The sequence below is a fragment of the Spermophilus citellus genome (assembly GCF_964194105.1).
Source record: "Spermophilus citellus genome assembly, chromosome: 6".
In the NCBI taxonomy this organism is placed as follows: domain Eukaryota; kingdom Metazoa; phylum Chordata; class Mammalia; order Rodentia; family Sciuridae; genus Spermophilus; species Spermophilus citellus.
The window spans coordinates 155,938,415-156,432,412 of NC_138187.1; the positions used below are offsets into that span (position 1 = coordinate 155,938,415).

General features: G+C 46.5%; 2 protein-coding genes across 3 annotated transcripts; one reads left to right on the plus strand and one right to left on the minus strand.

Annotated features, from left to right (window-relative positions):
• Window positions 1-96,345: 96,345 nt before the first annotated feature.
• On the minus strand, window positions 96,346-191,102 carry BRINP2 (BMP/retinoic acid inducible neural specific 2; the record flags this gene model as incomplete). The annotated part of the gene is made up of 8 exons (XM_081300322.1): window positions 190,871-191,102; window positions 139,473-139,813; window positions 115,761-115,951; window positions 114,475-114,683; window positions 103,578-103,683; window positions 100,541-100,777; window positions 98,975-99,197; window positions 96,346-97,462 (listed from the first exon to the last, which is right to left on the minus strand). The coding sequence occupies exons 2-8, from the start codon at window positions 139,736-139,738 to the stop codon at window positions 96,346-96,348; spliced, it is 2,349 nt and encodes a 782-aa protein (XP_081156448.1). The 5' UTR covers window positions 139,739-139,813; window positions 190,871-191,102.
• Window positions 191,103-197,709: 6,607 nt separating this feature from the next.
• Window positions 197,710-478,088, plus strand: ASTN1 (astrotactin 1; the record flags this gene model as incomplete). Of its 2 annotated transcripts, none has more annotated exons than XM_081298255.1 (23): window positions 197,710-197,992; window positions 298,951-299,138; window positions 325,869-326,262; window positions 327,794-327,940; window positions 328,639-328,746; window positions 333,500-333,649; window positions 334,617-334,808; window positions 342,607-342,691; window positions 389,477-389,551; window positions 395,782-395,919; window positions 396,426-396,576; window positions 404,567-404,733; window positions 407,777-407,971; window positions 409,257-409,384; window positions 415,938-416,042; window positions 417,823-418,011; window positions 451,179-451,447; window positions 456,774-456,907; window positions 460,849-461,000; window positions 462,081-462,216; window positions 468,111-468,211; window positions 474,567-474,750; window positions 477,597-478,088. In XM_081298255.1, the coding sequence occupies 23 exons, from the start codon at window positions 197,710-197,712 to the stop codon at window positions 477,832-477,834; spliced, it is 3,909 nt and encodes a 1,302-aa protein (XP_081154381.1). In that variant the 3' UTR covers window positions 477,835-478,088. The 2 variants fall into 2 exon arrangements, with proteins under 2 accessions (XP_081154381.1, XP_081154382.1); XM_081298256.1 differs by having other exon boundaries at window positions 334,617-334,784.
• Window positions 478,089-493,998: the final 15,910 nt, after the last annotated feature.

Here is a 493,998-nt window from a genome sequence, read left to right on the forward strand (position 1 = left end):
TCGGGGACATTGCCTACTGGTAAAAAAACACCAGGTACCATTCTCCCGAGGCCTGCAGGCCGGCCTGTCAGGGGCAGTACTGACAGCTCACTCCCTACAGCATCCTGTTTCCAGCCATTAGGCCAAGATTTCCGGATGTCTCACCTGCCTTGGAAGGTCCTCTTCTGAGAGTGGGGACCTCATTCAGTGTCCGTCGGGCGCACCTGGGTGGATGGCCAGGTGGGAGGACAGCAGGCGTGGAGAGCAGGTGTGTCCGCTGCCCTGTGCCTGCTTGTTGATGACTTTACTGCTGCATGTTTTGTAAAATCTGACCTGAGACCTGCTTTATTATAACCTGGTAATAAGTTCGTGCAGCAGAAACTGACTCACACCTTCCAGCCTCCTCCACGCCTGTCCCTGTCGATGTGGCCGCAGTGCACCCAGGGCTGTGCACCACCCCACAGGCTTGTCAGTTCTCAACACCCTTCAAACCTAACATGGCCAAAACAGAGCTCCGGTCCCCTCTGTCCTGACACACCGGGCCCCGGGCTGACTCTTTGGGGTAAGTGACACCCTATTTGCTCAGGCCTAAAGGTACCCCCCTGCCTGACACTGGCCCGGCCCCCACAGCCTACATCCGTGGGTTGCTGGAGCCTGCCTGCAGGGTCTGTTTGTGCAGGGTCTTCACGTCCACTGTCCTGTCGTCTTTCATCCTGTAGCTACAATAGCCTCCCAGCTGGACTCCTGTTCCATGGGCCTCTAGTCGGTTCCCACCGAGTTGCTGAGTCTGTCTAAACTGTCAATGAGGCCATCTATTCTCCGGCTGTGGTCCCACAGAAAATCCAATCTTTACTTCCCAGGTCCTCTGAGAGCCCCTGCACTCCGCCGACCTCCTCCCCAGCTCCTCTCCGCCCCTCTTCTTGTGCCACCTTCCTGTAGGCTTCGGTCTTTCCTCTGTCCCTCCTGCCTCGGGGCCTGTCCGCTGGCCCCTCCCTCAGCCCAAAGGCCCCTTGCCTGCACCCCTGCTCCCACACATCCCCCAGGAGGGACTCCTTCCAGCCCCCAGGCGAGGGACTCCTCAGTCACCCTCTGTCCTCTTGCTGCGTTACTTCTCTTCCTAACGTATTTCCTGTGGAGTGACATTGTATCACGTCTTTACTGATTAAGGAGAGGTGATCCGCTCCCTCTTGGAAACACAGGCTTTCTGGAGACTGAGCCTTTCTTCCTTAACCGTGGGTCCCCAATGAAGACAACAGTATTTGGCACATGGTAAATAAATATCCCTTAAATATTTGTAGAGTAAGTGAATGGTTTCAGTGTGACATTACATTTCTCTGTTTCTTTCCTGCGATAATGTCCTTATACACTGTAATCAGGACAACTGGTGAGTGAGATATGTTCACATACACCCATTCATTCACATACGAATCTTTCTCACGTGCCTTCTGTTGGTCAGACTCTGCAGGTAGTGCTGAGATGCTACTGTGAGTGAGCAGACGCCTCATCCGCCTCCTGGAATTTACAGTCCAGTGGGAGCCATGGACATTAAATGGCAAACAAATAATTGTAAACTATAAAAGGAAATCAATAGAATACCAAGATACAGAATGACAGGGGACATTAACTTATAGAGTGTGGTTAGAGGCAGCATCTGAAGAGATGACCTCATGCTGAAGCCTGAAGGACATAGAGTGGGTGGAAAGTGCAAAGGCCCTGAGGTAGGAAATAAGTTTGATGGTTCAGAGCTGAAAGACTTATACAGCTACCGAGTTGTGAGTGAGGAGTGGGAGTCATGTTTGACATTGAGAAGAAAGGTCATGCTGGGCACCGGGTCTTACCAGGGTATTTTAGTTTTTCATGAATACAAAATAATTTTTGGAATATTTTAGCCCACTGTAGAATTATCATGCTTTTGAAATCACTCTGGAGACTGGGTGGGAAATGTGTGGAGTGTGAGTTTAGGGTCGCAGTGGGACAAGAGGTCAGTTAGAAGGCAGTGGAGATGCCAGAGCGAGGGTGGTGGAGGTTAGGACTAAGGTGGTGGCCAGTGGAAGGAAAGATGAGATGAGATGAGAGCTGTCCTGTGGAGGTGGAGTCAGCAGGACCAGGACACCTGGCAGGCCTCAGTGAGTGTGTGATCCTGTTGCATCACTGGGGAAAGGAGAGGAGTAAGCACTGGTCTGCAATTCCTGGCTTTTGTAGCACAAAAGAAGGGTGTTGTTTTCTGAGATGAAGAAGACTGAGAGCGAAGCGTCTTCGAGAGGAAAACTCTCTTCTCACTTGAACACCTTAATCATAGCCTGGCGACAGTGCACCACGTCAGGTGGCCAGGTGCATATGCAAATCCAGAGCCGAGGAGAGGTCGGGGCTCCCCACGGCAGGTTGGGCCACATGGAATAGAGGGTGTGGGGGGCTGGGAACTGGCTTATTACCTGGGGAGGACCACTGAGAAGACTCCAGGCCTGGGTAGGCTGGAGTTTGTGCAGCCAGGAGAGGAGGGAGTTAGAAGGGAATAGAGGGAGGCGAGGAAATCCCAGAGAGGGTGGTGCCCCGGGACCCAGGAGCAGCGCATTTCTAGGAGAGAGTTTGTCAGGTAGGTGAGCGCTGGGGACACACTGCGCCTTGAGGCCTGTCGGCGCCATTTGACCACCTGGAGGCCATTAGCTCTGACACTCGCAGTTTGAGTTGGGTAATGGCGAGGGAGTCGGGCAGTGCTGGAGAAGGTAAATGGAGATGCGCCGAGGGGAGATGGCCATGTGTGGAAAGGGTTTAGGAAGTCTGAGTGTGAAGAGGAGCAGAAAAATATTGCCACAGCGGAGAATCTTTGGGGGTCAGGGGAGAACTTGCCCATCTTCTGTTCTTTAAGACGGCACAATACAGAACTTGTTGGGTCCTGATGGGACTGTCCCTGACGGGGAGAAACTGTAAGGAAAGGAGTGGGGGCAGCTGCCTTTAAAAGCCAACAGGGAGGGGCTCCAAAGCAGAAGCAAAGGCATCGGTCGGCTGTTGGTAGGAGGAGAGGTTTTATTTGGGGCAGCTCGGGATGTCAAGGGAATTGACTTTTCCAATTCCATGGCTGACGCCCAGGAGCTGAGCAGGACCCCTGCATTCTGAAGGGAGGTGCACATCACTAGTGGGGACCTGGAAAGAGAAGGACCAAACCTGTTTTGCCCCATTAGCCCACCAGACGACTCCAGGCCACACGAGGGAAGGCTGTGTGAGTGCGAGAGGCTGGTGCTGAGTGAGCCTCTCAGGACGGTCAGTTTGCTGCTCCTCTTGACCTGAGAGCACTTCAGCCAACCAGGAAGAGCCTGATGGGCATCCCCTGGAGGCTGGGGAGGCTCAGGGCGGGTGTCTACCCGCCCATCCAGGAGAGGGTCTGCATGAAGGACTGCAGAGTGGCCGTGGGCAGCGGGGCAGACAGCCTCACGGAGAATTTCTTACACTTCCAAAGTCACCACGGTCAAAATGGTCTTTTCCTGCAAGCTATGTGTAAACCTCACAAAACTGAGGTAGTCTTGGGACTTCTTGAAAGGAGTGTCCCCAGCAGGACCATCTGGAGAGATGATGAAAGTCTGTGCGGAGGGGCAGAGTCCCCCTGGAGGGACATTTCCCACATCAGGGTCAGGGAGCTGGAAAGCCTTCAGGGGGGAGAGCCGTCTGTGGCCTCTGACCCACACAGGGCCCAGGGCTGGGGACAGACCACCAGTGAAACACCACTGTGGCCTTTGTCTCTTCTGAGCTCAGCCCTAGAAGGGGCCGAGGACCATCTTTAGATGGTGGGAAGGAGAAGTGGACAGAGTGAGGAAACCCATCTCCTCCTCCCTCGCCACAGAGCTGGAGCCCAGTGTCCGGCTGCAGTGTGGGGAGGGCAGGGGGCATTCCACTAGGGCGCAGGGGACACCTCGTTATGTATGGATCTGACTTTCTAAATACTCGAAAGCCGGACTTTTCACAAATACCTGAGAGAGAAGGGGAAAATAACGACATGAGCCCAAGTCCTCCTGTGTGGGGAGAAGGGATGCTGTGCGGGGACGGTGAGGAAGGGACCGTGGGGAGGAAGAATCCGGGTGCTTTTTGCCTGGTCTTTTCTGATTCCAGCTTGTTCAAGAAGCTGGTGATAGTTACATTTGTTTCCATCTTAAAACTTTGTGATGTTTATACTGTTGGAGTCCAAATAAAACTTGAGTCTGACAATTTCCGGGCACTGCCATATTTCCTCTTCTATCATATTCTAGACCAGGTTTGCACATCTAAAAGCATCCAGAAGCCTAGCAGGGAGCCAGAACTAAATGAAGAAGGTCAGGAGCCATGGAGCAGAGAGGAATGGAGACAGGAGAAGGTGTGCCTTCCGAAGGCTCAGAAATCCTCTGTGGGTCAGACCCTGCAAACACGCAGACTGTCCGTTAGGGCTCTTGTGTTAGATGCCAATCTCCCTAGATGGATCACTGCAAGCCTGCATTGCAATAGTGGCCACAGATGGGACAGGAGGACAAGGGAATGTGGCATGCCCCTGCCCCTTATTCCTGTACTTACCAGGAAAACACAGGAAGATTTTGAGAAATCCCAAATCCATAATTTACATTTTTTTGACCACATACTTGTCACAAGTAGGAAAGCGTAAACCTACCATCCTCCGATCAGCAGGAGGACAGATGAGGACAGACGCAGAAAGTGGGGCTCACAAAACCCCCTTCCCCATCCTGACGATAAACACCAACACAGACCATTGGCTTCTCAAGGAAGCCTCTTTTGAAAGAGCCTCAGTTGGATTCACTAACTATATGCCAAGTGCCTACTATGTGCAAGGAAATATGGGGAGGTCAACTGTGACCAGAATAAACTGTACACTCTGGTGTCTAATCTTGTCATTTGGAGTTATGCCTGAGCAGCAATATGTTAGCCTCAAGCAAAATATCTTGTCAGCAAAACAAGAGCTCCCTCAACCCAAAACAAAACATATGAGAGAAATAAAAAAAAACAACAGAATTTCTCTATGGGAATAGTCATATGCTAGAGAAAAAGAAATGTAATTCTATTTCATTAAATGTTCGCTTTCTCAATGATTCCCTAAGAGGAAAGCTGGAGTTCATGTCTTCACGTGGTATTTGAAGGTGCCACCGAAGCCTGGTGTTGGAAAGGCTCAAGGCCGTCCATGGCCCACTGCCAGCATGGGCCAGTGTCCTCTTTGTAATAGAGCCACTTCAGGCCGTTCATCCCACATAAGCTCGGGCCTTCATGGTCATTGTAATTTGGTTCTGGGTCCCTGCGTTGTCCCAGGTCAGCTGTGACTAGGTGATGGAATCTGGGGAGGTCGTTGGTGCTGGGCAAAGGTCAAGGCTGCATGGGTGTGACCAGAGGTGGTCTGTGGCTATGAGGAAGGCTGAAAGGACAAGGGAGGCAGGGATATAACAGGACAAGGACCCAGCCAGCACTGGGAGTGGACAGTCTGCCCCGGGAGGGGTGAAGCCTTCAGTAGAAGACAGGGTGGGCCTGGGTTAGTGCCAGATGAGGCAGCGAGCATCGGAATCAGAGCAGAGGAGAGAAAAGAAAAATGTCCATGGAGACCTGAGAGCAAGGCCCGGACCCAGCCCCCAGGAGATGAGTCTCCAGGAACCTGGGGAGGCAGAGGCCAAGCCTCAAGCAGCTGACAAACGTCCCCCTGTCCCTTCTTCAGAGTCAGCCCATGCTCAGTGACCTGTGCTCTCTGGTGAGGTTAATTGTTTTATCATCCAGGAGAGGAAAGATGCCAAGCGGTATGTCCCTGTCCCCTTGACAGGAGACTGTGACATTCCATCAACAACAGGAAACATCCAACTTTTTCAGAATTGTCCTTAGACGGAATGACTTCCTCTTCTTTAAGTGTGTTTTCTTTCGGTCCTCATCATGCCGCCGTCTCCTGGCTGGGGTCCTGTGTTAGTGGCCTTCCCTCTGCCGGCCCTGCCTCCTCTAAGTGGTCTCTCAGTACGAGAAACTCCCAAGGCTCAGCTTTGAGGTCTCCTTTCTGTCTCTTCCCATCCTAGGACAACAGCTCTTGTCACATGAATGGTGACGGCTCCCGTCTATAGGCAGTAAGTCCTCCCTGAGGAGGGCTTCCTAACTTTGCAAATGACCCCGCGATTGTGAGTCAGATGGGGATTCCAGCATCATATTTCCAAAATGTGATCCTTGACCCCATCTTTACCTGCTGCTGGCTCCTGCTCCTTCCAGTCTCTATCGTAAGGGGCAGAAGGAGTCTTCCTGGGCACCCCTGTTTCCTCATACCCTCCGTCTGCACCCCATCAAGTTTCTGTTTTTTCCTCTCTCTACAACATTGCCACCCTGCCCCACGCCTCCATCCCTTGCCCCTGGGATTCTGCCTAGAGCTCACTCCCCCCACCCTGGACAAGTCCTGCCTGTCCACCATTTGCATATCACCTCCCTCCCCTAGGCACTGGGAACAAACCCTCACAAGGCCCCACCTGAGCTCCCTCCGCCTCCTCCTCCACTCCACGCCTCTTTCCCTCCTTGACTCTCCTTCTGCCACCCTGGCCTGCTTCTTCTCCCCATTGCCTGGGCTCAGTCCTGTTTGGACCTTTTCACTTTCTTTCACCCTGCTCAGAAAGCTCTTCCCGAGACTGTCCTTTGGTCATTCTGCTCTCCCCGTGTCTCCTCCTTGGAAGGTCCTCCCTGGACCCTGTTCTGGAGAGCTCCCCGCCACCTGGCGCCCTGCCGCCTGGCGCCCTGCCGCCACCCTTTGCTCCACCTCTTCATGCTCCAGTCCTTCCCCACAGTACCTACCGGTACATAAAGCCATTTATCTTGTTGATCATCTGTCTTCCCATCACTAGAATATGAACTCCAAGAGAACAGAGGCTCTCTCTGTCTTGTTCCTCGTTAGATTCCTCTCCCTAGGACAAAAGCAACTAGATGTGGCTATTTAATAATTGTTTATTGAGTGACGGTGAACTCTATCTGCATATGATGGCCACTCATTGATCTGCTGGAGTTATGTTCGATGAGTGCATTATTCCTTCCATGTGACAGACCTCTAAATATACGGAGGAAGCCTTTGTTTCACATGCCCCGTGGGTGCACGGGTGGCGTCCTTGTCCTGGCTAGCTGTCTGCAAGTATTTAAATTAATCCTCATATGAAAGGATTTCCACATCCTTCACTATCCAGGTCACCTACCCCTGGATAACTTCCAAGAGAAGATTCTCCAAAGTTAATTTCAGTGGTGTCTAAAAATAAACTGAATGACACCATAAACAGATAGTGGGAAAGAAATGCTTGCAAGCTGGGATTAACAGCCAACTCCTATCCTGGTCTGAAGTGTTTTCCTGTAATGCAGAATTTAAAGCATAGAGAATCTTAAAAGACTTTCTTTACTCTTCTCTCCTAGAGCAAATAGTCCTCCCCCTGGCCCCCAAGCAATCAGCCTTGAACATGTATTATTTAGTGTCTTGCTAGCTTCTTTCCAGGCACTGATCTAAGAGAGGTGAACTAGAAGACGGGGGCCGCTGCTCATGTTCCCAGCTGTAGCGTCCCCTCGGGACTTTAGATGTGCACGTCACATCTGTCACATTTCCTCTCTGACACTTCCTTGGTTGTCCCATGGGCACCTCCACTTCAACACACGTCCCCAACTGGAATTTGCTCCCCATCCCTATAATTCTTTTCTCTCTTATTTCCAATGTCTGTGAATGTCACCAACCTGATCATCCAAGCCCCAAACCTCAGAGTCATCTTAGACCTCCTCTTCTTTCTAATAGCTATGCCCACTTTCTGACTCGGCCATCTCACCCTTATTTTCTCACCTAGCTCAGGCCTTCACAGCCGTTAGTTGGAGCCCTCTAAACTGGGCTTCCGGCTTCCCCAGCCCCTGCCTTGCTCTCCTTAAATCCATTCTGCGTGGCAGCCATGGTGATGATGTGGAGTTCAGCTCCAGTGCTGTTGTGTGGGAGCCAAGACCACCTTGCCTGGTCCATGAAGCGTCCTTCAGCCTGACCTGTCCACCTCTCTGGCAACATCCACCTTTTCCTGATTGACAATTAATTCTAAAGGAAGCAACTGAGAACCCACACCCAACACACAGACACACACACACACACACACACACACACACACACACACACACGTTGGTGCACTATGCCTTTACTTTTCCTGTCCCTCTGTCTAGACTTTCCTTTATGCCTTTCTTCACCAGATCAACAAAAACTTTCAAGGCCTAGAGAGCAGCAGTTTCTGCAGGGAGCCTTTCGCAGCCCTCTGCCTGGGCTATAAACTCCTCTTTTCTGTGACTAGTGCTGCAATTATGTGATCTCAGGTTTTTATCTGTGGCCAAACCCATATTAAGTAAGGTAGACGATAAGATAGGTGACCAAGTCCAAGGTAATAAAACCTCCGTGAAGCCACAGCAGGGGGTAGTTATTGTACCATCCACAGTATGCCGTTGTTACCTGTGTATACCTCAAAGTCCCTACTTTTACTGTGCTTCTACCTGGAAACCAAGCTCAGGTCTTATTTATCCTTGCGACTGCTCGAGTCTCTATTGCGGTGCCCCACGCGGAGCATGACCCTGTAAATGTGTGCTGGACAGAATTGAGATTGCTAAGTGGAGAGAAACTAATTTGAGACACCATTTTTGTTTGTGATAGTCATGGAAAAGTGACCGTTTCTTTCTCTTTGCAGTCAAGGACTTTTTTTGTCAAATGCCTTTTTAAAAAGCAAGTGGAGATAATTGTAAGTCAGCTGGAAGTGCTGCCAAGATAGGGCCTCCAAGAGGGGCCAGGAGACGAATGATATTGTCCAGGCTGCTACCATGCGGTGTCTAACGGATTTGAAATAAAGAAACGATTTGAAATTAAGATGAGTAAAGCCATCAAGCGCTCACAGGCACAGCAAAAGATATTGTCACCAGGCCCTGGAAGAAAGAAGGACGCCTCCCTTCCCTTGTCCTGTCAGACTCCAGCTCTTAGAGTCTGTCAGGCTCCAAGCATATTCCTAAAGCGTTGCATCTCTAGAGCCCCCGGGTCCAACAGTACTCATCTTTGCCACCATTCATTCATTCACTGGGTAGAAAGTTATCTATCAAATGAAGGCTCAGGTGTGAATGTACGGAATTTAGAGCCAATATTCTTCATGGAATTGTCCAGGGATTGCCTGCAGGTACATAAAACACACAACGAGGACACTAATCTAAGAGGCATATGGCGTGCAATTAAATTAGGGAAAAAAGTGATTCTGAGTTCAGAAGGTCTCATATTTTCCATGGTCGGCAGGGTATCCTATAGAGCCCTTGTAGAGTAAATGTATAGAGATTGTGAGTGTTAATTTACCCTTGCCTTCAAGGGAGGGATTTTTTTTTCACCTTTATGTAAGAGAAACAGTGATTGTGGTGGATAACAGGGCATGGCAAGGATTCTCAAACTAGCACAGCCACATCTCCACATACGACAGCAGCAGCGGGTAGGCATGCACCTCCGGAGGACCCAAGAATCACGCCTTTCTTTTCCTTCTTGCCTCTAAAGGCAAAAAAAAACCATTGTTTTCTGGATGTAGTGTAATCAGAACAGAGCCCAGTGTAAACCAGAAGCCCTAAATTTCCATCTTTCCTCTGTTACTTAAAAGCTGACATTAGAAAAGTGATTGAGCTTCTCCTAACTTGAGTTTCTTATCTGTGAGGTGAAATAATAAAACGTATTTCACAGGGTGGTTATAAGGATCAAACAAGATGCTGCTATTGTTTCGCTATGATTTGTCCCCACCAAAATTTATGTGTTGGAGACCTGGTCTCCTGTGTAATGGTGCCTGAGAAGTGGTGGAACTTGAAGAGGTGATTAGATTAGGTCATAGGGTTCCAATGTCATGGGTGGGTAAATACTGTCCCTCAGGAGTCCTCCCTTTCATGGGACAGCGGTAGTTGCCATGAGCGTGGACTGTGTAGAACACCTGGCCCCTTCCTCCTTTCATCTGCACACACCTGCTCAGCACTGGTGCCCACGCTCCCATGGGCCATGTCCCACCATGGAAGCAGGAGGGTGCCACCTTCCATGTTGTGACACTGCACAAGACGCTAGCCAGATGCAGCTGCCTGACCTTGAACTTCCCGGCCCCAGGCCATGAGCTGAATAAACATCCCTTCTTTAGAAATTACCCAGTTTCTCAATAAAGATTAAGTTGAGGTATAGGTTTTAAAAATTACCAATATCAAGTATTCTGTGAGAGCAGCATAATATGGATCAAAACATTTGGAATTGAATCTTGGTTTGGTCTGATTATCAATAAAACCCAAAACGTTCAGGTGTCCTCAGCATTTTTGCTGTTGTATTGCCAAATGCTAATGATGGAACCAGAATGTGGAGTGGAATATCTGTGGGATTTCAGCAAGACTGTTAGTCCACCAAAGCCAAGACGTGGGCTGTCAGTGTCCACCACTGATGCAAACCAACAGCGGCCGTCGCCTCACATCTGCAAGCAGGTGTTCTGTGCTGGGTACCCGCCTCCATCCTCTCCTTGGACCCTCAACTCGACCCCATGAAACTGGAACTCCTCTGCACAGCACCACGGACCCAGTGGAGGACACGTGTGTGGCCAAGGCAGAACCCAGGCCACCAGCTCTCCAGAAGCCATGCTTGTTATCCCAGGCCTGAACCTGAAGGATGCTAATTAATGAGCAGCCTGTGACGCTCGCTGCCTGGCTTCCTTTTTATTTCATACTCTCTCTTGATGTACCGCAACCTCCCAAGGGCCTCTTATTGCCTTTTCCATGGCTACCAGGGTGATCTTCTGCACCAGGTCACCCATGGCCCTGGGTCCCCAGGCCTTTGGTCCCTCCACCCTCTGAGTGTGTGTGGCACTTGCTCACCAGCTCCGATGCCCTCGGAGTGAGAGATGCTGGGAGGGAGGATGCTATGGTGGTATCCCGCTGGGCTGTGTGGGATGGTGGGGTTCCTTCACTTTCATTTTCTCTAGAAAGATGACTCTCAACTCCGGATTCACTTTTAGGATTGCCTGGAGATTAAAAAAAAAAATCCATGGCCACACCCAAGTCCAGCGTATTGGAATCAGAATCTCTGGGCTCAGTGATCGAGTCTAGGTTTTGCTGAAACTCCCACAGGAGGAAGCCTGCCCATAAGCAGCCCTTCCCTTCCTCCTTCCTGGGCTCTTGCCTGCAGAGGGTCTGCTGTTGTGCTCCTAGCCAGGCCTGGAGGGAGGCGGTCTGTGCTCTACCCACTTGGTCCTCAAGTGCTATCTGTTCTGGGAAGGAGGACCTGTTTAAGGCCGGACTCCTCAAAAATCCATTATTACTGCAACCAACGCCTCCTTCTCCAGTAGTTGTTTTCAATAATAAATTTGACCACCACATCAATTGATTTAGAATTTGGGAGGGGAGAAATTTATTATCTCCCTCACACTCAACAGCAATCTCATGGGGTTCCCAGGCCACGAGAGGTACTCAATAAATATGTGTTGAAGAAATCCATTCCTTAGCCACTTCTCTCCATATCCATTCCCCACATTTCAGCCTCACTCTCTCCCGTCTCCTCTTCCACGGCTACAGATGGTATAAATGCTGCAGTCCTTGTGAAGACTGGAAAAGCAGGCAGACAGATGTGTTGTTCATAGCTCCCTAGCCAGGCATAACTAAACATTTACATTTATTACCAATTAGAGGGGAAACAGACTGTAGTTTTATGCACTGTATGTGGTTGGATATATTTCTTTTTGGGATCTCACTAAAAATTTCAAAATGTATCATTGGATCTCACTCTCTCACCAGCTCGAACCTCATTGAAAACACCATTTCAATAGAGGTCTACAAACGATGGCACAAATCTGCCTGTCATTCTCCCACCCAAGCACAGAATCCCGAGGAGGTGGAAAAACCATGACCCAGCCTCATCAAAAGATCAAAGGAAATTGCTGGCTGAGGTTAAGACAACCTGAGTTCCAGTCTCAGCATCTTCACCTGTGGAATCAGACTACTGCTCTCAGGAAATTTTGCTAAGGAAAAAATGAGATTTGAAGATTTATGTGTTGTACAAGGATTTCATCCCTTGGTTATTGACAATAGGAGCAATTTCAAAACAAGCTGACTGTCAACAACAGGGTAGAGACCCGGCTAATGTAGTATAGGAAAACCACAGGAGACCCACACATAAGCACTAAAGAAAATCATGGTCTTCCTACAAGGAGGTACCACTCCACACCCACTGTGGCAGGTGCAGTGGACAGCTAGTATGAAAATGAAGAAAGAAATTAGCAAGTACTGGAGAAGGCTTGGAGAAATCAACACCCCTGGTGCATCACTGTTGGGAATATCAAGGGTTAGAGTGTCTGTGGGAGGCAGTTGGGTGGTTCCTTAAAAAAATAAATGTAGAATTACCTTGTGGTCCTACAGCTCCATGCTGGGTGTCTAATGCAGTTGAAAATAGGCACCCAAACAAGAACCTGTTCATACATGTTCATGACAATAGTGTTCGCCATAGCCAAAAGCCCCAGAGGACACTCATGGGTAAAGGACAAACCATGGGGCACACACATCTGATGGACTTGTTTTCAGCCATAAGAAGAATAAAGCAGTGATAGATGCTATAATGAAGGTGAGTCTGAAAGGCAAGGAAGTCAGGTGCGAGAGGCCACATATTGTATGATTCCATTCTATCTGGGAAGACAAAAATCCAGGACAAAATACACATCAGTGATTTCTAGCTGCTGGTAGAAAGGGAAAATGAGGAGGAACAGCTCCATGGGTCTGGCATTACCCTGGAGTTACAGGAATGTATCGATGCTAGATAGAGGTCACAGTTTTAGTGCCACTGAATTGTTCTCCTTAAATTGGTTGATTTTATATTCCATGAATTTCTTCTTACATTATTTTTTCAAATTGTGACTTTTAAAGGATATCTATTTTTGTGGGAATATTCACACCATGGTAAAAAAAAAACTGAACATACAGTATAATGCCAATCTGTAAGATTAAGACGTATGTGACACACATATGCACAAACAGACCTATAGGCATATATGTGTGCATACATATTCACCTTCCTCTCCTGAAACTAAACTGAACAGAAGTTTAGAACTCTAATGTTTGTATTAGAGCTCCTTTCATTTTTTTGGACTCCTTAAAGTGAGCACATTAATTTTATAATTTGAGTGGAAAACAATGTTATTGAATAAGAACTGGGTTATGTTAGCGCTGCGATTCTAGGACTCTAAATATGCTATGTTTTCTGAAATACCAATGAGATGTTGGACAAGGACAGATAAGTCTCTAGGGTGGACACCCAGGAATTAATGACATAAGGCTGGCCGGCAGTATCAGCCCAGAGACATCTAGAATACCAAGAGCTACATAGGCAATCTGTACGTATAACCTTAACTCTCATCACTTCATCCACAGCAGAACCACACCCACTGCCAAGCTCCATGGCCCCCTCTCTCTGGAACCTCAATTAAGAATGGCGCTTTTGGGCAGTACTCATGGCTCTAGGGCTGACTTTTCCATACTATGTGCATCTCAAAAAAAATAATAATAATAATGAATACTTCTGTTCTACTCAGCCACCCTAGCTGAATTCCTGCTGGTTAAAACAAATTGATTTGGCTGGTTTTCCCCTGTTCTTCCGTTTTTCAAAAATAACATTCTTCATTGGTGTATTCCTAAAATGATCAGATCTTGTTTGGCTTGTAGGACCTGAAGCTTTTGCTCTCCTTGATTCTCCCTGTTTCTTCTCTTCCTACCACTCTGCATCAGTGTGACTCACTAGAACACCGAGAGTGAAAAAGGAGAGTTTGATTTCATGTTCCCAGAGACTGAGCATTGTACTCCATAGCCACAAATGTTTTTAAAATTTGACTTTTTGTTTTCATGTTTGCCATTCAATCATCTGAATAGATCCTAAAAGGGACTATTAAAGTATTGAGAGCAGGTTTATTTCTGCTGGTAGAAAATTCTTGTACATGGAAGGAGTTTGTTCCTAGACCAAGGAGAAGTTAAAGCCTCATTGTTTTCAACTGGGAAAAGATTCATGAAGGAAACACATTCAGATGTTGTTTCAGAAAAACTGAGTCAAGTTGCAGAGGCACGAGGTCATTCAGAGAGGAAGAAGATGTGGAAGGTTGAGAGCCGGAGGACATGGCTGTAGCCAAGACCTTGGCTCTTCCCATACCCAGGAAAGAGAGGTTCCAGGAAACTCTGTGGACAGGGTGCAGGCTAACTGCTGAGAGCATGATCTGAACTGAGCACCGGTTCTACAGAGCTGAGACAGAGGAGCTGACGTCCTCCACCATGGCCCAAGGCACATAGCTCTGGTGTCTACCTAGAGGAAAATGGAGATGATATCAAAGGAACTGACTTGTGTGTTAACTTCCCAGATACCAAACTCAAATGAATAAACTTACAGACGTGGCCACGGTCCCACCTCTAATAAGCTTTGCATGGGGCAACAGTGTGTGCCCTCTAAAAGTCTGAGTGTGCATGTTTGTCCTGAAAGCTGGGAGTCATTGCTGCCGGAGATTTTAGCAGAGGCTGCATCCCTGTCTAAGCCCTCCCTTGGGCGACTTCTTTTTGTTGAATTGTAAAGCTCTGAGCCCTCAATTGATAACCTGACACAGTGATTACTGTTTTTCTGCCTCTTTCTTGGAACGGACACCAATCCAGCTCCAGGGAAAATAAACAGCACTGGGATTAAAGAACAAAAGACACCCTTCCCCCACCTTGACCTAGATGTCCCAGGAGGTCAGCAGATATCAAGGGGATGCTATCCTGCCCTAGCTAGCAGAGCAACGCCCTGTGTGGCTTGCCTGGCCCCTCTTGGCTCTCACCCCTCTGGGCTCTCTCCATAGATTCCATGAACTAGGACAGTGCTTCATGTTGTCTATATTAAACCACACTTTCCTGACTCCAGCTTCAGGTCATCAAAACAAAACAAAACCCCTCTGGATCCAACACATGGGGCTCAATTAGTGGCTCCATCTGCAAGTTGAGGTTATCAAGAGGAAGATCTAATACATCCTAGCTTGATATCCCCTCCCAGCCTCATTTCCATTCCCAGGGTTTTGAATGTCACACTCAGCCTGCGTTGTCACTTACAGCAGCACAGATGTGCTTCCTCTCCTGCTGTGGTACTCAGCCTCCATGTGACATCTAGAAACTCACGATTCGGGTGGGGAGATGGGAAGCAGTGTCAGGTGCCACAGGTCCGAGTAGCCGTCACCTTGGCGTTAACACACCCCAAGCTTCCCAGGGTTTCTCTAGATGATCTTAACAGTGACAGGATATATTCCTCCCATGGTGCTGTCTCTACATCTTAAAGAATTAATTGAACATAAAGAACAAGAGAGAGATGAGAGGCTGTCCTCAAAAGTGTCTTGATCCTGGAAAGTGGAGGGGCCGCCCGTTCTGTGGTGCCCTGCCCCCACTCACCAGACACTTGTTCCTCCATGTCCCTTGTGATTAGTGTTGTGAGAGGACTGGTGGAAATCAGAACATCATCACTGGAAGAAACAGCAGCTGTCACACCCAGCGTTGTTGGAGAAAAATGATTAACACCATGAGGTCACCAAGGCGGTGACAGAGAATCAGTTCAGTCAATGGTCCAAAAGGCAACTGTTGGTGACAGGGTTGCTCTGAGAGGGGACACAGGGAGCCAGATCAGTTCCAGAGGTCAACACTGGGGAGAATAAGGGAGAGAAACAGCTCCGGATACTTCTGCCCAGCATCATCTTCTTGGCTTGGCCCATTTTCTGATGTACTGGGTCCAACATGGCTACTGATAATTTTTTATATCCGAGGTGATGGTGAGAGCCAGAGTGTCTAGGCAATGGCAGCAGGCAGTCAGCTCTCTGCTGGCCCAGTGCAGTCAGCCAGTGTTGACACAGCACCACAGGGGGTCCTAGAGCTGAGACTGGGAAGAAGTGACATTGTGGGAGCTCCTCCTCTTACATCTTTTGACTTCCATGTTTTAATCTCTTCCCTCAAGAGCTATGAGCTTCTCTGGGTTTTCTAACCAGTTATTTCCTTCTGTCTTCTCTTTCTCGTCTACTTTATTTTTGGACCCTTAGCCATTTGAAATTTTAAGCCCAAATTTTAATTCTTTCTAATTGTTCTTAGCCATCTGTGGCTCATTTTAAAGCTTTCTGGCCTTTTACTTGACTTTCTTGTCTGTATCTTAGATCTGTTTATGAAATTCCCTTTGATCTCGTTTTTCCTTTGCTGTGGTAAGTTTCACCTCATTATTTACCTTGTCCTATGGTGACTAGCAGCCTGGGTTTGCCAACCACATGGAGGTAACCATCACCCAGAGGGACAGGAGGGGCTTCTTACTCCCAGTGGCCCCTCTGTATGTCATTTGCATTTCCCTCAACAGATTTCCTAGCTTGGTGGAAGAGGATTTTGCAAAGAATGTTGCCCTGGGAGACTGGAGAGACTTATGGGCAGAACCTCCCAAAAACCCAGATCCCACCCTTGAGAGAGCAGCTCTGCCTGGCTGAGCCTTTGCTGTTCACCACAGTCTGCCCTGGGTAGGGCAGGAATAGAACAGATTCCTCCCCGGCAGTGCTTTTGGCCTTGACCTTGGAAAGGAGCCAGGTAGGCTGAGTGGAGGGAACAGAGACCAGACTCTGTGATCACGCCTATTTGCTCCTCACTGAGCAGCTTCTCTGCTCTTTCTGGGGAGGACCACAGGAGAGCCCAGGTGGATGTGGATGCCACATGTCACCTTTTCCCTTTCTCCTGAAAACAAGGAGAAGCTGTCTATGGTGGAGGCCTTTGTGGACAGGGCTTCCAGTTGGGGCAGAGAGACCACAGAGGCCTGTGAGAGGCACCATCTGTGGTTCCCTTCACTTCCTGACCTGGCTGCTGCCTGACCCTCACTGCCTCCTGCTCTCAGCAAGTCCATGGTAGAGAGGCGTGTGGCTCAGGGTGGACAGGTCTAACTCTTGAGCACAGTCTAACTCTTGAGGACAGTCAGGGTGATGCTAACTCAAGGTCTAACTCTTGAGGACAGTCAGGGTGATGCTATTCCCTGTTACATGCACAGTAGCACATCTTACCAGTGGCAGCTGGGCTGAAGTGACCCTTCCCACTGGAGGGCCACCATGGTCTTCAGAGGTTGACAACTGCAGCGTCCACGTGGAATTCTCTTTAGCCGCAGCCAGCAAGGTTTGAGCATCCTTTATACGCAGATCTTGGCGTTGGGGGCCAAGGAAGCCACAGGTGTGTGTTTTAGTCTTTGCCTCTGGGACTTTACAATGTGGTTGTGACACACACAAAAAAATATGCAAATGGTAGTGATCTTGAGGCTCCTCTTCTCCACAGAGCCCTCTCTGCCTTCCTCCTTGGTCTCCCTAAAGAACAGCTCATCCTCAGGTCATTTCAAGGTCATTTCCTAGTGGGAATCTGCCTTTCCTGGGTTAGCTTAACCTCTACTGGATCTCACTGAAGCCCTTTCTGAACTTGGTCTTTGGATTTTGCATTTCCCTGTTATTCTGTTTCCTTCATTACACAGTAAGCTATTGGAGAAAAGAGCCTAGTGCCCAGTTCTATTACCAGCACGCAGGAGAGAGAAATGCTCAACGAATATTTTAATGAATGCATCACTTAATTAACAACAGAGAGATCATATGTTACGTGCTAAAAGCATAGAAGAAATGGCAAATTCCGGAGCTGTTTAGAAGGGAGTGGGGGAGCGGCTCGTGAAGAAGGCCCTGGGGAAAGAACGTGTGATCTGGCCATTTTTGTGACTCTTGGGCACCTGCTTCACACACATTCACTTCTCACCTAGTGGCGTGTTAAGGTGTGGGGTCCTCGACGACGGGGGAAGTTGATGAGGATTTATAAACACTCCTCGGAAAGATTCTCAACGAGCTCACCAAGGCCACTTCTCTGCGTGTGCATGTGTGCGTGTGACAGTGGCAGCCAGGCCAGATGACCTTGTTCAGCCAGTCTCCATCACTGCCACTTCCTAAAAGCCGCTGCTGTGAGTGATAGAAAGGACCTGATTGCCACACCCTCCAGCGCGTGTTCTGGGGGGGAGCCGGGGCGTTCATGAAGAATCATGAAGAGAAGTATCTCTGAGCCTAAGTGACGCACTTGGAGAAACCTTCACAGACATCACAGTCCCAAAGGGGCACAAGAACAAAAACCAACCGTGGAGGGCCCACTCAGACTGCGCAGGCAGATCTCGGGGAAGGGAGAGAGAGAGCCAAGGCAGGAGGGCCCTGTAAGCCACGTTGCTGTTTTATGTGTATTTCTCTGATCGTCAGCCACATTGCCAGGTCCCAGAAGGCATGGCCTAAAGCTCCCACACCATGCAGCTGCCGTGGCCCTAGGTATTGGTCTGTAGCAGGTGCTGCTGTGGTTTGGAGGTTGAATATCCCCTAGAGGCCCAGGTGATCAAGGCTTGGTCCTCAGGGTGGCTCTATTGGGAGGTGACAGAATATTCATGAAGAGGGATACTGTGGAAGGTACTTAGGTCATTGGTGGCATGACCTTGAAGTGGACTGTGGGACACCAGACCCCTTCCTCTGTCTCTCTGGCTTTTGGCCATACAGGGAATAGTTTTCTCTACCACTTGCTCCCTGCTATTGCCATCTGGCACCCCTACCAGAGGCCTAAAAGCAATGAGTCTGCTTGTGATCATGGACTAGAATCTCTAAAGTTATGGGTCAAAATAAACCACTTTTTTTATAAGTTTATTTTCTCAGCTGTTTTGTTATAGTGATGGAAAACTGACTAACAGATGCACAATACCCATTGCTTACTGCTAAAGAGAAGCCCATTTGTAAATATACCACATTAAAGAGGACACAGTGAGCTGGGCACAGTGGCACATGCCTGTAATCCCAGCAGCTCAGAAGGCTGATACAGGAGGATCTCAAGTTCAAAGACAGCCTCAGTAATGGGTACGGTGCTAAACAACTCAGTAAGACTCTGTCTCTAAATAAAATACAAAATAGGACTAGGGATGTGGCTCAGTGGTTGAGTGCCCCTGAGTTCAATCCCCAGTACCAAAAAAAAAAAAAGAGAGAACCCAGAGAGGGCATCAGGTAAGGCTCATGCTGAATAGGACCCTGGGCACCGTCCTAAGCAAGAGGACTTCTTTGTTGTTTGGTTTTGTAGAGCAGAGGAAGGAATTCAGGGCTTTCTCTATGCCAGGCTGTCGGTCTATCACTGAGCTGCACCCTCAGCTTTCAGACATGGTTTTTGAAGAAGATTGAAGAGGGTGGTTCTGTGGTAGCAAGTTGTTGTACTAGGTGTAGAGGAGTGAGGGTGTGTGGGTGCTTGGGTAGGGGCTTGTGGTCAGAAATGGTAGGTAAGGGGATTCAGCAGAAGGGGTGGCGAGTGAGAAGATCGCTTCCAGTGGACAAGAAGGAAGAAGAGCGATGAACATCGTGAGTGACTGCCCACCGTTGGAGGTGCTGCCTGTATCAGGGGTCACGGAACATATTCCACGCAGTTTGTGGACTAAGGCTCAGGCTGAGGTTTATGAGCTTGTGTGTAGCAGCAGAGAGGTGGAGAGGTCTCGCTTGGTGGAGTTCACCACCAGCCCACTAATTTAACTCTGAGACCTCGCCGGGGCTTTCTGCTCTGCAAGGAGCTGGCAGGGAGAGCGGTGACTCCCACACAGCCCACCCACCAGCCAGGGCTCTGCAGCGGCAGAGGCATCGACAGGCCCCATCTCCATGAAGGGGCTCTTAGGAAAAGAAGCTTCTTCAGGAAAGGCCCGTGCCCTGCTTGCACGGCGCTTGGAGAAGACGATGTGCCTGTGGAATCCAGACTGGACAGCTGAGCAGCTGACAGGGAGGCTGGCCAAGTGCTGCCACAGCCACCAGGGAAGGAGGGAAACAAATGACTAGAGGAATGTTTTCAATTCCACTTTGATGTGGTGACACTGAGGAAAGAGGACAGAGCTTGGGGGCAAAGGCAGTCCCATCAGACCAGCCCCCTGACAGGACCTTTCAGAAGCTCTTCAGCAGAAGGACCCTAGGCCAGCCTGATGCGAGGTTCCACCTCCAACCACTGGACCTTGGGAGAAAGCGTCCTCTGCTACCTTAGGCAACCTTAGGCTGCTGTCTTAGTGGCCACGCTTGGCCTGTGATTTACACCAGCTCTTGATGAGAAGGCACGTGGTGGAGGGTGTGGATAACGATAGGCTGAATTACACCATCCATGGCAACCAGGCCTGACTCGTCCCCTGCGCCACACTCTGCAGAGTGTTTTCCATGCATTATTTAACTTGATCCTTAACAAAACCACTGAGGTAAATAAGATTATTTCTTTCATATTTTATAAATGAAGAAAAGGAGATTTGGAGCCTTGTCCTCAGGCCACAAGGGGAGTAAGTGGCAGAGCCAGGACTCAGTTCTCAGCTACATGGGAACGTAGAGGGTCCACCCACTTATCACTGACTCTTTGTTCTTGGTGTATGGAACGTAGCATTGGACTTTACCATTATACTGTTATTGTCCAGTCATGATTATACTGTCATGATCACTTGTTCTGCGCCAGATTTAGGGTGAGGTGCTGGGGGTGCAGCCTTGAGAGCAGCGTGGTTCTACCAGGAGGAACTGGGTCTTGGGAGGGAACAGCAACCCAAAGGCAAACACACATTTACAACTCAGCATGCCCTGTCCTGTCTCTGAAGCTCACTCTAGGAGGGCCGAAGCACCCAGGGTGTCCAGGGTCGACTCTGTCTGGTGCTGGCACCATCTCATTCCAATCATAGATCCCTGACCCTCAAAGGACTCCCCCCTTGGTCATGGTTGCCTGACCTCAGGCCACAACAGCCTCCTTTCCTCAGAACCCTAATGTGCCCTCTTTTGCCACCAGCAAGGTGATTTCCTGTTCATTTTCTCTTCATTCCTTCCTGGGCACCTCGTGCTCATCACGCGGCCTCTGTAAAAGGCGCTGTGCTAAGTGCATAGTAGTTTGATCAGGTGAGGACCACGGGCAACGATGGCTGTTCATTTGTGGCACTAGATCTGAGCATGGTAGGAAATCAATAAACATTTGTTTGATTGATTAAGGTTCCCAGATGAACCTTACTCATGTTGGTACCTCCCATGGTTGGGAGGTACCAAAATGAATCTCCTGAAAGTACTTCCAGAGGGTGAATTGCAGAGCATCTGCGGGGCTCGTCTGGTGCTCTTCAGGTTGATAAATGGAGTCCGAGGCCCACCCTTGATGCCTTTGGGCCACACGGCCGGGGGCTTCAACAACCGCCTTCCAAGTGTGAAAGTTCCTTTTGCTGGGGAGAATCAAAGACTCTGACTCTTTCAAGTAGTTTTGTGAAACAGATCTCAATCCAGCAGGGAAGATGCTAAGAAGCAATTAAAAAAAGAAAAATGTATTGTTGTTATTTTTACCTGCATCCTGTTCCTGGCTGTGCTGCTGCCTTCTGAAGGGGCCTTGGCACACACACTGCCTCCAAGTGCCAGTTCTCCCATCTGTAAAATAATCCCCGTCCTTGATCCTCCGCTCACAGGGGCGCTGGGATGCCTGGGGAGGTAGTGTCTGTGCTGTGCGTGCAGCTTCCTGGACAGAGGCGCTGGATAAATAAAGGCAATCACTGCTATTTAGAGGGTGCACAGTGGTTCAGAAGTGCTTGGTGCCCTGTCCCCTTTCCTCCTGTCTCCTCGCTCGAACGTCTCACCTCTGCTTCTACCCAGAAGCACAGTGGTTCTGATCTGCCTGTAGAGGGACTAATTGAACAGAACCCTGTTAGATCCCACCGAGTTGGCCCAGGCTGCCCGTCTTCTGGGGCTTTTGAGAGCTCCTCTCTTTGTTGAGAAGGGGAGAGAGACATCGCCAGGAATGGCAACTCGCTGGCTCCTTCATTAAGGCAGCTTTTCCCCAAAGGGTCTCCTTACCCCTTAAGCCATCTCCTCCTCTGAAACTCACTTCACACTGTGGCGGCTGGATGCAGGGACACTCTTGCTCGGTTGCCTTGGCAACAACTTGTGTTTGTTGTCAGCAAAGTTTACTGTTCCGTTGTCATTGTCCCCCCCCCCCCCCCGTCTTGTGGTACAGAGTGGTGGATAAACTCTAGGAGGAGGGGAAACAGAGGAAACTCCCCCAAGGAGTGACAGGAGGAGAGGTAAGAGCCAGCACAGAAGCCTCCAGAAAGGCACCATTGGGTCTTTGGAGCCTGTGGAGCAGTTACACATTGAAAAAAAAAAGCTGCTAAAACCAGGAAGCAATTTTTCTATAAAGATGCAAAGTCAGGTCAGTAGAGACCTTGGCACGACAGGCCACGCCCCGTGAGAATCACAAGAACAAGGACTTCGCCAGCCATGCTGAACACCTCCCCAGGGTAGATTACGGCCACCTTGGGTGTATTCTCCTCACCCGCAGTGGACTTAGGTGTTATGGGTCCACTGACCCTTCCTGCAGGCTTTGCAGAGAGCCAGGCCTGGCCTTCACAGTGCAATCTGGCAGAACCATCCCTCACGTTCCATAGGCGCACAGGCTATTCAAATGGTTTTGGTTAGCATTCGCTTGGGATTTGTTCTTATTTTGTTTGTAATTTTTCTTCCCTTGGAGGACTTGGCATAGCTGAGCCAGGGAAGACGATTCCAAGACTTGTGAGTCTGAGAAACACAGCATTCTGGCCTCTTTCAGCTTCTGAGCTTTGACGCCTACATAGGTAAGTGGCTTAAGTCGCCAAGTACGACTCTTCCATTACAACGGGAGCAAGTGGCTTTATTGGGGACAAATTAGTTTGAATATCAACTGTAGGTTTAAAAGGCTACAGTTTTAGTGTTTCTTATTCATTTGTTCACCAAACCCTTATTGGGTTCTGATTATTTGCTAGCTACTATACTGGGCACCAGGGGTACAGGGATGAAGAAAAGACTAGAACATCTCTGCCTTCCTAGACGCTGTGCTCTCTCTCAGACCCATAATCACTATTGGCGTTCACATAAGTGCTTCTGATAGTAGCAGAAACTAGATGGAAGACACAGAGTCATTGCACCCAAATTTTCCATACATATCACAACCTTAGGGTAAAAGGAGCCTTTAGAAGCCATCATTGGTTAAGAATGCCTACTTCAATTTCTCGCTTCTTATCTAGCAGCAATTCTACTTCCAGAACATTCTCCAGATCTATTCACCCCCACAGCTCACCTGCCTTACACTAGTGTCTCCGAGCTGGTCTCTCTACTTCCATTCTTTTCCTCCTCCATAATCCATTCTCCACCCAGCTGACAGAGTGATCTTTTAAAAATGCAAATCAGGTGATGTTTTCGCTGCTTAATACCCTCCAAGACTCCTCTGCACTTAGATTAAAACTTTAATTCTCACCCTCCCCACTAAATCCCCAACACACTTAGCCACCCACTCCTTGACCTCACCTCCTCCGCTGTGCGGAATGGAATTGTTTGGTTGCTTACTTCTATTATAGCCCCAACTACCATGCACCAAAATGCCATAGTCTGGCTGGGCACAAATCACGAGCCACTGAAGCAAGAACAAACTTTATTTCTGAACTCCACCAGCACACTCCACACACGCTCCCCGGAACTCTCCCGAACGCCACGCAGCTCCTCCAGGAACCACCAACCATAAAATCCCTCCTCTGGCACTTCCCCAACCAATGAGAACTCTTCAGGAATCCCCGCGAGAGCTCAACCAGAACTCAACAGGAACTCCGCAAGAACTCAAAAGTCATCATCTTAATGGCTTGCTGGCGTCACCTCTCAACCACTACTTCTGGCAAAAATGCCACGTGTCATCCCAACTCAGCTGTGGCCCTCAACACCAGAACACATAGAGAAAACTAACCTCTAGGAGCTGGGTGTAGCTCCTAGAGGTAGAGCACTTACCCAGCATGTGCAACACCCTGAGTTCAATTCCTAGCACTAACAAAAGAGGAGAAAAATAAGAGAAAAAAAAAATTTCTTTTAAAATTAAATTCCTTCCCAGCCATTACTTTGTCTGATTTGTTAATTTTTACTTATGAAAGTGACTTACAAAGTAGATAATCATAATTGTTGTTGAATTTCTAAAACTCTACATTTCATACTATTACCAGTGTCCTAGGCCAAAAGCCTGTCTCTCAGGGTTCCAACAAACCAGGCCTAGCCACTTTCCCCCAAAACCAAACAGAGAGGTAATGGTGAAGAGCAGGAAAGCAACTTTAATTGCTTGTGGCCATATCAGAAGCCAACGTGAGATCAAGACTCTCAGCCCTGTCTGCAGGGTGCCAACACGTGCTGAAGGTTTCACTAAAGAAAACTCAGGTCAGCCGTGAGAGGTACGCGCTGTCAGGCTGTGGTCTGGAGGATCATTATCCAGTTCTGGATCTGTGAGGTGGCTCTGGGGAAGTGCCTGTCTCCTGAGAGCGCAATCTTCGTTTGTTTCACAGGATGCAGGATCTATCGGTCCTGTGATCACGGGAAGGGACAATTGGTTCCTATGAGATGAGTGTTCCTGTTGGATGGGGGGTGAGGGTGGGGCCCTCATCATGGGGTGATGGGCCTGCAGGTAGCCTCTGTTCCAGAAAGGTGTTGGGCAATGACTGGAGACTTCCAGCTGCCCCTCCAGGGGTCTGAGACAAGGTGCCCTAAATATTCCTGCAAATCTTAACTTAGCCATGAAGGGGGACAAGATAAATTAGGTAAATTTGGGGCCATAAACCTTCATTTACTAATTCTTACATGACCACTCCTTAAGGATTAACATGTCTGTGTACAGAACTGAGCAGGTCACGAAGTTCAAGGAGACAGTGACAAAACGAAGGCAGAGATGCCAAACTTTGTCCTGCTTTCAGTTACCCATCGGGCATCTCAGTAGAGTCATGTTCTAGCAAAGGCAACCTCTCTAACTCCCGGTGAAGCCTCCTCAAATGGCAGGAGAATATCTGCATTACTAAGGTCCCCAATGTGTATGTTATTTTAAGAATTTGTTTAGGTTTTCTCATACTGTGCACATTTTTCTCTCCCTTTACTATCCACCCCTCGGACTTTGTTACACGAGACAAACCCACTTCCTACTTATGGACACTATTTCAGTGTTGCATGGAGCTCTTAGGTCCCACTACATCTTCTGTTTTCCAGGCTAAATGTTCTTTGTTCCTTTAACCTTTGACATGGGCTGACCTTCTCTCTCTTGCTTTCTTTTCTCTTGAAACCTACAAGTTTGCCTGGTTTTCTCTTAAAATGTCTGGCTGGTTTAGTTAAATATCATAGCTATCTAGGGAAGAGGGGATGAGTCAATTAACAGGAAACGTTTGGCTGGTGAAAAAGAAACTTCATCCAATGCTGTAAAATGTTTATTGATCGCTTACATGAAACTAGTTTAATGTCTGACCAATTAAACCTAATTGAAGGCCCTGCTCTTCCAAGCCAAGTCCATTGGATTTTGAGCAGTGACCTGACGGGGAGATTAGTGAGAGCAGTTCCAACTAATTCTCTGTTCTTAACTGCTCCTAATACAGGCTGGTGCTCAATAAATATGGTATCAAAATAATTATAATAAAATTATGCAAAATCTAAGACCTGATAATTAATGAAGAAGTATTTGAACTGTCAGTGGTGTCTTGAGCCCTAAAGGGAAAAATAATAACCTGACAATAAAAGTGAAATATGAGATCAACCAATTAATTAGCAGAATAATTTAATCTGATGCTCTGAAAGTAGGCCAATTAAAATGCACTGTTACTATTTAACATTGATTAAACGAGGTGCTAGATCCTGCTCGCAGTTTGAAAATAGACCCTTTTCCTACCCTCAGGGAACTTAAAGCTAATTTAAGCAGTTGCATCTAAAAGGACAAAGGAGCAGGAGGTGTGGTGTGGATTGATTTCCTGGAGCTGCTTCTCCTAGTGTTGGAGGAGCAGAAAGGGCCGTTCCCACTGCCATCAAATGTCCCCTCCGCTCACACCCAGCCTCAGCCTCCTGCCTTCTGTAGAGGTGGCAAAGGTCAAGTCAGGCTAGAAGAAATGATTAAAACCTCCAGAGGCTTACCTGAAATCGTGAAGTCTTCTACACTTGAGCTACTGAGGAGAAAAGAGGAGCCCAGACATCATTAGTGCCTTTGATAATTCGTTAGGAATAATTCATCAGCTGCTAATGAAACAACAATAACAACAATACATAGAAAAGCAACCGAAACCATCTTGCCTCCCGGCGTACTTAGGGGAACGCGCATACCCACTCTCACGTTTAATGATGGTACAAGGATAAACCACAAAGTAGCCCATTAACTGCTCATTTAACTTTAAGGAATTCTGATCTCTGACACAAATAATAATAATAATCTAAATGTACTTATAATTTGCAAGCTGCTCTTAAGCCTCTTGAAAGCCGCCTTCTTGTGAAATGAGTTTTGCAGTCTCCCCTCCCACTCTGCTCTCGGTGCTGGCTGATCAATATGTGGGTGTCATAACACTGTCCCTGAAAGGAGCCCCCGCTGCTGCCATCTCACCAGGAGGCAGCACAGGCGAGAGACACCCTGCTTCTCTTTCCTGGATTACATGTGGGCTGTTGGGGTGCCCTTTGAATTGCACTTCTGGGAGACCAAGAGGACTGTGTTGAGGCGCCCATCCTACTCTCCTTGGGGACTGCTGGAGTGCATGTAGGAGGTGCTGGAGAACAGCTTCTGCCTGGGCACCATCCTACCTAGGAAGAGTCTCACCCAGCTAGAGACGTAGCTAGCTCAGCAGCAGAGCCTCTACCTATGTACATGAAACCTGAGTTTGATCCTCAGCACCTCACACACCAAAAAAGATGCCATCAAAGTAGAAGAAAGACTATTAGGGAAAAGAAAGGGGGTCGGGGGAAAGGGGAGGGTAAAGGAGGGTAAATAAGGGTGGGGGTATGACTGAAGTAGAGATTATGTGCATGCATGAACCTGCTACAACAAAGCCCATTATTCCATATGATCCTTATGCACTATAAGAAGAAAAGAGGGACTCACCCAGGGCCCAGGACTGACAAACACCAAGCTTTCATGAGAGCATTCGGCAATGTAAGAAGCCAAAATGGGTGGTCCTTTGCCAAAATGTATTGCAGACTATACAAGTACACTAAATGACTGTGCTTAAGTACAACAGAGCTCAGAACTCATCTACTAAGGCTAGTACCAACTGCCAAGTGACATGTACCGATGTCTGGTTTCCACTCGTGTGTCCATGACTCCAGGTTAGAGTATAGGTATTTGCCTAAATCAATTGCACTGCCTATAGCTTGACTTGATTCCTTGATGTGTGTTTACATGAAAACAGAATGGCAGCACTAACCAAAACAACGTGTACAGCAGTCCCTCTCTGTGGGGGACACACTCCAAGACCCTGTTGGAGGTATGAAACTATAGTAGTACCAAACCTTATGTGTACAGTACTGGTTTTTTCCTACATGCTCAGCACTGCCATGTAGTAGCAGAGTTGATCTATACTTCCATGATTTTATGTCCTTGTCCCTTTCTATCAGTATTCTTGGGGCCATTATTAAGTAAAATAAGGATTACTTGAACATAAGCACTGTGATAGTCATAACAGCCAATCTAATAAACATGATGGCTACAAATGAGTATTGGGCAGGTAGCCTATACTGTGTGGACATGTTGGACAAAGGGATGATTCATGTCCTGGCTGGGGATGGAGTGGGATGTTGTGAGATTTCATCATGCTACTCAGAACAGTGTGTAATTTAAAATATACTTTTTTATTTCTGGAACTTTCCACTTAGTGTTTTCAGACCTCAGTTGATCGTGGGTCACTAGGGCCATGGAAAGAGAAACCTTAGATAAGAGGTGACCACGTAACTGAGCTCTAACTGAAGTTATCTGCAGCTAAGTGCTTCCCATGCATTGTAATCCTTATAATCCAAGGGGTGGACCCTAACATGAATTCCCACTTTAAAGAGATAAAGAAATTGAAGCTTAAGAATTGAGTAACATGGTAATTGGCTCAATCTTTCTGAGTTTCCCTTCTCAAAACCTCTGTGCTTTACTATCTCCTGGTCATAATGTGTCAGGTATGAAGGCTGCAGTCTTGCTTGGATATACACAATTGTGACCAATCACCATAATCTCTAAGGTGCACATCCATTTGTTTACTTAGCCCTCTGTCCACTGACTTAACCTCTCTAAAATCTCTATGTATATTGTACATACATGTGATATTACAACAACTTCACAGCAGCCTGCAGACACTGGGGGTGTCAGCATCTCTATGGTGGTCCTCTTCCTTCATGATGAGTTTACTTATCTAAAATTTCACATTATTTTCCTCATCAGCCCAGTTTGAAATGAGTAATCTGTTCCCTAACCTCTGCTCTGCTAAGAAAGAAGAAAATGGAGGTTAGTTTTTTGTTTTGTTTTGTTTTTGTTTTTGTTTTTGTTTTTTTGACAGTTGCAATGGATCACTTTCTCTGTCCTGAGGGCTGAAACAATGTTTGAAATTGCAGCAAATTGGGATCCCAGGGCCACATCCATCTTCTCCTGCAGAGACTCCTACTCTTCCTTGGAATTCCTTGGGGGGTCTTCCATTTGTTGAACGTTACAAACGTAAGGTACATAAAAGCCCTTCTCTGCCTGAGGTCCCCAGCCCAGCATCCTTGGGGAGCTTCTGTTGTTTGTTTGCACTTGATACTCCCAATTTTAAAATTTATTGCCACTCAAAGGGGAAGGTCCAGGCACAAATAACATGGGATGTAGAGGTAATTATGTGAATGTCCCTTGGGCTAGTGAGGTGATGTTATGGAGTGGATAGTGAGGATGTGGTTTAGCCTAAATTGACCAAGACCCCTTCCCCAGGTCCTCACCTTGGTTCTAACAGGGGATGTTCTGGACTGGAGAGAGGACATGATTCATTAGTAGTATATGATTAATTAGTAGTATATGGCTGGTTAGCCACAGGTTTAGAAACCTCTTCTCTGAACTCCTGCCCCATCCACACTTTGGCCTCCCACCACATCCCTTCTGTCAGCTGAATGAGTGCATCAAAAGTCTGGAAAGTGATGCTCTAACTACCTTTCCCCCAACTAAACACCAAAGGAAAACACTCGACCTGATAGAGCACAGGTCACCAGATAGCCTGGCAGTGCCCCTGGCCTGAGGGAGCAGGGTGTATGTTGTGCTTATTGACATGACCCTCCTCCAAGGTCTGGAGAGTTTTATGGTCAGGTGGGAGCAGAGCACCATGGGAATCCCTTCAATCACACAAATCAATGCCCCAATTGAGAACTTTCTTTTGTACCTAGAGTCCCAGCATTCTCAAGCCTGGTCAGCTGTTTAAATGACCAGATTTTACCTGTAATTCTGAAAATGCATATTCACCCAACTAATGTAATAACTTGGATTCTGCAAATGGAATTTCCCCCAGATGTGTAAGTGGCTCTAAGTAGTTTAAAAAGTTTTAAAAGCTCAGTCAGTACTTTATACAGAGCCTGTTGATCATTAATAGAAGTTCTACAAAATGGAAGTCAGCGGAGAGGGCCATTAAATGCAGATGGGCCAATTACTGGCCGGCAGTCTGCTGCTGTCCCTGTCATTCTGCACGATTGCTGTCCCTCTGCCAGCTCCAAGGTGCTTTGAGAAGGCTGACATGCAATCCTGATTTTTGGTGCTGTTTCAGGGAAGGGAGAGACTCCAAGCCACATCTTTATATCAAAAATGGCACATGAGGTTGAGATACTGCTTGATTATTCAGAAAATTAATCCTGGCCTGTATTTGTTCCTTGAAATGAACTCTGGGTTCTGAGTTAATCTTTGTCTCTTCACTGGGTTTCTGGAAATAGTAACCCACCCACCCCTGTGGCTTTCCTGGTTTCATAAATGCAATTTCATGATGAAAATTTGAAAATAATGTGAAGGTGGTTGATTGCCAGGGAAGGCGGTTGCCTCTGCCTCTCGGAGACACACTGATAAAACATCAGTGAGCTTTTTCATTTACACAAGCAGAGAGAAAGATGCACATGTAAAGAAAATGATAGAATGTCAGATACGTAATGTAAAATCATCATACCATAATTATATTAAAATATATGGTTTAAATTTACATACATTTAATACAGATGATGCCTATTTTATTTACACACTATTAGGAAAACCTAGCTCTATATTTTAGGAAATTGAACGTTAACTTCAAAAAGGCCTGTAATGTTTTCACCTATGTGATACTTCAGAAAGTTAATTTTCTCCACAGACTGTGTGATTTTAACAAGAATAGCCTAACGTGATTCAAGTGCTCATAAACAACTTCCAGGTACTGAAAATTGGGTCTGAAATAGGATTCTGGGTTGTCATTTTCATATATGGGATTATATTTTGTGCATATAGTTCTATTTTTAATAATTTTTAAGTCTGAAATTAATTTAAAAACTCCATTGAAATTTTTTTTTTTTTTAAGGATAAAGACATTACTTGTCTTGATCAGATTGCCTCTTGCTCTCTGTAAAATCCCCTCAGGGCCTCATCCAGGGGTCACATCTTTTCGGCAGCCACATCCCCATTACTCTGTTAATGCATTTTGTAAAGAAAACAAGAAGAACCATATAGATCTGCTATAGGCTGGAAGTTGTCATCTACAAGCCCTTAATGGTCTGGAAAGTCATATCTTGTTTCTGAAAATATCATAATTATTTCTCCCCAAATGTCAAGAGCTTGTTTGTTTATACCCTCAAGCTTTTATAAGAATTAAATACTTCCTTCTGAGGGTGTGGCTGAGAGCACTGGAGTGCTAGGATTGGAGATGACTGAGGATGCCATTCCTCATGGTTAAGGGCAGGATTGATAGACCCACCTGTCAGTCATTACTACCAATGAAACAAGGATTAATTAAGTAAAAATAAGTTTGAGGAAGACAACATTTCTATGGGATTAATTTCTCAGTCTTTACCTTAATCATATGCCTCTATTTAAGTGACTATATGAAACAGAGTGGCCAGCTCAGAGGGCCAGTAAAGTATACATTGGTTTTTTTTCCCCTTTTCTCTCCTTCAAAGTTTCTTGGATGGTCTTGTCTCAGGATGATTATATTTCTTTGCAGGATCTGGGCATGCGTACTGTTGGATGCATCGCCTCAAACTATATCAAACACACTTTTTATATATTATGTACATATTTTATGTACCCACTTCCCACATTAAATCAAATTTATACTTGATTATAGAAGACTTGACTTGAATTATAGTTGACTATTCGGTATAACTTTTGTAGATATTTAAACATTTATTTTTTTTTTCAGTAATTTTCCCCTTTTCACATTTTAGAGATTGATTGATTGATTTCAGGTCTCGAATGTTTCCTTTGGAGAGCCTGTGCAGGCTAGGAGCTGAGCCTAGAGGACTTTCCTTCTTGCCTCTCTGAGAAAGGCCATCAACACTCACCAGAGCCAGTCCCCTCGATGTGCCTTCAGTACTAGCCCTGGTGCCCATTATCAAGTGCCTGGAGAAGCCCCCCACCTGACCACATGACTAGGGGGTGACAGAAATGGAGAGTGAGGATCCCTGTAATAAAACATGGGTCCAAGTATCTCAGGCAGGGAACAGTAATGGCAAGGACACAGCTTTCTCTAGGCTCCTGACCTTTAAAGTAACTCTACCTTCTCATTTTCAAAGGCTTTAGAGATGCTGATGATTAATTGTGGGTGTCATCTTGACTGGGCTAAGGAAGACCCCCGTAGCTGTAAATACCCATGTTATTTTTTGGTATGTCTATGAGGGTGTTTCTGGAAGAGACTGGCATTTGAATCAGGAGAGTGAGTAAGGAAAGTCCACTCTTGCCCAGTGTCAGGGTCCACAATCCACTTGGTTAAGAGACTGAATAGAATAATAAAGAGGAGTAAAGGGGTGTCTTCCTTACTCCTCTGGTTCTGGGTCCTTTTCTCCTGCATCTGGACATCAGAACTGTGGATCTCCAGCCTTTGGATTCCAGGACTTGCACTTTGGATTCCAGGCCCTTCAGGTTCTCAGGCCTTAGGTCTTGGACTGAGCCGTTACCAGATTCCCTGTTTCTCCAGATTGCAAATGACATATTGTGTGACTTCTCAGCCTCCACACTCACAAGAGCCGATGAGCCGAATCCCCTGAGAAGCCCCTTTCCATACGTCTGTATCCAGATGGTCTGTATCCGCTCTCTCCTCATCTGTCTTCTATTGGTTCCGTTTTTTTGGAGAACCCTGATGAATACAGAGGAAAAGACTTGGACCAATTTTATTTTCTTCTTACCTTTCCAATTGTTCTTTCTCTGCGTGTTATTTTACTCCTAACTCCATGAAATTAGATGTTGTCCTTCAGAGTCTGTCCACAGCTCCTTCTTTTGTCTTTCTGTTCTTGTTTAGCAATCTCAAGCTTTCTCAAGGCTCTTCCCTGTTACTGTATGTAGAAATCCATGCTTCTCAGTTTCCAAGACCAAGCTTTCTTCTTTCTGTTTCCATTTGGCATAATGAACATTTCCAGGCATCCTAAAATAAATCTAACTCTTCTTGCAGAAAACTCTGCCCTTTGTTCCATGTTCCTTATTTAGGCTACCACAGAAGAGTTACCGGGTATGGGGATTTACAGCTTCAGCGTCATCCTTGCCTTCCCTCTGCCCTGGCCAGTTAGACCTTGCTCCCAGCCTTGATCCTCTCTTGGCTTTGCTCCATCCTCAGCCCCTCCCCTCCCCATCTCCCACTCCATCCTCAGCCCCTCCCCTTCCCACCCCCCACTCCATCCTCAGCCCCTCCCTTTCCCACTCCCACTCAGTCCTCAGCCCCTCCCCTTCCTACCCTTCTCATCCCCCACTCCATTCTCAGCCCCTCCCCTTCCCACTCCCACTCCGTCCTCAGCCCCTCCCCTTCCTACCCTTCCTACCCTTCCCATCCCCCACTCCATCCTCAGACCCTCCCCTCCCCATCTCCCATTCCATCCTCAGTCCCTCCCCTCCCCATCTCCCACTCCATCCTCAGCCCCCCCTTCCCACCCCCCACTCCATCCTCAGCCCCCCCTTCCCACCCCCACTCCATCCTCAGCCCCCCTTCCCACCCCCCACTCCATCCTCAGCCCCTCCCCTTCCCACTCCCACTCCATCCTCAGCCCCTCCCCTTCCCACTCCCACTCCATCCTCAGCCCCTCCCCTTCCCACTCCCACTCCATCCTCAGCCCCTCCCCTTCCCACTCCCACTCCATCCTCAGCCCCTCCCCTCCCCATCTCCCACTCCATCCTCAGCCCCCCTTCCCACCCCCCACTCCATCCTCAGCCCCTCCCCTTCCCACTCCCACTCCATCCTCAGCCCCCCCTTCCCACCCCCCACTCCATCCTCAGCCCCCCCTTCCCACCCCCCACTCCATCCTCAGCCCCCCCTTCCCACCCCCCACTCCATCCTCAGCCCCCCCTTCCCACCCCCCACTCCATCCTCAGCCCCCCCTTCCCACTCCCACTCCATCCTCAGCCCCCCCTTCCCACCCCCCACTCCATCCTCAGCCCCCCCTTCCCACCCCCCACTCCATCCTCAGCCCCCCCTTCCCACCCCCCACTCCATCCTCAGCCCCCCCTTCCCACCCCCCACTCCATCCTCAGCCCCCCCTTCCCACCCCCCACTCCATCCTCAGCCCCCCCTTCCCACCCCCCACTCCATCCTCAGCCCCCCCTTCCCACCCCCCACTCCATCCTCAGCCCTCCCTTCCCACCCCCCACTCCATCCTCAGCCCCTCCCCTTCCCATGCCCCAGTTCAGCATTCATTCTCTTCTCACCTGGATCATTGAAACAGCCTCCTCACTGGTCTCTCTGCCTCTGTTCGTACCAGCAAAGGCCACACACTTTAAATTCAAAATGCCCACTTGAGTGGGTAGCATTTCTCCACCAAGGATGGCCAGGGACTCCTTCATCTAACCGATAGGGTTCTCACGTTTATTTGCGACCTCTAACTACCCACTTTTCCAAAGTTAAAGCAAATGCTCACTTTTATATATGCTTTGCCCATCACAAGGGATTCATTTGCGGCTTCCCACGGGTCCCTACACCTTTTGTCTCCATCATTTTTCACTACAAGCCCTTGCTCCCCACATCCAAATGTGGCCTCGCCCTAAGCTTCATCCCGAAGGCTCTCTCCTCTCAGAGGCTCCCCTCAGGCAGAGCTTTCCTCTGCTCCATTCATCCATGCCCCCTCCACTCCACATCTTATGGAAAGGGAATTCTCCCTCTTCTGAATCCACTCTTAATTTTTTAATTAACTAACTTTTCTGTTTATAATCCCATGGCATTTCCTCCGTAGCTCCTAGGGCAATTATTGCACTTTGCATTGATTCTGGAGATGTCCCTCCATAAATATTTGGTGGATGGATGAGTGCAGAACTTTATAGATTTTCTTCCTCTAACAAGTCTGCCTTCATATCTCCAAGTCAATTGAAAGAATATTATACGTGGAGTGAATTGATGTTTGCTTGCAACAAGTTATTTTAAAGGATAAGTTGAAAGGGTGCTTATTTCTGCTGTGGAATTGCAATTCTTTATATAACTATGAAAAAAGAGAAATTAAGCTGGTGATGGGATGGTTTTTATGATATCCTCTTTACAGAATATTTGAATCAAAAATGTGTATGATAAGGCAAGGAGCAAGCCAAGGACAATTACCAGCTGTAACAACAATAATAATTTAACAATCATTATTTATTGAGAACCATATATGTGCCAGACACTGTTCCACATATGTACACAGCATGTCTACCCTTAAGGTCTTATAGATTTGCAAACTGAGACTCAAGAGAGATTAACTTAATTATCTAAGAAAAGCTTAATATTTAAAATCCATGCTTAGGTTTCATTTTTCTGGATCAGAATCTACTCCCTAAAGTATTTCTAGTTAAAACTCAAGTGTCTCCAGGAAACTCCCTTCACCCTCATTAAACCTGTTCTGCTTTGGGCTAGTCTGTGGTTTGCCTCTGCTGTGCTGGGGGGAAGTCGTGACTTTGTGGCAGCCGTGACCAGGGGTCTGAAGGGATGAAGTTATCAGTGCAGGATCCTTCAGGGCTTGTCCTCGAGGTGGTTCACCTCAGGGTATGGTCCAGCAATTCCGGCATCTGGGTGTGCATTTACCCAGCTCTGCCTGAGCTGTGTGCCCAGGGCACAGCACTGTGCACCTGGCTCAACTTTTTCCTCTTAATACTTATTGATATAATTTGACTTAAAACAATAAATCTTAGAAACTTGACCATTGTTCGCCAAAATGACTGTTAGGATAGGGAAACCCCAACCACAAGTGCCACTCGTTGGAGCTGCGGGAGGTTACCACGTATTACATAAGCTTCCTCCAGGGGCTTCTGCATAGGCAACGTCGTGAGAATGGAGTGTGGGTTGGAATCTTGGCTCCAGTGCTTAGGAGCTGTGTGGCTTTTCAATGGGTCAGTTCCCCAGTTTGTGTAACGTAACGGGTGGTGGAAAGGGCTGGGAGAGAAGAAAACTCCTGTTCTAAAAGGTGCCAAGAGTGTTGGAGCCAACATATGTCCCTGGTATGGATGAAGTGCCCAACAAGTGGTAGTTGTTGTTATCATCCATGTCACAGGACACTCCCAGCCTTTAGCAGAAGGAAGTGTCCTGTTAGAGTTTCCTGTGGCTCCTGTAACAAAGTACCACAAACTAGGTGGCTTCAAAGAGCACAGCTGGTCCTTTCACAGCTCTAGGGGCCAGAGTCTGGAATCAAAGTGTTGGCTGGCAGGGCTGCGTGTCCTCTGGAGGCCTGCCGGGGAATCCCGTTCTTTGCCTCTTCGGGCTCCCACAGCTACTGCCATTCCTTGACTTATGGCCACATCACTTCGGCCTGTGCCCAGGATCTCACTGTCTCCTCTTCTATGTCTTCCTCTGCCTCTCTCTCACTGAATCCTCTGCCTCTCTCTCACTGAATCCAGGACCAACTGGGATAACCCAGAATGATCTCATTCAACATTAACTTAATTATATCTGCAAAGACCCTTTTCCAAAACCAGATAGCATCCTCAGGTTCTGAGGATTAGGATGTGAATATATTGGACTTACCCTGAAGGAATGGGTAAGTTTTTGTGTGTGTTTGTGTGCAGGTGAACCCTGTGTGGTTTAGAGGGCTCCTGATGGGGAATTGCAGTGTTGCCATTGACAGCCAGGGGGAGCACAAGAGGCCAAAACAGATGCTGAGAGTGAGGAGAGAGGCTGAGGCACCCAGAGGAAGCCTGGAATGACCAGAGAGGCGGGGAGCCGAGCCGTGGTGGTTTGGGGACAGCTGGGCTCCACGTGTGGTCTTGCCCCAATTCACAGTATAACAGAGGACAGGTCATTTCTTTATAGGCCTGTTGCCTCACTATAAAGAAGGTTAGACCAAGTTAGAGGTTTTTAAATTAATTTCTTGCAAGGTGAATGCAACCTACCCAAGTGTTTTATTTGTATAATTTAAAAATTTAAAACAAAAATTGGTAAACATCATGTAAAAATTAGATAGTGAACCCTGATAATCAGCGGTGGCAGCCTCTGGACACCCAGGCTCTTGCATGGACATGGTGTAGGGGGTGGCCCCATGTAGGCCAGGCATGAACCCTCTGAGTCACCACCCCTCCCACCTGGCCTTCTTGCCTCATCCTCATCCTCTCCCACTGCAGGCTCCCTGATGACAGGGAATTCTTTGCCTGCGTCCAGGTCCCTATCCACAGTGAGATTCAGGTGAGGGGTTTTTTTCTTCCCCCTGTTGGGTTCACTCACTCCATGGTCTGCCTGGGCTCTCTGGAGTTTGGCTTTGTGACCCTGAGTCGGGGGATGGAGATGGCTGCTCATCTCTGAGGCCAATGACCTAGGTGCCAGAGGGGAGCCCCGGGGGTGCTGGAGGCAGAGCTGCTCGTCTGCGAAAGCTCTTCTGATGCCATCCAGGCACAGGAGCTCCTCTGTCTGGAGACCTGTCCTTCTCAGTTCATAGAGTGAGGTTCTGGTCCCTCCTTTCCCCCGCTTCCTGAGTCCTTAGGTCCCTGTCCAGTCTCTGCTCACATTTCCGCCCTCCTGCCACGGAGGCCCTCCCAGCAGGGTTTTGGTAGCATCCTCCCACACACTGTGACAGCAGCCTCCTTCCCCCAGGGCCTGTCCTGCTCTCCACTGCAGGATCCAGGGTGAGTTCTGGAGAGCATTTTCAGAGCCTTGATGGCAATGAGAAAGGACTGGGGAACCTAGGCTGCATGCGTCTTCAGTCTGGTCCCTTCATGAGGGTTCTAGCTAAATTTTAGAGTTGTAATCCTGTAGTAGTGGACCAGCTGAGGAGACGGTCTCTCTCTCAGTGGGCACCTCCTATGACTCAGGAGAGTTCCGTGTGTCCCCTTGTTGTGAGGGCTGAGGCTGCCTGGTCACCCTGTGGGGAAGCTGCCCACACCCATCCCCAGTCTCCTTGTACTTCCCCAGGATTCCCCCAGAGAAGGTGGAGAGCCACCCCCTCCCGTCCCTCCACCTGCCTCCCCAGCCGGGGCCCACGCGCTCACCTGGAAAGCTGGGTTCTGATACTGACAGCTGAATTAGCAAGGCGAGGACAAGCACAAGGCTCTCACAGGGAGAAGCCACTGCTTGTGGTTTTATTTTTATTTAGTTCTTGATGTTCCTGAACTTTATTATCGAACATCAAGCTAAGAAAGTTTGAAAAACTATAGAAACAACTGAAAGGCTTTCTCTCTTTTGAGTCTTTAACAATGTGGAGTTCGAGTCGGTGGCAGCTGTGGGATCTCCTCGGTGCCTTGGTTCTGGGGCAACAGTGTGGCCATAATGCCAGGAAGGGAGCCCAGCTCAGTGGAGAAGGACGCTCCGCTCAGAGGCAGGATGGAGGGAATGTTCCATCCACAGGAAGGCAGAGGGAGGGGCAGGGAGAGCGACTGAGGCAGGAAATGATCTTCCTGCCAGTGTCACCCGGGACTGAGGACCTTCCTAAGGCTCTTTGCAGGCTCTGAGGACAGAAACTCTTTCTTAAAGACTCAGGTAGATTCTTCAGCAGGGTATGCTCATTTCAGTTTATGCCCTATTACCCGCCTGCATTTTTCATTATTCTCTGTGAATGGTACCACTATTAACCCAGTTGCTCCAGCCAGAAGCTCAGACGCCCTAAGCCCAGCCCTCTCCCTCATTCTCTGCCTTCTTAGGTCATTTATGTCTCCTGAGTGTTGGCTCCACCCCTGGCTCTCCTCCAGGCCCTGCCGCTCCACTGCGGAGCCAGCCTGATCCATCTCTGCTGCTAGCCTTTCCCCTCCTCATCTCTACCCTGCCACATTGGCCAATTTAATCACATTACTAATTTGCCTGAAATCTTTTTAAAAGACCTCCCAGGCTCCTGCAGAAGAAGATTCAAATTCTTTTCCAGTACAAAGTTCCAGTGTTCTGGCCTCATCTCTCCTACACTTTGATTTACACCGCAGTTCCTCTTATCCACAGTTTTGCTTCATGTACTTTCAGTTATCTGCCATCAAACATGGTCTGAAAGTATTAATGAAAAATTCCAGAAATAAGCATTTCATGAGTTTTAAGTTGCCCCTTTGCCCAGTGTTAAAAAATCATGCATCATCCTACTTTGTCCTATCCAGGAAGTGAATCATCCTTTTGTCCAGAGTATCCATACTGTGTATGCTACCTGCCCTGTAGAATTTGAGAGACAGACCACATTCACATGATTATTATTACAGTATATCATGGCAGTCATTCAATTATTAGGTATTATTATTAATCTATTACTGTGTCTAATTTATAAATTAAAATTTATCATAGATAGGAATATACAGGGGAAAAAACAGTGCAGTTAGCTGTCCATATCTGTGGGTTCTGTATGTGTAGATTCAGCCAACTGAATATTTAAAAGATTGTTAAAATTTTATATCTGTACTGAATATGTACAGAATATTTTTCTCCTCATTATTCCCTAAACAATACAGTGTAACAACTGTTTACATAGCACTTACATTGTATTAGGTATTATAAGAAATCTAGAGATCATGTAAAGGGTGTCAGTAGGTTATAAGCAAATGCTACACCATTTTATACATATGTATATAAAACATTTGAGCATCTGTGTATTTTGGTATTCTCTGAGAGGAGCCTGGAGCCAACGCTCCTGGATACCAAGGGACAGCTCTATGTAGAGTTTGGCGCTACACTTGGATTCAGAGCATAACCCCAGGGATCAGGGGACTACTGAACCCAAAACTCCAGGCACACTGGATTTTGCAGGTCCTTGGAGGTGCCATGCTGCTCCTCACTGGGCTGTCACACTCTCCATGGATCACCCTTCCTTCACTCCCACCTGTTTATGCTGGGAAGACTCCAAACATCTACTTTCTGTGAAGTCTCCTGAGGGGCTGGCCGCTGGCAGCCCCTTCCCATGTCTCTCCAGTGGGCTTCCGCTGCCCCTCGCCTTGCTTTAACTGTTTGTAGGCACATTGGATTCTACTCCTGAGGGGGAATTGGAGAAAGGCCCTAGACCTTATTTAGGCTCTTCTCTCTCACGGGTAGCAGATCACCTAGAGCACAGCAGGCTTTCACTAAATGCACTCATTCACCCAACAAGTGTTTCTAAATTGTGTGTCCTTCCTCGGGCTCTAATTAAGGTCCTGGAGATGTACCAGTGAAAAGTATGGGTCCAGACCCTTTGCCCAGGGAGAGTACCTAGAGGCTGAGGAGCCAGAGGATACGTAAGAGAAAAGGTAAGAGCATATATCATGTTCATCACTGTTAAGTGCCAAGGAGAAAATCTAACTCAGAGGAAGGATCTGAAAGAATCCTGCATCCGTTGAACAAGCTTGTTATGGTTTGGATATTCTAGTTGCCCCCCAAAAGCTCATGTTTGAGACAGTACAAAGAAGTGTGGAAATTAAATGATTGGGTTAGGAGAGCCTTAACCTAATCAGTGCACTAACTGGGTGGTGACTATAGGCAGGTAGGGAGTGGCTGGAGGAGGTGGGACCCTGGTGGCATGCCTTTGTGGTATACATTTTGTCCCTAGTGAGCAGATCTCTCTCTGCTTCCTGATGCCATGTCCTGAGCTGCTTTCCTCCACCATGCCCTTCCGCCATGATGTCTGCCTCACTTCAAGCCCAGCTTTGGAGCCAACCATCTACGAACTGAGATCTCTGAAACAATGAGCCAAGATAAACTTTTCCTCCTCTACATTATTCTTGTCAGATGTTTTGATCACAGCAGTGAAAAAGCTAAAACAGAACTATTCCTTCTCCCAAGGGATTTTATGAACTCCCAGGACAAATAGGAAAATAGGGATATACTTGGGATGAATAAATTCAAGAGAAAGCAAGGCATCTGGTTACTACACATTAATATCATTTTTTTTTAAATTTGGTTTTGACCCTCCAGTGATTGGGCTTAATAGGAGCCTGTGGTCTGAGCGATCCCTGAGTATTAGCAAGTAGATCTGCGTTCATGCCCAGCTCTAGGGCTCGGGCTTGCTGGGCTGGGTTCCTCTCAGCCCTGGAGCCTCCTCATGGCTGCCTGGCTCCTCCCCTGCCCAAGTATCTACTGGGAGGTGGAGCAGGTGCTCAGGCATCCTGGCTTGTGTCAGGGCTCTTCCAGCCTCACAAACACATGCACACGTGCACAGGCACACACACAGACACACACACACACTTTCATTCACACACACTTTTATGCTCACACACCTCATGCTTGCACGTACACACACACACACACACACACACACACACACACCTTTTCACAAAAGATCTGCAGCCCCTGCCATGGAGCCTGGAGGGGGTTGTGCACTTGTGTCAGCTCTGGAGAAGGACGGTTAACTCTGCCCCACCACTGACTCAGCCCTTGGGACACCTTCCCTCAGCACGTGGCATGCTCGCTGTCCTGGGTGAGCCTTCAGGAAGCCACCTTCGGGTGGTTTTCAAATGCATCATTGTCTGGGAACCCCAGTGCTCCCCCCCCCCCGCCATTCAAACATCAGTGTGGGTGACCACTGTGGCTGAATTGCAGCCCCCCATTAGCACACTGAAGTCCCCACCCCTGTACCTCAGAAGGGAACTGTATTTGGAGACAGGGTCTTTAAAGAGAGGATCAAGGATAATTGAAGTGGTATGGGTGGGCCCTCACCCAACAGGGCTGGTGTCCTTCTAAGAAGAGGTTAGGACCTAACACAGCCTTAGGGCCTGCCTTGCAGGGGCCGGGGAGGAGGTGGCCATCTGCAAGCTGAGGAGAGGGGGCTCCGAGGGTCATACTGCATCTCTTTACTGTGACCCGCCGAGGACTTTGGAGAATGTCTCCAGTCTCTGACACAGAAACGCGCTTCATCCGGAACAAAGGCCATCTCCAGCCCCTCCTCACCCACCCACCCCTCTGCAGCAGGGAATGCAGCTCTCCAAGAGGGCAGGAGCCCTCCCCGTCAAGTGGTCCTGGCTGGAATTATCTAGTGAAGCTTTGCTTCATTATAGATATTATTGTCAAGCCAAAGAAAAAAATGAAATGGCTCTAAATTGGAAATCATATTAATTAAAACAATCATTACTATTGTCTCCAGGACCAAAATGGGGTTTTTAGGTAAGATTGTGTTTTTCCCCTCTGGATAAAAGAAGAATCTTTTTTGTTTTTTCTTTTCTTTTCATTTTTGAGCCTCAATAAACAGAAAAAAAGAACAGCACATTTTTGAAGAGGGTTGGAAAATAAAAAAATAAAAAAAGAATGATAATTCATTATTCAGTAATCAACTTCAACTACAAAACCAGCAGATTGTGCAGAGAGCACAGGGCTGTGGGGAAAGGCAGAGGCGGACCCTGCCCAGCTCATATCCTCTGGAGTGAATCATCTCCACAGAGACCTTATTAAGAGGAGAAAGATGGGGAGCTAGCATGGGGGACCTCTGTTTGCAGCCTCTACCTTTGTACAGCACATTAACATGCACAGTCATTGTCTCTGGGCCTGCACTCCCTACTCTCCAAACCCCACTCCCAGATTAAAAATTACTGCATAATCAGATCCTCTCTTCTGGGACCTCTGAGTACAGAGAGAAACAACAACTTTGCAAGAGGACAACCCTGTGCTGTCATGGTAGGCAGAATTCAAGGATGGTCCCTGAGAGCCCCCTCCCGAGTGTATGAACACCTTCTCCCTGTCGTCATCCAGGAGCCTTAAATCCAGCTGCTACTCTGAAGGGCTTTTGTAAATGCAATCAATATGCCAAATGGTGACGTGGAGGAGAGTATCCTGGTTGAGCCTCACATAATCAGGTGGACCCTGAAACCAGACTAGGCTTTTCCTGAAGATTTGGCAGTGAAGGGGACTTGACCTCAGGGAAGATGTCCATGGCTGGCATTGAGGATGGAGAGTGTCGTGGTTTAGATATGAGGTGTCTCCCTAAAGCTCATGTGTGAGACAATGGAAGAATTTTCTGAGGTGAAATAATTGAGTTGTGAAAGTCTGAACCTAAACAGTGCATTAATCCACCAAAAGGGATCAACTGGGCAGTAACTGTAAGTAGGCAGGGGGTGGCTGGAGGAGCAGGGTCACTGGGGGAGTGACTTTGGGGTTTATGTTTTGTCCCTGGTGAGTGGAGCTCTCTTTCTCTGCTTCATGACGGCTATGTCCTGAGCTGCTTTCCTGTTAGGGTTTGGATGTGAGGTGTCCCCCAAAACCTCATGTGTGAGACAATGCAAGACCGTTCCGAAGAACAATGACTGGGTTGTGAGGGTCTTAAGCCAATCAGTGAGTTAATTCCCTGGTAGGGATTAACTGAGCTGTAACTGAAGTGGTGGGTGTGGCTGGAGGAGGTGGGAATCGGGGCGTGGCTTTGGAATATATATATGTATGTATCTGGCAAGTGGACAACTCTCTCCCTGCTTCCTGATCACCATGATGTGAGTTGCTTCCCTCTGCCACACACTCCACCATGATGGTCAGCCTCATGGTGCGCCGTGAGAAATGATCTAAGACCTCTGAAACTGTGAGCCCTCAAATAAACTTTCCCTCCTCTATAGTTGTTCTGGTCACATCCTTTAGTCATAGCAGCAAAATAGCTGACTAAAACATTCCCTCTACCGTGCCCTTCTGCCACGAGATTCTGCTGTACTTTGGGTCCAGAGCTTGGGAGTCAGCCGACCATGGACTAAAGCTCTGAAACTGTGAGCCAAAATAGACTTTTCCTCCTCTACTTTGTTCTTGTCAGGTGTCCTGGTCACACTGAAACATGGCTGACTCAAGCAAGAGGGTCATGCAATAACCAATGTGGGTGACCTCTAGGGTCTGATAGCAGCCCCCTGTGTTAGCCAAGGAGGAAAAAAGGACCTCATTCCTATAAGCACCAAAGAACTGAGTTCTGCCACAACCACATGATCTTGGAAGAAGCCCCTGAATTCCAGAGGAGAAAAAAGATTAGTTAATTTGGCCTTGGATGACCCTGGGCAGAGAACCTAGCTACAACACGCTTGGACTTTGGACCCACCAAACTGTGAGCAAGTAAGTGAATCTCTTTTAAGCCATTAAATGTGTGGTATTTGCTATGCTACAGTAGTGAACTAAGAGCTTTCATGGATCCTACAGAATTCTGCTGACAGAGCTGGGCACTTACATAATCTGTTTTGCAAAGTGTTTCCAGGTGTGCAGTTACATTCCGGCTTCTTGAGATTCAGAGCCCCTCAGAGGAAGGGACAAGGGGTACCTCCCCTGTGAGCACTGAAGTCAAACAGTATTTGTCAGACTCAGAGCCTCAAAACATCAACCATTTTGCCATATCAAGACAAAATAATTTTGCTATTTCTAAGAAAAGGCTAATGATGAGATTGAGATTATTATGAGGATTAAATGAGACAATCTATATAGACCAGTACCGTGCTCTCACATAAAACATGATGAATAGCTTTATGCAAATCATTGCTCATTTTCAACCACTAAACAGATTGAGAAGCTATTTTATGCCTGAGTAGGTGCTAGGCTAGGTGCTAGGCTAGGTGCTAGCACTATCCAACCCGGGCTTTTAAGTACCTTGAAATCAATCTAGTCCCCAGCTGTTTTGGGGCATGTTCTCTTCATAAAAGGAGTTCTGTATTTGGAGGGTGAGTAGCACAGGGAGTGGACTGTAAGTGGGCTGAGTCTAGGTTCCCCAGCAGGTACATTGGAGGGTCCAGGAGCTCTTTTTTTTAATTTTATTTTTATTTTTTTATTTTTTTTTAGAGAGGGGAGAGAGAGAGAGAGAGAGAGAGAGAGAGAGAGAGAGAGAGAGAGAGAGAGAAAATTTTTAATATTTATTTTTTAGTTCTCGGCGGACACAACATCTTTGTTGGTATGTGGTGCTAAGGATCGAACCTGGGCCGCACGCATGCCAGGCGAGCACGCTACCGCTTGAGCCACATCCCCAGCCCCCAGGAGCTCTTTTACGATCCCAAGCATGTCCTGAAATCTCGTACTGCAAAAGCAGAGCCAGGATGAAGAAGCACGTCCAGCCTTGTGTGATGTGGGAATCATGGGAAGTCTTTATGACAATGCAGACCCAGGGCAGCAGAAGGGGTGCTTGCTGCACATTTCATATGCACCCCTCACTCTGACTCTGTCTAATGATCTATTGCTGTGAACGAAACTACCCCCAAATTTAGAGCCTCAAAACATCAACTGTTTTATTATATCTCAAGATTTTGTTGGGTATTTGGGAATTGGGGCAGGGTTTGACTAGACAGTTCTTCTGCTCTGTGTGGGGCTGACTGAGGTCCCTGGGGGACATCTAGCCAGCAGATGAACTGGTCTGGAAGAGTCCACGGTGGCTTTACTTCATAGTTTGTTACTTTTCTAGGGATGCAACCCCAAGACTGGAAGAGTATCCCAGGAGACAGGGTGGGGAAACTGCCACTTACACAAGGCCTAGGCCCCCAAACTGGCTTAACACCACTTGTTCAATAGTTTATAGGACAAATCAAAGATAGAGTCAAGGGGAAAGGACAGGTCAATAAAAGTTTTTTGTTTTTTTTTTTTTTTTTTTTTTTTTTTTTTGTAAAAGACCAGATAGTAAATATCCTAAACTTTGTGAGCCACATATAATCTTTGTAACATATTCTTTTTTTTAAAACTTACAACCCACCACTACAAAATTATAAAAAACCATTCTTAATGTCTAGGCTGTAGCCAGATATGGCCCATGGACTGTATGTAAATCTGCCAACTCTTGTTCTAGAATTATCTTCCTTGCCACAGATCCTGGCCAAACTCAGTATCATGACAGCTTCTGCCCATTGTAACAGTGACACTGAAAATCTTGGAGCTGAAAAGGACGTTGGAAGTCACTTACTCCATCTGTCCTAAAGGTGTAGAAACCGAGGTTCAGCGAGATTAAGGGATGTGGCAGAAGTGCCATAGCTAATTAAAGGTGGACCCGCAGAGAATCCCATGCTCTTCTGTCCTAATCCATTGTTTTTCCCAGTGCAACAGACTACATTTCAAAATGCCATTTTTCTAGTCAGCAGAAATAGCAAATATTTAGGAGGATGGGTTAGACATAGCAGCAATGAAATATGCTTGGACCCTGGGGACCTTGGAACGTGTCCCCCCGGCTGGCTGTGGTCCAGACTATAAGTGGAGGCCAGTTTTGCTGCAGCAGTGCTTGGCCGGTCTCTGGTTACTGGCTGAAAATCCAGTCATCTGTCACTCCCATGGGATGATCTCTGGTGAGGATGCAGAACACGTAAGAAAGGAAAGGCAGGTGAGGAGGGGTTATACATGGACCTGTGGGAGGTGGACTTTGTGGGGCCAGAGCTTCTGGCTGGAGGGAAGCAGCAGGACCACCAGTCATTTCCTTAGTGGGAGGTGCTGTCCAGAGGAGGGCCTCACCTTGCTGAGGTCCTCAGGAAGCCTTTTATTATCAGCAGTTGCTTTCTTGCATCTCCACACCCCTGTGTGCTGTCTCTTATTCAGACATCCTCAGGCCTGCAAAACTTTCTAGAAATCTGAAACGTTATCTTCCAGAGTTTTCCCTCAGCTTCCCAGGAATATGAAGGCACTTGTTCCTCTTTCTCTCTCTCTCTCTCTCTCTCTCTCTCTCTCTCTCTCTCTCTCTCTCTCTCTCTCTCTCCATTTTTATTGTGTGTAAATAATATAAATAATCTGACCCCAAGTCACCTAGTGAGCTGGCTGCAAGTTCCATTCCTCTTATGTATCTCTTTTCTCATAGGCATTATCCAATTGTGTTATAATTATTTGTTTCTATATCTGTTTCCTTATTAGACTGGAGGGCAACTAATGGCAAGAATTATGCTCTTATTTTTATTTTGCAGTCTCCACAGCCCCCACTACAAAGTCCATTGTAGAATAGGTATTCAAATAAGTGTTTGTGAGTGAGGACGTGTGAGAATTCATGAAAGGGAGTCCATTGGCAGTGGTCTGTCTGCATTCCTCCTGGGAGAGGGTACCATTTTCTTCATTACTGGCTCTGAAGAGCTGGAATCAGTTGAAATAGTCACTGCCAGGAGCTTCTGGAATATTCTCCTTAGGGACTTAAACAGTGGTACCCTTCTTTAAGGAGTTGATGAGACAGGATTCTGTTTAGGTCTCTTGCAAGGTCTCTTTTAAGCTGTGGTTTGGGCATCTTCCACCCCCCTTCCCCAGAATCCTAGACACTGGGCTTCTGGACTGACCATATGTTCTGGCTCTTTACAAAGGAAAACACACAAGGTCAACAGTTGGCTTTTGATAATTTGGTTTATGAAACATTCGAGAATCTTTGCTTAATATATAATTCATACTTTAGAGGAATATAATTATGAACTCCGGCCGGAGTTCTCTTGGATGAGCCTTGGCAGTCCCAGATACTCTTCATATGGCTGGTTTTTGATTCACAGTAACGAGACACTGGCTGCTCATAATCCCTTTCCACATATCAATTTTATTTTTTACATCGATTCCTGCCTTTTGCCCACATAATGCAAGCTTTTAGTAAATCCATTCTGACCTTTTTGCAATGGTAGCGCAGAAGAGGATGACATTATTGGTTTTCCAACAGTTTTACTCTAGCTTTGCCCAGTTGTTGGATGCTGACATGAATTCTAGACTGTTGGGCAGGTGAGTTTCCCAGGCAAAGGAAAGATGCTTGTCTTGTCTCTTTACAGGGAAAAGGCATATTGAGTGATTTGGTGCACCCCTTCACAGCTGCCCATCATATAGCTCTGTTGCAGCAGCGGTTTTGCTGATAAAGTTAAAAATAGCCAGTTGGAGGGAGAGTATGGGCTTGCATGGTATTAGACTATGCAGATAGATTTTTAAATTCTGTGGTCCTGGTTGAACTTTAACCTTCTCTTGCTTATTGGCTTCTATGTGAGTATGGATCATTCAGCGGGGAGCATGGGTCACACAGGGGAGGAGAGCTCAAGAGCTGGGCAAGACAACATTTTTTATTTACAAGGCATCCTTGTTGGTAATTCTATAGTTTTTCTGGTTTTAGATCCAGTTCTAGGATAGAGAGGTGGAAGTGGGCAATGCTTGGAGTAGGACATTGAATGAGTTGATGTGGCTGCATTTTAGCAAAAGTTATAGCTGTAGAAGCTCACCCACTGAAGACAAAGTAATGCCTACTCATGCAGGACATGGAACACAGAGAAATCATTTTGATTTTCTGCCACACTGAATCTCCAGTTCCAATTTCGGGCATATTACTTCCGGGCTTTGAACCTCAGTGCCCCTCTCTGTAGTTTGGGGATAATACAGCACTCTGCTTGGAGCCTCCCACGTCATTTAGCTCTGGCAAACACTCCTAGCCTATAGAAATGAAGGCTGGCTTCAGGCAGAATTGTTCCTCATGCCTCATTCCTGTTCAACACCCTGGGAGGTCCACTTCCTTTTCCATCTCTGGAAAGGGAGATGTGGCCAGTCCTTTCACCCCATGTTTTGAATATGTCCCCCAGAATTCATGTGTTGGAGACTTAATCCCCAGGGTTAGTGTTGGACGGGGGTCTAATGGAGGTGTTGGGGTCCTAAGAGTCCTGCCCTCATGAACAGATTAATGCCATTATGCAAAGGGATCATGAGAGCAGGTTCACTCTCTTGGGCTCTTGTCCTCCTGCCTTCTTCCACACGGTAGACGTGATAGAGGCTGTCACCAGATGCCAGTACCTTGACCATGGGCTTCATGGCTTCCAGAACCATGAGAAAATAATCAGTGTTAATTATAAGCTATGCAGTCTCTGGTGTTCTGTTATTAGCAGCACAACACAGACTAAGACATCTCCCACTGCCAGGTGAGGAGTGGACGTTGAAGTGGACTCTGGAGATCCCCCAATGGGGAACTGCGATGGGGGTACCTGAGTGGTAGTCAGTACCTATTATTCATGGACTCAAATAAATGATAAACTCATACCCCTCCACAAACTACCCCAGGGATTGACTGGGTTGTGTTGTAGGAAACATCAAGGAACAGCTAAGACGCTAGTGTTTGAAGACTTTCTCCCCGTCCCTCCCCAAGTTTAGGATTGTTGTTTCCACCCAGGAAAAAAGTCTCTCTTGTCCTCTGTTGTAGGTGAGAAGCAGCTTCTTTGATGAAATAAAGGCATTCTCAGTGAAATTTCCTCCAGGGAGTCCCAGACACCTCCACCCTAGATGGAGCCCCACAGATGAAATGTGGACCCGGACCACAGAGGCACTGTGTCCTTCAAGGGCGCTGCCCTAAACCCATGAAAATTCTTGGAGGCAGTGACAGGTAGATGTTGAGACAGGAGAGATCAAGGAGGTGGAGGAGGCAGGGCAGGGAAGACTTGCAAGAGTCAGAAACTATCCACAGGGAAACTCTAGATCAGGGGCAGACTGCCAGCTGCTTCTGTCTGGTTCACGAGCTATGAATGGTTTTTGTATTTTTAAATGGTTGAAAAAAAAAAGAAAAAAAATATTTTGTGCCTTGTGAAAATTATATAAAATTTCAAATGTCAGGGTCCATAAATAAAGTTTTGTTGGAGCACGGCCACACCCGCTGGTTATTGTCTGTGAGTCCCTGCGCTACCATGGCAGGGTTGAGCAATTGCAACAGGGACCCACAAAACTAAAAATACTCACCATCTGCCCTTTCCTGGCAGATTTATAATATGCTGACCCCTGCTCTGGACAGTATCTTAAACAGAGGTATGTAAACTCGGTTTAAACTTTCCCCAGCAAGAAGCACTTAGCAATCATTTGTTACTGCATCTCTTTTCTGGCGCAAGGGCCATGGCTGCAAAGGCAGGTGGAGAGAGACCTCCCCTGTTATGCCTCTCGCTCTGATCAGCCCCTCAGCCACCTGCACGGCTCCTGTACACCCCTTATTGCTCCCTTTGGAAGCCAGCCGACTGGTTGAACTCAATGTACATGCAGTTTCATTTGAGCAATCATATGCGGATTACATCCAAGTTTCTGAAATACCACAGAAAAAGTTATTTATGGAAATATGTGTGAAATGTGTTACAATGATTTCCATATCTTACAAATGATAGGCACAGCACCGCCATATTTGAAAAACCAAAGGGGTATTAATCACTGTGTGATATGCAGTGTTATTAAACTTCATGGTATTGAAGGTCCCATCACAGGGTGTAGGTAATCTGGCTAATTAATTACACCTGTGGAATACCGGCTGCATGGCTTCGTGAGCACTACAGTATTTGCCACCCCTCTATAGCTCATGACATGTATTAGGAATTCACAGATGCGCGTTTTCCCCGTGGCATTTTTTACCCTGTTAGCACTTGCAAAGTGACTGTTGGACAAGAAACTAACATTAGCCAGCCTAGAATTGTTTTTATTTCTACCACTTTCCACCAACCAGATCTTCCTTTAATTAGGTTCCTGTGTGAACTAACCATTTTAAAAATGTGTATGTGCATATATATGGGATTTTTTTTTTTGGCAGTTTGCTTTACTTCTAAGTGGCTGAATCCTCATATATTCCCCAAGGAACTTGTTACATAACCCAGAGACAGGTTTTCAACTCAGGAGAATCTAGTGCAGTTGGAAGGACAGGAATATATTGAAAGAGAGCTGAAGCAATAAAATAGTTATAAGACTGCCTCGTGAAGAAGCTTCCTGGGAGTGCAGGGAAGGGCCCGGGGCTTAGATTTAGCCACTGAGAGGTGGAGAGACAGACGAGCCGTGGTGAAGGTAGGATTCCGGAAGGGGCAGAGGCGAAGGTATTTTTTTTTTCTCCTGAAAGTCTTCTTGAGAAAGGAAGATGAGGACAGGTTCAAGTTCAGAAATAAAGCAGCAAATTAATTTGGAAAGAATGTGGATGGAGAAAAGGAGGCTGTGGGGGTAGCAGTGATGTGAGGGGGAGCGTGAGCACGTGAGGAACGGGGCGGGGGGGGGGGCGGGGGGATCTGGTTCCAGGAGCCATTGTGAACGGGAGCATGTGCAAGGAGGTGGGTGGGTGGCAGAGAGGAGCCTGAGAAGGAGAAGCTAAGTGAAGGCGAGAGATGGCGCTGGGCTTGCCCGCGCCTGCTACGTGGGTGTTGGGAAGGAGAGAAAATAGCAGGACGGGGCAACGGGGAAGGCATTAATTGCGTGCCACCTGTTTCTGTAACCCGACCATAAGTACCATTTTCCCATCAGGCTTTTTAATGGACTGTTGAGGTGAACCTTGTGGCTCGGTGCCCGTCAGGAGTGATGGTATTGAGGCGGACAGCCTTGGGGCTCTGCTTCTCCCCTGCAGTTCATCATGTCTGAATTAAAAAGGGAATTGTTTGGACAATCCTGTTAAGTGAATGTTTTTCCTGCATTAGTGGGAGGGCTTAAGGAGCTCCCATTGGATGGAGCCAGGATCTGAACTACCCACAGCTGTGCTGGGGGATATTTACGTACTGACATTCACATTGCCTCTCTCCATTTTGGCCTCCTATTCAGATTGAGCCAAGGTATCCATCCAAACCTCTGCCCAGACTGAACTTGCCCTGAGTCCCTCTCCTAAATTGTCCAAAATATTTAAGGCCTAGATGAGCACTCCAATATGGTTGTTTCAGTGAGACTCTGAGTGAGCATGCGTTCACTTAGAGGTGTGTGTGTGTGTGTGTGTGTGTGCGCACATGCACAAGTCAGGCAATGAAGGGAGATGAGCTCTGGTTTTGGAGACTCTCCTAGCAGCAATTGACATGGAAAGAGTTGAAGAAAATATCATATATGCATTTTTAAATTTTTTTTTTTTGCTTCTTTCTGTAGGAGTTATAGGAATTCCAGCTTCTGGGACGTTCCCAGTTGCCCCATCTCTAGTTTGTTTCCAGCAGAAAGTGCCAGGAGAAGCCAAAAAAGAAGTCGGAACCATCCAAGCTTATATTTCATGGGGAAAGAAGTCAAGTCTTGAATTCTCTGGGGGTCTGTACACTGGGAAGGGAGGGAAGCTATTGGGGAAGGAGGTGAACCCCGGGGAGAGGGGGCAGCACTGGGGTTCTTCTCTGCCTGCAGGCGGCCTTGCCAGAGGCATCTGCGCACCTCAGCAGCAGAAGGCCTGGTTGGAGCTTGGAGAGGAGCAGGCTCAGCCAGTAGAGAAGGTGGGGCTGAGAAGTCTGTGCTGTGGCCAAAAGCATTCCTGGGTCCTGCCCGCCCCATTAACTCTGCCAAGGGAGGCCTCCGTCTCAGCCAGTGCAGGTGTGGACACTCAAGTCATTGCTTGGAAAATTGGGCTCTGGAGGCAGGAGCTGCCAGCTGCTCGGTGATGGGCTCTGCCACACTCCAACCGGGCTGTGCCCAGCCTCTCTTCCTGGCTCCCCTTTCCCGGCAGTGCACCCAGCTCCCCGCTGCAGCCCCCCTCTCCAGTCCTCGCAGTTTCCCATGTAATTTGCTTGTAACAAGCCTCATAAAGTTTGACTGTGCTTGCTGGGACTGCGGACCAGACAGCCGAGCCGAGTGTGCCCATGTTTCTGGCATGGAGCTCCGGGGGTTCATGCTCGGCCCAGAGGAGCTGCCTGCCCAGGCTTTTCAGGAATGGGGGGCCATTTGACAACCTTTGGACTTTCGAAGAGGCATGCTTTGGGTGGGCTGCAGCGTCCAGTTGAATTCTTATGGCTGATTAGTTCAGGTTTACAGGTCCAACCCCTCTTCCGTCTGCTCTCTGTCCTTGGACTTCTGAATTAACACAGAACAAAACATGTATTGTCGTCTCATCCCCTAGAACTGTTGGGCCCACACCTCTGCAGTCAGTCTCGCCCTCCCGACCCCTCCCAGCTCCTTGCCCTGTCTTTGTCACAACCCTCTTCTTCCTTCTTTTCCAGGACTCCTTGCCCCCTGATCTCCACCCTACCCCACACATCCTCTGCATTTTCCTGAACCTCTGCCATATGCCTTATTGGCTTGGCATCTCAGTACATGGGCAGATGGACAGAGACTAAAGCAACAGAGTAGGCAAATTCCCAAGGTGAACTAAAAAGCTTTGCTCTGGATTCTTCCAGCCCACCCAAGGCACTTATCATTTTAACAAATGTTTGCAGCACCATTATGTACAGATACTATTTTAAACACCGGGACTCTCTGTACTGTGTGCCCTGGACTCTGAGTTACCATGACCATTAGTACTTATATTACCACTTATTTTTCAGATAGTACCATTATTAATAACTACATTTGCAGGTTTGTTAAATAACTCGCCATATACTACACTTTCAAATAAGTATCTTCCATATGTCAGTCATTATGCTAAGCATTTGGGGCTATAAGGTACCCTAGGGCTTACAGAAATCTCTGGAACAGCCAGGCCCAAAGATGTCCATTGGCTAGCCTAAGATTGCGAACTGATGAACAGGGAGCTCAAACTTTTTCAGTTAGTGCTAATCTTTCTTCAGCATGGTGTCTCCAACTTGGCTATACTTTGGAATCACCTGGGAAAGTAAGCTATATTGATTTCTGGGTCTCTATTCCATACGTTCTGATGTCACAGATATGGGTATGAACAATGATTAAGACTACTTAAAGATTCTTCAAGAAGCCAGGTGCAGTGGCAAATGCCTGCAATCCCAGCAACTCAGGAGGCTAAAGCAGGAGGATTACAGGTTTGAGGCCAGACTCAGAAACTTAGCAAGGCCCTAAACAATTTTAAAAGACCTGTATTAAAATTAAAAAAAATATTTTTATAAAACAGCTGAGGGTATGAATCAGTGCTGGGTTCAATCCCCAGTACAAAAAAAGAGTTCCCCAAGTGATTCTAATATGCAGAATGAGCCTCTGTCCAGAGCACTTGTGAACTGTGCTGCTTGCATCACATTCTACTGTTTTCATGCTTGCTGCCCACAAATGGCCTTGCTTCCTCTGTAAGACTGTAAACAACTTGGGCACACAAATGTGCCTCTTACATTTTCTATACGGCCCCAAACAGCACAATGCTGAATGCCCCATAAATAGACAACAAATACTCATTGGAGAACTACAAATTGCAAGGTGTAATAACTAACAAGTGTGTGTGTGTGAGGGGGATGATTCAACAAAGACCTGCGAAGGAGTTCCCAGCCCCTCAAACAAAGGCAGTGGGCCTGAGCCACTGTCTCCAACAACTCTGAAAGACCCCTTGCAGCCAAATGTCTCTCCTAGAAACATCAAATGCGCTCCTTTACTTGCTCTCCCTCTTAATTTTCCCCATTTTTTTCTCCCACAGAATTCTTTTTCTAAGTAAACCTCTCTCTCCATTTAAAACTGTCTATTTTGCAAACTGCAAACAGGTGCTATGTTGCTTCCCAGAATCCTCCTCACCTTTCAAAGGTAAAACCTAGAAGGCAGCCTTCACCACCAGCCCAATCAGGAGCCAGTCCTTCTGCCCCTCTACTGTTGCCCATGTCGGGCCTGAAGAGTTCCATACAGTCAAAGCACAGTTATCAGCAGATCTTGGGTCCTTTACAGGAAGGTGGCCAAGCCCGTTGCTCCTTATACATGTGGGTGTTGGAGTGGGATTAGAGCATTTAATCCAAATAAGATTCATCTGTCAGCCAAGCGCCTCACTGCTAATAGTGTGGATCCAGAAAAATGTGAAGTACAATGTTAGTTACTCCACCTACTAAGTGCAGAGTCATGAGAAGAATAGGAGGAGACAAGCAAGGGCAGGAGCTTTACTTTTGAGAAGCACTTGAAAGCATCCATCCATCCATCCATCCATCCATTCTTCCACCCATTTATCTAACCGATCAGTCAGTCTGTTACGATTTATTGTGCTCTTTTAAACAGGGGCTGGTGATAGGAACAGAGCTGAATAGGGCCTGACCTCTGCCTTCCAGAGATCCCAATTTAATGGGGGAGAAAGTTACGTACATAAATGGGTACATCCATGAGTTAAGTGCTGTGATGGAGCTCAGAGGAAAAGTTCCTACCCAGTTTGAGTGGTGGGAGCGGGATGGCTGGGAGGGCTTGCAAACTGCAAAAGGACTCCAGGCCCTTCAGCAAACAGAACCTCCTGGACTCTCCAGAGGCACCTGCAATGATGTTTAAAAAGCAAACAAAGTGAGGTGAAGGAAGTGAGGTGAGCTTGGATTTGAAAGCGGCAAGTGTAGGCCAGGTCCATGGGTACAGGGGACTGTGTTCAACTCTGCCACGGGGAGCTCACAGAGCGCCGTGGATGCTGTGAGCACTGGGTGCAGGGCATGAGAAGGGCAGGGCAGGGGCATATCAGAAAAGACCTCAGGAGACAGGGAGGTGAGGTGTGGGGGTTGGCTTGGGTCTGATTACTTCCCCAGCCCTGGGCTCTGGGAAGTGACTGGCCACCTCTGTCACTTCTGCCACTAAGCATTTCACAAGTAACTGCCCAGGCACTGAATGCCACCATCTCCTGTGAAGGTGCCCTCTGGTTGAGGCCTCACAGACACTCCCCATTGCATGGAGCTTGTCTGAGATAAGAGAGAAATTGTTGGCAATTCTTGTTGGTGTTACATGCTCTTTGAGAAAGACAGGTGCAGACCCACGGGTGCATTTTTATATGATAAGGACTCCCCAAGAAAAAAGAAAACCTGCCTTCGCAATGACACCTGCCACATCTGCTCTCTATGGATATCAGATTAGGTTTAGGATACTATATGTCCTATATTTGTGTGTGTGTGTGTGTGAGAGAGAGAGAGAGAGAGAGAGAGAGAGAGAGAGAGAGATTAGGGATTAAACCCAGGGCCCAATACGCTGGTCAGGTGCTCTACCACTGAGCTACATATACCCCCAGTCCTTTTTATATTTTCATTTTGAGACAGGGTCTTGCCAAGTTGCCCAGGCTGGCCTTGAACTTGCCGTCCTCCTGCCTTGGCCTCCCAAGGAGCTGGTGTTATAGGCGTGTGACACCACACCCAGCTCGATATCTTTCTTTCTTAAAGTTCCATTTAGAATCTGGGTCAGTTTTCTCCATCTGCCCCTGAAGCTCCAACAAGCCATTTACTCCCCAGTCTCTGCTTAGCAGAATGAATGCAAAAATCATTCCAGGGTCCAGGCCAGAAGGAGCCCACTGAGCACACCTTTGTTTGCTTTTTAAACATCATTACAGGTGCCTCCCTCCGGAGATTCCGGGGTGTTCTCTCTGCTGACGGACCTCAAGTGCTCTGGAAAACTCACTTGGCAGAAGCCCTGGGGGAATTCTGTGGCCCACCCGGGTTAGGCATTGCTCTTTCCCTTCTGGGTGTTTCTTTTTAATAAGAGTATCTATTGAGCTGTTGGGGAAAGGAGAAAGTTCATTCTGTTCATTCTGGGCAATTTTCTGTTGACCTGATTTTTGCCAAATACAATGGAGAATTCTGTCGCCAACGCAAGATGATCTTTTGGATTGTAGGAGAAGTGGCCAAGGAGGTGAGAAGATCCAAGTGCGTGGAAGGTGGCAGGGACTTTCCAGACTCCCTCCTCATGACCACAGGGAGGCAGGAAGAGGCATCCCCTTTGCACAAATGAGGATAAAGAAACTCGGTGATTTGAATAATCACAGAGGTGGGAAGGGGCAGAACTGGGTGTCATGGGTATGCACCAGGGCAGGCTCCTAATTAATATCTGAGGATTTGAAATTCCATCTGCAAAATTAGCTGGAAGAAGAGCAGGCCTTCTCTGATTAATTTAGGAGAGTGATTAATGAGGGATGTAAGATTTGATAAAAGGAATATTCAATCAGATTTGCAACGTGCAAATCTCCCTTACGAAACCTTCCCTGTGGTGTGTCTTGTAAACTGGGGGCCAGGTGAAGGCAGCAGAGCATGGCCTTTATATGGATTTTTGTTTGGGAAGCTGTGGCTTGACAAGTTCACTGTAATGAATGACTGACTGACCAGGGCAGGAACCCGGGCTCCTGGCACCTAAGTGAGATGTCTTCACTCTACACTTGAGCTTTGCAAGCTTTGAAATGCTTCCATCAATAGAGATTTCTAGATACCACTCCACAATCACTGAACCACCATTTTGAAAACAGGCCATGGAATCCATATTTTGAAGAGCATCCTCACAGAAGGTGATTTTCCCTGACAACATCAACATTGGTGAGTGGTGTGTGTGTGTGTGTGTGTGTGTGTGTGTGTGTGTCTTAGTCTTTGAGGGTTGGAAGAGCTAATTTTTCCTTAATGTGGAAATGAAACTTAACCCTAAGCACTCCCTAGTCAACTGATGTCTTCTAATGTAAAACACAGTTCTGGAAGGAAAGCTAGAACGTACCCCTGTTCTCCTGAATGTCTAGCACACTCACTGTGAGGAATTTATTCCTTGTATCTAACTATAGATTTTCTTTATTCCTTTTTTCCCCCATTTTCTTATCTTTACTTATAGAGAACATGCGATCACCATCCCTTGGGTGTAATTGAAAGAAATTATGTCTCTCTCTTCAGAATCCTCTCCTGCAGACCAAATACTCTGTCCTCTCAGCATCAGAATTATGAAATATTTTTAGACTGAGGCAGCCCTGAGCTATAGACCCTGAGGACGACATCACAGAGATGTTCCAAAGATATACTTTTTTTCCAGTGTGACATATTTTGAATAAATAGTATTAAAGATTCACATTGATTTCACTTAAGAATGGAAACATATATTTTCAATCTTCTTCTGTTGCACTACATTTTACTAAAAGAACTCCCCTAATCCAGGGTTAAGAAACATATAATGAAGACTAATTTTTAAAATCTCTGATCATAATGCTACATTCTTTATGCAAATCAATGAAAGCGATCAATTCATTTTTACAGGTCACTCCATCAAGATTTGCAGTGGCCTATCACACTGGGAAAAGGTCGGCAGTCAGCCTTCCCCTTGTCAGAGAGGAATCAGCAAAGGGAGGAGGGTGTCTTTTTCCTGTCTGACCCTCATTCCCCAAACCCCCACCCCCAAAAAATCTTTATTTATTTTCCCAAATTTCTGAGAAGTATTTCCAGTTTGGACTTAGGGAGACAATGCATGTGCATATTTTCTCTTGATAAAACAGACCACAGAAGTGTCCTGGGGTGGGGGTGAAATGGTTTGGGTGATATGACAAGATTCACAGAAAGGAGCAGAGGTCTCTGAGTACAGCTGGGTCACTTGGACATGATGCTTCTCCTCCTGGCACTTGGCCAAGAGACTGTCTTGGCTCCATAGAGAAATTATTGCATTTTTTTTTTAAAAAACAAAAGTTTGTTAAACTGGTGCAGTAGGACTTGATTTGATATCCAGTCAAGTTCAAAATTTTCCATCTGGTCAAAAACATGAATCAATAGTTGGTATCTATTTACCTTTATTCTACTATTTTATTTCATTTTTGCTTTGTAGAAAAAAATAGTAGGATTTGAAAACAGCCAACAAAAAGAAATAAAGTCATCTGAGAAGGTGCTGAGACCAGCATATGTCCTAGCCCCATGAAAGGTCCTCGCACAAGATGGTGAATCGGCAGAAAGATCTGGAGCACAGTAGAGATGGAAGTTCAGACAGGGGCACGTGGGGCAGCACATGGATAGTACCGTGGGCAGGACACACATGACCCAGAGAAGCCTCTCTCTCCAGCACCAGCCAACTCTGGAAAGACCCTTTGGATGTCCATAAATGCCACGTACAAAGGAGATTTTTTTTTGTTCCTAAAGGCTCATTTCCTCACTCAAGGGTTCTGGCGGCCAATGAATAAAAAGTACAAAGAAAATCATCCAGCCATGCCTGGGAAAGACATCAAGGGCCACACCTTCCCCTGGCCAGGAGATGAGAGCAGGGAGGGAAGACAAGAGCACGCCAGGCCCTTTCCCTCATGGCCAAAAACCAAATGTGGTTTGCAGATGCCTTGGCCAACGACGGCCCCTGGCTGGGAACTGCCCAGGCTCCTGTCACGCTCCCTCACACTGACTCCGAGGGGACCCATGCATGCTCTCTCTCTGCCCTGCTCTGGCCTGGGCACCGGCCCCTTAGGAGAGTCTAGCCCTCTCCCTCGCTGAGCAGCTCAGACGTGCCACCACCTGCAGAACCAGCCTCGTGGACAAAAGATGCTCAGATGCCCCTGCAGCCCAGAAGTCCCCTTCGAAAACCACCGCGAAACTCTCCGTGGAAAGAGCTGAGAGCTGAACCAGTCAGAGGCAGTTTCTTCAAAATAAGATATCAATCAAATTCATCTTTTCCAAGCTGCCTGGAATGCCAAATTACGTGTGGCAACACAAGGACAGTCCTGGCTTCCTAAATTGTGCCCTGATGAGATACGGTCTGTGGTGTCTCCAGCGGACATCAGCACATGTTTTCACAGAAACCCACTCAGAACAGGACGTCTCCCATGGGCCACCTTTCGTGGCCTTCCTGCTTTCCTAGGCTGGCTTCCCTCCCCTCTGCTGGTCTTGTTCTGGAGTTGACTTGCCCTCCTTGGGCATGATGTCCATGGGGTTTCAATTTTCTCCCTGGTTTTATACAAACTGAAGGGATTGAGGTATTGATGGTGTCAGTGGTAGCTTGTGGTGACCTTCCCAGGTGATACCTGTTATTTGGAGGTTTTTGATGGTGTTCAGAGTCTGGAGAAATGTCAGTGGACATTTGCTTAAACCCAGAAGGACCCACACACAAATCATGGTTAGGAGGTCTCATTTCTACAAGGAGACCCGGATGCTAAGGGCTCTCCTTCAGAAGAGGGTCCCTCATGCAGTTCCCCCTTTCAACCCAATTGAGCAAGTGACATGCCTGGTCACAGAACCACGAGCTCAGTCTGTCACTGACCTGAAGGTCAAAGGTCTAGAGAGGTATTCTTCATTTTCTTCAAGGTTATCTATTGGTACAAAAGAGACCCCACTGTACACGAAACTCACAAAGCAGCAGGACCACGGTCCACAAGGCACTGAACTCTGACAAGACTGCATGGTTCTGAGGAGAAGGCTGCCCCGGGGCTGTTCTGGAAGGTGGGGTGGGGTTGGCTGAGAGGGAGGGAGACCGTGCGGTGGGGGGGGTGTGCTGACCGCAGTAGAAACCAGAGCTGCTGAGCCACTGGGCCCTGAGCCATCTCTTGTGCTGAGTGGAGGGCTACCTTGCCAATTTGGGTTTCCCCTTCAGGCCCCAAGGTGATGTGCGAGATGCCACTCGCCCAGGCGTAGGCGGCAGCAGGACGGTGCTGGTGAAGTTACAGCTGGCCATCTAGACACCGCCTGAGTAAATACCTGCCCAGAACTTGGGAAGTGAAGCATTTTCAAGAGATGAAATGCCCACATGTAATGCCAAGGGCAAGGGATCGACCCTGGGGAAGCCATTGGCTCTGCCCCTTTCCCTCCCTGCCTTTGGGCTAACTCTGGGCCAATGGTTCCATGTTGGTCATAAGAAACATAAACAAAACATAAATGGCTAATGATAAATCTGCCACCACTATTTTACAAAGCCACAGGTGAATATTGGCCGTGGTGTTGGAGTCTCAAGGGTTGTTGTTGTTTTTTTGTTTTTTTTTTTGCTTGTTTTTGTTTTTATAGAACACACCATTGAAATACACTGTTAGTAGGTGGAATAGCACAGTGGCCGGGTGTAGGTGTCGGAAGCAAGTTGGCAACGTGTAGTCCTAGCGCTGCCTCTTACATGTATGAGACTCGGGGCAAGCTATTTAATTTCATTGTGCCTCAGTTTTATTTTTCCCTTGGAAAAACAAGGTTGAAGATGATGATGATACTTCCATGGATTTGTTGTGAGGAATAAATAAGATCGAACATACAAAAGAGTTGGAGGGCCTTGCTAGGAATTGACGATGGTGGTCACCGATGAGCCAGAACGAGCCTCATAGGCATCTGGTTAAATGCCACCACCACACAAAGAAGGAAGTTGGATTCCTGAGAGGCAATGATTCTTGCCAAAGGTCACCAGTAGCATGGTGCTAGTGCTGTCCTCTCCTGACTCACAAAGGGATCGGTGGCACTTAGGTGTCATCTTCCTCACTAAACACACACGTTGGCCCACGTTGGCCGGCATCACCCTGAACTCCCTGTTCACCGTGTCGCCTCCCCAAACTGGACAGCTGAAACATTTTCCAGGCACCATGTGGAAGAGTCCCACCGGGGACCATTCTCAGCGAGTCCCAGACAGAGGCGCTTGTGTCATGAGACGAGGGAAGGGCACAAGGCTTATGTCCCCACAGCCAGCTGATGGATGGGAGGCCCCTGTGCTATGGCAAAGCCACCTCCCAGTATTAATTTGATGGTGTGTGAAATGAGCCATGTTTATGAGCAGCCAAGGGAGTTCCTTCAGGGGAGCTGCCCTGTGTTCCGTGAGCCCAACTGTCCCCACAGGCTGTCAAGATGGCTTCTGACCCTCTTTGCTGACTAAGAGCGGTGGCCACAGTGACACACAATTTGCTGCATTTCTCCTTTCTTGAAAAACCAGTTTGGTCTTTAGGAAATAATACCTGCTTGTTTTTGGTGACTCTACGCTTGACTCTTGCTCCCCTCTGTGCTCTTCTGAATCAGTCCACCTTCCCTGGGAAGCATCAGTTTGGAGAAAAATAGGTTTCATTTGAATTCTTTCAAGGGAGGTCACTCACTCTGTGATGTCTGAGATATCGGTTGAGCTGCTGGAATGGGACAAGTTGACATGATATTAAATAATCGTAGCCTGAGGTTAGGGATGGAAGTGCTTGGGACAGCAGAGGAATAAAGGATTGACTCTAAGTGTGGGTGTTCTCTAGGGGGACACAGTAGAAGCACAGGAGTCTTATGATTCTTCAGTAAAATCTATCAACAAACTCTTCTTTATAAACAGTGCAAGGACCAGGATGGACAGTCCTCTGGTGATGACACCACAAAGACTTCCATGTAGGTGGTGAGAAGCAGAGGGCAGGAGGAAGGCTGGGGGAACGCTCCGAGGTGTTCGGTGATGTTCTGGACAGCAGGATATTACTTGATAGCAAGGACATATCAAATAGAACTCACCAGCCCTCTGCAGAAATGGTGCATTCCGCAGGCAGGCTAATTTTGGTTACATTTTTCTTCTTTTTTTTCTTAACAAATGTGTTAGAGATTGAATTATGTACCCCCAAATCCATAGGTTGATGCTCTGGCCTTCAACGTGACCTTATCTGGACACAGGGCCTTTAACAAGGCAATTAAAGTTATATGAGGTCATAACGTGGGACCTCATCCAATAGGTCTGGTGTCCTTACAAGAAGAATGAGACGCCTGAGCTATCTGTCTCCACCCCACAGAGACAAAAGCCATATGAAGACCCAAGGAGGCAGCTATGTGCAAGCCGACAGAGGGGCCCCACGAGAAGCCAATCATGCAGGCACCTCAGCCTTGAAATCCAATCTCCAGAACTGTGAGAACATCAGTTTCCATTGTTTGCACCCCCAATCTGCGGTGCTTTGTGGGAAGCCCGAGTGGATTAATAAAATACATTGCTTCATTGGAAGAACAACTCCTGCCTTCCAGTTGGACATGTTAATTTTTCCCGAATCCGTTTTCACCTGGAATGCTGTGCCAGCCAGTGCCCCTCCAATCTGGAGAGACAACTCCTTATATAAGTGACTTTTAGAAAGCCTTGAAGGAAGGATCCAGAAGGAAGGTGAACAAAGGCTCTTCCATCTGCTGCTCCGTGGACGTGAAGTTGAGCAGCAGATCCTCAACCATGAGGGGACAGTAGAGGTTCCAGATTGTAGAAATGTTATCTATATTTTTTTCTTTCTTCTCTGTTGCTTGGAATTGTTATTGTCCAAGGAGAGCTTAGTCCCTCTTTGAAGGGCTTTCACTTGATTAAATCAGGTCCATCCAGGATAATCTTACTTTTGATGAAATCAAAATCAACTGATTTTAGGACTTGAATTCCATCTGCAAAAATCCCTTTGCAGTGGCATCCAGACTCACGTTTGATTGAATGGCTGAGTGAAGGTATGTGTACATTGTAAAGTGGCTGCCATCTCCTGTGGGACACTCCAATGCACTAGGAATAATCTCTCTTGTAGTCCATCCTAACCAGGGATGCATCAAAAAAGGAACTGAGGTAATATTGTTTAGCTACAACAGGGCCATCGCAAGCCCGTCTCAACACTGAAGTCTCTGTGTGTCCTTCAGTTTCACTTGCATGATCACATCTAGGGTTGGTCTGTCAATAACTCTTCCCTGACTCCCTTGGAAAGACCACCAGGCTTCAGAAAGACATGTTCTCCTCCTCTTCCCTTAGTGGTCCTCCTTAGGTTTAAACCCTGTCTGGGCTCACCACGGTAGTCTTTGTTTCTGTTCACTGAAATGGCCTAGGAAGGATCCATCTACACTCTGGTGGGTGCTTTGTTGTAGGCCTTCCAATGATAAACACAGGTTGAATCATGGCTTTGCCATTATAAGCTGTATGGAGCTGGGCCAATCCTTTACCTGTTCATGGCTCAAAGAATCACCCCTTAGGGTCACCCTATAGACTAAGTGACAGAGTATATGTAGAACTATGCATGGCACCTTTACACTGTAAGAATTTGATATGTGATAACACATCTGGATCATTATCATTGTGACGGTTATTTGAATTACTTTTTTACATTCTTTAAAGAAAATCTCATACATTTCTTATCCAGATCCAGAATTACCCCAACCAGATTTTTATCAATTGATGTACTCTTCACCCCCCGCAAGAGTTATCTCAAGTTTCTAGCTATTTTAAGACACATATTTAGAGAGTCTTCTAATTGATATCAGACCTTCAGCATTTTCTCAGATCTACTTCCCACCATGGCACCAGCAGCAGCAATGATAAATATAATAATGATAACTCCACGGAACCTCAATGTGCGCTGAAGGAGCCAATGACAATATGAACAGCAGGAGAGGAAGTTTCTTCCTACCAATTAATGGGAAGCCAAGTCTAATTTGCCACCTGCATGGCACTTTTGAACCTGTCAGGGAAAAAGCAAACCAGTGAACTTCATCTTGTCACTAGTCTTCTTAGGGGCTGCTCTCTAAAGCAAACGAAAATAGCATTCATTAAAGTGAAAAATAGAAAGCCCGTGTCAGCCCCTACATTCTCCTCTTAGCTAGAAACAGAGTCCATGGTTGCTAATGGGAAGGTGGTTCTGAAAGCCCACTGGATCTGTGCTGACTCTGGAGACTGAATATTTTCTTAATTTTTTTTGAAAAGTTTTGACTGTTAAGTCATTAACTCTCTTGGAACTTCAGAGTCAAGGGACATTTTAAACATTGGAGTTCTAAATCTGAGAGAATGTTGTATAAAGTCTGATTATCTTAAAAGATAAATTCTAAGTGTAGAATACAGGACTTTCAAAATGTGTTCTCCTTGAATCATCTAGAATAACTATAAACACATTTATACAATCCATTATTAATACATTCCTTGGTAAAACACACACAATCACACAAAGCCCCCTTCCCAATATATTTACTTTGCTTACAATTATGGATGCGACCACTAGGAGGCAGTGTAACAGAAGACCAGGATGTTAAAACTATGGTCGACATTAATTCAGCTTATATTTAGTAGATCTCCCATGTGCCAGGAACATTGCAAGGCAAAGTTACTTATATTCTAGAAAATTTTCCTTAGTTGAAAATAAACATATTTATTATTGCCACTTTTATATAGAAACCTTATGCTATCAACTTCTAATTTATTGATGATGCGCCTAATCAGAAAAAAACAAGCTCTTATAGAACATTTCTCACAAATTATGGTAATCTAATTCTCATCGTATCCTCATTCCTTGATTAAAATTGCCTCCTTCCTTTGTTATGAACTCTTCATCATCTGGGTGAGGCTCCACTCTGCTGGCACATAGATATGGAGGCTTTTGGCCCCATGGGGGGCTTTTCCCTGCTTCCAGAGGCTCAGGGACTTCTTTGCCCTCATCCCAGTTGAGCTGTGGTGCTCGGCCCAGGAGCAGCCTCGTGCCCTCTGTGCCCCTCCTACCCCAGCCCCATATCACAGTGAAGGACAGATGAACTTAAATGCACCAAAGTCAAGGGGACTCATGGGGCCAGAGTGCTGAGAAGTCCTCTCTACCTCTTTGAGGATGATATTTCTTGTGAAGTCCTTTCTTCCACGGAATTTCAGTTAAAGAGGCCTGGGACTGCTCTGAGAAGGACCCGAGTATGTAGCTCACCAAGTTCTACTTTAAACACCAGGAGTACTTAGATTGTCCCTCCTTGGAAATTTCATGAAGCAGAGTGGTTGAGGAAGGACAGAAGCCTGTCTTGATTTGGCATGTAGCCGTTTATTACTAGAAACCCAGTTTCCTTTTGAATCAGAGGGACAGATTTTATTTGTCTTTTCAATCTCTGGGGCTCAGCTCTACTCTTCCTGAAATCTTTTCTCCCCTACAGGATAGGGTGGCAAAGAAAGAGCAAATCATGTACCAGAGCCTCAAGACCATTCCCTTGCATGTACGTCCATGTCTTTTCCTTCTCTTCCTTCCATTTTCTCTCTTTCTGACTAATACTTCATGTGCCATCAGTGACTCAGGTTGCCTCTAGCAACAGCTTTGCGTAAGCAAATCATCAGCCACACTTTCTCCTTTTAAGAATTGTTTCCATAAACCTGTAACTTTCACCACAGTGTATTTCCTAACAAGATTTATAACCAGGAGACTTAATGGATTTTAATAAATGGGACACTTGAAGTATTTCCATCAGGCCAAATTGTCACGTTAGGGACATTTTCCTGGGTCCAGGCATTTTATGTAGGATCATTCCCCAATATATCTTTTATATGTGTGTGTGTGTGTGTGTGTGTGTATGCATACACACAGACACACAAATACACACCCCTTTATGGGTATCTCCATATGTTATTCGTATAATAATACATAAGACAATAAATTGCCTTTGTAAATACTGGATATAATAGAACTAAGCTCAATTTATTAGATACCAGGATCAAGACATTAAGATTAAGGCAAAATAGGGAAAGAATAGAATACATTTGTCTTGCCATGTGCTTTCTCCAGGAAGGGCATCAACTCAACTAGCAGTTTAAGACCCTCCCAGACTCCCTGGGCATCACTAGATATGCCCTGTATGCCCATTTATGTATCAAATCAGAATTTTCCAAACCAGCTCCCACTTTAAAGCCTCTTTGCTGCCTAGGTCCATCCACAGTAGTTGAGGATAAGAAGAACAAGAATGTCCTGATGCCCAGGAAAGACTTTATGGACATATCTGTCCCTAGACAAATCTTCTTAGGAAGGAATGAGCCAAGAAAACACCACAAAGAAGTTCTAATTTGAAACACTATTTGCATTGAATGTCTAATTTTCTATTTCCAATGGCCATTTACATCTCTGCCTTAAATAAGTTTCATATATATATATATATACTCACATGCTCATTCATATATACAGGCATATGTTTCTTAACGAGGGGGATATGTACTAAGAAACTCATCCTAACAATTTTGTCATTATGTGACCCTCAGGGGACATAGTTTCATAAACCTCGATGGTGTAGGTCAATCATTCAACGTGACCTCAACATGTGATTCATGAAGCTGCTGCTGGTGGGACAGGGCAGGCTGGTTACTGTTAATTTTTTATAAGAACAGAGAGTATACTCTAGAATAATGTTAAACACACAGAGTAGTAAATACACAAACCAGTAACGGAGTCATTTATTGTCATTGTAAGTGTCATTACGTAGTATGTGGGATGGTGTGTGATATAATTTTGTACATCTGGCAGCACAGTGGACTTTTTCACACCAGCCTCACACAGTCACATGAGTGGAGCGTCCTGCTGCCATGTCAGGGTCGATGTGTTGCCACTAGGCAGTAGAGTGTTTCAGCTCCATTACAATCTCATGGGACTGCCATCGATTGTGTATGTGGTCCATCATTGACTGAAAAGTCACTATGTGTGGGCTGGGGTTGTCACTCAATGGTAGAGCATTTGTCTGGCACGTGGGAGACGTTGGGTTCGATCCTCAGCACCACATAAAAAATAAATAAAGGTATTGTGTCTGTCTACAACTAAAAAAATTATTTAAAAAAAAAGTCACTCTGCGTGCCTGGCTATAAAGGATGCATGTGTCACCATGGGTGAAACCTGTCAAGTGGACAGCGCAAGTTAGCTTCAGAAAAGCCTGAGAAGGATTGTGATCTACCTAGGAGCCACAGAGGTCAAGTTTAGTGGTGCCAAACTTAAAATCTCATGAGAATAAAATCTGCTGTGATTTGCTTTGCTTTTTGTCCTTGTCCTAGCTGGGACATCTAAGGCAGAAGATCATCACGACTTCTGGCTCCAGAGGGAGTCCTTTGACCTCCGTACTACTTTCCAGCTCAGTCCTTGGAGAGGTGGCATAGAAGCTTCCTGCAGCTGTGGATAGAGATTCCAGAGAGGCCACCTCGACTGTAGGTGAGGGTTATTCTAATGAAATATAAATGTAGTGTCTTCATGACTTTTTAAAATCTGTAAAGGTATACAGGTATTAATTTTTAAGTGCAAAGTGCTGTGAAGCCCTGAAAGAGAAGTACCAAGAAAAAAAAATGATCTCTAGATTGGAGGAGGGGTGGAGAGGCCTTGGTATAGATTCTCTTGGGACAGAGAGAGAGAGGGAGGGAGGGAGGGAGAGAGAAGAGAGAGAGAGAGAGAGAGAGAGAGAGAGAGAGAGAGAGAGAGAGAGAGAGAGAGAAAGGGTTACAAAATCAAAACTGAATGTAGATAGGAAATGGGAAGGAAGGAGGGAAGTGGGACACCCCGAAAGATAGATGTGAATGACATAAAACAGCAAGATGTAACTAAATGGTGGCTGGATTCTAATAGAGTCTGCCAGGAGGATCCAGATCTCAGGGGTGATGTGAGGGGAGGAGGTTGTAGATTAGGCAGCGTGAGGCAGGCGAGAACCAGGTACCTCTCTGTGGCTGGTAAGGGAAGCCCTGTGCTGTGAGCACACTGTAGACCAGAGCCACTAGGAGCAAGCACACAGGAACAGGAGCTCTTGAAGGAAAGTTACTTGTCGAACTACTCACCAATATTAGTCACAAAGCTATCCCGTGCTTAAAATCTGAGCTAAGCACCTTTTGTAGAAAATATTAACTTCATCGATTGATTCAGAAGTCATTAATTGAGGACTTACCTTGTGCAAGATGTTACGATAGGTGCTGGAGACACAATAAAGAACAAGATAGAGTCCTTGCACCCCGGTAGCTTTTGTTGTAGAGGGAAACCCTACACACTATAGCACCAGAAAGCAAAAAATCAATAAGAATATACATATTGTGACCAGTGCCATAAGGATACCACAAAGGGAGCTGTCACTGGGAAGGCCAGTGGAGATTCGCCCACCCTAGATGGAGAGGTCTGGGGAGGCTGCTCTGAGGAGGTCCTGAGTAGGGGCTGAAAGGTGAGGATCCAGCCATAAAGAGTTGTGAGGCTGAGGATCAAATCAGTGAAGGCCTAGGAGGCAGCAGCCGTGGTGGCTCCGGGGGAGAAAGCAGTTTGTCATGTTCCAGAAACTAACAACAGCCTGGTGGGGACCCATGAGTGACACTGCAGAGGGATGAGGGGACAACAGGCAGTTGGAGAACAAAATGGCAACCTGACTCCCGGGTGGGGACTGGATTAGAAGGTCCCTGGAACATGGGCTTGCTAGTGGACCTCATGATTAAACTCCTCACCTAATTCGGAGACGACGGGGGTCTCCCCAGGTGAAACTAGGTCTGAAATTTACCCCAAGAAGAAGCAGAGAAGGAACCTCCCACTGAGCAGGTGCCGCCCCAACCAGAGCCAAGAAGGCGCTGATCCACTTAGACTCAATTGCTTCTCCCGACAGGACCCACACCGCCAGCCAAGGTCATTCCTCTCCCCCAGGAAGTGTACTTGAATTAGTGTCCCTTCATTTGGGAACCTTAAGCCAGAGAAGGGGCTTCCTCCACAGCGGCTACTCAGGCTGGTGTCTGGCTGTGTTTGAGCGCCAGAGAGCATGGAAAGGAAAACATGAGATCCAGAAATGGAAAGGAAGGGTCTGCGGCTTTGATGGGAGAAATCCGCCCCCCCGCCCCATCCTCACCCAGTTTCCTCTTTTGCCGGGGAACAACGAACAGTTCGCCCATCAGGGATGGTGACAGAGATGTGTGAAGTGGAGCTCTGTTTTGGTTTTGATCCTAATTACAGTGAAGTTGGAAGGGGAATGCCATTCATTCAGGACGTGGTGTGGTCCCCAGGTCCTTGACCTCCTGGGAGCTATTGAGGGTGCTTGCATGCAAGTATGTGCCTGGGCCTTGCAAACTCCCTGTGTTTGTGTGAGCCTCACTGGCTGCTTTTGTATCTATCCCTAGCATCTGGTTTTGTTACACAATTTTTTTTTTAACCTCTGAACCACATCCCCAGCCCATTGTTTATATTTTTATTTTAAGATAGGGTTTCAATAAGCAGCTCAGGACCTTGATAAATTGCTGTGGCTGGCTTTGAACTTGCAATCCTCCTGCCTCAGCCTCCTGAGCTGCTGGGATTACAGGCGTGCACCATCACGCCCGGCTACACAATTCAACTTTTACCGTTTGACTTACTGATTTATAGGGTTAAGAAGTAAAGCCATTTGACAGGGTTGAATTGAAACCAGTAAGAAAAGTGACTCTTTCCCCATTTCTCTGGAAACCTCTGCCCTCCTTCCCTAAACAGAACTGTTGCTGGGAAACAATGTGCACAGAGGGAAAGCATGGAGTGAGCACAGCCCTTCATCCTTGGGAGAGCAGACTGTGCTTCACACTGAATCCTGCTTGCTCAGCACATCCTGTGCCTCCCTTAGGATCTGCTAGAGTGGGTTTCTTAGCATTCATGGCTGGCAAAATCCTAGGTGATCCTAGGCAATCATCTAGGCCAGACAAGCTGCAGCCCAGGGCAGGTGGAATTTGAGCCTGGCAAGCTGGGTGCCCTTCTCCAGTAACTGGTGGGGAGCAGCTGCCCCTCTCAAGGAACTGGATCAGCTCAGTGAAATATGACCCTGTAGTGTGCATTGGCTGCTGCCTTCAGGAAGACAATCAGGGTTCTCTCTCTCTCTCTCTCTCTCTTTTTTAATAGTTTAATTTTCTACAAGGTGCACGTAGTTCAAAAAATTCAAACTGTTCTGTGATCCTCAGTGTCCTGCCCCAACCCGAGATACCAGAAGCAATTGCTTTCAATTATTTTAATGGTTCCTTTGGTAGTTGTCTCAATAATTTTAAATAACATGCTTACACTGCTAGATTTTTCAATTTTAGGCATGATCTATTGATTTTCCTGTTTTAAAATATTCTCATTTGGCCCCCAAATGCATGTATCCACAACCTTTCTCTCTCTCTGTCTCACACACAGACACACAGACACACACACACACACACATGCATACACATGTGTGCGCACATACGCTTCTATTCCCTCTCCATTTTCTGGCTATGGTTATATCACAATTTCTAATTAGGTTACTATGCATCGGTCACATTATTTTGAGAGTGGAAATCACATGCTCACATTGCTGAGTCATAGGGATGAATGTGATTTTTTTTTTCTTGTATAATTCTTCCCCTGAAGTTAGTTAATAATTTGCCTAAATTTTCTTTTCACTCAGTTACACTCCCAACTACCTCTAATTCATCTAGAGCTTTATGTTCTCAGCACATCAGGTAGTCTGTTGGTTTCTCCATTTTTCTTGGCCACAGCACCCTGGAGTGTTGCCCTGGGTGGCCATTTCTGGCTGCTGCCCAGGCCAGCTCCCCAGCGGCCCTCCGGGGATGGTCCTTTGCTGTTGTCCTCAGGTCCCTTACACTCATCTCTAGGTGGGTCCCTGATTTTCTGGATCCCAACTCCCTCTCCTTATGATTTCTTCTCGTATCTTCCAGTGCCTTTCCTGAAAGGTACCTGGGTTGAAGATGCATTTTAGATGATTTTGTTTCCGAGAAAACCCTTCATATTCTCCGTGATGGAGCATAGGAATTGTTTTCCCTCCAAAGCTTGAAGATGTCTCCTGTAGCCTCTTGATTTCCCACGTGTTATTGAGAAAGGAAGATGGTTTGAATGCCAGTCTTTTATTTTTAACCCATTTTTTTTTTGTCTTTGGAAAGCATTATGCTGTTCTCAGTTCCCTAGCAGCCTGAGGTGTCATAATGTGTCCCTAAATTCTTGTTCATTCATAATACTGGACAAGTACCGAGTGCTGCTTGGACCTTTCAGTTGGACCTTTCAGTTCTGGGATATTTTCTTTAATTAATTTTCTGATATTTTCATTCCCACTATATTCTCATTTCCTTTTGCTAAAACATCTACCTTTCAGGGACCAACCTGCTGAAGGTTGACCCTCTAGATTTTTGCAGAGGAGTATAATTTTTTTTTTAATTTTGTATATTCTCTCCTATTTCTCTCTCTGAAATATTTTCTACCTTTTGCAGAATAAATATTTCATCTGCAACTATAGTTTTAATTCCCAGTCACTTCTCTTTGTTATCTCAATGTCCCTTTATAGGGCTCCTCATTTGCAGCATAGTTTGCACGGTGGTTGAGGTTATAAACTGGGGAAGCCGATCGCCTTAGTACCAACTGCAGCTCATCTGCTGAACCAGCTGGGTGGCATTGATACCTACTTACACCCTATGTGGCTCCATTTTCCCAGCTGTAAAATGGAGCAACACAACAGTCACTTTGTGCAGGATGGTGCTGACGACTCTTCATGCTGCTCTGAAAGCACTTGGAGCAGAGCCAGCACCAGGAAGTGCTCGGCACACACCAACTTCATTGTCATCTAGGCGGTGGCCTCTCCCGTCTGTCTGAAGATACCAATAACAGGACTTTTTCTTGAAAATATTTTCCTCCTTCCTGTTTTGCCTCTGTTTGTGCTTTCATTCCTGTTTGCAGTTAGTTTTGTTGGTTGCTTTTATATGCTAAAGGCTTTCTTGAAACATGGCATGATGTGCTGATTGGATGTGCCGAGTGTTTGCACCTGGCTTTCTGGCAGGCATTGCTGTAGGTAATCTGCTGGGCACTTTGATATAGCACTCCCAGAATTGGGCAACTTCATCTCTGACCTCATGGTACATGCCTGGTAGCCCCAGAGTGTTCTTAGAACTGAGCAGGGTCCAGGCCAAGGTCCATGGGCTGAGTTCAGCCCATGTTGCTGAGCTTGTCGTCCCTGAGCCTGAAGTCTCTCTTTAGAGATGCCAGGTCTAGTCCTCCACCAGGGCTGGGGCTGACAGTCACCTACTAGTCTTGCAGAATAGTAGAAAGGACCCAGGGACCTATTTTCTTCTGATCAGACATTTAGCAGCAAACATTCCCATTTTTATTTCTGCCTGCACGATTCCTCCCAGGACTATTTTGGGCTCACATTTCATAGGTTTTTCTGGGCTTCTGGGGTGAAGACCTGCTTGCTTCTAGACTTTTCCCTCTCTAGACTTTGGTTCCAGCATGTGACTTTTCCCTCTCTAGACTTTGGTTCCAGCATTACCACTTGTTAATCTGTTCCTAGCTCTCAAATTCTGTGGCTATTTTCTCCTTCTGTTTTTTTTTTTTTTCATTCTTATGAATGTAAGCAGCCTTCTTAAAAATTCCCTTATCATCATCTTCCTAGAGCTTCAGGAGGTGCAAAGATACGCAGGTGTGTTTAATCTGCCACTCTTTACCATTACACTTTCCAATGCATTTCTAGTGAGCCTGAGTTCTGCACAGTGGACCATAAATAATGAGGACCACCGTTCAGATAATTAATAAAGAGAAAGTGCTGTCGCAGGGTCATCAGTCATGGGGTGAGCTCCAAGTCGTGGGAGGGTCTGCCCTGATCTGCCAGCAGGCTCTCATTGGGTGATAGCACCTCACACTGTGGATGGGCCACAAGGCTCAGGGGAGCAGAGGGTTTTTCTGCGGCTGCCATTCTAGCCTTGGACAGTCTAAATCCCTGACTTCAATCTCTGCCCTTGTGAAATAAACAAATCTCTATGTTTTGTGTAAGGTTTGGATATTTTAAACCGTGCCAGTTTCTTTTACAGTACAAACCACCCTGGAACTAAATTTATATTTTCCTAGACTTTTTTTCACCTTAGACTGAATAGGCTGGTATAATACCCATAATTTGCTCAGTTGAGTTTCTTTAAGTCCTAGCTCTGGATGTGGTACATAATAGGTACTCACTAAATTGTTGGCTGACTAAAGAGGAGTCAGAGCTATATGGCACTGCATTGGAAGTATGATCGTGACCTCTGTGGCTGTATTTTCTAACCAACTAGATACCATTAGGAGAAGCCATGGCTGTGACTGAGAAGAGCCATTCTTCACAGGCTCTGAACCGTGATAGGCTGATGATGACTGCTGGCCTCAAATACCTGAGGGCAGAACTGAAAAATGATTCCCCTGCTAAGCCAGACTCCGCGTCCTATTACCCAACTCTTGGGCCATATGTTTAGCAACTTATATTTAATAAATACAGCAGCAGAATCTGATTATAGCAAGCCCGGTGCTAGTTAAACTCCATTGCCAGGGAAATAGAGTTAGCATCCTGAATTGTTTTTATGTATTGCCGTGTGCAATTGGAATGCCGGTTCCATATGGCGCTGGCTCTGTCTGTGGACTGAACAGCTCATTCCCTGTCAGATGGTCCCATTTTGGGTCAGTGATGATTGCAGGGAGCTGTGTGTGGAGGCAGGTGATCCCCAAGGGGGTCCATTAGAGTTCGGTTCTTTCCCCTCCATTGCGGTCCCACTGCAGACCCGTGGACTTGGGCACAGCTGGGCTGCAGGCCTCCGTTTTTAATCGGCATTTTGGTATTTACAGTGCTGGCTCCATCCAGGGCTTCCGAGAGGCAGAGACAATGGCTGGAAGAGAATAAATGCCTCCTATAAAGGTTAGTGGGGATTGTGTTCATGCTTCCAAAGCGGGGTGGGCTCTTTTATCTGCACGGGTCCACCTGCTTCCAGCTGTCTCGGTCCCAAGGAGCATCCCCAAAGCTGCGAGGCTCAGCCAGAGGGGAGGGGGTAGGGTGCGGTTCAGCCCCAAAGTGGTATTTCCACCCTGCCAAGCCCAAGGATGCACTCTCCTCCTTTCTTCAATGCTGCCTGGGGAGAGCTGGCCATCCTTTGTCCTGGCGGGAAGAGGTGGTTTCCTCTTCCATTACTTTATAGAAACGTCTTCAGAGCTGTCACCACCCTCCACCTGTTCAGCTTATTAATAAAGCAACGTGGCAGTTTCGGGGAAGAAAGTGGCCTGGTAGGAGCCTGAGGTCACTCTTTGAAAAAAAGGACTCTACTCAGATCCCAAGAACAGACACACACTCCTCACCCTCCGCTTACTAAGGGTTTTGTCAGTGCTTTTGGAGTCGGTTACAGGGAGGCCGCTTGGGCACATGATGGATATCAGTAGGGCCCCCGGCCAGGCTCCCCATCCTAAAGGACATCCATACAGTATCACCAGGGCGCGGAGCCGGGGAGGCGGCTCCCTCCGCCCGTTTTCCTTCCTCGTCAGAAGGAATCGGCTCCGTGTGGAGCATGGCAGGCTGCCTTGAAGTCATGACTCGGAAGCCTGGACTCTTGAGCTGGCAGCCACTTTCCTGTGTGTGTCTGTCGCATGTCCTCCATGGGCTCCTCCTTCTGTAAACGTTCTTTCCATCATGCTGTTATCCTCTGCTCTTTTGCTCTCTGTTTTTTTTTTTTTCCCCTAAGATGTCACAGGCCAACCCATGAAAGGACTTTTGAAATGTCATCGTGACCCCCTGGTTCAACGGCCAGGATGCGACTCCTTCGCTCTCCCAGCTTACGAATGTCTTGAAGTCATAGAACCTTCTTATTTAAAAATAAAATTAAACCTCCTTGCCTGAGCAGTGAAGTCTTAATGGCCTACATAAGGCAAATGGCAATAAAGCAAAACAAGTGCATCTTTATGGCCAACCACTCATGTGAAAGAGGTGTGTAAAATAACCATAATAGTCACGGCGACACGCGGGTGTCCGGGAAGCCAGGCTGGGAGTGGGGCCCATTGTAAACTCTGCCTTTCCCATTAATGAGATTCCCTGTAACTCCTGCAAAACAAGCCTGGGGAGTGCAGATGCTGGCCCTGGCCCTGGCCTCCTTTCCTGAGGTGGTCCTGGATGTTGAGGTCCATAGATGTTTGGCCTCATGGCAGAGGCCAGGGCTGGACAGGGTAGCACCCCTACAGCAAGCCCAAGTCATCACCCCCTGCCCCCAAGCCCTTTGGCCCCAAGATCATCCAATTTTATGTTATTTTGCATCCTTGTGTCCTTTCTGACTTCCTCTTCTGTAATCCCCAGCCTTCAGGAAAATCCTATTTAAATATTCTCCTTGGTCTCAGCTGTGCTACAGGGTGGGCCGGCCAGGCCCCTGGCTCTTGTTTGGCCAGAACATTAAATGGAAGCATCTCTCTCCACAGACCAGCAGAGGTGGCCCTAGTAATTAGCAAAAGATTTCCCTCAGGCAGCATTTTCCAAAGTGGGTTGCGTGTAATGTGTGTTTGGTTTGGCTATTAATAAGCCTGATGTGGGGGAGGGAGTGCCGTGATCAAATTAGTTGGGGGGATGTTGGGTTAAGCAACTGAATGGGGCTTTTTTCTAGCCAGACTTCTCCAGAACTTTGTGTTTATCTCCCATGGCTGCCGCAGCAACCACCATCTCAGTGCCAAAAACAACAGAATTTTTTTTAAAAATGTTTATTTTTTAATTATAGGTGGACACAATATCTTTATTTTATATTTACGTGGTGCTGAGGATCCACCCCAGTGCCTCACGCATGCTAGGCGAGCGCTCTACCACTGAGCCACAACCCCAGCCCCCAACAGAAATTTTTTTCTCTCCCAATTTTGAAGGTACAAGTTTGGAACCTGCGTCCCTGGGCTGAAATCAAGGTGTTGACAGGGCTGTGCCTCTGGGGGCCCCAGGGGACACCCCATTCCTTGTTTGCCATCATCTCTTGACTTGTTACCACCACTCAAACATCAAAGCCAGCGTCTCTGGATTTCTCTGCTCTGTCTCCACACAGACTCCTCCTCTGCATCCCTCTCATAGTGACACAGCAATGGCATTTGGGCCAACCCACACTTCTACCCACCACAGCCTCTAACACGTGGTGAGGACCAAGGGCCTCTAGAATGAGGTTAGAGCTGGAGAGTGTTTCAAAGCTGTCCTCTCAGGACTGCCTGCTGGGCCAGCGGTAAGGGGCACACCTTGGAAATTTCACCAAAGGAAGATGAACCTGGGGAAACGTCAGAGCTGATTCACCAGCTGTCCCCTCCCTGTACATCTGGGATTTACTTTTCCAACAAGGTAGACATTTCCCTTGACTCATGAGATGATGTCATCTCACAGATAGAGTATGGAAAACCCTGGGTAATTTCATAGGGACATGCAAACTAAACTCCACAGTGGAAGAATCTCTAGGGAATAGTGAAGCTAGCACTACGTACGTTAGGGGTTTCAAATCCTGGATTGGATTCCTGGTGCCCCTACCTATAAGCCAAGCCACCCTGGGGGAAGTAATGTCACTTTTCGAAGCCTCAGTTTTCTCTTTTAGGCAATGAAGATAATAACCAATAACTACCTCACTGGGTGAATGCTGTGTATAAAAACAAACTTTATTAAAGTAAGACATTACACATCTAAGGACTTACTTTTATTCTGTGAAATGCAAAACAAATTTTTTTCTTTAATGCTCATCCTCTCTGATGGTCTTGTTAATGGTGGGGTAAATTTCTATTGGTTTTCTCTGGAGATCAAGATGTTCCTGCTCAGCCAGGGTCCAGAGCAACACGTCTGTGCTTTCTTTTTAACCCCCTGTTTGGGCTGGGGTTGTAGCTCAGTGGTAAAGTGTTTGCCTCACACATGTGAGGCACTGGGTTCAATCCTCAGCACCACATAAAAATAAATAAATAAATAAAACCCCTGTTACATTCCCAGTGGTTGGTGTGCAGTATGTGCTCAATAAATGTGCAATGAATGAACTCTCTAGCCTGGATTTCTTCAACCCGATGTCTTCTTTTTACAGTCATAGAATCCTGAGGCTGGAAAGGTCTTTGTGACGTCATCCAGAATAGTAGTTTTTAATGCTAATCTGGCGATTGGCCAAGTCTGGCTGGCCTGAGAAGCAGCTGGGAGCTGATCACATAGAGCTTCTGGGCTTCACCCCGGGGACTCTGTTCATGGGTTTGAGGCAGCAACTGGGAATCACTTTTCCACAGGTTTTCCTGGGCCACATGATATAGCTGGTCCACACACCACTCTAGCTGCCCCTGCATAGAGGCCACTGCTAAGGCACCACACTAAACACCCTACTTCTTTTTAAGGTTCTCCATAGATTCTTGCAATTTCCTTCACTAGAGATGTACCAAGGGTCAGGTGAGTCCGCCACGATTCAGAGCCTCCGGGCTCATTGGCTCATTCATCCGTCTATTCACACAAACATTTATCATGCACCGCCCACTTATTCTTGGCTTTCTTTCTCAAGGGACCTCTTGTCATCAGGAACCTCATGATTTAAAGCCTCATATTTCTCCTGCTTTGCCTTGAGTAAGTCGGATGCAGGAGGCTTGCTTTTCCGTCTTACTGTTTGCTTTTCTCTTCCTTGGGATTATCTCAAGGTAAGGAGGGAGCTTTTCTTCCCTAAATGATGCATCATGATCGCCGCTGGGAGGGGCCTCTAGGGACCAGTCCCCAGCAGTCGGCTAGCTAGCGTCATTCCCTTATCTCTTTACGTGAAGTGAGTCAAGAACATGGATTTTCTGAATGTCAGAGTCAGAAAATAGAAGGCACAGGTTTCTATCTCCCATCTCCTTTCTTAAAATAATGTGTATTCAGAAATTTGCATCCTGAAATAGCACACAGGAGAGCAGCAGCTGCTCCCCTTTCAGAAGCACTGTCCTTGGCACATGAACCTGGCTGGCTTGAGGAAGGGGCCTTTTCTCCCTCGGGGCTCTTGATCACTTCTGGACATCTTCTGATGCTCACCAGTGCACACTTATAAATATCACATGGCCCCAAAGCCAGCCAGCCAATATCTCTGAAGTGGTGGGTGAGTGAAATCTTAACTGTACCATATTTTTCCAGGCTACAATGGGGCCTTGGAGGATGGACATACTCTCCTCTGGGTCCTGATTCTCCTGTGTGTAGTGCATCCCAGTTCCAGGGGTGCTCTGGGCATGTGTCAGCAGCAGTCTTCACATTGGCCGGGAGGCAGATGCCCCAACAGTTCTGAAAGCTGCCCCAGGGTCCACTGGAGTAGGGGTGCAGCCACAGGGCACCCCATTGTCGTATTTCCTCTAGAACTGGACTCCCAGGGTCCAAAGAGGCTACTCTCCTCCTATGGCAAGTCACACCCTGTGAGCCTGGGCCCACCTCTATGACCCGTAGTAGGTCAGGAGACAGGGCCAGGCGCAGTTTTCTTCGGTTCTTCCATTTAAGGATCTCTAGATAAAGGTGCTGCCTTCTTTTGTTCCTGTTTGTCCAGAAGTCAACAGAAGGGATGAGGAGGCACCAGGAAAGGCCTACACCAACAGCTGGGACTCCAGACATGGGACGATTGTGGGAACAGGACGGAGTGGTCTTCAGAGGTCAATGGAAAGTGGGAGAATTGTTGCATTTTCTGGACCCAGCAAAATCTGAGGCCTGGTGGCCCCAAGGAGAGGGCAAGGTGTCCTAGCCGTGTGTGTCTAGCAGGCAGAGCCTGTCTCATTAATGAAGCCAGTGGTCTTCCCCCCCCCCTCTGTCTTTGTTGATATTTTCATATACAATTAATATCATGAATTTTCATTGCTTCTACTGGGAATGTAATCATTCAAACTAGCCCCTTATGCTGTTAGCAGTGAAATTTGGAGTTCAGAGAATCTAAAGAAATGAACCGTTTGAATGTTAATAGTGCTAATTGTGAAATTTAGAAAATTCCCACTTTCTTCCTCTTTCTTCTCCTCGTCCCTCACTTCATCCAGGTATCCCAAATCACCTAAAAAGTGATACAACTATTTATGTACACATATTCGATTCCTTGCTCCCCTTATTAATTCAAATGGCTTCTCCTTCCCAAGCTCACTGTGGGTCTCCTACCACCTGGCCTATCCCAGGAGAGCCTGGATTAGGGAGCTTTTTGCTCTATTTGCAAAACTGTGAATGCAGGCCTAACCCAGCAGATCTGACACTTGGTGTTTGTCCCCTGAGCATTCAAAAGGACATTTGCATATTTCCTGAGGAGGAGAGTCACAGGGAGCCATGGTGTCAGCCACCATCACCACCCTTCCAAGATAACTGGAGTGGAAGGACATGCCTCATTGTGTCTCAGCTGCGGGTTTATTTTGATGCTGGAAAATGGGGGGTGGGAGGGGAAAGCATGGGGCAGAGAGAAGACAGATGAATGGTTCATGGAGGCAGGCGGAAGTGGCGGACTGAGAGAATGGATTGATAGATATTGGAGCCGAGATGTAAATAGGATGGTTTATCTAAGCTGTTTAGAGTCCCCCTTCTTATCTATCCATCTATTTGTCTATCTGTCTTAAGCAGGGACTGATGGGCAATCAGTGGGGAGGATGGATTAGCAGCGGACTGGGAGCCTCGGGTGTCCCAGTCTCCAGGAGCAAAAGGGCCTTGGGACCCAGGAGAGACTACAGATGCTCCCTGAAGGGTTTCCTGCCCCTGCTGTGCTCCCAACACAAGCCCAGGCTGGGACAGGAGCCGCTCCCCTGCTCCTGGCTCCAGACCCCTCCTCTCACAGTGCAGCTGTTCTCAGACCCCACCCAGTGGGAAGAAGCAAAGGAGCAGGCTTGGTGCTGACATACGTTTTGTCCCAAAGACTTGCTTTAAATTCCAGTCAGGCTTCCAGTCTTGCAACAACAACAGGGGAAGGAAGAGTGAGAGAGAGAGAGAGAGAGAGAGAGAGAGAGAGAGAGAAGGAAAGCTACGCTGCTTGGGCTGCTGTGAAAGCTGTCAGCTGTCAGATCTGCTTAACTGACAACCTGGTCCCCAGCGCCCAGGGAGCTGGCCTGGGCAGGGGCTGGGCTGGCTGCCTCAGGGTAGAAGGCTGCTGCATTGTAGAGAAGTCCTGGTTGTCCTAGAACCACGACAGGAAGCACCATGTTCACAGGGTTCCAAGCTCAGTCCAGGCACTTGGGTGTGAAGGGGTTGCACCTGCCAGGGTCACGTTGAGCAACAGTCTCACAGCATCGGGCAGCCACCAAGGGCGAGCTGGCTCTCACATTTTCACCGGCATGAATTGACTTCCAGGATCCTTTTTCCTCCCTTTCTTCCTGCTGGTCTGGAATTCCCAGGTATGAAATTCCTGAGACTTCAAGACACCATTTCAAGGCAAGCTCCTCAACAAGTGAGAAGACAGCTGGGCTCAGCCAGCCTCCACTCCTCACTCACCATGTGGCCTCAATTACGGTCCCTATTCCTTCTTCAACTGTGATGTGGGGCAAAGCAGTCGTGCCTCTAAAAGGGACATCATCTTGGTTCTACAAGTCCAGAAGAAGAGTGCACTTGGGAGCATTTCATAAATTAGAGGAGCCTGTAAAGCATGACGCCTCTCCAATTTCCCTCTGTGTCCCTGACAGTCCGATGACAAAGATTTACACAATGTGATTGCTCCATGATGCGCCCGTGAGCAAATAGGTAAGTGCATGATTGAACGTAGCAGGAGAGAGTGCCTCTGCCTCTGCTCATGGAACACGGGGCCTCGCCATAGGTCTTCAGAATCAGAACCCCTGGATGGGATCCTGGATTCCATGCTTCATCCAGCTGCATGGGTAGTCCACCTCGAGGTCAGGAAATGTGTGTTTTGAGTAGGAGATTGGCGGGCACATAACCAAGTTCTGAGATGTTTCTTAAGGACAGACTGTGCCTCGCTGGATCCCAGCACACAGCCCAGTGCCTGACGAAAACTTGACGTCTCTGAATGAAGTTTCACCTTGTGGGTGTCACAATCAGCTTTTTGGAGGGCTGCTGGGAATCCACTAATGAATCATCTCTCATCATCTGTGACACAGAGAGCACAGCCACAGGGGAGGCATTATGTGAAGAGGGGGCCATTCCAAGAGACAGGCCCTGGGGCCAGGTGAGGTGCACCAGCCTGAGGTTTGTGCATGGAAGGTGCCTGGCTGGCTGCACCCTCTTCTTGCCCTGGGAAAAGCAGGGGTGATGAAGAAGGCTTCTAGAAGTAGTCATCAAGTTGGAGAAATGAGCAGGAGGAATTGCTGGGCAGCTTGAGGGAGAGAGGCCTCTCAGAGGCGGTCATGACCGCAGAGAGGAGCTAGATACGTTGTGGTGTGGATGAAGAATCACCCACGTTTAGAGCTGGCAGGTGTGGGGACACAGGAGAGAGACAAGGAACCAAGCAGGGAAGGGCTCGTTAGCCGTGTCAGAGACCCTGGAATTCAGCCAGCTGGCTGTGGGGAGCAGGGAGGTGACACAGGCAGTTGGTGGTTCAAACAGAACATCCTGGTCAATCTCCAGACACTGTGAGATCTAAGTCGTTGATATCGTGAGCCAGAAACGTAACCTGCCTGCATAACTTTACATCTTGTAGGAGCCAGGTGAAAAAAGTAAAAGAAAAAAAAAAGATTAATAATGTATCTTGATTATTATATTGAAAATACAATCATTAAAAGCATTTCAAAATGTCATCAATGTTACATATTATCCACCAGATATTTTGCCTTCTTTCTTATTGTACTCTGTCATCAGAATCCATTGTGTCACTTCTACTTAACAGCATGTCTTAATTGTCCTAGCCGCCTTGCAAGGGCTCAGTGGCCACTTGTGGCTAATGGCGTCCATGGCGAAGGTGCAGATTGAGTGAATGGAGCCTAGAGGCTAAAAAGCAGAAACAAGGTCAAGGGAAGGTCATAAACGTCCAATCCAGGGTGTTGGTGATGGGAGAGAGGAGGGAGCTAGACTGTCAAGTGGCCAAGGTTTCCCCGGGGGCCTTTGTTTCTGAAATCGGGGTGTAATATTTGCCTTCCTGGGTGAGGTGCAGGTTCTCTGAGATCCTGGATGGCTTGGCTGGCGGGGAATGTGTGCTCAGCACTTTCTCTCCACTCTCCGGGCTGTTTGAAAATTGCCATCCCACTAGGAGGAGATGGTGTTTGAAGCACTAAAATAGCACAGCACAGGGAAAGCTGTAGGTCCTGCAGGGAGCCTCTGCATGCCAGCCCCATAGCACCTGCCCAGGTGTCTCTCTCCATAGCCCCCGGAAAAGCAAAATGAGTGCCCGACTATCTTGGGGAGGCTGGGAGAGCTCAGTGAAGCCAGTCCAGAGGAGGTGGCAAAACAGGACTGCTGACGCCCGGGTAGCAGCCACTTTGGCTATCAGCAGCCAGCAGTTGGCAGCAGCTGCAGGTGATTGAGAACTTGGCAGTTTAATTGTAGGAGTGTGAACACCGTGGAATGCCAGGCTGGCATGGTTAAGAGCAAGAATGTCACCCCAGAGTCTGCATTCCTTGCTTTTTAGGTTGATGCGCCCTGCTCTCTGGGGGAGTTCCCCCCGCCTAACTCCAAGGCACACATCAACAGCTTCTGTGTGTTTTGGAGGCAAAAATGCATTTCCAAGTAGATGCAGGGTACAGCTCTGCAGATAGAGTTGCTGGGGCTGAGGAGAGAGGCTGGGGCCAGGGTGGGAAGTCAGATGATTCTTGACTCGATGAAAAGCGGGTGTCCAAGGAGTCACACAGAACTACAAATCTGAGCCACATTAAGGTCCTTCTGATGGCTAGGAAGTCCTGCCAGCCTCCAAGTCACCAAGGTGACTTTCAGATGGATTTTTGTTTGTTTTCAAAATGACTCTTCTGGATGGCTGAAGTCACCGCGTAGGTTCTGAGAATCTAAAAATGTTCCCAAGTAATTAGTGCCCAGAGTTGGTGAGACGCACAGCACTGGTTCCCTGGGGTCGCCTCTGACTCACAGTCATTTGCTGTCTCTGTATTAGTCAGTGGAAGCCAACTGCTGCAACAAGCAACCCCAAGGTCCCACAGGACGACAACAAACGATCATTTGCATAACAGCACTGATGTGGAGGAGCCAGTCCCCTGGACAGCTCTCTCCCAAGCAGAGAGAGATCCAAGGACCCCACCCCCACCCCCCGACATCGTCCACATCATGGCTCCACCCCCCACTAGCCTGCCCTGCTCAGAGTCTCTCCTGTCCTCTCCTAGGATGAGAAAGAAAGGGAAGCATTTACAAGTGTGGGCATCGGTGGGCGAGGCATGGGAAGGACTGGGAAATCACCTCTGCCCAAATTTTTGTTCAGCGCTCAGGCACATGGCAGCACCCACCTTCAAGGGAGGCTGGCAAATGGAGACTATGTCCCAAAGGAGACAAAGGGAAACGTTTACGGAGCAGCTCATCCATCTTTGCCACAGTCATTCTGGTATTCTTTCTCTCTCTGTGATGAGACTAAGATAGACTTCTCGTGCTCTGACTTGCCCCTGGAGGTTTGAGAGTCAGGACACTGCAGGAGAGGGGTGACATTAATTAGAAGGCAATGCCCTAGAATTCCAAGGTGATTATTAATCAGGACAACGCCATGGTTGAGCTATTGTAATGCCAAACTAAATCTTTTGCTCTCCTGTACTCCAGACCTATTGCATTAGTTCTCTCAGTCAACAGAAGCTGTGCAACCAGAGTGCCAACAGGACAAACCACCAGGCTGGTGCTCCCTTCACTGATTGGGACCAGGTTGTCACTCCTAGCTCCCTTGCCAGCTAAGCTTAGCGGATCATTTAAGGTGGTATGACCGTGGAAGAGGACTTTGCATTTTTTTTTTTATAAAGCATCCCTGAATATCCAGAACCAACAACACTCTCTGCAAAGGTGTGGGGATTTCATTGTGTGAGGCGCAGTGGATGATGGGTAGCAGTGTTGGTGGGGGGACAACAGAGAGGGTCATTATAGCAGATGTGTGGCGTGGCAGTTTCCCTCTGCAGGGTTGACAGAAACATTCCTTAGCTTCCTGGAATATCAACTGCTGACTGCTCATCTTATGCTTCTTACTAGAAATCATCCTTAGTCCAAGGACAGGAATCAGAAAATTGCCTGATCCAAAGTCATGCCTCCCCCCAGGGAGGTGGTTCATAGCCGGTGCCTGCCTGGTTGGGAATACAAAGGCCTGCCCTCTTGCCTCATCGGGGCAAGTTGACAGGGTACTCAAGCTCCAGTGCTCCCCAAAGAATCAACTTGGCCTACGTCCAACCTCTGTGCAGGCCAGCATCTCCCTGTTCTTGAAGTCACTTCCTTACTTTCCCACTTAGGTGTCCTCCACGAGTGCCTTTGCACAGAACCTCCCATCTAGAATTTGTTGGTACAAAAAGTGGTTTCAGGAAACTGAGTTTTTAAATGGGGTTTTACAGATGGGAAAATGCAAATCCCTTCTCTGGTAGTGGGTGCAATGCAGCTGCCCCCTGTGATGCTGTAGCAGTGTAGTTGTTGAAACTGTAGAAATTGCCATGCAGTGGTTAAAACTCGTACCAGTGGTAGGTGGATGTTAGCTACCCATGGAAGGGGGTGCGTGGCCCAATCTGGTGTTGCTGTGCTCACGAGGGTTGAGGTAATTATAAGGATGATAGACTTGGGTGACTTTTGCCGAGCACCATTGATTTGTTAAAGATAAATAATGACAGGCTCAGATGATGAATTACCACTTCAAGCCAAATAGGAAAGCCAGAGGGTCTCCTTAGCAGCACGTAAGGAAACCCTGATGTCCTGCAGCCAAAATACCAGAAGAAGAGGAAGCAGGCTCAGGACTTACTATTATTGGAGTGGGGCTTCAGATAGGATTGAATTCTCAGACTCCATAAGCCTCCTGTGCCAGGAACAGGGCCATCATAGAGAAGCAGCAGGGCACTGAGCCTCAGATGGGGCTGAGTTTATGCAGTTAATAGCTGTGATTGGTTCTTGGAAGTCCCATCCACACCCCTCTTTGCCTCATTAGAACATAGCAGCACTCCTCTTGCTTAAAATAGGATGAACATCTCAGATAAGTCGTGTACTCTAAAAGCCAATGCTTGCCTTCTTCAGAGTCTGTCTCACTTCCCCTCCTGGCAATTAGGCCCATAAGGAAGATCAAATTAGAGCACAACCAGACAAGAGAGGCACTAAACCTGCGGTGGAAGGAGGGGCACACTAGGCACCAAAGGATCCTCATGGTCTGGCCAATATGTTCCCATAGTAGCTGGTAGCAGATGCATGGGACCAGATTTCAGGGTATGGATCAAGAGAAGCAGAGCACCAGGTTGGTTAATCAAGAGTTTTCAACATGGGGACAGAATCCTTTTAATATGATTTGACACCTTGGCAAGGACTCAGGAAATGAGACCAATGAGTTGGTAGAAGGGCTCCTAGAAACTGACAAAAGTGAAGCACAGACTGCCTTGGAGAACAGAGACGGATGAGATCAAAAGGGCCAGAGAAGCTGGGGCTCCTTAGCGCATTACTATATAGGTCTGGAAACTCACCAGCTGCCTGTGCTCCAGGGGAGGGCCTGAAGGGCATTCCAAGGGTCAAAGCAAGAAGGCATGCCAGGTAGGAGTGGGCTTTCTCTAAGCTAGGGCTGAGGGCAGGAGAGGCCAGTACAGAGATAGACTTCTTGATAGCAATGAGCCTGATTACGTCCTCCAAACAAAGGAAGTACAGGAGGTAGCACTCAGCCCTCAGAATCAAGGAAGTTGCAATTACTGTAATGAAGCAAAGTGGCCACAGATATGATGTATGGTCAAACTCAACGGGCATTTGAGTTGGGCTGGAGGAGTGGCCTTTAACCTTCAAGGAACTGTGGAGATGCTAGTGGAATTTGGTATTTCCAGAGACAAGTCAGATGAGCAATTAAAGGGGATATTGTTTGGTTTACATAAGCAAAAGATTTTGAGAATGTATGGTAAGAAGTCTGAAGGAAGCTGTTTAGATTTCAAATTTATGTTCCTTTTTGAAGTTTTTAAACTGGAGTCAGTTTTTAGACCAAGAACAGTAGAGGCAGAAAGCAATATTTTCTCCAAATGGAAACACCATAGCCATAGTTGAAATCGGGGTCAACAGTCTTTCACTCAAGTGATTGCATGTGGGAAAAGAATACCAAGACTTTCCAATGGAGGGTGGACATGGCATCAGAGTTGACACTGATTCTCAATAAAGGACTCACTGTTCACAATGTCCTCCTGTTAGAATGGGGATGGGTGGGGCCAGGAAATAAACGGAATCCTGGAATCTAGGTCTGGCTTATGGTGGGTATGATTGGCTCATCCAACCTGTGATCACTGACTGGCTTAATTGGAATAGATAGATATTGGAGGTTAGGGGAAACCTTCACATCAATTCCTCCTCACGTAAGGTATGAAATATAACAGTAAACAAGTGGAACCCTCTGAGTCTGTGCCCTGAATCAAGCCCAAATAGCCAATTAAAAAATAATACTGCAACCTGGGGAAAAGGATAGAGATTGGTGTTAATTTCAAAGATGCAAAGAATGCAAGGGTGATGGTCCCTATCAAATCCCCATGCAATTCAGCAGAACAGACCCTACAAACATAGAATGAATCACAACTGAATGAATCAGTACTGAAAACTTAATCAAGTAGTGGCCCTAATTGCAGCTGCTATGCCAGATGTGATTTCACTAAAACCGAGGAATGCAGACTCCAGCACATACTAAGCAGCCACTGATTGGGTGAATGCATTCTCTTCCATTCCTATCAGAAAGGAGCACGAGAAGCAGTTCACACTCTGGGATGGACAAGAGGTATGGTATTGTCCAGGATCTTTGGTCATAATATCGGTACAAGGGAGATACAGCAGCTGGCATTCCATAGAACATCACATTGGCCCGTCGTATTGACAGTGTCACATGAAAAAAGGCCACATTAACATGAAGTGTCAAGGTTATTGAAAGTCTTTAAGCACACACACTCCTAAAAGTGGAGATTAAAGCGTCACGCTAATGACCTTTTTCAGGGGTCAGTGTACCACATCACTCCAGGTTGTACCCTCCAACTTAGGTGACAAAGGATTGCATCTCATACCTCTCACTACTAATAAAATAGCACAAAAATTGATAGTTGCTTCTGGCTGTACAGGCAGCATACTCTGTGCTAGGAAATACTACCCTGGACCATTTGCTGGGTAATGCAAAAAACTGGAAGCTTTGAGTAGTGGCTAGAGCCGTAAAGAGCTAAGTGGAAGGTCCAGGCTGGGGAAAGTGGCCTTGACACTTGATCCATGTACCCCAAGAGACACTAGTGCTAGAGGAATTTAGGGTAGGAAAAGACAGTGTGTCGTTTTATACAAAAGCCCAATAGAAGAATCACAATGCAGACCTCTGGGTTTCTGGGAAAGTTCAGGCCGACAGAGAACACTCATCAGAAAGCAGTTCCTAATGTGCTATGGGCCCTGGGAATACAGAGCCACTGATCATAAGACACCAAGGGAACTCATGGCCAGAGCTACCCGTTATATGCTGGGTCAGCTAAGGGCTACCCAATCATGGGTTGGGGCCAACCCCATAGCAATTCATTCTAAAGTGAACATGGGTATATTCCAGGATTGGGCCCAAGCAGGGATAGACATCAAAGTCAGCTAAATGCAGGTGACACAGAAGTCCATGCCATCCCTCAGTGCTGTCCTGGCGTCTCACCATAACTCATCTCTAGAGCTTAGTGGAGGGGTCTTTATGGCCAGCTAACAGAGAAGTACAGAGGCTAAGATTTGCATATAGAGTGGCTCTGATGCATAGTAAGGACAGAAAGTCTCCTAATGGTCAGAGGGTCAGAGGCCTTGTGTGGGATGCAATTAGTCACCAATTCTGTGTAGAAAGAGCAGTGGTCTGAGGTAAAAATACACATGATCTCATGGGCACTGGTGAATGTCCTGGTTGGTTGCTCGAGGGTCTGGGAGGAAACAGATTAAAAGATCAGAGATAGGCAGGTCTGAGAATGGGATGAGTGGATAAATCTCAGGAAGTGGACAGGAAGTGTTGGATGTTTGAATTACACGTTAATGTCTACCAGAGAGCATTTCCTGTGGAAGAGGTACTAGACAACTAGGTGGAATGACTTTGCCAGCTTGTATAAGCCAATCTCTTTCATCGGCCACAAGGTACAAGGGGGTAAGGGGTTCCCATTAATTAAGACTAATTCAATTACTGTTGCTCTGCACTGGTCCTGGGAGATAGCCAGGAATGTTGGAGGTGGGCTGAGAACTGGACTAGTGCTCTGGATTATTGATTATTCTCATCTTTTCACCATATTAGCCTTTGTGTGTCTTTGTGTGCCCACAGATAGTGCTGGGAGGGATATATTTTTCTGTAAACCAATTTGAGTCTGCAGTAAAATAATTTCCACAGATGCTTCTGGTAAAAGCATAAGAAAGAGGTCTTCCTGTTCCTACTCTGAAAGTAAGAGCCAGAATGCATTAGCTGAAGAAAAGGTACACAAATAAAAGAAATAGACAGTACTTGAAGATGGTATGTTCTTGTATAGAGGAAATTATAAGAAATACACACACACACACAAATGAACAACAGCTAGCATGAATTCAACAAATCTGGAGGATATAAAATCAACATAAGAAAATCAGTTGTAGGGCTGGGGTGGTGGCTCAGGAGTAGAGTGCTTGCCTAGCATGCACGAGGCACTGGGTTCAATCCTCAGCACCACATAAATGCAAAATAAAGATATTGAGTCCACCTAAAACTTAAGAATAAATATTTTAAAAAGAAAGAAAATAAGTTGTAGTTCTGTTCACAATGAACAATCCAAAAATTAAATCAAGGAGAAATCTCCATTCATGAGAGTACCAAAATAATAAAAACTTAAGAATAAATTTAACCAAAAAAATGTGACTGGGTTCATCATTGACAGCAATTAAAGTCTTCAACAAATGGGAAGTTATTCCATATTTATAGTTCAGAAGACTTAAACAAAATTTCCTATACTGATCTACAGATTGAACATAATTGACATTAAATATCATTTACCATTTTTTTGTGGAAATTGATAAGCTAAACCTAAAATTCATATTGAAATGCAAGGGACCCAGAATAGTCAAAGTGTCTCAACAAGGAAAAACAAAGTTGAAGGATATACATTTTCTGAATCCAAATTTACTACAAAACTACAATGAAGAATATGGTACTAGAATAAAGATATATATGTAGATCAATCAAATATAATTGAAAATCCAGAAATCAAGCTATACATTCATGATTAATTAATTTTGACACTTGTACCAAGACAATTCCATGGTGGAAAAAAATCTTTTTCAATAAATGATACTGAAATGATTGAACCCATGCTAAATAATGCAGCTGGACTCCTGTTTCATGCTGTATACAAAAATTAACTCTTATTGGAGTAGAGGCCTAAAACTAGGGCTAAAACTATAAAACTCCTAGGAGAAAACATAGACATACACTGATAATGCTGTTTGATAATGCTGTTTTAGAAATGACACCAAAAGCTTAAAGTAACAAAACAAAAAGTAGGTAAATTGGACCTCATCAAAATTTAAAACTTTTGTACTCCAAAGGGTACTATCAAGAAAGTGAAAGAAAAAAATCACTTAGTGGAAGAAAATATTTGTAAATCATATATCGAACAATGGACTCATAAAAGAACTTTTACAACTCAACAATAAAGACACTTCTTTTTTTTTTTCAGTGAGCAAAACTTTTGAATAGACATTTTCTCAAAGAAAAAATACAAATGTTTAATAAGCCCATGAAAACATCCTCAACAACATTAGATGTTTGGAAATGCAAATAAAACACACAATGAAATACCACTTTCTATCCACTGGCATGGGTACAATCAAAAGGCAGATAATGACATGTGCTGGAAAGGATGTCTCCGTGAAAATGTAAAGTGCTGCAGCTTTGGAAAACAGTCCTCACAAGGCTAAACCAGTTATTATGGTAACCAGCAATTCCATTTTAGGTAAATACTCAGGAAAATTGAAAACCTATACTTACACAAAACATGCAACCAATGCACATGGCGGCATTATTCATTAATAGCCCTAGTGGAAACAACCCAAATATCCATAGTCTGACAAATGAACAAGCAAAATGTATAATAATGAAATGTTATTCCTCTTTAAAAGAAATCACATTCTGATGCATGCTATAACTTGGATGAACTTTATGCTGAGTGAGGGAAACCAGACACACAAGGCCATGTTTTGTATCCTTCCACTTATATGATATGTTCAGAACAGGCAGGTCCATAGACACAGAAAATAGATCAGAGGTTGCCTGGGTTGGAGACTGAGGGGGAATAGAGACTGCCTGCCGAGGTGCAGGACTCCTCTCTTGGGTGATGTAAATGTTCTAGGATTAGATAGTGGTGATCTATGCACATCTTTTAAAATAAAACTTACCGAATGGCATGACTTAAAAGGGTGAACTTTATGACATATAAATTATATATACATATAAATTATATATCAGTGAAGCTGTTTTTTAAAAAAAACGAAGTGAAGGGCATTGGTTTTGGAGGATTATAGAATAAAATATCAGATTGAATGATGGTTCTGTGTGTGAATATGTGTGTAGGTCTATGCTGCTCCCACTGCTTACATTCCCCCACCTTTCTGCCTATCCACATCTTACACTTCCAATATAACTGGAACATCAACTCTGCCTCCCTCGTGTCTGTGTCTACAAACCTTATGGCAGTACTACACCCTGGTTCCCCATCAAATAACTCAACCTGGAATTGACTGCAATTTGGTACTTGCTAAAAGTGCACTTAAGATGCATTATTTGAAGGAGACAGTCTAATGGGCATGTTAACTAGCCATTCTCATAGGTACTCCAAGCTCTATCACTGTAATAAGTTGTACCATCAGAGCAATGCTGCTAGGCCACATGACCCAGCTGAGCCCAGGCATTTCAGAGATGAGTTATGCTGTAATATTATATTCTCTGCTTTTATAGAGGGAATATATAAGAAACATCTATTTGAATGGCTTATCTGTGTCTTCCAAAAAAACTATCATTGAAGACCTTTTTCATGATATTACCCAATGACCCTTATATAAGGGCCCAGATGATAAATTTCTCTTTGTTTCCAGGAAGTTTGTTTCAGCAGGTGAGGGACACGTACTTTCCCCTCCCTTTCCTTGCTTTTTACTCAGACAAAGAGCCATCTTACACAGTAAGAACCACCCAAACTTACTGAGCATGTGCCATGGGCCTGCCCTTACGCTTTGTATGCTGCATCTTAATTGGCCATCACAAAATACTACGAGAGACACACTCTCATCATCCTTCTTCTGCAGATGTGTCAACTGAGGCTGAAAGATATTAAATGACATCCAGCCCCACACCCTTTGCAAGTGGCAGAGATGGGATTGAACCAAGGCAGCTCCACTCCACAAAGCAATGCAAGTCCAGCTCTTGCCTTTGGGTAGCTGTAGACTAATCCGGCAAGCTTCATTTTCTAAGTCATCTGCAAACCTTTTGAATTAAGGAAGTGTACATACCAAACCCATGTTTGCTTTATTTCCCATGGCTCCTAGCTGAAAATGCTCAATAAATAATTTTGATTGATTGATTCTTCTAAGTTCTGAGATCCTTGGAAGAATGACCCTTCATAAATTCTGGTGGCTGTTTCCATTAATGATGCAAGGGTGGCCATCACACAGGTTGGAGGAGAGAAGGACAGAACGGAAAACAAAAATCGTTCATTTCCTTTCTTAGATGAGGTGTCTGGGGGTTCACGGAGTGCCGTCTAAAGTCAGGGACCTCTGGGGTTTGCTGGTGTGGATTTAATCATCTCAATGTATGTTTCCGTAGAGTGACAGGTACTCCCTGTCCCTCTTAGGAACAGATTTACAGTTAGGCTTGGGAGGAAAAAGACCTCTACCCTACCGGCACGGTGCTGTGAAGAGTTTGCAAGCAAGCCAGCTTCTTTGGAATTTTTATTTAATTAAGTTTCCTTCCTTTTCTCTTGTCTGTCTCTTCTCCGCCCATTGGTATAGATAGGTCAGACATCTTGCTCCCAATTGATGGGGAAATGAAAGGCCAGTAGCACCAAGGTCTGTGTCCCTAAGGTCCCCACTTCACAGCCAGATATGAAGGACCCTTTGGTTTCTTAGTCCCTGTACTTCCTGAAAGGCTCCTGTTTGGATGTGCTTTCTATGAGGCTGCTCCTCCAAGTGTGGTCCCTGGACCAGTAGCATCAGCATTGCCTAGAAGCTTGTTAGAAATGTGGACGATGACCCCTGTCCCCTGACGTGCTGGTAAATCAGAATCTGTGGCTGACTTAAAGTGGCTGGAGCACTGGTTTCACAGTGCACCCTCCAGGGTGGAGGCTGCTATCTACCAAACAGCCTTCCTAAACTTATTGAGCATGGAAGTCTCCTAAGTGATTCACCAGGTGCTGACTGGTGCTCAGGAGTCAAAAGGAAGGACACTAACAGTACAGAGCATGTGCCTTCAGAGAGGCTGTGCAGCTGCTGCTGCCGCCTCTCTGACCTGAGATGCTTGTGCATGTTAGGGCATTCCGGCACTGAGATGAAAACATGTGGCGACCTGGGCACTGCACTCCTAGTTATTAGGAGGTTCACAACAAATGTCATTTGAGCCTCTTTCAGGGAGTGTGTTTTTCTCTATCTGTATTCCCTTGACGCCCTGAACTCAATACTCTCTGCTGGATACTCTGTACTAAATAATGCACCTCAACTATTTGTTGAAGCCTCCCCTTCCCCTCCCCCACACAATCATCTTGTATAGGGCCCCAAAAACATGGTCCATAGAATTTTGTGTGTGCACTTAGCCCAGCACCGTGCACTAAATACATGAAGGATGAAAAAAGGAAGGAGTGGGTGATAGATGCAGGCCAGCTTTGTGTGTTGGTGAGGTGACTCCTTTGGTGCTTATTCTCTGTACTTTGCTGTTGGAAGGAGAAAGGACTCTTCACCTATGCAAAGCACAGCTTTGATGTCCTTCTTGGCCATTGTCCCACGTCTACACAGTAACTACTCCTTTGGATGCTGGTGATACCCAGGCACCTCTAGCCTTCACAAGGAAGATGTAATGTGGAAATTATCAGACTTTTAAATGATCTACAAGCTCTCCATTGGTAATTTATAGAAAATAACAACAAATTAGAGGCAGCTTATTGCAATTCGAAAACATTGAGCTGCTAGGGTCATCAGAGAGCCGGCCGGTTGACTGCTCTCTCCCCAGCCTAGATGGAGAGGTGTACCCTGTACGTGAAGCTTTTCAGGGGAGAATCTTCAGTCTTCTCCTTGTTATAGTAGCTGACTCTTCTTGCTAGAACCAATTACAGGAAAAAAATACTTAAGATCCTCCCATGAGAAGTCTTCTCTTCCCTAGAAGATTGTCTCTCTTCTCCACCCCACACTTCTAAGTACTAAACATGGGCCTCTCTCCTACCCAGGACCCTGATGTCATTTATTGGCAAAGAGAGGCAGAGAGGGCACCTGAAGAGGTTGTTCTTCCTCTACTGATAGATACAACCTTGGGAAAGCTCTGTTCTCTCAATCTTTTTAACCTCTTTTTCCTCATGTCAGAAGTGAGCACATTAGACTGGATGACCTCTAGAAAACTTCCAACTCCAAAAATCTAATTCTCTAGGTTGCCATTGGGTTAATTTGTAAGGCTATTTCTTCCAAAGGATGTCTGAGCTTTAATGCAGACTATAATAGCAAAAAAGTTGGGAGGCTCTGTGGAATGCAAGACTACCTGAAGAAATCACAGATTTTGGAGGTAATAGTTTGGGGCAGGACCTAGTATTTTGTCTACTCTTAAGGCAGCTCCACCTATCATGACTGGTATTTTCGTGTTATTGAAAAGAAGCAAAGAATTGGTTCTGAACAATTTGTGATACCCAGTATTGAAAATTGATATCTTCATCTGTGCTTTGGTTTTTCCACATGTGAGTAGACTTGCAGAACATAGCATAATGTTATTAGTAGCAGGTATTATGTGTATTATTTACTATTAGAGGTCTTAGTCTCAAGCATTAGGGCAGATTAGCATTTGATGTATTCATTCTTTGGGGTTACAATTAAGGCTTGAATTCCTGATTGTTCTTATATAATGCATGGTAGTAACTGAATGGTGATTTAATTCTTAATTCCATAATGAGTTCACCAACACTGACAACCCAGTACTAATTAATGACAATTCTTTATTTGTAACTGTGACTAAGAATAGGTGGCTCACATCTTTTGATTATTATAGACCTTACAGATGAAAATTTCAATTGTGGGCAGCCTTTTCGTACCATCGAATCTCTCTCAGCTTAGTTCTACCAGAAACTGATGAACTAATGACTTCAAGTCTGTACAATCCTTGCAAGAGATCCTGCCCATTCTTTGCACCCTCAGGCCTGCCTTCCAGAAGCAAAGTCTTTGGTCTGCTGCTATACCCCCATGCTCTTCTACACCAGACACTCCATCCATCACTGTTCCAGAATGAATGAGTCAAACATCTATCACTGAGAACAGATGAGTAGGTAAAATATAAAAAAATTTCTACTCCTATAATTTATTGTTTGCTTAAGCCTTCTATCAATGTTACTTACACCTGAGTTCAAAAGGGCACTCCTAACCATTTGCCAACATATAGTCATACTTTCAGACGGGGCAGATACACAGCTTCAGAGTTTAAACCTTCAAGCAGCAGCCAGAATTGGAAGTTTCCATAACAAGATGCATATATTCCTGAAATCATAATACACTTCACCATCACCTTTCCCCAGTCCTCTCAAAATAAGATCTCTTATCTCGGAAATAAGTGAAAGTGGCATCCTTACTAGTAGCTCTATAGTGTGCTTTCTCCACCTCAGTCTGGTCTCAGATTCAGAGACAAGTGGCTGAGATGTCCCACCCCTCAGCTCAGCTATGCACCTGGCCCTGTTGGGATGTGAGCCCCGTGTGTTGATTCAGTTTCCTCTCGGGCACTCTTGGTCCTGCCACTGAGAGTCCACTCTGCTAATTCTGTGCAGTCTGTCCTGCTTTGCTATATTCCCACTCTGAACATTGCTGTGTGGGGCAGTTGACTATTTGCTGCGTGAAAAAATGTGCCTTTAATTCATGAGTGAGTTTCTGTCCACCCACTCCTACAGCGTTAGACGTGATGATTTGAACTGCTAAAATCAGACACCAATGTCTGCCCTAAACCTCTCAAATCCCAACACTGGAAGGGATCAAAGCCTTTCTACCATTGCAACAAGCTTCCCACCCAAATCACCCTCCTCTGGTACCCCTCAACACTCCCATTGATGAAGATGTCATCTGCTAGTCACAGGCAAGGAGCTTGGTATGATAAACTCACAAAGCAAGAAAGGACTTGAACTGCACTAGCCAATGGCTGTGTTCACCCTTCCCTCATCCCATCACTCTGGATTTCTATCCTGCAAGCCTTCAGAGGAGCTGTATTGAAATACCCCCAGGCTGCTTATTTACCAAGGATTTCAGATTCTTGTAGGTTGAAAGATGGTTCGATGATTAAATGCGATATCAAATTCCTCTGTGTGCAACAAATAAGCACAGAAGACTCTTGGGCAGATAAGACATGAGCATCTTCTCATTGTCTCCTATTTTCTACCAACCAAGATGCACCGCAGTTAGGGAATAGACTACTTAGTATTTATGTGGCGACTTCCTTCTGAATAAAACCAGGGTTGTCATGCCTACGCGTTATACTCGGAACATGTGGAGCACAGAGAAGTGGTTCCGTATCGAATGATATGCTTCGAAGCGACTCTTCCCAGTGGCAGAAGGCTCTAAGGGGACAAGGGTGCACCATTATGGCTGGTGTCTGAGCTCCTTTTTAGGCTGGGAAGCCAATGCCACATTTGCACCTTTCCTAATTTACCCCAGACAGCAGGACTCAGGAATGCTTCCGAAGCCCACCACCGGAGCCACAAGGAGGAGCCCCCTTCCAGCACTTGCCCAGCACGGAGGCTGCAATTCCTTTGTAGCAAGGACTTTCAAACTCTTGTCACAATAGGGGAATCCCCGGTCATAGGACCTGTCTCCATCCTTGAATTTGGGGGAGGTAGGAGAGGAGAGGATGGGTGCAGTCAGAGAACTCTCTTGGAGCATTCCGCCTCACCTCTCATTTAATCTGTCTGTCTGTCTGTCTGTCCGTCCACACATACCCCTCATCCCGAGTCACCACAGGCATACCCTGACTTGTGTGCATACTGATCAACCAGCCTCCACGCAGCAACAGCCCCCATCCATGGACACCGGTGTCTCACACATAGCAGTTACAAAACATCCAGGCGACCCAAGGAACTATGCTCTTTCTTTCTCTTATTTCTCTCATTTTCCCCCTAAAAAAGGCCTTTTAAAAATATATATTAAATCAAGTAACTTTTTACTCAGATGTTCAGGTGGCTAGAGCAGATTGACAAGGAAAACAATCACAAAATAAATATTTTTGTTTTTTTGTGTTTTTTAAAAAAGAACATTTCCCTATACATTGTCTCTGTCTTGATGGAGCTGCTGTCTTGGATGGAACAGGTGCCGAGGGAAGAGGAGCTCCGGAGGGGCCACGAGGGGAGCCTGGGACTGGGCTTGGAGGGAGGCTCTGGAGGGAGGGGTGGAGGGGCTGAGCCCGGAGGCACCGCCCGCCCCAGGGCCTGGGTTCCCCTGCTGGTTGCACCTCCGGGCCTCCTAAGGAAGCGACTCCAAGAGCAGTGAGCTCGGGCCTGGAGGGGACAGAGGAGGCAGTGTACAAAAATGAGGAACCAATGTAGGCAGCCACAGGAACGACATTTTAAGAAATTTGGTTAAAAAGAATACAAAAGTGACTCCGCAGAGGGGAGGAAGAACTCCCTCCCCACCCATTTTTGTCCCCTCTGGCTTTCCCGAGTGACAAGAATCACTTGAAGGGTTTCTGTTGGTTGCATGATCGGGCTGGCTCTTCTCCACCTCTTTGGCTCCTCTCCTCCAACTGCATTCATCTGAGAAAGCACCGGCTGCAGGTTCCAGGCCACTGAGCTGCAGCCTCCCAGTGAGGGTGTGTGAGTGTGAGTGTGTGTGTGCGTGTGTGTGCACGCGCACGAGCTCAAGGGCGCGCGCATCTGTGCACAGGTGCAGAGGCCGTTTCTCTCTGGCCTGCTTAACCCCAGCTTCAGGGTCCCAGGTCCTGGGTGTTGGCACTAAGGCAGGGGCTTGGATTCTCTCTGCACCCTGGATTTGGGGATCCTCTCCCTGCCCGGCACTGGAGGAGATCCCTCCCAGTTAGCTACAGAGTTTGCCCGTCTCATACTCCACAGGATTTGGCAGCTTTGAATTGAAAGCCCTCAGGGAGGACTGGATCCTGCCCACCTCATTGTTGGCCAGCTTGAGCCGATGCCGGAGCAGGCAGGAGAAAAGGTCGAGCCGGACTTTGCCAGGTGGGGAAAGCTGGTTCACCCGGTCCCTGAGCTCAATCAGCTGCAAGAGCGCAGAGTCCTGGGAACCTTGAGTGTATGGGTAGTCCAACTGGAGGATCAAGTCCCGGATGGCATCTGGGTCAAAGGGCAGGCTGTAGCCAAAGACCTGCAAAGTATTGATTTTCATGTAGCCCAAATTCTTCGAGGGGTCCGTCATCTCTAGCGGCTCATAGTAGATTGTCTCATTGGAGCTGTCATCTAGGGACTTGATTCGGCTCCGCAGGTAAACATGGACTGTCTCAAAGAAGGTCTTCCACCTGTTCCCCAAGGTGATAGTCCAGTTTTGGCACTGGGCAGCTGCATCCACGTTAGTCCTTTCCCAATCGGGGAAGTTGCCCTCATTCACGGGCATGAACCAGCTCTCAGAGTGGCTGCCCCCAAAGGGGTTGACGTAGATGGCCATGACAGGCTCCAGGGTGCTGTTCTTGGTGAGGCAGATCTGCAAGGACAAGGCCAACATCACGTGCACTAGCCCAGGCTTATACTTGTTGCTCTTCAGAGTGAGCAGCATGCGCTTCCTCCACGAAGGGTCGAACCAGCTGCCCAGACGCATGTCGTTGCTGATGAAGATGGAGTGGACCTCGATGCGGCTGTCCCGCTTCTGCAGCAGGTACTTCAGCTCCAGGTCCTGCAGGTCCGTCTCCAGCCCAAGAAAGTTCTCCAGGGACTCGGCCACCTCTGGCCGGCACAGCCCCTGGGCCAGCACGTAGCCGGGGTTGCAGCTCCCACAGCGTGTGCTGTTGTCTGGAGCGCAGCGGGCACAGGCGGGCCCTTCACCCAAGGCACAGGGGATGGGGCCCTGGCAGGAAGATTGGTCATAGGGGCAGGTGCAGCTGTGGCTCTGTTCCAGGAAGGTGCCAGGGAGGGTGCTTTCTCCACAGTAGAGGAGGGACTGGACTCGGTTCCACCAGTAGGACAAGGACCTTGGGGAGGAGAGAGAAAAATGAAGCCAGAGTCAAAAGAAGCTTCACACCACCAACATCCCTCAGAGCAGGAGCTTCTCATGAAGACAACACCCCAAGTTCTCTGAGCGGTGGGCACCCTGCTGCTCCCCTCTGGACCCACTGAGTAAAGCCAAGAGCTGCATCTGATGGATCAGCCCAGAAATATCTGACACCAGACTATGAGCAGCCATACGAGAGTCTCATTCTTTTTTTCAAAAATGGAAGATCTCCGGCATCTTTAGTATCCAATTTTGGTTTTCAGTCTTCTACATTAGAAGACGCTCCAATACTCCAACAATTCCTTGCCGGCTTCATCCCCACTTCAAGAGTTCTCTCCTTTCTCTCTGCTCGGCTGCACTCACTCTTCTCCAGGACTGGGAATTTCCTATGACTGACTCTCCTGAAGTTCTGCTACGTCCTCAGAGAGGTCTTTCCTGACATCCTATTCGAAGGAACCAACCTTGCTTTCATTCAACCTATGGTCATTCTCAGTGTCCAAAATCATTGTGTTTGTGGTTGTCTCCTGGCTTCTAGACCACTTCCTTCCTGCAAACCCAGGGAGACCAGGGCACTGTGTGAGTGACCAGCATCTTCTCAGAGATCAAGATTGTTTCTGGTAGGTGGGAGCCATTTGTGCTTAGTTGTCGAAAACAAATGAACCCTCTCAAAAATCCTGCTGACCCGTCCTCTCCACTCACCTGTGTGCTTCAGGTAGAGCCCAACCCCTGGACTGCTGTAGCCGGGCTCCCCCTCTAGAACGCTGTCTCCCCTGTGTGAACCAGACGGTCTCTATCTCTTCCTGCTCAATCTGCCCAACACGCCCTTCTCCAAGAAGTCTTCCCTCTCTGGTCTGTGCCTCTTGGAGACCATCCCTTTGATTTATGTTCTGCCACAGAGAATACAAGTGGCTGCCACATAGTTACAATTTTTTTATGTTTCTGTGTATTTGTTAAATCTTTCCTACTCAATAATATCCCCTGCAGCTAAATAGTCGGCCACGGAATATGAAGTTAATAAGAGCCTTTGAATGATGGAATGGATGGGTAGGTGATGGATGCGGTGACAACATGGTCCGCTGTGTCTTGGAGGGCCTGGGACTTGGAATTCCTTGTTCCTGTGACCAAGGCAGCCCATTGTTTGGACAACCCAACGTGTCTTTTTTATCAGATGCATTTGGTGTATGAGCTTTAACTCCACCCCTCTCTTTCTTAAAAGACTGGTTAAAATGGAAATGAGTGAGAAATGAGAGTACTATTAGAACAGTATTTGAATCTACTATAATTTAGATACAAGTAAAATTAGTCTCTTTCTCTTTCACTTCAGACCCGACTCACCATTGGGAACTGCCCTTGTGAGAAGGTCATGATCATGGGAATCAAATGGCTGTGTGTGTCTCACTCTCTGACCTTCCCTGCTGGACACGGGTCCTTCCTGTCTTTGTGGGCTATTGCAGGGGGCACTGCGCTCTGGCTCCAGGCCCAGGGTGCTCACCTCTCCTTGGGAAGGCGGAAGCGAGGCTGCCGGTGGCAGCGCTTGCAGAGGTTGAAGAGGCGGCGGACGATCCGATGGGTCTTCTTGAACAGCACTTTCAAGCTGCCTCCCAGCTGCTGGTAGCGGTGCTGGAGGCCAGTGTCCATGGCCCAGAACTGGGAGATGGCTGTGGAGTTCAGGAACCGGTCATCGGGCAGCCTTTTCAGCAGGGCCTGGAACTCTTCTGTGGGTGAGAAAACAGGAGCTGACGGAGGCCCGGCTGTGCCGAGGGCTGGGAGATCCCCTGAGGGTCAGTGCATGAAGAAGGAGGCTCACGTCCATGTCCTGGGTTCTTTTGCCATTTTGCTAATTATAGCTTTACTGATAAACAATTAACACACCACAAAACATGGCTTCAGGAGTTTTCAATCCTTCCTACCCCTTTCTGAATTTCAAAACAGATCTCTGCCACCACCTGGAGGGCCAGAGGTCCTGCTCTTGGTCATGGCCTGGGGCTGCATCTCTTTCCCCCTTTACACCTTCCTGTGAGTATCCGCAGTACCATCTCAGGCTGATCTTCAATAAAATGGGGACGTCCTGATGGACGCGGGGAGCGTGCCACAGGCAGGCCAAGGACAGTGCCGGGCTCGACTCAGAAATCTTGGAGATCTTTCAGTCCCTGCCAACAGGCTCTCCTTGCACACCCTTCTCTCTGCCTGTTGGTCAGATGGCCATTCTTTCCTGTGGCTCATCTGGAAGCCCTGTGCTTTGGGGCTCGGGTTCCCTGCTCCTACCTGCGCCCTCCTCAGAGCTCTCTGGCACACGGTGTTTCTGAACTCATGCTCAGGTCTCTCTCCTCGGCTCTGCTTTTACTTGATGCCTGTAACCATCAGGTTCCCTGGTGGGGGCCTGACACTCTCATATACTCCTGAGAGTAACTCCCAGGGGTGAAGGCCTGAAATGATGTTCTGGAATATAGCCCACCATCGTTGCCCAAAGCATGGGCTACGTGCTGTGGTATTCTTCTTAGCTACTTCCCTCAGGTGATTCATACCACCTCACTCTTTCACAGACGGGGAAACTGGAGCATGAGAAGGGGCATCCAGCCAACCCATGGTCTTCAAGCTGGTCAATAATAAGGTAAAGATGCAAAACCCATTCCTTAGAATCCAGGTGACATTGATATCAGTTATAACACAACAAGCAACCACCAGCTTCCACGGGTGCCACCTGGAGCCAGTCTACACCCTGGGTTTATTCAGCAAGTATTTCTTGTGCCCCTTATGTGTAGGCTCTGTTCTAGGAACTGCAGGATCAGTAGCAAACAAGACCCACAAGCTCTGTCCTCGGTGATATTTATCATAGCTTGTTAAGTCTTTAAAACATACTTCTTGGGTAGGGATTATATCTACTTACATAAAGAAAAACTCAAGCTTCTGAGACTCTGGGTTCTGATTCTACCTGCTTAAAGCCATGGAGATAGTGACCGAGTTGGGTTCCAAACCAAACCCACCGTGTTCTTGCCATTGCACTTCACAGTCAGCCCCTCTTTGGCAGGGAGAGATTCTGGGCCAGCCGGCCGCTCACCTGACTCCTCAAACTGCCGGTTGTGAGTGGCCCAGGCGTCCTGGATCTGCAGCAAGCTGTCCTCCATGGCCTGGATATCTGCATCCGGACAGTTGCATTCTGGGAAAGTGGGGCTGCACTTGCACCAGCAGTCACTCTCCTTGCAGACCAGCTCCCCCTCAGAGCTGCACGTGATGTAGCTCAGGGCCGCAGCTACAAAACGCTCACGCAGGTACTCGGGCAGCAGCACCTGCAGGCCTGGGGAAGGGGTGTGTCCAGAAATCACTGGGCAGAATCAGGGGGACTCAGTTTCCCCGATCTGCAGGAACCTGAGCTGGAGTTCTGCTGACTTGTGAGTCCTGGGCTCAAGAATGGTCCCTCCTGGGCCTGATCCCACTATGCCGTTTGGGAGAGAGGGGTATCCCTGCCCCAGTGAACTGAAAATGTGGACAAGGAGCACCAAAGCCCAACAGTTAACTTGACCCCTCACACCAGCCAAATTGAGACTGTGCCTATTGCAAGAACAAGCTTGTTGGCTACGTATCAGCATTTCTAGAATGGAAAACAGGAAGATGTTACAGCTTTCATGGGGGAGGAGTCGAGGCTTGAAGGGTTGGCGCTGCCTCTGGCAGCCATCCTGTTTCTAGCTTAACTGAGGTTGCAGTAGGCTGCTAGGGCATTCCTGGATCTGACTCTCCTGGGTGTCCCATCCCAGCCCTGATGACTAAGGAGGCTGCCCTGGTTAGAAACAGTGGCCAGTGAACTTCATCACGTATGCCAGTACCTTCTATGTGTGATTGCTAGTAACACTCATGATCATCATACTGCAGTTTTTATTTATTTCAGTAATGTATTAGAAATTGAGCACAGGGGCATTCCACTCTACCAGCCCATTCCTTTTTATTTATTTATTTTTTTTTATTTTGAGATAAGGCCTCACTGAGTTGCCCAGGCTGGCCTCAAATTTGTGATCCTCCTACTTCAGCCTCCCGAGTAGCTGACATGACAGGTGCACACCCCTGCACCCAGCTATACTGTTTTTTGTTTGTTTATTTGTTTTTGTTTTGTGTGGTGTTGGGGATTGAACCCAGGGTCTTGTGAATACTAAATGAGCACTCTACCAACTGAACTGTATCCCCAGTCCCTATACTATATGGTTTTTATAGATAAGGGATTCAAGCCCAAAGACAATGGCCTTCCCAAGTCACAGAACTGGTAGAATTTTCTTGGTGGCAGACTCTGTCCTTGTCCCACCATATCACGCACTTGGGAATGACTTCCCCATCCTAATTGAACTCTTAAGCAAACTTGGAAACAGGATGGTGGTCAGTGCCCCCAGATCAGTCAGGTCTGATAGATCTGAATGGCTCTCAGATCTCTTCCAACTGGCTTCCTCTAATCTTGTCTATTGAACACTACATTTCTCCAAGCTTCAGTGTTTTCACCCATCTATGATGGATGTCAATTTACCAGCAGCAGAACATACTCGTGGTTGGCTTCAAGCCACAGACAGGGTAGCTGTTGGAAGCCTACCAATGGAGAATGAAGGATGGTTGTGCCTTGGGATGCAGCCTGGGCCATGGTCAAAGTCAGATCTGCAGGAAGCTCCCGCAGTAGGAACCCTGTGGGACCTTATGCCAGGAGAGTGGGGGATTGGGGGACTTCTGAATATAAGGGCTCCTTTTATCTCAAAAGTATGCTAGCTCTATTTTCACACCCTTGACCTTGACCTTGACCTTGGCAGTAAATCACACTGTCTAAAATGTTTATCCCAGCCTTGGCAGATCTCAAACTATAACTTAAAATTGTCAGCCACAGTGGACATTTGTTGTTCTTCTTGCTTGAGGTCTGCTTCCTATTCAGAACTGCTCCTGAAGTCCTTTCCTGACTCTGTGACATCAAGTCACTACAACATCGTCCCCACACACCCTCTCCTTCCACCCCCAGGACCCTCCTCCTCCTTAGCATGTTCTCATTTCCCATTGCTATAAAATAAGTGCCCCGAGCAACGTCTGCGTGAGTGATAGCTATAAAATTCAATGGCATTAACGATTCCAAATGAACCACTAGACTTTTTGAACTTTACTCATCACTAATTTCCAGACACACACCCAGCCCCGGCAGGGACGGGGAGGAGAGATGCTAATTGTATTAGGTAGCCCTAAATAAAATCGCGTTTTACTCTTCTTTATTGTATATTTCTGGATTCCTAAAGCATTACTGGGTCGCATCTGGCTCAGGTTGCCTGGAATTTGTAATCGTAGATCCTGGGTGAGGGCTATTGATTTTGTAATGCTGAGACAATAATATCTTAAACAGAGTCCAATTCAGTTAGGTCTTAAGAAAAATGAGCTTTTCTTCCTGACTCAGTTTGCATAGCTCTTCCCGTTAGATGCCTGGGGAACAGAGGGCAGGGAGTGTGGCCTCCCCTTATCTCCAGCCCTCAGGCCTAGCATGGTTCCCTTGCCTTTTTCTTTCCCAGTTCTCCTTCTGTCTCCAGTCAAAAGGCTCCAGTTCCTCTCAAACTCTCCTCCTGACTTTGAAGCTCCTTGGAAGACCACAAACTAATAACAGAAAGCAGGAGCCATGCCCAGGTCACTGTCGCAGTAACCAGTGGTCCCAAAGTTTGTAGATCTCTTACTTGAGCTAAAGGTGGTGACCTCCTAATGACTCTGCAAAGACCAGTTATGCCTCTGCAAGTCTTTAGGATAAAGCAGAGAGACTTTCAGAGTAACAAAGCAGATCACTGAACTAGGTCAAGGCTTCTAAGGGTGGAAGTACCATTCCTTCTAGGATGGTGTCAGGGATTTTGAGGAGGAATATGAGATGGGAGGATCTAGGTGTAAGTGGTGGGATCAGTGGGTCTTCAGTGGAGGGCATCGGGAGTCTTCTCAAAGGAATGATGGAAAGTTATTAAATATAGGTCCCAGAATTTGTGGCAGTTCTTGTTGCAAGAAGGTCCTCACCGAATGGGAAGGCAGGACCTTTCCTAGTTCTTTGGAGATCCGGGTTTCCCACCAGGTGTAAGCAGTACGAAAACCGTCACAGAGCTGCTTACCTAGTAACTGCACTTTGTTCTCTGGGCTCTGCACCAGGACAGAGCTGACCGAGTCCAGATTGTCATAGTTGCTGCAACCCAGAGGCCCGGTCCTGGTCTCTGTGACCTAGAGAAGGAAGGGGCAGGATACGGATTGAGGAAACAGGAGGGAGCTTCTCCTTCTCCAGTCATCCAATCGAGACTCCCATCCTGTCCTTGTCCAACCAAAGGAACACAGTCACTTTGCTTCCTTGTCCGGAGACAGGGAGTGTCTCTGAGGTATAGCTGGTGGCCCGGTGTCACATTAAGGAGAAGCCTTCCAGAGGCAGCTAAAGGGAATCTGTGTTGGGGAAGAGGAAATGCAATGGGGGCTGAGGAAGCCAGAGAAGAGGTGTGACCCGTAAGTCAGAGTCACCCCTTATTCTCCCCCAGAGGAAGGTGGGGGCCAGATGTGGTCCCTGTGAGCCTGCTGCGGAGCCCAGCTGCAGCCACCTGATTGGGGCTCACAGGCTTTAGGGATCCCGAGAATGGAAAGCACTGGAGAAATATGAGATATGAGTATTATTAGTAGTATTAAACATTTAAGTCCCACCTCAACACCGAGATGTCCTTAGAGAAAATCAGCCATGGGCTTGCTGCATATTTTAATAAGTGTATTAAATATACATAAACTCTTATAGCCATGTAATATTGCAAAACACCATAGAGTCATTTTAAAATATTATAAAGTTGGCCCATCAGTTTTCCCTGATGTTTAAAGTATCAGATGAAAAATGGGGAGCTTTAAATGCACTAAAATAATTATGTAATAAGAATGATGGGGACCCAAGGCCCTTTCTTCTCAGGATCCCTGAAGTCTTTGCCAACAATCAATCAACCAATCAACGAGTATTTATTGAGCAGCCACTGTTCAGTTCCACCCAATTCATCACACATTCATGGAGTACCTCGCTGGAGTTCTTCAAGGAAGTGCACCCTGACACCTCGGACCTCCTCTTGGAGCTCCAGGCACCTCTGTTTGGCTGCTGCGTGAGCTGCCGTTTCAGCTCCTTTTCTGGGAGGGGCTGGTTCATGTCTGGGCCCCACATACTATGACCTCCACAGAGATGAGCTCATATTATTTTTCTTACCATGTGGTTGACAGCAGCTAGTTCGGTGCCTGGCATACAGTAGGTACTCAATGACTCAGAGAACGTAAGAGGAACGTGTTCTAGGCTTTGCCAGGTGGACACAAAGATGTACACGTTACACAATGAGTCCTGAGGGTGGGGGCTACTTATATGAGTGACTGACAGAATCCAAGTTGTGGCAGAAGAATGTGTCAGAAGGAGCCGTGAGGAACGTATAGCTCTGCACAGAGGGAAAACAGGAAGTGGCCGAGGAAATTCCGTCTGAGCTGGTTCCTAAGGATAAGTAGAAAGTGGGCAGGAAGGGAGGGGACAGATGAGGCAAAGAGATCTACAGCACCTAGGCTCAAAAGTGCATAGCACAGGTGTAGCACCCTGCTGGTCACCCTGGGGCATGCCAACCCGCAGGCACATCCCAGAGCGGGCTTTGCTTGCACTTTAAAAATGCCCATGGGACGGAGTAGCTGAGGGAGAAGCAGCCCTACACTGACTAAAACTACAGCAGGAGAGAGACAGGAGAGATCCTTGGAGCTTCCAGCAGGCCGAGAAGGCTTTATGGAGAGGGGGAGCGGTACATGGTTCTGGAAAGACAAGCAGCCAGGGGAGGGGAGAGAGAGGGAGAGAAGAAAGAAAGGTGACTCCAGATCCAGACCAAGGGGCAGCACAGACAGCGCCTGAGAGGAAGCAAGACCCGTGGATGAGGAGCAGGACCCAGACCAGGACAGGAGCACAGGCGGCCTGTCTGCAGTCTTCCATTCCACTGAACCTTCGCAGGAGCTCACAGGGACAGATCTCCAGAGAGGAGACGGAGGTTCAGAGAATTGCAGCTCCCGAGACCATAGGGCTAGTGAGGATTTTAACTTTTGAGCCTCTGACTCCAGCTCAATACCTTTTTGTCTCCTGAGAAAGCAGGTCAAAGGGCTGCAGAAAGTAAAGTGGGCTGAAACCACTTAAGATGCCATCCCTCTCTAAAAAACAAGTATTCTAAACAGACCAGCCCATCCAACGTATATCGTGATCTGCCGGCTCCTCAGCATGTTGACATGGGGAAAATAAATTGTATTGACGTGAAGTCAGGATCTGTATCCTTGTATTACAGATCAGGAAACCAAGACCCAGACGAGTTAAACAATGCACCCAAGGTCATACAGCTGCACACCAGCAGGGCTACAATTCATTTGACTTATTCTTTCATTCTTCCATTCACTTATTTGTTTATTTAACAAATGTTTACGGAATATCAAGAAACCATAGATGAGTAAGACCAAGTCATTGCCTGTAAAAAGCTTAGATAAGTGGAAGCGTGTTTGGGGTCTCCCGTGTGGACCTGCTTCCCTCCACAGCATGGGGTCTCAATATTTCTTACTGGGTGAGTAGCTGGTAGTCACACTGGACTGGGAGGACGAAGCCTGACTCACTCCAAAGCCAAGTCTTCTCTTTCTATATGGAGTAAGAGTTCCTACAAGAAGAGCTATGGCCAAGAGGTAGCCTAGCGACTCTGGGGAAGCCTGTCCTTCCTGGGATAGGGTGGGCTGGACAGCAGGGGTACGATGGTGGGTGTGGTATTGGGGAGACTGGCCTGTCTCCGCCTCCAAGTAAGCTGGTCACCAAAATGTCACTAAGTTTTGTTTCGGCTTTCCCACCCACCCACTCCAGAACTGATCACTCACCAACCAGGTCTAGGCAGGGAGGGAGCTGACAAGCCCTATGTAAAGGTCAGATGTGATGCCAGGAGGGGGACAGGCCAGAGGACAGCCACAATAGGAAGGTTCTCGTCCCCCCCCCCTTACCCCACTCCTTTCCGCACCCAGGGTCCATCTGCTCCCCTCTGCCATGTTGTTCACCATCTGGAACTGGCCCTGACATGATTCCGCAAGTTTGATTCCACAAGAAGACAATCAGGCAGGTCACTACGAGGGTGTGTGTAGCTCCCCTTTGGTAAGTGGATGGGGAGGAGGAAGAGACCTCACCCTGACCCTCGCACTCATCTCCTGATGTCGGGGAGCATCAGAGCCAGAGCTCCACGGGTGGGGACGGCTTGGTCAGGTTTCAGGAAATCCTAATGACTTAGCTCTTTTTGTGCCGTTCTCTAAGACCATCTCTCTCCTCCCTAGGAAAGTAAGGGGATGGGAAGAAGGGAGGGAACTGGCCAAGGTTCCCTGGCAGGTACTGCCCAGCATTGACTGAGTAAACAGAAGAGCTGCGAAGCCCCCTCCTCACGTCGTCCCCAGTGTGGTGAAAGCCACAGAGCTTCTGAAGGGTCCGTCAAGAGAATCCTAGAGTTTTCTCCTCAGAGAAGGCAGGGAGCTCTGGCAGACTATAAAGAGGCCCAGAGAGGCAAGGGAAGTGCAGTTCTCTCAGGAACCATGTTCAAAGAGAGCCTCAGAAAGGGAAGATGATTGTGTGCTAATTGGTCTGTTGACAGAGACCATCCAGCTTCCAGAGAGCTCTGATGGATCTCGGGTTCATTAGCACATCCGATTTCCCACAAATACCAGATCATGCCAACCCTCACTCCGAGAGCCCACTGTTCTCACCCCCAGACTGCTCTGTCCTATCCGGGGGGACACCTGCAATGTGCCCTGCGCAGTAAATGGGCTTCTACTTGTGAGCCCTGGGGCTGGACCTGAGCGCCCAGCTGAGGCAAAGAGAAGCCCAGGCTGCTGCGGCAGGAAGTCCCACAAGTCATTTTAAAGGTGAGGACCTGCTCCCTTTGACCAGCCAGGAGTCCAGATGAACTTTTGTATGTTCTCTTCAGTTAGCTCATGAGCATCTCATAATGTCCCCACCAAATCCTTCCATACCCTTTGACTAAACAGAGCTCTAAGGAAAAGGTTCTCTCCTTCCTTATGGCTGATCCCTCCCAGGGAATTACAGAGAGGACACATATGTGTACAGCCCTTTACAGTTTGCGAGGTGTTTGCATGTGGACTATATCGTTTGGTGTCACTCCAACACTGGCAGAGTCAGAGGTGACAGTCACTGCTGTACCCATGAGGCAGGACAGGAGTGCATGGACCACCCAGAAGGGAGGCCTGCAGACCTCCTGGGGTGCATTTGCCCTTTTTTTGCTGTGAAAAGGAGGCCTGGAGATCCCGGGGCGGGCCCAGGCTGTTAGGGTGGCACACAGGGGGTTAAAGTATATGGAAGTGCTTCCGTGTTTTTAAAACCAGTGCAGCCGTATTTTCTGAGTATAAATGCTGGGTAGATTATCTGAGTGTAAACAGCTGGCCACTAGGGTCATAGAGGAGCGAAATAGAGTTCAATGACTCCTCAAGGTCATAGAAATAGTAAACGTCGAGGCTCAAGAGTCCAAACCCGACCCTCTGCACCTCAGGAAGTTTGTTTCCCACTAACCTGCAGCCTGCCCTGTAGCTGCCACTGAGCATCTTTTCACACGCCAGACCCCATCAAGGGGCTGAGGGCCCTGTGCATGACACAGAGTCCTGGGGCTCCAAGATGTACTGTCATGGGTGTGGGAGGGAGAGAGCCGCATGTGAACTACTGAACTGCAAGGTGACAAAACCTATAACAGAAGCGTGTGCTGATGAGGGTAAACCTTGCTACCAACAGCAATGTTCAGTGGGGTCCCAGAGGAAGGTGTTAGGTAAACAGGCAGGAGCAGGGCACCTCTTTCTCCACATTAGTGCAAAGAAGTTGCTAAGAGAGAGTAAAAGGTAAGTGCACATTTGCTTAGAGAAACAAAACCAGGCAGATACCCTGGAGGACTTCTCATGAGCAGAGCCCTCTCTCTCACCCCACCCACCCCGTCCAGAGTAATGACTCTTGGCAGCCAGATCAACCATCACTAAGGCACGTTCGGTAAGGGGAGGGAGGTGGCAGGTGCCACAGCACTCAGAAAAGACGTGAGCTAGTGAGGATGTGCTGCGGATGTGGCCAGGGTACTGTCCCTTTCCAAGTGGATCTGTAACTACTGAGACTTGGAGGGTGGAGGTAGGAGAGGGCGTGACATCAGCCTTGTTTGCTCGTGGTTTTATGAGCTGTGAATCCACAGGCTTTATGATAAATGTGGTTTTCAACGCCTACCTGCCGTCCACTCCACCACCACGGCTTTACTGAAGAGGTGGGCACGGTGGAGACTCTGAAGCCCCACTTTCTGTACTGTGGACTCTGGACCACATTTTTTTCTCAAGAGAATTGAGAATTGTACCACTGAGAAAGAAAAATCCAAGGGCGATTGCAGATATTTACAATATTGAGATCCTAGGTGATTATCAAGCACCTTCTCAGAGGGGTGACATATGAATGAACAAGAAGTGTCCCTGCCCTGGTGGCACTGGATGATGAGTGAATCAGAAAGGTGATGTGCAGCCAGGGCCAGCATCAGTGCTGCTGTAAGGCAAAGCTACATGAAGAAACCACGGAGGCACAGAAAGTTCTGGAATCAACAGATGGTGACTCTCAGACAAGAGAAGTAGGAAGGGGAGGCAGGGGAGGTGAGAGTGGAAGGGGAGGTGAGATGGAGACACGTGTTCCGAAAGGAAACAGAGGGAGCAAGCTGGGAGCAGGACCATCCTTCACGAGCCCAGATGCCTGGGTTGGAGTTCGTGTCCTTGGAGATCTGGGATAGTCTTCACCAAAGTCCTCTTAATAAACCATCTTGGTACTAGTGGCACCTTGAGTAGCTTCCTCTTTCCACTAAACACACTCACATGCTTTTGCACAGCCCTAGGGAACTCCAGGTCTAGGGACTCTCTTCATCCATTCCTCATTTGGCAATGAATGGTCTACTCATTACCCATAATGCGGCAAGCTCTGCACTCTTACAGGGAATCAGAGCTGAACAGGACTCAATCTCTCTCACGAGGACCTGAGAATCTCAGGTGGAAATAATCACTTTAGCTAGCAATTACAGTTCAGATGACAAGCCCTGTGAGAGAGACAGAGGAGCATCAGCGACCTTGGGAGTCAGGAAAAGCTTCGCTGAGAGTTACCTTCCCGAGCTGAGCAAAGAAGGGCAAGGAAGAGCCCCTCAGGTGGACAGACAAACATTGCAATATGGCAAGAAGCAAGTGGCCGGGAGGTGACATGAAAGCAAGGAGCATTTTAATACAGACTGGCATTTAGGTGGAAGTGGGTTCCTAGATGGGGATGGGCGCAGAGTGGAGGCCAGAGAGCGAGGATAAAGGGACTGTTTAGAGATGGAACTAGAAAGACAGCGGGGATAGGTCTTCAGTGGTCCTTCAGGTCTGCTAAGAAGAAGAGGGATCAGCCCCTTTCAAGCTGCGCTCATGGTTGGTGCTGTCCTTACATTTTCTTAATCAATAGCCCAGAACTTCTTCTGGGTTGAAATTGTTCTAATTAGTCGACCATTTTAGGATGAGGAAGTTGGGTGATAAAGCCACCGCGAGCAGGTGGGAGCCGAGGTCCTGTCCGTCCCAGCGCTCTGCCACCTGGCTCAGGTTCAGAGGTCAGGTCTGGCCTGTGTGCAGCCAGAGTTGTCTCTGAGGCAAGGGACGAGATGATGGGATGACTCACTCACCGTCACAGCGCAGAGAGTGAGTCAGGGAACAGCTGGGAACGGAGACAGAAGACTAGTTAAAGGACAGAATGACAGAGCTGAGAGGTCCTGGGTTGAGGGGGTGCAAAGGAGAAGGAGACACAGGCAAGGGAGAGACTGTAGGGAGAGCAACGAGTCCAAGTTAGGGACAGGGGGAAATAAGGTCACTAAGGACAGTAGACAGTCGGTCAAGCCAAAGGACAGGAAGGGACATTAATGAGACCCTTGTGCTGTGGATCCAAGGCCTACCTTTCAATTCCTAGTCAGAATTTCCCAGTTCTTCTCCAACCTTGACAGAACCCACCACAGCACTGAAGAGGGGAGAGGGGCTTCCACAGAGTCCTACATCCTCGGTTAGTGAAAGTCACCCTCATCTCCCAGACACAGCATCCCTGCTAATCTCATCCCTTCTCTTCAGTGAATTTGTAGTTCATGGTAGGTCCTCAACAGAACCCTTAATCCCACCACTTCTTGAGAGTCGGCTTCATTTCTTTTTTCCTTTCTTTTTAATTGAACCACAGCCTAGCTGCCCGGTGGGGTGGGGGGTGTCCCCACAGCCTTCTCTCGTGGTGGCTCTCTTGTCTCTCCCTCACACTCCTGGGCATGAAACCGAGGTGTCTCCCCCACTCTGATTTCTACTTCTCTTTCTTTGGTATAGGCATCTTTGGCTCCTTCGAAGGCAGAACTGTCAGGCAATGTCACCCCCCATCCCTCCTGGTTTCTCTCACTACCCTCCCTCAATCCTTGAGGATTTTTAATATTAAAATCACCTTTGTTCTTACCAGCGCCCGCCTGTATCATTCCTATTGACTTCTGCATCCACATAGATGATCCTTTAATATCTGGCCTCTCAGATCCCTGGCCACCTAACCTTGCCTCCTGACCTGGCCTGGGCCCCATCTTACCCATCTGTGCTCCAGAACCTGTAATTTCCACTTGTAATTTCAGGATTACGTATCACACAATCATACTTTCTCTAGTCCCTTCCCTCTCACACATGGTTGAGGCTACTTAGATGTTCAGTCTTTGGACCTGACCAACTTTTCACTATCACCATCCCTCGTTGACCTCCTTCCCCTCCTTGCCCGACCTAGGTCCCTTCGTCCGGCACTATAGTCACTCCTTGGCACACCCTCTCAACATCCCAGCCTCCTTTCCCTTGGATCTTGTAGGTACTCGTATCCTGGTTAGATCCAACTCTCCTTCTATTCTTTGCCTGCCTGTACACAAACTGTTTTCTAAGGGAGCTGATAAAACTCACAACTATGTTGGCTGGTCTCGTGATGACATTGTTGTACGAGGAAATGCAGAAATATTCAGAGACCAGGGATTGGCTCTGTCAGTCCCTCCCTGGTTGGAATGGACTGTCTTGGTGGCCACCACAGGCAGGTGGGGGATGGCTGGAGGAGGAGGTCACTGGGGGCAGCCTTGGGAGGGTGACTCTTCCCTGCACCCTCACCCCTGCTCCCCTGCTTCCTGGCTGTCGTGAGCTGAGTGGCTTTCCTCCATCACGACCTTCCATGATGTTCTGCCTCACCTTGGGCCCAGAGCAATGGAGTCATGGACTAAACCTCTGAAACCATGGGCCAATTTAAACTATTCCTCCTCTAAGTTGTTCTTTTCCTCCTCTAACTTGGGTGTTTGGATCACAGCGATGAAGAGCTAACGCAGGCAAGAATCTCACGTAGGCCTTTCGTGCTACCCATAAGTCTACCACGTTGACCCAGTCAGCTGACCGTCCTGACACTGGGCCCTACTCTCTGAGAAGCCCATTTCAGACATCATTTTCTCAACAGTTCCCTCTCCTTCCTTTCAGCCAAGGACTTTGCTGCTTGTTTCACCAAGGAAACAGAATTGGTCAGAAGAGAGCTGCTGTCTTCCCGCCACTCCTGACCTCCTCCAGCGTTGTTGGTCCTGTACACACCTCCTGCCCCTGTTGCCACCCGGGAAGAGTTCACTTTTCTAAGCAAGACCAGCCCCTCCACTCCCACACAGAAGAGCAACCCCTCTCACCCAAGGGCTGTACTCTTGCAGTTATCTCCTGTCTCTGCTGCACCTTCACTGTGCCCCTTACTACTGAATCACTTCAGTGTCAACACCAATAAGCTGGACCATCTCCAGCCTTCCTTGACCCCACGCTGCTCTCTAGCCATCACCGGTTCTTCTATTTGCCTTTAGAGCAACAGCACTGTCTCTCTCCCTATCTGATCCCCTCTGTGCTTCCTCTCTTGGACCCTGTCTACTCAGCCTCTTGTACCCTTCATGTCACTGAAGCCAGTGTTCTGCTACCTTCAAGGTCATAGCTGCCTTCCAGTTGCCAGGCTGAAGGTTAGTTCTCCATCTTTGCCATAGCGATGGCGCCATGGCTTTCACCCAGGTGCCTGGGCTCCCCAGGGCTGTGGGATACACTTTGCTTTTCCTGTGATCCCACTTTGGTTCCCTTTGTATGTCTCTGTCCTGTCTCAGGCTTCTCGCTAGGATTCCCTTCCTCTTCCCATTTCTGAATATTGGGGTGCTTTCCACGCAGGTTCAGGGCTATCTTACTGGCTACCCTCATTCCTTGAATGTACTCCTCTCTTCCTTTCCCACATTTTTGAGAATCAACAACACCTGTGTATAGATTTGTGTGCCAGATTTCTATCCCCAACCATGATTTTTTTTCCTTGAAATCCTGGTGTTTATCTCCAACTGCCTATTAGAGTTCTCTACTGGGATGTCTAATGGGAACGTCAAGTTTAACAAGTCCACATTTAAAATCAAAAGCCTGATTGATTTCTTCCAGATCTGCACCCCCTGCCGGGGTTTTCCTTTTCAGTAAATGGAATCACTATTGGTCTGGTTGCTGAGGCCCCAAATCTTGCTGTTAGTCTTGAATCCTTTCTTCCAACCCATTACCTAGCCCTGCAGGCTCCACCATCAAACTGTATTTTGAATCTGTCAACTTCTCGCTCCCTAGGGTACCAGCTTTGTCTAAGCCACCATCAGGAAGGGCCTGATGATTGGGCCCTGCACCCCACAGCTGATCTCTCACTCCCCCTCCAGACCCCACACAGGGCTCCCATGGTGCTCATGGAAGACCAAGCCTCTTCCCTGGGACATTGTCACTTGCTCTTCCCCCGTCCATAAGGCTGTAGCTCGAGAGACCCACGTGGACGGCTCCCCTGCTTCCTTCAGGTCTCTGTGTAAGGGGTACTGCTTCAGAGGTTTGACCTGAGGTCCTTGTCCCCATGTCCTCATACCTGGATCCATTTCTCCATGACATCAGTCACCACTTGGCACTGTGTGTGTATTTAACTGTGGCTTCACCATTGGAATTCAAGCTTCACGAGGGTGGGATTTTATGTTTTGTCCACTCTTGTATTTTTAGGATCCAGAATAGAGCCTGACACATAGCAGGCACTCAGTAAATATTTGTCAAATGAGCGAATGAATGAACAAAATGTCCTTGTGAGCTTCAGCTGGGATAAAGCAGCCTATAACACATATTTGATGTCTCTTCACCACCTTAATTTTAGACTTAGACTTTAAAAATCAGTATTGTTAATTATTTTGATTAATTTTCCCTAGAACAATAGGAATTTTACTAAAAATCTCCTACATGTAAGAAGAGAAGATGGGATGGAGATCCTAGTCGTTGAAGTCAGAGTATCTCCTGATCTTTCAAAGTTATGCATGAGATCATGTCACTCCCCTTCTAGAACGCTTCTGTGGTTTTCCACTGCACTTCGACTTTTATCAAAACTCATCATGGCCATGTGATCTGGCTGCAGGCTACTTCTGAACCTCATCTTGTAGCAGTGTCTTTCTTGGTCACCTCTCTGCAGTCACAAACAGCCTTCTCTGTGCTTCAACAAGGCACCTCAGGACCTTAGTACATGATGCTCTGCCTAAACTTTCCTCCCTCAGCACTATACACAGCTGGGTTCTTACTATTCCATCTCAGCCTCAAAGTGTCCTTCCTCCCACATTCTAGGACACTTGTCTTTTCTTTCTCTGAAACTACTTTGTTTTGCTTATTACCTCGTCCTCTTCTAGAAGGCAGGGACCTTCTCTACCTTCCCCAACAGTCCCTGGGCTAGGCCCACTCAGAGCAGGTACTCCAGGAATGTGTGCCGTGGGATGAATGACCGACCCTGTCTGATGAATGACCAAGCCTGTTTGAAGACCAGCTGAGACTCCACCGGAAGCTGCATTTGGGCTTTGGCTGGTCAGGCCTGGCTGACCTGGAGCTGCTCAGGGCTCTGGCCTCTGGGCTCCCTCAGGCGGTTACCTTGATGGCCCCTGTGGCTATCTGTATGTGGTGCAGCCGGCGCAGAGTGCTCTCTCTGTCAATGAAGTAGGAGGCTGCCAACTGGTGCAGGGTCTCCAGGGACACGGCAGAGCTGTTCCCACTGCCCCCGAGGACAGGGGCACCTCCTGCTGTCTCTGCCTTTCTGCTCAGTTTCCGCTTGTCCACGAAAATGGTCAGGGACTCTTCTCCTATAACAGAAAAACATGGGTTCATTGGTGAGGCCTTCCACGCCCCAATCCCTGCCAGTGAGAACATGAAACCCCTGGCCAGGGCAGACGCGCTGGGAGGACGCGCTGCCCTGCTGCGGATCTCTTCCCATCCCTGCCCATCTTTGAAGCAACCTCCTTGTCTGCACCACAGGGTCCAGGTCTCATGCCTGAGAGGCCCTCCTCCTCCTCAGTTCTTTAAGTCCCCCAGAGCTCAGCCCTCGCCCCCAGCTTATCCCTTTAACATCCTCTATTGATCTGCGTCTCAGGCAATCTACCCCCAGAGGGGAAGAGCCAGTTCCCCCTCTCTCTCAAGTTGTTTAGAAGAAGTCACCAGGGCTATTTCTGCTCCCTCAGAAAGGGCAAAAGGCTTGAAACCGAACCTCTGTCCTCCCATCAAACACTCCATACCTACCCCATGCCGGCAGCTGGCCTGCGCCCTGGGAGAGCTTCCCTTTGTCCCCTGGATAGTGATAACAAATCCTGCTTTCTTCTTTCTGGGGCAGAGGACGCTGCCTCCTCAGAGCTCTCAGTCCTCGCAGGGCCCCAGTCACACTGCACTGTCCCACCCCCACACTCCCCCCACAACCAGGGGATGATTCTCCAACCCAGAATCTTGTTGGAATTGGGTTGTTGGCTGGTTACCATTCTTTATAGAGAGAAAGCAGCTGTCAGGGACTCAACAGGCATCTACTTCTTTGCCTGTGGGTCTGACATTTGTAGCCTCAGCAAATATTAGGAAATGGCTAATATTTCGATGGCTCCATAAAAAGAAAACTGGGAGCGCCCCCTGCTGGTACATGCTTGGTAGGAGCCCGCCGTGCCCTGACCTTACCCCGCACCCCCATCTCAGAAGGATGCTTTTAGGCAAACAGAAATGTTCTGGGGGAAATATGGATTCCAGGAGAATTCACTGTTCTCCAATGCACCCGACAGAATTTCTCAGGAAATAATAGGCCAGGAAGGAAAAAAAAAAAGGCCATTGGAGCTCCATTCAATAGGTCATCTAGCTGTTTTCAGCACCCTGCACCCGTTAGCTGGGCTGGAGATGCTGCTTACCTCCAAGGGTGGCGGAAAGTAAGAAATGAGTGCCGTACTTTTTGATCAGGTTTTCAGTAACCTGTTGCAGGTTGGGTCTCCTTCCCAGGAGGCGGATGTTCCGGACGAACTCTGGGGCGAGAGGCAAAGGCAGACTGAAGAAGTCCTTCCGTTCCAGAGCCAGATTGTTCACCTTCCAACGGGCAAACTCCCTGGGGAAGAGCCACGGGGTAAGGAAACTCACTGAGCTTCAGAACAAGAGGCCACAGACCAGGAAGGCCTGCCCCGTCTCCACCTCAGCCCTGGCCTCCCCAGCTGGGGACCCCCACTGACCTGGCCTGCCATGTTCAGGCTGTGAGGAAGCCCTGTCTCAGCACCTCTCCACCCAGTACCCTTGTTGGAGAGAGGCTGATGGGGTCCCCCACAGAGGGCAGTCATGCCAGCAGAGTGGAGTAGCAGGGAAACCAACGTGGTGGTCCAACGCGTCCCATGAGATGACCAAGAGCCAAGGCTCTCCAACGTCCTGGTCTCGGATCGCCTTCACACTTTTCAAAGTTAATCCTATCGCCCATATTTGTTTGTGTGGCTTTTCTCTCTGGATATTTACCGTTTCAGAAATTAAAACTGAGGAAAATTTATTTCTTGTTTCATTTGAGGATACCAGTGCTAAACCTATCACGTATCACATAAATAACATATTTTATGACAGTCACTGCAAGTCCTGAGACAATCTTTTTTTTTTTTTTTTAACAAGAAGAGCAGTACCCTTTGCCTTTTTGTAAATGTCGCTCACGTCTGGCTCAGTAGAAGAGGCTGCGCTCCTGGTCTTGTTTCTACACTCAGTCTGTGGTCACTTGGTAAGGTTTTTGTCCTTAGGACCACACTAAACAAATGGTCGCCTCTTGAAGGTCCGCTACAGTACGGTACCTGGAGCCACATCCACACACTTTCGTGCTGCCACATTGAAATCTTGTGTTCCCTACTGTTCTTTGAATGGACCTTTTCACCCTGCACAATTATATAATAGCAGCATGGGTCATCTTGGAAATATCAGATCACTGAGTTATGCAGCTCCTCTACATTTTGACACTTTTCATTACACAACATCAAAACATCACATTAGTTAATATCACCACCAATCTCATCAGAAGAGTCTTTAAATATTAGGAAGCTGTCAAGCTCACAATGACAAATACAAGTTTTCCGAAATTCTAATTTTCAGTTGAAAGCTTAAATTTCATCATTGGTAACAAATACTGTCAGTGTTCTTAAAGAAGCTGGATTCCTTCTCTTTTTTTTTTTTTTTTTTTTTTTTTTGAGAAAATGTCTGCCAACCCACTCAAGTCTGAATACCCATTGACTGTTGGTTATGCTTTTGAGAAAAAAATGGGGTTCCATGAAAGAAGTTTCTAGATCATCTTGCAACTCAACCCTACATGTATTTTTTTTTTTTTTTTTGAGTCACTGTTGTTCTTCGGTAGCCTCAGAGTTGTCCTGTGTGCGCTTCCCGCGTCATCAAACAAAATGCCACAAAGACATGAACTCAAGGTCAGGATTCCCCAAGGGTAATACAGGTGACTGCTTTGAGGACATTCTTAGGTGAAGCTAGCATGCACCTGCAAGGTGTGTGTAGAGGGGTGTGGACGTCATCATGAAGAGCCTATGACCACTGTGTCATTCCGTGTGACTGACATTAAGGTGCCAGCATTCATTCGCCTCTGCTGGTGTACCTTCAGTGCAAATGTCACCTGGACATTGAAAGGGACTGAGAGGCCCCTGTGTTGAGAAACCCTATTCCAGAGACAGCCGAGTTCCTGTCTATGTCCTTCAGGATTTTAATCTTCATGCTTTGTTCTTTGCTGAAATGTTTGCATGCTAAAGGGGGAAGACTTCTCAGGGGAATCTTGGTCTTGGAATGAAATTTAAAGGATCACATTCGTTGGTAAGAGAGGAGTTTTACATTGTCTCCCAGATTATCTTTGTAAGGACCCCTGCGCTGCCTTAGGAAGCAACAAAAGATAGCATCTTTGCAACCTCCTCCGCCACCCTGGCTCTGCCTTCATGTAACAGTGCAAAGCTGTGGCCTACCCTTCCCCCTCTAAGCCATGGAGTGCAAATTATGGGGCTGCAGAAAAACAAAAGAATGTAAAAGGAACACACGAAAGCCCATGCCAATGTGAGGCTGTAGAAACTCCCCACGTGGAACCCGAGAGGCTGATGGAGAGGGGGAGCAGGAGCCCAACATCACGGGGAGACAAAGAGCAATGGGTGACTAATAATTCCTGGTTCTAACCAAGTCTGTAAAAAATCCTTGCTGTGTGGCTTTATTTATCTAAGCAGGCAAGTTCTAATAACATATTATCAGTTATTTCTTTTGTGCAGGAGATGCTAAACTTTAATTAAAGTACAGGGTATCTGTCAAAAGCATTTTCTCTCCCAAATCCCAGGGCAGGGTAAAGAACCGTTGCCCAACCTCGTTTCCAATTGGCTGCATGGGAACCAGCACCTCTCATTGGTTAGTGGACCATTGCGTTGATGAGTCATGGAACCAGGATGGGGAAAAACAGAAGCAAAAAGATAGGGACCCAAAGCCCTCGAGGTCATCAGACCTGGTCCCCCCCTGCCCTGGGATAAGCCACACCTAGACCTCATTACTAATAATTCCTATTGAATTCTATTTGGAGATTTTTAAGGTGGAAGGAAGCATTCTTCTATCTGCCATAATTTTCTTAGAACAGTCAAGGCCTCTCCCTGAAAGAGAGGCCACTTGCTGTAGAGGTGGACCTCACTTTAATTAAACCTAATAAATAAAAAGTACTAGTGGCCCAGCTAGCTCGGGGGCTCCACTGGGGACCGCCCAGCAGTTTCCTCCTCCGGGAGGCATACCTCACTGTGCTGCTACCCCAAGGGCATCCTCCCCCGCTCGTCTCCAGGCTCCACTGCACACTCACCGCCCACCGGCGCCATCCATTTTTATCCCCTTTATCTCCATTAGAATATAAAGTGCACAGGGGGCTTCTTTGTCTGTTCAACTCTCTCTCTCTAGCAATAGAACAGTGCTACGTGTTCTAACGGTAGGGCAAAAAATAGATGTCCAACCTGTTTCTGTGGCATGATAGAAAGAGAGATTCTTCGCATCATTTATTTTGTGTCACAGTTTTTCCTAATCCTCTAGCTGTCTGCAGATTATTGCAAAATTGAATTTAGAAAAAAAAGAAAAAGCAGTTACAGGATGAGAATTTGTGGAAGAAACAACCAATCAGCGATTGATCTGAAATTAAATAAAGCATCGTAAATGTGAACACCTATCAATGAGAAAATTAGGTTTGATTTCTAAAACTGAAATAGGTCTAATTTTGTCTGTTTGGTCCTCAGTGTACTGCCTGAGTCCTCTTGTGTATTTTTTAGCAGATACGGACAACATCCAATGCCTGTCCACTGCCCAAGTGTGAAGCCCAGCAAGTGAAGAGTCACTTGGTCAGACTGTGCTGTGCTTCACACCCAGATGCAGCCCATCGACACCTGCATCCCTGTTCCCTGGGTCTGACAGCAATCACCGCCACACTCACTCATTGTGTTAAAGAGCGCCCAAAGAAGCAACAGTCTTAGAGTTTTTCACGCTTACTCAGTTTGACATTAGACTTGGAAAGTCACATGTTTTATTCAAACTAGTAGTTTGGAGTGCATCTCACTTAAACCAGGAGAATGACGTTCAGAAAGCTAAGCTAAGTAATTTGCCCAATGTCACACAACTCCTAGGAGCAAACACTCAATAGTATTCGCCCAGTTTTTCTGCATTATTGTGGAAGCATTAGAGTCATGGATGGAGCCTCTCCCACCAGAGATCAGTGCAAGAAGTCTGGCCACCCCAGTGTTTGCCTAGCTGCCCCAAGGATGAGGGGACCAATACATCTGCATGCCTGGGACCTACTTGCAGCCCACCCAAAGGCCGGCATGCACACTGGGTGAGAAGGTCAATTCCAACTAAAAAAAAACAAAACAAAACAACAACAACAACAAAAAAACGAGAAACAGAGGGCAAGCCGTTTGCAGCATAACCAGTTGGTACCAGAACCAGAACAAAAAGCCAGTGTGCTCACCACTGGAAAGAATCCAAAAGAATGCATTTAATGTTTACCAAAACCAACCAACAAGCATGACGGTGGTGACATTGGCAGCAACGAAAACCCAGGCAGACTAAGTGACTTGGATGAAGTCTCACAGGAAGTGGGAGAGCTGAACTTAAAGCCCAGCACTAGCAGTCGAGGTCAGGGCCATACGGCTATTTCTGCAGAGACATTTCCCTTTGTGTAGCTGAAGTTAAGCATTTCATTTCTCACTAATATTTTTTAAATGTTTACTATCCTTTAACAAAAATAGTTTTATTATCCAGATCATTCCATTTCTTTATCTATACAAAACACAAAACATGAATTTATGAGATACTCAAAACACCATGAAACAGAGGGCAAGAGGTTGCAGCCTAACCAGTTAGCACCAGACATTTGTACGACGGCAAAACCTGTTTGGGTTCAGGTGGTTTCGACATGCCCATTTGCAAGAGGAGGAATTGAGACTGACCAAAAAATCAAGCTCGCACCCACAGCATCATGGGAGGAATCCAACTTCCACAGCTGCTCCGGAATCATAACATAGAATAACAAATGACCTAGAAAGATGAATGATGGTGTCTTAGGAAGCATTTTATGAGCAAAGAATAAAAAGTAATGGCTAACATTTAATGAATTCTTACTATGTGATAGGCATTCCAAACATCTTAGAAGGATTAGCTAATAAAATATTCCTATAATGGGGGAAATACAATTATCCTCGTCTTATGGATGATGTGACTGAGGCACAAACACATCACTTTGCCCAGTAGGTAACAGGCAGGGGGGGGCAGTTTCAAGATTTGAACACAGGCTGTCTTTTTTGAGGATAGGTTTGACCACTATGGTATATGACCTCTGTGAAACTCTAAGGACAATCATGATACTGTGGGTGGAGGGGTGTGTGTGTGTGTGTGTGTGTGTGTGTGTGTGTGTGTGTTGGGGAGAGTTTCACTGGAGAAAGAATGCAGAGAAATAGGGGCTATATTTGAAGAAACTCAACAGAGAATTTAATAGGAAAAGAATCCAAGAGAATGCATATAAAGGGCTTATGTTTATGAAAATCAACCAATGAACAAAACCCCCAAGCAAAATCTGCTTCCATAGTAAGTTACAGTGGAGTGTTGCTATGGTGTGGGTGTGGTTTGGCTCCCAAAGGTTAATGTTAGACACTTGGTCCTCAGTACAGCAATCAAAAAAGGTGGTAGGACTTTTAAGAGGTAGAGAGAAAGGTCAGAGGGGTTCTGCCCTGAGAAGGGATTAAGGCAGTTCTCACGCCACTCCTGTTAGTCCTCTTGGAAGGGGAGTTATAAAAGAATAAGCCAGGTCCTTCCTCTTACTCTGACTTCCTGTCTTACCATGTGATTGCTCCCTGTTGTACACACTTCCACCGTAATACCATCCACCCCATGATGCAGCCAAGGAGACCGGATGTGGTGCCATGCCCTTGAACCTCCAGAACTATTAGCTAAATAAACCTCTTTTCTTTATAAAGTTACCAGCCTCTTATATTTTCTTATAGTAATGGAAAGCTGACCAATACACGTATCAGAATTAGGCACAAGGCAGAAGCCACAGAAAGGTTCAGACTCTGAGGCTCTAGCGCTTTTGTCTTCTACTCCAATAAGTTTTCTTCCCTGCCTTTTGGGGCCCTTCATTGAATCAAAATAATAGGGAAACATCTGTGAATGGAGCTTGAGCCAGAAAGTGGTAAAAATGTGTTTACAGAATGTATTAACCTGGTTCTTTCCAGCATCCGAAAACCTCAGAAGGCAATACTGGAAGGCAGCCTGAGCTATTCAGAGAATAAATGTTCATTTCCGATTTTTCATTTAGCAGTTTTTTCCAGTAATAAAATAATCAAGGCTCTTTTTTTTCCTAAGAAAAGAATGTTTTCTATATATCAATTATATTAACACACATTGCTTCAATTAAGCCATCATCTTTGTTTCAATTAAGACATCAAGTAAATCTCCATTTCAATTTAGCCATTTCTCCTAAAATCTTCTCCCACTGTGTTTGTTACACAGTAAATAGTCTGAGAAAGCAAACATTTCAAACAGCACAGTCATCCCTATGGAACTGGCCTTTAGAACAGCAGAGGCCACTATATAAAGGACACACGAGTTGAGCCACAGCGTGAACAGAGCTCTTCAAGGTGGACGTTGCCTGGAAGAGGTTTTCACGGGGCACCTCAAGAGGGTGCTTCATTGCCGTCACCAACAGAAGTTTACCCCATTTTCCAACTTCCTCTGGCATATTGCAGATTAGCTCTAATCTCATTTCTTTCAAAAGGCTAACGGACTCATAAAATCATTAATAGCAACGAAGACAAAGTCTCAGAAAGGTAAAATCCAGATGGGAAGGGACATCCCAGTGTCCTAATCAGCCAGACTCACCAGCACTTCCAGATGCACAGATAAAGAGAGAGGCATGCTCTGAAGAGAGCAAACCACTTAACACTAAGGGTCCAGATCACTAATAAAGGATGTTTCTGGTTGTACACAGGTTTAGAGGGGATTCTGCCACAGGAGGGTTGAGCCACAGCCACGCCAGACCTCAGCGACAGGAGCTGCTGTGGGGCATGGGGACCGGGTCAGCTCTGAGCCAACTCTGGGTCTCAACACAAAGGGGGTCCTGATGAGACCACCGAACAGCGCCATGGTGCTCCTAATTCAAAAAATGCCTATAAAAAGTGGGCCTCCGTGTCCCCAGCCACCCTTCAGCACTGCGTTCCTCTATGTCACTCAAGGTCAGCCAGAAATCTGCCGGCCAGGACCCCCCTGCAGGGTCTCACTACTCCTGGAGATGAAAGACCCAGAAAGAGCCCCGCTGGCCTTCCCTGCCAGGGGCTGCTTCCTGTAGCCGCACCCCAGCACCACTTTTCTGGCTTGTAAACTGAGAGCATTGATCCAGCCCTCAGGAAGGCTAGGAACTCTCCCTCCCTGTGGAGCCCCAGGGAGAGAGTGTTCAAAAATAGATGATAGAGACAGACAGACAGACAGACAGGTATTTAAAAGGAAACCCACCTCACTGAGGCTAAATCCGTGTGGGTGGCTGTGCGGAGACCACGTGCTAACAGCTGATGACTCTATTGCCTGTTTTCTAACAAATACTTCATCCTTCCACCTCTGGGGGGGGGGGGTGGAACGGGTCAGGCGCATTGCAAGGCGGCCCACAATGCAGTCATCACTTGGAAAGTCAGGTCCCACCATCCTGGGCACATAGCTCTCCCCACCCTGCCCACCGCGGTGCCCCTGCAGGCTCGGTGCCACCCGATCCCAGTGTCTGGGAGCCACTCCCTCCTCCTGAGTTGGACTCCAGGCTGAGTTTAGTGGGAGGGAACGGATGCAGTTTCCAGCAAGCCCAGGCAGTCTCCACCGGCTCAGTCAAGTGGCCTTTCTCAGGGACCCCCTGAGAGGCTGGGGAGAAGTCACCAGGCAGCCCTGGAACCATGCACCGCTCTGCAAACAACGACAAGACCAGTGAGCCCTTGTGACAGGGAATCTTGTCCCTCTGTTTTTTTAATGTTTCTACTGTATTTTCAGTGGTGTCTTTGGAGGGGAGCACACCCCCCGCCACACCTTGGTGCTCAGAGAGACTGCACAGTGAGTGGCAAGGGACTGAACCATCGTGCTCCAAACGGACTGCTTTGCTGTGGACCATGCTGGTAAGAAAAATATGGCTGGCTTTCCTTGAAAAATGAAGGGAGATACGGGATCAGTTACTGAATAAAATATTGAAGACCTTTGGAGAAGAACGATGAATCAGCCTGAAGCCGGGGACATGAATAGTTTTCTTGTCATTTTTTCCTGTGACTTTACTTTGTCTACTTAAACTGTCAACCAGTGACCCACAGGAACATTTCCCACTTCAACTGATTCGGGGTAAACATTGGGGTTCTGTTCTCTGCACCCTCCTTCCTCTTGGAACACTGTCTTTCTCAACCAGCTTGAGACTCGCCAATCTGACGCAGGAGGCTGTGTTTTGCGGTGCTGATTTTCCTAAGGAGTTCTAGACAAAAAGGTCTTCTCTTGCTGCTGTTTTTTTCTGAAATACCTCATATCCAGGGCTCAGTGGCACCAAGCCGGGGCATTACGGTTACTTCTTTGTCATGGGGCTCACGTTGTTTTTCATCTTGAAAAATGCACGAGCAGGAACCGTCACAGCTCACATGTGCATGGAGGGACACCCGTTATTCACCTCAGTGTCTCGGCCAAGACGGCTTTGCCTTTTCTAGCCGGACATGTTAGGGATCTGTCGTGCTTTGGCTCCAGAACAGAAGGCAGTGTTTCTAGACACATCACATCATCAGGAGATTCCTATCTCAACAACAGATTACTGTAATGTACTTGGGCCATTAGAGCTTCTGCTGCTATAATGAATCAGACGTGAGTAATCTGAGCTATAAAAAGAAACGATAAGAAAAACCATGATCTCTTATGTTGGTATGGTGCATTCTTTAAGGTTTTTAAAAATTTGCAAACAATTTCACACATGCTCAACTATTTTAACCAGACAAGGGCCTTGGAAAAGAGAAAGAGGAGATTTAATTAATCCACTACTCAACTCTTACAGTTGAAGGGACAGAGAAACTGAGAGAAGTGACTTGCCCCAAGTCCACGGATTAGTGGTAGCAGTTGACTAGGATCCAGACCATGCTATCAATGACCCGTGATCTGTGCTCGAGCTAGGGCCACCGTCCACCAATGTCCTACTTCCCAAGTCATTCTTTTTTTCCCGCTGTGCATAGGAGAGGTCTGCAGGCAGGAAGACCTCCACCCAGGGGTCATTTGGTTAAATGGTATCTCTGGTTGGTCCTGTGACTCTAGAAGGCACCAGGGCAGAAATGAGGTCATCCCTCCCCTGGTCCCGGTGCCCTGTCCTTCCACTGCGTGCGAGAGCTCAAGAATCCTGGCGTGGAGGTAATTTCGCAGCCCTGCTGTGCTCTCAAACAACGGCCCGTAAACAATGATTGGCCAATTTCATTCTAATCTTTTCAATTTTGCTCTAATTAAAATCAAGCTGCAGCTTTCAAACAGTTTAATTAAGGCTGATTGGGAGAAATGGGGAGGGGAGAGTCAAGCTGAAGGGGGAGGGGGAGGTGGGCGTCTGGCGAGTCTCATGCTTCCCCGGTGGGGCTTGGGGACTTGGAGAAGATGCCGGGCGTGTTTCTAGAATCAACATGAAATGCAACGCACACATTGCAACGGAGGACCAGTGGCTCTGCGGGACCAGGGGGAACTGAAGGGGGAGCCAAGATGAGCTTTTCTAGCACTGAAGCCCCGGCTCTGCCCTGACGCATCCACCTGCTCCCCAAAGCTCATCTGTTCAACTAGGGAGGAAAAGACCCCTGGGCACTGCACATCTCGGTGCTCAGCAAGCTGATAGCCCAGGCCCATCAGGTTTGCTCATAGGCTTCCCGTCCCAACCCATTCTGCTCCAAGAGGATTCCTCCAGGCGGCACGGCTCCCATTGCACCACAAGTTTACGCCTCTGGCAAGGTGATAGGGCTTTGGGTCCTTGGGTGCGTTCATTTGTCTATGGGCCACTCTTCTTCAGACTATGTTCAGGTCCCCATGAGTTTCCAGCTCTCTAGGTTCTTGTGTTCAACTCTTCCTGCTTGTCAATGTATTTATTTTTAAAGACAGCAACCCGAATGGAACACCATCCGCTTGATACATTCCGAGCCACGGGGATACAAGATCTGAATGCATCATTATCATCATCGTTATGACCATTATCATGATCAAGTTTTTACTCAACCCCTATGTTTCCAGGAATGAGACTGGCGATTTGTTATATATTTAGATCACCACCAGCCTTACAGACGGCAGTATAGTGGATGGGGTCATCGTTCTCGCCTGCGTTAGAAAGCTCTTAACAGGTGACTTTGCAGTATCACTCACTTAAATGGATGGAACTTGTTTCTCAGCCCCATATATATTGGACAGGGTTGCGTGACTTTGCTTTGGACAAAGCCGTGAGAGCAGAAGTGACAGTGTGCCAATTCTGAGCCAATAACTCAGGGAGTACTGCACGTCTCCACTCTCCCTCCAACGTCTCTGCCCTCACTGCTCTTTCAGCCTGGGCCCCAGAATAAGCACAGAAGAAACACCTAATGGCCGTCTTGCAGACCTTCAGCCTGAAGGGAAGGGAAGCTAATGCAACCTACACGTGCATGAGAAGAATAAATTATTCTTCCAGGCTACTGAATTTGTTTTTTTCCATATGCATGAGTGTGGCAAGAGGTACATGGTACACATGACAGCTGTAGCCCTATTCTATAGCTGAGCTCCCTGAGGCTCAGATAACTTAAGTGTCTTGAGGATATATAGCTACATAAGAGGTGAAGATAGTCTACTATCCATACTTCCTTTATTAACCCATTTCAACGTTATACTTGTTTTTATTTAAAGATAAAAATATTCTTGGTAACAGTAATTTTATGGCCAATCAGTACTCCATATTTCTTTTCAGCCTCAGAACTTTTTTTTTTTTTTTCCCCATAAGAATCAGAGTCAAGGCGGCCCTCTGTGTCCTGTATCACGGAAGTCGACATTTTTAACTCACTCTCTCTCTCTTGCATTCCACACCTTGTGGCAGAGACTGGAAAGTTATTCAGTAAGTGGTTTCCATTTTCCTCCTGGGCACACAGATGGACAGTTTCCCCCAGCTTCGTGTGCATTTATGTGCAGCCACAGGACAGAATTCTGCTGATGGAACATGGATTCTGGCCTACCAAATTCCCCCCCCCTGAAATCCTTCATGCTCCCCCATTCTCTGATCACCAGCATCTGGAAGAGGCTCTGAGGACTTAAGGGCTGGCAGAGTGACCAGGTCAAAGGAGTCTTGGTCCTGGATGAGGTCACGGAGCCATCTCTTTTTATCTCTCCCATGAATACCATATTATTTTGGAGTGTGACATAAACGAAAACGTAAACTACCTATCCTGAAGTCACTGAGATGGGGACCATTTGTCTTAGTAGTTACCCTATTTTGCCTAATACTATCTTGATGGTATCAACCAGTATTTCAGTGGGTGAAATGGTCTCAGCCCCTGATGGTACTGCCCAGTTGGATAAGGATTCCTTGAGTGACCATTCTCCCATTCCTCCTCTGCTCAGTAACATTCCCTCTTGGGGTCCCTCTTCTTGCTTTGGGGATGCACACAGGAAAAGGTGGTGGTCTTGAAGCCTTGGCTGGAAGCTGTGGGGTCATGGTGTGCACGTCATGCTCTGTCACGGTTAAAGATTTATTTTAAACCATCTATACCAATAAAATCACTGGATAGATGAACTCAGGCTACAGTGGATTTTAAGTGATAAATTTCATCAACATGGCATTTGATGCAGTCGGCCAAGTTTGAAAGAGTAAGACTGCCTCTTTTCTCTTTCCTCGTTCTTGGTAGAGTTTCATTTTCTCTTCCCCATTCTTCTCTAGATTTCCCCCCTACTATCTTCCATATTTACCCACGGGTGGCCTCTCACAAAAAGAATCAGTGTCTATCTTGAAATAAAGAAATCTGGGTTTCAGTCGTCTCCACATAATCATATAAGCAAAGTTGCATAACTGTATTGGTTTTACTAAAGAGAACAAGGAGGCTCAGAGATACAAAGCGACTCACGCCAGGTCACTCATCAGAAGCAGCAGAACACAGACTCAGGCAGTAAATCCTAGAACCTGGAGCTTTGGCCACTTGTCTTCTCCTCCATTTAATTTAGTCCCAGAACATGTGACCAAGTGTCTCATCCTCGTGTGTCTCTCTGTGTGGCAGACACGGCAATGGGGTCGAAGCTGAGGTAAGATGTGTCCTTTGCCTGAAGGAACTCACAGCTAAGGGAGGAGCAGAGACCAACAAGTGCACAAGGAAGTTCTAGGGCAGAGGCAGGACCAGAATGGGGGGATGGCAGGCAGCAGTAATGGGCCGTCCTGGGGGAGGAGTCCTGGGGGGGGGGACGTCAGAAGGAGAGGTACTAAAGGGTTTGGAAGGTGAGAAGGAGCTGAGCCGCGAGGCAATGGAAGGAGCTGTGCAGGAGGAGCAGGGCAGGAGGGGCACCTGAAGATGTTCCTGGGGCTGGAACAGAGGAGAAGCAGGAAGACTGGACGGGGCCTACCCCGGGGACAGGGTTGGGCGGTGCTCACTGACCACTCATCACCAGAGGAGCGGGAGGATTCAAAGTGGCCATGCGGAGACAGCGGGTTGGGGGTCCATCCTTTGGTTACAGAGGGCCCGACAGTGAACTTCAGGGGAGTTGAACTGGAGAAAAGTTCAGGTGTTAAATGATGAAGTCAGAAAAAGAGGGAAGAGGCCGGAGGGTCAGGCAGCTCTGGGGTGGGAGCCACACTGTGCAGATGGGGCCAGGGATGGAGACGGGGCCAGAGTCCTAGCGCCATGGTGGGGGCAGGCAAAGAGCACAGGGGCAGGAAGTGCAAAAGGAAGCAGGATGGGCTCCTCCTGCCATCGTCACCACAGAAACTAAACCAGGGTCAGAATCAAACCAAACAGGTGAGGAGACCAGAAATGAAAGTCAGGATCTTCCTACATTTCACTTGAAAAAGAGGAGAACTCGGTATTGTCTAAACCCCTCTCCACACACATGTCCAGCTTTCCTTGAGCCTAGTTCCAGAGCACGGTCACCCTGCTTCATCTCCCAGACTGCCCAGGACGCCAGGAGCTCCATAAGTCTGTGGAGAAGAGATCCCTGGCCCGAGAGACTCCGACACGAGGAACCGGGAAAGATTCGTGACGAGATTCTGGAGTAGTTTGAAAAGTGAGCCGGCAAGGAAGGTCCCTAGGAACTAGAATCGGTTTAAGGAGAAAACGGGATGTCAAGAGAAATCTCACAGATCTTTTTTATGAAGAAAGATGGAGAAGGGAGAGCTGGGGGGGGGGAGAAAACGAGGGCAGCTTATGAGAGGCCACGTGAGAGGAGGGGAAGGAGACAGCAGCAGCTCTGGGGGAGTCACGGAGCGCGAACGGCCCTAAGAATCTGGGAGAATAATAGCTGTTTTCGAATGTCTGGAGACCTGCTGTGAAGACAGGCAGTTAGTTGGCTTGCTGTAGAGATGAGAAAGTGGGGTCAGTACCCACAGGTGAAGTCCCCGGGACAAAGACCACGACTCCGGGTCAGGAAGATCTTTATAGTGTCTGGGGCTGTTGAACCCAAGTTGGCTTCCTGATGGCAGGAGCCGCCCCAGCCAAGGCTGCTTGTCCCCCTCTGGGGTTGGTACAGGGGTTGTCAGCTTGGGTGGGACACGGTGACTCGGAAGTTTCCCTCTAATCCGCAGATCCAGGCGTCACTTGGTTCTGATCTGCTGTCCCCTGTCGTTGGACTTCCTTGAGCACCCGGACGCTGTCTTTGTGGTGAGGACCTCTCTTAAGAAGAGAGGCCTGGATTTCATCTCCTGGCCCGGCTGTGACACCCGTGCCCCAGACGCACATTGCTCTGTGCAGGGGTTGCCGAGGGAGGGAGGACCCAGGACGAGCCTCCAGTCACATTCCTTCTGGGATGAGACCATGTCCACGCCCAGGCCAGCTGCAGGACTCCCGGAGCCGCCCCCTCCCCGCCCCCTTTCTGGGCTGGCTTCCTGGCGCACTAAACCAACCTGGTGGCGTTGAGGTGCCTTTGTGGAGCCAGGAGAAGGCACTCCCCAAAGAGCCTTCCTTCCTGTCCCTCCTCCGTCACTGGCATGTCCCCAGGTGAGGCCCAGGCTCTCCTGGCACACAGGGAAAATGAGAATCCTCCCAGGTCCCGGGGCTTGTGACCAAGGACTCGGTGCAGCCAGGCTGGGGCTGCCCCCTCCTCCCCCAACAGAGCCTCCTGCCCGGCCAGTGAGGATTCTGCCTCGCAGGGACTCGTTCTGGTGGCCACAGCTTGTCTGCTCTTTGTGGAAAGTGGGGGAAAGAGGACATTTCTGGAGAAGTGGGAGAGCCTGGGGGGTGACAGAATCGTGGAGCATTACACTAGACAGAGGGATGACATGGCTGAGAAGCCCAACCAGATTCCTGCATCTCCCCCTAAACGTGCCCTGATTAGAGCAGCCCTAATCTGCCCACATCTAGGCCCACAGATCCTCCAAGCGATCCAGGAGTCCCAGCCTCTTGGTCTTTTCACTCCCTCATCTGATTACAAGTTATGCCATGGATGTGATAGCAAGTGGGACTGTCCCAGAGACTATAACAATATTGTCACTGTAAAAAAAAAAAAATCCAAATTTGTAAAGTCATCCAATAAATAGTTGTTTGCAGCACTGCAGTTTCTCTGGCTTTATAAAAATTATTCCTTGAAATAGAAGACATTTCCTAGTGCACACGAATGTTTTTAAATCAGAACCTACTTGAGCCTAAAGTCAGGGGCCAGGGATTCACTTAACACTGAATTTTTTTAAACCTCTGCCAGGCAAGAAATAAGATATTGCATCTTGGAAATGGCATTAAGTGTCCCTCCGGTGGAGGACTCGATCTACAGAAATTCGATTTACACTGCATCCTCGGAGAAACACACCTTGGGTGCAGAGCCAACACATGCGGAATTTGCCATGAGTACAGTGTTTCAGGAAGATCCATCTGGGGCTCCTGCCCACTCAGGGCTCCCCAGAGCCCAAGTGCAGATGGGACTTCTAGTGGAAAAAAAAACAACACTGCCAGGTCTCTAAGTGGGGTGAGCCCCCTTCCAGCCCCCAGGAGCTGTTTTCTGCATCCCAAAGATCTGTCGGGGTGCCAGGAGGAAGCTGGGTACAACAGGGGACCATTTCTGTCAGGGTGCTAAGTGCCCTAGGCTCAGACGACTTATTTGTCCTCTATGTTATGGGTTAAGCACTGGCGGTGCCTCCTCCCAGATGTGTGACACCCTCTAAAACCCAGTGTCCTCGTCTATACTATGGGTTACGAAGAGCACACCCTTGTGGGGTTCCTATTAGAGTAATTTAAAGTAATATCTATAAAGCACTTGGTAAAGTTAGGCGTATGATGACCGTTCAATATTCATTGGCTATTATTATTCATTAATGTATTAATATTAGCGTAGAGACAAGTCTTTGCTTTCTCCCTAAGTTAAATAGAAATTTGGCCTACTCGGTTCTGCCCTTTCAGAACCATCTATTTTCTTTGCCCCTTGTGCTTCCCTGAACATGGGAAGATCAGGGAGCCTGGGGAGAGCCAGCTCAATTGGTCTGCGGGAGGCTGCCTGAGACCCTTGCTCACAGGGCCCTGGTCTTTGGGACACACATGCCCTTCAGTGGACACCCTCTGGCGGTCTCCTCCCTCTTGCTGTTTGCCCCCTTGAGTGCGCGTCCTTGGAGCCTCCTGCCCACGCAGTCCAGGGGTGTCTCCTCTAGGGGCTTCACTTGGGGTGGGGCCAGTCGGTGGACGGGCGAGGTCCCGTGGTCTTTAGTCTGAGGCGGGGGTGGGATTGTGGGACTGGGATCCCCATCTCACACTGAGGTCCACACCTTCCTCTGCAGGCCAGGTGGCCGTCAGCAGCCGGTGCACATCTCGCCTGCTTCTGATGCTGGAGGAGGAGCAGGGAGGTTCCTCTCACGTGCCCCCTCACCACGTCACAGACCTCAGTCCACATCCGAGAGCGTCCCCTCCTGGGGCTTCCCTGAGGGCCAAGCTCCCTGGGGCCCAGCGGTGTCCCCAGCACTTGTGGAGCGTCCAGCAGCACACCTAGCTGCTCCCTAAATAACGTGCTGAATGAAAAAAGTCCACGCCACGTGCCACTTACTGTTCCAAGCTCCATGTACTGAAATAATTTTCTTGTGGGAGATGTGGGAAGCTCTGAGGTGGGAGAAATGTGGCAGAAGCTGAATAAAGAAAAAAAAAAGTGAGAATCTCTGACCCAGAAAAAGCTCTTCTCTGGAAGAGAAAACAAAACAAAACAAAAAAAAAGAGCACATGACTAGCCAGTGTCCCCATCCGCCTGCGTGTGCCGTGGCAGGTTCCAAATGTGGCCTTCCTCGCTCCCTCGTACAAGTGTGGGTCTCTAAGTAGCAACTCATTCATGAATAAAATTAATTATTTCTCAAATCAAAAATTAATCCTCTTTTTCTCTGCTTGACTGACTCAAGATCTCTCCATGAAATCTCCTCTGAAAACAAAGTCCATCTTCCCCTCTCCCCCGAGCCATCCTGAGCTCCCTTCACTTCTAGGACATTTTTACTTTTACATTTTTATTTCCTCCTCAGAGACCATTTCTGCAATCTTATCTCAGACTAGGGCTGGCTAATCTGGGTGCAGCCCCCAAAGATGGAAAACACTGGGGGCAACAGTCATCCTGTCTGGGGGAACTTGAGACCGACATGCTGAGGTTCATCCTGACCTAGCACCCAGGGTCCACATCTGTCCATTGGTCACTGAGAAGGTATTAAAGTCTTCTCCTTGGTGCTTGAGGTGCTATATTCCACTGTGTTTTCAGGTTTGCCTGTTAGCACTCAAAATGGATGTTCATCCCCCCAGAAAACAGTAGAAGCCTGTTTTTTTCATCTTTTGTATCCTGCTGTAGAGCCCAGAAGAATGCTTTGCCCAAAGGAGGTGTACCACAAATACTTGTGAGAGGATCTCATGAGCAATTCATGGTTAGCAAAGTTATTCTTAATTCAATTTTTTTTAAGCATAAATGATGCTAGGTTTTCATTGGAACCGTGGCCTTACAGGATCTTAAAGCACTCACTTGCCATCTTCTCACAGGGTGAGTATTTACCCTCCATTTTTCCAAAGTAGAAATGGAAAAGGACCTTTGGTCCTACCTGCCCTAGACACATAACTATTTTTACTTCATATTATTTACCCCTAACAAGGGAAAATAGTCTGCCCTTCTGTGTAAGAGTTTTTTGAAATTGTATCCTAGAAAAAACTCGGTGTCAGAGACATTTTTGGCATCTTGGAGAAATAGGATAAGGATAGGAAAAGGAGGGACTTCTTGGCATTCATACTACCAGCATGGGGCTGACTGCTCTTTTCTTAGAGCACACCTTTTTAAAAATCAGAGCATAGGAATTATGCAGAACAGTGGCTCTCACTGTGGCATATTCATACATGAGTCTAACACACCTAACCACTTCTGTACCCCCGATACACTGCAGCTGTGTCTGCCATGCGCCTTAGAGAGCGGCCAGCCACCCGTCAGGTTTCGCCTATACATGACCCTTTAGTTTTCTGTACAGTAGTCTAGCACTTTCTTCAGGTGGACTTCTCTGGAAGTTTCATTGGGACAAGAACTCTATCCACCCGGCTCCTAGTCTCCTCTCGGAATCTAGTGAAATCATCAGCAGAGCTGGCCATGAAGCCACTTGTTGAAGGAAGGACTCCTCCTCTAATTGCACTCTTGAACTGTAGCTGTTTGTCTGGGCGCCATTTCTCCTGGCTTCAAGAGAGCGGATCACTTTTCCACTTAGTTCTTTGTGCGTCTCTGTGACAGGGATTTCATGTAGTCTGTTGTGCTGGTATGTTTCCATGCCAGGAATGACGTGTCTCCACAACCAGACCAGGATATTCTGGTTCTCATCTTTCAGACACTTCTGCAATGAAATTTCTTGGTGAAGGAAAGACCTTAGCCAGGTCTACGATCTAGAGTAGTATTTGTATGTCAGTGGGACGGCACCAGCACTGGACTCTGGATTAAAGCAACTTCTAACCACTCTGTTCCGTCCCTCTCCTACCTACTCACACCTGCAGCCTGGGAAAGAGTGTCAGTGACCAGACCTGCAAGCCTATCCTTGCAACATTGACTTGAATTTAGCTCTCTCTCTCTCTCTCTCTCTCTCTCTCTCTCTCTCTCTCTCTCTCTCGAGCTGGGAATTGAACCCAGGGCTTTGTGCATGCTAGGCAAGCACTACCACTGAGCTGCATGCCCAGCATTTTGCTCTCATTTGAAGCACAGTATCAGTTGATGAACCATTTCTTTCCTGTCCTGACAAACTCCCTCGCAGCTAAAATGGAAATCCAGTGAGAATTTCAGAGATCAACCGGTTTTCTTGGGTCCTGGTCATCTCTCCTTCCTCGTCCAACCCATCCACCTGACAACCCTGGCTTCCCGGGAGGAGCTCTGCAGTCACAGGATAACAGCCTCTCTCTTGTTTAGTAGCTGCAGCAAACGTCTAAGAAATCACTGGGATTTACCTAAGCAGACCGAGGTTGCCTTTGGTTGCCTTTTATTTACGTGGATTGTGATCTCTTAATTGGAGATGGTGCCTCTCCCAGGGCTCGCTGTTTATCCAAATCAGTATCTGTTAGTTGGTGAGACGTGGTCCGGATGATAAGCTGGCTCTGGAGCTCCTCCCGTGATTGCTTCCACAGCTGCTGCCGCTTCCTCACCTCCCCATCTCCCAGGAGGCACCCACGGGCTGCTCCGAGGCCCTGCAGCTTTTTCTGCTTTTAAACTTTTCCCCCAGCTGCTCTAAGTACTCTGATGAGTTCATGCGTCTTGGTACTAATAACTCCTAAATTTAACCTCCCCTGACTTCTCTCCTCTTTCATTTGTAACATCCCCTGTACATTGTCTCCTGCCTCAGTGCAGTGATGGAGGTGCTGCCTTCCGGGCACCTTCTCTCCTCCTCCACCTTGGCCATTCCTGCTCCCTCCCCATCTCAGCAGGTCTCCCAGGTCTCCAGTACCCCTCAAACTTCAATGCCACACTGGGCCTCAGGGAACCCTGTTCAAATGCAGATTCTGACTCTGTAGGGCGAGGCTTGGGGTTCTGCACATTTAACAAGCTCTCAGGCCCTGCTGCTGCTGCTGGTCCAGAGACCACCCAGGGAACAGTATGGATCTGATATTCTTTTCTCACTTCCCTCACACCTGAGGTATCACTACATCTTATTTTTCATCCTGTCAAATTCCAAACGGATTGTCTTTCTTGAGGGTCATTGTTCTGGAGCCTGTAGAGAGTTTTTTTTGCCCTGATAACTGCGGCCATTCACCCCACCCTCAGATTGTACCCCCACTTACCCCGAAACCCCTTGGCCTTCAGCTTGGCTCTACTGGGTTCTTAAAATTAGCAAACTTTTCCCAGAATACAATGTCCCCTTTTGTCAATGAAGATATCTATTTAATTTCTTTTTCTGATTTGTTCCCAGAAGACTTCTAACGCATCCCCAGACCCTCCCTTTCCAAAACAAAAAGGTAGGTAGAACCCGAGGCCGTGAGGACCCAGGTCAATATTCACACCCAGCCTTGCTTTCCTCCCAACCGCCATATTGCATGCATTGTTCTGTATGATTTCTAACTTTCTCGATTTTAATTTATTCTTTCCGAGTTTTAAGTGTTTCATCGTAGTGGCTTGGATTTTTTCCAATCCCATGATTATCTCTCTATTAAAACCTTAATACAAAAAGAAAGAAAAAAAAAAAAAAGCCAGACTGCTCATTACTTTGATTTGTAGCAAAGAGAGAATGGAACATTACTGCTAGAGTGTTTCGAGAAACCATATTTACATTTGCATCAGCTCAATTTAGGTGCCTGATTAGGCTGCGTGTGATGATGAAGGTGCACTTACCAGTCAAAAGGAAGTGGCGTGGCCGGAGTAAGGAGCAGGAGACTAGAGTCAGAAGCCCTGAGTGCTATTTCTGGCTGTGACTGGCTAGTCTCTGACCTTGAACAACTCTGTCTCACTGCCTTAGACCCTAATAGCCCCTATCTGCCTTGTAGCCCTGCTGTGAGGTTCCTCAAGCATTTATTGTAGTGGGGGCTAGGGAGGGGGCAGTTGGGGTCACAAATGGAACTGGAGACAGGATCTCTACTTGAGAGCTCTTACACTAACCAATTAGGAGATGGTGTCTGAGCAGTGGGCTGATGGCTCAGCTCTTGGTCTGATGGGGCCAGAGGACATGTGAGAGGCTGATGAAGATCAATGGAGTCATAGAGCTGCTGGGTGAGATGCCCAAGCCCGTCCTGTTCTTTAGGAGATCCGATGGTCTCCTCTTAAGAGCACCACTTTGAGCTTGTGCACTTCATCCCTGGGACCAACCAGGGCGCCAACAGAGACCAGTCTCTAAGCAATCCTGACGTTAGGAGCAGGAGTGTGACTCATGGCAGCTCTAATATGTGCAGGAAACCATCTTGCTTCCTCCACCAGATCTTGCAGCCAGTAAGAGCATACCCCAGAGAGGAGTCAATCGTTTTGCAGTTGAATTCCTCTCCCAGTGAAGAGCCAGATTGAGGGGTAAGGGTTAATGTGCTTCAAAAAGGCAAACAAGAGAACAGTTCTCCTAATATAGATGGTCAGTAGACAGTGCAGCAAAGACAGCACCCCTGGCTCCCACTGCATTCCCATGCTTGCATAGTCTAGTATTTATTGAGGACCATCTAATAATAAGTAATATTTACTAAGCACCGTTTTAAGCGCCTCACATCAATTAGCTCATTTAATTACCCCATCCATCCATTAGATGGGCACTATTATTGTCCTCACTTTACAAGTAAGGAAAATGGGAAACAAGGAAATTAGGTAATTGTGCTCCAGACAGAACCCGAGTCCCTTGGCTCTAGATTCTTCACCCTGAAGCCCCTTCGCCGACTGGAATACAAACATGTACAGGAGAACACGACACTCTCTAGGGGCCACGGTCAGAGAGGCTGGAGAAAGTCTAGAATGACTAGTCACCTCCTCAAAGCCAGAGCTCACCCAGATTTCCAGCTGAGAAGGTGGAACTGGGGGTTCAATATGAGAACCTTGCCGTACAGTGGGTGAAGGGCCTCTGTCCTGTGTGTGAGAGTTTCAAGTGATTCCGCACCAAGGATTCCAGCCCCACAGGGAGGTCTCACTCTTTTCTACCCGAGTCCAGCCCCGTTGTCGTACAGAAGGCACATGGGGATATCATCTGATTGCCAGGTGCCAAAAGAATGAAATGAAATACTAATTCAGCCTGAGACCCGATATCTGTTCAAAGAGCACTATTGGTATTCTCTGTAAGCTTCTTGATTCCCTCTGCCCTTTTGGAAAGTAGGAGAATGGTTGGGGGATGACTCAATATATATTTTGCCAGTTTTCTGTGCCCTGTTTGAGTTAGTGTAAGCAAGGTCCCAACTTTGCCAGAGGCAATTGGCCCTAAAGACCAAGGGGAAGGGGGTAAGAGAATTCCCAGTGGAAAAACACAGACAGTGCTACGAGTGCTTATGGGACTGCCATTTTGCTTAACAACCAAAGGCAAAACTCCCAGAATGCTCCTGGAGCACTGGTGTGTGACCATCCTCTTTCACTCCACCAGGGTCACAAATCAGAATCCTGCATCCCTGTCAGAATGACTGGTTACTGTTTCCCCAAGTACAGGTTCATGTGCAATAACTGACCCCAGAGAAACAGAATGGCACAGCGTAAGAGCTTGTCACATTAAATGATCAGAAAACCATTACCAACTGATAGAATGGTTGATGGTGCAGAAGTGATTACGGACACTCCCCACAGGCCTGCTCCCAGCGGCCGCCCAGCTGTTAACTGGCTGACAGGCTGCCCAGACATGGGACCCGGGGCTTAGTGACAAAAAAACAACAACAACAAAAAACCTACTGAGAGGAGAAGGAGGCTGATGGTTCCTTCCCTGAGTTCCCGAAGCCCTCTGGAGCGGGCAGGGGTGTTAAGATCCTCAGCCTGACTTCACTTCCAATACACTTTTAAAAATTATTTTTGTGACAACAATGTTTTTGTGAGATTTGGGATCCACCAAATATTCCAAGGTGCATTGAATTTTATTTCACTAGACAGGAAGAATTTTCTGCTTAGCACATTCTAGAGTAGATTTTCTGATCCCAGCCCCCTGCCCAGTGAGATGGAAAAATAAATTCTTTGATAAGGGATGGATCACTCTGAATTTGCCTTATCAGCAGACTGTGGGGGCACACGTCTAGATTCTTAGACGTTTACTGAAGGTGGGGTTCTCACTTGCTCCGTAGCTCTTCTCATCTGCTTCCACCTGAGCAGGTGTGAACAGTCCCAGGCTGAGCTGGCCTCTCCCGTCCTCAGTGGTTAGATGTGAATTTATGCTGCAGGTTTTGGAGCATGACAAGGACCAGAGTCACTGAAGCAGGAATCGTGAACCACAATCCCTTCCTGGACCAGACTGGAGCCCTGCACCGTGTGAAGGAGAGGTGGGCAGGCCACGCCTGAGCTCAAGACTTTATTTCCATATACCTCTGGACCCACGAGGTACCAAACCCTCAAATATCCGTGTCTGCCTCTTTGTCTCCGTCAAGTGTGGAAATTATGAAACAGGCCAGTGCCCTGCATAAACAGCTGCTCTCTTACACTTTGGGGATCTTCAGTGCTGAATACTCCTAGAACTTATTTCTGAGGCCCTGTCCTAACCTAAATAGGTTGCCTGGTTACTGCAGATGTTAAAATAACTCCCAGAAACAGAAAACTGTCTCTACTTTAAGAACTCAAATTCTGAAGTCTGACTAGTTGGGGGCTGATCCTGTTCCACTATTGACTTGCTGTGTGCTCTTCAGCAAGTGGCACAACTTTTCTGGGCCTAAATTTCCTCATGTTTAGAAAAGGGAAAATAATTGTTCTTCTAACAAAGCGTTGTTGGAAGGATTCAGTGGGGTGATTTACATAAGCCATGCAAAGTTCGAAGAGACTCCAAACATTAGTCTGCTCACAGGATTGAAAATGCACATGCTCAAATGTTAACAATAGCCAACTCCAGATGCTAAAAGAATGGGTGGTTTTGGGTTTTTGTCTCTTTGTGCTTTTTCATGTTTTCTCCACTCCCCCCCACTTTTTTTTTTTTTGCATGAGCAACTAATTTATAATTAAAAAATAAATATCTTTGAACAAAGAAAGTTCAGTGAAGCTCCCAGGGTTATGTGACAATCTCTCTTCTGCAGACAAGGTGAGGAGGGAAAGGAGCATGGCAGAGGGGCAGGTGGGCAGAGAGGTCACGGGGAGTTTGCAATCAGGGATTCACCTGTGGGGGCCCTGGGCCCTGCAGGGCCACCCAGGGGGAGAACTTGAAGGAGCATTCTACTTCGGAGGCCCTGGCCCAGCAGCCCGGAGTAGATACCTGGCTTATCCCACATCAGATGGCCCAGCAGGACTCAGTGTTGACTTTCAGCTTCAAGGCTCCTGGAGATGGGACTAAGCAGCCAGGAAGGTCCAACCCATCTCCATGCACAGGCTACTGGGCCTTGGGGGCTGATGAGGGCGGGGCAGGTCTGCCCCTGACCCCACAGAGCTCTGCAGAGCTCCAAGGCCAGAGCCTGAGCGTCCCTTCCTTCATTTGCATGTCTAAGTAATTACGACTCATAAAAGTATCTAACCCATTAGTTAAAACCCGGGCCCCAGCGTTTGACTCTGACCTCCTACGGCAGCCCAGGCCACATGCTGACTCCATGCCGCCTGATTTGTCCTCAATTTATAAGCAGCACAACCTATAAATAGAAACCCTTTTGCTAAGTTCCCCAGGAGGCATCGGCAGGCTCTCCAGCTTGTATGTGTTTTTGTCTTTCTGTTTTAAAAACCAACATGGTGGCTTCTTTTCCTTCCCGGTGTCCTCCAGCTGTCACCTCTAGTTCAGTTGGAGGGCATTCTGGCTGCTGTCACCGTCGGGCCAGCACACTGGGCAACCTGCCTGGTTGTGTTCTGAGGGAGGGAGGCCCCATCTTGGTCCGGGAGGTCCCACTCACCTGTAGATCCTGTACCTGGTGGTGAATCCCTGCCGGTAGCGCTCCATGAAGTCGGCATACTCTTGGGCGCGGTGGAAGGGGCCCCGGTCTGTGAGCAGCCAGTCCAGGGGCGGCTGGCCAGCTGAGGCAGCATGCTGCTCTGGGACCACAGCGGCCACCGTGGCCGAGACGGCCAGCACCCAGCCTGGCAGGCCCAGTGCCAGCAGCGCTGCCCATGGGGCCACCGGCCAAAGCCCTCTAAACCGAGTGCCCCACTGCCACCTCATGCTTCTCCGGGGCGGTTGGTTTCTTCATTCTCTTGCCACGCTCTCCCACTCTGCCGCTCTTCCAGGGCTCTGGAACTAGAAAGGCAAAGGGACATGTCAGGTGGGCACCTGGTGCTACCCTGGGGGCCTGCGTTCAACACAGTTGTTCAGGGCCCATATGGAAATCCTTTACCCTAGTGACACCCAGCCTGGAGCCAAGCACTCCAGGTACATCATCTTACTTAATTCTTCAAAAAGTCCCTGAGGAAACACTATTGTCATTATTTTAGACATGAGAAAACAAGGCTGAGAGTGTCGAAGGCAGTTGCTCAAGTCCACTCATGCACAAAGTGATAAAACCAGAACTCGAACTCGGGGTCTGGCTTGTAACCTTGATGTCATATTGCTTCCATGCTTCCTCCTTTGACTCACCCCAACACCATCTGTTTCTGTCTTTTCAAAAGCATTCAACAGGTTCCCATAGCTGCCTCACAGACTGCAAGTAGCAACCTGTTTTTCCAATGGAGACTGGGAGGGCAGAAAGGTAGTCAAGTCTGATTGTTGCTGTGAAGCTGGGTGACCTTGAGCCAACCACTCTCCTGTCTGGGGTTCATGTAGCCTCTAGAAAATAAAGAGGTTGGCTCCAGAATATCTAAGCTCTCTTCCAGGGTGGGACTTCCATCTGTTCTTTTGTTGAAGGCTAAGCGGGATGGAGTTTGAATGGGATAAAAGACTGCCATACTGCCATCTTTGGACCAGGTCCACACCTGCCAGGGTATCCCTGGGGCTCCCTCTCTCACGTGCAGCTGAGAGTTACAAAGGCCAGAGCCACATCTCACTCTTGTCCCCTTCTGACTAGCCCCTTAGAGCACAGAGCAGCCCCAGACCCCCTCCATGAAGCAATGAATGAGGGCATGCCCTGGCTTCTCTGAGTTGGAGGAAGACACCAGGAAAGAGGAAGATTCTGGGCTTGGTAGTTCCTGGCTGCATCGTCACTCACCACAGGCCTGATTTCCAGGGCTACACATTGTCTAAGGACAACTAGTCACCTTTATCAACCTCGAGGCAGGTGCAGGCACCATTCAGTACTGTGGAACTGCCTGGAATTGTAATCACCCTTCGATCTTTAATTTCCAGCACATGTTGTCACAGTGCTGTCCACGTCTCCTCGCCAGCATCATTTCAGTGTGTGCCAGAATGACTTCCAGCACCCAGTACCTGTCATTCATGGCTGGAGGACCCTCTCTGGCTGCCAAAGCCCAGGCTTCCTCGGGATAAGGCAAGGGGGGTAAATTTCCTGGCACTTCCAGACAGGGCAGGCAAAGTGGGCTTGACCACCTGATCCATGCCCCTTTCCAAGTTCCCCAGGGTTCCCAGGATCAAAGGGAACCTTGAAGGTTCAGACACTGGATCCAGGTCTGAATCCTGGAACTCCCAGCACAAGGTTGGCCTGAATCTGAACATTTGTACAGGACACTTTCAAGAGTCCCTGCTCATAAGGATGGAGGGACAGGAGCACGAGGGCTGGACATTCAGAAAGTACCCTCCCCTCCAGCAGGGAGGAGGTAAGCACCTACTGCATGGTGGGTTGTTCTTAGAAGTCACTTTCGCTCTCACTGTAAGATTTTTTATGTAGGCCTTGTTATTATTATTGTAAGTTCACATTTCCCTGGGACTCAAAGGGGGGGATCTACGGAAAACAGGAGTAGAATATAAACCTGGATGGAGCTCCCTGTTCAGACCTTGCCAAAAAGTACTCTACTGCTTTTGGAGCTAGAACAGGCAGCAAGAGAGACCCCCGCTTAATGAACTGGCTGAGAAAGGGCTGAAAAATAAGAACGATGACAGATCTTAAACCAGGATAAAAATTCTAATAATTAAAATAGGCTCACAAATTGGACAAGCAGGCCAATGAAATAGCACAGCTCAGAGAGAAGCTTTATATATAAAGAATTTAGTATACAAGGGAGAAAAAAAATGCACCACAGACTAATTGGGTAGGGATGGAATATTTTATCCATATATTGGGAACTTAGTTCCACTTGGATTAAAAATTAAATATAAAAAATAAAATCATAGAAGGAAAATCCCCAAGTGTGTTTTTTTAATAAGCATGCATTACCAGGAAAAAAGAAAAAGTGATTCAAAACTAAAAGGAGGAATCATCCTTGCATATGGAGGGAGTAGGCATCTTTTATATGGATGAAATCTGATGAGGATGCCCAAAGTATTTCTCATTTAATCTTTCACATATTCATCTACTGAAGACCCATAAATTAAGAATTCTTAAGTTCCAGGCACTCTGCTAAGTTTGGACAATATAAAAGCAAGGGCTTGTTATGTTACCTAAAACTCTATTATTAGTGATTAATTTCTCGTATAACAAACACATTGCTCTGTCTTTTAAAGGCATTATGATGGACAGTCGGGAGGAGGGCTCATTTGGGAGGCTACGGCTATTTGAAACAGGAGGCCAAAGCAGTACACACAGGAAAGTGGGAATGCAGACATGGGCGGCAGGACGTATGGAAAGCAGGGTCTCAGAGTGGCCCCTCAAGAATCCCACATCCTATGGTGCATGCCTCATACGACCCACTCCTGCCGAGTGTGAGTGGGGCCTGTGAGAAAGATGAGATATCACTGCTGTGATCAGGTTAATAATCAGAACAGCTTTGAGTTACCATGTGATGCTTGCCAAATGCATCGAAAAAAGTCCAGGAAGATTAGAGTTTAGATGGTGGTGATGGCATCCAGGACAAAGACTTATGGATGACTTTGAGCAATATTCTGGGTAGGCTTGGCTGAAACAGGTGATTCTTTAGAAGACAGTGAAATGTCAAAGAGTCAAGTTCAAACTGGCCTGCAAGAGAACAAAAGCCATGCTGTGTCCTGCCTGTGTCTGACACAGCAAGGAATTGCAGGTGGCCTCCGGGAGCCGAGAGCTATCTAGCTATCTCCGTCCAATAGCTAGCAAGAATATGAGGAGCTCAGTCATATAATTGCAAGGAAAGAAATTCTGCCAACAACAACGTGTGCTTAGAAGAGGACCCTGAGCCGACAATGAGAAGCCCTTCCCTGGCAAACATCTCAATTCCATTCTGGCAAGATCCTAAACAAAGGACTCAACTAAGAATCTAGCTCTGATCCACCGAAACTACAAGATAATAAACTTGCAATTAATTGTTTTATGCTATTAAACATAGCATATTTGTTGTTTGTGGTAATTCATTGTACAGCAATAGAAAAATAATGCAGACATATACAAGATAACTACACCTTCTCCCATTAGGGCTTAAGGCCTGGCCCTGGAGGATTCTTGCTCCTTGAAGAAAATGAGCCGTTATTCTCTGTATGAGAAAAAGCTTGTATGGTAGATTCTTGAGCAGAGTGATATTGATCCTCTCCCCAACTGGGCCCCCACACCACACCCTCCCTTCATAGCTTACGGACCCTTCAAATTTGGAGGTCGCCTCTTTGTTCTTGGCATTTCATCTCACAAAGAGTTGGCCCTTACATGCATCTGATGCCTCAATTCCATGCACTATGTCAGGGGGCACTGTGGGCCAGGGACGGCTTATGGCCACACCTAGTCAGTTAACCTCAGGGTGCACTGGCCTCCCAGGCTCCAAGTGAGATGGAAGCCATCACCTCGCCCATCAGGGGAGGGCTCCTGGAGACAGGTGAGAGCACTCGTGTGAATCTTGGGAAGAAGGGAGCTATATTAAGTGCGCTTCTTGTCATTCTTTGTTTGTAATTATGCTTTTTCAGAGCTCACAATGCGCTGGAACCTGCCTGGTTATAGGAATATCAGCTTCAGAATCAAATGGTTTTGATTGCTGGGCCAAGTCTGCTGAGCGCAGCAGGAACGTCTGAATTCAGTGCTCGCGGCTCCCCTCCTGAACCTGGCCCTAGAATCACACGCTTTCCGCTTCATTGGTTTTCCTCAGGATCTGAAGACATTTTGACTAAAAAAAAAAAAAAAAAATCTCTTTTTCAGGAAGAGAAGTGTTAAACAGGTTTCAAAACTTTCTTAATAAAATTTCTAGAATGTGTTCCCTCACCTTTAAAAAAAGACAAAATAATTGCTGTGTTGACAGTTGTATAAAAATCAGGCTTTTGAAGGAGAACAGCTTTTGGCCATTTCCTGTTTATTCTGTAAAATAATGTCACTAAATTTCGGACCGGCAACCTGTCAAACAAAGTTGAACTGTCTCTTTCTCAGGACGTCTGGTGGCACACTAACGTGCACAGGATGAAACAGTTAGCACCTCCCACGTCAGGCTTCCATTGCCCTCCTGGTCCTGGGGCCTGCAGGGCAGGAAGGCCCCACGTCCCATGTTAGTACATTAACATGCGGACTTCCGAAAACCAAATGATTTCCTTTACTTTCACTGTCCTTGAGGCCGTGTTCCACCTAGGCAAAATAATAAACTGGCTTCACACCAAAGATACGAGTGAGACGAGCGTGGGTTTTCCTTGGCTGAGTGCATTAGCTCAAATCTGCTCTTTAAGCCATGAATTAAGTGGGTCACAGTTTTGTCAATAGAGAAAATCACGTACAGACCAGGTCACGTGGGCAACAAGCAGTGCGGTCTTCAACATGGTAGCGCTTTAGCCAGGCTCACACTGTCACCCGGCTGAGATTTTAGGGGTTCTATTGGGCCCCGGCCCCCACCATGGCTGGCCATCTCCTCTCACACTCGGTGTGTCAAAAGAAGGAGCAATTAGGATGCGGGCCTGAGCTGCCTATGCGCTCACTCTTGGCAAATAAAGTGGAAACAGAGGCTTCCTCAGTGAAAATCACCCCAGGGCTGGGGCTTGGCTCAGAGAGAAACCACTTGCCTGGCCTGGGTGAAGTTCCATCCCAGCAACACACACACACACACACACACACACACACACACACAGAAAACTTCTACAGAAGAGGGGCTGTACCTATGGGTGTGACAGTATTATTGTAATTAATTTAATTGCTAATGTTGCTTATTACTAACAAACACCAGTATAAGTCATTGAATGTCTGTGTGGCAGTGACAGCTTATTAAACAGATTATAAAATTATCCCCTGAAGAGGTGAGAACACTGAGGCTGGGATGTGGATGGTGAAGTGCGTGTGGTCACTTGTCTCAGTGGCAGAGCCAGGTCCACCCACCCCTGGCTGCAGCAGTTACACGACTTACAGCTATAAACACGGTGGCCCTGGCACTCACAAGCTGGTCCCCTTCAGCCAGGCACTGTCCTTCGGGAGCCTCCTTTCAGCATCAGTAAGTTGATCTATGGGATGAGCTGATCCCCAGGATCCACAGGATCATGCAAATACAAGGGCCCACACTTAAGGCGAGAGGACTCAGATTCCAGTCGTCTTTGGAAGGAAGCTCGGTGTTTCAGAAAGAGAGGGAAGCCTGAGAGAAGTGAAGTATAAAGCAGAAATTTCTGCCCGCTGGAGCAGTGGCATTTCATAAAGTGATTAGGCAGTGACATTAAATAAGTTTTCAAGCCATTTAAGTGGTTAATTGGCCAACTCTATTGAGGAGATGTTTTCTTGAATAAATCTGAGGAGGGTCAGTGTTTTAAAAAAATCATGGGAGTGTTATTTGTTCTTGTCATCCATAATATCCTAATGCGAATACCCTTTCTTCCTAGAAAGAGGGAGGGTAGACAGGAGAAATAGAAATGACAGGATATTCTTAAGGTCAGAGTGGATGCAGGGATGCTATCTGCTTGGACCAATGATTGCCTCCGGCCCTTTGTTGGAAATGCCTCGACAGAGACTCACCAGGGCCCTTAGCTCCGGCAGTGAGATCCATAATCTCCCCCGCCATGTGAACCCAGGCAGGTGTGACATGTCTATTGGTACTGTCATCCCCAGCCTCCGTGACATGACCTTCAGCTTCACCCCCAGGCCTGGCGTGGGACCAGTAAGCTACATTTGGCGGACTACCCAACGCTCGTCAGGAAATGACGAGAACCTGGGGAGGATCTAGATATCCTCACTGCATAGAATCAGGTCAACAATATTAATGATTATTTATGCAAAGGAAAGAGCTAATCGTAATTGCTATTTTCTAAAAGTTCTTACATTAATTTGAGACCTTTTGGAGGGAAGGCTGAGAGAGGGTGAAGGGGCTCTCTGGAGGCCACTCCAAAGAAGGCAAAAGTGAAATGCAGGCGTTCTAATGTGTAGACCTGGAACTCGGCTCTTTATCCTTGTTCACCTCTGTCCGTCAAACAATCAGTTATTCAAATGTCCATGCACAGTGACGGGTGTAACTCCGGTGAGCTGGACAGACCCAGCCCTGGCCTCATGGGCAGGAACAAAGCACAGGACTTCAAGTCCTGTGACAAGCTTTAAAATCACACCCACAGCGCTCACATACACAGGGTTCTCTGGTGACTACAACTTGTAGTCTCTTCCCCCACAGGGCCCATATTCATAGGTCTCTGGGTGTGACACCAGCCCCTTACTTGTCAAGGACAGGGTCCTCTGTCAGTGGCAAAGCCTTCCCCCTTGCAGCTGGTGTCCTTGGCACTTTCCTTGTCCAGACAAGCTAACTGACAGGTTGGCCCAGGGCCTTGTGCGCCATCAAGCCAGGGCCAGGGTGTGTGGACCAGGGAGGCCCTTTTGCCCTGTGGCCTCCCTTGAGGAAGACTGTGCTGCTGATCAAATAGAACCTCAAAATGAAAAGTGGCATATTTTGAAGCTTTTAAAACCTCATCTCCATGCAGATCAGAACCATGTCCTCAACGCCCTTTCTTCCCCCATCCTTATGCAATCCCCGGAGCTCCTGTGGCCCTGGGAACCGATCTGCCCTCCTCCTCCGGGCACTGGAACCTCCCCATCTGCTGTTCCAAAGTGGAGTGGTGGCGGGGACAGATGCTAAAAAAGGACAAACAATCATGGTGCTGCTTCAAAGGGTTGTGGGGATTTTGAAAGTTAATGTTTATAAAGGCCTAGACAGTGCCAGGCCATGGTGAGCGCCGGGTGATGGCTCACGATTCCTTTTTCTGTTGTTCCAACACAGGTCATTGGAGTAGAAAGCAGGATGCAGGCACCACCTCACCCCATCTGGGGTTTTTGGTTGGTTGATTGTTGTTGCTGTTTACAGAGGAGGCCTGGAGCTTAGGAGGTGAAGTCTACCACAAGCCGCATCCCCTGACTGTGGACATCCCCACTGACCCTTATGAGGGACTTCACTGCTGCCCCTGGATTATCTTCCACAGTTAATGATGGCAGCGGTGGGCTCAGATAGGGTGCTTTGCCTTCATCCTGTGGTCCCTTGATCCCCCAAATGTCTGGCTCTGAGCCCTGCCATATGCCCTCTCTGCCTATCCTCTTTGTACCTGTATCTATCCCTCCCATCTTTCAGATTGATTTTCTCCAAGACCTTCCAAAGATAGACTGTGCATTACGACGTGGTTACCTTGACTTTCTACAGTCTTCAGCCCCCTGATCAATGTCTACCTGGTCACATCATGGAACTGGAGATCACCAGGCCAGTGAGATTCTCAGTAACCATGAGTGTGTGTGTGTGTGTGTGTGTGTGTGTGTGTGTGTAGAGTGGGCAGCAAGAGGAAGTAGGGAAGGAAGGAAATGACTGATCTTGGGTTGGGGCATATTTTTACATTTGGGAATTTTTTTTTTAAAGCCCACAGGAGATTTTGGTACCATTCCCAGTTGAGGGCCAGCGATGGAATCCCTTCCCACTGTAGAGTAGATGAGAAAACTTATGGCTAGAGAAGTGCAAGTCTCTTGACCCTGAGCCTTGAGCTTATTCTGTCTTTGTTTCACAGATATCGGTGGTAAATGGAAATTTTGAAATCCGGAAGTCCCAGAGCGAGATTCTAGTCACCTCCAGTTATGTTTAGATGTTAGTTATTCTCTTCCAGGCATGGATCAAACACTTTGCCTACATAACTCATTTAATGCTCATGAAACTGTGAAGTTGATGTTGTTACCACTGGTCTTCCACTTAAGGTTGATTTCATTTCTCATTTTTTAAAATTTTATGATGGTTTAAAAGCTATATTCATTCAGTGAAAGTTGAACTTTCATTCAGGTGGGGGTTTGGTGGTGATGGTGGTGGTTGGTATTGTTTTTTGTTTGCAGTACTGGGGATTGAATCCAGGCCCTTGGGCACACCAGGAAAGTGTTCTATCACTTCTTTAAATTTGAATTTTGATCTTGTCCTTCCTAGTGACAGTGTGAATAACCCGTGTTCTAGAGTTCACTGTGTTGCTAACTTTGATCTTTAGTAGATCAAGGTTAGCTGTCTTAACATTTTCAATATTATATTTCTGATATATATAACCCCAATCAAAAATTGAGTAGCATCTGTAGTGTATTCCTTTTACAGAGAAGAAAATGCAGGAACAGAGAAGCCAGTCATGTCCACAACCTCCCAATAAAGTCCTAGTACTGTCCAAAAGATCCAAAGACCCCAAAGCCACAGATTTTCACAAGGGAGCTGCAGGCACATGGGGTAATCCTAGATTCCTTTAGTTCACTCATTTTGAAAATTTCAGTGCATGGAGAAAAAATTTCAAATTTCAGAATACAAAGCAGATTTTTCTAAAATTGCTTTCCTGGCTTGGTAAGGAGGCTTAAGCCCTGGCTCTGAGGAAGTTGTATGGCTCCTGCTTAGGAGGTCTGTCAGGGTGGCTTGGAGAAAGCAGTGACCGTTCATGTGTACTCTTTCAAAACCTCAAGATCAGGCAGAATCCTTAACCTGGGTCTGGTGGACAACCCACAGCTTCTGGCTGCCTGTGTGTCCCTGAGTTACAGTGTTTGTCCCTCTTCCCTGACTAAGCCTGTGCCCAGGTGCCCCATCCCTCACCTTTCCAGCCTCAGTGTGTCCAGCCAAGGAGTAAAGGACTTATACTTCTGTGGGCTCCTGTCCTCCCACAGCCACTTCTGGTGCAGGGAGACACATGTCCAAGAACTACCTGCCCTTTGCCCAATTCCAGTTGCCTGCGACCTAGAGTTTCTCTTCCTGTATTCTGGATAACAGGTGGGACTTCCCGTTTCCAAGATTGCCTGAATCATGCCATTGGTCCTGCCTTGGGCATGCCTGGCCACCCTTCCTGGGTCCAGCTATTGAAGATAGCTTAGTTGTCCCCTCACATCCTTGGAGGACAGCAGGTTCCATATTCCAGAAAGGAGTCCTTCTCTGTCCTTGATTCCTCCCACCAGCCTGGCTTCCATTGCTGAAGCCCAGCCCACTTTCCAGTAGAGCCTCAGCATACACAGAGAGCGGTTTAAGGCCAGCGAAGCCAGAATAAACCCAAGCCAACCACGTAGAGGTGGCTCATCACCGTGCAGGCTGCAGAGGAGACCTGGGGCTGACAAGCAGCTCTCCACGCTGACTTGCAGTCCCCGATGTTTCTCTTGCTATTGGTTTTCTGCCAGGCCTATCATTCAATCTGATCTTTTAGCCCAGGTTCTACCCTACTGGGGCCTTGGTACCAACCAGAATGTAACACGATCATGCCCTGAGCGATGCCAAACACAGAGCTCTCAAGATGTTACAGATGCAGATGTGACCAGCAAACACATTGTTTCCGGGACCCTGTTTGTAAATATATGAGCTGCCCGACAGCTTGCAGAATTAAATATAGGTGCTACATCACAAACTCAGACTCAAATAGACTACATGCTGCTCAATGAATGTCAATAAGTACACTGAGAATCATCATCCCTTGCATAATGTAGTCTAAGAACCCCATTCCTAAGGGCCTGCCTTCCTTCCTTCCATCTTTTTTCTCTTTCTTCCTCTTTTATTTCCTTCCCTCCCTCCCTTCCTTCCTTCCTCCTTTCTTATTTTCCTTTTTTTTGACGAAGGTGATCCCACTTCCCACCCTTACTGGTACTGGTGGGCAGCTGGGGGGATGTGGGGTGGGTGAGGAGACAAAGGGGGTGCAGTCAGTAAGGCTGCTGCAATGTGGGAGCATGAGTGGTGGCAGGAGCCAGCTGGAGGAGTCCCCAGGAAGACTAGGCCATGATGGTCAGCTTTTTAGGACTGCTGGCCTCAAGGCGCCATTTCTGCAAGAACAGTGGGACCACCCATTGGTGATTTTCGGAGACCCAATGATGTGAAGCAGGCCCGTCCATTATTTAGGGTCCTCTCTTCAGTGCTCCAGCCAAGTGGCTCTCCTTCCTTTAGATTGATTTTCACAGACAACAGGATTTATATATTAGCAACCTATTAAATTAACCATGGCAAGTTACCAGAAGCTGGTATTCATACACTAAAATCGGCACCCTGGAAGGCTTTACCGGGAACTCTCACGGAGTCTCCAGGGAGAAGATGGGTCAGCTGTGCCATCTTGGGGGTTGACACAAAGCCTCCACTGTGCTGCTCAGATCCCAGATATCCCCACCCTGGGGGCTGGTGCTTTGCTTTCAAGATGACTTCGTGCTGTCCAGAGGGTAAAGGTTTAACTTGTGTTGACCATTTTATGCCATTACTATATTCCTGCTGATTTTATTTGTTATTTGTGCTCCTCCTCAATGCTTTAACACCAAATGCTTTTTCCAAAAGTAAGACCACAGACCAAGATAGACAGCAGTGATTTGGGCACTGCCTGGTGGTCTTTTCCAGTGGAAAGACCACAGTAATTCTAAAGAAGCCTGACTTGGTCCTGGCTCAGACTGCTACTGATTTCCTAAACTCTTTCTGATGAATGAAATGCTTTGTAAAATGTAGTAATAATTTCCCCTCTTCCTTGCTTTTAGGAAAGTTAATAAATGTCTACTCATTCATCCAATTCATGTTTGTTAAGCAAAAAAAAAAAAAAAAACATTGCATTTAGCTAGAATGCTAGAATGTCAAATGAAAGAAGGGCAAGGTGGAAGAAAAGCTGAAAGATAATGCTTGGATTTCTTTGAAAGACCGTTTTGTGAAAACCATTATAATTCTCTCATGGCAAGCTCTATGACCCAAAGTCAGCAGGACTCATATACCTCCACAACTCAGTGGTAACTGAGGCTCAACAAAGTGACTTCTGAATCAGAACTAAGATTAAATTGTCTTCAACCTAATTTAGAATTGTATCTGTAGATTTCAGACAAATCTAAAAGTAACTGATTGAGAATTCTAAAAATTAGATCAAATATCTCAAATATATCTTCTACATATACATATATCTACATATAAATATATCTTCTACATATTCTATCAAATATATCTTCTACAGATTGAGAAATAGATGAAACAATGGATGGATGAATAGATAAGTAAAAATTGTACTCGTGTGTCCATGCACTAAATGTGATATGATATTCTGGATTGTATTCTGGAACAGACATGGCTATTGGTAGAAAAATTGATAAAATCAATTAAATCAAATATTCCATTTCTCGAATCTATTGAATAACAAAACATTTACTTAAGACAAAACCAACCACTTACTCCAGTGGTCCTCAACTAGGGGAAGAGGAAGGGTGCTTTCCCCCTCAGGAAATCTTTGGCAATGTCTAGAGTCATTTTTTGGTTGTAAAAAATTGGTATGTTTGTGCAACATGTAGTGGGTTAAGGCAAGGCACATTTCTGAATAATCTATAATGCACTGGACAGCACCCCCACAATAAATAATTTCCTGACCCCAATTATCAGTAGTGCTGAGGTTGAGAAATGCTGACTTATGCCTACAAATTCCAATGAACCTGGACTTGTAAGGTATCTCTTAAAAAAAAAAAAAAAGTAAGAACAACTTTTTAGAGAAGTTTTTCAGGCATGCATACCATGGTAGCAAAGACCCAGAATTTCAACTCCACATACCCTTCTTCTGGGTTTCTAGTTTCAGGATTAATAACTTGAAAGGACTTTGATTACATTAAAACCACTGGAAGAATGCTATTTGTTGAGTGCTTATACTAGGAATTGTGCTAAGCGCTTCACTTTCAACAAGGTAGGTATTATTAATGCAGGAGGAATTATTATCGGGAGAGCGCAATTCTAAGAGATGAAGAAACTCGTGCAACTAGCTTACTTCCTTTCATCTTTCTTTCCATACTAATTCAGCCTATAGGCAGGCCTGTTGAGGATGGCAACCAAGTAAGGGCCTGGATCCATGTGAGGTGGGCAGTTGAGTCAGGCAGTGGAGTTAGGAAACTGATCATATATGGAGGATTTAGCCAATAAATGCATAGATTGAGGATAACAGGAACCAAGTGTGCCCTGATTAAAGAAGTGGGTTATAAATATGGAAAGAACAAAAACAAAAATGAGCTCTGCATGAACTCAAGGTTCTAAATATAGATAGAAAAATAGCTGGGGAAATGGATGGATGGGTAGATAGATGGATGGACAGAAAGATAAGTAAAAATTGTGTCTGTGTATCCAGGTACTAAACGCAATATGGTATTCTGGATTGGATTGTGGAAATGACATGGATATTGGCAGAAAAACTAGTGAAATCAGAATATGGTTTATAGTTTAGTTAATCATATTAAGGTTGATTTCTTAGTTTCAACAAATGCACCGTAATTGTGTGAGATATTAACATTAAGGGAAGCTGAGTGAAGGGTACTATTGGTAACTTGTCTGTAAATCTAAAAGTATTCCAAAATAAAATATTTATTCAGAATTAAAACCAATGCATGCATACATATGCATATACACATGTTTTCTAGTATTTGTGGTCACCCATACATAGTCTTTCCATTGAGTGGCCCTCGCCTGGCTTCAAGGTCTTGGTTTCTAAGTGCTGTTCTCCAGTAAAAGGAAATAGGGATCCTAAGAGACATGGATGACTGTAGAACTGTGGTAGTTAAAGTATAATATGATGCTGCAACATCTTTTTATGACAGAAACACTGGTGTGTTGGTAAAATTTTAACAACCAGGTCTGTGGAGAAAAGGCTCTGATAGTAACATTTGCCAATTTCTAAGATGTAAATATTCTTATCATGCTTGATTCCAAGCTACCAACTTGTGCAGATGGCTCACAAATTTTACAGTGGGCTCTTATGAAACAGCACTTGCACATCAGTGCATAACAAAGCGAACACCCAAGGACAGTGGCTACATGTCAAAAGGCCACAGAGTCATCTTTAGCGGCTTCTCTCATGAACTCTAGGACAAAAATAAGGGCTTATATTCCACTAAATTAAAATAAATGAATCAATGAGACCACACTTTATATCTGTTTATCTATCTGATTGTGTATATGAAGTGAGGAGGAAGAAGGAGGAGGAGGGAGGAAGAGGGAGGGGGAGGGAGGGGGAGGAGGGTGGAGGAAGAGGGAGGAGGAGGGAGAAAGAGGGAGGAGGAGGGAGGGGGAGGGAAGGAGAAGGAGGGGAGGAGCGGGAGAAGAGGGGAAGAAGAAGAAGAAAGGGGGGATGTGGGGAAGGAGAGGAGGAAAACCACTTCCTTCAATAAAATGCCAATGAATATATGTAGGAAAAAACGATGGACTTGGAAAACCATCACTTAATCATCACAGTGATAATCCATCCAGGCAAGAAACAGAAATCAGTGTCAAAACCGGAAAGGGGGAGTTGATAAAGAATGAGGTATTTCATCATCTCCAAACCTCTCCTTCACAATACTTACAGCCAAGGTCTTCCTCAAGTGGTCAACATTAACATCACCAGGAACAAGACAAAGAAAATCCCTCTGCCATCTGACAGGATCCAGTGGGCCACAGGATTCCCTGCTGTTCCCTGCCCACAACCCACAACTGGGATCTCAGCATGAGGAAATAGCAGACAAATCCAAACTGAGCATCCTACAAAATAATGAGCCTTCAAACTTCAAAAATATTAAGGTTATCAAAGGGATATTAGGTTATCAAAGGGATATTAGGTTATCAAAGGGATGGAGGGACTAATTCCTCCAGAAGGACAGAGTGTACGATTCTGGATTAGATCTATTTTTTTAAGAACATTCTTGGATCAATTTTTAAAACTGGAATGGGTCTCTGGGTAAAGGGCACATGAAAGGGCTTTCTACTCTTGCATAACTTCTCTGTAAGAGTTAAAATATTACAAAGTACAAAAGGGAAAAGGAAAAAAGAAGAAAGTTATAGTTGGTTATAGAGAAATGAGGTCAACATTGAAACTCTTAAGTTGTTCTAACATCCATACCTGTGCTGGGGCCCAGTCCACAGTTTTATCTATCTATCTATCTATCTATCTATCTATCTATCTATCTATCTACCTACCTACCTATCCATCCATCCATCCATCCATCCATCCATCTATCTATCTATCATCTATCTATCATCTATCTATCATCTATCTATCTATCTATCTATCTATCTATCTATCCATCCATCCATCTATCATCTATCATCTATCTATCTATCTATCTATCTATCTATCTATCTATCTATCTATCCACCCATCCATCTATCTATCATCTATCTATCTATCTATCTATCTATCTATCTATCTATCTATCATCTATCCATCCATCTATCTATCAGCACTGGGGACTGCAGCCAGGGGTGCTTTACCACTGAGCTATACCCCTAGCATTTTTAATTTTTATTTTGAAACAGAGTCTGGCTAAGTTTCCCAAACTGACTTCAAACTTGTGATCTGCCTGCCCCAGCCTCCCGAGTTGGTGAGTTTATAGGCATGGGCCAGTGTGACCCACCCACAGTTCAAAATTATGTTTTCTCTTCAAATAAATGAGGGATGTCTAAGATGTCGTTGTAAGAGAGGCTCTTCAGCATTCCGAGCTTAGTAGGCATCACTAGGTGTACACAGGGCTATCCAGTAGACATTAAATACAAACTACATAATAGCTACATTAAAAGGACCAAAAAAAAGATGCACTCAATTTTAGTATTTTATTACATCTGATCAATGCAAGATACTGTCATTTGAACACATAATTAAAATAAGAAAAACATTACTGAGATTTTTTTCACAATGAGCCTGAGATCTGGCATATATTTTATACTCACAGCACATCTTGATTTAGACACTAATTTTCCATCAGAAATGCTTCATTCTCTATTTAGACTTCAAAAATATTTAGAGTTAAAAAATAGATCTCATACCTGAGTTATTCCAAAATTAGTTGAAAATGTCCTCCATCTAAAATTAGTTTCTTAGTCTCAAGAGCAACATATGCAAGGTAAGCAATGCTCAGTAGCCACTTGTGACTAGCGGCCAGGGTGACGGGGTGGGGGTGGGGGGCACAGTCTGGACCTGTGACTGCAGACTCCTTATCCACCCCTATATTTTTATTCCTGTGCATATGACCCGTTCCTGTACCTGGATATAGTATGCACTTAGCTTTCTCAGGGGCTGCAAGTCCACTCTTTCCATCTTGCTGCCTTAAACATAAAGGTTTTGAAGGACTCCTGGTTCTACACAGTGAAGAGATCGGAGGTGCCTGGCTCTGGATTTCCACTTTTAAATACTAGGTTACCCCTTCATTATGGCTCTCTCCTCCAGAACTTAGAGGAATAAAAGTGAAAATACACAGCAGAATGGTACCCCAAGGGAAGGCTTTTTAAGACTGAAAAGCACTCAACAAAGGTCAGTTGTTCTGGTTAGTTTATTATTAGAAACCAGAACCAGAGGACAGAGGACAGAGCCATCACCACTTACTCAAAGCCACGACTTTGCTCTTTTGACTTTTGTCCCATGATAGTTACAATGGGATGGACCACCCCTTCCATCAGCCCTCCACACACCTCACTGCACAACCAGCCACGTCTGCACACTCTGAGTTCCCCTGAGAGAAAAGCATCACAAATGAATGGTAGTTATAATCATCGCCAAATGCTGCCGTTACGGATACGTTTTATTTTCTTTGTGATGATTTTATATATTTCCACATTTTCTACAAAAAGGGGGGGTATTTTGTGACCAGATAAAAGGAGTAAACTTTGTTTCTAATTGAACAGTGGGAAAGCAAGGTGCTGGGGGCGCTCTTCTGTGTCCCTCTCGTGGTCCATGAGACTCCTGGCTCTTGCGAGATGGTCTCACCCACCGGCCTGAACAGCTGCTCCAGACCTTGCCTCCGTCTCTAACCATCTCGGCAGCCACACTGGGGTGCCCTGCTTGTGCGAGGCGGAGCTGGGATTCAGTCTAAACAAACAGAAGCAATTCATCACACTCATTCACAAATGTCACTCCTTCCACTATCGCTGGGCCCCGCCAGCCTTGACGCTCTGCCAACTCTACGCCCTGTGCTTCGTCAGTCCTAGCCAGGCAGCCGCGGGGATGGCCCAGGCACATCCTGGAACCGGGTGATTCAGGAGGATGGGGCTCTCTGCCTCCTCCATCCATCCTCACTCCGCCCTAATGAGCTGCCCAAAGGCTGAACCTGCCCTCCTGCCAGCCCAGCTGGTGTGCTGGGCCTCGGGAGCAGTTACACATATGTTCTCTGTGTTTGCTGTCTCCAGAAATTTCAATTAAAGCTGCTTTTAATTCTGTTTTGGTTTTTTAATATCCTGATTTAGATTTCCCCCTCCCCTCCAGGACCACTGCATGGTGGGACAGATTGTCCTTGCCAACACCAAGAGGCACCATTCATACGGTAGGCCAAGTGAACAGCATCCCATGTTGCTGAGAACCCGACCTGCATGGTCACTCCAGGGGCCCTGCCCGGACTGACGTTTTATCTCTTAATCTTCAGCATAGCCACGAAGCCTCCCGGCCTCCCTGGTGAAGCAGTGCAGTTATAAAGCGGTAAGGAGCATATGCCAGGAAAACATGAAAGAGGCAAAAAAAAAAAAAAAAAGAATAAAGGTAAACTTGTTTGACCAGGTACAAAATTTCTGGGTGCCATCAACATACCAAGTGTAGATCCCTGGAGGTGGCTTGCCAGGGTCCAGCACCTGAGGCCATGATATAAATAACAGTGCAGGGAGGCCAGAGGGTCATGCACCCTGCTCTTGGATCCAGACCTTGTAAGGAAATTCTCCAAAGGAGCTTGTCAACAATCAGTGGGGCCATGGGGGTGGGGGTGTGGTGGGGGCAGTTAGCACACTTCTTAAAATTTTAATACATCCCTTCCATCCTCATTTCTTGAATTCTTTTCAGTGGCTAAACTATCCCTCCCCAAATAGCCTGTCAACATCGTTCTTAAACTTACTTAAGGGGCTGGATTCCACCAACCCCTTGTTGCAAAACATCATTAAACTTGACTTCTAAAACGCCCGCAGCAAAGTTGCAACCTCCAAACCAGGGAGAGCTTTTCATACCTGCAGATAATACTTATCAAGCAATAACCAAGAGTGGTCCATTGCTCTTGCGTACATTGTCTCATCTGATCCACTAAGACCATAAAAAGCGCTGTGTTCTACTGTTAGTTTCTTTTTATGGATGAGGAAATTACAGACTAAAGAGATAAAGTAATTTCTCCAGGCACCAGAACTTTATGACCAAGGAGGGTTGTCCAGACCCAGAGCCCAGGGTGCAGTCACTAGGGTCTTCTCTCCTCAGTCCACTTTCTCCCATATCATCCTCACTTCTCCGCTGCCTGGCCAAGGCCGCCCACTCCTGCCTGGCTTTCCTCTCCGCCTTGCTTCTACATCTCTGCCTGCTCCTGATTTCCCTGTCTCCAGTGATCCCTTCCCCTCCCTGGATACTCGCCTTCTACTCCTTCTTTGAAAGTCTGTCCTGACTCTCAGGCCTGGGAGGCGGGCTGTTTGAGGGAGCGGGGCAAGGGAACCAACCAGAGAAAAACTGTAAGCCTTGCAAGCTTACAAGGAAAAAAAAATCCCAGGGAAATGGCTACCATATTAGCAAGTGACGTCTGAAATTCTAGACTCTAGGGAGGCCCCTTGTTTCAGACAAGAAGCAGCAGAGTCCGGAGCCAGGTTACAAGGATCAAGTTTATGTGGTTGATCCATGGGACAGCTGGGATAAACACAAAGGCAGGTCTTTGGCACTGGATTCAGAGATCCTTCATTATTGAAAAAAAATCTGTGGTTTGACAAAGACCAAGAGGCCCTGGTGCACATAGGACTTCCATGGGCCACACATGCACAGTGGCACCCTATGTGCCAATTATTTTCAGCAGCTCCACTCTTCCCCAAGAAATGCCTCTATTTTTTTTAACCCTACGTTGTCTCCTCCTTGTTCCTTAAGCTCCAAGTTTTCTCTACCTGTCTTGTTCTTGCTTATCCACCTGTGACCACCACGTTTTCTTCCAAGCACTTGGGCCCTAGGTAACATCTTTCTTCTTCTTTGGGGTTATTTGCAGCAGGATATGAAGGCCATTAGTAAATCAATAACCCTTTATTTAGTAAAGGGGTGGGGAGGGAGGGTCCTGGAGTTTCAAATTCAGATCTAGCAACTCCAGGGGCATTATTAGGAGCATTCTAAAAATAGGCCTTAGAAAAGCATGATGTTGCTACTGTTAGAACTTTACAGCATCCCAGAGTCAGGAGCAGCTGGCTACAGGGTGGGATTATTAGCCAAAATCTCCCTCTCCCGTGGTCCTGTGTTTTCCTCGCACTCTCTAACGCCACAGGCATTAGCAATTGCTTGGGGGCTTTGTTTCTTTTATTCTTGCTTCCTTTCTTTCCTCTCCACATGTCCCTCAGATGTAGATCACATTTCCAGCCATCATGTTTCCACCTCCCACAACAAACATCTGCCAGCGTATGAAGTCTTCCATATCAGAGGAGCCACACTGAGCTTCCCCGGCACATCTTTCCCACCTATCCACAAAGATGGCCCTGCAGAGGTCAGCACATGCCCAGGGCCCTCCAAGCTTCCTGCCAACCTTCAGGGACTCCATCAGTGTCTTTCCTACCTTATTCCAGTTCAGCTGTCTTGATGACAATTCTTTAGAAAGATGTGGATTGGGGAAAGTGCTTTAAGGCCAACGCTACAATGTCAAAAACAACACAAGCAAAACTCAACCATATGACATCAGAATTCTGCACCTCCTCTCATCCGGAGAGTCTTGAAGATGTATACAAAGATTCGGGGGCACTGATGTTTGTTGGTTGGCAATTGGAAGAAGGAAAGCACCACTCACCTGATCTCTTGTTTACGAAGTACATGCTAATAGCCCATTACTGCATAACAAATTATCCCAAACCTTGCAGCCAAGACCAGCAATCAAGATCTACTATCTCACACAACCTCTGGGTGTTAGGAGTCTGGGTGGTTCTGGCTCTGAGTGTCTCAGTCATCTGAAAGTTTGACTGGGGACAAAGGATTCGCATTAGAGATGGCTCATTTTCAAGGCTGGCAGTTGGTGCCGGCTGTTGTTTGGTCTGTTCCTCACATGAACTTCTTTGTAGGGCAACTTGACCATCCTCACAACTCGGAATCTGGCCCCCTCCAGACCACGTGCTCCAGGAGACGGCCACAGTGACTTTGATGACCTGACCTTGGAAGTCACACACCATCGCTGCTCCTCTATTTACTGGTCATGTGGACCGCTACCTGGACACTGTAAGAGGGGACTAACCAGGGTGTGAATATTAGGAGCTGAGGATTGTTGAAGCCCACCTAGAAGTTCTGCTACCACATATGGACGAGATTTCATCAAGGAAAATATACCCTGGTCTCTGCTCACAAAGGATTGTTTGTGCCAGGCGAGGTGGCGCACGCCTGTAATCCCAGTGGCTTGGGAGGAGAGGCTGGAGGATTGCAACTTCAAAGCCAGCCTCAGCAAAAGCCAGGCACTAAGCAACTCAGTGAGACCCTGTCTCTAAATAAAATACAAAATAGTGCTGGGGATGTGGCTCAGTGGTCAAGTGCCCCTGAGTTCAATCCCTGGTACTCCTCCACTCAAACAACAACAACAACAAAAACCCAAAGGGTTGTTTGTGCTGTGAGTTTGAGACAACAGACCTTATCGGGTCCTTTTGTCCTAGACTTCTTGCTCTTTGGCAGCTGTCTGTCTGTAAAGGATATGCATTCTGCCTCCCCCGTTATTCCACAATTTAGCTTAGCAGACCCTGCCTTTGCTGTTCAGTGAAAGGTTTGGAGAGGTAGCAATGGAAGCTTCATGATGTCCGAGCCTGATTGGGTTCCAGATCTGGGTCACATTCTCTACTCACCTTTTCTGAAATGTAGCTGATATTTACTTGTATCTCATTCCTCAGTTGGATCCCTACTGTAGAGGTGAGGAAGGGATTTCCCCCCCACATTCCAAAATACATTTTATGTTTTATAATGTGACCTTTATCATAGTGGAAAATTCAAAAAACTCAAATGTCAAACAATAGATTACTTGAGCAAATCATAGTATGTCCATCCAATTCAGTATAATGCAATCATTTAAAGGTATGTTTCACAAGAATATTTAATAATATGGAAAATTATTAAGGACATAGTAATTGAAGAATAAGGCTATAAAATAGAATGCAAATTATTTTTTCAACTAAAAGTAATGTATATCTGCTTAGAAAAGGACTCCAAGGAGAAACACAGAACATATACATTGTATATATATTTGTATGTGTATGAATATGTATATATATTTATGCATATGTATGTGTATGTATATATGTATATATATAAAAATACAATTTTTAGTTATTATCACTGGTTGGTGGGTTTATGAGGCAGTTAAAATTTCCTTCATTTTGGTTAATCTGTTTTTCCTAAAATTTCTATATTTTACACTCATTACCTTTGGAATGAGGAAAAAAAGAAAAAGAGTTCCAGATGCTACTTTGGGATTCAATGAAAAGCAATCAGAGCTCCTGACATTCTCTATCAGGAAAGAGTCAGGTGTTTCTGTCTCTGCAGCCTGGTGGCCGCAGATCATTTGAGAACACAGCTGACCCTGGCCTTTTCCTGGGCTCTCTGGACCCTGTCCCCCAGCTGCCCACATGCCTTGCTCCTGTGGTTTCTGCTTTCCCCGTGGCCACCCGCAGACCCTACTCTACACCAAGTCAGTCAGTGCTGGAGTTGCTCAGAGCTGCGCTGCAGGCCTTTGTGCCTCCTGCAGACTCCGTCCCCAGGGGGCCATGCCCACACCCCGGCCCAGTATGTGAAGTTCACCCCTTATCCTGGGCCTTCCTCCTGAACAGGTATGAGTTATGTACTACCTGAATGCTTAAAGTGATCACAATGATCAAAATGGATCCCAAGCCAACGGCCTGGCCCCTCCCTTCCTGTCCAGCCTCATAGATCTTCTCTAAGGGCCTGGGCCAGCTCGCACCTTGGACAGTGGACCGTGGAGCACTGGCTCCTGATGCTTCACTACCCTGAGGGCTCCCGTCCCCTGGTGGCCCTTCTCAGCCCCCAGCTCTCAGCTCCAGCATCACTTGGCTGAGGACTTCTTCCTTGCCTGTCTCTCTGTCATGGTCAAATTCTTAACTACAGCCTCCTGTGACATCTCTTTGACTCATGTCATCTAACACATCTCTTTACTTGTTAATTATGATTTTACATATTTGTTTGGTCCACTGGTCTAAACCTGTCTTCTGCGCTAGGATAAAAACCACACGGAGGCTCCACCATTATTTCTTTGACTCAGCATTTTATCCTTGGTATCTACTAACTAGCACATCAAAGGCCCTCGAAATAGTCCTTAAGTTAATGAAAACTGAGTCAGGTGTGGTGTCTTAGATCCTGGTTCATCCCAGTGCACTCAGAATATATGGGTCTCAACTCTTTCCAGTGGACTCTGCCTAGAACTCGTCCTAAAAGATGGAGCCTCAGTCCAGATACAACAATAGGAGCGCGACACAGGGGAAATACAGATCCATATCAACCAAATATTCAACCATGTTTACTTTTCAAGCAAAGGATTTTGAATGGCAACCAACTGTAAGTAAGCCACCGCATCAGGGACCATGCAGGCCGCCAGGAGGGGCAGCGCACCATCTCCTCCCAATGACAGGCAGGGACTCATTTTACAGCCTCAGGAGAAGGACTGGAGAAACATTCCACCTTCCTTCATTAAAGAAACAGTCCTTTATGATACAATCGATGAAGCCAAAATTGCCTGAAGGATCCTTTCATGCCCCTCCTAATTAAAAGAGGGACCTGCTAGGAGAAAATGAACCGTGGGCATAGATGTGCGTCGTAAGTTTAGCCCTCTACCATGCATGGATGTCCGAGTTCTATTAAATGCCTGTTTTATAAACTACACGGCACTATAAATATTCTTTTTATCTCTTATACTCATTCCATAAAACATTGAGTAATTGCTACACGTTAAGCACTAATCAACGATTTCTTTAATTTTATGGTGCTTGCATTCTGGTGGGGGGTACACACATTAAATATATCAATAAGTAAATATATAATGCAGCAAGTGGCCACCAGTGCCAAGAAGGATGATGCAAGGCCAGGGACAGGAAGTGAGAGTGGAGAGTGCTGTTGTACACAGAGTCCTCAAGTAAAAGCTGTAATTGGGCACACACTTCAGGCAAGTAAGTTCAACCCTAAGAAGGTGTGGGGGGATGAGGGGTGGGTGCAGCTGGAGCTTGCTTTGCCGGCCACAGGAAGGGCAAAGAAGCAGAGTGACGACAGAGCGGTGACGGGGTGAAGAGAGGACACGAGGACATTTGGGTAGTGATGATCAGAGGCTGCAAGACCCTGTAGGAGCTTGTGTTTCACCCAAGTGTGACATGGGGCTGTGGGAGGTTTCCTTTGGCGACTAGGCTGAGAGTAGGTAGTCGGATGCCAAGGGTGAAAGAGGGACCCGTGGAGAGGTCACAGCGACGGACCAGATGGAAGCCAGCGGATGCTGTGAAGACGGGGAAAGCTGGGGGATGCCCTGCGCTCGTGACGTGGCCGGCCCTCGGCATCTGCCTTGCTCGGGGAGAGGAAGGGGAAGAAAGGAGTTTTGCCACGTTCCAGAATTAAGGGCATGTTTTGAAAGACAACATTCTTCAAGTCTTTCCCATCCTGCTTTTAAATGACAGGAAAATAAATAAAGAAATAAGCCATCTTGGGGCATGTGTTAATTTTTAATCTCTCAACCTAAATAAAAAATGTACAATCCGAATGCTAAGAAGTTCCTTCCCCCCTGTAAACGCTATCTGCCTTTCCTGCATCTGCACTGGAGAAAGATGAGAGGAGGGCTGCGGCTCCACCAGGACGGATGCCCCCTGAATACCAAGCAAATCCAGGTCAGATGCTGGGAGTTACTAAATATGAGAGTGAGTCCTTGAAATAGCCTCCCATTCCAGTCTGCCTGGGACTTGGGGAGAGAGCTGGTGGCCTCTCAGTCCCCTGCCACCTTTGTGACTTTTGCCTCAGAAGGAGCGGGTGACCAAACGGTGTCAGATAATCACCCTCGGGTGGGCTCGTGCTGTGCCGAGTTGCCCTGAAAAAGTCAAACAGAAAGTGCTTCCCGTGCAGGTGGCCAAAGCGGAAACCCAAACCACCGCCCTGCTGCAAATAGATCATTGATTTTCTCAAATCTGGCCTACAATTCCTCTCTCGGAGCGAATTATCATGCTGCCACATTTAAAAGTTTATGGCTGCTGCCGGTTGGGAGCCATAAGGTACAATAAAGGTGAGAGATCTTTAGACTTGCTTCCCCCTCTTCTTCCCATGAGTGAAATACTTCTAAGGATTATTGTCCCCTTTCCTAAAATATTACCCCAGGGACAAAAATGGAATGTAGTCTCCGTGTGGGGCCTGGGTGGGGGGTGGGGGCATGTTTATGTGTCTAGGGGTGCATATTTCTTTTCAGGATTAGGAAAGGCGATGTCAGATACAAGCCAAGACTGACAGGGAAGAAAATAAAAATAAAAATACCCTTGCTTTCTTTTGAGTCTCAGAGACATCCTCATGGTCAAGTTTAAGAGGCATTTGGCAGGGCTCACTGAATTTTCTAGCAGCACATGATGGTGGTGTCACTGCCCCATTTCGGGAGCCAGATGTTCCTCCCCAGAACTCTTGACACATAACTATCTGTTATGTGTCGGGAGGAACCCTGCAGATGACAAAGGATGAAGAATCTGCTTCCTCAGCTCCCTGGACTCGCTTCTGGTGACCTTTGGTGAGCTAGGCTTTCTCTGCTCTCTGTTTTCCTTAGCCCATCTTTTAAAAAAGATAGACCTCTGACTGGCTTGCTGGGAGGACTTTTCTCCTCATTCCCAAGGTTTCTGAAAGCCCACAGTACTCACAACTACCTGTACAGTGCCTCCCAGCTTACATCTCAATCCAAGGAGCCCCATCTGAGCTCCAGAACTGCTGGGACATGCATCAGCATCATTGGGTTTGTTGAAAAAGTAAGCAGGCACCACACATCTATCGCCAGAAGTCGAACGATACCAGGCCTGAGGGAACCCTCTCCAGGTTCAATAGTCTGAGTAAGGAATGCTTAATACATGTCTTTAAGTAACTTTCTCCATCCACACTCCTTTAAACCTACACATATGCCTGCTTATACAGAAGATATATGTAGATATTTCTATGTATATTTTCCACAGGTATCTCAATCCCAGTGTGTCTTACATTTAGACTGGAGACCCAAACTTCTGTAACTTTAATTCATTTTCTTTGCTTTGAACCTGGAACCATATAACAGCTTTCCAACCCATCAATCTACCCCCATCACCAGAGTCATACCCATCTTTTTCCCCCTAATAGTTATTGTTCTAATATGCAAATTTGATCTGCTTAAAATCCTTCAGTGGCTCTCATCACTCACATAAAATGTTCCAATACTTTTGTCTACAAAGGCCTTCAGAATCTGACTTCAATCGCTCCACCTTTAGTTCCTGTCACTCCTCAGTACCTCCCGTGCCCTTCACCCTTGTTGCTCACCCTATTCATCCTGTGCTTGGGGCACATTCCACACTCTTTCCTGTCTTGTCCATATTCTCTTCCCTTCCTGGGTGATGACCACGGAGGCTCAGAGAAGCGTTCTCTCTGCTGCTCTCTGCAAAGCTGCCCTTAAAAATTCAAGTATGAAGTGTATCCATTTGCTTAGGCTGCCAAAACAAAATCCCACAGATGGGGACTTAACACAAATTTATTTTCTCATAGTTCTAGAGACTGGGAAGTCTAAGGTCGAGGCCTGGCAGCATTCGTTTCCTGACAAGATTTCTCTTCTTAGCTTGCAGAGAGCCACAATTTCATCGTGTCTCCACATGACAGGGGTTAGGGGTGGGTGTCTCCCTCTCTTCCTTTAAGGCCACATCCTGTAGAATTAGGAACCCCCTCCCCTTTTCTGGGTCTCCTTTAGCCTTCATTATCTTCTGAGGATCCTAATTCCACATATGGTCCCATTAGGTTTTGGGCTTCAACCTGAAATGTGGAGAAATAGGGAGGGCAATTCAGTCTGCTGCAGGATGGGAGGATTTTGCCTTCTTTTCAGCGTGGATATTAAGACTGGCTTTGGATACAGTAGCCCACACCTTTAATCCCAGTAACTTGGGAGGCTGAGGCAGGAGGATTGAAAGCTCAAGGCCAGCCTTAGCAACTTAGTGAGTCTGTAAACAATTTAGCAAGATCCTGTCTCAAAATAAAAAATAAAAAGGCTCCAGTACAAAAAAAAAAAAAAATCCAGCAAAATCACAAGCTTGTGAACTCCCAGGAAGCTGTGAGGCAGAGGCAGGAGGATGGCAAGTTCCAGCCCAGCCTGAGCAAACTTGCAAGACCTGTCTCAAAACAACAACAACAACAACAACCCCCCCAAAAAAAAAAAAAATAGAAAGGGCTGGGAGGCAGCACAGTGGTAGAACACCACAGGTTCCATCCCTGGAACTCCTTCTGCCCTTTAGTGTCTGAGTGACTTTGAGCAGGTTACTTCACCCATCTGTGCTTTGGCTTCCCTATGTGTCCACATCAGAATCAACTGAAAGGCTTATTAAAACTGAGGTCACTGAAGCCATCCAGGTAGCTCCTGGGCCCGGGCTAGCTCCCAGGTGATATTGCTGCTGCTGTTGGAGGCACCACATTTTGCTTCCCTATAATCAGATGGGACTAATATTAGCACCTACCTGGTAAGTCTGTCATTGGACTGATTAGATGAGTGACAAAGTGAAGCACTTAGAGCAGTAACTGGCTCTGCTAATCGTCCAGTGAATGTTGGGTGTTATTATTATTCTATGCCTGGCAAAATTGTACATGTTTATCATCCCTCATCTTAAACTTCCATTTGCCTGAAAGTATTCCTGATATTCCCTGGTAGAGTTTAGAATCTTATACCTATAGTTTCCTGACCTTATTATAGAACTTTCCAGTGGGATGGGAACTACTTACCCCTTATAAGCAAGCTTGTGTGCTCCATGATCTGTGAGTTTAAGGATGGTGTTATTGGTCTTTGACTTCCCAGGATGTGCCTGATACAGAGAAGCTGCCCTCATGAGTATATTTTGATATGAAAAAGTTAATGCAGAGCCTCATGCATATACCCTCATGAGGGTGTAGGTGAGACCAACCTGGTTATCATTTGGTTTCACCTAAATTCTAACCCATGAGATTGCCTTTCTTGGCAGTGGTCCTCCATCCTGACAACACATTAGAATCACCTTTTAAGCTATGCTGATACCTGGGTCCATCCTCAGACCAATCAATGCCGAGTTTCTGGGAGTGGGGTCCAAGTACTGGTAAGTATCGAGGTTTGTTAGATGGCGCTAGTGCATATCTGGGTTGAAACAACTGAGCTCGAGGAATGCCAATCCATTAAAATGTGCATTTCATTCAACATTATCAGCCCTCTACTCCTGGCCATAAATTTGTTTCTCTTATCCCACTATAAATTGCCAGCTTTGAGCAGTTTTGAAAAGGGGTAAATAGAGAAATTAGCATTTGTAGAGCACTTTACAGTTTTCAAAGCACTTTCATATGCAGTGTGTCATCAAAATCTTAAAATAACCCAGAGAGGAAGGTATCATTCTTACAAATGCTTTGAGGCAACAGCCCAGAGAGGGGGGTTCACCAAACCCTTTTAAAAGAAGCAACAAATCAGCAAAACGCCATCTGCCAGGTTTTTTGCTCTTGGCCTGTTATCAACAATGCTACCTACAGGCTGTCCCCGCAGCTCCTCCAGGACTGGGCCCCACATGTTTTTCTGCACTTGGCTTTTTGCATGTGTTGTTCCACGGCTAATCATTGACTTCTGCTTTGCCCTTTGGCATCCAAATGAGCTGGAGTCTTTGACAGCTGCTTTTCAGGAAGTGACTCCCTTCCGCCTTGCAGGCGTTGGTGTTGCTTGGCTATCACTAGAGCTCAGAGGAGCTGAGCGACTTGCCCAGAGCCACAAAGCCAGTGAGTGACAGGCCTGGGAATCAAACCCAGTTGGAACAAGAAACAACAGAGGAGGACCCCATGCTTTAGGTCAAAAGTGAGCACAGAAGAGGGAGAAAGAGGCTGGAAGGAAAATAGGGCAAGGTACTTAGCTTTGCCCTTTACAAGTCTGCCTAGGCCCACTGCTGAACTGTGGGCCTAGGATTAGACTACAAAACCGAAGGGAAACGCTGTGAAATATGCTAGAATTGAAACATCAAAAAGAAGAACTCTGCTCATCATGGAAGTCCCATAGGCGCCCTTTTTTATTCTAGGCAGGTGGCAATGACCCAGGAATATTTTTGGAAGTGCCTCCAAAACCTGCAGCACATTCTTGTAAATATAATTAATGGTGGCAAATATTTGTCCTTTGAGGGAATAATTTATGTTTAGATCAAAAGTCATTTAGAACCAAAGATGATGAAGGCAAAAGAGGGGGGTGACAATGAAGAGGGCTTGTTGGGGAAGGCCCCTCGGGCGCGGCCCTTGCCAGTGTTTAATTTTGCGTCCATGGGTCCTGCCATATTGCTTGCTGTTCAGTGGGTGATCCATAGGGGTTTGATTAAATGAATGAATGGGGGAAATTATTTGTTCTGAAGCCCAGAATAATGTCTTGAAAAGGAAGTCCAAAAGTGTTCTAATTAGTAGGATACTAATGGAGAGAGTGCCAAGACTCTCAATGGGATCATAAACTACTGGAGGGACACCTCTTCTTGGGAAACGCCGGGGTCCTTGCCTGTGCCTCACAGGCGTGTGCACTTGTACAGGTGTGTTCCTTCACACCCACAGTGTCATCACTCCACACTCCTATTCCCTACCCATATGCAAATGTGTATGAAACACTCACATGTGTACGGAAACAGAGTTAAATCTTCTTAGTCATGGGTAGCTGTTCAGGAGAGAGGGAGAAAATGAAGGCTTATTAAAATCAAAAGGGGATGGAGGGAGATTTGATACACTGAATGGTTAGACACAAGGTTTTGCTTGCAAATTACAAAAGCATCTCATTCCCATTCCTGATACCAGGAAAATGAGCATGGCTCCTCTCCTTTGTGATACTGTCCTTTGAGAGCTTGAGTCTTCTTTTAAGGCAGAGTCCAGGATGTCACACAATGTCGTGGGTCTGGACTTGGGTTCTCAGAAACATTTTCCTGGGGAAATGAACCTCGTTATCTATCCTTTTTGAATTTGGATGACAAAACAATGTCAACGTAAAAATCTATAGAGAATGAGCTAGGACTAAGATCTTATCATGTAAAAATATTTTTAGGGTGTTGGGAGAAATAGAAAATGTAGGTTCTTATAAGTTACTTTTAAAATGTTACTGGGAAAAACAGAAAACAAGAAAATCTCCCAGAGTATCTTCTACTGAATAATGAAGGGCGATAAAGAATGTCAGTGTTATTCCTTTCTGCATGATACAAACAATAAGATATACAGCCAAACATCTCATAAGCATCCTTAGTATCTTCTTCACGTGTCAGTGTCTGTCTGGTCCTAATTCCAGCATTTCCACTACAAGAGCAGCATGAAAAAGTCCAAGGTGACAGACTGGGAAGAAAGGGAACTGGGTTCCAGTTGCAGATCTCACCAATAACTAGCTCTGTGACCGTGAAAGAATCATTCCCTGAAGCAAGTTATTCCTCCGAGCTTTAGTTGCCTCATGAATAAAAAGAAGTTATTGGAGTAGATCATGGGAAGTTCTCCTTCCAACACTGGCAAGCTTTTGAAACACAGTTGCACCACGTGATGGGAGAGACAAGCTCAGAACCATACAATTCTGTAAATGCCCCACAGCCTCTGCTGGAAAGACCTCAGCACTCGGGGAGGACGCGAGCCAAGACCTCAGCGCCTGGTGAGGACAACAGCCGGACATGGTAGGGCTTTCTCTGTTGAATTCTACCTGAGGGAGGCTTTAGTGGCATGCATCAAGTTCAAAAGGGGACACACTTCTATTTCCTTCTCCATGTAAAGAAAGTCAGATAAATAAAGATTTTACTAAATCTCCCAACAAGGGGAAACTAAGAATTTCATGCAATTGTATGGTTCCTGAAGGTTCTTCTAATTGAATTACCGCAGACGCCTGTTGGGCATTCCTGGCCACGTCCTCCATAATTCTATTAGTATTACCTCTGTGGATCCTATAAATGCCATTAACATAAGGCAGATATTTGCTTTCAATGAGATAACACAGATGATTTTGCCTAATTGTCTTCCCAATCCCTCCCCCTCACAGCCTGGGAAATGGCTTGCAATTGCTCAGATCCAGGCATTTATTACTGCTGATCAGAACTGCTTGGGAAGCATGACAGTACATGGGGAGATCTGGGTCTTTCCCTTCACCCACCCCATGCACGTGGTTTCTGACCATGGCGTGGGTGAAATAAGCCATTTGTAGTGTGATCCTCATCATCAAAACAGGAGGGAGGACCATAAAAGGCAGACAGAGCCTGCCCATTTCTTCTGCGCTGCCCATGAACACCAGAAGTCAACTCTTCACAGATGGGTGTTTTCCCATTCAGAGGCTCCCCTGCCTCGCGTGGGTACACATTTGTCATCTTTGAGTAGTTGCAGCCAATGCCACAGGTTCACCCTCGGGCCCTTGCAGGCTGACCCCTACCATTCAGTGAAATCTTAGTTATTCTATTTCATCTTGAGTATGCTTCTAAATCTACTCTGGTTTTTAGTTTTTCAAGATACTTGATTTTCATTTCTGCCTGTTCATGGAGAAAGGTAATGTATTTCACCCTCATTCATTTCTACAATAAGATATTTGTGGGAAGACCTGCTTAAAATAAGTTTTAAGTGTTTTGCAAATTGCATTTACTCATGTTCTCACCCACAACAATAAATAATCCAAAGTTGAACACAACGTCTGGCTATTGGTCAGTGGTAGTAATAAAATTTGAAACTCAGTTGCATCAGGGAGATGAGTGATGTTTTTAATAAGTCTACAACTAGGATGGGCTCATTTCCTCTCTGCAAACCAATATATATGCACAGATCTAGGCAGTGAGTAAGGGGGAAAATAAGTTAGACAGAGTTTTCGAGCTGAAAGCTTTCAGAGTGGATCTCTCTAATCTCACCTAAATTTCTGCAAATCATTTCCTTCTTGGACTAATCCTTTGATAACTACCAGGCCCTTCCATCCATGGCAGAAATGGGCATGCACCAGCACACTGAGAGGGCTGGTGAGATCGCCTGAAAGAGCACAGTTCTCATCTCCACTGCAAAAGGTCATCCCATTCCACGTTAAAGGAGGTTCAAATCAGAACATTTTTAACTTTAGAAGATTGATGAGGATTCTGCACCATATATGGGAGATAATGAGAGGAAGTGAGAGTTGCAGGAGACCCCTATTATGTCTGCTTATAGCAGAGCAATTATTGGAATAATTGCTCTACTGTGAACATGAACTTCACACTTAAAAGTTGTTTCCCATTATTTTCATTATTCCCATTGATTGATGCCACTTTTAAACCCATTTGAAAGAAATATGGTCTTAATTATCATCTTTTATTTTTCTAATGTTAGGTTAAACCAAGATTCGTATTAAGGAAAATATAAGAAGAAATATTTTATTTCTACAACACAGAAAATAGATCTGATCGTTGTAAATAGATCCAATCACTGTACATTTCTAGTTTTAAATTCTGCAGCTGGAAAACTATATTTTTGGTGTTTCCATTCTAATTTTCTTCTGTACACATTAGAAGGACACATGAATCAAATGAGCCAGATATGGAACGGGACTGCTGGCCATGAAATTCTATGTCCCCAAGGGCTACTGGAGTTTGTTCTCATCCTAATATTCTCCAGGATTTTTTCTAGTTTAGTTTGAGATGGATTAAGCAGTTCATTTCCTAGAGGAAGAAGATTAGGGATCAGTTTGCCATTAAAAAGCCTTCCTGGCCCAAGCCCTGGCTGCCCTGTTGAAACCCAGCCCCCAAATGCTCTTTGCACAAATTACCATATGTTCAATTAAGACAGGACTTTTTAGCAGTGAGATTCTGGATTTGTAAACTAGTGTCCTGTGACTGAGAAGTCAATGGAATTTTATCATACTTCCTTAGAAGGATGATGCTCTCTGGACCCTTAATGACACAGACAGGTCCCTCTAAAATACGAAGAGGGAGATATTAGGCTTTAGCCCATTCATTTGAACTTCATCAAACCCTGTCCATTGTTAACTGAGTTCCAGAAAGGAGGACGGTGAGAGGAATTGGGGTTTCTGCTCAGTTGGACCTTCTAGATATGCCACCTGTTACCAAGCTCCATAAAAACAGCTCCGATTTGGGGGCCAGGAAACCATGTTAAGGGCTGAATTATCTCATTTAATCCTTACTGTGACCCATGAGGAAGAGACGTGATCATCTATATTTTCTGCATGAGTAGGGTTAGGTCTGTTAAATGGGTCACACGACCCATGGACCCCAAAACGGAAACTGGAGTCTGTTCTCTTAACAATAGTGTGCTGTGTATCACATTACCTGGTTCTAGGCTGCATTCTGTGACCCCAAAGTTCACTTCCCATCCTGTAGAACCATGGTTCATCATTGAAGAGGAATTACCAGAAGGGCCTACTGTGCCTATAGCTGCTTCAAAGGGGGACCCACATGCTTTTCTTTACCAACTCCCACCAGAGGAAGAAGGCGAGGAGAGAACAGGAGGAGCCTGCCAACCCCGACAGATGGTATGTAGGCTGTTTTGGGGATGGGAAGAGGGAGATTTTTGCTGGCTGACAAAGAACAAGGGAAAGAGATTGGAGAGAAGTGTGGCATAAGCAGAAAGAGCCGCGCTTGAAATACATGTGGAGGAGAAAAAGATTGAGGGATGGGGACTGCTCTGGGCGACAGATGGGTAAATAGACTTGAAAAGACATTTTTTAAATGTCACATCACTCCAGCCTGGTGAGGAGAAGTGAGTGAGGAGAGAGACACAATCAGAAACGAGGAGAGCAGCTCCTCTCTGGGGTGTTTCTTCAGCTTCTCAATGGAAAGACTTGAGAGATCTCGACTGGGTCCCCCACACGGGAAGACACGGAGCGCACCTGCCGCTGGAGGAGACATGGACCTAGTCATGCTGGCTGGGAGTCGGCCTCGCCAAAGAGAAAAGATGGGAATGGTCCGAGGAAACCCTAATTTCACCAAACCCTGTCCATTGTTAACTGAGTTCCAGAAAGGAGGACGATGAGAGGCAATGGGGTTTCTGCTCAGTTGGACCTTCTAGATACGCCACCTGTTACCAGGCTCCAGGGACTCGCCCAGATCTTGGCTGAGAGCTCACTGATGGTGGGTCCCACGGATCCTCCTTCCTTCCCCTCACAAGCCCATCGTTAATTATTTACACACATGACTTAATGTGAAGATGGTTTATTCATGAGTTTGCCTTAGGGGACGGGAGATAGACAACCTGCTTTTGTGCGAGTCTCTCTGGAGAGTGGCCGCTCTACAGTGTGTTCCTCCATCCTGTTCTATGAGGACAAAGCATCTCAGGGCAGAGGCCTCTGTTGAAAATAATGATCACTGTTCCCTTGTTCCCAAGTTGAGAAGCTTTTATATTGACACAACCGCTTGAGGTACAAGATCAAAAGATTCTTCAGCTCCAGACAGGGCAGGCTGGTGTTAAGGGCGACAGATTAGCACCTCTGATAGCTTGGATCCATAACTGACCTGAAGGCAGTTCACCATCCTTGAGGTCATTTACCACTGATGGCTGGGGCTCTTCACTCTGCCCCTTTGCTCCAACATTCACTGTGGACGGAGGCGTGGCCAGAGGCAGGGCTGTCTTGAACTCTTCTCGGGGAGGTTTGGTTACTGAAGGACCTCATTACCAGGAAGACCTTGTTGACAAGCAGGTGTACCTGTAGGTGACTCCATGGCCAAAAGTCTTGTAGACTGTATCACAAGGAGACACAGGAGGTCTTGTCTTGAACTTTCTCACTAGCAGTCTTTGGTCATTTGTTTGGATCTTTGGAACTAAATCTAACCAGGCTTTCAATGAAGGGTCCACAAGGTGTAATTGCGATTCCTAATAGCATTAAGATTTCTAAATGTTTTGTCACAGACGGGGCTTTATTGAAGACATCAACTGTGTCTCTGGCTCATCTTCCTACATCCTGGCCTTCTTCACCTCTCCAAGGATCCTTCTGAGCTACAGCTTTCTCTACAATTAGTTTATGTTTGTCCTGAGTTAGCTACTTGAAAACTGTAAGCTAATAGAACCCAGAGAAGGTGAGCGTTTCATAAAGGCCTGGGTGAAAGAGGTGAGTTTCACTGTAAACCTGTAAAGTGCAGTTTCTGCTTTTAAAAAAATAACTCCCAGGAAAAATAGGTGTGGGTTTATTTTCTATAAACAATCACTGAGTGCTTAACCTACGCATAATAGTGACTCAGGAGCTCTGTGAACAAGCGGAAATGGAAAATACAGTACCTGCACTAAGCCCTCCAGGAGTCTATAATGGAATAACACAAGAAAACCTCAGAAGTGAAGAGGTAACGTCAGAGTTGGATGGATATCCAGGGGCATCGCGGGGCAGTTACTAGACTAAATGTATTGGCTCCCCACATGGGGGGGTATCCACAGGCCCCTACTCCCACCTTTATCTAATCTTTTCAAGACATCTCCTCCTCACTGGGCATGACCCTGGCCAGGGCATTTCATCTTGCAACCTTCGTCAAGTGTTTTGATTGTCCCTGCTATTTTTCCCCTATAGAACTTATTACATTCTAACAAAAATACAACTCATTTATTCTATTTTTGTTGTTGTTGTTGCTTGCTGTTTGTCTCCCACCACCACTAAAATATAAGCTTCACAAGGGCAGGAATTTTATCCTTTGTTCATTGCTATTTCCTAAGCTCCTAGAAAGTGCCTGGAACTTCAAAGGAACTCAATAAATATCTTCTTTTCTCATTATATGAACTTAAAATTGAACTATGGTAGATTGAAAATGAAAGCAACTTGCAGCACCTGCGATAAGGAACTCACACAATGATGCTAACTACCAAGACAGCAATACTAACCGCAAGGAGGATGCTGTCATGTATCATGTCTGTGGGTGCTAAGCTTGTTTCACTATCTTATTTAACTTCCCAAATAATTCTCAGCGATGGATGTTAACTCCACTTTATTGAAGAGAAAGGGAGAAAGGAGAGTCTCAGAAAACTTGAATCATTGGCCCCGTTTACAAGGCAAGAAAGTGCTTATTCTGGAATGTCAGCCTGGGGCCTCTCATTCCAGAATCTGTGAATTATTTTTAAATCTTTTTAATTATAGAGCATTTCCAAACATTTACAAAAGTAGAAAGTTTCCTACAGTGATCCACAGTGCAGCCATCACTCAGCTTCAACCAACATCGGCCAACCTGGGCAGAATTCATGGTCTTCACCTCTTGCTATGTGATTAATTAAGTGAAACAGAACATTTGCCCCCCACCACTGGAGATCCCCCCCTCCACACACACACTGAAGATCGAACCCAGGGTGCTCTACCACTATATCCCCAGATCTTTTCATTTTGAGACAGGGTCTTGCTAAGTTACCCAGGCTGGTTTCAGACTTACAATCCTCCTGCCTTGGCCTCCCAAGGAACTGAGGTTTCAGACACGCATCCCCAAACCCAGCTAAAACATTTGCCTCTTAAGAGCAGAAAGAATGTAGCTTCACATAAGAGGGATGGAGGCACCTCTATGAGGCCTGCATTAGCTGAACTTCCCTTTTCCTGCTACTTGCCAGTTGATTCTCTTGGCTTCAAGCGAAGTCCAAGGGTGCCAGCTCTGTCCCTACTCTGTTCATGTCCCTGAGCTCAGGACACATGAGGTCTGATTCAAGGAAAAACAGCTCAAGTACTCATTTAGATAAGTGTTTGCACTTAGTCTAGGAGGGAGGAATCTTCTGCCCATCTTAATCACTTCGAGGGGTTCAGTGGTCCAGAGAAATTCAGAAAGGGAAATAAATAGCCAAGATATCTCTAGCTGGACTGTTGGGGCTACTGGCTGATGCAGCCTGGATGCACCATGAGCATTTTCTATTAATGTTTGGATACAATGACTACAATAGGAAAAAGTTAACTTAGGGGAGCCACAGAACTTGGGGCACAAGAGTGGAGTGCCAGGAAGGCTGGTTCCCCAAAGATCCCAGTATGATTTCTAAGACCTCTTTCCAAGAGCCCATCTATGCAAAACCAGACTTAGTTTGTCCCCCCTGCTTATTCTCCTTCCTATAAGTTTTCTAAAAGGTTGAGAGGAAAAATTAGGAATTTGAGTTCGGCAGACCTGACTGGGTTCAGTCCCTGCCTCTTCCATTTGTGTGAGCTCAGGCCATCAGCAAAGTTGCCAATCACTTGCCCTAATATTTTAGGGACAGACATGCTGTTTAGTTTACATTTGTAGAACATCCAAAATGATGCGTGGAACATGGGTGCCCTGTGGGGTTGAAAATGCTCCCTCCTTGTCACATGACACTCATCCAGCATTCATTAATGAAGAAGGCTCAGTTTCCTAACAGGATATGCCAATGACTGGTATTATTCCTATTTTATGAAGGAGGACATTAAAGTTCCCAGGAATACTGGTTAGATTGTAAGCCCCAATGACCCATATCCCACATACATTTTGGGAGAGATCCAGGATCTGGAATCTAAGATGTATCTTTCCCAATCCCCTCTCACTCCTCTCACTCCTCAACTTGGGTTACCTCTACCTTAATATCATTGAAGGTACTACCAAGGAACCGTCTTATCTCTAGGCTCTAACAGTATGCAAGAGGGCAAACACCTTCCCTGTGGCAAACATTGGGATAAGCCATCTACTTGGGTTATAATCATGCAGCTATCATGAATGTCTCCTTTCCCCTTTTTGTATTCACATTAGAAAATTGAAGGCCAAAAAAGTAAAATAATGTGCCAAAGCCAAAACTGCAATTATGTCCTCCAGCCCAGCTTTCCCCTTCAGGGACACCTCTTGTGCTGGGGTGCAATGAGGAGATTCCCATATCAAGGTGTCAGCAGGATAGCCAGATCTTCAACCCAATTTGGGATTTGGTAGGATAAGATTCTTCACCTACTTGCTACTCATGAATCACCCCTGTCAGCTTGTTTTGCTAAGCATATTTTGTGTTTAAGTATAGCAAAATCTTTCAGAGGTTCAGGCAGTCATTATAATAAATTCTCTGATGAATAAAGGGCAATGATTACGGGTCCTCATGTACAGAAGAGTATCTGCAGGTATTGACACAGCGTGGCTCCTGAACAGGTTATGTCTGCCAGGACCTGTCATTCCTCACTGGCAATAATTCCCAGAACCTTGCTACCAGAAGAGACACTGCCTGGTAGAGCAGTGAACACGGTGGGGTCTTGAGGCAGCCTCCCTGGGTTCAAATGCCATTGTGCCACTTCCTGACTCCATGATCATCAGAATATGATTAGCCTTTCTGTATCTCAGTTTTTTTCTCAGTGATATGAGGATAATCTGAGCATCTGATTCACAGGGTTGTTCTGAGAACACATAATTTAAAACATACAATAGCGCTTGCAAATAGTGAATGCTTAACAAATGCTAGCTGTCTTAACAGTAAGATACTCCCCATGGTTAGTGATGCCTCAGCTCCACATTCTGCTCATTCTCTTTCTCTCCTTTGAAACTAACAGGAATAATACAGCTGGGTTGCAATACCATCCTTGTCCTATAGGTGCTGCTCACTCCCAAAGGTAGAGCTTTCCTCACCAAATCTGTTAATATTTAATGGGTGTTTGGCAATAAAATATAAGTTTCAGTATGCACACACACACATATACACACACAAACATGTGCATACACATATGACATATTTGGTTACACAAGGCTAAAATGTATCTATTGCGGAATTTTCCAGACCATGTAACATGATAAGTGCATGGTAAACCTCCAGGTGTGTGTGAGGGATGGGTGAGAGGTGGTAAGAGTACCACATTCCCCAACTTTCTAGTCTCAGAACCTCTAACCACTTAAGGGATGCTCACATTCTACTAAACTGAGTTTGGGTAACATTTCATTCAGGTTGCCTTAAAACAGTATTTCTCAAAGTGTTGTTTTTAAATCATCTGCTTGTTAAAATGCAGTTTTCAGAATCACACACAAGACCCACAGAATCACATCCTTTGGAGGAGGGGTTGCAGATTCTGCATTTTAATAAGCTCCCCAGGTGCACATTAAATTTTGAGAACCACTGCCTTAAAGGAAACACTTTCCTAACTTTGCAATTCTATAAATTTGAAGCCTGAATACTAAATATCCTTACAGGAAAGATGCTTGTTAACTTCCCAGTAACCTAGACTTTAATGAAAATGGGTGTGGTGGAGTCCATGGTCAGGTTTGGGGGATTTTTTTTGTTTGGCATTTAATAAACATAGAAGTCTTCCCTGTGTCAGGGAGCTGGGGAGACAATGACCAACAGGACTCAGCCCCTGCCTTCAAGGTCTGAATAGTGAAGAAGGAGCCAGATGCACCGCTCAGCCTCCTGCCCGGACATCGCCCTAGGACCTGGCATGCAGTCACGTTAGTCGTCAAGTTCACAAGGGAGACAGCGGGTTGACTCTGGGAATCAACGCAGGGAGAGGAAAAGTCTCTCTTTTGGATGACTCAGCCAGGAATGAACCACCAAGATATTGGTTTTGTTTGCTTGCTTTTTGGTATCCTGAGGGGGAGGGAAAATGTGCACTAGGGTACCAGACAAAGAAGTCCAATGAAACGAAGGATGAGAGTAAGGAGTATGGGGAGGGGAAACCTAATAACTAGATGAATTATGGGAAGAAAGAAACTCAACCTTGCTGACTCTGTTTGGTTTAAGGTGAGAAATAACAGGATTAGAATGTCAAACTGCTGAGTCCTGCAGACCTAACCATAAACCCTCCTTTAAGATATTCAGCTTTTTTCCCCCTTTTTCCTTAATTAAATCATACCTTGAAAGAAATAAAATACAAAATGCTTTGAGTCAAGAAGATTGCCCTATCCCACAAGGGGCTGGGATTCTGGTCCACGTGTGCTTAGAACTAAAAGTGGGATGGGATCTGCAGGAAAAATATGAAGATAATAGAGTCTTTTGTCTCTGTCTTAAACTTCTCATAAGCACTTCTTATTTTATGTGCAATCTTGGGAGCCTCTTATTTTCATATATGACCTCTTTGCCCTTTAGCAGCAGTGGTTGAAAATACTTGGGATTCCCTGTTCAGCGTGACTTATGCGTCCCTGGAGAGCAGAAGTATATAAATAAATAATATTTACAAATAATATTTAAAGTTCAAAAATCATCCATGTTTCCAGTAGAAGTGATCAAATTTCAGAAGTCACCCCAAATCAGGGTAGCTCACCGCTTCCCTGTCCTTTGCAACATTCACATCTTCTATCCAGATAATATCTTTACAGACTAATTTCTTGCACATAAGCTTGATACACTGGTGGGTTCCTAAGGCTCTTTCTGCTCATTTCATGAAAGCATACTGTCCGTGTTCCATGCTTAGTAGATGGTATTTTTATGATCAAATGTCCAACTCAAGTACCTAAGGCCACTGAGAGTCAATTTCCTGTGTCACTCTCCTCTCCTATGAGGGGCAAGCCAGCCATCAAATAAGAATTTAACTGACTGCAACCCTAACAGAGATATTTCTGGCCCTGTGTTCTTCGGTTGTTTGCCTGAGCAAAATCTATCATTACTCTATATGCATATGGCATGTGTCAACTGTTTTAAAATTAGCCAATTTTCTTAAGCATAAAAATGGATTTTTGTCATATCACATGAACCATATATCACAAAAACAAACCAGTTTTTGTTAGGGCTTTTATTTTTTTTCTTTCCAAAATGCATTAAGTCTTTCTAAGTCACTGCCAAACCTATTTCACTCACTGAATTTGTGAGATACATTTAAAGAAACCAAGCAGAGGGCAGAAGAAAATCTCAACCAGTGCCGTCACCTGGAAAGAAATCTAGTTCATGGCCTGGGGATGTGGCTCAAGCGGTAGCGCGCTTGCCTCGCATGCGTGCGGCCCGGGTTCGATCCTCAGCACCACATACAAACAAAGATGCTGTGTCCGCCGAAAACTAAAAAATAAATAAATAAATATTAAAATTCTCTCTCTCTCTCTCTCTCTCTCTCTCTCTCTCTCTCTCTCTCTCTCTCCCTGTCTCACTCTCTTTAAAAAAAAAAAAAAGAAAAAAAGGCTGGCTTGCTTCACCTGCTTTTAAATAATAAATAAACACAGCATTTGTATGCTGCCCTGCACTAGAAGTTTGAGTTAGGGCAAAAATAATAAAAATAAGTTTAAGAAAAAGAACTCACTAAGTATTCTTCATAATGTTGTGATAAATGGTACACTTTCAGTATTTCACTTCATGCCTTAAGTGATCTTGCGATGCGAGTTTTACTATATCCATTTTGCAGATGTGGGCACCGAGGCTTCCAAAGCAATATGGCAAGATCACACAGCTAGTGCACAGCAGAGCCCGCCTAAGACTTGAAGGAAGGTAATCATATCTGCACCTCTTCTCTCAATGAAGAAATTATCTCACAAGTGAATGGAGATTCTTTAGACTTCTAGGGACATGGCATTGACTTTAAAATACTCCTGTATTTCAGGTTTCTCTTCCTAATCAAGGCTAATGAGTGTTATCTTTCAGAGTTGGGGGTTGGGGGGGCCTTCTCTGGAAAATTTGACTTGTGCTCCTGCAGATGCCTCCAGACCCTGCTAAGATCAGGGCTAAGGGAGCATATATACTGAACAGGAAGCTGTCCTGTTCATTTTGAAGAGTCTAGGAGTCCTCTCAAAAGGGAAAAACATCGGTCTCTTCTTTGGGTTAAAAATCTGTGCATTTCTCCTTTGAAATGCTTGCCTGTTAATTGGGAGGGCAGTGCATTAAATCATTACTACTCATTAATATTTCAGCATAAATTAGTTGATCAGGTTACCAAGAGGTGTGAAGGGCCCCAAGGGAATGATTTCTTGATGGAGATAGTGGGGAGTTGCCCAGGGGGGCTGTTTCTGGGTTGCTGCAGGGGTCAGGTGAGATCCTGACAGCCAGGGACCAAAGGGACCAGGCAGGGAGGCAGGGACAGGGTTTATCAGCTTAGTCCCAGAGGGGACTGCTTCCACAAATGCAGCTGTCCCTCCCCACTCCTGCATACATATGCACACATGCTGCACAAGGGTGCCCTGCTGTCTCTCCTGAGCTTGCAGGAGGTGTCCCTACCGACAAGGTTAGGAAAGGTACCAGCCAACTCCAGGCAGTTGCCTGGGTGGCCGGGGGCTTGTAACACAGCCTTTGGCCTCTAGGGGTCTCCAGTGCCCCAAGGCTTCAAGAGGATGCTGACCTGGCTCTGTTATCCCTCGGGTCTCAAATCCCAGAGGGCAAAAGACTGCAGAAAGAGACTGAGCGACTGAGCTTGCAGGACGCCTTCCAGGACCCCATAACCCTCTGGAACCTCTCATCCACCCGCCCTGCTCCCGCCTCCGGATTTATAGTATACTTAATGGCTGGACGGAGAGTCAGGGAAGGCAGAAATGAACTGCCCCACAGTCTTTGTCAAAGCCTCCCTATGCCTCAAGGTGTTTCCAAGGACTATCCTCTGCAGCCCCATCCCACTCTTCCAGGATGCCACCTCTCCAAGCTACAAGGACTGCAGTGCTCTCAGCCAGGTGGCCTCTGCATGAGGCTCTGGCGAAGACAACAGGGCTGGGTCCCCCCAAACACCAGCTCCTGCTGCCACTGGGGATAGATCTTGATGGCCAGACCCTCTCTGAGGTTCAGGATGAGCAAGAGGAGAACCCAGAAAGAGGGACTACGAAGCCCGGGTCCCGGGGGACGGGGGTGCTCTGTGAAAATGAAGTCATGAAGTAAAATTTCACAAGTGAGGAGTTCTGAGAAAAAAGTCTGTAAGAAACTCTGAGAGCCGTGATATTACCTCCAGCCACTGGTGAAGCTGCAATGGTTGGGGGTTGAACTAGGGCTTTCTAGTCCATTCTGTGACATGGGTTTAAATCCTAGCTCCACTAACTAGAATGAGATCGTTAATAATTGACCACTTCTCTATACTTAATTTTTCTCATCTTCAAAATGGTAATGATACCCTGTACTTTTTAGGGAGTTTTTAGAAGTGAATGCGAGCACATTCCATGGGGTACAGTCCCTGGCACGTTAAGGGTGTTCACTCATAGGTGTGGAGTTTCATACATTTTCAATCATGGAAAGCAAGAGGAAACAGCAGTAACTTGACCTCCACTCACAGGCATAGATGTGACTGGACTGGATTTATATTTTATGATCAATTTTAATATGTCACCTAATATTTTAAATTAACCACAAGTCTTGCTTTTTAAAGGACTTCTGCAGTGCAGAGGTTTTCTGTTTGTGTTTGAGCAGCCTTTCTATTCCAAGTGCCTGAGGCAGCACTTGTGGTCGGGGAACAGAAGCAACAGGTCTGGAACCCCAGAACCCCAAGTCTCTCCAACCATAGAGGTTCACACGTGCCTGCATTATATATTGGGATTTCAGGTAAGGGCTTATTGATTAAAGCCTTCTGCTACCTTTTTGAAAGGTTAAAAACCACTGCAAATATATTCTTGTGTATTTCAGGGAAACCTTTTCTTCTAAGCCTAAGGACACTCATCTCTAATTTTATCTGTTTTGAAACCCTGCTCTTTTGAAAACGGAGCACACCTGTATTCAGAAATGGTGGCACTTGAAATATTCAGCCCACATGTACCAAGAAACCAGGATGGGTAAGGAATCGCACCAAACGTTGTGGAGTCTCTGAACATGCACCAACCCATGTGGCCTGCTCCCAGGAATTCCTTCAGGGCCTAACAGTGTTTCTCCCCAGTTCTGATGAAAGTGGAGCACCTACCCTTACTTTGGATCAGACCCTTTACTTTGACCACAGAAGGTGCCCTTTCCCCTGGATGTGAACTTAGACAGTGGCCACATTGCAGAACTCAAGGTTGAAGATCATAGCCTTTGTATCTGATAGATCTGGGGTCAGATCTGAGCTCTGGCCACATCCAAGCTGTGAGGCCTTGGGTGAACCATCTCATCTCTTTAAACTTTAATTTTCTTATCTGTCAACAGAGGTAGGAACACACCTTAGAGGATTTGCGCTATGATTAAGTGAGGCAGTACCTGGGAAGCAATTAGCATGGTACCTGGCATGAGGCAGCAGTTCCCAGGAAGTGCCCCTTCACTGGCCTCCAACATACTGAGGCCACCACCCACCTCTCATCAACTATGGCTGGACCCTATCATTGCTCTCCATGGAACTCAACATCTCACTAGTGCTCATACTTGGGGGGTACAAAAACAGCAGCTACCACTGACTGACTGAATGCTCAATGTGGGGCAGGTACTTTGCTGAAATTTTTCCATCATTGTATCCAAGACAATTACATGGAGATAGTGAAGCTCAAAGAGAGTATGTAGTATAGCTAAGGTCACACAACCTGAAAAAGAACCAAGACAAGATGGAAGTCCAAGTTTATCTGCCCCAGAATTCAGGGATCTTTTCTCCCCGGCTTGCTGGCTCTTAAGAGTTTCCCAGTGCCCTGAGTCTGAAAAACCTCTAGTCTTGCAGTCCTCATTTTCCATCAGCAGAACAGGAGTGATACTTACTTTATAAGGTTGAAATAAAAATTAAATGAGATAGTACAATTTAAACCAAGCCTAGTACAATTTTTATTATGAAGAAGGCTTTGAATATATTTTAAATATACATGAACTTGTTCCATCTACGCTTTATCTGCTCTCTAAATTACTTAGAATTTCTTTTTTTCTCTTTTTCTTTGATACCCGGGAATGAACCCAGAGGTGCTTCACCATTGTACTACATCCCCAACCCTTTTTTTATTTTCTATTTTGATACAGGGTCCTGCCAAGTTGTTGAGTCTTACAAAATTGCTGAGGCTACCCTTGAACTTGGTGATCTTCCTGCTCTGCCTCCTGAGTCACTGGGGTTAAAGGTATGTGCCATGGGGCCTGGCTCTAAATCATCTCTTTAACTTTTGTTATGAGAAATATTCATAGAGAAGCTATAGATGTAGGTCTGGGTCCACGTGTGGTGTGCACATGTGTGTGAATATGCCTTCATGTCTGTGTGACCATGTGTGCACTACATGGAAAGTCATAGAGCAAAGCGCCACCCAGCAAGCTGTCCTCCGCGTCCCCTCAGCCTGCCCCTGCCTGGCTAGATTCCTTTCTCTCCCTCCAATCCAATTCACTTCTCATCTTGCTAAAAAACAATTTTCTTTTCCCCTTTTCCCCTGCCTCTGGGTTGGCTCCAGCCCTTTTGCTGTGCCTGTCACTTCTCTATGGTTCTGAGTGACACATCATTCACAAGAGAGAAGTAAAATAAAGTGGTTCAGCAAAGCCGAGCGTGTGTGTGTGTGTGTGTGTGTGTGTGTGCGTGTGTGCCCACACCTTTCGCCCTTGTCAAGAACAGCCAACTGGACACCTTGGGAGACAAGTCTTGCCCCAGAAGCACAGGAGGCACAAGGGGAATGCTGAGGGAGAGGTTTGAGACCTTTGAACTCTCTGCTCCTGCCGCAGATCACCCTGGGCAGACCCGGTACCTGCAGGGTGAGAGGGGCACCGTAGCACCTAGAGCCCCAGTTGCACAGAATGCATGACTTCTCCCCTTCAAGTCCCAGGCTGAGCCCTATCTGGGGTTCAGGTTCAGCCCTACCTACTTTTCTTAAGAGGCAAATCATGTCTCAACTTCAGTGTTACCTCCCTGCTCTCAGTTTCCCTGGCCAGTGCCTCAAGCACATTCTCCGGTTTTATTTTATGCTCTCCACTATCGCTTCCTGAAATTATCTCATTTGTTTATTTACCTACGTGCTTAGTTTTCTGGATACCTGGGAAATAAAAAATAAGGACTCAGTATCTAAACTTGTCTAGAACACCAGATCCCCTATTTACTAGCTGTGTGACCTTGGGCAAGTTGTGCGATCTCTCTGATCGCACAACTTCCAATTTACCATCTAAGAAATGGGCATGGCAAACCTGCTTCACTTACAAGATGGTTAGGATAAGTCAGTGTGTGTGAAGTCTTGGGTACAGTGCCTGACACACAGGTACTCTGCGTGTGTTGGCTACTATCATCAGTGTCGGAAATAACCATTCTCACCTGGCTATCAGCCTATCTTCCCTCTAGAATGGAAACAACTCGATGGCAGGACTTTGATCTGTGTTGTTCTCTGCTGAATTCCCCCATGCTGAAGAATAGGATGCAGCACACACTCATAATCATAGACACAATAAATATTTCCTGAGAAATCCGTCTTAGAACCCCAATCTGATTCAACCCCTGTGCTTAGTACAGGAGAGAGCCACATAAACAACTCATTACGCCATGGTGAGAACAGTGCAGAAGCGGAGTCCGAGCGCGGCGTGTGGGAGTACAAAGGGGGAGGCAGTCAGTTCTGTCCCAGAGCCTCAGAGACGCCTTCTCAGAGGAGGCCATAGTTACAGAGTCTTGAAGCTTGGAAACCCTTCAGGAAGCAGAGACCAGGGCAGGGGAAGGTTCTGCAGGAACACAAGGAGGCACATCTAAGGGCCCCAGAGTGTGAGTTGCTGCCTGTCATGTCACGTGGCTGCAGGGAGAAGCACAGGCAGGAGAGATGAGCACAGAGGGGCTGTGGGACCAGCTCTTGAAGGAGGTCTTGTTGGTCAGGCTCAGAAATCGGGATTTCATTCTGACAATAGTGAGGAGTCACTGAGCAAGGACAGGAGAAGCTCGATCAGAAGTACCGTTTTGCAAGATGGTGCTGGCTGCAGGGAGGAGAACTGAACCCAGAAGCCTTCAAGACAGGAAGCAGGGAGACCAAACACTGGGAAGGTCCAGGCAAGAAGGGACAAGAGCCAGCCTCCAAGAGTGGCAGGAAGGGAGAGGGAGCCCAAGTGCAGCTTGTCCAATCCTGGCCATGGATTGGCGGGGGAGGGTGGGAAAGAATATGGAGGTTGGACCACACATGCTTAATGATGCCTCTGGAGGTCTGGTTGTGCCATTGGCCACAGCAGGGAATCTGGGGAAAGCACTGGGCAGGGGTGTGGACGGTGCTCACTGACTCCAGCCTTGGATGTTGTAACCTTGGAGGTGCCCAAAGAAGGAGACCTAACGTAGGTAAGGGGTGGCATTATTTGGCATCTACAATGTGCCAGAGCTGTGTTTGGCACCTTCTGTATTTTGTCTCATTTAACACTTAGAACAAACCTTTGAGAGATGGGGCATTATTGTCTTGATTTTATAGGCACCAAAAGTGGGGTTCAGAGAGGAAATGATAATCTCTTTTTCGTGGTTAACATTTAAGAACTCTAAGAAGATCTTTGTGATTAAGCAACACTGTACAAAGAGCATGTAAAGAGAAGGATCAGAAAACATAGTCACTCAGGTAATGTGGGGGCAGATCGTGGAAATCCTTGAATGGAAATAATAACTGCCCTGCAGGGGTATTGTGAGAAGCAGGTGAAATGTGGCTTATGGAAAAAAAAAAAAACATCAGTGAATTATAAAATGTTGAGCAGATATAAGGAGTTCTAGTCATGGCCAGACCTTCTTGTGGTGACTAGCATTGATGACATAATGACAACAGATGATTTACAATGTTCAAATCTGTGATTATTAAGTGATATTCCATAACGATGACTTCTCCCCTTTCTTCTTACCGATAATTTGATGAAAGAATCTTTCAAACATGGTGGTGCCTTTTCTTTCCCCCCATCACACTATCAACATGTCCCCTTTGAAAAAGGAGAACCTCTCCCAGGCATGATTCTAATATGGTAGAACTGAGAAAGAAGAAGGGGATTTGATAATCAAACACACCCAGCTGATCCCCACTATAAACATCAGTGGCTTAGTTATTTCCACTGTCAGGAAGAGACGCAAAAATATTAGGATGCAATCAGCAGGCCTCCCAGCTCCTCATCCTTTGCACAGGAATGGAGAGTGGCAATGCTTTGTAAGGGATTTGGGCTGAGTCACGGTTAGTGAGGTCCCTCCTCAAACAAATATAGGTATGTGTAAGTCATTGGTGCCCTCCTTGACTTTAAATTTCAGAAATACGTGCCCAGAGGCTCCCCTGGGCTGCTCTTGACCCCTCCCTCTATGTTCTCTCTCTTCTCATGTCTCTGGCTCCTTCTGTCTCAGGCCTCTGCCCCTTCTCCCCATTAACTTGTCACTATTCTGCAGGGCCTGGACCAGCACTGTCCAAAAGAAATATAAGGCCAGCCACACATATAAGTTTAACTTTTCTGGTAGCCACATTAAAAATTAAAAAAATATATGGGTGAAACCAACCCTAATATATTTCATTTCACATGATATATCCAGAATATGTGATCAACATGAGAAATTATCCATGAGATCTTTTACATTCTTTTTTAAAATTAATATTCAGAATCCAATGTGTATTTTATATTGATAGCACACATTTCACACGCTCAAGGGCCAGCTGTGGCTAGTGGCTACCATACTGGGCGGTTATGACATGTTAAGCTCAGACCTGGGGTATAAATTCCCTGCTGCGTTGGCTCAGTCCAGCATTCAGGATGTATCTGCATGGTGAGTTTCTGTACAAGGAATGGTGGGACTGGCTATTGAAGTGTCCATGCTGTGGTGACGCTATTCCCTTCCTTCTGCATGGCAGAGAGGCAATTAAAGAGACACCAACCTGCCCCTAATTGGTCAGATGAGCCCAGTTCACTGCAGCTCTGAGGCTGAAGCCTAACTGATCTGCCCGTTCCTTCCCTCATAAATAGAATACGCTTAAATTCACAATCACTGACCACACAGCCACCCTCCTGGACCTTCATCTCCTCCCCTACAGATGGCAGCGGATGCTTCTGAAGAATAAAGAAGAAAGGTCATACCCAGAGTCCAGCTGCATGGTCATTTAATACAGGAATCAAGGGCCAAGGCTGGATTTTCAAGAGCAAGTAAATATCCCTGGAGACCTGTTCCCAGAATGAACTCCGGAGGCAAAGCACGCAAACAGACTGGGTTCCTGGGGATTTCCCGCTTGACCTCAGAACAGTTTTGCTGTGACTTTAGGCAAGTCATTTTACTCTTGTGCAGCATGTGAACTCCCTCTAATGCAGGAAGGGGCCATGGAACAGTGACATGCAGCCTGGATACATGTCTCAAAATATGTGAAGACCAGTGAGTTGGGTGGTGGTTAGCAGCCCTCTTGCAGGGACCACACTTCACCTTGACCTTCCCCCAGGAGAGAAGCCCACTGCTGGAGCACATGTGTAGCTGGCAGGCCCAGCCTTCTGCTGGTGGGCGGCCCTTGGCCCTTCCCTGGGCTGACCAGGCTGGGCCGACTGCCTCTCCCCTCTCCTGCTCAGCTGAGCACTAACAGTAGCCCGTGGTACAGCTGCGGGCAATACCACACCCCGCCCCCTCTTGCTTTTTTGTGGTCTCCTCCTTTGTGACTGCTACTGCATATGTTTTATTAAAAGGGAAAGAGAAGGGAAGACAAGAGGTTATGTACATGGGCATGCTCAAGAATCTTAAGATTGAAAATCTTCTGCTCCATGCTAAATGCCTAAGGGCTTTGGCATTTTGCCGACTCCAAGTAAACCCCAAGAGGAACATTTGGGTGGGGAAATAGGAAATGGAAGAAAATCAAAGCTCTCTCTTAAGATATTCTGGTTCTAAAATATGAGGTTTTCTCATGTTTTCTTGAAACTGTCTGCTTTCCCCCAATATTCTTACTCAAATTTTTGGACATGAGGTTGATAAGCTTTCTGACCTTGAGCCATGTTTTCCTCATTGTATGTGACTCCGACTTGAGGCTGCGTGAAAGGACAGGTCATTCTCAGTGCCTCATGAGATACCCAGCATTTCCGAGCCCTCTTTTCAGATCCTCAGGAAACTTCCCCTAGGCCAATATATGTTCAAAATAATGAAACCAGATATATATACTTCCAGGTTACCAGAGGAGAGGTGATCCAGGGCCAACCCCAAGGAATTGGTAGAGTTTCCAGCTAACTCCGCTGTGCTGTGCTTGGTGTTCCCTTCAGCTGGAACTCAACTCCCCTGCTCTCCCCATCCCTGTGGCTCAGCTCAAACTCTCCCTCCTTTGAACACTGATAGCTCTCATTATCTGTACAAATCAATTGCAGATTAATTAGATCAGCCTCTCAGCCCCTCCTGTATTGAACTGATGTTTAGAACTTATATCATCATTTACCTGTTCCCGGATGTAAGCCTGCTTCCCTAACCAGAATGGAAGATCATTGAGGGCAAAGGCTTTTAAAACTTTTATCCCTCACTACCCTTAGGTCAGTACCAGAGGAGGAACCCTGGGTTACAGCATCTTCCCACGCTTGAAAAGTACAAAAAAACAAAAAAACAACAACAAAAAAAAAACCGAATCAAACAGCAACTACTAAGACCAAAATCTTCCTTAGAAGAAGCCGATGGAGGTTGGGTTGGTTTAGGAGCAATAGGACTCAGATCTCATTCCATGATTTCCCTTAATTGCTGTGTGACCCAAACTAAAGTGGTCCTCTTTTTTGAGGTTCCTTCCCCTTCCTTTTCCAAGAAGAAGGCTAAAATCCTTCTAGTTCTCCTTCTTAGACTAAACAGACATAAACAAGACAATAAGCCACGTGAGTATGAATTACAGGAGCTCTGTAAAATGCTCCCTGCCCTTTGGAAAAGGATGCCTTTATAAAATGTATACAAGGTCTTATTTTCCAAAAGAAAGAGTCGAATCACCAAAAGCACACTGCACAGGGTTCTGATAAACGCTAACCAGAAAACCTCAACACTAAGCATCTCAGTCAGCAGAAAGTGCCCATGCAGATATCTCCAGTCCCTCCAGATTACCTCTTGTTTGTGAGCTGGAGAGGGATTTTGGAGCACCCTCTCAGAGGGGATCTCACTTATGCGATTCTCCCCAGGGGCTAGCCTGTGCCTTGGGAAAGGGGATCTGGAGGAACTGATGACGCACACACGGACACTCTGTGCCCTCTGGCCTCACAGGTAAACAACCTGTCAGGAGGCCTGGAAGTAACACCCAGAAAAGGATCTTGAGGGCCATGGACAGAAGATGCTTCCCATTCTTGAGACAAGACCAATGTAGCAGAGCAGGGACCTCCTGTCCTCCCTAGCCATTTCCTCCTCACCTCCTTTCTTATGCCCATACTGCAGCACACACCACTCCTTTGGGGGTGGGGGGAGCCGGCTCCATTTTGGGTGAGTAGAGGGAAGCAAGAGTCAAGAATGTTTCTGTCTTCTCCCTGGCTGCAGCCCTGCTGTCAGACCTTTGGAGCCAGCTGCTCTCCAGCAGGGAAGACTATGGTCTGTCTGACATTTGCTTCCTGGTCTTCCAACATTCCTCAGTATCCATGAGCTGCATCTTTTCACATCACATCCCTCCTCAAAGAAGCAAAGCATGCATCTTTTTCCCAGAGCAGATGCAGCTATGGTACAGACAGCACAGGATCACTGGGGCAGCATTGCTTGGTCATGCCCTCTGTGCTGCACAGCAACTTATTGGCAGCGGGGGAAAGGGAACTTTGGAGTTGTGCCTTAAACAAACAACATACATACAACTGTGTGAAGTCAAGACAGAAACACAAACTTCAGCACCCTCTGCTGTTGCCTAAGGTCATCAGACTGCCCCCCAGGGGATCTGGTAAAATATTTCAGCTGCTTGGTTAATACTGGCATTGCATGTCTTCCAGTGAGCACCATCAGAGAGTCACTTCAACATGCACACCACTAGGGAAGGATAGGGGCAGAAATAATTGACTTACAATATATGTTTTAGATTTCTGATTGTGATTGGTCTGTGCTGACATATCATTGTACCTGTTGGATAAGGTCCAGATTGCCTGGCTACAAGCATGGCCTTTTGTAATCATTATCCTTATAACAAAACATTTGCTCCTACTCAGGGCACCCTGTTCCCAAGGCTAGGAAGAGCACACACACCGTTCTTTACAGAGGGGTCTGTTCAATCACTTTACAGTGCATTAGCTTGATTTTTAGTTAATATTTGGCTTAGGTCTATATACCCTGGATAAATATGTACCATGAAGAGGAACTGCTTGGGGAGGAGAAAACTCCTCTGGGCTAGAATAGCAGTTCACAAGTTCATTCTCCTGGTAGGCAGGAACACTCTGGGCACCCGTGGCTGGGTTCGGCACTGTGCATGCTTGCTTCTCCTGTGGGTAGCCAGCTTCCTACAGATAGCTGTGAACACAAGCGCGCGCGCGCACACACACACACACACACACACACACATGCTACAGGCAGTGTTGGGCTGTATACCCAGATGATCACAGAAACAGGGAGAGATCTGCTTGATGATACCAGCACATCTCCCTTTCTGCACAGGAATATTCTCCCCTAGTGTCTCCAGTGCTCTGCCCTGCTCAACTCAATCAATGGGGCTTCTACCCCCACCCTGGAGACACTATTTGCACCCTAGAGGATTCACTCTTTGGAACTCCCCTCCCCCAGTTGAAGTGAATGGGAGAGCGACTAGCCTCTAAAGAAATGCTACAGGGCTCTAGGAACATGTGAAAACAGATGTACTGTGCATTAGGATCTCGGTGCCTTAGGGTCTTCCCCAAATATAGTGAACCTTACACAGTTCAGTTCAGCATCTGCACAGCAGGCAAAAGCCCTCGTCATCTTCTGCATCTTTATGCAGCCCGATTGGATTTTCTGAAGCTAATGGGAGTTGAACTAACTTTGAGGACTTAAACCAAGCAAAAGCAATATAGGTCAGGCAGAGTGCCCAAGCCGTGTGACAGCCATGCAACACCAGGAGACAAAATCAGAGCGATCTCCAGCTATCCCCTCAAGTCCACTGCTCAGCTCCACAGGATAGAACTAGGAGACGCGGAATCATCACCCCCTCTGCCTACAACTGTCAGGCGCCAGGGCACGAGGGTTATAGGGAGGCAAGCGGATCCCTCACCAATGCATACACCAAAAGGGCAATGAAGAGGAGATAGAGAAAAATCGCGAAATCCCTGCACTGTTACCTTGAATCCTTGCAAGAGCCCTCCTTGCAGTATCAGCTGCTCCCCAAATCTCCAACGACTGGGAGGAGACTCCTAAAAGATTCCAGATTTTCGTGCAACATCTCTAGTGGCAGCTCTCCAAAGTTTTTACTTCATGATTTCTTGTGGCTCCGTCTCGTTTGGGGAAACGCGAATGCCTCCCCCTCAGCTTGTGAGAGGGAGCGGATGTCTCTTTTCAAATTCTCTTGCTCTTCGCTTTGCTGTTGCCGCCGCTGCCGCCGCCGCCGCTAGACCACTTGCCTGCTGCCTTCCCGCTGAGCAGCAAGGATCCCAGTCGCCCAAAGCATCTTTGAAGTGAGGCTTTGGCGCTGGGCTGGGGACACGCGGGGTGGGAGAGGTGAGGAAGTGGGAAACCCAGCCGGGGGAGTCACCTGTCCCTCTACCGAGAGAGACCCAAGGTCTTGCCTTCTTTCCAACTCTAAAAGACTCACCCGCCCTCTCTGTCATCCAAAATCAGAGCCTTAGACCGGGGCAAAGATCGTTCCTCCGGCTCCACTGCTTCCCCGGCTGCCTGCAGACCCACCGGCGCCCTCGGAGCGCCCCGCAGGTGCATAGCCCTGGACAAACGCTCTCCCGGTCCTCCGAGCTCAGCGGAGGCGCTGCCCAAGGAGCGGCGAACAGCTGGCGAGGCGGGCGGATTCCATCCCTGGGCTGCAGCCCGGCGCGTCCCCGCTCCCAGTCCGCGCTCCGTACCTAGGCAGTGTCACCTGCAGACTCAGACACCAGATGAGTGTCTTAAGATAACAATGCTGCCTGGCCTGCCTCTCTCTTTTTTTTTCTTCTGCCTGTAGGTCGGCAGCCAATAGGACGCAGCGACACACTCCCCACAGGTGCCCATTGGCTGGGCGGCCTGGCAGGGGCGGGCTCTGAGCCCCAGCGGCTGGCTCCTCTGGTTTGCTGGCAGCCTGGGGTACGGCTCCGGGTTAACCCTCCCGGTTTTGCAGCAGGGACTTTTTGGCACCGAAAAGGAAGCCTCAGATAAATTCAACGGCTGGGTCTGGGGCAGGGGCGGGGATCAAGTTTGGATAGTCTAAGAAGGCTGCGAAACAAGAAATAGCTGGGGAGCTAATTACATTTTCTCCTAATCTTCCCGAGTTATAATCATCATTTGTCCCAGCCCATTTTGTTTGCTTGCTTAACCAGAACTCCCAGAGATGGGGACCCATTTTCCTTCTAATCTGGGGTTTCGTTTGGTTGTTTTGTGTATTTCAGCTTTCTGAGTTACTTAATTAGAAGTGAGCCCCCAAGTGAGAAATAGTAAAGACACACACACACACACACACACACACACACACACACACGGAGAGAACGGCAAAAGATAGCAGGAACCCCTCAAGATGGCTAGAGATGTTGGACAGCTAAATTAAGAAACATCCTGCCCCCACACCAGGACTGTGAAGACAAAGGAAAGAATAACTTCAGGGTTCTAGGGAGATATTAAAAAAAAAAAAAAAAGAATTGTTTTGCCGGTGTGCTGGTGGTGTTTTCCTTCTGTGTGTTCCCTTTCACTTCAGTGTGTGTCAGGAAGAGGGACTTGGTTTTAAAGGAAAACTAGAGGAATCAGAACAGGACCAGCCTTGTCTCTGTGAAGCAGGTGCTGCTGCTGAGCCTGTGAATTGAGAGGAAAAGAGCCAGAGGGTGGGAGGGGGGAGAGAGAGGAAGGGGCAGAAGAGAGTAAAGGAAGAGAACATTAACTTTGCACTAAAGGGTGTGAATTCTGTATTTTTGATGTCCTAATGAAGGTGCAAAGCTGACTGGCATACTACACTGCATTTGGGCAAGAGCATGGGAGAGTCCTTGTTGAAGAATAATCCAATTCAGCAGAGGAGCTGGGGCTTGAAACTGGCAAAGGGATTTGGGGGATTCACATACAGTCAGAGGATGGTGGAAATGTGGGGGAAAGAATATACAGTCATAAAAGGAGAGAAGTCTCTCAACTTACTTTCCTTGAATGGAGAACAACACCAGAGATTATTTTGTAAATAATCAGAAAAAAAACATACATAGGAATTCAGAGGTTTAGTGTCAAAGTAGCATACAACTGAATTAGCTAAAAAGTATGTATTAAGATACACAGTAGAAAATTCTGCAAGAATAGGTGTTCTGAATGAATGAGGAAGGTGAGAAATAGCGTCTCTCACATGCATACCCTCATTCTCACCACTCCTGACTTTCACCTGTATTTCCTCCTCTGACGTACTGCAGGTATGTTTACTGAAGTTACAAAATATGCCAGGGAAGGGTGATCTTCTAGGATAAAATATCTAAGTGAATCAGCGAAAGTCTAAATCCATTGCTGCCCAACCTATGGCTTTTACTCCTGTGATGTCTAGGGGTACGGGTGCACTGAACTTGTTCCAAGTAGTGACATAGGACTTTGGCATTCTTGTAAAACAGTGTAATGGAGTGGGTAAATGGAGCAGTGGTTGGACAAATGATTATCAATATCCATGGAAAGAAAATGAAAGATTCTGAGATCTTTTGAGGACAGAAGAGGGTGGAGTTGGAAGGCACAAAAACAAGAAAGAAGATTTATCTATGCTTCCTTCTCCTATGGTATCCCAAACCATTTAACAAGAATGTAATGAAGTAAGATCACACCAGAAAATTCTGGTAGAATATAGTTTGATGAGTGTTTGCCTATATATTTATTGGTGTAACCACTACCCACATTATTTCCAGCATCCCAGGAAGCACACTACGGATCCTTCTTGGTAAGCTCTCACCCCCCACCCCGCCCCGGGCTCCGAGATAATATTATTCTGACTTCCATCCCCAAAGGTTAATGTTACCTGCCCTTGAATTTCATAATTCAAGAATCTTAGTGTGTAAATTCTGTGTCTTGTTTCTTTCACTCATCCTTACATCAGGGAGAGTAATTTATGAAATTGCATTTTTAAAAATTGTGTAAGTAATCCATTGCATGATTATATGACATTTATCCATTCTCCTATTGATTTATGTATGGGTTGTTTCCATTTTTGTCTATTATTAGCAAACCTGTACTTATCCTTTAGTGTGTGTACATGTGTCATTATTAATTGTAGGTAAACACCAATGAGTGTAAGTCACTTAATTGACTGTTGGTTTCTACACTGGAGAAAATCTTGTGAAGACAACTCTGAATTCTATTTTCTGTCTCAAATAGTATAATAAGGTGATGATGGCAAATAGCTAACACTATTGTGCCAGGTCCTCTGCATACAAACATACTCTCATTTCCTCCTTATGACCACCCTAATTTATGCACTATTATTTCTATTTTCCAAATAAAATATTGCAAAATACAAAACACTATATTCAGAGACAAGACATGCAATTTGGACATGGTCCTTCCCCTTTGCAGATGCATGTGGCTAAGTGCTCAGTGAGTGGAGCTATGAGAAAAGGAAGAGGTGGAAGGTCACCCTGTGGAAGGGAGGCTGGAGATAGATCTGAGGGGATGGGATACTCTGATGGATGAAAAGTGTTATATTCCAGGTGTACAGAACACGTGGAAGAAGTGAAAATAGGAACTGGGCTTTACTTTGATGTGTGCGTACGTGTGCATGCATGTGAACACATATGTGCATGTGTACACTGAGAACACGGGAAGAGATAACAGTGCAGTGAGCCATCCGTCTAGAGGAATAAATAGTGTGAAATTTAGAAGAGTCTTCAAATTTCCAAACATCGTGTTTGAACTTTAACCTGTAGGGAAAAGAATGTCATGATGAGAATAAGATTTCATGAAGATCAACCTCGTACCTGTATAGAATTGGTTGATAGCAGGAAAAGCAATGAAAGGTTTCTGTAAGATTCAAGGAGCGGCCACTGCCATTTAAATATAGGAAGGAGGGCTTCAGGAGAAAAGTCAGGATTGGAGATAATAGCTACCTTATAATGCTAAAAATAATATAAATACTTGCATATTTATTATCTGTGGCTGGTGAAGTGGGCAGAGACGAGTGATCTCCTTTTATTGATGAAGAAACTGAAGATGAAAATGGTCCAAACTCACCTGCAAATATGGAGACTTGAACCAAATATGGAGACTTGAACCCATGTCTGTGGTTTCACTAGATCAGGTTGCTTCAACATAAAGGCGATGACTGAGATGGGTACACACGTGGCCCGCATGATTTAAAATGCAAAGGGTCACTCTGTAGATATGGTCTCTGTGAACTGCAATCTCTACCCCCATCTCTAGATGTTTCTTTCTCAAAGAGGAGACCACATGTCATCACACCCATTCTTACAGGAATAAAGTGCCATGGGAAAATATGCTTTTTATTTACACAGCTTTCTCCCATGACTGTTCCATAGAGAGAAAGGTATCTAAAGGCTTGAGATACCAATTTTCAACTATTTCCAACTTGGTATAGATTTTTTAAAAGACTAGACATCAACCCCAAATAATTCACTTTCATTTTCTAACATGACTCAAGGTTCTTCAGGAAGTTAGAAAGGATTTCAAAATGAGAATAAATTACATACTACTCAAAAGCAGGAGGGGTATTACTTCCCCCCATGCTTTAAATATGTGTGTGTGTGTGTGTGTGTGTGTGTGTGTGTGTGTAGTTGCTGACGGGCCTTTATTTTATTTATATATGGTGTTGAGAATCAAACCCAGTGACTCACACATGCGAGGCAAGCACTCTACCACTGAGCAACACCCTTGCCTCTTCCTCCATGCTTTGACTAATGCCCAGGATAAGGGAGGCACTCAAGTGTTTGCTGAATGAATTATTGTGGTCCATAAAATCTTGTTTGGGGTCTTAGCTCCACATTAGCAGATTGATGTTTAGAGCATCTCACACATGTTAGTTTCCTTATCCATTAATGAGAGATTGGAAGTAGTAGATCATCTGGTAGTTTCATGCCATTTCTCACATTCTAGAATGAAGTATGTTTTCCTGGCATTAGTCTGATTATTCAATGGCAAATCACCTTGCCTATGTATGCTTCATATCTTTTTAAATTTTTTTATGCTAGAAATTTTTGAAAAAAAGGAACCGTGAAGTCTATGTTCTTCTTAGGAGAAGAATGAAGATGGGAATGAATCTTAAAAGGTCATTGGCCGATACATCTTTTTTGCAGCAGTTTGCAGTGCTCATGGCAATATAGCTTTGGTTGATTTTTGGGTATGTCAAGTTTAAAAACTAAACTTATATTGAAGTACTTTTGTTTATTTTTTCATGGTAAACAGATCTTTTACTCCTTAAATGTGACCTTAAATATAGCTGATTCAACTAGATTGAACTATTCAACTATTCAACTAGATAAACCTTGTGAAATGTAATGCACACCTTTTTTGTCTATTAAAGTACACACATTTATGTATGTCGATAAATTTGCAGCAGGTAGATCAAGGATGTAATTGTTTATAAAGTAGAGGTCCTCTGAAAAGGGTGGTGAATTAAACTCATATGTGGGAACTCCACTTAACAGTCTTTATAGCACGTGGTATTTAAATCAGCATTGAAGAAATAATGTTGGCAGGACAGACTTTTGAACAAGTTATTGGTTATCACGTGTAAGAAAGTTAAACATCACATTCTAGCATTTCCCTTTTCTACCACACAAATATCATTTTTCTACCACTGTTTTCTGCACACTGTTGGCATCTTTAAAAGGCAACATTGCCCAACTCGACAGCAGACAGATCTTCATGGGCTTTTGGTGGTATTCTTATTCCTTAGAATACTTAGGCAGGGGGCTAAATATTTACCCTGCTCTGCTCCTGATGAGTTAGGACTGACCTGGCTCACATTCAGGGGTATTCTTTTATTGCTTTTTCACTTGTTAAGGATGCTTTTCCATTTTTCTCACATATTCTCCCAGATTTGTTCTATTTTTCTGGATCCTTTAAAACCAAAGTTGCAACATGTCTTTGGTCTAAGTCTGCTTCTTCTATCAACTATAGCATTTCCCAAATCATCTTTTTATTGGTTACTGTAGATAACATTTGTGACAGAAATGAAAGGAAGAGGCAAAAGTTAAAAGTGAAAGTTCTGCTCTCCTGCTTAAGGGTATGAGACATATTGACTTTATTCTTTATTGTGTATCTCTATCTATCCATCTATCTCTGTCAATGTAACATTTTTTTTTTTTTTACTTTGCAAAGTCAATGTTAAGTAAAAATATACACATGTGCATTTATCTTAGCACTTGCTTATCCAACGGACAAATCCAACTAACATTGGGCACAAAGAGATATGGATGGGACAACCTACATGCATAAAATCACTAAGGGAATTTGCATCTAGAAAGACACCCCCACCCCATCACCACCAACCACACACACACCTGCTCCCGAAAGCGCCCTTTAAGGTGTGTGCCTTTCCCAAGGCATTTGGATGATAATGCGACAGGGAAGAATTTGCATTGCAAAGAAGAATTTTTAAAAATGCGGTGCAGATAGTTAATAGCCAAGAGCGTGGCTCCTGCAGGGGGATGCAAAGGAGGAGGAGGCGGGAGCACTGACAGCCAGCTGGGGGCTGACCTGATTCCCTAGAATCCTCAGCTCCCTTCCTCTTCCCTCCCAGCGTCCTTCCTTCCCTTTTTTCTCGCCCTCTCCCCCCTTTTTTCCTTTTCCCAGATAAACTGCTCCGGGAAACAAAGAACTCAGGCTCTCCGGACAGCAGCGCTTGAACCGAGCGCTCTGCCAGCGGCTCCTCGTTCCGGGGACCAGGGCTCCCCGGCTCTGCATCCCTCCCCAGCCTCCCCCGCCTCCCGCGCTCGCTCGCTCGCTCGCTCCCTCCCCGCTCGCTTCCTCCCCCACCATCGCAGCGCTGGGAGGAAGGCGGCTGGGGCTCAAGATGGCTTTAGCCCGGCTCTGCGCCCTGCTCGCCTGCTGCTGGGGGCCGGCGGCGGTGCTGGCTACAGCCGCCGGCGACGTGGATCCATCCAAGGAGCTGGAGTGCAAGCTCAAAAGCATCACGGTGTCGGCGCTGCCCTTCCTGCGCGAAAACGACCTGAGCATCATGCACAGCCCCTCGGCCTCCGAACCCAAGCTCCTCTTCTCGGTGCGCAACGACTTCCCGGGAGAAATGGTCGTGGTGGACGACCTGGAGAACACCGAGCTGCCCTACTTCGTGCTGGGTGAGTCCCGGGGGAGGTCGAGGCGGCCGCAGGCGCTGGACCGGCGCCCCCACCCCCCACCCCGGCTCGCTCCACACACCCACTCGTCGGCGACATCCCCACCCCCACTCCTACCTCCCTGGATCCGCCCCACTCCCGGACCGTTCTCCACACCCACTTGCAGGCTAGCGCCTCGGTGCACCTGACTTCTCCCCAGATCCGACCTGGGTGCTGGGCCCTCGGCCTCTCCTCAGCCTCCAGCCCCAAAGGAACAGGTTCACGAGTGAAACCTTTCTCAGTCTTGCCCCTCCTGCTTTTAATTCTGGAGCACAGCCGCACAGCACTTCTGGTCTGCCACAGCTCAACTCCCATAAGCCCTTCTCCTCGCTCCCTGACCACATGCTCAGCTCTTGCTTCACACCCTCTGGACACCCACAGCCACCCACAGCCATTCCCGGGGTTTTAGAGGAAGGTATTCGGTCATCACCTTGTAAGGCATGTGCAGGCCCAACTGCACCGGCTGTGCCTCTAGTCTTCAGTCCCTGACAGCCCTATGTGTCACCAGGTTGCTGACACCTTCCTTCCAAATACTCAAGTTTCTTAGTGTGTTCATCCTTGGGAGGTCCTACCTCTTTGCCTAAATGTAACAACCCCCTCACTTAGCCACCTCCACATCTCCGTGTGTCATCATAGTTCCTTGGATAAAGAAATCACCCAACTGTGCTCTATTAAATTGGTTTCTTTGTTCCCAGAGCTGCCTTAGAGAGGCATAGACACCTGTGCACACAGAAAGACCTCCCCTGGCACGAGTCTCCTCTTTCCTTTGTTTACATCTGTCTCTTTGGGTACCTTCCTTGTCATTTTCTTAGGCCATAGCACTCCTCAGGTACGGGAATCGCTATATCACTTTGAATTTCCCCTCTTTATTATTATGGAGTCATAAAGCTATTGAGGTCCTGTTTCAACGTCTTGCAAAGCACTACAGGTTCACAGGACTTCGTTCACCAAACCTCTCCACTTCTCCATGTGCAGATGTGTCTCTCACCCTGCTATGTGCGCCCATTGCGTATCTGTTTCTTTAGTGAGGCTGTATATATTCTTATTTTGCCCAGGAAAGAATTCAAAGAAAACCACAAACCACAACTCAGTCTCTAGATTCCAAGGTGGTAAGGAAGAAAGAAAGAAAAAAAGGAGAAAGAAAGAAAGAGAGAGAGAGAAAAAGTGTGGTTCCAGGACACTGTCACATCTACTCACAGGGACATGGCTTCCTGACAGCCATATGTAGGTTAGAGCCACATGGCAAACTCTTGTCTCTCTCTGGTTCCCCCTTCACAGGAGATAGTAAAAACATTAGCAAGTGGATGAGAAAACCCTTACTCCCAACTCCCATGGAAAAGTAATTTAAAAAATTGCCTGGTCCTTTGAAAAGTTGGCTTGTAGTTCCTGGAGTGCACCTCCATTGAATCATTCAGCACAACCTACACTCTTGATAGGATTATTTATTTTTACATTAAAAACATCAATAACATAATAAAAACTGGGGGCTGTATGAGAATGGGAACGTTGTGGATATGGTACTCATTACCATGTACGATTGCTGGGTTATTCAGAGGATGTAAATTTTGTGTGGAAGTCATGCTGATGTCCAAGTACAGTCTGTTCATCATAATATATAGAATGAGTATGGAGAATTATGTGTTTCTAAAGGGGTTCTTTTGGGTTCTGCATGCAAGTGCATATTGTGCATAAAGAAGGACATGTGTAGATGAAAAGAGGGAGAGTTGACTACCAGGTATTCAAAATTCCACTTTCTTTTTTTGCAGAATTCTAATGCTGGGACTGAATATCTTGATAGGCCTACCATGATGCGATAGGCACTTTAGAAGCTCAGAGTTAAAGAATGGCTTTTCTGCACTTCTGTGCAAAGCTGCCCACTGCAGCACCCTGTTTGGGTTGCTATGGTAACCTAGCTGCAAGTTGGTATTTGCACATAGGCAACAGCACAGTTCTCTCACTTCAGGGCCAGGTGCACTTTTTAAATGCATCAATTGTCCCCTCCCCTCCTCATTAATGAGGTGTGCTAGAATTAGCAATATGCTGGTACCTATTAACCCTGGTGGCCCAATATTCCAAAGGGGAGCAAGGATAACTCTCAGCTTCATTGGTGGAGCCAAACTGGGCAGAAAGGGGGAAGAGTCCAAGTTCATGGAGGGCAGACTCAAGGACAGGTGTTTTTGAAGTTAACTCCTGTGGTCCTGGATCCTGTCAATCATGGCCAACACAAAGGGCTGTAGTGACTACTGCTCTTCACTTCCTCTCTCCCATGTGCTTACGCCATGCCTGGAGAAATCTGAATCGGTCACACCCAGGAATTTATTAAGCATGAACTTGCTTAGCTCTCTTAGGCCCTAAGACAAGAAAATTAAAAAAATAAAAAGCTCCCATTTTCAGGTCCTCTCACTGGAGACACCCCATGCCTGCTAGAGCTGGATGGTACATGATTGTGTAGTATGGATGTTAAGAAGTCTAGGAATGCTTTGGAAGGAGATGCTTCCATAATAAGTTTGTGTCTCCATAGAAGACGCAAACTTGACCAAAGGCTACCCCTTTGGGTGGGGGGAAAAATGAATACAGACAGCAAAAGCAAGCTTTGGCCTCCCTTTGTTTCCAGGATCAAGGCCCATCACTTCAATGAGGCAAAGTTTTTCTCAAAAGTTGTATTACAGTTGACTTTTCACATTTCATATTCCTCCAAGTCTGCCAAGTCTTTCCAGAACTCTTTCAAATCTTTGCATGTATTAATTCCTCTGCAAAGAAGGCTCCTTGTCTCTTCCTTACCTGGTGGCCATCCATTCTTCCTTCTGAACTCTGCACTCAGGTCACCGCTCTACGAAGCCTTCCCTTCCCTCCAAAGGTGGTCTTAGTTCTCCCCACTTCTGTGATCTTTACATGGATTAAAATGCAAAGCAAATGAAGGAAATTAAAGGAAGGCTGGATTTGGCTTGGACTAGGAGAGGTGAAGATTTGAGGTCATGTTGGGAATGAATCTGAGAATGGAACTTGCATGCCTGTGGCGTAGTGTGGAGAGTGCTGGGGCTGGAAGAGTGGTGGGAACCATGCCTGGTCCTGGAGAGGGGGCGTGGGTGTCCAGACCCTCAGCCTTGTTAGTTTGGCTTGTAGGATAATCCCAGGCATGTGTGGGGGAGACCATGTCTCCTCTTCTTTGAGGTGGGTTTGTAAACTGTGGTGCAAGGGATATATGTGACTTTCGGATATGGGTTTTTTTGGGGGGTGGGGTGGGGGGAGAGGGGTTACACATAGTTTTGAATTGGAATATGTTTATGTAGGGAATGTCATCTTTCCCACAAATCCTAATTGTACTGTGTCTGACCCTTTTCTTTATGGTACTTATCTGACAACTCTAAGCTGGGTAATCTAAACACACATTTCAAGATGTGCTATAAAAAGTCTCCAAAGTATTGAAAAATAACTGCGGTTTCTAATTTTAAATACTTAGCTATCTAAGTCTTAGTATCCTCTCAGAAGTTTTTAAAGGCTTGACAGATTCATCAACTGAAGTTTCATACCTCAGCTTTCACAACAGTGGAAACCTATTTTGGAGGTATACTTGATTTTGAGACAATGAGTGACCCTGAAGTGGGGCCTCCAGATATTCTGTGCTGTGGACACAATGTATTTGTCAGTCTTGTTGCTACTCGAAGGGGACACCTTTCTGTTTCATACCCAACTATTGAGCTTTTGCATGCGTGAAACTCAGTGAAGAAAGCTATTTCTCTTGTGCCTGGGAGTTTTGCTTTAGCGGTCATAGCTTTTGATTGAACAAAGCATTCCTGAAGATAAATCAATCAGTCTGCAGAGGTGTAGTAAGTTCCCACATGCACAGTGCTTTTGAAGTATCTGCAGCAGTCCAGTGTGGTGGTTTAGAGCATGGGCTATGAAGACAGATCTGGTGTCAACTCCTGGCTTGCCACCTGTTCCAACAGTGGAGGAAAGAGCAGATCAGGGAGGGTAAATGAATTACTCAGGGTCACTTAGCTAGCAAATGATGGATCTATCACTCGAACTCAGGTCAATATCAAGTTGAGCCCTTTCTCTTAGCTACCGTTTTATATGCCTTAAAATTTCTCAAAAATTGTTTTGTTTCATAGTTGAATAAAAGGAGTCCTGGAATGGTTAGATAGGGAAAAGAGTCCCTTATGGTGTCTATGCAAATACCTCTTGGATCTCCTTGCCCATCCAGGGATTTCTCACACAAGCCTTAATGTGGAAGGTGATGTTATCAAAGAGTAAGTCACACAGTAGGTATATTTGCTTAAGAAGAGTGGGTGGGGGGGGGACTGGGGCTGTGGCTCAGTGGTAGAGCGCTTGCTTTTCAAGTGTGAGGCTCTGGGTTGGATCCTCAGCACCACATAAAAATTAATAAACAAAGTTATTGTGTCCATCTAAAACTAAAAGAATATTTAAAAAAATTAAAAAAGAAGAGTGGGGGTATTCTTATTTCATAGTTACCAAGCTTTGGGTAGTCATGTCTCCATGTTCCTTGGTGGTATATTGTGACACCCAGGGAGGTGACGAATAAGCGAATGTGCACAGGAGGAAGATCACATGTTCAGTGCTCTTCTGAGAAGGGCCTTCCGGAAATGCAAACTGAGAGCACCAGAGGGTAGGATCACAGAGCCATCCAGAGGCCATGCATGTCCAAGGCCCCTGATCTTTTCTTTTCTTTGAATTTTAAAAGTTTTTTTTATTAATGAAAAGTAAACATTATACTTATTTATTTATTAAGAATACATTAAGAAATAAGATTCAAAAGAAAAGCAAACTCTAAAATTTTACAAGGTATTATCTTCTTATAATATAGGGAGCTCCTACAAGTAAAAAAAAATTAAAAATAAACAACTCAGTAGAAAAGTGGCAAAGGATGTAAAGTACCTATTCATATCAAGAAAAACTGTAAATGTCTAATAAACATGAAATTTGAGATTGAACCTCACTGGTAAAGTAATGACTAATTATAAAATCAACATGATACCTGTCAGGGACCGCATGTTTGTGACTTTCAAAAATTCATATGTTGAAACTCTAATCCCCAGCGGGATGGTATTTCATGGTAGGAAAGCCCTTGATCTTTGTGCTAGAGAGTCCTGTGCTTAGAAGCCACTGCCAGAGCTCAGTGAGCTGCTTGAGTAGCAGTGATTGAGCTTTTCCATTGCCTCCAGGTGTAAGATTGGACATCCTGTTTTACTTACAGGTGAGCTTTAGACGAACAGGAAGCAACTAAAATGCCTAAATATCTCTAACTGCTTTTCACCCATCTTCCTCTCCGAGAAAAGATACCATTTGGGGGAAACGTTGAAATTTATATCTTTTTTGCTCTCCATTATAGTTGAGCCTTCTAGATTAGCAGTGAAAAAATTTGCATAGCATGGCAGCCCCACCCAGGACATTCTAGAATGAATATAGCAATCTGAAGGTAGGGGTGCAGCACTTACATACCTCTCACTAGCAGAATATACTCATTTATAGCATTGAGAGGGTCATCATTTACCGTTTCTCTATAGAAATGTAGATTTTTATATCAAAGGAATTTTTGAATGCAGAAGTGATGAATTTTACAACACATCACATGCTCTTCTAGATGTGCTGATATGCCTTGAATTCAAGTCATTGCAGTTTTTGAAGGAAAAATAAAGCACAAGCTTAATTTTTTTTTCTCTTTGGAGGCAAGATTGAGATCTTGTATGTATGTATATTCCTTAAATGTTCCTTCCTTCCTTCCTTCCTTCCTTCCTTCCTTCCTTCCTTCCTTCCTTCCTTCCTTCCTGGCTCTTGGAATGCAATTAAACATAAAAGGTTACTAGTTTCTCAAATTAAGGCCAGTACAGAATTGGTAAACTTTTCTGCAGGGTCATGCCAAGCTTTTATTTCTTCACTTTTATACCAACTTCAAATATATGCACACGGATACCAAAGACAGCTCTATTTTGAGCAAGTTAATTCCTAGGACAAGTTAAAGCCTATGGCAATTTTGAATGTACTACAGTTTGGCCTCTATCACCATTTTATTTTTATTTTTTTATTATTTTTTATTTATTTATTTTTTTAGAGTGAGAGAGGAGAGAGAGAGAGAGAGAGAGAGAGAGAGAGAGAGAGAGAGAGAGAGAATTTTTTTAATATTTATTTTTTAGTTCTCAGCTGACACAACATCCTTGTTGGTATGTGGTGCCGAGGATCGAACCCGGGCCGCACGAGCGCGCTACCGCTTGAGCCACATCCCCAGCCCCATTTTATTTTTATTACAAATATGAAATGACGAATAATTTTGTTTTTAAGTCACACATACTTTTAAACTTTGAGGAAAACAAAACAAGACAAAACAAAATATCTCTGTGGATCTCCAGAAGGTTTCCAAGGAACAAGATTCAGAAAACTTAAATTGCTACTAATGGTCATCTAAAGGGATATGACAACTTTTGGAAAAGTAGGATTGAAAACGTGCATGCCTGATGACGGACCAGTTCACCTCTAGCTGGCTGTTTATCGCACCAATGTTTTACAGGTATATATAAGAAGGTGGTGTTCCTGCTGGTAATTGCAAAACCTGGAAGTAGCCATTAATAGGAGGCTGGGAGTAGGCAAGATGATGCCTTTGCTAGTGCCAATATGTGTAAATCTCACAACTGTAATGATGAGTGAAAGTAAGCACATCACTGAAAAATACATAAAGTCAAATGTATTCATACAAATTCAAAGCAACATATTGTTTAAGGGTATGTACATAAGTGCTAAAATGTTTATGAAAAGCAGGGAGGAAAGGGGAGACAATGTGATGTGGAAAAGGGGGGAAAGGGGGCTCCAGAGAGACTGGCAGCTCTTGCTTTTTTGTTCTCCCCTTTTAAATGACACACTTAATTAGAACTATTTTAGATGTGAGGGAAAATTGGTATAATAGTACATGTAATAGTACAGAGAGTTCCCACCACTCCATACCAGGGTTCTCTTATTCACATTACCATGGTGCATTGGTTACAATTGAAGAAGCACTGCTGACACATTGTTATTAATGAAAGTTGGGTGTCACTTTGATTTCCTTGGTTTTTGATCGATAGCCTTGTCATGGTTTAGATGTGATTTTCCCAAAAGCTCACATGTGAGACAATGCAAGAAGGTTTGGAAGAGAAATGATGGGGTTCCAGCCTTAAGTCAGTGAATTACTACCTCTTGGAATTAACTGAGTGGTAGGCAGCTGGGGTGTGGCTGGAGAAAGGGGTTCATTGGGGGCGTGGCTTTGGGGTATATATTTGTATCTGGAAAGTGGCTCCTCTCTGGCTGCTTCCTGATCACCATGTGAGCTGGTTCCCTCGGCCACACTCTTCCACCACGGTGTTCTACCTCACCTTGAGTCCTGAGGAATGGAGCTGTCTTTCTGTGGACCAAGATGACTGAAGCCATGAGCCCTCATACGTTTCCTCCCCTAAAATTGTTCTGGTCAGATCTTTTACTTACAGCAGTGAAAAAGCTGACTACCACAATCTTCTTTCTGTTCCCAGACTCTGCCCAGGACACCACATTTCATTTAGTTATCATGACCCCCTTAGCTATTCTTGGCTGTGACCCTATCTCCAAGTTGTTTTTGCTGACTTGGACAGTTTGAAGAATACTAGTCAGGTCTTTTATAGACATTCCTCAAACAGGATTTGTCTAGTGTCCTTCTGATGATTAGACTAGATCCAGTTTAGGGGTGTGGCTTCGGGGTATGTATTTGTCATTTTATAAGCTGTCATTTTATTACATCACATCAAGAATATATGTACATGGCTGGCCGTGATCGCCATTGACCTTGATCACCTGGTCAGGGTGGTGTAGGGGAACTTTCTCCACTGTTGCTTTTTTCCTGGTTTCCATTCTGGCAGAATTCACTTCACAAACCATGTTAAAGAAATGGGGAGTTATGATTCACCGTTTTGTAGGCTGAGAACATAAATTATTTTGAATTATTCTATGCGAGGGAATTTTCTCTTTATTTATTTCATCATTTGTTCACATCAAATGGACTCATAAATATTTATTTTTTACTACTTTATTGATTTTATTGCTCAAATTGCTTGTTCCAGCTTGGGCTAATGGAACTTCTTCCAGTTGGCTCTCGTGAGTCTGTGGCACGGCCCTGTCAGTGTGGATTTTCATTCAGTTCTGTTTTTGCTTTTCGAGCACCTTCTTACTTGGTCACTGTAAGCTGGCACAGGCTCATCCTCTCTGTTTCCTGCCTGCATGTAGCATTACCTGTTTCTCCAGAAACCCTGATTGGTTTTAATGGAGAATGGTCTTAGAAACCAAGACGTAGGCCTTAGATGTGCTCGTCTGTGCTGGGATGCCACTGCTTTCATCTCTCTCAGCTGACAGAGCCAGGAAATAGACACAGGTACACTAACTCATTCATATACACACATTTATAAGTATTTCTATATCTACTTACCTCTCTGTCTTGAGCTAAACATGAGTTCATGTTGGTATCTCCAGCTTTAAAAAAATTTTTTAAAATTAGTTATACATGACAGTAAAATGACATTGACATATAATACATTGAACCAGATGGGATATAATTTCTCATTTTTCTGAGTGTACAGGTTGCAGAATCACATTGGTCATGCATTCACATATTATCTCCAGCTTTAATCCATTATCTAATTATCATTACTTCAACTTTAACTATCATGCTCTGATCCATTATCTAATCCAGGGATGATGCTACCCTCCTCCCCTTGCTTAGCCCACTCCAACAATGGTTCCAACCATCTGCCATCCATTTATTTAATTTTTCCATTCCATGCTGCCTTGATAGCAGTATTAGGATTGTTTTCCCATACCCCTGTGGAGAACAACTTATCAGACTACAGAGTTATGTATGGTTTCACTTGCTTTAGTCTTAAAGGCTACTCATTTCCAAATTTACTTAGGTCAGCACTTTCCCTACTCATCTCCTTCAGTGAGACTGTAATACATTGTATAGTGTCTGTGTTTTGCCACATTCTGCATTCCATTCTGGGGTCCCTCAACCTCCTAAATGATTTAGTTTGCAGGCCTTAAGGTTGAGTCTTTGTACTTTAAAGTGACATGAGTTTTGACGAGTGTACACTGCAATATATCCACAGTTAAAGTTATAGAGTGGTTTAAATGCCTTTCAAAGTTCCCTGCCCTTCATCACTCACAGACCTGATAAGCATTGCGTCTGCCACTGTGGCTTTGCCTATTCCAGATTGCCATGTAGTTGGACGCCATGATTTGCAGCCTCTTCAGACTTGCCTTTTTCTCTTTGTTTATCTTTTCTTCGTTGCTTGGTAGCTCATTGCTTTTTACTGCTGAATAATATTCCATTATATATATACACCCCCATTTGTTTATCCATTTACCTACTGAAGAATATGTTAATTTTTTCCCATTTTGAACGATTATTAGTATAAGCACTGTAAATATTAACACACAACATTTTTCTTTTTGTTGGGGTTGTTGCTTTAAATATTTCTTTGGGAGAGAATATACCACGCTTCTACTCAATTTAAAGAAACAGTTTTCCAGTCCAGAGATCTTCTATTGTTTTACATCCATTCTGCCATGAATTCATGGGCATTAGCTTTCAGCAGCTCTGACTCTATTCATTGATTCTTACAAAGTATACTTTTCTGGGCTGAGCAGGCTGGAGCTTCAGCTGAACCCAGGCACATTTCTTTTTGTTTTTTTGCTTTTTCTTTTCTTTTTTCTACATATATCTCAGGAGGCTATTTCAACTTCTAGAAGGCTTAATATGCGCAATGATTCTTAATTCTCTTGGCAAGCATCTTCTTAAACAAGAATCTTAACTTGTTTGCACATGGCACACCAGCAGTGTGCTGGGTGACTCTGTAGACTCTTCCATTTTGCCTGGTAACATTTCTGTGGTGCACTCCTTTCTCAACAGTACCCGTCCCTCTGACTTCTGCAATATCACCTTTCTTGTAGGTCAGGAGGTATGTGGCCCAAGAAATAAATCCATATTTTCTAAAAGGCCCCAAAATATTGGGTCTTTGAAATATTGAGAACTTCCTTTCCTTCCCATTGTGTTGGTCACTTGGGAAGATGGTGGTGGCTCGGGATGAAAGCTGAATACAAGTTATTGTGTGCTTCTTCCTTCCTTACTTTATTTATTTATTGTGATCTCTGTGCATAGAATTGAGATAGTCATATTCCTCAACTCGTAACACCTTTTATCAGAGGTCTGTGAGAGATTCTCTTCTTCCAGAGGTTTAGTCATTTGTGTTTTTTAGCCTTTTATCTCTAATTTTAATTCCCACCTAACCTTCCCCATAGCAAGACTTGTCATTTAGCTATATTTATCCTTCTTTTCTCACAAAATGTGAATAGCTTATGTTCACGTATTTTTAATTTTAGTAAACAGAGATGTGCTATCACGTCACTGGATCCTTGCTTTCTCCACTCTGCACGGTTCAGTACAGCTTTCTACTGTCCTATACCTGCATCATCCAGTATGGCAGTTCCTGGGCAGTATGGCTCTTGAGAACTTGAAATGGAGCTAGTCCATCAGAGGAACTGAATTTTAATACAAAATTTTAATTAGTATACTCCTAAATAGCCTCATATGGCTACTGACTACCACAGTGAACTGTCTGAACACTTGCTTCATGGCTGAAGGTGTGCAGGACCTCACAGGTCTGGCCATTGATTCTGAGTGCTATAGAGCACCCCATCATAGGCTTCTACCACCTTTGACCAGTCCCCTTCATGATGGACACCTAGGTCGGCTCTCGTCCCCATCACTGTAAATAATGCTGCAATTATCATCTTTGTGCATATTCCCTTAAGGAATTCTGAGAAGTGTTTTCTGGGATGTATCCATTGAATATCAATGGATATTGGATATCAATGGAGTCAGAAGCAGAATCTCTGGTTCTTAAAGACGGTGTATGCTTAGTTTGGCTAATGCTGCCAAATTGTGCTCAGATGGCTGTACCAATCTGCGCTCTTGTCAGTAACATGTGACGATTCCTATATTCCTGGACACCCATGAACATTTGGCATTGTGCAGTTTTCTGATATTTTTCAATCCAATAAATCTAGAATGATATCTCATCACTCTTCCATTTTAAATTTTTAGGAACCCATTACATACTAGGATGATGATCTCTTTAACTATATGAGTTGCAAATACAATTTTTCTTGATTATTATATGTTTCTTGTCCTTGCTTATGATTTTGTTTGCGTGTTTGGTTTCTGAAATGCTCTGAATTTTTTTGTAATTAAAGATATTAATTCTTACTTTGGGGGGGGGCTTCTATTCCCTAAAACTTAGTTGAGAAAGTCTTCCCCCCTTTATAATTATATTATAATTATATTATCAATTTTTCTTCTAATATTCTAATAGTTTTATTCTTCACATTTAAATATTTGATATATTTTGAATTTACTCTGGTATGATACAGAATCATATACAACCTTATCCAGATGGGCTATATGTAGTATTGACTTTAGGTGTTCACATGGTTACTCAACTGTCTTGTGCCACTTATTAAATAGTCTGTGGCTTCCCCTCTGATTTGAGATGTTACCTTCATCACATATACAAAATTTCATAATACATTTAGGTTTGTTTCTGAACTTGGTTTAACATGAATAAAAGTTATCATATTCAAGAAGAATCGATTGTTTAATTTTGTTGTAAGGAAAATATTAAATTTAAATGTCTTTTTAGTATCTATAGTGAGAATGATATGACTTTTCTCCTTACATTTATTAAAGTACTGAGTTATGAAAATACATTGCCTAATATTGAACCATCCTAGCATTCCTTGAACAAAGCTAACTTGATAGTAATGAATTATTTCATTAACATGCTGTTGGATTCTGTTCATTAATATTTTATTAAGAATACCTCTATTCCTAAGTGAGGTTAATTTTAGGTCATCTTATTGTGCGTGTATAATGTTTTTCAGGATTTAGTATGAATTTATTTATATTTATTTCATAAAAATCCTGTTCAAGTTTCTTTCTTTCTTTGTGCTGGAACAATTTAGATAGCATTGAAATGGCCTATCCTGCCCACAATCTTAACCACTCTATTTAATCATTGTGGTGATTATAATGATCGAGTTAAGATTTGGAAACTCTGTAAAATAATGAACAGCTAAGTCAGTCAGAGTAGTACCAAATTCTTTCCAGAAAAAGTGGTCTAGGCTGAGATTCAGAGGATGTTTGTCTAGGTGAGTAATTATTAGCTATAACCTCTTGACAGGAAGTAGAAAAAGTGAAGACCAAAATAGGTCAGTACAGAAATATTTAGGATCGTCTTAAATATTTGGCACTCATCAGTTAAAAACACATGATCTTTGATTGAGAGGACGTGAAATTAAACATGTATGGCAAAGCAGTACCCAATGAAGTTCTTCATTGCCAGCCTCTAAGTGTGAATCTGCCACGTGACTGAGCCCCTGCAGGTACCATTTTTAATGCAATCCATGTGCACAGAGCATTCATTCCTTGGAGTGTGCAGTGGACCGATGGCTTCAGATTATCCCGTTTTCCCTAGTTATCTACTTTTTATCCAAACATGAATTCTGAGAATCAAAATGCTATCTTACTCAGTTTTCTGTATATGAATGTCATCCTGCGCCTTGACCTTATTTTCTTTCTGATGTCCCCTCTCCTGTCCTTCCTGATATTCCCTGGATGGGTCTTTTCAGTTTACATCACTTAGGGTCATAACCTGACAGGGTGCAGTGGTAAGGAGTGGCCACGTTATTGATAAGTTCTCTCTGCCTGTGTTCTCAGAATGCTTCCCAAGCACCTGGAAGAGACGGTCATTCCCTTTCTCTCCACTGCTGCGTCTGTGGCTACTTCTATACCATACGTCATTAGCCTCAGGACCGTGAATAGGCTCCCGAGTCCATTGAATATCAAATTTGTGTGTAAATGCAATTCTTAGAGAGGGGTCTGTTTTAAAATAGATTTTTGGAACGGAACTGGAAGTGGGATAGAGGTGAGCTTTCTGGGGCAAAGCGGCCTTTAAAAAGCGACTTAAAGGAGAAAAGCTACTTCTCCCTCAGGTGACAGTTCAGAGCAAGGGGTTCCGTGTGGTAGGACACTCTCCTGCTCTCCCCTCCCTCCAGTGGTTCAGAAACCCAGGGCCCTTCTACCTTGTTGCTCTTCATCCCACGGGTAGCATAGTAGGGCATGAGAGGGTGCACGTTTCAGCTTCTAGGAAGGGAAGAGCAGATGTCCAGGGTGACAGCTTTATTTTTAAGGAAGTGAGGGAAACGTGGCACACATTCTTCCCACTTCCATACTGTTTTAGTCAGTTTGTTTTTTTCCCTGCTGCTGTGACTAAAAGACCCAACCAGAACAACTGTAGGGGAGGAAATCTTTATTTGAGGACTCACGGTTTCAGAGGTCTAAGTCAATAGAAGGCTGGCTCCATTCCTCGGGGCTGGAAGAGAGGCAGAACATCATGGTGAAAGAGTGTGATGGAGGAAAGGGGCTCACTGTGGTGATCAGGAAGCCAAGAGAGACTCCACTTGCCAAGTACAATACATGCCCCAAAGCTACGCCCCCAATGCCCTACCTTACCCGCCTTCAGTTACCACTCAGTTAATCCCATCAGGCGATTGATTGATGACTGATTGGGTTAAGGCTCTCATAACCCAATCATTTCTCCTCCAGACTTGCTTGCATTGTCTCACACGTGAGCTTCTGGGGGACACCTCAAATCCAAACCACAACACACACCATTGGTAAGGACTTTACTACCTGAATCAAATCCCAGCAAATGACCCTGGGGAAGGCAGTCTTAACTGGGTGGCCACTTGCTGAAATTAAATTCAAGAGAAAGAAGGAAAGGAAGGAATCAAAAAAGAAAGAAAAGAATAGTTTTTGTTTGTCTATTTTTTTTGAAAAATTGCACTCCTTATAATAAAGACTCCCTCAAAATAAAGAACATCCTTTCACACATACAGTTCTACTCTCCTTCCAGAAACACCCCTGTTCCTTTTTGGAAGTGTACATCCTCGGTGCTGTCACCTTCTGCCCCTCCTCATTGCCTCCCCTCCCAGCTGCCAGGCCACTCTCCATGTGCTGGGTGCTGCCCGGGTCTTTCTCTCTGTCCCATCCTCTGCCTTTGCCCAGAACACATTCCATTTAACCATGGTGACCCAGGTCAACAAACGTTTCCTTCAAGGGCAAGATGATCAACATTTTAGTCCTCTTAGGCCACCTGGTCTCTGTTGTAACTACTCAGTAGACCCTGATAGTGGAAAGGCAGCCATAGAGATTTGCAAAGGAATGCATGTAGCTGCGTCCCACCTAGAACTGTACAAAAGCAGGAAGTGAGCCCTGGACCACAGCTTGCCAAGCCTTGATGTGGACAGTACACCCCACTTCCTGCTTTATCATGCCTTCACTCCCACAGCCCCACCTTCAGAGCGCCATGTTACTTACCTGTGACCACGTTAATTCCCTCCCCTCATTCCCAAATGTTGTCCGGCCCTGAAAGTGACCCTACTCATGCACACTTCCTTCTCCTGGCTCTCCTGGGCCCCTGCTCTCACGGGGCCTGATACTCAGTCCTTGTAAACTCAGGAACCTTTTGTATCTTCCACGACTATTAGAAAGTTCTGGTCCCTCATCCTTTTCCTGGCCTACCTTCTCAGTTTTATTGCTTCTTGGAACTGTGTGGCGTCTCCCAGTCAGATATCCAGATGTGGATCAATTCCCCAAACCTACCTGCCTTACTTTTATCTCCAGACTGAATGCTGCAATTTGTGTATAAATATTTCTATCTGTGTGGATTTGAGTTACTATAATTATCTGCGTTCTAATCCCAGTTTGGTCCTGAAAGTTGCTTATTAATTTTTTATTGACCCTGATGAACTTCTCCTCACATCCCGAAGTGACTATTTCAAACCTTTAGTAAGATGGTTAAGTTTTCAACTTAATTCCCATGTCCTTACAGTTACCATAAAACCTTGCCTTATACTTGAAAACTGAGGCTGTGAATTACCTCTAATTTTTGTGCATCTTCATATGCCCCCCACAAATTTATAGACTCAACTTTCATTCTTACTTTTTCACCTGTAATTCACAGTCCTGTCTTCACAACACCAAGAATTCTGTGCTCCTAGGACCAAGCATATCTGTCATTCCTGTCTTCCAGATCTTTACCTTTTCTCCTCCCCTCTCCATCCTCGATCCTTCCCTCCAGCCTACACATATGCCCAGTTCTCTCTCATCTTAAAAACAAAACTGCCCACTTACTTGTGTGCCGCCTTAACGAGCATCCCCTCAGTCTCCCCCATCCACAGTGGTGATCATGTACCCGACGGCTTCATTGCAGTGAGGTGGCCACAGACGCCAGTGTTAACCCTTCTGTCCTCATTGCTATGGCCCTTGCCGCTGTTGATCTTTTTGGGAGTGGACGCCTCCTTTGCTTGGGTAATGTTCAATCTCTATATGGGTAGGAAGGAAACTTGTATGACCGAAAGAAAACCCGAGGTCTGTCTGGACAGAAAAACAAAGAGTCCTCCAAACGTCAGTTAGTAGCACTTTCAAAGACCTTGCTCTTTCCCAGCTTACGAAAATTTGACTCCAGATCCTGTTAGAGAAGTGCCCGGAGTTCTCAGCAGGCATAAAGGTTACTGCATCCTCTGGTTCCTACCTCTTTAGCATTGTCTTCACTTAACCTCATATTAGTTTGGAATTTTTCCATTCCAAATAGGAGGATACTCTCAGTGATGTAAGTGAGAAGCATTCATAGGCTCAGGTCAATGAAGGAGGCCATCAGGGTTGATTTTTTTTTTTTTCTGCAGTTCTCATGGCTTATGGCCTCTGTGTGTGGGCTTCATGCTGAAGTGGTAGGGAGATATCTGTAGCAGCTCCAGGCATCACATTCCTACGGGGAAAGGAGCAGGGAACAGTCAGGAGTGCTTCTAAGATCTCTCCTGAACGGAAGGAAGCTACTTTCTCCAGGAAGCTCCTGCAGGCTACTCCTTGATACATTTCTATGTGAACTGAGTTAGGCCTGCCCCTCCTTGGAGCAAGCTCTGTGTCAAGAAGGACGCATATGAGTAGTCTGTCTAAAGAACGGGGTCTGTTCCTGAAGGTGAAGTCAAACTCCCAGACACATGGGGGAATGAAATGAGGAGACCACCTGTTGGGGTTTGGCTGTGAGGTGTCTCCCAAAAGCTCACGTGTGAGACAATGCAAGAAGTTTCCGAGGAGAAATGACTGGGTTCTAACCTTAACCTAATCAGTGAATTGATCCCTGGTGGGATTTCCTGAGGGGTAACTGGAGGCAGGTGGGGTATGGCTGGAGGAGGTGGTTCATGTTCATGGGGCGTGGCTCTGGGGTATATATTTTGTATCTGTAGCTTGGAAACTCTCTGTCTCTGCTTCCGGGTCATCCTGTGAGCTAGTTCCCTCTGCCTCATCTTGAACCCCGAGGAATGGAGCTGGCCTTCTGTGGACTGAGACCTCTGAAACCATGGGCCCTCCAATAAACTTGTCCTCCTTTACAATTGTTCTGCTAGGGTCCTTGAGTCCCAGCAGTGAAAAAGCCACCACCTCCGTCACTTTAATAGCTCTCCATTTTATTCTTCAAAACATTGCCCTAGTCCTTGCTCCGGGTTTCTTTTCTTTTTAAACCTCTAATTCCTTTAATTCTTCCATATGCATTTTACCTACAATCTCCTAGGAAACTCCTGAGGGTTTCTTGCCCTTCTGTACTCTCATAATATTCCATGCACACATGCCTGGCAATTCTCTAATTATAAAATTATTTTCTTCCCTGTTTGCCTACCAATGAGACGTTCTGCTCCTTAAAGTCAGAAGGTTTCGTGATCATCTCAGCATCCTCAACTCTAACACAGGGCTTGTTGGACTTGGCCCATCCTTGTTCCACTGAGCTTCACTCCACTAACCTCAAAGAAGGCTCTAGTCTATCTCAGTGGCTCTCAAAGTGATTCACAGATCTCAGGGTTTGATCTGACCCTTTCCAAAAGCTCTTTGAACAGGAACACTGCATGCCATAATATGAGGATATTACTTGTATTTTTCCTTGGGTTGATCTTTACACTGATGGTGCAAAACTAATGGAAACAACTGCAGACAGCTTAGCAGAAATCAATGCAGTGATACCAAATTATGCTAGTAGTCATCGTACTTTTTCACTGTGGTTTTTTATTTGTAGAGTCCATGTTTCCTTAAAGATAACTTGAGACAGTTTATTAAATATTGACCCTTTTGTGTGTCCTCTAATATTCTTAAAGTGGGAGGTGCATTAAGTTATTCTGTTGCTGGCTGAAGGGAGGTTGCTTTGAGTTGCAAGCTGAACTAACTTCTTTGATTTTGTCGCACAATTTTCATTTGAAAGAACAACTGACAAGCAAACTGGCTTTTCAGACTCGAGTAACTTTTGGCCAAATTTCAGTATTCTAGCTGAATTTTCTTAAAATGGACAAAAGAAGCTTGAAAAACAACTGGCAGTATTTGTTGCTGATAATAAAATTCAAGGCTTTTGAGGAAAAAAATTAGAATATCATAAAAACTTGTAAACACCACAGTGGTTTGACAGCTTTCCAATGTTAAATGACTTTTCTGTTTAAATCAATAATGATATTAACGAGTGAGAGTTTTCAGTCCTATAATGAAATGTGCACACATTTCAAAGATGTGTGTAATTCCATGATCTAGTATTTTCCAGATGACCAATGCACGATGTTTCAAAACTGTCCATGAGTAAATTAAAAGCACATTCAAATTTCAACCTGAGAAGTGTATGCAAAACGTTCAGTGTATGGTTTGCATTGCCACATTGCTATTTATTTTTAAGAATTTAATTTTTGGTGAGTTTTAGTGTAGTATCAAAGAAAAATATCCACAATCATATGAGGTGGGTGTTAAAATATTCCTTTTTCTAACTTCACGTCCGAGGAAGGATTTTCTTCAACCAGAATAATGTGAAGCAGAGATGAGAATCCACCTGCCTTCTAGCAGATCAAAAAGATGCCAAAGACATATCAGAAAATGTTATTTTCACTATTTTTTGGAAAATGTCATTTTTCATAAAATGCATGGTTCATGTTAACATGCAATGGATTTCTTATCATCTTAAAAACGGATTAGTAAGTATTTAAAACTTTCTTAGTTCTGGCTTCCAATATGATAAACACTAGTGATATAGCCCACACAGTTAGAGGCTCTTTTTAGTTTTCAGTTAGGAATGAAAAGAGTTGTTTGAGAACAGCTGACCTTGATTACATGGGCACCTAAGCTGGGAATGAGCCCCCATGGAAGGTTCATTGTCTTGCATGTGCAGCCGCATCGCAGCTCTTGGTTTACATCTTTATCACCAAATTGCCCATGGTAACTTTAGTTGGTATACCTGTTTTTTCTAGCCCATGAACCTAGGGCTGACACATTTCTGATACTTGGTATTTGGTGAATGAACAAAAGAATACGAATGAATGGATGGATGGATGGATGGATGGATGGATGGATGGATGAATCCTGGTCTCTTTCTACTCCAAGGCCTGGTTTTTGTTACTGAGTTGTGAAGTGTGTTCCTATGGAGGGCAGAACTTGATACACACACAATAACTTCTACCAATGAGATTTGCTGTGCTTAGCCCTGTCCCGCCTCAGTCATGTGGGGAATATCTGTGGGAAAATGATTGGTGAAGCGTCTCAGAGTCATGGAACTTACGGGGGCTTTTGGAGGGGCTTTGTATACTTTCCTTAGGACTTGGGACAGAGAGTGAGGCAGGAAGGCATACTGTTATGGTTACACAAAGGTCACGGGGGACACCAGTTGAGAGACTATGACATTTAAAGCAACTTTGGCTTATTTCCCTGGGGCCTTGATATTAAAGGGGAAGGGGATGATCATTGTTCTAGAGTCACCTGGAAGAGTTCGTGCTTCCTTAGGACAGACACTCTAAATCCCAGGCTTTTTTTTTTAATCTTCATTTATCACCAGAGAAACGAGGTGAAAGCTCATTTGTCCAAGCTTGAAAGTTAAAGGACTCTCGTGAATAATCTGAGTTTCTCAAGTCTTGATCCAGAGCGTGGCAATCCTGAGGATCAGGCATTAGGAATCTCAGGAATTTAAGGACTCAGCTACCCTTAAAGCTCTTGGGTCAATGCTTTCCAAAATTTTTCATGACAGGACTCTCTAAAAACGATGATTTCTTTGCCTCCCGGGTGAATCACGCGTCTCCTCATGGTTGGAGGTGATATCCCATCAGATTTCCCAAGTGCGTGGGGTGAATATCACAGCACATCCGCAGCCTATTTGTAGTATGCTGAGATGCTGAGGCATTCCTAGTGGGGAATCCTTTTGTAGCCTAAAGCAACTTTTTGGAAGAAGGTGCCATCTCCTCATACCCTCTGGATTCCTAAGGGTCATGAGACTTCACTGACAACATTCCCAAGCTTTTGAAAGTTGTAGCACCTTGATTAGGACCAGATTGACCCCAGATTGATGGGACTGGCATCCAGTGTATTATACAAGCTCAACAATAACTCCAAAGCATTGAGTTCTACTCCTGGCACTTCTTTGAGTCTGTTTTGGTGTCAGCCAAAGGAGGAGCTGTTTCTATTTTGTTCAGTAATTTGGCATAGAGATCATGTCCCAGAGTGCCTATGACATAATCAACACAAGTTGGAGACTGTAAAAACATGTAATAGCTTGACAAAGTGCTAGCCTTACATCCAAAAGCAAAGAAATGGCATTTTGTTTATTGGTTAGAGTTTGTTTAATGTCTGAATTGCCCAATAATAAATGGTGTTATGGTTTGGATGTGAGGTGTCCCCCAAAAGTTCATGTGTGAGACAATGAAAGAAGGTTTGGAGGAGAAATGATCTGGGTTCTAATCTTAACCTAATGAGTGAATTAATCCCTGATGGGATTAACAGAGTGGTAACTGGAGATAGGAGTTCCTTGGGGGCGTGGCTATGGGGTATATATTTTGTATCTGGAGAGTGGAGACTCTTTCTCTGCTCTTTGATCATCGTATGAGCTGCTTCTCTCTGCCACACTCTTCTGCCATGATGTCCTGCCTCACCTTGAGCCCCCAGGAATGGAGCCTGCAGTCTATGGATTGAGACCTCTGAAACCGTGAGCCCTAAATAAATCTTTCCTTCTCTACAATTGTACTGGTTGGGTCCTTTTAGTCATAGCAGTGAAAAAGCTGACTAAAACAAATGGCAGTATATTATTTTAAAATATCAGGGTTACAAAGAGTGGCAAAAATAATGCAGAGAATTCCTACATAAACTTTAACCACTTTCTCCTAATTATCATTGGCCTGACTGTCGTACACTAATCAAAACTAATAAATTAGCCTGGGCATGAGAATACTTTTAGGTGGCAGTTGGGCTATATATTAGAAAATACGTGTGTTAGAAAAATCAGGCATATCCAACTTTTAATTTTATTGATTTTTTCAGCAAGATTCAGATTAAGCAAAAAGTGAATGAAAAGGAAATTTTAACTTAAAAATTACTAAATTTCAGGTGGTATGTGGACATGACAAAATTAAGTTATGAAGGTATTGCTTGAATGGCTGACATTTGGGAATCTCTGTCAAAGTCAATGCACAATTTGGAAAATTTAAGAATTTACCTCCTTCCCCCTCATTACCTTGGTAGACGCCCCTAGGATGATGGCTTCCCAGGATGGGCTTTACCACTTCAGAGTGCCACTTCCCAGTGATTTGCATTCTCCATCGAGGAGGCTGATGATGGTCAAGCCTAGAATAATGTCCCTGTACATGGCCATAGCAAATCTGACTTTCCTATAATTCTCACATTACAATGTAGATTGATGATTATGGTGCTGATGATGGAAGTTAATGTTCTTCCGAAGACTGGACATTGACAACAGCTTGGAAATGTTCATACTAGAGGGAGATTTGAGAGGGAAATGTAAATTATCCAGTTAATGGATTTTCCCCAATATAAATGCAAAAAATGCCTTCATCTCCAGGTCACCATGTAAATCACGCTGCTGGCTGGCAGTTTTACGTCCTCCCAGGTTCTGTGCAGAGACGATTACTAAGAACTCTGGAGCAGGGTGGCTGTGTGAGGGGTTTGGATAGCCACGAGGGGTGTGCAGAAGACGAGGAGGACTCGTGTGCAGGCTGGAAGGAAATTTGCTGACCACATCTGTCTTTTGAAGTTCAGTGTTCCCTCTCCCCTCAGGAGTCAGATCGCTTTAAATAATTTGTGGCTCTTGAAAGTCAGCCATTTTATGTCTTCCCCTGGCTCAAAAATCCTGATCCCCCCTCTCATGTTCTCATTGCTGGTGAGTGCAAGTTGGCGGGGGAGCATAGGGCTTCAGTGAAGCTCCCTTCCCCCATTTCATTGTTCTTAAAGAAGTCAGGAACTTGCTAGATTGAATAATGACTTCCAGGTAGAGAAAAAGTGATTTTAGGCACAGGGGATGCTCTTAGAATCTTTTTTTTTTTCCTTAACTAGAGTCTTTATTGCTGAAAATAGACTCAGTCCCACTGACTTTCAGATTCTTGGCTTTTCCCATTTACTTTTTACCCAAAGTCTTGAATGAAGAACAGCATTGGTGACAGTGAGGTATGGAGCACCTTTTGACTGGTAGCTGATACGTGACGGTCTTCTGTGTTTCTTGTTGATATTGGTCTGTCTTTCCAGAACATTCCACATTGTCTACTATGCAGAAGTACTTTTGCCATGTCCTGGGGTGCTCTGGCATAGTAGGATGGGTGTAGTTGGACCCCTACCTGAGGATGTCACACCTGTCAATTCAAACTACCACAGATGGAAAGAAAATATTAAATAAAAAATTGTGAATATGTATGGACTTTTTCTCTAGTCATTATTTCCTAAACAATACAGTATAACAACTATTTTCATAACATTTACATTGCATTAGGTATTATAAATAATCCAGAATGATTTAAAGTGTACTGGAGGATGATATACATAAGTTGTATGCAAATACTAGGCCAATTTATATAAGGGACTGGAGCATCCGAAGGTTTTGATCTCTGCCAGGGGTCCTGGCCCCAATCTCCCATGGTTATTGATGGACATCTACATTCAGATTTCTAAATGTTAGACACATAAACCATAGTTAACTCAGTATTTTTGCATTGGCTTTTTATTTGTTTATAATTTTTAAAATTTCATTTCTTGGGTTTGCCTATCATGTAACAACTGCTGGTAATACAGGCATAATTAGAAAAAAAAAAAAACCAACAATTTAACCGCTGAGACACATGCTGACCACCTTGCCCAGAATTTGTAAATTTCCTGGCTCTGTGTAATTATTATTTTTATTGCCTCAAATAACAATAAGCACAGAATAAATATGACCAAAGGGAGCCATCATCAGAGCATGTCTACATAGTAGTTAGAGCTGAGGTTCGTGATATAATGATGTACAGTCCCCTGTGGTGACTGTAATTCTGGTAGACACTAATACCACCCCTTGGATGGATGAGGGGCATCCAGGAAACTGGGCTTTTATTTATCCTAACTTGGCAGGTGGGAGCTACTATACTTCGTGTGGACTGTAATATCCTGTGCACTACTGACTTTGGTATTAACTAATCTGTGGGGCAATTTCATTCAGTCAAGTAAGAAAATGCAGCACATAACTAGGCTTGGTTTTATACCAAGGTTCCATTTGCAAAATTCTTACCGTTCGGATCGAGTGGTCATAATGAATGTCACTCCTCTTCTACACCGAACTCAGAACCAATTAAGAGAGAGAGACAAAAGCCAGCAGGTGGAAATGAAAATATCATCTTTATTACTGATAAAACAATGCCAGGCTTAGGAGTGGTGAAAGGGCTTGCTTAACATTTCTTTAAACAAAACTCATATCCCTAAATGTCAGGCCTCCTTGGAAACAGAGCTGGCCCTGCCAAGCCCACACAGAGCATAGAGAATGGAATGGGGATGCATGTTCTCTAGGCCTGCAGACACCAAGGACAGAGAGGGCAGTGGAAGGGGCCAAGGGGGCCCTGCCAAAACAGTTCTTTTTCCCATTCATCAATCAGGTGGGTTTCTCTTCTCCCCAGGAGGAGGGTAGAGAGACTAGCGATGCTACCTTACTGGGCACCTTTCCACATGGAAGCACGTATAAGGGGGAGGGGGGATTCCACACAGCCCTCTGCTTAGTGTCAGGCCCTCTGCTTAGTCACCATAGCACTTCCTGGGGAGCAAATGATCCTTCATTAGTGTAAAAACCAGGACTTCTAAGAAGGACAAGTAGTCCCCCCTAAGACAGTAAGTGAACAAAATTTATCCTTCAGACCACTTGACTCCCAAGCCTGCCATCTTCACCAGAGTGCTGGGAGGTCCCAGAGGTCTTTCGTTTAATAGCACTTTCACCGTAGTATGCACCCTGGACATAGTGCCGCATCTTTCTATGTGTTGGCTTCTCTGCTGCCCAATAAGGAGAACAATCTGACTTGGATGAGAGGACTCATAAGGAATAGTTATTAAATTACAGTTAGCTAACACAAGGATCCCCAGTGAACTACCTGTGGATGAAGGAGACTCTCTTATAGTGTGGATAATAGAATATGCTCAGGCTTTTTTCAAACTCTGTGTACCTGTGATTCATCCTTTGGGAACATATCTTGGTGGGGGTCCTGGATGAGAAGCAAGAGAGGTCAGTGGGGGTTTGCCAAGCCTTTTGCTGCTCACTATTGACAAGCCCCTGGACTTCTGTTCCACTTACATCATCATCTTATAAAATTACAATAGCAATTATATCAGGTAAATCCTGGAAAACCACCAGGATTGGCCCTCAAGTAATAGACTTTCTGACGTTCAGTCTTCCCAATGACTTCTACAGTGTCTCTGCAATACCACGGCCGCCCTCATTCCTGCATCCAGAGTGCCCCCCTTGATTCACGCTCTGAGCTTCTGTTCAGGACTTACATGCACGAGTCCTGATTTGGTTCGCATTTTGTCTTTCCTTCTGGAATGCTCTTTCACCTTTCACTAATGTCTTTTCTTTCTTTCTTTCTTTTTTTTTTTTTTTTGGTATGAGGGATTGAAACTTAGGGGCACTTAACCACTGAGCCACATCCCCTGTCTTTTTTTTTTTTTTTAATATTTTATTTAGAAACAGAGTCTCACTAAGTTGCTGAGGCTGGCTTTGAACTTTCGATCCTCCTTCTGCCTCAGCATCCCAAGCCACTGGGATTACAGGTGTGTGCCACCATGCCTGGCTTGCTGCTTCATGAAATACTAATCATTCTGCAAAGATTAGTTTGAGTCCTTCTCTTTGACAAAGGCTACTCATAACTGCCCTGTCTCACCTGGATATTCCTCATCTTTAAAAATCTCATAGTTCTTGTTATCTAATTTTCATTATTTAATATTATTTAACTTTTCAATATGCACTCATTTTCTCTTCCAGCTAGATAGTAAGCTCACGTGTAAGAGGTACTCTTTCTTACACATCTTTTGTAAGAGCTCTTGACCTTGTCAAAGCCCAGAACACAGCTATGTTCTTTGCAGACGCTCAGTGAATAGTTGTGAATAAATGAATGATTTCTCAACTGCTGAGATTCACTAAATCTTGCACTGTTGCTCACTTACACCAGGAAGGTTTTCAATGGATTGCTATTTCTTCCTTGCTTTTCTGCATGGCAGAGTGGGAAGAGCATGAGAATCTACCACTTATTTAAAACATCACAGCCAAGTTTTACTCAAAGCCCTTGAGCACCAGTTGCCCTGTCTGTGCAAGAAAGAGCAATTTTTTTTTTTCCTGGCAAGAGTATCAGAAATTATTTTTGCGGGGAAGCTGGCATATGATTTGGCACCAGGATGGTGACTCCTGGCTACTTTCTTGGGCTCCGCCCAGGCCACACCCTCTCCTCTGGGTAGTTCCTAGGTTCCCTTTCCTTCTCCATTCAGTGATATCCTGATTAATGAAATCTTCCTAAGGAAAAGCTTGGTGCAAACACACACTTACAACATCTTCCTCTAAATCTTCTGAAGCAGAGCTGTCTGGGTACATTAGCATGACAAAACCACCCGGGGACACAGCTATTTGTCCTGGTCCAGTTGAAGGCGGAGCCCTGTTGGCTCAGCAAAAGGACCAAGTGTTCTTAATTCATCTGAAGCCTCTTCTTTCTGTTATTTATTTATGTGCTTTTCCTTCCCTACCTCAGCAACCCGAGATTCCTCCGTGGCATCTCCTCCACTCCTGCCACAGAAACTGAGGGGTCTGATCTCATGAATGCTCCTTGGTTAAATGATCCCAGTTGAATGTGAATGAGGTTCAGTCAGTGTGTTACCCCAACCAGCAGTTATATTTTAAGTGTTTTATGTCTGTGGTGTAATGAGAAGATTCGTCCCCTGATAAGGGAGATCATCATGAACAAACGGAGAGATTTTAAAGGACAGGAAAATTCTACTGTCCCGATCTGCTGGCTCTAAATTTGACCTTGAACATAAACCGAGTTCCAGCATAGGCTATGTTAGCTCAGAAGGGACATCTTTATTCTTCCTTAATGGCTCTGCTCCCTCCTCCTCTTGGAAGAGTTGGTCTGGGCTTTGGTTCTGGAGCTTGGTTTGGTGTGTGGGGGGGAGGTGAAGAGGTGAGTATCATGTCTTAGCCCCCTCTGGCTTCTGAAGGGCCCTATTCCCTGCCATTGGTGCCCTGGGAGGCACCTTCTCTGTCCCTTGAGTGCTGGTATTTTAACCTTGTTCTCAACCCCATCCTCATCATTTTCTATTCTAAGACCCATAGATGTATGTTTTATGTTTTCCAATGTACTAGATGCTATTTTCGTTAGCATTTCATTTATGGACTCTTCATTCTATAAAAATCGCCATGAATCACAACAAAGAGAGAGGCCTGTTAGAAAGAGTATCAGGCTAAGAAGTAGGAGTCTGGCTGCATAGGTTCATTGGTCCTCAGTGTTTTCCAGGCTCATCTCTGTGTACTGGGCGTCCAAGGGCAGGCAGGGCCAAGCCTGAGCCTGTACAGACCATGGAATTTTGGGCTCCTGCCCTTCCTCCAAGTAGCTGTACCTTGGACAGGTGCATCTACCCCTCTGGATTATGTGTGTAATGGCAGCACTGGAGTCAGTGACCCAAGCCCATCGCAGCTGTAGATTTTATGAATCGGTGTGAGGCAGACCGGCTTCTGGGAATTAGTACTTCAAAGTATCATTGTCACACCATAATAACTCTGCCTGTCTGATGTCTTTGAACTCCATCTTAGTCTCTTACAATGTTAACAGTGTCTGTGGCTCAGGAAACCCCTGGATGAGGACTCAGGCTCTTCAGTAGACGTGTTTGCCGGGGCAAGAGGTAGCCTATCCCCTTGGTTTCTCCTCTTAGGATCTCTCTTGATTCTTCCTTCTCTCTTCATCCATCCCTGGACCCTCATGTGCTGGAACACCTCTCTGCCTCTTTCACCCATTGATAGGAGTGCTGAACATTTGTGCTGTGGCTCTTTAGAATCACAGCCTCAGAGGCTTCGCTGTTGTTTTTTCTGATTGTCCACACCAGTGTTTTCTAACTCAGTGGTTCTCAAGCAGGGGTGATTTTTCTTCCTTCTCCCCAACCAAGGAATAGTTGGCAATGGTAGGAGACATTTGGTGCTATAGTTGTCTATTGGGAAAAGGTCACAAATGTGCTAATATCCTAAAATGCATAGTGCAGCTTTCAGGACAAAAGAATGGCCAGGTCCAAAATGTTCATATTGGCGAGGTTGAGAAACCATCACATAACCATTTCTAATTCCTTCAGAGGAAAAACTGCGTCCATTTGCATGGGCATAGCATGCAGCACAGGGTTACAAGAGAAGCTATTATGTATTATTTTTGACCAATAACCTCTGGGTAGGTGAACAGAAGAGTTGAGGCTCAGTGACAGAATTTAGTCCTATTGACATCTCATAGCTACATCTCCAGACCTGTATAGAGAGATTGGACCAAAACCATGGCTTTGATATTTCACACGATATTTTGAAACATTCAGAGAATATCCTTTTGAGATCTTCAGTCCAGCATAGTAAGACTACAGACCCTAAGGCCTTCCAGTTGAGGTATGTTCAAGAGAGGTGACTCCACAGGAGGACAGCCACAGAAACTGTAGCAATGAATTGTGAGGCCCTGGGTAGCCTGCTGTGATACAGACTAAGCAGGATGTGATCCTTGAGTGGGATGGGACTTAATTTGATGACAAATTAGCAGTGTCAGTCCCTCTTAATGGCAATGACAGTACTTTCTGAAGGACAAGAGAACATCTAATCTAACGTTTGTTTGCTTTATTTTATGATTCTCAAGTTAGAGCTGGGGATGCTCTATGAACCTGTGATAAAATATTCCAGAACAATACTTGTAAAACTTTAATGTACATGAGTCGTCTGGGGATATTGTGAAAGAAAATGCAAAGTCTCTTTAGGTAATTCTGGAGCGGGGACCAAGATGCTGTGTTTCTGACAAACTGTAGGTGGTAGCCACGTTGCTGGGCTGTGGGCACACCTTGAGTGACAAAGTGTAGCAAATGTTCAAGCTGAAAAGTATCTCAAGGTCATTTAGTGCAAGACTGTATTTCACAGATAATGAAATTGAGGTCTGGAGACTCAGAGGCAGACATGGGCAGAGCATAGTGAGTGGATATCCAGGCCCAACCCAGACTCTCGCCCCTGTCCCTTCTCACCTGAGTCTTTACACCTTCCTGGATGATTTTTAGCAAATCCCTTGGAGTTGCTGGGTTTTGGCTTCCTTCCTGGAAAAACAAGTGAGCTACAGTGACTGGGAATTAGTCTATCACTGGGACAGTCATTTCCTCTCTGTCTCTGTCATTTGGATGCCCATAGTCACCGCTGCCTCTGGCTCTTTCCTGGCTGCCTGAAGGGAATGAATTAGGGAACACAGGAAACAGGGTTGGGTGGGCAGAAGATGGCTGGGTACTGGTGGTGGGGTATTGGCTATGTGAGCAGGCGCCATCTTTGTTTCATGAGTGCACCTGTTTGAGATGGGCTCTAACTTTGGTCTCAAGTTGGCTCAGGGCCATCACTGATGTATGAGATGCGCACAGCTTAATGGGAACTGGCATTCCTCACTGCTGAGAAACCAGGCGACAAAGCAAGAGCAGCATCCTGTGGCAGTGAGCACATCCACCTGCCCCTCGATGCATAGCAAAGACTCAGGATCCTGGCAATAGGGCGGCTATTAATATTGCATTGGAGGGCAGCAGGGAGAGGGGAGGAGGAAGAGAGGGGAGACCCATGCCTCATTCACTTGAACCTCTTCATTATTCATCTGCTGTAATGTCTTCTCTGGCATCCCATTTCTCATCAGGTCATGGCTATAACTAACCAAAATGGTCAGCTGTGGACATCCCTCTGGGAATTCCTAAGGCATTTCTCAAAACTTGTTTGAAAATAATGATTCTATCTTTCCTCATAGGGTGGTTATTACTACTGAAGCTTCCTTCCCCTCTGTGTGCTTTCTTACCACTTCCTTTTGGCATTCTGGAGCAGCGTCCAGTGAGGCTATTTTTAAAACTTGGGGGGAAAAATCAATATTTTAAGCAGTAAAGACCCATTGTTTTTCACAGGAGTTTTCTTTGAGGATTTGTGCAGACACAAGACAATAAATCTCTTCCCTATCCCTTTAAAGCATTTAAGAGGGTAGCGCTTACCATTCCTCTTTGAATAATAGCAAGACAGAAACACAGCAGTTTAGCGTTTGCCTAAGTTCACTCCTGTGGGTTGGTGGAGAATGGACCCGTATTAAGTACAGAAGCCCAGACCCTCTGTGATTCCCTACTCCACTAAGGTTGCTTCCAGTAGTGGATTAGGCAGGGCTCCAGGGGTGGGAGACCGGTGTTCTCTAACAAGATCAGGACTGTACGAGCTGATTGGCGCCGTGGGATGGAGCAGGAGTGGATAATGAGTGGTGGAGAGGTCAGTTAGGTGCTACTTCTTTCCAGGGCCTGCATTTCAGAAGCAAGAAGGCACTCAGTGAAATGAGAATGTAACCCATTTAGTGTTGATGAAATGACATTCTTATGTTTGCAATCCATTACTGATCTGCAGATCTCAGTGCTCCTTAGAAGCACAGAGGCCAACTGCAGACACGGAGTGATGAATCTCGTAGGTGTTAGCACAATAGATTGGGATTTGTGGGCCCAGAGATATGTGCCCTCGTTTCTGCCATTGTTATGTACAAAAAAAAAAAAAATGCTGTTAGAACACAGTCCCTGGGTGTCTACTGTGGACACAACCCAGTCCTAGTCACACAAGATTTTGTCTCTCTAGTATCTGATATATAGTGTGTACTCAGGAGAAATCAGCTAAATAGATCAATGTAAGAAGGAACCTAGGCAAATGAGGACTGTCCCTCGTCCTCACATAGCCTTCCTAAGACCAGCCTGTAGAAGTTAGGCATGTGTCTCACTTTCTTTGTTCAAAACCAAAAATGAGCCAGACCTTTAAAGGGTAATTTATGAACTCATCCATCCCTACCTTTCCCACTCTTTTGATTGTAAGTAGAAATGATTACCTACACAGTACTGATAAAGGTTTAACTGAAGCATTTTTACCTTAGTTGGATTATAGGTGTTATGGTGTTGAGGTGTCCCCCAAAAGCTCCTGTGTTAATGCAGGAATCTTCAGAGGTGAGCTGCTTAGATTCTGAGAGCTGGGATCTAATTGGTCCCTCCTAGTTTGAATGGACTAAGTGGGTGGTAACTGCAGGCAGGTGGGGCGTGGCTGGAGGAGGTGGGCCACTGGTATGTGCCCCGGAAAGGTTCATCTTCTCTGGGATTCTTTCCCCTCTGCTGCCTTGCCACTGTGAGTTATCAGCTCTTCTCCACCGCACCCTTCTGCCATGATGGTCCACCTCACCTCGCAGCCCAGCATGATGGAACCTGCCGACCATGGACTGAACCTCTGAAGCCATGAGCCAAAATAAACCTTTCCTCCTCTAAGGTGTTCTTGTCAGATATTTTGGTCACAGCAATAAAAAAACCTATCCAATATAGTAGGTAAAATAATGGCTTTTTTCTTTGCTCTGCTGATACTTAGTGTGCAAGTACCATTAATAAAAAGATAGAGCCCCAATCCTGCCCTGTCGTTATGCTCTGAACACTGTGATCCACTACCAGTTGGAGAGAAAGGAAAAGCACAGGGAGGTGTTTGGGATTCGGGGACATCGTGTTTACATGGCACAGGGACTTTGTACCATGTGTTTTGTTACAGAGAGGAAAGTTATTTCAGGCTCTTTAAAATATCCTAAGTTTTTTGGTGTGGTGACAGGATGCTGTGGAAAGAGAAGGGCCTGGCTTTGTATCCAGACAGTCCCTGTTTTGAATTCCATCTGCTCTGAGCCTTGTTTTGACCACCAGAAAGTTTAGGAAACAGTAAAGTTCCCCTATACATAATAGCTGCTTAATTATTCTTATTCTGATCCTTATTAGGTCCCTACTTAGGGGCATCATTGCAGAAAACTTGATTAGACAACTAAGGTGCTAGGTATGAGAAAAACAAGACTCACCAGGATGGGATCCAACATGTGGTGATGACTCTGGGATATTCGAGGGCCTCTAAAAGCTGTCTTCAAGGTGCTTTGTGATCCATTGTGCTTTAGGAACTAACCCTAACCAGATTCATTTCCTGGAGAATATGTCCCACGCTAGGTCACACAGAGAGGGAGTATACCAACGTTGGAGCACCTTTCTTTGCATTTTACCCCCTTCTCACCCTGGGTATGTATCCATCAACACCTATGTTTGCATCTGGTATATGCAGAAGTAACCGTGTGTGATTCCAGGTCTACAACGAACAGCTTTGTTGGTGTTTAGAGTTTGCACCTGTTAAACACAGCCACCTTGCTAAGCGAGTAGTAGATCACAGACCAAGGCAGCATCCTGGGTGGCTTGCAGAGGAGAATTACTTTGTGTTAGCTCTGTTTCCCCATCAGGGTCTTTGTCCTGTGTCAGCTGGAATGTGGCCACCATCCTGAGTACAAGGCATGTACTCAGGCCTGGCAGGATTCTGGATTGCTGCTTCTAGACCGCCACTATCCTCCTGAAATCATGATCTTAAATGAGACCCACTGCTGATCTACCTGGACTGCCCTCCTGCTGAGTGGGCTTGGGAGATGTTGGGATTAGGAGGGATTCAGCCTCAGAATCGTGGAACTTCATCTGTTCCTTACTCTTCTATACTTGGTGATTAATAAGTCCAAATAGGAGCTAGTAATTGACAATCTGAAAGACAGAGGCAAGTCTTCTTTTCCAAGGTAAGAATCACCTTTCCCACGGAGGGGAAAGGAACTGATTAGATTGTTATTTGTCTTTGTTTATTTGCATGTTTAAAAAAATAAATGGAATGCTTTCCCACCTCCTTAAATAATAAAGGCAATATGTATTCACAGTATTTGCTTCAGAAAATATATAAAAAAATAAAAAGATTAAAAAAAAATCACGTACCCCTACTAATCAAAAGAGTATCCCTATTGACACTAAGGATATTTTCTTCTTTTAAACCACAGTATTTAGTACTCAAAATACAATGGTATACATAACCTAAAAATCTGTGTTTTTCATTCAAAATTTTAATATAAATAAATTCCCCTCTTAATCTAAACAACTCCCTTCTGGAAGTCAGGGTATGGTGTGGGCCGTTTACTATTAAATTCCCAGTGCCTAACAGAGTTAGTGAAGAAAATCTGCTTTAATCCATTTGTCAAGTAAAATGAACAATGATATTCTAACATATGAATGTCCAACATTCTGCTAAATAATATTGACATTGTCATGTTTTTGCAATTATACATAGTGCTGCAGGGCACATCTTTGGCATTGCAAAGTCTTCTTGTATTTCTGATTATTTTCTTAGGATGGATTCCTAGAAGAACAATTACACACTCAATCAAAAGGGTAAAAGTATGAACATTTTAAAAGTTCTTGGAACAAACTGCCAAATGGCTTTCCAGAAATGCAGTATTAATTAATATTTCTACAAGAAGTGGATGAGAGGCATGCCACCCTGCACTGAAGGCAGACAAGGAGTAAACAGAGCTTCAAGGACCACTTGGGCAGCTCCATCCATCTGGGAGGATGGACAAGAACAGCTTCTGGTGAATTGAGGGGAAAGGTATTTTTAATAAGATCTGCAAAGTGAAGTATGCCATGCACTTTAATTAAAAAATCCAATAAGTGCAAACTGGGTCTCAGAGTAGAGGAAAAAAACATTTTAGGAGAACTGAAATCTAAAGCTTTCTCCTGCTCAAGGGACCTAACAGCCAGCCCCAGCAAGCCTCAGAGAGAGCGACGCATGCCAGGAGCTACGGGTAACCTTGCCTGCCTTCACGGCTCAGTGTCAAGCACTTTAACATGGACCGGGCTCATGCCAAACTCTCTAGGTGACACTAATCCCTGATTTAATTACCCTTGACAGTGTGTGATGGGCCTTAACAAGCTGGGGTCCCTAATGAGCTGCATCTTGGGGTTTTAGAGCATTACCTAAAGGGTGTGGTCCTCACCCAGGCTGACTCTAGCGGGTGCATAAAACCTGCTTCCAGCTCAGGGACCTCAGTGCAAATGACAGGGCAGCATCAAGTGACCTGCAGTGTGATGCTTCTAAGGGGGGAGGTGACACACAGTATTTTCCTGGCCCTGTATCATTAGAAAAGAAGAACTACAGGGACAATTTTAAGAGCATCTGCATAAGTAGAGGCCCTGGCAGTTCCTCTGTATTCAGTTAACATCTGGGGGACGTGGACTCTCTCACTATTTGACTGTGGGATTAAAGTCTCCTATGGATCTATCACAGGGCTGGACTGGAAAGGCATGCTTGCTAAGGGCTCAGGTGGGACATCTAAAGCAAGGTTGATGTAGTCCTGCATTGGCATGTGATTTATCTGGCCTTTTTCATTAACGAACACAAGATTACTGCATGCAAAAGAAGCTTCTTTGGGAAGAGACAATTAAAAAAGAAGAAAATCAAAGAAAGTCAAAATAAAATAAAATAAAAAATTAGATGTGATTGTAAACCGAAGTTTAGGTAGGAATGAGATTTCTGTTCGCAAGCCTTGTGACCTTGGGACAAATCAGTTAACCTTTGTGAGCCTCAGTTTCTTCGCCTGTGAAATTTAGATGATGGTATTGCCATTGCAGGATTCTTGTTAACACAAGAGGTGGAATGCACAGAGAAGAAGATTGCATGACTTTTAGCACATCCTTGGAGCTCAAGGACGTCAGGTGCTTCACCACCCGCCTCATTAGATGGTTATTATCTTCTCTTTCTCCTCAGTTCCTTTCCCAGGTAGATATAAACAAGGATATTCAGCTGCCCATTCCGAGGGAGGTTTGGGTTGGCAGTGCTTCCAGATCTGGTAGCACCATGGATCCCTCCCAAGAACTGTTTTCCTTGTTTGGTGGGATCCTCCAATCTACCAAACTGCACTCTTCTCCTGCTCTACGTGTTCTGTCTCCCTAAACTGGTCTCCAGTCCTTGAGGTGATGTTCAGCTTGATTTTGATGCTGACATTACCCACTTCCATTCTCCTCTGGTTCCCAGCATCCTGGATGTGAGTTTCTCACTTGGAAGTCGCATCCATTTGTCCTGTGAGCCCAAAGACGGTTCAGCCTAGCAATTTAGACTCTTGTACCTTACAAGGGCACTGGAACATTCTGACATTGCCTGAAGCTTCTTGAGGAGTTTCTTTCCCCCTCTAAGATTAATCCTATCATTTGTGAGGTGTGGCATCCTTATCTACCTGTATAGTTTTTCATACCTGGTCTTCTTAAACCTGCAGTCATCTGATGGTGGTACCGACCTTCCTAGAAGTTCGACTAGCTAGACTTTTGACAGCCAGAGCCCCATTCCTTCTCTGTTCCTACATTCTTAGATTCACACTCCTTTTATGATGATTTAACATATTCCTCTTTCAAATTTGATAAGAAATTCCATCCCTCACATTGTGTTCAGATAAGACATTGCTGCATTCTAAGGCCAGTCAGGGGCTGATGCTGATTTTGCTGTTAGTTCTATCCACTTCTTCAGCTTCTTTTCAATCCATTCTATGAAATTAAACAACTCTTTCCCTCAGGTGCCCCCATAGGGGACTGGTCTTTTAGATTCTTGTCAAATACCCAAAAACCATAAACACACTGTCGAAATCACAGGAGAAGGAGAAGAGTCATTTTTCTCGCAGATGTTTCTTCTAGATTTTAATTTAGGAGTCACTTGTGGGATCTCATATTTGGTGCATGCACGCACAAACAGACATGCAGAGGCTTCAAAAATAGCAGTGGTACTGTTAGTTCTCCAAACTGAGGAAAAGAGTATTTTTAAAATTGTGGGTTTGTTCAAAAGTAACTTGTTGGACTTTTGCAAGCAACACATGGAGAATTTGAGGGTAACAATTTAATTCTCTAATAGTGTTTTGACTTTTAGGATTTTGATTCAATTAAGCAAACAGTAAATGTGACTTGCAATATTTGAATTTACCATAAAATGTCCAGTATCAGGGAGAGAATATTCCTGTTTTGCAATGAGAAAATTAGGGGATGAAGATAGCCTAAGGTGGTAAGAAATACTCTCCAGAGAGGCTTATGAGAAAAGAGAAATGAATACTTCTCCTTTATATAGTACTTCAAATCCTTTTCAGAAATATATTACTTTCTCAAATTTATCTAATAACAGAAAATTATGTGAATAACCCTTTGGTCCCCTGCAGTGTTGTAATTAAGAAAAGGCCCCCCCAGACACTCCCGCTCTTCAACTGAGACCTACATTTATACTATTATTATTTTACTCTATCAGAACGTGACGATTGTTTCACCAGGGCATTGAGAGTTACTATTTGTAAAGAAATTGCATCTCTCTGGAATAAAGGTCATTTTCTCTTGGTGCATAAGTTGACATGAAAAATTGCATCTACAGCAAAACATTTATGTTTTGAATCATATGCGTACAGGATGCTGTTGACCTGACAAACTGTTTAAATAAATCATCGAAATGGGATGCCATCCATCCCACAGTTTTGAAAGAACTTGAAAGTGGAACTCTAAAAGCAAGGGCCAGAGGTGTCTGATGGTTCCTGCCTGAGCCTACATTGCCCATGTCAGTGCCTGTGCAAGGGTCAGAGATATAACCAGGGATTCACAAGGGCCCTCCGTGACTTCAGATCACTCTCCCATTGCAGGAGAGAGGTGAAACTGTAACAGAACCAGATGCTGGTGAAACTGTAACAGAACCAGATGCAAAACCACAGCCAGAGTGGAGCATTAGTGTGGTGGTTAAGGTCTCGGGCTTCAGACCCTGAAAACGTGGTAGGTCAGGTGTGTCCAGGCTGATGATTATGAAGACAATCTCAGTATGCAGAGACAGGCAGAAAAAAACTGTGACATGGGTAATGAGCTGGTCTAGATGTCAAAGGAAAGAATAAATCGGTGCTTCTCGGAATAAAAAGCATTAACTGTGGGGTCTTCTAGAAACCACTACTTCAAATTTTTTAATTTAACATTTTAATATTTTTATAGAAGAGAGAAGCCCATAATGAAATTTCTTTAGTGTTCAATCGACAGTAAAGTCTTCCACATACAGTAATGTCAAGCCAATAGAAATAAATTTCAGAGCTACTGGAGAAGCTTAGATGAGAGTTGAAGGATGCTTTAAAAAAAAATTAAAGCTTCATTTTTACAGCCCAGATGAGTATGATTTACCTGCACCAGATTTTTCTGACTGTTCCAATGTTTGCTCACCTCTCAGAATATCTTTTATGCTTATTATTTATGCTCTGTATTTGGCATGTAGCATATGTTAGCTTGAAAATATTATTTTTTTCTTTTTGAATGTTTGATAACTTTGCATTTTTCCTTCTAGTACCACCAGAGCCTACCACAGAATTCATTAGATCCTCAATAAACGTTTGATGATGTTCTTTTTTTTTTTATGTAGACATATATTAAGAAATTCGTTTCTTTAACCCTTACACCCCAACTCATGATATTCTATTACCTTGGCCCTTTTGAAACAGAATGTAGCATAAATTTTTCAAGGAATGTGCATACTGGTCTTTTCTGGGGGACAAATTCTAGGACATGATTTATGAAAATCAATCTCCGATAAGTTATTCCTGAGTTCTGGGAGTAAACTTTATCTCGGGGAGTTTTCATTTTCATTTTTCCCTCCAACACCACACCAACTCCAGGAAAATAATAATGTCCCTTTCTTATTTTCTCCAAATCTAAATATTACTCTTTTTCCCCTCATCAAATGAGAGCTATTATATATTACAGATGCTTTATTGGAAACCAGAAGAAATTTACAACAACAATAATAACATTTTAAGCAGGTTACAATCATTCAGTTTGCATGTTTCCTACATGAACCTATTTACAAAGCACAAGGGGGCACGTGTTCTAAATGCAACTATGCACTCTACAGTTCCCTCTGTTAGTCAGCTTTTTGTTGCAGTCACCAAATACCTGACAAGAATAACTTAGAGAAGGAAAATATTATTTTGACTCATATTTTCAGAAGTTTCAGTCCATGATCAGCTGACTCCATCACTCTAGGCAAGAGGTGAAAGAGCATCAAGGCAGAAGGTCATAGTAGAGAATTGCTGCTTTGTTCCTGGCAGCCAGGAAGGAGGGAGAGGAGTGAGGAAGGGGAGAGGGAGGGGAGGGGGAAATATAATCCCCAAAGGCACATTCGCAGTGACCACTTCCTCTAGCCATGCTCCACCTACCTACAGTTACCAGCCAGTTTGTCCTTTCAAAGTATCGGCCCATCAACTGTATTCGTCCACTGATGAGGTCACAGCTTTCATAATCTAATCATTTCACCTTCTGCATTAACATAGGGGATATCAAGGCTCATGTCCATTTGACCATGCAAAATGCACTTAGTCAACAAGATGACCCAGTCTCAACAGTTCCAGCGTTGCCCCAAAGTTCAAGTGCAAAGTTTCCTTTGAGACCCACAGTGAACTCTTGGCTGTGAGCCCCTGTAAAAATCAAAGGCAAGTTTCATACGTCCAATATACAATAGCCCAGAGTAAACATTCCCATTCCAAATGGGAGAAATAGGGGCCTGGAAGGATGGGGCCAAGGAAAGACCTAACCCTGACCTGGCAGACATTTCCGGTAGCTCCACCCCTGGCGTCTGGGACACATGGTGGGAGACTTGGGCCTTGCTGGTGGCAGCCCAGCTTTCTTAGCCAGCAGCTTTCTTCAGCAGACATTCCGAATTCCTGGAATCTCTTATCTTCAGAAGGCCTCACTGCAGCTTTGGCTTTCTTCTCAGTTTCATGCTTCACCCTTTCGGGGGCTGCCTGCAGAAATTCAGACCCTGCCACACTTTGTCTGGCCTCCCAGGCCTGCTTTTGAAGTTTCAGGGTAAGCCTCCATGATGCCTTTCCTCCAGCCTCGTGCATTCCTGCAGAACCAGCACCACTTGGATGACAGCTGGAGCAGTAGCAGATCCCCCTGGACCATGGCTGCCGTGGTTTCTAGGGCCTAGGCAGAGGAGCATGGTGAAACAATCCTAGGGAAGCAAGCAGGGCACCCCATGGTCTCTCAAAGGAATTTTTCTTCTACACCTTTGGCCTCACAATGACTGTGGTCTTGCTGATTCCTGAGATGACCTCAAGGCGTCTTTCCTATCGTCTCTGTACAATGCACTGCACTTCTCTTGTTGTCTTCAACAGCCACACCTTCCTTCCTGGTCCCGATTTTACACATACTTTTGTGGCCATATCACAAGTTTTTTAAAAATCCTCCTCTTTTGCTTTCTGCTTCTGATTCTCACAGTAAACCTGAGCTGCCAGTAATATCTATGCCACTGTCTAAATGCTGTGCTGCCTTGAAGTTTCCTCCACCAGATTAATTAGTTCATCACCTTTAAATTCAGTCTCATGGATTCTTAGGATGTGGGCAAAATGAAGACAGCTTCTTTGCCCACAATGTTACGTGAATAGACTCCAGTCCAGTTTCCAATAGAGTCCCCTTTTCCCTCTGAAACTTTATGAGCACAGTCTTTACTATTCACATTCTTATTGGCATTCTGGTCTTCAGAGATCCCACTAGAATCACTCATTAAGCTCTGCTTACAACATTACAAGATTTCTTTAGCCTGTGTCACTAAGCTTTTCCATTATCCTCCTGCAATCAAGTTCCAAAAGCTTCTGAGTCATGTGGTCAGATTAGTCAGGACAATGAACCCCACCCCCCCATACCAAGCTTTTCATCACTATGACCAAAATATCTAACCAGAACAACTTAGAGGAGGAACATTTTTTATGGCTTATGGATTCAGATGTCTCAATCCATGGTTGGCCAACTCCATTGCTTTAGGCAAGGGTATAGTGGAGGAGTGCTGTTCCAATTATGCCAGGAAACAGAGAGCTCTTTAGTGATATTTTGGATGATTACCTTCTTTCAGTTTCCCTAGAAAATAAGACTTAAGACAAGCACTGACTCTTGTTGCTTCACCTGAGAGGCAAGGACCATAAGAGTGAAGGGAAAGGACGGTACGCCAGGAACAACAGGAAGGGATGCATGGCGATACCTGACCACAGTGGCCACTGTTTTAGGGCAGCAGCAAGAAAACTCAGTGGGTCACTTGGCACAGGCATTTGCTCTATTAAATGGGAAATCTTTGGACAGGAATAACCATTCCTTAAGCAGTCCCTGGAAGGGAGGGATAAGAGATCATTTTTCTGCTTGGCTTCTTCCATTTTCCTGTTATCCCTTGGTACTTGACTATCTTCCCTGTACCTCTGGGTTACATCATAGGCCCCTGTCATGGCCAACAAGCCCGATTTCAAATCCTAAAACCATTACCACTGTTACCACTTATCTTTAGGTCTCAGGAGTTTCTGAGACTCAAATGGTACAACATGTTAGCCTGGTTGTGTGTCTGTAGCCAGGAGGAGGGTCTTTCACTCCCAGGCAAGTAACTGGTTCCAGGGAGCAGAGTCAGGAGCTTAGGCTCTTAGAGGCAGGGAAATACAAGAGAACCAGATGATGCTCATAAGATATGTGTGATAGGATGAGGATGATGATGATAGTGATGGTCATAAAGGAACCACCAACACCTCCACAACAAAAAGCTTCCCAGCAGGAAATGGGGCCAAGAAAGCGCTTGAGGATGCCAATAAGAATCAACCAAGAGATGGGAGAAAATGTTGATGTAAGGATAGTTTATACAGGTTACGTCCAAGAGACCCTCTAATAAATGGACATAGGGTTTTAAAATATATATAACATCCTGAAATATTAGAAATAAGGGGCATCCTTTGATGCTTGAAGAAGAGAGTTAATTTGAAAGGAGGTATTATTATTTAATATAGTGGGTAGTAAACACATAAAAAAATATTACCCTTAGAGGTGATACGGGCAAAAAGGACAAATTGGTTGAAGAATAATTTAGGTAAGTTCATATTTTATGGAGTTGTAATCAGCTACTATGAGGAAAGTCTGGGTGCTGAGGGTGCCAGTCTTGACCTTTTGAGATTGAGGTCGCAAAAGACAGTAATGTCCTTCATATGATAGATGTAGTGTCATTTTCAATGACTGAATCTTGCTCTGAATGGATCATTGGTCTGAGCCAATATGGAGTGTTTTGCATGCCTATTTTTATCATTAGTATCTGTGGCACTCTGAGGGACGTTTTCCCCTGAGGTGCAGGGAGCTGGGGAGGGTGCCTCGCAATCCTTATCACCACATCCAGGTAAGCATCTTGCATCCTGTAGGAGGAGGATGTTCACATTAAGGACTACTCTGCCTCTGTCAATACTCAGTCTATTAGCATTTAATTCTGCTCTGCAAACCAGTGAGGAATTAAATGGGCAATCAGTCCACTTGATCTTTGCCTAGTCATTTGAAACACAAATATAAAATACATTAGTTTCATCATACTCATTCTGAACTCTAGTTCTTTGCCTAAATTAATCTCTGTACTGGATTGCGTTCTCTCTCTGTTTATCCAATCCATCCTCTGAAAGACTTAGGCCAATTCCCATTTCTCCATCAAACCTTCTCCAACCACTTCATTCCTTGTGGCCCTTTGCTGCTTTAAATCATTTGGCATTTACTGTCTTTATTATAAATACTCAGTATTGAATTGGCTGCTCATCACTCTGGGTATAGATTATGTTATTCTAACCAGATTTTAAACCCTTCTAAGGGCAGGAGTGAGATCTCACAGCACTCTCGTGTTCTCCCAGCATCTAGCACAATGGCAGGCACTTAGTTGACACTTGCTGAGCTCCTAGGCTGCGGTTCACTCAGACTTGGAATAGCAGGCAGCTCTCTGCACCTCCGAGTGTAAATGCCTCCTCATTGCTTTTGGATAATGAGAGCAGTCCTTAATTTTCACTGAGAGTAATAAAAGTTATTGCACCTTTTAGTGGTACTGGCTTCCTCCCACTCCTCCTCCTCTATCAAAACCGTGCTGGTGAATCCTAAAGACCTCCTAATTGATACTAAAGAGAACTTAATCTCCTACCTGATTTTAAAAAGAAAATTTGCCAGCCCTATCTTTTCCCTTTGTTCCTCTGGGCAGTGGCTTCTGTGGTAGCTGTTAGCAAAATGCTTCAGGCGATTTCATCAGATGCTGAAATCCACCATTACTAGGTTCCTCCCAGGTGAACATCTGAGATGGAACAGGATTCAGCCAGAGTGTGCCAGTGCACACTCACCCTTACCAAGCAGCCGGGAGGGTCTCCAGGGCCCTCTGTCTTATCTTGAGGGAGAAAATTCATTTGTAGTTGGGGATATAGAAAAGACCCATAGTCTTGAGTAATTTGTCCCCAAACATGCTTTTGGACCTTTATCAGCCTCAGTATCATTATCTCCCAGATGTGTCCCATGAGGATGAAATGGAGAGAAAATAATGCACAGTCTTTGGGCACATGAGGGACAGTAGGGGCTTCCCTGGCAGGTTGGGGAATCCTGTCCAGGATTCCAGTCCTGATTACCTGGTTTAAGCTAATAGATTCATCTTAGCAGGGAAAAGATGCTGAACTAGCTCCTGAGCTTCTTAGAAAGAGAGCTGTGGTTCAGCTAGAAGAAAGAGTCCAGCCCTCAGTGGGAAGCAGCTCCCCAAACTCTGCGATAATCGGATGTGCACCTGAAAAGCTTCCTGGAAGACATCTCCGTCAGAACAAAATTAAATGCCCTTAAATCAAACCTTTTACACAATAGACCTGTCCCCTCCTAGGCAAGATGGAAATAGACTTGCCATTCTGGGGCTTAATTCTTTTTCCTGTCCTTTCTTTGCTGATCAGCCACTGAATTCTGCTTGCTGCCTGGGGTTAGCTCACCAGTCAATCCTGAGGCCTCCCAAAGGCTTGGACGTGCCAATTTCTGGCTGCACCACCCGCCAAGATGAAATCAGCTCCTAGAGCAAGGTGATAAGAAGCAGTTTGAAATGAATAACTGCCGCCCGTAGGGAAAGCATTGTCTTGAGAACCCTGAACCCCTAACACAAAGAAAGAGGAGTCCCGGGGACACTAGGGGCCCCCTGGGTCGGGGTTAGGGGAGGAAGTTGGGTGTGATAGGAATACGAGGTTCCATCTTCCAGGACCTGTGATCACCATCTTTGGGACCTTGAATTGGGTTATGCGTTTTGGAGGCTCAGTTGCCTGCCTCATCTGTAAAATGGAAAAGTAGCACCTACCCTGCTTCCTCCATGAGTTCTGATGAGGTTCAGATGCTCCAGTCTATTCTCCAGAACTCAGGGAACCACAAGAGTTGGGCAATGGTTGGGTATTAATTGTCACTAGTGGGGGGAAAAGTCCAATAGTAAGTATTGTTAGTTTGGCGAAATTTTCCCCTTTGTTTCTAAATGAACACCTTGAAAATTCTCATGCGTATTTGGATTGACGGTCCATGTTTCCCACTGGCTGATGGAATGAAGACATTCCCGGTACGGGGAGTGTTTGCTTAGGACCATTAACAGCAAATGCATTCTGTGTAACACGCTGGTTTCCTCGACTCCCTCCATGAAACCTCACAGAGGAGCGTGTTTCTCTACTCCTGACTGGTAACTGACCCCATGGTCAAGTTCAGCTGCATGTGGCTTATGTGTGCCATTAAAAGGAGAGAGGCAGAGCCAGTTGTACTGGGCATTCCCCAGGGTGTTGGGAGGTGCCCTGGCTTTGGAGCTGGGGCTGGCCCTTTGTGACTCGCTGTAGCCATGATAATCCCTGGAGAGAAGGTGGCTGTGGCTGTGGCTGGAAAGGGCAGCGCCGTGGTGTTTTGATCCTAGCTCCCCATCTCCAAGGCTCTTCTCTCTCAGCCTCTTCCATAATTTATTGCAAGCAGCTGGGGAGGCCTTTTAGACCCTGAGCATTTCTGCCTCTAGTTCTTTGAAATAAGGAGGAGAATCTGTGTCGCCTCCCTTGGGGAAGGCAGTGGTCTGGTGAGTTAGGTAATGTCTGGACAGGACACTGACCACTGTGAGGTAAGAGGGAGTGTGGGGTGGCCAGATGCAAACACCTGCAGTGACGTGAGTCGGTCGGTTTCGGGAATGGCTGTGTAGCCCTCATCCCCGAGCCCAGCTCCCGTTATGCAGTGGTGAGGGGTTGGGAGAGGGAAGAGGGAATAGGAATGTCCCAACTTGCTCCTGAAAAGATGGGCATCCAGCGCCCTTGACCTTGCGAGTGATTCTCTGCCCTGCTGCCATCCGCCAGCAGCAATCAAGTCCATTGGAGCTGTCACTGCTCGGCTCCAGTGTCCCCAGATAGTGCCTCTCGTCAGACTCTCAGGAAGCAAAGGCAGTCCCACTCTGGGTTTTGTTCTGAGTGGCGTCATGCTCTGCCTCTTGCAGAACAGGCAAGTCGTGGCTCCCGTCACTTCTGATCCACATCTCCAGCCTGCTCTGTCTCTGGCCGTCCACACAACCCACTGGACGTGCTCTCAGGCCCTCAATGACCCCGGCCACCCTCGCTACGACCAGGTTGCAACTCTGGACAACCACTTTGGCAAGAGGGGAATGGGATTTGGCAGGTAACAGTAGGGTCCCCATCCAGCTCCCTTTTAACCCCAAAGTGGGCCAGGTAGTGGCCGCCACGTCCTTCCCTCAGCATTCATGCTTTCTGCCTGAGCCAAGACATGAAGCTGCCAGTTTTAAGCTAAGCGGGTCAGAAGAGCCTCTCCTTTGCTTGCATCTGCTGACCACACCGCTGGGCTGTGAGGTGCCACCCGCAGGTCTTGTACCAGTGATTCCTTGGCGTGGGCTCTTGACATGTTCAACTCACCTCCCCCTCCCCGTCAAAACTGGTCATCACCACAAGACCCAGATAGATGGAAGGGACATGGGGAATATGTCCTCCATAGATCTGTCTTTTTACCTGAGGTTGTTCTCAAATCAGAAAGTCACAGAACTGTCCTGTGAATGCTCCTGGAGACGGGTCACACCTCCTATGATAAGAGCAGTAAAAGGCTACATCCTTTAATTTTTATTTTAACCCCCATCAAGTGTAATAGTGGATAAATAGGTATTATTTTCTTTAAAAATTTTTATAGGGATATCTGAGGCTCAGAGAGAATAGTAACCCTCTCTAACAACACACAGCCATCAAAGGGCAGGTTTTGTTTTTTTCTGATAACCCAAAACCTTGTCTGATTTTAAGGTCCACATTCTTCCCATGAAATGCCCCTTTTCTGCCTTAAAAGTCCTTGAAGCCCATCCATCCATTTTTCGGGTGAGCATGCGTCAAATGGGTCATTTGTGTATCTCCTGTTCAAGGTCACAGAACTGCCATTAGAGGCAGCGCTCTCTCAGTCCTTTACCAGGCACTCTTCCTGTGACACCCTGGCGCTCCCCTCTATCCTCTGTGGATGGATAATGTTTTTAGTGGCACCATCTCTGAGTTTATTAGAATCTGAAAACTTTATTTTTAAAAATCATCCTAAAGCTCACATGTACTTTTTATAACAAATAAGGTAGTTCAGAACAGGTATGTCAGCAACAGATCAAACAAAACCAGACCAAACCTGGCCTCCAGAGTTTTTTACTTCATGTATCTGGTTTCTTTGGGATGAAAAATCTCCACGCTAGCCAGTCGCATCCATTGCTAAGTGTCAGCACATGACAGTCGCACACACAATCAGTGTGGTGATTAGAGGAGACACCAGTTTGGAGGGGCTGCACTCAGTTCAGGGGGAAGAGGAAGGCCCTTCTAAGAGCCCACCGGAGGGAAGGATGGTGCCCGGCAGTGTCTCCTGAGTGTGTGGAATCATCCAGTCAAGTGGAAGCCCTCTCTTGGGGGCTGGACTTGCTGCCTGGGTTCTCCCACAGTATTCCAGCTGCTAAGGAAAACCAAGGCAAATCCCAACTTAGAGAACCTGAGAGACGGAGCCTGTGTGCATGCGATAGGAAGGGTGAAACTCATTATAGAAGAAAGTGCTGTCTCTTTGCATTGGAAGGCCCTCCTTGTGTCTGGGAGTCATGAATATTGCATCAAAAGAATAAGCTCATTTAAGAGGAGGAAAAAGAAACCCAGCAGCTGAGAGCATTAAATAACTCCTGGGAACTAGCCTTAGGAAGGCTTTTCAATTTGATTGTGGAAGGAAGTTTCTGTCAGGGGTTTGCTTTGGATTTTTAGCTTTGTGGGAAACCAGATCAAGACAACCCCTTTGGGAAACCTGAGGTTAGGGGAAAGGCTTTTGTGACAAGGTGGTGGGCAGGTGTCCTCATAACCAGTGGAGCTTCTCAATGCCTTATTTTCACAGTGTTTTCATCTAAAACTTGCCAGCAACAAAAGCGCACCAGGGTAGCTGAGGATTTAAGGTGTCATGGGTACAGCTCAATTTCAACACTGGGGCTCCTCAACTTATGATAGGGTTATGTCCTGGTGAATCCATTGTAAGTTGAAAGTCTCATACTTAGAACATGCATCGGGTGCAGCTAACCCACGGAGCATCGTAGTTCAGCCTCATGGCACACGGTACAGTATATCCATCGTTTCCCCCTCGTGATCCTGGGGCTGACTGGGAGCTGGGGTTCACCGCCACTGCCCAGTGTTGCAGGAGAGGTTTAGACAATTTCTAATGAATGCATATTGGTTTTTGCACCATTATAAAGTTAAAAGAGAAAAATGAACTCTTGTAAGTTGGGACCATCTGTACTTCCATCAAATATCAAGCAGCCATAGGCATACTTCTGGGGGCCTTGTGAGCACAAGATCAGATGCAGGAGCTCCAAGGCTGCTCCATTTTCCAGCCCTGACGCCATGCTGATGCTTCTTTTATTGTGTAGAGTGGGACAAATAAGCCTCAACAAAGAGTTGTGGCTAGGATGAGCAGGGAACTGGGTCCTGGTTTCCTGGTCGTTCTCAGGCTTGACCCTCTGGTGGACCCTGCAGTGAGGCCCCTGTCCTCCACATGAGGAGGGAGGGGCACCTGCACCAGCTTCTCCCCAGGTCTGGCCTCTTTCTTGCCCTGCTCTGGTCAGGCTGTGGGGCTGCTTCTGCTTGTTGACGGACATCCAGAAGAGGCAGGATGCCAACGGACATACTTGGGGCAGCTTTGTGTGATGCTGGGAATGGGGCAAAGAGCAAGGAGGAATGATGTCACAGCAGTGAAAGTCGGGAGAGGAATGGAGAAGGGAGCTTGGAGGCCTTCGGTAGCCCAGAACCAAATGCACGCTGTTGTCACACCCACTCCAGGTCCAGGCATGTGTGGATTCCTGCGAGAAATGGCTCCTGGAACTGAGCTTATTTCAGCTTTGGAATTGCTGGAAAGGCAGAGAGGCTCGGGAGGAAAGGAGAGGAGGGGAGGGAACCAAGATGCCCTTTACATTTCTACGGCTCCTTTTGAGTTGGGAAAGGCTCTTTAGCCAGAGCCTCCATCCAGAACCTCGTTACCATGGCAACCTGCTTGCAGCCTGCAAGGCTGTGAAGGCCCACTCCGGAGCTCCTGCCGCTGAACCCGGAGACGTCGTTACAGGACACGTTTTGTTTCCAGGATTATTAACATTAAATATATACACACAGAGGCATGTAGCAATCTGGGGATTCTGTAGCAAGGGCTGTTTTTCTTCCTTGACGTTAAACATGAATTCTGAGCATTTATGGAGCACCTCCGAGGCACCCGCGCTGTGGGGGTGGGGGATTCAGGGGTGAGTGAGACAGAGTCCCTGACACTGATGGGGGTACCTTCTAGAGTGAGGCCCGGGGACGACAGTCAAAGAAACAAAGTTGCCGTTCCTTGAGATCCTGCCACAGAGCCCGGCTTGCTGTGTGGTTCCCAGCAGAGGAGGGTGTGCCTTTGGCAGGACACTGGGCAGGCTTCCCAGGGATGATGACATTCACGATCTGACAAAAAGGAGAGAGTAGGCGTGTTCCAGGTAGAGAATATATATAAGGAGAAAGGAAATCTTAAAGGAATAGCATCTACAAAGCAGGAAAGAAGCCCAGATATGAATTTTGTTTCCTGAGGACCCCCATTCATCCAGCAGATTCTGCCTTCTCTGCGGCCCGGCCCCCAGCAGCCACCCAAGGTTCTGGCCGCAGCCTTGCCACTTTTGGTTGATTTCAAGTCCTACAGCATGTCCCATGCTGTGGGGCTTTTACCACTGTACCTATTTGGAGGGCCAAATGCATTTGTAACATTACGTGGAAATATAATTCTGGCAAACCCAGTGCTGTGGGGATCTCGAAGGTGGTCAGAGCTGATTTTTAAAGACAGCTTGTAATTAAATATTTAAAAAAGACTTCTGTTTGGGGATTGGAATACTTTCCTCCTAGTAATCTGGAGGAAAGTATTTAGATTGGCTCTGCGTGTAATTACTTTTTAAAAGAGGGACATACCTGTTCTGAACTACCTTAGTGGTCTTTAACTTGCTGCTTTCTTTATGCTACGAGGGATGTACTAATTTGCATACTGACACCAAGAATATAAAGATAAATTACTTCTTTCAGAGCACTGGAGAGCAAGGCCCACCTCAGAACTGTTCCACAGAGCCCCCTAGGATCGATGCCAGTCATCCGTGAACACTCTGTGCATATTAATTGGTGATAATTGAAAAATAACACCCCTCTTCCTTAAAGAAGAAAATTGCTGCAACTGCTGGAGCACTTTTATGCAAAGACTATTTCATTGCCTAGGTTCACTAAATAATCAGATTGTCAATATCCCAACAGATATTACTACCAATATATTTAGACCTTTTCATTCATCCAACAGCTATGTTGAAGGCATTGTGGTGGGGATATAAATATTATAAAGAACAAGTCCTATTTTCAAGACTCTTACAATTTACTGTGTTTGTGGAAGGGAGGGTGGAAATGTATAAATAAATATGATACAAAGCAGAACGAAGCAACTGCTGTATATACGCAAATATATACATATATATATATATATATATATATATATATATATATATAACCTAGTGCTGTGCCTCACACGCAACACATTTTGAAAGTGTAAAATGATTGATAGGATAAATAAATGTGTTGTAAACATTCAGAGAAGAAATGATTCATTTTGATGAGTGTCCAGAGATGGCAGGAAAGCACAGCTTTATAGAAGAAGTAACATTTATGTAGAGTTTCAAAGGGCAGTGGATATTTTAGTAGGCAGTGCAGGCTGGAGGAACAGCCCAGGCAAAGGCTAGGGGTAGGACATCCTAGAGTGTGCCTGGGGAATGGTGAATGGTCCCTTGAAGAATACAGCGGAACACCGCTCTCGATTTTGGAGAATCTCCGCTGTTACGCTAAGCAATTTGGACTTTATTTGGGGGCTGGAGGGTGAGATGAAGATGTTGGAGGAAGGAGTTATGATGGTGTCTGCATATACTCAGCAGAACACACGTTCCACTAGGTGAGACATTTTGTCTGTTTGTTTACTCTCAAAAACCAAGAGTTTACTTACCCCGGTGACTGGCACCCAGTTGACTTTAATAGATTTTAATAGATATCAAATGGGATCCTAACAGGGCTTTGGGAATTTATTTCTGGGGATGATGTGAGCATTAAGAAACAGAAAAGATTTTAGACAGGAGATTCAAGGTGGAAAACTCTCCCTGTAGCTCAAGAGATGCCTGAGAGAGAAAGTGGGAGTGACAGAGGAAGAGGAGAAGAACTGTAAATGGGAAGACGGGAAAGTGCTTGAGGACTCGGCCACTGAGCAGCCAAAACCTTCCTCCTGTGCATAAAAGCAAACAACTCTCAGGACTGCCATTAACCAGGGTGCAGAGCTCCAGAGAGGAGTGGCCACTCGGTGGGGGTGGGGGAGGGGGACTCTGGGGCGGGGTGGCAGCATTTTGGAATGGTACAATTTTTTTTCTGTGTGTGTGTGTGTGTGTGTGTGTGTGTGTGTGTGTGTGTGTGTGTTTTATCTGATGTGGATAGACACAGATGTTTTCTTTTTAAATTGGAATTATACATATAAACCTTTAATGTTTTGAGCATTAATGTAAAAAATTTTCCTTTCATTTTCTGATTCTTAATACCAAGGCCACTCACATATGTTAGGTAATAACAACTATTCAACATTTTCTATGATTCTAAGTCTGTTGAAGAGTGTTAAGTCTATAGTCATTTGAAAGTAATTTCTTTTTCTTCTTGTTATTCATTACCTTTTTGTGGGTGGGGATGTGGCTTAGTGGTAGAAAGCTCACCTAACTTGTACAAAAGCCCTGGGTTTGATCCATAGTACTACCTAAAAAAAAAAAAAAAAAAAAAAAAAAAAAAAGAAAGAAAGAAAGAAAGAAAAAAACCAATAATGGTAACAACAAAAAACAAAATAAAAACTAGCAAACAAAATGTCCACCCCAAATAAAAACAAACAAAAAAAAGAGTTCTATGATTCTTCCTAAAAAAGTAACATTTGTTTCAAGCCTTATCTAGTCATTCATTACAGAAAACTTTTGTAACTTCACAAGCTATAACCCATTTACACAAACTGTAACCAAGAATTTGTATATAAATAAATACACACACTTTGTTTTTAACCTCCCCAAAATTTATTCAGTAAAAGGACAAGGCACAAAGGTTTTGTTTGTTTATTTGCTTGGGGGTTTTGTTTTTTAAAGAGGGAGGGTCTAGTTATGTTTCCTATGTTGGCCCTAAATTTGAGGGCTCAAGTGATCCTCCTTCCTCAGCCTCCCAAGAAGCTGAAATTAGAGGCCTGGGCCAATACACTCAGCTGGAATGGTACAAGTTGAGAAATTCATTAGGACCCAACTCAGAGGGAAAATCAGGGAGGAGAGCTCCCTCATGTGTCCCACTGGGACATGGGGACTGGAGTCCAAGGTGCAGGAGTTCTTAGGATGGAGGTGATAATGCAAGTGCAGGAAGTGGGGTGCTGCATCTCCCAGGGGGGATGAGGAGGCAGAGTCACAATGCTGGAGACTTGCATTTAATGCATAGGAAATGCAGGAGCTTTGAAAATGGTTAAAAAAAAGACAGGACTAAAATTAGTGAAGGTCAAAGAGGTCAAAGGAGGAGTTTCTGATTGAGGATGGGACCAGCAGAACTCAGCAGTTAGAAACCAAGCAGGGTGAAGGCTGGTGACAGCCGTCGGACTGGGCACTGAGAGGTCCTGGGAATTTCATTGCAATGGAGGACCAACGTAGAAGATCTGACGGGAAGTGACAAATGTTGGCTGAGAAAATAGGGCACAAATGTGGACTGCCTCTTTAAGAAACTTGGCAAAGAAGGAGGAAAAGACAAACTGAAGGTTAGCTGGAGGGAAGAGATAGCTGATGAAAGACACTTTACTTTTTATGAAGGGAAGATTGTTTTTGAGCTAATGGGAAGGAAACTGTTATGTAAAGATTTAATGATAAATTCTGTTGTTTCTGTAATATCAGAAAAAAGGATTTTGATTCTGAGAAAAGGGGCATTACAAAACCCTCACTCTCATCTCTGCGTACAATAATACGTCTGGGCACAATTTTAATGCGATAGTGTCAAACACAGTCCATGAAGATGAGTTTGCTCTTCCCAATAATTATCATCCTGGCACTCTCAGATCTGGTGTACGCCACGAAGGCTCCTGTCTGTGAATGCTGAAGTCACCGAGGGCAGTAGGGCTGTCTGTCCACGCCTGTCCCATTTGCCCTGATGATGGCTGTGTAGTCCCACGCGAGGCCACCTCAGAGTAGACGCAGCAAGAACACAATAGTTCTACAAGTTGAGCTTCATGAAAATGTCATCAGTCCTCGATGTGGAGACTCTTTAGAAGGCAATGGGTTCATTCGCCTTGTCTTCTAGAAGGTTCCTCATGAAAGTCCATCATCTATAGATGTTAAGCATATTCCAAAACATGAAACATTTCAACTGAATAAAAAAATTCAAGGGAAGTCCAGAATGCCATCTCTGTGTGGTACGATACAAGTCTGTAAAATTAAAGGTTGCTCATTGTAGATATATTAGTGTGAAAAAGGACCAGAAAGAACATTATATCCCAGGACTGTTAGCAGTAGTTATCTTTGGTGATGGGATTATGAGAGATTATTATTTTCCTCTTTATGCTTTTATGTACTTGCCAAGTTTTATATAATGAGTATACATTACTTTCATAATCATGAAAATTATTTAAAAGCTGAACTGAAAACCCATAAAAGTGTAATTGCTTATGTATTCTCTCATATCTGTCTTTCTGTGTAGTTTTCACTGTGAATAGGGTTTGGGGAGACTAATTTTATAACCCCTGGGGGTGTGTTTCCAGCCAGGCTCAGTATAGATTGGAACTGGCTCTGTGTAGACTCTCGTCTGGAGCAGATCAGAGCCCTCCTTCTACCGGGCACAGCCTGGGGAGCAGCAGGTGATGATTCTGCCCTGGCCCCCTGGATGGGGAGGGGCCACCCTGACGATTGTTCTCTTTCCTCTTCCTCCTCCCTCTCTTCCTCCTCTTCCTTCCTCCTCTTCCTCTCTTCCTCCCTATCCCCACTCTTTCTCATCCCCACTCCCCTCCTCCTCCTGCTCCTCCGGCTGGCACTGCTTCTATTTGCTTTTGAATCACACGCATTGGGGGATGAAGACCAGGTTCAGGAAAAATGTGGGGTGTCATTGATAAAAACACATCAAGAACCAGAAGGAAGGCAAAGTGAGTGTTTTGACGGTGACCGCCCCCCCAATCAAAACACTGATTTAAAAAGCTATGCTGGTGGTGGTGACACTGTTGTGAATTTGATGGCTGATGGATACATGGGCCTGTGCATGTGATGAAACCCCATATTGCTACACACACACACACACACACACACACACACTCACACACACAAACGAGCATAAGGGGAACAGTGGAATTCTAACTAAGATGGGTGGATTCCATCACTGTCTCTATCCTACTTGCAATGTTGAACTGCAGTTCCTTATGATGTAATTATTGGAGGAATCTTGGTAAAGGATACATGATAGATCTTTGTATTACTTCTTATCACTGCATAGGAGTCCATAATTAGCTCAAAGAATTTAATTAAAAAATAAAAATCCATGTGTAAGCCATTCATGTCATGTAAGGTCCATTGGCCATGTGGCTTAAGATTCTGTTCTGATAGCAAAATGAAAGATTTTTAAATAAATAGCTATTAAAAATTATTATAAATTGGGCACTATGGTAACGAGGCACTCGACATGCATCATTCTCTTTTAATCAGTTCCTCAGTCTCATGAGAGGTATTATTATCATCGTCATTTGACAGATAAGGAAGTGAAGGCTCACAAAAGCTCAGGGATTGCCCACGCCCACCCCTCTAGGAGCTGCAAGGCCAGGCAGACGCCCAGGCCCGCTGACTCCAGAGCACGTGCCCCTCATCCGTGGGCCGTGCTCCCGTGTTCTGCTCCTGATGCTCTTCTTGCAAGATATGGAGCTCAGGTGGCAGAGGCGTCTTCGCTCCTCCCCGCCATCATTTCTTTACAAGGCTCCTCTGGGGCTTATTCCCCTCTGAGTTAATCTAAATACCACAATTATTTATATGACCAATTTTACTTTCTCTAGTCAATCATGTTCACGACCTGCCATGTCTTTTTAAATGGAGTTCCTTCTCTTAGGTTTCTGTGGGCCACTCCTTACCTACTAATAATTTATTGAGATTAGGTGGGAATGATCTGTTCGTGCAGGACCTGAGGTCCACAGCAGATGAATCTTGTGGCCAGACTGGAAGAGAAAGGTGCAGGGGGTCTGAGGCCCGGTCACCTAGGCAGAACCCAACATCTGGGAGCTGGGGTGACAGTTGAGTGAGTGCATTGTAGGTGAAAGCAAAGAGAGGTTGAAACCAGGTGCATGTGATGATAAAAACATGCTGAACAGCCAAGGCCAGAATAGGGCTGGCTCAGACACCACCTCGTGCACAGGAAACAGCAGCAGAGGGAAGGAGGAGGACAAGTCCAAGACCAAGGGGTGGTGATCCTGAGGACGCTGTCTCCATGCGGCTGCCATTGTGACAGACTTCCCATGAGAAGCAACCAGGGCCAGGACACGCACAGCAACACGCAGTACTCTGCTGTCCCCCACCCCCACGCTGCCGTTCCAAGTTGCCAGCAGATTTCAACCACTGAACCTTGAATGTCTCAATGTCATGGTGACCTTGTTGGGGGATAATGGGCTCTTTTCTGCTATGTGGGAGCTGGAAACAACCTTAGATGCTGATGGCCTGGTTGAGTCACTGCCTCCCGTGGTGAGTGGACTGCCCCCTGTCACACGGCCTGAGATGCAGAGAGGCAGGTGCAGAGGAGGCTGGAGAGTCAGGAGGGCCCCTGACCACGTGCAGGCGGCTCTGTGTTTGCTTACCTGTCTTCTCATGGAGTACTTTGTTCAGGGTTAGAAAAGAATCGGTCGGCTAGTTAAAGTTAGCTCTGCAAAGATTGCCTTCCAGGGAAAATGAAAGAGAACCTTCACAACCAGTCTCAGGGGAGAGAGGTCATTGCAGAGGGAGGAGCGGGAGATGATGTGGGGGAAAAAAATTAATGAGAAGAGCACTAGGCATGATAACAGACGGACTCCAAAAAGGGAAAAGAGTAAAGGATTCTGGGCTGCCCCGGGACTGTCTAAGCTGCGTGAAATGTACAGATAAAAGGCAGCTCAGCCGTCTTATTAGAGTTGGGGGACGTCTGCTCGGCATGCTTTTCTTCTCCTCCTCCCTTCCTAGGCTAAAGATCTCAAACCCCAGGGCATCTGGGATGTGAGGGGAAGAAAAAAGGGATGCCTATTTTGGGGGAGCAAAATCCACTCATTGTGGCAATATTGAGCAAGCCCAGGAAGCTTTATTTGAAGCTTTTCCCCCCATCAGACCTCATTACCTGCATCTGCCTTTGAGTCCTGCCTGAAGTCTGGTGTCGCCCAGTGGTACCCACCCCTGCTCAGCATGGGCCCAATTCAGTGTCCTCCGGGAGCTCCTCCCTGGTGGATATCCTGGTCTCAGTCAAGTGCCCAGAGGCGGCATGACAGGTGGGAGAGGGCAGTCCTGAAAACAGATGGCTTGAGTGCCATCACGAGTTCCCCCATTCTTCAATGTGAAGGACTCTACACAAAAGCCACTGTCAGCCGCAAAAACATGGTAATAAGTATTTTTTTTTTCCTGCTGAAATAAAGCAATTACTGCAGACTATGCAAACACCTAAGTGACCCCAGTGGTAACCAGAGCAATTTGCTGTGAAGTTAGTTTCCACTGAAATAGCAAAACATTCCATGAAGCCAGCCTTGAAGCTGGATGCAGACATGGAGGAGGGTCACTTGCCATTCAGCTCTGAGAAGGAGCCAAAGAGGGAGCTGGGGGAAGACCAGTGAAATGCAAAGTAGGGCTCTGGAACATGGCAAAATGCTGCAAGACAGCTTTGCACCAAACCCCCTCCAAGTTGCCCGCCCCCCGCCCCCCCTCCCTGTTGACTACTGCTGACCCCTGCTGATGTGCGGCAGGATGGAATCAGTCCTTCTAAGATCATAGCAGACAAATTCGATTTCTACCTTACAAAGGGGGGGGGGGCTTATTCTTGTAGCTTATTCTTCCAGTGCCCAGAAGAATTGTCCAAATGTTTGCAAAATCCAGGTGAGAGCTTCCGGTGGTATATAGATGGCACCCCTAAACTGCCAGACCGAACTTTTATGTGTCCGCTCTCTATATCATAGCAGCTACATGACAGAAGACAATGTCCTGTGAATTAGAGGAAAAATCAAATATTATTCCAATGAAGCCACCGAGCTGGAGTGCCATGTCTGGCACACCTTTGCAGGGTGTGGCTTGCCAATACTCCCATCCTTTCTACTTTTAAGAGTGGTCTGCAGACCAACAGCATCAGCATCACCTGGGAGCTGGTTAGAAATGCAGACACTAAGGCCCGCCCCAGACCTGGTGAGTCAGACCTTCACCATACCAGGACCCCAGTGATCCATGTGCACATTAAAGACTGCGAAGCTCTTCCCGGGGGACACGGGGTTTGCTCCCCTCCTTTGGCTTACAGTGGAGCAAACCCTGTCTTAGGAATTAGCCTCCGATTCAGACCTTGGCTCCATGGCTTAGAAACAGCTTCTTTGAGTCTCAGTTTCTTCATTGTAACATCATAACTGCAGGGTGGTTGGACGTTGGAATAAGATACCCTACCCCCTGTCCCCAGTAGGGCAGGTGACAGAAGCCCGTGTTTGCCGAGTCCTGGGAGCTACACACAGCATTCCACTTTGCTGCATCCACCTCCCCCCTCTTAAACTCATCCAGCCTTTCCCCTGCAGGTTTTCTTTCTTTCTTTCTTTCTTTCTTTCTTTCTTTCTTTCTTTCTTTCTTTCTTTCTTTCTTTCTTTCTTTCTTCTTTCTTTCTTCTTTCTTCCTTCCTTCCTTCCTTCCTTCCTTCCTTCCTTCCTTCCTTCCTTCCTTCCTTCCTTCCTTCCTTTCTTTCTTTCTTTCTTTCTTTCTTTCTTTCTTTCTTTCTTTCTTTCTTTCTTTCTTTCTTTCTTTCTTTTCTTTCTTTCTTATCATGCCTACTTCATAATTAAAGGCAAGATGCTGGCTTATTTCTTGGTTGGCTGAGCCTGTATTAGAGGTAACCTGGAATCAGACCTTTCATGTTTCTTTTCTCTCAACTGGACTGAGAATCAACTGCCTGGGCTGTGGGCATAAACAATCCTGGATCCAGACTCTGGCTCTGCCGTTTGCTAATGTGTGGCCTGGGGGGGAATTGTCTCTCTCTCTGAACCTTTGTTTCCTTGTCTAGAAAATGGAGCTGATAAGCCCCTATCTCACAGGGTTGTTGTGAAGATTACATGAAAAGTTGTATCCAGCTGGAAGGGCAGAACCCTGCATTTAGTAGGTGCTATGTGCTACTTTTCCCCCTCCCTTTTAAAATTGTTTTTGGTACCTTGGATTGAACTCAAGTGCACTCAACCACTGAGCCACACCCCCAGCCCCATTTTGTATTTTATTTAGAGACAGAGTCCCACTAGTTGCTTTGCGCCTCACTTTTGCTGAGGGTGGCTTTGAACTCGAGATCCTCCTGCCTCAACCTCCCGAGCTGGTGGGATCACAGGTGTGCACCACTGTGCCTGGCTTCCCTTCCCTTTTTGTATCTAGAAATAACTAACCATCTGGGGGTCATTCAACTAATACATGTTCTAGAACATAACTAAACAGTCAGGTGTGTATGTCAGGGACAAATGCGTCACCTTCACTCTTCTCTTCCTCAATGGCCACTTCAGAATCAGAGCTAATGTTATGTTAGACACTCCAGCCCAAATGGCACAATGACATATAGGTCTTATGGCTCGTTTTAATAAATTAGCTTTGAAATGTTACCTACTTTTACACTTAGGAACTCATTCTAACTCAGCCCTCCTTTGATCTTTACAACTTATTTTAAAGGTCTCTTTGTAGGTTATCTTTCCTCTCTAGGTCTTGCTATGGCCTTTGGCCAAAAGCAATAAAATTCTGACCCAGTAAAATTTCTGTTAAATGTTTTATTTTTCACATGTCACGTAGAGTTCCTATTTACCCATCCACCCTGAGTTCTCGAAAGACTACACTTCAAGAGAAAGAACCAAGTATGGGTGTACTTCACCAGTGGATAAATAAGTTAGGGAAAGAATGCAGACAGAGCACATAACAAGCGACTGTTATTAAGCAGTGCAAGAGGAAAATATTCTGAGGCGTAATTAAAGATGAAAGATGCCGCGGTTGAGCTTTTCAAGGAGTGGACAAGCCGGTCAGCTTGAGGAACAGGCTGCCCTGTGTGTTCCAGGAGGGTGGAAATCTGAAGGATGAAAAGCCCTTCTCCCAAGCAGAGAAGCAGCCGGAGAACCTCGCAGGCAGCAGTGAAAAGAGGGGCCGGGAGAGCTTCCAGACTGGCCTCTCCATCTCCAGGCACGCTCCCCGCGCCAGACAGACGAGAACCTATTTTTGTATTTAAACAATGTTAGAGGAGGATGTTCTATGGTCTCTTGATTCCAATCAGCATTCCAGTTTTTAACAATTTCCAGTCACAGAGAGCTTGTGCTGAAATCGAGCCCAAGCCCCGTGCTTCTTGTTCAGCACTTAATGTTATAGATAGTCTACTGCCAAGAGCTGGGATGTAAAAACACCGTGCTAGGGTGTTCGGGGCGGTGTTCAGGCCTGTCTCTCCAGATAGAGTGTGTGTGCTGCGTGTATCTGTGTGTGTGTGCTGTGTGTCTGTCTGTGCATGTGGGCGTGCACACACATGCATGTAGAAGTTTGATTTCTCTCCTTTCAAGCTACTTTGGAAATTTTATCAGGTGTGTCTTAAATACCTTCTAACAGTTTGTCACAAATGTAACGTGAGTGATTTTATGAACACCTTTCCAAAAAGCAATTATGTCCCGGCGCTATTCCATGGGCAAACGAGTTTCCTAGGTTTGCTGCCTGTTTCCTATAAGCTTTAGGTAGATTCTTTTAAGTTTGACATGCCACATTTGAAAAACTGGTATCCATAACTTAAGGAATTTGGATCATTCTCTATCTTAGTGTACCAAATTGATGAGGCCTGACACCTGGTGTGTGTATATAAATCGCTTTATTTCTGTGTATTTTCCAGGTGTTTTTTTGCAACAACTCCACACTCCGTTGAACTTATTTCTGTTTTTCTGCTTGTTGTTCTGTTGCCTTTTCCAGCTTATTTTCTTCAACCAAACCATAAAATTGGAGTTCTCCAGGACTTGGCTCAAGACCCCCTACTTTTTATTCTGCCTGGTTTCTCTAGTTGATCTTATTCACTCTCTTGGTTTCTGTCGCCATCTAAGTCCCCAGCACTTCTGAATCTATACCCACATCTATATGTTTTCTAAGCTTGGGAACCTTATATATGTTTATTTATGAACCAAATATGAGCATTTATATATGTGTGAGTCAGTTTCATTTACTGTAGCAAAATACCTGATGCAACTAACTCGTAAAGACAAAAGGCTTATTTAATTCATAGTGTTGGTGGTTCAAGGGCATGGAGCCCATTTTGACAGAGTTCTGGTAAGGACAGCAGCTGGTAGCACATCACAGCAGTGGCATTACCAGGGGTGAGCATTCACATCTCCAGCTGAAAGAGGGTAGAAAGGACCTGCCAGGTTCCCAAATCCCCTTTGGAGGCATACCCGCAGTGACCTAAGGACCGCCCATAAATTCCACCTCCCATGGGTTCCACCACCTCTCAATATCATCACCCCAGGAACAAGCCTTTATATAGGGACCTTGAAGGGACACTCAGGTTATTCTCAAACCACAGCAATATATGTCACAGGTGCAGAAACTTGACATATCCTAAGCTGAATTTGCCCTTTCTCCTTTTCCTTCCAAACATTTTCCTTCTGTTTTTTCTTCCTCAATTAAATGACCTCATTCATTATTCACAATTGCCAAGAGTGGAAGCACCCCAAGTGCCATCTTCAGATGTATGAACCAATGAAATAAAGTATATGGGTATAATGGAATAGTATTCAGCCTTCAAAAAGAAGGAGCTGACACACTACAACATGGATAAACCTTGAAGGAGGACATGTGCACCCATATGTGTTTGCATGTGTACCCTGTTTAAAGGAAATCTCCTGGGCCCTGACTTGGGAGCAAGAAAGGGCCAAGTGAGTTGAATAAGGAAGACATTTTTGTTTGTTAGGGGTCAAGCAAGGCTTTGCCAAGAAGGTGGGACTTTCTAAGGACTTGGAATGCTGGGTAACATGGAATCAGCCAAGATGTTGGAGTAGGTTGCAGGTGGAGGGACCCAACGAGGAATGCTTAGGTCTGGTGGGAATGGGCTCCATACCTCAGTGCGGTGATGATGGGCAGTTGTAGGGACACGCTGCCTGGGCAGTCTGGCCATGCTGGTATCTTGTGGAAGTGGGTCCTCTGGAGTGGCATAAGCCACACAGGCTGCTTTGTAGGTAAGTTAGTTGGGTGTACACATTAGACATTCTGTGATGTGAGGGAGTTGAAAAGAAATTCAATCTGATGGAATTCTGGACATTTCTGGAAACCAGGAGTCACGGGGAGGCAGGACCGGACCGCAGGATGGCAGAAGCCGGTGTTGGTGAAAGGGTGGGTCTTACAGGGAAGCCAACTCAGCCCCTGAGGGGGGGAGGGGGCATTTCCAGGACCGTCCTACCTTCCAAGGCCGTCTTGTGATGCAAGCCACAGTAGGAACCGCAAATAGCACACACTGGATAAATGGAGAGTCTGGATTGAAATGCAGTGGAATCCCCTTTTTTAGAATTAGGATTAGGGTTAGGACTTTGTAACTTATGAAAGAGGTGCTTACTCTCAAACACATTCAGATCACATGGGGTGGGGGGGGAGGCACATCAGCCCTTGGTCAGATTGCTTGTAACTGGATCTTTCTGGATCATTCTTTTACATCCTCTCCCCAACAACAGGGGGTTGCTTTGCCTTCTCCTTTCTTTCTCAGAGTGAAGAGTTTTGTCAAACCCATCTGTCCGAGTCCCAAAGGAAAACAAGTCATATTGATATGCTTGAGTTCGGGATCCCCAAAAGACCACCAGAGACGGAGATCGATGTAAGCAGCAAAGAGAAGTTTATTGCGAGCTAGCTCCATCTTCCACGCACACAGCAACTGGTGATGCTGAGAGGCCCCGAGCCCAGGGTTTGCAGCAGTTTTATACACTCTTTGGGGAAGGCAGGGACTTCACATACATCATAGTATCTCCTAGCAAATCATCACACACCGCGGGGAAAATCATAAAACATGATTAGCACATTCACTGGCGGGAACAAGTTGGGTAGGGGTGATTGATTACTACAAGAGGGGGATTCATTTGAACTGATTGGTTTAAACCACGAGGGGTGTACGTGCTGAACTACATGGTTTCCCAACATGTTATCAACCACCATAAACTACTGGGAGGGTCATCTGGCATCCCAGGTATTTCCCTTTCTCGTGCTGATTGGTGGCTGCTAGGGGGTTGCTGTGGATCCCCACCTAGCCTGACTGAGTTGAGACACCTGGTGCTGCAGATCTCTCCTGTTAAACAACTCAGCAGGGTGGGAATGTGCCTAGGAGTGCTCTGTGGGTCTTTCCAAGGACAAGGGTCACACCCCTTTCCTTGGCCAGGCTTTGCTCTGAGGTAGAGGCTGGTTTCTTAAAAATGGAGTCACATCAGTTTTTCATTATACTCCAATTGAGTGTTTTAGACAGTGTTTATTGAGGGATTATTAGAAAGGCCCAGGAAGGGAGTGCAGTGTGCAGGGGCTGAGAACAGAAGGTGCTGTGTCCAGCCTTAGGTCTGAGGATGGAACAAAGGGGCAGTTACTGGAACCAGGGATGGAGAGGGCTGCTTGGAGAGAGCCATGCCCTCCACCAAGGAACCCAGCCCTCAGGAGGCCTTCTCTCCTGGAACCCATCAGAGGTGCGATGGCAGAGAGTCACGAAGGTTCTGTGCCAGTCAGCCTCCCAGGACATGGAGCAAGAGAACAGTGCGTGACAGAACTGGGTTTCCACGCAGGGCTCTTGCCAACCACACTGTGGAGTCACCACATTGACCTTCTGCTGGTCCTAACGTGAGCCTGAACCCTCTGTCGGAACCTGTCAGCCCACACTGTGCTCAGGAACAACCCGTCTCATGCTGATTTGGGTTCGGTCCTTCTGGGCAGACTCTTCAACACACTCCCAAGTGATGCTCCTGCGACTGGTCAGGGAAGGAATTTCAAGAACAAGTCCCTGAACCATTTGAAAATGGTCATTAGGTAAAGCGCCAGCTGCCCAACTCCTGAGGTAGTGGGAGGGTCCCCTTTCTGCCGCATGGCCTGCCACCTGCTACTTAGTTAATCTTGGCTCTGCCGTTTCCCAGGGTTCAGGGATACCACGCACTTCTCCAAGCCTTGAAACTTTGTCTTCTACATGTGATTTCATGCCGCTTCCTCCCTGGACTTGTGAAGGAACAGTGATCGCAAGTGACCAGGAGCAAACGATTGTCTTCTGGGGACAGTGTCCTGTGATCCCCGCCTTCTGCCTCCGTGTGGCTGTCGGGGGTCTGAACACCATGTAGCTCCATGCTCACCTGGTCCAAACACGCTGCTGAAGTCTGGGCCACTGGCTGAGTGAGCTGCAGGCCAGGATGTTCCTGGGCTTTGTGTTCACGGCTGAGGTGGCCTCGAGGCCACTGGAGTTGAGAATATCGGAAGTTAAGGAACAGAGGAGGACTATCACAAATGGATCTGTGTCACCGTCCACCGGGAAGAGCAACAACATCTAAGAAAATAGCTATTTTAACCTAAATAATATAAAAATCCTATTTATGGAGTGCTTACAATATGGCCAGTTCTCCACACAGATTCCTTTCAGATCATCGCACCTTCTGTGAAGAATAGCATAATGATGAAGAGTGCTGACTCTAAATGAGATCGCCTGGTTCAGATCCGGCGTGCACCAGTTCTGGAAAATGTGGCCTTGGTAGCGCTTCCCCTCTCGGGTTCTTCATGCAGTCAGATGGACACGAACAGCCCACGAGGGCTGTCTTAGCAAATAAAGGGGTTGCTAAGTGAGAATCCTGAGAACCATGCCAGAAATGCCCCTTCTTCAATCACTGCCAACGGTAATTATTATTATCATCGAATCAAGGTCTATTTCCTGCATAAATATGAGATTTCATTTTTCCCCCCAGAGTGCAGTTCTCCCAGTGTGGTGAAAATATGATTGACAAGGGGATGGCCAGGTGCCTGTGCTGGGTGAGTGTGTCCCCAACAGTGTGGAAACACACCCAGGATCTTTTCCCTTTGTGTCCCCAGAGGCTGAACATCTGGCTGGAAAGGCGTAGGGAGGGAGATCTGGGGGGGTACAGGCAGGGTGCTCGGGGTGGGACGGCCACGCTTTCCGTGGCACGTCAAGGCACTAGCTTTTGGCACAGTTCTCCTTGAGGACATGAAAAGGGACTAAACCCTCTTACAGAACCATGTGCCCTTAGGTCTGGAAGGTATTCCAGGTGAGTTCTTTGAGACTCCAAGGTAATTATTACCGAGGATCCCGGGTTACGTCAAGTGTGGCCTAAATCCCGTGCCAGCATACTGTTTAATCCTCTCCCACTCTTTTGTGGTAGCCCCGTGTTGTCACATAATCCCCCATCAGTGAGGAAAGGACGGGCCCAGCATTCCTAAGCGACTCACTGTTCAAGGGCAAACAGTGAATGGGAGAGAGAAGTCTTGCTGGGTCCCCGGGCCGTGAGTCTCTATTTTGTCTGTTAGCTCAGGGAGCCAGGCTAAGTATCGGAGGAGGGATGCCATTAGTGAAAAAGGAAACTCATTTCAGAATGATACTTGACGAGAGGTTGTGGTGATGGAGAAGGGATAAAGATAATGCCCAGAGGAATAAGATTTCACGGTCGAAAAGCTGGGGAAGACGCGGGCGTCGTCTCATCTAAATCTGTTCATCCTGCAGATGGCAGAGGAAGGGGTCTGGACCTCAAGGTCACCTGCAGCTAGTTTCAGAGCTGAGACAAGAACCTGTTTGGGGACTCACATTCGTTCTCCTCCATGACTTGCCCCACAGAGTACAGTTGCTTCCATTGGGAATGAAAGGCCATGAGAATAAATGTCCGGCAGTCTCCCAGCAGGAAAGGGTTAAACTGGGAAGATCATACTTTTTAATCACTGAAATCATTTATTGACCCTGAGACACTCCATGCACATTTGTGGAGAATATTAATAGATAACATATATTACTGAATCTCCTCCCCTTTGACTTCTGCGTCACAACATAAACACGGGTGGTCCAATAAAACACAGCTTTGTCTTAATAGCATGATGAATAAATTAGTAAGAGCTTTAATTTTTTTCTATAGTAATTTCACTAGTTTAAAAATACCAAGCCTTCCATGGGACTATAAGGGATATGCAGCAGTTTTTTTCTTTTTTTAACTGTAATCCTCAAGAGATTAATAAAGAATGGTCAAAACTCAGACTAAAGAGTCTGTTCTGTTTACTAAGGGGCGCCTGCTTGCTGAGGAAGGCTTTCCAGGGGCCATAACCACTGGGGTTGCTTACATATTTCACCGGCTGTGGCTGAAGCCCAGAGAACTTGCCCAGCACGGCTGCCATCGCATGCTTGTTAGGATGTTAATGAATGATGCCGGGGTCAGGGGAGGGCCTCCTTTTTCTGCAGCAGCCTGTCTAGCACCAGCCTGGTCTATAGCAGGACCTCTGCAGACGCCAACATGTGCCCTCTACCTCCAAATCAGCACCCCACCGTGGCTGGGATTTCTCACTGAGCTGGCTTTGGGATCTATTCAGAGCTAGTGCACATTGTCTGTAAGAGACAACGGGACCCAGTTTAGTGAGCAAGGACTCTTGTGCCCGCCAGACCTGTATTTTAGTGGTGATTTTGTTTCTTACTGTCTTCGGCAAGTTACCTTTTCCCTCATTTCTTTAAAAATGATAATGTCCACTTTTCAGGGGCTGGTTGGAGGACGGTGATGATGGTGTAAAACAATCCAACTCCAGGCCTCGTAGATTCTTGTCACACTCTCTGCTGGACGTCACGTGGACGTCACATGGAGACTGGTCTTGTGCCAGCTATTAGGTTTCATTTGTCTGTCTTCTCTCTCTACTGACATGCTCACTGAGTGTCTGCTGCCCTGTCTTTGTAGCTCAGTGTTTCCTCTTCTCCATTCTCATGTCAAATCTAGTGTTAGGTCAGGGCATCCGTGGATTCTGTCTCCCGCTCAGTAAGGCTTCAGTGAATTCTTCCAGTGGCCCCGCCTGCTAACCCTTCCAGAGTCCAAAGGACAAACGTCCATCCTGTAACTCTTTATGCAAGGGTGAGGCTGCCTGCAGATCTTCTCCAGCCTGGCAGATTTCACTCGTTAAGGTTTTTATTCTGGATTTTAGATCCATTCAGTCCCCAAATATAACTCCACATCATCTGTTTGCCTTTGCATTTCATTATGAGTCAGGAAGTTGTTCCCAAACCTTCTCTGTTGGGAGCTGTGAACACGTGAGGTCTGTAGGAACCCAACACCAGGGTGCATTGCTCACGGCTTCCTGCGCCCGTGGTCACGAAGGTCTCAGTACGGTGCTTTTCACTGTCAGAGCTTTCTGACAACATCAGCTGAATGTTCTAGCACAGCCTGAGGACAGGTAGGTATTATCATACTTCTGCAGTGTGGGGAAACTGAGGTATGGAAGGTCAAATGTTTATTCCAGGTCATAGCAGAAAGAGAATGTCTTTTGGGAGAGGTCTGCTTCTAGTCTGGGTCCTAGTAACTCAAAGCAGCATACATGGATTGTGGTTTCTCTGACATCTTTAAGGTTGATACCACAGGTTTTTTTTTTTTTTCTTTTTTCCCCTCTTTGGATATTCTGTGGTGTTGAGGCTATTCTTTGTTCTAAGAGAAATGAGACACATTGACGCCTACCTTCTGTGGCCTGCTTTTGGAAGGTCTCTCACAGACCACCCTTGGATGCCATCATTTATAAAAGACTGTTGAGCTGGGCACAGTGGTGCCTGTAATCTCAGCAGCTGGGGAAGCTGAGGCAGCAGGACTGCAAGTTCGAAACCAGCCTCAGCAACTTAGGCTCTAAGGAAATCAGGGAGACCCTGTCTCTAAATAAAAAAAAAAAAAGGACTCGTTAGACTGGGTGGAGAAAGCCATCTCACCAATGACAGCAATTGTATTCCTTTTATTATTGAACTGTATCCCTTCACTCCCCAGCTAATATTAAAGACTTTTTCTTCTTATAGGCAAGAGGCTGTTGGTGTTTTTATTACCTTTGGAATGCTCTGCGGTGTTAGGAAAGAGATGCCGTGGAGAGGAACCCCTTCTGCAGAATGCAGACGTTTGTCAAAGGCCACTGACCTTAGTGGAAGACTCTTGGCAGCATCAAACGAGCCTAATGACTTAGGTGGTCCTGAATTTGAGTCTTCCTTTCCTCACTTTCAGAGGTGTGACTTGTGTAGGTTTCATCCTGTCTCAGAGTGTGTATCCTGTCCTGTAAAATGAGGCTGTAGAACCTACCTGGGGAAGCTCTCAAGATTGTATAAATGTTTAATTCTTCATTAGCTCATAATTGATGTATAAAAAGTTGATCCCCTTTCCTTCCTCCTTTATCAAACCTCGGGGATGGCCTTCTGTGTTCTCCCAATAGCCCTTACGGGTGGAGCACAAAGGACAAATACCCAATTCTTGTCCCAAAATGATGTATGTCCCCGAATGTGTCCGATGGCTCTCTATAATTAGCGGGACCCACTTTGGATACTGCACACTGCCAGCAATCAATTTGAAAATGACAGACTCGAGCTCACTTATTATCTTAATAGGTCCATTTTTAGTATCTAAAAACTGAGACCCGATCTTGCCTTGGGGCACAAAGAAGTGAGCACCCAAGTTCCTGCATAAGAATGTGACATATACACGTTTGTGTTCCTCATTTGCAGCTGGTGACCAGTTTCATAATCAGCGATGAGGGAGGACCAGGGCCCGGAAGGAAAGGCTGCCTGTGGGTGCAATCATTCTTTACTGTATTGACAGAACAGCTCTTCTACTAATTTGTCCCTCTTCACCTGTCATGTTTTTATAAGACAACTCTTAGTGCTTCATATTTCTTAAATGGCATATACCTGCATTCATTTAAAATACACCCTAAGCCAATGAATTTTAATAAAGATAGTGACTGTGTAACCAGGACCCTGATCAAGAAACACACATGCCCATCCTCCCCCCACCCCTGAAATGATCCCTGTTCTGCTTCCAGGCACGATGTCCCCAGGAGAACTACTAATGCCATAGATAAACTTATTTTATAATTTTGTACGAAGAAATCATACCATTGCAAACTTTCTGTGGCTGCGACTTCTTTTGCTTTATGAGTCTCGTGGAAGTTTGTTCATTATTGAGAGTAGCTGTAGTCTGCCCATTATGGCTGTAAATAGTATATCCTTTGTGTGACTTTATCACAGTGTATTTATCTGTCCTCTGTTGATGGCCATCCTGCTGTTAGTTTCCAGTTTGGGGCTATTTTCAATAGGACTGCTGTGAAAGATCTTTCACATGTGTTTTGACTCATATATAAACGCATTGTAGTTAGATATATACCAATGATTGGCATTTATGGCTTATGTGGGTGCAAATGCTCGTTAGCTTTCAGAGCTGCTGCCAAGTGGTTCTCTAACACTAGTTCTTCACATTTTTAAGGGAGAAGTTTATATTAGTGGTCACATTCATACAGGACCCAAAGCCAAGTTCATGTCAATAACCAATTTGTATCCAGAAATGGAGTCACCTTCCCCAAGTGGATACGTCATTCACAAATGGAGTTTCTAGACCCAAGTCCCACCTTGATGGTCAGCAATCCTTACCCCATGTTAGTGATTTTTTTCTTTCCTCCTAGTCTCCCGTAGGGAAAGCATTTTCTATGGAGGTGCCAGCCTTTCTCTGAAGGTCAAAGCTTCAGCTTGTTCATTTTTATGGTGAGATAAAGGCCCACTTTTAAAACTTGGCCAGCAGGGGATTGGGGTGTCCGTGGAAGAATTCTACGTGTGCAGCTACTCAGCTTATCCTTATCCTGCTTGTTCTGTCTTGGGAACATATCACTAGGAGCCGTCACTTGTCTTAAATGTTTTAATGAATGATATTTAGTTGCCTAAGGCTGCTTTTTTTTTTTTTCAAACAAAGTACATGGATTTTTTTTTTTAATGCAGAGGGAGATAGAAAAGAATAGACATTCTACCTTAACAAAAGCATCCCCAAATGCTAGCTAACTGACCTCATTTCTCTGTTTCCAGTACAGTGAAATTTCATTATCATCATCATCTGCCTTAACTAATTTTTATTATCTGCCCATAAAGCACTAAGGAGCTCATAGTAGTGTGCACTGTGGCGGAACATGTGTTAGAATTAGAATTAGGTGCCTAGGAACAAGTTCTGTCTGTCAATTACTGGTTTGTATCCTAGGGACTGTGTCTTCAGTGTCCACAGATTTAAAAAAAGAGGGCTGGGCTCTGTGACCTGGAAGAATCTACCCTGCATGCAACTTCTTTTGTTTTGAATTTTAAGCCATTTAGACATGTCAATTAAAATGCACATAAGCAAAATTTCCTTTCATTTAAATATGCCTTTTTTTTCTTACGTTCATACTTTATGAAGATAGATGCCCACACTTCTCCGCTTTCAATGACCTTCTTAAACAAACAATGAGAATGATCCTCCTAAATAAATGAAGGCAAATAGTAAAAATCCTCACCCTTCCCAGAAGTACTTTCCTTGAGACTGGTCTTACTTTATTTAGCAAAGGGGGAAGTGGGGCCTAAGGAGAGGAGATGTACTAGGCAATGATATTGGCAAAATATTGAATTTTCAAGGCCTCAAATATCTTCTTAGTTTTTATTGTTAATATGAATGTCGATTCATTCAGAAAAATCCATTAAGCACCAGCTATATGTCAGGTACTTACGATAAGAAACAGGTTAACTGAAACCCTTAGAACCTATAAAAGCCTGTGATTGTCTCTTGTGTCTAAAAAATATACCCATCTGATATTTTATGTGATTTCCTTTTTTTTTAAAGTGGAAAATAGTATGTGTTCATTGTAAAAACAACTTTAGACCTGATTTTTTTTTTTTTAAACAGCCTCTAAAGATCATAAAATACAAGCTAGGACTTTAAAGAAAGATTATATGTTGATTTATTCTTTTTTGCCTGCCTGTTTTCCCTGGAATATAATTATAGTGGGAAAAAAAACTAGTAAGAATGATGTTTTTGGAGGAAAAAAGAGTACATAAAAATCAGCTTGGAGTTTCTTCAACATAATACTTCTTGTTTAATTTTTAATTATAGCAGTGCAAGGGATTATATCCAGTGTGTTGAGAATTGATGTTGCTTAATGGGGACGTATATTCCTCCCTAGTAGTATATGCATTATTCATGGAAAAAATGGTCTTTCATGAAAGGGCAGCTGGTCCTTTAAGAGACCGAAGCTTCCTGTGCTAGAGTGGTTGCTAACCATGGTTTTGATTTGCTGCCCGAAATGCACTTACAGGCTCACTTAACATTAATAGAAGGTGATCGGGGCTCCTCCTGACCTCTTGGAACCTAAATCACAGACTGGGTCATTTAAAAGATGAGGGTGGACCAGATAGCCAGTTAGCAACAGGTCATGGGAAGAGCACGCTCATCTTTATTTCCCTCAGGATCTACCCAGGGACATGCGTTTTCTCATCCCGGGGCAGCTGGAGAGAAGGATTGGAGATCAGTTTATCACAGGAGAATAGCATTCCCTCCTCTACCGCACCCTTGGGTTCCCTTCATTTGTTCCTGTGATCCTGGAGTTTCGCCTTGCTCTCTTCCTAGAACCACCAGCTGTTCCTCACGCCCATCGCCATGTAGGGAGAAGTCGAGATATCAGTGTGAGTCTAGAGGATGAGGCAGAGCCCAGGGACTGATCCCGAGGATCCAGAGAGGCGAGTGATAATAAATAAGAAGAGCTAGCATGAGGGCTTCAGTAGGCGGCAGGCACCGTATCAATTTCCTCTTCTGTTTTTTTTTTTTTTTTTGTACAAGGGATTGAACTAAGGGGCATTTTATCACTGAGACCCATCCTCAGCCTTATTTATGTTTTATATTGAGTCAGGGCCTTGCTACCTTGCTTAGGGCCTCGATAAGTTGCTGAGGCTGGCTTTGAACTTGCAATCCTTCTGCCTCAGCCTCTGAGCCACTGTCATTCAATTTCTTTGACATACCTTTGATATTCGTTCTCCTACTGCTATGAAGCTGGTTGTGATTACAATACTTCTGACATCAAATGTGTGTGTGTGTGTGTGTGTGTGTGTGTGTGTGTGTGTGTGTTTATACCAACAACCAATTCTCCAACTCTTCAGCCACCAACTGGGTGTCTAGCAACTCAATTCAATTCAACTCTGACACTAACTAACCAGAGTCAGCTTCAGACCCCAGAACATTCCACAAGACTGCCCCACACCAGACTCCAATTGCAGGGCTAGACAACCCATTCTTCTGACCAACCAGCTATGTAACTGGGGGTGGGAGAATTTTTCATGACACCTTCCCTGGGTTCTATAATTTGCTAGAATGCCTCAGAACTCAGAAAATCATCTTGCTTACGTTTATCAACCGGGGAACAGCTAAAGGGACAAGATGCATAGGGCAAAAAAGTGTGCTGGATATGAGGGGCTTCCACGCCTCTCCAAGTGCTCTTCTCTCCCAGTACTTCAATATGTTTGCCAATCCAGAGCTTCTCTGAATTCTATTATTTAGGAGTATGAATAGACTCTATTACATAGATATGGTTGATTAAACTTTGGCCGTTGGTGACTGACTCCATCTCCAGCCCTTCCTTTGTTACTGGAGGTTGGAGGTGGAGCTGATGTTCCACCCTGTGATCACCTGTTTGGTTCCCAGAAGAGTCCCATCCTGAAGCTATCTAGGGTCCCATCAAGAATTGCTTCATTAGCATAAATTCAGGTAGTGGGCTTCTTTTGAATAACAGATAATGCTTTTCTAACCCCTATCACTTGGACTATTTCGAGAACTCTGTGCCAGGAACCAGGGAAAAAGACCAAAGATACATTTCTTTTAATATCCCTGTATCACAATATTATTATTATAATCACTTTCAGATGAGTAAATTGGTGCTTGAGTTAATTAAATGAACTGTGTAGAGACACGCAGCTGGTAGACAATGGCACTATGATCTCAACCAGGTTAACCCCAGAGGGCTCAGGGGAGTTGAACTCAGCGGGTTGAACTCGTATCGAGGAATTTCCATACGAAATAAGGTGAAGGTGTTTGGTGGTTAGATGGGGAAAAGAATGGGGTCTTCCCTGAAAATATCAGCATCTTCTTAGTAGTAGTGATCATGAGAGAGTGGTGAGTAAAAATCACAGGAGCTTTGTGAAGGCTGGGGAAGAAATGAGGAAACCACTTAAAATCTCTGTATGGGTTGATGTAAATTGGATGCCTATCTCAGTCCATTTGGGCTGCTATAAAAAAGTGCCAGGCACTTGTAGCTTGTAAATAACAGAAGCTTAGTTCTCACAGTTCTGGAGGCCGGGCGTCCAAGCAAGGTGGCTGCAGATTCAGTGGCTGGTATGGGCCCATGGTTCATAGATGGTGCCTTCCCACTGTGTTCATTTGGCAGGACGGTGCCTTCTTGCTGTGTCTTCACATGTGCAAGGGGCAAGGCAGCTCCCTGGGGCCTCTCATAACAGTACTTGTACTACTCCCATTTTGAGTGACCCACTCTCATGATCTCATCATTTCCTGAAGTCCCCAACTGCTCACATCATCCCATTGCTGATGAGATTCAACACATTCAGGCCACATTGTAGGTTAGCTATATGGAACTTGAGATGTTCTAACAGGCTTTGTTTTTCTGGGATCCATGCACCTGGATGACCTCTAAATTCCTTTGAGAGCTACTGTCCAAAGAGAGTGCCGTGGGAATGCAAAAGTTCCTCTGCGGTCTTTTTAGGTCTCTTCAAGAAACAGCAAGGAATACAGACACACATTGAGCTTCGTTGTTCTTCTTCTAGATTGTTTGGCTATTTGGGATCCTTTGCGGTTCCGTAGGAATTGTAATACCTCCCCACTCTATTTCTGCAAAACAATGCTACCAGGGTTTTGAAAAGAATCCTCTCGAATCTGTTTACTGCTTTGGGTGTTAACAAACATTTTAAAAATATTAAATCCATGAACACAGGATGTCTTTTTTATTTTGACTTCAAAACATGATAAAGCTATAGTCATTAAAACAGCATGGTTACTGGCATAAATATCGACATAGATCAATGGAATAGAAAAGAGAGCCCAGAAATAAACCCACACACATGATCAAATTATCTTCAGCAGGGGTGTCAAGATTGTGCATTAGGAAAAGCAAAGCCTCTTCATCAAATGGTGTTGGGAAAACTGGATATCCACATGCTGATTAATGAAATTGGATCCTAATATTGGCCATATGCAAAAGAAAAAAAAAGTTGTATTAAAGACATGTTAAAGATCCAAAACTATATAAATCCTAGAAGAAATTGGGAGAAAAGCTTTGTAACACTGGCAAGGGTTTCCTAGATTTGACATCAAAAGCACGGAAACAAATATAAAAATAGGCAAGTGGGACTACATCAAACTAAAAAGCACATGTTCAGGAAAGTGAAAATCAACAGTGTGAAAAGGAACCTATCGAATGGGAGAATACATTTTCAAGCCATATATGTGATAAGGGGTTAATGTCCAAAGTATAGAAGGAACACCTACAAGTTAAGAGCAGAATCCGCAAATAATTAAAAATGTGGGCAACAGACTTGAATGGACATTTCTCCAAAGAAGACATAAAAATGGCCATCAGATAGTGATCAGGGAAAAGCAAATCAAAGCCATAGTAAGATTCATCTCATACCTGTTAGTATGGCCATTATCAAATCAAAACATACATCAGAAAATCATCAGTTTTGGCAAGGATATGGAGAAACTGAACTCTTGTACCTGTTGGGAATGTAAAATGGTGCAGCTACTATGGAAAATAGTGTGGAGATTCTTTTAAAAATCAAGTCAATATGCCATATTACTAATCTTATTTCTTGGTATTCATCCAAAGAAAATTTTTTTTTGAAAAGGGTATCTTGAAGAGATACCTGTATTCCCATGTACATTGTAGTATTTTCCACAGTAGCCAAAATATGAAATCAACCTAATTTTGATGAATAAAGAAAATGTATTGTATACATACAATGAAATATTTTTTTCAGTCTTTAAAGAGAAATCCTGTCATGGCTAAATTTTAAGGACATTATGCTAACTGAAATAAGCCAGTCACAGAGGACAAATATAGTGCGATTTTACTTCTAGAGGCTACCTAAAGTAGTCAGATTCACAGGAGCAGAAAGTGGGAGGGAAGTTGGCAGGAACTGGGGAGGGGCAAAGATGCTGTGCAGTGAGAAAGTTCCAGAGATCTGCTGTACAGGGTTATGGACCTTGTTACCAGTATTGGATTGCATTGCACACTTAAAAATTTTCTAGAGAATAATGTCCATGTTATGTGGTTTTTTGTCACACTAACAAGAGCAACACTGAGAATGAAAGTTCACATTGAGAATTTGAGAAGCATAAACAGGAAAATCTTGGGATTCTGTACATTTGGGCTGGGGCAAGCCCAGGACTGGGAAATGGAGGAAGAGGCGCGCTTGCGTTATACTCAGGAATCCCTCAGCTGCGCAGGAGCCTCTCATAGTTGAAGACAGTCCTGTGCTCTGTTTTGTGCATCATATTCTCTTAGACTACAGGATAACACAGTGATTAAAGGCACACAGTTTGGTATCAAGAAGGTCTGAGTTTGAGTCCTGGCTTTGCTGATCATGAATCCACAATGTCCTTAGCTCCTCTGAGCTAATGTTTGTACAAAAGAGAATACCATCTATCTCGATGGAAAAGATTAAATGAGGTGACCTGCTCGGCAACCTAAGTGAGAAGGGTGAAGGTTACCATTTATATGAAAGCAGTATCAGCACGTGAGTCTGAGGGGATGGTCAAGTTATAGAACTTGCCTGAAATTTCAGCCAAGGACATTCTGCAAGGCAGACTCTCTTGAGAGCCAACATCCGTGTTGGTTTTCGTATATAGATCTTCACCCAAGAACAAATCCCCAAACGCAAACCTTCCACAAAGGGCGAAGACCCACCACCAGCCCCACCCGGTACACACACTGGAGAAAAGTCATCTGCCACATACCAATGAGAAAAAAGTGAATTTTAGAAAGCAGGACTGTTATCATCCTTAATATATGAGAAATGATTGAAATCTGTCCTTTTCTTGTTTGATTTTTGTTTTATCTTCAGATGAAATCGCCTCCCTCTCTCTTTCAGCCCATCCAGGCCTGTTCGGAAGCAGAAGCCCTGAAGAGCCCTCTGGGGAGGGGTGAGCAGGGTCCCCTTCTGCTAGTTTTCCTTGCTCACTTCCTGGGTTGACTCCTTCACAAGGGGAAAAGGCACACCTCAGAGTATTAGCCCTTCAGATGGAGGTTTGTCTTTTACTCTTGACCCACCAAATGGTATGCTAGTGGTTTATGCTCAAATTTTGTAGTTCTTCCAGGTTAGTAAAGGGGTGGGTTTGGAGGTGTAGGAATAGATGATTTCCTCCTTCAGTCCTCAGGCAAGGTCCTGGCTGTGCCAAGAGTGGGCAAAATCATTCTTTTGGTGACTCTTAAGATGATGGATGCCACATACAGGCACTGGGGGTTGAAGTGAACGTCTGCTGGACTTCAGCAAAGCATTGGCCACTACCCTTCCATGTAGTGTTGCAGACTCTACAACAGAGGCAGTCTAGCTGAGTACCCTCATGTATGGTTGGGATTTGAAAGTGGATTCCAGTTGTATTTTCCACTCAGGTATTCATGCAGTTAGCCCACACATTTTTATTCCGAGCTTTACCAAGTGTGGGACCTTGTCTAGGCACTCGGGGTGTATTGGTGACCAAAGATGAGACCAAGCCCTGCCTCCCAGGGCTTCACAGTCTATTGTCATGCCACCGAGCTCTTTCCATGGTCCTATTTGGTTTAACATTTCTGTAGCACTCGAAGACTCCTACAAGGCTACAGAGACACAGATAGTGTGGTACTAGCAAGAGTATAGATACAGACTTGGAGTAGAACTGAGAGGAAAAAAAAATTCATTTTTGACAAGGGTGCCAAGATAATGCAATGGGGAAAATAATCTTTTCAACAATTTTACTGGGGCAACTGTGAAATTGCATATCACATGCAAAGCAATGAAATCAGATCCTTGCTTCAGACCCCGCACAAAAACAAACCCCAAACATATCAACCATCTAAATGTAACACCTAAAATATAAACTATTAGAAGAAAATCTACATATGTATCATCATGACCTTGGATTAGCAGTGGTTTAAAATATGCCACCAAAGGTACCGGTGAGCAAAGAAAGCTGGATAAATGGGGCTTCATCAAAATGAGAAACCTTGTGCTTCCAAGAACACCATCAAGGAAGTAAAATGAAAACCTACAGGATGAGAGGCAATATTTGTAAATCATGTTTCTGATAAAGGATTTGCAATGAGAGTATATAAAGAACTCTTGTAATCCAACAATAAAAAGACAAATAATCCAATTAAAATTGGGGAAATATTTGAATTGGTATTTCTCCAAGGAAAATACACAAATAGCCAGTAAGCACATGAAAAGATACCCCACAACGTTAATCATTAGAAAATGCAAATCATGGCCACAATGAGATACCGCTTCGTAGCCACAGGGGTGGCTCTGATAACAAAGACAAACAATAGTAACTGTTGTGGAGGCTGTGCAGAAATCAAAGCCCTGGTGCATTGTTGGTGGGAAGGTAAAATGGTTCAGTGGTTGTGGAAAACAACCGGACAGTTCTTCAAAGCAATAAACACAGTGTCACCATAGGACCCAGCCATTCCACTTTTAGGTGTATACCCAAGAGGATTGCAAATATCTGTCCCCACAAAAACATATCCATAAATGTTTATAGCAACATCATTCCTAATATTAAAAATAGCAACAATTTAAGTGTCCAACAACTTGTGTATAAACAAACAGAATATGTTATACCCATATGGCATATTATTATTTGGTCATAAAAATGAAGTACTGATACATGCTACAGCATATGTGGGTCTTAAAAGCATCAGGCTAAATAAAAGGCACAAGATAACAAAGGCCACACACTGTATGATTCTGTTTATATGGGATGTCCTTAATAGACACAAACCTACATAGTGAATTAGTGGTTGCCAGATGATGGATGGGGGTATGGGGTCTACTACTGGGAATAAAGGAAAGAAAAATGTTCTGGAATTAGATAATAGGGATAGTTACACAACTTTTAAAAGCTACTGAGTTATACATACTTAAGGGTGAATTTTATGGTTTGTATATCATATCTCACTAAAAAGGACTGATGAATCATAACTCTAGGGTACATGGAGCTAGTAAAATGGGAATTTGCACTGGATGGCAAAGACAGAAGTCAATCCTCAGAAGAAGCATGGACAGATTGGAAAGATGGGCAGAATCTGACATGGTGAATATTAGTGCGAGTAAACATAGAATCCTAAAACGGCATTCAAGAAAAACAACTAATAACAGCCCTATAAAAATAATTTCAGGCTTTAGTTCACAGGAGCCTGATGAGAGTCAATAGCATGTCATATTCTAAGAAGTTAATGTCATGTTTGCGGCATTAATAGAAGTATAGTTACTCCAGTGTGGAATTCACATCACTTTTTTTGAGAGTAGGTCAGATGACACTGAAGCTTTTGAGGTCGGTTCTGGTTTCTGTGTTTCAGAAGCATCTAGTTCAGTGGGTGAATATCATCCACATGCATACTATATTTGGCTCTTAGGAAGTCTGTTTTTTTACTTGAAGGCACTTAGGAGGGGTGGGACTTTCCGTGGGCCACCAGCCCTTCTTGCCTTCATTATCTCAGTGAACCTGATTTACACATACATCTCACCCACTTGCTGCTGCTTATAAATTTTTGAGTTTGTCTTCCTGCTCCACACAATCAAATGTCAATGGAATGGTAAAGTGGTCCCAAAGTATGTCAAAAGACAAGGAGTAATTGAATAAATTAGTTATGTTTGATTAGAAAAGGATCTGGGAACCAAGAGAGCTGGTTTCAAATATTTGAAGGTTTTCAGTAGCTGTGGGAAAGAAAAATGAATGTCACTAGGGGTTTCTGCACAAAGACCTCAGAAGGAAAGGCTCTGGTTGAAAGCGGACAGACTTTCAGCAGAGCTCTCTGAAGACAGGTGTCCTCCTCCAAGGGTGCAGAGTGCATGCCCACAAGGCTGAGGGCCATTGAGATGGATGTATTCTCAGGTGGACACAGGGTCTCTATGACCCTGGAAATGGTCAACTCTGACAGCCTGTGGGTCTATGAGGCACTGGACCAGGGCCTGGAACCAGAAGACCACCCCAAAGCCCTTGCCTTTTAGGAAGCTCACAGTCTAAAAGCCATAATGAGAGTATCCACACCTTGGAGATATTTTGAGAAGTGATACAATAAAGCCATAGCTATCCATGTCTAGCCTATAATATATATACACAATGAATCTTAGGAAAGAAAGAGAAGCTACATATGTAGAGTAAATGTCCATAGAACCCGAGCAGAGTGCAGTTGGGTGTGTCACTGATCATGGGGTCTCCAGGACCTCTACTAGGACATTATCCCTATGCTGACAGTTAACTTTTCTGGCAAATATGGGTCACAGAGATTTATCAGTGTAACTGTGTTAGATCACATTCTGCTAGGAGCCACAAGCAAATAATATGATGCATGGCACCTTTGGTTGTAAAGTGATGCCAGCTAGCCCCTGAGATGATATGATTCTAGCCACTGAGATGATATGATTATGTTAAGATTTACATTCATATGGAAATTGGACTCCTGCTGTTCACCTTGGCTTGCTACAGGACTCATGTTACGGGACTCCTGGAGAGTTCCCATTGGTTGGGGAAGGATAGTAGGAGGAAATTCCGGGGGAGGTCCAGGCCCCCCCCCCCCCCCCCCCCCCCCCCCCCGGTTCCGGGAGACGGGGGGTTCTGGTAGAGTAGACTTGCCAGCGCCTACGGAGTATTGGTGGCTTTTTCAAAAATAAAGTTTTGTTCCTGCTTGAGTGGCTCGTGATTCTGTGCCCAGCCAAGACTGCGGCAACATTCCTCTACCTTGCTGGGCCTTTGTTTTGTATTATGAAGGCACTGATTGTGTGTGTGTGTGTGTGTGTGTGTGTGTCTGTTATATTTGTGTGTACGTTCATGCTCATGTGAGCAGGGCCAAATTAATACACGGGCAACTGTGTTTTTGGCATCTGCAGTGAGGAGGATGTCTCATTTTGCTGAACAAAGTAAAATCTTCACTCAGCCACAGACATAGCATTGAAAAGGGGGACAGATGTCAGTGACTTCTTGTTTCCATCTGAGTCTCTCTTATTTCAAGCCTTTTTCTTGGAGGCCACGTTGGTGGGGTTTGTAGAGTTGTAGAAGACATCTGAGCCTGGACAGTGTGATGTGCAGGGTAAAATGAGGCTGGGCACAGGGCCATGCAGGAGGAAGCAACAGACTGAGGACACCTTATGTGTCGTCCGTGGCTAGTGGGTGTGTGTGAGGGAAGAGGGTAAGAGTGTGCAAGGGAATGTATCCTGGAGGTATCAGGTGAGGTTCTGGTGGGCTGTAAGCTGTGGATCAGAGACGAGCACATTAACCAAAGTACAACACAGAGCTTTTTTTTTTTTTTTTTTTTTTTTCAGTGCTAGGTTTGGAACCAAGAGCCTTGAACATGCTAACAAGGGTAAGGAAGGAAGGAAAGGAGAGCCCAGGTGTGTTGTAGATATTACATGAATCAGAGAAAGGCACACAAGAATATGTTTCAAACTTTGGTATCAGTTACTTCTGGGACTGGGATTGGATGGCAGAGGAGCCAAGATTTTGCTTCCAGAACCTCTGGGTTGTTTAATTTCTTAGAATAAGCATGTCCCATTTTTAGATAAAATATTTTATATGACTTTTTAAAGACTTTTATTAAACTGAATCTAAAGTTTTTTTAAAGTAGTATTCTATAATATAATGTAGGTTTTTTCTGAAAAATTAAGTCATGCTTCTTGATTGGTTGATAACTCTAAAGCACACGTGTTTGTCCTTTCGAATGTCCTTCCTGCATGCTTTTGGGGATGACACTAGCCACATCTAGGAAGATCTAATCAGACACATGGTGAATACCACCGCTGTTCCACCCCATCCACGTCTTTGGCTTGTTGGCTCGTTGCCCAGCTTATAAGCACTGCCTCAGTTTCCCTTTTTGTGGATTGGAGAGCACCATGCAAGCTGGACTACACCCTGAAGAGTGAATATCGTTCCTTTCTGGTGAGGGAACTTGACCTTGGCTCCACGGTGGAGGCAGAAGCAGCCGGCAGGTATCTCCACGTGCCTCCCATTCTCTCTCTGTGCCTAAGTAGATTTCTAGTGCTGTTCTGCCACATCTGAGGGGTTCAGATATATCATCAAAAATCCCAGCCTTGAGACTTTTATTAAACTGAATCTAAAGCACATGCTGTTGGTTCCCCATCACTCTTACCAGAGTAGAAGATAGAAAAAGATTAGGTGATAATAACACCTTACAGGTACACAACTTCATTAATCCCAGACCCCCTGCAAACAGCTCAGCAAACCTCAGGACCCAGAAAGCCCAGCTCTGCCGGTGCTAAAGTGCAGCCATCTCCTGGAGGAAGCAGCCCCCTGTGTCAGCGAGCCACCCTCCGAGAGACCGAACTCCAGACTTCACTCAGAGAGGTGAGAATGAAGACTGCATCTAACGGCAGAGACAGCGGCAGGGACACTCTTTTGAGGCAAAATGTAATTACAGAGTAGGAGCTGGCCTCGCAAGTGGGGATTAACACTCCCCAGCTCCCACAAACACCTCAGGCTCTCTGAATGGCTGCAGCAAGATTTGGGGTTTTATGCTTCCATCCAGAAGTTGGCTCTGCGTGAAACGCCGTTGAGGACGCACAGACTTTGAGGACATTGATTCATTGCAACCAGGGGAAAGGATTTACTAGGATTTCTTGTAAACCTAGGCAGCCTGAGGGCGGAGGTGGGGATTAGAGCAGATTCGCAAAGTATGAAGGTTGTAAAGGAGGCCATGGTCACCTCTGAATAATGAATAACGTTCAGGCTCTTGCTGAATGGGCAGAACTGAGCGTAGGGCTTGCTGACTGTCGAGATGGCTGGCTGTTCGAGTCAGCACCTAAGGTACTGGATCTTGGTTCCTGAGAACCTCACTGGAAGATGATTTTCTCGCGTGGGCACATCTCCTGTGAAACCTGCATGGACATCTGCAGCTGGGGTTTTCTGTTTTGGCATGCTAGGACAGGAAAGCCAATGACATTATCCAAGTCACTGCCTTGCTTGTTGACAGATTCCTCAGTGGTGACATGGAGACGTTGGACCAAATCAAAATCTTTACAAATTCTGCTCTCTAGTGTCCACAGGGGTCACAAATGTGTCAGCTGCTACCAGGAGGGGGAGAGGGACTCCATCTGTGATGTCCCTGCTGGGATGAAATCAACTCTTCTTATATCTTCATTGACATATAAGCATCTCTATATAGTTTCTTTTGAGTTCTGCTTTTAAAAACAACATTTGAGAATACATGGTATTTCCCAGTCTTCTCTAGCTCTTATCACATATCCAAGTGTCTTTGACAGTTTGACAAATAAAACACCTAGAGTATACACATTATGAGACCATACAAGGTATCTAACAATCTATATTCTCAAAATAAAAGTTATTCTTTTCTTTTAATTAAAAACTATTTATTGATCATAGAACAATCAGGAAAAAAAATATAAAGAAGAAATTTAGGATTGCTTATAATCCCACTTTCCAGAGATAAATTAGAAGCATTAGGTACATATTCTGCCAAATTTCTATGCATATAATTTTTTTTAGTAAGCTGAGCTCATATTTTGCACACTTTAAAAAGTTTTAAAAATTTTATATTGTGAGTGATTTGCTACTTTGTTCTTTAAAACTCTGATTGCTAATAGCATGTACTGTTCCATCCTATGTGCACATCATTTATCTCTTCTGCTAAGTTTCTACATGAATTCCAGTATCTGCTTGTTTAATCCTGAGAAGATCATTTTGAGAAAAATTCTTTACCACAATGTATATCTATTTAAAGTTGAATTGTTGATGTCATTGTTTAGTTCCATTTTTTTTTTTTTTTGGTTGTAATGTTATTGCAGTTTTTTTCTCCTTTTCAAAATTGGGGTTTATGTCTAAAGCTATTTGAAATGAGAAGAAAGTTAAAAGATGGAGAGAAGGGTTGGTTGAATGAACACGGCAGAAAAGGTGCCACTAGAGAGACAGGAGAGAGAAAATCCCTCCAGGAGCAAGGGTGGCGAGGGAGGGCTCTGTGCCATTACAACAGACCAGGACAGCTGAGGACTCCAATAATAGAGATAGCTCGGGTCAGATCACCATTATTGAGTTAAAAAAATATTCCATTTCTGAGGACCACAGGAGCACAAAATTGGCCTTGTATGTCCCCCCCATGCACCATTGTGAGGGGGCTTGCACCACATGTTTCATAAGGCAAACTGATTTCTGATTTTGACTTGCTCCTACTAACCCTGTGGACTTGGGCAAATGAACAAGTTCTCCTGTTTCATTGGACAATGAGGAGGTTGGAGCAGGTTAAGTGGTTTCCATGAAAGAGACCAGCCCACCTAGGAGCCACTGTGAAAGTAAGACTCAAAGAGAACCTTGCCCTTGTTATTGAAGAAAGACCGAAGGAGAAAACCAGGGAACTCCTGTTTATCTCAAGTCTCCTGGATGCTAAGCATTATATGAAGGAAGCACTTCATCTTTTATTCTGGCCAATTCCCACAGCAGTCCTGAGAGGGGGGTTTTGCAGGTGCCCTTTTCTGCCTTAACTGCATTTTGCAGGTAAAGAATCTGAGGCTCGATTAGTTAAGTAACCTGTCTAGGATCATAAATCTAGTAAGTGATGAAGTGGAATTCAAGTTCATACTGCCTGGTTTCATAAATAGGATGTTGTCACTGGATCCCAGGGCCCCAATCATATATGTCTTTGAAGGAAAAAAAAGGGAAAAAAGTGAATTATTACTCAATAAATGTTTGGTAAACCAGAAGAAAAATAGGATGCAAGGATCCTTTGTCAGGTTTAAAATAGTGATGTTCTAGAAACCACAGGGACATTTCCTTCTTAAGGTCTACTCCAGCATATATAGCCAAATACTTGTCCTTTATATCTTTTATGTATCAGAAGCATGAAAAAATCTTTTATTCTAGCCTCTTTGTTTTATAGATAAGAAACTAGGGGCCAGAAAAGCTAATTGACTTATAAGATCATTTAGATGGTTAGGAACAGAACTGAATTAAGAATCAAAGTCATCTGTAATCAAATGAAACATGTGTTTTAACACTTACCACAGTGTCTGGCATGGACTCCTACCAGTCATTCAGCAAATGCCATTGCTTATGGAGCCCCACAGCTACTCTGTTGCTCTCCTGGGTTCCGTCCTTTTTTCATTCAGCCAAAGCCAGGTTTTCAGGAAGCCCTCCATCCACCCAGAAGTTCACAGTATCTTCTGCCAACACTCTTCTTCCTACACACTGTATCATTTGGGGCAGAAGCAAATGTTAGTGAGTTAAGAAGTGAATGTGAGCCAGGCGTGGTGGTGCACGCCTGAATCCCAGCTTGTGAGTTCAAAGCCAGCCTCAGCAAAAAAGAGGTGCTAAGCCACTCAGTGAGACTCTGTCTCTAAATAAAATACAAAATAGGGCTGGGGATGTGGCTCAGTCGTTGAGTGCCCCTGAGTTCAATCCCCAGGACCTAAAAAAAAGAAAGAAAAAAAAAAAGAAGTAGTGAATGGGAGACTGAATGAGGAAACTGAATGCATAGGCTAAAGGTTTGAAGGGTTGAACGGTAAAATCCAAATTAGAAGTTTTTTTTTTTTTTTTTAAGGAGATGGGAATGAGAGTAACTTGGAGTATTAATTAGGGTAAGGAGCAAGAAAGAGTGCAAAGAGATACTGAATTCAAAATAGACAATGTAACAGTGTAAAAATTGTTGGAGGTGGCAAACAAAGGGAGGGATCAAGGACACAGGTAGAAGGTCAACCTTGGGAAGACAGAGCAGCATTCCCTCTAAGATAGAAAGGATGTGGAATGTGAAGATATGAAAAGCCTTGAAGTGAAAACTAAGAAACTCAGTTTCCTACAGATAGACGGGGGTTGGCATGACAGGTTTGAGTTATGAAGACAGGAATTGAGCTCAGAATGTACAAGCTCTGGGGACGTTTATTTAGGGAGGGCGTACTCTTTGCCACCTCTGTGATTGAGAAGTTCCACAAATCCTTGGAGCTCACAAGGTGGCCTTCTGGCTTTGGTGGGAGACCTGTAGGAATGGAGATTGTGGTGAAGCATAACTAAATGATCCTCTTGCTGTTGGCCATTGGCCTCTTTCCTCCCAAGAGGAGGTTGCGTCACGTCTAAGCACTTATTCCCTGATGGAGTTTCTGAAGTAGGGCTACAGTGCTGCACTTGGGGTCAGAAGCCCTCTGGATGGAGGTGGTCATGTATTTGTAGGTATTATAAAGAGCTCTCAAACTAGTTACTTTCCATCTACAGAAGACAGTGTTAAAAGAAACACGCTTAAATAACAGCAAGGGAGAATTTACTCTGACCAAAGAAGAAAATATCTTAGTAAGTTAAGATAAATATGTTGCAGAACAGGATTTGGAGAAGGATACACACCATCTGTCCCTAGAGACCCGCAGACCCTCAACTGTGAGGGGCAGAGGTATTTCTTCAGGAACTTGGACCAGGTGGCATTAGGACTTCTTGTAGTTCTATACTTAGTCTATAACCTTGCCCTGACTCCAGGCTGTTACCACTGGGAGTGTCTTTCGCTTAGAAGACTGTGTCGACAGTTTAGGATTTGGGGTAGAATTTGTTGAATCCAATTATCTGCTACAAAAGAAGAAGGAAAGAGAGAGGAGAGAGGAAAAGAGAGGAGAGAAAGAAAGAGAGATTACTGCCTGTCTGGTGTGTAAGGTGAAGTGTTTTATTCCAGGGGCTCCAAACCGAATGCCTAGTCACAGTTTAATACAGAGAATGCTCCAGTTGCTGAATTTCCTTTCATTTCTGACTTCACACTTGGAATTCTTAACTTCCAATATCTAAAATCAACATTTTTATTTTTAAAGATGAAATGAAGTTTTTTTTTTTCCTCAATAGCACATGACCTGATTTGGCACAGAGAGAAGAATGATGCTTTCGGACTTACAGATTTGCTAATAAGAACTGTAGAAAATCCTGAGGGCTGTCATCTCCTGATATGGGTTGGTTCTAGAAAGAGGGCAATAGATCTCGAGTGTTGAATTTGTATGTAATGAGCAATACATTTTATACTGTGCCCAGACAACCAAAAACATATGGCCCCAGACTCAAGTAATAAGGAAAATATACTGATCCATGGCCAGTTGCTGTCACCAGGTCACTAAACCTATTTCTCCAGATATAAAATGAGACTATCTTGCCTCTTGCTTCAAATGTAATATAATCTAGTAATGCAGCCATGAAAATAAGCGCTGGCCCATAACCTGAGGGCTTAAGAAGTCAAGGCTAATGAGAAACGGACAGAATACAAAAAATAAATTGAATTTCCTCCTCTTTATCTTGGGTTTAATAGGAATTTGGGTATATTTTCCACCAAGAACATCTACTTGTGCCTTACTGCAAGAAGGATGTAGAAAAACAGGAAATATCGTGCATTGGTAAGAACAGAAGTGGGTTAAATTATAAATGGGGATATGATCAATGGAAATGTTATGGTTCCAATAATTTTTAAATCTACTAGCAAGTAACGAGGTACTAATACCTTAGGCACAATCTGTCGAGGGAGAGTGTGAAGAGGAAGCCAGGAGTATTTAATACAAGGCGCCCTGTTATTTTTCTGGTTTGTATCAAAACCACATCCCCTGACAACTGAGGAGCAGTTTCTTTGAAGGTCTGAGAAAGGCCACGGCCTGGCGCTGAGACCCGCCCAGATCCTTGCTTGCCTTTTCTTCTTCTGTAAAGTCTCCCTGCTGTCCTCTTTGTGTGAGTGTCCTCATGACAGAAAGATCAAGGGGCCACTTCAGAGGCGCTTAAGCTTCAAACCACCTTTTCCAAAAATAACAAAGGCAGAAGAAAGAACAGGGAGCCATGCAGGTGAGAGACCTGAGCCAAAGAAAAAAGCTGAGTGAGATGTCTGCAGGTGAATGGAACCCAAAGGAAACACAGCACATCCCTCTCGATTAATAAAAGAGGAAACTGAGGTCCAGAGACTTTCCCTTACAGTGCAGCTTTGTCCCAGGCAGGGCCCCTGGTTTTACATACTGCACACCGGCAGATGAGGGGCACCTACCACGGCGCGGGCATGCCTTGAGGTCTGCATTCACCTTTCAGTCCTGAGGGGTCCATTTCAGTGTCTGGGATTTTCAGACATGGTGGTCCAACATGCAGTTCGAACTGAACATGCCATCCAACGCCCTGCTCCCCACCCATCTGCTTCTCCATCCTGTGCTTCCTGTGTGGGCGAAGGAAACAGACCAGGCCCCCCAGGATTATCTGCAGGTCTTCCCTTCCCTTCCACTCCCACCCCCGTTAACTTCCCCTTCCATCTCTCTTCTGCCTCTTTCTACAGGCCAAGCTCTTAACTATTCCTGGCCTTTTTTTTCCTCTACCATTTTTAAAAGCAAAAGTCCAGTTGTGTCTTTCACTCCCGTGTACCTAGGTAATAAAGTCATACCCTTAGGCAGGGCACACAGTGTCCTCTGGAAGGTGGCCTCCAATGAGCACACCATCTTCAAACACCTACCAGGTGGCATCTTGATGTTCTCAGAGGGTCCCCTGCTATTGTTACCTGGCTCTACGTCTTAGCCCAGAGCATGGCCAGGATGCCATGCTTGCCACCAACCCCACACCGGTGTAACCCTTCAACCCTCAAGCTGAGTGCAGGTGTCACATCTTCTTGGAGGCCCACCCAGACTCTGTCTGAAAAAGTAACGGGCCACTCTCTCTTCACACTCTCCCACTATCCTCTGCCTACTTCTGCCGTGGCCCCTTGACTGTGTTACTATTTTTTCCCCTTGTTCTTTCTAAAATATAAACCCTTTGGGGGCAGACTCATTCATACTTGTAACCTTTGCTATTTGGCATGAAGTAGGACTCAGTAAAATACTTTGTAAAGGAGTGAATAAATGAACAAATGCGTGGGTAAAAGTTCACACAGCCCACCGGTGGCCGAGCGAGAGATCTGTGATCCTCCTCGTCCTGTTTCAGGTCTTCCCCACTCTGCATCACCCAGGGAAAGGCCCCGGTTTTTAAACTAGTGCCATGGGAGCATTGTCTCCACAAAGCGTATCTTGTTTTCAGGTCGAAAACCAGCAAAATGGAATCATGTGAGAAGAGGACCTGGATACCTAGAGTTTGACCATCATTCTCTTATGGTTCAACTATATTGCGATTGTCCAAAAAAACTAAAAACAAGCCTGCACACTTGTACTGAGATGTGCTGTCTTCATCATCACCTGCCCCTTGGAAGTGGGTGTTGGTAGCCGAGTTTCTACAAGCGAAGGCCCAGAGTCTCCAGGTTATACAACTGGCTTAGGATCCGGTGACTCGCCAGCGTCAGAGTTGACAGTCTAACCACGTCTATCAGATTCTAAAGCCCATTCTCTTTCCCCTTCACTAAACTTCCTCCCTGGGGAAACAGAACAGAATTAGGGACATAAAATCTCAAAAAGTTTCACTAAAAGACATTCTTCTGTAACTTCAATAACAAATCGGACTCAAGAGGCAGGAGCCTCGAGCCTAACTCCAGTCCTGTTACATGGCGTGATTCTGAGAAAGTCAATTAACCACTTCTTTCCCATGGCCTCATAGTCACAAATACGCAGTCCACAGCCATTTCTCACCGATGAATGAAAAAGTTACCTCATACACGAGCTGGTGTCATTTGCTACTGAAGTGCATTTAATGTAACTAACCATGAAAGTACCTTTATTTCTACAAGAAACTGGCATTGAGTGACATTTTTGCTTAGGCATTAAACACATAGCATTTGCAGCATTCACTGCACTTCAACAGTGACTGGTTGTTGACAGAATATGAACATTGACAGTGCTTTATACAATACAGAGAGTCTAAAATTAAAAATATCAGACAGGGCAAAAGGAAAAATATGCAAAATTGAAGCATCCTAGTACATAAAAATTACATCTTCAATGGTTTCTGGATTTTGAGTCATCTTATAACAGAAAGGCCTGGTTTAAGATTCTTTTTCTGGATTTCTTATGAGTTAATGTTGTGTGTATCCTTGAACAAAATATTTAGCTCTCTGAGTAGTTGTTATATTTTAACAGAGTGTGTGGAATTTCTGTTGTTGAAGGACTGGACCGCTGCAGAAGGAGAGTGGTATCTCTAAGTCCTTGGTAGCACCTGTACAACTGGATGCTCAAGTGTTGTTATAACTAGGATACCAGATACCCCAGCCCAAGGGTATATGGAGACAAGTGTGGTGCGAAGAAATGAGAGGGGAGAGAATCAGAGGCACAGAGAACAAAGAACAGTAGGAAACTTGGAACTGAGACTTTTCCTTAAAGTCATGGTACTTCTTTCAAAATAGAGCCCCAAATAAAGAGATTTTTTTAGGTTGGAAGAGAGAATTAACCTCAACTCTTACAAGCTAAATTCCCAAAGGATGAAATTCTTTAAGACAATTTTATAAGAACTCTCATGATTAAAGGATGTGAAGGCTGAGTGTGACCTAGCGAGGCCCAGCACCGTCTTGCTGATTGTCTCACACCTGTGTTTCCCTATGGGACCCGAGAAAGACACCATCTTCCTCACCAGGGTCTATAATTTTCTTTACTTAGAATACTCTCCTCTTAGACATTCAGTCCACTCTTTCCTTGTTTTGTAAGAAGTCCAACCTTCATACACCTAATATGATTTAGTCTTGGTTTCATTTCCTGAATCTTTGTGTTGCTTTTTCTTCCTGGATCTCATGTTCAATGCTGCCAGCTTCTTTGTCCCTGCAGGTGCAGACAAATTAGCATAAAGAGTAAGTTGCAAAATTGGAGAACAGCAAATTTGATTTCAAAAGCCATTTCAGATTGAGGTCCATTTGGTGGCATTAGGAGCAAAACTAATAAACAACCGGATTTTTCCTACTCAAATTGATTTTTTTTACATGACAGTATCCCTTTAGAAGTAGAATATTTTATCAAATTCTGATTTTAGCTGTCATGTACAGTGCTGTTTTTTTCCCCTTTCTCATTATTGCTGACTGTTAAGTTATGTGGTTTGGCAGAGGAAAATCTTTCCTTTTGTAATATAAAAGAATATGTTACCTTTCCAGCATCTTCATCTGCCTGTGTGTTCTTAGGACCTTACAGAGGTGGAGTATGGAGGTCTGGCGTTGTTCTCACTATCATGGTTCTCATTTTGCAGATGAAAAAAGAATTACAAAGAAACTTCAGGGCCAAAGAGATTGTGAAAAGACAGTTGTGAAGAAACCTGGAATCCTGTTTACTCTCTCACTGTCTAAACCAACGCTTTCATTGACTTCTCTCCCACAGAGTGGCACATATTTCCCTATTGTATTGGGGGTTACTCCTGAAAACTCAGCCAAGGCCTGCGCCAGGTGCCATGATAGGCCACCTAGCGGGGTGCCCCAGATCAGAAGACTCAGTGTCCCAGATCTTCTGAAGGGTGTCCCATCTCAGTGGGTCACTCCTTTGGTTGCAAGGCACGGTGACTGCTGAGTGGCGGGGCTGTGGCATTCCCTGGGTCGGCCTGCATGAGCTGCTCTCTCCCTCCGCATGTCTGCGGGTCTTCCCTGGCCATTGTGCCTTGCTCCTCCCTCTAGGCCCTACGTTTTTTCCCTACTCAGAGCTTTTGCTTACTCATATATCTATGTGTTTTCTGTTTCCTCATCTCTCCAGCTTGAAGTGGCCCTTATGGCCTCCACTCCCCATCTGTGCTTTTAGCCAGCATCTCCCTGAGCTCAGCTTCTGCTGATTTATGCCTGATTTGTTCCCTATTCTCGATTTCAAATTCCTAAGAGCGAGAATCTGATTAGCTCATCTTTTTGTGCCAAGCCATGTTGTGGGTCACTGCACCGGCTGCAGATGGACTGCCTTTGAGTGGGGCGCCCACCTCGCAGGGGTCTACGGAGAACCCCCGGAACACTGTCGGGGGCGGGTGGCTTCGGCTGGAAGAGCAGTGCGCAGGCACCGGGGTTAGCCCACCGGGTGTACGCACCTACCGGTCTGTTCATCACCCTTGCTGATGCTGTTCCTCGCCCTGAGGTTGTCTGGCTGCCTAGGAGGAATGGATGGAAATTAATTTCTAGGAGCTAAAATGTTCTCAAGGTCAGAAAAGGTCATTAAAATAACCATAACCACGAGCTCTACATTTACTACTTCTGTCCCTCCTTGCCACAACTTTATATAAAGTAGATACAATAAATAATAAGTCCAAGACATACCAGTTTAAAGTAGGGAGGTTGATATTTAAACCAGGTCTTTCTGACTCCCAGCTCATGTGTGTGAATGATACCCCTTCTGCATCCACCTAGGTGTTTTAGCCAATATTTGTTTCGTCTGAGTCTGATTGTGTCCATAAAATAATTTGATGGGAATTGGAGCAGCAATGGGAGAGCGCCCTAAGCCCATGCTCTGGGCATTTCCAGAGGCAGGTCACTGGATGGGGAGGGGACGCCCAGGTGTCTGCACTATGGGGTTGGGGGGGGTGCGGGGGGCCCTCCAGGTGGTTTGACCCTCAGCAGAAGCGGCCCGGTGCTGCGCGAAGCCTTCTGTGGTTATCTTAACGCAGATCCATCATTAATATGACAAATATGCACACCTGCACTCTTAATTGCTTCAATTTTCTTGAGTCAGTGATAGGTTTATGGCCTGCCTCAATTCCAGTAAAACTGAAGCAATCTAGATTGGGCAAAAAAAGTGTTACTCCAATCAATCTCTTGAGCAGATCCAGTCTCCAGCCCTGATGACAGACGTTCTCTCTAGACAGGGTAATTAAAGAAGCAGAGCCAGCTACTTTTTAAAGTCCCTTCATCTTAGTTTTATCATCTGTAACAGCCTCAGAAACTCTAGATGGGAAACGTCTTTCCTTCTCCCAGCCCTCCTCCCATGACTGGCCCTCCATCTGGGAAGAGACTGGAATCCTCTTCCAGTTGCCACACCCAGAGATGAGATGCTGGAAGTTTTCTGGGTTGTTTCTGTCAAGAGGGGAATGTGGTACAGTGTAGGGATCCCTTACTTAAGAAAGAAAGGCCCAGAAAAAGAAAAGCAAGAAAAGTAACTCCATTTCCTCCACCAAATGCAGGAACATATTATTTCATGAAAAATCAAAGATAACACAAAGTGGCATATAATTTTTCTTCCTTAAACAACTAAGGAAACTTCTATCAAAGAAAGCAAAGCTACCGAGTACAGGTTTTGCATGAATGGAACCTTTTATATATATCAAAAATAAATGTTTTAAAGCAAGGACTTAAGGAGTTGAAAAAAAATCTAACAAATTATTAAATGACTATGTATGAAAAAAAAACAGGTGTTAAGTGGAAACTAGTTGGCCAAAAATAGATGTTTGTAACCATCAGGGTGTAAGACATTGCTACAAATAAGAGAAAATGGTGCTGATTAGAAAAGCTCAAATCCGTTCAATTTTGTAGAGGGGCAAATAAGAAAAATAACCGATGGAATAAATTTTCTTTTTTTGACTAGAGAATTTTGGAAATTTTGATAAGCATGTTACCTCCCGAAGTTGAAGTAGTGAAATAAAGAATAATTGATAATAAGAATACTGCCAAATCGGGTTATGAAATATGAATAATTATATGGCTAGTGATACATGAAATACACCCATGTGTCCTAAAGAACTTCAGAGATGAAGTTGGGGAGGTAGTTGTCAAGGTAAATAATCCATCTTCATCCAGGGGAGAATCATTTCTGTGAGGATCTGTCTCCTTACTGGTGGCAAGCCATCAGAGCTGACAGTGGTGGGCAAGACCTGTATATACTGCAACCCTAACTGAACTTGACTGAGAGTAAGTGGCTGGGCCCAGTGGCAATGCTGGGTATAGGGCCCGCGGACATCGACAGGGGAACCAAGCCTAATGATCCGGGCTTTGAAGGGCTGTACTTACAGACAGGGGATCTCCTTAGATTTTTCAAAAAGCTTTTTAGCAGGCTCTACCTTTAAAATTGAATTTTTTTAAACGATGAGTTATGACTATATTTGTTGGGCCTATGGCTTCATTTATGAAAACAACATGATCATCAGTCTTTGTAATTGACTTGGTTGGTGTTGAACTTTCTATACTACAAAGTCCAGTTGATGGGGCAGACCCTAAGAGGATTCTAAGTGTCTATGCTAGAGGTCAGAAACCAGGGGGACAATTTCACATTGTTTTCACATTATTTACCATGTATTTCATATTATTATATACCATTTCGAGGTAATGCTCTTCTATAGAAAGAATCTAGTTCTAGTTATAACACACACAAAAAAAAATCTGTCATATCGTTAATGATTCAGGAAAATGATCTAGAGTTCATTAAAACCACTCTCTGAAAATATTGACCCAATTTGCTGTCCTGGCTAAAAAAGGAAACACAATGTCATTGTGAAGGACATGGGAAGCACAAGACATTGTAATTACTTAGAACCACATTGATTTCCATATCAGGAGTAAAATAAGTTGTTTCTGTCACTAACGTTTAATTATGATGTTAATGATAACAGTGAATCATGTTTCTCAGCATTTCTTTGTACATTTTTATTTCAACAGCCCTGTGAGGTAGTATTTGTTTTATCTCCATTTTGTGTAAAGTAAACGGAGGCAGAAAGACGTCAGAGGCAGTCGGTGCAGGAGCCTTGCCCCAGTCATTGCTTCCCAAGATGAGAATAGTGCCCGATTCTGCAATGGCACCATGCCCACTCCAGGGAGTGCATTCAATGAACCCAGAGAAAGTGCTCAGACAGGTGACTTTAGCCATCAGTAGGAAGTAGGTGTGGCTCTGTGAAGGTAGAATAGAAAATGTGAGGCATACGAGACACAGCAGGCCCTAAGGATGAAAGAAATATGAAGAAGTCTGTGATGCTAGGCAAAGATAAAGAGAGGGATGCCATACATGTTTATTACGTAAAGTGTACGTGGCCTTGTTCTCCGAACCTTCAGCTGGCTAGGACTCAGTGCTGCACTGAAACCCAAGGAAGCTGGGTTTGTGGCAAATGGTAGGAAGTGCAGCTCCATCCAGCTGGGATTATCTACATGGAACTCTTTCCCCAGGTATATGCTGGTCAAAAAACAGAGATGCAGCAAACCGAAAACAAGATCCCAGTGGTTTCTGAAAGAAGAGGCAGAGCCTGAGGCTAAGAGCTGAGATGCTCCTCAGATTTAGGAGTGACACCAGGGATGACAAGTGTCCCTTGGTACAGAATTTTCTCTGCCTTTTTGGCCACCAAATGAGAAGTAGCTAGAGGAGCTATCAACATTTTACAGCTGTCCTCAAGTTCCTGTCTCTGTGTCCTAACTTAAACCCACAATCACTCTGGTGGCTGTCACTTGGGTTCATACTCTAGCTCATTTATGAAGTGTTTGCCGCCCTCTTTTAGAGTGTGCTGTTACACATCAGAAGCAGAGAACTCAGCACTGTGCTATGTATTAGTTTGCAAAACTCAACTAACAGTGTTTTAACTGTAGCCTGTAATTAATGGGCGGGGCTACCGAGAAGTGTGCATAAGAACATAAACATTCGGACGCACAGTGGGCGGTGGCTGGCACAGTGAAGTGGTGGAAGAACACAGTGGGAATGGGAAGTGGTGCCAATGATGGCACCCGCTTCCTGCTGCCAGGCCCTTAATGGGTACTTGGTGTGCAGGGCTCAGAGAGAAGGGAGGACCCCAGAATTGAGATAGAAAATATAGAAAAGGAGACAGTAACTAAAGGTCCTATCAATGTGTTACTCCCTGTTGAGCAGCGACACACCTTAGCAACCAAGTGACCTTATATTCTTTTAAATTATTCCTCCAAGAGGGACTGAATGGCTAGATCAACACTGCCATGGGTTATCTGTCTGTCAGGTCATTTAAAGGTCATTTTGGCCCTCTCTGTTATAAGCACTTGCACTAATTAGCCTGCAGAGATGGGCCCAAAACGTTGTCAGGAATCTTTAGACCAGGAACCAGTACCAAGGACCGAGCAGATCTGCTCCTCCAGGGAGGCTGTACAGTGCAATCATATCAGAATGCCGTATGATTTGTACACAGCGTGAATTGGTTAATAACTCAATTTCATTCCCAGCTCCATGAGCCCAGACCCTTCAAACTCCTGACAGTGTTTACTGCTGATGTATATCTTCTGTATATCTAACTCATTTATCTGAGATGTAAGCACAGTGGTTCGTGGATTCTTGCACAGTGGTCTAATAATGACCCTGGTGGACAACACAGTCTGTTGGAGGAGCACTGTCCATGAGTCAGGAGGCTGGATCCAGCCCTGTTCTCTCATCTCATTAGCTCTAAACCTCAACATTGTCACTTGCCCTCCTTGGTCTCTGGTTTCTAGTTCTAAAAAATCTACCCTCGAGGGTTCAGGAGTGAAAATGGGGCCTTGTAAGAAAGGTCTTTGCAAGTTTTAACATGGAAACAATGATGGATTTTCCATGTGCTGAGTCTTCATTGAATTCTCTTGCCATTCCACTTTCTCAGGCCAAATAACAATGATGTTAAGGAGAAATGGTTCAGAGAAGATCCTAGAGAAACGGCTGTCTTCCAAGCCCTGTGGATAAGATGTTGTTCCTCAGGGTCGGTGGTGAAGGCTCACCAACTGTGGAATGGGACAGGAAACCTGGCTCCCCGGAGTGAAGATGGGAAAGGAAGGCCCCCATGCATGCAGATGCTCTTGGCATTTATGATAAGACCCAGTTTCCCACTGGAGGAAGCTCAACTGTTGTTTTAATATTGCCTCCATCCTTCCCTTCCCATTGCCTTGCTCAGTCACCACCCCCACATCGCCTGTTCAGACCTGCCCATTCTAATTCGCAAGTGTCTTGCAGAGGGCCTGACAGTAAGTTCACTGGGGCCCCCTCACATGCCAGCCTTGAATGGGCACTGGTAGCATGGCTTCCTCATGTGAAAGCCCTGGTCTGGGTTTTAAAGCAAATGTAGTGTAAGTGAAGTTGTATCCGACAGTGAGTGAGATCCCAGTTGGCCAATGAGCGAGCGCTTACAGAATTGTACAAATATGAATTAGCCCAGATCCCTCAGTTGGAACTAATTCCTGAACTTAGGAAGACTTAGAAACAGCTAGAGCCATTTAAGTTACCGTTGCTTAATTCTGTCAAAGATTATCACTCAATTTTAGATCTATGTGAGTGATGCTAATAATGACAATAAACTCGGTGTTAATGAAGGATGATGATATTGATGTTTATTGAGCAAGTAAGTGCCAGAAAATGTTTAGCATTTGCTTGTATTATCCCAAGATTGGGATTTCCACAGGGAGGGATGGGAGTTGAGGTTGTGAGAAGGAACAGTGACCTCAAAACTGGGGGACCTAGGGTTTCCCTTCCCCCCAATCCTAACATTTACCAAGTAGGTAAACCAGGTAGCTCTGCAACTCAAGTCCCTCATCTTTAAAATGGGGAGGTGCACACCCACATTAAAGGCTCATCAGGGATCACTTTATCTCAGGAATGCTGGAAGAGCTTCTTATCAGGGCCAGCACATAATAGGAACAGCGTTACTTATTGAGTTGAATCATAGGTGATAAGAACAGAAATACAACTGGAAGAGAACTAATTAGACATGGAGATGAACCGAGAGACGTTAGGACAAGATACAGGCTATTCACCTTTTGTACATCATTTACAGGTGATATTTTGTCATTATCAATTCCCTTTTCCATCGATTTTATTAAGCCAGACTCATAGTGCCATAGAGCCTACAAATTGTCCAAGATCAGAGAATTGCAGCAAATGCTAAATTCTTTGTCAATGAAAGAATAGGAGTATAAGAGAGAGGATCAGAATGAACAGAGCCCTCACTGGGGCTCGTAAGCGCAGGCAATTTCCCTGTAACTACCCTAAAGCCTGTGTTTCAGATTTCCAAACCCAGGCATCCATATTGCTTCCAGTACCCCACAGCAGGGAGGGTGACCCCCCAAGGACTTGCAAAGCTAAAATCAGAATTCCAGTTGTGAAAACCTCACGCTTCAAAATGACTTATTCTCATCACAATGTACCAAATGATCTATAAATACATATTTTAACATTCCGGAGTTTAAATATTATTACACATCTTACTTGATGTCAGATTTTGTTAAATGTGTGCCGTTATCTCAATTTACAAAGGTCAGTCGGGTGGCGGTGGAGAATAGAACTAGATAGATGTATGAAATCCTTTTACCAGTACATCTGCGTCTTGGAGAACCAGGCCTTTTTCAAAGAGCTTTGGGCTTTTTTTCCCCCTTTTCAAATGAGACTTTAATGAGTATCATGTGGATAAACTCTTTGCAGAGGTTTGAAAAGATCCAGAGAAACACAGTGGAAGGAACAAGCAAACCATTTTGGATGAAATCACAAGCCATTTGAATGCCTCCTCATCTCTCTAGTTGTGTCAGAACCTTTTGGCTGCGTTTTCCCCCGACAGGAATGTTTTCATCTCCATGGCTAGGTAAATAGAATGCTCCTGCAGTTGCTGGATTGCTATTCATGCCAGCGCGGAGTAGGGTGGAGTGACCTACTTCCAGCAGTATCCATAGAAAGCTCCGCTGCTTCCCATCAGGGCTGATTTAAAAAGCCACCCTCTGCTTCCCGCAGCTCCCGCCCCCAGCTGCCCTCGAGACAACGTACTATGGACTCTGTGGTCCTTGCTGGCTTTCTTTTATCATTCCTGCTCCCTGGGTTGGCTCATTTTAGTTCATCTTTGCCTGTTCTGGAAAAGGAGAAGTAGGTGAGTGGGCAGCTTTAAAGCAAGTTAACATTTCAGATTTGCAGAGAATAGTTCTATAGAGGGATATTGGTGGAGCCACCAAGAGAGGTCAGCTGGAGCTTTCTTATCACATATGCATAATTGATCAAAGGCCAATAACTCATTAGAAACATTGGGTAGCCTCTCTCTGTGGGTGATTCTCATTGGAGACCCAAGATTGGAGTTTTGGTAGGTTGCTCTCAGGGGTTTCCCTCCAGCCAGTCCTTAGCATATAAATCAATAGGCTGGACAGAGACGGAAGCATTCCCAGCTCCAAGAGGAGAATCTGAGAATTCTACCCCGTTGTCACGCAGAAATGCACAGCACCTGCACCTGACTCAGGTCTAACTGAAGCCAGGTGAGACGTCTGGTTTTGTGTCACTGAAGGACAGGGTCAGCGCTGGAGAGTCCCCAGAGACCATCTGTCCCATCACTGAGTGATAAGGAGAGGGAGCCCCAGAGACGACAATGGTCTCCCCAGGACCCCTGTGTGTGGCTGTCTCTAACCTGCCATTCTGTTTCTCTCCATTGGATCAGTGACACTCCCAGCCTCTTGTATTTACCATGAGGGCAAATGTCACCGAGAAGGGGAGGAGAACTTCAATGATCTTTTACTGAGTACATGTGAAAATTTCTATTCCAAATCCCAGCAATTCCAGAAAGTTCTGGTTACTTGAGAAAACAGCTGTTGGATGAGAGATTTTTGAAGTTTTAAGCTATCTTGCCCTAAAGCACGTGTTCCATGTGGTTCTGAAGCCATCGCTCAGGCCTGTTTGGAGGCAGGGGACAGTGGATGCCATGATGGGAAGCAGCCCCACACTGACAGGGAGCTGATTGGTCTCTTAACATCTTCGCAGAAGACCTCCTGTCTGTCTACAGGGTCGTTCATTTTGTTGTCTACTTAGCCGGATGTTTCAAGGCCCAAACTTCAGGCAGACCCTCCGTGTGCCTGGCACCTGTGCTGGTTGAACTCAGACCTGGCAGGGTGCTGTTTTTTGACCCCTCTCTTTCTGGGGTGTGGGATGGTCTCCATGCCACATGGTCCCTCTGGAGAGCAATGTGGAGGCCCCTGACTCCACCCAAGGCCACAGTTTCCCTGGCTGGTCTCATTTCCTCACATCTCTCGACTGTGTCCTTTCTACCTCCTTCTTCTTTGTCTGTCTCTCATCTTTCTTCACAGATGGCCAGGACACTAATGTGCTGCTGTGGTTGTTTATGAAACAGGTTGGGGTCTTTGGAGGCTGCCGTTCCAGAGACATTAAAGACTGTGTCACGCTGGATACCAGGGTGAAGATTTGCAGGATAATTAGCGATCCCCTACCGTTATTAACCCCTGACTTCGGCAGGTTATTTTCTTACAGAGGTGTTGAAAGTTAATGCCACTGTTAATGGTTTCGGTCAGAAGACCATAATGAAACCATGTGGGAAACGAGGCCCACCATCAATATCTTTCAAACTTTGAAATCAGAGGGTGGAAAAAGGAAAGTAAAAAAGAACAAAAGAGAAAAGGGGCCAATTCTGTCTGTGGGAGGCCTATCCTTGGTAACCCTAGTGATAGTGTCCATCTGATGGCCAGGGTCCATTTGTTCTTCTTAGTTTTCGATAGTCGGCTCATCACTACTATAGTTCTGAGCTTAATCTTCATCACCAAGGGAAGCTCCTAATGGCCACCGAGATAGCACAGGTGGAGGTACGGTTAGATTCTATTTTTAGAGATGTCCTCTTTTCCTTGCAATTATTTCAGGAGGGATAGAAGGCTATTCATAATATGACACTCAACGTAATGGAAAAACAACCAAGCAAAACTAAGACCCCCTAGATACCTCCCAGTCCTCAAACAACAGGGACCTCTCAGAGCAGTACACTTCACTTGTCCTTCAGTTGATCCAGTCCTTTCCTAACTCTGCTCTGGAGAACCCCCGAGAAAGCGTATTAAATTCGGTTTGGATGCAAGGCTCTGAGACCAACAGCAAGTTTGAAAATCTAAGCAAAGTCTTTCAACAGTCAGTAATGGCCATCAGGGGGTGGCAACCTCAACCTTGAAAGACTACAGGGTTAGTTCTTCAGATGCCCTCAACACGAGGCCAAGAATTGACAAGATAATGCTTCCTCCCGCCTTGACCTTGGCAACTGTGGTAACCTCATTACGACTCAGCTGGATTCAGCTTGAAACTCAGACTTGCTAGGAGTGAAAAAGGGTCCCCGGACGCCAGGACCGCTCTAAGCCACTGTACCATAATTCAGTGAATGAAAAGATCCTGCAGAATTTTCCCAGCTCAAAATCCATATTTGAATTTAAATAGTCAAACTCTTTGAACAAGGACATCATGGATCTGGATCTGGTCCTTTGGGGCAAATTCTGATCCTGCCATGATGGGTTTCTTTAGTAGCTCAGGCTGGGAACTCTCAGCATGAGGTCATACACTATGAAGGAATAGGGCATGGGTGGTAAAGGGAAATTGTAAAGCCGGAAGGAAGAGTTCTGCAGCAAAGTTTTGAGTGTCCTAAGCTAACCCCACAAAGAGACGATAAGCTCACAGCACACAAGCTAACTTTAGAACAATGACTAAGGCTAATTTAAAAGTGAGTTCATCTCATCTCCTTCTCTCTGCCTTTCCCTATCCCAGATTATTCTCTCTTGTGACTTCCCCTGCCCGACGTCCTACCATCACAGCCCTCTGTGGCTGAGGAAGCTACGAGTTTTCTTTCTTAGTCACACATGTCTGTAGGAGCATGAATGAGAGTCTTTCTTATCATCTGCGGTCCAGTGTGAAGAGGGCCTGGGTCTGGGACGCTCTGATCTAATCCTTTCAAACCTGTCCAGCCTGTGTGCCCAGGGACAGCAGGGATGGAGCCGGGGTTATACTTGAGAGAATGTGTGACATCGTTTGGAACATTGAACTTAATATCCCTTCCCGACTTAGAAATGTGGGATATCAAAGTTACAAACGGATCTTGAAGTTCATCTACCCAGATCCTCTTAAACAGACGAGAAAACTCAAAGCTGAGCAACTTATCCACCTAGCCGTGCCTAGCCTGCTTTCTGCTTCACAGTTTTAGTTCCTGCAGAACACAGTACTCAGAGTCACCGTGAGACTCGAGTCAAGTTTATCTTCCCTTCTCTCTCTGGGTCTTCTTATCATTCTAAATGGTGACTTAGTGCACACTTCTGCTGAGCAAAACCGTGGACGACGTGCCATTAGCCCTGAACTCCTTAAACTGGCATTCACAACCTTGGCAGTTGGCACCGATCTGAATTTCGCCTAGGTCTGCTGCCATTCTTCTCTACATCCTACCTGCGGCAGCCTCACCTCCTGTGTTTCTGCACACAGGTATTATCCTTCCGTTCCTTTGCATATACTCTTCATCTGAAATTGCCTCCCCAGTGTTTTGACCCATGTTCCTTCTTGCCATCCATGTGCACCCAGCCAAGCTCCAGCCTCTACCTCAGCCCTGCTATTACTACGCAGAGGGCTTATTCATGGCCATGGCTTAACTTTCCTGCTAGAGGGAAAGCTCCTTGAGAGGAGGAGCCATGTAGCCCAATTTTCTGAATGGCAAACTGTGCTTCAAAACCATGTACGTGAGAATAAATGGCACCCTGGTTTCCACGCATTCAGGCAGTTCTAGAATTTGGGGAGGTGCCAAGGGATGAGAGGTCTGTGGAAAGGAAGAATGGACATGGTGAAGTCAGGGCAGCCTTGCATTTCCAGGTATCTTGGCTCCACAGTGTGACACCTGTGGCATCTTCAGATGCCCATGAAGCATCCTCCTGGCACTTGTTTTATTTAGTACATTGTAGAGAAGTTTCCCTGGGAGTCTCTTTGGCTTTGGACCAGTCTCTCGGGTGGCTTTGGATCAGACTATTTTATCACCTCCTATAACTTACCCTCCAGGGGTTTCAGGACTGTGCTGTCTTGCATTTCCTCTTCTTGAGATATTCTGCTAAAGCCCAGACCACAGTGATTACGCAGATTTTCCAAGTTCTGATCTCAGTCCTGTTGGGGAAGAAATTGACGTTCACTGTGCCCTGTGTGGTTTTTCATTAGTTGACCAGGGCCAGACATAGAATAAGTGAATAAGTTCCTGTTTAGATTTGAGCTCTTCCATGTCAGGTCTGCCCAGAGAGGGGAAAAAAATCCAAGAAGAAGCTGTCCTTGTCTAATTATCTTGAAACTAAACATTGATGATGCTCTTGGCAGGCAGGGTGGTCTCTTTCCTTCCCCTTTCCCCTCTGTGGTGAGTCCATGTGGGCAAAATCATGATGTCCCCATTGGAAGGATGGACACGAATAACCCACAAAGGGGTTTGGTGGGCGGGCCTGCAAGGCAAGGCCTCTGTGCTAGCAGCCCACTGACCCACGGGCGGGTGCACTTGGTCCATCCTTCACTGCGTCTGTGATATCCTAGGTGCTTGTGAAGGCCTGAGGACTGATTAGAAGGGTCAGAGTCCAAGTGATTGTGGCATCTGTGCTGAGGATTTGCACGGTAGCTGCTGCTCCAAATACCCACACTCCTGAGGGTTTCTCCCCACCTGGAAATCAGGAAAGCCTCCTCAGGGGAAAGATGGACTCGGAAGCCTATGTCCCCACTGCACTTAACAGAGGGGGCCATGCAGGACCAAGGTGCGGGGGATCTTTTATCCTCACTCCCTGTGCTGTACGGTCATGCTCCGACTGTGGATGGCACCAACCCAACAGGGCGACTGGGGAGGGGGGCTGAGCATGAAGGGGCTCTGGTCACCATTTTTCAGCCTCTTTCACACTGTCCAGTTTGTTCTTCTCCTTGGTGTGTGGGACAGCAGGACGAGATTGGTAATCCTATCAGCATCCTCTGGAACAGGCTAGTGACCTATGGCTCACATGAAACCTTCTCAGTGGCCTACCAGAAAGGGCCCACTGACGTTCTCCCTCCTTCTCTTCCTACTTCTCCTGAACATCCTTTACCTGTTTTTTTTTTTTTTGGTAAATGTAAAATTTATTGGGTTTCACAAATGTTAAACTATTATAAGATTCTCATCCAGAAGAATTGATATTCATATTCAACAAAATAAGAGTATCTTGCTGTTTATGATTGCCATATTGAAAAAATAAGCCATCCTATATATATTTCTTATTCATAATACTTTTATTCATACTTAGTGAAATCATTAGAAAGATCACTGTTATGGACTACTAATAACATTCATAATTTAAACCTGATAAAATATGATTTTTTTATATTTTAAAAAAATGACAGTGGAATGCATTACAATTCTTATTACACATATACAGCATAATTTTTCATATCTCTGGTTGTATGATTCGTGTCTTCATACCTGTTCCTTTACCTGTTGAGAGGAACTCCACGTACTGTTCACCAGGCCCAGCACCAGTGTCACCATCCTCTAAGGAGACTGCCTTCCTCCTTCTTCCTCCCCCTGCCCAGGAACGATCACTGCTTCCTTCTCCTTTGCTCCCATGAAACCTAGTCACATGCCTAGGGTAACACTTTCCACCATTGCTCACTCTGGGTGGCATTGGGGAACTTGTGGAGGGCCTGGTTCCAGTTAGCACCCAAGAGCCTAGTACAGTGCCTGGTGTGTAATGCTTGCCCAATGTCTGCTGAACAGGTGAAGGGATAAATAATTAAATAATGCCATTTGTGCCCTCCCACAGATAGTGAAAGGTGTTTATAAAATCCATAAATATTTGAAATTGCTTTCCTCTTTATGGTTATGATACTTGATGAGAATACATTCTAAATGTATCTATTAAATCTTTTTTATGTCTCTGGGATATATGTGTGTGTGTGTGTGTGTGTGTGTGTGAATATATAAATTATATATATATATATATATATACACACACACATACATATACATACATTTTTTATTGTTGTTGTTAAAGGTGGTACATTTTGGAGAAGAAGCCATGTCTTTAAGAAAATAAAATTTTATAAAGCAATGGTTAGTTAAAAAGTGTTCAGCAACATACCGGTCCCATAGTGTGGTAATGGTTGTTAAAGATAAAATGGTCTCAGGGCTGAAGGAGGTTCAGGGAGGGCTGGGTTAATCAGTTTCTCTACTGTGGGATGTCTCAAAGCTCTCATATGATATTACTTAGGAATATAAGCGAGAGGGATGTGCACACAACAGGGTATTTCTGCAGCGCTACCTTAACATGTACTACAGTGCAAAGTGCAGAGCAAGATTTGGGGTTTTGTTGTTGATGGTAGTCCACTGCTTTGATCTGGACCCCTGAGAAGCAAGTGAGTGTTTGCATGGACGGAAAAGACTCCATTTCCCTCCTCCTCTTTATGCATTCTACCTCTGCTCTCAAGGCTGAAGAGAAAAAAAAATTAAGGGAATTAAAACATTACTTTACCTGTCATAGCCAGTTATCCGACATTTCCAGTGGACTATGCAGCAAATGATTGTGGTTTTGGAAATAGCCTGTCAGCCCCAACAGCTCTGCAGTAACCTCCCAGGACTATTCCATAAATGCCAGTTCTCTGCACAGTAATTACCAACTCTCTCCATGGTAGATTCACTGGTGTGTCTAGGAGTAATTGCTGGGGAACTCACACTTTCAAATTTACAAGAGGCAAACAACTTGTATTTACCTCGGGGGTTATCAGGTATTCAAACTGTGCTGCATAAAGGATGCTATTGATCATAGAACTAGGGGAAGAACTCGAATTTGCACCTCAGTATTTTTCTCAATGGGTGAGAACCTGGCTTACTAGATTTATGGTGGAAAGACCGATGTGGATAATTTTCTTCTGAGAATCCCTCCCTTCCTTGAGCTTTGTGAGCAGCAGCGAGTCCAGCCTAACTGTAGTCGGAGCCTTATGTTGCCTTCGGACAGAACTGGCTGGTTGGTACAGTGTGGAGGAAGAAGATGAAAACCTTGCTCAGATTCTTACTTCTGCCTTTGGTGTTCCTCCTCTAGAGATCTCAGGGAACACGGAGGACATCCCTCTAGTACGCTGGAGGCAGCAGTGGCTGGAGAATGGCACTTTGCTCTTTCACATCCATCACCAAGATGGTGCCCCGAGTCTTCCTGGGCAGGACCCGACGGAAGAGCCCCAGCATGAATCAGCCGAAGAGGAGCTGAGGATCCTGCACATCTCAGTCATGGTAAGGAAAGACGGCCATAAACGTGTGAGATGGCTTTTTATTGTCCTAATCAAATGTCTCAGAAGACTAGATGGGAGGAAAACGGTTTTAGCCTACAGTTCTGGGGTTCAAGGACATGGCGTCTGCACCACCTGAGCTCGGGTGAGGGCCGTCTCTGCTGCAGTACACCACAGCAGATGGCAACAGCAGGAGCACGTGTGGGAAACAGAAATAACATCACCAAACAGGAAGGCAGAGAGGCTGGGGTCCCGCAGCCCTTCCGAAGGGATGGCCCTATGTGACAAGCAGCTCCCACTAGGCCCCAGCTCTTAACGGCTCCCCACCACCTCCCTCTACCACTGCTCGGGAGCAAGCTTCCAAGACCTGAATCTTTGAGCGATAAAAAGATCCAAACCACAGCCATAGACATAGCTCTGTGAGACCCAACCCCGTAATGATCACTGATCATGGTAAACGTGCCCTCCCCATTTGTGGGAAATGCAGCCCCTCCCGCTGCTAGTAACCATTGCAGGTATTTGTACAGCACAGTTCCCCAACCACTCTAAGACCACATCCAGATATGGAGTAGCTCTTACAAACCAGGGACAATGTCAAGTGGGACAATGGGTTGCCTTAGAAGGGAATTATTCAACCAGTACATCACCATATTTTAGAGTTGCTGCTCCATAAATGTTTATTGAATGACTCAATCTCTAGCTGCTTGCTGCTACCAAGTCCTCTTTTCTTTTATCCCAGCTGGGAGAAATCAGCATCCTGGCTTTTTCTACTCTTTACAAATAAAGGGCATGTCAGTAGATACTTGCTTCCCACTCTGGCCCAGCTGAAAACTACCATCAGCTTCTATGTAGAACATTAGAGATGCTTCCTAAAATTCTAGGAACTTGTGTCCTCTAATCTCACTAGAGAGTAAGTGCAATGGCAAGTCTGTCAGGGAAGCATGTCTGGTGGTGTTTTATTTATTGATGAATCCCCAGTAACTAGAACAGTGCATTTATATAGTTAATGCTTAATCAACAATTGTGGAATAAATGACTGAAATTTCCAATGGAGATAGAAAATCCTGTTTCACCAGGCATTTCATATATTGTTATTGAACTGATAAACCGATACATTGTCTGCTCATAGGGTAGCAGATTGAGACTTGACTGATTATCTATTAGTGTGGGAGGGTATGGGATCTTTTACTGTTAATAACTTGATACAGAATCACCTTAGTCCATGGTCTAACTTTAATTCACCCATTGCTCTGGTGCCATCACTATATGCTGTTTAGTTCGATATAAATGAAACTGAGCACATTTTAGATATATACAAATCTCCATTACCTAAAAATTGAGGATGGAAATTTTCCCCATAAAAATCTCTGATAAAATCTCAGCATGTAAGCTCCTCATTTTTTTCTTCAGTCAGCACCCCTATAAATAACTGGCGCACAGGTTACTTGCATGTACGCAAGGCACTTCGTGGTGCAGGAAAGAGAGTCCTTGAACAGCAAATGGTAAACCTCAATGTCTAGGTAAGGCCAGAGGCAGCAGGTGAGGGAGGCTGCCAGACCTCATACGGACAGAGTAATTGAGGTGCATGCATAGGAGGTACAATTCCTACGTGTCCTTAATCAAAACCCAGTGTCCCCTCTCTCAGGGAAGGTTGTTCATAGTGTGGCTTCTAGTTTCCAGAGAGAAATGAGATCAGCCAAACCAGCCCAAGGATGGGATTGTCTTCATGATGATTTGATTGAAAAGAAGGCTGCACAGGTGGACTTTCCACCAGCCACACATCCATGTGGGAAGCAGTGGTGGTCATGAGTAGCTCTGGTTTCTTTTTCTTTTCTGTGTGTCTTTTTTTCCCCCAATCCATAAAAAGCATATAGGGTAAAGAAAAGTTTACAGAGAGTTCCAAGAATCAGATGTGCCTACGTCTGATAGAAAGATCTCTAGAACTTGAGACGGACAATTTGTCAGTTGGTGAGGCTGGTGAGGCTGACGTGTTGTGTGAAACTTCCAAAGACAGTCTGAAGCTTGCCCTGGTGGCTGCTCCATGGCTTCAGTACTGCAAGGACCCTCCCTTCCATCCTCAGGATAAGGTGCCCCAGAAAGTTCTCCAGATAGGTGTGTGTGGGGGGGGCACACACGTTTGTGAGGGTGGGAGGCTTTGAAAACAGAAATGTGCTGACTGAGGATCCCAAAGGGTTTTTTTTTAGGAACTTGTCTTCACTCTTAAAATATGTCAACCCTATGAGAAGCCCTACATTACTAATGCTTTTTTTATGCTATCCTCTGGGCAGGGATTAATGGAAAGTGGACCTGAAATTGAGAGTGAAGAAGAGTCAGCCTTAACCCTATCAGATCTTTCCTTTGTGTGCTATCAGTCCCCCAGGACAGACCACCAATGATCCTGTCTATTCCAAATAAAGTAGAAGATAACCATCTTTCAGCTTTATTTCAGTTTTTTTTCTAGGTAATTTTCCACCAGACCAGAGGAGGCAGAGGTTAAAAGGGCACAGGCAAAAGGTGATGGGAGAACTCTGGTATTGTCTCTGGCCTGACCTCTTGGATGTGGACAGGCCAGCATGTCCATGAAAGATTCAGGAAGGCCTTTGACCTCTGCAGGAGAACAGAGACCTTGGGGCGAACTGAAGATGTAAACCCATGCGTGTCCAGAGTGTTGGGTCAATGGAGCATCCTGCAGCCAACCCTGCTCCATTCCCATTCCACACCACACACCCTGGCAGGCTGCCTCTCCAATCCTCAGGATTCTGTTGTAGAAACAGTTTCAAAGCCTGAAGTTGAGTATCTGCCCTCGGCTCAGAAATCAAGCCTGAGGGTATCCTTTTTGAAGATGTCGTTCCTGGGGTCTCTGGTGGCTTCTTCATAAGAGACTGGGGATTGGTAGACTTCATTTGATTCACTTTATACCATATCTTTTGGAGGAAAAGTAGGCATCTGGAATGGCAGCATTTTAAAATCCAGAAAGTAGTGAAATCCTTTGACTAGCAACAGTGTTGGGTAGTGAAACAAACCTAAGTGAGATTGTATCACCTCAACCCTCTTAGTTATGAAATCACAGCAGCAGGGCTGTTTTTCATTAACTGTAATGATCAATATTGACAGTTTTCAGATGGGTTCGAAGTCACATGAGTATGTCCAACCTTTACTCCCTTGCTGAAAAAAAAATGTATATTTAAAAGCTTCACTGATAATCCTAAATACTTCCTATACTTTGTTCAGATGAGTCTGTGAAACCCTTCAGGTTTGCTTTTCTCTCGTTTTGTATTTACACTGACCTCATCTACATCCTCTTAATCCAAGGTCCACTGTTTATTTTCATATTTTGCATTTACTATGTTTTTGTTTTAAACACAAATACAAGCAATGATAGAGTGGGAAATATAAGTAAACCTTTTTCTGTACCCTTAAACTCTGTATGAATGAGTATTTTCAAGTCCTCTTTATACTGTGCCCAGGATAAATCTGTCATCAGCAAAATTGAGGGCTTGCAGAAAAGCAATACCCCAGCTGGGAGTTTGGCAATTTAAAACTTTGAAAAAGCTTTTGCTTTTTTTAAAATTTTTCAATCACATTCTAAAATTTTTGAATTATTTTTTTCCAAAGAGGCACCATTTTTTTCCTTGTGTAGAATAATTGGATTTCCCTCCTGAAATAATCTTATATTATTGCTTTGAGGGTCAAATGATGTATTTTAACCTCCTGCATGATTCAAACTTGGCTGAAGAGATTTATTTCAAATTTTGCAAGGTAATTGACATTTAGAACCATGAAAGTACATAAGGATACTCTTTTGCAAACTCTTGAACAAGTGAAGCAGAATTGATAAATTAAAGCTGAGTGGGAGTTTAAACCCAAAGTGAAGAAATTCTTTAGTGATAAGGCAAATTATTTACTCCACAGAAAACTAGATTTTAATATTACTGTACATAGATATTCACTATTTGTGGATTTAAATTTCTATATTGTACTTCTGCTAATTTACCATATGGTGTCCATTTTTCTTCAAGCTTGTAAAAGAATTTGAAGGTGCCTAATAGAATGTCAATATTATCTGTTTATTTCATCTTTGTCATTAAAGATAGCAGTATTAATATATTTCTTACACGCATATAGGCTGATTAAATACATTTTTCACAGCAAGCACCCTTTTGAAATTGCTTCAGTTTTATTCCTGTCTATCTGTCTGTCTGCTTGACTCTCTATTTTTTATTGGGATAACTCCCACTGGTAGGGAATGTCTTTTATAGTTAGCCTTCTTAGGCACAATTCACAATTGTGGGGGGCAGGGCAAGTATCTTTGAGCATCTGTGTGTCCCCATGAGCATTTTGTGAATGAAACCCATCAATCAAGCCTGGGTGCTGCTCAGGACCATAGCCCAGCTGTGGGAAGGTCACTTGTCAGTACCTTCAGGCTCCCATGCCTTTTGGCTACTACCTGCCACCAGAGGCCTTCACCTGTCCCCAGGCTCCCTGGTCCTGGGAACTCCAAGTAAGCTCAAGGTCAGAGTTCTCCCTTGAGAGAAACATTACAAAGAACAAAGTTTGGAGACAAAAGAGGCTGCAGGTGTTATCATAGTGTCCCCGAGTCCAGCAAATAGAAAGGGCAATTGGGGAAGTTCCATTCTGGAAAACTAACATTTGGGGCCTTCGAGAACATACCTCTGGGGACCTTTGAGGTCTAATGATGACATTGTGCCAAAGTGCCCCTCCTTGTCCTTATGTTTGTATTCATCAGGGCAGCTGCCCGAGTGTCACATTGCTACTTTGCCAGGCACTGTTTCTTGACTCATAGAGCATGACACTTCCAGGGTGGAGAAGAGCAGTCCCCAGCAAGGTGATCACTTCCATCGGGACCATCAGATATTTATTAAGTGTCCATGGGACGAGAGAGAGAAAGAGAGAGAGAGAGAGGGTGAGAGAGAGAGAGAGTCAGTCAGCACCTTTTACCTTTAGCAAATCTGTTACAAAAATTCATTAGCAAATTCATTAATCAGGGTCACTTCTGCAGTTTTATGGCCATCTGATATTTGCCCCATCTAACTCAGGAAGCCCTGATTTATCAGGGTCCATCCTTCTGAGGTTCAAGAGGAGTTTAGACAGGCCTTATGTTTCCAAAATGGACAGAACCAAAGTAATAAGTCAGAAAAGACAAAAAGCACGTCTTTCTTCATCTGAGGAAGACCTTGCTATCGATTCAAGCCATCCATCACGGGACTGACTGACTGGTCAGACGGCCACCTGCAGAACCATGACTGAGTGTTTTCCCTTCTGTGAGGAGGATGGTGGGCAGTTTCTAAATTAATCAGTGAGACCCCTGAAACAAAACCTCTTTGCTCTGCTGGTATGGAAGGCGGACGTGCTAAAGCCGAGAGGTTCCAGAGTCCACTTTGGGGCTGTCCTGGGGCCAAGTAAGGCTTGGCTTGGAAGCCTCCCTCGCCTGGCTCTGCGTCTCTTGCCAAGATGCATCAGGCACAGGGATCCGGTCTGTTGGCCTTTTCAGTGGCTCATGGACTCCGTGCTTGTTTGGTGCTCTCTGTGTAAAGTAAGAGCTGGTCTGTAAGGGAGAGCTGTCCTCCATTTAGAGTTGGAAGAGTGAACGGCAAACCCTGGCTTTACCACTTCAGGTAATCTGCTGACCTTTTCGGAAGCCTCATTATCTCATCAGTAGAAGGAATGTACTGGACCTGCTCTTCGGCTTTAGAGAGTGGAGACTCCCTCGGCCTCTATCTGCAATGGAGTTTCACTGTAGTTCTCCTGATTAAAACATCCCACACGTATATTTTCATGGAGCCTGGAACTGGAGGGTTGTTCAGGATCTGAGTTATGTTATTAGCACTCAGCCTCTGAAGTCGTGGCTGGACTCTTGCACTTGCCCCTCTTGCTTCTGTTGCTACGAGTTAGTATCTTTGTCTAGTGTAAGAGTTTCTCCATCTTGATGCTTTAATATGTTTGCAGTTCCCTTGACCCATCAAGTCACCTCCTCTGTGACCCCTTCTTACTTCTCTCAGCTTCTCCGTGTTCCGTGTTCCCAACTTCGACCCCCCTGCTGTCAACTTCTTTGCTTTCCCCTTCCCCAATCTAACTCCTTACCCAGATGGATTGAGCTCATTGCCGTGTCATGTTGTCCTGTAGGAGGGTGTGTCTATCCTCCTGTTGGCTGTGGTTGTGAGGAGGTGGACTTACACAGCACACTCCTGCTCCTGTCACACTTGGGTGTTGTTTCCTTTAGCAGAGGCTCAACCACAGTGCTTCCCTGATTGCTTCTTTCAGTGCAACAGGCATATTAAGATGTAACTTGGAGAGTTGATAGGACAATCGGGAGATATCCTGGACATCACCTTCACCATCATCATCTACATATGGTTGAAATCTGATTTTTCATTTCCTATGCATCAGAAACTATTGCAAGTGCTTTTGATATAGATTGTTATTTTTTTCTCATCACAATATTACGAAGTAGGATTTATTATCAGGGCATTTTTCAGATGAGGGGAATGAGGTCTAGATAGGCTAAGTGACTTACCCACAGTTAAACAACCCTTAGTTGGCAGAGCTAGAATTCGAATGGTGGTAGTCGGTGGAGTCTAGTTTCTTACTTTGAGAAGCACCCAACTCCTCCCCTGGCCCACAGTGAATGTCAGTATATAATTATCTCCCATTTCTTTAGCATCTCTTATTTTTAGCTGACTTTTGTCTGCTGAGACTAATCTGACACTTTGCCCCATTGTTCCTTCGACTCTAACAACTCCATGCGCACTAGGACCCCACCGCCATATTGGAACGTGGATCTTTCTTTCTGTGGCTCCACCAGGCCGCTCACCCCAGAAGCTCAGACTCTGTTCAGCTCTGCTAAACCCACCTGCTCACCTTGGCTTCTGCCTCACCAACTCACAGCTGCCAGTGGGCTTATTGGCAGGAGGAAAAGAGAGTAGTTGGGAAATTTCAACTCCAAAATTGTGAAAGTCGTGTAACAATAAGCTTGGCCTTCTTCATTTGTAAACTCTCACATTTCCACAGGAAATTTTTGGAAACATATAAAAGTATTTTAAAATCGGTACTGACCTACCTACTATTGACTTAAAAGAATCATTGACTCATTCATTCATTTAGATTTTGATTCTCGGATTCCACAATATTCTCTAGGCTTCAGATATTTTTTAGATACTAACTAGGCAAAAGATGAATAAGAAAAGATTCTGCTTTCACAGAGCATTTAATCACTTTGTTAATATGTAAGGTTCAAGGATAGCCGTTGGCAGAACCAGGTCCCAGGTGGGGTATCTCCACTCTTTTTCATTCCTTCATTCTTTACACCTTCTTTGTGGTTCTGTTCTTCTCTTTTCTGATATTCATAGAGGCCCTTATCTTTCTTCATCTTTCCAGATAGCAAGGAATATAATTGAGAGGGCAAATTTTCATAAGGATACCAATGTCTTTTAACCACTTGATGTAATATTCTGTTCAGCAATTTAGTTCACTGGATATAGAAGCCAACAATTTACTTTTGAGTATTTAGTTCCTCCAAATCCCTGAAGATCCTTTAGAAAGCAGGAGTCATAATCTCCTTTGGGTTTAAATCAATATTAAAAACTGGTAATATTTGTAGTAATAAAGCTAACACTTACTAAGCCCTGGTATCACTGGTCCTGTACGAGGATCACTTTTATGCAAAGTTGTCAATCAACTTCCACAGCAACCTTGTGAAATAGGTGTTAATTCCACTTTTCAGATGTGAACACTGAGGCAGAGGGAAAGTAAATCATAGGCCCAAGGTCACAAAGGCCCTGAGAGGTGAAGCCAGGATTCAAGGCTTCTGAAGTCAGACTCATTTCTGCCACAAGATTCTCCTAGCTGGTGGCATCAGAATTGGCTGACTTCTCCTGTTTTCCAGCCGTGGAGTCTTTTACTTCTTTTAGCTCACAGAGCAGAGTCCCTTCGCTTGATGAAGGTTAGGATGTCTCGTAGAGCCACTGGGGATGATGCTATCTTGGTGTGGTCTCTGAGCTTCAAATGGTGCAGAGCTGGCCTGGACAATAATACCAACCATTCCAAAGAAGCCTGGGGTTGACTCTGGGTTCACACTAATTATTGAGAAGCCAACGAGGCCTCTCAGTTCATGGTATTGAATTTTAGGACGTAGTTTACTGCAAGGGCTTTGCTACCAGGGAGACCAATTTAAACCATACTTGACCACTACCACAGATTTTTTAGTGTCCTTGTACAAGTGTCCTTTAAACTCACTTTCCGTATCTATAAAGTGGGGGTAAGGATGCATCCGACTTCACAGGGCTCTTCTGATGATTAAATAAGCTGATGCTTATCAAGCACTTCCTGTAGTGCTGGACCCATGGGAAGCATCCAGTAAATATTAGCTAGGTAAACTCTTGGGGTGCTATGCAAGCTGCCTGTAACAATTCTGCATGCAATGTGTTACCCAGGGACCCATTACCTGAGGGAGCCAGAAAAGTAGTTGGGATCATAGCAACCTCTTATAGGAGTCCTGGAGGAGCTGTGCTCAGGGGAAAGACTGAGGCAATTAGAGACATCAGGGCAATAGAATAGGCCTGTGACAAACTGTAGGATGTGGCCATGTACATCCTGGGCATTGTTAGGCCACATCTGTTTCACTGTTTACAGGGTTTCCTAGCAGGTGGCCTGTGGTTAAGGATGTTAATCCTAGCTCCAACTTCCCTGGAAGAACTTCACTAATTTATTTTTTTTAATCAAACCAAATGATGTCATTATGGGACTTGCTTTCCTGCCCAGGCATCCACATACCCAGATTGTTATTCCTCTCATTCCTGACAAGGAACAGGCATAGACTGGGGGCTGATGTTTACGGCCAACGCTGCTGTAAAAGCTCAGACACTCTGATTCCTGGTGCCATTTTCTTTCCTCCCAATCATCATCTTTCCCTCATGGTCTTCTGATCGCTAAAGTTCTGGGATTCTCTCATAGACCTGAGGTTGCTTTACATCTGACTTCAAGGCCTGGCTGCTTTAGTAGGTGCAGCCAGCCATATACCCATGGACAGAATGCTAGCTAGCATGGACAATGGCAGCGGTCATCCAGGCCTGGGGTATTTAAAGGGCCAGATGGTAAGGCCTCTGAGCTCTGTGTTCACCACTAACTTAGCACTGCAGTACCCAAGCAGCCACAGGCACCATAGAGTGGGCATGACTGAATGCCAATAAAATTTTATAAAAATGGCCAGTGGGCCACATTTGGAGTAGAGTCCATAGTTTTTTTTTTTTTTTTTTTTTCAGTTTGATTTAGTACATTCTCCTCATTTTGTCTTCAAAGTCTAGAATCTCACAACTTGGGGGAAGTATCAAGGTCCTATTTGCAGTGTGAAAAATGGTTAACTTGTTAGATCTAGTCCAATCCTCACAGATTGGTTATAATTGTCACTTAAGGCAGGCTTTGACAAAGATTGTTCTTGCTATAAATTGAAGGCATGTGGTATTCACCAATTCAGAAGAAATCCAAGCACATTAACCTCTCCTGAGAGGTACTGATGGGTTTAGCAGAGACAGATGTTGAAAACAACACTGTGCCTAGGCTTGACAAGAGAAGTTTAAATAGGATGCTTATTAGCAAATAGGCTATTTTCTCCCCTGTAAGTCTGATGGCTCCTGCTCGGTTTCAACTTTGATGTACACAGTAGACTTTTATGAAATGCCAGGCTGTGTTAAAACACTCCCTTGCAGCAAACTACTGAATATAATTGTTTGAGAATGAAAGTAGAATTATGCTTCCAGACATGATGTCATGATAAGTTGGGTTTGTGTGGGGACAGATACCCGAGGGTTTGAGGAGGTGGTGGTGGCTCTCACCTTGCAGATGAGGCTCAGGGTAGACGAAACAGTTTTAGATCTTGTCTTATAAAACACTTTTCAGTATCTGCTCAAGTTCATTAAATGTCTTGCCTCTGAGAGGCTGATGTCAGTGGTCCTCCCCTAGGTTGAGGAGGGGTCTCCGTGACATATCTGGGAAGGTCAGGTGCTTTTTGCTGCCGCCTTCCTATTTATGATGGCCCTGCTGATTCCCCTACCAGTGTTGCTGATGCCTGTGAAAAGCCCCAGATGATGCAAGTAGCTTTCTGACTTGGGATGCATGAGGTGTCGGGCCATTGATGTATCCTGCTGTGGCTGGTACCAATGAATAGTATCAGAGACCTGCTGGGCCCCGGCTACAGTCCCAACATTCGGGATTTATACAACTACTTGAGATCTCCGGAGGTGGAATTCTGCCATCCCAGTACCGTGGAGAAAGATAGCGTTATTCTGCACATCTGCACGGGAGCTCAGACACCAGGTGCTTACTAAAGGAACAGCCCTCATTTCCTTCTGACCTACACCTTGTCTGACGGAGAAGATGGATGGCTTTGGGACTAAGACATGTAGCATTTGGGGTTTGTAAGAATGGCCATGTCAGCATCTGTCACTCATGGACCCTAGCCATGTTCTTGCAAAGTGAGGTAAGCTGTCACAGAGGACAAACCTAGACGGGCTCTGCTCCCGACAGTGAGGTCAAAACCTCCCTCTCATTCTCTAAATGTCTTGGAGCACACCCCCAAGTCGCCATCCCTGGGCTTTCAGCTGTGTGTTGATCCTAGCCCTTTCCTCCCCAGTGCTGTGTCTTAGAGCCCAGCATCTGAGGCCCTGGCCTCTCCAAGTCATGATCAATGTCCTTGTGTTCCCTCTCAGTTGGGAACAGGGCAACACCAACAGGTCCCAGCTGGGACTCTGCTTACAGAGTATTTCTGCAGCAGTGTGGCCCCGCCCTAGACCCAGGATACTCACAGAGACTTCATCAAACCTGTTTCTCCTCAGCAGTGACTAGAGCTAGGCCCGGGAGACGAGCAGCCTGAGGTCACCTGAGGTCCAGTGGCACCACCCAGATCCAAGTCAGGAGCCGTTGATCGCAGTCCTTCCCCCCCAGAAGCCAGTGAGACTTCAGTCAAGCCCCTTGATCTTCCTGAATCTGTTTTCTGATCTGAAAATGTCAGGCTCGACTGAAATAACTGTTCTCCAAACTTTAGGGATTCGTGTTTCTTTGTTGTTGTTTGGGGACCACATTTTAATACAATTTGTATTTGGCATTTTCTGGATATTTTTATTTAAATCGACTGACTATGCTAGCTTGAACTTATTTCCATCTTATCTGAGATGAAAATTATGGTTTTGATATTGTAGTTAATTGTTTCAATACATACTGAGAAAGCTAATCTTTTATAAAAATTAATGACAAATAAAAATGTTCAACCCTTTGCCAGCAATTGGCGTGCCACATACCAGGACAGCATAGTTGGGTTATGTCCTCTGCCCCCGAATCCCAGGTTGGATGACCTTGAGAGTCCCCTTGGGCTGCTACCTTCTCAGATCATGGCAGTGAGGGACATATGGGACACTAGACCCTCTCTGACACACAGGAAATTAATGTGTGGAGAAAACTTTCTTCCGTTCCCTGCGGCAGCTCTGCTTTCCTTCCTTCCGTTTATGGACATGAGATGGTGGTCTGTGGGAGACGCGCTGGGCTTGTGTGGTTGCAGGGGGAGCTGAAGAACTTCCATCTGGTCGGGGGCTGTCACTTTCCATGGGGGGCCTCTGGCTGGTCCTTTGGAAGGGGCTTGGTGGCTGACAGCTCTTCGCCTGGGGCTCTCTGCAGCTGCCCGGCTGCTGAACTGCTTGCCCAGGGCTGGGAGCTCTGCTCCTCCAGGTCCCCTAGGTGTGTCTCTAAACATACCCCCACCTTTGCTGGCAGGGTAGAGTGGCTCTAAGACCACACGAGGAGCAGGCTGAGAGAGTGGCCTCCAACTTCCAGCTTCGGGGGTTTCAATTAGGGGGAATCTCCCAGAGTCTCCTCTGGAGGACTTTGAGTCCTTTAAGAAGAGGACATTTATCCTTCTGCCCAGAGTGACTTGAGTGAAGCCGGAGGCAGAGTGGGTGCTGGCCAGCTTCCCAGTCGGTGTTTTTCAGCTTCTTTCTCATGGACATAGTGGCTTCAGCTGCCTGCGCCCTCTTCTTAGGAGAGGGAAATAGCTGCTTTAGAAGGGAAAGTCCTTTTCCCTACAGGCCTGGGCTGCTCCTTGCTGAGTAACAGGGCTGGGAGCTACAGGGCACCCTGTGACCTCCTCCCAGGTGGGCCTCACTGGTTCTCAGCACAGGCCTCTGGAGGAGGCCGGGGTCAGTCCCATGGTTCCTTCAGGAATGGGAGGCTCCTCCCTGAGGCACTGGAGACTCAATGTCCCTTCCTCTTCCCCACTCCCTTTCTCCTCTCTGACCACTGACCTTTCTTAGCAAGTGTCTTTGCTTCTTTGATCAAACTTGGTTCTGAGGTTCATTTTTGCCTGATTTTATCAAATGAAAAAAAAATTTGATTTGAAAGGGACAACATCTCCTGCACGGCAGGGCACGCAGCTCCCAAGCTCTGCTTTTGCATTCAGAAATTCCCACAAGTACCTGCATGAAACACTGCTTTCCCCCCTGAGACCCTTCCAGGGCTCCAGAGAAAGAACAGTCAGGGGGAAAGACCCCAGAAAACCTTCGGCAAAAATAATGTGTTTTCGTTGTTTGGGGACAGAGAGGTCTCAGTCTTCCTATCCATTCTTATTCCCCAGGATTCCCCTTGTGCACCCTCTTCGTCCCAGCCCCGTGCCCACCCCGGCTGTGAGATCCTCCTCCTGTGCCCTCCTTTCACCAAGCTGTCTCTGCTCACCGTGTTTTCCACACTTCTTTCCCTCTCTGCTGCTCCTGCTGGGGCAGACCCCTGTCCCTGGACTGAGGCCAGGTTTCTCCCCTGTTCCCTCTTCTTTTCCAAACTTCTCTCTCATTATCACTGGGCTTTTCCTAACGCAGCCTGGCCTGTGGTCCCCTTCCTGGTGAAGACCCTCTACCCAGAGGCTGAATTCCAAGATGTCACTCTCCCTTGGCCGGAGCCTCGTCTCCTCCACTCTCTCCTCCCACTGTCTATTCTAGCCACCCTGCCTCAGCTCCATCCTGACTCCTGGGCCTCCCCTGCTGTGTTTTGAACTTCTGGAGCTGAGAACGTCTCTCCTTTGCTGTGAGTGAAAGGACCTCTTCCTATTCTGCTTTAGATTCAGCTCTGCCCATGACTCCCTCTAGGAGGCCCTTCCTGCCACCTGTCCTCTGGGCTGGCTTAGGGGTGGGGCTGTGCAATCCCTGCTGCCTGTGTCTTCACTGTCCTTATCTGTGCTTATGCACTGCTCCTCTGAGGGCGTGGGCAGTGGAGAGGGTTGTATGTCTCTGTATCCTAGAGGAGGGCCTGGCCTTTTGCTGAGAGGCCAAAAGGGACTTTGGGAATGAATGAACAACCCTTGGAGGAAGGCTGAGCAAGTCTGACCAGATACAAAACAGGATGAGGCTGAATGGCTAAGTGACATGGTGATAAGTGGCACTGCTGGGACAGGGGCATGTTCAGTCGGTGCATTTCCTCTGTAGCTCAACCCTTCTGGTCACATCTCTGGTGGCTGTGACTCCCTTTCCTCACTTCTCTTTCTCCTTTCACTTATTCACAGAATAAGAACCTTAGGGGAAGACTGTCACTCACACCAGAAGTAGGTGGGTCACAAGGCCATCTCCCCTCCAATATTATATACATACATACATATATGTAATATTATTGTATGAATATGTATAATTTTTAAAGTATGGCTAATAATATGAATAACTAATTTATATAATAGTTATGATGATTTTTTATTGATTGATCATAAGCAAAATCCCTGTGAAAGATTTCCAGAGACTCAGTCTTGAGTATTCTGAGGCCTGGTGTAGGTGGAGGGTAGGTGGAGGGCTGAGACCGTGTGGTATGAAGTAGTGTGCAGGGCTCCTCCTGGCCTGGCCTTTGGACAAATCCGACACTGCCTTGTTTTCCTGTCCTCAGTAGCCACTTTCACACTTCTGCAGTTCACAGGTAGAGTCATGATACCTGGTATGTCCCCATCAATTGTTAAGATGTGACAAGTGTGTTTGATTCTAACAATAGGCAAAGTGCTAAAATTTGTACGGGTTTCCTTTTTCCTGTTAGAGTGAAGCTCGAGTTATAAATGACCTCTAGGAAGGTCATTCGCATTTGACTTGCATTCGCATGTGCTTTCTCCACTGAGAGAGTAAAAGCTGGAGTTACAGCAGGTGCTGGAGTACGTTGAACCTCAGGGTGACTATGGGGTCCACCCAGCTTGTAGCTCTCATCTGTCATGGTGAGAAGGCAGGGAAAGCTGACAGCCTTTGGTCCTCCTGAAAGCCGAGCTGACTTCCCCAATTACAAAATGGAGTTGGTGAGGACTTTTCCATGTTATCTGCAGTTGCTCTGCAGAAACAGAAATACTAGCATAAGTAAGTATAAATTAATACATATCATGCATAGATTAATTCAAATGAGATTTAGAGCTTTAGTTCCTAGGAAAAGGGGCCTTTTTTACACCATTCACTTTGTAAAACATGTACAGCTCTGCCTATAATTAAGTGCTAAGTAGACATTTAAAAATTTGATGACAAATTTCTTTGACCTCTGGTGATGAGACTCTATTCATACAGAGCTCCTTAGATAGAGCAGGAACAGTTAGATCCAGTGGGGGTCAGTTAATTTTACTATGTAACTGAGCCCTGAGCCATCTCACAACTGCTTGCTAATGGCACCAAAGAGTAGGAGCTAGAGTGGCTTTGAGTAAAGCCAGGACATGGCACTTCCTGAATAGCAGCTGCATTCTCTCTCTGCACGTTGCATCTGCAGGGTGCACCTGCCGTTGCACCTGCCGTTTGGGCATCCTTGTGGGTGAGGAAGCTAGCACCCTCCTGCAGCTGGCTTTTTCCCAGGAGGCCTCTGCAGTCAGGGCTGTGTCCCTCAGAGCCAGCCCAGTGTCTCCCAGAGCCAACCAAGGAACATGAAGACAGGCTCCCAGATGGGGTCCCTGGGTTTGAGCTGGCACATGGTGCAACAGTAATGCTATTTACTTCACCTGCATTGCGGAGCCAGGGCTATGTGGCACCCCGTGATTCCTCAAGCAGTTCTGTGTTACTGAGGGTCAGCCCTGAACTGGGCACTCTGCTGAGGTAGGGGCTGGAGAAGGTGCTTATGAAGTATGATCTCTGCCTGCAAGACTCATCAGAGCTACCATATGGGAACATCAGAATTTGGGATTGAGTATTAATTAGGAAATACCTGCTTTAGGAGTTGGAAGAAATCAACCTGTCTGTACTTCTACTTTGAAGTAATCAAAGTAGGCTTCAGGAAGGAGAGGGAGGTGTGCTGGGACTTAAAAGAGTGGGAAGAGCCTAGGATGGCGAGGAAGGAAGGGTCAGGGCAGGGAAGAACAACGTTTCAGAAATGGGCACATTTGCTCTATACCAGATACCTGTTCTCTCTCTTCCTGTCTCTCTCTACCACTCTGTCTCTATCTCTTTCTTTATCTCTCCCCTTAACAGAATGTGTTAAGAATAGGGAAAAAAAATCACAAACATTAAAAAAATATAAAAATAAAACTTCCTGAATACTGCAATGTGAATTAATTCATAATGATACTGCAGGTTGGCTGGGAATGGCCCTCATGGGATCAGGAAAACATGCCCACCCAGCTTTAGAATTATTGGCCAGGCAGACGATGTCTGCCTAGTCAGTTGCCTTGGAAGCAAGAGCCCTGACTGCTTTTGTATCATGTGAATGTCTTGCTGGATCAGAGTGACCCAGGGATTCACTCTGTATGATTGAGCCACTGATCAGTAAATTAAAATTGGACCAACAATAGCAGAGTTGAGCCTTTGGTTACTTTCCATGACGGGTGGAAAAAACTGGGGTTCATCTTCCAGCTTCCCTTTGCCCTGGCCCATCTTTGGTGAGCACCAGGGCCGAGGCCAAGGTCCTGGTGTATATAATAGCATCCAGCTGGGAACAAAGTGAGCTGTGGTGAGCTAGAGAATGACTTGAGCTTATGTGAAGGAAAGCTGTCTGCCTCACTTCATCACTGTGCCCCCCAAACCCCAGATATGATAAAGGAAGGTTGGGAAACCAGAAGATCAGAGCCAATGGCATGTGTGGCATGGGTGAGTGGTCCCAGAGAGAGGAGGCAGGGCAGTTGGGTTTTGTTGTATTTATTTTTTTTTAATTAATGATAGGAAAGGATATGAAGATTTGTACAGTGGCTTTGCCAGGAAAAAAATATATAATTAGCTGAAGACAATATGTTGCTGACGTTGGAGCTGGTGGCTTAACGAAGCCTGTGCTGATGAGGACGCTGGGCTCTCACTCTGAAACTGCCTTCATAAACCAGCCTCTTCTCTAGAGTCTGTGCTTGATTATTTCCAGAGAGAAGCTGAATTTAGTAATTTTTAAGGAGGTGTAACAGCACGTAGTGTGGCCCAAGAGAAGCCTCTTGATGACCAGTCTCTGCTCTGCCTCTTGCTGGATGCTAGGCAGGGCGAGTTGACAAGGAGCCTGGGTTTGGAAGGCACTTTGGCATTTGAGGCTCTGTCGTGTGTATGTCAGCATCTCCCCTGTGCCCTCAGTTCCCCCTTAGGTCCCCTTGCTACAGCTCTTCATTCTATCATGCCCCCTGTGTGGAGGTCACGGTTGAATCACAGCTGGGGTGACACAAGGGACGTGGCTGCAGGTGTCCACTGTTCTCCTGGGTTTGGGTTAGACTTTGGAGTTCATGATTGAAATGTTGAGCGTTGTGAGTCAAATCAAGTTACCAGTTGGAGGAGCTCTGTGGGCAGAAAGAATATATGTTTGCCTTCGTGTTTGGCCAGTTTTGAATGATGTCAATTGGGAGTGACCGTTGTCATACTTTGGGTCCTAAAGCAAACTGTCACCATAGCATTTTTCCTATCTTCTCCAAACCTATTGGCCAGACATTTTTGAGTGACCAGACTGTAATATGGTTTCTAGTTTCCCTGAAAGCATTCAAGTATGACATTTTCTCCCCCGTCTGTCTTCTATATGTGTTGTTATACTGTAGAAACCATCTCGTATTCCTCTTAGGTCTCCGATTGCAGAACAAGGGCTTAGTGACAACAGAGACCCAGATCTGTAGGATGCCCAGCTGACTGCATTCCAGGAAATGGCTGAGCCTCTGCATCCTCATATTCTGAAGACAGTTGAGTTCACTTTAAAAAGCATCTCTCCAAGAACTGCTATCTGCATGGGTATTCCCTGCCTTGGTCAAAATGACAGCCTGAAAGTATGGCCACTTTGGGCACAATTAAATTATTGCTGGAAGTCATGCATTTAGCTCACCCAGTGATCCAGCTTATGTGAAGAGGACTAGGGGCATTGAGGCAGGCAGTACAGACAGTACTAAGTGTAGATGTTTGTCCCCACTAGCCTAAGGTTTGGTGTAGAAGCAAGGCAGTCCAGAGTTTAAGTGGAGAAGATGGAAAGATGGGTGACTGGAGCCCAGATTACAATGATGGGTCCCTTCCTATCCTACAAGGTCCTGAAACCACATTATTAAGACACAGTGGTTGAATCTTGGTTTGACCTCATGCCTGTATGTAAATATGTGCAGTTATTCCAGCTCCTCTGACCCTCTGTTTTCTCTTTTAAAAATGAAAATGGTAATTTCTACTATTATGTTTATTGGTAGTACTAAATGAAGTAATGACTGTAATCTGCTAGGTGATGTATCCAGTACCTAGCTAGCACTTAAACAGTAGTTTTTTGTTGTTTGTTTTTTGTTTTTTTGTTTTTGTTTTTTTTTTTTTTGGTACTAGGGATTGAACTCAGGGGCACTCAGCACTGAGCCACATCCCCAGCCCCATTTTGTATTTTATTTAGAGATAGGGTCTCACTGAGCTGCTAAGCACCTCTCCATTGCTGAGGCTGGCTTTGAACTCGAGATTCTCCTGTCTCAGCCTCTTGAGCTGCTGGGATTTACAGGTGTGTGCCACTGCGCCTGGCAACAGTAGTTCTCATTAGTTTTCCTTTTCCACTATACCAATGCTGTAGGAGGAATGTGGTGAGTGAGTGGAATGAACCAGGGCAGGAATTCAGAGGGAAGCTAAATATGTGGAGTGGGATGGCTGTAGTCCTTCTGTAGTGGTTTATGACTTTGGAGATCTTCACAGAGCACACCATCAACTACGTAGACTGTGCATTCCTCCCAGGATAAGGACTCTGCCTTTGGAGTGCCACTGTAAGAGAGAACAGGACCAGGGTCCCTGAGTACATGAGAGGCTCTGGCACTCCCGACCTCCCGGTAATCACAATAACCAAGTTACACTTCCATGTGTTGAATAGATTAAGAGCAAGGCCGTCCCCATGGGATAGGCCTTCCACCAATGCCCTGACCAGCAGCTAACTCTGAATAGCACAGCTTTCTGGATCTATCTCACTCTAGCTGGAGAGGAAGCAGATCAGCTAAAGCTTTCCTGGTTCACATAGTGATACTGATGAATATGTACCAAATTCAGAGAGATCTTGACATTATATCTCTCCCTTCTATTCCCAGCTAACTGTGTTCAAGGCCGTTTTCATCTGAAGTCATTGGAACCCCAACATGTGCCTTGCATGAAGTCTGGCCTCATTGACTAGTTCTTAATGTTGTTGATTTTTATTTGCTCAGCCCCAGCTGGTGCCCACAGAGCTATGAGTTCCTGAGACCTCCTCTCCTTCCCTTGAGTTGGCTGACTGGCTTCTGGGAAGACGTGAGGAAGAGGGGTTTAGCAACTCCGTTTGCTTAGAGAGAAAGAGAGGCAGAGTCGAACGGTCATTAGCATACCCTGTGCCTGCTGCCTCTTCTACTACTTGTTCAATAATGCCCTTAATGTTTGGTCCTAATGGAGCAGATTATTGTCATTATTTTATTTCATCAAGATCACCTACTGCATAAAAACAAAGAGGAGAGAGGAAAGGAACATGGCCAAGAAAAGGCACTGGGCACCATCCAGCTGGAGGTATTTATTTATTGGCATCATGCTTGGCTTGTGAAGTTGTGAAGGGCTCATGCACACAGCCTGGGGGAGAGTCTGTTTCACGCAGCTCTGCCCGTGGGTACCTGGAGTGTCTTTGCTTCTGTGTGGACCCTTTTTATCTCCCTGCCTGCCTGCCATGCATACTACACACATTTGTGCATGTGCAAGCACACACAGAGAGACACGCATGGGGCATATGTGAGGCTAGCCACTTAATACATGGCACTCATTGAGGTCCTCTCCACCATGTCTGACCAGGCAGCACCATCTCTCAGAAAAGCATTAGATCTACTTCTAGAGGAACCAAAGGACCTCAGCTCTGCCCTGTTAGCCTATTTCTCATTGCTTTCCTGGTCTGCAGAGATCTAGGTCAGTCTTTGGAATGGGAGCATCCACTAGGGTAGCCCAAGACCAGGACACCCAGCTCATGGTGAGCTGTCTCTCTGTCACCCTGCTATGTTCAGTATCACTCAGCCTTAGCAGTCACATTAAGGCAAATGACAGGAAAGGGAAGTTACCAAAGAGCACTCTCAGCAGCTTATGAACACATGTATTCCCTTGTGTTTTCTTTGGGACAGCAAAGTCAAGGGTCTGAGGGAAGAAAAATCTCAAGAACCGAAAAAGCACTCCAAGAAAAGAATCTGAAGGAGGACAACTGAAATAGCCCAGGCTGACTCCGGCACACTAGCTTCCAGTCCCTGTCCCTGTAGGGCTCCAGGCTCTCATTAGATGAAGCCCCGAGTCTCACAAAGGAATTGAAGACAGACTTCCCAGATTAAAGGAGAAAGCTGGTGATCAGAGCTAACACTATTAAACTTTTAGACCTGGGAAAAGCAAAGCAAAATAAAATGAATAAATGAATTAAGTGTTAAGTGAGTTGCTATAAAGCTGAGTCTCCTTCTGAGAAGAATGTGCTCAAGGCCTTGGTAGGTGGGAAGGGCCCTCATGTATCCACCTGCCTGCCTGGAGAGCTGTTTGTCTCAGAGTTTGTCTCTTGTTCATGGAAGGGTGCCTGTTCCTGAATGAGAGAGGATCTTAGGGAATATCCCATTTCTTCCTTGAGCCTGGGCCCTTGGAGCAAGGTTGGTGGGAAGACATCCTGGAGGTCTGGAGGCTACAGGAGGAGCAGGCCCCATGGAGAACCCAGCCAGCCAAGGCAGCTGTTCCCCACCGACGGGACGTGTAATTCACACCAGAGCCCCAGAGGATGCATTGAGGCCTCTTAATTAACGTGGTGGCCCATGGCAACTGGAAAAGCCTTTCCACACGATTAAAGACCCAGAAAGCCCCCAAGAGAAGGTCATGTTCCTGATAATTTATAAATTGAACTCACTACTTAATATGCTCAGTGTTTCCCTTGACTTCCACTTGGGAGGGAGATGGGCAGGGGATAATGTATTTCTACTCACCAGCCACCCAGAGGAGAGGATTTGTCAGAGGAGATAACCAAGGGCTTTTCTCTCTGGTTTGGGTGACTCCCTCTGGCAGTAAAGGAATCCTCAATGTCAAGAATGCATTACCACAATTTTGATTATTCAAAGACCTTACTATACCATTAGGAAAAGTGGGGGGGGGGGTCTGCTTATCAGAGGCTCCACTGGCTAAATAGAAGCTGAAGGATTCAGCTCCGTTATGTCCTTGGTTTGTAGTTTCTGATGTACTGGGCAGGAAGAACTCATGGGCAACATCTGTACCCTTAGTTTACTGGTATAGAGCTATTTCCAGCTTGGCAGGGATCAAGTGCTATAATCAAGACATTTTTCAAGTTGAAAAAGCACTGTGTTTCTTTCAGTCACCTTGTGCTATAGATGAAGGCCTTGGTGGGGTTCAGAGAGTCTTCGCAGTTTGCACAAAGTTGCTTGTTAGCCCTCTTCTTTTGTTGGAGACCTTCATGTTATTAGTAATTTGGGTCTAGTTTTTCCAGTGGGCTCATAGGACCGCAGGATCAGACGGGTCCTCAAGACAGTGTCTACCCATCTCCTTCATCCAATTTTTTTGTCTAGAGTATGTCCAGAACTGTCATATGGCTTACAGTGTTTTTCCTCCTTGCCTGCTTCCTATAAAAGCCAGAAATGGATATAAGTGATTTTTGTCACCTTGGAGAGAGGGTTTTGGACCTTCGGGCATTGTTAAGGAAAAACAGGAAACAAGAGCCACCAAACTTGTCTATTTGATTCTTACTTTTTTTTTTAACCACCACTTAATTCTTTTAGGAATATAATTTGAATTCAGTCTGTCCAGTTGCCTTGAGGGATAATTAATTATGTCTTGGATTCGCTCTTCCGGTTACTCCTAGGGTGAAGTAAGCTTTGAAATGTGAGCTGATTGATTGGCTGCAGCCTCTTGACAGATGGCAACTGGAAACAAAATCTCAGCTTTCCCATTTTTCTGCCAAGGGTTCACAAGCCCAGGTGACTTCCTAAACTTTGGTGGCATTTGATAGATCCAGATTCTTTCATTCTAGGACTTATTGTTCATGTCATACTGATTGGGGAGGAGTGCACTGCGTGGGGGGTGTTACCCAGAGGTTCACCTCTAGTCCAGGGTATCTTCTCCCATTGCAATTTCTTTTGTTATAAGAAGAGGAGCCACAATTATTTCTAGCATCTGTTATGCATTTTTGTATTCCTTTTGTGCCTGAATTTCTCTTTAAAAAACACGTTTTGTGGCTTATGTTCTCTAATTAGAATGTAGATACCAGTAGATCAGCCTCCATTCCTGTATTATTCAGCATCTCCATAACAGTGACCACTAGAAAAATGCCTCTCTAAAGCCGTTATCAGTAAACACTTGTTGAAGAACTTAGTAATGAATTGTAAGAATGACTCACCTAAGCAGAGGACTTCGCTTGCAGGCACACAGAAGACATCCTTACTGAAATGTACTCAGAGGTGAGGAATTTCCTCCCTCCTGCCCTCCATCCTTCCTCCTTTCCTTCCTTCCACAAACAACCGACCGTCTGCTTTATGTCAGGCACTAGGATTGACCCTGGAGCTGTAAGAGATTTGTCAGACATGAAGCTTGCGAAGTCTAGAGTCTAATAGATGCGACTGACTAGCAAATCAAAGGTAGGGGTATGTGTGTTTTGTTGTGTGGAAGGATCTGCAGACAGTACAGCTAGACGAGGGGACTCAGCCGAGGCTGTGTGACATTGAAGAATGAGTAGGAGAGACATGACCTGGGACCTGGGTGAATGTGTAGGTGAACACGAGGCAGTCTTGTAATTGGGTCCACCAACTGGGAAAAACAGAAAAGGGAAATCCGGCCAGAGTTTTCCATCCCTGGGCAACTACCATCAGTGTTATAGAAAACATTGTTACATAAAAATTCCAAAATCTACAAATGGTCTGACAAAGCTCATATTACTCTCTCAGGTAAGAGCCGAAAATGTCAATTCCCTAATAAAATAAAAGCTGATTTTATTTGTCTGATCTCTATTAAAGCCAGTTTAAATGATTTATTGATTTTTAAAGAAAAAATATATTTTAAAATGCTGCTTTTTGGGGGGCAAGAAACTTGTTAATAGATGTGGAGCTCTCATATACCCCAAATGCACTTCTAGTTACAAAATGTTAACAGTCTTGAGAAAAATCAATAGAATAATCAGAAAACTCATGCAAAGATGAATAAGAAGCAAAACAGTTCTATATCTTGCCATCAGTGTTATTTTTTTTTTATTTATTTTTTATTTTTTTTTTTAAAGAGAGAGTGAGGGGGGGGAGAGAGAGAGAGAGAGAGAGAGAGAGAGAGAGAGAGAGAGAGAGAGAGAGAGATTTTTTTTTCTTAATCTTGGAGGTTTGCAGCTTGTTATCTGAATCCAGATGCACCCTAATGTTTTATTTTGTAGTGCCGTAAAATTTGAAGTTAACACAAATAATAAAGAATACACCCTGAACACAGCGAGGGTGATCCAGAAACACTGAGCGAGGTGTGGGCAGGCTGAGAATTCCCCACCCACTCCCTGGGGCTTGGCGTGCTGCTGCTGTCCAGGTTGGACAGCCTGGTCCTGGGTGGACTCTGGCAGAAGTCTCTTTGGACTCGGATGCTGGAGGAAGTTTTTTCCTCCCCCAAACTTTTCTCATGTCATATGAACAGATGTGTGCATTTCATCTTTCTCTTTTTGACTTGGTTATTAGGAAGGTCCCAGGTACAGCCCTTGACCTACATATCCGTTTTCATCAGCTACATCTTTGTTTCATTAGATTCTTTGAAAAGAAACACCTAGGACATCCATGGCTTTCCTTGAAACTGCTTAAAATCTATGAAAGTAGAAGAGTTAAAAATAAGGAATATGACAAAGAACTGTGGTATATCATAGGAATATAATAATAATTAATAGAACACTATATTTTTCCAAGTCCTCTATGAACAAGGACCATTATTGAGGGGACTAGACCCACGCCTTTAACTGACACAGGCAAAGACCTACATATTTCTGTTTTCTATCTGGGTAGAGCAAGTAAGTATTTCAAATGAATTTGTATGGTGATATCATAAATGATTATTACAAAATATTTTCACTAAATTATGTTACATATTAATATTAGATAATGTTATGGTATGCATATTATTATTTACATAATAAACCACAATTAATAAGACATTGCAAACTGTTGTGACACCTGTCACCAATTTGGGTCATAGGAGAGAAACCAGATAGTACTATTTGAGTAGCTGAGAATTCATTTCCATATGCCTGGGCTGAGTTCCACTGATAGGCTAGAGCTCCTTACTGGTAGCTGGTGGTCAGGAGTCCTGGGCTCTCAGCAGAGGACACATTTCACTAAAGCAAGATTAGAGAATCTAAATGCAACCACTTTGCTGAACCAACTCTGTATTCCAGCTTCCTATTACTTAGGATTTTTTTCAACAGTAAACTGTAGACATTTTAACTGAGTATCTGAGCTCCACATGTGGTAAAGGGAAATGTGACGACCCTAACAATATGGCAGAGTGGTGAGGGAGGCTGGTGAGCACGGCTTCCACACCATCTAGCTGGGGTTTCTCTGAGCCTTGGTTTCTGCCTCAGAAAAGGATTTTCAGAGGGTATCTTAGCTGAAGAGTGCATGCTTTTCTTGGTCGAAATTCAGCTAAATTGAGGTGCTTAATAGTGTCTTCTAGGCATGTAGTGATGTGTGATGCACATCGTCTTGCTCTAGTGTGGAGAATATGGGATGCCAGAGTCCTTTTTAAACTACAAACTGGCCTTGGATTTGGATACTTAGGGAGTGCTCGGGAGAAGGCCCCCTGTTTATGATGGACTGCCTTTTGACCCAGTGTGCATTTTGACTAGTTTCTCTTTTTCCTTTGAGAGAGGATAGAAGGGGTGAAATCATCCACTCTCTCCTACTCCCTCCTCTTCTGGTTTTTGAAGTGAATGCCATGATGGACAGGATTCCTGCCAACAGAGTCCATTCAGCGCAACTGCACCTAGTGGTTAAGGATATAGGCTCTGAAACGAGTCACCGTGCTCCTTTCCAGACCCACTAGCCATTTGCTGTGTGACCTCGGGCAGATTATTTCACCTCTTTGCCTCAGCCTTTTCAAATGGAAAATGGGGAAAATTGATACTACCTCTTAGAGATGGAAAGTGCAGAGCATTTTGGACAAATATCTGATACATAGGAAGTGCCCAGTTACAGACAGGTATTCTTGTTTCATTATTGTGTTTTAGGAGGAAAGAAGCTCTGGCCTGGATCCCATCATTACTTCATTGTGACCTCTGAAAGGAGCTTGTCGACCGGAAGAGTACAAGGGGTTCCCTGAACCCCTATGTGAACCAGAAACGTGGTGTTTAAGCCATTCCTTGGAGATTGATGTTTATGCTGCCCTTATAGCTCTTTAGAGAATAAAATTACCTCTGGCTTTCAGTAGCCTAATTTAATGTCTGACAACTTCTTTCAGCTGGGAAGTTATTCTTTCCTGGTGGCTTAATTACCTATTGTCACAGTTTCAATTTAGGGTGAGGGAAAGGAAAGTGGATCTGACTCTGAGATAAAGGTTCTGCTGAAAACCACTGGTTTGGTCATGGTCACTGGATTGGTTAGGCAGCACTGAGGTGCTGTGTCTTTTAAGTCAGGGTTCTGCAGGGACCCAGGGTGCTCTGTATGTCTGCAGGGAGTCCAGGATGGATGGCAGGACAGGTGGCAGTTAGCCTGGACCTCAGTACTTGTCTTTGCACTACCACCCAATTTAGCTGAACATATTTCCTCTTTTTCTGCATTTGCATGAGAGAGTGCACCAGGAGGAAAGAGCCTCCAGATAAAAGACAGATTTGAAAAATAGGAGGTCGTATCTGCCCCAACAAGCCACCTGATATGGCCTGTCTCTCAGCAGCTGACTCTGTTGGCTTGAGTCTCTGCTCCTCTGTGAAGCCTGTTTAAAAGTGGCTGTGTGTGTGTGTGTGTGTGTGTGTGTGTGTGTCCCTTTGCTCACAGTGATGATAGGAGAGAGAGGTTAAACAGGAAGATTTACTGGGAAAGGAACTTTATAAATCCAAAATATAATTATTATAAGACTGGAAAGGCCTCCTTTAATGTGTTTGGGGGAGTATTCCTGACCCATCCTTGTGTGGGTGGGCCTCTGGGAATTAATAGGGGATTTTCATCTCTACCCTGCACAACAGGGTGGCAGTGATTGAAACCCAAGGTTGAGAGGAGGACCATTTGGCACACCTCGGTCTAATGAAATAGGTTTGAAGGGATATTGACCAACACAAAGGGGGTGAATACAGATTGTGCACAGGAAGATTTACACCTGCCGTGCTCTGTGCAAGAACAGGCCTGGAAGGCCCTCCTCAAACCTGCCCCAGGTGGATGTCAAGGCAAGGTGCTCAATCTCACTGAGTACTATGTCTTTGCCTCTGACAGACAACTGCGTGACATACCGACTTGTAAGGAATGGCTTCCAAAGTGGTGACCTTTGAGCACCAATAGGCTCAGAAGGAAAGTCCTCTGCCAGCCCGACTCCAGGATGTGGGTCTCAGTCCCTTCCCTTAGCAGGGGCAGGCAGGAATGGGGAGCATCACTCAGGACAGTGTAATTAGTCAAAAGAAGTTGTCCAAAAGTCACATTCAGATGGTGTGATTTCTCCCCACGCTGGCAGCAAGTTCCTGATGGATGTAAATTTCTTTCTGGACTCACCAGCGGTTTTCCCTGCTGGGCCAGTCATTCAGCCCGAGACATTTCAGGTGATGCTGAGAACAGCCTTGATTGTTTGTGATGTATTGTGTCAAGCACTTTGCATAGTTACCTAACCTAATTCTTGCACCCACCCTGGGTGGTGAAGTGGCATCTCCTCCACACTACTGATGAGGAAGCTGAGGTTTAGGATTTATAGGGCTCATTGATCTGTGGATCCAGAGTTAGAACCCACCTGGGATGGATTGTTCAATATGAGACAGGAAACTAGATACCACCCCATACTGCTAAAATAAAAAGGGCCTTAAACCAGGTATACATATTGCAGATTGGCCTTAAGGAAAAAAATCTCCCTCTCACCTTCTGCTGCTAGAACCTCTCACACACACAGCTCCAAAGACTTTTTTTTCTTCTTCTTCTAATTGTTTGCTAAGCCAAAAGCAACCGGATCCCTTGAAATGATACACTGGCCACAACAGCTCCATTCCTCTCATGTTGGCCACTGGTCACAGCAGACTGTCCTTTTGTTGCTGAGTGATGCTGAAAGTGCCAGCGAGTGAGTGATGAATGCCTATAGCTGAAGGAGCAAGGGCTCTTAGTGGAGAGAGCCCACCCGTCTTCCCGCATCCATGCCTTGTCCTCTCTTCCCAGGGAGGCATGATCGCTCTGCTGCTGTCCATCTTGTGTCTGGTGATGATCCTGTACACCCGGAGGCGCTGGTGCAAACGCCGCCGGGTCCCCCAGCCGCAGAAGAGTGCCAGCGCGGAGGCGGCCAACGAGATCCACTACATCCCCTCGGTGCTGATCGGGGGCCACGGGCGGGAGAGTCTGCGCAATGCCCGCGTGCAGGGCCACAACTCCAGCGGCACGCTGAGCATCCGGGAGACACCCATCCTGGATGGCTATGAGTACGACATCACAGACCTGCGCCACCACTTGCAGAGGGAGTGCATGAACGGAGGGGAGGACTTCGCCAGCCAGGTCACACGCACCCTGGACTCCCTGCAGGGCTGCAACGAGAAGACAGGGATGGACCTCACACCAGGTGGGGGTGAGCGCAGGCGCTGTGTAGTCCTCGGTCTCAGGGAGCCCCAGAGTGGGTAGGAACAGCTGTTTGGCAACAGCTGCTTGTGTTACAAGGCGGAATGTGCCAATGCCCCTTCCCAGGGTGGGCAGAAATAGTCTGTTTCCTGAGATGTCAGGAGCTATTTTCTAATCTGGAAAATCAGAAGAGCAGTGTAAATTGGACCCCTTCCACTTCCTCCTTGCACTGGAAGCAGAGGTACCTTTGCATCCAACAGAGGAACGAGTTAGTGCCTGCTCAGTGTGTAATGAGCAACCCTCTGGGAAGTAAGGTAATTGTAAGGAAAACCAACATGTTTTGATTTTTTTCGAATATCATATATTTGCATAGATAATTTAATTCTCCCATACAGTGGAAGGGACAGTGCTATCTGTTCTCTTTTCTGACCCCCAAGACTTGGCCTGGGGTGGTTTAGTTGTATCTTGTCCATGCTTCTGTGGTCTCTACAGAGGATGTATTTTTTCAAAGAAAATGAAGGAATATAGTCAAGGTATCAGACCTCAGATGCTTTGTGTATGTACAGAGACACTGGTGGGACTTAGACTTAATCCAATATAAGATCAGGGTCAAAAATGAAAATGCAGAGAGAGAAGGACTATTTTTTACAGTAGCCCACCTGTCTCTCTTTCACAATGCTATGAATAAGCACATCCCCATAGATAAACGCTTGACAGTGATCTTTCAAGGCACTGCCCAGTTATCTTCCTGGAAGACATATTTGATGCTGCATGCTGCTTATGATACAGAATCTTTTCGTGGGGATTGAAAGTGAAATCAGATAGAGGAAAATGGAAATTCTGCTTGTTATCTAGAGGTAATTCTACATTAACAAGCATTTCCATTTATATTTTTTAATTTTTGTGGTATTGGGTCAAACCCAGGACTTTGTACGAGGGCTTTACCACTGAGCTATGTCTCCAACCCTGAAAATAACCATTTCTTATGAGATTTAAAGTCTGAGAACTCTTTGAGATCGGGGAGGGGGTGTCCTCAGCGTCTCTTATATTCCCCACAGCATCTAGCATAATGCTGAGGCCACCAAGTAGCCATTATGGTACTCAGGGTTACAAACTCAGGTGCCTTTAGGGGGTGGACAGATCACACAACAGGATCTGGAGGTCAGAAAATAGAGAATGGTATAGACTGTGATAAAAAAGATAGGGCACGTTCTTCCCGAAAGCACACAAATTCAAATTATTTGGCAATTCTGTACTGTCCCTGCGGTCAGTTTGTAACCAAAGGGTGACAAGCTGTGAACTTATCAATACGGAATTAGTTGAATTGGATTTTCAGTTGTAATCCTCTTACTTCACTCCTCCCAATTCCGTAGTCCCTAGAAATCAAAGAGGAAAATTTTAGTTTCTGCCAGTCTCTCATTTTGCAGTTCCTTATTTCATTTCTGTGAAACCTCATCTACTTGGTTCATGCAGATTTCCTTGCTCTCATGTTCTTCAGGTCGCTAACATTTTTGCCTCGACTTTTCTCTATACAGGAAGTGACAATGCCAAGCTGTCGCTGATGAACAAGTACAAAGATAACATCATTGCCACGAGCCCCGTGGACTCCAACCACCAGCAGGCCACCCTGCTCTCTCACACATCCAGTAGCCAGAGAAAGCGGATCAACAACAAAGCAAGAGGTATCCACACCTGGAGCTGGGGCTTGCAGGCAGCTGGCCACATGTGGGCAGAGCGGGGCTGTGGATACTCTTCACCCTCATCTCATGTGTGACTGAGTGCATGTGCCCTGGCTCAGCCTTCTAAAAGTCAGCTAAGTGTCACTTTCCCCAAAAAAGATTAATATGCAAACCTTTAGACCAAGTGTTTCCACCAATAGGAACCTATGCTTAGGAAGCAATTGGATGAGGGTGCAAAGAGGTATGTAAAAGAGAGGCCAAGGGAGAAATCAAAAGGAGCTTAAATGTCCATCTATAGGGAATTGGTAAACCACCTGGCACATCTGTCTCCTGACCAGTAGCTTCCTATATGGTCATTTTAAATGATAATAAAGATCTATATTTGTTCATATGGAAAGTTGCCCACTCATCTATTTAATGAGAAAAAAATGAAGTTATAAAAGAGAAGATAGAGCAGAAGGCCATTTTAAGGAAGAACTAAAAACCTTTTGCCTCTTTCTGGGGTGTAGGACTCCAGTGAGGACTACTTTTCCACATCTTCACAGTCGTGGATATCAGGAAGCCCCAGTCCCTGGCTACTTCTTCCAGATTGCCAGTCAACTTGCTCTCAGATTCATCGATTTTTTCTGTTGAACTTCCCCAGTGACGTGGTGTCAGGAAGAAAAAACTGAAAATGTTGTCTTGCCTGTGCTTCATTTCAGCCGGTTCCGCCTTCTTGAACCCTGAAGGGGATTCTGGCACAGAGGCAGAAAATGACCCTCAGCTGACCTTTTACACTGATCCCTCTCGCAGCCGGAGGCGCAGTCGAGGTAGGAAGGATGGGAGGGGGGGCGGTGCAGGTGCAGGCAGAGGGAAGGTGGGGCCTCAGCGGGACTGAGGGGGCCGAAGCGAGTCAATGCAGCAAGAATTCTGGGACCAGGCCTGGTGTTTCCTTCTGAGGAAGAAAGAAGAGCCTAGAGTGGAAATTTTCAGAGAATCATCTCTCCCAGATAATGGCACTCTCAAACAAGTTTCCAAGTTGTTTGAAAGGCTATTTCTTGGTCAGAAGACTCTCAATTCCTTCTGGAAGCCTCAGGAGTCATATTTTGGTGTTCAGAGGAAAGAAATAAAGTTGATAAATTGTGTTATATGTGGAAAATATGCATAGTCCCCGCGTTAGCTTCTCGTTGCTGTGACCAAATCCCTGACAAGAACAGCTCAGAGGAGGAAAAGTTTATTTGGGGCTCACAGTTTCGCAGGATTCCGTCCACAGTGGGTCAACTCCCTTGCTCTGAGTCAGAGGTGAGGCTGAGGACAAAAGGGTGTGGCAGAGCACTGACGGCTCATGGCATTCGGGAAGGGGGGAAAGGGTCTGGGGACAGAATATGATCCCCCAGGGACCCACCTCCTCCAGCCACACCCCAACTGTTACCACCCAGTGCATCAAGTGGATTAACCCACAGATTCGGATATAGCTCCTACAGATCTAATCATCTCACCTCTGAACATCCCGGCATTAGCTAATACATGATCTCTCAGGGGCACTCCATATCCAAACCACAGCAGTCCTGCACCTAGTTTGCTCAGCCCGATTAGCCTGGGGATTGAGCTAGGCAGGGGTTGGGGGTAGAGTAGCTGAAGAATCCTACAGCCTGAAAAATGTGTAATTTTCTTTGACCTTTAATTCCCGACCCAGTAGGTTCTATCATAGTCTAGGTTTAGGCCTCTCTTCCCTCCTGGCAGAATTTAGGTGGCAAATTCTTTGTCATTGGCAGTGACAGAGCTGTCCTTCTAAGCAGCCACTCGGCACTGCTGTTTAGCGCTTTGAGATGTGACTGCTGCAGCTGCAGCTGCCACTGTCGGTGACTTGGCTGGTGTCACCACCATCTCTGAGGGAGCTGTGTGCTCAAACACTAGTGAGCGCCCTGCTTCGCTTGCTGTGTGATGCTGGAGAAGAGCACCAGCTTCTCTGAGGGTCGGAGTGGGTTGACAATACCTCACATATTGGGCCACTGTCAGGATTGAACTATATTAAAGGGTGGGGGTTTGGGGCAGCTGCTAAAACACTGTGAAATCCCTATTGCTGCTGTTCAATCTCTCCATTGTGCAACCTCAGGTTTCTGTGGTGCCCCATCTTAAAATCTTGGACAAACTCCTCTTGAGATGTAAGGAAGGATGAGTGACATCACTTTGTGCTATGCTCATGAGCATTTTCCCAAACAGTATTTAACCAACACCCCCCAAAGACGTATGTTTGGGCTCAGTCCTTCTTCCACTTCAATCTCTCCATGCAGGGGGCATTCTTTCCAGAGACTGGAAGAAGCTTTTAATTCTAAATTCTGGCTTCTATAGGCTTCACACCATTAGCATTAAGTTTCTCACCATTTTCCTGAATATATCAATGGGGCTTTGGGCAGCTTAGCTCCCAAAGCAAGCTTCAGTTTCCCTGAGTTGAGAATGGATGACGGCGTCACCCTCTCCCTTGTTCCTCATTGTGTATTTATAGAGCAGGTACTCAACCTGAGCCTGTCCAATCTAGGCCACCACATCCAAACGGTGTGTCCTTCTTTCATAAAATCTTATTTACGAAAATCCATGATGATGATTTAGAATACACTCCTTAGCAGCATAAAATTCTTTCTTTTTAATGTCAAACTCTCCTTAGTGCATCAACTATCTATTGCTGTTAACTAGACTGTAAGCATCTTAGGGGTGGAACATGCCTAATTATTTTCTGGAAGTGTCTAGTAAAGGATTTTGCTTTTAATGCATGCTTGTAAGTGCTTGTTTAATTGGACTGGAAACATCAATCATACCAGCAAAAACATTTTATAACCTACCTGCTATGGGTCAGGCTTTATGATAGGTGGTAGAAACATGAAAACATGGCACAATGATAAGGTTCCATTTAATGGTATAAATAAAGCAAAATGAGTACTTAGAAGAGAGAATTAATCCTGCCTGGCAGCAGTTGGAGGCAACCAAGAAGGAAATAATTAGAACGGGGATATAAAAATTGGGTTGGACTTCCTAAAACAGAAGAGTACAGAGTAAGAGCATTTCAGAAGAGGAGGACAGCACATGAAGATCCTTGAAGGCACAAGAGAACATGGTTTTTCCAAGGAAGTAAAATTCAATGTGGTAGCCCTAGGTAGGATGTAAACATAAACCTGCTGGGGTGGTAGTGATGAGGCTAGAGAACAAATTAGCTACCAAAGAACCATGCACACACATCACATGACTGGGTTGGCACTTGCTTCTGTGGGCAAATAAGGAAGCCAGGTAGGGATGCTGGATTCTGACTTGATGGGCCAGACACAGGAGTGAGTGGAGAATGTCAGCAAGTTATCGCAGTCACGGAGAGCAATGGCAAGTGCCTGTAAACAGTGAGGACACTGCCACACTGCGTGATAAGAGCTGTAACAGCAGGGTGCACCGAGGGCTGGATGAACAAGGAGTAAGAATCTGTTCTTGAAGGATTCAGGGAAGTGTTTACAGAGTGATATTGTTTGAGCTGAGACTTGAAGAGTAGGTGTGTACTGGGATGACAAGGTGACAAAATGGCCTTCTGTGGAGGAGGAAATAATATGTGTAAAGTCACTGAGACATAAAGGATGATGGTCTAGTCTGAGAGCAGCAGCGAGTTTATTAGAATTAAACTTTGAGTACAGTTACTTAGGAAAGAAAGCTGGAAGGTCAGCAGAGGCCAGGAAGGACGTGGCCTTGACTCGGGGAGGGGCGAGGGGCTTGGGCCTGCCCTTGCAGCTGGAATCATTGGGAGCATTTACAGAGGGCTGCCCTGCTCAGCTCTGCTTAGCGAAGGATCCTTTTGGGGACAGTGTGGTCATTAGGTGGGGTGGGCAAGAGACAGGTGGATGGCTGCTGCCATGATGCTGGTACAGACGATAGGGGTAGGAAGAGATGAAGAGAATGGAAGTGAGGGAAATTTGGGACACAAAAATGAAAATTGAAATATTTAATAGCATTGTTGGCAGGAGGGTGGCTTGAGATCAAGAGGGAAGAGTTAGAAATGATGGGCTTTTCAGAATTGTGAGATCAAGCTGGTTTGACAGCCATTTGCTGGACAATGGAAGTGAGAGCAGACAGGGCTTGAGACATGGTGGCAAGTCCAGGTGTGGACGTGCCGCGTTTTATCGCCGAGGGATGTTCTAGATGTGGATCGACTGCTGAAGCTGGGCTGGGCTGGAGATCTGTAAGGGTGGGGAGATGAACTCTGTTCTGGAAGGACACCAGCATGAATAGGATACCTCCAACTAGCAGGGACACAGGAACCAGAGGCTTCCTGCTGCCCTCATAGCTCTCCTCCTATCCCAAGAAGGAACAGCACATCACTTCTATGGGCTGGAGCCTCGGCTGGGTCTGTGCTTTGATCCCAGCTCCGCGCCTTTATAGATGCTCAGCCCTGGACTTGCCCTGAAGCCTCTCTAACTCTCTGTTCCGCAATGGGAGTTGCCTCATAGTATTTACCTGGCCATCATTCAGTGATATGAACCATGTACAGCCCTGGCAATCACCACTTCCTAAGTGTTAACTGTTGTGATGGGGTCCATCTCTTTGAGACTTGCTCCCCTTCTCTATAAAGTAGGTCATTACTGTGCAGACTTATAGGTGTATTGTAAGGAAGCAGATATTAAAAATAAAATAATGTGTGTGAAACCCAGCACAGTGTCTACCATAAAGGATATGCTTTATTGCTATTAATAAGAAATTATCAACATAGAACAGAAGAAAATTCCAAAGGATCTATATGTTTTGTCAACTTGCTCACATCTATTCTGCCCCCCACATAAAAAATACCTCCTCGGCTCACTTCCATTTTATTCTTTCCACCTCCCAACCAAAATTAAAAATATTAAAAAAAAAAACCCAAACCACAAAATAAACAAAAACAAACCCCCTCCTTCCCAGTCCCAGGAGTGTGACACCCAGGAGTGCTTCTTCTTCCCCTGCAATGACCATCCCCTCCAATGATTGCAGGAATGAGGGGAGCTTTCTTGTGTGACATCATCCACTCCTCCGGAGCAGAGTTGCCCTGTTTTCCTCAGTCCAGGCATGGAATAGTAAGTCACCTGGTAGTAAGGGTCACCCATAGAGAAAGCACAAGCTCTTCCAGCCGAGGAAGCCCCTCCCTTTGCACCATGGAGTTTGGGCCTCTTCTAGAGTGCCCTCTGTGGACAGCGACAGAAGTGCAAGGTGGGCTTAGCTCATGGCTGCCTCCTTGGGCAAGAACTTGGAGCTCAGCCAGGCAAGTAGAAGAAGAGATGCCCCAGTTATGACTTCTCTTGTGGACCTGGCCCAGGCAAAGTGCAAAGGATTTGCAACCAGCTTGCCACAGTTGACCCTGAGGGCCACCAGTTGGCCGACTTGCCTCCTACCCTGATGACACACGATGTCTCTGAGAATGGAGTTTACTGAGGTCAGGCAGCTGGGACATTTCTCACCTGCTGCAGGTTATGTTTGCCAACCTCCTCCCCTGTTTCCCAGGTGGGACCGCAAAAAGCCAAGTTGGACTTTCAATGCCAAGCTTTTTACCACCGTGTTTTCTGTTTGTCTCCCTTTTAGTGGGTTCTCCCCGGAGTCCCGTGAATAAGACCACCTTGACCCTGATCAGTATCACCAGCTGTGTCATCGGCCTCGTGTGCTCCTCTCACGTCAGTTGCCCTCTCGTTGTCAAAATCACGCTGCATGTCCCCGAGCACCTGATTGCTGATGGTGAGCTCATTCTGCCGTGAAGGTGACCTCCTGCCCCCGAGAGGAAGGTTTTCCGTTGGGAGAGGAAAGAGAAGCCAAGGGCCACTGTTCCCTATTCCTGCAGATGTGGGGGCAGTAAACCCGAACAGGAAGATGTAGGACAAGATTGGATTGCCCGCAGATGAACTAGGACAGCAAGTTGAAAAACAAACTGAGAAGAGCACTTCTCATACCCACTCTCTTTCTGTTTGTTTTAAAATAAGCCTCTGTCTTTGTAGAGAGATACAGAGCTACCGTGGCTACAGGTAGGCAGACATCAGGACTCTCTCAGCCTTTGGGAAAGCTCAGTAGAGTACTAGAGGTGTTTAAGGATTAGCCATGCTTTGGTTTGCTTTGCCCAGGTGAGAAATTCCTAATTGCCGTAACTTGCTATAAGCCGAGAACTCGGAAGCAATAATTTACTTCCATCCAGGGGGACCCCAATATAATGAGGGAGTAATACAGGTTCTGAGAGTCCCTGAGTCATTTAAGCCCACAGCACCTAATTGACTTGTTAATGTCTGCTCTCGCGGTTGCTGTAAGGTTGGAAACAGGTGGGGACTGCTCGCAGTGTCAGAGGGCCTGCTATTTCATGGCACGTGAAGACAGGCAGCGGGTCCCTTTTCCTTGGACAAGTGCCAGTGCCTATGGCTGGGTCTGATGGAGCCATGCCATGGCCAGCACAGAGCTGCTCGTCCCTGTATCCCTTAGGAACACTCTGGCAAGATGGGATAGGGCAAGATACTGGGGTGGGGGGATATGGCTTCAAGGCCGAATGTCCCTGGCCTCACACCAGTCCACATGATGGCCAGTCCATCTGCTGCTCCCTTGCTCTGGGCTAGGAGTGGTGGGAGGAATGCTCTTGGGCCACTGGGGCTCACTCTGCCTCAGTGACTGAGGGTGTATTGGGTGTGCACCTAAGATGCGCTTCCTCTCTGTCTCCCTGCAGGGAGCCGCTTCATCCTGCTGGAGGGCAGCCAGCTGGATGCCAGTGATTGGTTGAACCCTGCCCAAGTGGTGCTCTTCTCTCAGCAGAACTCCAGTGGGCCCTGGGCCATGGACCTCTGTGCCCGGCGGCTCCTGGACCCCTGTGAACATCAATGTGACCCCGAAACTGGTAGGCAGGAGCACCGGGCAGCGGGTAACTGTCAGAGAGATTGTGCCTTTTGCAGTCCTTCCCTCGAAACTCAGACCCTGACTCCCAACTCCAGTGTCCCATTGTCATCCCGAGCCTGGACCATACCAGCTGCCAGCATGTCTTGAGGCCACTGAACATCAAGCTGTGCGGTCACCTTGCCAAAGCCTTGGCAGGATCCTCACTGTAGCCCCACTCCAGAAAGACCAGTTTAGGATGAACTCCATACTCTGTCCTGCAGTCAGTAGTACTCAGCTGCTGGGGACAGATACATCGAGATAGAAAATTAACGCATGTTTATTATAGAAAATTTGGAAAATTTTCTTATAGAACTAAATGATAGTCAACTATATTTCTATCTCTTCCATAAATAACTCTTGAAATGTTCATGTCTTCCCTTCCAATCCCTCCTCTCATAGATTTTTTTTTTGAGGCTTCCTAGAAGCATACTAAATCTAGGGGAGTTTTTGCTTTTCTTCACTTAATGTTCCATCATGAGAGTTTTCCAGAATATGAAATAATCCTGAATAGTATAATTTTAATGGCCATTTGGTATCCTTTGTCTGTCCATATCATAGCTCATTTAAATAGTTCCCTATTATTTGACATTTAGGATGCTCTAAATTTTTAATTTTTATAAATACTATTAAAATGAACATCTTTCCACATAAATGTGGGGCACATGGCAAATTGTCTTCTTCGGATAAATGCTAGAGAGGGATTCCTGGAAAAGATTACGAGCATCTCTAATTCTGATGGGACTGGGGCATCAGATGGGACTGGGGCATCTCTGTGTGAGGGCCTGCATGCCCACGTGGCATGAGCAGGGACAGCCATGTTACCCTGAGCTCCAGTGCATCCAGGGTCACAGACCTCTGATTCCTGATTGCTCTGTACTTTCACTGTGGAAGGGGTTCATCTGCAGTAGTCTTTACCAAGGCCTGTTTCTAGTACCCTGAGTACCAGGATTGACCTTTCTCAAAGAAGTATTATGATACCTTTAAGCAAAGAAAAGCGGTGGGGTTGTTGGGGGCAGGGTCAGACTATTTATACACCCACCAGATGATGCAGCCCCCACATCATACACATGGACCCACACATGCAGATGCACCTTCTTCAGGTACCCAGGTGAAAGAATCTCACTGATGATTGAGTCTAAGGTACCTAACCCTCATTTCTATTGTAATCCAATGCTACATCTCTTTGGAAGAGCAGCAGGTAACTGAGACATCTAAAGTTCATGTTCTTAGATTTTAGAGTTATTTAATGTGGGCCCATCGCAGAGATTCTAGGCCCCCATATGGAAGAGAAAGTACAGCATTTCAAACATCTGATGTCTAAGACTGCTTACTTGCTGCTCTGCCCACGCTGTCAGGCAAACACCAAACCAAACAGATGGGCTGTGCACCATGCCCAAAGCTAGTGTGCTCAGAAGAAATTAAAAAGAGCTCATCTCGAGGTGGAGCCTCTCCATGCAACTGAGCCAGGCTCTGGTACCCGCACTCTCCAGCTGGTTTGGATTAGGAGGATTTGGGACAATCTTAGCTGTTAAACTCACTTCTGAGAGAAGCATGATCTCCAGAGAACCTTGGATGCTTCCACTTGGGTTTCAAAGAAGAGGAAGCACCCACAACTGCACGTGGAAAGAAGGGCTTCTGTGTTGTGTGTTTTTAGGGGTCTCAGATATAAACCGCCTCTTTATTTGACATCAACATTTGGATTCTTCGAGAAGTTCCATGACTTGCTCAGAGTCCTGTGGCTCCCTACAGCGAGAGTCTGTGTTTAATCTATCATGAAATCAGAGCAGAAGTGGGATTAGGAAGGGTTGCTTAATTTCTCCAGACATGTCAGACCCAACATATTTGTCACTCAAAACCATTTAAGCAACAGCCATTACTGAGCACTGCCGTTCCCTGTGCCAGGAAGCTGCTTGTCGGTAGCTGAGCTCTCCCTTCAACCCTCCATTCCTTCCAGATGTCCCGTTTCTGATCCTTACTAAAGATGACTTCGGGAAGCCTCTCCCCTAAATATTTGACAACTGATGAATTTCCAACTGGAGAACCAAGGAGAAAGGCTAAAAATAAGAATACAAACCCCACAGCAGAACTAGGGTGCAACATCTTCATTCGGGGTAACAGCTGAGAAATGATGCTGCAGAGTTTTATTTTCATTAATGCTGCAATTGGACTCTCCCCTCCATTCCCGCCCCATCCTGCTTCTTTCTGCACATGGGATGATGTGGTCATCCCACACGCTCATCAGTAAGAAACTTTATCGCCTCCCACACTCCATCCTAGAGCCTTCTCCAAAGAGCTGAGTGTGGGAATTGGCTTCTAGTCAAGTTGACGCTATTTTTGCAATCTTCCAGCTAGCTTACTTGGAAATGTCAGAGTGTTGGGACATGTGCTTTCCCAGCCACGCCGAGGGGTCTGCCCATATGGATATATAGGGTTGTGCAAGAGCACTTGTATACTTTTCACACACACGCACACACATGCACATAAACAAGCACACAAACACAGATGCTCCATTGCTGCAAAGGAGCAGCCTCCAGTGCCTGGAGCTCCCCTCAGGCATCTGCCCTACAACTGTCCCCAATGAGCTCTGTGTTTACCCATCATCTGCACAGTGCTCCAGAGGAGGCAGAAGAAGGGACTGCTCAACATGTCCACATACGAATCCCTCGAATCTGTGAATGTGCTCTGTTGCATGGCCGGGGAGGATGGAGGACGCACAGGGACCGGAGAGTTCCAGACAGCTGGCTTTGTGACAGAAAGATTATCCTGGTTATCTGGGTCATCCCAGTGGAATCACAAAGGTCTTTAAAAGAAAGAGGAAGGCAGCCAGGGAGATCAGAGTGATCTGCTGTAAAAGGACCCAGCCAGTCATTGCAGGCTTTGAGGATGAGGGACCAGGGATGAACCAAGGGATGTGGGCAGCCTCTGGAAGATGGAAAAGCCAGAGGACGGATTCTCTTCTTAAGCCTCCAGAAAGGAGCACAGCCCTGAAGATGCCCACCCTTCAGCCCCATGAAACCATGTCACACTTCTGGCCCTCAGAACTGTGAGATGATAACCCCTGAGCTTGTGGTGATATTTTACTGCGGTGAGAAACACACACCAAGGAGGAGAGAAAAGGTGGAGAGGAGCAAAACGAGCTCCTCTCCTTTAGAGGCCCCCAGCCCAGTTTACAGACTCTCTAAAGATGGGTTGGGATCCTGTGGAGGACACCTGCTGACTTCTCCATGCACCTCCCTCCACATTTACGTGCATGAACATGCTCGTTGGGAGAGAGGGACTGTGTGCTCTTAGCCCAGAGCCTGGAACGGAGTGGACACAAGCGAATGCTCTCACCGGAAGACTCTGTGGTGCCTGAGAATCGTCAGGTATACCCTGGGGATTTACCTGCCATTTCTCATCTCCTGCTGAGCACTGTGACCCTCTTCTAGCAGATCTCAGCCAATAACAGGTTGTGATCTGGTGACGAGTCCTCTCATGGGGTTATTAGATAACTCAGGTGTACCTAAGTTAGGTGCAGCCTGATGACAAATCAGAAAATGCGCCATGGTCCATCGTCCCCGCATCCTGCCGCGTCGGGAGTGGGGACCAGCGGAGAATGTGTGTGGGAAAATGATTTTCAATAAAAATCAGGATAGGTCCTGTTGACTGAGTGCTCACTCTCTGTCAAGCCCTGGGTTTTGCTTAGCCTTTGTAACTGAAGCCTTAGAATAATGCTATGAAGCAAATGGTATTTTACCCTCATTTTACACGAGATGTTGACTAATTGGCTCAAGATCAGTCAGCTAGTTACTAGCTGAGATGGACTTCAAGTTCAGGCTGCCTGACATACTGCTCACGCCAGGACACCTGCACTGCTCGCCTTTGGGAAGAGAACTGGTAGAAGAATCGTTCCCCTTCCAAGTGGCCGTTGAGAGCAGCAGCCCTCTGACAAATCCCTTTGCCAGCCACACGGTGACATTCTCTCCCAGGTCCTCCCAGGCTCTGGTCATTTGGGATAATCACAAAGCACTAAGAAGATGTGACTCAATGCCCCCACTGGATCCAGCTGGAAGTTGACTTTTCCTGCAGTTTCTGAGTGTCTCTGTTGGGGCCGCCTGCCATTCGGTTTTGTTTTGTTTTTATGGAAACACATGCTACCTGGTTTCAGTGACTTTTTCTCCGCTCCACCGCCAGCCTTTGTCCTGCCATATGGGCAGCTGTGGAGGCTCCGCACACCTGTTTAATTCCTCAGCCCCATTGATTCTGGCCACAGACCCTCATTGCCCTTTTCAAGATATGTAGCTTTTATAGATCTGCAAGGAGCACAGGCTTCCAAGCTAAATCAAGTTTTAATCTCTATCCAAGATGTTCACTGAAATCTCTTCTGTCCCAGGTCTTCCAGACCCAGCCAGGTAGAGATGGGAAAAGCTGCTGAGGGGCCCTGGGCCTGGCTGCCAGATGATGCAGCCTCTGCTCCTTTGCTTGCTCCAAGCCACCGCTTCTCTCTCCACCTGGGTGTTGCTGAACCCAGTTTGGCAGAAAAGCTCGTCCCCATTTTGTTCTTGCACCTGGATTGCCCACTTGTTCCAAATGCACCTGTGCCGCTGCATTAAAGCGCTTCCTTCAGGATGCACTATGGTACTCTCTTCTCTCCTCCTTACGGTCCTGTGGGGCTGTAAGACCCCGGACCCACCCCTTTCCCCATGTCTGCATAGGGGAGGAATATCAGCAGTTAGATGTTACCCGAATCTGGATGTCTGACGGAGACTTCCCTTTTTAGATGAAGCATACCCAATTCCGCTTCATGAAAGCCAACTGCTACCTGAAGCAGGATGACTCAGGGCTTTTGGACTCCATCTGCATTGATCAAGTCATGCCTGAGGAGCCCCAGCTTCAAGGTCATTCTTTAATCCTCCCACGAGTTTTGTACCTCAGTGCTTCATCTGTAGGGTGGGAAATAACCAAAGGCTCTATCCCACATACAAGGCAGATCAAGGCATGATTGCTCTTCAGGGCACAAGGCGGGCGTAGCAGCCTCCAGACCCTGAACCTACCACGGCGGGCAGGCCCGAGCGCCTCCTGCAGGCACACTCTACCCTGGCAGAGCATTCTCCGTGGCCGTGACACATCTCTCCCTTGGATTCCTGTGTATACCACCACAGTGCCGGCGCCTCCTGTGTTCCTCGCCATCTGTCACAGCAGATGCGGAGACTGTAACACTTCTAGCTTAGGAGGGCATCCAACACCCTTGTGGGGTCTTTAAAATCCACAGCTAACAGTCGGAGCCTGTGCTTGCACGAAACCCCTCTTAAAGTCAAGATTTAGCAGTTGGTTGCCATGGCAACTTCCCTCATCAAGTCTGCACTCCTTTCAGTGTAGATGGCCAAACTGGTTTTGTGGAGGAAGACAGAAGAGGCAAGTTTGGTGGGTTCCGGAAATGAGGATCCTCCGGTAAGAGGCAGATTTTGGAGATCCTCAAACTCTGGCCTGATAGGTTTGAAAATGTGTGCTTCTCTGACGGTGGGCCGCACGTGCCATGATATGGAGAAGAGCTTTCTCTGCTGTCGGCAGTGTGTCCCCACATGGTAATGAGTGATGGGAGCCTCATGAGGAGATAATGACTGTGAAGGCAATTTGAGAAGGTAAATGCGCTCTACAAATGGTAGGTGTTGCTGTCATTAGGAAAACGAGGCTCTGTTTGAACACTCGGTGGTTGCTGCATTTATTTTACATGTTGTGTGGTAACTAGATATCAAATGGAGAAGAGGACAGCCTTTTGTTGTTGTTGTTGTTGTTATGTTCCTAATTCTAGTCAAGGTGTCCAGCCGAAACTATTCTGAGTCAGAGTGATGGCTTTGACAGCCTCCTGAAGTGACTTCCTGTTTTGTATCATCAGGTTTACGCCTAATTGCCCACAAGGACAATCAGGAGCGTATCCTTCCCAAAGGGAGAAGTCTATTTGAGCTCTGGACTTGTTAATTGGCTTAGATATCTGCATCTTGAGGGGGTGACAGTGTTATCTATAAATGTAGGGCAAACCCTTGAATTAATTAATTATTTTTCCATGGCACCATCTTTGTGAAAGGCTGACTCCTTTGGAAGAAGCAGCCTTGTCCCTGCCCCGGGTAGCCTACGGGTCTGGGGCCCGAGATTGTTCTGGAATTACTAAGGAATGAAGCCAGGCTCTAGTGCTCTCCTTCATTTTCCTTGGCCTCTTTATCTTTCCTTTTATCAGAGGGACAGTCTTCACTGGCTGTCACCAGCCACCTAATTTAAAGCTGTGTTTTCCTGTTTGGCTCAGAGCTCCCTGACCATTTCTGGATACAGCTCGGCCTTGCTGAAGCCAATAAATGTGGACCCATCGTGCTCAGTAGCCTATGGCCATGACATGAATTTCCCATACAGGAAACAGAGTAGGGACCTCTTATACTCTCTGGATTTTTCACAAACAGCACTTTCCTTCTTTCATCCACTCCTCCGCATGTGGATTAGAGAAATTGTGGGGAAAGATGGTTGTGGGGAAAGATAGGGGCCCTGATGGATAATTGCTATAGGTCAATCTATAAATGAACCCTTGAGCTAAGCTTCTAAATAAACACCCTTGCTCAGACGATTCAGACCTGTCCCCCTTAACTGTGAGATCCCTTCATTTCATTTTTATTGGGTTTTTTAATCTTTAAAAATGGAAAATAACAATCAAAGCTATTATTCTATTTATATCCCTTTCAAATGTCTCTTCCTGGGTGATAAAGAGTCTGTGTGCCTATTGTCTCCTTAAGGCGTGGCACCTTTGTTATTTACCAATTTCAGGAAGTCTTCCGCTGTTATTTTTATTTACAAATTAAATAACCAGCCATTAAAAGAGCAAACACAAGTACTTTGGTGTAACTGGTCTCAGTAGTTTGGGGTTACATAGCACTGCATATGGAATTATTAATGGAAGGAAGTAGCAACAATTTTCCTCAAGATCAACGCTAAATATAGCAATGATTGTTAAGCTTTCGGGGTCTTCTTGTAAATCAAATCAATGCCATGGAAACCTGTCTTGAAAAATGAATGCACATACATAGATAGTTTTGCATGCAATTCCAGAGGGTTCAGGAACTTCTTGGTACCAAGGGAGGAACTAATAATAATGCAGAATAGTAATATCCTAAGCAAATACAGAGTTCAGATGATGTTTCTGTTTGCCTTCTCCAAGATAATTAGCCATTTTCACTCAGAAGCTAAAACCCAGCATTCCTATAAAACCATAATAGGTACATGTGGTCTCTTCTAAATGTAGTGCTGTTTTGAGAGCTAGTTTCTGGCATGGTGGGGAGAAAAGGCCTGGAGTCAGCAGACATAGGAATGAATATTAATTCTGACACAAGCTGTTGACAAGTCCTCCCGTGTTCTATGCCTCAGTTTCTCCCTTCAGCATAAGAGCTAATAATACCTACATTAAAAGATTCTCAGAAATATTTGATGAAATAACTTGCATATGCCATCTTTACACATTTATCCATCACCTATAAGTCCCTGAAGTATTGACATTGAGACAATGAAGAACATCTCTTCCCCCAGGGGTCCTTGGTCATTGCACTCACAAAGCACATAGAAAGGTGCTTTGCAGACTCGGGGGTTCCTGTGGGAGAGAAAATGGAGAGACGGATGGTGTCTTCATTCCTGGGGGAAATACCTGACGCGAGGAGATGTATTGCCTCCTTCATGCACCTGACCACTTCATACGACTTTTCTCCAGCACAGACGCGTTAACCTGTTCACTTCTGTTTCTCTCTTTTCCTCCCTGCCCTGCTGCTAAGGCGAGTGCCTCTGCTACGAAGGGTACATGAAGGATCCAGTCCACAAGCACCTTTGCATTCGGAATGAATGGGGGACAAACCAGGGGTAAGTGAGCAGATGGCCAGTAGGCAGGTTCCTATATCTCTGCTGCCTTTCGTAGGCCAAGGATCCACTCTGTGGAGGGGAACAGAGCTAATGGGGGGGGGGTTATACTCTGAACAGTGGATGGGTAAAAACTCACTGTGCCTTTCCATATTTATACCATCCCACAGCTTTCATCACCTTTTATCCATTTACGAGTCAGGATGATGGTTCCAATTTGCAGCCTGCAGCAACCAGCTGCAATCTGGACCCTAGGTTGGCCCTCTCCCCTTTCACACCGCTTCCGGCCACGAGGATTCCAGAGGCTGAGCTTAGCTGGTGATTCAGTGGGAGACACACGAAGCCACACAGACTGCAGTGTCACACTCTTGGAGCTTGACGAGCTTCGCAGACCGCCATGAGTGGAGACCTGTTTCCCCAGCTCCGTGAGCAGGGGTGATGTGCAAAGCTCGCGGTGTGCTCTGGGGTGAGCAAGCCTATTTTGTCCAGGTGCCCAGTTCTACTTCCCTGTGGGACCGTTGCTCTCCCCAAAGCTCTCATGGCTGGGACAAAGAAGTCACCTGGTACTTCATTTATTTATTTACTTATTTGCTTATCTTTTTAATGCAGTACAGGGGGATTGAACCAAGGGGTGCTCTCCCACTGAGCTACAACTCCAGTCTTTTCTATTTCTTATTTTGTAAAAGAGCCTTGCTGAGCTTGCCATCCTCCCTCATCCTCCTGAGTTGCTGGGATTACAGGTGTGCACCACCGTGTCTGGCAAGGTTTATTTTTTATTTTTATTTTGGTATCAAGGATTGAAACCAGGGGAGCTTAACCCCTGAGCCACATCCCCAGCCCTTTTTTTGTATTTTATTTCGAGACAGGGTCTCACTGAGTTGCTTAGGGCCTCACTAAGTTGCTGAGGCTCAGTTTGAACTCAGGATCCTCCTGCCTCACCCTCCTGAGCCACTGGGATTTCAGGCCTGTGCCACCCTGTCTGGTAGTGCTTTTTATTTTTTTACATGCTTTAATACTGACATTGTGATGACATACATAACATAAAATTTACCATTTTAGTAATTTCTGAAGTGTGCAATTCTGTGGAATTAAGTATATCCACACTGCTCTAAAGCCACTATATGTCTCATAATGCTTTTTAAAAGCAAATTTGTACCTCATTTTGGATGCTGAGGGCCTGCTTTCTGCATTAGCTGAGTAGTGGGGGGAGGGGAAGGAATCGATAAATGCTAATAGTAGAAATCAATGGAACAGGGAAAACAAGAAGGAAATGTAGGCAAATGGCATCTTGGAGTGTCTACTTGGACAGCAAGTTAGATTATGCATCTGCAGCCCAACAAGGTGGGAAAAGCTTGGCCCACCTCATTTCGAACACTGCCACGGAGGACGCCCGTCCCTGAGGTCGATGGTCAGCCCCTCTGTATGAGTTTGATGAGATGAAACCTAGAATACTGAGTGTAGTTCTGGACTCTCAAAGCAATAAATATGGTGACAAGTGGGTGAGGGTTTGGAGAAGAGCAATAAAAATGATTGAAGAGCCCCAGGGAGTGATTTACAATAAGGGGATAGGAGAACTCAGCTCTGAGGACTTGGCCTGCGATGACTAGTCAAGGTGTGATAGATGCCCACAGGCGCTAGAGGAGGGCAAATGTTCTGGAACAGGTTGAAGTGGAGGGATAAGGACAAGGGGAAATGAAGTTAGGGGAAGGAAATCGGAGTCACAGGTCAGGAAACTTGGGCAAGTCAGAATGCCGTGAATTTTTCTATTAGTGAAAATGGAGAGTTGCTCAGCTTTGACCAGATTTGAGATCAGAGAGGCCACAAAATCCAGAGGAAGGTGTTCGTAAGAAGGGCCAGTACCCTCGGAGTGCTCTGTTAGGATTAAAGCATTGGTGAGAAGCCAGAGGCCTTGGCCAACAGATGTCAAGTGTGATATGGAAAGGAGAGCTGTTCGCTATTTCAAATCTGCAGAGTCGCCTACCTCTCTGAATCCCTGAAATTCACGTTTGTACAGTTGCTGCGGAGCCGCACTGTCGCTCATGTGATGGCTGAGGAGGGCCGTTAACTGATTTTCATTGAGTACCGCGTTATAAAGGGTGATGGATACCGCCTCTCCCTCTCTCCTCGCCTGCAAACTTGCTGCTGAAGCAAACAACTACAAAATGTCATTTCGCTTTTGCCCTAAGTGCTCCAGTCTGTCTCTCTGCAGTGATTGGATTGGGTGGTTAAGGCTCAAGCCTCCACATCCCTGGCCTGGTAGACAGATCGTGCAGGATGGGTCTGACTTCCCTTGATAATGGCTGCATCATTCCCTCGGGCTGTGTGTAGAGACAGTCTTAGGATGTAGACAAGGGCCTCAGGGAACAGTGGGGACCCAGCACTGGTGTCCTTTAGAACAAGATGGGCTAAAGCACCAAACTGCAGACTGACAGGAACATTGGCCCCAGGAAACAGGCAAGGAGACCTAATCTGTCATTTCCATCTCTAATTTCCATTATTCTATGATCGCCACTGTCTACAAGGTCTCATTTTGGACACTAATAAAATAATGGAGCAACTGTTAGGAGGAAAGAAAAGCCGTGACTCTCCTGAGGATAATGGAGCCAGGAGTGATAAGGAGCCTGGGTTTATGTTTATAAAACAGCACCAGACAAATGACAGCGTTTTTTTTTTTTTCCTCTTCAAATGACAAGAAAAGTGAAAAGTAGAAGATGCCATGCATCTTGATTTAAATCAGGAATCTGCTGCCATGTTTCTTTAAATGATTTTCACAAAATTAATAGAAATTGGTTTGAATGCAGAGACTGTCACTGAAATTGAAAACTGCCTGACAGATTGCCAAATAATGATAGGTATTGGGGTATTATGGAAAAATCAATGGGAGGCCTGATCTTCCTGAAAATTTTATTTAATGTTCCAGAGGGTGAAGGTAAGCAGCCGGTGTGTGGGTATTGATGATTTTTCTTTAGCATTCTGACGCTGCATACATTCAGATAGCTGAACATCCTGTTGAGGTAGAACAACCAAATCCTAGGCTAGTAATAGTTAAAACAAATTCCTTCATGAAAAATCGAGGTTGCTATACCAGGAGAAAAATAGCAATAAGCATTTGGGACTTTCAGACGAGGATGAAAATTGATCAAGGACGTTAATAAAAATGGTACAAATAAATGGATGGTTCTGTGTGGCAGAGGCGTTGCACCTGCGGTTTTATTTAGCTTCTGTCTAGCTCTCCGGGTTTACCTGGTTGTGCGTATGTGTAGGATGTGTATGTATTATGTTAGGATATGCATAATCTTTGTGAGTGTGCTGTGCGTGTGAGGGAGCCAGCTTATCCCAAGAGTCCTTGTACCATAACATTCCATCATTTGTCCTCCCACTCATTCATGAGCGTAACAAACATTAGCCCATTACTCCTCGCGTCCAGAGCGTGCTAGTTTGCTATACATAAGAAGACGTGGTCCCTGCTCTGGAAGAACTGATGGTCTACATAGGAAGAAAGGACTGTAAATAAATAATCATGCTGAATTCCAAGACCCATTAAAGTAAAGGTGTGAGCAGTGGTGCATGAGATTACAGTTCAAGGGCTGACTTATGGGAGGTGGAAGAATCTGCCGTAGGACTTCATGGAGAAGTCGGACTTTGAACCATTGACAGGTGGCCAGAGTGACTCTATGTGAAGGGAACAGTGGGACCAGAGGTATGGAGACATAAGAAGCATGGCTTTCCCAGGAAGGGCAGATACAGTCAGAGAGTCAATGACAGAGAAAGAAGAGGTTGGGGTAGGTGAAATCTAGGTCTCGGTGGTCTTTCTAGTTTATAGAAGCACTAGACATTACTCTCCATGTACAGAACCCAGAGCTGTTAGCAGAGGAGGGAAGTTCCAGGTTGACTGTAGCATTGTTTTTGAGACCTTCAGAATCAAATAAGTAAGCTGGCATGGTGGTGCACGCCCGCCGCAGTCCAGCTGCAGCAAAATAACCCGGGGGGGTGACGAACAACTTGTGTACATTGATACAGCAGGAGTGGGAGCCGTTTAGTGTAGGACAGGAGGGGTATATATACATTCCACACAGCTTATCTTAATTAACATAAACTAGATCCAGCCGTCAACCAATAAGGAATCTCCACACTTAATGGCTCGCTGGCACCACCTCACAAACCACTCCCTCTGGCAAAATGCCAGGCGCCATCCCGACTTGTTTACAGACCCTAACACCCGCCGGTAATCCCAGCAGCTCAGGAGGCTGAGAAAGGAGGATCGCGAGTTCAAAGCCAGCCCTCAGCAATGGCAAAGTGCTAAGCAACTCAGTGAAACACTGTCTCTAAATAAAATACAAAACAGGGCTGGGGATGTGGCTCAGTGGTCAAATGCCCCTGAGTTCAATCCCCGTATCCATCCCCACCCCCAAAAAAGTTAAATAAGTAATCCCAAGAGAAACAAAAAAATCAAACACAAAATCCACTGGCACTGTCTCAATTTTTATTTATGTGGATTCTCCAAGTAAAACAGTAGTCCTAAAACTATCCTGCAGATAAGAATTTTCAAGAACAGACAGCAAAAAATGACAGAGAACTGGAGAGCAGGTGTATGAGGAACATGAATCATGGGGGTCGTAACACTTTCCCAGTGGCTCTGATCCTGCCAAAAATGCCCAGGAGAAGGGAGGCAGGTCCAGAAGCCGTGGGCTGAGCGTCTAGTGAAGCCCTGGCTCTGGGTCCTCCAGGTGGGGAGCCCAGGAGGAAGGTTGTAAAATCATTGAACTTGCTAAAAGTAAAATTAGCCTCAGAAAGATTTAAAGTGAAGGATGGCAGATTTCTAATGGGTCATTAAAAGAACACAGGGTGTTGGAGGGCACATCCTTGTCCCCTGATGTTGGCAACAGAATCAATCATTTCCTGTCACAGCGCCCCCCCACACACACCCCAGCATGACCCAGCTGCCAGACCCCCCCGGGTGGACGGGTCCTCACCCAGCCTGGTGGTGTTCCACATCTCCTGTCTTCCCTGCATGAATTCACGGAATAACTCCTTGGCCTCCCACCCTGGAGCTGCCTGGACACAGCCGGGAACTATCAGAGTCTGTATTTCAGATTTGTTTGCCAGGACGGCAGAGACAAATTGGAAATTTTCACAAATGAGAAGCGAAAACAGTGAAGGAGGTTGGAGGAGGCAAGAGAGATTGATTTACATGAAAATATTAGAGGAGGAAAAAAACAAATTTATTTAGCTCCTTTGGAGTTATTAAGAAAGGCCATAATAATGTTTTTTTGTTAAATTAAAAGTGTACCCAAGGGCCTCTAGATACATTTTTCAGAATACCGCAATTAGATTAAATTCATGCATTTGAAGATTCCTGGTAAATAATAGTCTGATTTCTTATTCTGGCATCTCAGCTACAGAGGGCAATACCAAGGAGATTCTCCACTAGAGAAATATAAAATATCACTAGATTTCCATGCTGAAGGATGGAGACAGAGTGATAATTCATGAGACAGGGAGAGACCTGCTGTGAAAATGAACAGGTGTTTCTCCAAGGATTTAAAAGCTGTCGTCAGGATGGCCCCGCTCGGTCAGAGCCCTCCTTTCTCCACGGGCTGCTCAGGAGGAGACCCTGCTGCTGGGCCCCCAGACAGGCCACGTGCTCTTCTCCCTGGCGCAGTCCACGTTGCCTTAACGTGTCCTTTTCCCTGTCCCACGGGCTTCCCGTTCCCCTCCTTCCATTCCTACCACTTGTCCCTGCTTCTCACCCACCCGGGAGCAACCGTTTGGGGATTCTGAATCTGAAAAAGCAGTCAATGTCCCAAACATAGGATCCAGCTTCCTCTTCCGGCCAACCATGAGGACCGTGCTCCCCACGGCTGGCCTCAGCCCCTCTTTCGGAAAACCGCCTTGCCAGGAGCTCATTTTCTCTGGGCTCCCAGAATGACACCAGTTATGACATTTAGCTGGTGACCACTCACAGAACAAGGACCAGGGCTGGGCACAGGATACCTTTGCCTGTGAGTTCCTGGTATTGAGTGGAGACCAAGCTCCACCCTTTCTGAAAAGATCCAAACCCGCCTTGCCTTCCCCTGGCCACCCAGGCTGAGCCAGAACCCTCTCCTCCAACAGTGCCCGCGCCCGCTGGAGCTAGCCCACGCCAAGCCCAGGGATGGGGCCCAGTCTGGCCTTTTCCCCAGCCCGAGTCTCTTCAGAAGGGACTCACAGGGAGTCAGGCAGACAGTCCTTTGTGACACATGACATTGCCTGATTTTTTTTTTTTTTTTATCCTCTTTTGTCTGGCTTTTACTTCCCCTCCCTGCTCTGGCTTCTGTGTCACAGCCACCCTGGTCACCTTCCTCCCACCCTCAGACAAGACTTGCCGGCCAGCCTGGGGCTGCTCCTTTATCTCAGGGCGCCCTCCTCTCCTGCCTGCAGCCCAGCCCTCATGTCTGTGCCCAGCTCCTGTCACTGCCATGCCATCCTCAAATGGGATTATCTTCCCATTAGCCCTCCCCCCCGCCCCATCCTTGTCACTTAGTGCTAACGAGGGCTCCCGGGGTATTTATTTGGTGATTATTTCTCGTTCTGTTTCCCCTCCTGTTTCTGTCTCCCTCCTCTTCCTCCCCCAGGAGTCAGCACAAATGTCGCTGCTGCCTTTCTCCCCCCTCATTTCACTGCTACACCAAGGAAGGAGGCTCTTGGAATGAAACCCAAAGCTCCCTGTCCCTCTGCAAACTGCTTCCAGGGGAGACACTGCCCTTGGAAGGAGCCCCCCCCCCCCCCCCGGGTGAGCAGGCAGGAACCAAGTGCCTGAAGGGGCATCTCCACCTACCAGGGTCTCTGGCTAGCTTGGCAGGGCCTCAGCCTCCCCAAACCCCACCCGCTTGGTTTGGGAAACTCTGCATCTTGTTTGCAGGGGTTTTCTCAACTGAACAATAAAATAAGTTTCACTTGACCCATTTTCCCAGAAACCGGCTGGTCAGTCAGCTGAAGATAGAGAGGCTCTGAGATGAAGGGCGTATTTGCCCCGATGGACACCTTTTTCTAAGTTGCCCGAGACCCTTGAAGAACTAGTGTTGACACTGTGGTCATTATGGGGTAATGTCCTTTGGTCCTTTCTTAAAGTGTCACCTTGGTCACTCAGGATGCTCTATCAGGGGGCCAGTCTGAGAAGCAGCTACTTAAGTATCATCTAGGAAGCTTATTTAAAACACCAACTTCTGATTTCTACCCCCAGTGGTCCAGAAGTGAACCCAGAATCTGTGCATTTGACATGCTCCCTCAGATGAGTCCAAGGCACAGCAGACGTGGGCGACTTCCAGACCCCTGGTGGGAGAGGCACTGTCTTATGGGGCACCATCCCCGCCAGTGAGCTCAGAAGGGGTTTGTCGACTAGGCTAGGTGCAGCCTATAAGACCCTTGCATTTTACTGAATAGGAAGGGGAGGGATAGAAAGGTCATGGGTCACATTGCTGGAGGTCAGTCTATATAAATAACTGGGTTTTGGAGATAAATCAGGTAGGCATAAAAAGATTCAAGAAGGACAATATGAGAGCATATCATACTCTGAGAGTTATTGGCTACAGAAGGGAGGTAGACAGACACCCTATGCTCCTCCACACGCCCTCCCCCAGGATCAAGTAGACTCATCTTCATCACCCCGCCCCCTGCACTTGAGTGACAGGTGTCCATCAACAGTACTTCCTGTCCTCCAGAGGAGGCAACACTCAACCATACTGCTGTCTCTGACTGGTTTGGTCACTGCACCAAGAGACTTATTTTAAACAGTGCCGGAGGCGGGAACACTTATTTCCTCCAACATGACCACCAGGGTGAAAAAAAATCAACCTCAATTTACCTTCCCATCTGCTCAAGAATGGAAGATAAATTGTTTCAATTTTATAGAAATGAATGTTTTATGTCTTGCCTATGCTTTCCAGAGAGTGTCCTGAATTTCTATATCCACTGAATGCATGGATATTTTCCACGAGGAATGCTCCCGGACCTTCTGTTTCCTTGAGTTTCAGTATCAGAATTCTAGGTGGGAGACTGCTATTATTTTTCTTGATTTTGGAAATTTTGGCTATTTATCTTTTTTTTAAATCAATAGGAAAATAAATTCACTCATTATCTCAAGCTTAGAGAAAACAACCGTTGGCATTTTGACATATTTCCTTCCAATTTCTTCTCCTATGAATCAAAAGTGTTGCTTCCTGCCGTCCCCTCAGTGCTGCATGTTTTTGTTCTCATAGTTTTAACAATGACTTTTCTAATCACAAAATGGGGGAAGAAAAAGAAGGAAGTTTCCAAATTGCCATTATGGTACATTATTTTTCTCAAAACCTTTTCCATGGAGAAGTTATTCTTGATATCTAACTTAACACCCTCAATCAACTTTAACCTCCTTTAGTTGAAGGCAAGTGGTTTAGAGACTTACATTCAGGCCAAACTTCTCTATTATATGTATTATTGGTATAAAATTGAGAAAAAAAATAGAACAGCAAAAAAAAAAAAATTCTATGACCCAGAGTCAATTCATACAGACTTTTTGCATTTTTGTTTAAGTACAATGCTGTTTTAACAAACCTAGCTTCATATTGTCTCTTCCCTGTTTTGATCATGGCTGTATATACACATGTATATGCATACTTATGTGTGTGTATGCACATGCATATGATGATAAAGATGTAGATTGTTATTTGAGGCTCTGTGGAACATGGCCAGAGTCACAGAGTGCAGGACAGAACTCTGAGGCCACATCTAGGTCTTATTGTTAAACCACAATGTCCTTCAACAGTTGGAATCACCTCCTTCCACCTAGTTCATTAACCTTGCCACAGAGTTGTCCACGTGGAGAGTAACATTGTTGGCTTGAGGAGAGAAAGCCCACTTTAGGCCAGCAGTTGTTTTTGGCCTTTGGATTTAAGACCCATGGACGTTGGAGGGTTCCTAGACTTCTGCTGGGTAAGACCCTGCAGAATCTAACAGCTGCTCAGAGCCCTGAGGCTACAATAGCCTAATTAGCCCTGGAGATGAAGGTCTCCCAGGGCAGCCATGACCACAGTTCTCAGCATGGCTTTTTCCCATCCTGAGGAATGGCAGGGACTCTCTGGCTTAGGACCACATGTGAAGACTGACCTTAAATGGACCGAGTGCTTCCACCGTGGGGTGATCACAGATAGGAATGTATTCCACCCTGGGAAAGTCTGCCTGGCACTGCATTAAAAGTACCAATGAGCTGCACATAGACCTTTGCCTGCCTGACATGGCAGCCCCTCCGCCTCTGCCCTGCAGCTATGGTAGCAACAAGGCTGCCATTTACTTGCCAGGTACCAGCCACCCTTCTGAGCACGTGTCCTACACCAGCAAATGTAATTCTCTTGTCATCACCATAGCTAGGAACTATTACCGTCCCATTTTACAGGTGAATCTATTGGGTATTGCAGCAACATGGAGAGTCCCACGGGCAAGCAAAGAGAAACCTAGTCCCTAAAGAGGATTTTCTTTTGTCAACCCCCTCAAGGGCTCTTGTTCCTCAGAGTCTCAAGGTGAAAGCAGAGGACAGAGCTGAAATTCAACCTGAAGAACCAGAACAAATGCTGTATGAGTTGAGGCCTAGTTAAAACATGAAGTGTGTGTCCTGAGCTGGGAATCTCTTTCAGAATGATGTAAGAGCCTGGGGAGAGTGACAAGTCACCAGAGGGGCCTTGCTGTGGGGCTAAACACAGTGAAGGCCATTGGCTGCATGATTCAGCCTGATTCAGGTGAGACAGGCACTTCCATTGGCCATGTGCTGGGAGGCCGGGCTGGAAACTGTCTGTGAGGACAGGTGAACGTTAGTGAGTAGCTCTGTGCAGAGGCTGCTGTGAAGAGGTAGCCATGGGTTCAAGTGTGGAGAGCCTGCTGTAGCAGAAGGCTGGGCACAGCTGGTACCATGGATTCTATCTGTGGGCATCAGTTCCTGAGTGCTCACATATTTTATGAGAACACTATTTATTGAGCATCTTTAGGTTTTCTTAATAATCCTTATAACAACCAATTTGTTAGCACAGGTATAGGAAAATAAAACACCCAGGCAGGTCCTTGCTATTGGCAGAGATTTCAGAGCCCTTGCTCAATGGGTCAAGAGTAACATCTCCCGTGCCTTTGGAGGATTGGACCATCCATTTTCCTCAAGCTATCTGTCTTAGAAAGAAGGTACTGGGACGTGAGTAGGTATAGTCTTGTTAACTGGCTTCACTTAGCTGGAGTTGAACCATTTCCTCCAAGCCAGGAGACTACGTGCACCTCTCTTCCAAAAGGGTTAATAATGCTCATCTGGTCACATTGTTTAGTTGGTTTGTTTTGCGGTGAGGGCCATGTGTAGGCTAGGTAAGCACTTGGCCACGGGGCCCCACCCTAGCCCTCACCTGCTCACGTGTTTATCTTTATGGGAAGCAGTAGAGCATCATGGGAAGAGCACAGAGATGGAGTCCAACAGAGTTGTGCCCAATTTTTATTTCTTCTATTTAAAAGTTCTTTGTTTTTGGCTAACTCTGTAACTTTTAGAAACCTCAATTTCCTCATCACTGAAAATAAGAGTATTAATATCTAATCACTGGTTGTTATAAGGATTATTAAGAAAACCTAAAGATGCTCAATAAATAGTGTTCTCATAAAATATGTGAGCACTCAGGAACTGATGGCCATAAGGATCCTCACTGATGATGCCTCCCACTGGTCCTGGTATAACTGACGTTCTTCAAACTTTTACCCAATCTTAACACACTACCTAGAACATAATAGGTACTCAATAAATATTTATTGAGTACCTATTTATTTTTAAATAAATGGAGGACTGTGCCCATCCTTCATGAGCAATGCCTAGTGACCATCTTCCAAGTCCTGCTGTGTTTTGGGGATGGTTTGGGCAGGACTTCCATAGGCCTCTGTTTTCTGAACTGAAATGCAGATCTTATGTAAACCCATCAAATTTCAGCTTCTCTCATGGAAGTGGTGAGTCACCTCCCTAATTTTAGGAAGGGAGAGTAGGAATCTCAGCTGGATCGCTGACAATTCCAGACACGCGGAGTTGGAAGCCCACCTCGAGGTCGTATTATCCAACCTGCCACCTGGTGTAGAAATCCCTCCCACAGTCTTTTAGCAGATGGCCTCCCAGCCACTGCACGCTCCCAGTGATGGGGGCGATGGTATTTGAAGAGGAAGCACATTCCATTGTTGCCATGCAGATTCTTAGACAGATCTTTAGGCTGAGCCAAAATATGTTTTCCTGTAACTTCCACCTGTTTGTTTAGCTCTGTCCTTTGAATAAGGAATATGTTGATCTCTTTCTGCATGCTCAGGACTGCTAGTTCATGCAGAACCTTTGTGTGAATTAGAGAAATACACTGATTTTTTGTAGAGTGTGACGTGGATGTCTGTGAACAAGTAAGACCCCTCCTGCCTGTGGGCTGGCTACGAATGGGTGTTTGGATGCTTGCCTATAGGATGCTCTCTCTTCTGAGCCTTCTCTTCTGAATGCACCTGCTCCTGTCAACTGGTCTGTAGACTGCAAGTCCTAAATCTCTTGAAGACCCTGCTGTCTTCTGTGTCACCCTCCTGTGTCATTATGCCCTTAAGGCCTAGGACTGATCAAATCACTCCATAGTCTTCGTCAGGGTGTTTCTTGCCCTGTGTTTTCTATTAATAAATTCTGTGTTCACTCCTTTCAGAGAAAAGTCATGGTGTTGACTTCTGACTTTGTGGTCAGCTAAAGATCTTTTCCACAGGACTGCTGTCAGAAAGAGCAAATACGTTCAAGACAACAGTCCCTTGTCTTAACCTAGATGCAGTTCTTATACAACACCCTATTAAATTTTAATAGAGTAGCCTGCTGAAATCCTTTGGATCTTGACTCTATTGTCTCACAATTAGTTGCCCCTTCCACCTTCTGTTATTTGTAGATTTACAGTAGCCTCCCCTGACCTGTGGTTTCACTCTCTGAGGTTTCAGTAACCTGCAGTCAACCTTTGTCTTGAAAATATTAAATGGAAAATTCTAGAATAACCAATTCATAAGTCTTACATTGCCTGTCATTCTAAGAAGCATGTTGAAATCGTGTGTGGTCTCTCTCCATTTTATCCACAATGTGCCCCATTTCTTTGCTGAGAATACCCATGCTGATTACACTCCCACCCATTAGCCTCTTAGTGGCTACTTCAATTATCAGTTCAACTTTACTGTAGTGCTTGTGTTCAAGAATGCTTATTTTACTTAAGGGCTCCAAAATGCAAGAGTAGTGATGCTGACAATGTGAATATGCCAAGGAAAAATCAGCACTTCCTTTAAATGAAAGATGAAAGTTCTGGACTTTATCACAGGTAAGTATGTATGAAAAATAAAAATAACATCTGGGGTTCGGTGCCATCCACAGTTTCAGGCATCCACGGGAGTCTTGAAACTTACGCCCTCTGACTAAGGGGTATCATTGCAGTTAACATAGGTTCAGTGGTCTTCAAGTCACTGATGGAATTGTCAAAGAGAACAAGGGTGGGCCCAGCTCTTGTGAGAGACCTTCCTTCAGGCTCATCTTGACCCCTTACTTAAGACCTGTGGGCGACACTTGTCCAACCACACAGGAATTCATCACGTGCACAATTGCTCAACATGTTTCTATCTAGTCCCAATAAAAGGCTTTTCCAAGTGTCTAGCTCAGAACAGGTACTCAATATGATTTCTAATCCTGTGATCGAATGCCTTTCTAAAGAAAGGCATTTCAAGAACGGTGGCTGTTCTGTCACCCTTTGCAGTGCCAACCTAGAGATGCCATCAGAAGTGATCATGAGCTTCTCTTTGGACTCAGTCTCATTGGTGAATCCATCTTAGCTCTTGGACTCCTTTGTTTTTAAGAAAATGGATTCATTCTCTTTCTCTGGAGAATGCAGAGCTGTTGAGATCTGGCCTCCACACTCTCCATGTGCCTTTAGGTGGTGTCCTCCTCTGGGCGATGTCATTTCATGTCACTAAGAGTCTTGCCTTGCAAGGAGGAAGATGCTGTCTGCAGAGGAGGGCAGCCCACTTTACAGATAAGCTGATTCGTGGGTGCCAAGAGCCCTGGTTTGTTTTGCCTTGGCCTCCTCCACTCTTCCCTGAAGCTCGAGTGCCGTGAGTCTGACAGCTGACCTGGCTGCCTGCAGGATGCTCAGGTCCTGGAGCTGGACACTCCAGGTCCATGTTCCAGCCAGTGTCCTGGATGCTCCAGGTTTGGGGATCCACTGATGTAATCCTCTTCTCTCCACCGTCCACCACTAAATGGGTTTCCTCCTGGTCCCAGGAGCCCTGGCTCTTTGAAAGGGACCCACAGAGTAGTGGTGTTTAACGCAGAGGACTAAAATGCCTCAGGATCAACAAAATACATCTGGAGAGGTTTGCAGGGTGCTCTGGGGCCAGTAGAAGGGAGGGAGGGACTCCTTTCATAAGTGACCAACTGTCCCAGGTGCCTTATGTCTGTTCCCTCATTTGAATAGTAGTAGGTAATATTGACTGAGTGCTTTCTATGTGGCAGGCCTCGTCTGTAAGTGCGTTATGGGTCACATCACTTTCCGCTGAGGTTTTACAGATGTGAAGCTCTGGCATCTGGGGGCCCAGACTAGCTTTCGAGCACACAGTAGGAATAAAGGAGATGGGCTGACCTTCCAAGTCTGCCTCTGGGTCCAGGCTATCAGTGTGAGGATGAGGGTGGACATACCACTGCGCGCACTCTCAGGAGAGGCTCTGGGTAAGATAGACCCAGAGTCCATTTCCAGCCCCGCCCAGCTGCCTTTTGACCACATTTGACTTTTTCTTATGCCCTCTCCACGTCTGCTCAGGTCCTCTGTTCTCCTCCAGTTCCCTTCCTCCTATGCCCCTCCTGCTTAGTTCTCCCCATTCTCCAAGGGCAACCCAAAGAGCTGCTCAACATAAAACCCTTCCCGACTCCCATTTGGAAGCCGCCTCTACAGCTTTTGGCAGCCTCGGGACTGTGACTCTCCTGTGCCAGTGGCCTCACTGGGCCTGGTGCTATTTCTATTCCTTATCTTGTCCCCCTGATGGACCGTAGGTCTTCTGGAGGGAGAGAGCTTATTTTTGAGACACATTCTCAAGCACACATATTGGGTGTTCAATAAATAATTGCTTTTAGTGGGATTTCAAGCATTATGACAGACTGGGGAGATATGTATGTGGGTAACCACCTTATAGGGCTTATACAGCATGAAAGAGGGGAAATTAATGTCTTTCTACTACTTACAAAGCATCACTGCTATTGAACATCCTCTCTGTGCCAGGAACCTTGTAAAATTCTCACAGTACTCCTGTGTGGTCCACCCCAGTCCATTGTAGACACAAGAAGCTTAACTTTGTTGGGAACTCAGGTCAGAAGAACATATGGGTCAAGACTGCACGCGCAGACTGCCCCGGTCTAAGTCCTAACTCTCCTGTTCACTTACTACCCATCCCTTTGGGCAAATTACCTAAGTTTTCTGAGCCTGACTTTGTTCCTGCTGTGAACTAGGGGTAACCGCCCTATAAAGGCTGTCATGAGGACTGCAGCCATCACTTCGTGTCTGCAGATTATTGGATCAAGTAACCAAGCCCTGTGCTAAAATCCGAGGATGCTGGAGTTCTTCTATAAAACGGTTTAATAGTTGAGTGTGACCAGTGTACATTCCCCTGTATGCTTCAAGTCATCTCTGGATTTCTTAGAGTACCTGATGCCATATGAATGCCATGTGAATAGTTGTGTTGTTCAGGGAATAATGACAAGAAAAAATGTTTGTACAGGTGCAATATTTTTTCAGGATGCAGGGTCCAGATAGAGAGGACTGTCAATGATAGATAATGGACAGCGAGAACGTCCAGCTTGGGGACAGAGCTCGGTAATACCAGGCAGTGATTGAGATCACAGGGTTCTTCCTCTAAGATGCTCGGAATCTGTAGCACAGGCATCATGACACCTGTCAGGGAGATGCTCCTCAGCAGGCAGGTCCTACTTCCATTATGTAAAACCTATCAACTTGGCTACTGGCCAGCAGTTCCTGACCAGGCTTGTTTGGTTTGGTGTGGTTTTAATTTTTCTCCTTTTCTCTGCCAGCATCAAAGACACTTCTGCTCTTCAAAAGCCTTGTCTCTTCCTTCCCCAAATTGTAACTTCTGCAGGGCCAAGGAGGGTGATGTTGGACACACCAGCCTGAACTGGAGCCTCTTGCCTAATTACACTGCAGTCAGATTTTCCATGGAAGCCCCCAGCGTGGCAGGATGCCCTCTTTGAAGTCATTAGTCTTCACAGCAGGGAGAGCGCATCATCAAAGACTCTGTTTCCCAGAAACCCCTGCTGTGCCCTTGTGTACCAGAGGGCAGCAGAAGGAGGGAGAGATGAGCCTCCACGTGCAGAAGTCTGCTGTTCTCTCCCTGGCCCTGAACCACGATTCCTTTGAACTGAAGCCCAGAGAGAGGGTTGGTGATGCTGTTGCAAAACCTCTCTCCATTCTTTCAGTCTTTGACCAATTTAGCAATTACACTTGCTAGGCCTGAGATCCAGAATGTAGAGCACGGTTAAAGTTGCACTTGGTAATCTAAGGCACCATGGGATAGGGGCTGGCAAGAGAAGGGAACTGGCTCTGAGGATCTAGATACTGAGAATGTGCTTGATAATTACTATGAGCTGTGAAGCTGGAAATCTGTGTGCATGAATGTGAGGGAGGGAGGGAGGGAGAGAGAGAGAGAAAGAGGGAGAGAGAGTCAGTCCTGGTTTTTATCCTGGCTTTGTTGGGAGCTTCCTAAGATGGCCTGCAAGCTCTTCCTGACCTGGCTCCCACCAAGCCCTTTGGCCCCTCCCCTCCATCACTCTCTGCTTGAGATTCTGTGTTCCAAGGACCTCGGATCTGCTGCAGAGCCCCTGCGTGCTCCATTCTGCACCAAGTCCTCTGCATTTGCTCCTGAGTGTGCAGTGTCTGAATGGCTTGTCTCCTTCCCCTCCTCCAGTCCTCAAATTCCATGAGTTCTCCCTACCTGCTGTTTAACTCTGCATCCAGGTCGCCCTTCTCAGACACCCATCTGACTATCCAGTCTCTGCAGAGTGACCCTCTCCTGGTATCCTGTGACACCACGCATGTATCTGTCATTGTTTTCAAGCCATGGTTATAATAATCTGATAACTATAATCATCTGATCCCTTATCTGTCTCTGCCCTCCCTATGCCAAGATGCAAGTTCAGGATTGTCTTGTTCATTTTTGTAACACTGTGGTACTTCCCATCACGTTCAATATGAAGCAAAAAGTAAGTATTCATTGAATGAATAAATGAAGGGGTGCACATGAGTTGATGCATAAAAGCTTTAGCAGACCTCTGCTTGATTTTCTTAGTGTATTTCCTAGTGCTTATGTTTCTCGATCCACAGAGGATAAATCAGTGTTTTTGTGTTTTATATTTGGCATGGTGTTCTTTTTTGAGTTAACTCATTTGTCTTCCAAGTGCCACTGAAGTAGGGTACACCCATCATTTATTCATTTAAAATACATTTAGTGATGTCTTAGTGATTATATTCAATACCTGGGGAAAAAAGGATGGATAATAGTAGCCCACAATGAGTGAGGGCTTATTACATGCTAGACACTGTTTAAAGTACATAATATTAATTCATGTAATCTCCTCAACAACTTTATGAATAGGTACCATTATCGTCTTTGTTTCACAGTTGAAGAAATTCAAGTACAGATGCTCTTTGACTTACAATGGAGTCACATCCCAATAAGCCCACAGGTTGAAAATACTAAAAGTCCTAAATGCACCTAACCTACTGAATATCAGAGCTTAGCAGCACAGTAGACTCTAGAATATCAGTTGTTTATCTTCGTGATTGTGCGGTAACTGGGAGCTGTCTTTGCCCAGCATTGTGAGAAAATATACTGCATACGACTAACCCAGGAAAACATCCAGATTCCAAATTCAAAGTATAGTTTTTACTGAACGCAAGTCCCATGACCTCCGTGGTAAAAATCATGTAAGTCAAACCATTGTTGAGGACCATCTGTACCTAGACAGGTCTTGGCTTAATTATCCTAGAAACCAAATTTATAGGCTAATGTTTACAAGAAGGTGCTATCTTAAGACATCAAGATTGAGGGGAAAAGATAACTGAGACAGGAAGGAGGAAACACAAGGAGGTGCATTCGTGAGCAGGCCGCAGCTTTACAAGAAGATAATTTTGTATGCATGGGATACAGTATAGACAGACTGTTTTAATCCGTTTTCTCCTGATATACTAAAATAATACAGACTGGGTAATTTATATACAAGAGACTAGAAGTTTATTCTAGGGGCTGGGAATTCCAAGATCATGGTGCCAGCATTGGCAGAGCGCCTCCAGGCGAGGTCACACACCGTGTGGTGGAAGGCAAGCAAGCGCACAGGGGACCGCGAGAGAACAACTGGGCCAACTCACTTTTAGGGAAAAACCCACTCTAGACATAACTTAGCGACTCCAGAGGCAATGTCAGTCCATTTGTGAGAGCAAAACCCTCGTGACCTCACCTCATCATCTCTTAAAGGTTCCAACTCTCAACACTATCACCAAGGTGATTAAGTTTCCATGAGTCTTAAAGGGGACATTGAAACCATAGTGTTCCTCTCCTGGTGCCCCAAACTTATGTCCTCACAAGCAAAACATATTCCTTCCATCCTAATAGCCCCAGTCCTAACTCAGTCCAGCATCAGCTCAAAGTCCAAAGTCTGGAGTCTCACCTAAACCAGATATGGGTGAGACCCAAGGCAGGATTCATCTTGAGGCCAGTTCCTTCTAACTGGGAGCCCCTGAAATCAAAAGAAGCCATCTACTTTCAAAATACAGTCACAGTGCAAGCGTCAAATAGACATTCCCATTCCAAAAGAAAGCAATGGGCAAGAAGAGAGGGGAATCTGGTTCTGTTACAGCGCAAGGGCCCTCCCTAGAGCCAAGGCAGCTACAGCAGTCCTCAGTCACTGGCTCTTACAGTCACGCCAGAGAGACTCAGGTATGCTGCTCAAAGTAGCAGATGTGATTTTATCAGAAGGAATAGAAAAAGGGGAGAAGAGAACACTCTCAAAGGAGAGAGTGGGTCTTCTCAGAGAGGAGAGAGATCGGGCAATCCTCCTGCCCTCCAGTTTTTGGAGAGTCCCAGCCAAGTTTCCAGAGAGTCCCACTCAGGTTCATCATTTGACTTTTGCCTGACAGCAGGATGGCTCCAGACGTCAAATCCCCACTGTCATGGTCTCACCCCACGGAGGGGAGATTCTTCAGACATAAAAATGTCTAAAAAGATCTGAGGCACCTCTGGGTGGCTTTAGCCCCTGCTGATCTGTTCCAATTGAACTTGTTCTGACAGATTTTAGGGTCAGGGGCTTTGCTTCTAATCATCCTATCTCCCTGAGTTCTGGAATCTGGTCTGTGTCAAGGTCACTAAAGTCCCCCCACCCACTTGAGGATAAACTTACCAACAGGGAGCCCCTTCTTGGGCCTGCTGCTCTCCTGTAGATAACTGATTGTTGGATGAGCAATGCATCATATCCTATTGACTTAAGCCAGGCAGGGCGGCAGGCAAATTGCTTTTTCAAAGAAAGCATGTAGGGGTCAACGCAGTAGGCCCAGTTTATAGAATTATCTGCTTAACCTCATGTTTCCACTGCTCACATCTGTCTGTTACCTGTCAGGTCCTAAGGCAATCCAAAACCCAACAAGAAATACAACATTAAGTGGTAAAGCTGGAGAGTAATCTCCTTTTACTCCATTTCTCACAACATGGGTGCACTGGGGAACCTGCCCCACAAAACCTCTAACAGCTCCATCCCTGTGGTTTTGCTGGGTTCATCCCATGTTTCAGTTTTCTGGGGCCCGAGTCTCCTGCCTGCAGCTCTCCCAGGCTGGCCTTGCACACTGGTAGTTGTATGTTCTAAGATCTTGAGTGTGGCTGCATACCTGTGTTCCACTAGGCATTGCCTTACTGGGGTCTTCTACGATAAGTTTCTGTCTGGGCCCCCGAGTGACCAGGACATTCACTGCATCTGGGTGGAGATGGCTCTACCTCTGTAGCTCTTATGTTCTACAAGTCTGCAGACTTGAGACCTTGTGGACTCCACCAGGGTTTACTATTGTACTTTGTAGAACAACAGAGGGGTTCAGGCTGTACTTGGGGCACTTAGGCCCTGGCTGGGGCTGCCAAGGAACATTTTGCCAGAATGCAGACAGCAGAAACCTGAAGTGACTCTGGGCCTGCTATGGGAGTAGGGGAGGCAGCCTCAAAGATCTCTGAAATGTCTTCAAGCTGTTTCTCCAATTGTCCAGCTTGGCCACACCCTTAGAATTCTCTCTGAAACCTACATTTTTAACTCTTTACATGGCCAGGCTGAATTTTCCAAATCTTTCCATTCTGGTTCCCTTTAATTCTAAATTCCTTCTTTAAATCATCTCACTGTGTGTGTTGAAAAGCAGCCATGCAGCCACTTCAGTGCTTTGCTGCTGAGGTACACCTTCTGCTGGATGTCCCCGCTCCTCACTCTCGAGTTCTTTCCACACATCCACAGGACATGGATATAATTCGCCATGTTCTCTGCAACTGTGGAACAAGAATGGCCTTTACTCCAGTTTCCAATACCTTGTCCCTTTTCCCACCTGAGACCTGGCTCTGGCTCAACTGTAATTCGTCCCTCAAAGGTTCCTGTGCTTCAAGTTTTCTCCCTGTTATGTGTTGACATGATGGAGCTTTAAGAGGCAGGGCCTGGTGGAAAGCAGTGAGGTCAAGAGGGCACCAACCTCAGGAGGGAATGGTGCAGGTCGTGCAGAGTGAACTAGTTCTTGTGAAAGTGGGTTGTGAAGTGAGGCCACCCTATGCATTTGGTCCCTTCTGAACTGATGCAGCTCCAAACTTAGTCAGATGTGCTGTTCTATCAACGTTCAGGGCACAGCCACATGAGTAATCTCCAAGGCAGATGTGTGATGTGTGGGAAGCACAGGATGCAAGGAGCTGAGTATAGGAAAATTGGGGGCTGGCTGCCGAGGTCCGTGGAATGAAAGAGTGAATGAATGGAGGAGTTGAGAGTGATTGATGAGAGAGAAGGAAGCATCCTGAGGAGGGATTTAGATGGAGGTGTCAATTCACAATGTGCTCAGAGGTTGACAGTTTCACAGTGGTCACATCCTGAGAGGGAGGAGTAACAGAAGTAGAGGAAAGTGGAGTGGTCCTCAGGAATCATCACTGATTGCCACGGTACCAACACAAATGCTATCTGCATGGCCAAGTGGCCAGCTATGGAGTCCCCACTGACCTAGGCTGGGTCACCCAAGGTGTATTGGTGAGATATACATAGCTAGACTTTATGGTGGAGGGACTTCTGGGAGGAGAATGACCCTGAAAAAGCTTCTAGATTTGCGGGGAGGTGGGGAACGGTAAAGAAGGAAGGGGGGGGGGGAATTAAGAGGACTTCCTCTTCCAAAAGCCTTCCCAGAACACTCTTGCTTCTGTTGTGCTCCTGGGCTTTTCCCTGGGTTGTAGAGCACTCACATGGAGCCAAATAAGAGCTCAAGTTTGTATAACCATTGGTGTCCTTGTTAGTTTTCCCACCGGACTATAAACTCCTCAAGTTAATTTACTGTCCCTTTCTGGGTTCTCGTGGTGGCGGACCTTCTTATTCACATGGCATGTGTTTGTGGTAACTCAGGTTACCAGGACAAATCATGGCACAGTCGATGGCTTACACAGTAGATTTGTTTTGTCACAGTTCTAGAGGTGGAAGTCTGAGCCCAGCATGATTTTGAGGGCCCTTTTCTTGGTTTGCCAATGGCCATCTTGTCACTGTGGCCTTATGTGGTAGAGGGGACTCTGGTGTCATCTCTTTTTATTCTTATGACACATCCAGTTGGGTCGGGCTTCACCCTATTATCTCATTTAACCTTGATCACCTCTCTAAAGGCTCTAGTGCCAGTTACAGTCACATGGGGGACGTGGGGCTTAAATATATGAATGGGGGGCAAGTTCACTCACAGCAGTGTCCGTCAACATTACGTCAACGACAGCGTCCCTGCACAATGTGCTCAGTGGCTGACACCTTCACTGTGGTCACATTTCTGAGAGCGAAGAATGTCAGGAAGTTCCTTGCTCTTCTGAGTCTTTGCCTGATTCTCCCCCCTCCCCGAGAAGGACAGGCTCAAAAGTCTTCTCAAAAGGGATCCCACACCTTTGATCCCAAATCTTCCTGGGAAGTCAGCAGGGTAGGCAGAGCTTCCCTGGCTGTGGGGATCTGGACGAATGTGGAGAACACTCTCCACCTGCCTCTCATGTCAGTAGCCACAGGGCCTAACTAGGGCCATCAGTGAGCAGAAGCTGAACTCTCACTCCTTATGCTGTCTTTGCAGCTCTTTATCATAATGCTCGAGGTGTTTGCTTTTTCTGAAAGGCAGGGTCCAATTCACGAGGTCACTTCATTGATTTTTGTCCATCTCCCTGAGGCCCACATTTTCAACACTGTGGAGAAGTGCGTGGATCTGGATAGATCAACTTTAATTTACTTCTTTAGGTCCGATTCAGAGGCTGGGAAATGTTCCCATTAGCAGCAGAAATAGCTCCATTTGTTGGATGCCTACTCTGTTCTGTTCCATGTTCTGACAAAGAATTTTACTTACATTTTGCTTCCATCATTCCCAACTATGCTCGGAGGGAGACGGAGCCCAACAGCGGTGTTTTCGGGGGTTCTGTGAGAGACTGTCAAGGCAACAGCAATGTCTGTCAGACTCCACACCAAGGACTTTCAATTTATGGGTATTAGTTTTTTTCTAATGGCTACTAAGTTAGTCGTTCTGATATAAATACTCATTAACTATTTAATATAAATACATAGTTAAGAGGTTTCATATAAATGAAGCTTATAGACATTTTTTGGCCTAAGGGAATGGAGAAGATTAGTGAGTCACTTTGGGTGCTATGACCAAGCAAGTTGAACTTCTCTTTACTTCCTAGTGTCCCTCAAGCTTAGCTCAGAGGACACTGAGATCAGAAGGTCAAATAAATGGCTACCTGGGTAAATGGCTTGTAAGCGATGGAGACCACACTGGCATCCAAGACTATCAGACTCCAAAGTCCATTTTTCCAGCATGTTGACCTTCTGCAGACTCAACTAAGATCAGAGCAACAACCGCCAGAGCTAAAGTAGGCTTCGGTGGCAATCCAGCCCTACTCAGAGTCTAGCTGGTCACAGACTCATCCGTGGGGAGTTGTGTGGGGACCCTGTCTCCTGACCCCTACCTCTGCCTTACGTCTTCTCCACTCCACCCTTTTCCTGATAGCTTTGGACAACCACTCATTAGGGCTTCTACAGTTTTCCATCATCGAAATGTTGAAGGTGTTTTCTTACCTGAAACACAGAAAAACGAGGGCCTTTGGGAAGGCACATCACAGCTGATCATGGGGGCAAAAGGGTTGGCGTACAGGGAACCCTGAGAACAATAAGCCTGCGATATAGAACGTGGGTTAAGCACATTTCCATGAGAGGTGGCCACGCTCTGTTAATATCTAAATGATAAAGACATCACAAGACAGGACAGAGGAGATATTTAGGGGCTATGACCTAGAAATGGGACAAGAAGAAAGAAGACTTTAGGCCGGGAATGTGATGCTGGTGTTTACCAGGTGGGGAGGGGGGCGTGGGCAGTAGTGGGTCCTGCATCACCTGACCTAAGTGAAGTTAGATGCAAAGGAGCACTGTGCAGACCGCCTGAGGGCCTGGCCATGCTGACCCCTCCTAGCTAATCCCTCCTGTTTGCAGTTTTTGTGGTTCTCAGCGTGCTGTTTCACTTATCTTCCGCTGTGCCCTTTACCCTTTCTATATTTCCCCTTCCTGCTCTTTTCTATTCCAGCTGCTTCTGTTTCTTTCCCCCTCTTAGTTCTTTCCTCCACCACCCCCGACCCACCATTTCTCGAGTTCCTCTCCTCCTTCTCCCCTGTCCTCAGCGGCCTCGGGTCTTTCCCCAGCACCCCACATAGTCCAGGTTCCCAGGCCTCTGCTCTGCCTCTCTCTTCTCCCAAAATAGAAGATGAGATTTGCCACCCTGACAGAGAGAACAAAAGCTGAGAGTCCCTGCCGAAGTTACAAGGACAGCATTTTCTTTTTAGGGGGTTTTAATTTTAAAAGGAGAAAGAAAAAAAAAAAGTCTTCCAGCCTCCACCTCCCTACCCCTCTGCGGTGCCTGCTCAGATTCCTGGGCTGTGAGCGTCAGCTGAGGGACAGCCAGAGAAAAAGCAAGCGGCTCCTTGGTTCAGATCATCTCGGCTCTCACGTCCCCTCCCCTCCCCAGCTCCTTTTTACTGCATTTGACAGAAATCCAGGCAGAAAATGGTAGCATTAGCATTTTTAATAAAGGAAGCTGGAGAAACGGGAGGCAGCTCAAGAAAGCCGAGGAGGGGAGGGAGCCCAAATCCACTGACAGTCCCCACTCCCCTGTGGAGCCAGAGAGACTCAAGGTGGGGGCAGGGAAGGCGGACAGGAGAAGGAGTAGTCTCAGGAGGAGCATTCAGGCTGATATAATTGGAGCTTTGAGTACACGCAGAAACAGTTGGAAGGTGGGAAATTGCTGGGCTGGACTGAGTTTGGCTCAACTGGATACTGAGGCCCAGCGTTGTGAGATGTTTTCTAATTTAGCCCATTCCCCCCCCCCCCTCTTCCTGGAATGAGCCATTATTCGTCCATTAGTGGCAAAAACCATGGTCTCGACTAACCCTTCTTCTCTTCCTCCTCCTCTCCCTGTACTCTGTAGGAAGGGAGAAAAGATAAACCGGAGGGAGGGGACCACACAGACCCTCTACTTGAAAAGAGAGTGAACCTCTGAGACCCGGAGACACTGGGGTCGTCTTTCCCAGTTTTAGCATTCTGGGGTTGTGCATGCAGAACTCGATGGAGCTGCTGGGTTTACATTTGCCTGGCCGGCCGTCCCTGCCTCTGCAGGATGGAGCTTAATTGGCTCTTTTCCTACTACTGAAAAGGAGGGAAAATATCTCCTTGCAGAGGTTACAGTTCTCTAAAGAAAATGGCAGTGATGAGATCTAATGCCTTTGACGGCTGGATAAAAAGTTGCTAAATAAGAATAAATTGAATGCCTGAACCTGGAGGCGATTGGAGGCTCACACGAATCCCAAACACGGGAATGAACCATCTTGCTGAAGTATTCTTCCTCCGTCACCTTTAGAACTCTGTGAGTAAAATAGTGGCAAATCTACTTTGTGTCCCCAAATCCAATTCCACAAAGGGTCAGAACACATCAAAATTGGGTGATACCCCTTCCTACTTCTGGGTTTCAGCCTTTTAAGTGCTTAAGATCTCTCCATTGGTGAAGCGTCCACCTGGATCATTGTAGACCTTCGTACATTCAGACTCTGTGCTCACCCCATTGTTCAGAGTCCCACCATTTTAACAAAAGAGCAGCTATCACAGCCAGTGTTCCTTACACACAAAATCAATCATTTTAGCTTCATCTGAACAGACAGAAGACTGTGTGTATCTGTGCAAACATGTAGTTCCATCTGGACTATCCATTTTCATGCTCAATCTTGATTTCCTCCATCAGTGAGTTATTCTGCATGTTCCTGTACTTACAGTCATGACCTGGTACTGAGCTGAAGGCACAGGGAATACACATACAATTATTAAATTAATGTGAAAATTTCCCAAGATCTTTAAGCCAGAATACCTTTGAAAAGTAGAGAGACAAATAGACTAGCATCGCGTAGGCTCCTTCAAGGAATAAATGCTGTCTCTGAGCTTCACATCCAAGGGTAGGATTAATAGCAGTTGGAGACTTTCAAACACATTTAGGTTTGGAGAGAATGTAGGTTTAGACCCAGAGCCAAGTTCTTTTGAAGGAGTAAGAAATTCATTTGGAAATGGCTTTGCTACTGTCTTTAGGAGTAAGAGTTTATCTTTTTCTTGTGTCTATTAATTTGCTAATAACCTGCAGTGAGACCTTGGTCCTCCGCTTTTCCCATCACAAAACTATCCTGGACAAACCCCACACCTGTGAGGGTCTGAAGGGGGCATTTTGTCAGAGACATCCCCTCACTGCCTTCCTTTCCTGGGGGCTTTGGCAGGATCCTTGGTTCCCTTTTGTTACTGCACCACATGTTCCCGGGGTGATCTCCCCCAGCCCAGAGCCTTGACTAGGATCTCCCTGCTTATTGTTTTCCAAATCTGTGTCTCCAGTCCTAATCTCTTTTCTCGTTTCCAGTCCTCCATCTCCACCTGCCTCTGGATATTTGTTCACGGATTTGGTATAAGAATCTCAAATTAACTTGTCGAGAGTTGAACATGAATCCCACTCCCACCCTGGTCCCTGCTCTAGCTCCCGTCATTCTTGACCCCACCAAGAGCATCTTCAACCACTCATCCACCCAGAGGGACATGAGGGTCCTTCTCCATGGTCCCCCACAGTGACTCTCCCCTCCTCACACACATTCCCTCCATTGCCACATCCTCTTTTCCACCTCGGGATTGACTCTGAAACCTAACTGCTTCTTTCTTTTGCCAAAGCTGTGGCCTTGCTGGAGGTTTTTTCTAATTGCTCCCACCACCATTGGGCACACGTGTTGAAAGGGAGCGAGGAGAGAAGGCATGGGAGGGTGTGCATGGCAGGGAGGGTATGTGGGCAGAGTGCAGGGGGAGGACTTGGCTGTGCTCATCCAGGGGTAGTGGCATGATGGCACAGAGGCTTCTGACAGGACAGGCAGGAGGGTCGGGGAGAGGGAGAGAAGGCTTTGAATTCCAAACAGGGAGCTTGGATTTTGCCTAGTAGGAAATGGGAGGCCATAAAGTCTGTTGAGGGGGGCTGGGGTGACGGAGATGGCACTACAGGAAGACAGAGAAGGTGCTGGACCAGGGGGATCTCTGGACTATGGGCCTCAGGCCAAATCTCACCTGCTGCCTGTTTGGAAGGAGGTAAGTAACGTTTTATTGGAACATAGCAATACCTATTCATTTCTGTATTGTCTGTGCTGCTTTCCTGCTACAGTGGCAGAGTCGCAACAGAGATTGTATGGCTGCAAAGCCAAAAGCATTTATTGTATTTTTTATAGAAAATGTTTGACAATCCTGCAAAGGCTCAGGAGTTCTCAATCTTGGCACAATTGACAGACACCTAGGGTTGGATAAGTCTTTGTTAGAGACTTCTGTAGGCATTATAGGATATATAACAGTGCCCCTGATGTGCCCACTGCATTTATGTAACACCCCACCCCAAGTTGTGCCAAGCAAATGTATCTGCATACAATGCCCGGTCAGGAGAGCGGGTTGATATCACCTGCCAGACACACACCTTGCAGCCCTCTGCTGTCGATGACCAGGAGAACAGCAGTGTAGGGACAACGGAGGAGGCAACTGACACAGGGCTCGATGACGGTGAGGGTGGTGGACCCTGGTGCTGCTTTGCTGTACCTGCCCCCGTGAGCACTTTGCCTGTGCTGTGCCCTCGAGCCTTCTCAATGGTCCCACAAAGTGGGCACCATGTTCGCACTGGTATCCAGGATGAGAATGTGATCAGCACTGCTTTACACAGGAGAAAGCGAGGCACAGAGGAAGATTTACTCAGGCTCACCCAGCTAACTTGTCAGAGCCGGGTCTTGAGCTCACCGTCTGGCTCCTCGGCCAACAGGCTGAACCACGAGGCCACACTATGATATACTTTGGTTGGTGGAGTGCTTGCCTTGCATGCACAGGCCCTGGGTTCGATCCCCAGCACCACCAAAAAAACAAAAACAGTGAACATAATTGATGTGTTTTGGTGTTGTAATGGATACTGGAGCAGTAGAAAATAGACATTTTGAACTATCTCCTTCCTACTTCCAAACCATTTCATTTCATTCCAACCATAACCGGCTCAAGAATCTCTTCAGGTATCTTTTATATGTCACACCCAACTGTCCTGTTAATTCCCCAGCAAGGCACATATATTAATCAGGATAATACGACTTGGACTGTCACGATGGTTGCTTTTCTCTCGGTGTTAATATTCTCTATCACTCTACCACATTTTAAAAGGAGTGATTTCTCACCTCTCTTATGGAGTGATCAGAACCCCTTTCCTGAGGTGTGGCGCCATTTTAATTCCCCATTTGGAGCTGACAGGGATTCTGTCATCATCCCAGTTATTATGTCCACAGAGAGTGCAGATGCTGTGAGGAGGAATGGGCGGGAGATGGATCTGGAAAAATGAAAGAAGCTGGAAGACATTCATAAAAGAAACAGTCCTTCTAGGGACAAGAGAGAAGGCTGGGCTGGGGAAAGAGCTCAGTACATAGAGTGCTTGCCTTATATGCACAAGGAGCTAGGTGAGAGAGAGAGAGAGAGAGAGAGAGAGAGAGAGAGAGAGAGAGAGAGAGAAAGAGAGAGAGAGAGAAGGCTGGAGAGTCAGCTTCAGGGGCAGCGCCAGAAGCCACTGCTCAGCTGCCCCCTCTGGAAACCTGTCGTTCAGTTCCTCCGGATCACAGGCCTGCTGAGTTAGGGTTTCAGTGTGAACACCAGTTAGTTGGCCATCTCTGCAGCCAAGAAGAGACAGTGTCTGTCTCTCACTAAGATGACCTGGACAGGAGACAGAGTAGCAGTAAAATAACTAAGACTGAAAAATAGGGTTTAAATTAAATCACCCCGCCAAGTGGAGGAGGGAGGTAAACGGTTATACCCCGAGGGCCAGGATGGAGTGGATGGAGCCTGTGTGCCTCTCCAGGTAGGAGGGCTTTTAGCACTGAGAGGAAGAGGTGTGGCAGGGCAACCTGTGCCCACACACCTGCTTGCTTGGCATTGGTCTGGTGCCAGGGAGTCACCAGGTAGTGGCAGGCAGCACAGGGGAAGAGTGACAACAGGCCCTTCAATCTGTTCCATCTAACCCAGAGTCCTTGTTTGATCAGCCCCATTTTTTTAAGTTCCCAAGATGTGAGGGGTACAGGGACTGCCAAGCGGAGGGGACCTGGGGCGGGCACTGAGAGAGAGGCGTGACAGAGCAGGGAGCAGTGGGCACCTGCCTGAGCAGGGCTGGAGAGAGGGTGCAGAATAGTGGGGGGACAGAGGGTAAAGTGCTCTGAGGCAGGACCTGTGTGCGGGGGTTCACCAGGGAGAGTTCTCTGGGGGCATCCCTGTGAGGGGATGAGAGGACCTGATTGAGCAGCAGGACACACTCAGCTGTGCCACAGCTGGTACCTGGGGACCTTGCACTATTGTCTCATGTTGGGGCCAGGGGACTGGACCTTTGCTCCCCCTCGGCCAGCCGTTGGATGTGGGCTTCTCTGGAAAGGAGGCCTCTCTCAGGCACAGTGACTCCCTTGCTCCAAGGGCGAGTCCCAGAGGAGCCTCTGCAGTGTTCTCTCAGCAACCACATTCCCACGCCTGGGGACGTTCCGTGCCTGGGACCCATGCGGGTGTCTGGGTGGCCCCACAGAGCACCCACAACAACAGGGTGGGTGTCCTTGTTGCCACTTGCCCCGAGTGCCAAACTTATGGGGAACATGCTAACTCTTGATTGAGCCTTGGCTGAGGTCGTTGTGCGTGGACTCAGTAGGACCTGCGCGTCCGGGAAAGGGTTGACCGGAGGGTAGATGAGATTCGTAAACCCTGCTCTAGGGTCGCTTGTCTGATTGATCATAGATCTCAAGGTTTAATGCTAGGCAGTTCGGTGACCAACTGGAGAACGTCCAGACCACAGTGACCGGAGGCTGTCAGTCACTTGGCAGGACTGAGTAAAGCACCTGGGGACACGGAGTCTGGAGAGGGACAAGCCAAGGGGAGACTTGCTAATGACCATTTCAAGCAACTTAGACTTGCCCTGTTCTTCCTTGAAAGTCAGGCCCAAGAATAATAGTTACAAATTAGAGAGAGGCAGATTTTAGTTCCAAAAAATTATTTTTAAATGAGTGCTTTACCCTGTGAAGAAATAAAATGCTTTGGATCATAACCTGAAATCTCTGAAAAGCTGGGCCCCAGGCTCCCAACTGGTGCCCATGGAGTGGGTCTGCAGGGAGGGACGTAGCCTCAGGTCTTGTGATTTTTATGATGGCGCAGGGTCCAGCCTTTCCCTATAGTCGGTAATAATCTCAATAGCACTGCCCAAAGGGTCCAGCCTCTGAGCCTTCTGTGGGATGGAGACCTCACTACCTTACAAGGCAAGGCTCTTCATTTCTGGGTGGTTCTAATGGAAGCAGGGTCCTCTGTTCCCTTCTCCCCAGAGCAATGCCCACCATCCCCCCTCACTCAAATGGAAGAGAGAAAATCAAAAGCCAAACGTTGCCGAGTGGCACTTCCAAACGCTCCATTCTTCTTGCTGCCTGTTCTGAACAATTACTGAGCCTCACTTTTTGTTCCTGGCCGCTGCATCAGTGGTGTGGAGGGAGAATAAGGCCCCATCTTGGAGGATGCTAACAGACCCAAGAAATCGCACAGCACTCGCGGTATCCATGAGGCATGGAGGACAGCGTCTGTGGCTGTCTTTCTGCCTCCTGCCTCTGGCGGGGCTGTTACAATCACTGGACTTCCTGATGCCTCCACTAGCAGTCAGCTTGACAGAAGGGATTAGGCTGTGGCTGGAACATTCTACAGCAGCCCAATCTAACGGTGGAAGTCCCAGCGGCTGTCATTTGTATGAGTGAAATTGAGGCTGGTGGGAGATGCATGAGGGACAGCCACAGGGATCTGAAGCCTTTTGTTAGTACAGAGGCCTGGAGCTGTCGACCACTGTGCCCAAGTCCAAGGTCAGAGTGAACACTTGCTAGGCTTGAAAGACAGAGAGGCTGGTGCTCATAGCACAGGGACCCAGAGATGCAAAAAGTAGAAAACACATTTTGAGCTGATGAGTGAGATGCCTTCAGCAAAAAATGGACAGTTCCAGGCAGCGTCCCCAAACCCCAAATCAGAAAAAGTTTTGGAAGAGAATAACAAAATATCTGTGAATTTTTAACTATGTCTGTGTACGCTCCTCGTAGGAAAGATCAAGACGGGGAGTACAGAAGGAGTTAATGCTGCCAAAAGGATTAAGTGGAATAAAAATGGTGTTTACAAACATACCAGGGAAAAGTAGCACTTGGGAAAAAATAGGTCCATAATAAGTAAAAGGGATTGAAATCTATTGCGAGCCTAAGGAGACTGAATTGCTTTTTCCTATCTGTCTTTTACATGAAAAGTAACAAGAAAATGTCAGAGTTGTGGTGATTTTCAGGGGAGACTGTGAATGAGGGAAGGGAGTTGGAAGATGCTGGGGACCTGGTAGGTGGTCCCCCTGGGGGAACCTCAGCCCCTCTCCCTGGCATGTGTGACACCATCTGACCTCATCCCAGGCCTTTGTCTTCCTCAGCCCTGGGGCCTCTGCCACACAAGAAGAACTCCTATCCCCCTCACAGACCATTCTTTGGCTCTCTTCCACCATCAAACTTCACCTGCCCCGATGTCGCGGTATCATCGTTGCTGTCCACCATTTGCAAGCCTGGGAGACACAAGCCTTTTCCCTCTCCTGGTCTCCTTTTCCAAAACCCACCTCAGGCATCATCTTCCTGTTTCCCCCTCTTGTCCTCGGCTGCTACCACATTTTCCCTCCCTCCATTACGTACCTCCCTTAGGTTATATCGTGTATGCCTATCTCCCCTCCCCCACCCCACCCGCTGGGTCACGAGGTCCTTAAGGCCCAGGCCAGCTCTCTGCAATGTATTCCTGGGTCGTCTATCACAGTTCCAGGCACAAGGTAGAAGCACTGTTCTTACCGGGCTCTTTAGAATCTCCTTGGGTGGATCAAAGCAAATGCATGGCCTTGCCCCATATAAGACCTACCAAGTCAGCGATTTCTGAGTTTAAACCCTCCCAGGTGATTTTGGGGGCCCATGATGGTTAAAACCACTAGTGGAAGAGTCGTCCAAGCACAGTTCCCAGGCCAGCAGGGTCTGTGTCACCTGACAGCTTGTCGATATGGAAATTCTTCAGGCACCCCAGGTCTACTGACCCAGAAACTCTGTAGGTGGAGCCCCAAGAGTCACATTTAATAAGCCCTTCAGGTGACTTCGATGCACATTGAAGTTAGAAAATCTCCGCTTTACTACAGGAGTGCTCAGAACTCACTGAACTGGACCGTTGATATATTCATCCTGACTTCTCTGTCCCTCCGATTGTGTGGCCCTGGTTGCTTCCCAGAATAGATGCAGTTAATAAAGCCAGGCTTCTGGAATCTTGTTCTCTATCTTCCCCCTACTTCTTCCCCACAGGAATCAATTAATAAGAAACCCCACATAACTCACAGGACTTTTCTGCGGATTTGCCAGCCCCTGAAGACGGAAATTGGCAGAGACACTGCCTTGTGTTTATCTGCAGCAGGAAGCTTTGGGGCTTGGGTAGTGCTCAGCGCCCCTCGACTGGCTGCATTCATCTTCCTGCTGAACTGTCTGGTTACCTTCTGTCTGCGTCTTAAGACTCCTTTTATTTAGCACAACAAAACGGCCTCAGATCTTCCCCTTATTACATCCTACTTCCGTGAGCTCATCCCTACCCAGGCTAAACAATCAAACTCCACAATCCAGAATGAACCCTCAACTTGAAGGTCTCCTCTGGTGGATTCCCTGGCTCAGTGAGTGGAGCAGCCCCAGCTGGTGTCAAAGCAGAGATCCAGCTCTCCTGCTAGCTTCCCCTCTCTCCCGCAGCCTCGCAGCCTATTCATCTCAAGTCCTGTCACTCCTGCTCCCTCAGCTCCACCTGCACTGTCCCTGTCCTCTCTCCTGCCCTTCACCTGGCCTTCTCCTTCCCAAGGAGGACTTCCCTCCCAACCTCCTGCCCACGCCCCTTGCTTCTCCCCCTTAAACCCAGCCCCTCTCCATCACCTTTCACGACAAAGTGAAAGGACTTTCTCAGTCCTTCTGCTGCGCCAAAGCCTTCTGCCCTGCCCTCTACCACTGTGGGGCTCCAAGGGGACAGAACCACCTATAGAGATAAATCTCTGTGATTAAACACAAGGTCAAGACCGGAGAGGACTGCACCTCCCCACAACTCTGAGGAATCAATTGATGTTTGTCCTTCAAATTTAACTTTCCTATATCTCCTCTGCGAAGCAGTCATTGGCCCCAGTCCCCAGTAGACACCTTTCCTCTGTGCACCTGTAGCACCCCGGTTATCCCTCCATTGAGCACATTTTACGAAACGTAGGCACCTCGTCGGGCTTTGATAACCAAGGGCCACTAACTGGGTGGTTTGAAACAGCCAGAAACGTCTTGCCTCCTGGATGTGGAGGACAGAAGTGTGAAATGGAGGTGTCGGCAGGACACCTCCTCTGAATCCGCCCTCCAACCCTGGGGCTCCCCAGTGCTCCTCGGCCTGTGGATACCTCACATCAAGCCTCCAGCCTTCCCTGGCTTCCTCCCTATGTGTTTGTGTCTCTGAGTGGTCCTCCTGCAAGACTTGGTCACACTGGATTAGGGGTGCACCTCACTCCAGGGTTGCCTCATCTTAACTGTCTACATCTACAAAGGTCCCATTTCCAAACAAGCCCACATTCCGGGACACAGGGCTTGGGAGAAAATAACAGCAAAGGCCAGGCAGAGTGGCATGCACCTGTTATTCCAGCAGCTTGGGAGGCTGAGGCAGGAGGACCACAAGTTCACGGCCAGCCTTAGCCACTTGGGAAGGCCCTGAGCAGCTGAGAGAGACCCTGAAGTCTTCTGCAGCCTCCCCAGCATCTCCTTACTCATTCCATCCCTCCTCAGTCTCCACTCTTTGGCCTTCTTCCCATCAGGTCCATTGGCCCCCTCTCTGGCCAGTGTGCACACCTCATGGAAAACCACTTTAAAAATATACTTACTCATCCCAAGTCTTTGTCTTGTCCATCATCTGCCACCCCTGCCTGACCCACCCTGAGTCCTGCTCTGAATGGCCTCTGCTTGTGCCTCGGTTGCCTGAGCTTCCTGGGGCCACGGAGAGTCCCATAGAAACTCCTTGTGGGTCTCCATTCTGTGCGTCCAAACAGGGACTCACAGTGGCACTGCCATCTTCTAACCAATGTTTTGTCATGTGCCAAACTCCTGTCCAATGTCCCCAAGCACCCTGAGCTGTGCTGGCCCCTCACTCTTATCCCTGCACCGTGGATCCACGCGGCAGATCATCCTGACTTCCTTCCTCTGGCTTCTCATCTTTCCTCCTAACCTCGATCCACTCCTGTCTGAAGGAGTGTCCCAGTTCTATTTTCCACCTGAATTCTCCATTCCAGCTTTGTCATTTCTGCAGCCTTTGACCCCTCTTCAGCCAGTTCTTGTACCTTCTATTTATACCCAGGCCCCCCTAAGCCCTATTCAAATGTCAAATGATCCTTTGACCTTTTTAACTCTCCATATTATTTTTCTCATTTACTTTCATTGCCTATATTTTTAAGGAAAATAGATACATGCGTTGCCTTTGCTTTTGTCACCAGTTTGTTAGCCAATGTCCCTGTTGCTGGAGTTACGATTATTTGAAATTTTAAACTTGACTTAGCAATCTTCCTCTTCCTCTTTCTCTCTCACACACCACTGTCTTGGAAATGACACTACGCCCTCCGGCTAATCTGTAATCTCCAGAATCCTTCATTACAGTTTGCCTCCTTCTGGGGGCAGAGGCGGATACAGTGCTGGAAAAGGTTTCCAGGTCCCTGCCCACAAGAGGCTAGCCGTCTGCCGAGGTGGCCACGGGAACACAGAAGAGAAGAAGAACATCACAAATACATTCAGGTTGCAAAAAGTCGACGGAGGTCCACAGGCAGGGGGAGGGGTGCTAACTTGAAATTTGGGGTGTTTCTCCATTGAAATTGAGGGATGAGAAAGTCCAGCCAGGTAGGAGGGAGGGAAACAGCCCCCCAGGCCTGGGGGACCCCAAGGGCCTGGAGGAGGGAGGTGCCAGCACCTTGAGGACCGTGGCCACCGTGGCTCTGTCCTGACAAGTGGGGGGAGCGGATGGGCAGGCTGGCTGGCAGGCAGGGCTGGGTCTTGCAGCCTGTCCCCTGAGTAAGGATTGAAAGCCAGGAGGCAGGACGGTGCCCCCGCCCAGAGCCTGGCCTGGCCTCCCTGAGCACCACGTTCCTTCCTCCAGGACGCTCCTCAGCTTGGAGTGTAGACGCGCTGACCGCACAGTCTCCACCTCTGCTCAGCCCCACCCCACCAGAGCTGCTGGATACATATTTGCTGAATGAATAAACAAATAAATGATCTTTTCTCACTTATCTTTTGATGATTTTGGCGAGGTGGCCTCTCTGAGCCTCAGTGATTGACCACTGGAGTTTGTCTCTACCTTCGTCCCCAGACCCTGTCCCTGTGCTTCCCTCTGTCACAGCCAGCCCAGTGTTCCCAGCTGAGACTCAGCCCTCCAGCCCAGCCTTTTCCCTCCTTGCTCCTCTACCCCCACCCCATGCCCACAAGCATCCTTTGGAACTGCTGGTTTCAGGGGTAAAGCCATTGTCCTCCTCCTTCAAGCTCTGAGCTGTGAGGCCATCTTAAACCCCTTCCTGGCCCTCAGCCTCTGCTGAGTAGCCACCAAAAGAGCTGCCTGATGAGGCTCCTCCTCCCAAGTTCCCACCAAGTTTGCCCCTAATCATTCTTTTAAGCCCTGATTGCATGAGGTTGCTCCGTGGCCTCTCTGCCTCTGGCCTTCTCTCACCCATGTATCCTCCTTTCCCAGAAGCTGTTTTTCAGAACCCCTACTGACCACCCAAGTGCAGATTCGCCATCAGAAACCACCATGAGATGACTGACCCCCCACCCCCGTGCGGCCCCTGCATCTCAGAGGGACTGAACCTTTCCTGTTCCTGATGTTGCCTGTGTCCACCTGTCCCTGCACCTTGATCCACACTTCCTCCTCCGCAAGCCTTCCCTGCTCTCTGCATCACAAACACCCGGATTGGGCCCATTGGTCAGAGCTTATCTAAAATAGCTTTTCCTGCAGGAGGCTTTTCCGTGACGGCTGAACGGGATGTGATCCCTTCTTGCATTGAACACACTGGCTCCCGGTCACTTGGACTCTCCTTCCCGAGTGTCCTCCCTTCATTGGCCCTTTAACCAGTGCATCTCACAGCTCCCTTTGTTCTCCTGTGGCAGCAGGTGGTGGGGATTCCCAGATGTCCCAGAAAGGCCCTGGCTCTGCCACCTGTCAGGTTGTGACTTTGGATAAAGTGATTTCATCTTCCTAAGCCTCTCTTTCCCCACATATTAAGTGGGAATAATATAATAGCCCTACTTCAGGGTTTTAAATGAGAACTAAGTGAAGTAATAAATGAAAAACACTGGGCTCATTGACTACTAGTTAATATGCAATGGTGACTTTTACTTGTTCAGTCATAAAAATTGACAAACTCAATGCCGTGGTTTGTTTACTTGTCTTTTTATCCCACTGGACCATGATCCTAGACAGGGACCCAGCCTTCCATTTGTGTACCTCGCTCTTCTCCACAGCGTCTGGCTCATCAGAGGTGCATAATAGATGCTTGGGGAATGACTCAGTACATTAATGAAGTCCTTGATGGCAGAGAATGTGTATAAATCATTCCTGGGTCCCTTGATGGTGTTTAGCAAAGTGTTTTTACATGGCAGTTGGTTAATTAATATTTTTCAAGTAAATAAATAAATGAATAAATGAATGAGTGCTTCAATTAAAAGTGAAATTTGCTAAATATATGTGGAATTGAAACAAATTAGGAGCTAGGAGAGGACTGGGAGGAAAGGGCAAAAGCTCTGTAGAAACACGGTTCCTTGGTGGACATTTTATTCTTCCTCGGTTTATTTACACAGTCAGTTCCCCCTGGCGTAAGCTGTGTCTTCTGTGTCACCCCTGCGCCCCTCGTCCTTTGTTTTTCTCTTGCATGAGGGATGGAATATAACACATGTATCTGTAGAGGAGGAAGCCGGGTTCTGCACCCTCCTCTGTAGAGAGAGGGTGCATTCCACTGTGAATAGGCACAGAACTGTTTTTCTTGTGCAGAATGGATTTATGCCAATCCATTGCCAAGCTCTGGTCCTGTTCATTTGTGAGTAAAGACAGTGTCAGGGACACCCAGCAGGCTGTGTCCATGGACGGGAGTAAGTGAGACTAACAAGCTTTCAGGAGGACTGAACTTGAGACCTGGCTTGCATTAGCCCAGGGGAAAAAAAACAAAAAAAACCAAAAAAACCTTTAGATGCAGAATCCAGAGAGAGCTGGGGGCCGGGAACGTGACAACTGTATTTCAGTGATTGTGCTAAAACTCCATCCGTTCATTCATTTAATCTTCTTGCAGTGCCCTAAAGGAACAGATAGCTGCTGTTATTGCCTTCCCACAGGAAAAGATAGTGAGGCGTTTATTTGTGTCAGTTTCACGTAGCCAGCAAGGCACTCAAATCCAGACCTTGAACGTGGATGCACATGTGTGTGACTCCAGAACCACCCACAAAACTGAAGCCAAGGTGACACCTTCCGGCCATGGTTTGTGTGAGTGATGACAGGCCCAGGGGTCTGCAAGGGACCCTGCTCTTGGCTGACTCCCTGCATAAGTGCTTTCTATATGCAGCACCAGCCAGGAGGGGAAGAGAGGACAGCAATGGCAAGTCCCACCAGCCATCTGGCCCTCCAAACCCCAAAGGACATGTTGCAGCTATGACAATGTGAGTTTGGTGGCTGTGTGTGGTGTGTGTCACACGTGCACAGCCACATGTAGGTGTGTGGGGGCTGGCATCTGTTCTGGTGGATGCATTGATGAATGTAGGAAGTTCTCAGTTCTGTATCACACTGTTTTAATGGAAATGTGGAGCTTCAGAATTCAAAATGTCTGACATGGTATAGAAACAAATGAACGTGTTATATAATTGTAATGAGATTTGGGATATCTTATTTCATCAATAAAGGGGACAGGAAGGAACTCCACATGCTTTATCTCTCAATATTATCCAGAAATTTTTAAAAGTGGGTTCCAATGAATTCCTAGGCTGCATTGCAACTTCTGATTTTATGGCAGTCATATTTTACAGAAGGCCAGGTACATCTGTAAAGATGGCTGGGGTGCACATGTGCATAGGCTAGGTAAGCCCTTGGCCAGTGTGTAGGTCCAGGGCTATCTTTGTCTATTTTCTGAAGCAGCTTCTGGCCACAGTGGTGACAGGGGCAGAGCAGGATGTAGGAGAAAGCCCAGGCTGTATGATAAACTTTAAACCTTGCTTCTGCCCCTTACTAGCTGTGTGACCTTGAACGACTTATTTAACCTTGCTGAAACTTTGTTCGCTACGCACCTGGGGAGAACACTACATAGCTGTGGAGCACTCTAGCTGTGCAAGTGTACATGGATGGCCCTGAGCACAGTGCCTGCTTGGCACATGGTACATGCTCAGTAAATAGCAGTGACTATGATCAGCTTTTTCTGACTCATTCAAGTTTTTTTCTCCCTTTGCCTTAAATAATTCTTGATCTCAAAATATATAAGGAAACGCAAGTCTCAGCCAACTTTCCCCATCCAAGGACACATGAACTGCCCCTCAGCCATCTGTGATGACCCCCGAGTCAAAGGAATATCTAGCCTTCCCCCTAGAAATCAGGCTTGGGGAATCCAGGTAGCAATGTCTTCTGCATAGCTGGGGTTCATGCTAGTGCCCCCCACTTCCCCTCTTCTCTGACTCACTTTTTCTTGACAAAAAAGACCAAGTGTGAATTTTATGTTTGTGTACATACTCATGTATGTGTGTATGTATGTTTTTTTATTGTCACTATTAGAGCACGGTGTGTCCCTGAATTGCAAAATCAGTGAGTGGGATAGCATTTTAACATTTTGCTTTCTACTCTTCCTTCCTTCCTTCCTTCCTTCCTTCCTTCCTTCCTTCCTTCCTTCCTTTTTTCTTTCTCTTTTCTTTCTTTCCATTGAGGATTGAACCCAGGGGTGCTCAACCACTGAGCTACATCCCCAGCTATTTTTATTTATTTATTTTTTTGAAACAGGATCTTGCCAAGTTGCTTAGGTCCTGGCTAAATTGCTGAGGCTGGCTTTGAACCTGAGATCCTCCTGCCTCAGCCTCCTGAGTTGCTGGGGTTACAGGCATGCACCCCCACACCCAGCCACTGCTTCTCTACTTTTCAAAATGATTTTACAGGCCTCCAAAATTTATTCAGGCAAAATTTCCTTTTAACATTAGAACCAGAATTCATATCAACCTGTAAATGATGATCGTTGACATTGACTTGGAACTTGCTGTATCCCAGGTTGTTAAATTTACTTGCATGTGTTAAACACTCATTGGATCCTGTGAAGCTGAGGATCTGGTTAGTATTCTTTCCCCCTTTCTACAGAGGAGATGATGGGGCCACACAGGCAGTGCTTGTGTCATAGATACATGCACACTTGCACAGGTTTTCACAGCTACATGTGCACTTGCACAAGATATAGAATGAAAAGTGCCACAAAAGTTGATTAGAAAATTAATAACCAAGATTCTCAAGAATCTGAAATTGACTTACACACAATTTGTTTGACAACGTACGGTTCATGTGAAGCTGACTGCACTTCATGGTTCTCACTTTACGCATGAAGAAAATTACATATGGCACCTCGCAGATAAGCCATTGCCTATAAGGTATGGAAGGTGGGCTGAGATGGCAGTCCTGTAGTGGGAACCTCAGTTTTCTTGCCTCATTATTATAAGGATGCCCGAGTAATCGGCACAGGGTCAGGCAGGTAGGTGGATGTGCTGGGGGGAGCTTGGACTCTGATTGCATCTATTTTCTCAGTTGCGTAGGAAGCAGGTTATTAGCTGAGGGCAAGGATAGGGGAGGAGGTGTCAGAGGTTTGAGGAGAAAGAAGAAGGTATGAAATAGTGATCTAGAGAGAGGGACAGTGAACAGACAGGGAAAACGCAGTTTGATCACCCAGCAGTGTTGAGAGCCCACTTGAGGTGAGTGGTCAGAGATTGACAACAAGGCCAATCAGTGTGGTCGCCAACTGCAGTCATTTGTGAGGCTCAGGAATGTTGCCAGGGGTCCTTGGGTTTCAGCCCGTTGGGGGGTTTCAGGCGAGCGTGGTGAGGCAGTGAAGGGTGTGGGAGTCAAGTGGAACAGAATGATTACAATGAATGACAGAATTTAATCTGAGTTAAGTGGGAGAAGAGTACGTGAGGCAGGTGAGGGTCAGGAATATGCTGGTAGAATGAGAGGCTTTGCAGCCTCAGGAGGGTAGAAAATTGTTGTGGCATTTGAAGGAGTGAGGCAGGAAGGTGAGAGATGGGTCAGGTGGTGGAGTTCTTGGATTCAGGACCAAGAGGGGATTGCAGACATTGGCAATGTGGGATATGACATGGAAGGGAGGGTGGGAGACAGGGTCATTAGAGAAGAAAGGTCAAGGAACTGGACGGCTTGAGCATTAAGAACCATCTTAGTGGACACTGAAGTCACCAAAATTATGGAGAAGCATTGGAGAGCCAGCGATCCAGGCTCTGAACAGTGGAGGGAAGGTGAAGTGGATCAGTGTTGGCATGGCTGTCACAAGGAGCAGATGTGGGTAGAATAGTCTGGTGGCGTGAAATAATGGTGCCTCGATACTTTACTGGTCAATGATGAATATGCTACTTTTCCATAGAAAAACTACTCAGTGAATTTGATAATCGATTAACAGACATTTAATAATGAATACAATCACATAAATATTCAATTTTACTTTACACGAGATTAGCATGTTCAAAGGTAACGAAAGTTTGTAAAGTAGACCATGATGGTCACAATTTATTTTTTAAATCTCATGTTAGAAAGGCGTCTTCTATTCACCAAGTGGGAAAGTGAATTGTCATGGGTAATAGCTCATGTTTGTCGAGTTTATTCTATGAGCCACAAGCTGCCTAGCATATACCTGCTCTTGGGATTCCCGGTTCTAATGTGTCCTAGGTAAGCAGAGTCCAAGCCAGTCCACTGGATACCTTTTATCTTAACCACTGAGACACGCCCACCTTATCTAAACTCAACACCCCGTGGCTACATTTCTGTGTTGGCACAAATGCATGCAGTTGGCGCTGCACCTACTGGTCTTTTAAATACCTGACCCCTGAGCTCAATGGGCTCTGAATGCTGCTCTGGAATCTGCATTTAACCACTCAGGGTGTCATTTTACCCACATTTTACCCTCTGAGGTTGTGAGAGGCCAAGTGACTTACTGACAGCTTCACCCAGGACTGAAGCCCAGGCCTGTCCAGCCTCGTTTTTTTTTTTTTTTTTTTTTTTTTTATGACAACAGAATGCATAACAATTCCTATTACGCATATAGAGCACAATTTTTCATATCTCTGGTTGTATACATAGCATAGTCACACCAATTCGTGTCTTCATACATGAACTTTGGATAGTAATGTCCATCACATTCCACCATCATTTCTAACCCCATGCCCCCTCTCTTCCCCTCCCACCCCTCTGCGCTATCTAGAGTTCATCTATTCCTCCCATGCTCCCTCTCCCTACCCCACTATGAATCAGCCTCCATATCAAAGAAAACATTTGGCATTTGGTTTTTTGGGATTGGCTAACTTCACTTAGCATTATCTTCTCCAGCTCCATCCATTTACCTGCAAATGCCATGATTTTATTCTCTTTTATTGCTGAGTAATATTCCATTGTGTATAGATGCCACATTTTTTTATCCACTCATCCATTGAAGGGCATCTAGGTTGGCTCCACAGTTTAGCTATTGTGAGTTGTGCTACTATCAACATTGATGTGGCTGTGTCCCTGTAGTATGCTGTTTTTAAGTCCTCTGGGTATAGACCTAAAGCCAAGTTCGTTATTGAGCACCTGCTACAGGATCCTTTTGCACTAACCTCTGAGGATACACTGGTCCTGACAGCAAGGCCTTCGTAACTGGTGAGGGGAAATGCTGACCAAATATTTAATGTATTAATCACAGCTACAGGTTCTATAAAGAAAACGCAGGACACCACAAGAGAATATGACAAGCGTACACAATATTGTCTTGAAGTGCCAGAAAAGTCCTGTCTTAGGAAATCATTTTTCAGCTGAACTTAAAGGATAATATGCATTATCCAAGTAAATTGGAGGTCAGAGGGGAGGATCCCAGCTGGAGAAAAATCTACAAAGGCCCTGAGGCCCTGAGGTGTCCTCTGAAAACTTTGGGCATGGTTATCCATCATTATCCACATTGTTTTGATAAGGCCACAGGTTTACCAGACAACTCCCAGAACTGGCAGTGATAGGGAAGACAGTAGCACATCACCATCCCCCGTCTTTTCATCGGGGTAAACTGAGGCACTGAAAGGCTCAGCCAGCGCAAAGCTAGAAAAGTCATTTTCCCCATTTCACCCCTCTCCCCTTCCCGCGTGTCTTGCAAACCCCCTTTCTCCAGAAGCACTTCTTAATAAACCTCTGTTCCATCTTTGTCTCACTGCTCCCTTCTTGGAAACACATTTATCCAGTTAAGAGAAGAAACATTGCTCAAAATTTTCTCACATTACATATGGAGATGACATTCTATGCTGGGTCCCCAAAGTGTTGTGAATGGCTGGGCAGAAATTTTGGAATGCTTCTCCCAGAAACTTAGCCTAATGTAGGCCACCAGCAGGCTTGAAAGGATGCTTTGTTATTTCACTAGGAAAAAAAATTATTTTAATTTGTGAAGTGCTCCTGGTGGTGATAGGTGGAGGAATATATAAGTTTAAAAAAAAAATTCCTAGTTTCTAAAAAGCTCATCATGAAACATATGGTTCATCATTGCCTCCAGCTGAGACATTCCCTCTGCATCAGAGAGGATTCAATCCCCCTCCCCAACACACACACATACATAAAACATGGAAACACACATGCACATATACATTCTTGTGGTCTCTACCCCTCCCATCTATCTTCTACGTACCTATCTACCTACCTACCTATCATCTGGATTGCTCCTCTTACCTCCCAGGTGATGTCTTCCACAAAGAAGTCCGTCAGCTGGCATGCTGGCCAGCAACCTCTGAGCAGGGTTTTCTGTGCTCAGTTAGGGGGGCAAATGGGTTAGTTCCTTATCACAGAGCAGCATTTAAAGCCCCCTTGTGCAGAGCGGGAGGAGTCCATTTTGCCCTGAGGGAACATTTATGAAGGGACTGCCCGAGCCCAGGCCTGGCAGGGTGATCTTGTAGGGCTTTTGCTCACTCAGTTGGCTCTAGGTTTCATAGTGGAAGAAATGCCCCAGCAACCAGGAGGAAGGCCAAGCAGCAAATCAAGGCCAAGGTTAACGTGTGGCTCAGCACACCCTCAGGACTAAGGCAGAACATCTGCAACTCTGATGCATCCTCAGGGAGAGGAGAGCTGGGGAAAGAAACTGAATGCTTGGAAATTGTCAGTGATTAGAGTAGACTGAACACACTGTGGGTATTTTCTGAGACAAGAAGAGAAAAGAAATGACAAAAGATGAACCTTATTTCTCGGCATCCACAGTTGTGTGTGCGCCCTGCTGGCTGCTGAACCGCTCCAGAGGGGCTCCTCTGAGCTACACATTATGACCCTGCTTGAGGCAATGGGTCTGAGATGGTTCCTGTGCATGGAGGGCATCTGTAGTTGCCCATGGAGGAGGACGATCTTCAGGGTCTCAGTCAGTCAGAGTGAAAGTCTCCACCACCAACCAAATGACTTCTGGTCCTGCTGATTTCCCCAGACTAACTTGTGAGTGCATTGCCAAGTGCAGGGCGGAGAATGTTAGAGGCCACATGTCCAAGGGGAGACACGAGACAGAGGTTCAACCTCCTGCCCCACATCTGGCCAGACCCCGCCGGGGGGGGGGGGGGGGGGGGGGCTCTTCCGTGGCTGAGCACCCTTCCCACGAAATGCAGCTTGACACTGTGACTCAGTGGAGCCCCTGCTTCTGCTTTCCTCCACGAGCAGATCCAGAGAAGCCAGGTGGAAAGGGCTTCATCTGCTCTTACCCTTCCCCTCGCTCCACTTCAGAACCAAATGGGAGCTGTCATGTGCTGAGATGCTTCTGCTTCCCCGGCCCAGAGGCTGCTCCTGGTGCTGGTCAGACCCAGGAAACGCCAAGCAGTTGTTGGGTAGATCACTCTTCCCTGATGACGAGGAGGGTGGTCTCCCCTGAGGTCTGAGCCTGAGAAGACAGGAGCCAGAGCTGCTGGAGGCCGTCCGCCACGTTCATTAGCCATGTGGAAGAATAAGGCCCCAGTGTAGTGACAGAGCCAAGAAGGGAGAGAACAATGACCTGGCTCCCCGCCTCCCAGAGACAACTTCCCTCTAAGCCTGGATATATGACACGGTGAGGGGCCTCTATCTGGTGAAGCCACTTTGGTTTTCTTACTTTAAAACTCAAGGAACCCTAATATAGAAATCACAGAGACCTCTTTCAGTTGGTCCCAGGTAATCGGCTTTTCCTGTTCCCTGTGGCCTCTCCAGTGAGCCAACCTCCCCCACCACATGTTCCATGCACCCGGGAGGGTTGATCCACCACCCACCAACACGGCTCAGCTCGCGGTCTGGGACTCCACTCCCCTTCTCTTTAACATTCCCTTCTTTTTGTCTGAACCTGGGTATTTCTTCAGAAACACTGTAGATTCCTTTGAGGGCAAGATTCTCTTTGATCCAATTCCTGTTGTCTGGTATCACAGTTCACACACAGTCCTCCCTAACTACTGCTAAACAAGTATGAGTTTCTGTCTCTCTGGCAGATCTTCCCTGACTAATGGAAGAAAATAAGTAAGTTCCCCTTTATTTTCTTGCCAATGCAAATACAACTAATTTCTCTCACCATTTCACAGTACGTTCTTCCCCTTGTCTTTACTTTAGTGTGAACATTGCATAAGTAGCTGCCCTATGACGTGATCACTGGGCAGCAGGTGAGGGAGCACCCTGGTCTCCTCTTCAGCTAAAGCCTTCTGTTGGCATCGTATTTGCACCTTAGGGCCAGGTACTTCTTCCTCTAAGGAAAAACAGGAATCACTCCTTACATAGGATTTATATTTGATTCAAGTAATTCGTAAATTTAACTTAATAAATGCTTTGAAGGCATTGAAGAAACACCAGGTACTGTTCTGAGCATCTTAACTATATTAACTAGCTCCTCCTTTTAACCACCTTGCCAGGTAAACATGTTTGCTACCATCAGCCTCATTCGATAGGTGAGGATGTAGGGACTCAGAATGATTGGGGAATTTGAGCAAGTTGGCACAGGAATTGGTGGCCGAGCTGGACTTCATAATGGGCAGGCTCCTTCCACAGCTCCTGCCCTAAGCACTAGGCCTTGCCCCCTCTACCTGGGATCAGGGCGGGGTCCATGCTGCATATCTGTGCCCTTCCCAGCATGAGTTGACTGTTTTCCAGAGCATCAAGAGTAGGTCTCTTTGACCTTTATAAGCAACATGTGGATGTGTGCATAATAAATGTCTCCAAGCTCATTATTCATTAACTAGGTCCTGGATGCACATTTATTTGTATCATTCAGTGCAGTTAATTATTCACATTGTAATCAACGCCAGTCCTAAGATTTGTCTTCTCAAAATATATTTCCAAACCACATAGAATCTGTGCCAAGAATTCACTCTAATTACACATCGTACCAGTTTTGAATATTAGAGATGACTTGAAGGCAAAATGTGTGTTATTTAAAAGTATTCGACTTAGAGTAAATAAATGTGATTCTCTCCAAAAAAGAGGAGACAAAGTTGCATGTCCCTTTTCTCTTTTTATTGTCCTTTCTAGATGTCTGAAAGCATATGGATTAAATTAATGCCTATTTTTATTTGCCCATAAGCTATCACTTACTATTAAGCAGAACAGAATCAGATGCAAACCCTACTCTGTGGATTCACCTCCAGTAAACAGAACTAACATAAAGAGCATCTGTGGGGGCACTGATTCTTCCGTGCAAGGGTTATTCAGAGTAGCATTTGGGAACATTTTGGAGCCTTGGGGTATCTCTAGATCAAATCTCAGGAATAAAGTATTTATAAATAGTAGGCATTAAAGTGAACCCATTCATCCTAGCTGCTCCTTTATATTGCTCCAATGGCCTCCCCTTATGACTATTGACTCCCAGGAGGAGGTAACTAGTTGGCTGGTTGATGGTTTAAGTTGATGGTTCTGAACCCTATTGGACCCAATACTATTTTTCAGCAAATATTTTTAATCTCTTATCATTCTTAAATAAAATTCATAAATAATAAAATCCATATGCACAAAATTTCAACAAATAAATATGCTTAACAGTGATTAAAGGAGGAGAAATAATAAGGTAATTTACAGAGCTGGGAACGTAGCTCAGTGATACAGGGCTTGCTTAGCAGGTGCGAGGCTCTCAGTTCCATCCCCGGCACTCGGCCCCCCCAAAGAAAGTAGTTTATGATGATATAATAACTATTTTAATTTGTAAACACTCTGTTGCGATAGAATAAATAATAAAGTTGGAAGCCATTTGCAATACAAAATCGCCAAAATGTAACATATACTTCAGAACATGATATGTATAAGAGCAACCGAGACTAATGTGGCTGCATTGTGAGAGGACCCCAGCGATTATACAATGTATAATCTTCCATTTACATACTAGTTATTTACCTGAAAATTCATCTTCTTCACCTTTAAAAGTCTGCCAACTATTTTGTGTTTATATGTAAATGGAGTTATCATCTGGGCTCAGGTCATTATAAGCAGGTTTTCAATACTTAAGGAAATGACTATAATGGCATTTGAAAGCTTGTAGGATGTGGGAAATTTTCCAGAGCTCTCCTGAGCCATCCTAGCCCTTCCTTCCAAATGTAAGTAATGCCCACCTGTCATGGTGTCATCCGAGGACATTCCCATACATTTCCCCAAATGACCTCGACTGGGTGATACCCAGGTTAATGCCTAATATTAGATTTAGCCCCAAATAATAACTGTACCTTCTTCTCCTGACTTTGTAATATTGGAAAAATAAAGGAACTTCTACAGTAAAATCCTCAATAATTGGATTAGTTTTAAGACTGTAAGTTTCAGGACTCTGAGGACTAAGGCCCTCCAGTATGCATAGCAGCTCAGTACTCAACACAAGTTCTGGGCTTCACTTGGTCTTGTTTGCATGAGCAAATAATTTTGGGTTCAGATATCTGAGCTAGTAACCAGATAGCTACTTTTCTACTTTCTAGCACATGTGGTAATACCTAGGAAGGCTTATAGTTATTTAATAATTATTTTAAAATACTATTTCAGTTGTTTGTTTGAAGGAGTGACATTAAAATGTTTGAGGATGTTTGGAAGTTATCAAGAACCCTGAATCCTCAAGCCCTTTTAAGTAAGGAGAGAAAACACATTGGTGGCCTTGTGTGAGCAGTGGCCCCTGACCTAGGAGGTTTGCTGAATCTTTGCAGGGCTCTGCGGGACAGCTCTTCTTGACCCTGTCAGACGTTGCCTCCATGGCAAAACAGGGTTTGAATCCAGAACTGCCCAGTCCCAAAGGTCTCCCTCAAGAAACCTCATATCCCTTCTTAAGCAGAACAGAACTAGGTTTCTGCAAATGTCCATTTGAAGGACCATCAGTATGGCTGGGTGAGCTCCCGCTTAATATTTCCTCTGTGCACAGTTTCTTCTGTGCACAGTTCCAGTAGTCATGCTATTACATTCTGCTTTCCTAACGGCTCAGAGATTTTTACATTGAGCCTGTTCCTGGTCAGATTCTAGGATTCCAGGTCACGCAGGCTCACCTTTGTAAGTATCCTGAGGGTGGGAACTGTGTCTTCTTCATCTTTGGGTCTTTACCATCCAGCATGGTGCCTGGCACGAAAGGAGTGTTCGTTGAGTGGAATTTAATTGAATAATGTTTCTCCTTTTAGGCCTTGGCCTTACACAATATTTCAGCGAGGCTTTGACCTGGTTTTGGGAGAGCAGCCCTCTGATAAAATATTCAGGTAAGTGGTTGATTGTCTAGGGCTGATGGCCCCGTGTCCCACTTCCCTCCGAACTCCCTTTCCTAGCAGTAAAACTATAAAATGGGAAACAACTAGAGTTGTTCTGCCCACCTAGCAATACAAGCACTTGCCCCCCCAAGCATGCGCAGTGACAGCAAGGACCACTTAGAAGTCGGATTGTGTTTGAGGCCTGGTTTCTTTTCTCACCAGCTCTGCGAACCTCAATAATTTACTTAACCTCTTGGAACCTCCAGTTCCTGCACTTGTTAAGTGGGGCTTTGTTACACGTCTGGCGAGATTATTGTGAGGGATATACGAGATAATGCAGGGAAGGTCTCTGGCACAGAAACTGGCATAGAACGGGCAATTAATGTCAGTTTCTGCCGCTCTGTTCCGCATCTAATTTGCACCTTCCTCATAGAGACTTAGATTATTCAAAATTAATCGCTCCCGCCCCTGCCTCCCTTTTTCTAAACTCTACCTCATCATTATTTTCTTTTATCTATTGCCCTCCTGATCAGAGTTGATGCTTCTAGTCCCTCCCAAATCTCTACCAGCATATCTGTGAATAGCACATATTAGAAAGGCCCACCAGCCCAGGGAGAATTTGGGTGCCAGCCGTGAACTATTGGATTTCCATAAAGCTGAATTCACAGCAGGAATACAAGCTCATGTCCCGTCTCAGATCTTAGACTTAGGACATGTCAGTCTGTTCCTTCACTTAACGTACATTTGCTAAGAGCCAGAGATTGAACTTGGCCTGACAGTGTGGACAGGAATAGAGCCCCTCCATGAGCCACCCTGCTAGTAGACAAAGGGAACAGTCCTGCACTAGTGGCTGATGTCAGAGGATGAATTCCACCTCCGCATGCGTTGTTGGAGAAATGGTGATCCACATGGGATGGGGCAAATCAAGCCTTCCTTCCTTCCTTCCTTCCTTCCTTCCTTCCTTCCTTCCTTCCTTCCTTCCTTCCTTCCCCTGAGGTTTGCTCATGCACTACCACCTCTTTGAGTCCTTCCCCAGACCCTCCCTGTGGGCTATTCCTGACTTAGGTGTTCATCTTTGCTCCTTTGCTGGCCTCTGGAATTCAGACCTCTTTAAAGCTTCTCCTGTCCCTGCAGGGAGCGTGGGATTGGCAGGCTTGACCCGGGCAGGGTTCTCCTTCAGCATGCTCTTGGCTACGTGTGGATTTCCAGAACTACGTCCTCAGAGGGCCTCTCCTTGCCCTTTGCTCTCCTGAGGGTCTTTCCCAAGGCAGCTTGGGTCATGTAATGACATTGGCTACAGGCTGCTTTTGAGTATTTGTGCTCTAAGAGATGTCAGCTGAGATGTCACCGTCCTCGGACTGTGACTTGGTCATTTAAACTTTCCAACAATGATTTACCATTTGTGACTTTTCCCTTCCTTTTTCCTACCGCTAGTCTTCCAAGGCCTTCGAAGGGCAGTAACGTAAGGCAACGGGGAAGCAGGTGGAGTTTTGCTGATTAACATGCTCAGGTTCCCTGTTCCCTAAAAGCTGGTTCTAAAGAGGGCTTTTAATGAAATTGCTATTAGGGCAGAAGTTGCCCGAAGCTGTGTTTCCATCCCCACAAACACTGTTTATGTTTTGTACACTCGGCTGCCAGCTGGATGGGATACCTAAGTACTCGAAGGCGGGCAGTTATGTAGTGTAATCCATGAGGTCAACCAAATCAGGATCCACAGGGTTCAGCAATAAGTGATTACTTGTTTTCGTCCCTAATATGACAATAACTAGTCTCTCAAATGGAAATCATAGGTTGTAGTGTGCTTATTTTAGGACTCAGAAACTTTATTCAAAACTTCTCTGGAATCTGAGTCAACCACCTACCAATGGCTACTCTGGAGGGGTCTCTGACCTGGTCAGTGTCTGTAGTGGGCTACTTGCCTGCTGGCCTGCTCACTCATGTCTTAGTGTCCTGCTGAATTCCAAGCCAGTGCACATGTCTCTGAACCATCGAGTAAAACTGAAGCTCTGATATTCAAATCTTTCCATCACTGAGTGTCAACGTCAAACTCTTTTGAATTAAGCTGCTCTTCTCATTTGGAACCTTCTGTTCCTAATCAAATCTGTCTGCTACCTGATCCACTGCCCCCAATAACTTGAATATCACCTCTTCTGCACATTTTCTCATACACTCTCCTTTAATAAGAAGGCATCTTGTCCTCCTAATATTAACATTACCCTTTTTCATGGTGTAGACGAACTCTCTAACCAGTCATTTCTTGACCCCTACTTGTGCAAAATCCTGTTCCAGATGCTGTAGATATGACCAAGAAAGGCCCTGCTTTCAAGACTTTATAGTTTAGCCAGCACCGTGGAGCAGGCCTGCAATCCCAGGTAGAAGGAGAGCAAATTCAAGGCCAGCTTCAGTTACTTACCAAGATTTCAGCAACCTAGCAAGGTCCTGTCTCAAATAAATAAATAAAAAGGACAAGGGAATGTAGTAGCTCAGTGGTAGAATGTCCCTGGGTATTAATAAGGAAAAAAAAATGAGTTTATAGTCTCATCCAGGAAGTGGTCTCTACCTCTAGTCCTGTGAGACTGTCCTCCTGTTTGCTTTAAAAGGACAATGACCGTACCCAGTACAATCCAGTTAATTAAAAAGTTCAGAGAGGTGTGGCTGAGGCTGGGGAATGAATGCTTTTTAAAAGCACTGCGGGGATTCTAGTCCATAGCCAGGATTAAGACATACTGCTCCACCCTCCTGCAATCCAGGACCATGGCACAATTCACAACTTTTACCCCTCCAAATTCCTATGACTTTGATATTTACTGGTCAATTACTCTATTTCAGATTTATTTTTAATTTGCCTATTTGTTTCCCAATGAGGTGGTTATCTTCTTGAGCGAAGGGGTGGCACCCTCAAGGGCTCTTAGGGTTTAAAATCTAACACATAATTTTGAATAGCCTGCCTTCAGTAGCTATCTACAGTTGGTATTTCAGGCATTTCCCAAGGACTTGAAATCAGATTAGGAAATCTGATGCCCAACCCAACCTTGGAAATCTGCAATCCCAGATAACTCCAAACTGCAACTCCAAACTAGACTGGGAGGGTCCACAAGGACCCCCGGCCCTGCAGCTGAATCCTCCCATCAAACCCATCCAATATGGCACCCTCACCTCATTCCCATAGACTGTGGTGGTGAATCAAATTCATCTCTCAGAGGCCTTCTTCCCAAGTGTACCTGAATCCCTGGGAACAATATCTCATTTTGAAACAGCCTGCTCTGGGAAAGAGTGAAGATGTCAGGTTGAAGCTATTTATCTGTTTTTTATTATGTTTTTTTTAATCTGTTTTCCCACATTCTGTTCCATGCCAAGCCATGGAGAGAGCACAGGCTGATTCAATCCAGTGCTCTCTGGTGAATGTTTGCCTCTGAACAGAAATCTCAGGCTCTGCTCAACAGACCATGCAGCGTGCAGCTGAGCCATCACTACAGTGGTCTTCACCAGCTGTCCCCAGAGAAGGCCCAACTTGGGAGAGTGCTGGAATTGCCCACCTACCTTCTGTTTGGTGGTTTGGGGAGTCATTCCTGCCAAATCTTCATGAATGGGGGACAGATGAAATTTCAGGACACAGCTTTTCTCTGACAGCATATTCTATATTTGGCGTTTGGAGTTACTCAGTAGATTTTGCAGATGAAAGAAAGCTCTAGAATCTCTTAGGCATGAGCCAGCATGAGCTGGAAAGCTACTATGACCATACCTAAGAACTGGACCATCCTCATCTTTCCCACTGACCAAGGGGTGACCTTGGGGAGCTACTAACATTGTTAGAATATCAGATGATGAGTTGGTAAGAGGGGTCAAACTGACAGGGCTGTCAGGAAGCTAAACAGGGCGTTTTGCTGGGGCTGTCCTCTGCCATCCTGGGGAGTCATCCTGATTAACAGTGATGGACACAGGAAAAGACAGGTGCAGTCCAGCATCTCAGGGGCAGCAAGGACTCTGTGTAAGGTGGACAGAGGACACTCCCTTGCTCAGCCTAAGGTTGAGGGTCAAGGTTCTGGGGGAATTTCTGGAAGGGTTGTGACTTTAAACTAAGTCTTAACACGAATCAAATTCAGGAGAAGAAAAAAGGGAATAAAATCCAGAAGAAAGAATGTTAGGAACAAAAGAAAAGAGATGAGAAATTAGGAAGCCTTGAGGAAGCACCGTGGGCATTGCAGGAGCAGAGTGAAGTGGTTTTGCAGAGAGGAGCTAAAGATGTAGGTGGGGTGATGTGATGCCTTTGGGGGCTTGGACTTTGCCCCCTGTGTGTGGGGTGCCATTGCACAGTTGGCTTTGGGGAAAACCATGGTTTGTTTTTCCCTATGACTATATGCAAAGGAAAAGGGAAAAGAGAGATAAGAATCTATACACTCCCTTCTTCCAAAAGAAAAATGAACCATCAGAAATGTACTAGAACTGCCAACAGTTTCCCAAAATCTTACATAATCAAAACAAAATTATAATTTCAAAGCCAAAATGGAAAACAAATACCCATCTTTGTGTCCAATGAACTGCTTCATCCCGGGTACCATTCACTTGTGTAAACATTCTCTGTGGAACAATATATTATAATACAACAGTGTCCTGACCAGAGCCTGCTTTAGTATAATGTTGCTGGCTCAAGGACCCATTGTGGAATGCAAAGTGAAATCTTAGGAATTCTTGGAAACTGTTTCTTTCAACCCACAGCACCCTTAAGTCTCAGATTCCAGGCATGTTGGAGGCCATCGCTAGCCCTGAATCTGCTCCTTGATATTTCAGATGAAGTATGTGTGTGTGTGTGTGTGTGTGTGTGTGTGTGTGTGTGTAAATGTGCTGCTGTGTCTCCAGTTTCACTAGTTGATCCACAACAGAATGAAGCTTGGGTGTTTTGGTCCCCTGAGTAATGGGCTCAGCTCCCCTGGTGCAGGCCCCTCGGGCTCACGCCCAGCTCCACCTAATACCTGGTGCCCCTGGGGGTGGAAGGAGCCATGCCTCCTGCAGGTCAAGAAGCATCTTTGATGGCTCCCAGCAGGTCAGGGGAGTAGAACACTGGGAGAAACCCCCCCAGTCCTGAACACACCCCTTACCTGGAGGTTTTGCCTCTCTCCTAGGAGTCCCTACAGTTACGCTGTCACCTGTCTTCTCCTCTTGCAGCTCTGGTGCCAAGGGTTGTCTGTCAGGGTGTGGGTGGAAATGGCTTAGGGAGCATGCTGGGTCTGTTCTGTGGCCAGCGTCCTGGGGAGGGCTACGGCACTTTTCATAAAAGCTCTGAAGCTTCAGTCTGCTTTCCTGGCATCTCAGGCAGCCCAGGGTGGAGAGAACACAGGGGGTAGGAGGGAGAGAGGAGCGGGGTTCTGCAGGGTGCTGTGACCAGCACGGCACTGGTTCTGCTTAATTGTGCACCTCCTCCCTTTTCCAGGACTGCCCCAGCCCCGTGAGGTCCCACCCACACTGGCTTTTATCCCACAGACTATTTCTGACTGTGAACACAGAGCATTTGAAAGCCTTTGAAATGAAATGAATGAATAAATAAACAAATAATCTCTCATGGTTTCCTTAAGCTCTCCCTTGAAATGCTGATTGATTCTTTTATTCCTTTTAGCCCTTGTTATAAGAATAAGAACACCCAAACCTTCCCTGTTTCCCCAGGGTTAGCACCGTTTGCTAAGGTGTGGGTGGGAGGGCGGAGAATAGACGGGGCTGTGGGGCTGTTTGGTTCATTTGCTCACCCCTCTCTTCTCCTCCCTGGAGGCTCCTGGCTTCAGGCATCTCTGTTCCTGTCACAGAATCCAGAGAAGGGGCGCTTTCCTCCTGTCTTCTCCTAGTCAGGGTTCCTCCAGGCACGAGGAGAAACCATGGCTACCACAGTGGGTGTGCAGCCCCAGGCTGAGGAGGGTGGGAGGCCTCCTCTCTCTCTCCAATTAAACCGCTTCCAATTATATCTGACTTAATACCGGGGAAGCCCGGCTTTAAACCTGAAGAAGGCTGAGGCTCACGTTTTGTGACTTGATGAGAGCCACTTTTAATATCTGGTGAATGGGCTCCATGATCAGTCCTCCAGCCAGATGGCCAAGTGAGCAGGAGCAGGCCCTCAGCCTCCCTCTGACTCATGGGTCTCTTCCACGAAAGGCAGTCCACCCTCTTCTCTGAAGAGGGCCGTGGGGCTGAGTGCCGAATCCCCGCATGGGGGTGGTGATCCTCCAGCCTAACCACCTGGTGCTGTGTCCCTGCAGATTCACCTACACTCTGGGCGAGGGCATGTGGCTGCCCCTGAGCAAGAGCTTTGTGATCCCGCCAGCAGAACTGGCCATCAATCCCTCCGCCAAGTGTAAGACCGACATGACCGTGATGGAGGATGCGGTGGAGGTCAGGTGGGTCTGGCTTCAGGGTGCGGACGGAGGGCCCACCCTTGGCCTGGGAGGCAGAGTGACAAGTGACCTGAAGGTTCTAGGTGCTGGGAAAGAAGGCACCTCAAGCCGAAAGGAGAAGTTGGCAGGTTGCCTTTAAATTCCCCGCACGTGGTGCCAAGATCTGCTTTTTATCTGGGTCAATATTGCACACCCCAAGGCTCATTCACTGGAAGAAGACATAAAATTAGAGTTTGTAAGCACTTCCCACATACCCCAAGGACTGACAGGCAATAAAATGTTAATGTCCTTGCCTAAGTTTAGACTTCCTTCTTTGACCAGGCGTAGCTTTGGCTCATTTCCCAGATGTGGAAAATGCCCATAATTTGTTAGTTCAGGCCTCCTTGTGTGGTTGATCTTTAATTTTATAAGTGCAAAGCCAGGCTTAGTCCAGTTGACCAGTAGGAGATGGAAGGTAGCACCACTGTGGCTCCTAGAAGCCCCTTGACTCCCACTCTTTCTCCCTGCAGAGAGGAGCTGATGACTTCATCCTCCTTTGACAGCCTGGAAGTTCTTTTAGATTCCTTTGGGCCAGTGCGAGACTGCAGCAAAGATAACGGGGGCTGCAGTAAGAACTTCCGCTGCATTTCCGATCGCAAGTTGGACTCCACTGGTTGCGTGGTATGTCTGTCCTGTTTGGAGGGCAGGGAGGGAAGGCACAGGGTGAGCACAAGGCAGAGGGACACACAGATGACAATGTGCTGTGACCCCAGTGGTAACCACCACCTAGTGCAGGTTCGGAATTTTCTCTTGATAGGGCTGAGGAGCTAAGCCCTAGTCCAGTATTTAAGAAGTCCTTAGGGAGCACTCAAATTGTATAGCACCATTCTCTCCAGTCTTATAAAATAGTTGGTGAGAACTATTTGAGAACTAACTAATCGCTTTTGTATAACATCGATTCCAAATATAATAGGAGATGTCTGGAGAGACCTACCTACAGGTAGAGCAACGAGATGAATAAGTTATGCCAGAAATGGTAGAGAAAAATATAAATAAAAATGTCCGAAACCCCAACAGTGACGTGCTACTTCTCCACAGCGGGTTTCTGCTTTGTTTTCAGCTCTGCAGACTTTGGCTATCCTTAAAAATGGGATGCCGTTCCCTGGTAGGACTGTTTGGGCTGGAGTAGACCAAGCTCTCTGCGGGCATGAATATGAAGACTATAGTGACCGTGCTGGCGGATGAGGCAGGACAGAGGAGGCCGTGCAGGCTGGTTCCTTGCTGTTGGTGGCTCTCACCCATTGACACGCTGATCTGTGTCCAGCCCCACCTCCAGGGAGGAGAGGGATCAGGACAGCGATAGCAAGGAAGACACACCAAGGGGAACAGGGGGGAGGGAGAGTCAGCCATTGAGATGCGTCACTCCGTCTTGTCACTCCATCCTGTCCGGAAAGGCCCAGGAGCTTCCCCGTGCCCCGCCTCGCTCCAACCTGGCAGCCGTGCTGTGAGGGGACCCAGAGCTGGGGAAGCTGTGAGGACCCTGAGTCGCTGCCATCATCACCCATCTCTAGCACCTGCTCTGCTCAGGGAGCTGCTCCTTATCAAAGACGAATATGAACCTGGCCTCTGGGGTGGAGGTATCCCAGCCCTGAGGCTCCCCAGACTGTTGCCATGTCCCAGCCCTGATTCCCCCGAGAAGGAGAGAGCACGATGGAGAGAAGGGAAAGAGAGAGCCGTGGGCTGGGAGGAGAAGCCAGCAGGGGAACCTAGGAAGGGCCAAGAGCAGAGGCCTATCAGGAAAAAGATCAGAAATCGTGCTTGCTAGGTCATGTCTTCTTCCCCGGCAGCCAGGAGGTGAGCTGGTGTCCCACAGTGAGCCCACCCTGGGCAGGTCCTCACCCTGTTAAGCAATGAGCGCTCCAACCTGTGGGGTCCCTCGGAGATGCTTTTCACTGTCTGATGGGACTCTGCCTTTCTTCATCCAGACTTCCACCTTTCTTCCTGATTGCTCTCTGGAGTCATTCTAAGTGCTTTCTGGGCACATGCCGGCTCCTCCTACACCACCCCCATAGGTGTTTAAGCATGCACTACACACACACACGCACATGCACACACACATGCACACACGCACACAGGCACACACATGCATACACAGGTGGGTTCTTCCTCTCTTGCTAATTCTTTGCCCGACCCTGGCCCCTCGGGGTGTGTTTGCCTGTAAGCCCTCCTCTGGTGCTGATCCTAGCCCCTTTCACTTGGCGTACAGTTGAGCGGATGGAGTTCTGCACTTTCCCCACTGATCTGCGAGACAGACTAGCAGGAATAGTTCTGATGAATATGCATTCGCGATAAAGCTGCTGCATTTTAGAATTGGAGCCGCTGCAGAAAGTCACTCAATTATACCAGTATCTGGCATTTGCATAATACTTTGAAGTCACCAGTCCACGTGGCTCTGGAGGAAGAAGCGGGGCTGATTGGTGGACGTGTTCCATTTGGTTCCTCATTGGCTGCGATGCGGATGGTCCCTGAGGCAGGACGGATGCACTGAGAGCTGATGTGCTTATGACCCTACTGAGAAGAAGATGAGGGACTTGACTTTGAGCCTGACCTGACCCCACTGGGCATCACACTGTCCTCAGGCCCTGGTGTGTTAGTGGAGGAAGTCCCTTGTCATTGGAGCTAGACCCCAGCTAAGTCTGGCCTCCTAGCCCTTCTCCATGTAGACACTTCCGTCCAGTCCTGGGTGCCGCTCTGAAAGGCTTCCCAGGAAAAGCATCTTTTATCCTTTCTTGAAAGGAGAAAGAGACAGGAATGAGAAATGCTGACTCTTCAGGAACCTGGGGAAGGGCAGGTGTGGGAAGGTGAGCAGGAGCACACCTGGATGTTTCTCTGATTTATTTCAGACAGGACAGGTGGGATTCGTGCTGGGGTACAGGGGCTGCTTCCCTTCTTTCCAGGAGAGGGGGCACGTTTTGGTTATGCATGGGCTTCCACAGGGTTCACTGGTGCCCAGTTAATCGCCCTGTGGCTTATATAACCTTTGAGGACAGGAACCAAATACCCATGAAAAACACAGTCTGTATAAACCATGATTGCTCCATTACAAATCAGAGTGCTCTCTAAGAGCTGGGGACCTCGGAAGTTCCAGGAGGGTCCCCAGAGCATGGCTCACTGCCACTGCTGGTGACCAAATCTTACCCATTGTTTTTAATGTTCAAGATGGGCCATGGTCCCCACCCATGAGGCCCAGAGCAGCAGTTCTGTATTCTATAGAGCCCCAGGGGGCCCTTCCAGGGTGCTATATTATCATATTCCTGCTTGAACAATTGCAAGAATTTTAGTGACTTAAAGCTACACAACTTTAGCATCTTACAGCTCTGAGGATGAGACTCCCCTGTGGCTCTCACTGGGCTAACATCGAGGGTCACCAGGGCTGTCTTCATTGCAGGAAGATCTAGGGGGCAACCTACCCCCGTGCCTTGTCCACCCTCTGGAGCCCACCCACATTGCTCTGCTTACGGCCTACCACTCCATCTTAGGGTCAGCGGCACTGCCTTTCCCTGACTGCTCTTCTGAAACGTGCCTCCTTCTCTCTCCCCTACTCTGCCTCCCTCTTCCACTTCTAAGAGCCCAGAATAATCCCTGCATTTCAAGATCCTTAACCTAATCACATCTGCCAACTCCCTTTTGCCATGAAAGGTGATATGATCACAGGTTCCTGAGATTGTGCTAGAGATAAATCTGGGGAACCCTCTGCAGTGGGTGGCAGGGATTGGAGTAGGTTGGTAGATGGGACTCCCCACTCCCAGCTTTAATGGGTATCTTCATTTGGGTGTCTTCATTGTTTTTTTAATATTTGTTTTAATTAGTTATACAATGCAGTAGAAGCACTTTGATACATCATATATAATGGAGTATAAGTTCTCTTTCTTCTTGTTGGCCCTATAGTTATATATAGGGTAACAATGTCTAATCAGTCTACCACCCTTCCTACCCCATACCCCGTCCCCTGCCTTCAATCCCCTCTATCTGATCCAAAGTAACTCTGTTTTTCCCTAGCCCCACACCCACTGTGAATTAGCACCCACATATGAGAGACATCATTTGGCCTTTGGTCTGGGGGCTTGGCTTATTTCACTGAGCGTGACGGGTGTCTCCAGCCTTACCCAGCCTGCCATTGAGGTGCACTGGGAAACTTGGTTTGAAAGTCTGAAAATGATTTCCTGTGGTACCCCAATAAAAGAAAAAAAGAGAAACGCAAGGCCAGTGTTCCTAAAGCTCCTTCCTCTTCTTCTCACTCATCCTGAAAGGGTCCAAACTTAAAAAAGAAAAAAAGCCTTTTCTTTGTAAGATGTGGGGATGTGCTTGATGGCAGGCCGTGTCCTTGAAGGGGCTGGGGTGGGGGTGTCCTGTGTGTGGAGCATGTGACCTTCCTGGCCACAGCACTGTGCTCTAATGAGCTTTGAATTACCCAGTGACCTGCTGCCCTTCCCTCCACATGTTGTCCACAATGGCTGCCCACAGACTGTATCATTTCACCTTTCCCAGGGCACACATGTGAGGAGGCCATTACCGATCTCCCTCCCTCCCCCCACTCTTTCTCTCTCTCTCTCTCTCTCTCTCTCTCTCTGACAGTAAGCAGTTAGCCTCAGAGGCTTCTAGAGAACTGGGGGACGGACGGGAGCTGTCCCAGCCTGACATAGACATTGAACTCCATCAGACTTTTCCCCTTGGGAGAAGTGTTACAAGGCTTGGGCCTTCTCGTCAGAAAGTTGGGAAGATCACTATTTGTGAAAGGAATAAGATTGCCAGCCAGTAAGAGGGAGCCTCTGTTGGGTGGGAATGGGGCTGCGTGTTTGATGGACATCCAGGTAAGGTGCTGCAGGGATCAGTCCCTCTCCTCCCAGGGGCCCCGAACAGGCTCCCTGCCATCACTCACCGTCACCGCCAACAGCATCCACTTGGTAACCTGGCGCTGAGGTGTGTGTGTCTTAGGCTCAGGAAGATCCCACCAGCCTCCTCGGTGATTAATCAACCAAAATCATCAGTAGGAAAAGAAGGAAAAGAGGGCAAAGAAAAAGAGTTGAATGGGGAAAACCATTTTAATCTCATTAGCTAATTATGCCTTCGACCAGTGATAAGTCAAGAAGCTGTGAGCATCTCGTGGAAGATGATTAACCTTGTGTATTTTAGAGGTCACAGAAATATGAGCTCATTTATTAGGACTTCTTGAAGAGGGAGGGCTGTTGTCATAATGAATGGAGTTTTCTTCTTAAGCCTGGAGTTTATAAAATCCCTGGGACTGCTGGATATAACCTATGCAGAGAGCGGTTAATGCATGACTTTAGGGGCCCTCTCCTGACCAACAGTGCTCTCTCAAGGAACACGTGGAGGGACTGTCCACAGCCAGGAGGAGAGAACAGCCCAGTCCTTGCAAACAGATAATCCAAGCTCCTTCTGGAGGCAGGATTTGCTCTGACCACTGGGCTCTGGCTGCAGTGACTTCTAGGAAGAGGGGCCTGGTTTGGAGACATTAGCTTCTTCATATTTATAGAGTCTGAGGAAACCACAATGTAAGTATAACAGCAGAAGGAAGATTCATCAAAAAAAAAAAACCACAAAAACCAAAAATGTATACCATGGGAAGGTTGATAGAGTAACTCCTTGCAGAGGGGGTCCTCTGATTCCAAGGGTTAAGAAGGAAACTCTACTTCTGCTTCAGCCCTTTTTCCCCTGGAAAGTCTTACTCTGAACTGTAACCCCAGTCTGCTATGAAGGTGCAGTAAAGGTAACGTGTATGGCCTTCAACACCATCACCCTGGACAGTTCATAGTGTTTTGCCCTAAAATATTTGCACCCATATATACATATGTGTGTGTGTGTGTGTGTGTGTGTGTGTGTGTGTGTGTGTATATATATATATATAGAGAGAGAGAGAGAGAGAGAGATATCATGTGCACTCACCTGTGACAAGAGTGAGAAAGACAAAGAATATTGGGTTGACTTGAGAATATGTTCCAGGAACTGCTTAAAACAGTGGAGCAACAAACCCACAGGGTTAATTTACCTGGTTGACACATTGGCTTCATTTCTTTATCTCACCTGGGAAGCAGGATGGATGAATGGAAGATGACACATGCAGGTTCTGGGGTCAGACAGATCCTGGCCCAGAGTCTGCTTTGCCATGTTCCACCACTGGGACCATAAACAAGCTACTTAGTCTAATTTGGCTCATCTGTAAAATGGGGAAGACAGAGAACACCTGTGTCATTGGGACTGAAGATAATAGATGTAGGTGAAAGAATTGCTTGATTCTGGAAAGCTGTGATGGTTACTTTTAGCTTTGTTTATGAGGACAAAAGATATATATATATCCAACTTGTGTAAGGCAGCTTACACTGACTTCTCTCCAAATCTCCTGAGAGACCATGAATATCAGGTGGTCATCTAGGCACTAGGGCCAGGCAAGAAGTGGACTTGCCAGGTTCAGAATTCTGGAACAAAGCCTCCAGCTCATGTTTCATTCAGTGAAGTATTTGTCAAAAACCACGCTTGATGGAGCATTCTGGACAAAGGCAGGTGGTGGGGAAGATGGGGAGTCCTGGCTGGTGGCTGAGGTAGCTGGCTGGTGAGAGGTTGAGCCATGTGAGGTGAAAGAACAGGAGACGGGCTAGACGGGCTTCATCTCTGCGTGATGGCTTCTGGCAAGCTTAGTGGAAGGAAAAAGCAAAAACAGAACTACCGGGGCAGCCCATTTAATTCCATTCGAACTCTGTGTTTCTATCCCAGAATCCAGAATCCACGCCTGGACAGCCAGGAAGTGCTGAAGCCAGCTCCCTTCTGGTGACACATCTGGCCTAACAGCTGGGTGGCCAAGGAACTTGATGGGTGGAGGGGCTGGCGGACCTGGGGTGTGAGCCCCAGCTGCCTCCTTTGCTTGTTTACCATCATCAGGAACATCTGGGTTCCCACAGCAGGGGGCAGACCTTGGAAACTTCTTTAAATACTGTGGCCTTCCAGCACTCCAGCTGCCTCCAAGGGGGGAGAGGTGAAGAGCCAGGCTGGGGGTCTGGCAGGCCCACAGGGGGTCATTTGTTTGGTAAATTGCAGAATTAGTGTCAGCAAACAGTGCACATCCTGCTGTGATCTTTGACTGGGAAAGGAAGGGGAGAGATGGGTTTGCAGAGGCTCCTCCGCAGCAGCTCTAGACCAGCAAGATGAGGTGCTTGGCTGCCAAGAGAAAGAGCAAGCCGCAGCAGGGAGGAAGGGAGGTGTTTCACACGGTTCCACCAAGTTCTGAAAGTTTTGCTTGGGTTTGGTTTTGGTGAAGTGTTTGTCACTAACAGTGTGTGTATGACACAGTCATTAAAAGCCCAACCTCCAGAGTCCAAGATGCATAGATCTCCAGCTCCCCACCCACTCCAGCTGCTTGAGCCTGGGCAAGTCATCCCCTCCTCCCAGCCTGTTAGAAAGGGCCAGCTCTAGTGTAAATGTGCAGATGATGTTGCACAGGAGGAGAAGCAGGATGGCAAAAGAGTCATCAGTTTAAAAGGGAGCCCAGTGTGAGGAGGGGTTCATGAATTAACTGGCAGTGTTAATGGTTTCCTTATCTTTAAATGGGGATAATGCAGGGTGTTGTGAGATAAAATGCCTCAAGTCCTCAGCACAGTGACAGGCGGGCTCCAAGTCTTTAGTGTTCAGTAAACAGTGTGGAGTCACAGACTGACCAGCCCTCAGGACTCCTAGGAAGCCTGCCAGGGGCTCAAGAGTGGCCCTGTCATGAGCAGCTGTGTGACCTTAGGGGAGCTAAGTCCTCGGTGCCTCAGTTTCCTCACAGGTCCAATGGGGTGGTCACAATTCTTGCCTCCAGGGCATCATGGGGATTAAGTGGGTGAGCGAGGCAGCCCCTGGGCTTTCCTGGGGTCTGGCATCTTCTCGGGGATTTTCTTGGTGGCTTTCATTCTTGGGGAGTTTTTTAAGGGTGAAGTAGTACAAGGAGGTCACTATTTCACATCATGAGAATGTGGCTCAAAACCAAGTACAGCACCCTTGAGTGTTGCTATGGCCGAAGCCCTGGTTTGTGTGCCTTTCAGTGGGCATCCATGGTGCAGGAAGGGGAGGAGTATGAGAGCAGGCAAAGCCCCCCTCCTCCCGAAGGTCCCAGGGAAAGCCACTCCCCACTTCAGGCTGGATTCCCTGGCTCTGCCCATTCCCTCCTACTCTATGGGGTGGTACCCACACTGAGAAAGTGCTTTGGACATTGAAAAAGTTATCTTAACCTGAGTCCAAACAACAGCACTCCCTTCCCCTCACCCAAAGGAATGCCTTCAAAGACTTTTTTTTTAACCTCTGGACTATCTTTTCCACTCTTCTGTGTGGAATGGGGACACCACATTCCCTGACTCTGTCTTACTATAGAGCACCCTTCCAGCTTATTCAGAGGATGCAGCCTTAATGCAATGTGTATGATCTATGCCCAGAGAGAAGCAAGATGTCAAAAAAGGCTACTTGCTTTTAAGTGGAGTCTAGCGCAGAGGAGAAGTCATGGATTGCTTGCCAGTGTTAATAGTTTCCAGGCAAAGTGCTATAAATAGGTGTCAGTGGTGATGTTCCAGTAGAGAACCCCGTCCCTGACTCACCCACCTGTGTGGATGCTTTCTGATTGTGCCAGTGCCCAGCCGGACTCAGCCCCATGAAGGACAGCTCGGGCTGTTATGACCGCCACATCGGGGTGGACTGCTCAGATGGCTTCAATGGTGGCTGTGAGCAGCTGTGTCTCCAGCAGATGGCGCCCTTCCCGGATGACCCCACCCTGTACAACATCCTCATGTTCTGTGGGTGAGTGGAGCTGCCAGGAGGCTGGCCAAGGTGTGAGGCCTTCAGAGCCTAACCCGAAAGTCCTTGTGAATGACTTGCCACCCATCGCCAGCCCTCGGGCTGTTCAGGAGGGAGCATCTCTAAAGTCTGGGTTGGGAGGATCCTTGGGCAAGTCCCAAAGTGTGGGAGCCCAGCCCCGATTACCTGCAAGGGCGAATTAGCTACACAGTTCCCTTAAATCATCGCCTAATTAAGCCAGAATGTTCCAGTGTGTTTTGTGGAACTATGTTAATTAAGGCTTTATGACAAAAAGCATTCGATGATCTAAAACTTGGGAAAGATTGCATGAAACTGATTAATTATCAAAGGAGTAGCCGAAGCTTCTCCAGATTCAATTCCCGAGGCCCCTCATTTGTGTCCAGCCCTCCTCGGTGATGCAGTTACACATGTAGGCCCTTTATGGTGGGTCCCTCTCACCCACTCGCTCCTTAAGTTGGCAGGAGATCTCTGTGAGGGAACAGGGTGGGCAAGGCCAGCTCATTCCACAGATGAGAAAACTAAGGCCCGTGGGGTTGTCTCTCCCAAGACCGGGGACTTGGTGAGTAGGAAGATTAAGATCAGATTCCAGGCCCTCTCTGATGTTTTAAAAAAATTCTGCGATTTTTCTCAAAACTTAAATTTATATCACTGAGTGGAATTATATTTAAAGACATTTTCATGCTATATTTATAAAGTAAATAGATTAGCACATTCTGCTATACCCATGGTTTTCTTGCCTCCCTCTCCCCTCTTTCGTCCTCCAAGTCAGGCAGAGCGCTTAGTCTATGCCAAATACCATGCCGGCCACCGGGCTGCAAAGAGGAGTGAGTAACATGGAGTTTTTACCCTCCAACAGCTTGCAATGAAAATCAAGGCTGGGTGTGGTGATGCCCACCTGTAATCCCAGAAACTGGGGAGACCGAGGCAGGAGGATTGCAGTTTCAACACCAGCCTCAGCAACTTAGTGAGACTCTAAGCAGCTTAGTGAGACTGTACCTCAAAAAAAATTTTTTTTAAAATAATAAAAATTTTAAAAGGCTGAGGATATGGCTCAGTAGTAAAGCACCCCTGAGTTCAATCCCCAGTAACAACAACAAAAAAGGTGTTTATAGTAATAAAACTCGCTAGTTGTTCTAAAAGGCAGTGCCCGCTGAATAATTGTTCAGTGGAATTATAACGTTGTTTTATTGTATTTTGTTTTATTTTATTTCTTCACAACTGAGTAATTTCCATATTTAGTTTCTTGTAAAAGCCCATTCCATAAATAGCAAGTTGCTCTAAACTTTAATGTTCTTTATAATAACTAGGGCTGACCCACTTCAATTTATAGAAGTAAACTCAGGCAGAGTTCCTCCCCTTTTTGCTGAACAAATGCGTCCTTGGGTACCTCCTTGTGCAGGGAACCTGGAGGGTGCTCCACTGTGAGAAGCATCAGGAGCAGGGAGGAGTTTTCAGTGGGACTCACAACTGGGGGGAGGGGGGAGGGGTCCGGAGGGAGGGGAAGCTGTCCAGAGGTTGAGCGTGGGCTGGAGGGGAACCAGCCAACTTCAAAATCTTTCCCAGAAACTCCGTGTATGTACCAATCGAGGAAGGAGCCAATTCACCATTTCCAATGTCCCCGCTCCCAGGCTGCGCTGGAGCCAGGGAATCCTGGAGTAGGGGTCTTAAGGCACGTCTGTCCCTTGGACTAAGGTGGTAGGCCTCTAGGTGGACTTTCTTTCCTTTCTTAATCAGATTTAGGCACATGTGTGTGGAGCACTCTCCAAATACTGATATTTTTATATAAAGACCAGATCACATACACTTACAGTTAAAGAACTCTGCTCACACCTGTTCACACAAATATGTAATTGATAAATGGGAAAAACTGGCAGTTGAATCACAGGCCTCCTTGGCACCTTTGCTGCTAATAATAGCAACATACAGAGAGTACTAGCTATATATAGGGCTGTGTTCTGAATGTCAAGTGTCTTGGAGCTCAGAGAGGTTACTGAACTGGTTTAAGATTACCAGTGAAGAAGACGCTCATTGCTATTATGATATGGCTTCTCACTACTTGAAACTACGATCATTTGTAGTTCTACATAGGTCAGAGGTCTTTATATTATTACAATTACTGTATATAGTGATAAATGGTGTTTTAACATCGTGAGCACATTTAAAGTCTAAATCTGTAATATTTTTAAGGAGAGAACCAAATGAAATCAACATTGTTTTCATTGACAGCTTTATCAAAGAAGTAGTTCTCACCCACCTGAGCTAACAAATGCATGTTCTTTATAATATAACTACAAGTAAGGTCAAATGATGATTTATGAGTCATTGACCCATGTTTACCAAATTACTATTGCTTTTCCATTACAGTAGCTGTACATTCATGGGGGGCGGGCACCCAGAGGCTGTTCCCAGTTCAGGGTGCATGGTGTAGATGCCCTGCATCTATTTAGTTCAGGGTGGCTACTCGGGATGGAGGAGGAGTTGGTGTGGGATGATCCTGTGTTTGGAGACATTCAAGAAGATCACCCATCTTCCTAATTTCTGAGTTGACTCATCACAGGACCAGATTAGAAAGCAATTAATTTCTTAAGTACAGTGTTGTTTCTTTTGCTGCCTAATTACTCTCCCAACAAATATAGAACCTGGTTGTACAGAGGGCTTGTGAGAAAAACTCTACTATATCTTGGATTTAAATGGTTAACTCATATTTACAAATTTTTCTCCAATGATTCTTATCCTGACCTGTTTGAGAAATCAGCTGACTCTTAGAAAAGAGAGCACTCCAAAGTTCTGAGAGACCTAACTTTAAAGGAAAAGTAGGAAATTTGGTATGATCACATTTTGGAGAGAGCCTCTATCTACAGGCTTAAGAAACTCCGTTATAAAGGGGTCAGAAGTGAATTGGGGTATTCCTGATCTTTGGCCATTCCAATTCTCTCAAAGGCATCTCCTCCGGATTCGTTGAGCTGATTGCCAGCATCGCTCATTGATGGACTAACTTCTTATCTTGAGTTCTCCGCCATGTTAGGTGCATCGAGGATTACAAGCTTGGAGTGGATGGACGCTCTTGCCAGCTCATCACGGAGACCTGTCCAGAGGGAGGCGACTGTGGAGAGAGCAGGGAGCTTCCCATGAACCAGACTCTCTTTGGGGAGATGTTCTTTGGTTACAATAACCATTCCAAGGAAGTAGCCACTGGACAGGTGCTGAAAGGAACATTCAGGTGAGCCTCATGTCCACCTGACACTCTGTGATTATTCAGGGATGTTGGTGGGGCTTTTTCTCTGAATTGCTTTATATGCAACCTAAGGTTCTGTATCTTGGAGCAAGGCAAATGTAAGGTGCGGAAGGGGTTAGGTCCTTCTCTCACCTTTGTGCTTCTCTAAGGTGACATTCTTCAAGAATCCAAGAACCATGCTTCTTCTGGGTGAACAGTAAAGTATAAAGTGAGATTTTGCCTTGCTCAGGCGAGGGCTGCAAGGTTTTATAAGAAAGCTACCCCCAAATGCCCCAAGTTCCATCTTCCCTCTGAACAGAAGACTCAGCATGTGAGTTGGTCTAGAAAAGCAGTCCCCAGAGTGGGAGCCAAGGACCCCTGGGGTCCCTGAACCTGCGGATCCTCCTGCCTTTTCCACCTGCAGAAAGGCTGCATATTCTTCACATACTTAAACTCAAATGATACGTTGCCATGAATGGGATTTGATGATGAGAAACTGGTTGCCTTTTATTGAGTCAGACATTCTAGAAATTTGCAACAAATGTACAAGAATGTCCCACCTATCATTAATATTCAATAGACTTATTATTGTGTTTTTAAGCGAATTAATTTTTAGGATTCTATTTTAATTTCTCATGCAGAAAATAGTGATAGATGTAATTAGAGGTTTCTTAAAGCTACTTGGGACCTTCAATTATTTTTACAAGCATAAAGGAATCCTGAGAACAAAATACTGTAAATAATTTAGTTGGAATATCTTGAGAAGATTCTTGGTTTGACCTCTGTCCATATTCTGCCTTGGCTATGGGACTGCCTCTTCTTCAGATCCCATAGGGAAATGCTGTCCAGGGGATGACGGGGACAGGGATGATGGGGACGATGATGCTGTCGTCGTGATATGGATCAGCAAGGGAGCAACCTAGGTCTAAACTCTTACAAACAAACTGAGAGGAAATTTCCAAACTAGTTCTTAGAACTGTTATGTGTAGGGACTTCACAAGTCTTTCCCATTTTGGTCTGGGAGCCGGTTTGTCAAAGACAAGAAATATGGCTGGAGTCTTCGCCATGGTAAAGAAATGAGACCCAGTGTGCCCAGTGCCTGTTGAGAGGGGGCAGGACTGGGATGAGAGGTAGGGAGGAATAGTTCCTACCCTTTGCATAGTAAATGAGGCTCAGGGTGAGGGGAACTTGTTGGTCCAAAGAGAATTTTTACGTTTGTGTTGAAATAAAGATGCCCCACTCGGGGCCGGTCCACCTGACACTCAGAAATGAACGTACACCCTGTTTCTAGGCAAAACAACTTCGCTCGTGGTATAGAACAGCAACTGCCAGATGGGCTTGTGGTGGCCACCGTCCCCTTGGAGAATCAGTGCCTAGAGGAAATCTCCGAGCCCACCCCGGACCCCGACTTCCTGACTGGTGAGCGCGCCTTCCCTCAGCCAGCAAGACCCGGCAGCTGTGCGGCTTCAGAAATCAAGATTCCACCTTGCTATTTTGGTTTCTATGGTATATGGTGAATGCTCAGTTATTCAACTGAACCCTGTTAGGATTATCCGTATTATCGTATAATCACCTGCAGAATGGTTGTCCTGAGATCTTTGCCTGCTAAGGATGCTCTGAAAACAAATGAGATAATGGATGCACAGCGTCAGAGGTTTGGGTGGGACAAGCGGAAATACCCAGGTCATAGAGGCAGAGAGAGGAGCCAGATTGTGACTGCCACCTCAGTATCTGTCATGGTTGCTGTGGGGTCCTGGGGAGACTTACGGAGCAGTACCAGGAAATGGAAAATGATGGAGTCTGGTGTCAGCTGACCCTGGGTTTGAATCCTGGCTGTGCTGCTTTCAGGCTGGGTGACTGTGACGTTAGACAGCACCATCTCTCTGGCCCTCGGGGTCCCTTGTCCTGAGATGGGGATGGGGACATCTGGACCCCTGTGCTGCTCTGAGCCCAGGGCACTCTCCCTCTGCGCCCTTGGGGAACGCGGTGTGGGCGGATCAGGAGAAGCGAGAGCGCAGGGTATGCTTCTCCTTCCTGCCCCTGGGAAGCCTGAGCTGGCACCTCCTGGAAGGTGACCCACGGCTGCACCTAGGATTGAGCATCACCTGCTAGAAGCCTAGCCGTGAGCCACCCGCCACTGCTGACCGTGTCCACTCCTCCATCGCCCAGTCCCTAGCTCATTCTCAGTTCCTGACTCTATGCCCTCCTCCCCTTTCTTTTCCCTTTTCTAAAGAGTGGAGTGGGCTGAAGGTAAGCCTCCTGCAGACATCCAGTTATGTTTCAAACTTCAGACCTGACAGGCATTGAGGTAGGTCCACCGGAGGCAGTCCTGCATGGTGATTAACAGGGTGGGCTCCAGAGCCCAACACCCTGCCACAATTCCTCATTGGCTGTGTGATCTGGGAAAGTTTCTTAACTTCTCTGTGCCTTAATTTCCAATAGGTATTATAATTTTTTTCTTAAGGATTCATATAAAGAATAAACACATTAATATTAGTAAAGTTCTCAGAACCGTTCCTGACACGTACCGAAATTTGTGTTAACTGAATCGATGTACTAAGAAAGAAAGAAATTAGTATCAAAATTACCAAATGGTTTTTTCTTCATTGGAAAAAAAACTTAGAAAACAATATATTCTGGGCCAACCATACATCTCTTCAAAAGATGAAAAGGCCATAAAAGACTAACACACATGCACACATACATATACACATGAACACACACGCACACTCATGCACACACACAGAAATTAAAATGTAGCCTCTGGACTGTCCCGAAAGCTCTGTCTATAGCATTAGGGAATCTCGTTTCCTGTTGGCACAGGGATAGCTGAGAAGCACCTCCCAGATGTGTGCAAGGCTTGTGCTGGGGTGTGAGGTGGCCCCTACAAACAGGGCAGGTCTGTGACACTACAGACCACTTGCCTCTGCCCCGACCTTTAGCACCCTCCCTCACACCATATGACTTATTGGCAGAGGGCAGATTCCAGCTCATTTATCAGGCCAGGAGGATGCCCGGATGGTTCTGGACACTCCCTGGAGCTCTCCAGGAGGGGCCAGTAGATCAAAGAACAAACTTGGCTCTGCTACTTGGGGAATAAGGAAGAGACCCCCAAATTTGTTCTCCTTCCCAAAGAAACCTCCTTCTCCCCATGCCCTCGGGTCTCTCCTAACATATCTTACTGCAGGGGGAGGGGGGGATGTCCAGAGGGGACCCTGCCTTCTTTCCTGGTCCCGCGGCAGTGAAGTCCAGCACTCCTAACAGCGAGGTGGGGGCTCCTCCTGACCCTGCTGCTGTTCTACGCAGTCTCTGCCTTTAGCCTATTTTGGTCAAGACATGGTACCACTTTGGCTAAGAGCATGTATTTCCTGTGACATAAGCAGGGGACAAGCTTGTTTTTAAATACAAGAATGACTCGAAGGATTGATGACGGAAAGGGCTGACCAAATTTCTTTAATGTCATCCTTCTAGTTCTAAAGTCACATTTTAATTGTAACTTTCCTGAAAGGCATACAATGGATCCTGTGTCATTTCACACTCTATTATTATAGGTCATAGTTCCCATAAACCTAGAAGCAATAGAAGATTTTAAAGATAAACTGAGCTTCAGAATCATCTATAACAGCATCTGCAAGCATTCTTTTTGTTTTGTTTTCCAGGAAAAACCCTAGTTCCATTCACAAATGGGCCTGCCTTCAAATATATTTGGAAAGACCCTCTTCCTTTTAGCAACTTATATCACCTAAGCTTTAGAAAGAGATTCCTGCAGGAAAAACATCCCTTTCACATTTATTTAACCTAGAAATTCCCAGACCTCCTTGATCAGAGAGTTCTTTTCATAGATGACCTCTGTTTCCATCCGGCAGAATCAGTTAAAGAACACGCTGGAAAGCACTGATACCCGTGTCTCCCTTCCTTCGTCGACTACGCTCAGCACTCCAGGTTTCACGGGCCTCTTCGTTGTTGCATTTTTTTGTGGAAATAGGTGAAGGACACCAGACGGGAACTGGCGGCACTATGTATTCTGAGCTGGCTAGGGCAGGGGACATGGGTGCCATGGCTGGTGTTGTGGCAGAGACTCAAGGGCAGGCAGAGGTGTGGGGAGCCTTACAGTGGGAAGGGGAGGGTTTTAGGTGGACTGGAAGCTGTTGGTGTGAGAAGCTGTAGGCAAGCTCTCTGGAAGGGACGTCCCTGACACTGATCAGGGGTGCGCATTTGGCTGTCAGTGGTTGGACAGAGGGCGTGGGAGCCAGAGGTAGAGAAGCTGTGGGTTGTGAAAGCTCTGGTGGTTTGAGTCGGTTGTTTCAGGAGATACTGCTGTGGTTTCTTTTCAGCTTGCTGGAAATGGTGGTCCCACAAGTCTGCCTTGGGGACAGCAGATTGGCGTCCTGGGTGGGTTATTACAGAGAAGGGGGAGGCTTCCTGAGCTGATTGCCACAGATCATGGGTCTGGGTTTCGTTTTCATGTCCGTCTGTCTGGCTTTTGTCCATTTGTGAATTCAGCTTTTCAATGGAGCAAAAGGAGGGAGTGTGGAGATGGCTGAGGGAGGAGGTGGAGGCCTCTGCCCACCCACAGGCCACACCCACAGGCCTGCTTGGGGCCATGGTCACTGGATCTATTTGAAGATGTGGAGCTCAGGCGCATTGGAACTGCTTCAGGTTCACTCAAGGGAAAAAGATTCTTGGCCTTAGCACTTTGGGCTCAGATGTACTCCTGATATTTCAATAGAATAACAAGAGAAAGCTAGTTTTCTCTCCTTCTTTATTTCCACAGCCTGACTTCCTTCCTTCCTTCCTTCCTTCCTTCCTTCCTTCCTTCCTTCCTTCCTTCCTTCCTTCCAAGAGTGCACACAGGTCTGTTGAGTCATTAGGGAGAAAAAACAAATAATCTTCTTTCTTGCGAAAACATTGTGTTTGAGAAAAAGAGCCATTCAGCAGAAATGTGTCTCAAAATGATAATAAAATAAAATAAAACAACCTGATGCAAGTCAAGGGCACCCTGAGAAACACTATGACTCAGCTAGAAAACACACACTTTAAAATACCCCTTTCTTTTTAACTAATGGAAGTGTTATCTGTAAGTAGGCACAGAGAAGCCTTTCCCCAGCACCAGCAGTTATGTAAGTGTCTCCCAGACCCAGTGCAGCCTAAGTGCGGCAGCGAAGTCCTGGAGTTGACTTGCTGGGCTCAGGCTAGGCGGATGTGGAGGGCTGGCATCCCCAGCCCACGCCTGGCCTTCCTCCTCCTCTTCCCCCTGTTCTGGACTGCCACCTCGGGAGTGATAACCAAAGCATCAGTTAAGAAGCGCCAGGTGTATACAGATGGAGGATGGCAGGGGGGAGGAGTGGGGGAGGGGGAAGAGAGGGAGGAGGAGGAAGGAAGGGAGCAAGAGGACATGGAGGCCATCCGTGTATGTGATGCCTCATCTTTTCTCTAAGTATTCTTGTGCCCATATGTCGGGAGCTGTCACATGGGACCCGAGCGCCCCTTAGCCTTGAGCGATGAGAGTGTGGAGAAGTGGCAAGCCAGCCGTGGGCTGTGTGTGAGCTATGAGCACTGAGTGCACAGGGTGGACTGGACCAGTGATCCCCACACAGCACAAGAGATGGGCTGGCCTACCCAGGTGTCAGTCAACCTGCTGACAGCAGACATCAGAAGCTAGACTCAACCCTCTGAAACCTGACCCCTTGCCTCATCTGAATGGCTTCTCCCTAATAAAAGGGTTCGTTCAGCATGTGCTCCTGGCTCTTTCTTGCCCGCCTTGCCCCCCTTGTGGGAGCTGCAGCAGAGGAGTGGTCACTGAACCCAGAGAAAAGGTACTTTCTGTGTCTGTGTCTTTATTTAGTCCCCAAATTCACTTGGAGTGACCCTGACTGGTTTAGTCATGAGACACGACACCCATAATTTCATTTTTGTCACAACCTACCTGTAAAGCAAATGGGATGCATACTGTCACCCCCACTTTTCAGATATGAAAACTGAGACAGATGAGTTGCCTAAAGTCACACAGCAGGTGGCCGTCACAGATTTGCAAAAGAAGCAAGGGATCATCTCAGCTAGTCTCTCAGTCCACAGATATAACAACTGGAACCAAAATACTCCCTTGGAGGCAGCAGAGAGAAGGGACTCTGGCTGTGAGGAGGACAGTCATTTAAACAATGACTGTCACCTGCACCGCCTCCTGCAGCCCCCGGCTCCTTCCTGTTGGTTTTCCACTGTGAAGCAATTCCGTTAAAGGGAGCTTTTCCCAAATAAGTTGAGAATCTTTATTTTTCGGACCTGCTGTTTTCTTTATACATAGGCTTTTCGAATTAACAACAAAGCCATACGCTGACAGGCGAGAGGTGGTTCTGAAGGCCATCCACATCTGACACCTAATGAAATGTACCTGGAAGGGATGTGACTGAAGTCTTCAGTTGTTAAATTAGAATTCCATTTGTATGCTTTTGAAGTTAACATGAAGGTTAAAAGCCAAAGTGTGTAGTCGCATGACTGGCATCGCAAAGCTTAACGCCCTCAAAGAACATTCGAAAGAAAGTAACTGCTGAAAACCTCCTTTTAGTTTTAGGTAACTTATCTTTGATTACCTAATATGAAATTTAAGCAATTGATTCACTGAGCACCTTTTCTGACCTTTTTTTAATTTTTTTTCTTACCAATAATTATTCCCATATGATTCAGACAGAAATGGAAATTTGGTAATTACTCATCTAATTTGATCAGGGTTGACAAGCAGCTAATTAATCCTGCCTACTCTTTATTCAGCTTAGGTATTAAATTAGTTGATTTTGCTTAAAGGAAGCATGGGTCAAAGTGGCAGAATAATTAACTATGCATGTATTATTATCATTGTAGTTATATACACGAACACTCCATATGCACTATGTGTTATCTGGTTTAATATAAATGAGTATAGAGGTTTTATATATACTATGTACAAGCTTACTGTATATGTTTGTGTGTAAACACATACACAAATGCATACGTACAATCCTATAACTTACACATATAGCAAACCTTAGGTATAGACATGAAGTTAAAATTGGTTCTCTAAACTTAGGTGTTTTTTTAATTTCCTGTGGCCTAATTATTTCGTTTCTCTAGCATATTATATTTATAGTAATGGCTAGAATTTAAACAGGGCGACATTCTTTCTCCAAAGCTCCCAAGGCAGAGCAGCCCATTAATAATATCTCTACAAGGTCGCAGAAAGGGCTTATTGAGAGTGACCTTGAACAACTAACTTAGCCTCTTGGACCCTCTGCCTCCCCATCAGCAAAAGGGGCACTGAAACTGCCTGAAACATCTCCTGGCACAGAGATGGCCCTTGGTATTTGGCTATTCCTGTCCCCCAATGATTCAGTCACCCTGATACTGTCCCTTCTGGCAAAGAAAAAAAAATGTGCTTTATCAGCCTCAGAGTAATTAAAACTTAAATACCAAACACAAATCAGTTAAATGAGACAGAAAAATCAATGTTATCAGATACGTGAGCTGAGTCGATTTCTGCTACTATTAAAGACAGTAAAACCCTGGTGTGTCACCGTCAGCCTAGAGTTTAATATGAAGTCATTATGGGTGTTGTGCTAGAATAAGTAGGGACCCTGGCTCTGGGCTCAGGCCATCTGGAACCCCATCCTGGCTTACCTTGTGTTTTAGGGACCTTATATAAACAACTTCAGTATCCTCATTTATAAAAAGGAAATAATAATAACACCCAAGTCACAATGATTCCTAAGTCACATCAACCAGCTTAATATATGCGAAGTGCTTAGCAAGATGCCTGGCACAGAGTAAAAGTTCCATAAATGATGGCTGTTGTCACTGCGATTCTAGAAATTCTCTTCATCAAAGAACACTTTCTCATCTTCTCACAATTACAATCCTGAACCTAATGGAGTCGGGTCATGTTTCCCCACTAGGGACTTGTGAGCCCATCTCAGGCACTGACCCCCGTCTCCTCTGTCCCCAGGGATGGTGAACTTCAGTGAAGTGTCTGGGTACCCCGTGCTGCAGCACTGGAAGGTCCGGTCGGTGATGTACCACATCAAACTCAACCAAGCGGCCGTCTCTCAGGGTGAGCCCCACAGTCAGCCCCCCCACCCCCAACCCAGGGCTTAACAGGCCTTCCAGGGCACAACCTTCAGTCCCCTGTCCCCCCACGTGCACTCTTGAGGACAAATGCCTGGAGTGAGGGCCTTGGCCAAGTCAGATCCAATGGCACTTTCCATCCTGGACTGGAGAAGAGACAGAGTGGACAGGCTGGGACCAGTGACAATTATTGTGTTCTCTGGGTCCCTCGGCACCTGCAGAGGGTATTTCAAAACTGCATGCTTTTCACAAACTGAGAAATACAACATTCCAAGTGCAAAAAAAAAAATATAATTTAAAATTCCATGTAATGACATGAGGAAAACAGGGTGAGAAGGGCTTAAGTTTCCTAAAGAGCGAGTGAGTGGGATAGAGAGATGGAGAGCCACAGAGAAATACAACCCTCTGCAGTAAACATCATGTGTGGAACGCAGTTTTCCTTATGAATGGAGGTGATGTGAATTACACCTAGTAAGTTAAGGATCAGCGAGTTCTAAACTTATTTAGGATCTCAGGTCAGCAGGCAGCAGGCGGGAGGTAGATGGAGCCTCAGGGCTCTCAGGAGGAAGATGCATGGTACAGGACAAATGGAAGATCCTGACAAACAATGAGACACGCACTTTCAAAGGTGATAACTTCCTAAATGAGAAGCATCACACATTAAGGATCTAGAACCCTCCCACAGGGCACAAGAGAACTCAGAATTTCTTTCTTTCGAATTTGCAAGTATTCTTGGAGAGAAGGGATCAGGGTGAGGACTGTGATGAAGGACGCTCCACAGGTGCAGAACATCTGGGAGGAACTGAGCCCCTCTTCATTCTGGGAAAACTCACAGTGAAAACTATACCATCCACATACTCAGTCTGCACACGGCACAGATGCTGTGCACACCAGGGCTAGATGTTTCTGTTGCCATAAGTGTTTTAAAGTCACATAATGGTGTCCCAAGTGATGTGCACTTGGCACCTGAGGTCTCCTGCCTGAGCTAGACTCCATCTTGCCCCCATGAAACATGTGTGGGGATTCAGAAGGTATTGGATTTGGAAACTTTACCGGAGGCTGTCTTTTATGATGAGTGTAATTCTCTTAAGGAACAGCAGAAAACAGAAGGAGCTTTGGCTGGGGTGGACAGGAAGGAGGGTACTTTTTCCGGTGGTCATTTCCCGGTCCTTTTCCTTTGGATTTTCTGACATAAAATATAAGCAGTGTGTTAGTGACTGCTCCTTCCATTGTCTGCCCGTTGCCCATTTCCATGTCTAAAGGCAGAGGGTCCTATTTCTCTATTGCTCTCCATTTTTGGTCACTAGCAACAGTTAGGAGATGTTTTAGGTTGTGACCAGGTGCACACACACGCCCTCCCTCACACATTCCAAGAAACAGTGCTTCATCTTATGAGGGGAAATGTTCTCTGCTAGTGTTTGTTTCAATTCTAGACTTTGCTTTTCTTTCTCCTTCTTACAATGCTGCTATTTGGACAGATTACATTGATTTAATGTCCTGACCTGCAGAGTGTGTGGGGGAGACACATTTACTTCAGGGATATGGGAGTGGAAGTTTGGCCATGTTCTGCTTAACCTGCACTAATCATTGGGTTTGAATAGGTGTCTGTCCAGGAGCTGAAAGGTCTGATTGGTCCCATGGAAACACCCGCTGGTGGTCCCAGCCAGCTCTCCACATCACTCTGGGCCGCAGTCGGGCTGAGGTGCCTGGGGGTCCAGAGGCCACATGTAGGTCCTCACTCTCTCTCGGGCCATGTTCCTCCACAGCCTTCAACAATGCCCTTCATTCCCTGGATGGGGCCACGTCTCGTGCGGACTTTGTGGCCTTGTTGGGCCAGTTTGGCAACCATTACATCCAGGAAGCTATCTACGGCTTTGAGGAGTCCTGTTCCATCTGGTACCCAAATAAGCAAGTCCAGCGGCGACTCTGGCTGGAGTATGAAGACATCAGTAAAGGTGAGTGGCGTGCGCTGTAGCAGCTACACCCCTGTAGGCGCTGGTGGCCTGGGCGCCCTCAAGGCGTCTGCAGAGGAAGCAGGAACCCAGATTTCCCTCAATGTTCTCTCCCCACCCTGGGAATTTTGAAGGTTTGATTGCTAAAACCGAATCTCCAAATGAGAGTGTTTGGAGGAATTGTAGATGCAGGACCATGTCGCAGCGTATGGTCACTGTGTTACCACGGAGGGACTCCACTGAGGGATTTCACAGCCACCATCCATTCACCATCTGTGAATGACTGTGTCATGGAAGAGGAGAGAGGAGGAAAATGTTTCTGTCCCCCCACCCCAGCCTCCTGCTTCCAAGAACCCCACACACTGCTGGACAGTTAGAGCAGCCACTCATGAACCCCGCCTGTCCCGTGTTTGGGCTCATGCGTCCTGTTGACTCCTGTTATGAGGAATTCTCCGTTGGCTTAGTGGTTATATGGCTCTGACTGACAGCGTCACAACCGACCTTGTCCGCTCTCTTAAGAGTTAACATTCAGTCTGGGTCACTACAAGAACTGGAATGTCTCGAGCCTTTCGAACACATCTTCTGGCCCACGCACTGGCCAGGTAGCTGGGGTCTGATTGCCCAGGACTGCTTCAGATCTGCCATTCATAGGCTTCCTCCTGGGCGGATCCACCTGGTCTTCCCGTGGTGCCAAGTTAGAGACGGGCAACTTGCAAAAGGGCACGTGGTAGTTAGCCAAGGAAATTTAAGAAATGGATTGTCTTCCGGCTCAGGCGCCAGGCTTTCTCAGAGACAGGGGGCAAACGAGCTCCGATGGCTGAGATGCTCCTGGTTCCGTGAGCGCCATCCGTGTTGTTGACTTGCCTCCTCCAGGGCTGGCACAGGCATGACCACCTCCCTCTGGCTCGGCTCTTCCTCCTAGACACAAGAGGTTTGTTCCTGGGCTATGGTTGCTCAGGCATTTCCCCACAAGCCCTGGTTCCTCTAAACTCAGTGGTACAACCGCAGGCTTCTGGTGTCTCTTCAAACTTCAGGATCTTCACATTGTTCAGGTTCCAATTCGCTGAGAGAGCGGTGCAATGTAAGCAAATGTCCATCAGCCCCGTTCCAGCTGGCAAAGGTTCCTTATGTCTCCATGCCAGAGCCTGGGGACGGAAGCAAAAGGCTGAAACCCCTCCAATCCTCTTTGCCATGGTCCAGGGACGGCCAGGGCCTGGGGTTTCTGGACAGGAGAGGCTGACCTTACCCAGAGCTGCTGCTTCTCTCTGGAGCATGCCAGCATCCTCGGGGCTGAACATTGAGCCCAAGCTAAGGCTGCCCGCTGCTTGGCATTATGTGTACATCCCTCCATCTGAAGCCTCTCTCACCATTCAGCCACTGGACTGTGACAACACCGTCCACCTGTGGACTTGAGTTGTCTGAAATGTGATTCTCATTCCTCTGTGCTTCTTATTCATCTTAAAAGATATTCCCACATGTCGCATGTCTACTTAATCATGCCCGACTGGTGATGCCTGCGGGATGGTACCCATCTCCACGTCAGCCTCTGTTCTGAGCCTTACCTGGATGTTACAGGATTTGTCTGTCTTGTCATTTGGCCTGTTTCTAACTTTTAAATATTTTTCTCCTCTCTAGGCACTAATTTCCCTTTCTTCCAAACCCCTGCATGAGGCAGCCTCCTCATTAAGAATGATGAGTTCTTAAACCAAAGGAAGAAGTTCTTCCACTGTTCTGCACTCAGAGAGGATTAGCACAGAATGGGACTCTGCCCTGGGCTGACAAGGGCACTGATGGCATGGTCCCTGCCCTGACCTGCCCTTTGATGATGTGTTCACACCAGCTCTCACCTTAGAATCCTTCTGTGAAATGGCTTTCTCTAGTCTTTGCCTCCGTACCTGTGACCAGTTACCCCAAATTGCTTATAGACTGAATAGGAAAATAGGTTTCATGTGGTAAAATGAAGTGAAAAGAGCACAGGACTTATAGGTTGGAAATTTAGAATTGGCCAAGTGGTTTGACTTAGTCCAATTAATCATCCAGAGCATATGTCCTGTTCTCTGTGTCCCTCTGCTCTGTTAGCTTATCCGGCCTTATTAATGCCCCTTTATGTGAAAATCATTCTCAGGTTATAAATTTGGGAACAGTGTCCTCCTCTGTGTTAGTCAGTTTCCTGTTACTGTAACAAAATGCCAAAATAATCAACTTAAAAAGAGGAAAGCTTTGCTTTGCCTCATGTTTCGGAGCTTTTATTCCATAGTAGGCTGGACCTGTGGCCTTAGGGCCCATGGAGAGGTAGCATATCCAGGCAGGAAGCATGTGGTCAAGCAAAGCTGCTCATCTCATGGTGGCTGGGAAGCAGAGAGAGAGTCAGGAAGGGGCTAGGGTCCTGGGATCCCTCCATAGGCGTACCCCAAGTCTGGAAAACTGCCCCTAGGTTCGCCTCCTGAAGCTCCCCCCCACCTCCCAGAAGCACCAGGGGCTGGGAAGCAAGCAGATGGGCTGTTGGGGACATTTCCAAACAGTAGCACCTTTTTTTCTACAAAATCTTGAAATTCTCAAGTGTAGACCCCCGTGTCTCATCCAGCTGTGAACTCCCCAAGCCTAAAGCCGAGCCAACCTAGCCACGGTTGTCTTTCCTTGTTTCTGTGGTTCTCAGTGATGATGCTGGTGATGGTACTAACAGTGGGAAGGGTCCCTCCGCTGGGCTGGGTCCCCTGGGGCTTACTGGGCAGGCGCACTGTGCTGTAGTTACCCCTGGCTGGTGAGAACAGAGGCCCCCATTTCCCGGAGGCCACCTTCCGTTCCAGAGGCACACGTCTCTCGTAATACCACCCTGCATTTTGGTTCTCAGGACCATTGCCTCCAGGGAAGTTGGAGGGAGGCCTTTGGAAAATGCACTTCCATGTCTAATTGTCTAAGGTGAGTTACCATCATCATCATCATCATTATTATTATTTTTTCTCACAAGTCAAACACTGTTAGGCCCGGAGTTTCCCAGCCTGCCCTGTCCTCACATCTACACTATGTCCTCTCTCCACAGCCTCCTGCTCTCCCGGCCGGCCTCTCCACCTGTGCGCCGGCTCTCATCCCCACTTTGTCTTCCCCCAGTTCATTCATGATTCGAATCTTTTCCATCTTTACAGTCTCTGCAGCCACTGAATTCTCTCTTCCCCGACCGACCATGTGTCTTCTAAAAAAAAACGATCTCTTCACAAATGCTGACCTTTGACCCGTTGCCTTTCAATGCATTTCCTGAAAGAGTGGTAACAGGGGGAAGGGTCCCTCTGCTGGGCTGAGTCCCCTGGGCTTTACTGGGCACCGCTTCCCTTGCACCTCTTCCCTACGCCCTCACTCCTCTCCTCTCTTCCAGTCATTGCTTTCCATGCTCCACAGGACCGTTCCATCGTCTCAGCTGAAGAGTCTGTCCTTGGCCAGTTCCCCCTCAAAAGTCCCCTCTTCCCTGGGCGCCCCAGTGCGGGTCTGCTCAGATGCTCTTCATAAGCCTTTGGCTTTTTTCTCACTCTTTCTTGCCCTTATTTCTCTAAAGAAGCTGACCGCACTTGTGGAAAGGGTGGCAGGCGGGTTTGTTCCTTTCTTCTTTGCTGTTGTTCGGGGAGTCCACCTGCATCTGCCCCGACACCCACCTGTATTCTCCCTGTTTCCCTGAGCGTCAGAACTTCCTTTTCTACCTGGGTATTCCACAGGCCCTTCAATGGTGGTTATATCTGATAGATGACTCATGAACTCCTCCGATGGGTCAGAGGTAGAGAGAGGACTCCTCTGTGTCACACTCAGCCATGACAAGGCCTGTCCTTTCTGCCACTGATATCTCCTCCACAGTCTTCCCTCATTTCTTCAGCTGCGTGAGTGCACACCCCCAATGCTTATGGAAGGGATTCAGATTGGGGAAAGTCGGGGGCAAAGGGTGATGGAGAGATTGGTCCACGGCATGGTGTTTCCGTTAGGTGTGAGGGAGGCTGGTGTGCGATGGCACCGTGGGGCCAAGGCGGTTACCAAGGATGCACAGTGTGTCCCGAAATAGCTGCAAGAATGCACTTATCATGAAGAAACGAGAAAGATTTAAGATGCTGGAGATGCTGATTACCCTGATTTGATTATTACCTAACGTCTACATGAATCAAAATACCCTATTATTCCTTATAAATATGTACAGTTACTATGTGTCGATAAAGAACATTTGAAGTCGCTCCTTCATGTATCACTGTGGCTTCCCTTCCTGCCACGCTACTCCATTCAACAATTCGCCATCTGTTCCCTTTTTAAAATGCGATTTAATGGCCTCGCTCCTCAGCGTGAAGCCCCTGCTAACTCCTTACTGCCTCTGCGTGGGCAGCATGACTTCACTCTCTGTATTAGCTTCCTGTGGCCACTGTAACAAATCACCACCAACCTGGTGGCTTAAGACAAAGCAAATTTATTCTCCGACGTTCTTGAGGCCGGAAGTCCAAATGCAGCCTTCCTGGGTCGAGCTTGCAAGAGGGCGTGGAGGTTCCACGGAGTCTCAGAGCAGGGATGCGCATTCTGGCTGACCCTGGCCTCACTCCACCTGCACCCTGCCACTTCCTTCTCCTGCGGGAACCACCCCAGGGCCCTTGGTGGCCTCTCTGGTGCTCCAGGCAGAGCTGCCTGCTCGCCAGCCCCTCAAGACGGCTGTGTCCCAGGGCGCTCCACATTCCACACTGCCATTCCCTGCAGGACCAGCTCCCACAGTGACAGCCCTGACAGCACTAACTGTATTTCTCTTCTCTTCTTTAATTTCAAGAGTTTGTTTAAAATATTCAAAACACATAAAACAGCACAAAATGAAAAGTAAATCTTCTTGCTCTTATTTCCCAGGAATCGAGTTCCACTCCCAGAGGCGATCAGACAACCATTACTACCAGTTTATGGTCTACCCGTCTGGAGATAATAAACACCCAAATTGTAGAAAAAGAGATATGATCAGGGTCCAGCTTTAAAAAAAAAAATCATACACATACATACATATGTACATGATCCTTCAAGTTCTCCCCCTCTGTCTACACACACACATTCTTTTTTTTTAAGTATTTATTTTTTAGTTTTAGGTGAGCACAATATCTTTATTTTATGTGGTGCTGAGGATCAAACCCATTGCCCCACGTGTGCTAGGCGAGCGCTCTACCACTTGAGCCACATCCCAGCCCTACACACACATTCTTAGACATGCTCACAGACACAGACCTAATGTCTGTAGAAAACTGTGTCTACGTAATCTCAAAATAACTTTGTCTATATATAAGAGCAAATTGTCTGTTTTCACCAAGATTGGGGATAGGGATAAGGGACTTTTATTTATTTCTTTATTTTTCCACAAAAGGCATTTGCCACTTTTATAATATAATTCTTTTAAATGGTAAAAAAATATTTTCTGAAAGTTTTGTTATTTTGAATAAAGACTTAGAAAGTTAACCTACAAAAAAAAAAAAAAAAAAAGCAAAACACACAATCCTATGTTCAGAAAGTTGAACTTTGGACAGAAATCTGGGAGAAAGTACAAAACAACACGCTCATGTCTTACTGATCTTTGGGACTTCATCCTTGACAGTGTCTACAGTTTGTCAAAGGAACAAATCCTTTATCTTTTCTTACTTCAGAAGAAACAAGTAAAGAGCTGTAGAGCTGCAGATCTCAGAGAAGTGGTCAAGGAAAAGTGGGCCCTCCTGGCAAGGCTTAGATTCACCCCTCCACCCGGTCCACAAGCATCCAAAGACCTTCTTTCCATCTGTGATTTTTATGCTCCATTCAGGACTGGGTTTCCATGGGTCTGTCTTCCCTTCCTCTTCCAATACCGCCTTCCTTCATCGCGGCTTTAGATCCGCCCTTTGCCATTGCCTTTTCTTACCGTTGCTTCTGGAGGGTGTCAGTGGAGTCAACTGGGTGACAGATGGAGGAGGCTAGGTTTTGCCCTCTGCGGCAACTTTAATCCATAACCCACACTCCTTTTCTATCCAGTGGCCTCCTTGCCTTGGGGAAAGCTGAGACGTATGCCTTCCTCTTCCTTCCCCTAGGTGACATCTAGACATATCATGATCACAGAAGAGAGGAAGGTGCCTCTGTGGCCTTGTATGCCCCCCACAGGGTGACACATCTTCCATGTTCTGCCACTCTGTTTTCACGTGGATATGGCACAGGACAGGCTCAACTTCCCTTTTCCAAGATGGCGGACAGACTTGTGCTACAGATGCATCAAAAGCAGCAGCTGAATAACACTTTCCTCCTGATCCCAGGTGCTGGTCAGCCAAGACTTAGTCCTGTGCATTTGATGATGAGGCTAAACGTGTAAAACTGTGGCATGTGGCTTAAGAATCTGACCAAGTTAAGGACACAAGCTTACAGAAATGCATTAAGGAGGAAAAACGTGTTTCTATGACGCTTTGTGGTTTTACAGCCCTTGGTTTGCAAACCAGCTTGAAAGGGTCTTTCTACACACAGAGTCAGCCCTCAAGTGGCAAGGCCATTAAGGTGTGCAGCTATTTGCTCTATGTGATTAATAAATTCATTCAACACATGTTTGCTGAGCACCTGCTGTATGCAAACCTCTGTAGTGAACAGAAAGGGAATCTAGAGAATTGGGCTACTTGGGGGCATTTGTGGGTACACAGGCCTGAGGAGGATGTCACAGAATGTCCTCATATGTGTGAGGACTGAGCTTGAGTCTTCAAGCTCTGATGCTGTGAGCCCAGAGGAAACCAGATCTGAGGAAGGAAGTTGCTAAGCCATAGTACCAAATGGCTACCAGCTTTCAAGGGCTTACTTGGAGCCACTTTGCAAAGCATGTTACATAGCTGCTGTCATTTAATCCTCTAATATACATGTCATTTAAATCCTATCCTCCCCATTGACAGATAAGAAAATAAAGTCTCAGAAAACTTCAGCACTTTGCATGTGGTCACCAAACTAGGAAGTAGTTGAGTTACTAGTTTGGGACTAGAAAGAGTACCCATGGTCCTCAGTTAGGTATGACTTCATGCCATGTTGTCTGATGAGTTTACAAGAATTCAATGTGGAATCAAAAAAATAATGGAGCCAGGACACTGGTCAGTACACCAGACTGTGGCCACATGTCAACACTCATTAGACTTCATGGTGGATGTGTTGTCATTCACCTTGAATTTTCTGGATATTTTGTTGTTTGTTGTTGGAGGGGGGGTTGTTTGTTGGAGTGGTTATTATTACCCCATTTAGTGACACTTCTCAAAATTCAACGTGCATATGTATTACATAAGATCTTATTAAATTGGAGACTCTAATTCAGTACATGTGGGTGAATCTGAGATTCTGTATTTCTAGCAAGCTCCCTGTATTAGTCAGCTTTCCGTAGCTGTGACAAAATACCTGAGAAAAACAACTGAAGAGGAGGGGAGGTGAGCTTTGGTTCACAGCTTCAGAGGCCAGTTCATGGTCACCTGGCTCTGCTGTTCCTGGGTCTGTGGACAACATGGTGATTGGAGTGTGTGGCAGCAGAGGCTGCTCATGTCATGGCAGCCAGAAAACAAAGAGAGAAAGAGGAAGAACCAGGAATAAAGTGTACTTGAAGGCACCCACCCCCCCGCCCATGACCTACTGCCTCCATGTAAACCTCATCTCCCAACATGCCTCCTGCCTCCCAATAACCCATTAGCTATGAACCCATCAAGGTGTTGATCCATTAATGAGGTTAGAGCCTCATGCTCTAATCACCTCCCCAAAGTGTCCCCTCTGAACACTGCTGCCCTGGGGACCAAGACTTCCACATGTGAGTTTTGGGGGAACACTGCAGGTCCAAACCCTGACTCTGCTGGATGCTGCCAGAGCCGTTCACTCCAGACCACATACCATTCTCTTCTCTCAAAGGTTGACAGGCAGGGGCTTCTCCAGTCATCCCTATCCCTCCTGTCCAGGGTCTGAGTGTCAACACTGGAGCAGGACAGGTGGCCTCCAGGGCCATGTCCTGGTGTCACCTTATTGCAGAGTGGCACAGGCTGGATGACAGTTCTGAATAGCGTTCACTTGGGACCAAGACTTTTTTCTGATTAAGCCATTGATCACTAGGCTTGTGTGCAGCATGGAGCTGTCTTCAGCCGCAGGCTCTGGAAGGCATTGGCAATATGCCAACACCGGGATTAAAGATGATAAGCTGGTTTTTCTTTTAGCTTTGTACTGAGGCAACACTGTCTTCCTGCTACCACCTCAAGCAGTTTCCACCTCGGGTGCTTGAAACAGTATTCACGAGAGATTCTCATTTATTGGATTCTTACCTCTGGAAACCACGAACTGGATAGTGGTGATGTCAAATTCTGGTGATGATGTCAAAATCTCTTTCTTTTAACCATGGGCCTGACTCATGGGAATAACATATAGTCAGGGTCTTACAACTTAGCAGTTAATTGTACTGTATCCTGGATTATTCTCAGCCACTCCAAGGGTGTCAGCTTTGCTTGCATAACTTGATTGATTGCTTCCCTGGGAATGGATTTATTCATTCATTTATCATCACTTCTCTACCTAAACATAGTTCTAGGCACTGAGCACATGATGATGAATGATACTGAAAAATTTTCTGCTTATACAGAACTTATATCCCAGTAAGAAGACACAGAAAATGGCAAATATGTGAAAAGAAGAAATTCGGATAGTGATGGACACTATGAGGAAACTGAAGCCATTGTTGTGCTGGCAGCGGACTGGAGGACTGAGCGCATATCTGGAGGCAGGCCCCTAGAAGACCTCAAGGGTGGTGCAGAGGGGTGATTTGGAGCGGAGACCTGGAGGATAAGAAGGGGCAAAGATTGGGGCAGATGAGCCTAGGCACATCAAAGAGAGAACACAGAACCCTAGCTCCTAGAATAACAGAGTCCACATAGGAGGTAATTGCTAAATATCAGACTGAAACCCAACGTGACTATGGAGGAGAGGCCTGGGTTCTCTGATGGGACATGGCCTGAGTTGTCCTGTTGGCTAGATTCAACATGCTACAATGGGGCGGTTTGTTAGCCCATCTTTTATCCAACATGCTGCTAGCTCCGTGGGCCCCTGGATTGGCTACGGTGGTCCAGACCAAGAGAAATAAGCACACAACCTGAGACTTCCTAGTACAAGGCAGAGACTTACCTACCAGGGTTTTATCTTGATCAAGTTGGAATGCATTGCATTCCACAGCAGATTATCTGTACAAGAAATAAAGGGCTGGGGGTGGGGGAATAACAAGGGAAGTGAAAGGTGAGAGTATGTGTGAAGATGGGAATCCAAAGTGACCTCCCTGGCCTTTCCCATCTTATGGGGTGAGCGCCTGTGTCCATCCTGCTCTAAGGCAGCTGTTGGGGGAAAGAGTGCTGGATTGGGATTCAGAACTGAGGTCTTTGTTTCAGCTAAGCCATTAGCCAGACATCTGACCTTGAATAAATTACCTAACCCTCTTCAAAATAATTTTCTCATCTGTATAATAACGAACTTGAATTAGATTATCCTTAGAGTTTCTTCTACTTCTAATGTTCTGTGACTCTATAAACTCGGCAAATGATTTCTATTTCTGATAACAGAATGCAGCACTTAATAATGCCTGACTCAAGGCTAAATAGTTTAATTCCTCCAATATTGCCGTGGAAGGGGTTTGACATACCTATTTGTAGCAAGGTTGTCTGACAGAATCACATAGAAATTTTCACTAGATGCGACTCTTGAGAAGTTTATTTAATGGCCATGAGCCTCAGTTTCTATGTCTGTAAAATAGGGATTTAATACTTATATTACAAGGTCCTATAGGGATTGAACTCACTGTATGTAAAGCATTTTGTAAGCATTTACTGTATTGGAGTTCGTGTTATTACTATTACTATTGATTATTTCTACTGTTATTACCATTATTTTAATGAAATTTGCAGTTCACCTCCCTGTTCTTGAACAAAATAGCTACTGATGGAAAAAAAAATTAAGGGATATCAGTAAAATGTGCCCACGCTTCACAGTAACAACCGAGGTATATATTTCAGAAGTCACAGATCTCTACCAGGCCACTGGAACAGGAGGATCAAACCTTCATTTGCAGCAAGAGGGGATTTAGGGGTGAGAAGCATAAGAATGAGAGTAGGACCCCTTGGGGAGCTTTCTGCTGAGCAGCCTGGGGTCACTTCCTTTTAGGTATCAAGGAACTGGTGGGGCCGGCATGGTGTCCAGCTCTACCAGCCTTTCCTTATGTTTTAGTCGTCAATGGACCTTTATTTTATGTATTTTCACATGATGCTGAGGATCACACCCAGGGCCTCACACAGGCCAGGCAAGCGCTCCACCACCGAGCCCCAGCCCCCCAGCCTTTCCCTTGACCTGGGATTCAGTCCGGTTGCCTGGTCCCATGCGCAGGCCAGTTCCCCTGGTGCCCCACAGGTGGGACTGACTGCAACTACATCCCAACTTGATCTTTGGTGTCTGTGGGAGGTTGGGATCTAATGGAGTGATTTTTATGTTTCCATTAGATGCGTATGTTTTCCTGGTTTCAATTAATGATCCTGCTTTAGAGGAACATTTGCCTTCTCAGAGCCATAGAGGGTTCACAATTGCTGAAAGGTGGCAGCCATATCTTCAAGTCTCTGCATTCTCTCCCTGTTCTACCCCATCTCTGAGGAAGCGTTATGTCATCTGTATAATAACGAATATTTTCCGGGTGGATAAATGAGTGAGGACTGTGTTCTTCCTTCTTCTCTTTCTAAGGGAAGTGAGAGCACATTATTCACCAGAGCTCCTCTCAAGCTGCCCCCACTCCAACCCCTTCACCAACCTTCACCTCCCCAAAGGTAGCCTGGCTCCAGTTGTCCATCCACCTCTTAGATGTCCAGGTGTGAATGGGGGTGGGGGTGGCTCATGTGCTGTCCAGGGACTTAGCAATAAAAGAAGAGGCTAGATGTGAAAACCAGTGGTCCAGTACAAGGCGGTACTAGGCATCGTCACTAGGCACTGCGTTAGGCCCATCTGTGTACCACCAACTTGGGGTTGTTATTCCAACTTTCCAGCTACAAGTCAATGTCGTAGGTGTCAATGATAGTCTCTCTTTTACTACCTTTCTCACCAGGGCTCTTCTTCTAGAAAGTGAGTAGGAAAATTCTTGGTGTGGGGAAAAGGAAATATGTGGTAGGTAAACATGCAACTTGTGTTTAAACTGACAGAAAAATATTTTGACCTCAAGCAACAAATAATCAAAATACCTTTTGCCTAACCTCTCATCTGTTTGGTCCCTGGTCATTTCCAGTCATTCCTAGTCAGTATTCCTCTGTCCTCAGAGACAGTTTCCTTGAATCTCCTGGAACTCTTTGAACGTTGGTTCAATTAATAGAAGATAAAAATTAAAAGGAAAAAGAATAGCTATGTAAGGAAAAAACTAATGTTAAGCAAATTCAGCAAGAAATAGAACAGGTAATTTTTTAAAAAAAAGGGTAGTGACAACATTGTCAAACTTGATCCCAATGGCCAGTTATATACAAAATGCCTACTAGAGCTGTCAAAGGCCCTGACGCACAGTCAGTCTCTTACCGATGATAGATGGGTGGCTTTCCAGTCACATCAACTTCCTTCTCTGAACATTCCCAGGTGAACCCTCACTTCATTGTTGACATATGGCCGTCTGCGGAGTCTGTGGTGCGTGGACCTCAATTCCCAGCCCCTTGAGGGAAGGCCATGAATTCTTTTGCAAAGTTGCCGTGTTTACATCATCATTAAGAAAGTGAGTCGAGGGCTTACTGTGGGCCAGGCCCAGTGCTAGGCACGAGGCAAATGATGGTTAATAAAAGAAGATGCCTAGTTCACAGGGCAACGCTTGACATGGAGAATGACAAGGGACACCCTGGCTGGCCCTGGGCAGGAGTCGGAGGCAGGGTGAGGAGGAAGCCAGTGTGAAGTTTGAATGAGAGACATGTTGTGACCTCAAGCATTTCGAGAGAGAGGACCTGTTGGACTAGATACTCAGACCATGCCCTGCAGCTCTGTGGAGGACTGTAGACTGCTCAAGGTGTGGTGGCCACCTGCTGAGCCTGGAGAGGGGACAAACGGGCTCCAAACAGAGCTCATACCCGGGGTTCCAGAGAGCTGTCGGGCGGGTCTCCTGCTAAAGCGTGATGTGATGTAATTAACCAGGATCAGGCTGCCCTGCGGGTGGTGCACTCGAAGCCCATGCACACGCTACTCCTGGTGCAGAGAGCGGCCATTGCTCAGCTCAGAGCCCAACGGCGAGAGAGCCCTCAGTTAAGAGCAGCTGCAAAGACCAAGCAGTTCAAAGAGACCCTGAGACTGTCTTTCTTTTGCTGATTAATCAAAAGCCAAGAAAGAAAGAAAAAAGGTAGAAAGAAGCATTTCTCCAGCTCAATTTCTCCATAAACCTGCCAGCTCAAGTATGTGCTTTACAGGTGACGCAGGGGGCCGGCCATGGGGGACGTTTCCCCCGTGGCTGGCCCCCGCCCGGGCTCCCTTGGTGCTCTGCCCATTCCTTGGGGTCTGTCTTTCGGCAGGTTTACCCACCGAGGGGCCTACACAGCCTCTCCTTCACGTGCCCCCGCTGCCCAGCGGCCTGCCACGGCCCCTCCCGCCAGTGTCTTAAGAGCCGATCGATGGCTGGGTAATTGGGTCTAGGATATTGACGTGTGGGGCATTTACACCTGATGTGTTTTTATTCGGCCTGTTTTGCGTCTTCCCTCGAGGAGCAGAGGCCTGTCCCACTTCTCCTCCGTAGGTGTTGCCAGAGATGCTGCTCCCGGGAGGGTCTGCGCTTGACATTGACCATGGTGAAGTGGACGGGGACGTGGGGGAACTAGCAGCTCTCTGGAATATTCTATACATCTGGGTAGAAAAGAGAGGAGGGCGACTTAAAACAGCCCACCGTGTCTTTCTTCAAGGGTAATCGATATTTTGGGATCTGTGTAGATCAGGGGTCCTGCATGTACTTGGCTGGCAAGGTCCTTAATGAAGCCCACGTGGACACAGGGGCAGCGGGCCTGAGGCAGTCATCCAGGCGGCGGACACAGAGAGCCAAGACAGACCTAGGTTTGTTTAGGTGACAGGAAATGTCAGGGATGAGGTGAGCCTGGGAGAGGAGGGAGCAAGGGAGGAGCTGAGCCGCTGAGTGTGGCAGTCTGCTGACGTGGAGCACTGGGAGGGAACGGGCTGGGAGAGGGAGAGGAACAAAGAGCCTCCCGTGGGCCTGTGGATTTCAGTTGCCATGGAGAAGCCAAGCAGGCCACTGGAGACCCACGTTTGGGGCTCAGAGGACTAGGCCCGAGCCAGAGGTACAAGTCTGTGAGTCTTCAGGATTCAAGGGGCATCTACAGTCCCAGGCTGGGTGAGCCCCGAGGAGCAGGTAGACAGGCCAGGAGCAAGCCCTGAGTTGCTCCCAGTCAGAGGTCAGCTGGGGAAGGCGGGGTGGGGGGCAGCAAAGGGGACCTGGAGGAGCAGCTGGAAGGCAGGAGGGTCACAGGAGGTTGCAAAGGCAGTGAGCATCTGTGTCATGTAGTGAGAGGAGGAGGTCAAGCACCTTTCCTGTGTCACACAGAAGACCATGAAGTATCCTAACTGCAAACGCCCCATGAAATGAGCACAGTGGGAACAGGTCAGCAGGAGTCTACAGTTAGCAGTATTTGCCCCACAGACGAGGAGGGAGTCACACCTGAGGACCTTCACCTGCGTGGTGAAGAGTCTTTGTGAGCTGTGCTCATTCACAATGACTTTGCTATGAGCTACGACACCCTAACGGGCACCTTGCTCAGGGAGAGTGGCTATCCCAGATGCCAGGGCCACTGACATAGAGCCACTCCTAGGGACATCCACCCACAGATGCAAAGTCCTTGCAGTAGTTCACGACGTCTCCTCCAGCACCCCAGACTCCAAAGGGGCACGACCGTGGCCCAGGAGGTGAAGACACGAGTCTGCAGTCACACCGAGGGCAGCAGATCTGAAACCGGGACCCAGGCCTCCAGAACATGGCCTCCTGGCCTCCCCAAGCTCCATGTTTGCTTTTCCTCATGCAAACATGGAGGGCTCTGGGGGCTGGTTCCCTGGCCTGGGCCTGTCTCCCTGACTTGTGGCCCGCCTATGATGCTGCACCCCTGCCCGTGTCGATGCCAGATCAGACGTGATTATCCTTTAGCAGGTGGATTATTAACAAGCAACACCAACATGAGGGCCAACTAAAGAAGATCCCTACTCCATCCAGTCCTCACCTGGCCACCCCACCCCTGCAGAGAGTCCACCCCATAAGTAGCTCCTGCTAAGTGTGGACAGAGTAGCAGCCCTACGCGAAATGCTGGGAGTGGTTTGATGAGTGAGATCCCGCCCTTCGCTTTTGCTCATAATGCCTATGGGAAGTGTCCAGAAACCCATAAATGACAATTAAAAGTGGCAGAGCTCTAAGACTCCTGAGGTCAGGAAGTACCAAAGAGAGGCTCCTGACCCAGGCGGGAGCAGGACTGCGGACACCTTCCTGGAGGCGCATCGGTGTGGCTGAGTCCAGGAAAGGGGTCCTGAGTGGAAAAGGGCATGTGAATCCAGGGCTGAGGAAGCCCAGTCCACCCCGCATGTTGGGTACTCAGGGGACAAGCCTAAAAGGCCAGCCAGCCGTGCCCTCTTGCCTGGTTTCCATGCTCAGGGCGTGTGAGAGTGCTAGGGCTTGCAGCAGGAGAGGCAGGCTCTGGTGGTGCCGCAGCAGCCCAGCCAGCCTCCGCCTGAGGATGACTGGGAGACAGAACCCGGAGAGAGGGTGGCCAGGCAGGACCGCTGAGGGTCAGGGAAGGGGAAAGGACTGTCGAGTGAAGGCGGGTGCAAGAGTAATGTAGGAGGCCTTGCTGGACGCGGAGGGCAAGGCTGTGGGGAGCCAGGCACAGCCATCCCAAGGACATCTCCCAGGGACCCACACAGGCCCTGTGCAGCAAGGCACAGCAAGACCCTAAAGATCTGCAGCCCAGACGTTAAACTGACTGACGTGGATCCCCAGGTAGCAGAATTGTTGCCTCGTATGACAGTGAATTTGCTTCTAGTTGCTGACAAGCCTGGGGATGCCAAAGGCAGCTAGCTCACCTTTCTGGGGTGCCTTTCCCAAGCTCCTGGGCTGCAGGAACACCTTCCCGACATCTAAGAAAGGAATGGGCACCGAGGTATGCAGCTGCATGCTTACCTTGCAATCGCCCGTGCTTTGGCAGCGATCCCAAGTGGAAGCACCTTGAACCAGCCCATGTCATTATTCTAAAGCCCTCTTGAGCCCTGGGCAGGCTCAGCCATCTGGCCTGGTACAGGATGAAGAATTAACGGTGATTTTTTTTTTTTTTTTGAACTCTACTTTTTCAGACACAGGTGACTCCATCCACTGTAGTAAGATTCCCACTTGTTTTTACTCTGAAAGCCATTTGGTGGGGACGAACCAGGGATGCGGGTGAAAGATTGAGAAGGGGTGCAGGAGGGTTCAGGCTTGCAAAACATACCAAGGGCCAGGCGTGGTGGCGCACGCCTGGAATCCCAGCAGCTCGGGAGGCGGAGGCAGGAGGATCGCCAGTTCAAAGCCAGCCTCAGCAATTTAGCAAGGAGCTAAGCAACACAGTGAGACCCTGTCTCTTATAAAATACAAAAATAGGACTGGGGATGTGGCTCAGTGTTTGAGTGCCCCTGAGTTCAATCCCTGGTACCAAAAAAAAAAAAAAAAAAAAAAAACCAAACCAAGGCTTCCCTGCAGTAGCTAGCAGTCGTGTTTGATTCTTGCCATTTCGAGCATATGTTTCCTTGTTATCTTTTAATTGGTTTTTATTCTAAATTTAACACTAAATGGTTCTTGATGGTAGCAACTGCGAGCACTGGCCTGGTGCATGTCAATTCTAGGGACGTGTGAGACATCGGGACCCGATCTGTGCCCTGCCTCTCCTCCCCGTGCCATGCCAGCCCATTAAGAAGCTGGAGATGGCTCATTGTGCCCTTTCCTGCCTGTGCTGTCGTGTTTATAAATGTCAGGTTCTGGGGAACAAAGAGACAGGAGTAATCTAAAATCCGAATGATACCACCAGAAGCCATGTCTAACGGCAGGCGAATGCCAATAGATTGGAAGCCAGTATCAGCAGGCCCATGGTGCGTGAAATCCTGCATACCAGACAAGGACTTCAGACCTGTCGAAACAACTCAGAAAAATCCAGTAATCAGTGCTCCAGAGTCAGCTGAAAAGTCTGATTTTGTAGATCTTGTGCATCTGCAATATGGAAAGAACTGTGAGGCCGGGGTGGGGGTAGGGGTTGGAAGCTAGATCCTCAGAGGTTGAATGATCATAAAAAGGTGGTTTGCAACCTCTGATCCTCAGTGTTCACATCTGCAAAATGATATAATGAGAAAATTGAAGGACTCAGAGTTATAAGGCTAGTTGAGCAGTTGGCCTATAGTAGGTCCTCAATAATGTCACTGTTGGGGTATTTTCAAAGTGGGCTCAGAAGCACATGAGTCTAACAAGAGATGAGGTCTGCATTTGAATTATTTTTTTATATTCATTTATTTATGTATCTTCAGTTTTAGGTGGACACATTATTTTGTGTTTATGTGGTGCTGAGGATGGAACCCAGTGCCTCATGCATGCTAGACGAGCACTCTACCACTAAGCCACAACCCCAGCCCCTGCATTTGAATTATTTTTGACTAACACTGCATGTTATATGTCTTCCTTGGAGATTTGTAAACATATTAAGATTTTAAAGACTTTTCAAAGATTTGCAACGACCTGACTCTAACTGTACCTCAGGTGGTACCCTCGTAGTGCAGCATGAACGTCTATATTCATTTTGAGTATATTAAAAAGTTATCAAGACAAAAGTTTGATAAACCTACTTAGAAAAACTCAGTTTTTGTGATCATGCAGCTTCTATTGAGTGGAAGCTTTCTCTTTAACCTTGTCTTGATCTGGTGCCAAATCCTCTCATTTCTTCTGAGATACCCCCTTGGCTTGTCCCTCATTCTCTGCACATGGACCTACTCCAGGCTGACCCTCAGACTTCCAAGCCTGTGCAGTCGTCACTTCCTCCTGGCTGTTCTGCCACCTGTCTCCCCTTCTTCAAACATTCATTCATTCCAGATCATCTGCTCCTCGGCATTCTTGCCATCCCTGGTTAGCTTCTGGCAAAGCTTGCTCCGAACGTTGCTTCAAGCCCCAGATCCCTGGCCTGGTTCCTCAGGGGTCCATTCAACACGGCCTCCCCTGCCTTCGTACCTCCAGCACTTATTCATTCTCCGGTTAACACCCCTGTTGTCGTAGAGTTAATAACTCTGTGGCTGCCTCCTCCTGCGTTGCCCCTCCCTGAGTAACTCCCGCTATCCCTGACTACCTAGTCCACACCTTCTCGTTCTTCAAAATGTCCTCAGGAAGTCCTGGCGACCTCTCCACTTTTCTTCCAACTCCTGTAACCCTCTACCATGCAATTTAGGACTCACTGTATTCCAAGTCTTCTACTTAGAATTGTGTAACTTTGGACAGTTTAGACAGTGTAATAAATTTTTGTGTTGCCCAAATTTGTCATCTCTAAATTAGGGATCATTTCAGCACCAACCAGTAAGGTTCACACAGAGAACTGACGATATTGAATTTCACCTGCAGGTTAAGAGATGCCCTCATCCCTCTGTGCTCTGGAAAGGACTCATTTCTAGTGAAGGACCACCCTTCTCCATGAGACTCAGATGGGACTCCTGGGGACCCTCTGATTGACCTGTGAGAAGCCCGGATACAGTCTCTCCAAAGTCCCATCATAAATGCTCAGCTGAATTTCTTGTCCCAATGATGAATCAGAACAAAGGCTAGTTGATCAAACTCTGGTTAAGCCTCTCTCTTGCTCCAGGTCCTTGGTCTTCAGCCCACCCTCTGCCTGAGCCAGCACACGGCCACCTGGGAGGCAGGCTGGACTCCAGTCCTGACACAGTCACCACACTTGCCCAAACCTGACTCTCCCTAGAGTGGTCTATTTCTCTCTGTAAATGTCAAAAACTCTTTTTTCCCCAACTCTTCTGAATTTCGCAGACAAGCTGGATCAGGTGAATGATGTAAACTGCAGTGTTCCTTTTCTCGGGTGGCGCTAGACCCTACCATCATCTTGGCAATAAGCCTTTTGAATAAACCTCTCCTAAGTCCAGATTTGATTTCTAGTTGATAGAACACATGCAAAGTGTTCAGTAGAATTCCAGGGACATAGAAAATGTTAATAAAGAGCAGCAGGTATCACTATTGGTGTGACTATTAAATGCTTGTTAGTCTTACATCCCAAATATATAAGTTCATTGAGGAAAGGATCCTGTGCTGTCTTGGGGCTCCCCGCGGATCTGCCCAGGGCCAGCCACACAGCAGAGCTTCAGTAGATGACAGTGGGTGACAAGCCTGTCAGTACCCCTGGGAAGCTGAAACCTAGTGTGACCCAACATCCGTGAAAAGACCAGTGATAGTTAAAAAGTTATTTAGCTCTGTTCAGAGAAGAAAGGTGATCCCAGAAAGACAGAGACCACCACCTGTGTAACCTTAGCAGGCAGGAGAGGGGACATGGCAACCCCTGTTTTTCTTCCATCTTCTCTAATACCTAAAATGGCTTTTAAACAAGAGGCAGTAGAGAAGCCAGGTAGGATAGAATTGTTGCTCAAAATGGTGAGAAATGAAAGAGAAAAGTGAGTGGTTGGAGAGAGTTCAATCTTCAAGAATACCCATTACCTGCAGGGGCTAGCAAGACCCCCAGGTGCCGTTTCCCGGCAACGAGGGAGGAGGGAGAGGTCGGAACACATGCTAGGGGGATGATATATTCTGGAAATAAAGATTATCAAGGGTTCTACCCATCCCCTATATGACTTGTTAAAAGAAAGAACTTGATGACTACAGAGATCTAAAGCGGCTCAACCCTGGGAAAGCCATGATGGCAAACGCATGCTCATGGTTAAAAGGACTTAGAGTTTTAAGTGCCTCTGGCTAGGGAAGACCTATATCCATCGCAGCATTCCATGTGTCCCTTACCATTATTGGGAGGTAATATGACCCAGCAGTTAGAAGCAAGGGCTTTGAAATCTGTGCCACCTTAGTTCTATCAGCTTCATCCTGGACAGCTAGAAAATGGACATGATGACTACAGAGATCTAAAGCGGCTCAACCCTGGGAAAGCCATGATGGCAAACGCATCCTAGAGCAGGTGTAAGAATCCAGTGAGCACCGGGAGAGCAAAGCTTCCACGTGTAGCAGAGAGTCAGTACAGCAGATGTCATCAGTCAACAATGAGCCACAGGCAAAGCTGGTCTGCTGCCTGTTTTTATCAGACTCTTAAGGTGAGGACAGTTTCTACCTTTTAAACGACTAAAATATGAAAAAAAAACAACAACAATAAAAGGAAACAACAGCTTGTGACACATGGAAAGTATGTAAAACTTACCTTTAGGCTCCGTAGATAGCGTTGAATTGGAGCAGAGCCGGGCCCCTTCCTTTACCTAGGTCAGCAGCTGTGTTTGCACTACAAGGGCGCAGCTGAGTGAGGCCACCAAGACTGCGTGGCCTCCAGTGTCTGAGATGTTGCCCATCTGGCCTTTCATAGAAAAAGTCTGCCAAGTGCCCCTGCCGCTGCAGCTCTTGATACCGAAGTCGCTCTGCTCCCTTGAGGCCCATCTCAGAAGGCCCCTCCTCCGTGAAGCCTCCCTGGTCTAACCATCCTGATAGAATCAGGTCCTTATTGATCCTCTTTTTAACGACACTTACATTTTTGTTTGTCTGCCTTATGTTCTCTGTGAGATGATACATGCTTTGGATGTGGGGATTACATATAATTCATTTGGTATATTCAGAGGACCTGCCTCGTACCTTGTAAATAGACAGTCAATAACTTTGTATTTGCTCTGTAGAATTGAGTTGAGTTCCAGTTTGGGTCTTCTGACTTTTGCCTGGTGTCAACAAACTTTTTGATGGAAAGAAGGTCCTGGGAGACCAAAAGCAGAAGCATAAGAAGTGTCTAAAAAGATTTGCACTAAAAAAAAAATGAGAAAGAAAGAAAAGAAAAGTAACCATCTTGAAATGGGGACTTTCAGCACGTCGACAAAATGTGCTTCTTGCTGTTTCTGGAAATCAAGTTAGATGTGCCTCAGGGCTTTGGAAATACAGTGAATTTTCTTGACTGGGTAAAAGGGTCCTGCTCCCTCAGCTTGCTTAACACCATTTAATTCCCTGGCATGGGGTGTTTCATTAGGGATGTGTGTGCACACGGGGACAGGCATTCCACTACGTGGCTTTATCTGACACCAGAGTAGAATAAAGACAAATCTGAATGGTCCTCCAGTAGGCTTGTTACTGTAGGAATGAAAATTAAATATAATATCCTATATCTGAACACTTTGGAAATAGATAGAATTCATGACTTAACATATCCAAGTGGCTTATTGCCTGAATCTCTCTGTGGGTTTCTGATTCCAGATTTAGACAAGAAAAAGATACCCCCCTGGGTCTTGCTGATACCTAAGAGGGACAGGCATATTTTCTGTTAAGATAAAAGATAATCCAGAAAGCTTAGCACTCCCTTAGAATCAACAGCTAAGCATTGTGAATATTATTCCAGACACGGACTGGTGGTCCTTCAAGGCTGCCATTTATATACCATCTACCCCAAGGCAACACTGTCCACCTAGCATTATATTTCAGGAGAAATCTTTCAGAACTAAAAAGACTGACATGGAGGATCAAAGCTTAATCTTCTTCTACTAGTGAAGTATTCTTATTTGAAGTACAGTTCAGCCTAGTGGATAGCATCTTTTCTGTTTGCTTTTCTTTTAATACTAATTAATAAACAATTTCCAGAGAGACTGGTTGTTGGCGTTGCCAGCTGCCCTTGGAACCCAGGCATCATGCCAAGACCCTTACAAAAACTAGCTCAAGGGTGTCAGGAAAACTGTCTCAATCCCCTCCAAGTACAAGGTCCCCAGTGACCTAAGCATATCCCACTGGCATCCACCTCTTAAAAGTTCCCACCATCTCTGAACATTGCCACACTAAGGACCACACCTCCAGTATAGGAGCCTTTGGAGAGCACACTCAGACTATATCTACACCATAGAAGAGAGCTTGGTGGTAGGCGCTTTGGTGGGCAAAATAACAAGTTGTGCATCTTTATCAGTTATCATAGCAGCCAGCTGGGGCCTTCTGCACTAATTATAGCCTCTACCTTTCTTGGCAGGGACCTGTTTGGTGGCTACTCAATTATATTGTTTAAGTATTTGTAATTGTCTTAGTATCTACTACTATTATAAGTATTCAGGGGTGTAACAAAATTGTAGCCCATCTTGGTTGGACATAATGATAAAGTTTTCTTAATGGCAACTGCAGGAGATGAATTAACCCTTTAATCTGGTCACACACACACAGACACACACACACACACACACACACACACACACACACACACCTCTATTACCATTGTCTGGAGGATAGAACTGGCATCTATATCTGTCCCCCTTGTCGTCAGAGTTCATCCTGCTGATTGGGGCTGTCTCTTGGGGTCTTGTCTTCTTCTCTTCTCTGTGAAGTCCTTTCTTCACAGGAAGATGGATTTAACATGAATGAGTAGATATGTTCTTTGGTCAGGTGTATGGAAGTTTTCTGGTTTTCGTTCTTTACTCCTAATTAGAACTTTTCACAGTGCTTATAGTCTGGCATCATTCAGGAGGCCATGGCCAGTGATAGAGTCTGTTGCTTGTATCAGTAACCAATTCAGGTCCACCCCAGTGACCCTCCTGGTTAAGGAGCAGGTGGGCTTAATTCTGGAATAGTTCAGACCAACAACACCAGAGTCTATCCAAACCAGTGGTTTTCAAATTAAGTCTCTTGTATACTGGGGCTCTGAGTAAATGTTTTAAAAATGGCTCCATAAACAATTGAATTGTTTGCCTAAAGAGTCTATTTCCCACTTCCTCCCCTCCTTTACATATTGGTGCCACTTGTATGATTTTTTTGAAAGTGTGTGTTCTGGCAGTATTTAACAAAATGTTATTCCTATCTAGGGTGGTGAAACTCAGCATGCCATCTAGAGCCTGTCTCAGTCAGAGTCACTTGGGGTGCCTGATGAAATGCAGACTCCTAGGTCCACTAACTTGGGACATAATGCAAAATCAGGTCCCAGAATGATAGAAGCTTAACCTTTGGCTGTTAAAAGGGACGCGGAACTCATAAGACATTCCTGAAGCTGACCAACTTCTACATAAATACTTCTGCCAGTTGAGGGCTGTCCATCTCTAAGGCTGTCCATCTCCCTTACAAATATCATTCTCAAGGAAACCAGGTGTCCTCTTGAAGTCTATCTCCTCCACTGGAATAGACTTAAATACTACTTCCTGTGTGTACCAAAGCATCTCTCCCACCCCTCTGATAACTCCCCTTATCAATATCCTTGCCTGCTTCTATCCACCCTCTACCCTGTGCATACTGGAAAATGAGCTTTATTTTTCTTTATTTATCTGAGTGATTTTCTTATTGGACACACAGAGTACCATTTCTGGCACATATAAAACTTTCTGGCACTCAATAAAACTTTGTACCTCAGTAAACTCATCTCGCCACTATTTCCTGTGTTGGATCTGAATTCTGTTCTCTGGAAATACACAGAATTCATGTGACCCCATTTCTAGGCTGTAGTCGCTTAGATACTGAAGGGGAGAGCACAGCTAAGTCTGCCTCTAAGCTCCTTGTATTCATCCTAAATGCCTCTGTTGCCTTCAGACATTGTGCATTTGACACAGTGCCCAGGTGCCCTGCAGTCTGGCTACCTTCCCCCCATGGTGACAGTCACTTTCTGTGTGGTCCACCCAGAGCTGTACCAACTTGTGCTGTGTCACCTGCAGGGCACCTTGTTTCTCCATCGTCTTGGTCACTCTCTTGTGGACCTGAGATCCATCCATTGGCTTTGCAGCCATGTTCTTCGCATCCTTAGCCTTTTCTCCCAAAGCCTCCGTTTCCCGGGTCCAGCTGTTCCACCATTTACCGATGGTGCTGAAACCTCGTCCAAGCCACTTGAGTCTTCCTTCCAAACTCCACAGGGTTGCAGCTCTGAGTAAACCTAGAAGTCATAAAGAGAGCTTCTTTAGGGCTGGGAGAGGCTGCTGCAGAGACCAGCAGATCTGAGGACGGAGGGCAAGGGTCACCGAGAGGTGAAAGGAGCCTGGCCCACTCAGCACATTTTAGAACTCCAGAGAGGAGGCACAACGAGATGAGAGAATGTGCAGAATCCCAAATCACCACCCAGAGCCACAATCTATTTGAGCTCGTGGCTCCAGTGGGCAGAGAGGCAGCATAAATTTCAGTGAGGCAAAGCTAAGTGGTAACGGACTTTAAGTTCTGTCATATAGAGTTAATTTGCAGAATAAATTGGTCAGGGCAGCAAAAGGATTTAACATCCAAATTCATTTGAAAAACAGAAGCCAGATGAGTATCCAGAGGAAAATGGAGACCGTTACACCGTTCCCTTGCCAGTTGGAGCAGTATTATTATTGAATAATATTTTTATTAAAAATTTCTAGACCATTTGGTAGTTAAAGTTATTTATACGGCAGCCTTCGCAGCATTTCAGCAAGGCATTGAATCTCCGCTCTGGAGCCCCATTTGCCCCAGAGATTCCCGCCTGCAGGTAACTCATGCCAGTGGCCTCGCCCAGGCACACACCAGATGTACAGCACGCAGCCCAGTTTTATCATGTGGAGCCCAAACAAGTTGGGGTAAAACGTTGGATTTATGCATTTCAGAACTCTCCAGGGGCTCCCTGCCCTGTGCTCTTCAGGCAGGAGCATGCAGGGGAGGGGAGGGGAACAGATGAGCCTGCAGGGTGCTCCAAGAGGCAGGTTCATGAGAAAGCTAAAGGAACCCAGGCGTGGCCCTAGATGAGATAGGACACTGCAGTGGGGGGAACCACTGTGGCCCTAGATGAGATAGGACACTGCAGTGGGGGGAACCACTGTGGCCCTAGATGAGATAGGACACTGCAGTGGGGGGGAACCAGGTTCATTCTCTCCATGGAGGGGCGCAGCCCTGAACCTGAGCGGAGGCAGAAGCTGGTGTTGGAAGCTCTCTTTCTGAGGCACTTGCTGCTTCTGTTTCTCCTGGTCACAGTTTTCTCCCTCTCCTTGTCCTGGGCTATCCCTCTGAGAGTTTTCCTGGCTCCTTGGGAAGGACCAGGAAAGAGGGGGAGCCCCCACTCCCATGTGCCTGGGATGCAGACCGGCTCATCCTGCCACACTAGAGAAACAAGGTCGGGAGCCAGGATCTCAGGCAAGTGTGGGGAGGCCGGCAGCCCGCTGAGCCGGCTCACTGTTCCCGCTGTCTTTCTGCTAACGGAGAATTGGAAACAGCAAATCCCGCAGGTGTCCCTCATCCCCCGCTCTGCCACCTTGAGCCCCACCACCTCCCCACGCGCTCTGTCTGTGGCAAAACAGCAGGAATAATCCAGTGCAGCCCCACGTCCCCAAGGCTGTGACTCTGAATCTCTCCTCCGGTTTACTGTGACACTGAAGAGCAGGAGCACAGGGCTGCAGGCAGCAGGACCAGGATGCGCCAGAAGCTTATCTCCTTTTCCTGCTGCTTTCTTTCCCTGGGGGCAGCCAAGAAGGCGAAGGCCAGTCCCCAGGTGGCTGGTAGATGAGTGGTCCCAGGCTGCGGATAAGAGGACTCAGTGGTTAGTGACAGTGCTAAAGGCTGTGGATGGCACTGGCTTGGTTAGTGTCCCACCAGAATTCATGCCTACCTGGGGCCTCAGAATGGGAGCTGAGGGGAAGCCGTGAATCCAGCACCTGTGTCTTGAGAAGAGGAAAAAGGAGACACGTGGAGAAGCCAACCGTGTGACCCCTGAGCCCAGATTAGACGGAGAGAGCTGTAAGCCAAGGACTGCAGGAGCCCCCAGAAGACATGGAGAAGAAAGGACAGTTATTTCTCCAGAGCATGACTCCAACTGTACCTTGGTTGCAAACTTTTAGCCCCGAACCGAAGGGAAAATGGGTCTTGCTAACTGATGATGATTTGTTAAGGCAGCTGTTGGCAACTAAGAGGGAGAAACTTAAAGACCTTGGCCATCAGCTTTCAGTTGCATGAAAGACATTTAGTGAATCGAGAAATAGGACTGTAAGAGGCAAATTTACAAAATGGAATCAGATAAACTTTGAACTGCCAGACTGAAGCCTCAAAGTGTGGGTAGAAGACAACCCACACGCTGCAGCGTGACCATCAGCCCAAACTGAGAGCACTCTTCCCACATACCTGAGTTGGACTCTGGGGACGCACCCAGGAGCACGTCCACACCCTGGAAGCAGGTGGGACAGCCAGGCCACAATGCCCAGTGCAGTCTAATATGGTGTGGTCAGAGTACCCTGGGATTGCTTCCATCAGGGATGATGGAGTGGCCCTTGAGAAATGCCCAGGGAAGGGTGGAAGGAAGGGAGAGGGGAAGGTATGCAGAGCCTGGCTGATAACCCGGAAGGACCTCAGGTCCTGTAGCCTTGCCTTTGTGGAGAGTCTTCCTGGGCCTTGTGCTGTCACTTGAGGAGTTTGGGGCCGTCAGCGACTAGAATGGCTGAATTCCCTTCCCACCTCCGCACCCCATGTATCTGTTGTGTGAGGGCTTGGGCAGGTGCCACGACCACCCCACCCAGCAGAAGGCGGCTTCTTGGTGCCGGGAACTCACCATCCAGCTGATCCGAGGAGCTCGTTTTTGAAGCAAAATCTTAAGGGCTTCCTAGCAATTCTTGGACCTGATCCTCACTCCTCCTGAGACATATGGGCTGTGCAGAGACGGGTCTCCAGGAATCCTTACCGAGGAGCTGCTTCTTCACACCAAATGTGCCATTTAAAGGGGCTGTGGTGGGGGCCACGGCCAAGTCTCAAAGGCTTTTTTCTTTGTGTTTTAATTCATCCTTGGGTGGACTTGGCTGTCCTGCGGTTCCTGTCTCAACTCCTCACCCCAAATGGAAGATCGCTTTTACTGACCAGGAGAGGCGTATAGAAGCTTTAGCGAGTTTAGTCAACTTGTTATTAAATTCACTGTTCCCATGCCAGAGCTGACTAACGACTTTTGGCAAATTCAAGCGCTGCCTCTATACCAAAACCCCAATTTACTGAGAACCTAATTATCCAGGAACCTCAAGGAGACAATTATTTGTTTGAAAACATGCCTACAAAGAGGGGACAACTTAACAAAATATAACCTTATGTTATATTTATGTGGCTACATTTATATGGATCAATTTCTAAAAGCCATTGGGGGTATAGATGCCATTTTATTTCTGTCTCCTACAGCTTCCAAAATCTGCATAGTCATAATTGATGAACAAAATCATCACCTGGAGGCACCTTGGGGAAAGGTTTAATTCTGTTTGGTAGGCAATGCTTCACGAGGCAGGCAGGAAATTGGAACGCTACATTTTTAGAAAAGAAAAATGTCAACGAGGATGGAGGAAGAGTAAGCATTTTCTAGTCAGGATCAACTAAAAATTCAATTTCCCAGGGGACACTTCTTGAACGTCCCATCAGTGGTGCTCCGTGGGCACCTCATGACTGCTAACAGTCACACTGCACCACACGGCACCCTTGGATACTGCCCCCAAGGGACTGGACACAGGGCATGACTGTAACACAGACCTTCTGCTATTTCTAGAAACTTCCTGAAGAAATACCAAAGAACTAGGCCTGACGTGCAGAGTAGCCTTAATCTTGGAACACAAAGTAAGGGGTATGTCCTGGAGAAAGATTTAAAAAAAGAATAATTACAATTTGTAGGAGAGGACAAGAGTATAAAGTCTTTGGAATTCCTGCAATTTCTGGATGTGTTGGACAGATGTGGACCAAGGGCTTTCCATTGTTTAATCCCACAAGAAAAATGTGCTTGCTCAGGGCTAATAGGTGGTGGTGGACATGAGGAGTCCGCAGGAGGCACAGGTTGGTGTCCATGTCTCTTCCTCACGATGTCCCTCGGGGTCCAGGTGGCTCTCTCTTGCTGTCACTCCAGTGCTGTTTCTGGGTGAGGAGCAACAGGTGATGCAGAATGGATACCTACTTGCTGGTCCCCATCCCTTCACCAGCCCAGGAGGCCACTCTGCCCTTTAACACTTTGCGGACTTCCACTTCCCCAGATCTCCTAGCCACAGGGAACCGCTGTCTGCCCTTCAGCACGGGATCCAGCCGTGCCCTTTCTTAAGCCTAAATCATTACATCTGGAGGTAAGTAATTACCCAGAGCACACGGATGACCTTAGAGATGTGTGTGTGTTACAAAATGTGTCCCTATCATCTCTGGATCATTCTCTTTGTACCTGACAGTGATGGCATCCACTCCAGTTTGATGCCCCTCTTCTTAGGAACAGAAAATTTCAAAAGAACCCAGGACAGCAGTGTCCAAAATGAACTTGAATCCAGCCTGTCAGTTAGTACCTGCAGATCACAGACTGTAGGTACTTTGCACGTGAGTCATTAGAAATGATTTATTAATTCAACAGTCACTCAATAAATAGTTGCTAAATTGTAGAATACATTAGTGTACTTTACCTATTGGGCACTGTGGGACGTTATAGTTATAGCAAGACATCATTTTGTCCTTCAAGACAGCACACAATGGTGTTGAAGGTGGACAGGGAGGGTGAGTAACCCGTATTGCGTGGATAGGTGGCTTGAGGGAGCCCCGCTGAGTCCCAGGCATGTCAGAACTCTCTTTGAGGATTCCACAGTTGTTAGCCTTCACCACGGCCTTACCAAATCGCATCTGTTATCTGCACCTTGTATGTGAGGAAGCCTGGGCAGGGGAAGGCTAAGAAACACCATAAAGGACACAGCTGACCAGGTCAAGGTCAAACTCAAACCCCGGCCATTGGAGTAGTAGTTTTTAAACTACTTGGTTCCTCCATGGTGGTGAGGGTGGAGAGGGAGGAGTGGGTGGTTTGGGAAGCTAGATAATATAAATTTTAGATAAGGTGACTGGTTAGCAAGGGAGCAGGGCATAAGCAGAGAGGACAGCAATGAAGCCTGCACTTGTGACGAGCGCCCAGGAAGTCCGTCGCACCCTCCTGAGCTAGGACTTCTGGGAGGAGGGACAGGCTGCTCAGGAGAGTGTGCTGGAGATGATTTCTGCAGTGTGAACGTGAGGGGTGAGGTGCCTGTCGCACACACAAGTGGATGGCCCTGCGTGCACATTAAGGCTGTGTTCCTGGCTACAGACGGAGGCTGGGGCGTCACCATGATCAGGAAGAGGCTAGAGAGCTGTTTCTCAGTGCTTTTGTTTTGTTTCTTATGTGTGACATTTTGTAATGATTTAAATCCATGGTTGTGACTGATCCACTTTGGTTTGTCTGTGGATGAAGAGACCCAGGTGGACAGATAGACAGGGTAGGCAGACAGACGATAGACACACCTAGACGAGGCAAAAGAGATCGGACGTGAAGGAGCCACCATTCCTGGTCCCAGGTTACTCGTTGTTTCACAGAGAGGAGCGGAGAGAGTGGGGGTTCTGCTCTGTCTTCATTCCCCTGGTTATTAAACCATCATGTTGCATTTCACGGGGCCTCACAGGCAGGTTTAAGAGCTCACTTAATGTCCAGAGTGACCTTGACCTCCCGAGAGCCTGGTTGTGCGTGGGCGGACGGAAGGAGACGTGAACTCAGGTAACCCGAGCATCCGGGTTGAAGGGTAGGTAGGCTGGGGTGAAGGTTGGGGTAGGGCCGGGGACTCAGGGCATGGGGGCTTCAGGGGACAACTTTCTGTGGCTGCACCTCATCTGCTCATGCCAAGCCTTCCTCCCGGGGGTCCTAAGCCACCTCTGGAGGCTGTGATCTGATCAGTTGCATTTGATGTCGTTGCTGCCTAATGAGCCTCGTCTGTAGATCTAGCTGTGATGTCATTAGCATCGCTTTACCGTGGGCATCAGCTCAGGAGAGAGATTCTTAAGCAGCCCCAGAATCCTACAGGAATTGTACCAATTGACTTCATAACAAGGAATTCGCCTTCCTGACCTGTCAATTCCCACCAGCAGAGCAAGAGAGTGGCTTGGTCGCTTTAGCCATCCTCACGAACTCCTGGATCTGGGCAGGTCAGTATGTACCTGCTCACGGCCATGGGCACATACGCAGGAGATTCTGAGCATTAAGGACGTCAATATTCTCCTACCATGAGATTCTATTGGGGAAATTCATCCACTGTGTGCTGGAGGATACAGATTTAGCCTAAAGCAAATGGCATTTATTTATAGCAAACTGTATTTGCAAAATGCTTTGCAGTTTTAGGGTTGTTAACTACATTTCAGGTTGGATGTTCCTCTACTTGTAAGAAAGCCGAGTGTCACAGCTGGACTGAAGAGCCTCCTCTGAGAGCAATAGGGGTGAATTCTGGCAAACGGTGGGAGGAGGACGTACTGGGCATTCATTATCAGAAAGCACCTCTGCAAATTTTACTCTTTTAACTTATTTCTTATGTCCAGAGACTGTGTACTTATTGAAATAGAATATTCATCTTACTAAGAGACAGCATGATGTCTTAAATTCCTGGAGCATTTCTACCCATAGCTGTTATAGCAAGGACTATAAGAGGAGTCAGCACTGGAGGGAGAGCCCCTGTGGACCCCATGGAAATAGGTGGCCTCTCCTCCCTGCCTCTCTCTACCCACAAACCTCTCTACTCACTCCAACCCACACAGCGGGGAGCTAAAAGGCAGTAAGTGTCAAAGATCAGACTCTCCTGAAGCTTTTAGGACCAGAAACTCTGTTTCCCAGACACGATCGGTGTAGGAGCTCTATCTGGCTGAGGGAGATTTATCTGGGCCTTCACCACTGGACTCCATCATTTTAAGGAGTATTTCCCAATTGTATCTTTAACTGCACATAGAAAATGCGTTTCCGATTTGAAAAATCTCTCTCTCACGCACATCTTCATTCTTCTCCAGAACCTGAATAGATGGCTTTTGGGAGCTCACTGCTCATTGCTTCCGTGCAAATCCAGCTCCTGTCTTGACAGCCCCAACCGGTGTGATGAGGAGGCCACAGGGATCGTTGGTCTCGCCCTCCAGCAGGGCCCTGTGTATCGGCCTGAATACTTCCAGGAGATGGAAAATAGGATTCTGAATTAAAAGGAGTTTGGTGGCCTCCCAATCATCTTTGTCTGCACCCTTCCCTCTCCTCTTCACTCCCTAATCTTGTCAAGTATCTGGGGCTGAAGGGTATTGACAGGGATTAGCCGCATCTTGATGTTAATTGGAATAGCCAGAAGACAGCAGTGAGGGGAGCAGCCCCTCATGTTTGCAGCAATTACAAGCCTTAATGATGGATAGCTGGAGGGCAGGGAGGTGTCAATCCCTGGCAGCCCACCGTGCTTGTGGTCGCAGTGCCCCCTAGTGGCAGTCTGGCTGTTGGCACGATGCGTCCTAAGGAGCAATCAGGAGAGTTCCCGGGTGTTTTATCAAAGGTGAGAAAAAAAGGAACTTGATGGAAGTAAGTTCTTTTTGAGGGAGATTTGCATTTTCTCTTGCAGGCTCTGTTTTCCCTTAGTTACTGTGTCATCATCTCCCTTTTCACATTATATATTTCTCCCTAGGAGATCTCATAGGTATGTGATTGTTTTACTCCTTAATTTTTTATTATCCAATTGAAAAAAAAAAATTGTAATTGCACAAAATTGTCCAAAGAGCCGACTGTTACTTTTCTCTAAGTTTATTTTCTGTAAGGCCAAAACCTCAGCTCACACAGTTTAGTTCCCAGTGCCATTTGAGATTGGATACCACCATCTAGTGGCACTTTTGAAAAATTTTTTCCCAGCCTCAGTGGAAGGGGTTCTCAACAAAGGAGGGCCATGGGTTGGAAAGGAATGCCCGATTGTAAGGGGCCTAAAAGCCAACTGGGAGACCTTCAGCCCTCTGGCAAAACTTCCAGGGAAATTTTTCAAAAATATTATTTTTTGCAAAGAGATACTGCATCTTTACTGATTTAAAAAATTTTATTCATTTTCCCAGTGAATGAAGGCTTGTTGGCCCATATCAGACCAAGGGTTCAAGGGCTTCGCTCCACCCTGCTGATTCCTGGTAGTCCATATAGCAGACTGAGGAATACCTAGCAAGCAGGAAAGTCTTGCAGGCACCCCCAGGTGTGGGCCAACCGAGTAGCACAGACCTAAGTGTCAGTAGAGATGTCCTGTGGAGGAAGAGCTTTGGGTGAGGTGCAGTGACCTCCTGGGCCTCCTGTTGGACGTCGTCATTCTGGGGTTGGGTGTGTGCAGTGGCACACTTTTCTCATGCTCCTGGAAGGACCTTAGCTCCACTCTGAGCCTATTATCAAATGCAAATGCTAAATAAATTATGTCCCATATTTATAGCCACCGAGTGGTCCTTGGCCCTCACACGCGGAAGTCCCATGTCAGTGGGGTTGCTGGGTGAGGTTGCCTGGTCCGCCCAGCATTCTCCTGGTGCTCATCTGAAAAGCAGCAGCATGGGATGCCTCATGCAAGGCCTCGTGCTTCCAAATGGGCTCACATTAAACAGCAAACGAGAGGGGGTAGCACAGGAGCTCCCCGGTCCCCTTGGGAGAGGACTCTATAAAGGTGGTGAGTCAGATCGCACAATGACCTTCTGGAACAACGTTGCAAATCCTTCCAACCACTTCACCAAGGATCTGGCCCATCCAGTCTTGCGTTCTCAATGAGGTCAAAGACCAGAATCCACGCTCTAGGCATGCCCTTTGTTCTAGGAGCACAGTGGTCCCTGAAATTGTTTCCTGATTGGGACAGGAACTGCTGAAAGGAGTCAGAAACTCTTCAGGAGCCCTGTGCTTTCTGCCAGCAGACTCCCTCAGAGTCAAATGGAGAACCCGGAGGAATCACTGGGAGCAGGGCTCTCTTGTGTGGTGAACAAACCATCATTCTCTGATAGGCAATTCCCAGGCTCGTCACCAAAAATCAACAAAGAGCTTCTCTAACTCCCTTCTACTTATCAAACAAGGGTGCAGATCTTTTTGAAAAAGCCAAAATGTCCTCCCCGACTCAAATGCATGATTAATTATAAAGCAGAGCCGTCCTGCTCATCCTTGGAATCAGACGAGCAGAGTCCAGTTCTAGCTCACACAGTACCTCAGCTGTGTGGCCTTAAGTCTGCGAGCCAGCCTTCTGTCCTGGAGGCAACACACCTGAGAAAAACACCTTAAAGGAGGAAGGATTTATTGGGGCTCATGGCTTCAGAGGTTTTGGTCTGTGGCCAATCCGCCCATCACTGGGCCCTGTGGTCAGACTGAACATCATGGAGGAAGAAGATGTGGCAGGAGTAAACTGCTCAGCTCAGGGGGGCCAGGAAGCAGAGAGAGGGAGGAGGACTGGAGAGGGCTAGGGACTAGGTGTGGTCCCCGAAGGCTCACCTCTAAGGACTCCAACTAGTTTCCACCTGTTACAGTTTCTGTCATCTCTTGGTAGTCAACTCTGCATAGTCTCAAAAGCTATAAATCCATCAATGGATGAATTCACTGATGAGGTCAGAGCTCATGATCCAATCACTTCCCCAAAGTCCCACTCTGAATGTGGCTGCACTGGGGACCGAGGATTCCAGCATGTCTTTGGGGAATAATCCAGATTCAAGGATAACCAGGTTACTCGTCTCACTTCCCTCCTCTATAAAATGGGTCTGATGGGGAACCCCATGCCTGCCATGGCTGAACGAGATCTCGAGCCCATCTCCTCCCAGCACAGGACCCGTAAGCCTTAGCTATCGTTAGGATCAAAACTACTAGGCTGAGGATTTGATACGAGCCAGCCACCGCGGTGTGTGCTTTACAAACACTGTGTGGTTCATTCACTTCACAAAGCCAGAGGTAGGTATGATCAGGATCTCCACTGCACACGTGAAGAAACTGGGTCAAGGAACAATTGCTGTCATTGTCTGTGTTCCTGGTGATGGTCAGAAGCATATCCAAGAGACACATCCCTCTGGGACTGATGATTCTCAGAAAAGAACAACCTGGTCGCACACTTGGAAGCTCTGTGTCACGGGGAGGGTGTGTGCCCCAAATTAAGTGGAATGTCGGGATCACACACTTCCCCTCTCAGCTGCGCTCTCTGATCTCTCGAGGACTGGACCCGGGCACTCAGCGGCCATGAGGTCACGGCTGTCCTTGCTATCCTGCATCCCTCACCGTTTCTTTTCACTTTGTGTGTGGCAGGCAACTCCCCATCCGATGAGTCGGAGGAGCGGGAAAGAGACCCCAAGGTGCTGACGTTCCCAGAATACATCGCCAGCCTGTCCGACTCTGGCACCAAGCGAATGGCAGCCGGAGTCCGCATGGAGTGTCAGAGCAAAGGGCGATGTCCCTCATCTTGCCCCTTGTGTCATGTGACATCCAGCCCTGACACGCCTGCTGAACCTGTCCTGCTGGAGGTGACCAGAGCAGCCCCCATCTACGAACTGGTGACCAACAACCAGACCCAAAGGGTAAGAGGCCGGAACCCTGGGCTCTGGGAGGCACCACCAACAAAAGAGGGCTTTCCGCGCAGCCCGGGGAAGTGACAGGGTGCAGCAGAGCTCCATGCTAGCGCTGGGATGGGGGGGCTTTTTGTTTAGCTAATCCAGTGACCTAATTTGCTTAGATTTGCATGTTGGCATATTAAGTCAAAGAGATGCATCCACAACACCCATGCAAATATGATTCAGGAGTCACAGCTGAGCACTTGTAGAGACTTTGAGCCAAAAGGGCTGAATGGCAGTAAGTAGACGGGGAAGCCCAAGGACTGCACTCACCGAGGTCAGATTGGCTGGAGGGCCCCTATCTGTTGGTGAGGAAGAGGCTCAGCTCTGTCCCCCTTGTGGACCTAGGAGGTGGGCAGCTCTCCTTGCTGATTCCCAAGCCTGGGACCAGCTGTGTCCGGAGTGGAAGGAGCTTATCAGGCACAGGTCCCAGAGGAAGGTTCTGGCAGCCTGGGTCTGGAGGGGGTTGGTTTCCTGCCCATCATGCTGGCTCTAAGAACAAAACGCCACATCTTTGCAGATCTTTCTGCCTGTGATTATGCTGCTGGGTCATGACATTTCCCAGCCACCCTCCTTTGCCTCTGCTTCTCCCTTTCCAAAGATGTCAGGAGAAAATGAATAGACCAGGGAGGAGAAAGGGGGCCGAGGTAGGCCTCTGACCTCCTCAAGGACATACGGATCAGAATGACCCAAACAGACACACAACCACCACCAGCACCACCAGCACAAGTCAAAGCAGGGAGTCCCTGGGTGGGACCACAGGCAGCCGCCACAGCTGCTTACCTGACTGGGAGATGTGCCCATCCAGGTGGGGTGATAATTGCTTTCTTTTCTCTCTTTGAAGAGACACCTGCTGTGACACAGTTTGTTTCATAGGTGTTGCTCAGACCAACAGGAGGATTGTGTGTGTGTGTGTGTGTGTGTGTGTGTGAGTGTTTTCTCACCTAGCGCCTCTGCCACAGATATTTCACTGAATGTTTGAAAATACATTTTTCTTTCATCACAGGAAGGAAAAGAAGAATTGTTCCCAAGGCCTACACATTCCTTTTGAATCTGATCAAGGTGGCTATGGGGAGAGGAGTGGGGGAGAGGAAGGGCTTGAAGGAAGAGAGGAGGGGCTTAGGTCACCATGGAGACTCAAAGCTGCAGGGACTCCACCCAGTGCCAGGCCTCTCTTGCCTGCCCCACTTTGTCTTCCCCAATGCTGCCACCTCTGACAGCTCAAGGTTCCTGTGCCACCTGCCTGGGAACAGTAGGGTCAGAGAATTCACCAGAACCATCCTATGAATCAGGGTGTGCAATGCTGCACAATAGAGAAGAGCTTGATGAGAGGAGGATGCATCTCTACTTTCTGGGGAGGATTGCAAGTAAAGTGAAAGTGCTGAACAGAACATGTCCTCAGCAATCCCCATTCAAAGGCCAAATATCATCCCTTCCTCCCTCGGTACCCCCATGTTCAGAGAGAGTGTGGAGATGCCCTCCATCTGGCCATAATTTGAACACCTTAATTTCTAAACACACCACCAAGGTGGTCCCAGCTGGAGTTTGGTCCCCACCATGTGTTTCTTCTGCTCTCATTGTCACCTGACTCTCTGCCATCCTCTCTACTCTGTGTTCTTTCCATGTTTGTTTGTTCTTCCTCCCAAAGAACGGAGACGCGGTATCAGAAGCTAAGGAGAACTGGAGGGGGGCTAAGTCATGACACAAGTGACTCAGTGTGTGTTTTTATGTCCTTCTTCTATTGGACTAAATAATCTCATGCCATATTTCAGTGTAATCCATAATTGTGATAAAGAAACACAATGGTGAAACCATTTGGCCAACCCAACAAACTTGAGCTCACCATCTTGTGCCCCAAACACATAGCTGCTGGGCTACCATCTCAGTGAACGTCACTTTCTTCCTTAACTTGCCAGACGGGAGTCTAGAGATGCTTCCTGGATTTTCCTTGTCATTCCCAGTGTCTGTTCCATTGCCAAGAGCAGCAATAGTCTCTTAAAACATACTTTTTATAAGATCTTTCTTACAGCTTATCTATTATAGTATTGGGCTGCCGTCTTATTACAGTAACCCAAAGTTATTATTTAATATGGATTTCTGACCACATTGCACCAAAATGATTGAATGGCTCTGCAGATAGAATGCAATCTGGAGTCCTTAGCACAATGCCACAGGTCAGTCCATGATCCTGCTTGTCTTCACGTGCATGGGTAGGGTGTTCCTACTCTGTACCTTACAGGCCATGCTCAAAATTGAGCTCCTTGTGCCCCCTCAAACACAACACGTTTTCCATCGTGTGTCTGGCCCTGCAGACTTCCAACTCTGTCCCAAGTATGTCATCTCCCACATTTCTCAGACTCCTACTATTGCATCAAGTTTCAGCCCAAACACCCAGAATCCTCCCTTACTCTTCCAACTCAGGTATCCTTCCCTTCACGTAATGCCCAATGCCTGTGTGTCCATCTCTAGGAGCAGGGATCACCTGCCAGCAGAATTGTTCACACAGTTGTTGACTCCTGTTTAGATGGACAGAAAAGCTTCGTCTACAAGCATGTCTAGCAGTGGCTGGTGCAGAGTGGACCCTCTGCTAAGTGGAAGAATAAATGATGGATAAGTGTGTAAGTGAATGTATGGATGAACATGGCTTGGAAGTTCAGCTATTCCCCTTAGAGAAACACAAAAAACACTGAAAAATCCAATTTATTTTCTGGACTTAGATTTAAATTTGATAACATGCAACTCATCTCAGCTTGTAGGAACTAAGAAAAATGTGATTTCCTTTTTTCTTCCTTTTCTAAAGGGATTCTCCTTGACCTCTCTCTTGTCCTCTCATTCAACTTTTTACAGTTAACTTTAACCCAGGGTTCAGAAAGCATAAACTCTCATGGAGTGGTGGGAATCAAAGGTAGAAAGTTAAAGCATTTGAAGAAAGGACTTTTGTTTTTCCACACTCCTTTGGATGGAAAGTCTGGTCATGATGCTCTCCTGTTAAGACACTTTAATGTCTTATCATCGCTCTTGAAACACAGTCCCCTCCTTACCTCAGCCCATGTGGCCCTAGTAACCCAGCCCTATCTCCTTCTCGCTGCTTAGCATCCCCCCTACTCTGTCTCTGTAGAGAGATTCGGTTGATTTAGAATTCAAGTTTCATCCAGGCCTAAGTCGTCTTAATATTGTTCATTCTACCTGTGGCACTACTCCAGCATTGTGACAGGATGACTTTTGACCTATTCCTCAAAGCCCAGATAAAAATGTCACCTCTCACAGAGACCTTTCCACACCCCTCCACGGGGTGACTCACCCTTCCTTTTCCCTCCTGTACCTTGCGCATCTCAGGGCCTTGCCTTTCCCTCTGGAGTCCTCCCCTCAACTGTGAGCGTCTGGGTGTCTCCGTAACTTCAGTTTGCTTGTTCATCATCTGGCTGTAAGATTCACGCAGACGGGGGCCCTGTGTGTCTCGTGCGTCCTGTCCTTAACACTTGACACAGGAAACGGCCCTTCATAGGAGCTTACCAAGGAATTGTTGATTGAAGGTTCTATCGGGCAGCAGTCACAATTTGTTATTCAGCTGACCTCAAAGAAAGTCTCTTTCCCTAGTTTTCAACCATGCACCCTTTGATTTGGTTTTGGCTCAGTTAGACACGTCACAAAGTGAGCACCTGGTGGATGCATTAATCAAGAGCCTCTGATGTCCATCCAGCAGGTCATGTTGAACTCAGGTCTGGGTGCTGCCCCCCTCACAAGCTGGTGACCCTGAGCAGGTCACCCAGCTTCTTTAACTCTCAGAATCATCCACTGTTCTTCATGATTACCAAAGTGTTAGCACCAAAGACGGCCTTATAAATTACAAACTCTACAAAAGTGATCGTCAGGAATTGATGTTCCCTAAAAGCTCCCACCTCTTCCAACCTAAGGTCGTCTACACTGCGCTCCGAAAGAATAGAACGTGGGTTCCTGCTCCAGGTTGAGGTATTTGGGTTTTTCGTAGGGTTATCCTTTCCTCTTCCTCCCTCCCGTTCTTCTTTCTTTCTTCCTCCCTTCCTTCTTCTTCCTCTTCTCTTCTTTTTGAGTTCTTTGGTCTAAACTCTTGCAGGGCAGCTAGGCTTCATTTCCCGTTTACTGATTGGGTGTGGATGTGGAGAGCGGAACGGGGAGTCCTCAGAGCAGCGGCGGCTGCAGACGCAGAGGGGCCCAGAGAGAGAGCTCTGAGCTCCGCTGCCAGCCTGGAGCAGCCACCCCCAGCTCACCCTGACCCGGGGGTGAGGTACCCCCACTAAGGTGTCAGAACCCGATCAGAATCCACCTTTTCGCCCTGGAATTGCCTATTCCAGAGTTCTGTTACCTCAGTGGTCTAACTTTATCCACAACTGAATGGTAATCAGCTCCTTGAGGGCCATTGTGCTGGGCTCTGTGGTGGTCACCAGGTTCTACCTGAGACTCCACCCTGTCACTTAAAGACAATAACAGCTGATAGCATTTAATGATGACTAATGTGTGCCCGGTACTGTGCTTATGTTATTTCACTTGGCATGTATTATTCCACTTAATTGTCACAGAACCCCTATGAGGAAAGTGCTATTTTTATCCTACCTTATCACTGAGAAAACTGCCTTCATGTAACGTGCCCCAGGTCACATGGCAGAGATTGACAAAGCTGGAGTTCTCAACCGGGACACCCTGACCCCAAGCGTACTTCTTAGCCTTTGTGAGACATGGCTTCCCCCCTCTTAATGGTCTATTGAGAAAGAGTTGCCTAATGCCCAACCACGGCTCAAGGCAGAATTTGATGCATTTTGTAAGTGGTTTACAAAGTGTGTTGAAGAAACAGGAAGGGAAGACCAGGGCAAGATGAGGCGGGCAAATGAGGATGCAGATGGAGGTATTTGAAAAGGCAGAGTGCCTCTGGGCAGAGGAAGGAGTGGGGCAGGCCAGCACCCAGAGACATGTTGAAAGATGTCATTTTTCCTGGAGCCTGGAGCTGGTGGGTTGAGTGGTGGAGCCGCTGGGAGGGAGATGGAGGTGGAGCACGTCTTGCCTCCAAGGTGACACCTCTCAACCACAGGGACGAGCTGTTATGCTTAAAGGAGGGGGACCTCAAGGTTCTCCAGGGCTCAGCCTCCCCAGAATTTCTTATCCTGAGATAAAAATTATAGACAAAAAAAAATGGTGCGATGGTGACACCATGCGCTCTCTGGAGATCAGTCGGGGTGACGCAGAGGCTTGATACACCATCTCCTGGTCCTGACGACCCAGCCCTGGCTGCCCGGTGCTCACTCCCTGCTCTCTTGTGCAGCTCTTACAGGAGGCCACCATGAGCTCCCTCTGGTGCTCGGGCACTGGAGACGTCATTGAGGACTGGTGTCGCTGCGACTCCACCGCTTTCGGAGCTGACGGACTCCCCACCTGCGCGCCGCTCCCACAGCCTGTGTACGGTTCCCTCGCTCTACCTCTCTCTTGTGTGCATGCCTCTGCATCAGTCTGCAGAGAAGTACTGAATGTCTACTGTTTACAGAGCAATAGGCTGGGTACTCAGGTGGCATGGTACCTGCTCTCAGGGAGCTGTTACCGTACAAGAGATAATGTGACAAGTGTTACAGACATTTCAAGACAGTGTGAAGAGGAGTGGCAATGGTGAAGGCTTCATGGAAGAAGTGGCACTTGAACTTCTCCTTGAATATGCAAAAAGAACAGCAGAATGGTTAAGAGGTTGTAGGGTCACAGTGCTGTTGAATGGAGGATGTTAGAGGTCTTCAGTGAGATCTGATAGACCACCAACACTCCCACCCATTACACACTCACTGCACTCCTGGCACTGTGCAGAGTACTTAGATGTTGCTTCACCCCCTCCCCATTTAATAGACTAGGAGATAACTTCAAATGGATTGGATAATTTCTCCAAGGTGATAGAGCAGGAAGTAGGGCCATGACCCAGAGCCATGTTCTCAGCTGCTGTTGTCAGTTTGCATCACTGTGACCCAAAGACCTGAGAAGAAAAACTTAAAGAGGAGGAAAGTTTATTTTGGTACATGGTCTCAGATGTTCTGTCCATGCTTGGCTGACTCCATAGCTCTGGGCCTAAGGTGAGACAGAACAACACGGTGGAAGGGCATGGTGGAGGGAAGCTGTTCAGGACCTGGCGGATATAAACCTCAAAGGGACACCTGCTTGCTCCAGCCATGCTCTACCTGCCTATCATTACCACTCAGTTAATCCACATCAGTGGTTTAATCCACTGAATATGTTACACCTTCCATTTCACCTGTGAAAATTCTTGCATTGTCTCACACATGAGCTCATATATAAACCTAATATATAAGCCATAACATCATCCGTTATAATAGGAGAAGACAAAACTGATAGATGATTTGAGTAGAAATAACAGGGTCTGGTGACTGTGCACCTGAGGAGGAAGGAGAAGCTGAGAGTGACCTTCAGGCTTAAGACCTGGCTGGCTGGAAAGAGAAGCAACAAAGCTATGTGGGTCTGTGGAGGCCAGTTCTATTTGGGCTTGCCTGGAGCTGTGTGTGGGAGGGGAGGGTGGGGGGTGGTCCTGCAGATGGTCAGTGGGCAGAGAAGGATGGAGCTCTGTGGAAAAAGTAAACCAGAGATAACCAGATGTCTGCCCATCCCCCCACATAGGAGATGGGCCCACAGCTCTGTGGAAGGATGCTCTGGAGCAAGTGTTAACTGTGAGGAGCAGAGGGTTGGGGATGAGCATTAAGGGGTATCTGCATTTGAGGGGTGACGAGGAGGAGGTGCTACAGAAGTGCCTGAGGATGAACATGTCCAATATCCTCCCCATCCAGAGAAGACTAAACAGAACAAGGCAAGCCGAGGGGCCAGGGCCCAAGGCAGGACTCTGCTTAGCCTCTGTTAGGGCATCTGCCATGCTGGTGAAGCCACAGAATATGCATCCAAAAGAAAGTGCTGGTAGGACACAATGGTGGGACAAGACCCCATGGGTTGGTAAAGCAAGGAATCCCAAAGCTAGTAGGACCCGTGGTAACTGAGGGCTGAGTAAGAAGAAGCAGGAGGCAGGAGGTGGAGGCCAGGCCTATTTCATGGAGTGAGGTGGACATTAAAGGCCCAGGACTGAGCAAAAAGAAAATGGAAAGAGGAGAAGATGTTGGTAGAGTGTCATTCCAATCCAGTGTCTTCCTTCTCTCTGTGGGTGGTTTTAGATTCCCCAAGCACTGGCTTCTTGCTCTTTGTATCATAACTTGGACTTCTGGATTCAAAGGAGAACCAAGTTCATTAGTTGTCCAAGTTCTTTCACTCAGGAGAAAGGGTGCATCAGAATCTCAGGCTGTTGGACTGACTTACCAGGTAGAAAGCCACCTTTGAAAGGTCCCACTGAAGCCAGCAAAGCTATCAAGTAGACACAGGCCCACCCATTGGCCCAAGGCTGGCTTCCTCTCTAAACCTGCATTTACTAACTATCATAGCTAAAGAGCAGGTTGGGTTAAAATATCATAAACAGGAAATGTCTATTAGGTACCTCACTTTTCTTGTCAACTCTGATCACTTCTTTCAGTTACAAACATTAGTTTCTTGCATTTTAATTGGTAGTTGGAAATAGAAACACACTCTAATTTTACACAAGTCTGTGTAAATCGCACACACTTCTATTTCTCAATAGGGGCTGGTCTTAGTCCATATTTTCACAGAATTTGAGTTCTCAGAAGGCTTAGTTAGTTACTTAAGCTGCCTAGTGCTTTTTCTTCAAAATAGCATTCTGCATATGACTCTAATTAATGAATTTGTCAATATCCGCACTGTTTTGGGTTTATTCCATCCTAATGTCATATGCAAACTATGTGCTCCTTCATAGTAGCCACTAGCAGGAGAACATGTGTTTTTTATTATTTTCCCACTAGCTAAACCCCTTACTATTGCTCCCACAGTGTCCTATGATTTCTTGTTGAAGTTTTTAGCACATGTATAATTGTATATTTCTATTACCCACTAGCTTAGTGTAGCTTACATAAAAGCAGGGGCTAGGGCCACTGTGTTCCTAGGATCCAGCACTTCCTTACAAGGAACAGGTACTTCATAAATATTTACTGAATTAAAATAGAACATTGCAGATGGTCTGAGGTGATCCACAGTGAGCAATGAGAGTCATCTGGGAGCTGAGTGGCGGGCAGGAGGGCCTGAATCGCAGATGGTTGTGGGATTCAGAAACCGAGGACAGGAGTGAGTGGCAGGCATAATTGTTAGGGGCGGGGGGGGGGAGGCTGGAGAGAGCAGGAGCTTGGAAAATTCTCAGGATCCAGTGGTCTAGAAAGAAGTGGGGAATTGGAAGCAGAAGGGAAACCTGAGCCCCCTAGAAGTCAGAACAAGGCAGTGAATTGAAACCACGCGGACAATCAGGAGGTCCACACCAGTGAACGTCAACAATGATCACTGAAGCTCTATGAGGTACAAGGAGGTAAGAGATGGCAAGGCAGAGCCGTGGCCAAAGTGGACAACTCGCAAAGAATGAGATTTCAAATTGCAAAAAATAAGTAGATGCTGGAATTCAAGCATCAGGTTCACAGAAACCCCAGAGCAAAGGCAAAACGAACCAGAACTGAACAGGCAGGTTTAGGACAGCATCCTCACACCCTCTGAAGCCCTCCCTGGGCACCACTTCCAAGCGGCCTGTAGAAAATGGGGAAGAAACAGGAGGGGGGTCAAGGACAACAGGACAGATCCCAGTGAGCTCCAGAACCTAAACTAAGTGTGGCCTTGTCAATGCAAGGTCCCCTTGGTCACCACCTTCAGGAGGACACACATTGTCTTAAAATTTCTCAAAAGAAATCCAGAAATTGTATTTTCAAGCCATATAAAGGCATACCTTTATAAGGGCTTTATAGGGGACTTGGGTTTCCCTCCTGCTTCTGATTCCCCACTTTTTTCTCCATGACTGGATCCTGAGAATTTTCCCAAACTCCCCCTACCCATGTAACTTTCATTCATTTATTTTTATTGTCTGTTTATTTACTTACAAATGTTCATTGAGTTCCTAATCTGTAACAGGTGCTTAGAGGCATAAATCATGTATCAAAGATCTTGAAGAAACGGACTGTCTAGTGAAAGAGATGGGCCTCCAGGGAAGTCATTTTAGTAGCCTAAGCAAGAAGAGCTGGGGTTGTGGCTCAGCCGTAGAGCGCTGGCCTAGCACGTGCCAGGCCCTGAGTTCAATCCTCAGCACCACATAAAAATAAATAAATAAAATAAAGGTATTGTGTCCAACTACAACCAAAAAAATATTTTAGAAAAACGAAAAAGGAAGAGTATACCATGTACCAGTTGAGAAGGTGCCCAGTGGCCAGTGCAGGTCTGAGCTGGATCCCCATCTCATGCCCCCTCCTGTCTGCACATAGGCTGAGACTCTCCACGGTTCATGAGCCCAGCAGCACCCTCGTGGTCTTGGAGTGGGAACACTCAGAGCCACCAATCGGGGTGCAGATAGTGGACTACCTCATCCGTCAAGAGAAGGTCACCGACAGGATGGACCACTCCAAAGTGGAGACAGGTGAGCGTGCCCTGCACGTGGACTAGTTTACATCTAAGGTAAAAATAAAACAGAAGAAGAATACCCAGCCTCCTGCTCTGCCCCCGTCCCCGGGACCCAGAGCAGTGTGGGAGGACAGGGAAGCTGCAGCTCCTGTCTCTTCCAAGCAGCAGCCTGTCTCATCCATTTAAGAGTCTTTGCGTGGTGAGCGTCCAAGAGTCTTGTTTTGATTTTGCCTCTCTTTTTGTTTATGAAAGAGGTGTCCATTTCATGGCCTCTAGGCCCACTCACAAAGAAACAGCAATACAGTATGCTAGTTATCCTCGCCCACAATTAGGAAACAATTCTCTGCTAACCACTCTCATGATTACAGAAAAAAAAAATTTCTTTGCTAATAACCCCCTCCAGGCGAAAGCATGTGCAAACAGATGCGCTGGCTCCGGGTTTTGTCCTAAAGCAAACTCTGTTTTTGTTGGGTCCAGCGGAGAGAGGGAAGCCTTAAAGGAATGGAAATGCACCATGAAAAAATGTCCCAGGCCTTGTTATCTCCCTGTCTATGCAGAGGAAATGGTCAACACCATCTCTGAGACTCATGCTGAGATGCCGCCCCCCATCAGGACGGCCATGTCCACAATCAGGGTAAATAGATTCTGGTGAACTGGCCACTGAGACACATATGGGTTCCCCAGGTGACTGCCTTCAGGCCTGGGGAGTGGTCTACAGCTTCTCCTGAGGTTCTTCTTCTGGGGTACACAGGTATCACTGAGGCATGGCAGTGACCCACCGCCAAAGTAGCTAGGCTTTGTCCACTCCAAGAATGTCTCTTGAAAGAGTTCACAGATATGGTCTGTACATTTTACCTAGGTTGTTTCTGAACCAGCTCAGGAAGAATAGGTCTAAACTGGCTAAATAAGAAACAGTTAAAAAAAAAAAAAAAAACCTCTGGGTCTCTCCTCACCTCCCCCTTTTTAAAAAAAAAACTAGGAATTTAAGGAGATTGGGATTGACCAATTTTAATAAGTTCTCATTGAGTTGATTATATCTTGTCATTGTTTGGCCATCAGTTTCTCATGCCTTTTCCAATTCTTTCCCTCTGGATAGAAACAGTGTTGAGTTTCGTGGACGACATCATCTCTGGAGCAAAGTCCCCATGTGCCATGCCATCTCAAGTGCCAGACAAGCAGCTCACCACCATCTCTCTCATCATTCGATGCCTGGAACCCGACACCATTTACATGTGAGTAACCCACCCCTGCCTGGAGATTCTTTGCCTGAAATGTTCAAGGCTCTTTCCTGGTCTCCCTTAGCTACTTGGGTTCCTTTAGAGTCTTGGCAAAAGATTTGGAGGCTCTGAAGTCTTGTTCCTAAGGAGCCATTAGAGAGAACCTTCTTGAATGCTTAGGCACTAGTAGGATCTAGGAAGACAACCATCCTGTCCCTCCTGGGGGTGGCAAGGTAGAGGACAAAGATATCAACAACAGATTTGAACATAAGGTGGAATGGCTAAATGTTTGAAAGAAGAGCCAGGAACACACTGAAGAAAACAAGAGGGAAACCGTTCCTCCCAACCAGAGCAGATGGCCTCTACCCAGGTCCTTAGACGTCCACAGCTGGAGAAGCACGGAGAAGGGAACACAGGCTGAGGACACAGCAAGGGCAGAGGCGAAGGGGCACGGAGGGGCATGGAGGGAAGCAGCGAGTGGACCAAAGGGGGAGCGGGCACCTGAGTAAGAGGCAACGGAAGACACTGAGGAGACAGAACTGGTGAACACCGAACGTCAGAGGAGAACATTGATTTTTTTTTTTTTTTGAGGAAAGAACATCAAGAACTGTGCTTTAGAAAGCTAGCATTAGTGGCACTGAAATAATTTATAGAACTTAGAACTGGCCGGCATTTTTCTTCAAAGAAAGTACTGTGAATGACGCCGCAGCACTTGGAACAACCCTATTCTCTGGGTGAACTCTTCCCCGTCTCTCCCTGTGTGCTCTGGGAACAATCGGACAATATTTGTGAAGCAGGGGCGTAAAAGACGCCAAAAGAGGAGAGATCGTGATGGAATCTAAGTCATGATGGAAAAATCTGGGGGTGAAGGCAGAACTCACAGTGATGCGGTGCTGGGGCCTTCTCCCCATCAGTATGAGAAGCATTTCACAGTTTACAGATGAGGCCACAGGAAGAGAGTCAGGGTTTCCAGAATAAATCATCTCCATTTCCACAGTGAGGGAGTTCAAAGACGAAAGGGCTGGGGATTCGAGTGGCACTGATGGCTGCGAGCTTACTGCTCTGGCTGAATACCTCAGTGCACTAGTAAAAGCCGGAAGTGGAGGCCATGCGTAGAGAAAGCGAAACACCTGGGGACAAGGGACGTCTGGGGGATGGGGACGTGTGTGCAGGTGTAGGTGACAGTACTAAGACCAGGGGAGGCAGCCTGCTCTTCAAGTGATGGTGGACAGTCCTCATTCCTGCTCTGGTACTGGGCAGCTGTGGTCCTTCCCGGCAGGAGAGCCTGGGAAACGAGGAGGATCTGAGAACTCACACCACCAGCCCTGCCAAACCTCCCGGACTCAGGGAAACTCGCAGGACCCTTTGTGAGAAGGGCTCAGGGGCTCCGGCCCACTGTTGGCTAGGGATTTCCCAGTCATCTTTCAGGAGTGCCAGGCTTTACCCAATCAGGGATGTAACTCATGTCGGCCTGACTTGGTTTTGTTTCCCGATCAGAGGTCACAGGCCCCTCCTGTCCTCACTCTACTCTCCTTGGTGACCCCCTAGTGCTCCCCTCCTATGTCTTAGGAGACACAAACTTTCTGTCAATGTCGGTGATTGAAGGAGACCCTGCCTGCATGGGGTTAAGGGAGGAACCGCCGGCCTCCACAAGGTGGCGCTGCAGATCATGGAGAGAGGGTGAGGTGGGTGGCCTGGGAGTGACTCCCCATTCTCAAAGATGCTGGGAAGCCTGTGCTTCAGGCCCCGGGGACAGGGAGAGAGCCTGGAAGAGGAGTTGGGAACACGTGGGGCCCCAAGCCTGGTTTTGTTTCTAGCCACCAAGGGTCTGTAAGAGCCTTCAGCTTTCTACAAGGGAGCGTTCTTACCTGTAGAACAGGAGGAAGGCAGCTGCAAGGGAGCTGACGGGGTGCTTTATCCTGGGTGTGTCTGGGAATCCTCTTTGTCCCTGTGAGCTTGGAGTTATTCCCATTTTAGAGTTGAGAAAACCGGTTGAGCAAAACTGAGTAACATCCTCAGAATCACGCAGCTAGTTATCTGGGGTGTGGACGATGGATAGGAATTGGATCAGGGTCTGGGTTTTTTCCCCACGCTGTGTCTTGCAGCCGCCCAGGTTACAGTGAGGACCTAGCAGCACGGTCTGACTATGGCACACAAAGGCAAGAGTTGGCTTCAAGGGCCACAGAGGGAAAGCTGCCTCTAGCCGGCTTCCTTAGTCCTCTGATGTATTTTATTTAGTGCATTTAAAAAAGCCCTATTCTGAGAATGTCCACGGCACAAACACCGTTAAGAATCTCGGGTTGAGAGGAATCCTAAAGTGAGTCTGTCCAACCCGTTCCCCTTACAGAATGGGAAGGTGGCCCCCAGGCCTCCAGCCCACTGTCCCCTCATCACCACACCCACCCACAGGAGAGCCTCTGCCTTATGGACACGTGACAGCAGACAGATAATTCAGGAATGGGGTCAGCAGACACCAGGCCTGGAGAAGGAAAGCAGGCAAGCAGCCTGACTGGAGGCCTGCGATTACCCTGTGCATTAAGTTCCAGGCCTCTCAGAGCCAGCTCTGGAGCCAAACCAGCCAGTGCCACACGCACACACCCTCACCAATGTCATCACCAAAACTCTAACTACACACGGAACAGTCCCAGCCCCGCGGCCATGGCAGGAGCCCAGAAGCTTCAGACGAAGCAGTAAATGGACTTACACTTGAGCCCCCTGGATTGGGAGCAAGGCTTATCTCTTCTACCCAGTAATCCCAGCTAACCCTCTTACTGTCCTGCGAGTGTTCAATGGTAGAAACGATAATGCTAACAATAAACAGAGAAGCCTTCCTGAAATGACAGCACATGGCATTTCCCCTTGAAAATGTGCCGTGTGCTCCTGGCCCTCACCAGCACAACAAACTGGCCGCTCCTCAGGATCCCCAGGGCCTGAGGAGCTGGGCTGCCAGGGAGGGTCCTCAGGTCCAGCTGCGTCTTCACTGGGAAGGTGGCACGGAGCATTACCTCCCTAGTATTTGCTTCGTATTAAAAATAAAATATGCTTAAAAATAAAAGTGGTTTAGAGCTTGGGAACCTAATTTTTACAATAATTGCCCAGAGTCACGTGAGAATTAATGTGAGCACAGGCGCTTTCGTTCCAACTGGAATTTACAGTCAGGCAAGGTATACCGTGGAGCTGCCCAGAGGATCGGGGCAAGCTTGGAGTTGGGAAGTGAGTCCAGCCAGACACCAAGTGAGGCTCCATCGGGCAGCCAAGTCGGTACCTGAGGCTAAGGACATTTTCCACCATGGGCCAGGGAATCTGCCTGAAATCATGGGACTAGGATTGACCTGGTGGGCCACAAGGTGAGCCTGCTAGAGGATGACCAGGCTGCAGCCCTGACCTGGAGCTCCAAGGCCAAGCTCAGGGCCCTGGAAGGAGAAAAAGCAAAGAGAAGCAGGACTGGATGGCAGGGGCCCAAGGTATGTTGGACCTCAGCCATACATTAGGGAGAACGCGTGCTGGTGGAACCAAGAGAGCCCAACAGGTTCCTTCCCTAGCCCATGGCCATGCCAGCCCTGGGGCAGCAGCCTGGGGAGGCAGGGCTTCATGCCTCCTGGTTCCGATAAGAACAACTGCAGGGTCAGGGAGGCTTCCACAACAAAGGTCGAGCCACCCATCCCTGGGCAGGAGACGGACTCCCCCCACACCAGGGGCCCTGATCAGAATCTCAGAAGTGAGAAAGGGGCTCCCTCCCTCCCTAGAGGAGGCTTCTCTCCAGGTTTGTGCCACACTAGATCCTTGGACTTTGTGCCTTCCTGTACTTTGTAAGGGCCCCTGGGAACTTCTCAGCATGGGATCCAGCCCTGGGAAGCTCTGCTAAAGGTGGCCTGGAACAAGTGTGCGGAGAGAATGGGCCTGTGCTCCAAGACCAGGTGTGAGGTTAGACTCCGAGTGGAGCTGGTGCCAGGCAAGTCTGATCAGGGCACCAGCTCCTGGGTTTGGTGTCCTCACTCGTTATTCTAGAAACAGGACCAAGATGCTGAGGATGCATGAGAGGAAAGGCCATGGCGGCCAGGGCTAGCCCAGCACTGTCCCTGGGAAGTGTGTGGCTGGTGGCGGGAGGGAGGGCGGCAGGACCCCCAGTTCACGGGTCAAGGTGGAGGTTGGTGCGAGGTGAGACCATTGACCACAGCATAGGAGCACAGGCCAGGGGACTGAAGTGAGCCCTTGCAGACAGGGTGGGAACGCCGAGTACTTGGTCCTGATTGGTCAGTGAGGGGGCGGGGAGTCCTTTAGGAATCCAGCAGCTGTGGTGTGGGCTGCACCGTGCTGGACCCAGGCGGGTCACCACCTGCAGGGTTGCTGGTGGATGGAGCCCGCTCGGGAGTCCCTGTGATGCCCGTATGGGGGTTCTGGGAGATAGAAGAGGACGACATGGGTCCTGGCTCCGACCGTTCTCTGGGTCTCTTTATGGAGAGGGAGCGGTGGCCATGAGCAACACATATTTCCCGAGAGTCTTTAGGTCATCTTCACCAGTTCAACTCTGGGGCCCAGCTACGTTTACCTGGGCCACGCCACCTTGTGACATCTCTCCTCCTTTCACCTCTGCCCCTCCCTGTAATTCTGCCAGGAGGAATAAAAGCCCACATTTGCCAACAAACCCAGCCTCCTGTGGCCACAGTGGAGGGAAACAGGCAAAGAGGGCAGCACTCCCCACGTCCTGTGGACGCCCGAGCTCTGGAGGCCCTGGGAAACACCAGGCTTTATTCTCTGGGTATGTTGAAAAGCCTCCGAGGCGCAGGCCCTGGGCTCTTCCCTCTCCTCTCCGTCCAGCTCCATCACGGGGCAGGAAGTTCTGCGTGAAGTTTCTGATGGCCAAGTCCCCACACTGCTCTGGAGGTTTCATTGGAACATGTCTTCGCGTTGTTGGGGCGCAGCCTCCCTCTGGGTTCCTGGGTTCCTGGCCTACAGCGGGCAGCAGCTCGGTGGGGCAGAGAGAGCTGCCTACGGGCCACGCAGGGTCCAGCCACCAGCAAGCCAAGGGACCCTCCACTCTGGCTGTTTTGCTTCTGACTTTAAAGACAGAATCTGTCCTTGGTTCCTGCATGGAAGTGTCAGGGTGCGCAGGGCGGTGCAGAGCGGAGCAGATCGGGTTCATGTCATGTCACCATGTGATGTCCCAGGTCTTTCTGTGCATTATCATCTCATCTCACACTGAAGCCACTGATCGTATTATCAGCTCACTTCTCAGATAAGGAGAATTAAAGCTCAAGGAATTACTGTGACTCCACGTGGCCAAGTTCTGACCATCTGTTTCCAAAGACATAAACTCTCCTGCTCAGTAGTTGACACAATTAAACCAGCATCGGAATCCCCTGGAAGGGAGGCAGAGGTGATGGAGCAGGTCTGTAGGTCCTCTACTCGGAGGCCAAGGTGGGAGGATCACTGGAGCCCGGGAGTTCAATACCAGTCTGAGCAACATAGACTCCATGTTAAAAAATGGAAAAAAAATTAAAAAGGAAGGAAAAAAAAAAACTAAATAGAAGAGAGAAGAGCTGGAAGGCCTGGTAAAGCACAGGTTTCTGGTCCCGGCCTGATTCAGTAGGTCTGGGGTGAGGCCAAGAAAGCTCCCCCAGGATGCTGAGGCTGCTGGTCCAGGCCTCACGAGGACAGCAGGGCCCACACCAGGGTGCTGTCCACAGATAATGCACTGGGACAGCAGGTTCCAGTCCCAGGCCACAGGAAGCAGTGAGAGGCCCTGGGCCGGGTGCTTCTGACCTGAGTGATGGCGGTAGGTGACCTCGAGATGGCAACTGCAGCTGGGGTCACAACCTGCCCCTCAGGAGAGGCTGGGCTCCACCAAGGCTCAGAGCCCCCACCCCAGCCTGTGTCCTCTGCTAACGCTGCCTCCGCCTCCCTGCCAGGTTTACCCTGTGGGGCGTGGACAACACGGGCCGGCGCTCCAGGCCAAGCGACGTGATTGTGAAGACCCCGTGTCCCGTGGTGGACGATGTCAAAGCCCAAGGTAAGAGACCAAGGTCAGCATCGTCCGCAAGGCATGCCCAGAGACCCCCCTGATGTGATGGGGCCACAGGTGTCCTGCAGAACCACCTGAAGGGGTGGTCGTGGGAAGGGGAAGACAGCAAGGCCCAGCAGATGCCTGACTTCCCAGCGTTCCTCCTCAGCCTCTGCCCTGTGCCATGCTATATGCCATCATCCCCCAGGCCAGGGTCAGGGAGGCCCAGGAGGCACTGAGGAGGCCCCAGCGCCCGGTGCTTAGGTACGTGCCTGGAACCTGCAGCCTGAAGGTGCCCGCGGGCCTCTTCTTACTCTCTGTGAGTCTGATGTTCTGAACCACAGCGGGGCAAGGCTGCAGGTCAAGTCATCCTTACATCCCCCCCTCCCCCGCCCTCCCTCCCTTTGCAAGTGCTTGTAGCTCAGTTCTCGGTTAGACTTGTCCCTCTTCAGTACAAGCCCACCTCCCTGAGACACATGCATGATCTCATACCCCCCCACACACACACACACAAACACACACACACACCAGGGTTGGCCCTGGCAATTGGGAAGATTTGGTCTGTTTGTCAGCATGCATCACTCACAGGACGCTCCCGACGATCTCCTGCTCTAAGGTTTTCACACCCCACACACCTAGAATTCCCTCAGCCTGGTCACCCTTCTGCAGGGCTCCACACTAGTTAAAGTGATCTGATCAATCATCAGTATCTATCGGGTAGAATCTACCTGATGGCTTTGGCCTATCGACGCAGACATCGACCTGTGCCGGAAAAGTAGGCTGCCAGATTCCAAGAGGATCACCTTACTTGGGCTCCTGACTCTGGTTGTCATCTGATTGATCAGCAGGGTCACAATCCCAGAATGCCAAAGGGTGACATCAGGATAATACGAAGTCAGGCAGAATAGTGACCTAGACCTGCTTTAGTTAAAACCACCAATACCGTAGCACTGTGCGACTTCTGAGAACCTTTTCAGGTTTAACCCACGTGGCACATTGAAGGTGTGATTTCCATGCAGACTCCTTAATAAATTGCCATTCCCCTTATGACAAAAAAAATAGTTAATAGTCAGGTTAGAATTTCCATGGATGGCCCTTGTCCATCAACATCTCCAACACCTCCTTGCCCACCCCCTGCCCACTTGGTCAGTCTCTGCATTCCTTCGCACAAGTTGGTCCCATCACTTCAAGCGCTCCCTACCCTCACTCCTTCCGACAGACTCATCTCAGCCTGCACATCCCAGATGGCGTGGCTTCCGCAGGCCAGGAGGGGGCAGGAGCCACGGTCAGGTGTCCTTGTTTCTTTCCTTCAGGACGTCCCTTCCTGTTGCTTATTGTCTGTTTCCCTCACTCGAGAGTGAGCCCCGTGAGGGCGGGAGCTCAGCTTCCTTCCCACACCATTATATCCGTATCACCTAGAAGGCAGCGTGGTTGGCTGACTGACCTCGGAACTCCGTCCTTGGAGGCAACAGCTCAAGTTCACACTCCTACTCCATCATCCACTTTCTTGACCTTGAGAACTCAGGCCTCAGTTTGCTCATCTGTGCGTACCCCAACCCATGAGGTTCTAGTGGGAACTGAGTTAAGTAATCTAAAATGATAATTTTAAAAGGTACATGAGTGCCTAGAGCCTGCTCTTCAGTAGGAACTCAGCATTTTCAGAATTAAAGGAAAGTGAATTTCATAGCTGTGGAAACTGAGGTTCAGAGTAAGTCAGGGGACTATCTGACCCCGAGTCCCACTTTTACTCTGTTACACTAAATATCCACTTTTACTCTGTTACACTGAATATTCTGAGGGCTGTTTTGCCAAAGATTGAAAACTTTTCCTTTATTTCTGAATGTTGATGAAAAATGGAAGCTTACCTGAAAAAGGAGACCAGAAGCTTCTCCCTTCAGGACCCTGTGTGTCACTGGGATGTGCTGCGGGATGGACTGTCCCCAAGGGGAGTGTCTGGGGCAGCTCAGGGGCCCTCAGGCCTCCATTTCTTCCTCTAAGCTGCAGGGAAGCAGGTGACCACAGGTGCCTCAGCTTTCTCTGTGCTGGAAAGGTTGCAGGTGACTTTGCAGGTGGTGGCAGCCACCGTGGTTTCTGCCGAGTAGGTGGCACGCTGGAGAGGACAGGGTGGGGACAGCAGGTGGCAGCGAGGTAGCATGGTGCCACCTGCAGGGTGCTTGGTGGGAAGCAGTTGGCCAGGCACAGAGCTTGACCCTGTTTTGTCTGGGGCTCCTTGGGGTCAGCTGCAGTCCCTCAGGGTGGATCAAGATGTGTCCTGCTTGTGCTGCCCCCGGAAAACTCCCTGGAATCCCAGCAGACCAGCTCGGGCACAAGAGCCAAGTTCGTGCAGAGAATGAAATCACCCTTTCAGGCCCTGGACCCTTCAGCCTGGAGGATTCCTGCACCAGGCAAATCTGGAGATTAACGAGTTGGACTGATTGGGGGATCCTTGCAAATTAATAAGCTCTAGCAGTTCTGCCGAAAAAGCCACGTGCCTCCCTCCCTCACACCCAGATGGAGACCATAAATATCATCGTCCGCTCGGGTCTGAGCTTAAATCTAATCACAAATGGGAATTGCCTTTTAAGTGGCCCCGAGCATGACTTCAGCTCCTAATTACCCAGCCAGAGGCCAGACACTCCCCTTTATGTGAAGATCTTTCCTAAAGGAAATACCTTCTAGGAATTCTTATCCCGTCAGGACGGTAAAACCACTGGGCATTTGTGCTCCATCTGGGGGCGCCAGCCATGGCCACGTGTGCCACCGAGACCCACCCAACCCCAGCGGGTGCCAGCTCGTGGTGGTGAGCTCGTCCCCCAGGCCAGCGTGAGGGTTGGGCCGGGCCTGCCTCGAGCTCCACGGAGGAGTGCCCGTCCTCCTCGTCACCCGGCCGCCCTCCCTGGCACCAGGCTTCGACACATGGCCATTCCTTTATTTGCTGCTTCAATAGCTACCTATCAATCCTGGCATTAGAGGCTGAAGAAACAAAAATAATCACACTTGATCTATTTTTTTGAGAAGTTTATCATCATATTTTATGGATTTATTTTTAATATTTTAATTATTATATTATAATAATTTGTTGGATAAATTAATATTATATTAATTTATCCAACAAATATTCGGTCCTTACAAAATATCTATCCCAGACATTAGGTACAAGGCCCTGGCCTCCTGGAGGTCATATCTGGGCAGGGACGATAGACGACAGCAACCAGAGAGTGAAATATCTCCTGTTTCAGATGATGGCGTATCTCATGGAGGTCACTGTGTGGGGTAGGGCAGAGGAAGTGCCGGTGCATTTTGGCTGCAGTGGCTTGGGCAGAGGTGAAGGAGGAGGCCATAGATATCTAGGGGACGTCATACCAGAAGCAGCAGTACCGAGATTCGTGGCTTGTTGGAAGCAGAGGAAAGCTTGCGGCCCTTGGTTCACGTTGAAGAGAGGAGTGGGGCAGGGCAGGTGCTCCTAGGGGCTCTGGGGCAGGTCTGGTAGGGCCTGGTTGTCCTGGGGACTGGATCCTGGGATTGCCCTGGAGAGGCCTGAGGGCTCTGAGCAGGATGTGTGATAATGGCAAAGATGCCAGGAATCACGTCCCCTGCCACTGTCCTTCCTCAGCAGAGTGCCACACCAGAGCCTGGGATCGGGCCGTTTCCCCTTGGAAGAACTAACAGAGTGGCATCAGAGCAGGGTAGGGGGGCGCCCCGACCTCCCCGGCCAAGCTGCTGTCTGATCCCGTTTTCCCTGCCCTGGTCCTACCTGTCTGAGCCGCACTGCCTGTCTCCCACTGAGTAGCTCTTAGAACAGCCCCCTGCTTCCTTCTATCTCAGATCCGCTGACTTGACACCTAGGTCCAATCAGAACCACGTCCACTACCAGAGACAGTCACTCCAGATTCCTCATCCCAAGACTGGGCCTCCTGTGCCTTAAACTGGCTACACACAACCAACTACCCAGTGTCAGTGTAAAATAGCAATGGCAGACAGACGCACTTGAGAACCTTAACTCCAGACTAAATTGGCTGTGTGACCTTGGGCAGGTAACTGGGCCTTTCTGAATCTCCTTATTTATAAAACAGGGACATTTAAATCCATCTGCAGGAAGGTGAGAATTGAAATTCATGTATGGAAAGTTCTTGGCACTCACAGGTCTTTAATAAATAACCAGAGACACCACAGATCATCATCTTCTAGATCACTGTCCACTTTATGTCTTGATCCCATTTTAACAACCTGAAAATCTACATGATTTCTGATGCAAAATTATTTTTAGTGCAGCGAAACGTGTCGGCTTTAAGTTATGTTGCCAAAGGGGTGACGTAACCTGCCCGAGAAGCCTGTCCCTGAAGTGGGCTCATACTGCACCCAGGGTCATGAGTTCCATGAACTTAGCTGACATTTTTGATTCACTGTATTTTCTGGCCCTGTGCTAGCTACCTGGGGCACCAAGAAGTTCAGATCTGGCTCTGTCCTCACAGACATGGACAAGATAGACAAGCCAGACAACAGCTGGTCCCAAAAGAGTGAAATATCTCCTATTTCAGATGATGGCATATATCATGGAGGTCAATGTGTGTTCACTCCCCCCACCCAGGACACTCCTGGGTGGAGCTGCCATTGCCAGGAACCCTGCAGCCATTCAGGGCTGTGGCCCGGAGCGGGCTGCTGGGCCTTCCTCTCATGGAGCCTCAGGGGGGCGAAGGCTTTGGCTCCCGGGGACGTGTTTCTTCATCCCTAGAGTCAACGCCGGGTTGAGACAAGCCTTGCTTCCCCAGCTCTGCTCCTGGCCGTCGGGGAAGACCAAGTCAGTGCGTCTCCTCTCTGCAGCTTTAATGAGAAGGCGTGTGTGGTGCAGTGCTGTGAGCTGCAGAAGGAAACATTGTACTGAATCATGGTCCCTCTGCCACATCACCAAACTCAGGCCTCTTTGAGGCCAAAATACTGGAAAGATAAATCGCACTGAAAGAGGGCTCACATGGAGCTGCAGAGTGTTCTAGAGGACACGTCTGCCTGGCCGCGGGTCTGCGTGCCGCCTTCTGTCTGCCCTAGGGGGCTCTGGCAGAGGTGCTGTCTCCACAGTACAGCGGGGTCCACGCTGCTCACCAGTGACCTGCTGGTGCTTCACTTCCTCCCTGAACAAAGGCCACTGGCGGCTTGGGCCACCGTCACTTTTGCAGACCACTGGTACCCAGGCACGTGCAACCTAGAAATGCAGGGCTGTAATCCTCAGGGAGCGAACTTGGACCAGTCTTGGACGGGAGCTGGTCTTCCTTTCTTTCTTTCTCCCTCTGGAGAGAACACTAGGGATCCAGTGGTCCAGACAAAATGCAGCAGCCAGCTTCTCAGGAGGACGTGGCCAGTCCCTCGGAACACCTTGTGTACTCCTCTCCCCGTTTCTTGCCTCATTTCTCTTTCTCTTTCCTCCTGCTTCCCTGGGATTGCACCTGCCAATCAAGTGTGAATATTCGAGTTTTTGCCTCAGGTTACATATCTTTAGGAAACCTGGGTAGAGATAGAGTATTGTGACTGAACTCGACCTTAGAGGTATCCTAGTTGAACACTTTTATCTTAAACAAGATAAAACTGAAGGTTGGTGGGGCAGAGGCAAACTGAATCATACAAACCATTTTCTCCAGCCCTTAGGTTGGGTATTCTTTAACATCACACACACACACACACACACACACACACACACACACACACACGAACGTGTGCATATGTAGACACATATGCATGCATAAACACACATGTGCATATATATTAAATATGTGAAACCTTATTGATAGTCACATGCTGTGGAACTCTGTTTTGGTCAACGCTGGACATGTAACTTATATAGCAGTGGTCCCATAAGATTATAATGGAGCTGAAAAATTCCTGTCTTCACATAGTGACGTTGTGGCATCATGATGCTGTAGCAGAATGCATTCTTGTGTGTTTGTGGTGACGCTGGTACAAATAAATCAGCTACACTGCCAGTCATACAAAAGTCTTGCACATGCACTCATGTGCAGAATGTAACACTAGATCGTGGCAATAGATGGCTATGTTATTGATTTGTATATTTACTATATGCTATTTTTGTCATTATTTTAGAGTACTCCCACTTGTAGAGGGGTTGCGCCAACCACAGCTGCATACATCTCTTGTTCATCACGTCCCCTGACACACTCTTTCTCTTGCGCCTTAATCTCTTCTTGTTTCGTGCATCATGACCTGGGAACCTGTAGTCCACATGGAGCACAAAGCCTAGGTGTGTAGTAAGCCATACACTCTAGGTTTGTGCAAGTCTGAAGCTTGCATAATGTTGAAATGTCTCAGACCCTCATTAAAGGATGCATGGTTCCTTTGCTTTTTCTTCCCTCCTCAGAAATAGCAGATAAGATCTACAATCTCTTCAATGGCTATACCAGCGGGAAAGAGCAACAGACTGCCTACAACACCCTCCTGGATCTGGGTTCCCCCACTTTACATCGAGTTCTCTACCACTATAACCAGCACTATGAGAGTTTTGGAGAATTCACCTGGCGGTGTGAGGATGAGTTAGGCCCCAGGTAACCAATGGACTGCACTGTCTCTTTTAAAGTTTCTTTCGAATTTTTGTACTTCTAGCTCCATAATACTGTTGCTGAGATTTCCTGCATGAGCTTAGGTGCTCAGAGAAATAAGTCCTCTGGTTTCTGATGGCCTTGGTCATGCAGATTAGTTTGTAAAGCTCTTTAAGCAGTCAAGTCATGAATGCATTTCCTGAACTCGGGAACCCTTTGCTCCTGACCTGCTTTGCCCTCTGTATCATGCCGATGCTCAATTCCAAATGCCAAAACTGTAGGAGCCCAAAGCTCAGTCTTGGGAAAGGAAATTAGGAATTTATCAAGAAGTTTATCCAAAAATATTTATTGCACAAACTTTGCATATGTTATTTGCATAATTCAGACCTATTTTGAGTTAAATTCCTCATTCTCTTGGAAAGCAACATGAGAGTTGTTAAAGGCCCTCCTTGACCTTATTCTGCCCTAAGTTGCAATGGCACAGGGCTTACCAGCATCCCCTGGCCCCAGGCTGCTCCCCTCTGCCCTCCTTTCTTCTGACATTTATTGAGTACATACACAGTTCTAGGTTAGGGAGAATAAATGCCACAATTTGAATAGTACTAACATTGCATATTTCATCTTGATTTCTAAGGGCATTTGGAGTCTTTGTAAATTTCTCTTTTGTAACTCAAGAGTCAGAAGGAAAATTGGTTAATGAAGAAAGTGAGCAGGGGAAGAAATGTGGGTCTCACTGTAAGATCAAGCTGGCTACTGACTGTTCCCTCTCCTCCCAGGGGCCTCTTTCCTGTGTAATACTGGTCTTTTACAGAAGAAAAAAGATGTTAGAAGACATTGTGTTGTTTCATTAGCCCATAGAAAAACAAAGCTTTTCCTCTCAGTGTCAGGGATCTCGGGGAGGACCAAAGGAGAGGGAAGTCCTCTGCCTTCAGCTACATCAACCCACTCTGGGGCTAGCTGAGAAAACGGGCCTGTGGGTACAGACTTCCCTGGCGGAGGCCTCCAGATTGAGTTAAGGGTGAAAATACTCGGAGAGTTGTGCTGTTTCCAAGAAAGAAGGCTCCAGGGTCTGAGATGGTCAAGGGCAGACCCAGAGTAATTTTTATTGAAAAACCAGAATGTGAGCCGTGACAGCCTCCACGAAGGCTCCATGGGGTACTTCAGTTTGCTCTTGGGGGGGGGGGGCAGGATGCCTCCCACATGCTTCCTGAAGGTGTTTCAGAGGCTGTTCTCCCTCTTCCTCTGCTCCTGTTCTTCAACACCCCCCCCCAGGAATTTGTTAGCAATGACTGCCATACAGTAGGATGGATTAAGAGGAAGGGCCACCAATGTCCTCACTGCTGACAACTTTCGGAAAATCTTCTTGGCCAAGCAGCAGAAACTGATGATACAGTATAGATCCTCAGACTGAGAAGCTGTTTAGGCGGGGGAGTGTTGTTTGATTGGCGCTGACCTGCCATCGGAGTCAGGAAATGTGCCCTTCCCTGCAGAGACTCCCCGCCACTCTTGGCCCCTTGACTTTGCTGCCGAGCTCAACACCTTCCCTCCAGCATCACCCTGCCTGGCTTCAGTGTGGCCTCTTATGAAAGCACGGAGACCGCCCCTTGGGGACGCTCACGGCCAGGACAGAAGAAGAGGAATGAAAGGAGCATGGTTATTGCCCTTTGAGAGTTCATTCTAAATAGGGTGCAGAAAACTTCCAGCTTCTGGGAGGAAATGTTGATTAAACTAGAAAAGGGAAGTTTCTCTGCATGAGCCCGGCAGTCAATAAACATTGCAAGGTGCATTGTTGGTTGGGTGTTCCAGAAGAGCACGGTGCAGCCTCACATGAGCTTGATCAAATAAGAGAATCTTCCTTCATGAGCTTCAGGTCACTTAGGTCTTTGAATAATTAATAATAATAATAATAGTAATAATAGGTGAGGGAATCCTTCTGCACTCATCCTAAGTGTTGAGTGAGAGCCAGGGAGGCCTGAGGACCAGCTCTCAGGCAGCCTGATCTCTGACAGCAGCGGGTGCCAGGAAGAAGGGGCTGCAAGGGTGAGTTGTTTCCCCAGCTCTAGGCTGGAGGCTCTCAGTCTGTATCCTGACCCAGGGGATCACTGCTTTCCAGGGTGTGTGAGCTGAGGCAGCCCACTCCCCCCTCTGCTCTCCAAGCCCTTCTTCCCCACTCTTTTGACTGGGGCTTACTGGTATTGACGGTGGCCTCATGCCTCCTGGGGGAGATGAGAGTCTGGACCATGAGCTTGCCTGGAGGTTAGCCAGGTGACATGTGCCACTGACAGTGTTCATGCCCAAAGACTGACCCCATGTCAGTGTGAGCTGAGGGCACAGCTGTCCTGGACCTCACTGTGCCATCATTACCTCAATGCGGACACCGATGGTCACATTTGAACGTCCCCTCAGTACACTCTACCGGCTGCTCTCACCAGCTCAGACAGAGCCTTGAAGGGGGACATATTCAGCAAAGCACAGCACTTGTCATTTAGTGATGATGAATCAACGGCTTTGAAGAAAATTGATTTGATTTGTCTTCCAAGACTGCCGTCCCCATCATTCTAAAAGGTGTATGTTCCCACTAAAATATTAGGGTTTCTTTTTTTCTCTTGTTTATTTTTTCTTATTACATTTTCTCTCCTTTCTCTTGGTGCCTACCCCACTGTGCACAGTCAGCCCTTCATTCTCTCGTTCATTACCTGGATCTGCTGTTACAAGTGCCAAAGGTAGAACAGTCCACAAAGCCCATCAGCCCCCGCCCTCTTGAAGTTTGGAGTCTCACACTAATGGTGGCTCTCTGTCCTGCCTGCCTTTCTTTCTTTCTAACCTAAGTATCCTCCATGCTCCGTCCACAGGAAAGCTGGCCTCATCCTCTCCCAGCTTGGAGACCTCAGCAGCTGGTGCGACGGACTCCTTCAGGAGCCCAAGATAGGCTTGCGCCGCAGCGCGCTCAAGTACCTGGGCTGCCGCTACAGCGAGATCAGGCCCTACGGACTCGACTGGTCAGAGCTCAGCCGCGACCTCAGGAAGACTTGTGAGGAGCAGACCCTGAGCATCCCTTACAATGACTACGGGGACAGCAAAGACATCTGACAGCACGGGGCCAGCGAGTGGCTGCCAAACTGGGGCAGGAGAGCGGAGGGGGACATCTGGGTGGGTTTGTGGGTTTTTATCATTTTTTAATGGAACATTGAAAGCTCCAGAGATGACACCCACCCCAGGGAGGAAGGGGTCCTTTCTCCTTGCAAACTTCTCCAGTCTGACGCGCTCCTTCGGCACCATCAGTAAGCCCGCCAGGCAGTGGCTTCATGCAGCACCATTTTTTTTCTTAGAGGGTTACTTTGGGACTTGTGTTGGTGTTGATTTGTTTCATCCTTTTTTTTAACCCTCAAGAGTCCTGTCCAAATGCTCAAGAGTTCTGTCATACTCCCACAAAGGTTCCACCTGGCCGAGGCACCTGCTCTTACTGAGTTCCTGAATCCACTGCAACTGGGGACACAGGGGGAGCTGGAGAGCTAGGCCTGCACCGGGCCTGACCTCAGGCCTTCCTTGGGAAGCGTCTTGCTCTGGGAGCCCCAGCCCTGCTCACAGAGGAAGACGCAAAGCAAACTGGGGGACTGGCCCTTGTGTGTGCATCGCGGTTTCCTCCAGGCCTTCGATGGCTGTCTCCACCCCTCAAAGGTGAAACCTCGCCGCCGTGATAGCCCAGTGAGCCTCCTGGGTTTCTAGGTCTACAATTTTAAGCCAGGACTAGAATTAAACCTCCCTCAATGGGGCTCTGCTCTGCCCTCTGAACACCATTATCTTTCAGCAGTGGCAAGATGCCCCCTGTGAAATCTCCTGGAAGGAGGCGTTCCTCAGTGGCAATTAGATGTCACTGCCAAGTGCACCTTCAGAGACGTCTCCCTGGGAGACTAGCTGGCAGTTCACAACCTACTGAAGTAAGCAGCATTTAAACAAACAAACAAACCCATGCCTCCTTTGAAAGGACCTCTTCAGACCACTAACGTGCACCCCAACGCCTGGGTTCTCAGCACCTGCCCCTCACCCGGCAGGTGAGGCTGGGTTCACGTTTGGTCCGGTCCAAGAGGGGTTGGCACGTCCATGTCAGTGTTTCGGTGAATTAGAGCTGTTATTGATCTCCAGAAAGGTCTGTCCTCTCTCTCTCCCCTTGCTAAACTTGCTGAGTTGCTAGTTTTGCCAGTGGTTTCCCTGAGGACCATCAGCGGGAGGATGCCGCGGTGGTCGCCACCTTCTGGCTGCTGGCATAGCAGAGTTTCTGTGCAGCCAATCAGTGCTGAGCCACAGCCCCACCCACTGCCTGAGCATTGCACAGAGGCCCAGCTAAGAGGAAGCCAGCCCTCCAGAAACAAGCCCCCGGGGCCATGTCGGCCATCAATGGCCTTAAATGCCCACACCTCACTTTCAGCCACCCTTGTTTTGTCTGGGATGCCTTATGTGGAAACCCACCACAGAGGTCATAAAGGAGGTGCAGGACCCCTTGAATCCTACAACAACCCCCTGGGGAAAGTGCTATTCTTGTCAATGTCTCAGTGAAGAGGAAACCGAGGCAGAGAGGCGATGCGGCTTGTCCCTGTCCTTCGAGCGCTGAGTGCTGAGCCACAGTGTGAGTTCAGACTGTTGGACTCCAAGGCACCAGGTCTAGCAGCCCCTGAGCCTTACCGCTCAGGAGTGTTGCTCAAAGCATTCAGCCGTCCCAGCTCTGAGCTCCACTGGGACCTCCCCAGAGGGCTACACCTTTCCCAAGCACCATGGCACAGATGTGGCTACCGTGCAGTGGAACAGGGAGACAGGGAGGAGCCGTGGAGCAAGCACCTTTGACCCCGCAGCTCTGTACCCCATGCCTCTCACCAGTGATGGGAACAGCTAGGATGGGGCCGAAGGCCCAGACTGGCCTCCATCCCTCTCCTCTTCTTTCCAGAGAAACCTTGAATGATGTATGTCATTCTTCCTAACGCCAGGGCCTCAGAGACGCCCCTCCTTCCAGAGCAGAGAACATGGCTGCCCACCTGGGGTGGATGAGGGCCCCCAGGTAAAGTGCCTCCAAAGCAATTGTCCACCACTGCCACGGGAGAGGATGCCACGGGCCGAGGCCATCCTTCTGTTCAAGTCTGTGCAGAAGACGGCATCTTGACTTGGAGTAGCAGGACGGAGAGGCCACCGGCACCTTCCTCCCCAGCAGTGGGGAGACAGGAGCTGACAACAGGGAGGGAGGCGAGGAGTGGCACTGAGCCACCCTCTGTTACCCCTTCCTGTTTTTATTTTGTAAAGGCACACTACCTGTTTTTTTTTTTTTTTTTGGTCCCCTCCCTTTGCTTTTTCTGGCCTTTCTCCTTTCCCCTTCCCCAGGATTCTTTTCACCCCCCCATGCACACCCACACACACCCACACACGCTGTCCACACACCCCTGTGACTGGGTCCAATTTACTTTCAAGTTTAAAAGGCCAACACAGATGGGGTGTGGGTTGTCTTAGGAAGGGCATACAAATAACTGGAGGCTTCTCCCTGGGAGGGCACCTGACCACACCTTGCCAGTGTTCCTCAGTGCTTGCCCGGAGGCACCCATCCTGGCTAGAAGGGGTGACATACCGAGCCAGTATTAGACCTCAAGTTTCCAAGGTGCCAACAGCTCTCATGGAGTCCCTCTGCCCGTGACACTCCCAGCTCCATGTCCCTTTGAGATCTCTGCTGTGTCCTCCCTAATGTACATGAACCACTGTAATAGCATAGATCTTGAATGGAGTGTGCAATTGTTTTCCACGGAGTTTGGTCCATTGTTATTTTTAGTTAACTGCATTTCTTGATATTCAATTGTTCTATTAAAAAAAAAGCAAGTGTGGAAAGAAACACTTTACTACTGTAGAAGGAGGAAAGAATATAATGTGACCATCTTCAAGTATTACAGTGTTGTTTGAAAGAGAATTATTGTATGATTATAAAAATGAAGTAATCAACTAAATAATAAACAAAGCTGTTAGTAATGCTGGGTGTGCAGATGTTATTGCCTCAGATCTTTCAATAATCTGAGTGATCTAGTTGGATCAACCGAGGAGTTGTGAAGGTTTTAAATATCACACCTTATAATACAATAGGTCTTGTAGCCAACATCCTAATAGAAATAAAAAGAGTCAGAGTTTTCATGGCCAATTGTAAACTTACTATTATGAGATAGTGAGTCTCATCTTCTCTTTACCACCTTCTCCAAGTTATTAGTCAATATAAATATATTTATTCCATTTCTTCTGTATTTCAGACATCATGTGTAATGCAGAGGGTACAAACTGGTTTTCTCTGGTGAGCTTATCCTAACACGGGTAAGAAGAACTAAGACAAAGACATATATGGGATGCTGTGGGAGAATTTACACTTCAGGCATCCAAGGAAAAGTTTGCAAAAGGCCCTCCCAGACATCCTCGACCTGCATTCTGTAGAGGCATTTGGAATAGACTGGGTATTATGCAAGGCCTCACAGCAAGGAGCCCAAAACACTTAATCTCTCTCTTCCTCTCTACAGTGTAACTTTAGATGTTTTCTGGGCCTCTACCAAAACATGTGATTCCCTTTAAATTCCTCCATAATCAGATGTTAGGAGTCTGGGCTTAAAAACGCCCTCTGGAAAAGCCAGGATCAAAGTCCTCCTCCCTGCCCAAGCAGGATGATTAAGAGAAGATGAAGACCCTGACGGTTTTAAACTAGGGACACACATTCTCCCACACCCCTCCCATCTAGAAGTAGTGCTGCTGCCTCTGCGCTTGACTCCGGGCAGGTTTGTGACCAACAGGTTATGAAGGAAGTGACAGGATGGGACTTTAGTAGGAGCGTAAGATCTGGGGCTCCTGCTCCTTCTCTGCAACTCCTGCTCTTGGGGTTCTGAGGCATCACATAAGGAACCCAAAGCCACTGTGCGGGTCCCTCATGATGATGATACACAGGTCCTGTGTAGGCAATCGGGTTCCCAATCTCAGGCCAAAGCCTGAGACACACAATCAAAGCTGTCCCAAGCCCTGGAGGCTAAATCCCTCCACCAGACAATGCCCATGGATGCTTTGTGGAAGAGCAGAATCACCTTGCCAATCCCTCCTGAATTCCTGACCCCCAAATTATGGTACATAATAAAATAGTTATTTTTTAAGCCAATAAAGGGGTCTGCTAAATAAAGGTCATCTGATTGAGACCCATAGTGCTGGCATCTGGGTGAGGGTGTGAATTCACATGGAAGCAGTGGGCTCCTGTGCCAGCAGGGCTCCCATGCAGAATGGTTGTCTGGCTACAGGTGAGTCTTTTTCCATCAGAGGGGAGGAAAATCAAGGGTGGGATGCCGAATTCCAGTGTTTCTGAGAGGGTGGACCAGAAACCCTGCAAGAGGGGAACATCCTTCCAGGGTCAGCAAAGGAAAGAAAAGGGAGAGGGCAACTTGGGGCAAGGACAGAACAGAACCCAACCCTGATTATGAAGACCTCATGCCTCCCACCCCTGTTCCCACCATCAATCACTACGGTATTATTATTTGGAATGAACCAATTAATTAGTAAGTTCATTTCAGATGAAACCCCAACGTTGTATAGAATAAGCGAACAATTTCTCTTGGTACACATGGAATCTGGGACGTGGCTCACGTCTGTACTATTCCACAGTGAGAAAAAAAATAAACCTTTTTGTTTTATGATTTTGCAATGTAATTAGCTTGACTTTCTTAGAGATGGACAGGTTTTGACATCAAGTTTCCTTGCCCACACTGCCTTTTGTTAGTGACTATGATATGCCTGCTCCCATGGGGTACAAATTAGTGTAATTGGTTCCTTACTACCTTTCCCAGTAGGAGAACTTCAGTCATATTTTGTGCTTAATAAATAGAAGTAACTTCCTTTGTTTCAAGTGATTCAAGTGCCATGTGACCCTGAGGCTATTATCCAGTGAGTCAGACAGTTTTCTCCTGCCCACCAGCTTAGAGAGGAAACCACCTCAAACCTCCTCCCTGGGGAACTGCAGGGCTTAACTGCCACCAAGGAGACCCGAGTGGGGCACCTTGTTCTATCAACCACTGAACACAAGGTGACCGCACCTGTGTTCTCAGATCCGCTTTGCCCCTTTCCCTGCTCTGTTCCCAGACTCTCTTGTAAACAGGTTCCCTGCTGGGAGGAAAGGGAAGGAAAGGGAAGCCAAGACACACTTCTTTATCTGTCCCGGATGATGGATGATGTCTCATCTCCAGTGCCGCCTCTGTGGTTTCATCTCCTCCACGTGTCCCTTGTTCCTCAAGCAGGACCTGCTTCTGGCTGCTGTTAATCTTTAGGGCACACCCCTCTTCCAAAATTCACCAGCCACCTTTCCACTCTTCCAGAACCCCATTTTCAACTCTAGTGAGTTACCTAAAGTGTGCTTGGTTTTCCTGGCTGGATCTTAAACTCAAACAAACATGGAACTAACACTTGTTACATATCATCTGACACAGAAATTTTGTAACTCTTTCAGGTCCAAATTTCATCTGGAAGATGAAATTTTGATATCCAAAGTAACTGAATTCCCATGAACTCTAAGACTTCAGGGTACAAATGGGTTGCCACATGAGTGCTGAATGGATCATGTGGGACTGGCTGCTTGAACAACTGGCTTGAAAAGGATTCTGACAGCAGATCAGCACTGCTCAGAAGGGGTGGCAGCAGCCACCAGCAAAGCCTAATAGAAATATGGACCTGGTGAGCGGCAGGCACATACTCACCTTTCCTCCTCTGTGGGAGCAGAAAAGGCAGGGAACAAGTGACATCAGGGAAGTCCAGGAGTATCTGGGTCCTACACAGCTCCATAGGTTGTATGCAATTCATGAGCCGTGCAAAAGTGAATATAGATCCTTTGCCAATGGACAGTTGAAATGGAATGAGCGTGAGTAGCTCGTTTTGGAGGACTTCGAGCCCGCCCCACTATTACATGATTAATTTCACAGCACTGCACTTAAGTTTTCTAAACGATCATCTTCATTTCTAAATCTACATTTTAAGATGGTCTTAATAGTGTTACTATAGGATCTTAAAAGTCATCAGAGGATTTCTAAGTCTCCCACTACTTCTGTCACTTGAGCAGAGTATCAGTTAAGCTGCAGTCAAAATTCCAACAGAGAGAATTTAACGTAGGGAATTGGTTAAAATGTCTTACAGGATCAAAATAGGGAAACAATTCAAAGCACTGAGGTGGCCAATGATCTGGCTGATAACTGGGGGGAAAAGCTCTGTCCCTAGGGCTGGGGCAAAGAGGAAGATGGCCTACCGGAGACTAGACACCCTCTTGAAGAAGAGGCCGTTTGCCTAGTGCTGGAATTTCTTTGGGGGTAAAGACACTGCTCCTTTGAGTGCACAATGATGGCTGCTGCCTAGTGAAGAGCCCGTGGCAGGGTGACACCCACAGGGACAGCAAGCTAACCTCTCACTCCTCTGCCGCAGTCTGGCTGGGCACAAAATCACGAGCCACTCAAGCAGGAACAAGCTTTATTTCCAAACCTCCCACAAATGCCGGCCTTCTCCCGGGACACACTACGCCAACAGGAAATCCCTCCTCCGGAATTCCCTCCTACCACACTTCCCCAACCAATGGGAACTCTCCGGGAGTCCCAAGAGAGCTCCAAAGTAGCAGGCCTAGGCAGACAGCAGGGGTCTAATCTCCAATTGAGTGCACATCTTAACACAATCATTATCATCTCAATGGCTTGCTGGCCCAGGTTTCAACCAAAAATGCCTCACGTCATTCCTACTTGGCTATGGCCCTCAGCACTCCTCTTCCTACCCGTCTCCCTCAAGTGCTTCTCGCTGACAAGGCCTAACATGGGACTGACTGTCAAGAGGACTCCAGGTTTTCAGGGTTCCCCCAGCAGCATCGCAAAGAAAGCCCAGAAGGGTGGGTCTGAGCCCCCACACAATAGCTTGCTAACCGCTACAGGCAGCTTGAGGGTCCAGTGAGATGAAACTCTTGAAGGCAATTGACACACTGAACAGGAGCCACATGTTTCACCAATAGTACCCTTTGCTAGGTAGCTTTCCTTGACAATGTGGTTGGAAAAGAAGGTAGCATTTCAAGTTCATACTATGCATCCCTTTTATGTACCAAAGATCTGGTTGATTTTTTAAAAAAGAGAGTGAGAGAGAGAGAGAGAGAGGGAGAGAGAGAGAGAATTTTAATATTTATTTTTTAGTATTTGGCAGACACAACATCTTTGTATGTGGTGCTGAGGATCGAACCCGGGCCGCACGCATGCGGCACATCCCACTTGAGCCACATCCCCAGCCCCCTGGTTGAATTTTTGACATTGAACTTTCTCAAAGAGTTTTTACCTTCTGGCAGAAATGTCTTTGGTTGCTGAAGATGCTGTTTAACAGCAGCCAATTAACGCTCACTGATTGCTTATCATGTGCTGCATCATATACACACTTTTACATGGCTTCTGTCACCTAATTCTGCCAAAGGCACGTGAGCACATTACTACCACTGTCCATACTCTACCCACGAGGCAACTCCAACTTGGAGACTGTAGGCAACTTGTCCAAGGGAAAACAGCTGTTAAGTGTGGCTCTCTGCAGTGCTGTCCTGTGGCTGGCTTTAATCACATTCCTTCTGAGGAATTCAATATGGAGAGAACCCTAAACCAAGAGCAAAACCGATCCATCAAGTTGTTTTGGCTTGGCTGGTTTAGTTTGGGAGGGAGAGGAAGTGGGAACATGCACTTCTTGTGTGCAGCCACACTGGAAGTCTCTGGATGACAAAATGCAGCAATCTTTACATTTCCAAGTCTTGCTGCTGCAACCAGGCCGTTAGTCGTCCTTCTCTGCCCCAGGGAAGGAGTGACTGTGGGGCTGGCCAATGCCCTGTCAAGGCTCCTGATGAGATGTGTTTATTGGCTTACAGAGAAATGGAACTCTGGAACTCCTCCCATCTCTGATCTCACTGAGTTTTGATCTATACTGGTATAAGAGTCACAGTATAACCATTAGCTCCACCCTCTAGCCAGGCCCTATTCTCAGACAGACTAACAGAAGCCACTTGGATGTCCATAGGTTGTGGAGCAGAAATGTTGGTACACACTCATCCTGACCAGCTGGGTCTACATAATGAAGGTGAGTTGCTGCACCGCAGACCTCCAACCTTCTGAGCTGTCTCACCCTTGGGCATCGGGCAGGGGAAGATGTTTTGATCCTCACCCTGTGGCCTCTGTGTCCCTTGGCAGCCAGGAAGGGAATGAAAGGGGCCTGCACTGGAGGTGTTGGTGATGGAACTGACTGATGTGTGGCAAGGAGGGGAACATACAGAAAGGGTATTTGGTTGCCACGGCAAACCAGCAAACACTCAGAGGAGAGGGTGTGGCCCGGGACTTAATGAAGTGCCACTGGGTTTGAGCAGCAACTGGAATGTCTGAGAGGAGCTGCATTCCTTCCCACAGAGCCCGGGGCCAGGCCACTAGCAGGGACTGCCTGTACCTCTCAGGAATGTTCAGGATGAAGACAGGACTGGAAAAGACAAGCAGGCCTCCCAGGGTAGGTTTTCCTACCGCCAGCCACAAAGCGGGGCCTCCCAGAAGAAAGTTGGAAAACTCCTTCCAGAGCCCAAAGAGGCTCCATCTATGAATGATTTCTTCCCCCCAAACTCCGAGCCCCGTTCCTCAGGGCCTGAGGAGCTGCTTTGACAGTCCTCTCCACCTGCTGAAGTTGACTTCTGCTGTTCCCTTTGCTTTCTGCCCTTCTCAAAGGAGAATGGGATTCCTGCTGTGGGGTGGACCTGGGATCTCAAGGCCTTCCCAGTTTGATCCAAGAGAAGACGTGTTACCAGTGTGGCATGAGTGACAGAGGCACAAAGAGTCTGAGGTCAGGCAGGCATGTGTCAGAAGCCCAAAAACTCACTAGCCAGTGGTCCATAGACAACCTGCAAGAATGTAGCAGCAAGGTCAGTGGCTGGTCAGGTGACCTAGAAGGCCCGGGAAACAGATGTCAGCAGAGCCCGCTCTTGCCTTCACCTCCAGGTCTTTCCACCCGTTTCCTTTCTCCAGACTCAACCTTTTTTGTCTTGTCTCATCTTAACTAGCCTCAACTACCATAGAGGAAAATCTTGTCTGATACGTAGCCTGATAAAAACTGGAAAGTAGAGATGATATTTTTAGTATATCTGAAATAATAACAGTGTGATATGAGGCACTTCATTGAAAAAGAAGGGAGAGCATCACTCATTGATAAATATTGTTTGTCAGATGTTTATTAATAAGTGTTTATCGAGCTCCATCTATACCATGGGAAAGTCCTTTCAAGGGTTACTATGTTACACCTTTGAATGAGCCTAACAAGCCAGCAAGTGTAAACTCAACCCTCCCTGCACCTATGGGCCCCCCAAGACATCTGCCCCAGCTCTCCTGGGCTGGGATTTCAAACCAGGCCTCAAGCCTACAGTCTGTATGAGCACACATCAGTACATAGTACCCAGAATGTCTACCCAAGATCACTTCAGGCCTGAGATACACAGATGCCTCGGGGCCTTTGGGAACTTCCCCTAACCTGGAGAGAACCTCTGAGACTCTGCCCAAGCAGGACCACAGCCAGGCCCTCTGCACCTCACCGAGGCAAATTGGTTTACTCTAACGTTATTGCACATGGGTGTCAATCATTCGCTAGTGAGCGTGCTGCGCAAGCAGGGCCCTGGGACATGCTCTGGCACCGGCTTGACCTTCTGAAATAGCTGGAAAATTACATTGTCTTGCTGACAATAGTTTTTATATAAAAACTTTCCCTCCCTTAATATTTGGGACCATGGTCACATTCTATTTAATATAGGGCCTCAAACTGGAATGTGGCATGGCTTTACATGAAATTATATTTAAAATATAGAAGTCCATGGTACACTTAATCATATGCGTGTATGTGTGTGTGTGTGTGTGTGTGTGTGTGTGTGTAGGCGGGGGGAGAATATCAATCAGCCTATTAGAGTAATACATTCTAGGACAAAAGTGCATAGAAATTCAGAAGCTAGCTGACCTCCATCCCTACTACTCTGGTTCTGCTTGGCCCTTCTACAGCAAGGACATTTCTAATTACCAAAGGAAATATAACGACCACTTATGCTAGCTCATGATGGGCACTCAGCAGTCACTGTACCCAATCTGCATAATGACTGTTTAGGTTGGGAGTTCTCACTGTTCCATTTCTCAGAAGGAAAAACTGAATCTCATGTCACTGCCTGCTTTGCTCAAGATCACCCAGCCTGGTCTCAGGTCAGGCTGCTTCCTAGATTCTCTTCTGGCCTGGTCTGCAGTTGCTGCTGCTTCTTCCTGTCTCATGTGGCGACACGCCTGAATCCGAGTCGTGTGGACGCATCTGTTAGCTGGGCATGAGTAGGCCTCAACATGAAACCCATTGACGAGACCCGAATTTGATGGTGAACTGGGGAAGGCGTCATTTTGATGCTCTGCACTCAAACCCAGTCTTCTGTGTTGGCCTTGTGTTCCCAACATTTCTTGAACTCTTGGTAGAGAACCAGTCAAAGCATAAACCCCAAGTGTCCACAGGCCCACTCACCCCAACCCCAAACACACAAACAAATTACCTTGTTTTGACTGACTCACATCCATAAAATCAGGGTTGATAATCAGCTCTGTACATGTTAGTGTTTCACTGGGCAGACATCAAGCAAGGCAGTGCCAGATTCCAAAATGAGTAAGACAGCATCTCAGGGCCACCAGCTGAGTGTGAGCTGTGTCCTGCCCAGGCTCCCTGCTCCAAGGCCTGAATTGTCCAGAGGTCCAGCTTGTGTAGACAGGATTTTTAGGACCTAGTCTCTGACACTGGATTGTGTTTATACTGAAGGATGTTTTTCTAATCCTCACAAAGGCTCAGTGGAGCCCTGAGTCCGTCCACCTTCCTTCAAAGATTTCACATCTGAACGTCAGGAAGGACAGAAGTAAAGCTAAGAAAATTACCAGTAAGTACACTGATTATCCAAAGAGAAAAATAAGGGTCAAAGAACCAATAAGTATCAAATGGGGGAAGAAGAAAGGCTTCATGAAATCGGAACATGTGAGGAGCAGCTGAGACAAGGGGCAGGACTTTTTGCATGTGGAGACAGAGGGCAAGACCCCAGGCTGGGGAGTGGCCCCACACCACTGTGGGGGCTCCAGGGCTGGGGAGGCGCCCTGCAACAGGGCCCCAGAGCTCATGCCCAGAAGCCCCGAAGCTTAGTGGGAAGTCCTGCTGTGCCCAACTGGTCAGGCATTTAAGGACAGGAGGAGACTCCTTGCCCTGAGCAAATCAGGACTCCCTGAGAGCTGTTTTAAAAAGGAGGAATGATGTGGACTCCATGTGCCAGGAGGGATTAGATGGGGAAGAAGCAGGACAGGGGGACTGGCAAGGGCTGTTCAGGAGGGGATGCCCTGGTGGGTGCAGGGGAGACAGACAGGGGAGGGACGAATGTGAAAAAGAAGAAGGTGTCCATGGCCATGTGTAGGCACAGAGAAGCAAGCGGGAGTAGGAAACCAGGTCCCTCTGAGTGAAAGCCGGGCTGTGACCATGGGTACGGAGGCCCTCACGATCTCCCCACCCTCCATACTCCTCCGCCCTCACCTCCACACCCCACCCTCCAGCCAGGCTGCCCTCAGCTCTATTCCTCACCTACAAGAGGTGTCGCCCACCTCTCCCTGGCCGTCCTGTGCCTGGCTCCCTCCCTCACTTCCTTCTATCTCCAAGAAGCACTGGGGACTTTGGCTGCACTCAGCAGCACTGCCCAGCCCACCCTCCTCACCCCTTGCCACACCTCATTTTCCTCAGGGTTCTGCGCTGGCCCCAGATCCATCGGTGTGCACTGTCTGTCTCCTGGAGTTTGTCTCCAAGGTCCTTGAGGACAGAGATGAGGCCCTGTCCCTTTGCCACTGTATCTCTAAGTGCCTGGCACATCATAGGTACTCAATAAAAATATATTGAGCTGCAACAATGACATGACCAGCCAGGTGGGTATTTTTTGCCCCCTGAAGGCCAGAGAAGGCCAAATACGAAATGTGCAGCTTTGAGGGTTGGTGAGTGAGTCCTCAGCCATGGCCTGACTCAAGTGAGTTAGGACAACTCATTGAAGGAAGTGTCATAGTAAATACTATGGTCTTTGGGGGATCCTTTCAAGTGTGAGAACCTACAAAACCAAGCACAGTGCTTTGTGGGTATGGTTTCCAGGAGCATTCTAGCCCAGCGGGTGGGTAGAGCCTGACTGCTAACCATGTCCTGGCTCTACCACTCACTGGCTGTGCCACCACAGGCTTCTTTGTGCCTCTCTAAACATTTCTCATATCTCATTTATGTTAAGTGATTCCCTGCTCCCCAGCCACTGTCTGATTTCCCAAAATGTCAACCCATTATGATTGGGCCACTGTCTGACCTGCCAGAGGCGACTCTGTTCCCTTATCTGCTAAGAACATTATGCATAGGTTTTATGAAGGAGGACTTGTTATTTGCTTTCTAATTTATGGTTTGAGGTTTCTGGATATATAATTTGTAGATGATTTATTTAATTTGTTTTCCTGAACTACTAGAATAAAACCCAAAATATACAAGTGAGCATGATATGTCCTTATGTCAGCCATGAGATACAAGTAGGGTGGTTTAAAAAATCATTCCCAGAGCATCTTTTAAATTGAATGATACAAATTGAATGATACATGTGTGGACCACTAGCTGCACGTGTTTATTTACATTTAAATTATTGGAATTAAGAAAAATTTAAAATTCAATTCTTTCCTCTCATTAGTCATACTTCAAGGGCCAGAGGGCCACATGTGCCCTGTGGCCTCTACGCTGGACAACACGGACCTAAAACATTACAGCGTTACAAATGTTCATCAGACAGTGCTGTTCTAGAAATGACAGATTCGGCGATTCGGCCATCTTTTGAAGAGACAACCACTATTCCACATAGCTAATGCCACTTTCCAGGTCAATTCCAATTGAGTTTACAAACACTTTTCTGGAAAAAAGCTGGAACTCCATTTTTTTTGTCCTTATCCTACTTCCTTTTTCTCAGTGCCAAGTTTTACCACTATTACCCTACAAATCCACTTTGCTTCTCTCTGGATCAGTGGGTTTGAACATCTTCTGGCAGTCAAACCACTCAGGAATCTCCATCTGCTCTGACCATCCTGAGAATAAAATGAACGATGGCTTACAGCTCAGAAACCTTCTAATGTCAGAGTATCATGGTGTCTGAGAATGTAAAGGGTCTTAGAACCTCTTTAAAGGCAGCTCCCTGCTCCTCTCCACCATTAAATATTTTTGGTTGAACACAGGGGCACTTTACCACTGAACTACATTCCCCATCATCTTTGCCTTTTATTTTTGAGAAAAGGTCTTGCTAAGTTGTTGAGGCTGGGCTCAAACTTGTTAATTCTCCTTCCTCAGCCTCTTGAGTAGCTGAATTAGAGGAATGTGCATCATGCCTGATATCATCCTTCAAACTTCTCATTGCCTCCACCACCCAATCTTTGAGCCTGCTCATCTGGTGTTATTTAGGCCCTGGGCTGGGCAGAGTGCTGCAAAGGTAAGTATTTAGGAAAATGAGGCTTAGCAAGATTTAGTAACCTTATGACTATCTAGTTAGTATTGGAGCCAGAATTTAAATCCAATTCATTAGGCTTGACAGCTTCGGCTTCCCATCCTAGCAGATTGCCATGCTGCTGCCTGTGGGTCTCAGGTCACCAATCCCTCCGACGAATTGGCTTTCAAGATCCAGACAGAGTCATTCTTGCCTTCTGTCTCCCTATGGGAGAGAAGATGAGCAGTTCTGAGTCCATTAGCAATATTTCCCAGCATGGAGACTACTTGAGTATTTTGAAAAGCTGAAGGGACTCTCATACAGGTCATTCTAAAGCCATTGAACTACCATTAACCAAGTCAATACTTGGAAGTTGTTTGTGCCCTGACACTATTTAGAAAACACTTTGAATTGCACGTAAATTGTAATATGGGGAAATTTTCTAACTTTGACAGCCTTTTGTGAGATTTAAGTATTTGACTTGTGTGTTTATAAACATTTGTAAAAGGCAACTCCCTTCAGATAGCAGTTAGCTAACGGAGAGAAAAAGCAAATTGATACAATATAATTGACAGTCATTAAAAAGTCCACACTCTTCCTTTATTTGCTTTTATATTTTGCATTCAAATAAGTGACTTTTATGTGGATAAAGACAAAGAAAAGGAAGCTTGTCTACATTATCCTTAGGAGAAAATTTGATTTGAAAAACCATTAGCAAACTGCAGTTACTGGGAACTATTGCTGTTATGCTGAACTATCTTTCAGAGCTCAGAAATGCTTTTCTAATGTTCCTTGGAAATGTTAACCAGATTAGACTGGTAGGCTTCTTTCAAGAAGGCTCTCTGCCATTGTCACACTAGTTCTTACCAACGCTGAGCAAGGTGAACTGAAGATCTACTGGCAGGATCTGAAAAGGCAAAACGATCAAGAGCAAGGGCCGAAAGGAGCAGCATACACTCCTGCATTGACCAGCACACTGGATTCTGCCAGAAAATGTTCACTCAAGCCCAGGTGGGCTCAGACCACAGCTGGCTTGAGGATATCCATCAATTCTTTAAACTAGTTTTGTCTTTTTCCAGGGCAAATATTCAAGGCCTATGTCGAAGGCTTTATTGGCATAGATCATTGTGAGATAAAGGATTTCATCACTACCCCCTCCTTTTCTTCTGGGCCAAACATTGTGAAACCTGAAATATCAGGAGCCTCGTGATCTTTCTGGGGTGATATAAAAAGAGATGACCCAAAGCCAGCTCCAGAGATGCTCTGGCACTATTTTTAGTATTAAATCTTCTCATTATCTTCCCCTCCAGGAACTGCTCATCATCTGGATGCCCTAAATCTAAGCATAGTGAGTCCCCCCAGCTATAGATGGCTCCCCATATCATTTAAGTTTGTGAGTCAATGGAAACCAGAGTTCTAAAGTCTCTGTCCAGGACTCTCCCTGGGGAAACTACTAAGAAGAAGGCAGCTTTGCCAGATGTTTCTGTCCAGCTGTCTTGACTGAAATGCACAAGGGCATCTGCTTACACTCAGGCCTGGCATGAGGAAAGAGCCCCGGAAGGTGTTGCAGAAGGGTTGCCCTAAGTTTTCCTGCCATAAACCATGGACAACAGGCAGCAGAGGAAGTGGATGGACCCAGCTGCTAAGAAAGCCACAGGGAAGCAATGAGCACCTGAAACATAAGCAGGTGAAAAGATGTGAGATGTTCCCCCTGCTACTGGATCTGGGCTCCCTCTTGGGCCCAACAGGCTGAATAAGGTGTAGTGGAAGGCACCTCACATCCCCATGGCAACCTGAACTTAGATACATGGATTTACACTTTCCAGTGACCTGGCTCTCAGTTTCTTCATCTGTAAAATGGAAAAAACAAAACAAAACTGTCCTTGCTCTGCTTAGCCCACGGATGGCCATAAAGCATATAAAGCACTTTGCAAATCGTTAGAGAGAAAGTCAGGTAAGGTTCTTTTCACTATAAAATGTTTATTTCCAACCAGAAATTTCTTTCCCAACTTACAAGCTCATATTTTCAACAATCTTGTCTACAGGTCTTTCCAAACGGCTGATAGGTGTGTTGCTGCCCGCCCTGGCCTTTCAAGAAGCTAGATGGGGCCTGGCATGGCCAGGGAGCTTAGAGCCATGCTGACCCAGCTACTGAAGCCTCCTCCAGAGAGCTGAACACTGCTTTATATAACATTCCCAACCAATTATCTACCTGGTGTTCAGACCAAGTTTATAACCAAGCGAGCCCATGCTCTTGGTCTGCAGGCCTGCATCTCTGGGCTTCCCTTTTCTGTCAGTAATGACCACCACCAACACACTTTTCAACTCTCCCATCTTACTTATCACCAGTTTTCTTTCTCTTCATGTGTCTTGGAGTTCCACAGACCAGGCTAGAACTGACTTAGTCATGTGACCCAGAAGAACTTTCTCCTCTAGGCTGGGGCTTGCTGTTCTCATCTGTCAAGTGAGACTTTGTGATGTTCAGAACTGTCATGGGAATTAAACAGGTTGTGTTTACCAAATACAGGGTACATGTGAACTTGTTGGTTCTACCTTCCAGAGATATCCAATAATGCACAACCCTCTCACATCTTCAACTCTATTCTTTACCCCCCAATTTCTGCCTATCAAATTATATGTGTCATTCACATATCAGCCTCCAAATGCCTCCTACCTTTGGCAAGGATCTAGGGGCAAGGATT